Below are 514,287 nucleotides of genomic sequence, written 5' to 3'. Positions count from 1 at the left end.
ACTGGGGCAAGAGGAGAGCCCTTAACACTATGTTGATTTTCATGGTGAGGCTGTGATGACAGGCTTGCATGCCCGTGTAAATACCCATGAGCTCTCTGTAAAGTGCCAGGCATTGAGTGCTGTCAGTGCCCAGATTCTCTGCAGCCCTGTGCAGGCCTGGCATTCGCGAGGTCAGAGAGGAGGGGAATACTGAGCTGGCAGCAGCTGTCATGACAAGATCTCGGCTGTGACCATGGAGGGAGAGGGTACAGTGTGAGTGAGTCTCTGTAATCCCTTGTCCTCCCCGACAGAGCAGGTGGCCCGTGTGCAGTGATACCTCCAAAGGGTGCCTCCTCTGCTCAGCTAGTCTGATCGTGCTGATGGCTCGTGGAAGGCATTGTCACCGGAAGGACCCTGTTAAAATGCAAAGGGGCCGAAAAGTTGCCCCTGAGAGTCTCTTCACCCAGCAGCCAGAGTCATCCTAAAGCAGGGTTTCACAACCTCAGCACTCTGGATATTTGTGGTGGGAGGCCTGCGCACTGTAGGATGTTCCCCCGGCATCCCCTGCCATTACCCGATGCCAGTATTATACCCTCCCAAGTTGTGACAACCAAAAAAATGTCTCTAGACATTGTCAAGTGTCCCTTCGGAGCCAGGGGCAAAATTGCACCTCCCCCACTCCAGTCCTGTTGAGAATATCTGTCATAAAGTACAAATCAAATCATGTCACCCTTTGATGAAAATCTTGCAAGTTCTTCCTATTAATCTAAGCATGAAATCTAGGTGCTTGGCATGGTCTTTGAGGCCCTTGTAGGCTAGCCTTGCCTCCCTCTCCAGCCTCACCCAAGCCCCTCTGATGCCATCACCCATTGGCCACATAAACCTTTTCGACATACCTACACAAGCTAAGCTCTTTCTTCGACAGAGTGGAAGATGGGGAGACCTTACAGATTTGAGATATGTTCATACACAGTTATGACAATGCATAAATCTTTGACTTACTGAGTTGCTTACTTTTGTTTTTCCTGTCTCCCTCATAAGAACATAAACTCCATGAGAGCAGGAATCTTGTCTGGTTTGTTCCCTGTTGTATCCCCATCATCATCCATAGTGCCTGCCTCACAGAGTCAGTCCTTAGTAATTATCTGTGGAATGAATTTATGAGGGTGGCAGGAATTTAGAGAGAGAGGATTCTTCTAGAAGATCAAGGGAAGGTTTCTGGGGCACACTGAGGCTTAAAGCTTGGATAGGGCGGGTAGAAAGCAGGAAGGACAAAATGTGTTCTGGGTCAGGGCTTAGGGGACCTGTCTTAGCAAAAGCCCAGAGCAAGCACAGTGGCCCAAATGTACTGCAACCGACCCAAGGCACAAGCCAGCAACAGAAACTCCTCATGGGGCAGAAGGACAAAAATGTTGTGTGAATATGGTTTTTGGTCTGAGGGGATTCAGGGGTGAAATACTCAACTCCTTTGATGAGGAAGTAGGGAGAGAACTCAGCCAGGTTGGAGTCTTGTGAAATGGGGGCCAAATAAGAGAGAAAGGTTTTGATGGCTGAAAATGGAGTCTGGACTTGGCTGAGCCCCTGAAAAGTAAAGATTATTTCTCTCATGGTATCTAATGTTGATGACTGACTCTGACTGCTCTGATTCCCTTGGGCCCGTGGAACTGATTTTGTGGCCATAAGAGAAGTCAAAGCCCAGGCCAGACAAGTCAGCCTAGACCAGTGCAGAGGGCCCTAGGACCCACACGGAAGAGGCCCCGGGGCCTGGTTTCACCTTCCCTCCCTCTCTTGATGTGTGGCCTTGCTGCAATGGACCTCCATGTCCTTCTTTTGGAAAACAGAGTTAACAATACCTGCCCCGTTTAGAGGAGAAATGAGGTCATGTTTGTGCAGCATTGTGAGCTCAATGGAAACAATGAATGTATTCTTCTTAACAGTAACAATAATAATCATTACTGCAAATCTAACCAGTAAGTACATCTCCTCAAAGCTGGAGTTGGGCCCCTCAGTAGGATAGCAATTAAAGTTTAAAAAAAAAAAAATCTCTAGATGGGGGAATTCTCTGGCCCCATTTTGATCTTTGGGGCTTGCAGAGTTGATATCGTTGTGGGAGGGAGAGAGGCCTGCAGCGATCATTCATTTCACTTCCATTCAGTTGTACTCATTGTATCTCTCTTGTCCTGGAGTTATCCCCAGTGGGTTTTGCAACTTCTCACCCCTCCTGCCGTCCAAGGAGAAAGAGGTCCTCTAGACTCTCCATCTCCACACCACCCAGTGTCCCAGTCACTTATGGAAGTGGTGATCTGGCTGTTAGAGCTCCGCATTTAGGCATCTGGCCACAAACTAGCCTGCAAAGTAGGTGGCCTGTCTGGAGTACTAGAGTCTCTTTTCTACCCATCCCACTAAGTAGGCCGATAATTCCCAAACCAGGATGTGCATTCAAAGCCCCCAGGAGGGGGGCCTGTGTATTCCCAGATGATTCTAATGCAACCTTTTGAATTTGAGAATCACCAGGTTTAGTGAAATGTTAGTTATGAAACGTGTCTACAAGGAGCAGGATGATGCTTACACAAAGGTATTGTTGAAGGTTGGGTCAAACTGGCAGAAAAGCCTCTCTTCTGCCCCAATCCACTAAAGGGCAGAAAACCTCTAGAAAAAAAAAAAAAAAAAGTAACTCTATCACAGTGTGAGGAAACAAGAATGAACCGTCAACATATCAGAAATGTTGGATCCCAGGGGTGCCTGGGTGGCACAGTCGGTTAGGTGCCCGACTCTTGGTTTCAGCTCAGGTCGTGATATCGGGGTCATGGGATTGAGCCCCACATCTGGCTTTGCACTCAACATGGAACCTGCTTGGGATTCTTTCTCTCTCTCTCTCTCTCTCTTTCAAATAAATAAATAAATCTTTAAAAAAGAGAAGAAAAAGAAAGGTTAGATCCCAGAAAGATAAAGAACAAATAGCATCAAAGCCCTAGAGCAATCAAACTAGAGGGAACCACATCCAAACCATGTGAAGGAGAAGACCACTGTGGAAGGAAGAATGGTTTGAGGGCTCCAAGCCTGAGACAGACTCAAAATGACCAGAGGAGGTCCCAGGAATGTTCCTTGCTGCCTTATGACCAGTTGGTAGTCATGGATTTGCCCCGAGATGCTAGGGCTAGAGAGGCAGAGTAATGCTCCAGGTAGCTTCTGACCCCTCTAAGAGAGAAATAGGGAGAAGAGCTGTCAGAGGCTGCTCATCTCACACCCACTCTCAATAACCAGTGACAGGCTACAGTGAACACAAAGCTGGCAAGTAGATGTCCTCAAACACAATGATGAGCAGAACATCAAGAATCACTAAAGAGTTAAGGAAAAATAGAATTATGGTACAGAGAAACTCTAAGCCAGTACTGTCCAATAGAACTTTCTGGAATGATGGGAGTGCTCTGTAGCCAAGCTGTCCAATATGTAGTCACACACCATATGTGGCTATTGAGCCCTTGAAATGAGGCTGTTGCAACTGAGGAACTGAATTTTTAATTATATTGTGTTTTATTAATTTAAAATCTGTTTGAAAAGATTTTAGTTTTAAGTAATCTCGATGCCCAATGTGGGGCTCAAACTCACAACTGCAAGATCAAGAGTCAAATCTTCTACTGACTGAGCCAGCCAGGTGCCCCTAATAATTTAAACTTAAATACCAAGCTGTATTGGGTAGCATAGCTCTAAGCTTAACATCTAGAAGAATAAATAAGGATAAGAATAAATAACAACAAAAACCAGTTTAGTTGAAGAATAATTATTATCCACAAGAGATTCCAAGTAATAATCCATTTTAAAAATCAACCGGCAGGGGCATGGGCCTGGCTTAGTTGGAGGAGCCTGTGACTCTTGATCTCAGGTTGTGAGTTTGAGCCCCCTGCTGAGTGTAGAGACTACTTAAAAATAAAATCTTTTTTTTAAAAAAAGATTTGTATATTTGGGAGGGAGATAGCAGGGGAGAGGGGCAGCGAGAGTCCCAAGCAGAGCTTGATCTCATAACCGTGAGGTCAGGACCTGAGCGAAATCAAGATTCAGTTGCTTAACTGAGTGACCCACTCAGGCATCTTTGAAAATAAAAACTTAAAAAACAGGGCAGCCGGGGTACCTCAGCGGTTTAGTGCCACCTTCGGCCCAGGGCATGATCCTGGAGACCTGGGATTGAGTCCCACGTCGGGCTCCCTGCATGGAGCCTGTTTCTCCCTCTACCTGTGTCTCTACCTCTCTGTTTCTCATGAATAAATAAATAAAATCTTTAAAAAAAAAAAAAACCTTAATAAACAAAGAAACAACCAGTGGTCTTAGAAACTTAAAAATCGATAATCAGATTTTGAAACTCAGTAGATAGTCTAGGTTGAATTTAATGATCTAGTTATTAGGGGAAGCTGAGCTGAAGAAGTCTCCTTAAACACCAGTGAAAAGGAGAAAAAGATGGAAAGCCTGAGGGAAAAAGGTAAGACACCTCTGTCTAATACACTTTATAGAAGGCTAGAACTTGGGCAGTCCTGGTGGCTCAGTGGTTTAGTGCCACCTTCGGCCCAGGGCGTGATCCTGGAGACCCGGGATCGAGTCCTGCATGGGGCTCCCTGTGTGGAGCCTGCTTCTCCCTCTGCCTGTGTCTCTGCCTCTCTGTCTCTGTGTCTTTCGTGAATAAATAAATACAATCTTTGAAAAAAAAAAAAGGACTCCAGAGAATAGAAGAGAGAAAATAATTAAGGAACTAATCAAAGAAAATTTCCCAGTTGTTGAAGAAATTGTTAGATGGAAGGTTCCCAGGGGAAAAAAAAAAAACCCACACTGAGACTTATTGTTGTGAAATTTCAGAACAACAATGATAAAGAAAAAAGGACTAGCAACTTCCAGAGAAAAAGCAGGTCACTAATAAAATAGTATTAAATTGGCATCAGACTGCACGTTAAAAGACAATGGAACACTATCTACAAAGTTCCAAAGGGAAATGAAGTATTCAAGTAGGAAGGGGATGATTAAGACATTTTTTGGTTTATAAGAAGAAAGTTTACCACCCTCAGATAACTTGAAAGAATTCTTAGAGGAGGTGCTTCGCTTAAAAAAAAAAATAGTGAATTCAAGAAGAGGAAGACGTGGGATGCTGAAACTATGATGAACAAAGAAACTAATAAAACTTCTAGTGAACTCTGACTAACTATTGAGGCATAATGCAAACATTTCAAAAGCAACAATATGGGGGTGGCTGGCTGGCTCAGTTGGTGGAGCACTCAACTCTCCATCCTGGGGCCATGAGTTCAAGCCCCACGTTGGGCATAGAGCTTACTTTAAAAAATTAAATAAAAATAATAACAGTAATATGAAAGCACAATCTACCCAGATGATCTCAAGTTGGGAGGTGACAAATGGAGGAGGAGGAACACTTAAGTGTGCTAAAGGAAACAGAGTTCCTGATTAGCTATAGACATTGATAGAAAAGCATAAATTAAAGAATATATGGATTCATGTTTAAGTGTAACAAACAGAAGATGGAGAATTGGAAAATCAGCTTCCAAATATTTAGAGTGAATTAAAAGTGGGTGCGGGGAAGAAAAACTAACAAAAAGTCAGAAAAAAAAAACATAAGAAAGCAAATGAAAGAGGAAGCATAAAATAAAATGACAGGTTAAGTCTAAAAAAATCATTGAGATAACATATGAAAAAGAGAAAAATTCCTCTACTAAAGGCAAAAGACTGCTCTATGCCGTTCACACAGATGTATTTAATATCAAATGACAAGAACATTTTGAATATGAACAGATGAGAGAAATGTACCAAGCATATGATGACAAAAATTAAGCAAGTATATTAGCATCAGACAGTATGGGATCCAAAGCAAAAGCACTAACAGAAACAAAGGAGATATACAGATATAAATTATAATCTTTCCAAAAAATACATAATTTTGGGACGCCTAGGTGGCTCAGCAGGTTAGCGCCTGCCTTCAGCCCAGGGCCTGATCCTGGAGTCCTGGGATCGAGTCCCACATCAGGCTCCTTGTGTGGAGCCTGCTTCTCCCTCTACCTATGTCTTTGCCTCTCTCTCTCTCTCTCTCTCTCTCTCTCTCATGAATAAATAAATAAAATTTAAAAATATATATGTATAATTTCTATAGTTTTTAATCCAGTTGCAAAATACATAAAGCAGGAATGCCTGGGTGGCTCAGTGGTTGAGCGTCTGCCTTTGGCTTGGGTCATGATCCTGGGATCCTGGGATGGAGTTCCACATCAGCTCCTTGCAGGGAGCCTGATAAATAAATAAATTTAAAAAAGAAAACAAAAACCAAAATATATAAAGCAAATGCTGATAGAAACCCAGAAAAAATGAACAAATCTCTGGCCAAAGATAAGGCTCAGAAATCTCTAGGTCAAGCAGACAAAAGTCATAATGAGAATAATGAAGAATTTGAGTGACATGATTCAGAAGAGTTTTTTAAAATTTTTTTATTCATTCATTCATGAGACACATAGAGAGAGGCAGAGACAGGCAGAGAGAGAAGCAGGCTCCCTGTGGGGAGCCTGATATGGGACTCCATCCCAAGACCCCAGCATCACAACCACAGCCCAAGGCAGATGCTCAACTACTGAACCACCCAGGCGCCCACAATTCAGAAGTTTTAACTGATGTATGTTATACCCTACAAACTGAGAACACATTTTTAGCATTCATTCACAAAAAACCTCAACAAATTCTCCAAACCCCCATAACACAGCATACTATACCAACCGTTTTCTCTGTCCACGTGAGAATAAGCAATTGTCATTCAAATAGAGGGCTGGGGTGGGGGTCTGTATCTGCGGTACCTGGAAAAATAAATTCATTCACAGAGAGTTCTTTGGAACTCATGATGCCTGGCTCATCTCTGTTGCAGTCTATTCTAGTGTATACTTATGGATGTGAGTCTCACACATGAATGCCACCTATCATGGTATCCCAACATGGGGAGAATATTATTGTGAACTATTGCTCCTGAGTGTAAAGGCTAAATTTGAAGCCCTCCAGAACTGAACCCCAGCCTACTTGTCCTCTCTCACCTTGCGCTCTTCTCCAACATGCAAGCGCCACAGATTCGTGACATGCTCACCATCTAATGGGTGCTCCTTGGTCCATGACACTCATCCTGTTACTTAACTGTTCCACCTGTGTACATCTCACCTCCTCTATCTGATGATGCACACCAGCAAACAAACGCATGGCTCATGGACCATATCTGGCCTGGCCTCTGTTTTGTAAATAAACATTTTTTTCCCTTTCATCTGGGATCAGGAAGTCATTTGGACTCACTCTACCTGAGTGAAAGAAGTAGTGAGTTTATGTTGTTATATATATTGTCCTTAAAATGTTGAAATAGGAGCAAAGGAAGATGAAAGTGTTTGTCCAACATAGTGCTCTGGTGAAGTTGGAATTAGTAGGCACCACCTCGTGATCTAATTCCAATTGTTCTTTTAAAAGATTTTATTTATTTTTAGAGAGAGAGAGAGAATGCATTGGGGAATGGGGCAGAGGGAGAAAAAGAGAGAGAAATCTCCAGCAGATTCCATGCTGAGCACAGAGCTGATGCAGGGCTCAACCCCCAACCCCAAGACCATGACCCAAGCCAAAATCAGGAGTCAGACACCTAACTGACTGAGCCAGCCAGGTGCCCCTCTAATTCTTTTTTTTCTTTCTTTTGAACATCTCCTTTACTCAACAGAAGCTTATATTGTGTTTCCCATGAGTCTAGCACTCTTGTATGTATGTGTTTTATAAATTTTAACTCAGTTGACTCTCAAGACAGTCCTCAGAGTCAGATGCCACGATTGTCATCTACCTTGTAGAGGTGAGGAAACCGAGGCAGAGGGGAAATACAACTTATGTGAGGACATATTCCCAGTATGTGACAGAAGTGATTTGGTTCTGCAATCTATACTTACCTACTGTTCTGTGGGGCCTTTCACCCTCAGATGTGAACTGCTTTTTCCTCTAGTTTAAAAACACATCAAAGAATCCCTAATCTCCCCATTCTGTGATCAGTAGAACTTATACTCAAATTAAACATATTCCATCAGTCACCAAGGAGGGTATAAATAAAGAATGTGAGCTCCAAGAAGGCGGGCGGGGGGTCGGGGGTTATCTTGTTGATTGCATTCCCATGATCTAGAACAGTGTCTGATTCATGGAAGGTGCTCAGCAAAAAATATTTTGAATGGATAAACAATGAAATGATGAATGAATGGATAAACGTATGAATTAGATACGTATGTAAATAAAGTTTTACTGGAACCTAGCCATACCCATTCATTTCTATAATGTTTATGGCTGCTTTCCCCAGAGTTAAGTAGTTAACAACGGAGGCCATATGGCCCACAAAGCCTAAAATATTTACAGAATATTTCTCTGAACCCTAGAGTATAGAGACACTTTCTTCCTCTTGCTGTTATCACAAAGCCAGGGCTGGCGAGGAAGCCCCTATCACTGCTGCACAGCTCAAGAATGGCCTGTGTAGAGGGCACCTGGGTGGCTCAGCCAGTTAAGCATCCAACTCTTGAGTTTGGCTTCGGCACTGATCTCAGGGTCATGAGATTGAGCCCCATGTTGGGCTCTATGCTGGGCGGGGCGGGGCGTCTGCTCAAAATTCTCTCTCTCCCTTTCCCTCTGCAACCCCTCTCAAAAATAATAAAATAAAATAAAATAATAAAAAATAAAAATAAATTAAAATTAAAATTAAAAAAATAAAAATAAAAAAAACAGCCTGAGCAGAAAATAGCAAGGATATTCTCTGTGCCTCAAGAATGCCCTTACAGAGGAAGAGGAGGCAGTGTTACAGATGGATGTCACTCTTGCAGAAATGGTTAGAAGGTAGGTTTTGGAGCTTAGACTGACTTGGGTTTGACTCCCAGCTCTGCCATTCACCAGCTGTTATGACTTCGGGCATCTTCCAGGCTCTCTTTTTGTTTTTGTTTAATTTTATTTATTTATTTATTTATTTATTTATTTATTTATTTATTTATTTATTTATGAGAGACAGAGAGAGAGAGAGAGAGAGAAGCAGAGACACAGGCAGAGGGAGAAGCAGGCTCCAGGCAGGGAGCCTGATGTGGGACCCGATCCCAGGACTGGAGGATCATTCCCTGGGCCAAATGCAGATGCTTAACCACTGAGCCACTCAGGGATCCCTCCAAGCTCTCTTTGGACTTCAGCTTGCTTCTCTGTAAAAATGTGGATGATAAAACCTAGACTAGTTCAAGGCTCAAGCAAGATAATGTGCAGAAAGTATCTAGGATCTAGGGACCCCAACAAATGATCATTCCTTTTCATTGCGGACACTGAATCTGTTTCAAGGTTGGTTTCTACTCACTACTGGCCAGCTGTCAACAAGCTTTTGTGCCCAGGTAGCCCTTCATAGAGAAGACCACCACTGCCCCCACCCCCTTCTTCCTAGGGTTGCCTTCTGTAGCTCTGCTCTAGCTCTCGTCCCGTCCCAGCCCTCCCCAATTTCTGTTCCCTTGTACCCACCTCTGCACTTAACACGCTCCCTGACTCTGTTTTGCAAGTCATTATCATTCTCTGTTTTTTTTCTGTGCATCTATACACCTGTCCAAGCAGACCTGCCCTCACAGGGGGTCCAGCGAATACTTGAGGGCTGGTCACTTGATTCAACAACAGTGGGCAGGGATACTGCTGAGCAGGAGCAGGCCCAGCCCAGCTCTAGGCAGAGTGAGCTCACACCCAACAGTCCCTGGGGGATGGCATCCTCATTCCCAGCCAGGCTAGTCAGCTTCTCCTGCCTGAAATTCCTGGGCTTGAAATTTCTACCACCACACAGGCATTCCTTTGTCATTATTCTTACCCTCAGGACATTCCTCTGTTAAAATGCAGATAATTCCTAGAGGAGATCACCTGTGTCCAGGTTCTTAAGTCACAACTTCCAAGGTCTTAACCTACCAATGGTCGACTGATTACTGAGCTGTTGCAGTCCCAAATAAGATGGTCTCTCTGAAAATGATTTTAACACTGTGAAGAGAAATGTATAAACAAAGGATTATTCTTAGTGTTAAAAGGTGTTACATCCTCTCATTTTATCACAAATGGCTTTTGAAGCCGACTCCACAGGAGTGAACCTCTAATGGTGGAATTTCAGGCTATAAAATTTTTTTTTTAAATACTGAAGGCAGGGATCCCTGGGTGGCGCAGCGGTTTGGCGCCTGCCTTTGGCCCGGGGCGCGATCCTGGAGACCCGGGATCGAATCCCACGTCGGGCTCCCGGTGCATGGAGCCTGCTTCTCCCTCTGCCTATGTCTCTGCCTCTCTCTCTCTCTCTCTCTCTCTGTGACTATCATAAATAAATAAATAAATAAAAAAAAAAAATTAAAAAAAAAAAAAAAATAAATAAATACTGAAGGTGGCAGGGGTAGGTACTTCCTCTTGCAAAGCCCACTACCCAGATGGCTATGAACTCAGCTGGCCAAATTCTAGGTCAGCTGTGACCTCTGGAGTCTTGGGGTGAAGGCAAGGCCTTGTCGTTGCCAAGGCTTAGAACCCGGAAGAGTCTTGGAACCCTCATACATTATAGATGAGGAAATGAGGTCCAGAGAGAAAGTTTCTCACTCATTCAGAATTAGGGAGCCTAAGTAGGAAGGAAGCAAGAGCTGAAGGAGCTGGGATGGGGTTGGAGGCTGGGAGGGGTCAGAAGGCAGGATGAAACCAAAACTGTGGTAAGGGTGAAGCCCTCTTGCCAGCGGTGATCCCTCTCAGGGCTTCCCCTGCAGACACCCAGCACAGGCAGATAGACAGATGGACAGAAAAGTCCACTCATCCCCTCCCACATTAAGTGCGACTCCTCCTTGCCTGGGGCCACCCTAGGCAGGGGCGGCCTCCTATCCCAGGCCCTCCACCGACCCACGGAGAGAAAGTCTGAAACAATGCCTCTAAACTGAAAACATTATTGTCTTTCTCCATGGAACAATGGCTGTTAACAGCCATGGAACTGGAGCAGAAATGGAACGCGACTCCCAGGGGCCAGGGAGCCTGGAGGGCTGTGGGAGTGGGGAGGGAATCAGGGGACAAAGGTGTGGGGGAAGCCTCTCCCCACCACCTCCCATCACCCCCCTGCACCCCCACCCCCCTGAGGCACTTTCGGTGGCCACTGCCTTTTCTATGTGGAACCCCACCTGACCCCCACCCTTCGGGGTCTCACAGGCTCCAGGGGGCCGCCAGGCCACCCTCCCACACAACCCAGCAGTGCTCTGGGCACTCACCACATGGCGGGAAGGCCAGCAGGGCTAGCATGAGACAGCTCAGGGCGGCCTCAGCCCCCTGGAGCCCCTGCTGGGGACCAGAGGGCCATGGGAGTGACCTTGAGGCCAGTGACTGACCTCCTAGTCCCTCATGTGGAGCCTACAGCGTGGGCTCTTTTGGGGGGGTAGCTGAGACAATGCACCCCACGGAGAGTGGGAGATGACGCATTTTTCTGTGGCCACAGGCTACTTTTGACGGGTCCGCCCCATTGAGGAACAACCGAAACCTCATCCCACCCAGCATGGCTTTTGTCTGCACCACATATTTGTCTTATTTGGAAGATTTTTGTGGGTTTTCCCGTCTTTCTCCGGAGCTTACTGCCCTGAGGGGGCCAGAGGCCACGGTGGGGCTGCGGGAAGGGGTAAGAGGCATTCCTGGGGCACAATGCCTGGTGGTCTGCAGCATTTCTGGATGGGGAGGGGGAGAAATCTGCCCCCCACAACACTGTGGGCACCCCTAGTGGGCACCCGGGACCCTGGCCACACACCTCCCCTCTGTGGACCGCCCACGGCTCCTGGGCCTTCCTGGGCCTGTTTCCCGCCTTCTCTCAGCCCCTTCTGCTCTGGCTCCCCAGTCTCTCATTCCTTCGTTCCTGTGCTCCAGCCTGCTCGGCTCCTGCGGTTCCTACTTCTTGGCTGGTGCCCACACCTTTCCTCCCCTTTCCTACTGCCAGTGTGGATTCTGAAGTATCTCTCGGGGCCTGGTGCCATCTCACCAACTCCTCAGTGCCCCCCCCACCACCAACTCTAACCCTTGCCAGGGTCTCCTCCTTCAGAACTTCATAAGTGTGTGTTCTCTATTCCTTTGCTGATTCCAAGCACACCCTGCCTCTATCACAGCTGCCCAGTGACATGTAGGACAGAGGCTATAGCTTTTGCTCTTTGGTTCCTCCCCCATCATGCCTTCTACAAAGCAGTTGCTCCATTAATATTTGTTTGACTGGGGCTTCTCAAGGGCGGCCATAGACCAATTTGGAGAAATTCAGTCAGCGAGAGAAGATATCTAACCCAATGACCCACTCAGAACTTGAATTCCTGTCCAAAGGTGTCTGTCTTCAGCTTACATGCCTCCGGAGGGTGATGGAGATCTTACTACTTCCCGTGGTAAACCATTCCCTCTTCTAATAGCTCTGACCTTAAGAAAGTTCTTTCTCATATTGAGCTAATACCTGCCACCTTTGGCTTTCCCCACTCTACTTACAGCTAGACCACATAAATCTGTTCCAATCTTCTTGCCTCACAACTACCCTTCAGATATTTAAAGGTGGCAATCTCCTACCTCTGCCGTCTTTTCTTTTCCAGAGGGTCACACCTATTATTCTCTTAACTTCCAGTGTCCCTGTGACCCAATGACCATGGACTTCAAGTGTTCTCCCCCACACCCCATATGGAACATTTCCCCAGAGCCCTGTTGAACTCATTCTCCTGACATCATTTCCCCTCTTTCTAGATCAAAATGAATGCCATAGCTTTCAGATGGGGCTTGCCACCATGTGGTTATTTTAGGTGTCTCAAAGGAAGGACCCACTTTCTCTCCAGGTTAAAAAGGAGAAAAGAAAAGAAAGAGATTAGAAGACATTGAGCAGCTGCTTTGTCTATTTCCCTGTTTGTTCCAGAGCAGCCCTATCCTCTCCTGAAGGGTAGCTGACAAATCTGACAAACTGATTCTACGTGTTAGTGGAGGTCTGGCTTTCCATACATCCCAAACGCTGTCAGGTCATTTCTGTGCACTTAAAAAAATGTATTTATTTATTTGAGAGAGAGTGAGCGAGCATATTTGGGGAGACGGGTAGAGGAAGAGGAAGAGAGAGAATCTCAAACAGACTCTGCTGAGTGTGGAGCCTAATGCAGGGCTCAATCTCAGGACCCCTCCCACCCCGAGATCATGACCTGAGCTGAAACAAGTCAGATGCTTAACTGAATAAGCCACCCAGGTGCCCCATTTCTGTGTGTTTTAAGACAGATATTAAAGAGGGAATACCAAACATTTTAAGCCAAAGGGGTGACTCATGGTGGTATTTCAGTCTGGTGAGATATTTTGGGAAAAGCAAGGCTTGTGTTACCTGGTTTGCCTCTCCCCTGACCCTCTGTGGGTGATGGAGAGCCCCTAGCCCCAAGTATATTTGCATTAGGACCAGAGACTTCCCTCCAGTGCCCAGCCCCCATAATTTTTACCTGAATGCTTTACTGCCTTGTATAGTTCACTATGTTTCTTAAGTGTCTGTATCTTGTAGCAAGTGAATGACTCCTTGAGGAAAATGACAGGGATCTTAAAGGATTCGTATCAATGTGCTGTATCTTGCTTGTGGTAGTGCTTACACAAATGTATGCATTTATAAAAACTCATCAAATAGGGGATCCCTGGGTGGCTCAGCAGTTCAGTGCCTGCCTTTGGCCCAGGGCGTGATCCTGGGGTCCCGGGATCGAGTCCCGGGTCGGGCTCCCAGCATGGGGCCTGCTTCTCCCTCTGCCTGTGTCTCTGCCTCTCTTTCTCTCTCTCTCTCTCTCTCTCTCTGTCTGTCTCTCATGAATAAATAAAAGAAATCTTAAAAAGAAACTCATCAAATAGGGGTGCCTGGGTGGTTCAATCAGTTGAGTGTCTGCCTTTGGTTCAGGTCATGATTCCAGGGTCCTGGGATTGAGCCTTGTGTCGGGCTCTCTGCTCACCTGGAGCCTGCTTCTCCCTCTCCCTCTGCTTGCTTCTGCTCTCTCTCTCCATAAAATAAACAAATAAATAAAATATTTTTAAAAACTCATCAGGCTGTATACCTCAAATGGTTGCGCTTTATTTAATATGAATTGTACTCTGATGAAGATAGTTTTTAAAAAATGTTTTTACATCCCATACAGAGTCTAGAGTCATGCCCTGCTCATACCCGGATTCACATACATTTGTGGATTGATTTACTGAGTTAAGCTGTACCTAGAGCTATAGCCAAGAGCCATCTTTACTTCTAAACCCAACCATTAACTTGAGAAGCCTCTTCAAACATAGCTGGGACATCTGGGTGGCTCAGCGCTTAAGCACCTGCCTTTGGCCCAGGGCATGATCATGGAGTCCCCGAGTCGAGTCCCGCATTGGGCTCCCTGCATGGAGCCTGCTTCTCCCTCTGCCTATGTCTCTGCCTCTCTGTGTGTGTCTCTTATGAATAAATAAATAAAACCTTAAAAAAAAAAACAAAAAACCCATAGCTGAAATGACTCTGCATTGTCTGGCCTTGACTCCAACCTGCTCTTCCTACCCAGTGATTCAGGCCCAAACCAAGCAGACACACTTGATTCCTCACCCAGCCTATCTTGTAGGATTGTAGGACCGCTTTATTTATTTATTTGTTTGTTTGTTTACTTATTTAAATATTTTATTTATTTATTCATGAGAGACACACAGAGAGAGGCAGAGACACAGGAAGAGGGAGAAGCAGGCTCCCCAAGAGGAGCCTGATGTGGGACTTGATCCCAGGACCCTGGAATCACACCCTGAGCCAAAGGCAGATGCTCCACTTCTGAGCCACCCAGATGCCTCTTGTAAAGCTGCTTTAATATGGCCATTGCCATCTCTAGTACTGCTGTGATTATAGTTCCCTCATAACCCAGCTCCTTGCCCCATATTGCCAATCACTGACCTGGAGGGTTGAAGGCTCCTCCCTGAAACCCTGAATGCAGGAAGACTATGACTCAAGGTTGATTTATCAGACCATGGCTACTGCTCTAAGCTTCTTAGCCAACCTGTTCCCAAAGCCACGTGGCAGTGGTCTTCTTGCCTAATGGGCTACCACCACTGGGACAAAGTTCTACCTCTCTTGCCTGAGATTTGGCTTACGGTGTCTGGGTCCCTTGGATGCTGAGCCCTGTCCTTCCGCCCAAGTGCCTAGCTTCCTTGACTTGCCCTGAACTCAGGAGAGTGTCATTAAAAAAAGAAGATAGAGGTTGCCTATAGGTAGCAAGGCGGGATAATTTTAATTCACCTATTTAGGGATCCTTGGGTGGCGCAGCGGTTTGGCACCTGCCTTTGGCCCAGGGCGCGATCCTGGAGACCCGGGATCGAATCCCACGTCGGGCTCCCGGTGCATGGAGCCTGCTTCTCCCTCTGCCTATGTCTCTGCCTTGTCTCTGCCTCTCTCTCTCTCTCTGTATGACTATCATAAATAAATAATTAAAAAAATTCACCTATTTATGGTTTCTAGTCTATTCTAATGATTCCTGAATAAGTGACTTTGTCTTCCTTACCAGACTGTAAGCTCACTGAGGGCAGGGGCTGAGTCCCCCCATCCCTCTTCATTATTTCCAACTGCTGGCAGTACGCCTAGCACACAGTTGGTATTTGATAAACATTTAAAGAGTGATTCATTAGTTCAGTTTCATGAAAGCTACGGGGGAGATGCTCTGCTTCATCAGACAGTACCAGGTGCTGATAGAGAAAGACCAGAGGCTTATATACAGCTGACAGCCCATGGCTTGGTCCAGCCATGGGGAGGGCTGTTTGGCAATCTCTCACCAAGTGGAAGATGCCCTCCCTAGTCTTCACTCTGCACGTGTGCAGGAATGTTCATAGCTCTGCTATATGTAATGAAGCGAAGCTGCAAGTGACCAAGATGCCCATCCACAGTGGACATCGTGATAGTCACACAATCAATCACAGCTTCGCTCATCAATGTGGATGATTCCCCAAAACATGGAGCAGATAAAAAAAAAGAAGGTTGCCCATGGGTATATATAGTATGATACCATCTACGTGATCTTTAAGTGCAAAATATATGGTATATTAGACCTAATATATTATGGCCCCAGAGCAGGCTGAGTGGTGACTCAGGACCCAGTTCAACCCTCTGCAAAGGGTATATGTAATATGCATACACGTTTATGTGTATATTTTTCTGTGTACACATACTGGTACTATATAAACAGTATATGGTAAAATATAGAGTATGATAAACGTCAGATTCAGGTCATCTCCGTGGAGCAGGGAACAGAGAGAGATACACTTGAGTCAGATACATGGAAGGTCTTTTTCTTTTTTTTTTTTTTTTTAAGATTTTGTTTATTTATTCATGAGAGACACACAGAGAGAGGCAGAGACACCAGCAGAGGGAGAAGCAGGCTCCATGCAGGGAGCCCGATGTGGTACTCAATCCCAGGACTCCAGGATCACGCCCCAGGCTGGAGGCGGCGTTAAACCACTGAGCCACCCAGGGATCCCCATACATAGAGGGTCTTACCAGTATTGGCGAAATGCTATTTCCTAGGTGGGGTGGCATGGGTGTGTGGTATTTGTGATGTCATTCTCTATTCCATGGTCATTATGATTGTTGTTCCCCAGACAAATGCGGCCCCTTCTCAGTGTCAGAAGAATTGTACTTCCTAGATCGCTGTGGTTAGGGGAAGGCTGTGACTGTTTCTGGCCAACGACTTGTGAGCTAGAGCATGAAATTGCCTTTTGAGACCCTCTGGATTTCTCTTTTGCTTCTGACAATGTTTGAGATGGTGGTTGTTTTATCAGCTTGGGTCCCTGAGTGATTTCCTGAGCAGAGTCCCCTGCTCATCCTTCAAGGATATGTGGCAGAAGTAGAAGAGTGGTAAACCACTAAGATATCAGGGTTGTTTGATACTGCAGCATCATTGAGAACATTCTGACCGACATATCTTTTAGTGTGTCTAGAATATTTCGATTAAAAAATGAAATGGGGGAAAACATCATGCCCTTCAGGGCCTCAGACACCTGCAGGTCACACTTGGCTTGGAATAGTCTCCAGGCTTCTGAGTCCTCCCTCCTACCCCCCTAAGCTGCAGGAACATCAGCCAGAGCAGATACTCAAGACCAGAGCAGACAGGAGGCGAAATTCTCACCTTCCGTGCCCGGCAAGAATGTGAACCTGGGCTCTTAGGAGCTTGGGGCTGGATGACTGTCATGCAATCTGGAGCCCAATGACACTCCAAACACTAGCCTCCTGCCTTCTCACCTCCAGAGGAAGTGTTCCCAGATTACCTTGACTAGAAGGAAGAAGAGAAGGACCTGCAGGTTAATACCTGGATTTCTAAGCTGCTTTTCTTAAAGCTTCAAAAGACTTTCCCTACTCTGATCTCCTGGGGCCTCCCCCAGAACCAGAGCAAGGAGAAGAAGATTCTTCCATTTGCCAGTCTAGGTGAGGAAATGGGAACCCAGAGAGGGTAAGCAAATGGCCTGTGGTCACAGAGCAAGGCAAGGAGATGATTCTGGTGGGCAGAATTCTCTGTCTATAGACCCTCTCACCCCCGCTCTGGGCCTAGACCCACCCTGCTGGGCTGGCTGGCCTCTCTGTGTGAGCAGCGGCCGCTGTGCTCTTGGCTGGCCCTGCAGGGGGGTGGACCAGGCCCTGAATCTCCACTCAGCTGTCCTGGGGCCTGAGCAGAGAGGAGGAGGAGGATCCGGGAGAGACTAAGGTCAGCCCTCCCTCCCACAGAGCAGTGACGACAGGTTGGCTGTAAGCCCCACGCAGTCCCACCAACTGGGAGGTCAGGCCATGGAGGCTGCCAGAAGACCGGGGCTGAAGAGGGTCCAGATAATGCAACTGGGGTAGCCTCTGTGGGTGGAAATGACATTTCTTGGCTTTAAATAGCTCCATCTCTGGAGCCCCAGAGCCCCAGTGGGACTATTAATTCCTAGACTCCCGGGGCTGCCCAGCACTGTTTGCACAAGCTGCGTAAGATCTCAGGCATTTTTCCTGCCACCCGTGTCCCCACCTCCCTTCAATTTCTCTGTGTATTTCAACAAGGGGTTAGTTTATTTCTAGTAGCAAGCCTGGGTTTCAAGCTGCCCGCATACATATTTTGTCCCTCTTACAAGTGACATGGATCAAGTCCACGGCAAACTCCTGAGGGTTTTCTTTGTAACCTGGTGTCTCCAAAAAGAAAGGTAATGTGTGTGAGCATGAATGACAAAAATAGAGGCCATATCTATGCACGTATGTGTGTGTGCATGAAGTTAACTAGTCAATTAATCCCCTAGATTTTTTTAAATTTTTTTTTATTTATTTATGATAGTCACACAGAGAGAGAGAGAGAGAGAGGCAGAGACACAGGCAGAGGGAGAAGCAGGCTCCATGCACCGGGAGCCCGATGTGGGATTCGATCCCGGGTCTCCAGGATCGCGCCCTGGGCCAAAGGCAGGCGCCAAACTGCTGCGCCACCCAGGGATCCCAGATTTTTTTTTTTTTATTGCTTACTAAGTACCAGGCACTGTGCTGGCCCTGAGCATACAGGGTAAACCATGGTCCTAACTGATCAAACAGCTGTAATCACCCCCAGACCTGCCTCTAGTGGCATCTCCTGGCCCAGCTGGGTGTCCCAGCTCTGAGTCCCACACATCTCTGAATCCTGCCTACCCTCATCAAACAGAGAATGATGAAGAGGAAAAGACAGATGGGTACGGTAGGTGTTTAGTGCAGAAAACTGACAGGTCATGGTGGCTGACCTGCTGGAGAAAGAGGATGAATCTATGACAAAGCCAAGGTATTTGACCCGCTGGCAGAGAAAGTTGGAGAACAGCTAAGACAGATACATGGACTTGGGAAGGGCAATAGGCCGTGTTTCAGTTTGCTGATAACAAGGTTCAATCACAGTGGCTTAAACACCCAGGGCTTTCTTCTCTCACATAAAAGTCACAGCTCGAGGATAGGTGAAGTTGCTTCACGGTCACTAGGATCCTCCTATCTTCCTGCACTGTCCTCCTCAAATACTCCTCATGGCCCAAAACAGCTACTGGAGTTCCACTCCTTTCCTCAGAATTCCAGGAAGAGAGAGAGAGAGGAAGGACAAAATGACAAAAAGGGCATGTGCACTCCTGTTCTTTTAAGGCACACACCTGGAAATCCTCTGTCACCCTCTGTGCCTTGTTGAACAAAACTTAGTCACATGGCTACACCAAGCTGCCAGGGAGGCCTGGAGATGTAGTTTTTCAGCTAGGGGAGTCACCCAGGTCTCTGTTACTACTGAAGAAGGGAAGGACTGACATTGAGAAGCAACTAGCACTTTTTGCTATGGCACTCAGTAAGCATGTGCTGATTGGCATTTTTTTTTAAGATTTTATTTTCTTATTCATGACAGACAAACAGAGAGAGGCAGAGACAGAAGCAGAGGGAGAAGCAAGCTCCCTGTGAGGAGCCTGACGCGGGACTTGATCTCAGGACCCCAGGATCACGCCTGAGCTGAAGGTAGATGCTCAATCACTGAGCCACCCAGGTGCCCCCCGTTGATTGACAGACATTGAATCAGTAGGAAGGATAAGGAATTATGTTTGGGAGCATGAAGAGTTTGCAGTGATGATGAAATATCCTATTTGAGGGACGCCTGGGTGGCTCAGTCTATTAAGTGTCTGCCTTCCACTGAGGTCATGATCTCGGGGGTCCTGGGACAGAGCTGCATCTGGCTCCCTGCTCAGCAGGAAGTCTGCTTCTCCCTCTCCAACTGCTCCTCCCCCTGTTTGTGCGCACGCGCTCTCTCTCTCTCTCTCTCTCTGTCAAATAAATAAATAATCTTTTTTTTTTAAGATTTCATTTATTTATTCATGAGAGACAGAGAGAGAGAGAGAGAGAGGCAGAGACACTGGCAGAGGGAGAAGCAGGCTCTAAGCAGGGAGCCGGACGTGGGACTTGATCCTGGGTCTCCAGGATCACACTCTGGGCTGAAGGCGGTGCTAAACCACTGAGCCGCCCAATAAATAAAATCTTCAAAAAAAAAAAAAAAAAAAAAAAAGAAAGAAACGTCCTATTTGAAACAGGAGTGGAACATACATGAAGCTAGGGGCTGAATATCTAGATTCTCAGGTCAGCAGCAAAGAGATAAGAATTAAAACTGGCTCAGGTGAAAGCCCAAGGCTAAGCCTGGGTCAAGTCTACAGCATGGGGGTGGAGGGATGGGAGGAAGAGAGGCAAGAACATCTTGGAAAAGAAAAAAAATTACAGACCATTGTTCATTTGTCATCACTCTGTGACTTCATGGGGGCTCACTCAGCCTCCCAGTCTGGACACTGTAGCTCCTACCTGGGCAGCTTTGGAGGGCACCTGTTAAGTACAGTATGCCCGGTTCTCTCCTGTGCCCAGGCTGAGAATTATAAGGATATCCATAGAAAAAATACCCTCTGTGCTCCTCCCTACCCAGATGTGCCTTGCTCAGACCTGGCTGACATTTAGAACATTTAGACACTCTGGGAGCTGAAGAGTGGGGGACTGCCCCATGGAGAGGGAGCAGAGGCAAGGGAGGGGTTTCTCTTCTTGCTATGTAAAGCCTCAAGAAGTTTCTCCCGGGGAGGGGGGAGAATTTAGATCAGTGGTTCTCAACCACAGGCAATTTTGCCCAGCTGGGGACTTTTGGCCAGGTCTGGGAACACTTTTGATTGTTATGACTAGGGAAGTAGGGTGTGCAATTGACTTTCAGTGGGTAGAGGCCAGAGATGTTGCTAAACATCCTACAAAGCACAGGACAGCTTCCCACAACAAAGAGGTATCCTGCCCAAAATGTGAATAGTGCCAAGGTTGCAAAATCCTGGTTTATTTGAGTATGATCACTGGACCCACAGGAAACTTAAATAATTCATTTTACCCAGAGCCATGCAATGTCGATTGAGTTCAGGCTAACCCTAGGCTTCTGATAGGCCTATTTGAAGACCAGAGGAAGGCGCCTGGGTGGCTCAGTCCCGTAGGCCTCTGATTATTGATCTCAGCTCAGGTCTTGATCTCAGGGTCGTGAGTTCAAGTCCAGCATTGGGCTCCATGCTGGGCTTGGAACCTTCTCAAAAACAACAACAACAACAAAACCACTAGAGGAAAGTCTAAACCATGCTTGTCATAATTGACCAGCACTTATTGACCATCCACTATTCCCGGGTTCTTAACATAAATTACTGCCATGCTTCCAACAACCATAAAGATGTAAGCACCACTATCATCATTATCCCCTTTTCACAGATGAGAAAACTGAGACTCAAAGAAGTTAGACAACTACCCCCTAGCACACAGCTAATATGCCGCCCCAAAGTCCACTCACTTTTCATTTCCCACATGCCTCTCCTATTTGTTACAGCCCCATTACTACAAATATCTGCTTATGGTCTCATCTTTTGAAAGCTCATAATTGGGTGTGACAAACTAGGGAACACTCGACTAACTAGATCATCCCATTCACCCTGACGCCTCCTCCTCCAGCTGTTCCAGGTGAAGGGGAATTTCTATGCTTAAAGATATGCTTTAAGATGTATCAGGAGGATGCAGCTCCCCTGCAAAGCCAAGCCAAGTAGCCACAAAGCAGATGAAAATATGCCGAAGTTCATTAAGGGTCAAGGAAGTACAAAATTAAAGTAACAGGGAGATGCCTCAGGGGGTCCCACCTGTTAAGTCACCAAGCACTTGTGCCACCTCTTGCTGCTGGGTGCAGGGGACCGGGGCATCCTCACTCCTTGTTGGTGGGGAGGGGAGGTGTTCCACCTTTTGCAAAAGCAATCTGCAATATCTTCTAAAATTAAACTCAGGGACACCTTACCCCAGCCTTCCTACTTCTAGGCACACAAAGATACCTAAGAAGAGTTTTATCACACCCTTGCTCGTGGTAGCAGAAAGTAGGGGTGCCTGTCTCAAGGAGGTATTTTAATAAATTAATAAAGGCTCATTTTGTTGTATGTAAGTAAATAATAAATAATACCGCTATTCAACCACAACAGTTCCTGTGATACAGAAAAAATATGTCTAGCAAGATGCCATGTATATGAACTTGTGTATATATAAATATAAATGCAGAGGAAAATATTTGTATATGCTTATAAGAACACGCAGCAAGGGACACCTGGGCCGCTCAGTGGTTGAACTTCTGCCTTCGGCTCAGGGGGTGATCCTGGGGTCCAGGGATCGGGTCTGGCGGAGTCCCCGAGTCCCGAGTCCTGAGTCCCGAGTCCCCCTCCCCCCCCATTGGGCCGCTTCTCCCTCTGCCTGTGTCTCTGTCTCTCTCTCTGTGTCTCTCACGAATAAATAAATAAAATCTTAAAAATAAATAACATGGAGAAAAATACAAGAGTTTGTTCTAGGCTCTTGATAATGGGTTTCCTGAGAGTGGATGATACCAAGGTAGACTCAAGAGGAAAGGAAAAGGGGATCCCTGGGTGGCTCAGCAGTTGAGCGCCTGCCTTCCGTCCAGGGCGTGATCCTGGAGTCCCAGGATCGAGTCCCACGTCAGGCTCCCTGCGTGGAGCCCGTTTCTCCTCTGCCCATGTCTCTGCCTCTCTCTCTCCCTCTCCGTGTCGCTCATGAATAAATAAATAAAATCTTTTTTTTTAATTTTTATTTATTTATGATAGTCACACAGAGAGCGAGAGAGAGAGAGGCAGAGACACAGGCAGAGGGAGAAGCAGGCTCCATGCACCGGGAGCCCGACGTGGGATTCGATCCCCGGTCTCCAGGATCGCGCCCTGGGCCAAAGGCAGGCGCCAAACCGCTGCGCCACCCAGGGATCCCAATAAATAAAATCTTTAAAAAAAAAAGAGGAAAGGAAAAAACAAAAGAAAGTACGAAGGAATGCACGCGCTTATGCAGCACTTAGAGACGTACAGGTATCCTAGCAAATTGAATTCTACACGCCGTAGCTCACAGACGGACGGAGCCTGGGGGAGGCGGGGTCCCCTGCGGCGGGCGGACAGCGGCTGCGCGCTCCCGGGCTCGGGGCTCCGGGCTTGGGGGGCGCGGGCGCGTGGCCGCTGCACGCCGTCGGGGCGCGGGATCCCTCCCCTCGAGGGGACCGCGCGGGGATTTTCCAGGGGGGCCGAGGCTCCTGAAAGGCGCGTTGTCGGCAGGGGCAGGCTGGCGCGGCGGCGCGGGGACGGCGGGGACCTGGGGGCGGGGGCGGGGAGGACCCCGGGGCGGGGCGGGCCCCCCCCCGGCGGGCCCCCCCCGCCCCCGCCCGCCCGCCCGCCCGCCGCATCGCCCATTCTCCAGGAGCTCGGCCAGAGCCCCGGGGCCCCTGCTGGGCGCCGAGGCGAGCGCGACGTGCACGCGCGGGGGCTGGAAGCTCGCGCCCGGGGGGCCGCAGGCTTGTCTCGGGTCAGAGCCCCGGAGCGGCTGCGGCAGGGCATCGGGGAGTCTGTGTTGGTGGCTCCCTCTCCCTCTCCCTGAGGCCTAGCTCCGTCAAAGAGCGTCTGCGTGGTGAATGACGAGGGCCTTTGGCAGGGGATGTCTGGGGACGTCCCCTCCGGTGGCCCCATCCTCTCTCCAGAGCCCTGGGCGGTGTTCTTGTACCATCAGAATCCCCCTTGATGGGCTCCTACATTGTTTCTCCCGACCTGTATCCTGCCCCCCTACCCCTCCCCTCCAGCCAGACGGGGCTGCCTTGAGGACAGAGACTGTACCCGACTCGACTCGTTTGATCACTTCCCAGAACAAAACCACAGGCAGCCCCACATAGAGTAGATATCTTTTACCAAAATTTACTCTAGCAGGGCAGAAAAGAGGACACTTTGAGTCAAGTAGTTCTCTCCATGTCCCTTGAATAAAAATCTAATTAGGTCTTAGATAGTCTGTTGTTTGTACCAAGAGAAGAACTTAGAAATGTAGCCTGAGCCCCAGGGCCCCTCAGGAGGCCTGGTGGCAGGAGAGCAGAGGTGTGACAAAAGTTGTAGCATTAAAAAAGAAGTCAGGGGATCCCTGGGTGGCGCAGCGGTTTAGCGCCTGCCTTTGGCCCAGGGCGCGATCCTGGAAACCCGGGATCGAATTCCACGTCGGGCTCCCGGTGCATGGAGCCTGCTTCTCCCTCTGCCTGTGTCTCTGCCTCTCTCTCTCTCTCTCTCTCTCTCTCTCTCTCTCTGTGTGTGTGTGTGACTATCATAAATTAAAAAAAATAAAATTAAAAAAAAATAAAAAAGAAGTCAACAACAATAACAAAACAGTACAAAGTTTAAGGGTTGAGTGAAGGTGGCTGAGAAACTTCTCTTGTTCTCTTGCCCTGGGCTGTTTGCCAGAAAAGAGGGAGGAAAAAAAAGAAAAGGGAAAAAAAAAGAAAGTCCAAGTAAGCATTTTTAGTGGCTCCAGGGGAAAGATTTTCTACCTGGAATTAAAGGAAGAACAGGTCTGCAAACCAAATCTAACTTCTTCTATGACCAGAAGAGTTTCAAGAGAGAAAATGTATGTGCAGGTGTATGGGTTGTGTGTAAAAACCCTGGGTTTGGGGTCAAAAGTCTGGTTTCAGGATTTAAAAAAAATATTTAATTTATTTATTCATTAGAGACAGAGAGAGAAGAAGAGACACAGGCAGAGAGAGAAGCAGGCTTCTTGCAGGGAGTCTGATGTGGAACTTGATCCCAGGACCCTGGGATCACGCTCTGAGCCAAAGGCAGACACTCAACCTCCTGAGCCACCCAGGCATTCCATGATTTCAGGATTTGAGTGGTGGTCTCAGCCAATTAGACCAGCCCCTTGACTCTGGGACAGATCCTTGGCTTCCCTGAACCTCTGTTTTCTCACCTGTAGCCTAAGGATACTAATCTCACTTTATTCACCTGATTGTCTACTAATGGCGGTGTGAATACCTGTCTCAGGTCCCTACACACTGGTCCTCAGTAAAAGGCATGCCAGTGTTCACTGCAGCATTATTCGAAACAGCCAAAAGGTGGAAGCCACCCAAGTGTCCATGGATAGATGAATGAATAAACAAAATGCGCTATATCCTTACAATGGAATCTGATTTGGCCATTCAGAAGGAGTGAAGTTCCATGCTACAACGTGGATGAATCTGGAAAACATTACACTAAGTGACAGGAGCCAGTCAGAAAGGGACAAATACGTGATTCCACATATGTGAGTTACCTAGAAAAGACAAATTCATAGACTCAGAAAGTAGAATAGAGGTTACCAGGGCCCAAAGGAAATGAAGGATATACTGCTTAACGGATACAGATTTTCTGTCTGGGATGATGAAAAACATTTTGGAAATAGATAGTGGTGATGCTTGCACAGCAGTGTGACTGGAGCTAATGCCACTGAATTATACACTTAAAAATGGTTAAGATGGCAAATTTTATATTATACATATATTTCTACAATAAAAAATTTTAAAAAAGGGGGGGCCAGTGGGCCTGATTGTGAAAAGAAAGCCTTGTTTTTAGTAGCAGCTCTTTGGGGATAGCTCCCAACTGGAAATGGCCCAAAAGTCCATCTACAGTAGAATGGTCAAGCTGTTGACTGTTCACACAATGAAAGGCTATACAATTGTGAGAATAAATGACAACCACACACAGCAGTCTGGGTGAATCTCAGAGCTGTGATGTGGAGTGAAACAGGCCAGGCACAAACGTATACTTCATTTAGACAAAGTTCAAAAACAGGCAAAACAATCTGTGGTGTGAGAGGTCAGGATAGGGTTACCCTTGGGGAGTCATTGTTAGAAGGGGGCATGAGGGGGCTTTTGGGGGCTGGCAGTTTGCAGCTTCCTGATTCTGCCGCTGTTATCTGGGTGTGTTCACTTTGGGAAAATTCTCCAAGCCACTTTACACTTGCCGTGTGTGTTCTCTTCTGTATTTATGTTTACTTCAACGAACCTTCTTTTTTAAGTTCTGGTTTACGTCTTGAGTGAAGGGTATGATGAACTAGAGAGCAGAACTACAGAAGCTTGATTTATACACTTAATCTGTGCCAAACCAGAGGGACTATGAAACTAGATTTATAATTCTCTACGCTGCTTGCCATTTATCCCACGCCCCCCTGCCTTGTCCCCTGGCCTCCAGGAGCTGTTCCCAATTAGTTTTTGAACTCTGAACAGCCGACTTCCCATAGCTAGCCCTGCCGGGGACCTGGAGGGGAATGGGGTGCACCCCCACACCAAGGAGAGGTCCCGATCTGTGAGCTCACAGCCCCTGGAGCAGAATCCACCATTGCCCTGGGCTTGTGGGTGCACAACAGGCATCAAGCAAACTATTGGGTGTGCGACCGTGTCCTCAACATTCTTCAAGTGCACCCCTACTTTCCCACTACCCCCATTTAGGGAATGGCTGTTTGCAGCCTTTTGGGGATCTGTTTGCAAGGACATAGGGCCTGAGGACCTAGAGAAGAGGTGGCCCCTTGTCCCAGCATCAGGAGACCACCTCCCAGCTGTCCTACTGGGCACCATGGGGAGAGCTGATCTAAAACATTTGACTTGGCTCGGACTGACCCAAGGTGACTCCTGACGTGAAACAACTCCACAGTTGGGGTTAGAGGGAGGGGGCGACATATATTTTTGCTTGATGACAAACTGTTAAATAATAGATCTGTCTGGGGTTTCGGTTTCTCCCCCACTGGCTTGACCGGTGTGTTGGTCTTATTGAGTCAATCAGTGAGCTATTTTGGCCCTGTCCTCCACAGACTCAGGACTTGGTTTCTAACCCCCGGAGGCCTTCCCCTCTGTCCTGGGAGTTTGGGCTTCCCCCGTGTCCTGTTTGTTTGTCTGCCTGTCTGAGGCCCTGAGGGCTGAAAAAGGCAGCATGGGCCTTTGCCAGACTCTGCAACCCTGGGCCACACAGCCCTGGGGAGAAAGACTCCTGCTTGCAGGGTGTCCCCCCAGTAGCACCCGAGTCCCTGCAGCATCTATTTCCAGTAGTGTTCCCCTCCCTTTCCCTCCAGGCCTCTCCATACTTTCTCCCTCCAGCCAATAGCTGGCCACTCTTGGTTTTATTTTATTTATTTATTTATTTATTTATTTATTTATTTATTTATTTATTTTTAATTTTTATTTATTTATGATAGTCACGCACACACAGAGAGAGGCAGAGACACAGGCAGAGGGAGAAGCAGGCTCCATGCACCGGGAGCCCGACATTGGATTTGATCCCTGGTCTCCAGGATCGCGCCCTGGGCCAAAGGCAGGCGCCAAACCGCTGCGCCACCCAGGGATCCCCATTCTTGGTTTTAATGACAGCAGTAGCAGAAACCTCATTCCTTCCCTGAGACTCGTGTTTTATGGTCTATGAAGCCCCTTCACAGCATCACATCACCCGATCCCTTACTGCCCCCCACTCTGTTTGGGGCGGAGGCTCTCGGAGGTGCTAGGACTTACCTGGTGTCAGGGACTCAGTAAAGATCAGAACTTATCTTTTGATTTTTAGTCCTGTCTTCTGTTCTCTGACCCAAGATGCTCTCTTGCCTATGGAGCCTGGGGCAGAGGCCACTAGCTGCAGCCCCCAGCCCATTCTTCCTCGCTCAGTGACAGAACCTCCATTTTAGCATTGTGCCCAGGTAAAAGGAAGATTCCTAGCCTCACTTTGCGGCCATCCTTAAAAGGGGATGGAGGGAAGGGGGGCATGGAATTTTTTTTTAACCTTCCCTCACTGCCTGGAGTTCAACAGTGAGGTGACCTTGAGTGAAAATCCATGTTCTAGGATAGTAGAGTGGAAATACAGAAGGAGCCTGAGTCTCCGAGGACCTGAGAGCCACCATACCAGCTCAGATTTCCTACCTCCAGTGAATTCTTGATTTCAGCTCAGGTCAAGAGATCTTGAGGTCAAGAGATCAAGCCCAGCTTTGGGCTCTGCGCTGGCAGGGAGTCTGCTTGGGGTTCTCTCTCTCTGTCTCCTTCTTCCCCCCCCCCATGCCCCCCACCATGGGTGCAAACACACACTCTCTCTCAAATAAATCAATAGGGCAATTCTATTTTTAATTTTTTGAGGAACCTCCACACTGGTTTCCACAGTGGTTGCACCAGTTTGCATTCCAAGTCTTGAAAGTATTGAAAACAACGTTAGGTCCCCAAAGAACCTTTTAATGATGCCCATCATTTTAGTATCCAGGTCTTTTTCATTTCTCAGCTATGTTCTGAGGATTCCTACTGGGCCTGGAGCATGGGACCAGGAGTCCTGCCCGTGCTTTCTGAGCTTTGCACTACCTGCTGTAAGCCTCTGATCCCATGATTCCCCTCTCTTGGCCCATTTCCTCAGTTGGAACATGGGAGGATTCAGCCAGCAGCTGTCCCCTCCCCATTGTCAGCCCCAACTCATGTGACCTCTCTCTGCCCGGGGTTTTCCCCACTCCCACCCTTCCCCATGCCATCTGGACTTAATTTCTGAGGTCCTGTCCCTTGTGGCTTGCCTTCCCTTTCTCTGACCTGTTCACCCATCAGTTCCTGCCTTCTGGTGACTCTGCCGTTTTGAAAATGCTCTCCATCCCAGCATTGTCTGAGATTTCACCATCTCTCTAGAGAAGGGGCAGCATAAAGGTGTCTGGTCTCTACAACAGACTAGACTTGGTTTCGAATCCCACCCCCCCACCCCGGTTCAGAGCACTTTCAGTGTGCTAGGCCTTGTCCTTCACATGCTTTAACTCACATCACACCAGGAGGTAGATGCTAGCGTTGTTATCCTTGTCTCATTATTCCTGCTTTTAAAAATAAAGAGAATGAGGGATCCCTGGGTGGCGCAGCGGTTTAGCGCCTGCCTTTGGCCCAGGGCGTGATCCTGGAGACCCGGGATCGAATCCCACGTCGGGCTCCCGGTGCATGGAGCCTGCTTCTCCCTCTGCCTGTGTCTCTGCCTCTCTCTCTCTCTCTCTGTGACTATCATAAATAAATAAAAAATTTAAAAAAATTAGGAGAATGAGGTGCAGAGAGGTCAAGCAACTTGCCCAAGGTCACAGAGCTGGTAAGGGGCAGGAATGAATGTTTGCCTAGGCATGAGCCCATGCTCTTAACCACTGTGCTAGATGATACCTGATTTCTTAACTTGGTCTCTTCTTGGTCATGCAACTTCAGGCAAGGTTATTGAACCTTGTCATTTTTGTAAATGCTGAACCATTTGAGAATTTGTTGTGGACATCATGATACTTCACTCTAAACATTTGTGCATGTGTCTACTGAGAACAGGAAGAGATATAGGACCCAAGCACCGTCATCAACTCAGGACAGTGTCAACTCAATTTTTTTAAAGGCTTTATTTATTTATTCATGAGAGACACAGAGAGAGGCAGAAACAGGCAGAGGGGGATCCCTGGGTGGCGCAGCGGTTTGGCGCCTGACTTTGGCCCAGGGCGCGATCCTGGATACCCGGGTTCGAATCCCACATCGGGCTCCCGGTGCATGGAGCCTGCTTCTCCCTCTCTCTCTGTCTCTGTGACTATCATAAAAAAAAAAAAAAAAAAAAAAGAAACAGGCAGAGGGAGAAGCAGGCTCCCCGCAGGAGCCCAATGTGGGACTCGATCCCAGGACCCTGGGATCACGCCTTGAGCCAAAGGCAGATACTCAACCACTGAGCCACCCACGTACCCCCAGTGTAAACTCAATTTGACATTGATACAATACTAGCATCCAATACAATGCTTATTTTCACCTGTCCCTGTCTCAATGTCTTTTGTAACTGTTTTACCCCCAATATTGAGTCCAATCAAGGACCACATGTTGCATTTAGTTACAATGTTAAAAATATTTTTATTGAGGTACAATTCACAGACCATAAAATTCACCCCTTTAAGTGTACACTTCAGTGATTTTTTTTACTATATGCACAAAATTGTGCCACTATCACCACTATATAATTCCAGAACTTTCAATCACCCCAAAAGGAGCCCTGTACCTATTAGCAGTTGCTCCTCATTACCCCATCTCCCCAGTCCATTACAGTGGTTACTAATCTATTCTCTGTCTCCATAGACTTGCCTATTCTGGACATTTTATAGGAACTGAACCCTACAATATGTGGCTTTCTGTGACTGGCTTCTTTCACTTAGCATAAGGTTTTCAAGGTTCATCTAGGTTGTAGCATGTGTCGGTTCTTCGTTCCTTTTCATAGCTTAATAACTCATGACATGGATGTGCCACATTTTGTTTCTCTCTTCATCTGCTGATAGGCACTGGTGTTGTTTCCACTTCTTGGCTATTAGGAATAATGCCACTATGACATCAACGTTTTTGGGTACGGGCTGTTATTTTGCAGACTGTTCCTCCTTTTGGCTTGTCTGATTGTTTTCCTGGTGAGAACTTTCAGGTTCGCTGCATCAACTTTCATAGCCTAACGAATGGGTTTCTCTCTGCTAAGCCCAGCCACGAGCCAACATCTCTGCCCAGCTATGTTGCTGGCAGGTGGCACAGCCTGGTGGAGACAGAGCTCTTTGCGGCCCCAACAAAGCAGTGCTGTGCTCCTTCCCACTGCCCACAGTCCCTGCCACTGCCCTCCCTGCCCTGCGGACACAGAACCTCAGAGCTATTTCAGGCCCTTCGTGGTAGACCTGGCCTGGGAAAATCTGAGGTCCTGGCTGCTGGACACAACTGCCTTCCTTAGAGGCTTGAAGGTTATCCCTGGGCTTGGTTCCCTCGTTCTGGTGGCCCAGCCCCTTGTTCCTGGTTCCCAGTGACCCCCAAGCAGTACCCCCCGCCCTGGGCAACAAGAGTGAGGGAGCAGAATACGCATCACTGGGATGGGCTTCCTGTTGACAAATGCTGGCTGGCTTGTGGCATCGGGTGTGGTTAAGGCTCAAAAGAGCATCTATCTAAAAATGGGGCCTCTCTGCTCAATGGATCTGGAGCACGTGTGTCCTTGAGTCATGCTGCTTCCTTCGTGCCGGCAAAAACAACCTTTCTTCCCCTGCTGGTTTCCTCTGCACAGCCCCCAGGAGTCCCACAGCTATGAAAACCTGGAGTCTCTTCCCTCCTGGACCTCTTCCCCAGATCAACAGCTCAGCTGGCAAAGCCGCAGGGTGGCTGGGGCTGCGGCACCATAGCTGTTTGTTTATTCAATAAAGCCGCACAAGGCAGAGCTTTTGAATCACTTTCTGACTTGCTGTGTGGCTTTGAACAAGCCGCTTGACCACTCTGTGCTCCTGTCCCGTCCCCCCCGCCCTCCGCTGGAATGACAGAACGGATGATGCCATGCTTTGCAGCATTTATCCACAGACTGAGGTTTGTTTATGGGTGAGATAGTGGAGCAAATGACCAGGATGGGGTGGACCTCCTCCTTGGAAGTGCAGTCATTTGACAATAGGTCAGAGCCCCATTTGGCCGTCCTGTGGCTGGAGGTGGTGTGGAAAAAGCGTGAGCTGTAGGGCCAGACATTCCCAAGGTCAAAACTTGGCTCCCTGTGTCTTACCAGCTTGTGGCCTCGGGCAAATTCATCTCTCCACCCCTCTGTCCTGGGGATAACAGTAGTTCTTTTGGGAGGCGATGGAGAGATTAAAGGAGGTAGCATCTGTGAAGGGTGAAGGACAGTCTCTGGAATATTCTAGATGCCTAATAAACTAAAACCCATGAATCAGAGAAAGTACACTCAATTAGGGTAAGTGAGATCGTTCCTTGGGATATACCCACATCTGTACTCCTCTCTCTTGCCGTGATTGAAGGCAGGTGATTCGGCGCTGCCAGGTGAATGCCCCAGAAGGTTCTACAGTGCTGTCTTTCCTGGAAATGAAGGCCCCTTATCTCTCATCCTCCTTAGGGCTCAGCTCAATTTTCATCTCCCTGGAAGACAGAGCCAATCTGAAATAGGCTTTACAAGGTCCCAAGTTCTGTCAAGGAAAACCGTCAGGAGGGGGGACATGCTGCAGGGCAAGGCAGCGAACCCCACCTGTGGGGCCCTGTCTTCCTGGGCGGCTTGTGGGTTCCAGCCTCCCTGGTGGCATGGCTCTGGGTGGGCCACCCAGGGGCTGAGATTTTGGGGCTGCCCAGCCACAAATCCTCCCTGTCTTGTGGGCTAATTCTTGATAGTTCTCAGAGCCCATTGACTTAAAGCTTTGATCCCTGCTGAAGAGAGATACGCTGGGAAAAGATATCACCTAATCCTCCACAAACACGTGACTCTCTGTGTCTGTAACTGTAGCGACATTGCTGCTGGCCCCCTGTGTCTATTGCCCTATGTATTCGTTTAGTAACAGAACCCCGAAGCTCTGGCTGCCCAATTAGAGCAGGGTTTCTTGACCTTGGCGCTCTTATGCACATTGTGCTGGAGAATTCTTCCCTGTTCAGGGTGGTTCTGTGCAGTGTCAGACATTCAGCAGCGTCCCTGGGCTCTACTCTCCATGACCCGCCCAGATGTGACCAAAAATGTCTCTGGACTTTGCCAGGTGTCACCTGGGGGGAGAGGGTGGGTGCAGAATCTCATCAGGTTGGTAACTGTCAGGTTAGAGACCATATCTCCCAGCCTCCCTTGCAGCTAGGTGAGGCCTCAGAAGGAAGGCTGGCCAGGGGCACGTGACTTGAATACTCAGAAGTGTCAACATGAGCACCCGCCACTTACCCTTAAAGGGAGGAGTGGGCCCTCTGCTTCCTTTCTCCCCTTCCCACCGGAGGGAATGTGAACACAGTGTCAGGAGCTGGTGGCTGAAAGCCGTGGGTCAAGGGGGCAGAATAACTACAGAGGAGCCTGGGTGCCCAATGCTGTGGAGGCACCACATCTACCCTATCCCTTATGCTTCAACTGCTCTGTGAGAGACAAATAACCTCCTACTTGTCTCTGTCACAGTGGCCAGACTATATCCTCATTCCCATAATGACTTTATCACCACTGCTTTCCTTTTTTAAAAAAAAGATTTTGTTTATGCCTGAGAGACACAGAGAAAGAGGGGCAGAGACACAGGCAGAGGGAGAGGCAGATGCGGAACTCGATCCCGGGACTCCAGGATCACACCCTGGTGTGAGCCACCCAGGTGTCCCTATCACCACCAAGCCACCCAGGCGTCCCTATCACCACTGCTTTCCTGACAGCAGAGTCTGAAACAACAAGTGAGGAGAAGTGAATGTAAATAAAGGAGAGAAATGACTAAACCTGCCCCTGAGGAGCCCCTTTACATTCCAGGCATTGTGCTAGGGGTTTGCGTAGATACTGCTTTTATTTCGTTAATTATTTGAGTAGCTCTACTGGAGAGAGACTATGATCTCTGTGTTTCCAGAAGAGACGATCAGAGCTCCAAGAGGTCCAGGTCGTCCATGTCTCACAGCCAGCCAAGGAGGGATAGAGCCAGGTGTGAGTCGGAGGCCTGAAAGACTCTACTATAACATGCTGCTCCTATGATTGAGAAACCATGCCTCATGAGGATGCCACTGCCCTTGGGATCACCTGTCACGTGGAGCCCTGCTCCTGTCTCCACCCCAACACTGTCTTTGCTCCCCTCATGGCCCACATCCAACCCTGCTCATCTCCCAGTGGTCCCCAGGCTTACCTGTGCCTTCCTGCCTCTGCAACCTTTATTCAAGCAGCCCCCTTGGGCTGGGCTGCCTTTAATAGCCTTGCAAATCCCTACCCCCCTACACTTTCTGGCTCAAAGCCCTTCTGAAGACTGCTCAGACATCTCCTCCTACGGGAAGCCTTCCCTGACTATACCCTTTTCAGTGTGAGCAGGTCCCTATCCTCTGTGCTCTCTACACATCTGTGCCACTCTGTGGGGGCACCTTCCATGCTGTGTGAGAGGTGTTGTCTTCAGGAGGGAGCTCTTCTTTGTCCCTGTCTCTCCGCTGATCAATGTGATGTTAAAACACGGTACTTACTCTAGGACGGGGGAGGGAGAGAGGGATGCTGGGACGCTGCCAAGGGGGAGAACCAGCTCATGATTCATTCACCCCTTTGTGTGGCCTCAGTAAAAGTCCATTGCTGGTTGCTGTGAGCAGTTTCACGGGGAGGAAATGTCCTGGGTTTGGTTTTCAAAGAGAGAAGACTCTCAGAGGAAGCTAAGAAGTCAGATCTAGAACATACAGAACAGTAAACTCTGGACACTGTGCCTGCAGGTCGTCTATAGAAGGCTTCCCCGGAGGCCCCCAGTGGGCTCTGGCCCTCTCCATCCCATCAGCCCCAGGGAATGCCACCTCATTCTCACAGCAGCCTGAGCGAGACCTTGCTGGAGCAATAGTCCTCTGCCAGAAGGCCACACGCCAAGGTTCCAAGGCTGAAAAGAAGGACCAGGTGGCCAGTGCCTCCCTGCCCCAACTCACTCAGAGGGTAGGAATTACCCTTATAGCTAGTTCTGGGGGAACCTGCTGGCTTTTGGGGTGCGGGGCACCCTTTCCCAGCCTCCTACTCCTGAGAAGCCTCCCCAGGGAGCCAGGAAGGGGGTTACTTCTAGGACAGGAGGATTCCCTCCCTCAGGTGCTCTGGGAGCCCAGAGGGGCATGTGGAGAGCCAGGGGACAGCCTGACATCTCTGCGCACTGCAGCCAGACCTCCCCCACCCAATGTGAGGGCCCCCTATCAGCCCAGAGTTTCCGTGGGGTGTTCCTATGGCCCTCTGACAGTGGGTTTGGACATCTGGGCAAGGAGCCCAGCTACAAGGCCACCCTTGGCCAGAATGGCCTTCCTTTCTCCCCAGACAAGGGAAGGTAGGGATGTGGCCTGGCTGGCTGAATCGGCCCTGAGGATGGTGGAGGATGACAGATGTCCTGGGAATGGTGATGGCATCAGTGAGGACAGCGGCCAGCCCCAGAGTACCTGTCAGGTGCTATCCTAAGCACATATTTCATCCTCACAACCACCGGGAGATTGATTCTGGCCTTGCCCTTTTCATTATCCAAGTCACCTCAAAGCCCCCCTTTCCTGGGCAAAACGCTCCCACAGAAGCACCTGCCCGCTCTGCAAGGCCTTGGGGTGGGAGTTGGGAACACAGCAGCCCTGCTAGCCTCCTGGCCAACATGCACAGGTGCTCGAGAACCCTGTGCTGCTGTTCCTCCCCCCTCCATTTTTTTAAGGATTTTATTTATTTATCTATGAGAGACACACAGAGAGAGGCAGAGACACAGGCAGAGGGAGAAGCAGGCTCCATGCAGGGAGCCCGACGTGGGACTCGATCCCTGGACTCCAGACTCATGCCCTGAGCCAAAGGCAGACGCTCAATCGCTGAGCCACCCTGGTACCCTGTTCCTCCCTTCCTTAGCAGGCCTGGCCCTGCACACAGGCCAGACACCAGGGCCTGCCAGCGCTTTCCAGGGAAACATGCCGATCCCTCCATACTCGTGGTGTCCTCTGTGTCCTCCCTCTTTTTCTCGCTGACCACGCACCATTCTGTACAGCCTGAGGATAGCCTGGCCCGTGCGGCCGAGGGCTCCCAGCACTGGTTTTGCCCCTCATTGGCTGTGTGACCTCAGGCAGATCGCTTCCCCTCTCTGGGTCTCAGTCTCCTCATCTGTGAAACCAGGGGGTGAGATGGAGCTAACCCTTTGAGCCCTACTGTCCTACTGTCTGGTGATCAAAGGCCAGCAGAAAGGATAGCAGATCCAGCTTGGAAGGCCCAGCCCCAGCTCAGGTAGCCACATTAATGGCTTTGCTGAAGGGAGGCTCCGGGTCTCGGAAGCTGCTATATCAAAACGTGTCCCAGCTCACTTAGATTACACTCCACTCCACTGAACTTCCAAAGAGGGGCACAAGGGCTCCTCTGCAGACAATTGTGGGTGGAACGTCAACACAGCCAGTCGGGCTTAAAGGGGTCACCTCATTGGGCAGCCAGGTGGGCTTTTATGGGCCTGCAGCCTTCGTGGTTTCCACGTGGTTCTTGTCTCCCCCACTCTGCACATCTCAGGTCCTGAAGGATGGTCCTGATGAGCCACAAAGACAGATAGACGGCCTCTCATAGGATGGAGTACAATCTGAGAAGCTGCCAGCCTGCGTGGGGAGGGAGAGAACAAAGCAAGACTGTGAATGTCATAGGTCGTGGGTGAACTGTATTAGCAGCTCTGTGTGAGGACGAGGGACATGGGTTGTAGATGATGATGAAAGTTGTCCATGTGGTGGTGGCTTTCTGAGAAACTGAAGCTTTGGTGTTGCATTCAGAGAAATAGAGTCTGAGGTTGAAAAGTGAGACTATTAATGTCATGGTTTATGAATGCTTCCTGTACCAGACACTGAGTTGGTTATTACATGGGTTACTTCATCGTATCCTGATAATATCCAACAAAGGAAACACTCTAATGCTCTCCCCATATTTCCCACGAGCCAAGTGAAGTTCAGAGAGGTGAAGCAACTTGTCTGAGGCCACACAGCAGAGAAAAGTTGGGGGCCGGCTTCAGCTTTGGGTCTCTGTACCTGTTCTGCACAGAAGCAACATCATGTGAAGAATAATTGACAGAGCAATGGTTTTCTGGATGTGGAGGAGTAGCAGGGTCACGTTTGCCCTACGTCCAGTCTTTTGAGGGGAACCAAGGCTGAAGAGTGAAAGGAATCATCATCATCCACCTAGGATAAGGAAGACATTTCTAGTAGCCTGTGTCTGAAGACCACAGGCCCCCTTGGGAGGGGTGGTTTCTTTGACCTTGAGTGTGTCTGTGTGTAACTGCCTGGCAGGGCGGCAGGCAAGTAGATTCAGTCAGGGGTGGAGTGAAGGACCCTGCTGCTAACCCTGAGATTTTGGCAGATTCAAGGTCTGAGGGAAATGGGCAGGGCAGACACATCTTGGTCTCCAGCGCCCAACAAGTTCATCACATGAACAACTTCTCCTGGTGGGACTAGGAGTGTTGCACACTGGACAGCCACAGGCCAACTTGAGGACCAACCCAGCTTGGAAGAACACCGGCCTCAGGGTTGGGAGACCTGGTTTTCTGGCTTCAGATTTCAGCTCTATGCCCTTGGGCCAGTCACGTGACTTCTTGGGAACTCAGTTTCTCTCTCTTTTTAAAGATTTTATTTATTTATTTATGAGAGACAAAGAGAGAGGCAGAGACACAGGAAGAGGGAGAAGCAGGCTCCCCACAGGGAACCCGGTGTAGGACTCGATCCTGGGACCCCAGGATCACGATCTGAGCCAAAGGCAGATGTTCAGTCACTGAGCCGCCCAGGAGTCCTGGGACTTCAGTTCCTTTACTGGTAAAAAGGAGTTTGGATTGGATCATTTCTGTGGTCCTGAAACAGACAGCTGGTTCATAGGAGCTTGGAACGACAGGCAAGCCCTTAAATGTCTCGGGGGCAAGTGTTGGAGAAACGGAAGAAATGGAGAGAAGACTGAGGGTGGGCCCCAGGGCAGCCTTCCGAGGGAAGGAGGTCCTCTTAGGGGGGTAGGCTAACGTGGCGCCGGATTGCAGGCTCGGGTTCAGAAACTGGGCTGGTGGTCCAAATGGGGTAGCCAGTTCTTGCATTTTTATCATGGGGGAGCTGGGAGAAACACTCAGCAGACAAAACACACCAAATTGGGTTGTTGGTGAGGGTGTGTGTTTTGTCTGCTGAGCCTGACACCACTGATGTGCTGCTTCCTGCACAGAGACACACGAGGCAGCTTCCAGAGACTCTAGGTTGGGTGTGAGGCGGCGCAAGCAGGCACGCAGCTCCCAAAGGGCTTGTCCTGTCTGGAGCTTTGCAGTTAACACCTCTGACAAGCTTTGCTGTTGTGAATGAGGAGGAACTCCCCCAGCGTCTGCTTTTTGAACCAAAGAAAACCCAGGTTCGAATCCCAGTTCTGCCACTCACCAGCTGGGTGGATTTGGGCAGTTCCCTTAACCTAGATGTCCATATATAACTTATCATCCAAATGGGGGGCTTTTGGAGAAAGGGGGTGGGAAGCTGTCATTAATTATGCTGGGACCACAGCATATACTGAGACTGTTCTGGGCAAGTTGGGACATAGGTCACACTGCTTGCCCTATATCTACGTGGAGAAAAGGGACATTGAGGCATTAATGCACATGTTTCACACTGCTGTGCTGCAGATGCAGTGACTGGACTGGCAGTTACTGGTGCTCATGCAGAAGACTCCAAGTTGCCATTCTCAGAAACACAGAGAAGTGGGGCAAACTGGGGTCCCAGAGAAGCCATGCTCAGACTTGCTTCAAATCCATGGGTTCTTCCCTGGAGGGCCTGTGCTCAAAGCCAGCTAGGATTTGGGCCTCTGTTTGGGATCTGTTTACCTTTTCATAAACACAGACGCGGGGTTTTTCTTGGCGAGGCCCCTCTGCTCACAGCTCTGGGATCGTACCTTAAAGCATTTGCTCCCAAGTGATTTGAATCAGGATCTACCAGGATGTTTGTTTTCCAAGGCCTTTAGTCAACATGTGGGTGTGGAAACGCCAACTAATTTCAATGTAGAGTCAACTCTTTTTTAAAAAGGGACTTTGACATTAGACTTTTCAAAATAACATAGTATTTAAACAAAATTCCATTTCCACCTTTCCATCACCAGCAGCAGTTGCTGAAGATATTTCTGTTCTAGCCAGAGGCTTCCCCAACTTATATTTTAGCTGGTTCCTTTCCTGTGTCAGCGCCCGGACTGTGATGTCACATGCTGGGGTGTAAAAATCATGCTTCCACAGATTACGGTTTACTCTCTGGCAGAAGTCAAAGGACTGCTTGGGCCAGAGTCTTGTTTTGCTTCTTTCTGGTCCCTTGGTTTGTTGACTGCCTGAAACAGCAGCCTACAGCCCACACCCTCCAACATCCTCTTCTCTTCAGCTGTGGCACGATCCCAGGAGTTCCTATGCATACTTCACCACTTAAACCTCATAGCTCCCATGGCCTTTGAGGTACCAGGATCCGGCATAGCTACTTTTGACGAAGTATCACGGGTCCCAGATGTGATCACTCTGAACAGGCCTTTACTAAAACCTGCAGGTTGGCTGGGAGCATACACACCTGGCATTCTCCCGTTAGTTACCTACTCTGGTCCCTTCCCTCCCAGCTCCTACATTCCCAGGGCCTATCCTGTATCATGCACCACCCACCCCCAACTGGGGTATCTCTCTGCTGGCTGGGAAAATCAGGCAAAGTCTGAGAAGCCCTCAACCTATTTGTTGTGCACTTGGGATGTGCGCATTGCTCTCAGTGTAACACACAGTATTGCACTTCAAGAGCAGTGGTCTAGCCTGCTTGTGGGGCTGGAGGAGGAGGTGGAGAGATACAAAGAAAAGAACTGAGCCTTGCATAAGTAATCAAGTAACCCCTCTCTGCCTCAGTTCTGTCACTTGTAGAATGGGGTTGACAGCAATAGTTCTTCCTTGGACTGGTGTGAGAGCTCAGTGCATTCGCAGGTGTAAAGTGCTTAGAGCCTGTCTGACATTTAGCAAGCGCTCAATGCTCTTGGCCATATTTATGATAAATCTTCATCGCAACCCTAGGAGATCGGGACTCTGACTATCCCCATCGGAACTGAGGAGCTGAGATTTGGAAAGGCCCAGGAGCTTGTCCAAGCCATGTGCTAGAATGATAGGCAGTCAGCATGCTTCGGGAAGTCTGACGCCCTGCTTTCTGTGACGTGAGAGTCTGGGTTAGATCCCAATTCAGTTCCTTCATGTATATTTATAGAGACCAACATGCCAGGAGCCAGGGAGCCAGAGGGGAGTGCCACCCAGTTTTTACGCAGCCCATGCAGGCAGGCTCTGGACTAGGCACAGTTAATCTTCAGCCATCCCCACTGGCTTCATCTGGCTCATTAAAACCAGACACGTTCTGAGTTTACTTAGCATCTGCAGATAGCCTCTTTCATCTTCAAACACTTCCCGAAGCACCAACCAATTAATCCTTACAACACCCTCATCTTTGTAGACAAATATTTATCCTCATTTCATACCTAGAAAAGTAAGGCGCAGGGAGGAGAACAGACTGGCGGGGAGGAGGAAGAGGAAGTGGCAGGAGCTCAGCTGAGATTCTGAGCCGAGGCCCCTCTGGCTGCCCGGTCCATCTGGAGGCTGCAGGGAAATTCTTCCTGTAATACCCCCCACCGCCCCCCACCCCTTTTTATATAAATGGAAGCAGAACCTTTTGCAAGTTCAGAAGAATTAGATTTCTTTAATAGTAACCTGCAGGAAACACATTAAAAACACATTCTATCGGTTACAAATCTTAATGTCACCAGCCAAGGATGAGGGAATTAATGCCGGGCCCCAAATACATATAGTCAGCAACTCTGGGGCAAGGGCAGAGACGATTTATAGAGTGTGAGGTCTGGACGTCTGGAGCAGGCAGGCTGAGCTCAGCGATGAAATTGAAACAGGGCTGTTTTCAAATGGGGGCGGAATGGGGGAAGCAGCGGAGGGCGGCTTTGATTCAATCATTCTTTCCCATTGCTTCTCAATGTGATTTTTTTTTTAATGCTATAAAGACCAGGTTCTGATCTGTCATGAGAAGACTGCTTTTGTTAACTTAAGCTCCCAACAAGGGCAGCTGTAAGAGAATCAACCCCCCAAAAGTACATTGCCCCACCAAAACAATCTAGTCCTGATTATCTAGCCCCCCTCCCGCCCCCACCTGGCTCAAACAAAAGGGAAATGCAAGCCATGCCTCGGCTGGGGAATCTGTACAGCAGAAACAAAACATATGTATAATTAATGTGGTTTTAATTATTTTAGCAGCAGAGAAAAATTTCTTTACCTTTATATTGTACAGTAAAACACAATTACAGAAAACCACACCAGAAAAGGCGGGGGCGGTGCCCTGGATGGCTCAGTCGGTTGAGCATCTGCCTTCGGCTTGGATCGTGGTCCCTGGGTCCTGGGATCGAGCCCTGCATCGGGCTCCCTGTTCTATGGGAGCCTGCTTCTCCCTCTCCCTCTGCCTGCTGCTCCCCCTGCTTGTGCCCGCGCTCTTTCTCTCTCTGTCAAATAAATAAATAAAATATGTTTTTAAAAATGGTATAGGGTGCCTGGGTGGCTTAGTGACTGAGAGTCTGCCTTTGGCTCAGGGCGTGATCCGGGGGTCGTGGGACCGAGTCCCACATCAGGCTTCAGTGGGGAGCCTACTTCTCCCTCTGCCTGTGTCTCGCCTCTCTCTGTGTGTCTCTCATGAATAAATAAATAAAATCCTTTTTTAAAAAATGGTTAGCTTGGGGGCTCCCGGGTGGCTCAGCGGTTGAGCATCTGCCTTCGGCTCAGGGCGTGATCCCAGGGTCCCAGGATCAAGTCCCACATTGGGCTCCCTGCATGGAGTCTGTGTCTCCCTCTGCCTGTGTCTCTGCCTCTCTGTGTGTCTCTCATGAATAAATAAATAAAATATTTTTAAAAAATGGTTAGCTTAGTAAATTGTGGTGAGGGGCACAGTGCAGGTCTCTTAAACTGTTTTAATTTTTGGACTGAACGCTCCATGGTGCCAAACTTAAATCTAATACAGCCTTGGAAAAGAAAAGCTTTGAGTCTCAGGGGTAGAATGTGCTCATTTTAGGAAGGATAGTGGCCTAAAGAGCTATGTGCATCGCTCTGCTGTTCTGAACAGCCCCATTCCCCAGCCATATGTTCACTACTCACAGAGAAAGGGCACAAAAAGACTCAGTGGGCCACTAGGGGCTGAGCCCCACAAGTCGAAACTTGGGTCCCCAGCATGTTCCCACTACTGGCCCCTTTTGTTGAAAACCACCCACCATCCCCCTGGAGGCTGGGCAAGTCTCTGGAAAAGTTCTTGTGGTCTTTTTTCCCTGGAGGACAAAAAAGGTGAAAAGGAGTCACATCACCCCTACCTCTTTTTACAGCTGGGAAAGCTGGGGCCACAGGGCTGATTTGAGATCAGCAGATGGTAGTAGAGCGAGGAGCGGGAGCTGGATCACGGGACTCCCTGCTCAGTGCTCCTCTGCCACACTACGGGGCCTCTTGTGCCCTGATGCTGTGTTCTGCTTGTCAGGAACTAGTAACAACAGTCTCTCACCAGCCCTGGCACCCAGTAGGCTGACCCAGGATTGAGGTGGGGGTTCCTGGCACACAAAAGTTTTAGTGCTAAACCTGAGACAGTCTCAGGCAGACTGGGACGAGTGGGTCACCTTACTGAGCTGTGTCCTCATAACCGATGCTCCATTGGGTTGACTGATGAGCGGGCACTGTTGAAGGCAATCAAAGAGAGAGGAAGAAGGCATTCCTTGAGTGGAATGAGTTGGCTTGGAGTACAATCATCCAATAACTGAGGTTTTTAGGAGTTACTGAAAGAAAGAAGGATTTGTCCTGAATTATAACAGCTAACACTCTAAGCATGCTTTATAATAATGTTAGTGCACTTCACTTCCAGATCTTAATTATTTGGGCCCTTAAGGTAAAGATGTCTGATTAAAATAATTTTTACAAAGCGGGAAATTGAGGCACAGAGCAGCTCTCAGTGAATAGATGGGACTCGCAGAGGCCCCAATTCTCTGACCCCTGGCCGATGCTCTTCCGCATGCCTTCTCTGCTCAGGAACCCTGGCTAGAGGCCAGACCTTGAGTTCTCTCTTTAATTGTTGGGAAGCAGGAAGCCAGAAGCTGGGGGTTTCTAAATTCAGTTCCAAGGACCTTGGATTAACACCAAAATAACACCCTTACTGGAGACTTGCTCTCAGAAAAGCACCTTCGTGGAGACAAAGAATGATCTCCATTTGGCTCGATCAAGCAAGGCTGTTTGTTTACCTTTAGCCTCCTAAATCTGAAAGCCGAGCTCCTTCAGAGAGATGGTTGGTTTGCAGGCTCTCCCTTCCCAAATGCCATTCAGACAGCCCCAGTCCTGGTCATAGCTTTCCACTCCCACTGGAGCAGCCCAACTCCAGTCTGCACTTCTTGAAATTAGAGCTGGAGGTGAAAGCTTAGCCGAGCTCTGCATTTCAATGCCTTTCTTCTTTCTTGGGCTTTAACTGCTTTTTCTGGCCTCAGGGAATCCCTTGGAAGTTAATAAAATTTACTACATCAAAGGGCTCCACAGCCATTACCCAATTAAAACCTCACAGCACTCCTGCAGCAGGTAAGCATTATTAACCCCATTTTACAGATGGGGATACTGAGGTTAATTGGTTTGCCCCTGGCTCCTGAGGAAATGAGTGTCCCAGTTGGCAGTAGGACTGGATGGTTTGTTCACATCACCCCTGGGGAGAGGGGAGGGTTGTCTCTGCTGAAATCCGTTTTCCAAAGGCCCTTGATTTCTGAAAGATTTTCTTTTTCCTTTAGGAAACCGATCACTTACCAGCTGCACCAAGGATGAGGAATTTCCCCAAAGCTCGCTCCCACCTTCAACCAGGAGAGGCACCATAAAAATAGATGAAAGCTAAGAGTCCAGTGCAGTAATTTAGGAAACAATTTGGGCCTTTCAGAAATTAATGTTATTTAAAGATGCAGATTCATCCACCCCAGTGGCCTCCTGGGAGTGCTTCCTGAACCATCTGGTTCAATCAGCTCATTTTCTTTCCTCTAATCCTCCTGGCTCTTGTGTGTGTGTATGTGTATGTGTATGTACAGTGAAGGTTCCCGAGGAACTCACAGCATGAATAAAAAGCAAAGACCTTTCTTTCTCTTTCAACCAGCCACCTCTCCTCTTTTCCAAACAGCATTAAATTCCTAATCCTGTTTATTCTTAGTGGGGGTATAAAATTCATGTCCCGACAGACAATGAGGAGATCTGTGGAAGCCTCTACCCCAGGGCTCATGTCCTCTCTGTGTGGGTCCAGCCAGGATGGCTGGGGTATCTTTACCCCATTTGCCAAGAGGACCTACAGAACCTGGTGGTGTCTGGGGATAAATTTGTCCAGGCCTGCTGAAAGAGGAAGGAAAAAAAAATTTTGTTTTTGGTCTGGTTAAAGCTATCCATGAACCACAGGGAAGATTTCAAAGACTCAGGTGAGAGTTTTCAAAAGAAGGGTTTCAGCACCGTCCCAATGGTGTAAGTCCCTACTTCTTGCTGTTCAAGTCCAATTATAATCCACAAAGGCAGATGCTGTGTTTACATAAATAATTACGAGATTTTGTGCAGCCAGACGTGTTGCAGCACACAAGAGGCAAGCCCATAAATTACATTGGGGAATTAAGGGTCAGAGTGATCTTATCTCTGTAAATCCGGCCAAATTCCGGCAAACTAAAGGCACATCCGATTGACTTGAGCCTTGGGAGGCATAGGTCCCAGAAACCAGTGAGCCCAAGGATGGCACTACCCACCCACGCCCACCTCCCTTTCTGCTCCTCCTTATTCAAGTTTGCTGGCTGGCTCTGAGAGCTGCGGGGTGGCAGGAAGAAGAATTGTCCCAACTTGCTTTTTGCCCAACCTGCAAGGGAGGAAGGCAGGAGACGGGTGTAGGCACTTCACTTGCATCCTCTCTTTTTCGTCCTGGACCACACAGGATCTTGCTCCTAAAACAACAGCAACAGTACAGGAGTGATGATGGGAAACAGTAAGGCAGTGAGAGTAACAGAACGGAGTTTCTCCAGAAGTTTCCCTCCTGCATAGGCCAGACCTGCACGTTTGCATTCATTCAACAGAGATGTATTGAGTTCCTAGTAACATCCCCCCACCATCCCCATCCCCAGTGCTATGGCACAGAGCAGGGCTGAGGGCTCAGGCTCTGAAACTAGAATGCTTGATTTTAATCCTCACTCTGCTGGCCACCCTGGGGACATGATTAAGTGTTGGGGCCTCAGCTTCCTCATCTGAAAAGCAGGTTGGTGATAGCGCCATCCCCTTGGAATGAGGTGAGGATTAATCGAAGTCATGCATAAAGAGCTCTTAGAACAACCACTGGCACACAGTAAGTACTCAATATGTGTTGGTTGTTGCTAGTATTATTCCTGGGCTAAGCACATGTGGGGCTCTGTTCCAAAGGTGGTGATGGGCTGGTTGAGACAGACATTCCCACGTAAACACAAAAGATATGACAAGGAGTATGGTTGATGAGGTACCAAGTGAATTGGGAAAGAATTAAGTTCCAAGGAGCAGACTGAAGGCAAGATTGCTATGGCAGGAGGAAGCCTCACAGAGGAAGGAAGGCTTAAGCTGGGTTTGAAAGATGTGCAAGATTTGGCCGGACCACAGAAAGGCATGACAGATGGGGGGAGAGCTCCAGGCAAGGGGCTAGAGCCCCAAGAATCCACAAGAATTAAGCTAGAAGTCAAAGGATTATGCAATTCTGATGCTTTCAAGACTACAAGCCAAACCTCTTCAGTTAAGATTGCCAAATCAAAATGTTGGCCTCTCTTATAGAGAAAGAAATATTGATTTGTGTTAACTTCATTTGACAAAACAATGTTACAAAGTAAGGGCAACAGAGCTTATTGTGAAGAGAGCAGAAGAGGCATAGATCTACCATAAGTAGAGCTGCAATTTATCAAAGAGGAGGATAGGTATACCTGATAGAGATTCTACTGAAATAATATTGTTTGGTGAAGTAAAAAGTATTCTACCCAAAAAGCGTTCTATTCTTTCAGTCATTCTTTGAATACGTATTGAGTATTTACTGTGTGCCAGGCACCCAGGGAGACTCTCGTAGTGACAGTAAACATGGATCCTGCCATAAAGGTGTTGAGCTCAGATTTGTCACTTTCTAAAAGTTAGGAAATAGTCTAAAAGAAATAAAAGCAGGTCCACATGAAGCAAGAATTTCAAGGACATTGCTATATAGTATGTTTCCAAAAATTTTTTGATCTGTCTTCATGCAATTTCATAAATGAATTTGGTCTTCATCTGAGTAAGAATTACAAGAGTTTGTTACTGAACATGTAAAAAATTAACCCAGTCACCAACAACTGAATTTCTTTTTTTTTTTTTTAAAAAAAGATTGTATTTATTTATTCATGAGAGACAGGTGAGAGAGACAGAGACACGGGCAGAAGGAGAAGCAGGCTCCATGCAGGGAGCCAGATGTGGGACTCAATCCCAGGATTTCAGGATCAGGCCCTGAACCAAAGGCAGATGCTCAACCACTGAGCTGCCCAGGCATCTCAACAACTGAATTTCTAAACAAACTTTTCCTTGGATACCACTGCTTACAAAAAGGAATTAATTTAAAAAAAATTTAAAAAAATTTTTAAATGAATTAATTCAGGAAGCCATAGATGACTGAACCAGCCACTTGCCCAGCACTGTTCTAGTTGCGACAAAGGATAAGAAAGAAGGATTTTTGCTTCCTGAACAAAATGGAGCACAGGGACTGCATTTACTCTCCTTCCTGAAACAGCCAACCAACCAACTAGACAAAATGTATGAAACAATGGTTTTCAAACCATATCAGGCAATATAGGACAGTTACTGAGAGACAGGAAAGTAAAGCAAAGCCCTATGATTGCCCAAGCTTACTGTCTTAGGGTTTCTAGGCTGCAGCATGGGGAGAGAATCTAGATGGAGCTCAGCACATTCTTTGCATTGAGAATTCTCTGTCTGGGACAGAGCTAAAAGTCTGAGGAGATTAAGGTGGCCAGAATTTGTAGGACAGAGCACTGAAGAGGAGAAAGCTGCAGAGAGATCTGGACATCTGCAGAGGGTCTCCCTCAGGCGTTCAGCATGATAGACCCATAAGTGGGAGGAAACTACCCCAGGCCGGGGAAAGAAGCATCCGAAAGCTAGGTGTTCACACAGAGCTGGGAGCAGTGTCTGTTCCCCCCAGCCTTTCGTGGAACATTGGGTAGAATACTCCCTAGGTATAGCTTCAATAGTAGGAAATGATTAGCCCTGCACTAAACACTGCTCTCGTCCCATCTAACAGCTCTGAAAAGTAAGACTAAAAGGAACAAACTGTTTCCAAGCAATCCAACTGGCTCCCATAACAAAGTGCAAGAATATGGGACTGAGCCCGAGTGGCTCAGTGTTTAAGCATCTGCGTGGGGTTCAGGTCGTGATCCTGGGGTCCTGGGATCGAGTCCCACATCAGGCTCCCCACAGGGGAGTTACTGAGTCATATTTTGCATGCCTGATAATCTTTGTTTACATTCCAGACACTGAATTTTACCTTGTTGGGTGCTGAATATTTTGATATTTCTATAAATATTCTTGCACCTTTTAAAAAATTTTTTCTTAAAAATTTTTTTTTTCTTGCACTTTTTTTAAAGATTTAATTTATTTATTCATGAGAGATGCAGAGAGAGAGGCAGAGACACGTATGACTCATAATGAGGAGAAAAAGAAATCAAAATTGACCTGAACTGGGGCACCTGGATGGCTCAGTTGGGTTAAGCAGTCCACTCTTGGTTTTGGCTCAGGTCATGATCTCATGGGTGGTAAGATCAAGCTCTGCATTAGGTTCCATGCTCAGTTGGAGTTGGCTTAGAGATTTTCTTCCTCAGCTCCACCCCCAACTCGTGCATGCACATACTCTCTCTCTCTCTCAATCAAATCAATAAATCTTTAAAAACAAATTGACCTGAATTGACATGGATGTTATAATTGGAAGCCCAGGATGTGAAACCAGCTATTATAACTGTTTTCCATTCGTTCAAAACCACGTATGATTTTTAAAAGATGCAAATCAAAGTTGTGGAGATAGAAACTATAAGTGAGTTGCCCAAGATTCATAGCAGATCAGAATTTGCAGAAGAACATTTCAGTGAGCAGGAAGACATAACAATAGAAACTATTCAAAATTTTACAGGGAAAAAAAAGTTAAAAACACAAAGAAAGCATCAGTGCACTATTGGGCAATTTTGAACAGCCCAATATATACATAATTGGAGGCCCTGGTTAAAAAAAAAAGTGGGAATACAGAAAAATTATTTGAAGAAATAATGGCCATATTTCTTCTAAATTTGATGAAAACTGGGCAGCCCTGGTGGCTTAGCGGTTTAGTGCCACCTTCAGCCTAGGGCGTGATCCTGGAGGCCCCGGGATCGAGTCCTACATCAGGCTCCCTGAATGGAGCCTGCTTCTCCCTTTGCCTGTGTCTCTGCCTCTCCCTCTCAACCTCTCTCTCTCTCTCCTCTATGTGTCTCTAATAAATAAATAAAATCTTTAATAAATAATAAATAAATAAATTTGATAAAAACTGTAAACACACAGATCCAAGAAGCTCAGTGAGGCCCGGGTACAAGAAATCTGAAGAGAACTACACCAATGCACATATGATCCAAGTGCTCAATATTTGTGGTGAAAAGAACATCTTAGAAGTGGCTAGAGAGAAAAGACATGTTACATACAGAGAGACAAATATAAAGATAACTGCAGATTTCTCACTAGAAATGATGCAAATGAGAAGCCAGGGGAGCAAAATAGTTTAAATACCAAAAGGAAAAAGGAAACCCCTCAGTCTAAATCCTATACCCAACAAAAATATCTTTAAAAATGAAGGTACCATACAGATATCTTTGGGCAGAATTCATCACCAATAGAACTAGACTCTAAGAAATGTGAAAGAAGTCCTTCAGGCAGAAGGAAGATGATATCAGATAGAACCGTGAGTCTCCCCTAAGGAATGAAGAGCACTGGAAAAGATATATGCTAAGGGAAATACACATACACACGCACATGCACACACACACATATTTTAATTGTGTATATCTTTCAAAGGTAATTGCTTAAACAAAAAGATTGTGGTTTAATACACACGTATTAGGAAAAAGTATGACAATAGGGGCACCTGGGTGGCTCAGCGGTTGAGCATCTGCCTTTGGCTCAGGGCGTCATCCAGGTCCTGGGATCAAGTCCGACGTGGGGTTCCCTACATGGAGCCTGCTTCTCCCTCTGCCTATGTCTCTGCCTCTCTCTCTCTCTCAGTAATAATTAAATAAATCTTTAAAAAAATATGACAACAAAAGCATAAAGCCCAGGAGGGGAGAAGTGCAGATATACTATAGTGGAATTCTTATATGTGAAGTGGTATAATATCCAAGGCTGACTGTATTAAGATAGACCCTGAACTCTAAAGTGGCCACAGAGATAATAAAACAGAATTATAGTACTAGGCCCAACAGAGGAAATAAAATGGAATCATAAAAAATACTCAGTCAAAAAGAAGGTAGAAAAAGAGAAAAAAAGGAACAAAAAAGAAATGAAACAAATGTAAAATAACAGGACTATAGACTTCAATTGAACCATATTAATAGTCACATAAAAATAAATGGTCAATGGGGTGCCTGGGTGGCTCAGCAATTGGGTGTCTACCTTCGGCTCAGGGGGTGATCCTGGAGTCCCGGGATTGAGTCCCACATCGGGATCCCCGGCAGGGAGCCTGCTTCTCCCTCTGCCTGTGTTTCTGCCTCTCTCCGGGTCTCTCATGAATAAATAAATAAAGTCTTTAAAATAAAAAAATAAATACAAATAAAAAATAAATGGTCTATACTGTATAATTTCACTTATATGAGGTTACTAGAGTAGCCAAAGTCTTAGAAATAGAAAGTACAGGGGCATCTGGGTGGCTCAGTGGTTAAGCATCTGCCTTTGGCTCAAGGCGTGATCCTGGGATGGAGTCCCACATCAGCTCCCCACAGAGAGCCTGCTTCTCCCTCTGCCTGTGTCTCTGCCTCTCTCTCCGTGTCTCTCATGAATCAATGAATAAAATCTTAAAAAAGAAAGAAAGAAAGAAGAAGAAAGAAAGAAAGACAGAAAGAAAGAAATAGAAAGAATGATGCTTGCCAGGGGTTGGGGGAGGGGCAAAGAAGGACTTAATTGCTTATGGGTAGAGTTTCAGTTTTGCAAGATGAAAAAGTCCTAGAAATTGTTTGCGAAACAATGTGACACTGTTAACGCTACTGAACTGTATATTCAAAATGGTTAAGATGTTAAATTCTCTTTTGTGTATTTTACCACAAAACCAAACCAAATCAAACAAGAAAAAAATCCATGTATTTCTCTGAGGTGAAAACAAGTCTAAATGTTTTAATTAAAAGGCAGAGGCCAGATTGGATAAAAAAACAAGGCCAAATTATATGGTGCTTATAAGAAACACACTTTATTTTATTTAATCACAAATGTGTCTGTATTTTTATATTTTGGTATTTGCATTTCAATATTAGTACTCCTTTTGTAATGCAATATATTATTTAAAATAGTTCAAAGGAAGGTTCCAGGCAGGGATCCATTGTCTTTTCCAGATGCTGAGAGTATCTCTACACAGTGAGTTTGGAAGTCCTGCCCTATGCCTCACCTCATCCCTAGCTGGCCCTTCTTTCCTCAGATGACTCATTTCTATACTTACTCATAACAGATGTTCTGAGTGCCCACTGTGTGCCAGTCATGCTTGAGTCCCTAGCGACACAGACACATGTGCACTGACATCCACCTGGTCAGTCCCTGCCCTGCTGGAGTCCTGCCTGTGGCCACCACACCCAATGCTGAAAGGGTAAGGTCATGGGGCTCAGAAAGTTTACAGTGGGGGGAATTACCTTGTCCAAAGACAGTGGGCCTTCCTGGGAAAACGAGGTTAGCAGTATGACCAAGGGGAGAAGGAGGAGATGCCTCAGCAAAAGTGTCCGGGTAAATGCCTCTGGTAGAGGAGCCCTCAGGCAGGCCTGGGTATAGTTCAGTGAGAGAGAGGGCGGGGGGCAGACAGGGGCAGGGCAGAGCAGCAGGATCATGCACCTCTTGTCAGGGATTTTGTTTTTCAACCTTGGAGGTATGGGGAACATCAAAGCAAGGGAAGACTGTGGGCTGCCATGGGATCAAGACAGTCATATCTACATTTTGAAATGATCACTATAGCAGGCAAGGAGAAGGGACTGAAGAGAGTAAGAGAGAGAGCAGGGAGATAAGCCAGGGGCTGTTACAGGTGGAGGAGTCCAAATATGCCACTGTGGCATGAAAATTATTTTGAGCTGAAAATAGGCTTTTTCCTGAACTCCCTTATCTAAAAGCAAGGCCTCCCAAAATAACTCAGTTGTTCTAAATCCCCTTCTCAGGAGCAACCAGGGAAAGATTGGCTTTTATCACCTGATAAACCCAGACATTGTCACCAAACCATCAATAATACCTCTCATCAGTTCTCCTGTGGGTCCATTCATCTTTCCTAAATGTCATTTGTTTTCCTTGTAAGAACCTTCACCTTCTCTGCTTCCTTTATTAAGTTGGTAATAAGCTCTCAAATTCTAACTGCCTAGTACTTGAATGAAAATCTGTCTTTTGGGGATCCCTGGGTGGTGCAGTGGTTTGGCGCCTGCCTTTGGCCCAGGGTGCGATCCTGGAGACCCGGGATCGAATCCCACGTCGGGCTCCCGCCGCATGGAGCCTGCTTCTCCCTCTGCCTGTGTCTCTGCCTCTCTCTCTCTCTCTCTCTCTCTCATTGTGTGCCTATCATAAATAAAATAAAAAATCTGTCTTTTTTGTTAGTCCGTCTTTTGTCAATTTAATTCATAGTCCCTAGCTACTGAAGCTAAAAGGGTAGAGGAAAAGTTTTTCATTCTGCTCTGATGTAGGTGTATCAGGAGAGAGATGGTCTCGAGTGCAGATAGGGTGTTGGAGATAAAGAAAAGTAGGTTCAAGACAATCTTTAGGAGATCATATATCATTGAGGTCAAGAGCATGGACTACAGGGATGGCCTGATTGAGCTCATAATCCTCGCTCCACCACTGTGTGGCATAAACTGTGTGATCTTGGGTAAAGGAAACACACTTTAAAGACACAGATATGTCAAAAAGTAGAAGGGTATCTCTCTCTCTCTCTTTCTCTCTCTCTTTCTGTGTGTGTGTCTCTCATGAATAAGTAAATAAAATCTTAAAAAAAAAAAAAGTAGGGCAGCCCAGGTGGCTCAGCGATTTAGCACTGCCTTCAGCCCAGGGTGTGATCCTGGAGACCCAGAATCGAGTCCCACATCAGGCTCCCTGCATGGAGCCTGCTTCTCCCTCTGCCTGTCTCTCTCTCTCTCTCTCTCTCCTGAATAAATAAATAAAATACTAAAAAAAAAAAAGTAGAAGGGTAGGAAAAGATATATCATGCTAACATTAATAAAAAGAAAGATGGACCTGGCAATGTAATGTACAGCATGGTGACTATAGTTAATACTACTGTAACTGTATACTTGGAAGTTGCTAAGAGAGTAGATTTTTTTTTAAGATTTTATGTATTTATTCATGAGAGACAGAGAGAGAGAGAGGCAGAGACACAGGCAGAGGGAGAAGAAGGCTCCATGCAGGGAGCCCGACGCGGGACTCGATCCCTGCACCCCAGGATCAGGCCCCGGCCGAAGTCGGTGCTAAATGGCTGAGCCACCCGGGCTGCCCATAAGAGAGTAGATCTTAAAAGTTCCCAACATGAGGGGCATCTGGGTGACTCAGGTTAGGCACTGTTTAGGCATCCAACTCTTGATTTTGGTTCAGGCCATGATCTCTGGGTCATCAGGCTCTGTGCTCACCAGGGAGTCTGCTTGGGATTCTCTCTCTGCCTCTTCCTCTCCCCTCACTAACCCCCCTAAAATAAATAAATAAATCCTTTTAAAAATTTCTCAACATAAGAAAAAAATTTGTAACTATATGATGATGGATGTTAACTAGACTTAATGTGGTGACCATTTTGAATTGAATCAATATGTTATACCATGAAACTACCATAATGCTATATGTCAATTTTATCTCAAAAAAGAGATCTATGACTTGGAAATATGTCCATGATCTATTAAATTTAACATAGTTGTGCAACAAAATAAAAAGAAAAAGAAAGGAAAGAAGGAAGAAAGGAAGGGAAGAAGGCTGATTAACATCAGAAAAAGTAGGTTTCATGGGCTCCTGGTTAAGCGGGAGTGGCTCAGTTGGTTAAGCGTCTGCCTTCAGCTCAGGTTGTGATCCCAGGGTCCTGGGATGGAGCCCCACATCAGGTTCCCTGGTCAGCGGAGAACCTGCTTCTCCCTCCCCTCTGCCCCTAACTCATGTTTGCTATCTCTCTCTCTCTCTCTCTCTCTCTCTCGTGCTATCTCTCTCAAATAAACAAATAAAATCCTTTAAAAAATGAAAGAGAAAAAGTAGATTTCAGAACAAAGAATGTTGCCAGGTATAAAGAATATCAAATATATATATATATATATATATATATAATTTCATATGATAAAGGGGTCAGTTCATCAAGATTACTTAATTCTAAAAGTTTATGCACCTAGTAACAGAGTTTCAAAATACATGAAACAAAAACTGACAGAATGGCAAAGACAAATAAGCAAATCACAACTATAGCGAGAGATTTTAACAGTCCCTTTTAATAAATGATATTGACAGGTAGAACATAATCAAGGGTATAGCAGAAAAAAAAAACATCAATCAACTTGACCTAATTGATATTTATAGAACATTCCATCCAACAAGAGCAGTATGTACATTCTTTTGAAATGCGTATGGAACATTTACCAAAATAGGCCATATTTTGGGCCATAAAACAAATCACAATAATTTTAAAAGACTCAAGTCATAAAAAATATGTCCTCTCATCATAATGGAATTAAGTTAGAAGTCAGTGACAAAAAGATTCCTGGAAAATCTCCAAATATTTTGAAACTAGACAATACCCTTCTAAATTCTCATGGTTGAATTAAAATACAAAAGGGAAACCAGAATGTATATTGAATGGAATGAAAATAAAAACTCATCCTACCAAAACCTGTGAGCTCTCCTAAATCAGTACTTGAAAGTTCTCAAGTCAGGGATCCCTGGGTGGCGCAGCGGTTTGGCGCCTGCCTTTGACCCAGGGCACGATCCTAGAGACCCGGGATCGAATCCCACGTCGGGCTCCTGGTGCATGGAGCCTGCTTCTCCCTCTGCCTGTGTCTCTGCCTCTCTCTCTCTCTCTCTCTCTCTCTCTCTCTCTCTCTCTGTGTGTGTGTGTGTGACTATCATAAATAAATAAAAATAAAAAAAAAAAAGAAAGTTCTCAAGTCAATAATCCCAGCTTCTACCTTAAGGAACTAAAAAAAGAAAAGCAAATGAAACCTGATATGTGCAGAAGTAATGAAATAGTAAAAATCAGAGCAGAAATTAATGAAATAGACTACAGCAAAGCAATGAAGATCAATGAAACCAAAAGATAGTTAGGAGAGAAGATCGGTAATAATTGATAAACCTTCAGCCACATGGATAAGGAAAATGGAGAGGAGACACAAATGACCAATATCAGTAATGAGGGAGATGACATCCCTACAGACTTTACAGGTTAAAAAAAGGATAATAAGAGAATATTTTGGACAACTTTGTCATTGTCAACAATGAACAATAAATACCAACACATAAGACAATGGACAAATTCCTTGAAAGATAAACTACTAAAACTCATTTCATAAGAATCGATAATCTGAATAATATCTAAATTTAATTTCTTTTTTTTTAAATATTTTATTTATTTAGGGATGTCTAGGTGGCTCAGTGGTTGAGTGTCTGCCTTTGGCTCAGGTTGTGATCCCGGTGTACCAGGATCGAGTCCTGCATTGGACACCCTGCATGGAGCCTGCTTCTCCCTTTGCCTTTGTCTCTGCCTCTCTCTGTGTGTCCCTCACAAATAAATAAATAAAATATATTTTTTAAAATTTTATTTATTTATTTGAGAACGAGAAAGCACAGAGGGAGAGGGAGAAGCAGACTCCCCACTGAGCAGAGAGCCCAACATAGGGCTTGATCCCAGGACCTCAAGATCATGACCCAAGCTGAAGGCATGTACCCAACTGACTGAGCCACTCAGTTATCTCTCTAAATTGAGTTTCTAATTTAAAACTTTTCCCTAACGAAAACTCCAGCCTTAGACAACTTCACTGGTAAATTCAACAAATATTAAAGAAGGAAAAAAAATACCAATTCCATACAAATCCAAAAGACTGAAGGGGAGAGAAACTTCCCACCTCATTTTGAGGCGAGTATTAACTCTGATACTGAAATCAGACAAACACATTTATAAGAAAACTATAGACCAACAGCCTTTATGAACATAGAAAAATTCCAAACAAAATTTTATCAAATCAAATCTAACAATATGTAAAAAGATAAAATACATCATGATCAAGTGGGGTTTATTTCAGTGGGGTTGTTTAACATTAGAAAATCAATACACTTCACAATATTAACAAAATAAGAAAAAAAAGCATACAAGCATCTTAACAGATGAAGAAAAAAAAAACTTTTGACAAAAATACAACATCCAGGGGCACCTGGGTGGCTCGATTGGTTAAGCATCCAATTCTTTTTTTTTTTTTTTTTTTTTTTAAGCATCCAATTCTTGATTTCAGCTCAGGTCATGATCTTAGGACCATGAGACTGAGCCCTGTGTTGAGCTCCATGCTGGGCACGGAACCTGCTTAAGATTCTCTCTCCCTCTTCCTCTGTTCCTCTAGCCCCAGCTTGTCCTCTCTTCTCTTTCTCAAAAAACAAAAAACAAAAACAAAACAAAACAAAACAAAAAGAGAGAGAGAGAGAGAGAGAGAGAGAGAGAGAGAGAGAAAAGAAAAAAGAAATAGAAAAACAAACCTAATTAAAAACTCAGCAAACTAGTAATAGAAAGGAACTTCCTCAACCTGATCAGGACCATCCATGAAAAACCTATGGCTAACATCATACTTCATGGTAAGACTGAACACTTTCCCTCTAAGATGAGGAGCAAAGGGATCCCTGGGTGGCGCAGTGGTTTGGCGCCTGCCTTTGGCCCAGGGTGTGATCCTGGAGACCCGGGATCGAATCCCACATCGGGCTCCCTGCATGGAGCTGCTTCTCCCTCTGCCTGTGTCTCTGCCCCTCTCTCTCTCTGTGTGACTATCATGAATAAATAAATAAAATCTTTAAAAAAAATAAGATGAGGAGCAAGATAAAGGATACTGCTCACATCACTTCTATTCAACATAGTATTAGAGGTTTTAACCAGTGCAATGAGGCAAGAAAAAAAAAGGCATTTATATTGGGAAGGAAGTAGTAAAACTGTCTTTATTTAAGCCAAGCATGATCCTTAAAGAAAATTTGATAAGCCAGACTTAAAATGAAAAACTTCTCCTCTATGAAAGATGCTATTAGGAGAATAAAAAGCCAAAACACTGAGAGAAAAACATTTGCAAAGCATTTAACCGGTAAAGAAGTTGTAGTTGGAGCATGTAAAGAGCTCTTATAACTTAGTAATAAGAAAACAATGCAATTTTAAAACCAAGCAAAAGCTTTGAATGGACATTTCACCGAAGGAGACATGTAGGTGATAAATAAGTACATTAAAAGTTACTCAACATTATTAGTCATCATGGAAATGCAAATAAAACCACAATGAGAAACCACTACTCCCTAGAACAGCTTTTAGAAAAGAGAGGGATGAATAATATCAAGTATTGGTAAGGATGTGGAACAATGGAAACTTCTGTACACTGCTGGTGGAGGTATAAAATGAGACAACCACCCTGAGAAATGTTTGACAGTTTCTTATGAAATTAAACTTATTTACCATATAATCCACCAATTCCACTCTTAGGTATTTACCCAAAGGAGAAATAAAAACATATATCCACAAAAAGACATGCTGGGATATTTATAGGAGCTTTATTCATAATAGTAAAAAAAAAAAAACTAGAAATAACCTAAATATCCATCGTAGATAAATAGATAAACAAACTGTGGTATATTCATACAGTGGACTACTACTCTGCAATAAAAAGGAAAAAACTACCAATGAGTGCCACAAAATGGATGAATCACACAGACATTATGCTGAGTCACAGACATTAGACACAAAAGACTAGTGTTATGGACTGAATTGTGTCTCCAAATTCATATGTTGAAGCTCTAACCAATGTGACTGTATTTGGAGACAGGGACTTTAGGGAAGTAATTAAGGTTGAATAAGGTCATAAGGATTGTGGGACCCTAATCCAATAGGACCAGTGTCCTTAAAAAAAGAGGAAGAGACACCAGTGATGTGCCCATACAGAGAAAAGGGCATATAAGGACATAGCGAGAAGGCAGACATCTGCAAGGCAAAGAGAAAGGCCTCAGGAGAAACCACACCTGTCAACACCTTGATCTTGGTCTTCCAACCTCTAGAACAGTGAGAAAATAAAGTTCTGTTGTGTCAGCCTCCCAGTTTATGGTATTTTATGGCAGCCCCCAGGGACCTCCCCCCTCCTCACTCCCATGTGTTTCTGCCCCAGTCATTCCTTCTAGAACCTGTGTTCTCCCTTGAAAGTGTATCTTCCTCACAGTGTACCCCCAAACAATTATTTTAAATAAAGAAACATAAAAAAAAGGAGGTGGCTCAGTCGGTTGGGCTTCCGACTCTTGCTTTCTACTCGGGTCATGATTCTTGGATTACCTCTGCATGGGTTCCACGGTAATACTAAGCGCTTACTGCAGCGAGCCAGGCACTGTACTCAGAGGCATCACCTATATTATCTCATTTAGTCCTCTCATAAATCCCATAAATCTCAAGGTCGTGAGATGGAGCCCCAGGGCTCAGCACTCAGCAAGGAGTCGGCTTGAGACTCTCTCTCCTTCTGGCTGTCTCCTTGCTCTCGCCTGCACACATTCTCTCTCTCTCTCTCTCTCTCTCTCTCTCTCTCTCTCTCCCAAATCAATCAATCAATCAATCTTTTAAAAAAGTATCATGGTACCTGGGTGGTTCAGTTGGTTAAGCCTTAAACTCTTGATTTGTCCTGGGGTCATGTTCTTGGGGTGATGGGATTGAGCCCTGCCTCGGGCTCCATTCTCAGCCTGGAGCCTGCTTAAGATTCTCTCTCTCTCTCTCTCTCTCTCTCTCTCTCAATATGCCCCTAACCCCCTCTGCTCGCATGCATACACTCTCTCAAAAAAAAGGTACTTGATTAATACAATTATATAAACTACATTTATATGAAGTTTTAGAACAGGCAAACCTAATTTATAGTGACAGAAAGTAGATCAGTGGTTGCCTGGGGCCTGGGATAAAGAGATGGGTATTAACTGGAAATGGGCTCAAGGAAATTTTGGATGTAATAGAAGTATTCTGACTGTGGTAGTGGTGGTGGTGGTGGTGGTTACCTGGTATATATATTTGTCAAAACTCATTAAACTGTGTAGTTGAAGTTGGTACATTTTATTCATGAAAATTACACCTCAGTAAAGCTGATTTTATTTTTAAAGATTTATTTATTTGAGAGAGAGAGCCCATGTGAGTGGGGGAATGGGGAGAGAGAGAGGAAGAGAATCTCAAGTAGACTCCCTCCCTGCTGAGTGCAGAGACCAACACAGGGATGAATTTCACGACCCTGAGATCATGACCTGAGCCAAAATCAAGAGCTGGATGTTTAATTAACTGGGCTACCCAGGTATCTCTCAATAAAGTTGATTTTAAACAAAATATTATGTGAAAAGGACATGCAATGTGAGAGAGTCATGAAGTCTACCAATGCTTCATGTCTTTCATTTTGTAATTTTGGAGTTTTGCAGAGGTGTGTCTCCAGCAAAGGGATCTGTGGGTAGTCTCAGCCTATGTCCAAAGACACAGATGGAGCTCCCCATTCTAAAGGCCCATAGAGTTATAACCATGTATTTCCCATTGTTTATTCATGAAAAATAGTCAACAATAAATATTAATCAACACTCAGAGATATTTTGTACTTAAATTTATAATGTAAAATTTGGTATCTTTCTTGCCAAGTCCCCATTTCCATCCTCAACAGATGTTGGTTTTATTTAACCCTGGGGATGAGTCTTCCTGATGTCTTGTTCTCTAGCTTGGACTCGGCACCGCATCAAAGCCCCAGGATGCTTGCCTAATGGAGAATGAAGGCTCCTGCTGCAGGCACCAGAGTGTGTCTGCCCTAATTAAGAGGGAAAATTGCTATTAACCTAACACAGCAACTCTTGCTTCTTTTCTCATCACAGAGTAGAAAGAAGAGAGGGGTGTGTGGCTGGCTCAGTTGGTGGAGCTGGAGCTTGTGATTCTTGATCTTAAGGTTATAAGATTGAGCCCCACACTGGGTGTAGGGATTAGTTAAAAATAAAAAAATCTAAAAAGAAAGAAAAGAGAGAAGACTTGGATTCAAGATTTTAAAAGTGTTTTCCAGGGACGCCTGGGTGGCTCAGCCATTGGGCATCCGCCTTTGGCCCAGGGCATGATCTTGTGATCCCAGATTGAGTCCCACATCGGGCTCCCTGCATGGAGCCTGCTTCTCCCTCTGCCTCTGTCTCTGCCTCTCTCTTTCTGTGTCTTTCATGAATAAACTAAAAGAACTTTTAAAAAATGTTTTCCAGCTATTTTATCATCTGAGATTCTTTCATTCCTCCTGTCACACACTCATTCAAGTATATAATGGGTTCTACCTTTGTGCTAAATGATGTAGTAAAGGCTGGGGATACAGCAGGTAAGAAGGGAGATGTGATTTATGCTCACACTGCTTACATTCCAGTGGAAGCTGGGAGCTGTCAACATCCCAAGTCTAACTGGCTTAAACAATAAATGTATTGGCTTGATGCTGAGCAATCTTAGACAGGAGGCAGGGCTTCACGGATTCCCTGTGACCCTCTGAGGGAGAGGCTTGGTAGTGACACTGCCGCCAGGGCCAGTTCCCTGGCTATCACCCCAGCCAGACAAAGTCTAGAGGAAAGACCCTCCCTTCCAGACAGAAGTGTGATGAAGTGGACTTAGAGGGATTACTCTTAGACAAATCAGGGTGCTGCTTAAGAAATGGGGGTGGCAGGACCTGGCTGGGTTTGTCTCCCAGACCAAAAGGGAGAGTCCCTGCTTTCTTCTAGTTGGGCCAAATTAACTCAAATATGCACATTGTAAACTCAAACATGAGTTCCAGGCAGCTGATAACCCTTTAGCAACTTCCAGAATCATTGACTTCAAATACAGTTTTCAATTACAAACTAATTCAATGGAGTAAACTTAGACAAACGTTTCAGAAATGTCTAGTGGTTTCGCTCTGTGACTGTTGAGAGGCAGTCAGGAAGGACCTCTGAGTGCCTGGTCCTGAGCCTTTTTAGCTGGGTAACATCCCTTAAGCCCTTGGGACCCCCGTTTCCTCTCCTATGAAATGGGCACCTTCTTCATGGGATTTGTGAGCGTACAAAATGTGATGATAGAGGTGATGCCTCTGAGGACAGTGCCTGGCTCACAGGAAGTGCTCAGTATCGCTGTGGAGCCAGTGCAGAGCCAGACCAGTTGACATCCAGGTGTACTAGATATACCTGGATGCTTCTCAGTTTGTTTCTGACCCACATCTTCATCTTCTCAGAATCTGATTTTAGGTCACAATCAATCAAGAATAGAGAGTACTACTTACAGGTATTTGTCAAAGTTCTGTCTTTCACCTGCATTGCTATTCTCTTGGGTTCCTCCCCCTTCCCTTTTAGGAGGTGTGAAAGACTGGTCCAGGGGCACCTGGTGGCTCAGTGGGTTAAGCATCTGCCTTCCACTCAGGTCAAGATCTCAGGGTCCTGGGATGAGTCCTGTCTTAAGTTCCTCACTCAGCTAGGAGTCTCCTCCTCCCTTTGCCCCTCCCCTCCCCCTGCTCTTTCTTTCTCAAATAAATAAATAAAACCTTAACAAACAAACAACTGATCAAAGGCTCTGAGGTCAGACTCACCAAGTTCAAGTCCCTGTCTTGCTACCACTTATTCCTTGTGTGACCTTGAGCAGGATACTAAAGCTTTCCTCATCTGTAAAGCAGGTGTAAAAATAAATCTTTTAACAACCTCATATGGGTGTTGTGAGAATGGTAATAGAACATGCATGTGAAGGGCTCCCCAAGGTCCTGGCACATGCTAAGCATTCGATTTGTTGTCTGGTATTAAGACTATTTCATCTATTAACCATCTCTCTGGACTCTGTTCTTGTTATCCATTTGTTTCAGTCTCTCTCCCTAATTCCAGCTGCTTAGTCCTGCCTACCTGTTGAACATTTTCTCATAAAGATCCAACCAAAACTTTATTCTCAACCTGTCCTACAATATACCCATCCACTGTTCTCTTTACCGAAATTTCCTCTCTACCTCCCTTCAGCCATACTTCCATGAATGTCAGCGCCAATGAGAAACAATGGATTTGGATTCCTATTTTGAGAATTCCAGATATCAAGAAGCCTTGTTTCTCTCTCTTCTCACAAATTCTCATAGTTGGAGGGCCCTCCCACACAGCTTGAGGGAAATGAGGACAGAGCTGTAAAACTGACTTACCCCAGGTCACCAGCAAGTGGGCAGAAGGAATTCAGGCCTCCTGCTTTTGAGGTGATTCCCCTCTCCCCACCCCATAGCTGTTTCTCTGTGCCAAGAACCACTTTGCTCCAGCTGCCCTAGAGGCCCTGGCAGGCAGACTCACGGTTCCTGGAGTTAGGGAGGCAAGGCTGGGGTCCCCAAGGAGAACTTGAACCAATTGCAAATCAGATTTCCTAAGCCAAGTCTCCTCTTATCCTGGGTTGTGCATTTGGGGAAGAGGGGAAGCAGAGTTGGGGGACATGGGGGGAAGGGGGGGTGGGTAAGTGCTAACTTGGAGAATTTCTAAGCATGGCCAACAAAGTAAACCTCAAACTGTAGGATGGGAATCATTCAGAGTGTGCCTCTATTGACCACCAATGGATCCAAGAAATGTAAATTCTGGGGGAGGGGGGGTTATGAGTGGTTTAGCCAGTGTTTTTCAATGCAAGAAATCCCAAGCATGGAGTTTGAGGATACCCAAGGGAGCCCTTATGCCTGCCCTTGCAGTCCCATCTCTCTTAGCCCTGACAGATCTCAGATGTGAGTAAGGCAGGAGTTGATGGGTGCTCAGTAGAGGCCACATGCTGCCTGCGGAGGCCAAAGCAGCCATCTACTCATCCTGTTCCTACTTCCTCAGACTATTGAAGTCAGAAAATTCTTGCCATTCCTGAGCTAGTAAGGGAGACTTAGACCCAGTGACCTCCTTTTGTTCCCACTGGGGGCTGCAGCCTCTCTGCAAGTTCCACCATCCAAGCGAACTCCTGCCGCCTGCCTGCCCAGCCCGCCGCCCCACAGCTCCTAGCCCGGGAGGTGGAGGAAAGGGGAGCAGCGAGGCAGCAATGGGAAGAGTTTATGGGGTGAAGAGGGTGGCCATACTTTCTCTCTTCTCCCACCACACCACAGCACAGGAAGAAAAAGGGGCCCAAAGTAGGGCCGGAGTCTAAAACTATCCCCCTATTCATAGACCCAAAAAGTAGAATAGAGGTTATGGGGTGCTGAGAAGGAGGGTTGGGAGGAGGGGCGGAAGAGTTGTTGTTTAATGGGTAGAGTTTTTTGTGGGGGATGATGAAAAATTTGGATATCAGTAGAGGTGTTGGTTACACAACATTGTGAATTTAGTTTATTTAATGCAACTGAATGGTACACTTACGAATTGTTAAAACAATAAATATCATGCTGTGTATTTGGCCTCAGTAGAAAAATCTACAAGTTTTTTTTTTTTTCAAAACCCCATTCTTTGCATTTCTTTTGAAACTGACTTCAAATAGACTGGCCTTCGAATCTAAGCAGCCGGATTCTTTGTCAGGAGATCATTATACTTTGCTTTAGGCTGGTGGTTCTAGAGAATTATGGATGACAGACAGGAATGATTGAAACTGATTTACTTCTCAAGTGTTTGAGATTCCTTCATCCCTACCCAAGACTGTCTATTTAGGAAGAGCTCGTCTTTACCAAAGACAGAAAAATCAAAGAAAACGTACAGGCCTCCATCTCAAGTGGGCCTGGTTTAAGAAAATCTCCTATGTGAAATCTCCGATTTGGAAAACAAATTGGTGGCTGATGATTTGCCTTACAAAAGACTGATTCACTTAACAAAAGAGTTTACTCAAAGGTTCCTTTAAAAAGTTAGCTCCCTGGTGCATTTAATGATATTATTGGATTAAAAAAAAAAAAAGCCATCCGACCATTCAAGGACACTGCACTGTAAATACGTGAATGCATTGTATTGTGTTGTAAGGGTGGGAATAAAGGAGTCAGGACTCTGACAAATGGACCATTTTGGCCCAAAGTAACACAAGGGGGGGTGGGTAGCAAGACGAGTTTTCTTGGCCTCAAATCTGGGCAGCTTTCTGGGAAGGCTTTGGGAGTTTGTGATTTATTTAAGACCAGCTAAGCCCAAGGTCTGTGATGTGTCCATTTTGAGAACAAAGTTCTACCTCTGCCCGGGCTGACCCCCCATCACCTGCCCTCATCATAAAGGCTCTCAGGTGGGAGCTCAACTCTGTCCTGTGAAGGTAGGAAAACATATCTATTGCCAGAAAGTGGATTCTCTGTGGTGATGAAGAATGATCCTTATTTACGTCTGCATAGGTACATTCTGGGACCCATAAAGGTTTAATTGTCCCTCTAACTAGTTTTTTTAAAAAACCCACAAAGAGGCTGCCAGCTTTCCCCAGAGTTTAAAACCAACTGAATGCGGTTCTGTGGAAACTGCTTTAAGTGTGTAACTCTGCGCCGTGTCCTGGGGCACAAGGCAGGATTGTTTTGGGGAGTCGAAAGACGTAGCTCTTAGGAGGACTTTTAAAGTCAGTTTTTGTGGCTTTGGGCTGCTGCTGACCCTGGCTTGCTCTGGAGAGAGAGAGAGAGAGAGAGAGAGAGAGAGAGAGAGAGAGAGAGAGAGAGAGAGAGAGACCCTCTCTCAAACCAGGAGCCTCCTTCTGGAAGTTACTCCCAGGGTGTCACTGCCCCCTACTGCCACCTTCCGGTCCAAGTTGGGGGAACCTCCCTGTCACAGGACCCTAAACACCCTTTTTTCTCAGAAGTTGTCTGAGGGTTTCAAAGATTCAAGGGCAGAGAGATGGAAAGAGAGGAAATGTGTCTGTGACATAAAAAGAAAGACACGCTGGTAACTGAAACTGGGTCCAGAGAGACACAGTTTGCCTGACTTCTCCAGCGTGTGGGGGAGCAGGGGCTCATGCTACGTGGCCCGCCACCCTGCCGTGCCCCCGTTTGCGCCTGTTGGTGCTACTGGTCGGTCGGGATTGGCCATCTACCCTGTTCCAGGCAAAGCGGTAAACGGCGTGCACACGGTCCCTACTCTCAGACAGCTTACAGTCTCGTGGCGGAGTTCAACACTGAACAAAGGCAATCATGCCAACAAACACAGAATTACAAACTGCAGTGAAGGCTATGAATGCAACGTAGGGGGTGTTGAGAGAAGCTAATGAGGTTCATAGAAGTTTCTCTGAGGAAGTCAGGCCTGGTAAGCTAGAGCTGAAGAATGAGAGGGAGTCAGTGAGGTATGAGGGGGTAGAGGAAGGGGAAGGATCCCAGAGGGAAGGGATAGCATGTGCAAAGACCCTGGGGCAGGAAGGAGCAAGGGCCTCTTGGGTCTTGCTGGTATGGTGAAATGATGTGGCTAACGAAGTAGGATGTTTAATGCGGCTCCAGAATTTTCTTTGTCCTCTTTCCTTAAGACATTTGTAATGGCTTCCCCATCCATCACACTTCACTTTGAGCTTCAAAGGGCTATGTCCAGACTGCCCTCAGATTACCGAAACCTTTCTCACATTCCTCTTGGGTTCTATGAAGAAAACACATTTATCAAAAGACTAAAGTCAATAGTTTTGACATGCGGTTCTGTACCATAAGGGAGGCTATAATGAAGTCAGTCCCGGTTTACATGACTCCAAATGGTTTCATTTAAATGTCCCACCCTGTATTTATGAGTCCCTGCTTTAGTTGACTGTTTATCTTCCAGTGTAGTCTACTGAACTTGCAGGCTTGGCCTCTATGTAATTCCGTCTCTTACTTTTTCCGTTCCGTGGCCTGTCATTTACATTTTTCGTTAGGAAATGTGAATATTTATTTACAGTATTAGTTTTTACTCTTGCTGAGCCCTATATGTCAGAAAGCACACAGCCTGTGATATGGGTTCTAGTCCTGAACTCTTCCATAAACTGGGGATGACCTTAGTCAAGTCATTTAACCTCACCAAGCCTAAGATACTTTGTAAAATGAGGTGTTTTTTTTTTATTTCCATTATTTTGTTCTGTTTTATGAAGCTAGCGGATCCATATTCAGGATTCCTCTGAAATTCTGAGGTTCTGTGCCTCTTACAGTCATCCAGTAGTATTTTTCTTACATTTTTGTCTCTATCCACCCTTCTTTCAGAGTGTCTTTGAGGGTAGGACCAACTCTCTGTATAATTGCTTTAGTGTGGTAGCACACCCAGGATAGTATTTAGTAAATGAAAACACAGCATACTGTTGAGCATGGGTTAAAGCTCACATATGAGGTACACCTGGGTGGTTGAGCGTCTGCCTTCAGCCAGGGCGTGCTCCTGGAGTCCCAGGATCGAGTCCCACGTCGGGCTCCCTGCATGGAGCCTACTTCTCCCTCAGCCTATGTTTCTGCTTCTCTCTCTCTCTGTCTCTCATGAATAAATAAATAAAATCTTAAAAAAAATAAAGCTCACATATGTGAGGAAGTGGCTGAGGAGCAGGGACCTTCTAGCTACAGGCCCAAGATTTCTTTATTTTTTTTTTTTCCAAGATTTCTTTAGATAGCTTCTCAACCTGGGATGTATGAACCCATATGGGTGTATGGAGGTGTGCCAGCGAGAAGGAACCTCTTCCTTCTGGAACAAGAATTCTACTCAAAGATTTGAGGAGCAAGAATATCGAGATGAATATGGATATACTGTGAATGGAAGATAAAAGTCATATGATATTTTAATATAAAAGAAGAACCTGGAGTTGGACAGCTTTGGCACACTGCAATGTGAGAGAAAATTGTCTTATAGGTCTTTTGAGATGTGCACACTTTCAGAGTGTGAAGTAAAGGTGCAAAGTCACTCAGGAAGGGCATTCCTGATAAATAGTGGTCATGGGTGGAAAATCCAATTTCATCCATTAGGAGAGTTCAAAGAGAGTCCTGAGGTTGAGAGGGAACCAGGCTGAACAAAGAACCCATTTCCAAAACCCAAATTGGTTACACAATCTTGCTTAGTATCCTGGCTACAGGCTGGGTTCGTACTACTCCAAACGTCTAGAAGATCTCTCACCCTTTCTCTGACCTCTGGGATTATTTCATGTCTGTACCCCCAGCTCTGGTCCTGAACATACCATTTCACGTTAGTTATATTTTCTTGTTTATACAGCTTCTCAGCTAGAGTCAGGGAGGTAGGGTGAATTAAGAAAAAAAGCATGTAATTGAGAGTCAAGACCTTGCTTGCCATGTGACTTTTGGTTACTTCCTGAAATCTCTCTGATTGCCAGTTGGCTCATCTATTACAAGGTGCAAAGTAACACCCACCTTGCCCACCCAACTGGGTAGGATTGTGTGCAGAGCATATGGATTTGCAATGTAAGAGTGTTTTGTAAATCATTAAACAAAAATCAGTTATTATTAACTAAGACCCCAAAGAGAAGGAGGGCATATCTTTCACATCATCTTTCTATTCCCCTCAACTTTTAACTTTGCCTAGTTGGTTCTGATAACTATTAGTGATAAAGACCATGAACTGCTGTCCCCAGGTTGACCCTGGGAAAACTCTAGCTCTGGCTCTCTCTCCTACCCCCATCCTTTACTCCCTTTCTGGCTTCAGTCCCTACCCCCACCCACCCCCACATGCTCCCACACTGCTATTTCTTCCCACTGTCCCTTCCAGAGCATTCGGGTATTAAGAGGGCACTTAAGAAGGCTGTGTAATGTATATCAATGAACTGCTGGAGGTAATTTCAGACAGCAGCAAGAAAAGCTTTATGGCAATTTGTGGGCAAATGAACTGGTGTCATTCTGGAAACTTTCTCCCAGAATAAAACGCCCAGAGATCTGTTTTTTGTTTTGTTTTGTTTTTTTGAGGAGACCCAGCCAAAATAACTCCTATGTAATAATGAAGAATCATATTTTCATTGAATTCTTTGGTGAACTCAGACAATTCCCTTCTGAGTTTGCGGTGAAGACCTGCCTGCTTGCTTCACAGTTAACATCTCTGCGGGAAATACCAGGAAAGGTTGAGGAGGGGGTAAGGGGCAGGTTTAACATGGACAGGATTAAGAACCCTTCAGCTGAATGGTAATTTACTAGGCCGTTCCCCTCATATCTTCTTTGACCTCAGAGTGGACTTTTTAAAAAAAAAATATTTTATTTATTTATTCATAAGAGACATAGAGAGAGGCAAGACACAGGCAGAGGGAGAAGCAGGCTCCGTGCAGGGAGCCAGAAGCGGGACTCGATCCCAGGACTCCAGGATCACAACCTGAGCTGAAGGCAGGCGCTAAACTGCTGAGCCACCCAGGGATCCTAGAGAGGACTTTCTTATGCAGAAATGTGTTCAGGGACCCCCGGCTGGTTCAGTTAGTAGAGCAAGCAACTCTTGATCTCTGGGGTTATGAGTTCAGACCTCATGTTAGGCATAGAGAGGAAGGCAGGCAGGCAGGCAGGAAAAAAAGTGTTCTTGGGCCTCTTCATGATACTCTCCCTCAAAACGCGTATGTTGTGCAAGAAAAATCCACATTGCACACTAACAAAGCAAAGGTTATAATAAGAACTTGATACAGGCAATGCTTTCATCTTATGTTTTAGTTTATTTATTCATGAGAGACACACAGAGAGGCAGAGACACAGGCAGAGGGAGAAGCAGGCTCCATGCAGGGAGCCCGACGTGGGACTCGATCCTGGGACTCTGGGATCACGCCCTGGGCTGAAGGCAGAATGTTTAATCACTGAGCCACTCAGTCGCTCTATTTTATTCATTTTTAAAAAAGATTTTATTTGTTTATTAGAGACACATACACACAGAGAGACAGAGACACAGGCAGAGGGAGAAGCAGGCTCCATGCAGGGAGCCCGACGTGGGACTCGATTTGGTCTCCAGGATCAGGGCCCAGGCTGAAGGCGGGGCTAAACCGCTAAGGCACCGGGGCTGCCCTATTTTATTTTTTTAAGGCAAGCTTTTGTTGTAAGAAATCAAGTCCGTTAATAAAAAGGGGTAGGAGAGTACAGTGGACACTTCTTTTCGTCCCCCACCCCCCAAAGCACAGTGATCGTTGGAGGGGACAGTGGTCCTCACGTCACTCCAGGGGCAACAGAGCCGACTCGGAACCGAGACAGGCCCGGGACGGAGCCCGGAGTCCGGGGTCCAGCCTGCAGGTCCAGGGGAGCCCAGCCCAGGAATCCAGTGGAAGAGCCCACGCGGCCGCCCCGCCGCCACCAACCGGGACCGGCCCGGGGCTGGGTTTCCGCGCCTGCCGAGTGGCAGGTAGCGGGGCCTTGCTGGAAAGAAACCCCCCCCGGAAAAAATTAAAAAAAAAAAAAAAAAAAGGGATCCCTGGGTGGCGCAGCGGTTTGGCGCCTGCCTTTGGCCCAGGGCGCGATCCTGGAGACCCGGGATCGAATCCCACATCAGGCTCCCGGTGCATGGAGCCTGCTTCTCCCTCTGCCTGTGTCTCTGCCTCTCTCTCTCTCTCTCTCTATCTGTGACTATCATAAATAAATAAAAAATAAAAAATTAAAAAAAAAAAAAAGAACCCCCCCCCCGGGGTGCTCTCGTTTCTCGGGTTAGCTGAGCCGCGGCCTCTTCCCTCCCTGAGTGGTTCCAGGTGGTCTTTCTCGCGGGGGCCCCGAGATACCAGGCAGGGCCCGGCCGCGGAGCCCACGGCACCCCGGGCCTCGGGGGCTTCGCGACAACCCAGCAGGAGCCCGGCCGCCTGGATCCCAGCCCCCGCGGCGCGCGGCGGACCGCGGGGCGGCCACGTGACCCCGCCGGTTGCCCGGGAGACGGGCGGCGCTTTGTTCTCCAAGCCCCGACTGTGCCACCCGGCGGCCCGGCGCGGCGGCGGGGGTGCGCGTGGGGTCGGCCCGGGGCCTCCGCGTCGCCGCGCGGCCCCTCACGGCCGCCCGCCCCCCCCGCCGCGCCGCGGGTGGTACGGTCCGGGCCTCCAGGCCGCGCAGCCGCCACGCCCACCCAGAGCAGGCGGCCGGTGGCCCGGGAGGAGGTGAGCGGCGCGGAGCCGGAGCGCCGAGGGCTCCCCCTGCCGCCGGAGCCGCAGCGGGCTCGAGGCGGGCGTCCCGGGCCAGGCGGGCCGCCCCCCCGCCGCCCCTCGGGCCCGCCGCCTCCTCGCCGCGCGCCCGGAGCCTGGCTTCTGGGCCCCCGCACCCCGCCGCCCGGCTCCCCTGTCCCGCTGACCCCCGAGGCCCCGGAGTCGCCCGCCCGCTCCTGCCGTGCGGCCAGGCCGGGCGCCCGGGCGGGGCTGGGGCTGCGCAGCCCGGCGGCAGTTGGAGGGCCCCCTTCCCCGACGCCCACGGCGCGTCATTTCTCCCCGATCCAGATTCCATCCGCAACCTGCCGGACGTCGAGGAGGAAATGCCCCTGACGGACCCAGGCGACGCAGAGCGCGGGTCCTGCAAGCCCGAGACCTCCGCCGCGACCCGGGAAGACCCGAGCGGCGTGGAGGACGCCCCCGCCCGTAGGTCCCGCGCGCCGGGCCGCCGCCGCTCCAGGGCGCCAGGTGTGGGGCCGGGCGGAGGGGAGGGGCCTCGGGCCCTGGGTTCGCCCTCGGCCTCGGCCCGCCTCCGCTGTCCCCGCCCAGTGTCTGCTCACGGGCCCCGGCCTCCGCGTTGGCCCCGGGGAAGAAGTGGCCCAGGCGGGCTTACTTGAATCGGACAAGGTCTGGGGCCGAGTGCGTTCGCAGCCATCCTTGTCGTTTGAGTTTGCAGGTGGAACTTGAGGGTTTTTAGAGACCCCCGGTGACCCCTGATGGGAATCACCGGGCGCTTCATGGACTCGCAGACGGCTGCTCCGGGCTCTCGTATTTCAGTGTTCCTCCTGGGTCCCAGGTCTCTTCCATGCTTCCGTAGGTCTCACCTGCCCGGGACCGCTCCTGCATTCCTCCTAGAGCAGTGTCTCTAGAGAACGTAAGCAGGCCTCAGTCTGAAGCCCTCTCTCCACAGGCAGAGCTGAACTCTTGAAGATTGAAACGGGAGAAATTAGTTCAAGGTCCCGCTGCTAGGAGGTTGAAGGGCACCTGTTTCTCTTGTGGCCGCATGGGGTCGCTGCTGGCTAACAAAATGGCCCCAAAGCGGCACATTGGGTGCCTGGGGATTTATATAGATGTGAATGAACCTATTGTAGGGGTGAAAGCCAATTTTTTGGTACGTAAGGTGTAAACAACTTAAGTTCTTAAGCGGCTGTTTAAATGAATCCATAGGCAAAACAGCCCTAAAATGAGTAACGAAATTCCCCCCTTTAAATAAAAAGGAATCTGAAATGTTGTAGATGAGGCTGACTTGGTTCAGTTACTGTATCGTGTTGAAAATTTCTTTGTCCTTGGGATATGGATCTTAGAAATCTACTTTAGTTGTATTTTACCTCTCATTTCTCTTTGGTCCCTCCCCTTCCCTGAATTTTCGTAGAGTGGAATAGTGCCGTTCTCGTGAGCGGCCAAACCATCTTGTCAAAGGAGGCTCTGGACCTTGACTTACAGTTGGAAACTTTCTGTGGATAATTTTTCCTTCAGTCCTTCAATAAGCTGCTATATCTCAGTTTCCCTTGGAAGATTTTCTTTTATTTCTGATTAGTGAAGTAATGGATTGTCTGTTTACATATTTGACTGTGTTTTGCCATTTTAGCTGAAACCAAAGGCTTCCAAGAGGCTTCAAAAACAAAGGGAACTTCAACTGTCCACTTGAGGCTCAGTTCATCTTTATATTTACCTGAGCAAGGGCTCAGTGGCTTTTTGATAAATTTTCAATCACTTTTTACCCATAAATTTTCATTTTGATTTCAAAATATTCAACTTTGTTGAAAAGTAAACTAATCAGTGAATGCCCACATTATTAACATTCTGTGACCTTGCACTCTCTCTCTCCATATATGTATGATTTTCCTTTCTTACTGAAAGTTGGAGTCATGCCTAAAAAAATGTGATCATGTATCTCCTAAGAATAAAGGCATTCTCATGTAACCTCTTTTCAACAATAACTCTTTTTCCTTTTTTAAATCTTCTTACTTATGGACAATTTAAACATTTACAAAAGTAGACTAGCGTGAGGAACCATGTTTACTCATTACCCAGCTTCAACAATGATCAACTCCATGGTGCATCTTACTTCATCTATGTCCCTTCCACATCTCGGAACCAGATACTCTTCTGTGGACAAATTATGAAGCGCTACTGAAAGGGAATGAGAAAATACAGTTTACTCTGTGCAGCTTTGTTCCACATACCACGTGGTCCTTATAACTATGTTCTGCCTATTACATGAGAATGCCCTCAGCTGGGTCTTTACTAAGAACTTAGGGCAGTGGTTCCCAAATGCTAGTGCTGGTTTGTGACAAAATTCTTAGCAATATTTAGTGAAAGGAAATAAAGATGCTGTAATGAGTTTTTCCTAAAGCTAAACTGATTCAATGTAAAGGACTACTCTTTATTCTGACAACAGTCCCTTTCTGTTTGTGTGTGTGTGTGTGGGGGGGGGGGTTGGGTTTTGGTTTTTTTTTGGGCAGTTAAGTTCTTCTTTTATGAAATGATGGTAGAGTGGATTTTTTATTTGCTTATGCGCTTGTCTCACTGTCCAAAGTTGGCAAGTTGTCAGTTGTTCAGAATCTTTTTGGAAATGTTAGTAGCCTGTGAAATTCCAACACCTGGAACTGTTTTCTGAGACCAAGTGACACTGGTGCTGTTCAGTCCCCATCTGTATGGAGAATTTAGCTTTCATCAGAGGCAGGACGAGGAGAGTAGAATCAGAATAACCCTAGAGAAATGCTTATTTTTGCAACTCACAAATTATTGTTTCTTTGATGCCTTAATTATTATTTTACTTTTCAAGAGAAAAGCTTGTAATTAGTTTTTGTTATTTGTAAAAGAGATGCTCTGTCTTCTCTTACCACCACACAGCACTACTATGCATCCAGGCCAAGGACTGCTGGCTACTATGTGCTGGAGTACTCTAGGCCCAAAGTTCAGAAAATATAAATGACTAGAACAGTTGAATGAGTTTGTATAAGATCAGTTTGATGAATCTAAATTTGGGGCCTACTCAGAGGGAATCTCTGAATAAAATGGAAATTCAGAATGACTTGTGTCCACTGTAAGTTCTTTTTCTTTTTTTTTAATGGAGGTAAAATTGATGTTAACATTAGTTTCAGGTGTCCACCCAAAGTTCTTTCTGTCCCAGGTCTGATAGACACGGTTGACGATGTTTCTAAGCTGAGCAACAAGGTTGGAAAGAATCGTGGTTTGCACATGGAAGAAAAGGTTTCACCTCCAAGCAGGTACCGGCTCTTCTGATTTTCCCATTTTATTCATCCCGGCATAACTATTTAGTAATAATGGCTTTTGACCAGACTCGAAGCATTTTTATTTAATAATAGTCAGTCAAGAAAACTGGGGGGGGGGGGGGATATGATGTTTGACTATAAAACTTAAAAGATCTCAACAACTTAAAAAGTAATATTTTTTAGTATTAGAGGGTCAAGAAGCAAATATTATTTAATGAGCGAATAAGCCAAAGTAATTATTATTGGAATGTTCACTTTGCAGCCCCCATTAATAATAAAACATCAGTCTGACGGATTTCAGATCTTCTCTGATAGATGTGGAGGAAGTAGCCTGAGTAGCTAGCTATTGTGGCCATCAAGTTATCCCAAAACTTAGTGGCTGAAACGGTGTTCATTATCTCACGGTTTCTGTGGGTCAGAGATAGGGGCATGGCTTAACAGTGTGCCTTTGGCTCTCGGTCCCCCACGAGGCTGCAGTCAACGTGTTGAGTGTTGGCCAGAGCCTCCTCAGCTCCTTGCCACACTCAGAGTGAGTGAGAGAATAAGGGAGTGAGGAGATGGTGCCCAAGACAGAACCCACAGTATTTTTGTTGCCTCATCTCAGAAGTGACATCCCATCACCTTGGCTACATTCTGTTTGCCAGAAGGTAGATGGTAAACCCAGCCCACAACTCCCAGAGATGAGACTATACACCAGCGTGAATACCAGGAATCCTAGATCTTTGGGATTATCCTGTTGGCTGCCTGCCTCATAGTTCCCTCCAGTTACTCTTTTAAGTGACCATAGATGAAGCAGGCACAGATAAAATGTGGATGTTTGAATAGTAGTGTTTTCATTTCTTTTCTTTCCGACTTCATAAGTCAGTTTAATTTATGAATCAGGATCAGGACTCTGTTGATAAGTAATGCTCTTCCACCTCCATCAAGCTTTGCTTTGGTTCTTAGTTATATGGAAGCTGTCACAAATAAGAACCATTTAGGAAGTATGAATTCAATGGCTGTGCTGGTTTATTGGTGGTTGAATGGGTAAATTCAGTGTCAGGTTTTAAAAACAGTTCTAATTTCCCACCAGTAGCTACATGAGGGCAGTGATCATGCGGCTTCCTTGAATGCCTTTGTTATCTGGCAGCAGTTACTAAGTGCTGTTCTCTACCACACTTCATTCCCCTCCTCTCCATGCCCTAGCCTGCTGCCAGCAGGTGTCCATACCAAGCACAGCTTCTGTGGGACCAGGTTTTCACCTAAACCCACATCCCCTGACGTCTCTGTCACTGCTTAGGTATGTTGTTGACGGCAGGAGAGAAGAGCAAAACTAAAACCGGGAGTGAACGTCTGCTAAAGGGGTGCTAGTGAGGGAGTTGGGGGGGCAGGTAGAGGTGATGAGAGAGGGAGGAATGAACAGAGTAAATAGTACTAGTCAGAGCTGTGTTTTCACATAAGGTAATACAGAATTTAGATCAGGAAAGAGGTTGAAATAGAGTTTGACTCATTTTTGGCCATTGGCTCTCCTTTGTGCAAAGGACAGTGCTAGTGACAATTGCACACTACAAAGGGAAATCCCACATTTGAGCATTCACCCATCAGGCATATATTGAGCACTTATGTGGTGGGCACAATGCTGGGTGCTGGGGATAGATAGAGATATAGCTATAGATAGATAAGGGACTGTCACCGCTGTCAGGAAGCTTTTGTAGGGGGGACAGTTGAATAACAGAAAAAAGACAATCAGTTCACTCATAGTTGTGTCTATAGAGTCTCATGAGAGTGCTCAATTGCTTAAGGAGGGTCAGAGAAGATCTGCCTAGAGAGGAAGACCTGAGTTGCTTATGAAGACTTGAGTTGATTTTAGAGGAGGAATAGATGCTGTCCAGATGGTCAACATGAGAAAGAATGCTCCTGGTAGAGGAAACTATGTCAGAGGCAAGAATATGGTATGTTTTTTACAGGTACCTTGGTGTGGCTGAGCATGAAATGTGAGATAGGAGGAGATAAACCAGAGTGGGAGGCAGAGCAGTATCCAGAAGGGTTCTGTAAGTGGTTTTTGCTATGGCGAGGACTTTAAATGAGCGTGGCATCCTGATGAGAATCACACTTTAGAAGTCCTTGGTTTTAGAATGAATTGGTCAGAACCGATTGAAAAGAGACAAGACTGAAAGCAGGGGGACCAGTGAATGGACTATGGCAGTAGTCCAGGTAAGAGATCATGGAAGGAAGGGGTGGATTCCGGAGGCATTTAAGAAGCACGATTTATGAAACTTGGAGATGGATTGGATAGACAGGATGAAGAGAGGAGTTGAGAACAAGTCTAGTACACTTTAGATCGTTGGGCAGATTATAGTTGGTTACATCTGATGAGTGAAAGTGGTGTGTTGGGAGAGGAGCTTTGACTTTTTGTTTTATTCATCCTCATATTGCTTGTTTTTTGTTTCTTTCACAAGGAGCTTGTGTTACTACTGTATTTTTTTTTAAGGGGGATGTTTAATTCGAGAAAACCAGTAGCTACTTGGCAATGACTAGGTACAGACTTGTACTTTTCAAATGGTTCTTTTTCTTCTTACGACTCTCACCTGTAGACAAGAAACATTTAAATAAACTTTGAGAGGAAAATTCTTGTCATTTCTTTTTTTAAATTAATACACATTAAATGTTTAGTTTTTAAATTTTCTAATTAACATATTTTCAATTTAGTTAACATATAGTGTATTATTAGTTTCAGAGGTAGAGTTTAGTGATTCATCAGTTGAGCATATAATACCCAATGCTCATTTCCTCAAGTGCTTGTCACGCAATTACCCCAACCCCCCACCCACCAGACACATTTTTAAAAGTAGTTTTGTTTTACAGAAAAATCAGAAAGTACAGAGTTCCCACACACCCCTCCCTCTGCAGCACACCGATTCCCTCATTGTTTACGTCTTGCAGTAAGTCATTTATCATAGTTGGTGATCCTAGTATTAATACATTATTATTAACTCAAGTCCATAGTGTACATTAGAGTTCGTTTTTTGTATATTTTGTGGGTTTTTTTAAACAAATGTGTAATGTTATGTATTCATCATTTTTGTATCCAAAACAGTGATTTCACTGTCCTAAAAATCTCCTGTACATCCTTTTCTTCCTGCCCCATGATTCCTCAGCAACCACTGATCTTTTTACTGTTTCCATTGATTCCCAGAATGTCCTATAATTAGAATCTTACAGTATGTAGCCTTTTCAGATTGGCTTCTTTCATTTAGCAGTATGCATTTAAGATTCTTCTGTGTCTCTTGGGGGCTTGATGGTTCATTTCTTTTTAATGCTGAATAATATCCCATTATCCAGATATACCACAGTTTATTTACCACTCACCTACAGGATGACATCTTGGTGGCTTCCAAGTTTTGGCAATTATGAATAAAACTGGTCTAAACCTCCCTGTGCAAGTTTTTGTGTGGACATAAGTTTTCACCTCATTTGCTCAAATACAAAGGACAATTGCTAGACCATATGACAAGAGCATGTTTAGTTTTCTAAGAAACTGCCAAACTGGGATGCCTGGGTGGCGCAGCGGTTGGGCACCTGCCTTAGGCTCAGGTCGTGATCCCGGGATCTAGGATTGAGTCCTGCATTGGGCTCCCTGCATGGAGCCTGCTTCTTCCTCTGCCTGTGTCTCTGCCTGTCTGTGTCTCTCATGAATGAATGAATGAATGAATGAATGAATGAATCTTTTAAAAAAAGAAAAGAAACGAAACTGCCAAACTGTCTTCCAGAGTGGCTGTACCATTTTGCATTTCCCCCAGCAATGAGTTAGAGTTCCTAGAGTTGCTCCATATCCTCACCAGCATTTTGGTGGTGTCAGTATTTTGATTGGGGCAGTCTCATAGGCTTATATGGGTATGTCATTGTTATTTTAACTTGCAGTTCCCTGATGACAAGATGTTGAACATCTTTTATATGCTTATTTGCCATCTGTATGATGACTTTGGTGAAGTGTCTGTTCAGAGCTTTCCCCATTTTAAAAATTGAGTTGTTTTCTTCTTGCTGAGTCTTAAGACTCAGTATTTTGGATACTGTTTTTTTTTTTTTTAAAGATCTTATTTATTTATTCATGAAAGACAGAGAGAGAGAGGCAGAGACACAGGCAGAGGGAGAATCAGGCTCCATGCAGGGAGCCCGATGTGGGACTCGATCCCACGTCTCCAGGATCAGGCCCTGGGCCGAAGACGGCACTAAACCGCTGAGCCACCCAGGCTGCCCAAGGATACTGGTTCTTTATCAGGTATGTGTTCTGCAAAGCTTGTGCTTTGTCTTTTCATCTCTTAACAGTGTCTGTCACAGAGCACAAGTTTTTAATTTTCAGTTTTCCAATTTTTTCTTGTTCATCATGCTTTCGGCATTCTTTTTTTTTTTTTTTTTAAGATTCTGTTTATTCATGAGAAACACAGAGAGGCAGAGACATAGGCAGAGGGAGAAGCAGGCAAGGAGCCTGATGTGGGACTCCATCCCCTGGCCCGGGATCACACCCTGAGCTGAAGGCAAGCGCTCAACCGCTGAGCCACCCAGGCGTCCCTTGGTGTTGTATCTAAAACGTCACTGCCAAACCCAAGGTCACCTACTTTTCTCCTGTGTTGTCATCTACATTTTACATTTAGGTCTGGGATCTATCTGTGAAAGCTATAAGATACATTTTTTTTGTTTGTTTATGGAGATCCACTTGTTCTAGCACCACATGCTGAAGAGACTATCCTTTCTAAATTGAATTGCCTTTTGCTTCTATTTATTTTTTATTTTATTTAAAGATTTTATTTGTTCATGAGAGACACAGAGAGAGAGCAGAAACACAGAGGGAGAAGCAAGCTCCCTGCAGGGAACCTGATGCAGGACTCGATCTCAGGACCCGGGATCACTCCCTGAGCTTAAGGCAGATGCTCAACTGCCTGAGCCACCCAGGCATCACTATTTTTTTTTTTAAAGGAGAAGAGATAACATCTTCCTGGCCTCCATCACTGGCTACCTGGTAGTGCCACTGTGATTGGGAATACAGGAGGGACAGGTTTGGAAGGGGAAGATACTGAATTGATTTTGGAAGTGCCTGTGGATATTTCAGTATTAGCAAGGAAGGAGAATCCTTTTCTAGATTTTAGGACTATAAGAGAATAAAAGATCCTTTAGTTTCTTGCTGTATGTATGCATAAATGGAAACTAAGTCATGTATTATCTAGGCTAGTTGCAAAGTCGGTACTAAAGCTGGCCTGACCTCTCTTGAGGGTTCTTCCTGCTGCAGAGGGAGGGCTGCTTGGAATCATGAGAAGCCCTCTTGAGAGCTTTCACTAATGTGCTTGGCATCCAGGTCTGACCCCAGCTTGTTCAACTTTGCTGCGGCCCAAACATAGTTCCTGGCCTTTTCCTGTCAGTGTGATTGTCTTTGTCATATCAAATATGTTTATTTGGGTCTTGGGAGAGAATGACCTTATAACAGTTTTTAGAGAAAGTAATTTGTTCATTTAACCCTCTTTACAGTTTGGAAGATAAGGTCAAGGAGACCATGCACAATGCCTTTTGGAACCATCTCAAAGAGCAATTGTCAGCTACTCCCCCAGACTTCAGCTGTGCTCTTGAACTTCTGAAAGAAATTAAAGAGGTGAGTGACCGATCTTCCATCTGTAGATGTAAATTTCCTACATATCCCCAAGGTCATTGGGTGGCAGTGGCTAACAGATCCGACCTGAACACAGTCCAGGACTCAGTCAGAGTCTCATCAGTAGACAGAAATCACACAGTAGTTTCAACATAAAAATGATTATAACATGGACTCAAAGAAACAAGAGCTTTGAGCTAATAAAAAGCAAAGAAAACTCTAAAGTGTGCTAAAATATCAGAGAGGAGGAAGATACACCCTACCCCTAGGGCTGCGATAGAACACTCACAGCAGTGTTTGGGAGGGCGTGGCTGTGTCGCTTCTGCCCATCCTGCGCTGCAGGATCTGGTGCTGGGACAGCTGCCTGTGCAGGTGGAGCCTGGCACTGGACAAGTAGCCACTTGCCCTGCAGGAGCTGAGCACTGGTGAAGGTGCTCAGGCTGCAGGAGCCAGCCACAGGCAAAGCCACACACCCATTTTGCAGAACGCCAAGTGAGTATTGCAGAACCATGAAGAGAAGCTCTTGCCTCTTCCAATGTCTTTGTAGTATGTGGTGGGCACACCCTAGGGTGACCCCCCAGTGATCCACACCTTTGTATATAGTCTGCTCTCCTTGAGTGTGAGATCTATAATTTGCCTCTAACCAGTATGCAAGGGTGCTGAGATGCTGCTCCTAGAAATACATTTTGCTAGGTGAGACTCCGTCTTAGCCGACTGGAGAAACTTTCTTGCTGGCCTTGAAGAAGTGGATGGGTGTATAGTGAACTGCCTCTGGAGAGGGTCATGGGGCAGGGAAATGCACGGCCTGTAGGATCTGACAGCAGCATCCATCCAGCAAATCTGCTGTAACAAATTGTGCCATTTGAATGAGCTTGGTAGCAGAGTCCTACCCAGTCAAGCTTCCCAGTGAGAATGTACCCCAGCCAACACCTTGACAACACCTTGCGGGATGCGGGACAGAGGGCCAAGTTAAACTGTGCCTGGGCTCCTGCCCCACAGAAATTGTGAGATAAATGTATGTGCTGTGGTAAACCTCTCCATTTATTTTATTTAATTTATTTTATTTTATTATTTTATTTTATTTTATTTTATTATTATTTATTTACCTCTCCGTTTATAGTAATTTGTTTATACAGCCCAGAAAACTACTAGTGCCCTCTACAGATGAAACTTAACCATTGTGCCACCTGGTAAAGAAAAAATATTGCAAGGGCTTACTTCATTTTCTCCGAGCAGAGGAATGAATGATGAATTTGGAATTGAGAGACAGTTGATAACTGTCACATTCCCCTCTGCTGGCTGCTCAGCTTCTGTATGCACCTGTCCACACACATTTCAGTTTATGAAAAGATCTCTATTTCTGCCTGCTAAGATGCAGTTGTCTTTCCAGACATTTCCTCATTTTCATTCTTTCCAGAAAATGAGGAGACTCATGGTCCCAACAGTTGCTGTGTCTTTTGTTATCAAATTCAGAGTGCCACCAAATATTCTGTTACTTAAAGTCTAAATTGTACAGTTAGCTTACAACAACCAATCTGTAAAATAATAGTGGGAAGAGGAGGAGAGAAGAAAGTGGTTAATGTGTACAGATAAACCTGTGCCTGTGACAGGCAAAGAGAAAACTTGTAGTCGTCATTTCTGTAATTGGTCACAAGTCTATGGTGGATATCCATGGCTTGCTTCTACTTTTTATTCCATATTTCCCTTGCCCTCAGCCCAAGCCTTAGCTGGGTTGGATGTCTTTATATGGTGAAGTGACCCAAACCTTCACTGCCAAAGAGTCTGAGTCCTTAAGCATTTTGCTGTTGTTTGTTTGCTGTGGTTTTCCATTAACTTTTGTTACTGGATGTGAAAGCACTGAAAGGAACCTAAGAGAATCATCTTGCCTTCATTGTGTAGCATCAACCTGGTTTCTCCTTCATACTCAGGATCATGTTTTTTAAAAAAGATTTTATTGATTTATTCATGAGAGACACAGAGAGAGAAGCAGAGCTCCATGCAGGGAGCCCAATGTGAGACTTGATCCCGGGAGCCCTGAGCCAAAGGCAGAAACCCAACCGCCAAGCCACCCAGGTGTCCCATACTCAGGATCATTTACTCTCACCTGTAGAATAATCCCTTTTTCACCATATTGGTTCAGTGGTATAAGGAGCACAGAATGACCATATGCAGTCTCATCTTCTAATTCACTGGGACCAGTGCAAGCATTCCTCCCAAATCAGCAAAACCTAAAGTTGGCAAGATGGGCAGCAAAAATTCTGCAGAGAGGTTATTAAGTATAATAGTAAAAGGAACCAGTCCTCTTTCCACTCCTGGATTCCTAGGACCCTGTTTTCTGGCTTTGGGAAACTATACCATGGAATGGCCTTTGATTCAAAGAATATATTGCATCTTATAAGACAGAACCTCTTCTTTTCAAGATACTGTCCCTCAACTCATGCTGTAATAGAGTCTTCAATGAGCCATTCCGCTTTTCAGTTAAGGCCTGTTGATTCAAGGGGTATGAACCCATTGCTGTATTTCCTGTGTTATAAAGTGCTCTGTGATCAGGGGCAATGGTATGGGGCATGCTGGGACGGTGGGTCAGGCAGTCTGTAAGTACACAGATGTTGGTGCTGATAGAAGCATTGCAGAGAGAGAAGACAAATCCATATCCAAAATATATATCTGTTACAGTGAGGGTGACTGCTGCCTCCACAGTGGTAGAGGTCCAAAGAAGTCATCTGCCACTAGGTGGCTGGCTCATCCTTCCTGGGGAATGGCTTAGTCATTTGTGTTTTTTAGGATTTTTTTAAATTGTAAACATACATAAAATTTTTACCATTTTAATTATTATTTTCTTTTTAAAGTAGGCTCCATGACCAACGTGGGGATTGAACTCATGACCCTGAGATCAAGAGCTTTAGGCTCCACCATTTTAATTATTTCTCAGTGTTAAAATTCAGTGGCATTAAGTACATTCACAATGTTTTGTGACCATCATACTATCCATTTCCAGAACGTTCTTACCTTCCCAAGCAGAAACTGTACCCATTAACAGTAACTCTTCATTCTCTTCTTCCTCCGGAGTCTGGTATCCTCCATTATACTTTTGTGTCTGTGTGCTTGACTACCCTAGGTACCTCCTATAAGGGGAATTGTATGATATTTGTCCTTTTGTATATGGCAGATTTCACTTTAGTATAATGTTTTCAAGGTTCATCCCTGTTGTCAGCATGGGTCAGAATTTCATTCCTCTTTATGACCCCATAAAATTCCATTGTATGGAGACATTCTGTGTTTTGTTTACCCATTTATCTGTTGATGGATGTTTGTGTCATTTTCACATTTTTGCTATTGTAATACTGCTATGAATATTTGTGTGCAAGTTTTTGTTTGAATGCTTGTTTTCTGCTCTTTTGGGTATATACCAAGGGGTGCCATTGCTGAATTTGAGAAACTACAGTGGCTACGCTGCTTTACATTCCTGCCAGCAAGGTATAAGGGTTCCAGTTTTTCCCACGTTTTCCCCAATGCTTTTTTTCTCTTATCATTATAGCCATCTTAGTGGCTATGAAGTGGAATCTCACTGTGGTTTAGGTCTGCACCTCCCTGATGGGTGGTTAATGGTGTTGAGCATCTTTCCCTGTGCTTATTGCCCAAGGTCTGCCATCTTTGGAGAAAGGTTGACTCAAGCCCTTTGTCAACCTTTTTTTTTTTTAAGATTTTTATTTATTTATTCATGAGAGACACAGAGAGATAGAGAGGCAGAGACACAGAGAGGGAGAAGCAGGCTCCACGCAGGGAGCCCAATGTGGGACTCGATCCAGGTCTCCAGGATCACGCCCTGAGCCAAAGGCAGTGCTAAACCACTGAGTCACCCAGGGATCCCCCCCTGCCCTTGTCCATTTTTAAATGAGGTTGTTTGTCTTTTGTTGAGTTGTAAGAGTTCTTTATATATTCTATTCAAGGAGAGTAGCCCCTTGTTAGGTAAGTGATTTGCAAATATATTCTCCCATTCTGTGGGTAGTCTTTTCACTCTCTTGATAGTTTCTTGTGCACAAAAGTTTTATTTCTGATGAAGCCCAGTTGATCTAGCCTGTTCCTTCTGCCTTTGGTGTCCTGTCTTACCAGATCCAGGATTATGAAGATTTATCCCTTTATTTTCTTTGAAGAGTTTTAGAATTTTAACTCCTCTGTTTAGATCTTTGATCCATTTTGAGCTATTTTTTTAAATAAGATGTTAGATAAGGGTCCAACTTCAACTTTTTTTTTTAAGATTTTATTTATTCATTCATTCATGAAAGACACAGAGAGAGGCAGAGACACAGAGAGGGAGAAGCAGGCTCCACGCAGGGAGCCCAATGTGGGACTCGATCCCGGGTCTCCAGGATCTCACCCTGGCCCAAAGGCAGGTGCTAAACTGCTGAACCACCCAGGGATCCCCCAACTTCAACTTTTAAAAAAATATTAATTTACTTATTTTAGAGAGTAGGGAAGGGGCAGAAGGAGGGAGAGGGGAAAAGTCTTAAGCAGACTCCATGCTTAGCACAGAGCCCAATGCTAGGCTTGATCTCATGACCCAGAGATCACAACCTGAGTTGAAGCCAAGAATGAGACACGCAGCTGACCCACCCGACTGCATTCTTTTGCATGGATAACTACCCAGTTTATTCACCATTTGTTGAAGATACTGTCCTTTTTCCATTGAATGGTCTTGGCATTGTTTAAAAACATTTGACCATATCTCCAGGTTTTATTTCTGGGCTTCCTATTCTGTTCTTCTGTTCTGTAGATCTGTCCTATTCCGGTATATGCTTGGTCACTTTGGGCCATTTCATCTGGTGATAGATTGCTGTGGGCTGGGCCTAATCTTATGGTTAGGTAGGCTGGACAACACATAGTTCCTCATGGAAAGCTCAGGCCACGTGGCCACCCATGTCGTATGTGAGGTGTTTACTTCTACAGAAGCCCAGGAGCAAACCAGAAACTATTTCTCAAAAGGCAAACCATGATTGGCAGAAAAAGGCATAGATTTGCTCTAAAATCCTAAACGTCTTGTTGTGATGCTCTCTTTGGAACCTGCCAGAGGCTGTATTACAGCAACCTTACTTGCCGCAGACACTGTAAGTATCATTGAACCTGCTGGATTATAAAGCCCAAATGGCAGAGCCTAGTTTTGCTCTGGTTCCCACTTGAAACTGTAAACCTTTTGAGTGACTCTAAATGAGTGCCGCAGGAGTAAACTCAAAGGTGGCCTATGTTGCCTCAAAAACCCAGAAAGGCCTACAAGTATTGTGCCTCTTCTTTCATGGTAGGTGGTCTGAGGTACAGCAAATTGACTCAGCTTGGAGGGGGATAGCTTGACAAGGTGCAGACCACTGAAGCTCTGGCACCTTCACTGAGGTGAGAGGCTGCTGACATTTTGTGGGGATTATCTGCCATCCTGTAATTTGCACGTTTCCCTAAGGCATCTAAGGTACTTGCTACTCGTGCTTCTCATGCTCATCAGATCCAGTGGATATATGGCCTTTGAGTCAGGCCTCACCTGTGGTACGATACAATTTTGTATCAGTCAGGGTCCGATCAGGAGAAGGAACCCACACTTTGCTTCTGAGTGAAGCAAAGCTGCAGCAACATAGGTGGTGCCACAGAGGAGCTCACCAGAGCCGGGCAGGAGGACCTCTCCCTTGGGCAGTTTCTCTTTAGCACCCTCTATTAACAAAACTTAACCTCATGCCAGCCAGCAAGGGAAAAACAGATGAAGGGCTTGGCTCTGTTACCATTGCGTAGGCCCTGAAGGAGGGTGGAGTTGGCACAGAGGGCCTTCGACTGCTAACCGGTGAGCTTCACCATTTTAAATAGTGCGGAGAAACTTGTTTTTAGATGAAGTGAAACAGCTGGGAATCCACACAGTAGTCCATTCAATTAAAAACAACTGGTAACTGGACCACACCACTGCATCCCCCAGCATGGTGTTACTGAGGCACAGAAATGAATAAGAGAGTCTCTCTTCACAGAGAGCTTATGTTTTGGAGTTAAAAGGCTATTTCCAATGCCTCTTAACTGGTCCTTGGCCTATTTCATCCTTGCCATTTGAAGTAAAATAATCTTTAAAAATGCCTGCTTTGGGGCATGTGGGTGACTCAGTCAGGTAGGCGTGTGACTCTTGCTTTCAGCTCAAATTATGATCTCAGGTCATAAGATCAAGCCCCACACTCTGCAAAGTCTGCTTGAGATTCTCTCTCTCTCTCTCTCTCTCTCTCTGCCCCCCTTCCCCTAAGCACTTGCTCTCTCAAACAAATAAATAATAAAGCAAACCCACCTTTTAAAATTAAGAGCACCTCATCACCATGTGATATGTGTATTTTATATTTGTTGTACTTTGCATTTCTTTTTTCCACATTCCTTGATTTTAGTTATCTCTTCATCTCATTCTGCCTAGAAAATGATGCACTGTGGTTGTGCTGACCTAAAGCCCTGAATTATCATTGGCCTCTCAACAAAGATAAATAATATTCTCGGGAAAATTTAGTGACCCTACTTCTCGGTTCCTAAGAGACAGGCTGATGCCTTTGGCTAAAGGGGTTGTGCGTTAGAGAAGGTTTGGGGCTCCACACAGAGTGCAACTCCCTCTGACTTTCTTTCTTGGGCAGATCTTGCTCTCACTGCTGTTACCACGCCAGAGCCGCCTAAGAAGTGAGATTGAAGAAGCACTGGATACAGAGCTCCTCAATCAGAAAGCAGAACATGGAGCCCTGAATGTCCCTCATCTCTCTAAGTACATTCTCAACATGATGACTTTGCTGTGTGCACCAGTTCGAGATGAAGCAGTACAGAATCTAGAGAACATTACGGACCCTGTTCGGTTACTGAGGTGTGAAACTTGGCTGCTGTCCTTGGAAACCTGCCTCAGCCCCTGGGCCAGGAAAAGCAGGGCCAGACACTCGATTACAACCCCTGTCTTGGCTGGCTCTTCCCTCCTGAAGACCTGAGCATTGTTCTCTTTGCTCTTCACTGACCTGTTAGCTTCTTTTTTTGTCCCAAAGATGGCCTTAGGTTGGTCGGGCCTCCTGTAGAACATCATATCATAAAACGTTAGAGTATGTGATCCTTCTAAGGTATTCAAATACCCTGTCCCCACATTTTCTCATTGCAGTTTATACAGCATGAGGGGACAGGGATGGGAGGCTATCCCTACTTAATAGCTGTAGAAACCAAGACCCAGAAAATTAGAAGAAGGGTGGGGGGACAAGCAATTGGCCTAGAAATTGCTTCAGATACAGCATCACCTATAATCCCTCTTTCCAGACAGATTAATTAGCATGCCGGTGTGTTTCCTTTCTCTGACTCTACCTTTTAAAAAAGACAATAGAATGATCCTGTGGAAAGAGAGCTAGCCTGGAGGCTTCAAGTTCCAGAGACTTCTCTGTTCCTTGCTCTGCCATCACTTACTCTGGGGCCTCGGGTCCACAGCACCATCTTTTGTAAATTTAGGAGATGGGACTAATTTTCAAGCCCCTTTTAACTCTGGAATATGATTTAATGACACTTCCCTCTCGCTGGATTTCCTTTCATGGTATATTTTATTTTCTTTTATGTCAGAGGGATCTTCCAGGTTCTGGGGCTGATGAAAATGGACATGGTGAACTACACTATCCAGAGCCTTCAGCCTCACCTGCAGGAACATTCCATCCAGCACGAACGGGCTACATTCCAGGAACTCCTCAATAAACAGCCAAGTATGTAAATAACTTGAGGGCAGAAGTGAGAAGATGTGATCTTGTTTGGATCTGGCTTCTGTGATGTTAGAGAATACTCTGTCTCTTGGGAACAGAAAGTTTCTTCCTCAGGTGGGGTTGGGGTGGGGGAGACGGAAGAGTTGTCTAAGACAAACAGCTCCCCCTTCCCCCCAACCAAAGCATTTATTTATTGACCAGGAGCAGATCTTGAAAAGAACGTTAGTCTTGAAGCTTTAGGAACGCGGATGCTGAAGATGCCTGCCTACCCTCTTCCTACTCTAGGTCTCCTAGATCACACCACCAAGTGGCTGACCCAAGCAGCAGCAGACCTCACCATGCCACTCCCGACTTGCCCCGACACTTTGGACTCCACCAGTATGGCCTCCTCCTCCCCAAACGAGGCAGTCAGCAGCCCAGAGCCCCTTAGCCCTACAATGGTGCTATCGCAGGGTTTCCTGAACCTCCTTCTCTGGGACCCGGAAAATGAAGAGTTCCCTGAGGTAGGCCTGTGGAGGGCATCACCTGACAGTGTACTCGGCACTCCCTCATGACCCTCCCCTCCTGACGGCCTCTTCTTCCTGGCTTCCCCAGACGCTGCTGATGGACAGGACCCGGCTGCAGGAGCTGGAGTCCCAGTTGCACCAGTTGACCATCCTGGCCTCAGTTCTGCTAGTGGCCAGTAGTTTCTCAGGCAGTGTTTTGTTTGGCTCACCTCAGTTTGTGGATAAGCTGAAACATATAACCAAAGACCTGATGGAGGAGTTTAAGTCCAGGTGAGCTGCATGGATTTTTTTTTTTTTTTCTTTTAGAGGAGATGACAGTATGTGGTGTGAAGACAGAGGTAGGTACTAAATGATTGCTTACATTCCACCGCAGGTCACAGAGACTTGCACCATCTACAGAGATTGTTGAGGTCCTTCCGTGACAGTCTTGAGACTTGTGACAAAGGAAAATAAAGCTTTCTTCCAAAGAGGGTAGCATGGAAGACAGTTTAGTACAAAATGAGTCATGATCTCGTTTGCCACAAAGCAGTCATTATCTCCTTGAGTGGATGGTGGTGGCCTGGTCTTAGGTGTATCCAGGAAGTGGAAAGCCAGTCAGCAATGTTGATTGAACATCCACTGGGTGGAGGGTGTCACGCCAAAGGAAAAAAGGAATCGGAAGGCCAGAGTGGTCACTGTCATTGGTGACAGTAGGACTAATGACCTTGGAAAATGTCCAAGAAAGTCTTAAAAATGTATATATACACATATATAAATAAATTCCACAGGGCTAAAGAATTGAGTGGATACCAAACTCTTACCCAGAGTTGATTTTATAATTTATCTTGTTTTCTAAGAAGTAGAACATGGTATCATATAGAGAGAGTAGTCAGGATCTGGAGCATAGCAGTGAGGATGGTGAACCTACCCACTTACAGGGACTGGGGTGAGGGCAGGGAGATGACTGAGAGTCTCCCTCAAATGGGCCCAGCTTTTGGCATGGAGCTTCCCCGGCTCTGTGGCTCTGGGTCTATGGCATTGCCATCTGCTGGGTCTCAGCTTACTCTCCTTCATGGTCTAGGCCTGAGGAGGCTCTGCAGACTGTGAGTGAACAGGTGTCTCAGGAAATCCATCAAAGCCTCAAGAACATGGGCCTTGCTGCTCTGAGCAGTGACAACGCAGCATCTCTGATAGGACAGCTCCAGAACATTGCCAAGAAGGAAAATTGTGTCCGCAGTGTCATTGGTGAGCGTGACCATGGCAGTGGTGAGAGTGTTTTGGGGAGAGGTAGATCCCGTCCCTGGAAGTCAGTTACTGAACCATTTAGTGATAGAAAGCATGATTACTAGGCAAGTCACTTGTTTAGGCTTTAGTTTTTTCAAAATGCTGGGTTGAAAATATATTTCTTTCAGTTTATTTTTTTTAAAGATTTTATTTATTTATTAGTGAGACACAGAGAAAGAGAGAAAAAGAGAGAGAGGCAGAGACACAGGTAGAGGGAGAAGCAGGCTCCATGTAGGGAGCCCGACGTGGGACTCGATCCAGGGTCTCCAGGATCATGCCCTGGACTGAGGGCGGTGCTAAACCACTGAGCCACCGGGGCTGCCCTATTTCTTTCAGTTTAAAGACTGATTCTGGTTCTAAGGAATGTTTGCATCCAGGATTCATGACTTCTGGGTATGACATCCTGTTCAACCAACCTGGTTAAGTCATCCCTCGCCTTCTGGGTCATTTTCTGATTAGTCCAAGACATGACATAGCCCTCACCTACCAGCAATAAGAAACTGATGCTGAATCAGCTAGAGGACATGTTCCTGCAGCAAGGACTCATCCCTGTTGGAATGGACGGCATGAACCTGACCTTGCTCTTAACCTCAGCCATCTAAAGCATCAGTCTAAGATCCTTCATGTTAGATACTCACTCAAGATCTACTGGTGGAGGCTTAAGTCATCTTTTGACTAGTCAGGAATTTACTAGCCCACTAGTCTGTGACCTTTGCTTTGTCCTTGGGAGCTAGATAGCATCCCCCTTCTGGAGCAACACAAATTTCCTTATCTCCAGGTGAGTGGGCAGGCTAGTGAATATCTTGGTTAACTTAGAACTTGAGTGAGTGGAGTATAGAGGCCTTGTTGCTTCCTGAAAGTTGTTTGCTCACTGTCTTATCCTGCTCATAGATCAGCGGATCCACCTGTTTCTCAAATGCTGTTTGGTCCTCGGTGTGCAGAGATCTCTCTTAGACCTCCCTGGAGGCCTCACTGTCATCGAAGCAGAACTGGCGGAACTAGGCCAAAAGTTTGTCAGCCTAACGCATCACAATCAGAAAGTGTTTGGCCCCTACTACACAGAGATCCTAAAAACCCTCGTCCCTCCAGCCCAGGCCCTGGACACAGAGGTGGAGTCCGTCTGAATGCACCAGCTCAAAGCCCTGGCCCCTGGATCCCAGGAGAGAAGCTCATCGTTCTCCGGGGTGGCTGACCAGTGACTGTCAGAGCAGGAAGCCCTCCTCCCTCCTGCAGCTGGCACACCAGGGCTGTAGCAAGCAGCGTGTAAACACCCGCTGGCCCAAACTCACTTACTAATAAACTTCTGAACCCCAGGCAAACCTCCACTCCTCCTGTGCTGTGGCTGTGTCTGGGCCCTGTGCCCTGAGCCCCCGACTAGCCAAGAAGCCAGAAGACCCCCAGTCTTCCTCCATGGGCTGGGCACTCCCTCTGGCATGTGGAGCTGAGAAGCTGAGACACCCAGGCCCTAGTGTTCTTAAGGGTAAAACATTTATCTCAGGGCTCTGAGAAGCCTGTAGAGGTATCCAAAGTGTGAATATAAGGGCTTCTCTGAAAGCCAGAAATTCATTTTGTCCAGTTCAGCTCAGGATTGGGCATGTGAACAAAGTTATTGGAAACTTCATTTCTAGGACCAGATTCCCCTGAAGGTTTCCAATGATGCAGCAAGAAATCAAGAAATAGTAAGAGGCTCAGCTGCTGCTTCTGTGGGTGGATCTGTGGGGAGCAAGAGCAGGGGCGCAGACTAAGGGCACAGGAATGGGTGTTGGCTGTGAGCCAGCGATTCATAGAGGGCGGGTCTTGGGGTTCCTGGGACTCCTCTCCAGCAGTCAAGGGGTGGGCTTGGACGGTTTGCTCTGTGATTGACTTCCATCATGTCTGCAGTTGGTCCTATCCTACTACTGTGCCAGTTTCCTGTTCCCTCGTCTCTAAGCTTAGACACCCCGCTCTGACAGGCCAAGTGGGCACTTAAAGGTGCTTCAGCCTCTGTCCTCCTCCCCTCTTCCAGGCTGGGACTCTGTCGGTTGGTTCTGGGGAGGGCCAGCCCTTGCCTCCTGGCACTGGAGAGATGCAGCCTACCCTCCTCCGGCTGACTGCAAGCCGACCAGTCCCATCTAGGGTGGCAAGGTGAGGAACATGTTGCCCTTAGGCTTGGCCCCTTTTAAATATCAGTCAAGGGGAAATGAACATTCCATTATGGGCTGTCAAGGTAATGTGAAGGGAACAATGTTCTTACCATTTTGAGAATGGAGGGAGCCATGTGACACAGAATCCAGGAAGGACGCAGAAGCATCTGAGTTCCATCAGCCCTGGGTTTGTTCTTAACTGACTTCCTTTCTAGAAGGAGAACCCAGAAGGGGGATGCAGCCGGGTCACCAGAGTGGCTGTGACAGGCTGGAGGGCCTGGAGAGACCCCCCTCAGGATGGGGAAGCCTAGGAAAAGGGCGTGTTTCATCAACAGCAAAACTTGCCCAGATGGGTTCTCCGATCTGCAATAATGGGTTTGAATTTCTTAAAAGCCCAGATCTTAGGGATGTCTGGGTGGCTCAGTGGTTGAGTGTCTGCCTTTGGCTCAGGCGTGATCCTGGAGTCCCAGGATCAAGTCCCACATCGGGCTCCCCACAGGGAGCCTAGCCTGCTTCTCCCTCTTCCTATGTCTTTGCATCTCTCTCTCTTTTTCTCATGAATGAAATCTTTTTTTTTTTTAAATCCACAGTTTAGAAGCCTCTTCATAGAGGCAGACGTGCTCTGCAGGGACATCTATGAGAAGGACTGCTGGGCGGTGGCTGCAGACACTGAGCGGACAGTGGAACCTTGCTTTATGCTTCATCGTTAAGATCTGGAATGACCCATTTCTTACAAATTTCAAGTTGATTTTCTTGTGCTTCCACACAGAGGAGACAGGGATCCTGAATAAGGAAAGCTATTTTCCTAAATAACGAAAGCTAGCTCCATTTCATCTTGCCCCTGGCTTGACGGATATATATTTTTAACATTGTGGGGAAAATACACATAAAATTTACCATAGAACATTTTCATTACCTCAAAAGGAAATCACATACCCATTAACCTCTCACTTTTCTTCCCTCCTCCGAGCCTCTGGCACCCACTACTCTGCTTTTTGTTTCAATGAATTTTTTTTTTCTTAAAGGTTTATTTGAGAGAGAGAGAGCACATGCAGGTGCACATGTGCACACCAGCAGGAAAGGGGCAGAGGGAGAGCGAGAATCTCAAGCAGACTCCCTGTTGACTGCAGAGCCCAACATGGGGCTTGATCCCATGCCCCTGAGATCATGACCTAAGCTGAAACCAAGAGTCTGACACTCAACCAAATGAACCACCCAGGCAACCCTCACCTTTTGGCTTTTTGTGAATAGTACTCCTGTGAATATTTGTGTATGGTATAAGTTTTTGTTTGAATACTTATTTTCAGTGCTTTTGAGTATGTTATACCCAGAAATGGAATTGGTGGGTTGTATGGTATTTCTTGGTTTACTGAGAAACTACTAACCTGTTTTACACAGTGGCTGCATCATTTTTACATTCCCACCAGCAGTGTGTGAGGGGTTCCAGTGTCTTCACATTTCCACTAACACTGATTTTTTTCTTTAAATTACAGAAATTTTGGTGGGTGTGAAGTGAAATCTCACTGTGGTTTGATTTGCATTTCCCTGATAGTTAATGATCTTGGGCATCTTTTAATGTTTTCTTGGGCATTTGTATCTCTTCTGGGGGAAGATGTTTATTTTAGTTCTCCCCCCCCCTTTTTTAAAGATTTTATTTATTTAGGAGAGAGAGGAAGAGATACAGGCAGAGGGAGAAGCAGGCCTCCTGTGGGGAGCCTGATGTGGGACTAGATCCTGGGACTCCAGGGATCGTGCCCTGGGCCGAAGGCAGACTCTCAAACCCCTGAGCCACCCAGGCATCCCTGCCCATTTTTGAATTGGGTTTTTTTGTTGTTGGGTTGTAGGAGTTCTTTATATTTTCTGGATAGTAGACCCTTGGTAGGTAAATGATTTGCAAATATATTCTCCTGTTCTGTGGATTCTTTACTTTCTTTTTTTTTTAATTTTTATTTATTTATAATAGTCACACACACACACACACACACACACACACACAGAGAGGCAGAGACACAGGCAGAGGGAGAAGCAGGCTCCATGCACCGGGAGCCCGATGTGGGACTCGATCCCGGGTCTCCAGGATCGCGCCCTGGGCCAAAGGCAGGCGCCAAACCACTGCACCACCCAGGGATCCCTCTTTACTTTCTTTATAGTGTCCTTTGATGCACAAAAGTTTTAATTTTGATGAAGTCCAATTTATCAAGTTTCCTTTTTATGGATTGTGCTTTTGCCATCAAGCTTAGGAACTCTGTGCTTGGCCCTAGATCTTAAATATTTCCTTATTATTATTATTTTTATTTATTTATTCATACACACACACACACACACACACACACACACACACACACACAGAGGCAGAGACACAGGCAGAGGGAGAAGCAGGCTCCATACAGGAAGCCTGATGCAGGACTCGATCTGGGGTCTCTAGGATCACACCCCAGGCTGCAGGTGGCGCTAAACCGCTGCGCCACTGGTGCTGCTCAGATTTCCTTCTATGTTTTTTTGCTAAAAGTTGTTTAGTTTTGTGTTTTACATTTAAGTTTATGATCCATTTAGAGTTAATTTTCTGTAAGGCATGAGACTTGGTTGAGTTACTTTGTTTTCCCCCACTTGTCTATGGATGTCCAATTGCTCCAGTATCATTTATTGAAAAGGCTACCTTTCCTCTCTTGTTTTTGCATTTAATAAGGTTGGTGTGGGCAGCCCTGGTGGCGCAGCGGTTTAGCACTGCCTGCAGCCCGGGGTGTGATCCTGGAGGCCCGGGATCGAGTCCCACGTTGGGCATGGAGTCTGCCTGTGTCTCTGCCTCTCTCTCTCTCTCTCTGAATAAACAAGTAAATAAATTAAAAAAAAATAAGGTTGGTGTATTTGTCTGGGTCTCTTTCTGGGTTTTCTATTCCATTCCACTGATCTATGTGCCTGTCTCTCTTCCATGCAACACGGTATTGATTACTATAACTATATAATAAGTCTTGAAATTGAGTAGAATGATTCTTCCCATTTTATTCTTTTTCAGTGTTTTTTTTTTTAAGCAATTCTAGTTTCTTTGCCTTTCTATGGACTAATCCTGTCTATATCTACCAAAAAAATACAACCTTGCTGGAATTTTGATAGATATTATATTAAACCTGTGTATCAATTTGGGGAGAATTGACATTTTTACTAAGTTGAAAGTTCCAGTCCATGAGTATGGTATATCTCTCAAGTTATTTAGATCTTTTTTGAGTCTTTCATCAGGACTGTGTAGATTTTTTTTAAGTTGTATTTTTTTTAATAATCTCAACACCCAGAACTTACAATCCTGAGATCAAGAGTCACACGCTCTTCTGACTGAGCCAGCCAGGAACTCCAGGACTGTGTACTTTTTATTATTTAAGTCTGGAACATGTTAGATTTACATCTAAGATTTTCTTTTTTGTGTGTGTGATTACAAATGGTGTTTTATTTTTAATTATGGTGTCCACATGTTCATTTCTACTAAAAGAATGGACTTCTGCATGTTTATTTTATATTCTGTGATCTTAACTCATTCTAATAATTTTCTTGTAGATTCTTTGGAATTTTCTACATAGATAATCATGTGATCTGCAGATAGGGACAGATTTATTTCTTTTCTGATATTGATCCTATTATTTCCTTTTCTTGCCTTATTGCACTGAGAGAACTCCCAGAATTTTAAGACTGATAATAGTGGAATCCATTCCTTGTTCCTAGTTTTAAGGGGAAAACATTCAGTTTTTCACCAAGAAATATAATATTGGTTGTAGGTTTTTGTAAATGTTCTTAATCAAGTTGAAGAAATCCCTGTCTGTGTTAAGTACCACAAATTTAATGTCTTGAGACAAGGCAAATTTATTATCTACAGTTCTGGGTGTGAGAAGTCCACGGTGAATCTTATAGGCTAAAATTAAGGTGTAGGCCGAGCTGCGTGAGGCTCTAGGGAGGAATTAGTTTCCTATGGTAGCTGCAACCAATTCACACAAACTGAGTGGCTTAACAAAACCAGAAATACAGTCTTTCACAGTTCTGAAGGTCAGAAATCAAACTGTGGGGAAAGCTGTGCTACCACTGGAGACTTTAGGGGAGAATCTCTTCTTGCTTCTTCTAGCTTCTAGTGGCTGCTGGCATTCCTTGGCTTGTGGCTGCATTACTCTAATGTCTGCTGCCATGGTCACATGGAGTTACATGATCTTCTGTGTGTATCTAAACTTCTCTGCCTCTCTCTTACAAGGATACTTATGACTGGATTTAAGGCCCATCCACATAATCCAGGGTAATCTCCCCATTACAAGATTGAATCAGATTTGCAAATTATCTTTTGCCATTTAAGGTAGCATAATCATAGGTTCTGCTGACTAGGATGTGGACATCTTTAGGGAGCTATTATTCACCCTCTATTTCCATTTTCTTGAGAGTTTTTTTTTTTTTCATCATGAATGGGTGTTGAATTTTGTCAGTGTTTTTCTCTGCATCAATAGATAATGGGAATTTTTTTCTTTAGATTGTTAATATGTCAGATTATATTGACTGATCTTCAAGTATTGACCAGCCTTGTATCCTCAGAACTAACTTCCTTTAGTTATAGTGTATAATTCTTGTTATATATATTTGAATTCTTTTTTAGAAAAATATTTTATTGGGACGCCTGGGTGGCTCAGGTTGTGATCTTGGGGTCTGGGGATTGAATCCGCATCAGGCTCCCTATGGGGAGCTTGCTTCTCCCTCTCTCTGTGTTTCTGCTTCTCTCTCTCTATGTCTATCATGAAGAAATAAATAAAATCTTAAAAAAAGATTTTATTTATTTGACAGTGCACATGCACGCACAAACAGGGGGATCAGCAGGCAGAGGGAGAGGGAGAAGCAGGCTCCCTGATGAGCAGAGGCATGGGGCTCCATCCCAGGACCCTGGTATCATAACTTGAGCCAAAGGCAGATGCTTAATGGACTTAGCCACCCAGGTGCCCCTATATATCTGAATTCTGTTTGCTATTATTTTGGGTTTTTTAAAAATATTTTATTTATTTATTTATTCATGAGAGACACGGGGGGTGGGGGCAGAGACACGGGCAGAGGCAGAAGCAGGCTCCATGCAGGGAGCTCGATGTGGGACTCGATCCCAGGTCTCCAGGATCATACCCTGGGCTGAAGGCAGACGCTCAACCGTTGAGACACCCAGGGATCCCCTGTTTGCTACTATTTTGTTACTGAGTTTTTTGTGCCTATACTCATGGGGTGTATTAATCCATAGGGTTTTTTTTTTTTTTTGTACTTTGGTTTAGTATCAGGGTAATACTAGCTCATTGAATGAATTAGGAAGTGTTCCTCCTCTTTTGTCTTCTGGAACAGATTGTGTAGTGTTGGGTGTTAATTATTCTTTAAACATTTGGTAGGAGTCTCCAGTGAATTTATCTGGTTTTGGAAATTTTTAAAAATTATAGATCCAATATTTATAATGCTATTTGAATTATCTATTTCACATTGAGTGAGTTATGGTAGTATATAATTTTTGAGGAATTGGTCTATTTTGTCTAAATTCCCAAATTTATGTGTAGGGTTGTGCAAAGTACTCACATCCTTTTGGTGTTTATAGGGTCTGTAGTGAGTCCTTGTTTCATTCCTAATATTGGTAATCTCTTTTTTTTTTTTTTTTGTCAGTTTGGCTACAGGTTTGTCAGTTTTGTTGGTCATTTCATTTAAAAAACTCTGCTTCATTGATACTTTCCCAATTTTTGTGTTTCATTTTCATTGATTTGGGTTTTTTTAAAGATTTTATTTACTTATTCATGAGAGACACACAGAGAGAAGCAGAGACATAGGCAGAGGGAGAAGCAGGTTCCAGGCAGGGAACCCGATGTGGGACTCAATCCCGGGACACCAGGATCACAACCTGAGTCGAAGGAGACACTCAACCACTAAGCCCCCCAGGTGTTTCCGTTGATTTGTTTTTATCTTTACTTTTCTTTCCTTTTCCTTGCTTTGGCTTTATTCTCTTTTTTTCAAGGCTCTTGAGGATAGAGGCTTAGCCTATTGATTTAAGACTTTTCTTCTTTCCCAATGTATGCATTTATTTAGTGCTGTGAATTTCCCTCTTGGTACTACTTTACCTTGTCCCACAAATTTTGATTTGTGTACATTTGTGTACATTTTCATTCAGTGTAATGTATATTCTGATTTCCCTTGAGGCTTTCTTTTTGACTCATGTGTTTTGTAGAAGTGTATTTATTACAAATGTTTAGAGAACTTCCTGTTATCTTCATGTTACTGATTTTTACTTTGATTCTGTTGTTGTTCAAGAACACATTGTATATGATTTCTAATTCTTTTAAATTTGTTGAGGTTTGTTCTGTGGCCCAGGATCAGTTTATCTCGGTATGTGTTCCATGGGCACTTGAAAACAATGTGCATTCTGCTTTTGTGGCCAAACTGTTTTATAAATATCAGTGAGATCCTGTTGGCCGATGGTGTTGGGTTCTAATATATCCTTGACAATCTTCTCTCTAGTTGTTCTATCAGTTGTTGATAGTCTCTAGTTGAGTTGAAGTCTCCAGCTCTATTTATTGTATTCGTCTTCTCAGGTTGCCATACAAATTAACCATAGACTGGGTGGCTTAAAAAATAAAACTTTGTTTCCCACGTTTGGAAGCTGGGAAGTCCCAGACTGGCAGGGTCAGTTTCTGACAGGGACTCACTTCCTGGCTTGTGGATGGGACGCTTCCCACTATGTCCTCCTGGGTCTTCCCACTGTGCCTGTGTCTGGAGATCTCCCTCTCCCTTCCCTGCCCTCCCCCCGCCTGCAAGGCCAGCAGTCCAACTGGACTGGGACCTCACCCCTAGGAGCTCCTTTAACCTTAATTACCTCCTAAAAGCTCTATCTTCAAGAACAGCCCCCGCCCCCGCCCCGGGTTAGGGCTTCACCCTAGGAATTTTGGAGGGACACATTTCCGCCTGCAGTGTTTATGGATCTGTCCACTTCCCTTTTCAGTTCAGTCAGGTTCTTGCTCTGTGTACTTGGCAGTCCTGGTGTTTGGCGCTCTGCCCCTGTATTGTTAGGTGACGCTCCCTCTCTTGTAATTTTCTCCCGCTCTGAAGTCTATGAGATACTAACACCACCACGCCTGCTCTCCTTTGATTGAGGTTTGTGTTATGTCTCTTTTTCTATCCTTTTGCTCTCGGCCTGTTTATATTATTATTTGCAGTGTGTTTCTTGAGAGCATATAGTTCATATTTTTTAATTTACTCTGCCAATCTCTTTTAATTGGTGTTTTTAGACCATTTAATTAGGTGTAATTATGATGTTAGTGCTTACATGTGCCATTTTTTGTTTTCTGGTTTTTCTGTTCTCCTATTTGTATTTTTTTCTGACTTCCTTTGAGTTACTTGAAAAAAAAAGTGACACTTTTTGATTTACTCATAGCGTTTTTGAGTTTATCTCTTTGTGTAACTTTTTTGGTGTCTTCCCTAGGTATTACATGTATGCATAGCTCACCACAGTCTCCACAGTCTACTGGTCCCTTTACCTTCCCCATTTAAAAGATAATCATTTAAAATATTTTTTCTACGTATATTTAGAAACATAATAGACTGTATTTCGATTTTTGCTTCAACTATCAAACACGTTAGAAAGCTGAAGAGGAGAGGGAAAATCTTTTGGGTTTACTCGTATCTTTGTTTAATGTTTGGTCATCTCTCTAAAGCTCCAAAGCTTCCAAAGATGTTCCAAAGCTCCTTCTTACGTCATTTCCTTTTTCTGTTTGGAAAGCTTTTTCATCATTCTTTTAGGGTAGGTCTGCTGGCAGCTAAGTCCTTTCTTGTCCTTCATCTGAGGATGTCTTGATTCTTCTTCATTCCTGAAGGATATCTCTGGAGGCTGTAGGACCTGGCTCGTTTTTTTTTCAGCACCCGAGAAATACACTACTTCCTTCTGGCTCCACAGCTCTGCTGAGAAATCCACTGTTATTCACATTACTTGTCCCTTGTAGGCAAGGTAATGTGCACTCAGAAATGTTTTGTTTTTCATTTTCAGAAAGTTAAGTTTGATGTATCTTGGATATGATGTGTGATGGATTTTTTTCTGGTTTGTCTGGTTTAGGGTGTACTCAGCTTCTTGAATCTGCAGGTTGACTTCTCCCACCAAATTTGAGAAGTTTTCAGCCATTATTTCCTTGGGTGCTTTTTTAACCCTCCCTCCCCCACCCCACTTTTTGGGACTCTGATGACACAAATGTTCGATCTTATGTTAAAAGTTCTGGGTCCCTGAGACTCTATATTCATTCCTCCCAGTCTATGTTCTCTTTCTGTCCAGATTGGGTCGTCTTCATTGTTCTTCTAGTGGGTGGATTCTCTTTCCTGTCCGTCCACTGGGATTTCAGTTTTGGTTATTGTATTTTTCAGGAATAGCCCTGGTACTGCTGGGCAACAGTGGGTTTCCACCAGGCCTCCTCTGGTACCATCCTGGTGGGCATGTGAGCCCCTATGGTAACCTGGTGAGGGTAGAAAGTGGCCTCTGGTGGGCACAGCTGTTTTTCTGTCTTGTTTGGATGGAGTACAGCAGTTAGTGTCTTCACATTTTTTTAAAATATTTTATTTATTTTATATTTATTTATGAGAGACACAGAGGGAGAAGCAGGGAGCTTCTGTGGGGAGCCCAACACAGGACTCGATCCCATGACCACACCCTGAGCTAGAGGCAGATGCTCGACCACTGAGGCACCCAGGTACCCAGTGTCTTCACATCTTTCTGTCCTGCCAGGCTGCCTCTCTTCTGGTCCTTTGGCTAGAGAGAGAAGACTGTTGTTTGGGCTTTGTGCCATTGTCTTGGCTGGGGCTTTTATTTGTCCTTAGCAAGAAGAATAGGGAAAAGTATGTCTACTTGATCTTCCTGGAACCAGACGTTCCAGTTCACTTTTTAATAGCTATTGTCAAGTTTTGTCCTTTGTTACATGTGATAAAATATTATTTTCAATTTTTTTAAATGTGCACTGGGCTTTGCAGAAATGTTTGATTTTTATATAGTTGAATATATGAATCTTTTAAAAAATGAATTCAGAGTTCTGTAGCATGCTCGGAAAGAGCTTTGTTGTACCAAGATTATGAAAAAAGTCTCCATTTTCTTCTAGCTTTGTTGGGATTTTATTTTTTCTACATTTTAAATATGTGAGCCACCTGGAATTTATTTTGTTGTAAGTAGGCCTAGGAATCTCCCTGTACTGTCCCCACCAGCCCCATGGCTATGCAGTTGTCCCAGGCCCATGTACTGGATAACAACTATTTTGTGGTGTTAGGGAAATTCTTTTACCTGATAAAGACTTACTGGGATCCCTGGGTGGCGCAGCGGTTTAGTGCCTGCCTTTGGCCCAGGGCACGATCCTGGAAACCTGGGATCGAATCCCACGTTGGGCTCCCGGTGCATGGAGCCTGCTTCTCCCTCTGCCTGTGTCTCTGCCTCTCTCTCTCTCTGTGTGACTATCATAAATAAATTTAAAAAAATTATAAAAAAATTATATAAAAAAAGACTTGCTTAAAATAATGTTCCTAATAGCAGAGTCCGGAAGGACGGAATGGCAGAGGTGTAGACACGGCCCTGAGCAATGGCCAGTTTGCACCCCTGTACTCCTTGGGTGTTAGGTGATGGCAGCTGGTGCTGTGGGAGCCACACAGCTTGGACCACGTCCATTCTGAAAGTGGCCGCGTGCCAGGAGCCGGTGGGACCCTGCAGCCTGTTGGTGTAGGAGGCCAGGGGTGGCCAGGGCTGAGGGCGTTTGGAGCTGCCCTGGGGCGTGCTCCAGTCCATGCAGTTTTGCTTCCTCGGTGGCCTGGCCACTGCTCGAAGGGCCACCCTGCTGCCCGGCTTCCTGGGCCACAGGGTGTCTGAGGGGAACCACTGAGGACCTGGGGGTGTGATGGCGGAGAGCGGAGGCCTGGGAGGCTCTACCTCACTCCTCGCTGAGATGACAGAGGGGGCGTGGGGAGGGGGCCTACCAGAGACGTGTGTGTAGAGCCCTTTCTAGACGGAGGCACGGCGAGCAGGGCGGGCAGCTCGGGGGCGCATCCATTCCTTTCTTGGAGCTGCCTCAACCCACTCCTCCTGCCAGCTCTACCTGTGGCCCGACGGCAGGAATCAGTCCATCTTCGCACCCGGCAGGCTCCCGAGGCACGATGAGCCCCGCAGTGCTCGGCCTGGGCGGCCCGAGTCACAGCTGTGAGGCTTCTGAGTGGTGCCAAGGGGATGGAACACATCCGGCAGCCCCGTCCCCCAGAGCAACAGGGACCCCAATTATGGCCAGACCTTTCTCTCCTAGCTGTAGGGTTTCTTTTGCGTAGGGAAGAGCGCCAAGGCCAGAGAGCACGGGTGTGTGTGTGTGTGTGGGGGGGGTGCGGGGGCGGTGAACTGCCTGGGCCGGAAAGCGAGGTGGGGCCGTCCACGGTCAGGCCTCCGTCTGCCTGATGGTGCGATCTGGCCTCAGCGGCTGGGACTGGTCGCCTCTCCATTAGCTGGCTGGCTGGGAAGGAGAGTTCCCTGCTCTGGGCCTTGTTTTCTTCATAAATATACAACGGGATATTAGATTAAATCAGTGATTTTCGCTTTTAAAGCCCTTGACAGTATTTCACAGAAACTCACTTATAAGCGCTCAGTGCCTGGGTGGGTCTGTTAAACATCCAACTCATGGTTTTGGCTCTGGTCATGGTCTCAGGGTCGTGAGATCGAACCCCCAAGCCCCATATCTGGCACTGTGCTCAGTGCAGGGTCTACTCAAGTCTCTCCCTCTCCCTCTGCCCTTCCCCCGAGTCTCTCACTCTAGTAAGTTGGTCCTCCTAAGTGTTCAGTGCTGGGCAGCTTGGGTGGAAGCCAGCATGGGGCGAGGGGCTCCGAGGACGCGTGAAGTCAGCTGGCCCTGGGAAGGTGCAGGACTTTCCGAGCCTCTGTTGCTTATTCTATAGAGTTCACACCCAGAAAGTTGTCAGAACAAGATGGGTGCCTGCAAAGCTCCCATCTTTGGGGTTTGGAGCACCGTGTGGGGGGGCGGTTAGTCATATCATCTGTGCCTTTCTAAACCCTTGCCTTTAAATACCAGCTCAGGTGCCTGCCCCTCCTCCCCTGCCCCCTCCCACCCCGCCCCTAGCTCTGGGAGCACTCCTGCCCTTGTGGGTGCTCACAGGACGGTACATCGTGGCCTCACGGTGTGGCTTTGGGCCAGTAGCTAGTTGTACGTGTGTCAAACTGAATCTCCACAATTGGACGAAGTTCCTTGAGGGGGACACTCTTCTTCCACAGCCGTCAATCCTCCACCCTGGCCTTGGAAGCAGACATTTGATACATATTTGTGGGTCCAGGAGCCCAGACCAGGACGCAGAGGAGCCACAGCCAAAACCAGCATATGGCCTCTGCTTGAGATTCACATGAGATGTTCTAAGGAGGGGAAGGGGACCCACAGGGGCCTTACAGCTAAAAGAGTGAACGGAACGGACGAGCCTTGGCAGCTTCCCCCCTGGAAGCGTGCTGGACAGAGCAGGTCCCCACACTTACCCCAGACAATGCGGATGCTCATCAGTGAGCTGGAGCCAGCGTACAGCCTGTGCCTGTGCTTCCGCCAGAAAACTGCCAAGAAGCTAATTCAAGAACTCCCAAAAAGGAAGGCTGATTTCGTGTTGCTTCTCATTTATTAATTGTTCTAAGTTGTACAGTTATGAAAATAACAAAACCAAAGCCGGAAGCCCAGGAATATTTACACTCTCTCCTGTGTAGTGAGGTCAGTCTATGTCGTTGCACAGAGTGGGTATGTTTGGTACCACAAGATGTTCGTAAATCGGACAAAATCAGACTAACAATTATATGTACAGTAAAATAAAAGGGGAATTCATTCAAGTATCAAAATACAGAGACAAAGATTAAATAACAGTTTTATTACAATTCAGTCCCATTGCCATCCCATTAGCAAGCAACAACACTGTTGTGAACCGCACCTGACCAGCCTCCCGCAGGCCCAGCATCTCAGGAGTGGGCCCGGGTCAGGCTAACTCTCTCGTGTGGGACCGATTGCAGCCGTGTTTGCTGCCGATGCAGCCCGAGGCTTCTCGGGGAACTCCTGCTAGAACGTGGTGCTAGAGACCAGGGGGATGTGGGGCACTGTGAATGCGGAGCGGCGGGAGGGGTCCTACGAAAGCGGGAGAGGGGCAAGTGGAGAACCTGTGGCCGGCGAAGACACTGGGTCCCCTGAAGTCTGTCTAGAAGGGGCCTCGCACAGCTCGGAGCCTGCTCGGAACTCCGACAGGTGCAGAAGCTGAGGCTTTTCTACCCGAAGCCTGTCCTTGGAGTCACACCACTGCTGTCTAGGGAATAGGGAGTACCTGCCCCGGAGGAGAAGTAAAGAGGAAAGAAAGATCCAGTTCCTACCCTGCTTGACTATTAAGAAATAAACCAATCTCAAATGCAAACCCAGAGCCAGAGCGCACTAGCCAAGGCTTTCCAATACAAAAACACCCTGAATAAATATATAGCAGCTTCAAGGGGAGGAAACACCTACATATGATTTAAAAACAAAAAGACAGCTCGAGCAGCTCATCGTAGTGTCTAGTTTGCTGTTTGGACCTGCCGCCTCCAGAGAGGTGCATGTAGCCGGGGCCAGGCCTCTTGCAGGGGGGAGGGAACTGTGCCAGCACTGCATGGTGGCAGCTGATGGCAGGCTCACGGGCCTTGAGAGGAGCAGGAAGCGAAGTGATGCACAGGCATTGAGGTCCTTGTTTAGTACCGGAGAGTGGAGGGTCCCCTACCCCTGCCCAGAGAGGGGGGTGCCACCCCTGGGGTCCAGCCTCAAGTTGGCAGGGGCCAGGCTTTCCATGTCTGGCCAATCGCAGGGGTTGTGAGTGTGCCTAAGAGCACTCTCCCTGCACAGAACCCACAGGGAAGGTCAATTCACAGCCTTGCTGGGAAAGAAGTCCCACGAAGCTGAGGATGTGGGCCCAGGGAGCAGCCTGCCCCATGCCAGCAAAACAAGAGGGCTGCTCAATTACCCACAGGAGGAAGGGCTCCCCTCTGTTCCCTACTCTGGAAGGTACCAGACAAGCAGCTGAGCCGCCTCTGCCCCTTGGCCTCACGGGAATTAACCCAGTTGCCTCTACCAACTTCAGGAGTACAGAGCAAGATTCCCAGTTAAAAAACCAAGCAAGCCAGCAGAAGGGCGGTGGTGCACCAGGACCCCAGCCCACCCCGAAGGCCACACTGGGGGAGACTCGAATCAACTGTCATCTTATTTAGCCTTCTCTACACTTGGAGCCAGGGATGAATCCAGCAGCTGAAATACAACAGTCAAACCAATAATTCAGAGAATCAAAGTGAGTCCTAATCACACAGACCTGATTAGACAAATCACAGATTGGCAGGTAGCAGTCTTAGCGACCTACCTGTTAATGCCCGAAACAAAGCTGCTTTTTCTACTTTCTGACTGAACTCGGGTGACCCGAGGCCGCCAGGCAGCATGGGCAAGTGCCTGACCGCCAGCAGGGCAGGCACCCAGGGGCGGCCCAGGGCTCTGGTGCCGGCTCAGACTTTGTGGCACCAGGAACTGCTCCCTCAGCTCTGGCCTTGGGGCCTGCACATTTGGAACCCCTGAAATGGGCCGGGAGCCTTTGCTTTGCCACGTGTCTCTGCGGCTGTGTTCTTACCGCAGAGGCGGTATCCAGCTCCGGACCAGCACGAGAAGTTGCGCAGCTCGTAAGGAACAGCGACAGACGTGGTTGGGTTTGGAAGGTAGACTCGAACAAACCCGCTCGATTTTGCCCACTCGTGCCTGCTTTCAGTGCACCCAGAGGCCGGCGCCTTCCTGGAACACGCCAACATCCTGTCTTGAGGACAGAAGGCTTCTCAGACTGGCCTTATAGCCATGCTTGGGTCCCCTGCCCTCTGATCCGATGGCCGCCTGTCTAAAGGTTGGCAGTTTAACCTAGAGGTTTGAGCCAAGTCTTAAAAATTCATTTTATAGAAAAGTTGTTTTCTATTAAAAAAATGTCTTCTGGACAAGTCACTTCTTGACTCTCTGGAGTTCAGTCTCGTCTGCTCGAGGCATGGAGTGCGGCTTGCTCTGTAAGACCTGGTGGTGGCAGGTCCAGGCCAAGCAGCCCCAAGGAGCTGCGACAGGTAGAGGCTGGGCCTGGGTCTTCAAAGCTGCAGGTGACACAGTGGTGGTGGCGGCGGTGGCAGCGGCGGGAGCCTGTGCTCCCCACGTCTGTGTCTCCGCAGCATGGTTGGCTCCTCAGTGGCTCAGCTTGGCAGAAGCAAACACAATGGGGGGAGGAAAGGGTTAACCGTGGGGGCCTGCACAGGGTGGAGGAAACTGAAGGGAAACGTGGAAGCAGCCTGACCGTCCGCACAGCCTCCCCCGAGCGCCCAGCGCCCACTGCGGCCTCTGCGTGGGAGGCCCCAGGACAGGCGGGCAGACAGGACACCCTCTCTGCTTCATCACCTGGGGCTTCTGCTCTGAACTAACTGCGGAGCTGCCCGGCCTCTCTACTGGTCTACGCTTCCTCCCGGAACCGTTGCTCCCGTTCCTGTAACTGAGCTGATCGGCCCTTAGGGGCGACTGCGGCTTCTTCAAAAGCCTCAGCTCCACCATCCCAGCTGGGCAGCCCGTACAGCCTCCCCTCTCAGGGGACGCAGGGGGCCGAGGGTGGCCAACCGGGGAAGGAGTGGGTGGTGGCTGCCTAGCTCTGACCCCACACCGTGGACAGGTGTCAGCCCCTAGAGGGCAATGGGCTCCCTGTCCTCGAGCGGCTCCGTTCTGGGAGGGAAGAAGGCAGACCGTGTGGCTGGGGCCTACGGAAGGGCCTGCCCCTTGGCGAGCTAGGCCCCGGAGCCAGCCTCCTCGTGACTCGCTGGCGAAGACCTGAGGGGCCGACCGCACACCTGCCGTCCCATTCCTGGGAGCGGAAGGCCCAGCGGGACAGGAGCCCTGCTGAGGGAAGCCAGCCCGCGGGGTCCAGATGCGCAGAGCTCCAGGCTGTGGAGTCAGGCATGTGCCCGAGGCCCTTGGGCCCCTCACAGAACGCAGTCGGACCCCAGTCAGGCCACACCTCTGAGCTCAGGCTCTCCTGCGGGGAGGCCAGCACCATACAGCAGAGGACAGAGGGACAGGGCCGCAGGCCAGCGTGAGCAGAGTGCAAGGGGTTCTGGCACCAGTGGTCACAGTGGTTGGTTGTGTCAGGAAAGGTGCAAAAAGAGTTCTCTCTGGGCAGCGGCAGCCAGCCACGGCTCGGCACAGAAGACAGGAGAGGGGAGCACACATGCCCGCCTGCTCAGAGGGAGTGGTCACTGGCGCTGTCTGGATGCTGCTTGAAGACTGCCCACCCCTCAGGACTCACAGCACCTTCCCGCTGAGGCCTCCTGGGCACACCAGGGCACCCTCAGCCCTCGGGGCGCCCACTTCTGGGGCAACTCACCCCCCTCCCCGCCAAGCTGTCCTCGCCCAGGGGGGACTTCACAGTGTCCGGTGGTGTTGGGTACAAGCTGTGAGTGGAGAGTGTCTAGAGCTGCCGCCTGGGAGGAGAGCAGGTCCCCCCAGGACTGCGGCCTTGGTGTCAGCAGCCGGAAGGAGAGCTGAGAAGAGTAGAGGTCGGATGGCAAGGCACAGTGAGACTAGTGGAGACAGGGAGCGAGCAGTTAGAAGATAGTGGTCTCATACTTGGTGCTGAGGCTCCGCTTAGAGTCTGGCTTAGGGTCCACAACCCAGGAGACGCTGGCATGGGACTGGGTGTCCGGGTCCAGGTCGGGCGGTTCCAGCTGCCAAGAAGGAGGGTAAGGGGTCAGAGAGGGAGCGCCGGGCTGGGCCGGGCCAGGGTGGGGGCACCAGGGCCCAGCTGTCCCTTCCTCCTGCCGGGGCCATGCTGATGTCATGCCAGCACAGGGCACAGGAGGGGCACCCTCCGTTGTCCTCGAAGAGCAAGCTCCCTAGGGCTGGGGTGGCAGGAGTGGCACCCTCCCGGAGCTTCACAGGAGGGCTACCTCTAGGCCTCTCAGGGGCAACTTCTCAGAGCTGCTCAGGTAAAGAGCCTCATACTCTGAGCCCCAGACCTGTTCATGGAGGCAGGAAAACACCAAGCCTCCGGTTTCCTGGGTCAGGCTGAGGGCGCACCCCGGGTGGGCCTGTGCAGTGAGGACACACAGACAGCTGAAGCAGACGCAGGGACAGCAGGAGGGCAACTCAGGGAAGAGAGGCACTAGCATCTCAGAAAGCTCACAGTCACTTCGGGGAGACTGACACACAGACAGCAGGAGGTGTAAAGACCTTGACTCCGGGACTAACAGACGGCAGCGGTAGGTAGGAAGGACGATGGGTGGTGCAGGTGTGACAGTGACAACAGCGACTATCGGGGGGCAGCGGCACCTGGGGTGCAGAGCAAAGCAGACACAGACACGGGGTGGTGTTACCAGGGGTGCCCGGCGAGGGAGGGGAGGGAAGCCCGTGGGGGACAGTGGGGGTTCATGGGGGAGGTGCTGGCTGCTGCGTGAGAAGCCCCTCCTGGTGCCCACTCCACCCCAAGCCCCCAGAGCCCGCTGGGGTGGGGGGTAGGGGCCTGGGCCCACGTACTGCTGACTTCCTCGTGCCAACCCGAGGCTTAGGCACTGGCTTGGAAGATTTTGTTTCAATCGTCTCGGCAGCAGAGGCCCCTAGCGGCCGGGACTTTTGGGCCTGCAGGGCCAGCTGGTAGGCCACCTCAAACGCCTGCCCCAGCGTCAGGATGATCTCGTAGGTCAGGTTCTGGGAGGAGACAGAGCCCAGCTTCAGCACCAAGGTCGAGGAGCCACCAGACGGACCCCTTTGCCCAGACCCCCGGCCCAGCCTCACGGCCCTGAGCACAGGCTGGTGGTGGTGGTGGTCAGGGGCGCGGGGGGTTGCTGACCGGAGCAGCTATGGACTTCTCAACCAGCGGATGTGAACAGAGCAGGGCCGGTGTTTTCATTAGGTTCCTGTTCTAATGTGCCACTAACGAAGTTTCTGAGTGTTGTGCCCCCAGCCCTGTCTCCCCACAAACCCTGCTTTTTACTGGGTGAGCTTCTGTAGCATTTGATCTTCAGGAGCGTGTGTGCCGTTTTACAGCAGAAATGACTGGGAAATGTGAGCTCTGGGTAAAAGTGGCAGGAACTACAAGTATGGGTAGAGGACCCCCTTTACCTTCAGAACAAACCCCATGAAGTTGCTCACATTATAGCCCCTTTTCAGACGCGGAGCCCATTTCTAAGACCACACAGCTAGCAAGTGGCAGAGCCAGGTGTCTGATGCCAGGCTGGAGCAAGCATGGACTTCCTGGGGCTGAGAATGCCTGGCCAGCTGTGTTCCGGAAGCCAGAGATTTGGGAACTAGCTATTCTCCCGAAGGATGGCAGAGCTCAGGGAGGGGCCTGAGGGGAGGCCCCCCACCCCCAGCACCACTGTGAAAAGGAAGCCGGCTGTCAGGAGGGCACTGCTGCCCCCCAGAGGAAGGCACAGGGCACTTCAGGGAACCGGCCCCTGCAGGGTTGGGGGATGGGGTGGCGAGTGGACATGCAGCCGCAGGGAGGAGACCCCTGGCTGGAAGAGGGAAAACCTGTCCCTAGAACCCCAGGTGAGTCACCCTCCCCCTCTGTGCTTCAGTTCCATCACTGTCTACAGGGGCCTAGCCCAGATGGCCGCTGGGACCTCACCCTGAACCAGACGCTGGCCCAGTGCCACCCGCGTGCTGAGACAGCACGGCCCTGAGGCCCCCTCTGGCTGTGGGTCGCCACCCACCACGTCCACTGTGCTGAAAACATGGCAATAGTGGTGGCTGGTCTGCAGGTCCTTGGTGATGTAGGCAAAGGTACAGAGGTCCTCTGGGTCCTGGGCCGCACAGGAAATGTTCCGGATCTCGTGCTCCGCAATAACATTCTGCCAGGGAAAGTGGGGTCTGGAATCCTCGGCCCGAGGCACACCTCGAGCCTTCTGCACCACCACCTTTTCTTTGTTCCAGCCCAGGCTGTTAGCCCAATGCCACGACTTCTCTTATCAGTCTGTCTGGTGGTGGTGGGGGTGTCTAACCTTGCCCAATTTAGGTTTAGGGGTCTCCACCCTGGACCACAGCAACCGAGGGGTAAAACGTTCACATGTGACCACCAGCTCTCCAGGGTTGGGGCAAGGTGGGGAGGGCATCAGGCGGGTGGGGTACCAGGTGTGGAGCATGGGGGGAGTCCTTTGCTCCTTAAGAGAATCACATCGCTAGGTGTGAACAGGTAAGAGGAACCCACGCTGAGGAAGACCAGGGACACCTGTCACTTGGGTAGGGCCCCAGGATCAGGACGTGTGGCAGCTGAGAGGCAGGCACCTGGGCAAGGCAGTAGGAAGACAAAGGGCTGGGAACACACTAAGCAGGATGCCCAGCTGCCGGGGGCTGGGCACTGAGGGTAGGGAGAGGGATCCCCTCCCACCGACAGTGCTGTGAGAAGTGCACCTTGTTGGAGGCATCGATGAACTTGACACCTTTGTATGTGATGGACAGGATGATAGTGGGGATCTTCTTCATGTGCTCGGTGGATTTCTACAGGAAATGAGGAGTGGGCCTGTGAATGTCCGTTCTCAAGGCCACGCCCCTTGGGGCCCCTAGGCCCCAGCCTCCCGCCAACCTCACATAATGTGTAAGGGCCAAGAGGCTGCAGCAGGTGCCCCTAGCGAAGCCTCCCATCCCTGCCAGCCCCCATCCACCACACACACAGACAACCTACCCGCATCTTGGCACAGGCGTCCTGTGTGGATTCTGTCCCTCGAAGATCTTTGATCAGCATGGAGCCCAGATACTGAGGGAGCAGGGCAGTAGCCAGGCTGGGACTACAGTCAGACGGTTCCCTCTCCCAACCTCCTTCCCCTAGCCTGGCTGGGAGGCCCCCGCCCCCCAGGTGCTGGGGTGTCCGGGGAGCAGAGAACAGCACTGGAGCCCTGGACCCGGCCCCAGGGGCAGGCAGCAGGGAGTCTGGCCAGGCTGGGAGGGCACGGGTAACTCACATTGGCTTCGTAACCACAGGACTCGAAGATGAGTTTCTCTGGCTGGTGTTGCCAACTCTGCACTGGGGCGTAAGGCGCAGCCAGGCTGGGGGGCCGAAGGGTCAGTTTGGCTTCGCGCTGCTCTTCCTGTACAATGGGTGGGGTCACAGATCTGCCTACCCCCTCCAGAGGAACTCCTGGGTGCTCTGCGGGCTCCAGCACACTAGAGGGCACAGGAGCCAGCCACGGGGGTTCAAGGGTAGTGGGGGAGGGCGGGAGACAAGCCAAGCAGATGCACTGTGGCGGAGGGGAAAGGTGGAGAGGCAGGACCTAAGCCACCTGAAGGCAGGCTCTGTGGGGAAGGCTCTGAGGTGGAGATAGGAAATGACTAAAACCAAAGAGGGGAAAATAAGTACAAAGCAGGAAGGATTCCAGATCCCTGGAAGCCCCACCTCCAAGTCAGAGCCTCTGGATCTGATTCTGGGATGGGCAAGTGTCCAGTGCTAGGGAGGCATTTTATATTGTCTCCTGAGGTGGAACCTGGTGCAGAGGAAGGGGCAGGAAGCCACCGAAATGCAGGTGCCAGCTGACGGGTGCCCTAACTAGGATACAAAGAATGGGGAGGCGGGAAAAGAGGAAATATTTATGATTTCTGTTCCTGGCACTGTGCAGAAGTCTGATATGGAACAACTGAAACTCCTGGAAAACATGCTTTTTCAAATCTTGTCAAATTCACAGCTGTGCCTGTACAAAGGTGAAGGACATCCCCAGGTACTGGAGAGGAGGAGTATGAGTCAAGAGAAAAAAGCAGTGAATGGGGTGTGAGGGACAGGTTCCAATCCTGTGTCCAGCTGGCAAGATGGGGGACAAGAGACAAAGCCCGGGATCCATGTGTAGGGCAGGAGGAAGGGCAGGGAAATACAACCAGGAGCCCGAATGCAAGGCCCCGTGAGGGTGAACCAGGACTGTGGGCTGGGGCCGGCCTAGGGCAAGGGCTGCAGGGCACCCAGGGCCCAGTAGGGGTTGAGGGGCTTCTGTGAAGGTAGATGGCACAGCTAGATGTGCCTCCCTGCTGCCCCTGACCCTTCCTGCAGAAACGCAGCAGGAAGAACGGAGTCTAACCTGGGCTGTGATTTTGCTGGGCAGGTGGGGTACAGGGTGTGGAGCTGTGGAGGGGAGAAAGCTGCTCTGGGGAATAGGAGGGCAAGCAACCGGGGACCAAGAAGCAGCGGAGAGTGGGGCAGAAATGGGACTGGTGGCCTGAGGGGCTGGAAGGTAGAGGCTGTAGTCAAAGAACAGACAGTGAATCTGAACTTCTGTGGCCACATGCAGTGACAGCTGATGACAGTCATGTTGTTATAGCCCTGGGAGTCTTGGGGCTGGATGCCAGACACAGGCTGGGTGGGGCTGAGGAGAGGAGGCCGTGGCTTCCTCCCGCTGCTGATCCTGGCACCTGGATCATAGGGGTCTCCTATCCCCCCTTCTCCCACCCAGGGTCTGCCTCAGGGGACACAAGGACAGTGAAGGGTTCTGGGGGCTCTGGCCTGGTCTGGGGACCCCCGTTCACAGCTCCCCGCCTGCCCCACCTGGACTCTGAAGCGCTCTGCTCGGGAAGGTGCTGCAGGGTCATGAAGACTGTCATGCCGCCTCTTGCCTGTGTCCCCAGGAGGCAGCAGCAGGTCAGCAGAACGGCCAGTGCAGGAGTCATTTTGGCTCAGTGGGGACGATGTCTGGGAGAGCAAATCTTGGCACTGTGGTGGGGAGAAATCCAGGTAAAACTTGGAACCCGTTCAGCCAGTCTCTAAATTGTAGATGTCAGCCAGTGCTGGGGCTACTTAGGGCCCAAGAGGGGCAGGTGTATCAGTGAGAATTGGGGTGAAGCTAAGGACCGTCACCAGTGGGCACCAAATAGATGGCACGCTGGCCCACAGACCTGTGGGGAGCCTGGACCCTGGGTCCAGCCCAGGTACAGTCAAAGCAACCAGCTCTGACCTGCCAGGAGGCCCTGGCGTCCCAGTCCTGCAGGCACACAGTCACCATGGCACCCTCACTTTACCAGCACACTCCTCGGCCTGGAGCCATAGGGGAAGCTGCTTTTATATTCATCAAAGATAGAATCGTCTGTCATAATTCACTGCAGCTCCCTGGGGCACACGACCAAATGCAAAGCATTTCCTTGAGAAAACACACAGCGCTGTCAGCACCCTGAGGTCCTGTCTCCTCAGCTTTTATAACTGAATACCAGCCCTGCATTTGCTCCTCAGACCGGGCTCCTGTGTACAAGGGGGATAGGATGACACCCACTGGGTGAGGCTGCTGGGAATGGGTGGAGGTGCAGCAGCTGTCGGGCACTCTGGCTCAAGAACAAATATAGTCCCAGACCTCCATGGGGCCGACTCTAACCTGCAGTCAGGGATTATCTGGCTTGAGCAACAAAGCATCTGTGAGGTTTTTAAAGTTGCTGCTTCTCTAGTCCACCCCACTGCAGGGATTTTACTTCAGAGGACCTGGGGAGGGTACAAGTCCTGTCATAGATTTCCAGCTTGGTCTCGGGTTCACATCAGACTATCTGGAAGGGGGTCCTCCTGCCCCTCACCTGAACTGCCACTCATGCCTAACAGCTGGGATTTGGATATTTGTTTTCCTACTTTTTCTAACATTTTATTTTCTACTTATATTTCAACTTGACGCTTTATCATAGGCCCCGCCAGACTTCTCCGATGGAGATAGGAGGCACATAATTGATAAATAATCAAGTCTTAACAACTCCTGCCCCATGCTCCTCTCAAGATGTGCACCAGGGGCAGACTGGCCCCAGTGACAAGAGGTCTCAGACTGTTCGCACCTCTTCTATGGAGGTCACACTGTCTCCAAAGAATTCCTCAAGAATTCTTTTTAATTCCTAGCAATACGAAGAACACACATCTCTCCCTTTCCATCCCTCTCCGACTCACCCTCAGCTGGGAAAACCGTGGGGGCTTCTGGGGTGGTTCCTCATAGGGCCTGTCTGCGAGCGAGGCAATGATGCGCTTGCGATGGCCAAGGAGGTGCACCTTCAGGACCTGGACGGGGGTGGGAGGAAGGGTCAGGCTGTGCCTGCACCCACAGCTCCTCTCCCACCCCCAGCCTGCACCCTTGGGGGGCCAGGCCAGGCCCAAGCACAGGCTACACTCACATTGACAAGCTCCAGTTCCCAGAGGTTCTTCACAGTATCAATAGAGCTGTAGCCACTCGACAGGAAGGAGTGCACATAGTCCTGCAGCCCCAGGGAGTCCAGCCAGGAGGGCACTGATGGGGGGCTATTGCCATCATAGCCCAGAGCTTTCACCTATGTGCGGAGAAGGGGTGGAAGGACTGACATCACAGCCCTCATGGGACAAAAGCCCAGGGGCCCCTCCCTTCACACAGCCCCTTCTTCTGCTGCTCTGGTTTCGGCTCCCCTATCTGAGAGGCAGGGCTCTGAGAGCACACCAGCCTGGGGCAGACAGCCCTAGAGGGTATGGCTAGGGGGAGGAAGGGTTTGCAGAAGGGCTCTCACTGAGCTCTGGCAAGGTCACAGACTTGGTGGCACCTGTGAAGTGGGTCACTGGTGGGACTTGTTTGTACTTCCCAAGCTTGGGGTGAGTGGAACAAACAAGGGTACGCTGGACTTATTAGCTAGCACCAGTGAGGTCAAGGGAGAGACCTGTGGGCCTACTGGCCCCTGGCTCTCCAGGGAAAAACTGCCTCGTCTGCTGCCCTGAGCATCCCTCTGCCTTCCTGAGGAAAGTGTGATGTTGGGGGTCAGATGCAGGCTGGCCTGGTCTTCAAAGTCAGGAAAGAACCCAAAGAGGCTCCAGGTCAAGCCTGTGGGTACCAGCTCCTGTGCTGGGCAGAAGCCTGGAGCCTCCCTCCGGACCCTGGACTGAGTCAACTGTCCCTAGTCTCTGCTGCCTTTCTGGGGCCTTAAGACTGGGCAAGAAGGCAAACAGGCCTCTATGCTGCCTGCTGGGTCCCCTAGGATGCAGGGCAGACAGCTTGCAGTAATCTGTATGCCCTGGAGCTGAGCACTTTCCCTCTTCTGGGTCCAGGGGGCATCAGGGAGGGGCCCCGGCTCCAACCCAGGCTGAGGCTACAGAGCTGCCAGTCACCTTGGGCAGGGACTTTGCTGCCTGGAGAAGCTTTCGCCGGTGCTGGGGGTCAGTGATGCCAATATCCCGCAGGTCTTGCTCCTCCATCACGTTAGACCCCTGCAAGCAGAAGAGATTAACGTAAGCACCCTGCCGAATGGATGCAAGCCTAGTGGCAGCTTCCTGTGGCCCCTCAACCAAATTCTCCTCCTTCCCCAAAGGCACTAAGAGGAATGCAGACCCCAGCAACCCACAGAGGCCAGACCAGGCAACGAGAAGTCTTGTGCAGGTAGGGGGTGCGGCAAGCAGCAGACAAGTCTGCCCAGACAGCCCACTCCTGCCTGAGCAGCCCCCAGGTGAGCTCCGCAGTGCTGCGTGCCAGTGCTGATGGGGTCTTGGGGGGCACAGTGTGCCCTGGCCCACCCTGAGTGCATGTGCCTCAGGTTCACAAGCATCTGAGAGCTTCCTTACAGACATGCTTTCCTAATTTGAAGGCTGTAGCAGCCAAGTCAGATGGGCAGCCTAGGAACCAGACTCATCCCAGGGATGCAGGGAGCCTCAATGCGGAGCCCTTAGAAAAAGGTGTCTGGTTGGCCAGGGAACTGGGGAATGCTAGGGCTGGGCCACTGAACGTGATGGGGAGGAGGAGGGCTGGTGCTCACAGGGCCCCAGTGCTTTGACTCGGATTACCCCATTTCACACTCATGACCTTGGGGGTTGTCTGCATCCTTATTTTGCGGATGAGGAAAAAGAGGCACACAGGTCAGGAACGTACTGAGGCCACACATCTCGTGGTGGAGCTAAGACCTGGCTGCTCCCTGTCTCCGGCCTCTAGGAGGATGTTACACCCCTCACAGTAGTGTTGCCTCGTAGGTTTTATCAGATTATGATCCACGAAAACTCACAGGTTCCATCCCACTTTCAGCCCCAGCATGCCCCCAGAGGCAATTGATTGCTTTCCCGAATGTCCCTTCGGAGCCAGCTTCCCTTTCCCACTAATGGAATTCTTGTACATGTTGTTTGACACCTTACTCTTACTACTTAATACACAGGCATGCCTTGGAGATATTATGAGTTGGGTGAATATTGCAATAAAATGAGTCAAATGAAATTTTTGGTTTCTTAGGGCATATCAAAGTTATCTCATACAACACTGCAGTCCATTGAGTATGCAATAGCAATTATGTCTTTAAAAATTATAAACATACCTTAATTGTAAAATACTTCTAAAAAATGCTAACCACCATCTAAACTTTCAGTGAGTTATAAAATCACAGATCATAAAAAATAATGAAAAAATTTAGAATATTGCAAGAATCACCAAAATATGACACAGACACTAAATGAACAAATGCTGTTGGAAAAATGGTGCCCACACACTTGATTGACACAGAGTTACCACAAACCTTCAATTTGCAAACAAAAAAAATGCGGTATCTTCAAAGTACAATAAAGCAAAGTGCAATAAAACAAGGTATGCCTGGACACAGGACATTGCTCCCTATCAGTACAGGTAAACTTGTCCCTTTTTTCCAAGCTGCATGATCATTGAGATTAGAGGCATATTGATATTATAAAATATTTACCCAGTTCCCCACTGAAGGAGGACTATTTCCAATTTTAGCTTTCACAAGTAGTATTGTAGGAATACTCCCATATGTGCATCATCTCAAGGATGGTTATCCAAGAGACTGCTTGGTCACAGTGTATTTAGAAGTCTAACACGTATCTATACTCCCATCAGTGATATGGGTGCTAGATTCCTTGCACTGTCAGCAACATGGTGGAGATACGGCTCATCACTGCTTATTTCTTATCGTAAGAGAGTCCTACTCATAGGGGCACCATGGCATCTCTCCAGGTTTTATCAATCAAGCATTTACATAACAATTACTGTCCCACTCCACATTCTTGATGCTTGCTAACCCACTTAATAAAGTGGACTGTGGTTACCTCCACTTTATGCTCAGGAAGTTGAGGCCCAGAGAACATGAAGACCTTGTGGGGGTCACATATGTAAGCACGGAGCCAGGATTTGGCCCGGGGCTCCTGTCCAGACGCTCTAGGACCACACGTGTGGGAGCATCCGTAGCTCCTTTTCCAGGAATGACCCCCTGATAGCCTTTGTGTGTTTATCTCTGGAGGTGCTGATCTTTTCTGTATTGGATTTGGGGAAATTCTTTATAAAGAAAATTAATGCCTTTTAGCTATGAATAAGAGACATTTGTAAGACATTTGCTTTTTTTCCAGTTCATCATTTGACTTTCATGTTGGCTTTATTTGTGCAGAAATGTTATTGGTCTGTACCTGTACCTTGTAGAGCTTCCCTCAGTGCTATCAGACTTAGAAAGACCTCTTCTCTTCCCCTCTCCAAGATTTATAAAAACAATTCTTGCATATTTTCTTGCTTTAGTTTTAATTTCATTTTTTACAACTAAATCTTTAATCTATCTGGATTTTTTTTTAAAGATTTTTATTTATTCATGAGAGACACACACACAGAGAGAGAGAGAGAGGCAGAGACACAGGCAGAGGGAGAAGCAGGCTCCATGCAGGGAGCCCGACGTGGCGCTTGATCCTGGGTCTCCAGGATCACTTCCTGGGTTGAAGGTGGCACTAAACTACTGAGCCACCCAGGCATCCCAAGTTGTCCATTTCTTGAAGGAGCTATCTTTTCCCTACCAATCTGAGATGACCTCTGATGTTTCCAAATTCCTGTGTTTCTGGGATTCTTTCTGGACTACCTATTGTACTGATGTGAGTATTCCTATGCCCACTTTACAGATAAAAGAGGTTGAGTGACTCATGGCAGCTCACACAGACCATCACCGGTGGCCTCACCTTTGTACCTGAGCTACACTGAATGCCAGTGCGGTAGCCTCCCCGGAGACTGTGCATGGTGACAAAACCTTTGCCCCACAGAGGATACCTTCCAAGCATTAAGCTCAAGGGAGCCCAGGTGGAGGGAGCTTTGAAGCCAGGCTGGAAGCTCCCTCTGCTCAGCCTGCAGATAGAACACACTCCTTTGCAGGGACATCAGGGAGGCCTGAGCCTGCGGAAAGGCCCCTGTGAAAAGGGCACCACCCCAGGTGAGGCCAGCTCCTTAGTCACCCCAAGCCCAGGAGTCAGCACCCAGAGTTCCGGTAGTCCCTCGGGGCCCAGGTTTAGCGTGTGCTGATGGGGAAGGCAGAGAGAGGCAGCTACCCGCACAGACTCTCTGCCTGATGATGAGGACACTGGTGAGTTCAGTTCCTGCACAGAACAGTGCACTTCAGGAAGTTTCCGAAGTCCTGCTGAAGCTCCAACATTTACTCCCAACCCCTCACAAGCTTTTCAGGCAACATTAATGCTGAATTGAAGACAACTAGGAAGCCCAAATCCAGCTGGAGATGGGGCCTTCATTACCCAGTCAGGAGGCCCGGGGGCTGCATGTGGCTTTGAGGAGACACAGACAGAGGGAAACAAAATAAAAACAAAGGATGTGACAGAAAATCAAAGCGGGCAGTTGCCAAGCTCATCCTGGGGGCAGGCAGGGTCTCCTGATTTCCTGCACATGCCACATTGACATCCTCCTGGATTAGTTTGTGGGGGGGCTCTAAGGTGCTCCAAATCTTCAAAGGCCAGAAACATTCTAGAAGTTTCCACAGCCTCTTTACTAAAGGGGGAAAGGGGCCCCTGCCTTTCAGAAGCATCTTCCTGAGGAGGGCTATGGGGTAGAGACTAGAATTTCTATTTCACCTTCTACCACGAATGTTTATAACCAAGGGCTACTATGAACCAGGCACTGTGCTGAGTTCCTAATTAGGGAGCTAAGAAAGTAGAACAGCTCATTGACCTAAGCATTTCAGTGAATAGAGGTTATTTCTTAGATTAAAAAAAAAAAAAAGGCTTCTTAGTCTAAGAGAAATCTGAAACCCATAACTAGTCGACACTCTGCCTGGCTGGGTTCAGTTCCAAGGAAGGAGGACAGAGGTGGGACAGAGTGTCAGGGCCTCCTCATTCCAGACTCTGCTTCAGCCATTCACTGTCCTGTCACTCCGTGCTCACAACCTGGCAGGCGTTTACCCTGGTCCTCCCTTTACAGGCCAGGAACCAGGCTTCACGGCCAGTGGTGGTGCCAGGATCCTGCCATCTTGGCCACGCCTGCTCTCTAGATATCTAAGGAAGAGCACAGCAAGCATTAGTCCTCAGGGTCACAAGAGTTCCCCGGGCACCGTCTGCTGGTCTTTGTGGGGGAGGTGACACACAAAGTGCCTGTGACCACGGGTCCTGACTACATCCTGACACTGTGCAAGGACTGTGCATTCATCACTTGAAAAAAAGCTCTGTCAACAAACCTTTGAAATAGGAACTGCCCAATTATACAAAGAAACTGAGGCTCAAAGAGAAGTGGCTTATCCAAGGTCACAGAGCTTTCCAGTGACAAAGGGACAGTTAAACCTCTATCTGACAAACCCTAAAGTCGTGTTCCAGGCTCTTTCTTCTTGCTTAGGTGGGGTCTGTTGTAGACAAAGCAGAGTGTGGAAGGTGCAGGGAGCAGCAGCTGGAGAACCAGAGCAGGGAATCCATCCTAGGGCCGGGGCGCACTTGGGCTCTAGCACTAATGTCCCTACTGCAGAACCTCCCTCTCACCCACCTGCTCTCCACCTCTGGGGCGGGGCAGTGATTACTTCTTTACCGATACAGAATCCCAACTCTTAGCACTGCGTGGACCTCTGGAGGTGGGTGAGGGGAGGGCTGGCCATGGCCTCACAGTGAGGGAGAAGCAGGGTCAGGACATGGCCCAGGCCTTGGTATATGCAGCCCAAGCACCGGGCCCAGGGCCTTCAGCATCTAGGGACGTAGAGCAGGCTGACTCAGGGAGAGGCTGACCCGTCAGAGCTCATGCAGGACAGCTTGAACCTGCTCAGTGGACTGACTCACACCACCACACAGCATCTGGGTGTCCTTCCTTGAGAATGTATAAATGAGAAATCGTGCCTGCTGTCGCAGCTGTAATTAATTTTACTTTCCATTTGAATGGTTTCTCCTTCCTGCCAGTATCCATCTTTGGGCTTCACCAGCGTGGGCACAGAAAGTTATCTCAAACGGGGCTTGTTGGTGCTGAGTGGGGATTCCAAGGCCCAGAGCCTGGGCATAGCTCAGTGGATATGTGGAGAGGGAAACAGAGATGCCTGCAGCCAGGGGCCAGGGAAGGAGCATGGAGAGCAGGAAATGCCTCTGGGAGTCCAGAGGAGAGTCCTGGCAGAGGTGGAGGGAAGGGCTGTTGCAGGACCCACGGCCCTTTCTCCCTAGGTTTCCCTGGCCCTCCAGGGCTCTGATTATCTTCAGAGTCTTCCTGACCATATAATTTTAGCAGAAGGAAACATTCTTTTGCGTCTTGAGAGGTATCTCACTTGTTAATATTTTGCTGGAAATTTCTTTAACTGTTGGGCATGTCTTCAACAAATAGCAGAAAGGCCTAAGAAGGGAACATTTGGGAATGTGGCACATTGGGGTGGACCCTTCTCAGCCAAAGGGAAAAGAGGCTGAGAGGCTTGCTGAGAGGGTTCCAAGGCTGTTAGAGGCCAGAGACCTCTGCCTGTTTCACTCATAGCTTTGTCACCTACATCTAGAGCAATGCCTGGCATGTTGTCCGTATGCAATAAAAATGTTGAGTGACCAAGGGAACTTATGGTTGGAGGGGACACCATAGATATAAAAAGAAGAGTCTGAATAGTCAAAATAAGTGCTGCTGACTTTACAATTGTGGCCTTTTGGAGACCTCTGTGAGGGACAAGGATGAGGACTGGGAGAGGTGGGGACGTCCTGGGGTGGGGAAGGGGAGCCTCAGGGATGTGCAGGCCTCAGAGGCAGGGTGGTGGCCGGGTCCAGAGGGGAGTTTGACATGGAGGTGGGAAGAGGGCAGAGGAGTGGGTCATGAGCCTCCCCAGCTGAGAGCACAGCACAAGCACAGGTAGCTGTGACAGAAGCCACCATTCTTGAGGGCAGTGACAAGTTCCGCGCAGTGGAAGCGGGGATGTGGGCCTGGGCTCGGGGGCTGTGCCAGGGAGTTAGCTGGTCCTGCTCAGGGCAAAGGGAAGCTATCCTGTTTAGTCACAGGAAAGCTGAGGTCCAGCAAAGGACTAACTTGCCTGAGGTCACATAGCCCCATCCCTGCCATATTCAGTTCACAGAGCTGCTTCTTTCCCATAGCCCTGAGCATGGACCTGCTGGCAGGAGCCAGGTGCTCAAGGAGTCATCTTGTGTTTCTCTGTTCGCTGCAGTCTGGCCCAGCCAATCTGTGCCTCCCAGGGGCTGTGTCACAGAACTTCCCGAACTGACACCTTCCCCCAGCTCAGTGCCCTGAGCAGCAAGAGCAGCTTATCTCAACCCCACACGCCCTGCTCTCCTAGTGATCCCCTACCCTGCTGCAGCACAGACCTGTCCTCACCTGGAGAGAGAGCTTGATGGTGACAAGTGCAGTTTCATAGAAGAGGAGGAAGAAGCACAAACGTTACCAGTTCTGTTTCCGAAGCCAGAGGCCCTCTCCACCCGTCATTCTTCAAAGGGCTCCTGAGGATGGGTGCCAACAACAGCACCTGTGTTGGGCCTCACCTCCCAATTTCGTAGAAACATCACCCCTTCATGACCCTTGCTCTCCTGGTCAGGTCTTGGCATCCCCATTCTCTTCATACCAGGCACAGCATCCTGCCATCCATCTGCTACCCATTACCTCTGAACATCTGCCTTTTTGAAGCCTTAGTAGAGGTCAAGGTGTTGTATTCACCCTGCCCCCCAAATCAACAGTGGAAGTTAGCTAGGCCCAAGGCAATCTGGAGTCAAAGGGCTCAAGTTCCAAGATCGCCTCAAAGCAAGCTTTACACCATGCATCTGAGGACAAACCAATCTGCATCCTGCAGAGAACAACTGCTATCTGCCCTTCATTACAAAGAACATGCCACCTTACTGCCTTATGCTAGTATGGTCATGGTTGGTCTCAGTGGCCATTCTGCATCACCACAGGGAACAGTATGTCCCCTGCAAGAGCCAATGCCCCCCTAAAATAAGCAGTCAAATGAGATGCCATGGGATGGGATAAACAGGGCGGCTGAGCAACCTGTCCAAAATCTTATGGAGGTGCCTAGAGGAAAACTCAAATTTCCTGACTCCTAGTCTGGTTCTCTTCAAGTAAGTAGAACCTCAACTTTTCCTTTGAGGCTTTCTCCCCCCAGTTCACTTTAACTGTGGCCTCAGCCAGCTGCTGACCTTCGCTGAGAATGCAAAGCAGGGGGCACCTACCATCACTGACCTGTGCTGGTGGGAGCTGCAGAGCCAAAGGGCTTCTGTGGGGCCCCTAGCCAAGGCCAAGAGCTTACTGGGATCTGATTCCCACTGGCTCCTTTTCCCAGCCTTCTTGGGAGTGGCTCCCAACACACAATAGATAGATGGAATGGACTGCCTGACTCAGATTGGCACCTGCAAGGGATGGCAGTAGCACTAGCCTAGCTCACTGGCTCACACACCAGGCCCCTTCTTTGAGGGGATGCACTGGAGCATGAGGCCCAGGCATAGCATGTTCCTGGGAAAGGAGGTGTGGAGACTAGAGTGGTCAGTGGGAGACGGCTCTGGGCCCCGGAGAACTTCTAGTCATGCTCAGCCATCTGTTTGAGGAGTAACCTTGGGGAAATAACTTAATCCAAGAGTCCTCAGTGTGGAGTCTATGGACCCCAAGAGTCTGCTGACAGGCTTCAGGGATGCCAGTGAACACCTGGATTTTACCTGACACTTGGTGTGTGAGGAGGTCTGTGCCTCCGATAGAGACACATGGGTCCCTGGGCCCTGCCTCGCGGGCTTCACTTTCTGCACATGCACATGGTACAGACTGGAATACATAAACACTCGGACAGTCTGAGACACCAACACAGAACCCCCCGTTGCTGTTCACACTGAGGTGTCAGCAATCAGAAGCCACTGAACAGTCCAAATCCATCTTAAAGTGTACTTAATTTCACAGCCATGAAAACAGTTCTCAATTTCTTCTACTGTAAAGGGGACAGGACAAAGTCAGAGTGGAGTTACGGGGATGCCAGCTGATACCACCTCAACCCCGAAGAACTCCACATGGTCTGGCAGAGAGAAAGGAAGAGGGAGAGCAAGAGGCTTGGTCTGGAAAGGGCCCCAGAGTGAGTCTGCTTTGTCTCAAGGTTAAAGGGCCCAGCAGAGATGAGGAAGCATTTGGTGGTGTGTCAACCCTTGACCACCACCGCCCCCGCCACCCCAGAGTTAAGTGGTCACAGAAATTAGTCAGTCCAGGAGGCAGGAGCCACACCGACAGTATCCCTTTCAAAGCCCAGCTCTATGGACCCTCCAATGTCCCCAGTTGAGGAAAATTTCCCTCTTGGGTCCTGCTTCACACTGGGGCACAGAAAATTATGACACAGCAGCCAGCAGTTAGAGTGCTATGTGGGGAGAAGACAGGGCTGGGCAGCTGGAGAGGAAGTCGAGGCAGGGAGGTGTCCAGGCAGCAGTGCCATAGCACTTCTGCCCAGGCCAAAAGAAGCCCTTTGGAGCCTGAGAGGAAGAAGGCAAAGGGAAGGAGCACAGGAAGCCAGGGTAGAAACCCAAGGGCATGGCCTCACTATGCACAGAATGCTGGCTTCCGGGGCTAAAGAGTGAGGAGATAATTTAGGGACAGAACAGAAAGAGAAGCTCCAGGGTCTGAGGACCAGGCTGGAAACAATAAAGAATGACCTCCTCCCTGAGCCTGTGCCTTTTAGCTCTTTTGGGGACTGCTCCTCTTTGTCAGTCATCTCTCCCCAATGCACAGGAACAAGCTGGCCATGGTCTCAGAAACAGACAGGAAAACAGTAGGAGCCTATCTTCATGTGGTAGAAACCTGTGGAGAAATAAATTGACAGGAGGAGCTAGAGGCCTCCCTGATGATGCTGTTCGAGGAGACAGGCTTGTGGCTCAGTCTGTTTCTAACCCATCCTGAGCTGGCTCAGACTCATTTCCAGATTCCATTTGTCCACCCAGCGTTGCATCCACCAGTGCCCGCTCTCCACTGTGCCCTGCCATCTAAGGTGCACCTGGACTCTGGGGGCTCTCCATCTGATGAGGGCGTAACCACAGGGCCTCCTGTAATGTGGCTGTCAAAGTCCCTCACGGTCGAGCCCAGCCTACCTCTCCTGCCTAGCCAAGGCCCCCTCCCTCACAATACTCACTCCACTGGTCTCCTTACTCACAGCAGGTTGCTCAGCCCCACACTCGCCCCTCCTCTGTGTGCGGTCCCTCCAAGTCCCACAGCCTCTGTAAACTCTCACAAAGCAAGCACAACCCAGAAGTTCAAAGCTGGACAGATCTGGGATAGCATCTTGACCCTGCTGCTTACTGGCAGTGCCTTCACCCTCTGGACCTCACAGCTCCATCTGAAGACTCGACCAACAATATGCCCAGGGTTGTGAGCCAGCTCAGCACCCAGCACACGGTCCATGCTTGGGAAGGTGGGTTCTCCTCCCCTGTGCTCCTGCAGCATCTATATGCCTCACCACAGCACATGACACCTAGCTGGTCTATTGTTTTTATTGCTTTATGTGTCTTGTTTTCCCAGCTAGACCATCAAGTTCCTTCAGACACATGCATTATTTGCTTTTCTGACTTCTGATCCATTCATTGTAGGAAATAGAACAACTATTACATTCTAAAAAAGAGAGCAAGTCAACTACAATCCTCTTTAGATAACCACCAAAAATGTTTTGGCTTACACCCTTGCACCTCTCGTGCAGAGGTTTTCTTTTTTGAAAATTAAGATTGCGTCGCATATGGATTTCTGTGTCTTGATTTCTTCACTCAACATTCCAAGGTGAACGTTTCCCCTTGGTGAATGTCAGACGTTCTTCAAAAACATGTTTTTAACACCCACATGACACTCCAGCACATGGAGCACCATCCCTGATGCAACTATCACCCTCTGAAGGAGGTCAATTTCAGTCCCCAGACGTGGAGACCTCCTGCATCAGCATGCACTGAGCCACAAACTTGTCCACCACCAATTACCTTCCTGCCATGTTGATACAATACACTTTCACTCTTCTCCTAAGAAAGCCCCCTTCCTGTGGGCAGGACTTGTGAAAAATGGAATGGCTGTGATGTGTGAGTTAGGGTTGGGGGCTGGCCAGCAGAGGTGGGAGCTAGATTCCTGGCCCTGTCTCTTAGGCATCAGCTGGATCAGCCTCGGGAACAGTTGGCAGCTCCCGCTGCCCTGGCCCTGACACCTGCAAATCAAAGGTGCTTTCTGCCAACAGGCAAGAGGATGTGAATAAAGTTCAAGGTGCAATGTTTGCCCAGCTCAGTCCTCACATCACAGGAGGAACAGCCTGGAGTAAGAGGATGCTGGACCTAGACAAGACCAGACCCAGGGGGACAGGACAGAAAGTCTTCAATTTTCTAACGGGCTTCAGTGTGTTCTATTTGGCCCAAAAGGTAAACCTGGGGCCAGGAGACAGAAACCACAAGGAAAGAGATCTTGGCTCAGCCTGAGCAATGCAAAGAACGAGAGGCTATTACTTTGTAAGATGGTGAATTCTGTGTCACTAGAAAGTACCAAAGCCAAGATTATCTGGAAGGGTTTAAGGCACAGATGATTAGAACATGTGATGGTAAAGTCCCTCCCACCCTGATTGGGACCCTTGTCACAGGGAAGTGATACAGCAACACCTTGTCTGTGAAACACTCTTCGTGTCCAGATGACCGACATCTAGAGCCTGGCTCCCTGGCAGTTACTTGTGTATCTTGTAGAAGAGTCTCCCGGGCATTTCAGAACCAAGAAAAACATTTACAATCTACGGAAAGCCTAACCACATGGACACATACCATAGCTAATGCGACGGAAATTATACCATATGTACCAAGAGAACGTTTCTAAATAAATATGTCCCCTTCTTGTGTATTTTTTTACCTTTTTTCTGGTTGCTAAAACAATTAGTCTTCCAGTACATCTGGCAATTTACATGCAATTACCCAGGATGCTTTGCATGGCTACTTAGGCCACTCTAGGTATCAGAAGTAACATGTTCAACTGAGGTGTAATCAGCATTCCTTCCTACACAGACTCCACCTGCCAGCACCCCACACGAAATGAGAGAGCAGTGAGGACTAACAGACTTTACCCAGGGCAATGGGATGAGCCTAGAAGGGTCCTGGAAAGACTGAGGTACCTGCCTCCCTCAATGAGTATCCTTCCCCAAAAGAAAGAGCCGTTCTAACAGAGGCCCTATCTCCTGCATGGACATTTGGTGCAGGGCCAGACTTAACCAAGATGCCTGCCTAGCTACTTTCTGGGTCCAAGCATGGGGAGGGGCAGGGAAGGAGTTTTAAAGGGAGTCTTGATGTTCAAGGGTTGGGAACCTTACCCTTTCCAAAATTAGCAGAAGGGGTGAGAAGTTAAGAGCTCAGCCTCTAAAATCCTGAAGCAAAAGGAAGGGACACTGTGAAGTCCACAGCCCCCCTCCCTTGCCTGTCTGACAGCTGGTCTGGTGAAGAGGGTGTGCTCGGAGAGGGAAGGTTCCTCAGCGCTCAGCACCAGGAGCCAACTGCCCAGCTCACTGGCTGAGCCACCACCTCTATGCTGGATTTGTCAGCCTTCCCCCAGGAACATGGTGAGTCAGGGGTTAGGTTATAAGAACCATAAACATATCCAGTTTAACTTTAAAAAATTGCTATTTAAGAACCTAAGATTTTTAAAAGCTGAAAAATAACTGCCTGTCAGCTGGCTTTGGAAGGGTTGTTTGCTGCAAACTTTACTGTCTGCCCTGGAGATGGAGATGGCCCAGGTGAGGCGAGCCTGTCCTTGTCAGCGTTGCTCCCGGCAGCCCCAGACTAGCACTCGGGGCAAGCTGCTATTTGGGAAGCACCAAATGCAAGCCCATCAGTGGGAAGCCCATAGGAACCCACACTGGAGACAGGAGATCTGGGCTGACTGGCCCTAACTCCTTTACTTTACCATTTCCTGGAGGGCCTCCAGGAGACGGATGCTCGTGGGTACCCTGCCTGAGCTACTTTCTGAACCGAAAAAAGCACTGGATTCTACGCCCAGGATCACAGCTGGGCCTGTACTTCACAGGCAACCTGAGGAAAGGCACCTAGATTTTTCTTTTTCTTTGGCACCTTGTGCTGTATAAAAAGATAGTACAAAATTATACCTCGGAAAAGCAACCAATCTTTCAAACCACTAATTCAGCCTCTCCTCTGGGCCATACCTGAGGTTATGATTCCCTGAGGTTTCACGGCCACACTTCCCAGCCCTGATGCTTGGCGTGGGGTAGGCAGGGAAGAAGCCTTTCTGTTGGACAAGGCTCCTTGCTTCAATGACTACCTGCTTGACAACAGCATTCTGGAAGGAAACTTCCAGATAAAGGAAACTTCTGGTATCCAACAAAGATGGGACAGGGAGTCATCACAGGAAACTTGGCTGTCTTGCCCTCCCAAACTCCTAGGGTCTGACCCTGAACAAGACAGCCTTGAGGCCTCACCGTACAACACTGGGTCTGAAAGCCGAGAAGGGGACCGGTGCAGGGAAAAGGTCTGCAGGTAGGGACCCTACTCCTTCAGACACAGACTTGCAAAGAGCTCTCACTACAGAACTGTTTCAGGGAGCAGAGCTGAAGGGAACAGAGTTTAGAAAGAAGGCACAAGACACTCAGGCTGACTTCCCAGATGTCGAAAGTCACTTCAGAGAGCTCTACGTACTGTTTCTCACATGCCCACAGGGAGCTCAGAGAGGCAGGGTTCCTCGGGGCTGCACCCCGCCCCTGAGGAGGCCTCTGGGCACTTACCAGGAAGCGGACATCGTCAAAGCCATTCAGAAGCAACTTGCTCTCATACTGCTGCAGCCCCACCGCCTCCAGCCACTCCCCGACGCTCTGCTCCAGCGTCCGCGAACCTGACGAGAGAGGAATCGGCAGACGCTTGAAAAGGGAAAAACCATTAAGGCGGTAGCAGCGGCACTCAGAGGAAGACAGGTGGCACTGCCACATCATAGTCATTACCATAAAGCAGCCAGACTATGTATAAGAGACCAGAGAGCAGAGGACCCGCAGCTCCTCTTCCGGGTGCAGGCCAAGGGCAGGACAGCCTGGGCTGCACACACACCCACCCCCTCTGTCCGAGCTGCTCCAGGGCCACAGTGGCACATGCACGGTCTCTGCCCACAGATCGGGGGGACTCCGTGTCAGCGTTCACACTGAGGTATTTCAGGAAGTCTGTTCCCACGGGCACTAGAGGGGCTCAGGGGCTCCTCTCATCCATGCAACTTCTGGAGCCCCCGTGGGGCTGTGGGCGAGGGGCAAGTCCTGCAACCTGGCAGCACACACTGGTCAGGAGAGCACACACATCTTCATGCAGCTGAGGGGCACAGGCACACAGCGAGGGCTCCGAGGGCCAAGCGGTGGCGGCGGCCGTTCACAGGGACCCGGCACATGCAACGCAAGCAGCACAGAACCCGGCAGTGGGGAGAAAAGAGACTTTTACTTGTTTTGCCCCAGCAGTCCCGGAATAAGCACACCATGGCCACCAGCCCTTTGTGCTCAGAGGCTCAAGGCAGAGGGGCCAGGGTGGCGCATGGGCCAGGGGCCCGGGGTTGGGCTCAGGTGTGGCTCGGCTGTGACGGTGACATGGCACTCCTTTGGGCTGCGTGGCCAGCGGAGGCCAGGAGCCCAGTCCCCAGCTAGACTCTGGCTGCTGGCGAGCGGGGCGTCTCCCACGCCAGGACGCTGTCTGAAGGGCTGCCTTCCCAGGCCGGGCTCTTTTGCTGGGGCTGGGCATTCATTTTCCTCTCCTGATAGTGGCTGCTCCTGTGACTCGCCTGCCTGCTCAGGTGGAAAGCCGGCAGGCAGATCCAGTCCTTGGCTAAAGACGACAAAACCCAGCCCAGATGAAAGAAAGGAAGCAGTCCTCTGTCAGCTGAGCTGTGGCAGCTTAAGTCTATTCATGTTCGGCGCCGTCCTCTGTTCAGCTGAGTGATAAAGACAGCAACTGTCCTCCCTGGGTCTCCCGATCTTGATGTTCTCCTCTGAGGGCAAGTGGGGAAGGGACGACATGTATCTGCTCTGCTCACGGCGGACAGGGGCGTGTGGTGGGGTGGGGAGGAACCGAGTTCAGCCCTCCCTACAGACCTGAGCTGAGCACCTAAACCCCACCTGCTTCTCCAGTTTTCCTGGGTAAGAACGGATGAAAGAAGGGAAAAAGAGCAAGGAAGGAAGAAGAACCAACTATGAAAACATCACCTCCAGAGAACTCTTGACACGGTGAAAGTCATTCTGTTGTTCCTGGCACTTTCTGCCCTTCGAGGCAGGCCAAGGCCTGGTTATCTGGGAGCCTCTGGCAACCCACTGTCCTAGGCTCCCCTTCCTCTGTCCTCTGCAGAACAGCTGGTGGTCTGGGACCCGGCGGCCTCCCGATGCACGCTGCAGCAGCCCTCCGAGACGCTGGGTGCCCTGCCCTTGAGTGGGGCTGTCTGCTCCAGGGAACCTAGGCGGCAGGCTCTTGTGTGTCTATGAAGTCAAGTGTCCCCGGCTGCTGATTCATTCCTGCTTGTAATCCCCCAGCCAGGCAGCTGTGGTCCTGCTGCCGTGGATGTGTGCCCTCATAGAATGGCAGCAGAGTGCTTTGTCTGGAGGCTCCTGGGCTCCACACTGCCTGCTGCCGGCCCCACAGCCCTCGCTCGCTCTCATAATGTCTGGCCCTCCCCCTCTCCCCTCCCTATCACCCTCCTCCCTTCCACGCTCAAGAAAATACATCAGGGATCGGACATCGGAGCAGAAGCTGCTGCTGCCGCCACCAAGAGAGAAGGACACGGCAGCACAAGCACCAGAGCAAAATGACAGGTTCCTCAGCATCTCATGTCGGCTGACACACATGCGTATGAAAGGCGGAGATGGGGGAGACTCTACCTGCAGCTCAAGGGGCTGGAAACAGCTTATCGGGGGGAGAAGGCACATTCCTACAGTTTGGGCCAATAGCTTCTAGGACAGCCAGAGAAGGGGACAGAGGAAAGACACGGCCCTGAGGGCACAGCCCACAGGTGAAGTGACCCCCCTACCCCACTCACCATGTAAGAAAGAGTGTGCCTCCCTGCCAAGAGGAAAAGCCATGGGGTATCACAAAAACGGCAATGAAATAAAGATGTTACACCTAATAGTCCTCAGGTGAGCGAGCGTACTCAACAACTTGGCAAGAGACTTCTCTTGGGGCCTCTCGGAGCCCAAGGGAGAAGCACCAGGCCCAGAGCAGGCTCCTTACAACCTAGAGGAGGACATGGGAGGGGAGGCGCCAAGGTAAAGGACCAAAGCCCAAGTACAGCTGTGAAGACAGTGAAGGGAACATGTAGAAACAAAGACCCTGGGACCACAGGTCACCTCTAAACATGCTGGGGGGTACCTACAGCTCAACAGGCTGTAGATGGCCCTGGCGAAGAAGGGGGCTCTGTGTGCAGGGAGGTCAGGCCCCGGAAGGAGCCTGCATTGAACGGCTACTCAACAGCTAAAAGGCTGGCTTTAGCAAAAGAAAGCAAGTGATCTCTTTTGCTGCTCCACACAGAAGCCTTTGTTGAAAGCAGCCAGGGGGCCTGGGTCAGGAGGAAGGCATCCCTTCCTGGGACTCCTGACAGCAGAATGAGTTGTGAAACCTGTCTGTTGGGGATTTGGGTAACTAGGTCCATTGCTGGCAGCTGAGGTCCCCAAGGCCCAAGACAAGAATAAGACTCCAGTTCCTCTTAGGGTCTCATCCTTCAGGACATGTCCTCTGCAAAACCAGTCACACTGAGCAATCCTATGCTTGTTAATGGCTTCCTGCTGGAAGGCCTGCTCCTCTTCTTCCCAGGCTGGCAACCCCAGAGCCCAGGCCTCTTCTAGATCCAGAAATCTAAGGAAAATCTGGACCCTGCTACTGACCATTCAAAATAAATAAGAATTCTGTTCTGGTCTGAGCTGAAGGCTAATGCTCTCTGAGGTCCTGGGGAAAGCCTCTTCCTGACTCATCTGGTAGAAGACAGAGTTCATGGGCAGACAGTTCTACTCTCTCCATGCTTCCTGGCCTGGTAGCAGTACACACACAGTGGGCCAGGACTCTGCAGTTTGGGTGGATGCACCCTCTGTTCAGGTAGCTGTTCTTTTGTGCCTGCCCTGGACTCTCCTAAGGGGCTAGATGGAGGATAGCTCAACTCCACAGTGCTAAAACAGGACCATTGGTTGCGATCCAATGATGTAGGCAGGTAGCCAGACCAGCTCTCACCACTCATATGGGTTTGCAGGGGTAAGAACTGCTGAGTGGGACCCACGGGGCAAGGAAAGAGCTCAGTGTCACCATCTCCGAGAGGGGCTCTTCCAGAAATGTGTTTTTCAGAGGTGCTGCCCCATCCCCTGATTTATCAAAGTTGAGAGGTAATGGCCTACTCTGACCCAAACTCTCAAGCACATGCATTCCTGGACATACAGGGGTACAGGGAAGCAGAAAGCAGCTTCAACTGAACTGAATGCTATCTACTCCGTTCCTGGCTGCACCCAAAGCACAGCTTGGAAAACAGGCAACGGTGTTTGTCTCAGTACTGAACATCTATTCCCAACAAACACTTGACTCTTGATAAAGCCCGCATGCTACAACAGAGTGTGAGGTTGTTTGCCTGAGCATGGGGAAACAGAGCCACAAACTCTTAGCCAGCAGAGCAACTTCTGCAGACCCCAGCATGATCCAAGACCAACAGAGACAGACCAAACCCAGCTGGGCCCTCTTTGCTAGGAACCAGGGAAAGAAGGCTGCTGGAGGGAAGAGGCTCCAGGAATCCCAGGTGGAAAAGTGGTAGAGGGAGACAAGCCAGGGGAGCAGATGCCCCTTTCCTTTAGGTTTTTCAGTACGATTAAGTAATTATTTCATAGACAAAAACCAAGCAGATCTACTGTCTACCTGTTCTGCTCAAGTATTTGTATAGAGTACTCATTCCCAACAAATCCATGAGGCAGGTACTCTTATTCAAATGTTGAAGATAGAGAATTGGGGGCTTAGGGAGACTAAGTGACTTGCCCAAGACCTGTATATAACCTATGCTCTTTCCACAAGCACTGATGTGAGTACTTGTCCCCATCCCTCAGACTTCCTGACAGGGCCAGAGGAATGAGAGGGGTCACAGGTCAATCCTGGATGAAGCCTCCTGAGTGAGCAGGGAATACCATCCCTTCAGTTAGAGAGGCATTTCCTCAATGATAGGGAGAAGCCAGGCCCCATGAAGCTGCTCTCAGGAGGGAGCAGGGTGGTCTACAGATGCTTAGGGATAAGGTATGAGATTTGCTCTAGCTAAGAGGCACCTTTAGAAAGGTCACCTCACCTGAGAAAATAACACAACCACAATTCCATTATCAAAGAAAACAGCTCAGATATGGGCTCTCTAGCTGCCTGCTTAAAACAAAGGAAAATGAGGCAGGCCTCACCCCATAGGGCTTTGAAAAGAAAACAATGCCCAGAGTAGCAGTGATTTGGAGTAAAAATGATGAATGACTAAATACATGTAAAAATGAAGAAAAAGACAAGGAGGAGCGGCAAAGCCACTTCCTCTGGGTGATACAGGCTAACAGTCTGAGCCCACTGATCCAACCCAACACTGCCACTGCCATGGAGCAGGCAAACGAGAGCCACTTTCTCATGAAGGGCTAGTGCCAGAGCTGTCTGGGAAGCTGGAGAGACCAACACTGAGGTACACTCCAATATGGGCCAACTGGAAAAAGCCTATATTTACAGAAATAATTATGGATAAGTGACAACCTTTAGAGAGAGAGAGAGAGAGAGAGAGAGAGAGACAGAGAAACTTTCCTAAAAGGCCCGCCAAAAATGCAATTTCCCCTCCAGTATGTAAAAAGTGTCATAGCCCTAAAGTAACAGCTCAATAGGCCATATAGACACATGAGATTCTGAACTGCAAGAGCACGATTCGGGGCTGAGGCTGACCTCTCTCTCACACACCAAATGTCTGTCTTCGGAGTCAGAGGAAAACCCAAGCCAGAAAAGAGTCAAAGGTCTGTATTCCATGGCAAGAACGGCTGCTTGGTACAATACCTGAGATCTTCTGCCGTTCCTGAGAAAAGTCAATTCCTTCTCCAATAGAGCTCATGATTTTCTCAATCTGAAACAGAAGAGGAACAAAGAGAGGCTGTCAGGTTCAGGTTAAACATTGCCAGCTCACCATCAGCGCCTGGGGCGGGGGTGGGAGGGTGGGGAAGCCCTCCAGGTCTCTTCCAGGGAATTCCAAGGTCCAGCACCAACCTGCAAGGGATCAGAACTCTGCCGCACAGATCAAGGCTGTTCTGTGACCACAGCCTAATGGGGGTGGGGGGTGGGGGTGAAAGACACGCTCCGAAGAGAGGAAGTGGGAAACAACCTGTGCTCAGCTGCTAGAAATGCCAGAGAATCTTCCTTCCAAGGCATTTATGTATCATTCCTTGCAGCAGTTCCCCCAGCCCAGCAGAGACAGGGCACTGGGGCCAACAGCAGGCTAGACCTGGCACATTTCACTGGTCACACCAGAACTTAAATTCCATGAGTAGAGACTTCGCCAACTTGGTCTCGTGCAACACCCCCAGTGCCTAGAGCAGTGCCTGGCAAAATCCTAAGGATTCAACATATAACTGATATTGCCTGACTGCTGGCTCTGAGGTCTGACAATTTTGAGATCTGGGACCAGCAGAGAACCTGAACACAGGAACCTCTTAGAAGTCAAAGGGAGGTAGGCATGATTTTTTGTTCCCTGAAGGTACAGACACGTATCCTTCCTCTGGATCGCAGCAGAGAGAGCTGGTCTCGAAGTATCCAATGTCTCCGGCATTGCCCCCTGTGTGGACCACCTGTTCCAGCCATCTGGCTTTGGTCACCCTGAGCCAGATCCAAGACCCCCCACTCCAGGAAATCTGGCCAGGGGCAGGACAGGGCAGTAACAAGGAGGCCACCTTCTTTTCCTCTCCTCCCCCTCTTTTGGGTTTGCTGTGATAATGAGCTCATTTGTAGCTTTTTTTCCAAAAAAAAAAAAAAAAGAAAAAGAAATGAGAACCTTTTGTACCAGAACTTGGATGCTTTTTCCCTCAAGTGTAAGTAAGGAGCCTGGGTCTGACAATCAAAACAAACAAACAAACAAAAAACCCAACAACTTTCCAGCCAGCCTCCAGCTGGCAGATAAAGATGGCGCATTTGACACCTAGCAGAAGAGCACAGAACAAGCACCATTGTTCCCTTTGCAGCTGGGAGCTGAGGCTATTTTCCTCCAGCCACAGAAATGACTGCCGACCCAGCAGTCACCTGATGGCCTGTTGACAGGCATGGTGAACTCTATCCCTGAGCTCAGCAAGAGCCAAGAGAAACACAACACATCTGACCTGTGGAGCACAGGGAGGTGTGCCTCTGCTTACTGGCCCCACAGTGCAGAGGCTGGCAGAGAAATGGGCGGTACCACAGCAGGTCTGCCCAGTCCCTGGAAGATAATGCCCTCCTCCTTCCCTTCCTACTGTATCACTTTCTTTGGCCTCCCCTGCCCCCATTTCAAGAGCTGCCTCCTTCAACGGACAGCATGGTGCAATGTCCACCCATGTGGACAGGCAAGTATGTTCACCCTTTCCCAGCCTCAGTTAAATCTACATTAACAGGAATGGGTCTTGCCTCCGGTAAGTGGTTGTTGTATGGATTAAAAGTAGCATCTGGCCAAAGACCTGGCTTAGTAGATACCCAGTAAAAGGCTCATTTGTTTTCCACTTCCCTTCTGTTTTTCTCAGAACTCTAATCTAGTAAGACCTTGTTATTTTTTTAAATGTTTTTACTTGTATGTTTTGACAAGTCCTACATCTATATGTTCAAAGTTCAAAAGGTACAAAGGTTATTCAGAGAAAAACCTCCCTATCTTTATCTCCCAGCTGTCTAGCTCTCCTCTCTGTAGAAACTGGTATAACTAGTTTCTTAAGTATGCTTCCAGATGACTGTTGCAGTCACATGTAAGTAAACATATAAAGATATTCTACTACTCCCATACTAAGAGGAGGTCTATATATGCTGTTCTGCATCTTGTTCTCTAATAATACATTGGAATTCTTTCCACAGTTCATAAGAACATCCTTTTTTTTTTTTTTTTTTTAATGGATAAGGTACGTCTTCCAGTGTGTGGCTATTTATTTAACCAGTCCCTTGGTGGGCACATGTGTAGTCTCCAATCTTTTCGATTCTCAACAGTGCCATGACTATTCTGTACACATTTGTAGAAGAAACACATGCAAGTGTATCTGTAGGATAAATCCTAGTTTCTCTCTTGACAGTTCTTCCAGGCACAAAATCTGGAATTCGCAGCAGGGACCCCACAAGTCATATAATCTCAACTCCAACTCCATGTCTAATTTTTGCTAAAGGCCTTCTAGAGATGGGACACTTGTTATCTCTCATCAGTTTGTCCTATTTGCAGAAAGTGCCAAATTTGTAACATCTGTCTTTTTACAGATTCAAACTTTTTTTTATCCAACTTCAACCCACTGGTCTGGTTATTCCCCTACAGCACCTCCTCTTTCACAGGGAAGGCTTAGGGATATTGGTAGACAGCTTTTAGTTTTACAGACCAAGATGCTCCCCCACCCAGAGGCTGCACTGAAAAGCCTGGGTTACTCAGATCACAGAACCCTCCACACTGGGCAAAGAGCAGGTACTCTGTAGATATCTGCTGATGTGCCTTCCTTGCCCTTTTCTATATTTATAGGTGAAAATTAGGGTTCTCGGAGGGCACTTGGGTGGCTCAGTCAGTTGGGTATCCATCTCTAGATTTCAGCTCAGGTCATGATCTCAGGGTCTGGAGAAATTGAGCTCCAAATCTGGCTCCACAGGGAGTCTGCTTCCCCTCCCTCTTTCCTTTGCTCCTCCCCGCCTGCTTGTGCTCTCTCTCAAATAAATAAATAAATCTTAAAAAAAAAAAAAAGTACGGTGGTCCAGGTGAGAAAACTTTTTCCTACATGGTAGTGGGGAGGGGATGATGGGTCCTTATCCCTGGAATGGCTCCACCAGGCTATGGATCCCTCTTTCAGGCTAAAGAGGGTGTAGGTGGGAGGATCACCACTGCAAGAACCATGAGGGTTAGAAGAAAGCATGTTTTACTTGCCCTTTTACTCCCTCGGCTTGGCTCTTCTTAAATAGGCAACCTACTCAATGAATGAAACAAGTAGGATGGGGGGAGTTTCCACTTACTTAGAGCCAGTAGTGAAAAAGCTGTTTTCCCAAGGCCATGCAGAGTGTCAAGGGAGAAAGAGTTGAAATGGAGGATGATCCCAAGTAGCTTTTCATATAAAGTCATGTCACCTACAGTACATATTTCATTGTCCTCATAATCACCTGACATCCAAAGCACCTGCAGACCTAACCAATCAATGCCTCCTGGCCCATGAGATTTTGCCAAAGGGCCTTTTGAAATCACAATGAACAGAACACCCGGCTGCTTCTTTGCTCTGTTCCTTCCTGCCTGCCTGCCCCAGGAGTCACTCTCACACCAACTACAAAGGGTTAGGGACAGCCCACGTTTCCACAGCCTACCCCCTGGCGGGGGTATGCAGGACACTCACAACTGTTTCATTGAAACTGTACATTATGCTTTGTTGTCCTGTGAACTGTAGTAGCTAAGTCAAACTGAGAAGATTCTAGTTTATAGAGGAACTAGGAGTACTCAGCAACTTATTGACAGTTTATAACCAAGTACCCCTTCCTGCCTTGGTGGAGACACAGGCCTAGGAGGAATATTGGTAGTGAAGGGGTCCTATTTGGGCAGAGACTGGCAGATGCCCACCCAGACACTAGAAGCACTGAGCTGTCTGGGGCTGTGATCCTATCCAGCCCCTCAGTCTGGGCTGGGGACACAGGGAGAAGCTGCACCTCATTTTCTGTCTCTGCCATATCCTCCATGGCCTAGAACCAGTAGAGACAGAATATGGTCACTTCAGTCTAGACAAAGAGGAGCTGTCACAGAAAAGAGATTCCATTCTGATCTATATGCTTTGTGTAGTTTCACCATTTAGGCTTGAGTTTAAAACCAATCTGATTAGGCTGTTTTCCCAGAAATGTTCTGCATCTCAAGGAAGAAAGAGGCAGGTGGAATATCATGGAAAGGCACAGTTCAATGTTCTCTTTACTGTTATGTTGGGGGAGAGATAGACAATGCCCACGCTTTAATATTGCACTTCACATAAGCTCTATAGGGAACTTGTTTGTGTTTGGTAAGGTAATGCCTGAAATTTATCACCATGATGGATGCATGTATTTTAAAAATGCTTGGAAATATTCCATTTCAGAATGCATTCAGGATCAGACTCTTCCCTCCCACCCCCACTAGGGATGTATAATCATATTCCCCATGTGGCTGAAAAATAAGAACAAACACTAGAGATACTGCTGTTCAGGTCTGCTGACATGTGCTTGTTTAGAACACAGGATCCTGGGTGCTCAAAAGCTGGCAATGGGAGGTGATATTCTATACACAGATAAAGAGGTCTCCATACCCTATCACTATGCCCTGGCTTCCAGGAACAAGTCAGATTATACTAGTCTTTTTATTGGCTATCAGAAGTGAGGGGAGGGAGAAGACAGCTGTTGGGGATAGAAATACTTCTCCAGGCACAGGAAGTCCACAGGAGGACCACAAGCCTTGGTGCAACTTGGTGCCAAGGCCTATGTGAAACCTCCCTTCCGGAAGGTGGTACAAGTTAGAAGCAATGGCTATACTCAGGGGCTCCCATTTGTGCCATAGTCAAATATCAGGACAGCAGCAATTAGTCTGGTCAACATACCCGTAAGTTTGGGGCTAATGTAGAGGAGAAAGGGAGAGGAATCGCCTTTTTCCTATCTTCCTTTGGGACAAATGGGAACACAAAGGGAGGGGTTTCTGAGATTCACCAGCCACATTTGGCTCCTGATGTCAGACATTCCCTCCCAACCCTCTTTCTGCTGCCTGGGTAGTTCTCAGCTCCCTGTGACTCTCCTACCAGTTGGAAAATATGTACTAGTCCCCTTGGGCCTGTACCACCAGAGCTGGAGACTCCTTCTACCTCTCCTTCTGTGCCCCAATGTTTAATATATTATTGGCTCAGGAACACACTCTTGTTTGCACTGTTACTTCCCTGATTAACTGTTCTATGATGTGTCCCAGAGACACATAGACTATAGAATCACTAATGGTAAGGACTCGCATACTGTCTCTTTTAGATTCCACATGGGGCCATGCACAGAGAGCACTGGCCCGCTGGAGGTGGCCGGTGACAAAGAACAGCTACACTGTTAAATGCCCACGTCAGGGTAGTCACCTCACTATTAGAGTAGGAAGGGAGAGGCAGCCGACACTTCTGGACCCCAGCCTCGATTCTCCAACTTCCCTGCCTTCATGTTTCTCTTTCTCCAACTTCCCCAGGTTGCTGGCACAGCAATCTCACACCCTCCAACTACCAGCTGGCCCTTTCCCTCAAAAGTCCTGCAGAGCCTCAACTCACTGCCAAGCAAACGTATTATCCCATTTTTCAGGTGAGGGAATTGGAGCTTTACTCTGCGGGCAGACTCCCAAACTCCTCATGGATGGCACAGCTCTCACTTCTGCTAAGTGCCATCAGTGGCTGAGCCTGCTCCCCCGGTGAGCTCGAGCTCCCCGAGCTGGGGTACCCAGGGGGGCAGGCCCTCTCCTCCGGCCAGATGGCCTTGCTTGGACAGCGCTCCCCATTCCCAGGAGCACAGGGCTAAGGAACTGAGCCTTAACCATCTCCATCTCTCTGGCTGCTGTGTCCGTGCCATCAGGTGACTGCTGACGTGCAAGTTGGCTGGCTCACTCGTCCAGCTGGGCAAGGAGCCCTAAAGATTGCTGACAGCTGCACTCCTGGGCCCAGAAACCACATAAGAATTCATCACCATCTCTGTCTTATTGCCTCTCAGCAGCAGACAGACTTGCGGCCTAGAGTGGGCTTTGATTCCACATTTGAAAAAGGGTCACTGACCAGGGTCTGAGGTTACTCTTTTCCCTCTCGCCCCACCCCCAAGCAAATTACACACGGCCTCGGGAAAGACAGAGATGGATTGAAGTAAATTATTTGTCCTGATTTTCTAACCTTGCCAACTGCTTTTAGGAGAGGGAGGCAGGAGAGGATGGGGGAGGAGAGAAGAGGGCAGGGAATGAATAAAAGTCTGCCAACAGACACAGGGCCGCCTTTTGAGGCAGGGAGGAGGCAGAGGTTGTGGTGGCAGCTCCGCTAACAATGAGAGACTTCTTTTCCGCAGAGCACATTGTTAGTGGAGGCTTTATTTGTCTCATCTCAGGGGGGCACACAGATTGCTGCTGTATTTATGGTTGTACCCCTACCCACACCTCCACTTGAATCCCCTTTACATTGTTACCTTCCTTCTCAATACCTCACTTTTGACCAGGCTGGAAGACCACAGAGTGGTTCTGTTTCAGAAGTGTTTTATACTTGTGTTGCTGACCGTCTCACATTAAAGCCGGTGTGCACTTGCCCCAGGCTAGGCTGGTAGAGATGGGAAAGCCAGAGACACTCCTGCTTCCCCACTGCACCTCAGTCCCCAAACCCTCTCTTCCTTCCTCATTCCTACCTTTCACACATCTCTTGGGATACTGACTGGGCCTTGCCCTCCAAACTAGCTCCCACTCCACTTCTTCCAGCACACTCCAGACCTGGCATCTTTGACAGGGAGGAAGACCTTATGGGCCAACAAGCCTTGCCAACGACCTTCTCATCCTAGAGCAGCCTGCTACTCAGGCATTCTTTAACTCAAAAGCCCCAAGAAGCTGCTGAAAGAAGAATAAAGTTGGGAGACCTAGATTCCAATTAACTTTATTATTGCTTGCCACATAACTCTGGGTTATGTGCCAAATACTGGCTTTAATAAATGGGATGAGAATCTGAAAGATTAATGAGGATTATGTGTCTGAGTTCTCTTCTAATCTACTTTCTATCCAAGAGGAGGCTTATATTCAGGGAGTGGGGACGAACGAGGAGGAAGTACACACACCTGAGAGACGCTGCAGTTCTCTCACACACCAGGCAACCAGCTTTGAGGACCTTCCTTGTTTTTTCTTTCACTATCACCAAGTAACTAACCTTCCCTTGCTCCCATTCTTCCATAATCGAATTTCATGATTGCACGCAGGCTGCACTGTCAGCCTGGCTATTGATTAAACCAGCCCAAGGAAAACACTAAATTTCCATTCAGAATGGATTTCCTCCCTAATGTGGCATGGGAAAGGGTCCTACAACCACCGGCTCCTCAGATTCTGCAGGGGGAACATCTGGCTCATAATATGAAGGGAGTCAGATGTAAAACTTGGGAGCACCAAATGACATACACTTAAGATGTTAAAAAAAAATCATATATATTTAATACACTACCCATACCCATCAGCTGCCCTAGATTTTCGGCAAATCTGCAGATTTTTCTGTCTCTGATGCTACAAAATAGGAAGAAGTTAGATAAATTAAGTTGACAGAATTCTCAAAATTCATTTTAAAGCACTAGTTAAAATCCTTCAGATAAGCCTGTTAAAAAACAAAATTCAACTGAGCAAATTTAAAGGTCTAATTGGCTTTACTAAATGATTCATGAATCGAGCAGCATCCCATCTAGCAAGTAGATGAGAGCTCCAAAGAGCTACAGGAAGGGAAAGGATTTTAAAGACAGGACGAGGAAGTCAAAAAACAGAAAAAAGGATTATTTCAGGTAAGGTCACCTTCTTTGGGGGACCAAAGGGTCTTGACAGGTAGATTACCTTGTCTTTCTTTGGGGAATGTCATAGGTTAGCTTATTGGTGCTGACCAGAAAAATTCCAGACTGATCCATTAAGAGTACATTTCTAAGGAGGTTCAAAGTGCAATTAGGTTAGGTTAATGAAGCCCCGGTCTATGGGCAGCCTGGGTGGCGCAGAAGTTTAGCGCCTGCCTTCAGCCCAGGGTGTGATCCTGGAGACCTGGGATCGAGTCCCATGTCGGGCTCCCTGCATGGAGCCTACTTCTCCCTCTGCCTGTGTGTCTCTGCCTCTCTCTCTGTCTCTGTCTCTCATGAATAAATAAATAAGATTTAAAAAAAAAAAAAAGCCCCAGTCTGGTGACCTGGCCCAATGGGTGCCATTTTGGGCCTGCCTGTGGTTTTGTTTTTAACAAGCCTTACACAAAAGCACACACACTGCATTGATTCCATTTATAAAGTTCTAGAACAGGGAGAAATAATCTATGGAGATGGAAAAATTTCAGAAGAGTAGTTGTTGGGGGTAAGGGAGTGGTAAGGAGTACCTGGGAAGGGGCATGAGGGACTTTCTGGGTTTATGGCAATATTCTGCATCTTGGTAGGAATTTGGGCCACACAAAGATAGGTATCTATCAAAACTCAGGGAATGGTAGAGTTAAGACTTGCGCATTTCACTCTGTATACATTTTACTGCCTCTCCCCCAAACCCTATGAACAAGTATCTCTCAAACTCTAGTTAGTGGTACACATGGTTAAACTGTTTAGGGGTGAAATGTATGACGTCTGTAAGTTACTCTAAAGTGCATAAAAAAAATAGGCAATTTTAAGTGGACTGGGGGATGGGTTGATATGAGATAAAACAAGTATAGTAAATTGCAATTGTAGAATCTAGGCTCCGGGTGCTGGATATACAGGTATTCACTATTTGAGTCTCTTTCAAGTTTATGCAAGTTCAAAATTTTTCAGAATAAAAGACTGGGAAAAAAATTTCTTTCAGGATCACATCTTTTAGAGAACAATAAATTTTAAGATCAACACTGATGTGAGTTTCATCATTTGTAATGAACTCCACTCAACATGCTAATAAGCAGAGACATTGCCCAGCAGGCAAAGGAAACAAACAGAAAGGAATGTGGGAAAGCTGACTTTACCATTATTCCGTGTCACCAGGCTTTCAGGGTGAAGGGCTCTCAGCACAGCTTCTCTGTTGTGGTGTGGCTTTCTCTATTCTGGAACCCAGGCTAACCCCAGTCTTGACTGTCTGAAAGCTCAATTATCAGTGTTCCCAAGGATGAGAGCAAACCTTGGGAAACCGGTTCATATTAATCTGACTCAAAAAGACCCTGATCCCTCCATCGTTGACTTACATCGGCATGATAAGTAGTACATTAGAATACTCAGCTAAGAGAACGCACTTGTATCCTCTATGGCCTGAATCAATAAAATGAGATCAAATCCGCCCTCAGAACACTGACAGGACAAGGGAAACGGGGGTGGATTGTGTTGAGAGCTTACTTACTAGATGATCCCTTTCCTACTTTGGGAGGTCGTCTTTCCTGAAAATCGAATTCGGGTGCTCACAGTAAGGTATCCTTCTCCTTGGAAAGTGTTTTTTTTTTTTTTTTTTTTTAAGATTTTATTTATTTATTCATGAGAGACACACAGAAAGAGGCAGAGACATAGAGGGAGAAGCAGGCTCCTTGCAGGGAGCCCAATGTGGGACTTGATCCCTGGACCCAGGATCACTCCCTGAGCCGCAAAGGTAGATGCTTAACCGCTGAGCCATCCAGGCGTCCCTGGAAAGTACTTTTGATCAACATTACCACAGGGGCCTTCTAGGGTTGTTAGGTCCCAGGGCCAGGTTCTGTCAGTGGGGGCACTCTGCTCTGAGCATTGACTGAGTACCCTGCCAGTGGTTTGCTTCATCCTCACAGTCAGCCCAGGGTAGAGCTCTCATTCTGCCCACTTTACAGAAGAGGAAACCAAATATTTAGAGAAGTTAAAGAACACCCATGGTCAGAGTTCTAGAAATACAGAACCAGTGCCCAACTCATTATCTTTCTAGCTCATGCTGTCCAGCTTACTTAAGGCTTAGCTTCTGCTCTATTAAAGCTCAGGGCACAATTTCAAATACATGGACTGGGAAACACTAAATGGGGTTTGCACGGTGGAGGAAAGAACCAGGACTTTGGAATAAAAAAAATTTTGAAGATCCTCTTAAAATCAGTGGCAGAACCTTAAGTCATTTAACTTCAATTTCCTCTTCCATTAAGTGTGGAAAAATTCCTCATATATGGGATCACTGCCACGAGCAAACTACTTGACCCCTCTTCAAGCCTCGGTTTCTTCAAAGACAACATGAAGATATCAGCACAGGGCCGCTTCACAGTTGTGGGACATTGTACAAGAAGTCTGGTTCCCAGGGGGAGCTGTGATGAGGAGTTCATTTATTATGATACTTGAGCAAGCTCCGCACTCTCTAAAAGAAATGGGGTCCTTGTGTGATTCATTCTTTCCCATCCTGTAGGTGAAGACAAGCTTCTTGCTACTATAAGCACAGAAAATGGGATTGCTCCTTCTCCAAAGGCAATGTCTGTCTGCCCCTGTTACTGGGAAGCTTTGGTGTCCTTGTCCTGGGGCCATAGCAGAAACTACCAAGGAGCATTGTAAAATTAAGTCCTTGGAAAAAATAGGGTTGAGCCTAAGAGTCATTTAGATTCCACTCTGGAACCCACTTGGCCAGATGTAAGGATTGCTTACATTGAGATATGTCTGTGGATCTTATAAAAGCACAGATGCCAGGCAAACAGCCCAGACAGTCCTACTCTGTTGCTCATTTCAGTTTATAAAGATTAGAAGGGGTTTGCACTCATGATTCACATTCATCTGGTTCCAAAATAAGCAGAAGTCTACCTTAAAAACAAGTTAATCAAAACCTAGGTTCCTCTGTTTTGTTTTGTTAAAAAAAAAAAAAAAAAAAGAAGGGACAAACCAGAGGGAAAGGGCTTCCTTCTGGCAGAAAATGTTTAGAATGTGCTGTGTGAACAATAGCTCACTTCCTGGACACTCAGCTGGAGGCTGCTTCTCCATTCAGGACAAAACGTTTCATGTGAGGGAGGTGCCGCTTTTCTATAAGGGAGCTCTTTGGCAAGAACATGGAGGACCCAAGACAACACTGGAAAGAGGAGAGGGAGGGAGAGGAAGCAGGGTCTCAACTCAGCCTGGCAGAGGTAGAGGTGAGGTCTAGAGGCCATGGTGCTGCCGGCATGCCCTGTGCCTTTGAGGAAGCTGGCCCCCGCAGGGCAGGGTCAGCAGGCAGTAAAGACAGGCAGATTGTGGAATTAGCAGGGCCATCTGCAACAGAACTAATGACATCTACCTCCCAGGTCCGTTAATGACCTCTACCTTGCTGACTGAAATGCAGACTGACTATTCCCCTCAGTAAACTCATGCCCACATTCCCAGCCCGCAGGATTCTCCTGAGTGCACCTGCAGGTCTTCTGCTTCTACCCACTGGGTGTAACACTTACCAAGGATCAGTTGGGATCTTTTCCTAAACTGTTTAGGACGGTTGTATATTTGTTGATGAAAACAGAAAATTTAATTAAACGTTACATAAATGATGGAATGAGCACAGAAATAGCAGTTTCTGTGACAATCAAGTGGAAGCTTTGAAGAGACCCAACAATAGAATCATTTTTAAAAATATGCTCTTGGATTAGGCATCGTTGGAGAAATAAACTATAAAACATTCTAAAAGGATTCTATACTCCAATTGTTTCATAAATGGCTAAATTCTTGCTTTACTTTTAAGAAATTTGAGCTGGAGGTATTAACCAGTGATGTTTTAGGAGTGTGATTCATGGAACAGAGTAGACAGAGAACTCCAAATTAGCAGGTCAACAGGGGAAGAAAAGTCTCCAGCTCCACATCAAAACATGGGGACTCCCACCTATCCGTTTTGGGTTAAATTAAAATGTTTGTATTCTCTTTAAAAGTGACTTCCTCCTTTAACAGAGTTTTGTAATTACTCCCGTCCCAAGTCTCCACGTAGAAAGCCTCTGTGGGGAGCCAGCAGCAGTGCCCGATAAACACTAGCGCATCATGGATACTGGGAGCCCAGACACACCGTAATTCACAAACTGCTTTCATTATCAAATTAGTCTAAACTACCAGAGACCCAGAACCCCTGGCTCCTTCTTCCTGAAAAGCCTCTCCACTGAGGGCTGGTAAACAAACCCAGGTGAATCCCAGTGTACTCTTAGCCCTTCCTTCTTCCTCACTGCAGTTCCTGTTTGCACAATGCCTTATGCCTTCACTAATCACTGCCAGGGGCCAGGGCCAACCAGCTAGGGCCGTGTGAGTTACAGATCAAAGGCAATAGCAAGTCATGGCCTCTTACATTCTATCAACTCAGAGGCTACCTTAGGCAAGTCAAATTTCCAGCCACCATTCACTTGCACACAGCACTTGGTAACAGGAACTCCTGGCAGCCCAGATCTCAAACTGGGAGCTCTGAGACAGAGAGTCACCAGCCTAACTAAAATCCTTCCCCTCCACATGGTAGCCTTTACCTACCCTGAGTCTTCCAAGTCTTTTACATGTTTTCTGAAGCTCAAGGGCATCCAAGGTCACCCTACAGTAAAAGCCTGAGCTAGGAACTAGTCTGTGCTCTGCCCTACCCATCAGGGAGTCCAAAAAACTATGGGAATGGCATCCTTATATCCCCCAAGTATACTCATGGGGGTAAGGTATGTGGAAATACTCCATGAGAATAAGTACATGGAGGATGATTACGTTCTGGGTAGGAAGGCAGAATTTGAGACCAGGGACAATGGTGCACCTGGGATATCTGACCCTGGTCGGAGGCCTAATGGTGGTGTCTACCTTTTACCCCACCCTACCTACCAACCTACATCCCTGCTGCTCGAGAGATCCCAAGCCCGAGCTGGGCAGGCCTCTTCTCTCTCAGTTTCTCTGTGGTCCCCAAATCCTCACCCTATGATTCTGTCCAGGACTAGCTCAAGTCATCCATGCTTATCCACATTGTGTGCAGTCTAACATAAACAAGTTTTGGGGGTCAGAGCAAGGCTCTCTCCTTGGATTGTCCCTCTGGCAAAATACAGAACCTACCTGAACCTCGTCTATAAATTTGGATGATGATACCTGCTTCACACTAAGGTATGGGGATTAAATGTGGTAACATGGGTAAGTGGCTGGCACACAGCAGGTATTTGAAAAGCATGGTTCCCTGCCAGCACCCTTTCTGGACTAATTGCATCTAAGGTCATTGTTTTAGGATCTCTGGGCAGAGGCAGCCCAGCTATACTATACTAATGCAAACATCTCACATATAGTCTGAGGATGATCCCTGGTCCTTCAACATGTGCACGCCACGCCCCTTCAGCTCCTTCTGTATTTCCCATGGGGATTCCTAGCCGGTACCCAGCACTGGGCGGGTGTAGTCAATACCCAGTGGAAAAACAGATGAAGAGCTTTTAAAGTTGTTACATCTAACCGATTCTTTTTTTTTTTTTTTAAAGATTTTATTTATTTATTCATGATAGTCACACAGAGAGAGAGAGAGAGAGAGAGGCAGAGACACAGGCAGAGGCAGAAGCAGGCTCCATGCACCGGGAGCCCGATGTGGGATTCGATCCTGGGTCTCCAGGATCGTGCCCTGGGCCAAAGGCAGGCGCTAAACTGCTGCACCACCCAGGGATCCCCCATCTAACCGATTCTTAGGGAGGGATGGGTTAGAACAATCCATCTCTCTTGGATCTGAGATTTTTTTTCCCCAAAGAGAAAATGAGAGGAGGAAAGTGGTAGCTCTCCCAGATATGTGGAGTCTTTCCACCTAACATGCCTCCATCTGCACCCTCACTGTCTCACTGCTAAACTCCTCAGTCAACAACCTCTATTATCAGTCCTAGGCTGGCCTCCACAAGTAACTGTATTCTTTCCTCTTGAAAAAATGAAGTATTTCTTAAATTCCAAAGGGTCTATCTTATAATATTATGATTTCAGACATCAGGAAGAAATAACTCATCCATAAGCCCACCACCCACTGTAGGAAATAGAACACGGTCACTAAACAGTATGCCTTTCCTAAGCCACTGCCTCCCTTCCATGCTCCTCTGGGCCATGGGCCTCTTGGATTAAATGCTATCACCCCCTTGGCTTTTCTTTGGAGTTTGCCATCCATGTCAGTATTCCTAAAGCATGTCAGTTGCCATCTCACTTTCTTGGCCTAGCACAACTTGATATCCTTGAATTAGCCCAATAAATTCTGAGACGCTGGCTCAAGGTCAGATGCTCTCTTTGACTGCAGGGGGAGTGGGAGGCCTTGGAAAGGATCCAGCAGCCGAAGAAAGAACACTGGTAAAGGGAGAGCCATAAGCCCTTGCTTCTCAGTGGGCTGGCAGGGCAAGGTCACAGTCTTCTGGGACTCCTGAGAGAAGCTATTCCCTATATGGGCAGCAGCATGAAACTGTGTGGGCTAAACTTACATGTTCAAATATACAACCACATCATATAACCAGAAAGAACACAGCCTTTTCAAAACAATCTCACTGAAGACTGCCTGCACCAGAAGAAGCCCTGTGGACTTGCACTCTTGGGCCTGTTACCAAGGGAGCTTTGCAATTACAGAGTGCACAAATATTCTCAGGAAGATCATCAATAAAAGTGGCATACAGGGAGAAGAAAGGCAGAAAAGATGGACATGCTGTACTCTCCACATTGCAAAACCTTTGGTCTGGGAGATCCCCAGGCCACCCACCAAAGACCATCTCTAGCCTCAGCCTGCACCGAGATTCCCGAGCAACCACAACCAACCAGGCTCAACTCTTTTGCAAGCATTTATCACTGCCAAGAACTGTTCTCTAGGGGCTTTGCATGCAGGCCCAGGAGGTAGGGAGCTATGAATAGCCTCAAGACAACAACCTCATGAGGAAGAAGTCAGTAAGAGGAGCCAAGGAAAGAACTGGTTTATTAATGTTTGAGTAATACCCAGGACAATTATTGCTTTAAATATTTCCAATAACTTTATAACATCTCCATTGTTGGCCACTTATTGGCTATTTCTTCTGGCCTCTGAGTTTTCCATTTTTGTTACCAGCAGTAAAAAGAGGACTGTGTGGCTATTTCAGTTATAGCAAAACTGGGGAGACCCTGGAAAACTTTGTCATTTCCTCATAGAGTGCTGGAATAAGATGAGAGAGGGAAGAGACAGAGGGCAGGCAGTCTAGCCTGAACAGGCGTGCCAATCCCTTAGGCCTAGAGGAGAGAATGAATGGGACAAGGAGAAGCTTGTTGAGGCCCCCAAGAGTTCCTGGCAAAAGATCAGGCAGGGGTTCTAGGAGGGGCTTCCTGGTGCTACCATCAACTGACGTACAGGATACTTTGTCATCTAAGATTCTACCTCTTATCCAATTAAAGGCTTGGGCAACACATGAACTGGTGTAGAGAAAGTGTAAGTTTAGACTGAAGGAAGTGTAGCATCCACTGTAGCCATGATCAACAAGAGATTTGTTTTTCTCAAACGTCTTTGAGCTCAGGCTGTCTGTGTGTGAGTGTGTGTGTTTCTGTGTGTGAGCACATGCATCAGAATCTCAAATATGCTCCTACACAGTTGAAAATAAACAGGATGGTTCTAGTCAAAACTGTGAAGTACAAAACTTCTACCCCCTTTTCAAAAATGCTTTGCTCCCAGAAGTGGGAATAAGTGAGTACAGCTGGTACAAGGATCAACGAACTTAGCCGTCTGGACTCATCACCATGCCAGTGGTGACAAAAGGACAGGAAGACATGGTTCTCAGTTTGGCAAGTAAGGAAACAATGGCTTGGAGAGGCTAAGTAACCTGACCAAGGCAAGGAGATGGGCAAGACATGGCCTACAACCTTGCTTCCTGCCTCTCTGCTGAGATACCCACTGATTTTGCAACTTGGGGAAGTGTCAGAACATGGAGCAACCTTTGGGGAAGATACTGAAGCCCCTAGAGGCTGAACTCTGAAGGCAAAGGCCTCAGGTAGAGATGAGTGTTCTTATCAAGTCTCTGCATCCCTGGACACTTGCCTCTGGAAGGAAAATGGCTTCTGGGCAGAGTGCTACGCTGTCTCACTCCAACAAGGGACACAGGGCAGTGATCCCTAAACTTAGCAAGTTTGTAGGCCATTTTCCCTCCTAACTGGGATCAAGGGAAAGTTATATGGTTGCCATTTTATTTCTCATGGTAAACAAGGACTTTAGAAATGAACATGATGGAAGTACAAGGGAGAGCTTTATGACAGAGCAGTTCTTATCTTGATTGTGGTGGTGGTTATTACATGAACCTACTACCTAATAAAAACATAAAGAACCATACATGCATGTGTGTGTGCACACATGAACATGTCAAACTGGTGGAATGTGGGTAAGGTGTGTGGATTATACCAATGTCATTTTTCTGGTTCTGATATTGTATGAGGGTTATGTAATATACTACCATTGCAGAGGCTGGGTGAAGGGCACTGGGTAAAGGATCTCTCTGTTATTATTTCCACAACTCCCTGTGAATCTATAATTATTTCAAAATAAAAAACTTGAATATGGGAAAAAATTAAGTTAACATGAAAATTATCCCCTTCGTTTTATAGAAGAAAGGACAATGAAGCACAAAAAAAGAATAGACATAATCTGAATAAAGACAGCTGGTAACCAAACCCTATCAGTGCTACCATGACATTCCTCATTGTCCTTAATTTTTTCCTTTTATCATTGACCAGTCAAAACTGGGTTAGGACTACCTCAGTACGAGTGCAAAATTCTGGTTCCTCTATCCTCTGCAGCCTGGCAAGCAACCACAATGGGCCAACAGATCCACCCAAAGGGAGGCCTGGCACACAGCTCCCTTTCTTCTCAGCCTGGCTGGCTTCTGATCATTCTTTGCAGCCAGGAGAGACTAGAACCCAAGAGTGGGCAAGTCGAGAGTGCTGTTCGGGGTTGGGGGAAGGGCATGTTAGGCTTTGCTGACAAGAAATTTAAGTTTCTCTTCTGCCTTCTACTCCTCTTACCTAGAATCCTCTGCTTTGCCTTTTCGTCGTTGCACAGTGCCAGATTTTTTTCATTTACTCTATCTTGCCCTCTCCCTGGCTTAGACTCTAAGATCCAGAGTATTCTCACAGCACAGTCTCCCTTCCTCCTTTTTTTTTTTTTTCTTTTTTCCCCTTCCTCCTGACACCATCCTTGGCAGCTGCTTTTAGGTCCCCTCCAGGACCGGGACCCCAGGAGCAGGACCCCAGGAGCAGGTCTGTCCCAAGAAGTGCCAAGAGGGATAATGGTGGTGCTCCACAAAGACCTCCTGGGGGTGGGGAGGGGTGCATGCAAAAAAACCTGGGACCACTGATGGGTGGTGTCACAGGTACCATCAGTACTGGCCTATATTCTCTTGGCACTCATCATTTCTGAGCCCGCTTCATCAGAGAGTGTGCAACCACAAGCACCTGCAACCCTCTGTGGGTTATCTCTGGCCACCAGAGCCCTCCAGGCCCAAATCCTGAGTAGACTGGAAGTGCCAGGGCAGTAATGTCTTGCCTCTCTTCCAACTATGGGGGCAGCTCTCACCCAGACTGACTGGAGGTAGTGAACACCCTTGCCCCCTCGACCCTCCACTGGGATAACTGAAGCCATCTGTCAGAGTTTCCCAGTGGGGCTGAGCTGCAGGGTTCAGAGAGGTAACCCCGAGATCACAAACCTTTTCTTGCTTTCTTTTCTTTCTCATGACCCCAACACCTACCAGTGCTTCTAGAGATCACCTCCCAAATAAATTATTTGCATCTAAATCCTGCTTTTGAGGGGAACTCAACCTAAGATAGATGGTCACATGGAACTGCAACAATTGGGAAATTAGAGCTAGCTTCAAATATGAATGAGTGTTATTTCTGTGGGTGTCTGAAGGATGTAGATCTGTGTAATGAGGGAAATTGCCAACAGCATGGCCGCTATCAGATACTGGAGAAAGCTAACAGAGGGGAAAAAAAAAACAACTATAAAAATTTGATTTGCCTGGGTAATACTCCTAATAGCCATTTAAAAGAACTGCTTTTCATTTGCCTAATTACTGCTAGCACACTAACTACCACGGATATATTAAATGTGTCAGATAAAACTTGCACTAAATTTTATTTGATTACTAATGTTATACAACCCTACATTAGAGGAAACTCTGCCAAGACAGCTCTTGAAGCAGTGGTTGTCAAACTTCGGCACCAAGGGAATTGCCTAGAGAGGCTGTTTTTGGTTGCTGGGCTTCACCCCCAGAGGGGTCAATTCAGTAGTCCAAGATTCTCATTTCTACTACGTCCCTATGTGCGGTCTGTACGCACACCCTGAGGACCACTACTTGAAAGTGCCATAAATGAGGGAAAGAACAATGGAGTTAAACTTTCCATTTGGCATTTGCAACAGGAAGGGTGATTGTCTGTTTCATGAAAATAGGTGGAATCTTTTAACATTCTAGATCAGTCATTGAACCAACAGATTTGGTAGGCTGACAGTTTAAACCAAAAAAGGTAAAATGAACTGTTACTCAAAATCCCAGGAGATCTGGGTGTGTTCATTTATTCAACAAGTAACAGTCCCTACTCTGTCCCAAAAATGTTGCTAGGCAACAGAGGTCTGGGCACTGTCAAAGGTCTTGCAAGACTCTGGATAGGTCGCATCCTTTGTGGGCCTCAGTTTACTAATCTGTAAGGAGAGGAACTACTATTTGGGGAACTATCTGGCTCAGACATTTTACAATGAATGAAAGCAAGCACTGGGGCTCAAAGCAAAAATGTTCTGCCCGGCTGTCTGGGCAGCATGATGAAAAATGTGGATAACATCTTAGCTGCTCCAGGGGGCTGACTGTGACAGGGCAGGTGAAGCCCTCACAGCAGTCCTAGTCCTGAGATCCTTCTGGCTGGTCAGTCCAATTCAATTCAACGAATGCCCCAATACAAGGTGCTGCCAAGGTAGGTCAGTCCTATGCCCCAAACCAACCAGGGAACGCAGAAGCACCCAGCATGAAATCCATGTTCTTAAATGGTACTCCCCTGATACAGTGTGACATTTAATCACTCCAACTGCTGAGGGGAAAACTGGAGCCTCTCACTAGAATTAAGGATCCTATGATAACCTCCTCAACTGTGGTTTTAAATGAGCCTAGCGTGAACAGCTTTCCTGCTCTGAATGCAAAGCAGGATGCGAGTGGAGAGAGGTGGGGCAGCCACCTGTGAAGGGCAGCCACTGATGACACCACTATATTTCTGAGAGGCTGGGCTTTTGAACAAATCTCCTGATGTGTCCTAGGCAAAGCACTGACCTTTCAGATTCCATGGGGAGAGCATGCCGGAAAATTCTCATTTTATTTTATTTTATAGAAGGAGAAACTGTTACTCAGAGATGGTTATAATTTGCTCAAAATCACCAACAGATCAACTGTGAAACTGGGAAGAGAGGTGAAGTTGTCTGATCTCTGACAGACCCAGGATGGCAACCTCTGGCCGGTAGGTAGCCAGGCTTGAGGTAGAAAGGAACTCAGCAAAACAAACAACTACCCTAAGACTCATATGTCAATGTGGCATTAAGATTAAACATGTAGAAATGGAGTCTGGCAATGGCTGCCTCAAGGAGGGGCACCTTGGAGCTGGGGCACATTTATCCACCTGTGATTTCAAGAGTCCCTTGACAAGCCAACCCAAAAAAAGATTCTTTAATCTATAAAAAACTAACATTTTCTTAGTCTCACATACGACATAAATAAAAGCATATCTAGAAACGATTTTTGTTGATCTAACACATAAAACTTAAGTGAAAACAGTGAAGTATATCATTAAGACAAGCCTCTGCTTCCAATCAGACTGCTGCCTCCAAACCTTCCTTATACAAAATTCAGAAGCCACCCCTGATATCCTTCAAGAAAGTGCCCTAAGAGAAAGAACTGTGTCCTTATCTATACCTCCTGTACCCAACACCTAGCACAATGCCTGACACATAGTTGGCATCTTATAGCAATCTGCTGATAAAGTGTACCCTCTCAGCCAGCCTGGATGGCCATAGGCAGTGTGGCTAGGAACAGGGCTCCAGGGAGGCCAGCCCAGACTATGCCTTTTCATCTGTTACTCATGGCAAGACAGTTCCTAAGCAAACATGTTCATGAGGGTAATGAGTCCCACAGGATTACTACCACCCAGGGAACGTGAGTGGTTTTGTTGAGCTGTTCTAACACACCACCTTCAAGTTTCCACATCTGTGTTTTACCTCATTATGCTAGGATTTGGGAACGGGGCTGTGACTGGCCTCTGTAGTCCTGTGATTTTACAGGTGTCAATCACACTCTCAGCTCAGGCTTCCTTTCTTTGAATGTGGAGCCCTCACCTTTGTAGATTTGACTGCCTCTCACTAAGCTCCCCTGATTTATGATGCTGCATCCTTTCTCAGCAGCTCAACACTGAAGAAATATAGACACAATTACCATAGTGAATAAAATTTAGCAAATGATGCAATGACCCAAGAAATGTCAAGCCTACAAAGACTTGGAAACAGATTTTCATTAATCCAAGTAGGAAGCACTGTCTAAACTAAATTCAGTAAAGTGCACAGCCCCAAACTTGGTAGAGGCACACAATGCTCCCCAAATGCAGGTGGCATTTTCCGCAAGCTGTGTCAAGACCCAGTAAATGTTGCTTTGTGTACTGACCGACCAAAGGAACTGGGGATGTTAACACCACTGATGACTTTGAATAAAACACCGAATTAGTGGACCTCTTTCCCAGTTACAGGGTCTGAATAGGCAGCAAAATCCAGCCTGCTTGGGCCCACCCTAGCAAGCGAACCCTTTCCAGAGCACAGAGAGACGTTAATGCATCTCAGCGTGAGGGCCAATAGACTTGTTCTTCACTGAGATCAGTCTCTGTTTCCACCCTCAAGGGCCTGGGACATTATACATTGAAATCTTTGTCAGCAGTGAGACAAATGCATCCATCACTAAGCTCCGGCCTTAGAAATTGGCAGTTTTCCAGTCGTTGCCCAGGATGAATAAAGGCCAAATCTAATTGAACCTTCAGGAGGAATTTAGCAGAGAGAAACAGCATTATCTGAACTGGAGCATGGCCAGATCTCTGGGTTAATACCCCAATGGGGGAGACTCATCAAAGATCTTATTTCTAAATTAGTAGCAATATTTCTGATTTTTAAAAAATGGGCGTCAGGAAATTTTCTCTTTAGCCAAATCAATTCCACCAGCATTCATATATGTCAGAAATGCTAACTTAACTCTTCTGCTCTATTGAGTAAGTGCCTATAAAGTCTGTAAATGGCTTTAAACACACGGACCAGCTAAGGATTTGTTTAGTTATGCATTCACTCTACCGCAGCAAGCCCTTCTGGAGACTTACAGGGACAGATGGAGCTACCTGGGCAGAAGCTGGTATTTTAACTGAAATATCCCATATCTAGTTTGGTTCTTTTCTGTTCTCAATCTAATTTAAAAGATGAAGGGCCAAGAACAGTCCAAACCTATTTTTGTTCTTGACTTAAATTATATGCGATTTGAAAGTAGAAAGGGTTGTAACATCCACTGTGACATTTCCAAGGGGGCTTCTGTTCTCAACATTCTTTATAAATGTTAACTAGTTTATGTATGAGAGGGCAGGCAGTAAATGGAGTTAGCTTAAAACTTATACTGGCATTTAAATGTCAAATTCAACCCTCCCTTTCAAAAATCAAATTGTTTTAGTAAAACATTTTCAACTTAAATTAAGGGGAGGAGCTAATCTATCAAACTGAGAAATCCACAAAACATTAGCAATAAACCTTTTCTGAAACCCATAAATTTCTATGCTCTCATCTGTGAAGCAAATTATATCACATATTTTCTAGAATCCCTCAGTGGTAGTACAAAAGGCCTATGATTTATTACTAGAGAATGAAAAAGAAAATTCAAAATTTAAGGGGGAAATGGAGAAGGACTTAATTATTATATTTCCCTTGAGAAGAAAAAGAAAAGAGATCTATGCCCAAGCAAGGCAAGGTCTTTAGCAATCCAAACCTTGAGCTCTTTGGAGTGAACATGACATTTTATGGACTCAGGACCTCCAACATCTGAGGTCCTTAACCACTGGCTCACATTTCTAAGTGCCCATTCTGGGAAGGGGAACCTAAGGGCTTGTAAAAATGAACTGTGATTACTATCCTTGAAATGTCTCTGATCCCATTAGGGAGATAGGCCATGCACAAAAAAATAAGATCAGCAATGCCCATAAGTGCAAATCGGTGCCTTGAGGAGTCAACAGCCAAAGGGGATGCCTCTGCGATCTTGAGGTGCCCACGGGTGGGTTTGTAGTAGAGACTGGACCTCCTTCTCTCCATCAACTGGGCTCTCTGGTCCCTACCACTGTTCATCAGGCTAACTCCTTCGATCTAAATGCAGCCTACCCCACCTCTCATCCCTCACAGCACTGTGTTCTTCTTTAAGAGCATTTGTCTTCATTTGTGAAATATTTTTGTTTGTGCTGGTTTAACATCTATCTTCCCCTTGGACTGTAAGTCCCTCAAAAGCTGAGTGTTTGTTTGCCATTTCACTTCTGTACACCCAGCTCCTAGACCAATCTCTGCTGTGCAACAGGCTCTTGATAATGTGTTGAATAAATGAATGAGCGGGCCTTTAAGGAAGGGTAGAATTTCAATAAAAAGACGTTGACAGCCACTCCAGCAGGAAAAAAAAGGTGTAAACCAAAATGTAGAGGAAAATTGTGGGTAAAGGAATTGCCTGGAGCCAGGAAAAAATAGAGTGAAGATGAGAGAGAAAGCCAGGTATAGAAGCTGGACCCTGGGGTCATTTTCTCTGGAGTACGATGAACTCTAGGCCGAAGAATGTGGACTCTGTACTGCAGCAATCAGGGACCAAAGGTGGTTTCTAGGTAATACAAACTATTCAGGATTGTGAAAAGCAGCCACAAGTAAGAAGGACTAGAGCAGAAGCACAAAGGTGAGCAGGAGAATCCCAAGGAGGCAGCTGTTGAGGGGGTACCAGGACGGTGGGTGGGAATGGGAGAGATGGTGGGGAGAAACCTGGTCAATGAGACAAGATGGAAGAAGAGGAAGAGTTTCGAGTCCAGGGCAAGTAAGGGTTTTAGACACTCTTTACAGGGCCTGCTAGGGGTCATTTATACAACATAGGCTTTCCTAGTTGCCATCTCTCCTATTGACTTCAAGTGAAAAATTGGTACCAAAGCAGCTTTCCCTGCAAATTAAGGGTATGGGGAGTTCAACAATGCCTGAGAAAGGTTCGGGGACCGAGAGCAAGATATTCTGCCGGCAGGTGGAGAGCAGTCACAAGCATTGTTCCATAATAGAGTGCCAGGAGGACCTACATTGAGTCTGCACAACAGGGGAGAGGCTCAGCTGTGTCTCACAGGCAGAAGCTTCCCAAGGCCACATGCAGCTCAGTCACTTCACAGAGCAGCTCTGTGTAAGGCATCCTGAGGAGAGTGTAGGGGCTCTGGAGAGTACCTGCGTACAGTCCTTGATTTGGGCTCGCAGACACATTATCCCCTTTGATTTTTCAGGAGGGCAAGAGGCAATCACACTCCTTGATGAGGCTTTATCAGGGGCCGTGTGACAAGTAAAATCTCAGCATACTGTATAATGCAATCTGCAATGATGTCATACAACTTCAAGAGGACCTGATGACCTGGATGCATCAACAGCCAGGAAAGATGCAGTTTGAAAACAAGTCATCTGAGGAAAAGGAGAAGGAACTGGGGTGCCTAGCAAGGAAACAAAAGGGTTTGAGAGCAGCAGGACATAACTGCAGCTTCAAATATCAGAACAGCCATTAAGCACAACAGTGTGCATGACCCTCAAGGTAGAACCAGGACTGATGGGGTGGAAGGCACAGATCTTAGTCAGAAATGAGAAAGGATTTTCTGAGATTTCATACAAGTAATGGTGGACCACAGAGGTAGTCACTTGGAGTTTCTACGGAGAAGTTTGCTTTTAGACAACACACAGGCGACTGTGTTTAAGCCAGGTGGGTGACAGAGTAACTCAGGTTTCCTTCAATCTCTTAATTTGAGAGTTTGTTTGAAATCACCACACCACTCTGCAAGTCCTACACAAAATAAAAACAAAAGCAGAAAAGATCCCAAACCTCAGTAAGAGTCCTCCATCTTGGACAGCAGGAAGGGGAAGAAATGATTTGAGCTTTAAACAGTGAAATGAAAAACTCATGTTTTCTCTCAGGAGTTCCCTCTCCCAAGTCACTTTCCTTTATATACTGACAACATTTTTGTCTGGAGTTCGGGGTGAGCAGGGAGTGGAGGGGAGCAGTAGGATAGTAGGATAGCGCTGTAATAAGTTGGGTTGAAAAAAGAGGAATTGAAAAGTAACTGTAAATTAATGTGAAAACAATACTTCAACTCACCTCTACTTTAAATTTTTTTTAAATTTTTTAAATTTATTTATGATAGTCACACAGAGAGAGAGAGAGTGTGAGTGAGGCAGAGACACAGGCAGAGGGAGAAGCAGGCTCCATGCACCGGGAGCCCGACGTGGGATTCGATCCTGGGTCTCCAGGATCACGCCCCAGGCCAAAGGCAGGCGCCAAACCGCTGTGCCACCCAGGGATCCCCTCACCTCTACTTTAAATTCACTCTTATTAAGACTTAGAAACGATAGCTCCAACTTGCCTCCCTCATTTATCAACTCTAACACCTTAAACAAGTTCTTTCAACTCTTAGAAATTTAGTTTCCTTACTTGGAAAATGGAACCAAATGGTGGGCTAGATCGAATAGTTGCTAAAAATGAGCAGGAAGTTTGGTCTTGGCAATTTTTTGGATTTGACACCAAAAGCAATAATAAAGAAATGGGAGTACATCAAACTAAAAAGCTTCTGCACAGTGAAGGAAACTATCAAGAAAATAAAAAGGCAACCTATGGAATGGGAGAAGATATTTGCAAACTACATATCTGATACTCAAAATATACAAGGAACTCCTAAACTCAATAGCAAAAAAAAAAACAAAAAAAAAAAAACAAAAAAAACCCCTCCCCCACCAAAAAACCTAACCCAAACCGAACAAACTAAAAAACACCAATTCAATTTAAAACGAGCATGGGCTAAAGACGAGCACCTGGATGGCTCAGTTGGTTGAGTGTCTAACTCTTGATTTCAGCTTGGGTTGTGATCTCAGGGACATGGGGTTGAGCCCCACACTGGGCTCCACATTCAGTGTGGAGTCTACTTGAGATGCTCCTTCTCCCGCTTCCTCTGCCCCTTCCCCCTTCTTACTTGCTCTTTCTAAAATAAATAACTTAATAAAATAAGATGGGCAAAAGATGTAACGAAGTATTTTTCCAAAGAAGAATGGCTAACAGGTGCATGAAAATATGCTCCACTTCACTCAACATCAAGGAAATGCAAATCAAAACCTCAGTGAGTGATCACCTCACATATGTTAGAATGGTTATAATCAAAAGACAAGAGATAACCAACGTTGTCAAGGATGTGGAGAAAAGGGAGCCCTGCAACCTGTTGGTGGGAATGCAAACTGGTATAGCCACTATGGAGAACAGTATGGAAGTTCCTTAAGAAATTAAAAATAGAACTACCATATGATACAGCAATTTCACTTTTGGGTATATATCCAAAGGAAATAATCAGTATTTTGAAGAGATATATGCACCCCCATGTTTACAACAGCATTGTTCACGATAGCCAAAGTATGGAAACAACCCAAGTGTTCATTGATGGATAGAATAAGGAAATATAGTAATGTACATTTATGTATGCATAACTTATACAACTTATATATAATTATGCATATTATTATGGATTCATAATAATTATTATGAGTATTATTAGGAGTATTAGGAGTATTATTCAGCCTTAAAAAAGAAGGAAATCCTGTCATTTGCTGCAACATGAATAAACCTGGAGGGCATTAAAAAAAAAAAAACAACCTGGAGGATACTCTGCAAGGTGAAATAAATCAGAGAAGGATAAGAACTGTATGGTATCACTTATACGTGGAATCATAAAAAAAATTAAAACAACAAAACTCCAACTTCTAGAAGAAGGGGCTGTAGGGTCGGGGGGGGGGAAACAGGGAGAGGCTGTTAAAAGGGTACAAATTTTCAGTTATAAGGTCTGAGGATCTATACATTTTACATTAGTAAAAACTGTGTGTACAGTCATACACAGTGACTATAGTTGATAACAATGTATTATATAATTGAAATTTGCTGATAGAGTAGAATTTAAATGTTCTCACAAAACAGGAGGAGGAGGAGGAAAATATGTGAGATGATGGACATGTTAATTAACTCAATGAGGAGAATCCTTTCATAGTGTATACGTGTATCAAATCATCAACTTGGGGCAGCCTGGGTGGCTCAGCAGTTTAGCACCACCTTCAGCCCAGGATGTGATCCTGGAGCCCCGGGATTGAGTCCCTCATCAGGCTCCCTGCATGGAGCCTGCTTCTCCCTCTGCCTGTGTGTGTGTGTGTCTCTCTCTCTTTCGTTTCTCATGAATAAATAAATAAAATCTTTAAAAAAAAATCATCAGCTTGTACACTTCAAATATTTTTTTTTCAATAAGTAAAGTTAGAAATAAAGCTAGAAAAAAGTCAACAGGATGCTTATCCCCTCTTGTATAAAAATAAATTCCAGAAAAAACAAAAATTTAAACCTGAAACATAAAACCATGAAAGTACTAGAAGAAAATAAGAAAATGCTTTTTTTTTTTTTTTAAATGTGAGTAGGAGGGATCCCTGGGTGGTGCAGCGGTTTGGCGCCTGTCTTTGGCCCGGGGCGCGATCCTGGAGACCCGGGATCGAATCCCACATTGGGCTCCCGGTGCATGGAGCCTGCTTCTCCCTCTGCCTGTGTCTCTACCTCTCTCTCTCTCTCTGTGACTATCATAAGTAAATTAATTAAATAAATAAATAAATAAATAAATAAATAAATGTGAGTAGGAAAGATCCTTTTAACTAGGACACAAAATCCAGAAGTCATTAAAGAAAAGATTCAACTGTACAAAATTTTAAATTTCTGTGTTTAAAAAATCCAGTGTTATATGTCAATAACTCAATAATAATTTTTAAAAATCCACTGAATGACATAAACAAAGCCAAAAGACAACTCATATTCTAGATAAAGGGCTAATTTCTTCAAACATAAAGAGCTTCTATAAATTCAAAGAAAGAGATCAAATCAACAACAGCAATTAAGAAAGAAAAGAAAGGGAATAATGAGAAAAGAAAAAGAAAAGGAGGAGGAGGGAGGAAACAGAAAGCAAAGGAACAAGCAGAGCCCAGAAAAGAAAAATTGTTTTTTAAACATGTGAAAAGATGCTGGCCTCACTCATAATAAAAAAGACACCCACTTTAAAACTATACGAAGATGGGGCTCCTGGGTGGCTCAGTGGTTGAGCCTTGGGCTCAGGGCGTGATCCTAGGTCCTGGGATCAAGTTCTGCACCGGGCTCCCCACAGGAAGCCTGCTTCTCCCTCTTCCTATGTCTCTGCGTCTCTCATGAATAAACAAATAAAATCTTAAAAAAAACCCCAAAACTATACCAAGATAACATTACCAATCTGTTAACCAAAAAGAGATTAAAAAGCTGACCACCTCCAGGTCGGTGAGGTGTCGAGAAATTTATCTTAAAAATGACTTTATATGAGGATAAGCATTGTAGTTCTACTTATAATTAGTAAAAACTGAGTAACATCTAAAATATCCATCTAGAGAAAACTTTTAAAATAAATGATTAAGTATATCTATACTGTAGAATCCTATGAAATATAAAAAAGAAAAGGAAATTCTTTATGTACTTAATTAGAATGATTTTCAAAAATATACTATTAAATGAGAAAAGCAAGTAGAATATGGCACCACTTATCCTAAAAAGAAAAACATTTGATATGTCTAATATGCTTATAAATGCACAAATATTTCTAGAAGGATACTAAAAACTCAGGAAAGGACCTGGGTGTCTGGAGGACTGAGAGAGAGGGAAGCATTAAAACAATTATATGTTCTTTGGTACCTTTTAAATTTCAGCCATATAATACTGAGTATTATGGCTTCAAAAAATCCCCAGTGTACAAAAATTCCATTTCCAGGGTTGGCTTTGCCTGAACATCTATACGCAGTTAGATATGAAGGCTGTTTAAGATGACTATTCCCTCCCACAGCACAGGTCAACACCTTGGGTTTTGGCAATTCCTACCCTTGAAGTACTCTCCTCTGCCACTACACCCCAAGTTGCATGGTTTTCCCTCCTATTCTCTGGGTCAGCAAAGAGGGCACAGTGAGGCCCTGGAGATAAATTTCTCCAGGGTCATTCACCTTCCAGGAGTCAGTGAGGGAAGCTCTTCCAGGACTGCACAACGACTGCATAACAGACACAGGCACTCCTCCCGTGGGTTTTTGGGGTGGCTCTGCTGAAAATAATTAGCTCCAAGGTGGAAAAGCACCAGAACATTTACACAAACCACACCATTTCATCTGAGTTTACGATGGCTTCCTGGCCATTTAAATCAGGACAGGCAAGAACAGACTGCCAGACAAATTGTCATTTGTAGGCCCCTGGTGAGCTTGGGCAGTTTTCCACCTGTCCAGACAAATAAACATGCTGCCTTGAGTTATGGACAGGTGGGCCCTGTGGTGCCGCGGACTCGGTCATTAGAGCACGTGAGCAAGACAGAACAGGATGCCTGAGAAAGACTGCTTAGCATCTTGGCCCTGTCCAGGCCATAGGCATTCTTCTTACCCACTGGCTACTCACATGGAAGCATCAAAAGGGAACATCCACGGGAAGAAAGCAGGACAAAAAAGTAAAGGAAGTAAAGGCAGAGAGCCATCCACAAAAACACAGAACTGAAAGCAGAGAGCACATCTCGAGGGTGGTGGGATAACACCACGGTCCAGGAAAGAGCTCTGCGTTGCAGGTGAGGTCCAGATTAATTGCATTCTTCCAGTCTTACATTCATTTATTTATTCATGAAGGACACAGAGAGAGGCAGAGACATAGGCACGGGGAGAAGCAGGCTCCCAATGGGGAGCCCAATGCAGGATTCGATCCCAGGACCCCAGGATCATGCCCTGGGCTGAAGGCAGGCACTAAACTACTGAGCCCCCAGGCGTCCCTAAATTTTATTTGTTTAAGCAATCTCTACACCACATGTAGGGCTCAAACTCATGATCTCAGATCAAGAGTCATATGCTCTTCTGACTGAGCCAGCCAGGTGCCCCCAAGTTTGAGAAATTCTTGCAAATTCATATTTCATTTTACTTCAGTAGCTTAATAAATATATATATGCATGTACATACATAAATATGCACATATGTACATACACATGTATGTATAAAACATCCCCCAACACAAATTACCAGAAAAAAAAAATCAGTGAGGGAGGGGGGGAAACAAGAGAAAAGAAGCAGGCGGTGGTAGTGGTTAAAAAGAAAGAAAGTTAAAAGTAAAAGTCAAGTAATAAGTTACACTTGTAGGGATCCCTGGGTGGCGCAGCGGTTTGGCGCCTGCCTTTGGCCCAGGGCGTGATCCTGGAGACCCAGGATCGAATCCCACATCGGGCTCCCGGTGCATGGAGCCTGCTTCTCCCTCTGCCTGTGTCTCTGCCTCTCTCTCTCTCTGTGACTATCATAAAAAATAAAAAATAAAAAAAAATTAAAAAAAAAAAAGTTACACTTGTAAGACAACATAAGTGTAGAATGGAATTTCAAATTTGTCTGACAGGAAAATTAATCACTAACAGAGAAAGCAGCTTGGTGGCTCAGCTCAGCCCGCCCTGCCCCTCCTTTTAGGAGCCCCCTCCCCCGCAACCTTACCCCCATACCACACTATCGCTCCTCTTAGCTTTATTTTTCTCATTAGCACTCTTATAATCAACTAGCATACTAGGATTTTACTTCCTGTCTTCTCTCTTTCCCCTCTAGCTTTCTAGTGTGTCAGTTACTTGAGGCAGGGGATTTTTGTATGTTTTGTTCACTGCTCATCTCCAGTGCTTGAATAATAGAATACCTGGAATTTAGCAGGTATTCAACAAATTAATTGAATGAATGAAAAATTCTAATAAAAGTATACTCCAATTTTATATTGTCAGTCTTGTGAAAATACCTCTACATGATTTTCAAACACAATTGCTTAGCATGTAAGACCAACTACTATTCCTTAAATTACATAAAATCAGTCTGTATCCAACTGGATGTCATTACTAGAAAAAAAGAAGGAAGAGAGATATAAAACCAGAAGCAAAGTATATAAAAAGAATGTTTCAGAAAATGTTCCTGTGATTCTTGGCATCTGTATGCACTGGCATTAAAGATCAAATTCTTCTCAGATTCACTAACATTCACTGTCACCCATACTTTTGGTCTGGTGTTCAAAAAAACCAAAATGTAAGGAAACAAAAAGGAGCAAAGAAGGAAAGTTCTCATCTTCTGGCAATTTCACAAATACCACAAAATCCCTACCCAGTCCTTGATGGTGCTGTGCTGATGAGGCTAAATGGAACCAGGTTGTTTCTGAAAGGACAGGGGGACAGATAGTGTGGATGAGTCTCCTGTGGGCAAGGAAGAGCTGACTGGTTTAACTCCACAGAGGTTTCAGTTGCTTTTAACCCTTGAGGGTTGAATATGCTAAAAGAATGGCCTAGGTGTGAAATACACACTGGACACTGAACACTAAAACTCTGAGCACTAAAATGCTCTGTAGAATATAGAAATGAATGGATGCTGGTGAAAGGGTTAAAAAGAGAAAAGAAAAGCCCTTCAGGTGGTGAAGGCTGAGGAATGGCTATCAGAAAAGCCTCTCTTTGATGCCAGCAGGAAGGATAAGAATGAAAAGAAAAGTCAATGAGGAAAGTATGGAGGAAGAAAGTAAAAAAGACAGGAAAGAGCATAGAGGAACAGAGAGGCTAAAGAGTAAAGGGGAAAAAAGGAAATGAAAAGAAAGAAGCAGATGGGGTAAAAGGTAGTAAAGCAGTCAGGAAGAAAGCTGGAGAGGACAGGGATGCTGAGAAATGAGAACAGGGAGGATAAAAGCCAGGCCCTCCAGAACCCCAGGCTAAATGAAGCGGCAGCAGCTGGGAGGGTACCCGTCTAGACTGGGTGCCAGGCCCGCCCTTCCAGCACGGCATGGTGTCCACTCAGAGGCATGATGTCATCAAGGGTGGTCCTGTGGGTTGTGGCAGGGGTCAAGCACACCAGTCCTCCCCTCACTAACTGTACAGTCAGGACTAATGCTGGCTTATTTATAACACTATGTATGGTGTTCTGTTAGCATCAAGGCCATGGAGATGCCCTTTTTAAATCAGAGCCAACCAAAATCACTTGGATTTAGCAGCTAGAAAGGCAAAACTGTTTATTCAGGAGTGCCTAAAACTAAGTGAGTTTCTTTTTAAAATACGGGGAAGGGACGCCTGGGTGGCTCAGTGATTGAGGGTCTGCCTTTGGTTCAGGATGTGATCCTGGGGTCCTGGGATCGAGTCCCACATCGGGCTCCCCACAGGGAGCCTGCTTCTTCCTCTGCCTATGTCTCTGCCTCTTTGTATCTCTCACAAATAAATAAATATACAATAAAAATAAAATATGGGGGGAAAACCCCCTCAATTTTACCAAGCCACTTAAAACCAAGGGAAATTTTGAGGTTCTAGGACAAAAGTTATGACTCCTGTGTATACCAGGAAACAACTAAACAGACATTCCAGACTCCTATTTGTCCCTAGAGGTAGGAGTCACATTTTTGTCTAGCTAGAGTGGGCAGGCAATGTTCAGCCAGAAAGACCACACAGCATCCTTGTTTAGATAATAAAGAACAATACAAACTGCAGGCTATGGGATGGAAATTTTAGTCATTGTCAGCAGAAACTCCAGCTCCGATCTCTTTATTTCACATCTAGGCCATTCTTCTTTTAGCATACTCAACCCTCAAGGGTTAAGAGCAAACGAAGCCTCTGTGGAGTTCAACCAATCAGTTCTTCCCTTGATGACATCATGCTTCCAACTGGTGTGCCCGGAAGGGTGGGGTGGCTGGGACCCGCTGGGAAGGGCGCCCTCCCTGCTGCTGCCACTTCACTGCTCAATGAGAGATCTGAGGGCCAAGGGTTCCCTCGGCTACTATTTCAGGTGAAACCAGGGCATTCCTCAAATCCCTGGCTAGAAATTTTTCTAAGCTCGTACAAAATGCACACAAAACACATGACCTTGCTCTTCACCCATTTCCCACTTGTGAAAGCTGATTACAAAACACAAATTTATCACTTAAGCATTCAGCCAAGGTTTCAGTTACTCAAATGTTTATGCTAAGTAGACATGCAGCCTTCTGAGGTTTTGTCTCTCATAAACTTCAATCCCATTCAAAGGCTGGTATATGAGAGACCTACCTGACCCCCAAGACTATATACATTCAAGCCACAATCCAACCAGAAGGTAATTTTTGTTCTATTTAGGAGCTATTTATTTCAGACATTAATTGCTGCTGCTGCTGTGTGCACTCGGGGGCATACCACACAGCAGCGCAGCAGAGATAGGATGGAAATCCATCAGGGGATGGTGGTTCTGGGCACACCAACAACTCTGGAAAGGAGAACAGGCTTCTTCCCTACAGTCAGAGGTGGAAACATTTCAAGTTAGATGATGAACTTCTCCTGCATCCTAAGTACGCTGAATATCCACACCTCTGGCTCATCTGCAAATGAAGATTCATTCACAATTTACATGCAGGAGCCATGTTTACAGCTCTAGCACACAGCCATCTATGCTTGCTTACCCTTGACAGAAATAGTGCTACAAATGGCTGTAGCACTCAGTGTCCCCTCAGGAAAAAGATGACACAAATTGGGCAACCAAAGGAGCTTAATAAAGGGATAATTTACAGATTTGGATAGAGGAGAGAGAGAAAAAGAGAGAGCAACAAGGGAGGAGAGTGACAAGCGAGGAGAGGGAGTCATAGCCAAAAGCCCCAGGTTGGAAGTATCAAGGGGAGGGACTGGTTACCAGAACCCAGAGATAGGAGCTTTCAGGAAAGGTCCCCATAGGAGAGCAGGTCTTAAGTAGGGGGACACAGTCAACCCAAGATTCTTTGGCTTCGTGATGCAGGCCACACAGATGAACCTTCTGGGGTGCATGGGCAGGCAGAGAAAGGTAAGGAACATCCCAGGGGCAGACAGAAGATGCCCTGCAAGGTGCCTTGACACCCAACTGGAGGATAGCTTCAACAACAACAAACTAGCCTTCTGACACAGCCACATAACAGGATACTGTGCCTTTCAGAATTCAGGTTTGAATCCAGATCTTATGGATGTTGCCACGGTTAGATACCCACAAAATGTAGTAATTAGGTAAGAAACACAAACTACAGTTTGGTAAATACACTAAGAGCTCAAATTTGGATATACTTAAAATGTTAACAGAGGTTAACAACCTGTAGAGAGATGTAGGTGATTCTCCCGTTCCTAATCTATGTATATTTAAAGTTATATTTGGTGGATAGCTTTCCAGTTTGCCTTCTATCATGCCCCTATTCTATTGGCCATCATTAAGATAACAAGGAGTGCTTTGACTTTTGACTGGTGAACAGAGAAAAGTATCTACTGAAGCTTGGATTTAGATTTCCTCCTATGCTGAACTGTTTTCAAAGCAAACTGTATTATTTTTTGTTACTAAGAATCTAATGGAAAATAGGGAGAATGCTAGTGTCATAATGGATACCATCTCAGAGGTTCATCTTAACCAGGCTAACTTTTCAAAGTCCTCTCATTCTGGGTTATCAACAAGGGCTGGCTGAAGCACCTGCAAGGAGCAGTCTGTATTTGGAAAAAGTGACTCCTAACCTACCAGCTGGGCAGGTTCCCCAGCTACATAACATCAGCTCCAACAAGCAACGGATCAAGCAGCCACTGCCAGCCCTTATACAGAAGACTACATCTGAAAAATAAACCACAGAGTAGGCAACAGATTTCTCTCCTACTTCTCTCTTCTCCTGGGAGTTGGCAGGAAGGCTCATTAATTTCTCAAAGAACAATGGGGGGCTGCTGCCCTACTTTCCCAGGCTGGGCAGGCCCTTCTATCTCCAGGGCGGGCCTGAGTCACGCAATAGGTCACCACGTGAGGGGCTTGAACTCCACTGCTTCCCCAGCACTCTGCCAGCACCAGACAAGCCTCCCAACATTCTGCCTTTATTTCTGGAGACACTCTGAGCCTCAGGTGCCATTCTCCCAAGCTCCAGGCATAACAATCAGAGGAAGAGCTACCATTTACTCAATACTTTATGCAAGTAGAAACTGTGTTAGGCACTTAAACACATGTCTAACTGGTCAAAATCCCTCTGAAACACAGAGCTGACTGCCTGTCTCACAGAAACTGGTAACAACATGACAGTTTCCTGAGGCCACTCACGCGACAAGGTGGAGCTAATGGTGGAGCCGGGGCTCAAAGCTTGAGCAGCTGACTCCAGAGCCTGAGTCCTGTGTATCTCCCTGCACTGCCTTCTAGGAGTAACCTGGCAGACTGGCCTGCAACTCTATCTGTGCAGGGATCACAGCTGCCTAGGCTCCACAGTGAGGAGCTGAGCGGGGGACCCAAGCTCCTTCAGGGCAGCTTTCCCCAACCTCCCAGGGATCTAGGGAAGATAAAGAAAAGATCTCAAGCACAAGATAAGGCAGAGCAGCCTTCAGGCACTGGTCAGGGGTAGGGCAGGGAGCAGCCATTAACTAATGACCTGTTTTAGGAAAGTCTGCCAAGGGCTTCTCGGGTCTAGGGCCAACCCCTGCGGAGAACACTTCTGAAGTTTCTCTTTAGACAGAGGTATCCACCAAAACCAAGTATAATGTGACTCAAAAACAGCAATGAAGGATTACACATGGAGGGCCCTGCTAATATACTCTACACAAGCAAATCTCATGAGCAAATCTCAATCTTCCGAATTCTTTCCAGTAAGATCTCAGTTGCCTTAGGTTTTCAAATTTAAAGCGTAACAGTGCTTCTGGTGGTTCAGTCACATTACAAACTGGTCCAGGACACCCAGACCTCAAACAGTCCCAGGGTTCACTATAGCCACCTGCAACCTCTACCAAGAACAGAAATGTAAACATATGAACCTCCTGTCGCTAAGGTGCCAAGAGACAACTAGCATGTTAGCCTGAACAGCCAACTTCATTTAAGCTGGGCTGTGCTTCAGTGATTTCATGTTTCTTCTCCAGGAGGAAATAGTGAGGCTATAAGCCTGCCTGGCAAAGCTGCATGTTAACAGAGCATGGAAATCCTGTGGCAAATCACCCAGCATTATTGACCTCTTGGGTGGAAGGTATGTGCTCAGGAGATAGAGCCAAAAAGAAGAGGTAATTCGATTGGTAAAGCTGTCTTCCAGCCCATTTGAAAGATTCTGAGATACTGCCTTGATCTCAAACCAAATAAACACTCTGAGCCTCACGTTCAGACTACTCCCACTAGGTGGTCCCAATCTCACCCTCTACCCTTATTTCTTTTTCTTTTAGATTTTTTTTTCTTCTTTTTTTTTTCTTTTAGATTTTAATTCTTAAGTGATCTCTATATCATGGGGCTCGAATTTAAAACCCTGGGATCAAGAGTCACTGTTCCACTGACTGAGCCAGCCAGGTGATGCCCCTGTTCCTTATGCTCCCCTATGCGACCTCTATTCTCTATGGAAACCCAATGACCCAAGCTTTCCCAGCTTGATGCCTTCGCTTACGCTATTCTCTCCACCAGAACTCTTCATTTCAACTAGTTGCAACCTGGTTTTCCCTGAAGCACTTGGTTTTTTAAATCCACATCAAATTCCATGTCTCTGGGATCTTTCCTGAAGCCTCCTCCCACCCTCTGTCTTCAAACTTATCTCCACCCTCCCTACCCCCACTGATGTTTTTCTCCATTGGCCCCTCCTCCCATTTCAGAGTACACTGGACTTCTCTTACTCTTAAGCTGCCTTAGCCTATATCCTTGTCTGTAAACAAGTAAAACCTCTGTTTTGAAAAAGCAAAGGTAGGGATGCCTGTGTGGTTCTGAAGTTGGGCGTCTGCCTTCTGCGCCGAGCATGATCCCAGGATTCAGGATCGAGTCCCACACTGGGTTCCCTGCAGGGAGCCTGCTTCTCCCTCTGCCTGTGTCTCTGCCTCTCTGTCTCTGATGAATAAATAAATAAATCTTTTTTAAAAAAAGCTTAAAAAAAAAAAAGAAAGAAAAAGCAAAGGTAGAGCACACAGACTCTTGTGTGTAATCTCCCACGGGCCAGGAGCTCTGTTAACTCAAACTGATTCTCCTTAAGTGGTCTAGCGTCTGTCTAGTCCAGGCTCACTCAATCTCGGTTTCTGAACCTGTGAAAACTTTCTATTGCACAGGATCCCTCAGTCCCTGAGTGCCTGAGTTCTAAACCGCATCTTATCTGGAGATAAGAGTGCTGTAGGAATTGCCCCCACTCAGTTCCCACGCTGGGAATGGGATTTGTTTTGGTTTATATAACTTTGCAGCTGCAACCTGAATAGATTTGGGTAGGGCGTTTTGTCTACAGACTGCTCAAATGGACACGGCAGCTGCACTGTTCCCCTCCAATTTGCAAGCTAAATTCATCTCCTAAGAATGTTCCTGGGAGACAGACCCAGTCCCCTTCAGAGGCAGCTCCCTCTCAGCAAGAAGCCTGCAAAGGTAGCACTTGAACATTCTCTGGGTATTTACCAATCTCTGACAAACACATTCTTGTGCCTAGTAAGACATGTCACAGGTCACTGAAAAAATATTCAGGTACATATTTCTAACTATTCTCTAACAATGGTTGTGAAAGGAACCCGGGCCTCAGACTCCAAATGTTTTCTCCTCTCTAATCTCTCCTTGTTTTTGGAACCACCTAGCCCTCTGCCTCATCAACCCGGGAATGTGGGACGGGCAGAATGTTTCTGTTGGGAGAGAAGTTTGGTCTTCCAGGGGAATGCAGTATGAAAAATCATGGAGGAGTGGAGAATAGAAAAGCCCATCTGATCCCCTTTCAGCAGCTTCTCCCAAAGCTCACCCTTTTTTTTTTTTTAAAGATTTATTTATTTATTCATGAGAGACACAGACTGGGGGGGTGGGGTGGTCAGAGACACAGGCAGAGGGAGAAGAAGGCTCCTCGCAGGGAGCCTGATGCAGGACTTGATCCTGGATCCCAGGATCACGACCTGAGCCAAAGGCAGGTGCCCAACCGCTGAGCCACCCAGGCATCCCAAAGCTCACCCTTCTCACCCCCTCCTAGCTGACCCTAGACCTTCCCTCTTCTTCCTGAAGACTCCTACTAAGTTTTCTAGCTCTTCTTAAGCAGCTTCAGGGTAAGTATGACTCCCTGGATGGTGGCTAATGGGATCCATATATTTCCAAACAGCGTGTCATTTCTAGGAACTGCCTCACCCTCAGACTTGCTCTGCTTGGAGCCGCCACCCTCTAGTTTTAACCATGAATGGGCCTATCCTTTGCCATCTGGACAGTAAGATCCCCTGCCCCAGCAACTTGGGCTTGCCTCATCACAGTTGTCAGAAATGCTCTAGTCACAGTATGAAGGAACCAGGGCAACCCTGGCCCACATGTCCTGGACCCAGGAGTCGGCACACAAGGTAGCTGTGGTGGGCTGTGGCCAGCCCAGCTCCCTTTAATGTCACGTGGCCTTACCTCATCCCACTCAGAGGCAAAGGAGGGCGATTTCTCCAGCCTCTTCTTCCCGATGCTGCAGTTAGACAAGGACTCGCTCCGGCTCCCCATTGTAGTGTCCTCCGTGGGTGAGCAGGTCAGGAGATCAGAGTCAGACTTGGACAAGCTGCGGCTGAGTTTGAGTTCAGCTTTGGGTTTGCTGGTGGGAGGGGCTCGGCTCCTAGTCCCACTCCGGTCTTTTTCTTCCTCGGCACCACCAGGGTGTTGCAATGCTGTGTGAGTCAAAGTTTCGGGGTGCGATTGGCTGGTGGTGGTGGGCAGGCTGGCCGGGTAACCCACTCTCTTACCCTGGTCCAGGACACTGGGTGGGGAGGCTCCAGGAGCGTGTACACCCATCTCCTCCAGCTGCATGTTGGCCTCGTGACAGGCGCCCTGTGTGGGGGACCCTTCTGGATGGCTCTGGCCAGTGGCAGAGAGCAGCTGGAAAGGGTCCTGCCCCACCTCACACACCGGGGAGGAGCCGTGGAGGAGACCTGAGAACTGCTCTGGGACCTGCCCGTCCTGCCCCTCCGCAGAGTCCTGGCTCCGGCTGCTGCTGCTCCGCCTGTGGTCTTGGAGTGGACGGAGAGACAGAGAAATAAAAAATTAAACGTGGCAAAAATCAACAAAGTTCCAGTGCAGCGAGTGTACGGCAGAGCTGAGGAATTCAAAAACGGGGAAAGAGAGAAAAGCTGGATGGGCTGGAGAGAGGGCAGAGGGAAAGAAGAAGAGAGAGGAAGGAAGAAAACAGTTTCATATTGTTCTTAATGTTCAATTTGTACCCAAAGTCAGAGCATTTATGAAATTCCAAACACTGGCCTGATTAATGCTAGCTGGCAGCCTTCCCTGTTGTTAGGTTTCTGTTAACATTAACGACCAGACCTTGCTATATAAGGCGAGAAGTACTAATTATATCCTACAGAAAGGACACGGCTAAGGAGACAGAGAGCAAATCTGGAGTAAAAGTGAGAAAGAGAGAGAAAGAGAGAAAAAGAGAGAGAGAGCCAGGGAGCAGGCAAGACTCACTCCTGGAACATCTGATACATTTCCATAAAGGCCAAAATGTTATTTAGAGCCACCCGCCCTCCCTTCCTCTGGCAAGCAGCAACAGAGGGGAAAAAAATGGAGGTCAGGATCCACAACCTGCAACTTCTGGAATTCTTTAACTGAACGTGCAAAACAAAACAGCAGAGAAATAACTGCTTCCTTCCTCACAGGGGGGCTGCTCAGGGCTCCACGCCTCATCCTTCCTTCCTCAGGGAGCACAGACTTTTTTTTTTTTTTTTTTTTGAGAATGTGCACATCTCACTCCTTCCAAAGCCTCCCAGCTGCTCCTATTTGCTTAAGTTTAGCCTCAGCTGATCCACTGAAAACAGGATGGTCTAATTTGTCAATGCCCAGAAACATTTGCAGTTCTCTCAAGGCCTCCTCAACATCCCAGAAATCTGACACTACCAGCTCATGAGGCCAACTACGACTGTATACTCACCCAAGATATCAAATACCCCTGCCCTGGAGTGGCATAAATAATTGACCAAATCAGAGTCCAACATCAGTATCACACTAGGACACCCAAGGGGCTTGCCCTGAATGAACTCAGACCCATGAGAGATTTTCACCCACATAAGCAGGATAGATGAACAACCCTGTGCCCAGCACTAGCTCATATTCCTAAGCTGATATTCAGTGTTATTTTCTCTATAATTGGAATCTACAGTATAGATACCAAATTCCCTAGTCTGCCCAAAGTTCCTAAGTACTGTTCGTGGGTTCAGAGAATCTTAGAACCCAAAGGATCAAGTTCAATTATTTTTACAGATGAGAAATCTAAGGCCCTCAGGCCTTTAGTGGTTTGTCCAAGGTGGTGGGGGAGAAGACTTTACCTAGGCTTTTCTGAACACCTGGCTCTGGTCCTGGCTGTGCTCCTCTCTAGCTGTGTGACCTCATCCTGCTGAGCTTCAGTATCTAAAATAAGTAGGATGGACTGCATAATTGTTAAAAATCCCTTTTATGCTCCAATGGTGATGAGTATTCAAGTCTTAACCACACTGTGATGGCAAATTTCTCTCCTTTGGGGAGTGCTGCAGATCCCTGCCTGGGTGCTTCTCTCAGGAACTTCCTAGATAGCACCCACTCTCCTTCAATAGCCTGCCTGCAGCCCAAGACTCCTTGAAGCTCAGTTCCACAACTGAACAGGGTCGTGAGGTGAGGAGGGGGGTGCTTTATAAACATGATGCGTTAAGACGCAGTGTTCACTGCCCATGCCCAATGCCAAAGTCCCACAATGCTGGCTCTTCCAAGACCGCCTTTAAGACCGCCAACAACCAGTTCTCATATTGAGCCCATCACCCTGAGGTCTGAGCATGGACATGGTTCCACTCACCTCACTTTCTCAAGAAAATGGTTCAGTCTCCACAGCCTGTTTAGCTTTTGGCAAGCCTGCTGGGGCTTCAAGGAGGCAGCCAATTAGCTCCACTTTATGGCACTGATTACTTATCCACAGGAGTCCAGAAGTATGAACTTTGGCATCTCCTTCCTCTACACTTGACTGCTTCGGGATTTTCACACCCCTAACTCACAAACTGTATCCCCCAAAGGTCAGGTCCAGCACACTGAACAAGCCCTGAACAACTCAAAATCATTTCTCTAGGAAGAAAAAACGTCGTACACACATACATAAGAGTTCCGTCCAGCTTAACTCAGCCCCAGGAGGCCATGACTTCACAGCTATGAATTCCGTGTATGACAACTGGCAGCCTGAACAAAGCTGCCCTGTAGCGTTGCAAGGTGGGGCCAGAGAGGATGACACATGACCATCTACTGGTGGTTCAGACCAACAGTGCTTCCTAGGAGAGGCTGATGGGGAGAGTCAAAACTGCTACCTCTCAGACCATACCCAAAATGGCCAATGTCCTAGAGTTTGGCCCAAGGTGCAACGTTCCTCTGACTACATTTGAATACAAAAAGAGGACTTTGGTAGCAGGAACACAGGCTTCTAATCCTTTGTGCCAGCATCTAGCTCCTTATTTCACAATATTTTGGGGAGGGAGAGGAGTCCAACAACAAAAGAGAAACACTGGAGTCCAGAACTGGGAGTCAGCCTGGCTCACACTGCCTGGGTGGACCTCAGAAGCCAGGCCATGGAGAATGTTCTGACTGCTGCTGTGGGAGCTCACAATGAAGGCCTTGTCTAACAGCCACCCATTCATGCTAGCCATCAATGAAGAAAGAGAGACCGATGCCAAGAGCTTAATACCAGACAGATGCCGGGGGAAGGAAGTGGGCAGAAAGAAGGAATGGAAACTTATGGAAGGAGGAAATAAGTGAAGAGGAAGAATTCCTGAGGGCCATAATCCCATTAGGGGAAACATAACCTACCAATACTTTATGGAGTATAAGAAAGCTTGGGAAAGGATTCTTAGGATTACATGACTTACCCAGGCAATTCTCTAGGAAAGATACCTTGGTGGTTGAAAAGCTTGTCAGGATCAAAGATCTTCAGGATCTTAATAAGCTAGTGTTCTCTTCCCCATAGAAAACCATATCCAAGGGATCCCTGGGTGGCGCAGTGGTTTAGCGCCTGCCTTTGGCCCAGGGCACGATCCTGGAGACTTGGGATCGAATCCCATGTCAGGCTCCCGGTGCATGAGCCTGCTTCTCCCTCTGCCTATGTCTCTGCCTCTCTCTCTCTCTCTGTGACTATCATAAATAAATAAAAATTAAAAAAAAAAAAAAAAAAAAGGAAAACCATATCCAAGACTAAGCTAGATATCCTGGCAAATTGTAGGTAGGAAAAGAACTACTCAGTGGTCCTTTCCTTCTGCAAAGTCAGGATAATATTAGGTCTCTTAGGAACAAGGTGGCAACAATATAATGTACTGATCATGAACCAGATCTTGAGCAAATTACTTAACTTCTCTGTGCCCAGAATTCTCATCTATAATTTTGGGATCATCACAGCACTGACTTCATAGAATTGTTGTGAGAATTAAATTATATATGTCAAGAACCACACCTGACACATGCCAGCTCTCAAGAGATGTCAACAATTATTATTATTCTCCACACCAGATCCATTACAATATACTTTGCTCACAGATCAGACCAACAACTAGTCTGTTCCTCATAGGTCTGTTGAAAAGATCACCAAAGACAGTATACATGATGTGTGAGATTATCCATTGCCTTCATTATCCTTATAGCTCTGGATAGCAGAAGGAGGAGATAGAAGATAATGCAGTGAGAAGGCTGAAGTGGGAAATGGGCCCCAGAACTGTGGCTGGGCATGTGCAAAATGTTTGCCTTCAGGGAGAACCTAGGAGCTAAAAAGATGAAGACTCTGAGTTTCCCCAATGGGCTTACCAGCTATCAGAAGAAATGACTAGAATTCAAGGCCAAAATTAATAGATGCTTTTAGAAAAGTATAAACCAAAAACACAGTGAGCAGGAGGGAGAGTGATTACTTTGAACCAGAAGGATTCTCAGAAGGGTAGCTTTTCAGCTGGTGCTGAAGGACAAGTAAGACCTTGACAGGCTTCCAGTTTGGCAGAAACACATTAGAAAAATCAGGGATGTGAACCTCGTGTGTGGGCACTCCTGGGACTCCCAGACTTGTAGAAGAGGACCATCAGGCCTGAGGCTCTCCCTCCTACTGGGAATCACTGCACTCCCACCTCAGAACTATGCAGCTTCTGATCCTCCTCCTGAGCTGCCCTCAGCAGTCCCACAGCCTGCCCTTCTAGGAGAGAAACAAGGGGCCGGGACACAAGGACAGCTGTTTCCTTACTCTCCCCACATATCAAGGCCAGCTGCTCTACTGAATGGCACACACCAGCATGCTAATTCCCAGCCCCTTCAACTTTCAATCTTTATTCATTCTGAACATTCATTTTCCTTTTACCCTGTGAGCTGCTGAAGCAAGGGGTCTTCTGTGTTGCATTCTAATTATGATGATGATCCATGGGGATCTCAAGGGCTTCTGAATAATAACATTTTAACATTTACACATTTTCAGTCACCCCCCTGTCTGTTTAGATTAAGGCTAAAAAAATGTAGCTTGTATGAGAACTTGCTAAGTCAAATCAACCCTCCAACCTGAAGAAGGTTACCCCAGTTACCAGACTGCTCCGCTTTCTTTTTTTTTTTTTTTTTTATAATTTTTTCATCTGATGTGTGAAAAATGACATCACACTACAGTTCTTTTTTGTTTTTTTTTTTAATTTTTATTTATTTATGATAGGTACACAGTGTGAGAGAGAGAGAGGCAGAGACACAGGCAGAGGGAGAAGCAGGCTCCATGCACCGGGAGCCCGACGTGGGATTCGATCCCGGGTCTCCAGGATCGCGCCCTGGGCCAAAGGCAGGCGCTAAACCGCTGCGCCACCCAGGGATCCCCCGCTTTCTTTATTCCATTAGGATTGGAACCCTCCAAATGCCCAGTCACTGTAGTGGGAACCAGAAAGTGTGTGTGTCCAGGAAAATGCCCAAGTACAGGGCTACTTATGGAAGGTCACTGTGTTTTCCTCAGAAGGAAGGTGCTAACTAGGTTATGCAGACACTTGCCGGCCACTGTGATCTGCTAAGACAAGTAGACCTAAAGTCCATTTTCTGGTCCACGGCAACCAGAGAAACAGAAAGAGGTCTGGACTGGGATTCAGGAGGTCCAAGTTATAGTCCAAGCTCTGTGATTTTTTTTCTCCCTCTCTGGGAAGGGAGGGAGGGAGAAAGGGAAGGAAAGAAGGGAAGAAGGGAAGAAGGAAGGAAGGAAGGAAGGAAGGAAGGAAGGAAGGAAGGAAGGAAGGAAGGAAGGAAGGAGAGAGGGAGAGAAGGAGAGAGAGAAAAAAAAAGAGAGAAAGAAAGGCTGGGATGCATTTCTCTAGGGCTGTGAGAGTTAGTAAGATTTGATTCTGATTAGATGAACTAATCTTCCAGTTCTAGGACTTTAAGAATGTGTATAGCAGCAGGGCCCTGGATGAAAATGGTTTAACCTCATGGCTAAACAGGCTTTGGATTCAGCCAGACTAGAGCTGAAGACCCAGCTCTAACGTTGAACTTCTTCCTCATCTATTGCACAGTGATAAAAATAGCCCCCGCCCGGAAGATTTGTCATGAGATACACAATGACCTAATCAGTGTAGATGGGCTCAGCACATGGGTGTCCCTGAGAAGCACTCATTAAGTGGTAGCTACAATCATTATCATCATTCTTCATTTACAACCATTTCCGAACTGCTCTTCACACTAACACTGCACACAGAGGCTGGTTTCCTTTCTCCCAACTCTGCAAAGGAGGCTGGTTTCTTCTCTGTGGGCCCTGTGAACTAGACAGAATAAGACTCCACTGACAGGGACTGTCCAATAGTCTTGCAAGTTTAGTGCAGGGTGACGTGTAGCAGCACGGTGGGGAATGTTCGGGTCAGGACCCATCTCTACCCACTGCAACACCCATAGGTACAGCCCAGTTTTGGGACTCAGGACTGTCCTGCCTTGACTCGGTCCTGATTACCTTACAGTACAGCTCCCCCATTTCCTTCAGCTCCTCTTGGGCAGTCTGTTCACTCCTGCTGGGGGACCTCTGGCCCCTGAACCTCCCCCCCCACCCCAGTATACCAGCTCTGCTTGGATCGGTTTCCAACCAGCCATGATACTTAACCGTGCCTAATTTAACAGCACACTTGACATCTCTGTCCCCTTGATCTTCTGCCAGTTCCAACACTGGGTATCGTGACCATTTGCCTTCTCTTCTCCAGTTGCTGGAATGTTGAGCCCCACTGAATACTCAAGAAACAACTGACTGAGTCCTCTCTACCAATTTCTTTAGCTCAGCCAGCGTTCAACAGCTACTAGTTATTCTATGCTGGACACCCGGCTAAGCCTTTTCTTAATATTCACAGCAACCATGAGGTAAGAATCTGTATCCCTACCTTACATGTAGAAAGTCAGGCTCACACAGGTTAAACGGCTTCCTCAGGCCATAGAGCAAGGGTCCAAGTGGACTAGCAGGCCTACCCACTCTTGTATCCATCTCTGGAAAACTGTGCTGTCACTGTAGGATGAATTCCTCATCTCCCCCACTTTGTTCAGATTGCCATCTTTCCCGCGGCACCTCCACTCTTGGATAGAATCACACCAATTTCCTGAGAAGACTCTGACCAGAGAAACCTCCTTAACTACTGTCAATAACACGTTAAAACCTGGGGACAGATTGATCTTTTCCCACCTACCTCCAAGAACTATCTCCCCATCCTGAATTTACCAATGGCCTTCTAATTGCTGAACCCTTTTGCTAGTCTTCATTCGCCTAGTTCTTTCTGTATCATGTGATTTGACACAGTTTACCAGTTATCCTTGGTACCCTCTCTCTCCTTCTTTCTGGGTCATGGGATTTTTTTAGATTGGCTCACAGCCACTTATATTAAAGACTACATTTCCCAGCTTCTTTGTAGGTGGGTATAGTCACATAACCAAATTCTGGCCTATGAGTTATAAGTGAAAGTGGTGTGTGCAATTTTTGAGAACTAACTTTAAAGCACCCTCCTTTCTCCCCTTCCTTCCTTCCTGTGCTGACAGTATGAACCTGAATAGTCACCTTGAACCATGAGATGGCAGAAAAAAACTGGTTCCTTGACCAGCATGAACTGCCATGCTAGCCCTGGATTCCTTGTTTATGGACTTCTATCTTGTTTAAACAGTTATTTTGGGGTTCCATCTTTTTCAGCCTCAGCTCGAAGGCACTGCATTATCCTGGTTATCTTCCTGTGTTTCTTTACCCTTGTGATTCTAAATATAGGTTGTATTCTTGACTTCTTCATTCTTTCTAGTTTTTCTCTCAGCAACTGATTATCTTTTACATTAACCATCACCTCAACTTGGATAATCAGTGAGTGAATCTGCATTTCTAACCTTTCTTCTCTCCTGAAAACTAAACTCACATTTCTAAGCGTTTACGGCTGGATGTTCTCCTAGGACCTGAAACGGCTCAAACTCAAAACTGAACTTGACATCTTCCTTCAAGCATATCCCTCCTCAATCCCCTATTTGTTAGCTGCACATTATTTTCCCAGGCTCAAAACCTCAGAATCATCCTTAATACCCTCTCTTCCTGATTCTTCCATATTTGATTGTTGGACCCTAATTTCCTTCAAGAGATTCCTTGAAGTCTCTTGACTTCAAAGTATTCCTGCCTCTAGTCTCCCCCAACTGCAATCTAAGATTCCACAATGATAAAAGCATGGCTTCTATCTTGCCATCTCACTCAAAAAGCTTCAACAACACTGCACTGTCTTTGGAATAATGACTGACATTTGAGATCCAATACTCTACAACCAGTTCTTTGTTCCAGCTGAACTGGATTACTTACCATTTTCTAAACATGAGCTCTATCATCTCCCAACACCTTACCGTTGTTTATGCCACTCCCTCAGGCTGGAATGGCCTCTTCTTCCTCCTTACTTCTGCCTAGCAAGAAGAATTCTCTATTTTGGGGTTAAGCTCAAATGCTATTTCCTTCACAGAGCCATCCCTGATATCCTGCACTAACATAATTTATTCCTATTTTGAACTCCAAAATTACTTTGTACCACTTTATAGAATTTTAACATATTCTGCCCTTTTATATATTTTACATGTCTCATGTATACATATGTATATAAATGGCTATCAATACATTTCATGGGAGAAAATATGAATGTATAGTTCACAAGGCTTGGACTTGTTCCACAATGGAAAGAAAAGCAACTATTTCAACTCAGAAATATAAATTGATAAGAGCAAGACAGTTATACTGTAGGGCTTTTGGCAGGAGTTCCTCTAATGCACAAAGGTGAGAGAAGAAGAAGCTGCTGAAGATAAGGCTTAATTATTAAACTGTGTCATTTAATGTTTTTTTTTTTGCTTTTGGGAAAAGCATCCAAACTTATTCCTTGGAATAGATCATGAGAATCTGGCCTGGGCTTCCAGGTGAGGATGGTAGATTGAACACTTACCTGGCCTTCTTCCTGAAGTCTTACTAAACCAAATGTAAAAATGGGGCTGCACATGGATGTACACCTAAGAATCCCAAGCTGGCAAAAGGAAAAGCCAAGGCTTACACTATAGATTTCCCTATAGGCTCGGGATTGGCAGCACTCTGGATGTGGGAGTAGAGGAAGAAGCTAAGAGAACATTTTCCTCCCCTCCAAAACGACAGACGTCTTCATCATGCTCATGCACAAACTTCACTTAGGTCTAAATGCATGGCTCTCAGGAATATTGACTTACTTGCTTCTTAAAAACCTCAGAATGTAGCTGTGTGCCAAAGAGTCCACATGTATCACTGTCCTCAGCTAAGTAACCACTTCACCGGGACCTAAGCACTATTAGTGGAGGCTGCAAAAGAGCATCACAGAGAACAATGATTTTTAGAGCTCTTGGCTACTTTCCCATTTGCTATCAAACCTGGAAAGTTGTCTACTGTTTCTCTGAACAGTATGTCCAGAATGTCCAGTGGGCAAAGAGTTAAATGCCAAAGGGAAATTAATGACTATGCCACATGAAACTGGAGAAACACTGCTTTCATTGCTAATTATGCTAGCCCTGAATAATATATTTCAGAAGACTTCTATGTTGGAAATCATTTAAATAACAGAGGAATACCTCGTTGGAAAAAACTATCATAAAACCATCTGGGCCTAGTACCTTTCTGGAGGAATGAGTTTTCTACTTCATGGACTGCTTTCTCCTTCTGTCAATTTCTGTTATATCTACTGACATAAACAGCAATCCAGCAATTGTGGAATTATCACAGATAGTGCAAGATGCTTAGTCACCGAGCACAAAATGCCATCAGAAACTCTACTGCAATTAGTCATTGTGATGGACGAGTAAGTCTCCTACACAATTCATCCTGGAGGATGGCAGCAACTCAAACTAAGCACAAAAATTTATTTCTATAAAGTCTTACTATTAATTTTTAAAATCTCTAAATTGTGTTTGTATGTGTTCATTATGTTATTCCTCCATGTTGTGTTTTTTCCTCTTTTCTTGATTAAATTATCAAATTTTTTTTTTAAAGCAAACAAGTTTTCATTATAATGGTCAAATCTACTGCTTTTTTTTTTTACTTTATTATTTCTGCTTTTATTTTCTTCTTTATTTTTTCTTTAACTAAATGAGGTGTAACATGCACACCATAAAGTATGCTTTTATCTTTATTAATTCCTCTCTGCTACTTTCTTCTGGTTAAGTTTTAGTTTGTTTGTTTGTTTGTTTATTGGTTGGTTGTTGGGCACAGAGTCCATTACAGGGCTTAAACTCATGACCCTGAAATCAAGAGCTGAGCTGAAATTGAGAGTCAGATGCTTAACCAACTGAGCCACCCAAGTACTCTGGTCTTTCTTGATTTATAACAAATAAATTTAAGGATATAAACTTTCTTCTGAGTATCACTTTGGCCAAATATTATCAGAACATGAACTATTTCCACCACCATTAATTACTTTCTAAGTAGAAAAATAGGAAAAAAGGATAGACAACTCACACTACCTAACACTAATGACCAAGATGCTCAATTTCACTGGGGATCAGGCAGAGACCAATTACAAAAGACATTTCTTTGGCTTATCATGGTAAAAAAACATTAAAGAGTGCTAATATGCCATGTTGGTGAAGGAATGGGAGAGTGTATTCTCATTAACCATCTAGGGAGGGCAATTCAGCTTCACCAGTTAAACCTAGACATGTACCTAAACTCTGACTAGCTAATTCTACTTCCTATCAATGTCTTTTAAGAAATACTCTTGAGGCGCCTGGGTGGCTCAAATGGTTAAGTAAGTGTCTGTCTTTGGCTCAGGTCATGATTCCGGGGTCTTGGGATTGGCTCCTTGCTCAGCAGGGTGTCTGCTTCTCCTTCTGCTCCTCCCCCTACTCATGCTCACTTGCTCTAACAAAGAAAATAAAATCTTAAAAAAACTTTTTTAAAAAAGGAAATACATTTGGAAGCATGTAAGAATATGTGTATAGAAAGCCCATAGCAGTTTCACTTAAAACAGAGAAATACTGGAGGAAATGTAAACATCCATCTACTAGAGAATGGAAAAATTAGTCATGGGATAGTTAACGACCATTTGAAAAGAATAAGGTAGATCTTTAAGAACTAAAAATTGTACCCATGATCTATAGACAAGGTAAATTAAAAAACAAAACAAGTATGCAAAACACTTCATTAAATATGGTCCTATTTTAGGTTAAAAACAAACAAAATGATCTCACATAGTCACTTTTTGAAAAATAAAGATAGCAAAAGGCCTGAAGCAGACACTACACTTTCAAACTATGGTCACCTCTACCAACTGTGAGTAGCCAAGTGGTGACAAGACTTGACTATTTTACTTGTATTCACTTCTATATTGTTTGAATTTTCTTTTTCCTGTGAGCTAATACAAATATACTTTTAAAACTTACTTTAAACAATCTCCCATCCTACTCCTAACCTTAAGTTCTTGAATTATAGTAAGGAGGGCTGAAAGCTCTAGTAATCTTATTAACACGGCCTTTTGAGAATTGATGAATTAATTCATAAAAGCTGCTTAAGATAATGACATTAGTGGAAGAGCAGAAAAGATTGACTGTGTACTAATCTATAATATCATCTGCTGACTGGCTCAGTTACCAACTCTAGCAGGCATTTCTTCCAGGCTACTGAGAAACTGGCAGAGCCCATTTTCATATTTAATGTCTCAACTCCTTTGTCTAAAAGCTCTTTGAGTGATCCAACAGCTTGCCTGGGGGCAGGCACACCCCACATGCTGTGGTCCAATTAAATCTGCTTCCTGCACCACTACTTTTAACAGTTAGCCCAGTATTGCCACGCTGGAAGGAACCAAAGCAAAGGAGGAGGAGATATGAGGCCTTAAGTCCTCTGTGGCAGTTCCCTCCTTAACCTAGAGATCTCTTGACTTGAGGATAGAAAGTTCCTGGAGGGGCAGTCCGGGTGGCTCAGTGGTTTAGAGCCGCCTTCAGCCCAGGGCGTGATCCTGGAGACCTGGTATCGAGTCCCATGTCGGGCTCCCTGCATGGGGCCTGCTTCTCCCTCTGCCTGTGTCTCTGCCTCTCTCTCTCTGTCTCTCATGAATAAATAAATAAAATCTTAAAAAAAAAAAAAAAGAAAGTTCCTGGAGTTGGCAGCCAAGGAGACCAGCCTTATGTATGAAGTTTGTCTGACTTTCTCTTTTCCTTCCTTCCAAATGTTGAGCCAGCTATCTTATAGTGGGTCCAGAATAAGCCTTTGAAAGAGAGAAAGAATCATAATCTACTTCCTCCTTGATGCTAAAAATTCTTCCCTAAGAACAGCTTTCAAATAGAGCATTAAATTAATTAGGTACTTGCTATTTAAGGGTTAATTTCAGTATGATTTATTCTTAAACAACTAGAGACTGCATTGGTGCTCTACTACACTCTCTCTAAATGTTTCTTTTTCTTTTTTTCAAGATTTTATTTATTTATTCATAGAGACAGAGAGAGGGGCGGGGGGGGGGGGGCAGAGGCACAGCCAGAGGGAGAAGCAGGCTCCCTGCAGGGAGCCTGATGTGGGACTCAATCCAGGGTCCCCAGGATCACACCCTAGGCTGCAGGAGGTGCTAAACCGCTGTACCACCAGGGCTGCCCTCTCTAAATGTTTCAATTAAAAGCCTACCAATATGATTAGAAGACTCACTACAGTTAAGATAGCTCTCCAAATTGCTATACAGATCCAACACAATCCCAATAAAAATGCAGCAGGACTTTTTATAGAAATCAACCAGCTCATTCTAAATTTTTGTATGGAAAGATAAAGGAAATAGAATATCTAAAACAATTCTGAAAAAGAATAGCAAAGTGACCAAGGCAAGAAAAGGATGGTCTTTGACAGATCATTCAAACAATTGGCTATCCATATGCAAAAAAATGAATCTCTACCTATACCACATATCACATTAAAAAATTACCTCAAAATGGGTCACACACCTAAATATATACTTGAACCTACAAAATTTCTAGAAGGAAATATAGGAAAAAATATTTATGATCTTATCCAAAAGAAAGAATAAAACAACAGAAAAGGTACATGGTATGTCATCAAAATTAAGAACCTCTGCTCTTCAAAAGACACTGTTAAGGGAATAGAGACAAATCACAGACTAGGAGAAAGTTACATATCTGATAATGTCCAAAATATATAAAGAACTCTTGCAACTCAATAATCAGAACACAACTCAATTTTTAAAAATGAGTAAAAGAGTTCAACAGACACTTCACTAGCTATACGGATGTCAAATAATCACATTAATAGATGTTCACATCATAAGTCATTAGGGGAATACAAATTAAATCCACAATGAAATAGTACTACACACTCACTAGAATGACTACAATTTTTAAAAAACTGACAATATTAAGTGCTAGGGAGGACACATAGCAACTGTAACTCTGATGGAAAAGCAAAATGGTATAACCACTCTGGAAAATGGTGTGGCAGTTTCTTTTCTTTTCTTTTCTTTTCTTTTCTTTTCTTTTCTTTTTTCCTTCCTTCCTTCCTTCCTTCCTTCCTTCCTTCCTTCCTTCCTTCCTTCCTTCCTTCCTTCCTTCCTTCCTTCCTTTTCTTTCTAAGATTTTTATTTATTCATGAGAGACACAGAGAGAGGCAGAGGGAGAAGTAGGCTCCCTGCAAGGAGCCTGATGCGGGACTCGATCCCAGGACCTCAGGATCATGACCTGGCAGTCTCTTATAAAGTGTGGCATATAGTTACCTAGGACCTATGGTTACCTAGGACCCAGCAATCCCAACTTTAGTGTTTTTCCAAGAGGTGTGAAACAATGTTCACATAAAACCCTGCAAATGTTTATAGTTTTATTTGTAATTGCTAAGAACTATAAATGACCCTCAACTAGAGGATGGATGAACTGTGCTATGTCCACACAACGGAGTACTACTTGGCAATGAAAAATAACAAATTACTGATATACACAACAACATGGATGAATTTTCAGTGAATTATGCTAAGTGCAAGGTACCTGACTCAAAGAGTACATACTGCACTATTGCCATTTATAGGACATTCTGGAAAAGGCAAAATTATTGGGATTGACATAAAAACAGTGGTTGCCAGAGGTAAGGGAAGGGTGTAGGACCAATTATAGAAGGACACAAGAGAATTTTTGGTATGATAAAACCATTCTATATTTTGACTGGGGTGGTAGTTATATAACTGTACTTGTCACAACTCACAGAACTGTACACAAAAAGGGTAAATGTTACTGTATTTAAATTATAACTTTTTAGAGAAAGCTCCAAATGGAAACCATTAAAAAAACCAAACCAAAACAACTACTATAAAAATGACCACAAAGTTTCTGTGTGCTGGAAGAGAAACCTTTTAAACCCGATCATTAAAAATAATATCTACAATGTCATACACATACTATGCACATGTTCTCTTTGTCACCCCCTACCCTCCGACAGGCCCAGTAAAAGGTGGTTCCAAAGAAACCGTTGCACCCCCCATTCTTACCAAACAGTGACTGTCAGGATTGAGGGGAGGTGCTAAATAATACCCCATGGAGGACCTAGTACCTGGAAGCCATAAAGAGCTGGAAGAGGCCACAGTAGTTCCTTCAAAGTGCAGTGGGAATGGCACTGCCCCTTGTTCTTTCTGAGAACAGAGGCTGTCGCCCATCCTCCGGTAGGGCAGCACGCTCACCTCTGTTGTGACTGCGTTTAGGTCGGTGGCCTGGCTCTCGGTCCTGCAGCACTCACTCCCTCACAGAGGAAACCGATTTTTGCAGAGGCAATAAAAGTAGGCCAAGGCGACAGAGCATTCTAGTTACCGGATGGCAGCCAATCACAGGCCCCTCCCCAGGAGCATCTCACTCTGAGGTCAGGACTCAAAGCAGAGCCTGTGCTGTCAGCCTAAACCCAAAGGGACCGACTTGTTGGGCTGGTTTTTCCACAGCATTCACTTGAAGGTTTCTGACTTGAGACCCCAAATCAATCTTTGTAACACTGTGGGCCATCTCTCCTTCCACAGGGACCACCTGGTCTGTCTGACCTAACACCACCTCCTTGCTTTGCGTGCTAAAGGGGGGCAAGCCAAATCTGACACGGGGTATTAAAATGAAAGGTCATAATATACCTGCCACCTCCAACGCTGTGACCCAACTTCCCCATCTCAAGGACCGTCACCCTTTCCTTCCCACCCAGGATCACACATTTAAAAAATCCTTTTGAGGTTGCTTCTGTTGGGAGCAGGGTGGGGGTGGGGGTGTACCTTTTGGTTTTCCGTCCCCATCCATGGATCCCAGCTTCTTTGTTTCTGCTGTTAACAACAGCTCGTAAGGATGCTCGTCTTCCTCCCTGGCTGCACTTCCCTGAATCCAGGGCCTCATGGCCAAGACCTAAGAGAGAAAACACCATAGAACTTCTTGTGGGGTAGCTAATACCAGGACAGGTTGTGCAGAACAAATTTGAGATTATTGGCTCCTTTTTCACCAGAGAAGAAGGGAGATGGGGAGAGAAGGTAAACAGCTCCAGGGTCACAGGGAACCACATCTGCTTCTCTGGATATGCACCTGTACCTCAAATCTCAATGGCCTTTGATTAAAACACTCTCCTTTTCTTACCTCATTTTATCCTTCAAAAAGCCATTAATAAAATCTAAGATCCTCCCTTCCCTCGCTTCCTCTCCCATCATCACAGTATTCTACACGGTCTCTTTTCAGTGGATAGTAGCTTCCAAGGAGTTTTTAGCTAGGCCTTCTTTCTCCATGATTCTTTCCTAATATGCACACATACTACTCCAAGGCTGGAATCCTTTCCACCTTCTCAAGAAGGAATCAAATGACTTCTGACTGACCCTGAATGACTGACATTTACCAGAAACAAAGTACCCTGTGTATCCTTCTCTATTTTTGTGAGCCTTTCTTCATAGGTCCTGGGGGTTACAGGGAAGTTTCTCTCAAAAGCTGGCTTCCTACTACACTTATGGCAATACAAGTTTAAATTGATTCCACCAATCTCTGTTCTGAAAAAAAGTCAAGTGGCTAGCAGTATGAATTTCAGGGGAGAAAAAAAAGGAGCTCTTGTCTATGGAGAAATCCCTGATACACGCAGCCAAGTGTCTCTGGTGGAATAATTGGATCAGAGCTGGCTCCTACACCCGCCACCTAGATTTAGGCAACTGAGGGCCTTGTGGCCACAGCTAGTCATGATACCAAAGTAGCCAAGCTTCCTCCTCTAACCAAGCCAGAAACACAATAATTAGTGCCACAGTCACACTGAGAGAGAGAATGAAGATCCTTGATTTAGAGAATCATTTTGGCTCATCTGTACTAAGAATCCAACGTGTTTCATAGGCAAATTAAGAATAATGATGTATCAGCTATTACCAGAGCAAGCCAAAGCACAAAACCTCTTCTTGTGCAGTTTGGCTAGGAGAAGGGATAGATTATGAACAAAGGGGTTCAGAGGAACTCGCAAGTCCACCTAACAAATAATGGTAGCCTAATAAATGTGATTCTCTGGTACCTGCAGAAACCTCTTCCTTCAGATATGCCTCACAGCTCACTGGAAATGAATTGGGTTTGTGACTCCTCAGGGTTTTGCTTCTGGGAGACGTAGCTCACAGTGTTACAGCCTAATGAGACAACATGGATTCTAGTGGCCTCAGACTAAATGAGAGGTTGTGGCTCTTGTTTGGTAACAAGACTGCCACTCCAAAGGCAGAATGATAGTTTCTTTCTGAAATTCTGCTAAGCACAGCGGGGACCTCCACTTACTGAAAGCCACCTGGAAGCTAAAAGCTATTTCATTACAACGAGCCATTTGTCGGTATTAGTTACTCGTTTCACCTCTTCATAGGAACACAATTAAAGGAACAAAGAGGGACCATTAAGCAGTTCATACAGTGTCAACTTAATACCACAGGCTTTACAGACAGGAATTTGTGTTCTGCAGGTTTACACACCCATAGCTATCACTTAGCCAGAGCCCTGGAAATCTGATTCCAGTAAGTGTTCTGCACACAGCAAGGGCCCTCATATAGCCCCAGGCATGCTTGTCTGAGAGGTAGTTGACAGTCTGGATACCCAGCCAATAATATCCTTTTTTCTTAAGCAGGACAGCTGATGACTTCCATCTGGAAAATCAGGTCCACTCGACCTTCATTCATTCTGTGCCTGGCTCCTTGCACAACAACTGAAGCATAGAAGCAACAAATGCTGGGAGAGACCCAAACCATTACAATCACAGCTCAAGAGCACCTGGCTCTGTCATTTTGCAGATGCCCAAACCAGGTTCCCAGGTGGGTCTAGGGACTTGCCCAAGGTTACATAGAGAGCAACTAGCAGAAAGAACCAGGGCCATAAAATTCACTTCCCCGGATTCTGGACCAAGATGGCCTCATTTTTTCCTGGGAAACAGGACTTTCCATCCAATTTGGAACTCTTTCCCTTCTTCAGACTCTCTAGTGAGAGTCCCCTGCTCACACCCAGACAACTTCTAGGGTGATCTTTTCTGCTTTAGTCCTGGCTCCCACCAGTTATGGGATTAAAATCTCATAATAAAGCAATAGACTGCTTTGCTTTGAGCCTTCCTAACTCCCACTCAAGAAGCCCTGTGTCACATTGAATATAGCAATAACGGATTTTCAATAGAAAGGATTCTGCTCTTTACTAGATTATTCCCTAATCTTTTCTGCCCCTTTCTTCTAGGGCTGGCAATAAATCAAAGCCAAAAAGCGATATTTTCTGCTATAAGTAAAGCAATATTTTTGCACTAGAGAGAAGCTACTACCAGTCACCACCTAACTGTAACCAATTGAGTGACTGGTCGGGGTGTGGGCAGTTTTCTGGGAAGAGATACCATAGTAGCTGCACCCTCCCATGAATGTTTAACACATCTGAACACTGAAAAGACCATGGTCAGTATGATGCAGCTGGCAGCCCATTTGGCAGGGCAAAAACATCTCAATAGCATGTGTGCACACACATGTGTGTTTAATTTATTTAAGCCAGTTTCGTGACCTGGTCATTAATCTAATAAGCTCTCCTGGGGCCAGCCATACTCAGCTTCCTTTAATGGCTTCTCTTTTCTTAAGATTTTATTTATTTGTTTATTAGAGACACAGAAAAAGAGGCAGAAACATAGGCAGAGGGAGAAGCAGGGTCCCTGTGGGGAGCTTGATGCAGGACTCAATCCAGAACCCGGGATCATGACCTGAGCCAAAGGCAGATGCTCAACCACTGAGCTGTCCAGTTGTCCCCCCTTAAAAGACTTCTACAGGTCATCTGACAATGGCAAGTCTTGGGAATAGGACACAAACACTGAAGCTGATTGCCTGCCAAATATAAAAGTCTAAACTGTGATGAGCCAGTGCTTCCTAGGATGTGAGTGTTATGGTAGTAAAGCTATGAGAGTATAAGAAATCGAGACAAAGAAGACTAGAGTCAAAACAACAACAACAACAAAAAACCAAAACAAAACAAAAAAACCCTTCACTTTTGGAGAAGACCTATTCATTCAAACTATAGCAAAAATAATCTATCTTGATCATTAAAAGGATAATGATGTAGACCACATCATCTCTTTATTTATGCACTTATAATTACTAAGTAAGCAAAGCCGGGGTTCTCATGGTCTTCTAACTTCTGACTGCAGTGGTCCAACTGATCCAGACTCCCAGGCTATTCAGAAATAAGTCCTATAAGTATCTCAGAGTCCCTTATCCAGAAGAGTAATACGGAGATTTCTCCGTCCAACTCTTGACACTGTTTTTATCTTTTTTTAAGATTTTATTTTTTTAATTTGAGAGGACGGGTAGAGAGAAGCAGACTCCCCACTGAGCAGGAAGCCTCACATGAGGCCAGATCCCAGGACCCGAGATCATGACCTGAGCTGAAGACATGCTCAACTGACTGAGCCACCCAGGTACCCCTCTCTTGACACTTTTTTGACAAATTTTATGCTCTGAAAAGCCTTGGGAGAACAGAAAGTCCTCATTATCTAATATTTCTTTAAGAGCCTTGCCCTTATCCTTGGACATTAGGAATTCTAATCCAAGTCATTGTTAAATAGGTGGCATAAGCTCTGCAATCAGGCAACAAAAAGAAATAAAAGACATTCAAATTGGCAAAGAAGAAGACAAACTCTCCCTTCACAGATGAGATGATACTGTACATAGAAAACCCAAAAGACTCCACCCCAAGATTGCTAGAACTCATACAGCAATTCGGCAGTGTGGCAGGATACAAAATCAATGCCCAGAAATCAATGGCATTTCTATACACTAACAATGAGACTGAAGAAAGAGAAATTAAGGAGTCAATCCCATTTACAATTGCACCTAAAAGCGTAAGATACCTAGGAATAAACCTAACCAAAGAGGTAAAGGATCTATACCCTAAAAACTACAGAACGCTTCTGAAAGAAATTGAGAAAGACACAAAGAGGTGAAAAACTATTCCACACTCATGGATTGGAAGAATTAATATTGTGAAAATGTCCATGCTACCCAGGGCAATTTACACATTTAATGCAATCCGTATCAAAATACCATGGACTTTCTTTAGAGAGTTGGAACAATCATCTTAAGATTTGTGTGGAATCAGAAAAGACCCTGAATAGCCAGGGAAATATTAAAAAAGAAAACCATATCTGGGGGCATCACAATGCCAGATTTAAGGTTGTACTACAAAGCTGTGGTCATCAAGACAGTGTGGTACTGGCACAAAAACAGACACATAGATCAATGGAACAGAATAGAGAATCCAGAAGTGGACCCTCAACTTTATGGTCAACTAATATTCGACAAAGCAAGAAAGACTATCCACTGGAAAAAAGACAGTCTCTTCAATAAATGGTGCTGGGAAAATTGGACATCCACATGCAGAAGAATGAAACGAGACCATTTTCTTACACCAGACACAAAGATAAACTCAAAATGGATGAAAGATCTAAATGTGAGACAAGATTCCATCAAAATCCTAGAGGAGAACACAGGCAACACCCTTTTTGAACTTGGCCACAGCAACCTCTTGCAAGATACATCCATGAAGGCAAGAGAAACAAAAGCAAAAATGAATTATTGGGACTTCATCAAGATAAAAAGCTTCTGCACAGCAAAAGAAACAGTCCACAAAACTAAAAGACAACCTACAGAATGGGAGAAGATATTTGCAAATGACATATCAGATAAAGGGCTAGTATCCAAGATCTATAAAGAACTTATTAAACCCAACAGCAAAGAAACAAACAATCCAATCATGAAATGGACAAAAGACATGAACAGCAATTTCACAGAGGAAGACATAGACATGGCCAACAAGCACATGAGAAAATGCTCCGCATCATTGGCCATCAGGAAAATATAAATCAAAACCACAATGAGATCCCACCTCACACCAGTGAGAATGGGGAAAATTAACAAGACAGGAAACAACAAATGTTGGAGAGGATGTGGAGAAAGGGGAACCCTCTTGCACTGTTGGTGGGAATGTGAACTGGTGCAGCCACTCTGGAAAACTGTGTGGAGGTTCCTCAAAGAGTTAAAAATAGATCTGCCCTATGACCCAGAAATTGCACTGCTGGGGATTTACCCCAAAGATACAGATCCAGTGAAACGCCGGGACACCTGCACACCAACATTTATAGCAGCAGTGTCCACAATAGCCAAACTGTGGAAGGAGCCTCGGTGTCCATCGAAAGATGAATGGATAAAGAAGATGTGGTCTATGTATACAATGGAATATTACTCAGTCATTAGAAATGACAAATACCCACCATTTGCTCCGACATGGGTGGAACTGAAGGGTATTATGCTGAGTGAAATAAGTCAATCAGAAAAGGACAAACATTATATGGTCTCATTAATTTGGGGAATATAAAAATTAGTGAAAGGTAATAAAGGAAAAGGAGAGAAAATGAATGAAAATATCAGAGAGGGTGACAAAACATGAGAGACACCTAACTCTGGGAAATGAACAAGGGGTAGTGGAAAGGAAGGTGGGCGGGGGGTTGGGGTGACTGGGTGATGGGCACTGAGGGGGGCACTTGGCGGGATGAGCACTGGGTGTTATGCTAAATGTTGGCAAACTGAACTCCAATATAAAAAATAGAAAAAAAAAAAAAAGGTGGCATAAGGCATTTATAGAGACATAGCCCGAGTGAATCTGCTCCATTTTACCAGGTTTCTCCTTATAAAAAGGGAGTAATGAAGCAAATCTCTATATAAAAACATGCAGAGATCTGCTATAGCACTTCTATTTGCTAGCAATGTATTATCACCTTAGAGGCTGTAATTCTAGAGACCCTCTTAGTTGAAACATAATAATAAGCATTTTGTAATTAAGGCATACGAAGAAATAGGGACAGAATTTGTACCTAGCATAAACATCTTCCACTATTTCCAACACTGACATTTACATTCTTTTTTTTTTTTTTAAAGATTTTATTTATTTATTTATGAGAGACAGAGAGAGAGAGAGGCAGAGACACAGGCAGAGGGAGAAGCAGGCTCCATGCAGGGAGCCCTTGGTGGAACTCGATCCCGGGACTCCAGGATCACGCCCTGGGCCAAAGGCAGGCGCCAAACTGCTGAGCCACCCAGGGATCCCCAGACTTTTACATTCTTAAGAGGACTTCCTTGTATTTATACATCTTGTTAAATGAAAGCCACTCTTCTGACTCCATGTTTTTATTAAGTAAAAAGAACCTGTCTCACTGGATGGTCTGTGGCAATACAATAAAAAAATTAACTCTGACTTCTAAGGATAAAGTAATGAGATTTAGTGGACTAGTTTATATCAGCTGATTTTTTTCTTTTTTAAAGATTTTATTTTATTTATTCATGAGAGACAGAGAGGCAGAGACACAGGCAGAGGGAAAAGCAGGTTCCATGCAAGGAGCCCGACATGGAACTCAATCCTGGGACTCCAGGATTATGCTCTGGGCCAAAGGCAGCGCTAAACCGCCGAGCCACCCAGACATCCCCCACAGCTGATTTTTATTTTTTTTTTATTTTTTATTTTTAAATTTATTTATGATAGTCACAGAGAGAGAGAGAGGCAGAGACATAGGCAGAGGGAGAAGCAGGCTCCATGCACCGGGAGCCCGATGTGGGAATCGATCCCAGGTCTCCAGGATCGCGCCCTGGGCCAAAGGCAGGCGCCAAACCGCTACGCCACCCAGGGATCCCCCACAGCTGATTTTTAAATTAAAGAACAATTCAGGCCACTGAATGAGCTGTAAAGTAACCAAATTATGTAATATTTTGAATAAATACTGAATATTTTCTGCACAGTGGGAAGTATTAAAGGAGCATTCTGAAAATGAAAGATCATAGAAGATATTTTCTTCATATAACCAAGAGGTAATATTGAACTATTGGCTCTATGATAATATTTATTTTTTAAAAAAAGATGGACTAGACTTCTCAAATAAACTTCTTTGATTTCTCCCACCCCCACAACTCCCACTTCTCTTCTAATTGAGTCTTTGTGACATTTTCCATGTTTGTCTTGGTAGATTCTTCACGCAAAATGAAGAAGAAAAATATGAAAACAGAAATATGACACTTGGGGCAGAAGCACCAAAGCTTGCTAATGTGACATAGTCTCTACAACAGTGATTAGGGGCATAGTCTACATTTTGTATCAAAAGATGACACAGGAAAAAAAAAAAAAAGCAAAAAGTCAAACTCTTTAGCTACTGGAGCCAGAAGAAATTAGGCATGGTTACAATTAATATGCAATGTAGATCAATAATCGGCCCGTCTGCTAGACAGCTCCATTAAAATTCTTTGCTTAGTACTTCTGAGTGAGTTGGAAAGGTCTTGTTCCAGATTACTGACATACACAATACAAATTTACTGATCCAAAGAGGCAATAAGAAAATGAAAAAGCACAGTCGTCTTTAAGCACACATCAACGTATTTTCCAAAAAATCATATCTCAGTGATGGCAATAAACCCTCAACCCTCTACCTCAGAAGCTGTCAAGGGAAAATACTTCTTATCTATGCGCTCTTCCTCCTCTTCATCGGGTGGTGGCTTTGCAGGAGGCGGTGGACGTTCCCTCTGTAGAAGAGAAAAAGTATTTTACTACCTCTTTTTTCAAATATCTAACTGTTCTTATCTTAGCCCTTGGAAATGAAAAATAATACTGTAAAGAACTCCCCTGAGAGACTAAACTCAAGGATCTGTATCTAAACAGATGGCTTAGTATCTGCACATATACCACCTCCTCCACACACATACACACGTAAAATTCAGTCAGCACGCGCCTCGCTTTTTGATGTTTGTAGCAGAGATTGTAAACACTTCTTTCATATTCTAGACCATGGTGAGAAATATTAGCACTGAAACCATGGAGCTGCATCATCAGAAAATGTCCTTCATCATATCCATAATAAAACTCTAGCCTAGGAAGGCCAATGGCTCAACTTTCTGACAATGTTAAAAAGAGGAAGTAAGTAAATCAAAAGAACCAATTTGTCTAAGTTCTAACAAACCCAAGTTATTAAGGAAGTAATGAGGAAAGTAATCAAAGATAAAAATATCAATTTCTGTTCAAACTCAAATGCTACCCCCATTTATTCATCAAAGCTCAGAACAGGTCTCTAATCCTTGGTCACCTCCTTCAATGATTACTATTATGTATCATTCATATATGAAAACCTTTCATCTCAGCTTATTTAAAAAAGGAATATTTGTCAGTTATCTGCCCTATAGCAAGGACTGGTAAGCTCTTTCTCAAAGGGCCTCTCCAAGAGAGGAAATATTTTAGGCTTTGTGGTCAACCCTGCCACTGTAGTACAATGTAGACGGAGAAGATATGTAGATGAGTGTGGCTGCATTCCAATAAAACTTTATTCACAAAAATGGGCAGCTGTCTGTGGGCCATATGTTGCCAATCCATGCCCCAGAGCAAGAAGCACCCTTAAGCAGAGATTCATGAGGTCAAGCGAGGTAGATGACTTTAGGAATACACACAACATCTGGTGGCAGAAAGCTGGAGAGGTTTGCCGTTGTACCTGCAATATCGTCAGCACTATCAACAGTCCAAAGTCCAAACCATGCTTCATAATCAACATTCCTACCACAAACCTGAACCAGAAGTTGGCTTGTAGCCTCATTCCCTGGCTTGTAGGTTAGTGTACTGTGTTGCTAGAACAGGAATATTTATAAAAGCCAGGGTGGAGGCACCTGCTGAATTATGCAAGAGCCTCAGAGAAGTCTGCAGGATGTCTCCCATGTCCTAGGAGCCACAAGGGTCAGTTAGCATTTGGTTAGCATTTGGCATCCATGATCTCTCTCTGTTAAAATATGCCTCAGCACTCAGTATTCTTGATAAATCAGCCCTTCCAATAGTTACTGGAACCAGATGGATACCCCACGGCAACAACTTCAAAACAGACTCGTCTTTTCAAGCCAAACAAAACTATTAGATCAGATTGTCCACTCAGCTCCACTTTTCCTAGCTGTCTAACTGCAGGAGTGCAGAAACAAGCTTGGTTCCTTCCAGGTGTCACCTCCACAAGGAAGGGGATGGGAAAAGCAGCAGGCCTGTAATCTACACCAGTTATCCAACCCTGGGGTAAAGATAGCTGAGGAAAAATGAAATGAAACACAACAACAGCAAAAAGGGTCCATTCCAGAAGCCTTCTCAAGACTAAAGGAGCCTAGAAAAAACAATATGAGCACTTCTTGTGCAAGAAGTGATCACCAGGGACTCTGGAAAGAGAGAGAGAAGCAAAAGCCTCTGCTTTTCTAATGTGAAAACGCTGACCCAGGTCCTGTAAGCACCAGGCTGATTTATGCTCACCGTCCATTGCATTTGTAAGACACAGAACAGTCAGTCCCTTGGCCACAGTTAATTACCAAAGGCCAGGAAGGTAGCACAGCCACAACATAGTAAAAATAAAAAAGCACGCAAACGCCCCCTCCCCCCCCCACCGCCCCCCAAATGCATCAGAATTTACTTAGCAAGACCACCAGAGGATAGATTCCTGGAGTGGGACGGAACAAAGAGACTATAAATCAGGGGCTAAACCCACAGGAACTGGGTCATTCAGAGCTTACTTCAGGAACCCTGCGTTCTTCTTGTAAAGCCTCCAGCTCCCTCTAATGGACATCACCTGTAAGGACCATAAAGCGATGCTCTTCTCCACAGGTGAAAGTGAAACAAACCAGCTCTGACCACAGAAGCACCGTGCTGGTGGTGCTTGGCATGTACGTGTGCTTCCACCGCTCACGGGGGGTTTTATCAGCCCTTGATAATACCCACTATGGCGGTCTACTGCAAGACTGGTGGGCTTTGCCAAAATCCATACAGAAATGATGGGACTATTCTAGGACCAGGCACAGAGCCTAACCAAAAAAGAACATGAAGAAACATCAAGCCATCCCCAGGCACATCTGAAAAGGATCACCTGGCAGCCAAAGGGTCATCCAAATGGTCATGGGGCAGATTCAGACCAAAAGAGAAAGGCCAGCCTCTCCAACAGGAAGAATTAATATACCCTGAAAATATGCTGCAAGTTGGGATCACTGGGATTCTGTTAGAGCAATGGCAAGTTCGACAAAAATGTGGTGCTCAAAGCCTGAAATTCTTGTGCCCGGCAATGCAGAAAGGAAGGTCAATGGGACTATGGATTCAGGCTTAGGCTCAGAGTAAAACCCTGAGGGAGAAAAAGAGAATAAAACATCTTGAGAAGGATGGACAAGACTGGAAGCAGAAGCAAGTACTAGAGAAAGAAGCAGTGAGATGGGAAGGTAGACCTTGGGAAAGAAATGGCTGGAGAGATTGTAATTGGGAAAAAACGGGAATGCTGCATGCTAACACATATGATGTCTGATTAAGCCTTGCTACCACCCTGCTGAAGGCAGAATCTGTCCAGATCCAAATGGATAATGCTCGGAGGGCAAATGGAAGGTGCGAATGCACTCCAGGTAGCCAAGAACTTACTTCACTGAGCTCTTTCACCGTGGAACTGCTCTCCAGAGAGAAAACTAACAATACAAAGCAGAGACCCCAAAGACAGAAGCAGCAGATGCCAAAGGGGAATAAAATGCTTCGATCTGCTCTAAGGCCCAAAACTAACAGGACAATGCACACATATTACGCTGAAATCAGAAAAACCAAAATTCGACCTCAAGGCACTCTATACGATTTAGCCACACTAAGCAAGAGTGAGATGTGACAGTGCCCAGAGGGACACGGAAGCAGGGTGCAGGCCTCTGGAAAGCGAGCCACCCTCAGAGCACAGTCCCTCTGCCCTCTGCCATGCCCCAGTGAAGCACAGGCTGACAACACAGTCCCCAGCTTGGTGAGGGCCCCAGGCCACATACAGGCCTCACTCCAGCAGCCTTCACTCCTGCTGCCTCAGTCTCCTTGTTCACAGAGTCTCGGTCAGACGATCGCCCACTGGCCATGCTGTCCAACGAATGGCAGGAGACGGCATTATATAGCGCCTCGTAGGGACCCTCCTCTTCAGCATTTGTGTCAAAATCAATGATCAGTTCAGTCACTGCTTTCTCCACATCACCTGAAAAGGTCAGAGAGTGAGAGTCAATGGCTGGAGAGCAGTTTCGGATTTCCAACCACTGCAACCACCCAAAGCCCCTCATCAGCCTGAATTTGATGAACAGTAGCTAAGAGCAGGAAAAGAAAATGACTGCTTTGCTCCATGGACAGGAATCAATACAGAGAGTTTCAGTTGCTCTTTATACCCTGAGACTTAAAGAGATTTTTCTCTAATTCACTATAGCAAACCCTTGACGTCTATGACGTCTATGAGGGATACCTCCCCAAGACCTTTATGAATTCCCAAGGACCTCAATGCCATCATAGCATAACCTTAAACCATAAAACATAGCAAAATATAACTGCAAACTTAAGTAATCCTTTAAATTCTGTGATGCCTTTCTGACATCTTGGAGGCTGTGCAAGGTTAAACTCACTCACCAGAGACCTAGTAACAGACTACCTGGGATCTGAGTCTGCGACTCTGAAAAGTTACGGACTGTTGTGGATCAGCCATCTCCGGGTCTCTGGCAAATAGTCAAAACCGTAACTGTAAAATCCTTGAAAGCTAACATCTTAGTGAACTACTAATCCCATAACTAGTAGATTATGAGGTCAAGAAAAAGTACAGGGGTGGTGGAGGAGGGGGTAGACGAGGACTCCACAGTGAAGACAGGCCGAGCACCCTCTAACCTCATCCTGCACTCCTCTGAAAAATCCCTTTCCCCTTCCAGTGTCTGGTTTTGTTCTGTTCCTCTGGCTGTCTTTACCGTGCTTTGTAAATACCTGAAGGAAGGTGTCAGTCAGCATTTTGTCTTTCTTGTTCATCATACCTGGGACCCAAAAGGCTGCTCGATAAATCTGAAATGGTGGATTTCAGTGGCTAATGATGGAGAGGCTGGACTGCCCAACCTAGTGCCCAGACTGCATTTGTTAGCCAAATGATATAGTACCAAAATCTGCCATATACTGTCTACCAACCAGATGACACTCGTTTATTATATATTGAGGGCCAACTGTGCTTAAAGCATGATAGCGTGTGTATAGAAAAAGGTTTCCTTGAGATTTGAATTCATCTTGAGATCACCCTGTCTATGACACATCCCAAAACAGACCTCACAGAGCCAACTATAAATTAGAGAATAAGATAAAGTAGGAAAGAAGAGGTCCAAGCTCAAAGGCCTAAGGTATATCCAATAAAAAAAAGTTCATATACTAGCTGGAAACCAATACATTTGATTATGAACTTATTAAGTACTCCCAACCCCCTGAAGTTATTATTTAAATGAAGCTTTTTGCATTCTACCAAAGCCAGTTCAACTCTTCAAGGTGAGAGCCCATTGGTTGGCAGAGAAAGGCCGCCTTACCCTGAGACTTCTGGGATATGGAGTCCATATTGGAGATGAGAGGTCCCTGGGACCTGAGGGTTTTATCAACCTCTTTTGCACTTCTTTTTCCAGTCATGTGATCTACGTGGAAAGACAAAAAAAGCTTCAGCAAATACAAATTCCTTGGTTTGGCTAGTGTGTCCCCAGGCCAACCCGACAGGCAGATGAATGGGTACCTTCAATAAGCGCTGCTATCTGCTGGCTCTTTTGAGAAGGCAGTTCCCGGACAGTGTCTAGGGCAGTCAGGCCACGGTTATCTTTGATGTTGACATCGATTCCTAGAAAGGCACACCAGGTTGAACAGGGGGAGTGAGCAGTTGCAAGACAGCCTTAAAGGGGGTCCAATTCCAGGACTCCTAACGCTCCCAGTAGTACAACCAACATTTTTCATCCAAAGACATTTAATCCAGCTCTTGTAGAACAATTTGTACACTTGCAATCAACCAATGGAGACATACATACATTGGGTTGGAGGGCAGCCAGCAAAAATCCCCCTCCAGGGAGGCTAGGGAGAAACAAGCCCACCCCGGGCATGCTGTGTAGACGAGAGCGCTGCCGACCTCTCACCTGCAGCCAGCAGGATTTGCACCACATCAGTCTTGCCAAACAGAGCAGCCTCATGCAAAGCACTGCCCTTCTCCGTCTGGAAAGCAAACGAGAGCGCAGAGCAGCATGTCATCAGAACAGTGACCCAGGTTTGGCGTGGCTCCACACGACAAACGGGATATAGACAAGAAGGGGCAGGAAAATAAAATAAACCACACAAAGTCCTCTGTCATTATCTTTCCTACTTTTCTTGTCTGTATTCCGGAACCACAATCGTGGCCCGGACATGAAGTGTGTTTGAAATGCCACCATCAGGCCACACAGGAATAACTGTGCAGCAGCTCTTGGAGCCACCTATTGGTGAGAGCTCCTCAAAGCTCCCCCTTCCTGGCTGAAAGGAGTAATGAGAAGAAAAGTACCAGGGGAAAAACAAAAAACCACCTTGACGTCCCATGTGGTTTGGTCAATGCAAATCCTAAGGACAGCAGGGAAATGCCAAGTCTCCTGCTGGCAAGATCAAGTTGAGGGGACTTTGCAGGTGGCCAATGTGTGCGGTGGGAACACCTGTATAGGAAGATAATGAAACTGTTCTAATTTTGAGAGGGAGTCCGCAGGCACATCTTTTCAGGGCATAATGACTATATGTTACCCCTGAAAAGAAAAACATAAAAAATAACAATAAAACAGTAATGGACTCACTTGAGGAGTTTCCCTGAAGTTTTCACATTAAAATGAGTCAACAAATGGAAGCATTTGACATGTGGTGAGAAACGTGCTAAATGAAAACACAGCCCAGCAGCATGGTACTTGTGCCTTCCCTAGAGAGACCAGGCCCCCTGAGCCCAGGAGGTAGATGTGCCCCACTACCTGGTAGTTGCTATCCATGCCGGCGTCAAGGAGGACCTGGACCACAGCTTTGTGGCCATTCCTTGCTGCCAGGTGCAGAGGGGTGTGCTTTTTAGTGTTGCAGCTCAAGAGGTTGGGGTGTGCATTGAGGAGCATCTTCACCACCTCTAGTCTCCCGTACAGCGCGGCCAGGTCCAGAGGGGTCTCAAACTTGTTGTTGCGCATGGTGGGGTCCGTCAGCTCCTCTAAAAGGACCTTCACCACCTCTGTGTGGCCGTACTGTGCCGCACAATGCAGGGCCGTCTCGTTGTCGTTGTTCTAAAGAGTTTAACAAGCAGATCCTGTCAGAAAGGTAACTGGCAGACTGGCATATGACTTGGGATGCACACGTGGAAAACCACTGAAATTTAAATGAGAAAAATAGCAGCAATATTTGGAGGCTACTAGAAGTCGGTCAGATTCCAGATATACTCCCCAGCAAATAAGCCTGGCCACTCCCATCAGCCACACTGTGCCCCAGTACTGCCAGAGGGGGGCTGTCATCAGAAACTATCAGATTTATAGTCTCCTCCTGTGTGCCATGAAGGAAGTATCTCCTTGCAAGGAGGTGAACTGAGGGAAGGTGGCAGGCCTTGGGCCGAAGCCCTGGAACACAATGCCAACAGTATCACTGCCATTGACTCATTTTAAACTTCAACTGGTTTTACAGTTTATATTCAGTCAGCCCTACAAGTACTGATTCTAGATTTGTTGACCATCCACTGCCTTATATACAAGCTTTCTTGAAAGAGTTTGTCATTTGCATAGCTTCTTGCATGCAAATTAACCAGCCAACAATCAAAGTAACAGAGCGGAGCACCGAAAATCATGAAAATCACGCTCATCACGCTCATTCAGATATCAGCCACAGCCATTTCCAGGGGGAGGGAGGTACTGGAGCTCCGTCATAGAGGAACTTGGCGGGGAGGGGGACCCTGCTGTCACCCTGTGCCTACTCCCAGAGCCTGCACCAAACAATGCATGCACAATTGACAGCACAGGGAAGTGTTTCTTATGTAGGAAAGATTCAATCACAATCACACACACGGGAATGTTTTGTGAGAGGTGCAAAATATTCAAAGTTGTAACAGGACCATCAATTCAAATTCACAACCCCATGGTCCTTTAATGCCAATTTTGTTTCAAAACAGGTAGAACCTGGGATGAAATAGGAGAAGTTTGTGCTTCAACCATCAGGAGCAAAATGTTAGTCATTCCAATTGTGCTCCTTCTTTTACTACTACTGCCAATGTATAATTAGAGCAGGAATAAAGTAATTTCCATGACTTCTCCCCTTTTTTAGATGCACTAATGAAAATAATTCTCCCACAAGATTTTGAGATTCCTAAGTTTAACCAGGAGTCTTCTGCCACTTTAGAGAAACAAAGCTTAGAGGGTGATGTGTCCATCAAGTCAATATTGTGCACCTTTCAGTGATCAAAAGGTAAAAATGCAATGTTTCCACAACTGCTTTAATTCTATTAATTACATTAAAAGTAACAGCCCAGGAGTTACCCAAACACACATGCAATTCCATCTGCTTTCGATCTGGCATTTGACTGCATCACTTTTTCCAGCTACACCAAGTGTACCAGAAAGATCCAGAGCCACTGGGAGTGAAGCCCCCAAGGTCAGAATGATAGAAAGAAGAAATTTTAAATGAAATAAGGACAGAAAAAGTGGTAGCAGGAGGCACATGCAAAGATAAATGCACACAGATAAATAGAGGAAGCAGCACTGAGCTCAAACACAGCTCAAAGAGAACAGCAGCTGAAGTGCAGGCAGCCTTCACTGGCCACAGGACACAGCTGGTTAGCAATGGCCTCCTAGGATACAACTGGGTCCAAGGGGTGGGTTACATGTCAGCCTAAAAGTCTGGAGGGAAGAGGAAACTCTGGGCAGAAAGCAGATCTTTGGGGTTCCCTGTGCCAAACCAACCACTTAAGACCCCCATTTGGAATGCCCATTTCCAATTGAACACCAGGTGCTCCCTAAGCCAACTTAGAGCTGTCACTTCATGTTCTCACCATGAAAGGCAGCTACATCAACAAAATACACAGGGGCTTTCTTTACAGTGGTTGCAGGGCAGAGCAGCAACCCAGAGAAGTTTTAAGAGGATTCTCAGGGTTTTACAGCTCAAGATTAGCATGACAGTAGGGCCAAGAAAGTCAGCTTATTCTTATTAAGACTCCAATCCAGAAAAACTTGTTTACTCTGAGGCAGACACTGCTGTCTCTTTTATATCCAAGTTGTCTCCCAACAACTCGAATAATCTGTCCTCGATTTTGTTAAAAAAAAAAAAATAGTATACCGTTAGGGCCTGAAGAACTGTAAAACTCTAAACTATCCAGCAGGAGAAAAAAAAAAGAAAAGAAAAGAAAAATTTTCTGTTTTTTTTTTTTTTTTTTGAGAACTAAAGCAACTACCACAAAGCTGCCTTACTGAAAGCAAAGTCTTGATCACTACCAGACAAATTTCCTGCTTCTGTTAAAAATGGCCTAACCACATCTCTGCAGAATGTTGTACTAAAATTCACAGTGTAGAAAGCATCTTTTTCATGCTTCAGTCTTTGCCAAACCTGGTCTGGTAACTATAATACTCTTGAGTTGAAGTCTGTGGTGACCCCATCTCTCAATTATTGAACACAGGCCATCATAATGAGCTCTTCCTACCTGCTCCTCTTTGAACGGGACAACTATCAGGGCAGGAAGCCACTAAGTGTTGATTCAGGGACCCAAAGGAAGGGGGGATTCCAAGGAAGTACAGATTTGTCATGACCTGGAATCTTCCTCTTTCACACCTACCAAGTCACACCACAGGTGCTCACCATACCTCAAGAGTTCCCAGAATCATATTACTATGTATTTGGACTGAGGAAGGAGACTAAGATCAATTAGTCTCCCCAATTTTCCCCAAGGTCTTTGCACAAACTCTCCATTCCTGCCCATCTTGAGGATACTCACTTTCATTTCTCCTTGCTACAGTTAGTACCTCTAAGAAAAAAGACACCAATACACTTTACATATGGAGACCCCATTTAACGTGTAAATCCGTCATATTTCTGCATTGTCTACACCTATTTATCTAACATATGCATAAACTACAAGCAATAGAAAACTATACAGAAACATTTGGTGGCTTTTCTCGTCTTGAAACTATTCTAAACCATCACTTCCCAGTGCTTAGATTTTAGCCCAACTGTACTCTTGTCCACTGTTGATAAATACTTAAGTTAGAAACAACAGAGATCTCTGTAGCAGCAAAGATATAGGTTTCAGAAATATACTAAAATTGGAACAAAAGGACAAACTGGGCCTCCTGAAATTTAGCAGACAAAGGAGAAACGTGAGAACAGAGTCCACATGGAAGAAGAGTTAGACTTACTCTGCAGTGCTCTGGAAGGCAGAACCCTAACCAACAAGATGGAATGTTTAGGAAGACAGGTATCAGCCAAGTATAAGAAACCAAAATCAGTAGAATCCAAAAAGATGCTGCCAAGTGGTAAGCCTGGTCGTTACCAAGAGAAACAACCAACCAGATGAAACAAAGGGTAGATGGCTCATCTTTCAGGTGAGAGAAGAGGATTCCTATACCGGATGGAAAGTTGGCCTAGATCAGTAGCTCTCAAATTGGCTTCATCCTGGAATTACACGAGTGCTTAAAAGTAACTAAGTCCCACCCCAGGCCTGCCAAGGTAGCACCTCAGAGGGTAAAGCCCAGGAAGATTGTTATTAAAAAGCTTACCAACCTAGCAGGTACCAACTTGACCAAGCAATCATCTATCAGTGTAAAAAGCAAGACAAACTGACATCATTGTGCCTTGTGACATGAAGGAAGGATATAACATCACTCCTGTGGCACTCCTGAATCTAAACTGTCAATGTTGGGGGTCTCTGTGGCAAATGGTTACCGTGTTTAGCCGTTACTGAAAGGTTGGTGGTTCAGTCACAGCCAGAGACATAATGTTTGTAGTTCTTAGTCATGAAACACTAAGAAGGGTGAAAGAATTGTTCCAGATTATATATGATCCTAGATTGTATCCTGGGCCAGGAAAAAAATTGCTCTAAAGGATATTATTGGAGAAACTGGTGAAATCTGAACACAGATTCTGTATTAGATTCTAGTATTCTATCAATGTTGAATTTTCTGACTTTGATAACTGTACTGTGGTTATACAAGTGAATGCCCTTGTTTTTAGGAGACACATGCTGAAGTTCCAAGGTTAAACAGTCATGATGTCATGACTAAGTATCAAACAGTTCATCATCAACTATAGCAACAATATACATATACGTTTGAGAGAGAAAACATGCATGCAAATGTGACAGAATGTTAACAACTGGTGAACCTAGGTGAAGAGTACAATGCAGTTTACTGAATCATGCTTGCAACTTTATGTAAATTGAAAATTTTTTCAAGATAAAAAGTTTTATAAAAGCTTCAGGTAAAAAATAAAAAATAAAAAATAAAATAAAATAAAAGCTTCAGGTGCAACCAGATAAGCTCACCAGAATGTGGAGGCAATTGGTCAAGAGAACTTCCAGGTCTCTTCCAGCTCTGAAACTTAATTATTTTTAAGTGTACAGGAAAATAGATCTAAAGCCATTTGACTATTGCTCATCTTATGATATTCGGAGTAAGTTAAAATTATTTTTAAAGGGGCAAATAAACAATTTTAGTAGTTGCACCTTAGCTATGAATGACCTACATTTTGGACTGATTTATGCTGAGTTGCTGAAAAAGAAAAGGCTCCATATGTCCAAGAAAAAGATGAAAGCTCATGAAAACCACCTCTGCTCCCAGAACTCCTAATTTCTACAGGTGCCTGAGTGGACTTAGCACACAAAACAATTCCCAGACACAATCTAGGTCAATAAAAACCCACAAATCAGGATAAAACCTAGTGAAGTTAGAGTCAAACTAGCTCAAGGAGAATTTGCATTTGTAGTAAAATCCAAACAACTTTATCTCTTTGTGCAGTTTGTATCATTTGGCCTTTGCGGGGTGGGAGGGAGGCAAAGGGCAGTATTTCCAGAAAGAGAAGTATGCTCTTATTCCATTTAGACCAATTTTCTTTTTTGTGTGGGAAATCAAGGGGTAAGAAAATGTGCTTTTAAGAACCAAAGGCCTACCCTTTAATCAGAGCTTTAGAAGCTAACTGAACTAACCACCGAGTGGGAAAACAATCACTTCAAGGTGCCTCCCCACAAAACAAAACCCTAAATAGACTAATTGAGCAATGTTTCATTAAGCTTCAACCCACCAGTAACAAACAACAAATTCTAAAGTGCCGTTTCAGAAATACCACAAGGTATATACCCTTTAAAAGTCAGATTTCAAATATTACTAGTTACTAGATAGTTGTACTTAATGTACATTCTCTTATTTTTAACTTCAAATTAATCCAGCAAGGTAGACAGATAGTACACTGCACTTTACAGAAGAGGAAACTGAGGCTTACAGAAATGTAACTTATAGAAGTCAACAAAACCAGTAAGCAGTAGCACAGAATTCAAACTTAGGCCTGACTTGAAAGGCTGTGACATTTAAGAGTTTTCTCCTCTACTACACTATGTCCCAAAAAAGAAGAAAACCAAGTATCTTCCTATTTTGAATATTAGAAAACAGAATTTATAGAGAGGGGGCCAAACAAAAGCTAATGGATTCCTCTATTCCCAAACTGCTTATCCGCCATCCCTATCAAGGCCAGACAGCTGAATGGCCCACAGAAGCTGTGGAGATCCAGCCCACGGGGAGCTCCATTTGCTAAATCAGTATTTCTTAAGGAATATCTGCCTTGTATCTGGCAACATGCAGAAGTACCTTATGTTTCTCTTCCCTGAGGTTACTATATTCAGAACAAGGGAAAGGAGCTAATGTGAATAATGCACTGACTCAACCAAACTCCAGACTGATGCCAAAAAGCAAACCTCAACCTGAATGGTTCAGATCAAAACCAGCAGGTGAGAGCACTGAGGAGAGAGGCTAACCATTACCAACACACAAGCTCTGCCTCTTGATGTGGCCAAGGCCAGAGGGGCTGAGCCGTTCATCACCAGGCCTACCAGGCCACTACTCTCCCCAGCCTCACAAGGAGGGAGACTTGAGGCCAGTGCTCTGCTTGACCCTGTGACTTCCTTTTCTATTTCAGAGCCCTTCCAAGGGCCAAGAATGAGAAAGCAGTGAGAGAAGCTAATGGCTGGGGAGAAGCAACTGAGGTTTTCAAGTCCCAGGCAGAAAGGCACGAACTCTAGGAAATATGGAGGGAGCCACAAGGGACAGCTTTTAAGAGTAAAACAAGAGTCACCATATCCCTTCCCCAACATCTCCACTACCAGCTATTGAAAATTAGATTCTACGTTAAAAGAAATAGAGCAGAGGAAAAAAAAAAAGCTAACCCAGCAAGTACAATTTAACCATTTTTCTATGCTTATTAAAAAGCTAATGTGTTTGACATTTCTTAATTGAATTTTTCTTTTTTGAATTTAAATGAATTTAGCAATCACAATGGTAAATTATGCGTATATTATGGTTCCTTCTCTTTCCCCATTTCGGCCATTTCTAAGCTCTTCAGACATTCTAGGAAAAGCACCCAACCTTTCCAGAATTAGCATGGGTTTTAAAAATAAAGCCCAAACCCACTGAAACTGCACTTTCCCATTCCCAGACAAGGCAAAAGCAGATGGGCCGAAGCAGACAATAGCCAGGGTGATGATGAGGAGCCCGAGTGGACAAGAGTAGAAGCCAGAGAGGACCAAAGAGGGAGTGCAGCTTGGAGAAATGATGCAGAGAAATCCTGGCAGCAAAGTACACACCTTGGCATTGATATAAGGGTCAAAGGGGCCGTACTTTTTGAATTCTTTGATCTCAAGAGTATTCTATAAAAAGGAGAGGAAAAGAAAATGTGATGATAAAATGGATGAAATATATCAAAGCAATGCCCAGCTCCGAGGGGGCCCAACATGAGAACAACTCGGATCTGCCTTCTGGGTGCCTGGAAAGGAAGTTAATGGGGAAGGCAGGTTTGAGGGCACAGCACTCATCACCCCCTCTTATCCAAGCATCCAACTGGAACCACATTAATGGTTTTTAAATAGATCAATGTGGTACTACTATCTCGAGCCATTAGGTTCTTCCAGCTATTGCAAATGTCTTGCCCAGCCCCTGCCCCACCCACCTGCCTGTCAGATACTCAGAACACTGGGCTGGTGTCCCACCTATCAACAGGATACTCCAGGGGGTAGGCAGCTGTGAACAGGACAAGCTAGCACACTCAAGTGGCTCAAAAATCCAAGCAGCTGTGTTCCAAGGCAAAAGTGAGCAAAGACAGGATTAGAAATGGTTGCCGAAAATTTCTTAAATGAGAAGGACTTAATGGGTGTTTAACACCCATTAATAGTTTGTTTAACATTGAGGAATATTAGATTAAAAGCAAACCTCCTTGTACATTTCCTCCAGATAGGAGAAATTATAATCACTTTAGCCAGGAGGAGTAAAACTGCATTTAGATTCTAAAGCTGCAATTCTAGAGACAATTTTCATTCTTAAAAATATCCTCATCGATGATCTTAAATTTCTGTGGCTTACCTATCCAGAAAAAACAGCCTGAGAGGGGAGAGGGAAGCTGATTAACAGCTACAAACACACAATCTTCAAATTGAGAGATTTGGGCACATTGCTTTAATTTTCTTAAACAACTCAGAGTAAAGCTCCCCTTCTGAGTCAGTCATGCTCTTAACAGCTCAATGAGAATGTGCATAGCCTTGCTGATAGGTGGGCTCGCAAGAGTGATTTCCTATTTTTTGAGGAATAACCTTGATCTAATCCTACAAGTAATGTAACAATCTCCTCTCAGCAAAGTCATTAGGAGAATAGTCCCGAGCTCACTGAGAAAGAGCAGCATCTCTCTCATTCAAGCAACTAAAAAAAGTACCTGCTTTAGTTCAGAGCACAGAGGAACACAGAATGGCTTGTCACACACAGAAAGCCCACCTCCTCTCAAAGGGACACATGATCTCAGATCCAAACCACAGGAAACGATATTTTATGAGAGGACTGTCTAGAACTTGCATAATGGAAGTAGAACTTTTTCCAAAGGAATCAATGTAAAAAAGAGGAAGTATGGTCTCAGAGTACCTAATCCATGGCCATTTTAAGGTATTTTTGCTCAAATGCTGCCTTTTTTATTTTCTAAGAATTATCTCTGCTTTGTCAAAGCATGGTCACTCTGAAGTTGACATGACACTCTGAAGTGTAAATGATTTTCACTCTGCTGAATTACCTCTGACCTCTGAGGTTACTCAGATGTTTTTGTGAGCTCCTTTTTCAGTCCGGTACAAGTCTGTCCACTTCTGCCAGCTGTGATGTAGGTAAGACAACAGCATGGTCCACAGAGCACTGACACATACTGGGAGGATTGCTATTTACTGGCTAACGTTGCACTGCCATGTGAATGGTCTAAACACAATGTATAATTAATTAAGCCTGCAGGTTTGAAATGGCCTCTAGGCAATTTTCCGGGATTTGCATTATTTCCCATTTTGCATGTGAGGTATTTAGATCTTCATTATAGCATGACTCCAAACCTGCACAATGTAAATGCATGTAAAATGCATCCTTGGGGTTTAAGATCTCCCTGGTACACTCACAAGCATAGTGCTGGGATGAGGGGAACCATTTGTAGGGCCTGGAAGAGCTGGTTCCCTGAGATCTGTGCTATGGAACTGAAACAGTGCTAGGACCACCACGGTCAGGCTATCACCGAATGGAAGAACACTTCTCTTCCTTCCAACCTGTTCGTTGACTCTGGTGTGTGAGGGCCCTTGATGGATGAGCAACCGCACTATCTGGGCATCTCCTTTCCAGGCTGCCAAGTGCAGAGGGTAACAGCCTTTAGAATCAGCCACGTTGGTCAGCGCATCGTTCCTCAAAAGAACCTCAACCACATCCCTAGAAGGCAAAAATCAATGATGAGTTTGCAGAACAGCGCTTCACATGTGAGCAGCATGAAGCCCTTTCAGATACTAGCTCACTTGGCCCCCTTCTCTCTACCTGAGCTCATCACCCAGTCTCCTCCTTTTATTCCATGAGCTACATGTACAGCTGCTGAAATGCAGCTGAAACATCTTGAGCCAAACCGATACTGCCTATCACCTCCTCATTTCTCTAGGTTTTCTAGACAATCCATCTATATTCCATTATTTTGAATATGTCTGGTCCCCTTGTCTAAACCTTGCAATGTTTCCTTGTTTGTGATGTTTAAACAGCATATGGTGATAAAATTTACATAAAGGTAGTCATGCAAAACAAGTATCATTATTCACCACATCATTCAGAGCATTTGGTTATGTGGGAGCTAAGAGCAGACAGGCAGAGCAGAATTAAAGTTGCTGCAAACATAAGCCAGACACATATGGTATCATTTGATACATCCAGAAAGAAGGGGTTGGCTTTCTTCGTGGTGACACCGCTAATTAAGCAGATACAAATGTATAATTATTTCCATGTGCATGGGGTCAAAGAAAACCCCCACTGTAAACAAAAAGAGCATCTGGAGATAAACTTGGCTAACAAGCCCTAGTCATTTAAGTTCAAGATTCGCTTTAATTTGGGTGACCCCACTAGTTATTGAGTGGGTTGGGAGGGTTCACTATAGAGTCCTTGTTAGCTTTGTCAAAGATGGCCAGAGAGAAGACATAATGAGCACATCTGATATATTTCAGAAAAGTTTCATGTAGGAGGAAACAATCATCACCTCTTTTTGGCACATCAGAGTCCATTAGGCTGGGCCAAATACTGTACAAGTGATACAGAATATCACAAGGTGGCAAGCGCCCTGCTCCTGGCTCAACAGAATCTAAAAGGGTTCCAATAATCCCTCCTTATAAAAATGAAACTTCTTTGTATCTCCTAGAGCATGATGCCTCAAACTCTCCTTATCACCCTCTACACTACTACACTCTGGTTTCCATTCTTCCAAGTCCTGGCAATTCTACTCAATGTCCTCCACTACAGTGCCTGCCCTTGGGCTGAGCCATCACATTCTCTCTCATTTGGAGGACAGTGCCCTGTGGAAAAGGCTGCCAAACCATTTAAACCTGTGTCATCTTCTTTTAGACTCCCTCCCAAAGCATAGCTTCTCCAGAAAACTTTCTGTAGAAATCCCACCCAACAACTACTAACCAACATCTAAGAGAATTAAATAGGCCGTATGATTTAGGTATTTTTCTCCTTAAAAATGGTCCTTTGTTTACAAGGCTAACTGTACGAGGGAAGAATGGCAAGCAAAAAGACAGAGTAAATAAATAACTACTTTAATAGGAGGGAAGTTTCTTATGACCACTTAATCTATTTTCAGGTTACAAAGGTGCTGGTTACCTAAGAGATTATCCAGCACCTTTATGATCTGGCTGCCCAAATATGACCAAATATTCAGATCATCATGGAGCCCTGCACCATTTCCAAGTAGAAAAGGACAAACAGAAGAAAAGGTAAAACTTAGCTTTTGAAGTTTTTTAAGGGGTGGAGTAGGATGCTTAAATACACTAAAAGAGACTCAGAAACTCTGGTTGGACTGAATTTAGTTTGTTTTTCCCCTGTTCCTCAACACTACTGCTTGGTAATTCTTTATAGAAACCCAAAAAGACCACCAAAAGGCCTGGGTTCTGGAGAGTAGGACAAGAATATAGCACATTAATACTTACTTATGGCCATTCAAAGCAGCATGGTGTAGAGGTGTATAGCCAGTGCTGTCAACACAGTTCACATTTGGCCCTCTCCAGATGCTATAGAGGTGGGGGGAAAAAAGACTGAAGTCACAAACCAAATTTAGAGCCAGCTAATCGCTTAGAAAAGAATTCTCTGGTGTTTAACCAAACCAGTTATATCCACATGACTTCTGATAAAGGACAGTAGCTATTTACTACAGAAATGCACAACACCAAGGATACACAATTGTTTGCTGAACAGGGTGTCAGGTGTCAAGATAATAGTGTCATCATTTAGGGACCCTTCTCATCTTTTTTTTTTTTAATTTTTAAAAAATTAAATCCATTTCTCTTCAGGCATATGTTTGAATTCTGCTCCATGACAAGCCATTGAAGTGTTACATCTTCTTTTGTGTATTTTCCTGTAAGTAAACTCTACCCGCAACGTAGGGCTCAAACTCACAACCCTGAGAGGAGTCACATGCCCTCTACCAACTGAGCCAGCCAGGCACCCCATGTACCCTTCTCATTTTTAACATTATTCACTCAGTCTGGGACTTGTGCCTCTGAATGCTCCCAGGACTGTAAAAACAGTTCATTGAAAGATCATCAAAAATAGCACAGAACCAACCATTCAGTCACAGGTATTTAATACCAAGCTCTGCACTGGTGACCGAAGACTTAAGAGAGACTTCAACACAGACCTACAGATAATCTGGATGACTTAACCAGCAAGAACCAAGATGAAAGAATCCACATTAATAAAAGCATCAGGACGTGTGTTAAGATGCAAGAGACAATGGGTCTTTCCTTTGTAAATGTCTTATTGTTAAAAAGAAGAGTAAAAAGATCTATAATTTGAATGCTTTATTTGAATCAGAAAAACTATGGGGATGCCTGGGTGGCTTAGTGGTTGAGCATCTGCCTTTGGCTCAGGGTGTGATCTCAGGGTCCCAAGATCGAGTCCTACATCGGGCTTCCTGTATGGAGCCTGCTTCTCTCTCTGCCTCTGCCTCTGCCTCTGCCTCTGCCTCTGTTTCTCTCTGTGTGTGTGTGTGTGTGTGTGTGTTTCTCTCATGAATAAATAAAATCTTAAAAAAATACTGTACTATGAAAGCTGAAGTGTCATCTAACTTAATCCTCAAAACCTTAATTTTTACCTCTGTTTTGCACCTTACTGCATGGCCAGAGCAGCTTTTTTTTTTTTTTTTTTTTTTTTTTTTTTTTTTTAAGAGCGGGGAAGGAGAGAACCTCAAGCAGGCTCCCTGCTCAGTGTGAGCCCGATGCAGGGCTTGATCTCATGATGGTGAGATCAGGACCCAGCCAAAATCAAGAGTCAGATGCTCAATTGACTGAGCCACCCAGGGGCCCCTTGGCCAGAGTTTCCAAAATAATATTAAATAGCAGAGGACAGTCTTGTTTTGTTCTTGCTTTTAATGAATGTCTCTACTGTTGGCAGTTGGTTTGAGATGCTCTGTAACATGTAAAGTAAGTATCTTATTTTTTTAAAAAAAGATTTTATTTATTCATTTGACAGAGAGAGAAAGAGAGAGAGCGAGCACAAGCATAGGGGAGAGGCAGGAAGAGGGAGAAGCAGGGAGCAGGGAGCCCAATGTGTGGCTTGATCCCAGGACCCTGGGATCATGATTTGAATCAAAGGCAGACGCTTAACCAATTGAGCCACCCAGGCACCCCAGAAGTATCTTTTTTTTCCTTTTATTTTTTTAAAATATTTTATTTATTTATTCATGATAGTCACACAGAGAGAGACAGAGAGGCAGAGACACAGGCAGAGGGAGAAGCAGGCTCCATGCACCGGGAGCCCGACGTGGGATTCGATCCCAGGTCTCCAGGATCACGCCCTGGGCCAAAGGCAGGCACCAAACCGCTGCGCCACCCAGGGATCCCTTTTTTTCCTTTTAAAAATGTTATTAAAAATAGTTGTTTAGGGGTGCCTGGCTGACTCAGTCAGCAGAGCATGTGACTCTGGATCTCAGGGTTGTGAGTTTAAGCCCCACATAGGGTATAGAGATTACTTAAAAATAAAAAACACTTTAAAAAAATAGTTAACTTAAATGCATTTTCTGCATCTGTAACAATAATCCCAGTTTTTCTACATTTAACCAACTAACATGTTGTTATCAATAGGTTTAATACTGAGCCATTCTTTCATTCCTCTAATTTGGCCATTATCCATTATGTCTATCTTGGTGAATTGTACTTAAGAGTGTCTACTTAAGAGTATTTTAATTAGGATTCTCACAACTGCATTCATAAATGAGGCTGATCTAAAGTTTTTGTTTGGGGGGCCCTGGGTGGCTCAGCGGTTGGGCGCCTGCCTTTGGCCCAGGGTGTGATCCTGGAATCCCAGGATAGAGTCCCGCATTGGGCTCCCTGCATGGAGCCTGCTACTCCCTCTGCCTGTGTCTCTGCCTCTCTCTCTCTCTCTCTCTCTGTGTGTGTCTTTCATGAATAAATTAATAAAATATTTAAATAAATAAAGTTTTTGTTTCTTGTGGTATGGCTATTGGATATTAGTATTAGGTCTGGGTCACAGATCAGCTGGGCAGCCATCTACCCATTTCTATATTCAGGAATCATTATTAGCATAAAGCACCTAAATTATAAAGAATTACCAGTAAAACCATTTGGACCCAAAGCCTTTATGCTTAGATGTAGGACACAGCATTAGTTATAACAATAAAGTTTGGAAATAGCCCAAAAGTCCATCAATAGAGAAATGATTATGATAAATAACTAAGGAATATAGTAGAACATCACACTGATATCACAATTTATATTGCTATGTAATAAGAAAGAAAAGAGATTATAATATGATGTTAAGGAGAAAAAAGAAACAAAACTATTAATACCATATAGAAAGAAACTATCCGGGAAACTGACCAGGATACTGGATTCAGTACACAAGTTTACTCCATTCCTATCTAAAGTTCTATGAAGTATAGAAACAAGTCCCACCCTACACCACAGATGGATAGATGATAAGACAGACAGGTAGATTCAGGTAAGAAAAAGGGAAAAGACTCATCAAGTAACTGACAATGTTGAGGAATTCCTAAAAAGCAGAAATTAGACAAGGTCTGATCTACAGAGGCACAGCCTAGAAAAATGAAATTAAAATAATCACACTCTGCGGCATCTGGCTGGCTCAGTCAGTAGAGCATGTGACTCTTGATCTCAGGGTTATGAGTTTGAGCCCCACACTGCGTGTAGAGATTACTTAAAATTAAAAAACTAATCACACACTGCTTTTCACCAATCAGACTGACAATAAAATGAGAATAACAGTATTTATAAAGATCAGGAAAACAAGCACTCATATATACCACTGGTATGAGTTTGAATTGGTGAATTCCTCTGGGAAGACAATTTGGCAGCATCCACCAAACCAAAAATAGGTATTCAGTTTGAGCCAGCATTTCCACTTCCTGGCAACTATTCAACAGAAATACTTGTACACATGCACAAAGATATTTGCTTATAAAGGACTGCTTCACTGTGAAAGCAAAAACTACAAATTTCATGTCCGTCAATAGGTGGGCAGTTATATACCAGGTATGCCCATATGATGAATTATTACATAACCATTAACAATAAGAACCACAACAAAGGGGAAGAAACAAGTTGGGACTATGTGTCCTGACACAGAAAAATTTCCCAAAACATACTGTGTTATGGGTAAGCAAAAAAAAAAAAAAAAAAAAAAGTAGTCATTGTGTAGTACACAAAATATGAGTCCTTGCTTTAGAAGTATGTATGTACATACACATATAGGGTGGAGAGTGATGGGAAAAGTGGTTGCCAAGAGTTGACAGTGGTTACCTATGGGTAAGGAAATGTGTGTTGGGGGACACTACAGATGGTGAAGAGAGATTCTCATGTTCTGCTCTGTATTCTAACACACTGTTTAAAACATAATGAGAAATGCATTCATGTGTTTTTATACTAATAATTTTTTAAAAGAGGGGAAAGAAACTATGCACAGGGAAAAGAAAACTGTTAATAATAAGTGGTTATATATGTGTGACCTGGGTCACTTTAATGAGCATGTCTACATTAGGTTTAAAATCTTAAATTTTAAGTGAAAAGAGAAGATACATATGCTTTAGTATCCAGGTTATTTGTTGATTGTCAATTAAGGATGCTGGTGACAGCGTCAGGAGCCTGAGGTACATCCTGGCATCCCTATCCTCCATTGAGCTTGGATTCGTACAGCACTTTCCAAGCAAAGAATTAAAAGCAATTATATCTCTTTGTCACATGTATATGATAACCTCATTTTCTAAACCAAAAATTGTATGCCTGTGCCTGACAATGAGAATGATAGAAAGTGAAATGGGTCTGGAAATCTAGGATGTATGATTTTCATATTCATACTCATTTTCAAAGTGACCCACCAGACAAAACATTGTCATTCTATTAAGAAATAGATGACACATTTAGAATCAAAAAACAAATAATTGGCCCCAAATCAGTGGCAGATCCCAAACTTCACATTTGGAGTCTGGCATTTAGCCACACAAGGACTTTATGACCTAACTGGGATGACAAGAGGCCATAAAGATGTGGTAGTACAAGGCTGGAATAACAATCCAACAGCAAGATGACTGGAATAAACCAACAGGAGTTGGGAAAAAGAAAATACCAGTACTGGGTCAGGTGGTCAGGAGCACAGGTCTGTCGGCTCTGAGGACTCGTTCAGGAACCTGTTAGCTCCTCAATGATCTCAGTCCAGGTCCCAAAATAACCTGAATATAAGACTTAAACTGCCCTTGCTTTTAATAGAAAGGCAGGACTGAGCAAGCCTTCTTTCACTCTCTAACACCTACCTCCATGTCTCTGGTCTAGAGGTGGTTACCCTTGTATATCCCTAAAAACAATTCAAAAGGACAAGGAAGAAAGAAAAAGACTTCCCTGCATAAAGCTGCAGCATTTCCAACTAATAAGATCTTCCCCGCCTCCCCTGCTTTTTTCCCTAACTAGCATCTCCTATGAATATCCATCTAGAAATTTGGGCGAATGGGGAATATATTAAATAACATCTAAATGAAAACAGAGAACTGAATCTCTCTGCTTAGAATTTTCGCTTCACACAGGATGGTAGTAACATCCCCCTCCACCCAAGTTTCTTCCTTTTTGGCAGCCTAAGAAAGAGCTATTTACCGTCTGGGTCTTCCTCTCTATCACAGCTGTCCTATTAGGTTTTTCTGATAGTAAATACCAAAGGGTTGTTCACCAATAAACAAAAGCAAAATACAATGCACCAAGAAAATGGGTGGCGTGACAGAGGGACAGTCCAGGAGATTCTGAAACCAAGTCTAACCTATATAGATCGTACAGAAATGCAATTGCTGCCCTTGATTTGTAGAACAAACCCTCACACTACCCTTGATGGGTCTTAGAAGAGTGCCAGTGACCCTGAATGAAGCAACTATAGTACCCAGGCTAAGAGTTGAGGCTCTGTAGTTAGCTGCCTCTGCCACTTGTCAGTTGTAGGACAAGTCCCTTAATCCTTCAAATCTTGTTCTGCATCTGTAAATTCTTCTGTGATAGGCTCCCCAGGACTTAACTGGCTCATGAAAACGAGAACTGGTTTGAACCAGTTTAATAGCATTAGGGTTGAGAAGCCTAGCTGTGTCACAGCAACCCAACCACACAGACAGCAAGTCTTGCCTTCTGGGACTCAGAAGTGCCTACATTTGGGATGGCATCTAAAGACACTGGAGAGGGCAAGGAAGAATATGGCTGATGAGAACCTGTGGCTTTTGAGTCCCACCTGAAAGGCCTCTCTCCATCCATTTACAAACTGACTACACATTGATCCATGCCAGGTGGCATGCTGGCTCTGGAAGTAGTGATGAAGAACAGGCCAGCCATATAGACACAGTCCACTCTCTACAGTGGGACAGGCGCTGACGGAGGGCCTGCTCATGAGGCTACTTTGCATGTATTCAATAGATAAGTGAAGTGTGCCTCTATGTGCCGGGCCCTGTTCCATGGCCTGGAAATGCAAATGGGAAGAGACAAAGTCTCTGGCTTCATGGATCTTGAATCTAGAGGGAGGTAGAGTGAGCAAATAAACAAATAAATAGAAATATGGTGGTGGGTAATGATAAGTACTGTAAAGAAACAAAGCAAAGTAAGAGAATAAAATGTGACAGACTGACAGTTTAAATAAGGCTGACAGGCTCAGGAAATACCCCATTAAGAAGGTGAATCTCGGAGAAGAGATGTGAATGAAGGGAAGAAAGGTGCAGTGTGTGTGTCTGGGGAGGACAGGTAGAGAGAACATCATATGCAAACAGCCTGAGAAGGAGCCGGCTTGATGCGTAGCTGGAGAGCAAGGAGGAGCAGGGGGCTCTGAGCGCAGGGGGCTCTGAGCACAGGGATCAGGCTCACAGAGGCCACCCAGGTGAGTTAAGGTCAGCAAAGTAACCATAAGCATCTACTATACATCAGGCTTGGGGAAAGACACAAAGTCCACACTAAAGGAAAGGGGGAGCACTTTCAAAATAAGTCCAAACCATGGGGATCAGACAAAATCTCTAAAAGGGAATCAGAGTTCCTTCAATTTGAATTAAGAGGCCCATTGATGACACCCATATTTATTTTTTTTAAAGATTTATTTACTTATTTATGATATATATATATATATATATATAGAGAGAGAGAGAGAGAGAGAGAGGGAGGCAGAGACACAGGAGGAGGGAGAAGCAGGCTCCATGCTGGGAACCCGATGCGGGACTCTATCCTGGGTCTCCAGGATCATGCCCTGGGCCAAAGGCAGGCACCAAACCGCTAAGCCACCCAGGGATCCCCGATGACACCCATATTTAAAGCTACATATCGCTCTTCAGACCTAGCAAAACTCAGGCAAAAACCTGAAGTCTCTGTGAAATCAAGTAAGAACAGAAAAAACATGGAGACACTCTATCCAGTACAGAAAGTGTCCCATTCAGATGTGCCCTCGCCCATGACACCTTTCCTGACTGCACTGGCTGATATTAATCTCACTCACCTCAGATTTTCCAGATCATCTATGGCACCTTCACCACGGCATTTATCATATTTGACCTTGAACTATTGTGAATTCTTTATGCTGCTCATCTGCACCATATATATATATATTTTTAAAGATTTTATTTATTTATTCATGAGAGACACACACACACACAGAGAGAGAGAGAGAGAGAGAGAGAGGCAGAGACACAGGCAGAGGAAGAAGCAGGCTCCATGCAAGGAGCCTGATGTGGGACTCGATTCTGGGTCTTCAGAATCAGGCCCTGGGCTGAAGGCGGTGCTAAACCGCTGAGTCACCCAGGCTGCCCTGCACCATATATTTTAAGCTCTTTAGGGAAATCCCTCATGTTTCCAAGAGCACAGAACTATGCAGGGAATTGACTTGGGGCCACCACTATGCAACTTCTAACTTTGGGTTTTTACCAACCTGCTACCTAAATAGACAAGGTCTCTTTGCAGTAACAGACTTGCTACACCTGTAATCATTAAAAATGGCAACAGTCTCTTGATGGGACCATAAGAATACTGCATTTGAGATGTCTGTCCATAAAGTACAGAGAGAGAAGAACCATAGTTAGCACCAAAGTACCCAGCACATTTTCATCTGTGACTACTCCATGGAATCAGGTCTCAAGACCCAATGATACCCTATAGTGGTCTCTGCTGGCAGTAAGCTTGCTTCGTGTGGCTGCCCAGCTACTTGACTGCTTACTTTACAACAAATAATGGCATCTTGATGCGCCAGCAGTGTTCAATCCAGTTCAATTCAATAAATGTTTATGCACTATCTTCCATACACCAGGGTGCTACAGAGTCTCCATCCTTGAGTAGACTGAGGTAGAGTACCTTCACACAAGTAAACAAATGACAATACTGAACAGTGTGTGACATTCTGGGAAGGAAGTAGCTTACATACATATGCAAAGGGCAGCTTATAGGGAAATGGAAATATGAGAGGCTTTACAGAAGAGAAGACCCTTGGACAGAGCCTTAATGTTAAGAAGGAATCTGCCAGACAGAAGAAACAAAGAGGAAACACCTCAATTCACGGTCTCCCAAGTTGCCCCAGTTTGCTGGGGCAACACAAGTAACTGGGAGTGGCCGGAGCACAGAAGTGAAAGGATGGTGAATACAAGCATGGAGAGGCAGGCAGAGCCAGCTATGAAAGGTCATGGAAACTACTGAAGTTTTGAGGAGAATCAGATGTATGTTTTAGAGAAATCCTTCTGTTAACAGGTAGGAGATGGGAACCTTAACAGCTAACTTGCTATTCACCATGCTGTTGTGACGGTCTTATATATATTTCAGAATTTGAAAAAAAAAAATCATTATGCTAAGCAGTTGTGTAGATGATGGAGAGGAAGAAGTGTGTGACTAGATCCAGGGAGCCCGGCTGGAAGTTAGCAATTCAGGCATGAAGTGAGGACCTGAATGAAGGCAGTCATAAGGAGGACAGAGGAAAAAGGATAGAATCAATGAAAAAAAAATCTGGTGGCTAAATCAGGGTAGGAGCATGAAGGTGGGTGAGAAGGGAAAAATTCAGAGCCAAATGAGAGTAAATTCGGGAGGAAAACCAGGGTCACTTTGTTTTGTGATGGTGATGTTGTGAGGTAGGGGAGAGGAAAGGAGGGGAGGGAGAGAAAGTTTTGAACTGATTATTCAGGGTTGAAATGGATTTGGACTCCCACATATAGATGTCTAGTCAGCAGGTGGATCGATGAGGGTCCCGAATGCCCTGTGTTGGCTACGTAATTAATTTAAAATGATCATGTTCAAGTGTTTACCTGCGTGTGTGTTCCCCACATTTGACCCCTACAACCATATTATGGAGTACCAAAGTACAGAGTGTTATTTCCATCTTTATAGGTAAGAAAACTGAAGTTCGAATGACCTGCTAATCATCATACAGCTAATTCATGCGGCCCTGAAACAAAATCCCATGTTTGACTGTCAGTGCATGTTTTTCCCAGTTTCTCCAGGATCTTGAACTTGACTGTTAAGAGAAAACAACTTGGAGCTCTGTCCATCTCCTGTGCTAATTCTCAGGAGGTCAAAGGCTCTCAGAGTGCTAAGCCAGGAAAGGGCCTTCTCTAGCACAGCTCTATGAAGAGAGAGCAATGGCAATAAACATGAGGGGTAAGAGGTTCTGAGCAGTTTTCCGTCCAGTTTCATGAAGTCATTAAGGTCTAAATAGGAGTTTTTCTGCCAAAGGCCTTTGCTGTTTCCCTCTTTCAGTTATCCTAGCAAAGGCATATTTCTCTCTGAACTTGAAGTGGGGCAGTTTTTCAACATAATGAAACATTATCCAAAGCCAGTCTAATTTTAAAAAGACTTCATCTTACTCAAATTTGACACATCCTCACTAAAATGCCTTCTACATACTTAACTATTAAGGTTTAAACGAAGAGGTAACAAGGAACCCCTGAAACCATCCCCAATGTCAAAGAAGCTTGTGATCTTTGGAAAAAGACACAGCTCACCAACATGAAGCAATTAGACACATAACTCCAGAAACAGTGCAACCTCCCCTAAAATCAAGTTAAGGGTGAAAAACTGAACATGTATTTTATTTCTGCTCACTCTTGAACCCCATTAAAATGCAAGTAAAAACCAAGAAGGGACAGGAGAAAGAGAACAGTGAACATAAAATGTCAACATTTTTTTGGAAAATGAAAAGTATAGAAGTTAGCAGAACTGAGAAAGTGAATCTCTGTGGCCATAAAAGGGGATGCCTTTTTTGCCTTCACACAAACATAGCCTGGGAAGGCTCAGGGATTAGAGATACCAGGTGGTACATGAAGCCAGGGGTAAGGAGCAGTTAAAAACAAGAACTTGATACAAATTCTGTTTATATGGAGGTGTTAGAGCATTACATCTCTGGTTACATCTAGGGCAGCCAGTAGATGGTTACTTCCTGTATCCAGGCAGGAGAAGGTAGATCTGTTCTGTGAAGATATTGAACTAGATGAGCTCCAGAGGTGGGGACATCAGGAACAGCAGAAGGCAGAGAAGCACGGTACTGAAAACAGAAGCCCTAAAAGGAAGTCTATATCCTGAAGGATGTGATCTCAGCTCTGCTCCCAGAATGCTGGCAGCCCCACTCCCATCCCCAAACAGAAACTTGGAAGAGTCTTTCCTGCAGAAGCCAAAGGACTCCCTGGAAAAATTCAACAGATCCTGACTTTGGGGGATTCCCCATCAAAGCAGGTGGGTTCCTGCCCAATCACTCTATATGATATAAAACCTATCCTTGTCAAGTTCTTCCCACCTCTATACAGACCATGCAATTGGTTCTTTAGTGACTTGCTCTTAAATGAAAATGACAACCAAAGACATTTGAGGAGGGTGTTTAACATGAAATTACACAGCACAAAAGAGAATAAAGGGACTCAAAGGAATAGAAATCAGAAAACCAAATAAAATCTCAACCCAAAACAACAGCAGCAACAACAAACTATTATCACACAAAAACAGGACCAGAAAAAAACTGCAATAATCAGTGCAAAGTTTTTGGCAACTAAAAAAGGATAGCAGAAATAAAAACAAAGAGCTAGAAGATACATCTGAGTAAGTCTCACAAAAGGTGTAACCAAAGAAAAAGATGGGAAATACAAGAGAAAAGATAAGCAGATTATAAGACCAAGAGTTCCAGAGAGAAGAGAAAAGCAGAAAGGAGAATATTATCAAAGAAAAAACTAGAGAGATTCTCCTAGAACCGAAGGATATGAACTTCCAGTTGAGAGTCCATCCTATGCCCAGTACAATGAATAATTTTTAAAAAGACCCATCCCCAAGGAACACTGTGAAATTTCTGAATACATTTCAGAAGTCATGGGATAAAGAGAACACATTTTCCAGGAATAAAAAACAGTTGGCACACAAAGAATCGAGTGGCATCAGAATTTTCAATAGTATCTCTGGAAGCCATAAGACAAAAGAGCGATGATTTCAAAATTCAGAGGTGAAATGATTTCCAACCTAGAATTCTATAGCAGACAAATTATCAGACAAGTATGAGAAGAGAATAAAGTTATTTTTAGACATGCCGGGTCTCAAATTTTACCTCCCACACACCCTTTTATCAGGAAGCAACTCGAGGATATGCTTTACCAAATAAATGAGCAAACCAAGAAAGGGGAAAACAGACATCCAGGAAACGGGGCCAAAAAAAAAAAAAAAAAAGGCAAAGGGGATCAGCCATGCAGCAAGCCTCAAGCGTGGCTAAAGGACGCAGGGCTCCAGAGGCCTGCCTGTAGGAGAAAAAGAAACTGATAAGATCTACAGATATGTCTGCCCGGGATGTGGAAAAGAGCATTTAAGGATTTAAAAATTATGATTGTAGTTTGGGAATTAAGAATGAGCTGGGCATAGGAAACTCAGAAGATTGACAAGATAGGTAGTTAGTGGACTGTACAGGAAAAAAAAAATCAGAATGTAGTATGCTAATTGGGCCAGCAGGTGAATAATACTAACAGCCATTATAATATCAACATAAACATTAGTTACTGCTATAACTAAAAATTGTGAACTATCTGATGGGTGAAGAGGCAGTGGATTGACACAGTGCAAGAAGGCTAAAACCTCTTCACAACAAAGACTGACAGAGGATGCCTAAAAGTTAAAAATCCAGAAACAACAGCAATAAGCATAATAATCCAAAATATGGATGATACAGCAACAGAGGGCTATGAGCTGGAAATGGTTACCGGAAAGGAACTCAGGTGTGTGTAAATGGCCTTCTGGTAAGAACATCAGAAACAATTCTGACACTATATGACAGATTGGATAAGCCCTTAGTAAACTATGAAATGTATAATTCTGGTAACTGTGGCTTTTTGTGGCCATGTGTTTTACGTTTTGAGCACAATGAGAGGCAGTGACCTTGAAGGGTTTATTCCCTCATGAGTGAGAAACACCAGCAGAAAGGCAATGCTTCCTTTTAATTTCCCAGCTGACATGACTGACACCCTCTACCTCGGAAGGATGGCCTCCTTGGTCCACAAAGCCAGCAAAGAGTGCTCCTTTGCCTTCTGCCAAGAACAACGGTGTTCAGAAGAGACACACTGGTTACATCCAGTGTTGCTCTCTACGGCATTCTATTCTGGGCCCTTCTGCTTCTAGCTGGTAACTGGTGTGGACACTCCCAATACCACACACACACACATGTCAGCAAGTTGCATTATGGCAGGGAGACAGAGTCCTCGGACATTCACTGCAAGAATGGCTACTTTCTGAGGTAAGCCTAGCACTGCCTCCAATGTCTACAGCAGGGGGCCAGAATCTGAGCTGGCAGCATGAGGGGGTGCACAATGAAACTGCTGTCTCACTGTGGACTTGGACATGACACCTAGGAGGTATGCTGCCATGAAGCGAACGCCACTAAAGGAGTTCTCTGCTGTTACTACAATGTATTCAGAAGGATTGATGTATAAATCAAATCTTAGCTCCCCCATGGTTTACACTATTACTTTGGGGCCCTTATCTTTTATTTGATGCAATTTACCTTGACATGGCTTCTTAACACTGTTTCTGTTCCATAGCTGCAAGAAAAGTTAGTACTGAACTGCATGAAAATGACCTCCAGAGTTCAAAATTCTGATTCTAACTGGCGAATCAGTCAATGCGTTCAGTCCCTGAGCAAGACAAACAGCTGTCACACTGTATGCTCTATGACAGCAGGGACTGTGCCTGTCTCGTGCCACCTTCCCAAGTAGCAACTACATAGTACCTGGACCCCAGAAGGAAGAAAGAAAAACGCCATTGTGCTTTTCTAGGTACCTTGCAGTAAATAAGACCAAGTCCCTGCTCTAAAGAACTTCAGAGACACAGAAACAAAAAGTATAATGCAATGTGATTTGTATTATAAAAGAACTGTGTGTGTGTGGGGGGGAATCCCTGGGTCGCTCAGCAGTTTGGCGCCTGCCTTTGGCCCAGGGCGTGATCCTGGAGTCCCCGGATCCAGTCCCACGTTGGGCTCCCGGCATGGAGCCTGCTTCTCCCTCCTCCTGTGTCTCTGCCTCTCTCTGTGTCTATCATAAAAAATAAATAAATAAATCTTTTTTAAAAAAATAAATAAAGAACTGTGCAAACGCTAAGGGAACCTGGAAGAAGGCTGGGATGAATGGCATTCCATTAGCAAGAAAAGGGACGAGCGGGATTTGCAAACAGCAAGGAGAATGTATGATCACACTGCAGCCAAGGTGATCTTGTAAAAGCAGACACTTCATGGTTTTCTGCATTCTTCCACTCAGGGTCTCCTGTCCTTGAAGGCCAGGCTCCTTTGTCCCTCCTCTTCAACTCCCCATTCCAACTGACCTCTTCAATTCCTATCCAGCTTGAGCAAAGCTCTCCTCCTCAGGGAACTCCTTCCTTTTCTTCCCAGGCCAGGTAAGACTGGCTCTTCATGAGCTACTTATAGAGCTTCTTTTACTTTGCCCTTATTACTCCAATTTCAGTTTGTGGAGTTCTGTATTTGTCACTATTTGATTGTCTTTCTCACTAGAATACAAACAACCAGGCTTACCACTATATACTCACTGCCAAGAAAGCACTGCACCTGCCACACGCTGCAAGCTCAAAGATTAAGAGAAATCTATATCTAACGGCATGAGTGGGGACTAGCTACTCAAAGAAAAGTATGGTAATTTTTAGATTATAGAGACTATAAGAACTCAAATATCTTCTGTCAAGTTCCTTCTTTCCTTTCTTTTTTTTTAATTTTTTTAAATTTTTTTTTATTTATTTATGATAGTCACACAGTGAGAGAGAGAGAGGCAGAGACACAGGCAGAGGGAGAAGCAGGCTCCATGCACCGGGAGCCTGACGTGGGATTCGATCCCGGGTCTCCAGGATCGCGCCCTGGGCCAAAGGCAAGCGCCAAACCGCTGCGCCACCCAGGGATCCCCCTTCTTTCCTTTCTTAAAGATTTTATTTATTAGAGAGAGAGAGAGAGAGAGAGAGAGAGAGAGAGAGAGAGAGACTGAGCAGGGAGGGAGAGGAAAAGCAGACTCTGAGCAGGGAGCCTGATGTGGGGGCTTGGTCCCATGACCCTGAGATCACGAGCTGAGCCAAAGGCAGACACTTAACCGACTGAGCCACCCAGGCGCCCCGGCCAAGTGATTTCTTAGGTAAAAAAATACTGCACAGGGCAGCCCGGGTGGCTCAGTGGTTTAGCGCCGCTTTTGGCCCAGGGTGTAATTCTGGAGACCCGGGGTCGAATCCCACATTGGGCTCCCTGCATGGAGCCTGCTTCTCCCTCTGCCTCTGTCTGTCTCTGTGTGTGTGTGTGTCTCTCATGAATAAATAAATAAAATCTTAAAAAAAAATACTGCACAAATTTTACTACATATGCATGCAGATTCATTCCACCCTAAGATAACATGTTACCTAGAAAGAAAAAGCACTATTTCTTCTCTTGTTTAGTGAAAATGTGTGTGTGTGTGTGTGTGTGTCTGTGTGTGTGTCTGAATAAGTGCTTATAAGAATGATTTGCTCCCTGGTTTGTCAAAGTCCAGAGGCTTCACTGGGCTGCGGTGGGAAGGTATAGGGTACCTTAATCAGTCACATTTGAGGACAAAGATGCCTTGCCTTAGAGAAATCATAAATCTTGGCTTATATCTGTTGTCCCAGAATAATTATTAACAGCATCCTGACCTGGACAATAAATTATATGGTCACTTTACTCCATTCAGACTTTGAGACCCATTTCTTTAATTTTGACTCTAAAAGGCCTAGAAACAACAGCAAACATTAAATGTTTACCTTGACCCAAGTAGACTTTAATTAAGCGGATTAAATAACTATTTACTTTTCACCAGAACTCTAAAAGGGAGTTCTAGGAAACTGACAAGTTGAGAGGTAAATAACTTAACCGGGGGTATGGAGCTAGAATGGGTGACACTGGGTTTAACTCCAAAATCTTAACCACTGTGCTATATGCAACTTCTTGAAATATGCTCTCCCCACTATTTTTCTCATTCATGAATAAGATGACTCTCCCATAGCTCATACTCTCTTATTTCTGCCCTGCTTCACATTCCCTACTCCTCATTCATTCTGTCTTGCTCTTTTTCTTTCTCACCAGGGTCATAGGAAACTAATAAAAAGGGCTGAGACAGAAAGGCACTACGTTCTAGGTAGAAAATAGGTCCCAGAGGGCAAGGAGTAGAGGCAGTTAACTGAAAGACTCTTATTAACATTTTCAGAAATCCAATTAGTGACAAACTTCATTACTTAAGGTAACTATTGAAAGTATCAACAGTATAATGAAAGATACAAATTGACTGAATTCATTTAATCTAAAGGTATTTAAGATGACTACCGTTGTTTTAAGGAAATTAAAATGACAAAAATTTCAATATATGGAAGTTAATATTTGCAAAAGGGATGAACACCTCAAATGAAATTTATTATGAGATTCCAGGTCCTACATACACCATGTTCCTAAGGGCCCAAGCACTACAGACAAAAATAGTATTATGGATGTGGCTAACATGAAATCTTAATGTCAAAGATCTCAATTTTATTCACACATACAACTGACCCATATGTGTAAAGCCTAGACTTGAAACAGATTAGCTGCAAAATCTCTAGTAAATAACCTAACCCTTATGTACAGTAGAGATGTCACTTGCCCTCTTCCTAACCTGAGAGGGTTATTTTTATGGAATAAATGGGAGAATGTGCATGAAAAAAATATAAGGGCTTGACTCAGGATCTAAAGTGAGGCAAGGCATTCTAAAGAATGAGAACAGTCAGTATATACGTGCTCAGTATATACGTGCTGACATGAGAAAACATGCAAGATATATGATGTGGGAAATGCACCTGCATAACAGTATATAGAGTATGATCTCATTTCTGTTGGAATAGTGTATTTTTCTAATCCTGTGCTTATGGAAGGCTATGTACCAAATAGTTAAGACTGATGAGTTCTGGGGAGTGAGTCATGCATTACTTATGTAATAGAACACACAAATATATACACAGACATACACACACACACACATACACAAACTGATAAAGAACACTCACTTCTCTCCTTGACCAAACTTTAGTCAGGTTCCTCTGAGTATTCTTTTCAACTAGGCCTTGACTTTGGTCCTCATCCTGTCTTTGGACTGCTGAGGTAAGTTTTATCAAGAATCCTGTTAAGTTCAACAAGAGCTTCCCCCACCCTATCTGATACAGTTTCTCATCCTCCACCTTTGCTGTTTAAGTCCTTGGCCTGCCTTTGGCAAGAATCCAGTTAGGTCAGTTTAGCAAGAATCCCCCTACCCTGCTGCTTCCTCTTAGTAATGTTTCATCCCCTGACCCTTTACCCTCCCTGCTCCTTAGCTATAAATCCCTACCAGTCCTTGTTATATTCAGAAGGGAGCCTCATCTTTTTTCCCTTGCAGTGGTCTTCAACAAACTCTTCCTTACTGTTTTATCAATAGTGAGACAATTTTTAACCCCTCCCCAAGCACACACCTACCTTTTTTTTCTTTTTTTTAAGTGAAGACAGATCCATTTCAGGGACACAAATTCTGTTTATGAGATTCTTAAGAGTTCTTTTAAGAAGGAGTATGGAGAAAATTGATTTCTGGACTTGGCCTCCTTTTAAAAAAACCTCTTGTGGTGTTTGATTTTTCCAGCCTCTGGCGGATGAAAATCAATTATTCCCATTTGCTTCTGAATGGAGCTCTTCAATTACAGAGGCTAAGAACAAGCTTGCCCAAAAGAGGGCAGTACCAGTCCCCAGGGGAAGGGACCAAATGAGTCAGTGATTTCAAAGGCTAGTGGACTTTAGGGGATATTGTAAGAATTGTACATAATGGCTCTTTACCTCTAGTTTAAGTGACAGTGAGGTTAGGGGAGGTGAGTCAACAGGGGGTTACCGAATCCCAGATATTCCACATCCTAAAACTGTTCACAAATTTGTCCCTTCCTCTCCACTTCCAAAATTGCTATCTTACTGCTGAAATAATCTCCAAAATGATCTTGATTGCCTTAAGTCTCCCTCTCTCAACAAAAAATAAAAAACACTTTTGGGGTGCCTGGGTGGCTCAGTCAGTTAAGCGTCTGCCCGGCTGTCACTGGGCTCCCTGTTCAGCGGAGAGTCTGCTTCTTCCCCTCCCATTCCCCTTGCTTGTGCACACTCTCTCTCTCTGTCAAATAAATAAATAAAATCTTAAACAAAACAAAACAAAAAATTTTCTACAATGTTGTCACTACTAACTTTCTAAAATACGTACACAATCAGATATTCCTCCCAAAGAGCTTTTGATGGCTCTCTCTTGCCTATGGGGAAAGCTTCCTAGTCTGCCATGCAACAAGGATCTTCCCAAGCCCTTCCCAGTTACCCAGTTACCTGACTCTACCACCTTCCACACTCCTGTACACATCCTGGGCACCAGCTACGTGACACCTGTCTTTATGCTTGCTATTCTCACTCATCCTATTTTAAACTCTGTGAAATCTCAAACATCCTTCAAAGCCCCAGTGAAATGTCATCCCACTTTTCAGACTGAATTAACTTCACCCACAGCTTTTCTTTATAGTTCTCTATTCAAAACCTTCCAATACTCTGTTTTCTTTATTTGCTTACAACAAACCTGTCTCCTTCATCAGAGTATGAACTCCTCAAGGGCAGGGGCCTTGTTTTATTCCTCTCTCAATCTCCAGTGCCTAAAACCATCTTGCCCAAAACTTTTACTTTAGAGACGGGAAAACTGCAGAAAAGAAAACAGCCAGTAAATGGCTGAACTAGACTGAAAATGGAAGCCGCCTATCTTACTGTGAAATGTTCTTTTTACTATACCACCTACGAGGAGAAACCTTCCTTCCTTCCTCATATGACATTTGTCCTCAGCTCTCTCCTTCCATCACCTTCCCTGCCTTCCTTCCCTTACTTCTTCTCTTCATGAAGTGACCAAGAGGTTTGAACATTCAGTCCAGCACACAATTAAACACTCTCATTGTTAAGGCTCAGAGTCATTCTGCGAATGGGTAAATCCCAGTGTGAGGAATGGTCTGGTACTCTAAGGCCAGGTGAAAGGAAAGGAGGTGAGGTGAAGTCCATGAGGTTTGCAGATGAAGCCAGAGCATTATGAGGGGGCTGAGGGGCAGCAAGTAATCTCTCGGCTGTGGCTAACTGTGCCCCCCCCCCCCCGGCATCTGGTCCATGACCAAGACTTCTTATTCAAGTGCCACCATCTACTCTGAACCAAGAGACTTAGGATATAAGTAACTATCTCCTTCTCAGAATCACTTTACTAGTAAAGTGATTTCCCTGCTTTCATTCTACATAGCCAAAGTAACTTCCCCCAAGCAGATGGTTTCATTTCTAAAAATCACACTCTGTTCTTAAAGAAAACAAGGCAATTATTTCTGAAAATACATACTTACAGGTTATACAGATGAATTTTGCTGTGTTAAGCTTTTCTGATTAAACTTATTTTTAGAGGGCAGCCCGGGTGGCTCAGCGGTTTAGCGCTGCCTTCAGCCCAGGACGTGATCCTAGAGACCAGGGATTGAGTCCCACGTTGGGCTCCCTGCATGGAGCCTGCTTCTCCTTCTGCCTGTGTCTCTGCCTCTCTCTCTCTCTCCTCTCTGTGTATTCTCATAAATAAATAAATAAAATCTTTTAAAAAATAAAAATAAAAAATAAACTAATTTTTAGGGACACCTGGGTGGCTTCAGTGGTTGAGCGTCTGCCTTTGGCCCAGGGCGTGATCCTTAGGAGCCTGCTTCTCCCTCTGCCTGTGTCTCTGCCTCTCTCTGTCTCTGTCTCTCACTAATAAATGAATAAAATCTTAAAAAAAAAAAAAACTCAAAAAACTAATTTTTAAAGTCATTTCTCCCTAACTTAGTAAGTGCTGTAGCCACCTAGTTGCAATTTCCATTAGTGAAAACAGCTAAACAAGGCACATTACTTTGGAAAATTAAAAACAAAACAAAACAAAACAACAAAACTTTTGGCTTTAACTAAATCCACTCACTTTTTTGTCTCTATTTGTACTATGTTTCAATCTAGTTTAATCCCAGAGCCTGTCTCAGGAACTCTGCTGCGATCTGCATTTAATCAGCCTCCCAAATCTGTGCTATTTGCCCAATTCCTTTCCTAACTTTCCCCAAAAGCACCCACTACCCTGTCCTTGGAGTCTGGCCAAAAATCAGCACTCACACTGGATGACTAGGAACCATGGCAAAACACCTGACAGAAATAGCAAAGCCATGTTGTGTCCAGTATCTACCAAATCAGAAATAAGAGACTTGACCATAAAGGCTGGAAAATAGTTTCCCAAAATGGATGGCTTTCCGACAAACAACTTTTTCTTTCTCAAATTTTAAATGTACAAGAGGCAGCCATTTACAAAAACCAAAAACTCTCTATGGGAAGAAATACAGCTTCACATATCAATGAATAAGAGGAAAGCCCTTATCACTTCCCAAAGACCTAGAGTATGAAGAAACCCAGAGAATCTTTTTTTTTTTTAACCCAGAGAATCCTTAATGAGTCTAAGATGTGTTTTAGAAATACAATAGCTGCAAACAGAGTCTACCAAGTATCATATTAGACACTTTATGTTAGCTCTATTTTTCATTCTAAACAGTAAAAGAAGAACTTGCGCGCTACAAGTTTTAACATGCTCAGAGAAGCGATTAGTACATAAAACTAAAGAGAGGTGAAGTCACTTGCCCAGTGATACATAGCTAGCATAGGGAGCCAGCAAGCAAAGTTGTTCTCCCTGACCCACCATTCTGTTAATAATGAAAGCCTTAGTCTTATTAATGAAAGTCCTAAAAAAGTTCTAATGATATCTCTGTATTAGATCTTCATACTTATGTCTTTGTGCACACACAAATATAGCAATTACTGGCAAAAATTTAGAGACTGACTCAAAGTCAAGATTATGCCTCTTGGGGATCCCTGGGTAGCGCAGCAGTTTGGCGCCTGCCTTTGGCCCAGGGCGCGATCCTGGAGACCCGGGATCGAATCCCACGTCGGGCTCCCAGTGCATGGAGCCTGCTTCTCCCTCTGCCTGTGTCTCTGCCTCTCTCTCTCTCTCTGTGTGACTATCATAAATAAATAAAAATTAAAAAAAAAGATTATGCCTCTTAACTATAACATGAACCAAAAATCCCGTCCTTCCAACTGGTTCTTTGAAAAGATTGATATAATTAATAAATGTCTAGCCAGGCTAATCAAGGAAAAAAAGAGAAGACACAATTATTAACATCAACAATGAAAGAGGAGTCATTATTACTGATCCCATGGACTTTAATAGGATAATAAAAGATTATAAACAACTCTATATCCACAAATTTCATAATTTACATGAAACAGATAAATTTTGGGGGCACCTGAATGTCTCAGTTAGTCAAGTGTCTGACTCTTGATTTTGGCTCCAGTCATGATCTCAGGATCCTGGGATAGAGCCCCATGTAGGGGGGAGGGGTCCATGCTCAGCAGGTAGTCTGCTTGAGATCCTCTCCCTTTCCCTGTGCCCCTTCCCCCTTGCTTGTGAGTGCTCTCTCAAATCAATCAATCAATCAATCAATCAATCAATCAATCTTTAAAAGGAGGGGGAGGTACCTGGGTGGCTCAGTCAATTAAGTATCTGCCTTCAGCTCAGGTCATGATTGATCTCAGGGTCCTGGGATTGAGCCCTGCATTGCGTTGGGCTCCCTGCTCAGCGAAAAGTCTACTTCTCTATCTCCTTCTGCCCCTCACCCAGCTTATGTGCTCTCTCTCTCTCTCTCAAATAAATAAATACAATCTGTAAAAAGAAAAAAAGGAAATAGATGAATTCTTACCAAAATTCACACAAGAAATAGATCATCTGGTCTTATATCTAGTTTAAAAACTGACATAAAAATTAATAACCTTACAAAACACAAGGCACCATGCCCAGATGGTTTCACTGATTAATTCTACCAAACATTTAAAGAAGAAATGATACCAATTCTCTGCAATCTCTTCCAGAAAAGAGAAGCAAAGGGAAGACCTCCTAACTCATTTGAAGAGGCCAGCACTACCTTAATATCAAAACCAGACAAAGATATTACAAGAAAAGAAAATTACAGACCACTTTCTCTCATGACATAGATGCTAATATCTTCAAAAAAAGACTAGTAAATCAAACATAACAATACATGAATAGAATTATATACCATGACTGAGTGGAATTTATTCCAGGTATAAAAGAGTGGTTCAACATTTGAGAATCAATTAATGTAACCTATCATATCAACAAGGTAAAGAAGAGAAATCATATGATCCTATCAAGATATGCAGAAAAAGCATCTGACAAAACCCAACACCCCCTCATGATAAAAATTCTCAGAAAATTAGGAATAAAGAAGAGCCTCCACAATTTGATAAAGAATAAATATACCTGTAGCTAATATCATACTTAATGATGAGAAACTAGATGCTTTCCCCTAAGATCAAGAACAAAACAAGGATGTCCCCCCTTCATCACTCCTACTCAGTGTCCTAGCTAATGCAGTAAGAAAAGAAAAAACAAAGGGGTGGCTCAGATGGTTGAACATTCGACTCTTGATCTCAGCTCAGGTCTTGATCTCAGAGTCGTGAGTTAGGGTGAAGCCTACTTAAAAAAAGGAAATAAAAAGTATTCCAATTAAGGGGTGCTTGGCTGGCTCAGTCAGAGAAGTGTGCAACTCTTGATCTTAGGGTCATGAGTTTGAACCCCATGTTGGGATAGAGATTATTTTTTTAAAAAAATTTTAAGTATTCAGATTGGGAAAGAAATAAAACATAACATGCAAAGTCCTGAAGAATCAAAAAATAATCCTCTTAAAACTCAGTAATTATAGTAAGGGTACAGGACACAAACTATACAAAAGTCCATTGCTTTCCTAGATACTAGTAATGAACCACTGAAGTTGACATTAAAAACATAACACCACTTACATTAATTAGCACTGCAAAATGAAATACTTTAGTATGAATCTAACAAAATATGAACAAGATCTATATGAGGAAAACTATAAAACTCTGATGAAAGAAATCAAAGATCTAAATAGAGAGGCATTCCATGTTCATGAATAGGAAGATTCAATATTAGTAAGATATCAATTCTTACCAAACTGATCTATAGATTCAACAATCCCAATCAAAATCTCAGCAAGTTATTTTGTGGATAACAATAAACTGATTCTAAAGTTTTAATGGAAAGGCAAAAGACAGAAGAGCTAACACAACATTGAGGGAGAAGAACAAGTTGGAGGACTGACAGTATCTGACTTGAAGACTTACTGAAACTGCAATTATCAAGACTGTTTGGTATTGGCAAAAACAAAAACAAACAAAAACAACACTACCACCAAACAGACAAAAAATCAATAGAACACAGAGCCCAAAAATAGTCACACAAATATATGAATCTTTGACAAAGGAACGAAAGTCATTCAATGGAGAAAGGATAGCCTTTAAAACAAATGGTGTTGCAACAACTAGACATCCATACACAAAAAATGAATTTAGACATAGACCTTATATCTCTTACAAAATGAACTTAAAATGGATCATAGACCTAAATGTAAAATGCAAAACTATAAAATTCTAGAAGATAACAGGAGAAAATCTAGATGAGCTTGGACTCTATGGATACAGCATCAGAAACATGAGCCATGAAGGGAAATATTAATAAGCTGGACTTCATTGAAATAAAAAACGTCTGCTCATTGAAAAAGACTGTTAGGAGAATGAAAAGACAAGACAGACTGGGAGAAAAACACATATCTGATAAAGGACATGTATCCAATACATACAAATAACTCTTAAAATTCAGCAATAAGAAAACAAACAATGCAACTTAAAAACAGGCAAAAGATCTGAACAGACACCTTGCCCAAGAAGACATATGGGTGGTAACAAAGCATATGAAAAGATACTCAACATCACATGTTGAATTAGGGAATTAGGAACTGCAAATTAAACTACAATTAAATAAAATCAGAAACATAACACCAAATATTGGTGAAGATGTGAAGCAACAAGATTCTCATTCATTGCCTGTGGGAATGCGAAGTGATCGGGAATGCGAACAATCACTTTGAAAGTTAAGTTTGGCAATTTCTTAGAAAACTAAATATAGACTTACCATATGATCTAGTAATTGCACTTGAAGTACTCAAATGAGCTGAAAATGTATGTCCATACAAAAACTTGCAAATGAATGTTTATACCAGCTTTATTCATAATTGCCAAAACTTGGAAGCAACCAAGATGTCCTTCAGTAGGTGAATGGATAAACTTTGCTACACCCAGGAAATGGAATATTATTCTGCTAAAAGGAAATGAGCTATCAAGCCTAAAAGACATAGAGGAAACTTAAATGTGCATTACTAAGTGAAAGAAGCCAGTCTGGAAAGGCTACATATAGTCTAACTACAGTTGACCCTTGAACAATACAGATTTGAAATGAGCAGGTCCACTTATACATGGATTTTTAAAAAATAAATACAGTACAATAATACAAAGATATTTTCTCTTATGATTTTCTTAACTCTGGCTTACTTTATTGTAGTAATACAGTATACAGTACAAACAATATACAAAATATGTGTTTATCAAGTGTTTATGTTGTTAGAAAGGCTTTTGGCCTACTGTGAGAGATTAGTATAGGTTTGGGGGGAGGCAAAGCTTATATGTAGTTTTTTGACTGTTAGTACCCCTAACCCCCATGTTATTCAATGGTTAACTGTATAGGACATTCCAGTAGAGGCAAAACAATTAAAGACAGTAAAAGATCAGCAGTTGCCTGGGACTCAGGGGGTGTGGAGGATAAGTAAATAGATGAAACACAGGTTATTTTTAGGTCAGTGAAATTATCTTGTATGATTATTGTAATGATGGGTATATACGTTATGCATTTGTCAAAACTGTGCAACACAGAGTGAACCCTAGTAGTTAATAATGGCATATCAATATTAGTTCATCAATTATAACAAGTGTATCACACAGTCAGAATGCTAATACCATGCATATAGCATGTTAATAATAAACTGTGGGGGTGAGGGAGAGGAAGGGGTATATAGGAATCTGTCCTTTGAGCAATTTTTTCTAGAAATTTAAAAATTAAGTCTACTGAAAAAATCCCACAGTCCCTAAAAAATGAACACTAATGCCAGAAATAGCAATGTATAGTCCAAAACCTGGGAAGACAAAAATCAGCATCAGAATGAAACGGGGCATAAGCCAACAAGGGTGACACAATTTAAACACAAGTCAAGATGCTAACTTCCCACCCCTGCCTGCAATCTTCAGTTCTCAACTAAGGGATGAGTCTAAGAGAAGTGGGTGCGATTACACAAAATTGAAATATTATGGAGATAAAAGAAACTGTAGAGATCACCCACTCAGTCACTCTTTAGATTGGGAGCATGAAACCTAAATGTTTAAACTGTCTTAGCTCTGAGAAGCCAACAGATCACATCTCTTTCAAGCTACTAATCTCAAATCTAGACCATATAAACCCAAGAGTACTTGAGCTCTGGCACTTATGATGACTGTTCACAGCACATCTCCAATTACTCTGTCATGTACTGCTAAGTCACCAGTTGTTCTAGAAAGAGCTGGTAAAGCAGAGAAATTTACCCTTGGAATCAGATTCCTCGAAGAAATGAAATGACCACGGTTGTGACCTAGTATTTGAAAGACACCTAAATATTTTAATTGCAGAATGGCATGAGAAATTCCACCTGGCCACTAAGACATCTCCCCAAAGGACTCTGAAAGAAAATTACATATTTTCTTTCATATTTATTATTACATAATAAACTCCAAAAATTGAAAGTAGTCATAGTGCTAAAACCTCTCTGTATGCAAACTCCTCAAGGTTACAACTAGGACAATGTTCCTTAGATCCAATACTTTGTAGACTGATGATATTATTAACCCCTAATAAGGTATCACTTCTTTTCTCTCTCTCCTTCTTTTTTTTATTAATAAAGGTATAACTTCTAACCACCAACAACTACACTGAGAACAGCTCCCAAAGTGTTGGATCTCAATTCAATTTCCTGACTCCTACACTGTGTGCTCCGCCCTATTTCCAGCATAAGTCAGACCACGCCCCTCTCAGGTTTCCTAGCCCAGGTCACACACTGCTGCTTGGTGACATCTCTGAAATGTCTTTAAAAAAGAGCAGCTGTTCATTTTAAGGACTGACTAAAGTGATACTAAGAATGTCAGTAGTGTTGAACATCAAATCTGATGTATCTATTAACATATTAAAGAAGAAAAATCATATGTTCCTTTCATTAGATACAAAATATTTGTTGACTCAATACTCATTGGTGATTAAAAAAAAAATCCTTCAATTAACTAATGTCAATGTGTTAAGAAACCCAACCTGCAAATTATGTATCATTATCAAAACAAAAATGGAATATATTTGTAAAGCATAGGAAAAAAATTTAAAATATATATTCATAGAACTGAAAAAAACTGAAGGAATAAAGAGACATTATAATTATAGATTTTTATACTGACTTTTCCCATCATGAAGATGCATTATCTTAATAATTTTAAAATTATATTGTTTTAGAAAAGTTAGGATTAGTAGCATTCCTAATCTTGGCTCAATTTTATATCAAATGTATAGAAAAGACTGTCTTCTAAGAATAATCAGAAAAAAGTATTTCTCAGTTATATAGACTGATACAATGTAAATCATCTCTCATTTCCATTTTTCCTCCAAATCCTCATCCTCATCGTGTATGTCACATACAGACTCCCATAGGTACCTCAAGGATAAAGGTCATACCAAGTATATTGCCCCGAATGCTCTGCACATTGATCAAATACATTTCTCAAGAGAAACAATGTGAAACAGCACATTCCAGACTTCTCGGATCCATCTTCAGGTCAGTGAACTATATCAGTCAGCTCAGGGTGCTCAGTGAGATAAGGAATGTATAATTAATCTTTTCAGTATCTTCTAAATTTATGGGCAGTTGTTTTCCAGAGCTCCCTTTGTGGAATCTCAACTTTAGAGACACAAAGTGCTCATTAGATGGTGCAAAATGCACTCTGTTCTTAATCCACATAACCTCTTATCTTAGGACTATTCTTGGCTCAAAAGATAAGTGAATAGTCCCTGAGAAGTCAAATCTGGTAATGAGAGCATTAGTGGCCATCTAAACAGGATCAAGTTGACTAAAACTCATTATGCTTGTACCACAGCACTTCCTTTAAAGTCTGGTCAAGCAGCTTCAGCCACCACCCACAAGTGCTGGGAGCAGCAGTCACGTTTCTTAGATGAGCAAGACATGAAAAGGGCAGAGAAACAGAAAATACTCCTGACTGTTCAAGCTTGCTGTGGTTGACTTTTGTACTGTCATATACTTTGCAGATAGTTCTTTGAAGCAGAATGAGGAAGCCATTAACAAACACTATTCAAATAAATGCAAAGCATTTATTGTCCTTAGCATATTCTTTTTTTTTTAAAGATTTTATTTATTTATTCATGAGAGACACACACACACACACAGAGAGAGAGAGAGAGAGAGAGAGAGACAGGCAGAGGGAGAAGCAGGCTCCATGCAGGAAGCCCGACATGGGACTCAATCCCAGGTCTCCAGGATCACGCCCTGGACCAAAGGTGGCACTAAACCAGAGCCATCCGGGCTGCCCTATTCTTTTTACTTCTGATTGCTTGAAAGCAAATAGCAAAAGGCAACTAAATCCTTACTTCACCATTGTGCCTATCATAATACTGCTAAGGCAAACTGGACTAATTTGTGATAACAATATTTAACAAATGCATACTGCAACCTAGATGTCCTCTCAAGCAACAAGATCTGCAAGCAAATTCCACAAATCTGATGAAACATACAGGATCAAATTAAGTGAGTTTATTGAGAACACTTGTGAACTCAGTTCAGCGAAGCTGTGAAAGAGACTTCTATTCTCAGTCTGCAGGAAGCATGTTTTCTGATCTGTCCCATCCCAAAAGGTAAAGAGCCTGCCCTTCAGGGAATGGCTCCTATGACACTTCTACTAGTGATTAGTCTGTAAGCCTGTTGTCCACTTCAGATGTTAAAATGAGTGCGCTCATTTGGCTGCAGCTCAAGGCCACAACTGTCAAACACTTTTATTGGTAATAAAAGTGGTATATCTAGCTCCCCCTGCTTGTGTTCTCTCTCACTGGCTCACTCTCTCTCTCAAATAAATAAAATCTTTTAGAAAGGAAGGAAAGGAAAAGAAAAGAAGAAAAAAAGAAAGAAAGTTCAATGACAAAGGAACGTGTCCATGATATATATATATTTATGTATATATATATGACCAAATATATAATATATAATATATATATATATATAATATATATATAAAAGACCAAATTCTAGAACAGTACAGGCTACAACACAACTGACTTATTTTAGGCCCTGGGACCTTGTCCTTTTTTTTTTTTTTTTAAAGACTTTTATTTATTTATTCATGAGAGACACAGGCAGAGGGAGAAGCAAGCTCCATGCAGGGAGCCCGACATGGGACTCAATCCCGGGTCTCCAGGATTACGCCCTGCGCCGAAGTTGGTGCTAAACTCAGGTTGCCCCCTAGCACCTTGTCCTAATTTAGTTTCCCCACGATGAACACTATAAAGATTTTTTTCCAGGTTAATTTTCCTAAAGCCAGAGTCTAATCATTCCTAAGCTACTCTAAAACCTTCAGTGGCACCCCTCAGACTTCAAAATGAGGCCAAAATGACTCAGTGAAAGATTGGTTACTTGTGTGGTCCGGCCACAACTTATACTTCCCATTCTTACTTTCTTTTTCACTGCTTCATATCCCCATTGATTCAGCAAAATATAGCCTTTCTCCAAATATACACTGCCTCTTCCCTTTCAATGCTTTCCTCATCTACCTCTCTCCCTATGATGCATACTTCTTGGATGCACACTACAGAGTAGGGCGTGCTGAGCACTTGAAAACAAGTTCCTAAAGCTCCCTTCCCAGTTGCTGGGGACAGGATAACTCCATCACCACTTCACGGGGGAGTTATTTTATTTTTAAAGATTTATTTATTTATTCATGAGAGACACAAAGAGAGAGGTAGAGACATAGGCAGAGGGAGAAGCAGGCTCCCCACAGGGAGCCTCATGCAAGACTCGATCCTAGGACCCCGGGATCGAGACCTGAGCTGAAGGCAGATGCTTAACCACTGAGCCACCCAGGTGACCCAAGTTATTTATTTTAAATAAGTAACTTGCACCTTTTTTCTTTCATGGTTCTTCTTACACAGTTGGTGGTGGCCAGAGATCTACAGAAGGTATTGATGACACTTTTTTTTTTTAAGATTTTATTTATTTATTCATGAGAGAGAGAGAGAGAGAGGCAGAGACAGGCAGAGGGAGAAGCAGGCTCCATGCAGGGAGCCCGACATGGGACTCGATCCGGGTCTCCAGGATCACGCCCCAGGCTGAAGGCAGCGCTAAACCGCTGAGCCACCTGAGCCACCAGGGACACTTTTAATATTAAAATGTTAATGTAGGCAGCCCCTGCGGAGCAGCGGTTTAGCGCCGCCTGCAGCCTGGGGTGTGATCCTGGATGCCCGGGATCGAGTCCCACGTCGGGCTCCCTACACGGAGCCTGCTTCTCCCTCTGCCTGTGTCTCTGCCTCTCTCTCTCTCTCTGTCTCTATGAATAAATAAATAAAATCTTAAATAAAATAAAATAAAATAAAATGTTAATGTGTATTTTACCCAGTGGGGCTTTTAACAACATATATTAAAGAGTTTTATGCCTCCATGATTTAGTTTTAACACAGCAAATGTCAAAAACCCCAGGAATAAGGATACCAACTTATTATTGTAAGCATTTCCCTTTCACCAATTCAAGTACAAACAATAAAGTCCAACAATGTCAGAAAGTCCCAGCTCCACATTTAATCTTGGCAGTTTTTAATGCAAACACTAGGTAGTCTTACTTCTGATTCAGAAGATGGGCATTAAAAAATGTAAATCAGGGATCCCTGGGTGGCGCAGCGGTTTGGCGCCTGCCTTTGGCCCAGGGCGCGATCCTGGAGACCCAGGATCGAGTCCCACGTCGGGCTCCCGGTGCGTGGAGCCTGCTTCTCCCTCTGCCTGTGTCTCTGCCTCTCTCTCTCTCTCACTGTGTGCCTATCGTAAATAAATAAAAATTCAAAAAAAATAAAAAATGTAAATCAGCCCATCCCCATGCATGAAAACAGGGTCAGACCTCCCAAGCATGTTGAAAGGACAAAACCGAAAAAGATTTTCTTATATTAGAGTGAATGCAAATGGCCTAACATGGCCACTGCTCTAAGGGAGATAAAAACATGCGACAGAAGAAACCTGAGCAGCCTGCTCTTTGAATTAACCGGAAAAAGTGAGCCACAGCAGTCTTAATAAATTGGGACGGAAGAAGAGGGAACAAGTTTAAGAGAAGTGGGGTAAGGGAAAGGGAGGAGAGTAGGGCAAGACTGTTTTAGCTGAGATGTAGATACTTTTTTTTCTTTAAGTACCTTAGCCAAAAGAAACAGGTTTCACATGTGTAAGAGCAAGGAAGCTTGGTTCAGAGCCAACTTGTCATGAAGCCCAGTTTCCAACACTAAGAGGCAAAATTGCAAGAATTTTTTTTCTTGTGTTAAGTCCCAAGGGAAGGAGCACAGGGAAGACCCCTGAGCTATACCCACATGCAAATGAAAACATGGACAATAACTAGACAGGGTCCTTGAATAAGGCCAAAATAATTTAAAGCTAACCAAGCTCTAGGCAAGCTCCAAAGACTTCGGTGAATAGAAGCCCATTTCGCCTAGTGCTGTAAGTATCCTGGGAACTAAGATGAGAGTTTCCTTTCTCATCAACTTTCTTAAAAATGCTTCAATTTTAAGGAGAGTAAAAGAAAAAAAAAAACAAAGCTTTCAATCTACCAACATACACAGTTATTTGGTTGGTTCTTCCATTCTTCTCCCTTTCTCCAGCTCATTCCTCCAGATATCACAGTATACCAGTCTAGAGCCACACTTTCTGGAATAACAAGCCATAAAATATCAGCTATTGACTGCCATTTTTTTTTAAACCCACAATATCCTCAAATGAAAACAATGTTTGATTGCATTAATTTCCATCTAATTCATTAGTATTTTTCAAAGCCAGTAGCCCTGAAAACGCTTTTGGAAGATGTCAGTCAAAGCCACAAGGAGGTGGGAAGAAATCAGGCATGGTATGCTATCAAAGTCAAGTGTTTGAAGGAAGGGCAGTTGCTTCCAGAAAACTTAAAGTTTTTCCATGTATAAACACAAAACAAAACAAAACAAAAAAACCCCACAAAACAACCTTCTTCCCATCACTCCATGCATGACCCTTCTGCCACCCTGCATTTAAAATCTTTTCAAGCTTCCACTTCTAATATTGACTTCAAAAAATCCATTTAACCAGTGATATTTAGTCTACCAAAGTAGTGCTGGAATGATCAGTAACACAAATTTAAATTCCACACTGCCAAAAAAAACTTTAAAAAACGACTCACTCTTCTCACTCAACAATAAAAATAAAAATAACTAATCAAATGTGGCCAAAGGATTTTAAAAGACAGCTCTCCAAAAAAGATATACAAATGGCTAATAAGCACATGAAAAGTTGCTCAATATCATTAGCTATGAGGGAAAAGCAAATAAAAAATCACTTTATTCCCACTAGGATAGCTAAAATAAAATGTACAATAACAAATGCTAGCAAGGATAAGAAAAAACGGGCACCCTCAAACACTGATGGGACTGCAAAAACGGTGCAGTCATTTTGGAAAACAATTTATCAGGTCCTGAAAAAGGTAAAGAGAGTTACCATAGAACTCAGCAACTCACTCCAAGAGAAATGAAAGCCTATGCCCACACAAAAATTTGTACATTAATGATCAAAGTAGCATTATTCATAATGACCAAAACATGGACACAATCTAAATTTTCACCAGCTGAATGGATAAGTAAATCTGGCATCCCCATACAATGAAGTATTACTTGGCAATTTAAAAAAATGAAGTACCAATACTTGCTATAATGTAGATGAACCTGGAAAACATTATGCTAAGACTCCAGGCACAATCCAGACTGTCATGGATCACTTTTTCCGCTTATTTCACACACCAGGTTGCTTGAGTTTCTTCATTCATTCATTTATAGGTTTTATTTATTTGAGAGAGAGAGAGTGCATGGGGGCGGGGAGGGGTGGAGCAGAGGGAGAGGGAGCAGCAGACTCCCCTGCTGAACAGGGAGCCCAATGACATAGAACTCCATCCTAGGGCCCTGGGATCATGACCTGAGCCGAAGGCAGACGCTTAACCAACAGAGCCATCCAGGTACCCCCAGGTTTCTTCTTTTATCTGTTTTTATCTTCCATTTGTATGAAATGTCCAGAATTGGCAAATCCATAGAAACAGAAAGATTAGTAGTTACCTGGGGAGATTGGAGGAAATGGGGAGTGAATTCCAATGTGTATGGGAGCTTCTTTTTGGGAATGATAAAAATGTTCTAACATTAAGACTATGGGATGAGGCACCTGAGTGGCTTAGTCGGTTAAGCATCTGCCTTAGGCTCAGGTTATGATCTCAGGTCTTGGGATTGAGCCCTGCATTGGGCTCTCTGCTCAGTGAGGGGGCTGCTTCTCCCTCTCTCTGCTCATGCTCTCTCTCTCCATCTAAATAAATAAAATCTTTAAGAAAAATAAAAATAAATAAGACTATGGTGATATCTGTTCAAGGCTGTGGCTATACTATAAACTACTAAACTGTATACTCTAAGTAGGTGAATTTTATAGCATGTGAAATATACCTCAATAAGCTTTAAGAAAAAGCACCACCACCACACACCATTTGGTCGATATGACCAAGTTAAAGGACAAGAATAACACACACATTATGGCCTATGAACCTGTATCTGTCTTGTCTCTAATACAAGCAGAAAGCTGCTAAGAATCAGAAGCTTTGGAGCTAGAAGGGACCCTAGGAAGCATCCAAACCAACTCCCTTAAATTATATATGAAAAAAGCATGGTCAAAAGGGGAGAAATGACTCTAAGGCAGAGTTGAGGCTAGAACTGAAGGCCTAATTCCATTCCAGATCCTCAGTTTCTCTCTGTTATCTTAAACTGTGTCAGAACTACCCACAGTCATCCAACTGGCTGCTGGAAGCCTCAGCCTATAACAGTTCACCTCATCTCTTCTCCAGAAGCTATTGATTGTTTTAGGGTAACACATTCTTCTGCAATATATGTTTATTAAACTTTGAATACAGACTCAAATACAGTCAATGTTCCAAGCCTCTGATCTAAAGGGTATGCATACAGATTCTTCAGTTAGAAAGTAATACATAAAACGAAGGAAAAGATAAAGATAAGTGTACATTATCTGAAAGTGTGAGAATGGTAAAATGTTGAGTCATCATTCAACACTACCTATTCTGCATAGTGGCTATTACTATGGAATTGCAGAAATAAATACAGGTGGTTCTCCTACAGTCTCTATTTTACAAACACAACAGATTCACTCATAAAAATGTTATTGTGAAAAAGAGATCTTACAGAAAAAAAAGCTTTGATTATTAATCTTCTATTTTTTGCTTCTTACACAACCATTTCTCTACCCGTTAGCTCTTTGGAAGTGTCCAGAACATAAAGGGGTATTATTTGTCATACATTCATCTGAGTGTGGATTTTCCCAGGCTTGCATGTAGACTATAAGAGACTTTCCTAAATGAAGGAAAAAGAACTCAGCAAATTGGCTTCATCCTCAACCTAGACTGGTTGGAAGAAAAGGTACAGCAGTTCCCTCCTTCAACCATTTTAAGTCATCCAGGTTTTTATAAGATTTAAATACTTCTTAAGACTTGGTGGCTCCATGAAATAATGTCATTTGTAAGGAGCAAAAAAAGCAGAAAGGGAGGGGATACAGATTCTTCTTACAAAGATAAAACATGTTTCTGAAAAATCTCAAAGCTAAGAAAGCATGAAGATCCAAGCCTTTATTTGAGATAAGCATAAAACCGTCCCCTAGACCAAAGTACTAAGGAAGAAGAGTCACTTTTCATGGGTAGCTTACCAACTAGGAAGGGGACTTGGCTACATCTGTGGTTGCTATCAGGGAATGAAGCAAATGATACTTCTTAGAAGACATAACATTCCTAAGTTTGCAAAATTGCTGTTAATTTCCATGACAGGAAATTGTGCAAAGGCAGAGAAACTGGCTTCATTAGAGACAAGCCAAAGAACAGGGAAGAAGGCCAAAAGAAGGGGGAAAGACAATTAGGGCCTGCCACAGTCATCTTCATCAACCCTAATGGAATTCTGTGCAGTAAACATTGACATCCCTATTTTATAGGAATCTGGGATTTAAAAGAATTCAACAGCTTGCCCGAGTCACACAGAGAACATGTGGTAAGGCTGGAGTATGAATCCTGTTTTGCTGGGCTCTGCAGCTTGCGCTTGTATTGCCTCCAGGACCATCCACTTACTTTCCTTCTCACAGAAACTTCTCTCTCCATTCCTTTCCTAAGCTTTACCTACTTAAGTTGTTGGCCTTCCAAACACAGCCTTGGAGAGATGAACCTACCACCCCTCCCCCCTTGCTAAGTCCTCCCCCTAAAAGTAATGAAAAATGAGTAATCATCCAGATATCTATCCTAGTAGTGGTAGTTTTGTTCTTTACCATTGTCATTGGAATATTTAGCCATCTGCCAGTTTGCTTAAAAATTTTTCTTCATTTTTTTATGCTTTTGAAATATTTTCTCTCTTTACTATAAAGATTATATTGGTTAACCATTACTTTCATTATTTTAAAAAGGTGTTTTGTTTTGTTTGTCTTGTTCTTTGAGAAAGAGTGTACGCATGTGATGAGGGGTGGGAAGAGTTAGAATGAGAGAATCTTAAGCAGGCTTCATGCTGAGTGCAGAGCCCAACATGGCAATCGATCTACGATCTATCCTGAGATCGTGATCCAAGCTGAAATCAAAAGTTAGACACTTAACTGACTGAGCCACCAAGCACCCCAAAGTTTTTTTAATTGAAGTATAGATACCATACAACCTACATTTGTTTCAGGTATATAACCATTACTTTTAGTTATGAGACCCAGAGACCTAAAAAGTCTCTATTAGGCCTCACTTTTACCTTTTTCCCATATAATTCTGGCTTACTCTCTGTGTTGCTGTTGTAGGACTTCTGAAATCCATGAAAGAGATTTTTCTTTTTTAGTTATCTGTCATTGATATCTCTCTCCCTCTCTATACAAAGATCTCTTATGAGCAGAGTACAGTTGTTACCTTATTTTACAGATGAGGAAACTGAGGCACAGCATGGTGAAGCCCCTTGCCCAGAGTTGCACACCTAGTACTGTGGCTAGGGTTTGAAACCTGTGGGCTCAAGACCCCACAACTGCTAAATTCTAGGCACTTTACAAAAACTGTCTTACATCTTCATGACCAGTCTTATCTTTGTTACATAGACTTAGAAGCTGAGGCTAAAAGAGGTTAAGAGACCTGCCCAAGGTTACACAGCAAATAAGGGAGCACAGCTAGTCTTCACAGCAGGTCTATAGGACTCAAAAAAGCACCCATTCCCTCTTACATTACATGTGACATTCCTAAAACAAATTCCTCTAAAAGAGGAAAGAGAAAATGCCACCTTAAAAACGATGGCCCCAGCTAACCGATGAGAGCCCAGGAGACAAGGTAACGAAGGACAGAGACCCAAGAGCTAGCCTGCCAGGATTTGAACCCCAGCCACAATACTAGATGTGCAACTGTGGGCAAGGTGCTCGACCATGCTGTGCCTCAGTTTCCTCATCTATAAAATAGGGTAGCAACTGTATCCTCCTCAAATGGGATTGTTGTGAAGATTCAATGAGCCAGTACCTGGAAAATATTAGAACACTGTCTGACACAAAGCAGGGAAGGAAAAAACAGAAAACAAAGACAAACCAAAAATCTGTTCAAAAAAGAATCACTGAAACAAAGCAAATATGGAGAAGGTCCTTAGCCCAATCCCCCCTGCTGGGATAATGCTTTTATTTGGGCTTTTGGGCTATAGCCCTGGCCTGGGGGAGGCCAGGGCTCTTCCTTATCGGAAGACTGCAGTGTCATCTCTGTGACAGAGTGCTCCTGACAGAGTGATTCCAAGCATGAAAATCTGAGACCTTTCAGACAATCCTGTGGTGCCTGGGGCTCTGCAAGTCTGCTCCCCTTCTTCCACTATGTTTCTTCCTTTGCAATCTCAAAAGCAATCATATCACCATAGGTGCCTTATCATGGTAACCAAGTTTTTTTTTTTTATAGAGATTTGAAACAGCAGAAGTCTGTGGTTTGTGAAAACAGGGAAGGGGAGATAGTATCTCCAACCTCTATCAAGGTTCAGAGGCTCCCTCAGGGAAAACAGGGCTGTGGCCCAAATACCACCCAATGCTCTGAGAAGCCTGTGCTCAAGAGTATCTGGGGGAACTGGCAGTCAAGTTGAACAGTAGCCACTAAGAAGTAAGTGCCAAGTCTGGGCCATGCCTACAGCAGACCAAGTTAAGCTGAAGGCCCTGAACAAGCAGGGGAAATGCTAATGTTGCCTACTGCTCCTGCATGCAAATTGCAGCCCAAAGGAAGTCCTCTCAGTTTGGGGAATGGAGCTGTTCTTAAGAGTTGCTCTTGGTTGTGAGGGGTAACTACTTTCTTGTTTCTCATGAAACCTTCCCCTAACCTGCTCCTCCTTTTCATTCTCTCTCTGACCAGATTTTTACACAGCCATTCATACAGGATGGAAGACTCAGCTCACCTCATACTTGTCTCCCCCTGTGTCTCCAACAAGCATCAAGTCCTATATGTTAGCACTACTTCAAAAGACTACCTACACCTATCCTTTCCTCTTTATTCCCATGGCTATCACTTAGTCTTGACCCAGATGAGACAATTTACAGAACAGCTTCCTAGCTGGCCTTCTGACCCTTGTCATTCTCCTTACTTCAACCCACTCTCTCAGTTTACCAGACTCATCTGTTTGAATTTCTGGGTCCTTATGTCATTCCACAGCTCAGAAATGCCTTGTGACCCAAATTGCCCCTGGTGCCCCTCTATAGTAACGAACCCTTAGAATAGTGTTAGATTTTATCAATCTCTCTCACCTCCCACACATAAAATCACATAACCCAAACTAAATTCCCATTACCTTAATGTTTCCTTATAGCTTCTAAAACACATCAAGTCCCTTCTTACCCTCATGCACAATGTTCTCTTTGCCTGACTCAAACCTACAGCTCATGTCAAGGCCCACCAATGAAACCTCTTCTGACCACATCTGCCTCAACTTACCTCCCCCTCCTCTGAATTCCTCTAGTTCCTATATTTTGTACCTCTTCATGTAAAAAAAAAAAAGTCATTGAATACTTAGTATGTGCTAGGCACCATTCCAAATATTTTATGTTAATTTAATCTTTACAACAACCTAATGGAATTATTCTCATTTTATAAATGGACAAACTGAGGCAAACTTAGCCTATCTGCCTCAAAATACACAGCAGAAAGCCCTGGAGTCAGGATTCAAGCCTGGTGCCAGAGCCTGTACTCCTAATCACTATATAAAAATTATACACTGCTTTATACTGCACCATGATTTTAAGTTACTCGCTAGCAGGATTCATGTCTATATGCCCTACAGCCCAACCCCAAGCTGCACACTACTAATACCTGGTTAATTGATGACAAGAAACAAGGTCAAACCCACAATCAGGGACTGGTTCTAGTGTCTAGCAGCAGCTGAAAGAGGAGATTTTCTCCTCCTGGGAGGCTGGAACCAGGGTGATAAGGCCGTCCATGAGTGAGCCATAAACTCTTTAAACTAACATCTGACTAATGTGAGTGTTCCAATATAAAAATCCACCTCAAGTACGGAGATAGAACACATTTTGTCTCCTTGTCTACATACTCTGCACCTCAAAGTCCACAATTTTGGGATCTGGGATTCAATGGTAAGAAATACTTGTTTTAAGAATTCAAATAAGTTCTATGACACAAATTAGAAGGGAGTCACAAAACAATTCAAAGGTTCCATTTTGGGAACTACGAATAAAATGATGATGTCTCCTTAAAGAAAGGATCTTTAGGGATCCCTGGGTGGCGCAGCAGTTTGGCGCCTGTCTTTGGCCCAGGGCGCGATCCTGGAGACGTGGGATCGAATCCCACGTCGGGCTCCCGGTGTAGGGAGCCTGCTTCTCCCTCTGCCTGTGTCTCTGCCTCTCTCTCTCTCTCTCTGTGACTATCATAAATAATAAATAAAAATTAAAAAAAAAAACGTTTAAAGAAAGGATCTTTGGCATCATCAACATTCTCCCATCCCTGCACTAGTATAAGTCAAAGACAAAAATCACACATCTAATATCATTAGCCCCAAGAGGAATGGCTCTAAGAGGCTGAGAACACTGTACTTCCAGAAAATCCTAGAAACATTTGAGGGGCTGTCTTTCTTCCTCAAACCAATCCAATAGAAGGTTATGGATGGTCAAGGGAGGCCATGAGTAGCCATCAAAGAAGTTTCTCAACTACCACAAGTAAGTTTCCCAAGCGGCCGTCACCCAGAGACTGCTGTGGAGAGTCCAAGACTCCAGAATGTTCTGCCACTGTCACTGATGAGCATCCCTCACCTATGTCCTCTGCAGGATAGCACACCAGTGGCTAGGAACATCAAAATTTCTTTTCTATAACTTGTAATCATCAGAAGACAAAACTACACCAGAGCGAGAAATACACAAATACAACCTTAGTCATAGTTTTGCTTCATGTTAGCCTGGACACGTTAGTGCATATAATAAGATCCGAGTGTTTTTACAGCCTCCTCTAGTCTTACTTCCTAATTCTAATCCCTCCTGGTGAAAAGCTCTCAAGATTCTCTCTAAAGCAGGGTTTCTCAACTTTCTCACTACTGATATTTTGGCCAGATAATTCTTGGTTTGGGGTAACTGTTTTGTGTATTGTATATATTCATAGCATCCCTGGTCTGTACCCACTAGATACCAGTAGCACCACTCCCCACCCCTGCATCATTGACAACAAATATCATCAATGTCAGAGAATGGGGAGGATCATTCCTGGTTGATAATCACTGCTCTAAAGAACTAAAGACAGCTCCATTTGGTCTGAATCCCAAAGAGCACTCAGCTTCAAGTTAAAATTACTTTTTCCTCAGTTTTCTCATCTCCAGACACAGTTCACCAGAATTCTATGAACAAAATCACCCTCAATAAAATTCTCTAATTCTTGGGGAAAAGGCTCTTCCTTCATGTTTTATCACTGAGGCCTCCATGGTTTCTCAGCTATTTCTCTAGAAAGGTGCTAAGTTTCTTACTCATTTAGCCCTGGGTCCATAGGGCTATCATACACAATGTGTGAAGGCCTTTGCTCCAAGGCCTAATTACATGCTCAGTATCTGGTCATGACCAGGGACCAATGAGACTCCTTTTTCCTGCACCTCTCATGTCATCTATCATATAGGACTTCAGTAAAGCCATTCTACAGAAACTAGGAGGAGAAAAATATATTAAAAGAGGGTTTACCGAAGGCCCCCAACAAATGGATTTTATTAAGAAATAATCATTTACAGGGGACAGGAAAGAAATCAAGAGTCTGCTAAGACAGTCAAGCCTTCTGAGAAAAAGAAAAGAGTAATGTGTAACTATAATTCAGACTGTATATATATATACAGACTGGTAAGGTACTAAGAATTTAATGTCTCCTTGTAAATAAATGCAAGGAAGAAATATGAGAACACTTAAAAGACCAAGAGAAATAAACAAAATAGTAACTGCTGAGCACCAATTTTTAAAAATTAGTCTTCAACAACAAAGAGGCAAAAGATTGACATAATTAGTTAGGAAAAATAAGAATGACACTAGAGGCAATTAAGACTCTTCTAAGATCGGATAATATTGATAAATGTACTAGCAGATTCTTATGCCTTTGTCTCTATCATTTTGGCTCCTCCTCCACGTCCTTGATTGTTTCACACAGATTTTCTTGAAATAGCAAGAGCCACCCATTTGGAAACCCAAAAGTCCCTTTGTCAGTGGTTGCCAAACCACATTCAGAAATAGCAGTGCTGCAGAGAAACACAAAACTTAACAACTTGCCCCCAAAGAATGTCTCCTTTAGGAAGGGTTAAAGGTTGGAAAAACAGGAAACTGCACTTGTAGAAGCTTTTTTTTTTTAATTTTTTATTTATTTATGATAGTCACACACAGAGAGAGAGAGAGGCAGAGACACACGCAGAGGGAGAAGCAGGCTCCATGCACCGGGAGCCCGACGTGGGATTCGATCCCGGGTCTCCAGGATCGCGCCCTGGGCCAAAGGCAGGCGCTAAACCGCTGCGCCACCCAGGGATCCCCTTCAACGACTTTATGAGGACTGTAGTGAGTACTGAGGACACAAGTCTCTGGGGCCAATAAATGCATAAGGATTTTGTTGAAAGAAAAACTAGAGGAAAACTTATCTAAAACCAAACTCTGACCAACCTCTATCAGACTTCATAGACCTGGCTGAATGGTTCATATTAACATCCATAAATATACAAGAAAAGAAAATACACACACCAAAAAAACCCTCCATTCAATGCCAAGTACAAATAGATCCTGGGAGGCTGTGGAGCCAAGCCAACATTCCTAGTGTATTCACTTTTTTTTAAACCTCCTCTAGATGTCTGAAGATCCTGCCTCCGCAAAAAGGCTTGGAACATTAAAAAAAAAAAAAAAAAAAAAAAAAAGCAGACATCCTTCAGACAACTTGCAGGCTTTTTGAGTACGAAGCTATGAGGAGCATATGGAGCCTGCCACTGAGCACAGCACACATAACTAAGAGTCAGAGAGTTAGTTGATCCGTCTTCCTCTCTCTACCAGAATTCAGGAATCCTCTCCCAGGGTCTCAAAAGAAGAAAGGCATCTCCCTTCTCAGACTCTATCTCCCCTATAATCTGCTCACTCCATTATACCCATGATGTAGCCCAGCAGACCTCAGTTTCAAACTACACAACATAGCATTCTGAGTGTGGACAAGTGGCTTAAGCCTTATTAAATAAGAATTAATGTGACATTTAAAAAGACACAACAGGAAATATGCTTATCCAGTACCCGGCACCCAGTAAGCATTCAATATGTGCAATTAACATTACTGTAGCAGCATCTTCAATTGCTCCCTTCCCCCAGGTTTTTCCACTGCCTTTGGATATAGTCAGAACAGAGAACCACACAGAAGAATAGGGCTTCACTGGGTTCCATGGCTCCAAAAGCCATCCTATTTCAATTCTTACTGTCCTTGCCAAACTCTGGAAGTCAGGGTTCCATATACAACAGCCTCAGAGTGGACTCCCTACACACTCGCACAGCCTTACAAGGCCACCATCAGCATTTCCCACTTTAATGGAACTGCACCCTCAAAGATTGGCAACGCATCCAATTTCTGTTTTCATTTTGCATGATCTCTAAAGCACTTGATACAGTTGATCAAACTTTCCCTTGGTTTCTCTGTCATGGCCTTCTGAGACTTCTCCTTTAGTTCTTGCTGGTTCCTCCTGTGGTGGCTTCTCTGGCTGCTCCCTGGAGGAACGCTTGGGCCTCCATACTCTGGACCCTCTTTCTCTGTACACGCTCACTTTCGGGGGGATGCAGTCACCCTCCCAGCTGCACCTCACCATCTTCCATTGGGGTGGGCCCCAGAGCTACAAAGGCTAACCGTGAGTGGGCCTGAGCAGTCTTACATGTGTGTAAAGTAAACTTCAGTCCTATGAGGACAGATTTCACCTCTGCAAATCTGCTGGAAAACAAAACCAGGTGTGCTGATCACAATGGGAAGGTGATGTCTGTGGCCAAAACAATGTATGAAAATAACAGCTTGAATCGGAAAGTCTACATTTCTCATGATGCCTCCAGCCCTGACAGGAACAGTGTTGTGGTTAGGAATGTGGGCCAGGGCCACATTGAATCCTGGCTCACCCATTAGCTAGCTCTCTGGCCTTAGACATGTTACTTAGCTCCTCTATGACTCAGTGTCTTCATCCATAAAATGAGGATAACAGTACCCATTCATGCGGTTTTGGGAAGATTCAATGTAAAGTGTTGGCACAGTGCTTCAAATACAGTTAAGTGTGCTTGAAATTTTAGCTGCTGTTGCCTTACCCTTACATTCAGAGGCTTAGTCAAAAAAAGAATGTCAATTACAAGGACAGAGGGGAATAATCCACACAGGAAACAGAGCAAAGAACAAGGTTTTAAATGATCTGTATGCAACAACCTAGAGGAGGGTATTGATTTATTCAGAAGATCTTAGATACGTTCTTCTGAGTCTCCCCACAAACCTCTAATGCTCATAACATTTGTTTACAAAAGTGCCTGATTCTTTTACTAGCCAACAGATGCTAACAACACTGAGTCTGCAAGTTTGACTAGATGGATCCACGTCCAAAAGAACTCCCCAAAGTGGCTCACGCTGTTGTGAACAACAAACATCAGTTGTCTTGATAAATAAGTCGTTACCTACACCATCTTCTGATCAGAAAGCTTTAAGTTACACTTGGGCTTTTTGAGAAGAGAAGTCACAGGTATCTACCATTAGAAAAAAATTTTTAAATAAAATTTGTTGAAGATGTTAACATTGAAAAGATGTGAACATTTCTGAAGGACTTAAAATGAACAACAAAGATTTTCCTTTCTTCTGTATCTTCAGAGTTCTTAAACAATTTCATAGCTAGAAGGAGCCTTCGATATTTTTGAAGCCAAGGCTTTCATCAGCAGCTATATTAGGAAGCTCCTCTGAGTGGTCCTTGTGTAGTCAGTTTGGGTGAGGGACTGAACAAACCAGAGGAGAAGGGGATTCCTTTAGGTGGTCATGCAAGTTGGCCAGGCCTATTAAACTAGAACCAGCTCAGCCCTGGGGCACTAATTAATCACCTAAGAGCATGCCATTCCCACTCTGTTGTTTTTTAAAATTGCAAATAGAAAGTTAAAATGTAACAATATTACAAAAGACTGGTACCCTAATGTTTCCTGGAGTAAAAAACAAACACTGTACTATTCTGATTAGCTTATCTTACCACTTAAATCATCTCTGTCCCCAGTAAACCTTAGTATCCAAGCCCATCTGTGTTTTGTTGTCCAAAAAAAAAACATATTCAGAAGAGAGGTAGAACCTATTCTTTGACAATGGCCTATTTTGATAGAAAGTCTATAAGACTATCCTTTGGATACACTAAGTTTTTTGTACCAACCAAAGATCCAGGGGCCTAGAGGGCATGATTAGCTCTATTTTTAACTCTTGGAAAACTAAGAAATGAAACTATAAAAATAGATGATTCTCTGCTCTCTTCTCCTTAATGTTCCCAAGCTTGTTTATGTCCAAAATCTTTATCTGCTTGCAGGACGGTCTCAACGTTTTATCCTATTAAAGTACTGCAGTTGCTCAATATATGAGATCATATCCAACTCAGTATCTTCCCAACAGAATCAATCCCTTTGATTAGTTTTGAAGTCTACTTGTACTGCTACTTAAGAGTAGAGACAATAAGGCTCCGCAATGGTTTAACTGTGGGCTAGGGAACAATCAGACTAGGTTTAGAGCCCAACTCTGACATTTACTAAAGCTGAATGATGCTTGAGCACCTTACACAATTCTTTTTTTTTTTTTTTAAGATTTTATTTATTTATTAGAAACAGAGAGAGAGGCCGAGACACAGGCAGAGGGAGAAGCAGGCTCCAAGCAGGGAGCCTGATGTGGGACTCGATCCCGGGCCTCCAGGATCACGGCCTGGGCCGAAAGTGGAGCTTAACCACTAAGCTATTGGGGCTGCCCACCTTACACAATTCTTTTTTTTTTTTAATTTTTTTATTTATTTATGGTAGTCACACACAGAGAGAGAGAGAGAGAGAGAGAGAGAGAGAGAGAGGCAGAGACATAGGCAGAGGGAGAAGCAGGCTCCATGCACCGGGAGCCTGATGTGGGATTCGATCCCGGGTCTCCAGGATCGCGCCCTGGGCCAAAGGCAGGCGCCAAACCCCTGCGCCACCCAGGGATCCCTCCTTACACAATTCTTAAATTGGTCTATTCACACCTAACTCAGAGGAGCTGAAGAAAAATTCATAAGAATGTATCTAAAGAGCCTAGCACAATAGGCTTAATAAATGTGATTTTTCATCCCCCAAATTTGATGCATCTTTAAAAACTGCCCTAATGAGGGAATAGGGAAACATTTGTACCTCTTGGCTCATGACAAAACAGGCGAGCAGACCCATTCATCAAAAATCAACAGTGGGGAGGATCTCTGGGTGGCTCAGCGGTTTGGCGCCTGCCTTTGGCCCAGGGCATAATGCTGGGGTCCCGGGATTGAGTCTCGCGTTGGGCTCCTGGCATGGAGTCTGCCTTTCCCCCTACCTGTATCTCTCTCTGTCTCTCTGTCTCTCTCTGTCTCTCTCTCTCTCTATGTCTATCATGAATAAATAAATAAAATCTTTAAAAAAAAAAAAATCAACAGCAGGTCAGCCCAGGTGGCTCAGCAGTTTGGTACCTGCCTTTGGCCCAGGGCGTGATCCAGGATACCGGGGGTAGAGTCCTGCATCAGGCTTCCTGCATGGAGCCTGTTTCTCCCTCTGCCTGTATCTCTGCCTCTCTCTCCCTCTGTGTGTCTCTCATGAATAAATAAATAAAATCTTTTTTTATAACCTTTTTTTTATTGGAGTTCAATTTGCCAACATATACCATAATACCCAGTGCTCACCCCATCAAGTGCCCCCCTCAGTGCCTGTCACCCAGTCACCCCACCCCCACCCACCTCCCTTTCCACCACCCCTTGTTCATTTCCCAGAGTTAGGAGTCTCTTGTGTTCTATCTCCCTTTATGATATTTCCCACTCATTTTTTCTCCTTTCCCCTTTATTCCCTTTCACTAAATAAATAAAATCTTAAAAAAAAAAAAATCAACAGCAGCTGGGGAGCCTGGCTGGTTTGGTTGGAAGTGTGTGCAACTCTTGATCTCGGGGTCATTAGTTCAAGCCCCAAGTTGGGTGTAGGGATTAAGTAAATTAAAAAAAAAAAAAATCAACAGCAATTTAGTTAGGGACTCCTTTTTTAAAATACAAAAGAAGAAGAAGAAGAAAGCACCTACCCTAACATCTTAGAGCAGGGAGAAGAAAAAAATAATGTATACCAGGTAATGAGGATACAACTGTAGCCAAGACAGAGACCTTGAGTATCTGAAGGGGCTTGCAGTGGACAGAAACAAGACAGCAAGGAAATTACAACACTGCATGACAAATGCAACATCAGAAGTTATAGAACAGGTCCTGGGAGCACAAAGGAAAGGCTCCCTCCCCTTCACAAGTAGAATTGGAAGACTTCCCGTAGGAAATATTTATAACAACAGCAATAATAATAGCTACCACTTGCTGAGAAGCTAATGTATGTACCTGGAACATGCTAAATGCACTGTGGATCACCTCTTGTAATTATCTGAACAGTGTGAGACACTCACTACTATTACTGCCATTAAAGATGAAACAAAGAGGTTAAGAACTTTCTCCAAGGTTATACCATTTGCAAGTGGCAGAGCTAGGATTTGAACCCATGCTGTCTGACTGCAGAGTCTAGGCACTTAACCACCATAACTACTGCTTTCCCTAAGATGAGACCAGAAGCTGCAAAAATCAGAGCATGAAGGTTTTACAGGAAGAGGTGTATGTACAGCTCTAGATGTGAGTCAGTACAGGGCCCAGGTCCAAGGGAATTGCAAATGGGCATTTAATATTTGTTAAATTAAATCATGCTGAAGCATCCAGTACAGAGCCACCAATGGTGAGAAATGAAGAAAGAGAAATGAGCCATAAAGCACAAGCCTCACACATTAAAGAGACTGGGCTCAAGGGCAAGCCATGATCCTGAAAAGGTGCTCCAAGCCAATATTTAATGTTTTCTAGAAACAATAGTCTCCTGAGGGAACCTTTCCAAGGGACTAACTTCTAACTTCTTGCATAAAGAACTACAAACATTACAGTTTACCAATCATACCTGATATTCATTCAGGATCAAGTTTTTTAAGGTGTATATAAACTTCAAAATGAAACCCGTAACTTGTCAAAGTCACATTTAATATGCAACATTACATGGTGTTCTGTTAAAAAAATTTTCCTTATGGTTGCATCAACTTTTTCTTTCAATAGATCAGAAGGCAACAGAATAATTTTCGTTGGACTGTAAAATTCAGGAAACAGATTTAGTAGCCAGCTTTAAGGAGATCTTGAGACAACATGCTAACACATGTGATAGCTTTCGTGAAAGTCATCCAGAGATACCTTTTGCCACTTTCTTGTCCTCATCATAATGTTCTACATAGAAAGCACAGAGGCAGGTCGGGGATGAACCTGTTGGCAGCCACTTCAGCAGCCCCACAGCCTCACCTTGTGTAACAGTCATAAAGGTTTCATTGAATAAGCACCTACCATGTGCCAGGTGCTGTTCAAAACATCTCCATATATTAAATATTAAAGATCCTCACAAGTACACTATGAGGTAAGTAGGTACTATTAATATTCCCAATTTGGAAGTAAGAAAACCGAGGCACAGAGAGTTTAAATAACTTACTGCTATGCAGAGTGCTGGCATTTGGACCCAGGCTGAGAGGTCCCAAAAATCTATATTCCTGAGCACCGTACACGCTGCCTCTCCCAAGTTATGCCTGCCTTGAAACAGAATCGCCAATCCCACTCCCCAACTGCACGGAATTCCACATCCTTTGATTCTCAACCAGAAGGTTGTTCTATAACCACAAACTCTCAAGGCTTTGAGTTCAATGCTGGCTAAACTTGGTCTCTGGAAGGAACAAGTTGGGGGCTGGTTCTAGGCACAAAACAGAGAGGGCAGAATGAGAAACAGGGAAACATTTCTGGAGTGAGCCTGAGACAGAAAAATTGAGGGGAGCAGAAAAGCCTTCTCAAGGAGAGCCAGTTGTATGTGCTACCAGGTACAGGGAACTCAGCTGGAGACCAGAGACAGCCTCTTCCTCTCTCTAAGGACTGTAGAGTCTGGGATTTCTAGAAGTTGCTTATCGGCTCCCTCCCACCCACAGCTCCACCCTCATAAACTGTTGTGACCCTCACCAGAGTGAAACACCTACAGGGAAGCCACAGGGTGGTGAGGTGGGGCCCAGTTGGGCCCAGCCTTAGGTCCAGAGAAGAGGTCAGTGAGCAAGGAGGGCATACAGAGCAGTCAGCTGTGGATTCCGTAGGGACAAAATGCCCCTTTATTCTACCCAGCTGGAAGAAAGCAAAGAACCTCTATCTCAAAGGTTTTTTCCTGCAGCACACCATCAGATTTTTTGGTTAGTTTAACAGACAAACATAGTGGGACAGGGCAGATTGCCACTTCATTTGCACTTTAATGTGAATTCTGATTTTCTAACACCAAGTCCAACCTAGCTATGTTAGAGGGATTGTGATAGGTAATTTGGAACATTTAGAGGGGCAAGGGAACTTGGATGGATGCAAAGTAAAGAGGTCACACAAATGAAAAGGTGCAAAAGAAAACATCACTGATGTCTCAAGTGAAAGCTGCCTTTCCACAAACCACACAGGAAGAGCCTCTCCACTCAGCCAAGGACCTACTCCCGTTTCTCCCTAGGCAGCCCTGCCTGCCATGCTTGGGCAAAGCAGGAGAGGCTGCTCAGCTAGCTCCTTAGACTTCTCTGTCTTCTCCCCTTGCTCTTCATCTGCCAATGTACACGGGACACTGAGACAGCCTGCAGGGAGAGGTTCAGCAGTGGATCAAATTAAGGAATTCACAGAAGTGTTTTATGTTGTACCCCCAAAAGAGATGCCCTTTAGAAAGACCTTTGTCTTCTAACTATAAAAAGGAAAGCCCCCTTGAACCATAACCATTCTATTCTGTTACCCCAGGTAAGGTAGGAGGGCTGTCGGGTATAGCTTTAATGAGGGACAACCACACCGCAGGCAGCAGTGATGTTGCTGCTTGCTGCCTTCAAGAATGAGAAGAAGTGTCTGTTCACAGCTGGTGCTCAAATTTCCCAGAACTCTGTAGTCCAGTAGTGTAGTATTTTTTTGCCCTTATTTTTATGCAGTGCAATTCCCAGCTGAACCACACAGAATTATAAGCCCTTCAGAGATGGGATTCTGAATATTGTGAAACTTTTTAAGTTACATGGGGGCAGAACATATTTCAGAGGCAAAGGGAAGACTCTTACAAGAGACCAAATGAGGAAAACTTTCTTTAAAACGAGACATCTGGCAAACCTGGCAATTCAGTTTTTGTTTGCTGATGAACACTTCTTGGACCTGAGTTGCTCTCTGAATCATTCTTCTTAAAATAGATGCTTTATAGAGAGCATTTTGTCTAATTATTCTTCCACGGTAGGCTCCATTGAGAACACAGAGGAAGCAGCAGTCTCAATTCAAAGTAATTTTTCATTTTCATATTAATTAACATTTTAACTCCAATTCAGCAATATTTGTTGAAAAGTGTCCTGTAATTGACTCTGGGCTCACCCTTTCATAAATCTTGTGTCCAGATTTTCCTTAATGTGTCAAAAAGTAAGATGCAGACACGATGCTCCCTTACCCTCAAATCCCTCAGAAGCTTTTAACAGACTACAAGAAGGAAAACAGCTCAGTCCTGGAACTAAATACATTCTCTGAGAAGACGAGAGTGGAGAGAGTGGACCCCAAACCACTGAGGGGCTCAGCGATCAGAGCTTCAAGAATATGCCAGTCACCTCAAAACAAAACCATAGCCAGTCTTTTCTTTCACTTCATTATTGCATTTTTTAAAAGAGAGTTATGTTGTTGTTGTTGTTGTTGTTATTGTTGTTTTAGACATTTTATTTATTTATTCATGAGAGACACAGAGAAAGGCAGAGACATAGGCAGAGGGAGAAGCAGGCTCCCTCTGGGGAGCCCAATGTGGCACTCGATCCCAGGACCCCGGGATCACGACCCAAGCCGAAGGCAGATGCTCAACCACTGAGCCACCCAGGCATCCCCATTATTGCATTTTCATCAAACAAGCTGACTTAGAAGAATAAAATCCCCCAGAAGGAAACAGGAAATCTTGGGAATACAAAAACCCAAACTGTACCTCGTGAACCAAAAAAGAAAAAAAGAAAGAAAGAAAGACCTACAAAAACAAAAAAAACAAAAAACAAAAAACCCCAAAACCTGCCTAGACCTGAAGTGCCCAGATGTTAACAAATATAGATCTATGCTTATTGACAGCAGGTCTACATTTTTTCTCAGATGCTACAGTACTGTGGGGACTCCTTCACTTACCAAGTATAGAAGTATCTACTAAGCTCTAGGCACTGCCATAGGGACAGGGATACTTGTTAGCAAACCAGACAGATATGGGCTTGGCCTTCATGGAATGTATATTCTGATGGGTGAGACAGACTTCAAATGATCCCAGAAATAAACATACATAAAGAGCTAGTTAATACTTCCCACTGAGGACCTTCTAGATACAGGATACTCTAAACTTTCCTTTCTAAAAAAGTTGTATTTATTTATTTTCTAAAGAATTTATTTATTTATTTATTTATTTGTTTGTTTATTTATGAGAAAGACAGAGGGAGAAGCAGGCTCCCCGCGGGGAGCCTGATGTGGGACTCATCCTGGACCCCAGGATTATGACCTGAGCTGAAAGCAGACGCTCAAACACTCAGCCACCCAGCTGCCCCAAGATCATCCCGATTTTATGGCTGAAAAAATGAGATACAATCTGTCAAGATCATACAACTAAGCACCTCAGTTCAGCAAGGTCTCAAGTCCATACTCTCTGACTATACCGAGCCACCTCAGCCCTCTTACTGCTGCTGCCAGAAGCCCTCACTAAGAGCACCAGGAAAAAATAACTCTGTGACACATCCTGTTGCCATACTCAGAGCCTTCAGACAGGCCTGTGTTCAATAAAAACTGTTTTCTTGGAGTCTACAATGCAATGTTTAATGCTCTTCTCTTCTCACTTCACTTGTGGGGAAATTTTCCTTCCTAAGTTCTTCAGAAACTGAAAAGAGTCAATAACACAAAGAACCCAAAGGCCTTTTTCACAGAATAAACCTCAAATGGCTATTAGACCCTGGAGGATTTCTAGCTGCGCAAGAAAATGGGCTGGCACATTACCTTACTTAGCTCTGTTTTTCTCATCCTAGCCAACTCAATATTGGCTAACCGAATTTTCAAAACCATTTCCTCCTCAATCTTAGAAGAATCCTACGATCTCCCAAACCAATTTTTTAAAAAAGATTTTATTTATTTATTCATGAGAGATACACACAGAGAGAGGTAGAGATATAGGCAGAGGAAGAAGCAGGCTCCATTCAGGGAGCCCGATACAGGACTCCGATCCTGGGACTCCAGGATCATGCCCTAGGCCGAAGGCAGGCATGAAACTGCTGAGCCACCCAGGGATCCCCTCCCAAACCAATTTAAAAATAAACTGAACAGTATCTTCCTGAAAGTACATATAAATCAAAAGGTGATGATTATATCATTCTAGGCCCATCAAGGTGATTTACTAGGTGATGAATATTTTTGTTGAGCAAACTATGAGGTTTTTTTTTTTTTTGAGTTTTTAAAATTTACTGTCTAAATTCTGAATGGTTTTTTTTTTTTTAAGATTTATTTATTTATGAGAGAGTGAGTGTGCATACTCGCACAAGCAAGAGGGATGGAAGGAGAGAGAATCCCAAGTAAACTTCACACTGAGCCCAGATCCTGATGCAGGGCTCAATCTCACAACCATGAGATCATGACCCAAGCCAAAACCAAGAACTGGACACCCAAACAACTGTGCCATCCAGGCACCCCTAAATTCTGAATGTTTTTAATTATCAAATTTTCAAAAGTATGTCTCAATCATTTGTATGAATTTTTGAAAAATGTCTGCATAAACTTCTCTGAGAAGATGCCATCCTTCCTGACTGATTGGTTTTAGATTCAAAGACTGTTTATTTAATCTTTCCTACTTAGTGAATAGTTGGGGGGTCAAGAGACCAAGGCTTCAGCTCAGCACTATTATGATATGCAATCTTAAACAACTTGGTTCATTGCTCTGTGATTACTTATCTTTATTGTGGGTACATGAAGAGTCTTTCTGCATTTTACAGGGGTAGTTGAGGCCAAAAGAGATTACAGAGGTAAATGCAAAAGGTATTATTTAAAGTCGAGATATTTGATCATCTTTCTGTACCTAGCTCCTAGCACAGAACCTATCACAGCACAGAAAGTCAATAAATGTTTGAAGAAAGAACAAAGTTCACTTCTATAGAAGCTGATAGCATTCATCAAGTACAGGAAAGGAAATTCTAACCTTAGGGAACCAAATGGCGGGTCAGGTTAACCACAATAAAAATAGACAATACACACTCAGGCAGCAGGACCACAATAAAAGGCTCTGCATCTCACCACCAAAAACTGAACCACCCATCACTACATGCCACACAGATACACGAGGGTAGATTAAAAACATCACTCAAAACCAATTCTGTATCTCATTCCATCTAAAATGTATCATTTCTTTTCAATGAACCTCTAACCAAGATATCAAAGTATTCTTAAAAAAAGAAAAAGAAAAGAAAGGGCAGCCCCAGTGGCTCAGTGGTTTAGCGCCGCCTTCAGCCCAGGGCGTGATCTTGGAGATCTGGGATCGAGTCCCGCATCGGGCTCCCTGCATGAAGCCTGCTTCTCCCATTCCTCTGTCTGTGTCTCTGCCACTCTTTCTCTCTGTGTCTCTCATGAATAAATAAATAAAATCTTAAAAAAATATATTTATTTGAGAGAGCGAGAGCACACAAGTGGGGGGGTGGGGAGCAAAGGCAAAGTGAAGATTTCAAGCAGGCTCCACTGAGCATGGAGCCAGACTCGGGGCTCAATCTCACCACCCTGAGATAACGACCAGAGCCAAAATCAAGTCAGCTGCTTAACTGACTGAGCCACACAGGTGCCCCTCACACTACTCTTGTAAGTGCACTCTTAAAACCTAAAATCAACTGTGTGGTAGAATAAGATAGTTCTATAAATAAATGTCTATTAAATCCTTACTATCTAAGTGAGAAGTTTTCAGTTATTTCAATCCTTACTCTTTAATATGTTGTCAACTCCTCTCAGATGTGAAGGAGTCTCTCACCCCAACAGAGTGTGCTCTCCTACCCCTGGGCAGGCCACTCATTCTCAGGAACTGGACCTTCAATTCTCTAAAGACCCCTGACTTTCAAAATACCTGAGATCAGGGAGATGTTGTAGGAGTTGCTCTGAGGTTGAGGTTGGTTGGGGAGAGAGAATGGGACTGAGGACAACTCTCTCCCTCCAGGGGGTTCTATAGAAGAGAATCTAGACTTCTCTGTTTTAAACACAGGGGAACCAAAGCATGCCAGTGATGAGAATCAGACTACATGAGGTATCAATGCAAAATGCTGATATTGATGCTAATTATAGATGCTGGAGAACCAACAAATTAATAAACAAGAACCTGTGAAAATTGGATTTGGCCACATAAAACTTAATACTAACTACAGCCACTTATGTGAACTGCTTATAATTACCATGCAGCACAATAATGATCATGCATATGATTAAAGGTGTTAGATTAGCATGTGATTATTAGATTTCATCAAAACACTGCACTGAAGTCACTCATAAATTGTTCCACACCTAGCATGCTTGTTCACTCTACAACTTCAAACTGCAATGAGCATTTCTGGGTAAACAAGAACTTGTGTTGTTGTAAAAGCATTAACAGGCCCTGGGCACAACTTGTAAACTGGAATAGCAGAGCTTCATGGTGGCTCAGAACACTACATAGTGATTCCAGAGGCAAGAAATGTATCTTGCAGTTTTATTATAGAAGTCTCTGGAGCCAAACTGCCGTTTCTCTTCTGTTCATCTAAGGATTCTCTGCCCCCACACAACATCTCTTGCTCCAAGATGCCAAGAATTTATAATAACAGAAAATTTGGAGTTGGGGCAGGCAGATTTTGGCTGACTGGAGAGAAAAGCTTCCCCTCAACATAAAGGGTGTGGTTTGGGTTTCTTAAGGACCATTCAGGGTTGGAACTCCAGATGCTGCCAATCACAAGGCCCAGGCAGCTTGTGTTGCCTTTTCTAGAAGTTTTCAGTCCTATGCACGCAGTCCCTGAGCTTCAGGAGGATACATTCCCATAACTAAGGACCAGGATTGTGAGTGAGGAAGTCCTGGGCATCTAGATAATAGCCCTTTGGGTTTAAGGATCCCCCTCACTGCTATCCTGTGCACACAGAGGAGCTTGTTTTAGCAGACCACAGGCCAAAGCAAAGACAGGGTTGGCTCTAAACTGCATAAAACCCTTAGAATCAAGTCTATACACCATTTCACAAGAGGTGCTGGTTTGGCTTTCTGCACATGTCTCAGTAAATAAATAACTGAAAATCCTGAAAGGAATAAGGTCTGCCTTTTCTTCTTTCCATATCACTGGTGCTCCTTCCATTTAGGGATTCCTGGGTCTTCTCTGGAAATATACCCACTTGGGATATTTAGCTTTCATTACAAGAAACAAAGGATGAATAAAACAAACCAGAAGACTAATTTATCTGTCTGATTTTTAAAAAGGTATCATACAACTGTAGGCCTCCATCTACAAACTGCTATGACCCCCAAATAAGTAATGGGGCTGTTTTAAAGCAAACAAGGTCCTTGTGCTGAGGAGGAGGAAAAGTAGGTCATTTCAGTTGTGACTTACAGAAATCCAGTCCTAAAAAAATCCATTCTCTTTACACGGTAACACCGTATTTAAATTCTATGTAGTAGTCATCAACCTCTCAATTGCAAATCAACAACTACCAAGGCCTGTTCAGGTGACCTCCTAAATATCTCTCCAGTTTGGCCTCCTCTCCCTACCCATAGTTACTAGCCTTAATCGAATTGCCGTCCTACTCAATTTCAACCCCATGGATCCATTTCCCAAAAACCTGATCTTCCAAAATTGCAAATCCATCATTACTTTCAGGACAAAACCCAGCTCCTTAAGAGGGGCATGAGGGCCTTGCCTTTGCCTGCTATCTCAGATTGTCTTTCCCTACTCCATAGCACCCCACTACTATCACTCCCACCAGGCAATTACCTGTAGTTTCCTGAATGCACCATAGTCTCCATATACCCATTCCCTGAATACACCATACACTCTCACTCCAGCTAAAAGGAGCCCCTGCTTTCCCTCTTCTTTGCCTATACAACTCCTCTGAGCTCTGAAACTCCACTCGAACTTCACTTCTTCTAGGAGGCACGTTTCCCTCACACCTGGAGCTGCCTCCACCCGCAACCCTGCCCTTTTAATTCTATGTGATCTCCCAGCATCCCTCTGCTTCACAGGACTTATCACACTATTATCTCCGTCCCCCCTTACAAGATTAGAAGTTGGAATTGAGATTCTTTTTCTAACTCCACTGACTAGCACATGGTCTGGCATCCAGTAAATGAAGAAACTGCCATTGTTCTTTGGTTCCAAATCAGCACAACTCCCCCTACATCCAAGAGAGAAAAAAAAGCACTGAAAGGGGATTGGGTGTTAACTGCTGCTTTATGACTACCATGTAAACTACTGAAAGGAAAAAGAAAAAGGGGCGCCTGTGTGGCTCAGTTGGTTGGGCATCTGCCTTCAGCTCATGTCATGGTTCCAGGGTCCTGGGATCGAGCCCCATGTTGGGCTCCCTGCTCAGTGGGGAGCTTGTCTCTCCCTCTCCCTCTGCAGCTCCCCCTGTTTGTGCTCTCTTGCACTCTGTTAAATGAATAAACAAAATTTTTTAAATAAAAAAATTTAAAACTATTAAAGTGACTTTACACTAATGATGATGATAATTATTATGGTAAATGTCAGTTGAAGGCACAGAGCATGTTGTCATGGAAAAAGCACGGACTCTTCAGTCAGTGAGATATGGGATTGAATTTAGATAAGTAACACAAAGCTTAGGTCTGTGGTTTTATGGGAGAATTTATTTAAGCCTGGAAATCTGTCTAGTGTAGTATTTGGCACATACACACCCACCCCTGTTCCAGTTTCTCTGTACCACATGGACTTACGTATAGGGGGAGAAAAAGAAACACATTCCCAGGCAAAAACTGATGGCAAGAGAAGTCAGAATAGTGCTTTCCTCAAGGAAGGGCATTTTTGGCTGGGCGGTGACCAAGAGAGCCTTCTGAAGTCTTGGATATGTTCTATATCTTGATCTACTTGATAACTACACAGATATATACACTGATAACACTACACTGTTCTGTACACTTAATGTCCATGTACTCTGTACATAAGTTAAACTTCAAGATTTTTTTTTAAAGAAACACACACTCTGTGTGATGGAAGACAGCCCCAAAGACAGGGCTCTGAAGTCAAAGTATGCTTGCACACTGAAGACTCCTGGTCACCTACAGCAGTGATTCTTAGCCTTGGGGCCAAAGTGTTACTATAAAAGGTCAGTGGACATTGACAGGAGGCAGAATAAAGGTCTCACCCACACATATTACAATATCCTAGAGGTACAGAGAAGCTACCACACTTAATAAAACACACTTACTGCAGATTATTACTACCTTCACAGTCATTCTGTCATAATACATTTCCTCAATCAACAGATACTCAAAGTACAACCACAATCCTGTTGGGACTGAAACAATTTTTCAATCTCTCTCTCTCTTCCTCCCTCCTTCCTTCTCCCTTCCCTTTCTCCTCTTTCTTGCCCATTCCCTTTCGTACTCCCCCCCCTCCCCACCTCTCTCAGGCCTAGAGCTAAAGCCTACACTTGATCAAGCCAGCATCCAAGCTGGCACTCACCCACCCTGCCAGCCTCCCCCTCATTGGTTCCACAGGCAGTCTTCACTCTCCTGGGATGGTTTACTCACTGCTCAAACAGATATTTCCCAATACAGTTTCTCTACCTTTGCCCCTATCTGTTCCTTTTCCTCCTCCACACCAATCTCCCACCAGCTACAGCTTGGGCTTTCTTCAAGGGCAGGGCTCAAGTTCCACCTCCCAGGAGTCTATAGGAGGAGGGATCTCCAGGCCACTCTAGCCAGATATCCCCCTCACCATCTTCTCCTCTTCCAAAATCCTTTAGCAAACATTGTTTATATCCATGGCTACATACTGAGTACCTAAGGAGAAGGAATTATTATTACAGATGAGGGAAAAGGCAAAGAAATTAAGAAAGTCATTTAGTATCTCTCAACTGGTAAGTGGCAAAGGCAAGACTTGAACCCAGACAATAGGATTCCAGAGCCACTATCTGATACTTCGTCTATTTAGTTTTTATTTTGAAATAATTTTAGGCTTACAGAAGAATGGCAAAGATACTATGGAGTTCCTGTATACCTTTCACCCACTTTCCTCTTATGTCAACATCTTCTATATCCATGGCACACTGACCAAAACTTAAGACATTAACACTATATTGTATATGGTATATTGTAATAGTACAATATACTATTAACTAAACTGCAGACTTTATTCAGATTTCCCCAGTTTTTACACACATGCCCCTTTCCTGTTCCAAGATTGATCTATACACTTAGTTCTCATAATTTCTTAGTCTCTAGTGAGTAACAGTTCCATAGTCTTTCCTTGTCTTTCATGACCCTGTCACTTTTAAAGAATACTAGTCAGGTATCTTGTAGGATGTCCTTCAACTTGAGTTTATCTGTTTTCTCAAGATTACACCGTGGGGACAGATTTCGGAGAACCTAAGAGGTCAAGTTACCCCCTTACCACATCCTAGTAGGGGTAAGTGATAGCAACATGACTTACCACCACTAATGTTAACCTTGATCACTTGGTTAAGGTGGTGTCTGTCAGGTTCTTCCACTGTAAAATTACTTTTTTCCCTTTCCATGCTCTGTGATTTGGAAGCCAGTCTCTAAGTCCAGCCTACACTCAAGAGGAGGGGAATCAAACTCCACCTCCTGGAGAGAAGAGTTTCAAAGAATATGTGAGCATAGGTTGAAAGCGTAACAGCAATCAATAGATACTTTAGGGAAGATGCTTTGAGGCCATGCAAATATTGTTTCCCCTTAAACTTTTACCACTAATTTGAGCCTCCATTGGAGATCTTGCCTGCAGCAATTATTACTGTGGTGCACTAAAGCGATTTTCTATTCATTCCCCTCATTCCTTATACATTTATTATATGGAATTCTTATGAAAGGAAGAGCTATCTCTTCACCCTCATTTATTTATTCAAAACTTGTGGGTATTTATTTTATTCTTTGGTTTATAATCGAATACTACTGTTATTTATTTTGTTGTTCGAATTATTCCAGCTTTAGCTATTGAGAGCTCTTTTAGGTTGATTTCTGTGTCCTTTTGATGTGTACCCGTCTTTTTTCTTTTCCCTGCCCCAGTCCTGGAATCAACCAGTTCTCTGAGAAGTTGATAGGGCCATTGTATCATTGTTTGAATCAAGCCAATTTCTTAAGGGAACTGACAAATTTTGTATTCCTAAAAAATCTCCTATGTGAGTCTGCATAACATACAGTGATCAGTCACTAACCAGTGTTTGTTTATGAAAGCTTCAAGGACAGGAGCAATGGCCTACTTACACACTCCCATAGACAAGGGAGGGGACAGACAGACTTCCTCCTCTCCTGACCTACCCTTCTGGATGAGGTATATGAAAGGCCTGGCCCCGTTCCCACACACAGTTGAGAGGACAGCAAGCCACAATCTGACTCTGCAACTCCTTTAAGACATGCTAACGCACCTTCCTTAGGACCCCTAGTAGGACACAAACATCACCTTGTTTCATGGATGAGAAAACAAAGTACAAAAACATTCCCAAGATCATTCAGCTAGAGTGTGGCTGAGGTGGTACTAGGTGGGAGGCCCTGAGGAACTACTCTCCAAGCACTCTCCCAGAGGCAGTGTGCACTCAGGAGGAGGAAGGTTCCTGGAGACAATGTTTCATGCAGATTGATTTTTCTGTGTAGCCTATGGAGAGACTAGAGGATAAGACTAGGAGACCTATGTACTTTTCAGATCCCAGGGATCTAGAGAGGGCCTAGACCAAGCTAAAACTCTAGGGACATGAGGGCAGCCCAGGGGGCTCAGCAGTTTAGCGCTGCCTTCTGCCCAGGGCCTGATCTTGGAAACCCAGGATCAAGTCCCACGTCGGTCTCTCTGCATGGAGCCTGCTTCTCCCTCTGCCTGTCTCTGCCTCTCTCTCTCTCTCTCTCTCTTTCTGTGTGTGTCATGAATAAATAAATAAAATCTTTAAAAAAATAAAATAAAATAAAAATAAAACTCTAGGGACATGAAGAATTTAAAGCTTAATTTGCAGGTTTTGTCCAGGTATCTACAACAACAGATCAAAAGTTAAAATTAAAATCCATGAAGGAAGGAGAGACAAGACTCAGATTTTGCTCTACTCAAACCCAGATGGCCACATGAACCCAAAGATCAATTCTAAGTATAAATACTAAGTGTGGAATGAGAAACAAAGAGGTTAAAACAAATGTGCATCAAGGGGCATCTAAGTGGCTTAGTTGGTTGATTGGCCGGCTCTTGGTTTTGGCTCAGGTCATTATTTCAGGATCATGAGACTGAGCCTTGAGTCAGGCTCCAACCTCAGTTGAAAGTCTGCTTGAGATTCTCTCCCTTTCCCTCTGCCCTTCCCCACAATTCATATGCATGCTCTCACTCTCTCTCAAATAAACAAGTAAATCTTAAAAAAGCAAAAACAAAAACAAATGTGAATCACAATCAAAACAATAATAAAAAAGCAGTCGGTTAAGCCTATATGTGTCAACATCTCACGAGTCCCAGTACCTGGTAATGAGGAAATGTGATGCCAGTCAGATACATTATTATGATGACCCCAGTAACCTCATTATTTCATCACCAAAAGAAAATCAGATAACACCTTAGCAATAGGAAAGCATTAAAAAAAAACAAAATAAATAAATATAAATATAAATATAAATATAAATATAAATATAAATATAAATATAAATATAAATAATTTGGACAATTTACCACCAATTTGGTAAAATGGTGGTCATTATGTTTTTAGATAACATTCACAAATTTTTAGAGACCCAGACTGGTCTGAACTCACAGCTGATTTGATCCACCAAAAAATGTACTTCTATCTGGTGATTTGGCTTTTAAAGAAGTGGCATATTGGTAAATTGGTTTTTCTGAATGATGACCAAAACCAACAATAAGGCAGTTAGAAAGCATAAATATCAAGATAAAAAACACACAAGTTATGAGCAATCAATTTTATAGATTACAATGGGCCCTCCTCTCTATCCCCCCTACCCCACACACAAAATAAATCTTGGATTTAGCTTCTACTAGACCATTTTGCTAGTACCAGCAGCTTATACAAAATTTACAATTACATATGCATTCCTCTCAGGAAACATAGGTATTTTTTTTTTAAAGATTTTATTTATTTGAGAGAGAGAGAGAACAGTGGGATGGAGCAGAGGGAGAGGGAGAAGTAGACTCCCTGTTGAGCGGGGATTCCCAACATGAGGCTAGAACCCAGGACTCTGGGATCATGACCTGAGCCAAAGGCATATGCTCAACTGACTGAGCCACCAGGTGCCCGGATAGGTATTTTTAAATGATTATGAAAGCTCACTCACAAGAATTAGCTCTTCATAAACACCTGCCAATTGAATGAGCAGAAGCTAACATAAGCCTGGGCTGCCATTTTCACCAGTTCTCTCTGTAACTTAATGATATAGTAAAAGTAAAGAGTAAATATTAAAGAGAGGTAAAAAGAAGTGATGGTAACTGAAGACAATGCATCTAACAGATCATAATGGGTACAGAAAAGGCATTAAAAAAAGACAGCTCTATCAATCTGATTGACAAAACATAGTAAGTAAACTTACTGGATCCTAATTTCTTATACACTCTTTCTTTAAAAAAACAAATAAGAAAAAAATAAATAAAAAATAAAAAACAAACAAGGATGCCTGGGTGGCTCAGTTAGGTGTCCAACTCTTGATTTCTGCTCAGGTCATGATCTCAGGGTCATTAGATCCAGCCCTACATTGAGCTCCACACTGGGCCTGGAGCCTGTTTAAGATTCTCTCTCTTCCTCTCCCTCTGCCCCTTCTCCCCACCTGCACTCTCTCTCTCAAATAAATTAAATCTTAAAAAATAAATTAAAAAAAATTAAAAATTAAAAAAATGAATCAAACACTTCAACTTTAAAATGAAGCAGTAAGTCCTGAATCATTTACTTAAAAACCTTTTTGAAAATCTGCTCTGGGTCTGCTAATGATGGCCAAAGGACTGCTGATGAGTGACTAGCAAGAGAACTATTCTCCAGCTAGGTCTTAAATACACAATTATGGATATAGAAATAGATTAAAAAGTAGCAAATCTGGAATCTCTGCCAATTTCAGTATCTGAGGTATTTGTATTTGTAGGTAAAAAATTAATAGAGCTCTCCTATTACTGCTAAGCGTATAGGACCCATAGGTGTTTTTAGAGCTATTTAACTAGGATATAGAATACTACATTTTCCTTCTACTTCTACAACCTGGGAGCTCAGACGACTTTCTTTCTGGTAGCCATGATCAGACTCTAAAGGCCCAAATAGAAAGCCTCAGTCCTGGGCAAGTCACTTAACCTCTCTGAATCTCATCAGTAGAGTGGTCACTAATACCTCTATCACAGGATTGTGAAGATTAAAGTACCAAGGATTAAGGAAAGTAACATCTCCTATCCCCAAATCCCAGGCTTCAAACTAGTATCAATGCTCATTTGAACTGGTCAGGCAATATTCTCTGAAAATCATTTTATGGGTAAACTAATTATTATTTGAGATATAAAATTTGGTCATAAGAGGTAGGAGGAGAGAGCTGCAAAAAAGCAGAGTGGGTAGCGAGAGTTTGAAATAACTTCAAATATACAGGCCCCTGGTTTCTTGCCAATTGTTTAGATTTACTTCCCTCGCACACACTTTGGCCTTGGTGGTACATCTGGCAGTCACGTGCCCAAAACAAATCTCTATCACTCTGAACTTGGGGAAGGAGTTGGAGGAGGCTGAATTTTCTCCCAGATGAAATTCATGAACATATTAACCTGCTTTAGAGGAAGATGGGAATTTTCTAGAAGAAAAGTTTGAAAGAAACAATATGGGAGGCTTTTTCCTCTTCATGAGCTGCGGGGCATTCCCCTATATCCTCTAAACTAATATATTATTTGGCATAAGTTTAAAGACATTCCCCTCATCTAATTTTCCTATATTCCAGGGAAATTGCCAATTTTTTTTTTTAAATAAGCCTTTCACTTTATGTAGTCAAAGTGTTCCAAAGGGATCTTGTGTTACATTCTTGGATAAACAGAAGAATCCCCAGTTGCATAAAAAATAAGGGCAAGGACTCCAGAGCCAGTCTGCCTGTGTTCAAAACCAAGCTCTACCAATTCCTAACTTACTACCGGGGGCAAGCTATGTGACTACTTTGTTTTCTCATCAATAAAATGGCAAAGATACTAGTGCCTTTCCCAAAGAGTTCTCATGAGAACAAAAGGAGTTAATATTTGTAAATATTAGAATTTTAATAGAACCAGTTCACTGTTCTAAGAACAGTGCGTGGCACAAAGTGTTATAAAAGTAACTATTAAATTTAAATAATTCCCTAATTCATCTTTTTCGGTAAAATATTACTTAAGCATAAAGTATGTGATGTTTGAATCTTACCAAAGAGATGGAATTCTCCAAGTGGTCCTGTATAGTGCTACACAAGCAACGGTTTGGAGCCAGAGAAACTCTTGGCTCTGTAACCTCTGTATAGCCCTGTGTTGGTCACTTTAACCTGTCCCTGAACCTTTGCTTCATCTGCAAAATGGGAATAACAATAACTATCTACTAGGCACGTTATAAAGGTAAACTGAGAAAATATAGATGTAAAGTTCCTGGCACAAAGTATTAATTACTCAAGAAGTGAAACTATCCCTCTCCCCGGTACACATGTACATACTCACCTACAATACAATCTATAGTAACAACTCTGAGCTATTTATTATGAATTCACTCGTAAGTTCACTACACCAAATACTGTAATATGGGCTGGTTTTTGCACGTTTTATCACGACAGTGGGACGACCTCAAGAAGCAAGAAATCAGCTAGCTGGACCCAACCCAGGGAAGAGTCAACCGATGCACAGGCATTATCAAACAGCATCAGAGGAAGAGCGGGGAACAATGCTCTTTTACAAACTAAGCCAGGACTAGGGCTCTTCTCCAGGCCCCGCAAAGAGCTACAGATCTACAAACACAAGAAAGCCTCAGAATCTTGCAATGATTCATGTAGACAGCCCTGAACTGATCTGTTTGGTAAGCTTTCCTGGTGGTTGAACTTCTTTTAAGTGGATCCTGACTATAATCTAGAAGGAAAAATAATTCAAGACACAAATTGTGTTTAGAGGAAACAAAGGAAAATCACAATGAATGCTTACTCGAGTGAAAGGAAAACAAAGTCAATAAGTTGGTTCACTCAGACAAGAGCTGTGACAGGCAGAAATCCCCTTTAAGAAGGATCTTTTTCTGAGGTTCAGTAATAAACTAGCTTGTGTTTTCTATAATAGCTGATACCTCAAGTAACAGTACTACTTTGTCTACCTTTCACCTATAAGAATTTCTTTTAAAAAAAACATCAAAATCCCTGAGATTTTAAACTTCTGCTATGACTGAGAACTACTGTAATTAGTAGATCTAATTGTATGCATTCAAAGCTGAAAGTCATAAAATGCATGACGGGATGGACAAAAAAATTTTACTTTCTCAATCCTAGTAAAGACAAGCACCTGGTAATGCCTTCCAAATGTAAAAATCAATGCTGCTAATCTAGGATCAATGCATATTCAATGAATGCTGACTACCGGTCTTATTAGTGGGATATCCATTTGGAGCTACTTTTCCAGGCAGAGTAAAAAGTTTGACTGACCCCATACATCATGTCACCTCTAGTCACTACAGGCAAGGATAAGCATGCAGTGTAATCATGACAAAGGACGGACCCCATCACAGGGAGACAGAGTCACAGCCTCAGTCTTGCAAGAATCATGCACCATCCAATTCCAAGGTATTGATAACTACTTGGCACGATGAAACCGAAGTGTTTTAAGATACATTTGCCTTTCTGAGTAAAGAAGTTCAGTATATTTCTCTTACTTTTCATTTTTCATCTTAACAAATGAAAATGCTCTTTAAGGAATCTGAGAGCCCAATGTGAAAGTGCCAGGAAATCAGTCAGTATAATGGCACTGGATGCTGTCATTGTCTAATAGAGGTCAAAATCTCTCTAAAGTAGAACACAGACTGTCCCAACAACTGTCAAAAATAAAAAAATAAGTGGTTCCATATGCTGCTTTTATCACTTTTAAATTGACTCTAAAATGTAGCATTTGAATGACTAGCCAATGGGGGAATCTGGGCCAATGCAGAAGGACCCAGACCCAAACCGCCCAACCTTACTCCAAATATGTAAAACCAATGAATAAAATATAACAAAAGAAATGCTTTTGTATATATTTGAGCTCTAAACTAAGCAAAGAAAATACACAGACGTCAGAACAGGAACTCAAAATCAGAGCTGTGAATGGGAATTCCCAATGCAGTAACAGAAATCAACAATAAGTACATGGAAAAATATGCTTGGTACACTTAATAAAAGATAACTCAGTGGGCTCTTCAATATTCATATAAAAAGTATAACACCATGAAATCTGAGTAACAAATGAGGCTGAATAATCTAAGTAATTCAGTTTGACACATCTAGCTTCTTATCTAGAGCCAATCCATAAAGCTGGTGGGAAAATACCATTTAAAGTTGGTCTTCCAGGGGCAAGCCCAGGTGGCTCAGCAGTTTAGCGCCGCCTTCAGCCCAGGGCCTGATCCTGGAGACCTGGGATCCAGTCCCATGTCAGGCTCCCCGCATGGAGCCTGCTTCTCCTTCTGCCTATGTCTCTGCCTCTCTCTGTGTGTGTGTGTGTTTCTCATGAATAAATAAATAAAATCTTTAAAAAATAAGGTTGCTCTTCCAAAAGTAGAAGCTAAGAAATTTGATTATTCAAGTCCCCAGAGCATCTTTTTTACGGCTTTGTCATCTATAGGGCTATCTATGACCCGCACAAAATTTAAAAGATAAAAAAGATTGGAACCTAGCTGAACTAATCTACACTCTCAAAGATAAGAACACTTGATTTGCAAATGGCCATATGAACCAGCACAAACTGGGAGACTGAGTAGAAATATCACTCAAGTAAAATACACAAACACAACACTTCTTCCTTATAAACCAATTCAACTGCTTTTCATAGTAAAGTAAAACTGACAGTCTAAGTGTAATATTTTTAAAAGGTTATTATTGGGGGCACTTAGGTGGCTCAGTCAGTTAAGCATCCAACTCTTAATTTCAACTGAGGTCATGATCTCAGGTTGTGAGATTAAGCCCCACATCTGGCTCAACACTGCGCATGCAGCCTGCTTAAGATTCTCTTTCCCTTTCCCTCTGCCCCCCCATGCTCCACCCCAAAAAGTTTTTAAGAAGATTATTATTGAAGCATAAATATGTTTAAATACATTTCATAATAATATTTACAAAAAACTCATTAGACACCTCTGAAGACTACTAAGTAACCAACTTGATCTGAAAACTGGCAAATAACAGAAAAGAAATAAGCATTTAACTCATCTTTCCTGAATAAACTGTACCTCCTGATAGCAGGAGGCTTCTTTACAAAGTTTCTCTCTAAAAAGTATTCCAGAGGTGCCTAGGTGGCTCAGTTTGTTAAGCATCTGACTCCTCATTTGGGCTCAGGTCTTGATCTCAGGGTCATCTGGCTCCGCAATGGGCATGGAGCCTGCTTAAGATTCTCTCTCTTCCTCTCCCTCTGCTCCTGCCCTGCTCCTGCTCACGTTCTCTCTCTCTCCCTCTCTAAAAAATAAAAATAAATTTTAAAAATACCTTTTAATAAGTAAAGAAGGCAAAATAGAAACGAAATATCACCATTTTGCCAACTTCAATTAAATCATGGATCTAAAAAAAAAAAAATCATGGATCTAAGTAGTGGTCTCCAATGGCTGCCGACATCATGATAAAGAAAGACTGAATGAAAGAGTACACAACGCCCCCAGGAAGAAATCCTACCAAAAATTTTGAACCTGAATCAGATCAAGTCTCTAGATCTGATTTCCAGCTTATAGAAAATATAAGATACAGATAAACATGTTAAATGACACCTCAGAGACGCAATCAGCAAAACTGAGATTGGGGGAAATGGGGCAAATACCCTTTTTTCTTCAACCAATAAACTGGAGGGCAGCCCAAGTGGCTCAGTGGTTTAGCGCCACCTTCAGCCCAGGGCATGATCCTGGAGACCCGGGATCGAGTGCCACGTCAGGCTCCCTGCATGGAGCCTGCTTCTCCTCCCTCTGTCTGTCTCTGCCTCTCTCTCTCTCTCTCTCTCTCTCTCACAGAAGTAAATAAGTAAAATCTTAAAAAAAATAAAAAAATAAACTGGAGAAAAAATAACAAAGATGAAACCCACAGATTTAAGGAGACTAAGAGCTATATCAAGTGAATACAATGTGAATACAATGTGTAGGGGGCAGCCTGGGTGGCTCACGCCACTTTGGGCCTTGGCCATGATCCTGGGGACCTGGGACTGAGTCCCACGTTGGGCTCCCTGCATGGAGCCTGCTTCTCCCTCTGCCTGTGTCTCTGCCTCTGTCTCTCATAAATAAGTAAATAAAATCTTTAAAAAAAAAATACAATGTGTAGACCTTGTTTGGATACAGATTTGAACAAACTGTAAAATATAAAATGTTTTAGACAACATGGAAAATTTTAACTGTAACTAAACATTTGATGATTTTAAGGAATTGCCATTTTTTAGATGTGACAACAGTATTGTGAATATTTTTTAAAGAGTCCCTATCTTTTAAGGATGTACTTAATATGATATATAGGATTCTCCTCAAAATAATTTAGTTGGAGAGATGATATAAAGTAACAAAATTGGTCATAAGCCGGTAATTGTTTGATGAGTATATATGGTACACGGGGATTCATTATTTTATTCTCTTGACTTCTTTATGTTTGAAATTTCCCCTGATAAAAGCTAGAACAACAAAAGAAAATGGCTTTTGTCTCATTTTGCTTGGAGCATACTGTTCCATGCATTTGTTATTAATGGCCCTCTTCTAAATATTAGCCTCTGAAGAAGGACCCAAGAGGCCCCAACTTGACCATTAAAAATCTACTGCCTGCACAAAGATAACTTTCTAAATATAAGTAGTGTTTAGCAGCCATAGTTCAGTACATTGCTTTCCAATCAGAAGGACCCAGGAGATTTAAGGGTCCTTAGAATGACTATAAAGTCCTCAAAATGCAAATCCATGTATGATTTTTTGCAATAGCTGAATACTCAAATTACATCTACTATCCTGTGTATAAAATGTTACAAGTATGAGTATGCACAAAATGTTAGATACAAGATGGTACATCCCAGCGCTGTTCCAATAGCAGAAAACTAAAAACAAACTCATATCTAACAGCAGAGGAGGGATTAAACAAATTAGTTCATAACCACTATGGAATATCACATTCATTTAAAATGAGGTTGAAGAGAAAATGGTAGGAAAGTGTTTATAATATACTAAATGAAATTTTTAGACAAAGTAGGTACAGAACAACGTCATTTCTGCCAAAAAATTGCAGGGAAGAAAGACCAAAGAATATACACCAAAACTACAACAGTTAATTCCTTTAGGTGGTGGAATTACAGATGATTTTATTTTCTTCTTTGTGCTTTTATGTGTCTAGTAATTTTTCTATAGTAAATATGGAGATCCATAATCCTTTATTTACAATCCAGATATCCAACAATCTCTGAAAATAAATTTTTAAAAGTTAGTGGCAAACTTGTTTAGGTACTAAACCCGTCCTAAACTGATAAACTGTTTCATATTTATCCCCTTTAGTGTGAATATTGACAGATTTCACTGCAGTAATACAATGTTTCAGAGTGTTGACCCAGATTCCACTAGGGGCTCGCTATTCCTCTCTAACAACCCCAAAATTCTGGATACTAAATCTCAATGTTTCCGGCCAAAGATTGTGGACCTGTATCAGCTTGGAATTTGCCACTATTACCACTTTTAGGCTTCTAAAAATGGGACTACATTTGAAAAGGTTGGGAGTTTCTGCTATCAATTATTATACATTTTGTATCAATATAAATATTGATCATCAATATAAAATATATCCTTTAACAACAGGATTATCATTCCAGTTTATCAAGCTGTCAAGCATTGGGTTCCCAACAGATGATTTTAGCAGCCTAGGTACCAAGTCCCTGGCATGTACCAGGCATTATGTGCCTTTCATATTTTAGCTCATGTGATGCCGCTTCAGGAAGTAGCTACTATCCCATGTCCATTATACATATGAAGACACAGATGCTCAGAGAGGTTATATAACTTGCCTAACTCACAAGGTAGAGTTGGGTCAGAGCCTGACCTTCAACAGCCATGATAAACCTCTGCCAGTTAAGCAACCCAGGGGGCAGTTCAGCTTCCTGGACCATCTCCACCATTTTTAATAGTGGTAATAACATCACAAATGAAGCAGAGAAAATGGACTTGTTTGAAAAACTCTTTTTTGATTTGTAAACTAAACAAACTTGATCTACAAATTACTAAGAAAGGATAAATATGAAGCCATAACATATAATTTCTAGTATTACTACCATTAACTCTAACCACACCAAAGTTATTTGAAGATGTTCTATGAATTTAACAATATAATTTTCTGTACCACAAAAAATTTCCCAGTAACCTTTTGGAAATCAGTGTGGGGAACATTTTCTGAGAGCTGTCCAGAAGAGACCAAGTTCCTACCCACAGGAGAGCCTGACATTTCCAAGAACAAACTCTCCACTATCTACACTTTTGGGGTTTCCTTGGTGTCTCTGAGCTATAAAACCCAGTGATTTACTTTCCCTGCTGAAAACTAGGGTAGAAATAGCCTCGACTTCCTTTTTGCAAACCAAAATTCACAGCTGTTTGGGGTGAACAAACCAAGAGGAAAAAAAGAATCTTCTGAAGGGATTTTTCTGGCCACCCATGCAACTTTCACTGGGACCATAATCTCCCAGGACAAGTGAACATGCTGAAGTTTACTGGATACAAATCAAATTCTTTAGACCACAAGATTGTTTCACTGTACCCAGTCTCTAATTTGTAACTAAGACAGTAAAAACTGAACTTCAATTGGAGAATTCAGAAAAAGAGATGTCTGACTTTTCAAATTTCTGTTAAATTATCTTTTTCTACAATTACATGCCTTACTCAGTTTAAGATTAGGCACTATTTTTGCATATAAAATAATCACACAAAGTCATACATTGCTTTAAAGAAAGCAAAAATGCACAGCAATTCCAAAATAAGGAAAAGGACTCCTATCCCAATAAAATCATACTTAACAGATATATATTAGGAAGTTCAAAAATCATTTTTAATGAATTAGGAAGGCTTAGTGTAAGATCTAGAAAATGGTTATCCTAATGGATAATTGTGTTTTGTTTGTTTTGTTGCATTCTCTTGGAAGAATTAGATCACACAAGCCCATGAGATTCTCCTTCAGGACTTCACATTCTACAATTCTTGGTCAGCACTGTCCTACTCCTTAGGATGTTAAAATCATTTTTGCTCAACCTAGGCATATTCAAAAGAAATCTGGCACCAGAGAAGGGCAAAAGTAGCAGGGCCAGCATGAGAAAACCTGTCATGTCATTATCATTTCCAAGCAACACATCCATTCGAGGCGATGATTGAAGGACCACTGTAATGGAATGGTTATGCTAACCATTCTTTCTTTTTTTTTAAGTCTGAATTTCTGACATAAACATTAGGAATCTTTCTTAAAAACAACGAATAAGTTGTCATATATTCTGATATTGGAAGAACTTTTTATGGTTCCCAAAGTGGGGTCCATTTTTCAAAAGTTTTCATTCTTCATTCCTTATTTCAAAAAATATTTCATATTTTTGGCAAACTTGTGACTATTTCTGGATAGTCTCCCCCCATACACACCAAATGGTAGAGCAAAAACTAAAATTTATAGCCACGTTTATTGCTACTGTCTATAAATTTTCCAATTTCTCCACTAAGTCTCCTTGGCTTCTTTTCTGGTTCGCCCTTCTCATGCTTGAGAAATTAAGTATAGAATTCTCCTAAACCATGACACAATCTACTCCTCAATCCTAGCCTTTGGTTTTGTTTCTCTAAGCTTCTGAACCCTTGGGAATGCATTTCACTTTACATTGTTCATATATATCAGTATTTAGTTCATAATTCAATATAGTTTTAAGGTAATACATGATGTTTTCCTGTAACATTTCCTTTTTTCAGGTCTTTTGGCCCTTTAGTTGATAGAATTCACTTCTAACTCAAATCTTACTGCCTTCTCATTTAAAATTTGCTTTCCTGGAAATCAGTAGTCTCAGTATGACCATCAACATATCAAACTCTGCATTACACAAAAATTTGTACCCAGGGCTGAAAAATACCATGAGTTAAAAAGAAGTTTAACAAAGTGTCTGTCTCAGGGTACCAACTAAAGGCATGCATCTGTTGAACAATCAGAAAATGAGGTAATATTATACAAAGCAAAATCCATGCCATCCAGAGCCTTTCTAGGACTAGACATTTTAGATAACTATGCTTTCTAAATAATCTATTGCTTGTCCTTTTAAGTAATAAAATTTTTATTTGAATCAAATTGGATAAAAAAACTAAAATCTGTCTCTCCTAGTTTCATTAACATGCTACACTGAACATAATTTAATCTGTATTTGATGGCTAAGATCCATAATAAACAGCAGTTACAGCACTAAATTACAATACAATGACGCCTGGGGCTTGAGCAAGTGTATAAGATATGCTCATCTATGTTAATAATCTCAAATTACTGAGGTGGGAAAAATTATGATAGATTTTAATTGCTTTCTCTGTCTCTTATTTTGTCGATCTGTCACACAGACATACTGCTATAAATGCTGTAAGGAAACAGACCACGTATCAAGAGAGGGGGTAATTTTCATAAAGTTCCTACTATGCGCCAGGTCTGAGCTAAACTTTGCAGTGCATCTAGCAATCAGCCTAGCACAAAGTAGATGATGGATAAACACTGGATAAATGAACAGCACTGATGTGCCTACCTAAGCAGGCCCTCTTCTTTATTTACTGTTTCTAATCTGCCATAGTCCAGAAAACACATACCCAAATGTGAAAGAACACAATTTATAATATGTCTGGAAGGGTACTTTTCACACAGCAGGGGCAGTACAGCAAAACTGTATGTGCTGAACTGAAGATGGTTAACAGTAAGCACTTACAATGTGCCAGAACTGTGGAAATGTCTTACACACAGTATCCAAGATGATACCTATAAGGCACACAATAATGTCCCCATTTTACAGATAAAGAAATTGAGGCTTCAAGTGGCTGAGCAATTTGTATAAACTCAAGCAGCTAGGCAGCAGGGGCAGTACTCTGTGAATTCGTGCAGTCTGACTGCAAAACAAGTGGTCTTGAGCATTATACTATCTGCCTCTGAATAAACGTGCAGTAAATAAGTGAAGGGCAGAAAGATATGAAGTTTGTAACCACTTTTTTTTTTCCTAGTAGAAGTTTTTGCGGACTATCTGATTCTCAGGTACATTCTCCGTTGGTGAGGGTTACTATATGCAAACATTATACTGACAGGCCACAGCAATAAACTATGAAAGGTAGGCAGGTAAAGTATGAGCCAATAAGCTACTGTACACTAGAGATGATAGGTTCCAAAGAAGTAGAAGCCTGAGAGATCTGTATTAGGGCCATTAGGGAGGGTTAAGACCTAAGTCCAAGAAGTGTAAGAGTAAAGAAATGGGGTGAGAGAGGGAGCATTTTGTAGCTTAAGAATAAACACAAAACCTTTGTGGAACTGGGGTGGATGAACAGAAAAACACACATGTGGTTTAGAACATTTATATCCACTACAGCTGTAAGCTCCCATTCCTGCCAGCCTTACTTGGTCACTCAAACAGCTGGACAAACACAGGTTGCAGTTAGCTGCACTAGTGAGGGTAAGACATGACAGCTAATGCAAAGGCCAGATCTCAAGCTATGATTCCACAGCTTTTGTGAGGTCCTTAGAGGTGGGGAGTGTGGGCACAGGGAACCTACCCTCTACTATTTCCAAACCTAAAAAGGAAGGACATGCTGACCTGGGGACTATTTAAATACAGAGTGTCATTTGCTCAGAAATCTTTCACTAGGTTGAACCAGAATCATCTCTAATTAATGACACACCTAGGGTAACTAGCGCCTGCAGATCCTCCCCTGCCCATTGGAATCACAGGGATGAGAGGCTAAGGCAGCTCTGAGGCCATCTCTACAAGAGATACAAGAGCAAGTCAGGAGTCAACTCTCTTATGCATGGAAATGGAGACACCATCTACACTTTATGACAGAGACTGGATATATTAGCATGAGGCCAAAAGTAAAAACACTGTAGTCAACAAAGATTTCCCAGTCTTGATTAACCACAGGGCAGCTAAATCTTCAGCAAAATTTCAAGTCTCTGAATGTCGCCAGTAAGAGTAATCTGACCCATCCTTGAAGGTGGGAGATATGTGGAAGTTTCTCACTTCAGCAGGATATATTAAGGGTTAAGGTATCTCTGGCAAACTTCCAAAAGCTACATTATTCATCTAATTAGAGATAGGCACCTCCAAACTTGTATAGTCTTTCTCTCATCTCTCGGACATCAGAAGTGCAGAAATATCAAAGTAATCCAGGAAAGATTCCAAACCCAATGCATGTGTTCAAAGTACATCTACTGAACACCCATGAGTTGTCAGGGACTGATCTAGGGATTGGGACTATAAACACCAGAAAGACTAAGTCACTCTAAAAGATGGAAGTGTAACCATTCATTACTATCACCCTTTATCATGCCCAACCACTCGAGGCTCCAGCAGGAAGTTCTTCTAGTGCCCCACTAGCACCAGATAAGTTTCCTTTCCTGCTTCTGTGCCTCTGATCATGGCTTGCCAGCCTGGAACGCTCTCACTGTAACTTCACCTAAACTAAATCCTCACATCCCTCAAAGCCAGCTGAAGTACTTCTCCTGGAAGCTCTGATCTCCACCTCACTCCCAAAGTTATATCTCATTTCTCTGAACTACTAACAATTACTGCCAGTACCAGCATGAGTCTATTTAGAAATCTGTCATCCTTTAATTGATACTTCTATTTATTCAATGAATCCTGAGTACCAAGTGTGTGGCAACACTGTTCTAGGGGCTAGAGAAACTGGCAAATAGCACTGGTTTTAGCTTCCATGAAAGAACTCCTGGGGAGAGTTCTTCTCTTACACTGCTTTTTATTCACTTATTTTTTTTTAAAGACTATTTATTTCAGAGAGAGCGCGAGAGAGCGAGAGAGCGCGAGCATGAGTGGGCAGAGCAGGGAGCACAACAAGGTGGGACTGGATCCCTGGATCTTGACCTGAGCCAAAGGCAGACATCCAACCATTTGAGCCACCCAGATGCCCCTTACACGGCTACTTAAAAACCTTCCTGTGTAGACCTGGGTTTGTACTTAGTGCTTAATACCTAACATTTATTACCTCCTGAGGCTGCTTTGGTCCAAGCTCACTCGAACTGAAGTTACGTAAACTAATAGGGAACAAAAGCCAACGAAGCCATTTCTAAATGAACTTCCACTTCTTGAAAACCTCAAAAGAACAAGGAAGGAAAAGAAAACAGGCAATGAAAGTGCTGCTGACCAACACATTTTACTCACACTGACAAAGCACCTCCAACTCCCCCCTCCAATCCAGGCAAACGTGACCTTCTTCTCTGAATCCAGATAGCCCAGATTCAAGTGTTCAACAACAAACCTCAGAAAAGTTTAAAGCACCCCTCGGTTTCCGAAATCACTCTTTCTAAAGCTCTGTTTCTTGACGAATAAACCCCTTGATGAATCCTGCAGACGCCACTTCGCAGACTAATCCAATGAGGTTCATTACAACGCACTAGAATCTAAGCTCCAAGCACAAGAGGGGCTAAAATCACACTCGGGACGTGGTAAATCCAGACACAATTTTTAACATAAACAACAAAAGCCAGGTCCCGTGGGGCGTGGTGGAAGAGTCCAAGTTCCCAAAATTAGGAAATCATGAGAATCCCCTCCAGGGGAGCGGCGAGATTCTGCGAGGCGTGGCAGTTTCTGCACGAGGTGAGGGAGACTTAAAATGAATATTGCTTTGCCCTGAAGTGCCCTGTGAGACGCGACAGCTGGCCCGACGGCGGGCGAGGTGAAGCCAGGCGGTGCCATGCGGCGGCGGAGGCTGCCGCCTGGGCACTCCCACCATTCTCCACAGCCGAGGCGGGACGCCAGACGGCAGCCCGGCGCCGCGCGAACCTGCACGGGCGCCCCTCGGCCCGGCGGGCCCCGCAAACCCACCCGAACGGCTCTCCGGAGCGCGGACCGCTCTCGAGACCCAGGGCACAGGCGGGGGAGAGGGGATCCGCAGGCGGCTGTCCGGCCCCGGCGCGTTCCTCACCTGAGCAGACTGGAGAGGGGATGGCTAGAGGACCCGAGGCCGCCGCCGCCGCCGCCGCCGCCGCCGCCGCTGCTCCCGGAGGAGCCGCCGCCGCCGCCACCCCCGAAGCCCGAGGAAAGCCGCTTCCCGGACAGCAGCTTCTCCACGGCCGGGAGGTGCCCGGTGCGGGCCGCCTCCAGCAGCTCCTGCTCCTTCCCCATCCCCAGGGCCACCGCCCCCTGGACCCCCTTCCCAGGGCTGCGGCCGAGCCTGCTCCTGCTCCCAAACTTTCCGTCTCCGGGCAACGCACCCCCCAAACCGGCCGGGGACACCACCCCCCTCCCCCCGCCTTTTCGCCCCTGGAGCGCGTCACTTCCGGGATCTGGCGTCACGCGTCACCGCGCCCCCGCGCCCCGCCCCCTTGCCCACCTAGCTGGGCGGGGCTCGGCCGGCGGGCGCAGGTGGCTTTGGGCCGCTGGAAGTGGACCCCGGAGTGCGGAGACAGGCCTCCAGCGGCAAGAGGAAAGCGACTTGTAGATTCCCGCTGTACGGGTGGAAGGGGACAAACGGAGTCCACCTGTATGCGCCTCCCGAAGTGCGCTCCTTCCGCAAAGGTTTTGGGAGCCCACAGGACAGGAAATACGGTAATTCACCCAGGCAGCCTTGAAACAACAGAGAGAGAAATATGGTAACGCCCACCTACATTTCCAAGGCCATTCTTTCAGCACGCATAAATTAAATATGTGGTGTATGTGGGGGCCTAGTGATACAGAGGTGAATAAAATGCCCCACTCTTACCTCAGTGAGGGGAGAGAGGAAAAATTTGAATAAAAATCCCTCCACTTCTTGATGGTCCCAATCTCTGAAATGGCTCGTTAAAGTGAAATATGCAAAGACAAGACCTCCCTTCCCAGTAGAATCTGTTTCCTCTCCTTTTGATGAGATTAACCAAACTGACATAAGAAGTCAGGTTTGTAAAACCGACCTCGATCTTTAGGACCGATGAATTGAAAGATCACTTATGCGGGTAGAAACTATGTGTTGTTGCTACTAGAACTGTCCCTAGCTCGAAGTAGGCGCTCAACAGTTGTGGCGTGAGTAAATGGGTTGGATCAATTCTGTTCGAGCTATATGACTTTTTTTTTTTTTAAAGGTGCATAAGGAACCGAAGAGAAATGCTGGCGATTCACACAGGCCCACGATCGCTAACCAATTGAGATGTACGAAGCTGTGTCCCCGCCTATAAATTTACCAGGTAGCCGCATCCCACCACACCCGCGTACGATGAAATTGAGTTTTCTCCCGTCCCCAAACTTGACTCTGAGAAAAGCGGATTAAGCAGTTAACTTCGTTTTTGGAAAGGCAGAACAGAACGGAGGGGAAAAAAGAGAAAAACTCCTTCAATAAGCAACACAACTCTTCTTTCCCAGTGTGGAAACTCCACGAACTGAATTCTGTAACCTCAGTCTTCCCTCTCCAGCCGTCACCGAATCAGAGTTAAAAGGGAGTCCTGAAGTACTCTAAACGTGCTTCAAACTGTCCCCTCCGAGGAGCGGTAGGAGTGATGTCATCACAGAGCGACGACAGGAAGTAAGCTTCGGGGCTGCTGTGCTCCAGTAGGTCGTGCGTGAGCCAACAGGACCTGACAGGAGGGCGATCTCTCCCCTCTTTTTCTTACCGCTATGGATAATGCCTGCGAGTCGCCCACGGAAAAAGGTGGAGAGGCAAGGGAGTCAGATGAAACGGCCCCTGCTCCCGGGGTCCCCGGGCCTACAGATACTGACGGAATCCCGGAGGAAACTGACGTGGACGGAGATGGGGACTTGAAGGAAGCCACGGCCGAAGAAGGCGAGGTAGGGAGGGAAGTGTTGAGGCTGGAGGAGTATTCCGAGATTTTTAGTGCTCGCCCGACCGCCTTCCTGGTTGGTCCCTCCAAGCTAAGATAAAACCCTAACTCACCATAACTCTAGATATGCAAAGGTGGGCGGGGAGAGGGAAGAGAAAAAACTTTAATGCTGCTTCGGTTCCAGAGACCTAGCCATTGGGTTTAATACTTTTAATCCTTGCCCTTACCTGGCAAGGCTACTTATAAGGGATTTTTTTTTTTTTTTACGTAAACTCTACCCCCAAGGTGGGACTTGAACACGACGGTGAGATCAAGAGTCGCCTCCTTCCCTCAGGAAGCCACCCAGGCGCCCCTCAGGGACTTTGGCATAGCCTCTTGGTTTTCCTGGTGAAGAATTGGGACCTGATGTCACACTAAGACTTAATGCAAGAGCTAGAAGCCAGGATTCCTAGAACCCCTTTGACCGAAATATGGTTTCTCCTAGATGTTGCTCAAGCATAACTTTGTCATTACACGCTGCAGAATCGTTCAGTGGAGACTGTGAGAGACTTACTGGGTTAGTCACGTTTTTACCTCCTTCCAACATTTAACTACTGCATTGACCTGGGTGCTAATGTCCAAGGGTCTCTATAGCATTAAAACACCAAACCCATCCATTGTGCCACCCCAAGAGCCCAGCAGTGTTGTCTAACTGAGCATCAGTCAGCGAACCAGAATCTCCGTTCTCTCCGTTCCATTTCTAGAAATAAAATCTTGGGGTCTTAGAGGTTCTTAGGGATTTATAGAGGTCATAAGGGAGGGCATCCTGTTAAACAGAAACAGCCTTTCAGAGCATTAAGTTGCATCAAGATATATAAAGTAAGAAGTTCTAGAAAAAGAAAAATGGGCTGAGGCTATTTCAAGAAAGAGCCTTGAAAACAGATCTGAAGGACAGAGAATATTTGAATAATTGACTTAATTCCATAAATAGCTCACTACATACAGAAATTTGCACCCAACAGAGGATTTTTTTTGTATTCCTGAAATACTTTTTAAAACTTGACCATATACCAAACCATAAAGAAAAACACAAATTCTTAGAAGTAGAAATCAAACAGGCCACATCCTGCAATAATCCTAAAACTTAAAACAAAAAGCTTCTCCCCATCTCCACTCCCCCAAAAAAACTAGCACCTGAATATTTTAGTTTATTTTATTTTTTTAAGATTTTATTTGTTTATTCATGATAGTCACAGAGAGAGAGAGAGAGGCAGAGACACAGGCAGAGGGAGAAGCAGGCTCCATGCAGGAAGCCCAATGTGGGATTCGATCCCGGGTCTACAGGATCACGCCCTGGGCCAAAGGCAGATGCTAAACCGCTGCATCACCCAGGGATCCCACACCTAAATATTTTAAACTGTTTTTTAAATAGCCCTTAGATGCGGTGCCTGGGTGGCTCAGTCAGTGAGGGTCTGCCTTTGATTCAGGTCATGAACTCAGGATCCTGGGATTGAGCCCCACCTCCACTCCCTGTTCAGCAGGGAGTCTGATTCTTCCTCTGCCCCTCTCCCCCTGCTCATGCATTGTCTGTCTCTCTCAAATAAATAAAATATTTTTTTTTAAAAATAGCCCTTCGGTTGCCTGGATAGCTCAGCAGTTGAGCGTCTGTCTTCGGCTCAGGTCCTAATCCTGGGATCCAAGATGGAGTCCTGAATCAGGCTCCTTGCAGGGGGCCTGCTTCTCCCTCTGCCTGTGCCTCTGCCTCTCTCTCTGTGTGTCTCTCATAAATAAATAAATAACATATTAAAAAATAAATAAAAAATTAAAATAGCCCTTAAAGAAATTAACAAAGAGAACATGACATCAAATCCTATGGGCTTTGGCCAATACCTTATTTACAGAAAAATTCATAGCTTTCTATATTTTTGTTAACAAACAGGAGATAAGCACCCAACTCAAGAAACGAGAAGAACAGAACAAACCAGAAATATCTGATGTTCAAGTTTAGGCCAAACAAATTTTAATGTCTAAGAAAAATGGCTCATTTTTAAGGAAGATATAAATCACCAAAATTAAAGCACAGAGAGGTTAGAAAATGTGTATTAAATAACTAGAGAAGAAATTGAAAAGTTTTTTAAAGATATACTACCTTCACTTTCACCTGCCCCCTTATATTCCTGTATGAGTTTATGTGAGTTCCTCTTTAGGGAAAACAGATTAAATCCCATTAATGAGGTTTGTTGTGTCTTTTGATCTTACATTAAGATGGAGAGGATGAATTTGGATTTTAATTGCTATTAAACATCTAGTACGAGTAAATTTATGTTAAATGCTTATGTGGGGAGAGATTAATAAGAAATCTATCTTCAAGAACTTTTCAGTCTAGGGGACGCCTGGATGGCTCAGCAGTTAAACATCTGCCTTTGGCTCAGGGCATGATCCTGGAGACCCGGGATCGAGTCCCACATTGGGCTCCCTGCATGGAGCCTGCTCCTCCCTCTGCCTATGTCTCTGCTTTTCTCTGTGTCTCTCATGGATAAATAAATAAATAAAATCTTTTAAAAAAAAAGTTTTCAGTCTAGCAATGGGAAATAAATATTAGTATGATACAATAGAATGAAAGATAGGAAGAGAAGAGCACTACGTGTTAGAGAAGCTCACTTTTAAGTTCCAAATCCAGGGGCGCCTGGCTGGCTCAATAGGTAGAACATTGGACTCTTGATCTCAGGGTCATGAGTTCAAGCCCTAGCTGAGGGTAGAAATTACTTTTTAAAAAAATTATTAAAATTTCCAAATCCAAAGAAACACTGTTTTGATGGGAAGGTGCCTCCTTTTTAATGTTCTTTCCAGATGGAATCATCAGCAATAAAGAGTTCTATAGATTTAGAGGCAGAAGAGCTGGCTGGTTGGAGAGGACTTTTCTGACACCCCCTCTAAAGAATGAGATCAGGAAAGTGGGCTCAAGGAGGCAGAGTGGTTTTCATGATGTTTGGCACATCGTTTCTTTTGTAAATACATACTAGAGCTAAACTGGAAAACTGGATTACACAGCTGAGCTATAAACTTCTCTAGGAGAGAGAGTGTGTCTTACGTATGATGGCACAGCCAGGGCTTGGGACCAAAAAACTACTGAATAATAGGTTTGTTGTGTTGTAATGTGAATGAACTCTTACCTTGCCCAAGTCTGGAATGTAGGCTTCAATATATATATAATAGGGTTTCTTTCATCTTTTCAGCTCAAGAGTCAGGACATCTCAGATTTAACAGCAGTTGAAAGGGAAGACTCCTCTTTGCTTACTCCTGCAGCCAAAAAAATAAAAATAGATACCAAAGAAAAGAAAGAGAAGAAGCAAAAAGTGGATGAAGATGAGATTCAAAAGATGCAGTAAGTCACTTCGTGATTTTTTTCCCCATTCCAAGGCTCTAATTTGACCACACAAAGTTAATAAGTTTCTTTGGCCTTTAAATTTTTTTTACTTTTTTATATTCAAAAGAAAATAAAGCAAATATCCTATGTTACATTTTAGGAAATATAAGTAAAAAGAAAGATAATCACTTTATTACCAGAGATAAACACTGTTCATATTTTGGTATATAGTCTCCAAGATATTTTCTGTACATACATATCTAGAATTTTTTTCAAAGATATTACTATTTGTAACCTGTTTTTCATATTATATATGGTGAATGTTTTCCATATCAGTAATTATATATCTAGGTCATAATTTTCTTTACTTGGAAGTAGCTTCATTGTAGTGTTTTGGGGTTGTTTTCTTTTTAAGATTTTATTTTTAAGTAATCTCTACACCCAACATGGGGCTCAAACCCACAAGCCCTAGATCAAGAGTCACACACTCCACTGGGCTGAGCCAGCCAGGCACCCCTCACTGTGTTTTCTGATTATAAAAGTAGTATGGGCTCGTTGGAAATTATTCAGAGAATACAGAAAAATGGAAAAAATAATTACCTATAATCCCACCACCCAGAGTAACCCCGGATATATATTTGATTATATACTTCTTCAGATTTGGGGGTTTTGGTTGTTGTTGTTGTTTTCAGATTTGTTTTTAATGTTTGATATGTGTAGCTAAATATTTTCTTGTCAGTAAATATGCCCATAAATCCTCAATTGCAGTGGCTTCGTTATATTCCATTATGCAGATAAATAACCCCTATAGTTCCTTTTTTTTCTTTTGACAACATTATGACAAGTATCTTTGAGCACATCTTCACATACTTGTCCATTTATTTCCTAAATAAACTCCTAGAAGTGAATTGCCAGTTCAAACGGTATGAATATTTTCAAAGGCTCTTCATACACATTTCCAAATTCTTCTCCAGAAAGGTTGTTCACTTCACACTCTACCAGCAGGTATGAGTTTTTGTATCCTCCCATTCTTATTAATACTGTGCTTTATAATACTTGTCTGATTCATGAAAATGTTATTTTATCAATTTTAATTTCTTTAGTTAATAATGAAGGTTAATTTTTCTTCTCTATTGGCCATTGGTATTTTTGCAAATTCCCTATTCATGTCCTTTGCTCGTTTTCTAAATTAATATAGCCATCTTTTTATTTATTTGAAAGTATTAATCATTTTCCATATATTTTACAAATATTTTCCCCCAAATCTATTAATGTTGAAAACTACTGGTTTGAATATAAATTTATGTATCAAATGTTTACCATCAATGTGTAGTAAAGGTATAGAGTTATGAGGAGAGAGAGCAGTGCTGAAAATACAATCTAGATAGTATATTATATAGTGACCCAACATTGTTATTCAAGTTTTTATGCTTAATGAAGTAGAAAGGAAGTTGTATTTTCACTTTTTCTCAAGTTCCTTAAGAATAAAAATATTTTATCTTCATTCCTTGTATGCACCAAGCCTAATGCTATTGACCCCTTGAAAATTCACTAATTGTCCGAAACTTGCTTTTATTGATGTAATAATATATCTTAAGCATTCATTCTTGTAAGCCACTTTAATTACCTGAATCTTTGTCTAGAATCCTGGTTTCTTCTTTTTCGGAGGAGCAGCTGAACCGTTATGAAATGTATCGCCGGTCAGCTTTCCCTAAGGCAGCCATTAAAAGGGTAAGAATGGACTACCACACTTCATTTCCATCAAATATGAGAGCTGAACTAGATGCATGAGCTATGTCCATTGGCATTTTGAGTGAGGTGTTAGTCAAACGGGTGGATCATTCATGCAGGAAAATAAAAGTGACATGCCCCTCAATTATGAATTGGGAGTTTTATATTATAAGGATACGGTCTCTACATACAGAGTAAGTCACTGTACACCCAAATCCTTGTTTTAATAGTCTTAATTTCAGCATCCAGCCTTTAGCACTTTTTTAGAGAAAAACTCTTAAGGGTACTGTATTCCAAAACCAGTTCTTGACTATCTTAATTCATGGTCTTTGTCCTTCTTTCAAGCTGATCCAGTCCATCACTGGAACCTCTGTGTCTCAGAATGTCGTTATTGCTATGTCTGGTATTTCCAAGGTCTTTGTCGGGGAAGTGGTAGAAGAAGGTGAGTATTATTGATACTCTGGTGGTCTTATTTTCAAGATCTATACTAAGGGACCTATTAGAGTACTTGTGGGAGTTTCCATTTGCACTAGGAGTTAACCAAGTGGGGCACCTTGTATTCAGGAGGGCATGACCATTATTCCTCAAAAGTTTTAATACTCAGAGACAAGGAAGCATCTGGGAAATCTCCTTTGATTCTTGTCCTCAGCCCAGGGTGACAGAAGCAAACTTATTTTTCTCCAATGGACTTTGTTCATTTCTGATGCCAAATTAAAGACATAAGAAAAGCAATCACGGGGGCTCACCAGTGTGGTGGATGAGGTATAGTCCCCAGTGTTATGACCCATGGGAACTGCCCTCTGTCCGTCAGGAAAGAACCTGGCTACTATGTATTGCTAATCTTGTCAGAGGAATGTTTTATTTTTTCAAGCAGAAGATATGTTTTAAACTGTTGCCTATGATAAAGCCTGATATGATATATTATACTAAAGTTAACATGACCTGTTTCATAGCATTCTCTTAAGAAGGGAAAATGTCTTGGTTTATTTCCTTAGCAAGCTTAAGAAGGGTTAATGGGAATTACAGGATTCAAATGGATTGTGTGATATGAAGTCTTTGTGTGACAATGAAGCTTTCTTCCTGTCCTCTTTTTTAGCACTGGATGTGTGTGAGAAGTGGGGAGAAATGCCACCACTACAACCCAAACATATGAGGGAGGCTGTTCGGAGGTTAAAGTCGAAGGGACAGATCCCCAACTCAAAGCACAAAAAAATCATCTTTTTCTAGATCAAAGCCTAGAAAGGCCTGGTACTGAAGGAGGAAGTACTGGTTCTGGACTTCTTCCTACTACATGAGACTTTTGCACTGGTGCTTTAGTATCTCAGTCCTCCAAGGATTCCATGATGATTTTTAATGTCTTTCTCAGAACTCTGATATTCATCACATCTAAAAGGCATGCAGCCTGTTTCATACATGCTTGACTAAATATTGGGACCTCTTTGGGTATTTTTGAGGCATTTAACTGTTTGACTAGTTGGAAGAAGGTACATGGGCCTTTAAGCATCTTCTAGACAGGGAAACTACTTTCAGAGAGAAAAACCTTTCTAAGAGAGCTTTGATAGTTTCACACTGAAGCATGAAGTTGCTATGACTTAGGTTGTTTCCTCCATCTGGTTTTAAGTAAATGAAACTACCAGAAGCTTTTGACACGAGATATTTTACCATGAAGAACACAGTGATAATGGAAGTAGCAGAAAAGTTTGCCCTTGTAAATGTGTAAAGTTCTCCTATGGATTATGGTGAGTGATCATTAAATGTTTTCCAACTTGCTATATGTGTATTCATTTTACATCTAGTTGGTTGGAATGGGGAGAAGTTCATCATTCTTTTTTGGTGTCAGAATAAAACTGGTCTTGGCTTTTTTCGAAAATTTGAGCCCTTCCCATTTTCTACTAGAATCATTAAGATTAAAGAGTATTTAAACCCTTAAAAATAATGTAAAAGCCCATATATTTCAGGTTCCTATAAACAGAAATACCACAACCAACGTTTAGTAAGTTTAATTTGCTTTTTTCAGGTGGTTCACAGAACCAGTACGCTCAAGGTTTGATTGGATAATGCAACATTAAAATTTCCCAACACTGACCAGTATTCCAGTTCATTAGATACATTCTCATTGGTTTCCTCAAATAGAGGGGAATGGAGTGACCTTTTATTGACAGTGATTAGCAGTAATAAGGCTACTTACTGTATATAATTGGCAATCCCCAAGAATTCTTTCCTCTGTCATTCAGTGTTATAGGAAGAAGAGTTTTGAAGCTGTTCTCTTTTGATGCTTTCCTGAGCACATCTTAAAAGATGTCAATCTGTTCAGCACCCTGATGGAGGGGAAACAGCTTGGACTCACAAAGTTGAGCAAATCTGACTTTTAGTATCTTACATTAAAACCCGTCTTTAAACATACATGTAGCCAGTGAAGAAGACATTTCAGTGGGGCATTCCACAAAGAAATGCTGTAAGACTCAGGTTAAATCTTGATTGAAAACTAATAAACTGGAGAGGGGAAAGGCAGATAGTCTCTCAGCTCTAACAGGAATTTTTATTTATTTATTTTTTTAATGATTATAAGAACTGTATCTATTGCAATTTGAGATACTGGATGAGGCTGACATTTAAAAGTAATAAGGGAGAAAGGTCACATCTCAAGTCTAGCCACCTAACAATAAGATTCTCCTAGAGTGTTTCTCCTTATGTCTGTTGTAAGATAGGGAAAATAATCCCCACTCAACAAGAGCTACCATCCATACCTATCCAGAGAATGGGAATATTCCTACTCTAGTAGAAGGTGGGGGAAGATCGAGGTGAGGGCTGTAGTCCGCTAAAGGATGTTTCAGCACACCAGCTTCTCTTGAAACAGCAATGACTATGGTAAATCGCAAGGTAATGACAGCTTTTGCAGTTCACAAATAACCAAATGTCTATTAGCACTTCAGCAATGTTCATTTGTTTCCACAGTGTTGTCACATTACTAAAAATGATTTTAGAAGTATAGGTGAGTATTAAATTATAAAAAACAGACCTTTAGTGTAAAGGTTTAGAATGGCAAATTCCTGTATCACTATGGTAATACTTCAAACTACCTGCCTTCCACTGCCCCAGTGAACTGGGCTAAAGGAGAACTAATGTAAATGAGCTAAATGGAAGCATTTAAATTATGGGGTATGTTGAGGAGCAGTGTTTATCCCTTATATATATTCTGTACACAAAAAACATTCCTTTCAGAACCACGAAAAGGGTACATAGAATTTGAGGCCCATGGCAAAATGAGGGTCAGGTTACATAAAACAGCAAAAGCAGCCATCACAAGAATAGAACCCATTCCTTTGGACTTAAGTCAAAGAAATGAGGTTAATTATTCCAGTGAGTTGAAAACAAATTTGAGATCAATAACCACCCTGCAGCTCAGCTAAGGGATATTTAAATTAGTCCATATGTACTAACACCTATCTCCAATACACCCATGTAAACAGGAAATCTTGACAATCATAGATGATATATAGTTGTAAATACTTCACAGCTGAAATGGTGATGTGCAGCAGCTGAGGTCTTTGAGAGATAGTGGTGCTATCACTCCAGACATTTTCTTGAGGTATTGTTATTTCTTGTTCAGAGTCTTAAAGCTCCAAGACAGAAATTATAAGCAGTCCAAAGCACTACTATTTTCCTTTCTTTTTTTTTTTCCTTTACCTTATATCTATCCTAAGGACTAACCAGATCACATTTCTTCATTATGCGTATTTCCCCCAACAAACAGGAGTATGAAGTTATACAAGATAATTGTTAATAAAATGCACTGAGACAATGACCCCTACCATTTCCTGCAGGAGGATTTCAAGACACAGGGCCAAGGATGCCACATAGGAAAGTCAGAAATTCTAGAGCTCCATCTGTCATATGGACAAGAAATCCAGAGAACCTGGAAACCTGACTGAACTCTGGCCACTGAAGGGCTTAGCCTGGATGTTTGCCAGATTTGCTTGTATTGCCTATCAGCAAGCACAGGCTTAAAGTGAAGATATATCAAGCAATGCCCATTAGGCATTTTCTTTGCATGGAGGGATACGAGAGGGACCAGAGGGACACTGGGGAGGTGGGGTGGGGGGAGGGAAGGGAAAGAGAATCAGAATGTGATTTTAAACCAATTCAGGGGGCAGCCCAGGTGGCTCAGCAGTTTAGTGCCTGCCTTCCACCCAGGGTGTGATCCTGGAGACCTCGGATTGAGTCCCATGATGGGCTCCCTGCATGGAGCCTGCCTCTCGCTCTCGCTCTCTCTCTCTCTCTCTCTCGTGTGTGTGTGTCTCATGAATAAGTAAATAAAATCTTTTTTAATAAAATAAAAAAAACCAATTCAGGTGAGTCTAAGTTTGAATGATTCTATTTTCCGGCCACTGATCTCCCTCCTCAAGGCCTCCTCTAAGAACATTAGAAAGGCCGTACCTGAGAGGACCAGTGATCATTTTGTTCAAAATTATGCCTCCAAAGGAGCATTAAGGGGGAGTGCATAGAGGAACACAGTTACCCTCTCAGTTGCGGTGTATCAAATATCACTAGTTTTCCATGATTCCTTTGGAAGGCCACCATACAAGGATTCCTCTAAAACCTCCGCCACTCATATATAGCTCTGCCAGCATCACTTGCTGAACAATGAGCAACTTAAGTTTCTGATTTACTATGAGAAGTGCTTTCTTGTACCTAAGGCCATGAGGCTAAGCCCCAAAGCTAGTATATCAGGACTTGGTGAACATGTCCTTCCTCTCAGCTGGATATCTGATTTCACACTACCCTCAACTTTTATCTTTCCAGAGTCCGAGCCAACATTCTACACGTGTCCTCGTGTGGAAGTATCTCCACCCCCTTATAATTTTTGCTATTCTCTGGACCTTTCCTCCCTTTACCACATATTTTGTAAATAAGGTCACTATCAGTGCACAGATAATTTAAGCCATTGAAATGGTTTTCTATGAAGCCCTATTTTTTGTGTTGTCTCTGTGAGCCCTTCCTGATAACTCATTTGGGCTTTGAGCCAGAGCAGCACATTGACCCCACCTTCTCAGCAATGGTTAGGTTACTGTGCTGAGTTCTAACAGCTTGCTGCCTTGCTGATTCTTCTATTACTTTATACTTCCCTAGACTGAACCTTACCTATCCTTTTCCTGTGTTGTCACAGTTTGGCTTGTGGGCCTTCTGTGGTTTGGTTTTGTTTAATCCCTTCTGGTTTATCTTTACTGACTGCATTATAATATCCTACTTTCAGGTAATTTATAAAAACCTTAAGGTTAAACTAAGCATCAACTCACAGGAAACTTCCTCTGTTCCTCTGTTAGCATTATCTCCAGAAAGATGTTTATTCTTAAGTCTCTAAGTTGTTTCCTAAGCATGACAAAATATTCCTGTATCTCATAGTAACTGTTGTTTTTAAAGTTGCTTTAGAGAAGACCTTGACAAAAGTTCTTTACCAGTCTGAGAAAATTGTATCTTGTTCTTTCTTGGATGTATGTTTCTTTTTATCCTCAAAAAACTAGAATATGCAAGTCAGGCATGATTTCCCACAAAGGAAAACATTTCTCTTTCTCCAATATGTCATGTGATTAAGACTTATGTGACACCACCGAATCACTAATTTTACCATCTTACCAATTCAAGGTAAGTTAGCTGATGAACTTCTGTCCAATAAACATAGCTTGAAGTATATTACAGAGCAGTATGGATGAAGGTAGAATGCTGGGGAAGAATCAGGTAGGAAAGAAAGGGGGGAAATAGCTCTTTCATGGGGCAAGGAGAATACCTAGGTAGGTTGAAGGGGTTTTGTTTTGTTTTTTTACTTAAGCCAAAATTACATAATTTTAAAAAGCCACAGTGATAGAGGGTTATGAGAGGCAACAAGTTGAGATGTTTACATTACAGTTTAAAACACATTTTCAGCTCCCAAACCACCAAGTGCAAAGGAGAGTGCTGGTAGAAAGTCCCAGAACTGGGAGAGCAGATGTGCCGAGGAGCCCAGGGAGACAGAGGAAATCACTTCTGAAGTACAGCTGTGGAAGACAGAGAGCACTCCAGCAGACAACAGTGGGCTCAGGACAAGCTCCCCTAATGATTCTTACACATTATACCTTCAGCCTAGCTCATATTTTTTTCTTGATTTAAATTTTCAAATAAATTATGTTATAGAAAGGTAAGATGACACAACTGAGCCAGTACCATTGTTTACTTTCTACCATAGCATCACAATGATGATAGTATAACAAAAGAACCTTAACCCTGAAAAATGTGATTGCAGTATCAGCCAAGATGGTATAAGCTTGGCTCCTTTCCCAAAAAAGGCAGCATCCAAGTCTCCCTTACTCCTGTGCCTCTCCTAGCCCCTGCCCTGCTGGCTATTTCCTATTCCACTCTACTACCATGGCCAAAGCTCAGGCCAGAGACTTTTCAGGTCTGCTACAGGAAGCTCTGGGACATAGAATCTTTGGTGGCTCTGTGGGTGACTGAGGAGTGGGTACTTTCTCTTGTTCGCACAGGTTGTAGAGGAAGCAAATGTCTCTGCCATGAAACCAAGTGGTGAAATGGCCCTATGGTGTCGAGCAGATCCACCTAGTGTGCAAAGGGCCAAAAGGCTTTATATAGGCATGACATGATGCTTGAGCCACGTGCAAAGCTGCCCCCCATTCCTTAGAACGTAGTCGTTCTTTGCCCTGTGTTCCGCCCAAATCAGAACAGCTAGGAGGAAGGACAGCACGAGGAGTGAGTTGAGTGCTCCCCAGTCCCTCTGGCATCCTTAGCAGATTTCAGTGCTGGCTGCTGCCTTCTGTCATAGGTGGTGCTATTGCTGGTGACCTCCTTCTCTCCCCTTGGCACACATGGCTGAGCCACTGTTATCACAGCTCAAAGAGGGGATTATATTTCCTAATCTCCTGAAGCAGTCTTTCTTTATCCTGGTTGGCATTGGCCAATGCTTGTTTAGTTTCTGTAAGTTCCTTTTGTAGGGTATGCAATTCTTTCACCTGGAGAATAATAAGTAATTTACAGTTAATAAATAAAGTAACACGCTTTGCAAAAACATCTGGTAAGGGAATAAGGAGTCAGAATTCAAGCAGAAAGATCCACAAATTTGGTGATCAAGAGAACCCAACCAGAACTTTCTAAAAGCCTAATCCCATCTTCAGAGTTCATCAGTTATAAGGACAGCAACAGGTGGAATATACGATCACTAACCATTTATCTACAGTTCCTGACTTATATCCTCTATTAAGTACTTCTAGAAGTTGCTGCTAGGTGACAGGAGCCCCAACCACCCAGCTGTACACAGCATAGACAACCTTTTCAGCCCTCTGAGTTTTACCAGCTTCTGTAATTACAGCCATTAAGGGTCTGTGGGTACTGTTCAGTTAGGTCCCTACCTGCTGTCCAAAAGCTTCTGTGGGCACCAGAAACATCTGTTCTTTTGGGGGCTGCCTCTTCTCACTTTTATGGACTTCAGCCGATGGTCTGTCTTGAGGAGCAGCTGGAAAAAAGTAAAGGTTCTGAATGGCAAACTGCTGCAAAGACGCAAACAGTTCCTTGTTATCACCTATTCCCTTATAGGAGAAAAAAGGCAGAGAAGCCGGGAGGCTGGAAAGCCCAACTCACCGCCTATGTGGAACACACCATCATCACTCCGCTTCAGCACAATATGCTCCATGGCTAGAGTGATGGGGATAGGGCCTGGTGATGTTGGATAGATGGGGGGGATATCATCCTGTAGGAAAGAAGGAAACCATATCCTGTTGGAAAGAAGCCGATGCCCCCAACCAGCTGAGAGCACTTCAGGTAACAACCTATGCTTCTACCACTCAGCTTAAAGCAGCTTTATGCCATTAATTATGTATCCATACACTCTTGCAAGGTAGAGAAGCAGAACTGAGTACCTCCTATTTTAGAGATGGTTAAACTGAGGACTAGATAATCTAATGGGCTTATTTATAGTCATGCTGCAAGCCAGAGACAAGGTCAGGGCTAGAGACAAGGTCTCCTCACCTAAATCCAGAACATTTTGATGCAACACACATTTAGGTATTACTATAACCTTCACTAACAATGCTAATATGCATTTACTCACTTGATAGTCACCATGTTGTACCATGACAAGGGAAGAAGTGAATAGCTATCACTGCCAGAATTCTTTGCCTGACAGAGTCTGAGGTAAAAACCAAAAAGCTCCTCTCACCTTTAGGGTGATCCTGGAGTGCAGGAGCTCAATCTGCATGGGAACTACCACTGGGATCTCCTCATCCTCCAAGAAGGGCCCCAGGCCATTGAGCACCGAAGTGAACAGCTCAAGGTCACAGCCTTGAAGCAAGAAATGCAGGAAGCCGTTCTGTGTGGCCAGTGAGGAATGAACAGCTGCACCAGGCCCCACCTCAAAGCGAAGGCCCACAGCTGGTCTGATGTGGTTAGTCTTCAAAGTTGAGGATTCCTGAAAGCTTGTACCTTTGAGGAGAGAGACAGAAGGAAAAAATTAATTAGCAGGGACTATTCTAAGCACTTTACATATATTTAATATTCATAGCAATCCAATGCCAAAAGTATTATTATCAAGCACAAGCAGGGGAAGCAGCAGAGAGAGACGGAGAAGCAGGCTCCCCACTGAGCAAGAAGCCCAATGTGGGGCTCGATCCCAGGACCCTGGGATCATGACCCGAGCCAAAGACAGACACTTAACCCACTGAGCCACCCAGGTCTGCCATAAATAACACAAAATTCAGAATAGTGATTCTCTATGACAGGTGAGAGGTAGAGAAATATTCAAGAGAGGGGCTCCTGGGGACTTCAAAGTTAATAGTATGGTTCTGTTTATTAAACTAGGTGGTGGTATACATGGGTTCACTGTATTTTTATTATTTCATACCTTACATATATTTTTTAAGTATTCCTTGGTATCTACCCAATATTAAAAAAAATATTTTTTAAATGCTAAGCTCAGCTCTTTCCTGTTATCTCCTAATGTACAAATACAAAAGGACTGAATATGAATGACAGAAATTCCCGGATCAGATATAGTTTGATGTCAGCAGCTACACAAATGAAGAAGTGGACAGTGGCTTCCTGTATAAGCTTAAGGAACACCTGGGTAATGAAGATGATGAACAGCCATTGAATGCAAAGAACTCTGGGAGGTTCCCTGCAAGAAGAAGGCATCACTAGAGTTTCTCCTAACTGCTGCTGGACAGGACCATAGGCTTGGCACAAGGACAGCTAACCTTGGGACACAGTGACAGGAGCAAGAAGCTAGAGCTGCCCTAGATAAATCCCAGTTCTCCTGGAATGGCCACCATCCTTACCTGAGCACTGTCCATGCAGGAATTGCCAGAGTCCAACGGTTCCCAGCTGTTGGAGGGTCAGTTCTTCTGCCTGCAGGGCTACAGTCAGATCCTCACCACGTACCTCAATCCCCAAAGACACTTCATTCACCTTCAGGACCAGAATGGAGACCTGTAGAAGGATACTCTTTTAGATGAGCCGCTTGGAAGCTTCTAGCCTACAGCCTACCCTCTGCAAAGAAGAGTAGAGCAGCTGACCGGGTGAGGGCTGAGGCCTTCTCCACTGGGTGAGACCGAACTGTTGGCCTCTGGTGACCCCTGGCCATAACTCTCCATAACAGGGCTCCCTTGAACTCCAGCATTGTCTAAGTCATTTGGAAGAGCTCCTGGTGGAAGAAATTCTGGACCAGACTCTGCATAAGAAAGACAACAAATGAGTTTGAAAGTCAAAAATTTCTGTTCAAATTCAATCTCTAAATACAATGACAACTGTGAAAAAAAAAAACCACTTATGACACTTATGATGCAATTGGGAATTTGAAAACTGGCAATGTGATAAACTTAAAAGAATTGCTAATAGGGTACTAGCCTTAAAGGAAGAAAATTCTGACACATACTATGAAGTGAATGAACCCTGAGGCCATTATGTTAAGTGAAACAAGCCAGTTCCAAAAGGACAAATACTGTATGATTCCACTTATATGAAGTACCCGGAATGGTCAAATTCTGAAATACGAAGTGGAATGGTGGTTGCCAGGGGCTGGAGGAGAAGGAAATGACGAATTATTATTTAATGGGTACATATTTTCAATTTTACGAGATGAAAAAAGTTCTGGAGATGGATAGTGATGATGGTTGCACAGTGATACTTAATGCCACTGAATTATAGCTAAAAATGGTTAAAATTGTAAAGTTTAAATAATATATATTTACCACAATTTAAATTTTTTCAAATATTTTTAAAGTCTATTTTCTAGAGATACATAATAAAAATATTTATGGATAAAATTATATGTTTGGAATTTGCTTCAAAATAACATGAGAAGAAGAGAAATGAACAGAAGTATATATGAAATAAGAATGGCCATGAGTTCTTAATATTTGAAGCTAGGTAACGGGTACATGAGGGTTCATCATTATTTGATTCCATCTACTCTTTTGCATATTTGAAACTTCCCATATTATTCCATATTCCAGAATAAAGCAAAACAGAGGTACACAACACCCATCTTAGGGAAACAGTGTTTTCATTTTATTTTTATTTTATTTTCACTTAGACACTCTTAAGGGACCATTTAAAAAGTCTCCAGTTCAAAAAGATGAAAAAAACCAGTGTAACTTCCAGTAGTGAGTGATTCAATTCTCAATAGTTACTCATTGTACCAGAGACAAAAGCTCCTATTTTCCAACAATAAAATACATAGCAAAAAAACAAAGAATCACCAGACAACAAACACACGCCACTGACACCAGCCACCAAACTAATCCTACTGCCATAGCTACATGACTATAAGACTAGCACTCTCTCTTTTGGTCTAAGTCTCATTCTGTGATAAAGGTCAAGTGTTAATCAATAACCTAGAAGATGTGTAGATAAAGCCAGAGCCACAAATCCACTAAAATTTCTCTGGTTTTTGGTTTTGGTTAAGAAAATGTCTATTTTATCAAATCTCAGCTCCTTTTGTATCCTGCCAGTATATAGGGAGCAGAAAGAACCCTTTCTGGACTTCAATGCCACATGGCTGCTTCCACCTACCAGACTCCAAGAGCATCACAAAGCTATCACTGCCATCACTGTCCACGGAAATCCGGTCTTCAGGACCACTGTTATCCAATGAAGCGCCATCAAATGACTGCTGAGATACTGTCCTCTTCATGGAGAAAAATCGGAGTCGGGCAGCTCCTCCACTCAATGGTGCTACTGCCCCCTCGTCTATTTTGGCCATGGGCTCCCTGTTTAAAAAACAAAAACCACAAACGTGGTTTAGAAGATATGTTTTGTCCCTTGCAACGCCCAACACTTTCAGCCCAAATAGTTATTTATACATAAATTTTGGTATCAATTATTATCTGCTATAAGGAGGTCATATAATTTTTCAACGGCTGGCCTTTCTGAATCTGGCATTTCAAACTGCGTAAGTGCCTCTGCTGTATCAACATTAAATGCCAAACTTTCAAGGTCATCCCATATATGGAGGAGACCAACTACTTACAGCCCCAGCACAAATTAATGACACCTGAAGCCACCCACACCCATTCCACAAGTATTTACTGAGATTCTTCTGCATATAAGGCACCATACTAGGCACAGGGTGGGGGTGGGGAGTGAATAAAATAATGAATAAGGTATCCCCTGTCCTCAATGAATGTATAGTCTATCAGGAGAGAGGAGATTTAAATACAACTATCACCGTTATGGGAGTAAATCACACACACCAGAAGAGAGGAACAGCAGTACCAGCCAAAGGCTAGGCCATATCAAAGAAGGGAAAGGATGACAAGAAGGATATCAGTAATGGCTTTATGGAAGGAGATGGCATTTGAGCGGGCCCTTGAAGGACTGTGAAAGAGACAGGGAAGGGGCATTTTATTGGGAAGAAACAGCATGAGCAAGGACATGGAGCTAGACAATAAAAAGTACCTTTGGAGACAGCTAGAGCTTAGGTTTTATTGGGGAGAGCAATGGAAGATAAAGTTAGAAAGGCACAACACACTGAAAAGAAATCTTTAAAGATCTTTTGTTCTTACCTTCCCATATTATAGATGAAGAAACTGACTCAAGGTCATAGTTAAAGATGAGAATTAAGAAAAATCCAAGTCTCCTAACTTCCTGCTAAGTGTTTTTTCCTGCCACTTTCACCACATGGATTGCAGCCAGATTACAGAAAAATGTGGATAAAAGGTTATATATGAAAGTGCTTTTAAAACTATAAAGTACATGGGATCCCTGGGTGGCGCAGCGGTTTGGCGCCTGCCTTTGGCCCGGGGCGCGATCCTGGAGACCCGGGATCGAATCCCACATCGGGCTCCCGGTGCATGGAGCCTGCTTCTCCCTCTGCCTGTGTCTCTGCCTCTCTCTCTCTCACTGTGTGCCTATCATAAATAAATAAAAAATTAAAAAAAAAACTATAAAGTACAGAGGGTATATGGGAAATCTCTGTACCTTCTGTTCAATATTGCTATGAACCTAAAACTATTCTAAAAAATAATCAATTAAAAAAACATAAAGTGGGGGCACCTAGGTGGCTCAGTCAGTTAAGCATCCAACTCTTTTTTTTTTAATTTTTATTTATTTATGATAGGCACACAGTGAGAGAGAGAGAGAGAGAGAGAGAGAGAGAGGCAGAGACACGGGCAGAGGGAGAAGCAGGCTCCATGCACCAGGAGCCCGACGTGGGATTTGATCCCGGGTCTCCAGGATCGTGCCCTGGGCCAAAGGCAGGCGCCAAACCACTGCGCCACCCAGGGATCCCCTAAGCATCCAACTCTTGATCCAGTTTAGGTCTTGATCTCAGGATCATGAGTTCAAGTCCCAGCATACAGCCTACTTTAAAAACAAAGCCAAAAAAATGGTATCTATATCTATATATAGATATAGATCTATATATATAGATATCACTTTTTGGCATAATTGATTATGTCACAGAAGTAGGTTCAAACTAAAACTAGAGGGTGTAAGGAAAAAGCCTGAAAGTTTTAGAATAATGAAATAACAAATCAGACCTGTGTTTTAAGAAGGTTGACCTGGCTCTTTCAAACAAGCTAGTGAGGAAAAGAGTTCCAATGAGGAAATCAGTTAATAGTTTACTGAAATAGGGACGCCTGAGTGGCTCAGTGGTTGAGGGCCTGCCTTTGGCTCAGGGTGTGATTCCTGGGTTTGAGTCCCACATCGGGCTCCTTGCATGGAGCCTGCTTCTCCCTCTGCCTGTGTCTCTGCCTCTCTCTCTCTCTCTCTCTCTCTCTCTCTCTCTCTCTCTGTGCCTGTCATGAATAAAGAAAATCTTTAAAAAAAAATAGTTTACTGAAATAGTCCACATGTAGGAACAGACTGCAGAAATGGATACAAGACTCCATAAAGTAGTATTCTCAAAGTGTCACACAGGTAGGAGCATCAGCATCAACAGGGAGAAAAAAGGGGCTTAGAGAAATATATATTCTCAGGCCCCATCTCAGACCTACTAGATGAGGAACTCTGAGGTGGGGCTCAGCCATCTGAACAAGCACTCCAGGTGATTCTGCAACATGCTTCAGTTTGAGAACCCCTGTTCTAGAAATTACAGTCAGAGTCTGACAAATGACTGGAACAGGCAGGAGAATGATATTACTGAAAAAAGAAAGAACTGGTCTGGGAGGGATAGGGAATTTAGTTTTATGTATGTGAGGTTCGCCATATCCCTGGGAAATCCATGGGGAACCACACGCAGTAGATGGTTTTTAACAAAGAATAGGGGAGGGGAGAAAAGTCAGAACCGAAAATACAGACTTTACAGTAGAGGAAGAGATGAATAAAATAACCTCGAGAGAAGGAATGGAAAAATGCACTGATATAAACCTTCCTGAAGTTTGGCAAAAAAATCAAGAACCTTAAAAATGTTTGCAGCGTTTGACCCAATAATAACCCACTTCTAGGTTTTTATTTTAAAGATTTAGATATGCATAGACTGGTGGCTCAGTCAGTTAAGCATCTGCATTGGCAAAGGTCATGATCCTGGAGTCCTAAGATTGAGCCCTGTGTCAGGCTCCTTGTTTGGCAGGGAGTCTGCTTCTCCCTCTCCCTCTGCTCCTAGCCCCTCTCGTGCTCTGTCTCTTTCTGTCTCAGTCTCACTTTCTCAAAGAAATAAATCTTTTAAAAAAGAGTTATGTTCACAAAAAACAAGGGCATTTAATAGAGCTTTGGTTCTGAGAAAAACTGGAAACACACTAAAGCCCTCTCCCATAGCGAGATGAATGAATAAATTAGGATACATCCATTTGCCAGAATACAATAGAGCAATTAAAAATTATGTATTCAGATACCTAACGAATGGGAAATAATTCACAAACATTAAGTGAATAAAACTGGAAATTTTCTAGATGATAGAGAAATAATTGTATTATTGTAAAAATAATATTCGTGTAAGTGTACGTGTATACACATAAAAGCATTCACATGGGTACCCAAATATAGGTATGAAAATTGGAAGAAAACAATCCTGATGTGAATAGTGGCTATCTCTGCATTGTCATGAATGACTTTGTTTTCTTCTTTATTCTTTTCCTACGTTGTCAACAAAACGAACAAAACTAGTTTTCATAATTTAAAACATAAAGATTGTAATAAAAGTGATTAGAATACGGACAGCCTGGTGCAATGGAGCAGTTAGGTTTATAGAACTGAAGGCAGAAGAGAGCAGCCAAGGAAGAAGGAAAGACTCCTCCTGCCCAGAAGCATGAGCGGCCGCACAGGTTGAGACCTGTAAGCGTTCAGGGCGACTGCAAGTACAAACACCACAGAGAAGCCAAGGACAGGGAGGACTGCGAAGAGACCGTGGGCTGGGCAGTCAGCATGTCAAGGTTGTGAGTGAAAAAAAGGGCTTGCGTCACACACCTTTCTCTTCCCTTTATCACCTCGGTCTCCTCTTTTCCCACCTCCCTTATGCTTCTCCATTTGGAAAAAGTAGCACATTTGGTGTATGGGACTCAAGGCTTTCAATCCTTGCCCCACCACTCAAGAGTTATGTGACCCTAAGCAAGTTTCTTACCTCTTTGAGCTCAATTTCTTCATCCGTAAAATGAGAACTGATATTAGTACCTGCCCTACAGGGCTGTTACAAGAATTCAATGGATTAACATTGTAAGCACTCAGGACTGTGCTTACACACACTGTAACACTCTGTAAGTGTTGCCTCATATTACTATATCATTTATCTCTGAAAGTTTTCCCTTCTCCTTCCTTCTAGGCTTTCTGCACCTAGCAAGTACTAGCACTGACATTGCTCAGACACCCACTTAGACCCACAATTCACTTAGACAAAGCTCCAAGGCCACTGTTCTTCAAACCATGGTCCCCAAAGCACAAAGAATCCCAACAAAGATTTCCCATAATCTTCATTATCATTCCTAAAACCACAAGGCACCAATGGAAAAATCCATACCTTTTCCATTCTTCTAACTATGCATTTCTGTATTTTTTCTGCTTACTCCCTACTGTTTCTTCAGTGTCTGACACAGAGCTGGGCACAAAGTAGGGGCTCCAAAGTTTTTTGTTGAATGAACAGATGAAATTCTTCCTTCTCTATTACTCTGGCAGACATTGATAAGGTGTACCAGAAAGAGCAAATCCAAAGCCCCAGCTTCTCTATTTATAAGATACAACATCCATGGGCTCATCCTTTTTGAAACTTCAGTTCCCTCAGTTATAAACCGAGGATACGAATTTTTATCACTATCTCATAGGGCTGCTGTGATGATCAAACAAAATGTTATGTGAAAGGCCACTAAAAAGAATAAAATATCATACAGATGCCAGGTATTATTATTATTATTATTCTCACAGAGCATAGCTGTATCTATAAGAGTGAATCAGTGAAAGAGAAGGGAAGATCCTATGAAGCAATAAATGTTGACTTGAAAACTGCCCAAGAATAGGCTAAGCTAAAAAAAAAAAAAAAAAAAAAAAAAAGAATAGGCTAAGCTACATGGAGGCATGTGCAAATCCAATTTCTGGTTCTTCACCTATCACAGGATTAGATGTAGTCCTGAAAATAAGTCTCTCCAGTTGGTATACCTATATCTTCTAAGTAGCCTGAAAATTCTTCCACTGCCCTGCAGGCAGCACTGAAAACTAAAGGCTTCGCACATTAAAGAGGCCATTCTATGCATTCTCCTGGACTACATGGCGCTTCCCAATCTAACAGCACACGCAGCAGAAGGCCTTAAGCCCAAAGACCAGAGCTAGGAGGAAGAGACAGGATGAATGAAGGAGGCAGAGAGCCACTCACTTGGCTGGGGGCAGGGACAGCATCTTGTGCATGGTGGAGGACATTCGGTCTCTGCCCTGACTGAAGGCATCCTTAGTCATGGATACAGCTTCCTTGGTAAGGTCCATAGTAGCATGTATGGCCTCCTTTGTGGCATCCTTGGTCATGTGAATAGCACTTGACAATTCTCCCTCAATGTTCTTCAAGGGCTTGAGCTCTGCCTGTCCATTCACAGCGGAATCCCTACCACATGGAGGCTTCACCACAGCTGGTGAGGTGGATGTCTGGGTTCTGCTCAGTCTCTTGGCCTGTAAGGAATCGACTGCTTCATGGCCCTTCCCTGCCTCCTGCTGTGCAAGAGAATCTGAATCCTGTAGTACTTCATTGCTATGAAGAGGCACTGGCCTGTCCTGGGATGCATCTAGATTTTCAATGCCACTATCCTCCAGAACCTTCTCAGGGCTTGGTAGGCCCTGGTCTGAGGAGGCATCAGATTTCAGCTCCCTATCCTCTGAAGGAGACAGCTCTGAATCTATGAGGCTGGTGGTATCTGAACCTGCAGAGTCAGCTTCAACAGCCCCAGGGGCAGGATGCATGAGCAGAGCCACCTCAGCACTGGGGAAGAGGACCCCAATGCAAGCTGTCTGGTCCTGCAGGGGGGAGCCAGTCATAGCCTCTGTATCCTTAGTCAGCTGTTCTTGAAGACCTTGTAGCACCTCCTTCAGGCGGAGTAGAGCCAAGTACTGGTAATGGTCAAGCCTTACACGAACATGTGCAGGGGAGTGTACAAGCATGTGGACATCTGCTGCATCCTCAAGTTCAGTCAGAGGCCCTTTGTTGTCCACACTACGGCTGCCTTCTTTCAAAACATCCATGACTTCTGTGAAGCCTGATAGGCTTTTCAAATCATGCTCAGTCTTTGACCGCTGATGGGGCACAGCATCAGAGGCAAGGGCCTCAGAATGGACAGGACTGCCAAAGCTAGCTGATGGTTTCAACCTCCCTTCTGTGGCCAAAAGGAGCTTCCGTGCCTGAGCTTGCTGCCAGCGAAGGGGTAGGCAGGCCCAAATGGACAAGGGGAAGGGGGCCACAAAATTCAAAGTATGACCTTTGAAGTTCTCTGTTCCCTCAAAGTCCAATGAGATCTGGGTGAAGTGGATGGACCACAGATCCTGGGAAGCCTTAAGCCTCTGGGGAGGGAGGGTACTGGGTTGAGGGATTCGGGAATCCATCTGGAAAGCATGATGTAAAAAAAGCATGTGCAGAAGGCTAAAGCCACCTGGAACCTTGGGAAAGTGAACATAATTGGAATGAAAGAACTCAGCAGCCGCAAAACCTCGGAAGAGACTTTGGAGGTCTGGACAACTACAATGTGGGGCATGACGTGTATTGGTGGCAGTCATGCCCGATGCAGAAAAGACGAGGGCCTGAGGACGATGCAACCCAGCCTGCTCTCTCTTCTCCAGCGGGAAGCTAACCTTCAGAAAGAAAATGAAACCCAATTCAGAATGGACATCTGAGTAGCCACAACCTGTTTTTAATACACATGTAAAAGACCAACCATTTGAGCTGTTATAGTTTTTCTTATTTCTATCAAAAGGATGAGTAGAACCCAGGATTATAGCCATGGAAGAAATACAGCTAGGGCTGCCAACAAGGAACAAAAATCCCACCCTCCCCTACCTTCAACCAGAAGGCATCCAGTCGGATATCCAAGTGTTCATCTTTCTGGCTTGAGTCTTCCAGCTTGTAGATAGCTTTGAACTGCTCTAAACTGCGATATAAATCCAGGCAGAAGAGGTTTCCCCAGAGCAAGCTGACAGGATCCATAGTAAATGTCAGACCATTTAACTGAATGTAGAGATTGGGACAGGGAACTAGAAAGCAGGAAAAAAAAAAAAATCATCATATATAGAGTAGCAATCAATTCCTACTTACCAGCTGATATTCATCTTATTATGAAGAAAGCAAAGATACATGTTTATAAAGGGAGAATTTTTAACAAAATGTGCTAAACTAACTCAAACACCTAAAATTCCTAGCAACAAATGAGAATACAAGCCATGGCCCCAAGGCTGGCTGCAAAGTAAGAAGTGACCAGATGAGATGCTTTACCTGGAAGCTCCTGATTATCGGGGAAGTAATACTCTGTGAACTCAATATGAATGGCAGAGACCTGAGTGGGTAGGTTGTGAAGCTTCCGACTGCAGGAGAGGAGTGTAGATGGCTTCTTACTTGGCTGTCCAGCTGAAGAAACCTACACAACCACACACAAGTTGCTGTTAGTACCCGTACAGCATCTATAATAGAATTTCCTCAATTTCCTCTGAGGTCATATAAAAGCCACTACAATCCTTGCAAAGTCTCTCACAGGAAGCAGAGTGCTTTGCACACTTACTGCAGGCATTCTCACACCTGCCTCACATCATCTGCAAGTTTATTTTTCTCGGGGATCCCTGGGTGGCTCAACGGTTCAGCGCCTGTGTTCAGATAAGGGCGTGATCCTGGAGTTCCAGGATCGAGTCCCACATCGGGCTCCCTGCATGGAGCCTGCTTCTCCCTCTGCCTGTGTCTCTGCCTCTCTCTCTCTGTGTCTCTATGAATAAATAAATGCAATCTTTAAAAAAAAATATTTTATTTATTCATGAGATAGATAAGAGAGAAAGAGAGCGAGAGAGAGAGGCAGAGACACAGTCAGAGGGAGAAGCAGGCTCCATGCAGGGAGCCCAACGCGGACTCCATCCAGGGTCTCTAGGATCACGCCCTGGGCTGCAGGCGGCGCTAAACCACTAAGCCACCGGGGTTGCCCGAATAAAGAAAATCTTAAAAAAAAAAGTTCATTTTTCTCAGGGGAACGGTTATAGTAGGGTATCAGAGGAAACTAAGGGAATTGCAGGTCCTGATCTCAGCAGCCATGCTCAGAAAGAAATAGACCAGTGTTATCAACCCATTCAGGAGTCAAGTAAGCAGTCCCCAAATTCCACAATCTTATTCACACCTGTTGCCTTCCAAGTGAACTACTCCACCCCTTTCCAACCATGTCTCCCTGCACTGGGCTTCTCACCTGGTGGATGTCCAAGTCATCCACTCGTATTACCATGCAACTAGAGCGTAAACGATTCCAAGCTGGAGGCCAAAAGGCAGCCTGTCGTCCCTGAGAGGGGCTTCTCTCAAGGGGATTCTTTCGAGGACTGGAGAGAGAATCTAAATAAAAATAAGAAGGTAGGAAAGAGAATCAGATACATTCAACTCTCATTATTAATAGAATAAGGAAAGTAAAAATCCTAAGATCATCAAGGCTATATGTAGGAAAGACTGATTAATACCGTCTAATTTTTGGAAGAAACTAAAAAATTGTATTCTCCTTAAGACCAAGGCCACAGCCTATGGAATAAAGGGGACGACAACCTCTCCTCAACATTGCGGCTAGTTCTAAAGACAGCTAGGACTCTGTAAAGAAAAAAAGTCACTGGGACGCCTAGGTGGCTCAATGGTTGAGTGCCTGCTTTCAGCTCAGGTTGTGATGTCAACCAGCAGTTGAGTGTCTGCCTTAGGCTCAGGGCATGATCCTGGAGAACAGGGATTGAGTCCCTCATCAGGCTCCCTGCAGGGAGCCTGCTTCTCCCTCTGGCTATGTCTCTGCCTCTCTCTGTATCTCTCATGAATAAATAAATAAAATCTTTTTAAAAAAATAAAAGAAAAAGAAAATAAGTCACTGACAACTCTACATGGGATGAGGTTGGGATAATTAGTTAGTCCAGGGCTTTATCTTCACTGGAGAGTCAAAGGTAAATAGCTATGCTAAAAGGCTAAGCTATAGGAGTCTTCCAGTTCCTTATAACCCACCTGCTTTCTTCTGGAAGGGAGACTCTACTCCCAGATGCCAAGGTGGTTTGAAACCCATCTCCTCATGCCACTTCTCCATTTTATTCTGAAACTCCATCACCAGCTTCTGGGCCCACTGGCCTCGGGTCTCCATGGCCTCACAGTGCCGTACCCAATGTTTGCAGCTGTCACCTATACAACAATAAAGCAATAAGATTTTAGTCCAAGATCATAATCCAACATTCTGATTTTTATCTTCCATTGGTATAGTCCTACTTCAGAATCTGATCCCTCACTCCAATCCAGAGTTCTCTGAGAAAAGTAAAAATCTAGTGAGAACATTCAAGTTCTTCTGGATTCCATATGTGATTTTTCCCTAAGGTTCCGAAAAAGGCCAGCAAACATGCTCTCAGCATCTTTGACCATGGACTACTAGAGAGATCGAAAACTAGTGGAAGTAAGGGGCAGAGCACAGAATCAAAAGCAACATCTCAAGCACTGCCTCTCCTACTTCTTTCCATCGCTGATAAAGAATCATCGATAGCAGACCCTACAAGTTTCTTGAAGAGGGCTATTCCCAATACCTCTCTGAGCTGCAATTCCTGGTACCCTCCTGCTGGGCAGACAGGAATGAACCCATGGAATATGTCCTCAATACATAGGTACAGGGGACACACTAGAACTGCTGCCATTCAGGGCTGTCCTACCTGCCCAGTGGAAGGGGTAATAGTCAAATGCCATCTTGCGGAAAGTAAGCTGCATTGCACCACCCGTCAGTCTGTTTGCAGAGACACCTATAAAAGAAAAATAAAGGTGAACAGCAGCAGAAGAAACAAAGAAGCCTAAACACCACTTAAAGTACTTAGATCCTCTTGAGGATCAGTTCCAAAGCCTGGGGTCGCCTGTCAGTTTAGTGACCAACTCTTGATTTTGGCTCAGGTCATGATCTCAGAGCTGTGAGATAGACCTGCATCTAGCTCTGTGCTGAGCTTGGACCTGCTTAAGATTCTCTCTCAATCCCTCTCCTTCTGCCCTTCCCCACCCCCTCCTCGCTCTCTAAAAAAAAAAAAAAAAAAAGCCTAGTTAATACACAAGTGCAACTGCAACTGAAAGACCATGATGTCAAGGATTTGCAAGGTTGAGGCCCTCCTCTCTTCATCTCTCAACAGTCAATGGATAAGACCCAAAAAAAGTATATTCCATTATCTCTGTAAATGGCTGCCAGATTTCCAGAAAGGCAAAAGAAACTGCAAAACTCAGGATTCAGGAATTAGAATCCTAGGTATCCTACCAACACATTCTAAAACCCTAATTGATTGGTTCCCCCCAAAACTAAAAATGCTAGGAATGCTATTCCTCAGCCCAACACTTGGAGAAGCATAAGCCAAATTCCCCCAAAACAGAACCCATATTATTTCCTTTCATATTCTAGTCTCAGAGCTAATTAGATAATCATTCCATACTGTACATACACAGTACCATGAACACTAAAACACTGCACTAACAAGGACACTGTAAATGACACATATAGGATATTGTAGGTAAACTGGAATTTTTAGTGTTAAGTCAAACAATGTATTATGTTTATCTTGAATTTACATTTAATGCTTACTAAATGAATGAACTTTCCCTATTTCTACCTAACTCTCCAACTACACTCTAAGAACTGTTAGTAGAGTAGTTAGAGTAGAAACTTTCTCCTACATATGCATGAACTATATGTCTGAACTATACTGTTCTATACTTCTCTTATTAGGGTGAAGGGAAATACCATGGGATCCTGAAGGGGTAAGCTAATACATTTCTATCTAATCTAGATTTTACCACCCCAAATTCTGGACAAATCACCATCCTACATTCACATTCCTATTTCTCAATCTTTGTGTTTATTATCACTACCTCTAAGCTTGTTTAGACATTTTTTCCCCAATGCCCCTCTTCATGAAATTTTCATACCACAGATACACTATGTATCTGCTTATGTACTATATGTCTACCTGTGCTTTATACATAAAAAGAATAAGTATGAAGTTTACTCCTTTTATTCAATGCATGGTTATGAAAGATTAAATAATTGTTTTAAATCAAAAGTTAAATTTAAGACTTAAAGCTATTGGGAAGCCTGGGTGGCTCAGCAGTTGAGTGTCTGCCTTCAGCTCAGGGCATGATCCCAGAGTCCCAGTCCTGAGATCGAGTCCCACATCAGGCTCTTCGCATAGAGCCTGCTTCTCCCTCTGCCTGTGTCTCTGCCTCTCTCTGTCATGAATAAAAAAATAAAATCTTTAAAAAATAAAAATAAATAAAAGTTAAAGCTATTAATATTTAACAACTTTATACGTATATTTGCTGAGTAACCTTTAATGAAATTTATTTTATATAAATCATAATGTATCAAATTACATATGAAAATCAGAAATACACAACAGCAATATAATCAAATTTTTAATTATTCAAAAGTATTTTTCAGCAAAAAAATGGAAAATTTAAATAAATTTCTTAAAATGAATTTTAATGAACTTTTTAAAGTAAGCTGCCCAATGTGGGGCTTATTCACTACCCCGAGATCAAGGGTTCATGTTCTACCAACTGAGCCAGCCAGGTGCACCTCAGTAAACATAACTTTTAACTTTCACTTATTATGAGAAAAAATCTTTTAGCCTATCTAGCTTCTAGGTATTCATTAAGACTAGGTCATATTTTTTCTTTTCACACTTAATGATTTGCTGAATAACTTGTAGAAATAAATAATAAAATAAAAACTATTTTTATTTCTTTAAGTTCAAATCACAAAAGCACTGAGGCTCAAATATAATACCACCAACAAGGCAGTCAATGGCAGCCAACAGGCATATATGTGCAAGGCCACTCCCACTGCATGATTTTCAAATTAAGCAATCAATAGGGAAAAAGTACTCTATTCACAGCCATCTATTCACCATATCTTGTGCTTCTTCCATGAATTCAATGTCAATGCTCCTCATGTGATAACCAAGAAAACCCAATGAAAGAAATTAAATATAAGGAATAAAATTTTTTCATGCAGGGTTAAGCTTTGGAAGGGCAGAAACCATGTTATAGCTAAGACTATTTTTTGCCCCCACATCTCACCAAAGAACCCATTTTTTAATGTCCAGAATAGGCAAAATTCAAAACAGAAGGGAGACCAGTGGTTGCTTAGAGCTGCAAAATGGAAAGTGACAGCTAATGGGTACATTGATTTCTTTTAGGAAGGACAAAAAAAAATTTTTTTTTTTACAGATTTTGATTATTTATTTATAGAGACACAGAGAGAGAATGAGAGGCAGAGACACAGGCAGAGGGAGAAGCAGGCTCCATGTAGAGAGCCTGACGTGGGACTCGATCCAGGGTCTCCAGGATCACGCCCCAGGCTGCAGGCGGCGCCAAACCGCTGCGCCACCGGGGCTGCCCAGACAAAAATGTTCTAAAATTAGATTGTAGTGATGATTGCACAACCCCATGAATGTACTAAAAAATGCTGAGTTGTATATTCTAAATGGGTGAATTGTATGCTATGTGAATTCAATCTCAATAAAGATGTTTAAAATAGCCAATTTTTCTCTGCCGTTGGGTGATAGCATCCCAGTTAAAAATGCATGACTGAGGGCAGCCCGGGTGGCTCAGTGGTTTAGCACCATCCGCCCAGGGCGTGATCCTGGAGACCCAGGATAGAGTCCCACATCGGTCTCCCTACATGGAGCCTGCTTCTCCTTCTGCCTGTCTCTGCCTCTCTCTCTCTCTCTCTCATTCTCTCTCTGTGTCTCTCATAAATAATTTTTTTTAAAAAATCTTTAAAAAAATGCATGAGTGAGACCACTGGAAGGAGAGGGTTTCACAGCAATGCTCCCCCCATTGGAGTTAGTTAGACCTAAAAGAAGAATAAACTACACAGACTGTGCATATTAAAGTAGGGTGTAGAATTAAAATCAAAATCTAATTATATTTAATTATCAATTACCAACATGGTTAATTATATGCACATAATGATATATGGGACATAAATGATAAGTAGTATCCATAAAAGACTAATTAAAATTCTCCAACGAACTGGTGGGATGAGGACCGTGTGGCCTTAAGAGAGGGAAAGAAAGTTTTTGGCTCACAGGCCTCATCCTAAGGAAAAAAGATTAAAGAGGCAGGTGACACTCTTCCTCATCAACTGAAGGCTGGAGTATACACTGCTCCATTTTATTTTTAGAGATAATGCTGCCCCACCTCACACTAAGCTGTCCCCGAGGACCTACCCATTTTCTAATAATTTCACTTCCAATACCAAGGGAGAGAGGTAAGCATGTTACTCAAGGACCCAACATCCCAGGCTATGGTGTCCCTTGATGAAAAAGCAGATAGATCTAGCCTTTGACAAGCCTCTAGAGCAGCACTAGAATGTTCTGTGATGATGAAAATCTTATATGGTCTGTAGATTGTACTGAACACTTGAAATGTGGCCGTTGCAAGTGAGGAACTGAATTTCTTTTTAAAGATTTTATTTATGTATTCATGAGAGACACAGAGAGAGAGAGAGGCAGATACATAGACAGAGGGAAAAGCAGGTTCCATGCAGGAAGCCCATTGTGGGACTTGATTCTGGGACTCCGGGATCACGCCCCAAGCCAAAGGCAGACAGACGCTCAACCACTGAGCCACTCAGGCGTCCCAGAACTGAATTTTTCAGTTTATTTAATTCTAATCTTAACAGCCACATGTGGCTATTGGCTACCATACTAGACAGACAGTTCTAGAGCAATGCTATCCAGTAGAAATAGAATGTAAGCCACATAAGTAATTTTAAATTTTCTAGTAGCCATACAAAAAAGTTTTTTAAAAAAGTGAAATTAACTTTAATACTACATACTACTACTTAAATGAATATAATCAATATTTTATCATTTCAAGATATGATATGATAATAATTATCTATTATATCTTCAAAATCTCATGCATATATTAATTTGCAGCCCATCTCAATTTGGATCAGCCAACAGTAGTCACATGTGGCTCCATCTTAGATAGAACAACTCCAGAGAATTATAGAGCTCTTGCTGTGCCAGCTAGTTCTCCCTTCCCTTTTTCCCCAAATCCCAGAAGAGTCAAGTTCACAAGAACTTGTTCTGTTTCTTGCTCCTTTAAGAGTCATACACCATACTTTGGTGAGGTAGGTTGGGAGTTATCCCCATACCTAAAAATATCTCATTCAAAAATTCCCTAAATCCACCAAGTAGAGAAATTTAGTTTAATAAATAAATAAATATATGAGGGCTGCAGGAGAGGCTAATCATTCACATCTTCCTTTGGATTATGGGTCCTGGCCATATGAAGAGGACAGTGCTCAATACCTCTCCATCAAGAAAGAGTATAAAACTTTTTTTTTAAGATTTTATTTATTTATTCTAAGAGACACAGAGAGAGCGCCAAATACATAGGCAGAGACAGAAATAGGCTCTCTCCCGGGAGCCCAGTGCGGGACTTGATCCCAGGACTTGGGGATCACACCCTGAGTCAAAGGCAGATGCTCAACCATTGAGCCACCTATGCATCCCAAAAGGATAAAACTCTTAACAATATACTCTTAATAAAGACCTCTGAAAGGATTCAAGATAAAACAAGAGAAAAAACCCAAAGCCTTTGGAGTTACACTTGGAAAAAACAACCAAACAAAATAATAATCATTTTAGGAAAGAACTTCCAAAATAACTGGTGGCAAACCAGTGAGCAATTTATTTCTTGTAGTCACAAAAGCAATCTATGTTGTCACTGCTTCTTTTAGCTCTCTCAGAGTGGGAGTAGATTGGGACTGAAGTCACTTCAACACCAAGGAATAGCTAAGCAAGAGAGACAATGCTGCCTGAAGCCCCAGAAAGGAAAGGTAAGATCCCCCAAGGAAATAGTATAGGTGTCATTAAGAGGCAGACATAACCTTCAGAAAGGATAAGGCAGCACAAGAAAAAAAATCTACCACATGAGAGCATCTCAAGCCAAAAGGTGGTGCAAAGGGGAGTATAAAGGGACTATAACTTGATGGGATGAGCACCGGGTATTATACTATATGTTGGCAAATTGAATTTAAATAAATAAATAAATAAATAAATAAATAAATAAATAAATAAACAAACAAACAAACAAACAAAGGGAATATAGACAGAGTATTAAAGGAACAGGCAGCAAAAGAATAATAATACCGATATGTGACTATAATTAAGGTCCCCCAAATTCAGTATATTATTTCAGTTGAGACCGACAACCAATGCAGTAAAGGAGTCAGATATGATTTAACTCAAGTTCACAAATGAAGAAACTCAAAGAGGTTAAGCAGGAGGTTAGGTGATTTTCCCAAGGTTCATGAAAGAAAAAAATTAGTCAATTCCTTTCTCACTTTGAATAAACATATATGTGTATGTAATACTAACTGCCCTAATGAATGTAAAAGCATGAAGAGAATACAACATAACCTTTCTGCTTGGGAAGAGGGCATTTACACATGAAAAATATTTAAATTGGGGTCACCTGGGTGGCTCAGTCAGTTGAGCCTCTGCCCTCAGCTCAGGTCATAGTACTGGAGTCCTGGGGTCCTGGGATTGAGCCCTGTGTCAGGCTCCCTGCTCAACAGGGAATTACTTCTCCCTCTCCCTGTCCCTTCCTCCTCCCTGCTCATTCTCTCTCTTTCTCTCTGTCTCTCTCAAATTAATAAATAAAATCTTTTAAAAAAAAATACTTAAATTGGGGCAGTCCCAGTGGCTTAGCGGTTTGGTGCCACCTTCAGCCTAGGATCGAGTCCCTGCATGGAGCCTGCTTCTCCCTCTGCCTGTATCTCTGCCTCTCTTTCTCTCTGTCTCTCTCACGAATAAATAAATAAAATCTTTAAACAAAAAAAAAAAAAAGTAAAAATAAATAAAAAATACTTAAATTGACTCAAAAACCTGAAAATCCTATACTTGAATTTACTTTCCTACAAGGTTAAACCAGTGTTCAGCATTGCCCAAGACACACTGGGGAGAAAAAAATGTATACACTGCTTGAGGTCTGCCCCTGAAGATTCTGACTTAGTGAAGCCTGGGAGAGTGCTGGCCTCTGTATCTCATTAAGTATTACCAGTGGTCCCACTACACCCTAAATGCTGTAAGCACTACCTCACATCAACAGACAGAGGTGCCACAAGGACTGAGGCCCAAGGAATGCCTGGAATTAAGGGAAGCCAACTAAATTACTCCACAGCATCTTGCAAAGAACCTTCCATCCCAAAGCTTTGTCTGGAGCTGAAGGAGCTGATAGACCAGGCAGCCCAGGCTCAGAACTGACAGGGTACCTGGCTCTCGGGACTGGCTATCATCGCAAATGTGCAGATCCAGGCGGGAGATGAGCAGATGGTAGGAAGACTCTTTCACATCAAATTTCTCAAAATACTGGCTGAGGCGACTGCTGCTGCTGTTGCTGCTGCCCTGGCCACCACTGAATGCCTGGGCCCAGGACTGCTGGGCACTGGGAGCAGGTGGGGTGATCTACATGTGACAGAGAAAAACAAGAAGTCCAAACCCAGAGAGGCTCCGCACAGGCTTTCTTAAGCTTTAGCTCAGGCTAAAGAAAGCCACAACTTAGCAATATGCCCCCTCCCTTTCATAACTATTCACCTGGTAGCTCACTTAGGTCTGTCCCACCTAAATAACCCAAACTCCAAAAAGCCTAATTATAATTAGTCTAGTAACTCAAGTCAGAGTACTGTTCTGAGGTTTGAACTGCCCCCCAAACTCCCCCAGGACTTAGCTGACTGATGCTAAGCCTGTGTAGTGAGGTCCCTCTTCTTTGTGCTCTCATGGCATAGTGTCTACCTATAACACAGCACTTACTACCTCCTATTGTAATAACTTGTGTACAGTCCATATTTTAAGACAGTGAGAGCTCCAAGGACAGGAATAAGAGGCTTATTCTACTTTTCCTTCCCAGTGGCTAGTACTATATAGTTAATACACTGGAGGTACCCAATGAACAGAATAAATGAATAAATTAGAAGCATAACAAAGCCTATTCCAATGACAAATGCCCCAAATAAAGTATCAACACCATTTACGTTGGCATGAACATGAATTAGGTCTGGCCTACCATCTCCCTAGCCCCACCAAGGGTATCTATTTTGCCTCTAACCTGTACAGGTTCAGGGGCCAGGCTCTTTCTCTGCTGGGCTGACTTCTCCATGGCCTCACTCAGCGACTCTGCATACTTCATCATAGCTTTGAGCTGTGAGTCAGTTAGCACCCACAGCAGGTCATCCAACAGGAACATCAGCTTGGAGGCTACCACATTGCAATCTTTGGTCTGAAGGGGCCACATAAAACATGGGGTTCAACATCTGGTCTCATTCCAACTCCTCCATGTGATGATTGCCCAGTTAATTCCAGAAATGGCTTTTCAATCCCCAGAACATGAAAGGAAAGCAGGAAACACTATGGAGAGTCAATTTCTTACAAAACTACTAATGTTTTCTGGATTAACAAGAAACAACAGTAGTCAACTGCAAGGTACCTATGTCACAGTCCCTATATATGGGTAAAATTTGTGGTTTCCAAAATTCAGGTGACAAGGAGGTGCAAATGTTCACAGAAACGTTCTGTACAACATTGAATTACAGGTCTGCCCCTTTCGATGGTTATTCCTGGAGCCAATATTATTCAAAAAGGAAAGAACACCAACTCCCAGGCTATCTAAGAGAATAAAAGATGGAAGTTTTCATGGAGTCAGAAAACATACTCACTCTTCTCTTGAGGGCTATTTGGATCCTGCCTTGGTTGGTAATAAGCCTTAGTGGAGTGGTAACTGGATCCTGATCACCATTGTCTGTAGCATCTGCCTCAATGCGAAGTGTTTGCCAAGTTATTTCCTTAAATGTTAAAACCTAGAAGGAAAAAAGGTAAAATCCCTTAATTCTATGGAAGAAATTAACCAAGAAGCAGGAAGTCCAAGGGGAAAAGATGAGCAAAGCAGGAACTCCCACCATTCTCAGTTGGGATGCTACCATAGAATATAATAGATCAGAGATCCCTGAGAGAAGAAAAGATGTAACAGCAACGCTGGGATTCTTGGGTTCACAGGAATGGGGGACATATCTGAGGAAATCCCCAAAGCAGGAATAATATCCTTTAAAAATCAGTCCCATTTTTGAATCTCCCCTTTCTCTCCTCTTGTAATACTAGGGCTGTTACCTCTCCTCGGTGGGGGTCAGTGATGCGGGTGAGGCGGAGGTCACTCTGCTGCCAATTGGGGTTGACACTGTAGCCCTGGAGCTGCCACAATTCAAAAGAAGCGTGGAAGGCCTTGGAGTGAATCTTGACGGTGATAGAATTGACAATGATGAACATCCCTTCCACCACCTTCTCAGCAAAGCCATACTCACTACAACAAATGAGGCAGACCAATGTTCAGAATCAGGTGAGACATGGTACACACTCTTTATAGTGGAAGACATCAGACAAGATTATTTTTTTTTAAACATTTTTATTTATTTATGATAGTCACAGAGAGAGAGAGAGAGAGGCAGAGATACAGGCAGAAGGAGAAGCAGGCTCCATGCACCGGGAGCCCGATGTGGGATTCGATCCCGGGTCCCCAGGATCGCGCCCTGGGCCAAAGGCAGGCGCCAAACCGCTGCGCCACCCAGGGATCTCCAGACAAGATTATTAACACTATCTCTCTTTGGGTGCTAGGAACTGTGGGTGACTTCTTTATTTCTCTCTTCCTACTTCTACTTAAATTTTTTTAATTTTGAAAATTTTTTGTACTCTTTTTAATTGGATTTTTGGAAGAATGAAATGAAAGAAAAAAAATTGACCTGGAAATAATCCCCCTTCTGTTAGAAAGAATAAATTGAAAAATATATTTTTAGGAATGCCTGGGTGGCTCAAGAGTTGGGCATCACCCTTCAGCTCATGGGATCCCAGATCGAGTCCCACATCAGGCTCCCTGCAGGAAGCCTGCTTCTCCCTCTGCCTAGGTCTCTGCTTCTCTGTGTGTGTGACTCTCATGAATAAATAAATAAATCTTAAAATATATACACATATAAATATATCTCTTCCATTGTATTCCAAAAATATAAATATATATGTATTTTTAAAGATTTATTTATTTATTTATTTTTTTTTTTAAATTTTTATTTATTTATGATAGTCACACACACAGAGAGAGAGAGAGGCAGAGACACAGGCAGAGGGAGAAGCAGGCTCCATGCACCGGGAGCCCGACGTGGGACTCGATCCCGGGTCTCCAGGATCGCGCCCTGGGCCAAAGGCAGGCGCTAAACTGCTGCGCCACCCAGGGATCCCAAAAGATTTATTTATTTATTTGAGAGAACGAGTGGGAGGGAAGGGGAAAGGGAGAGAGAATATGAAGCAAGACTCTGCTGAGCACAGAGCCTGACTCAGGGCTCCATCCCACAACTGTGAGATCGTGACCTAGCCAAAACCAAGAGTTAGTCACTTAACCAACTGAGCCACCCAAGCATGCTGAAAAATATTCATACAGTCCACAAACTACCTAAATGTGAATGTTGTGTGAGAGGAAAGGAAATGCTAGGTCTCTATAAAATCTTCAAAGACACAAGCATACTCTGCAAAGGTAGTAGAAAGAGGAAAGAACTACAGCTAGGTGAGCAAGAGGTCAAGAACAATCCCAACTAGACCCTGTCAAATATATCCCAAAGATTATAGCTATACTTCCACAGTGAGAGGTCAGAAATGGTGAGGAGAAGAATGAAGGCCATGTTAAAATCCTTCTGAATGGGGATCCCTGAGTGGCGCAGCGGTTGGGCGCCTGCCTTTGGCTCAGGGTGCGATCCTGGACACCCGGGATCGAATCCCACGTCGGGCTCCGGGTGCATGGAGCCTGCTTCTCCCTCTGCCTGTGTCTCTGCCTCTCTCTCTCTCTCTCTCTCTCTATGTATGACTATCATAAAAAAAAAAAATCCTTCTGAATGTAGAAAACACAGACATTCCTGACATGTAAATGAAATCAGTTCTCATTTCAAGAGAAAAAGAAGGTATGGAAATTATAAAATTGGAAAAAAGACATATATTTGCAATTTATATCACAAAGGGTTAACATCTCAAATGTATAAAGAGTTTTGGGAAACTGAAAAGAAAGAGACCTACAGGCCAATAAAAATGGGACAAAATATGGACAGTTCACAGAGAAGTAAGTGCAAATGATATTAAGTATAAAAATGTTGGGATCCCTGGGTGGCTCAGCGGTTTGGTCCCTGCCTTCGGCCCAGGGCGTGATCCTGGAGTCCCAGGATCGAATCCCACATTGGGCTCCCTGCATGGAGCCTGCTTCTCCCTCTGCCTCTGCCTCTCTCTCTCTCTGTGTCTCTCATTGAATAAATAAATAAAATCTTTAAAAATATACATATATATATATAAATGTTCTACCTCACTTATAAATCAAAACTAGACTGAGAGACACTTAATTTATAATAGAGGTGACAGAGCAGTTGGGAAAACATGGTCTTTCAATAACAGGGCATGGTCAATTTGAAGATGCCGACAGGGAAAAAATAATATTGACCCCTATCTTACACCAAACAAGAAAAATAATCAGTTTTAAGACTGATTGTATCTAAATGTGAAAGGTCAAACAATAAAACTTTTAGAAGAAAACAAAGAGAATATCTTCATACCTAGGACAAGAAAAGAGCCCTTAAATAAGATACAAAAAGAGCTAATCCATAAAGAGAAAAAATAGGTATACTGTACTACATTAGAATTAATCATTTCTGTTAAAAAAAAAACATTAAGAATGATATTGGTGATCCACATCACTCATCCTCAGTGAAGCAAATGAAAACCACAATGAGATATAGCCTGGCATCTGTCAGAATGGCTAGTATCAAAACAACAAGAAACAAGTGTTGGTGAAGATATGGAAAAAAGGGAACTTCTATGCACTGTTGGTGGGAATAGCAATTTGGTGCAGTCACTGTGGAAAACAGTATGGAGGTTCCTCAAAAAACTAAAAATAGAAGTATCATACGATCCAGTAATTCTACTTCTGGATATTTACTTAAGAAAAATGAAAACACTAATTCAAGAACACATCTGCACCCCTATGTTTATGGCAGCATTATTTACAGTAGCCAAGATATGGAAGCAACCCAGGGGTCTATCGACAAATGCATGGATAAATATATGTATGTAGGGATCCCTGGGTGGCGCAGTGGTTTGGCGCCTGCCTTTGGCCCAGGGTGCGATCCTGGAGACCCGGGATCGAATCCCACGTCGGGCTCCCGGTGCATGGAGCCTGCTTCTCCCTCTACCTCTGTCTCTGCCTCTCTCTCTCTCTGTGTGACTATCATAAATAAACTAAAATATATATATATGTATGTATATATAAAAATGTATATATGTGTTTATATATAAATGTATATATGTATATATGTATTTATATATAAACACACATATATATAATGAAATATTACTCAGCTATAAAAAAGAATGAAATCTTGCCATTTGTGATAACATGGTTGAACCTAGAAGGTATTATGTTAAGTAAAACAAGTCAGACAAAGAAAGACAAATACCATTTCACTTAGATTGGAATTTTAAAAAACAAAACAAAACCGAACTCATATATAGAAAACAAACTGGTGGTTGCCAGAGGGAAGGGGTAGGAGAAATGGGCAAAATAGGTGAAGTGATGAAGAGGTACATACTTCAAGTAATAAATCAGGATAAAAAGTACAACATAGGGAATATAGTCTATAATACTGTAATAATATATGGTAGCTACACTTATCATGATGAGCATTACATAATGCGTAGAACTGTCAAATCACTATATTGTACATCTGAAACCAATAAAAACATTGTATATTAACTGTACTTCAATTAAAAAGAAAAAAAGGAAACAACACCAGGGATGAGCAGGTACAGAGAAAAATCCATGTGAGGAAATGCTGATGAGTCAGGTCTACAAGCCAAGGAGAGAGGCCTCAGGACCTGCTGACACCTTGATACTGGATTTCGAGCCCTAGAACTGTGAAAAAATAAATTTTAACTATTTTGGTGCCCCTTCTGTGGTATTATGTCATGGAGTTATAGCAAACCAATACAAATGGATACAGAGTTCCAATTTCAGAAGATGAAAAAGCTCTAGGGATTTGCTGCAGGGTGTGAATACAGTTAACACTACTGAACGGTATGCTTAAAAATGGTTAAGATGGTAAATTTTATATTGTGTTTCTTAGCACAATTTTTAAAAATTGTTAAAAAGACATGAAATAAAGGGGCGCCTGGGTGGTGCAGTTAAGTTTCTGATTCTTAGTTTCGGTTGGGTGGTGATCTAAGAGTTGTGATACTGGGCCCCATGTCAGGCTCTTGTGCTCAGTGCAGAGTTGGCTTGAGATTCTCTCCCTCTCCCTCTACTCCTCCCACTTGTGCTCTCTCTCTCTCTCTAAAAAAATAAATAAATAAATCTTTTAAAAAGACATGAAATACAGAGGAGACAATTTACAATAATTATAATAGAGCAATTTAAAAGGGACAACAGGTGGGGCACCTGGGTGGCTCAGTGGGTTAACATCTGCCCTCGGCTCAAGTCATAAACCCAGGGTCCTGGGATAGAGCCCCATGTCAGGCAACCTGCTCATTGGGGAGTTTCCTTCTTCCTCTCCCTCTGCCCCCACCCCATTAATTGTGTGTGCTTTCTCTCTCTCTCTAATAAATAAATAAACTCTTTTTTTAAAAAAGTAAAAAATAAAATAAAAGGGATAGCAGGTGTGCCTGGCTTGCTCAGCAGGTGTGCCTAGCTTGCTCACACAACTCTTGATCTCGGGGATTGTGGGTTTGAGCCCCATGTTGGGTGTGGAGATTACTTAAAAATAATATATTTTTTAAAAATACAATGAAATAAATAAATAATAAAAATAAAAGGGACAGTGGTAATGTATAGTGATGGATATTGACTAGACTTATCCTGGTGGTCATTTTGCAATATATACAAATATCAAATCATTTGCTGTACACCTGAAACTAATATCATGTTATATGTCAGTTATACCTCAATAAAAAAGAGAAGACAAAAGGAGTGACTCCAGGATATATAAAGCACTTCTACAAATTAATAAGAAAAAGACAGGGGATCCCTGGGTGGCGCAGTGGTTTGGCGCCTGCCTTTGGCCCAGGGCGCGATCCTGGAGACCCGGGATCGAATCCCACATCGGGCTCCCGGTGCATGGAGCCTGCTTCTCCATCTGCCTATGTCTCTGCCTCTCTCTCCTTCTCTCTCTGTGACTGTCATAAATAAATAAATAAAAAATTAAAAAAAAAATAAGAAAAAGACAAACCACCCAAAAGATAAATAGGAAAAATACTTATATCAATATTTTATTAAACAAGATATTCAAAATTCCAATAAACCAACCATCAAGAAAATGCAAATTAAAATCACAATGTGGGGCAGCCCAAGTGGCTTAGCGGTTTAGCGCCGCCTTCAGTCCAGGGCCTAATCCTGGAGACCTGGGATCAAGTCCCACATCGGGCTCCCTGCATGGGGCCTGCTTCTCCCTCGCCTATGTCTCTGCCTCTCTCTCTCTCTCTCTCTCTGTGATTCTCATGAATAAATAAATAAAATCTTTAAAAAAAATAAAATCACAATGTGATACAACTACATACCTATCAGATGGCTAAAATAAAAAAATAGACAATACTAAGTGCTAGCAAGTGGAACTCTTATGCACTGCTAGTGGGAAAAGTGGTACAAAAACTTTGGAAAACCATCTAGCAGTATCTACTAAAGAACACATGCACAGCCTATGACCCTGCACCTCTTCTATATAAAACAGAAATGTGTATACCAAGAGATATGTACAAGAATATTCATAGTAGCATTATGCTTTTTTCTTACATATGTTTAACTTACATACAGAAAAATTCATTCTTTATGGTGCCCAAGTCAAGGGTTTCAACAGATGCATAGAGGCCACCACAGTCATGATAGAGACAGTTCCATATAGCAACCGTATACCTAATATCCAGAAACTAGAAACAAACCACATGTCCATCTACAACAGAACAGACTGTGACATGCAATGTAAGAATATACAGTAATGAGGATGAATGAACTACAAATACATGTAACATGGACAACTCTCAGAAACACCACATGAAGCTAAAGTAACTAGATAGAAATGATGACATACTACATGACTATATTTATATAACTTTAAAAATAGAGAAAACTAAGGTATGATGTTTAAAAATCACAATAAATTCCCCTTGAGAGCAGATAGGACTAGAAAGGGCACAGGAGGCTTCTGGGATTCTCAAAGTCAGTAGTCTGCTTATTGATGTGTAAACTTTGTAAAAAATCACTAGGCTAGGGGCACCTGGGTGGCTCAGTCAGTTAAGTATCTGCCTTCAGCTCAGGTCATGATCCCAGAGTCCTGGGATCAAGCCTTGTGTTGGACTCCCTGCTCAGTGGAGAGCCTGCTTCTCTCTCTCCTTCTGCCCTTCCCCCTGCTTATGCTCTCTCACTCTCTCTCAAGTAAATAAAATCTTAAAAAAAAAAAAAAAACAGAATCACTAGGCTATCATATACACTTATGATAAGTGATAAGGTCATTTATTGCTGCACTATTTGTAAAAGCAAACACCCTGAAAATAACTCAAACATCAATAGAGAACTGGCTATGCAAACTATGATGCCTCCCTATAATATTCTGAATATTCTATAAATTCAAAAAGGAGTAGGGGAAGTGCCTGGCTGGCTCTGTCAGTACACCAGGCAACTCTTGATTTCAGGGTCATGAGTTCAAGTCCCATATGTTGGGCATAGAGCCTACTAAAAAAAAAAGGCAGGGGGGATAAGGAACATTGCTGTATATACTTCTATAGAGTGATCACCAGGACATAGTTTTTTTAAAAAAGCAATGTGGAAGTGTTTATGATATACTACATTTTGTGTAAGAAAAGGGACAACACAAACAAACATGCATACATATACCTTGTATTATAGTTTTAACTTTGGAACCTTAGTTTTGTATCTTACATAGTTAAAAATAATGGGGATCCCTGGGTGGCTCAGCGGTTTAGTGCCTGCCTTTGGCCCAGGGTGTGATCCCGGAGTCCCAGGATCGAGTCCCGTATCGAGCTCCCTGCTGGAGCCTGTTTCTCCCTCTGCCTGTTTCTCCCTCTGCCTGCTTCTCCCTCTGCCTGTCTCTCTCCCTGTCTCTCTCTCTCTCTCTCTCTATCTCTGTGTGTCTATCATGAATGAATGAATGAATAAATAAATAAATAAATAAATAAATATTTTTTAAAAGTAAGTTTTAAGACAATTCAAAAATTTAAAATAAACTGATATAAAGACTCCTAGAAGATAGCATAAGAAAAAACCTAGATGACATCAGGTATAGCAATGACTCTTTAGATTTAACACCAAAAGCACAATCCAGGGAAGAAATAATTGATGAACTGGACTTCATTAAAATTAAAAACTTCTGGGATCCCTGGGTGGCTCAGCGGTTTGGCGCCTGCCTTCAGCCCGGGGTGTGATCCTGGAATCCCGGGATCAAGTCCCATGTCGGGCTCCCTGCATGAAGCCTGCTTCTCCCTCTGCCTGCGTCCATGCCCCTCTCTCTCTCTCTCTCTCTCTCTCTCTCTCTCTCTCTCCTTTTTCTCTCTCTGTGTCTCTCATGAATAAATGAGTAAAATATTTTAAAAAATTAAAGTTATGCTCTGCAAAGACAGTGTTAAGAGAATGAGAAGTCTCATACTGTGAGAGCATTTTGCAGTATATCTGCAAAAGACACATCTGATAAAAGACCATTACCCAAAATATAAAAGAACACGTATTCACAATAAGAAAACAAACAACCCAAATAAAAAATTGTACCAAAGGCCTTGAAAGACAACTCACCAAAGTAGATCTACAGATGGCAAATAAGCATATGAAAATATGCTCTACACTATATATAAAGAAATGAAATGAAATTCCACTACACACCTGTTAGAATGGCCAAAATCTGGAACACTGACAACACCCAATACGGGTAAGGTTGTGGAGCAGCACTGCTGGTGGGAATGCAAAATGGTGTAGCCACTTTGGAAGACAGTTGGGTGGTTTCTTCCAAAACTAAACATACTCTAACCATACGATCCAGCAATCATCATGCTCCTCATATTCACCCAAAAAAGTTGAAAATTTATGTCCACATAAAAACCTGCACATGGATATTTACAACAGCTTTATTCATAACTTCCAGAATATGAAAGTAACCAAGCTGTCCCTCAGTAGGTAAACAGATAAACTGTGGTACATCCAGACAATGGAGTATTTTCAATTCTAAAAAGAAATGAGCTATAGAATTATGAAAGACATGGAGGAATCTTAAATGTATATTATTAAGTGAAAAAAGCCTATCTAAAAAGATGGAATCACACTGTATGGATCCAACTATATGACATCCTGGAAAAGGAAAAACAATGGAGAGTGAAAAAAGACCATTGACTTCAGGGGTTGAGGGCAAGGATAGAGATAAATAAAGGAGCACACAGAATTTTTAGGGCAGTGAAATATACTGTGATATCGTAATGGTGGATACATGTCATTATACATGTGTCCCAATCCAGAGAATGTACAAAACCAAGAGTAAACCTTAACATAATCTACAGACTTTGGGTGACTGTGATGTCAATGTAGGTTTAACCACTGTAACAAACGTAGCACACTCTGGGGGGGATGTTAACAATGGAGAAGGCTATGCATGTGTGGGGGGAAAGGGGATATGGGAAATCTGTGTACCTTCCTCTAATTTTATTGTGAGCCTAAAACTGCAAAATTCATCTTAAAAAAAAATGAACTACTTTGTAGTCAAATTGGTATCCCAACCACATAAAAAATGATTTCAAGTGACTTTAAAACACAGCATTTGACCATACTTCTCTATGAGATATATCATAAGTTTAAAACAGACACACACACACACACAGAAATCTACTGTACAGTAATCTAGTTGTATTGATAGTTATAATACTGGTTTTGATATTTTTTAAACAATTTAAAAAGTAAATCATTTATTACATTATTGTTGTTAGGAACCAAGATTCAGCATATGAACAAAAATACAAACATTAAATCTAAAAAGTTAATTTAAAATCCTCTTTTTTAATTTGAATTGAGAAATATCAGCATATTATCTTTATTCTTCTCTCTCTCTCTCTTTTTTAAAGATTTTTATTTATTTATTTATTTATTTGAGAGAGAGAGAGAGAGAGAGAGAGCAAGAGAGCATGAGCAGGGGGAGGGGCAGTGGGAGAGGGAGATGCAGAGTCCCCCCTGCAGGGAGCCTGACACAGGACTCAATCCCATGACTCCAGGATCATGACCTGAGCCAAAAGCAGATGCTTACCCAACTGAACCACCCAGGCTCCCCTATTCTTCTCTCTCTTAAAAATAACTTTACTCTAGAACTGAACACTTAAAAGTCCTTATTCAATTACAACTCAATGAATACATTTTGCCCAGATTGTTCTCTCTAAATAGCATTTCTCACTAAAAGGAATCAGTTCTTTGGAGTAATGTCAGATTCCAGGTCTGAAGTAAGGATGTATATGAGAAGCCTGAAACATCTTGTTCTGTCTAAAAGAAAAAAGATTATTGGGGTCTTCTCTAAAAGACATAGGAGGTGTCTCCAAAAAGCTCTCATTGGCCAAAGATGAGGACATCTGAATATCAAGACAAATGAGGACTATAGATGTATGAAAGACAACAAATTTTTTTTTAAAGTAAATGGAAGAGTAGGATGTTAGAAAATTTAAATGTAAAATCATGTAAAAAGAAAAAATAAATAAATAAAATCATGTAAAAAGAATGTAAAATGCAAAAAGAATGTAAAATAGTAAACCACTCTAGAAAAGTCTGATTGTTTCTTAAAAAGTTAAATCTTGGGACGCCTGGGTGGCTCAGTGGTTGAGCATCTGCCTTTGGCTCAGGTCCTGATCCCAGAGTCCCAGGACTGAATCCCACACTGGGGTCCTTGCAGGGAGCCTGCTTCTCCCTCTGCCTGTGTCCCTGCCTCTTTCTGTGTGTCTCTCATGAATAAATAAATAAAATCTTAAAAAAAAAAAGTTAAATCTTACCTACCATACCACCTGACCATTCCATTCCTAGGAATTTACCCAAAAGAAAAGCACATGACCACACAAAAACTTGTATATGAATGTTCATAGCAGCATTACTCACAATAGCCAAAAACTGTAAATAAAATGTCCATTAACAAGTGGATAAACAGTGATCTACCTACACAATGGAATATATTAATCAATAATAAAAGGAATGACACTCAGCAACATGGGTGAATCTCAAAGTAATTATGCTGAGTAAAAGAAGTCAGACAAAAACCAGTACATTCTTTATGGTTCCATTTATATAAAATTACAGAAATTGTAAACTATAGTCACAGAAAGCCATGTTTGGGGATAGGAGAGGGTATGAAAGGAAAGAGAAGGAATACAAAGGAGAATAGCAATATGTTTAAGGATTAATGGATATGTTCATTGTCTTCATTATGTTGATGATTTCATGGTGTATATACATATGCCAAAACTTATCAAATTGTATACTTTGTATGTGTAGTCTATTTTGTATTGATTATACTTTACTAAAACTATCCAAAAAAACCACATAAATTCAAAATGATAAGCCTCCTTCATACCCCCCACACACACCCATAAAAAATCTCTTTGGAGATTATTAGGATGTCAATTATAATTCTTACATTTGATAAATAAAGGTAAAAAATTCAGCAATTATCCTGACATTCTCATACAAACTGTACTTCAGGGTAATCAAATAGTTGGTGAAAGAAAGTTTCTTATAAAAAAAATCACAGATGGGATGCCTGGGTGGCTCAGCGGTTCAGAGTCTGCCTTTGGCTCAGGTCATGATCCTGGGGTCCAGGAATTGAGTCCTGCATCAGGCTCTGCAGGGAGCCTGCTTCTCCCTCTGCCTATGTCTCTGCCTTCTCTGTCTCCATAAACAAAAATTTTAAAGAAAATAAAACAATAAAAAATCATAGCTGATAAATGCAATAGAAAGAAAAGAATTATAAAATCCCTGTTTTGCACCCTACAGTGAAATAACAGATCTTGACAAATATCATCAAAGGTCCTTACATCATGAGGTGAAGGGCAGATGAGGAACTTATCACAACGTACAAATCAGGCCATCACCATCTGAATCCACTGATTAATCTTTTTGTTTGTTTGTTTGTTTGTTTTTGTTTTTTTTTCCACTGATTAATCTTAACCAAAGGAACATTTTGTGCCTCCTGATATGTTACCATAGGAAATACATGGTACAATTTCTAAAGTATTCTTACCAAGAAAACAAAAAGCATGCATTGAAATCAAGCCTTTAAATCCTACTACCAGGTTAAATGAGAAACATTTAAAATATCACCTTGACACAATCAACTGAAATACAAAATGTGGGAAATTCTTTAGAAAAAAACTACCTAATTTCTACAAAGAATAAATGGTATATTAAAGAGTAAGGGTGGGGGATGGTTTACAATTAAAGAGCTTTGAAAGGCATATCCCCAAATGTAATATATGGAGCTCTTTGTATCCACACTGCACTGGAAAAAATATTTGAGAGACAATTCAGGAAACCTGAAATATGAAATAAGAAATATTAACAAATTCCTAGTAATTTTATTGATTGTGATAATAGTATTGTGGTTTTTTCTTTCTTTCTTTATAATCCCTGTCTGCTAAGACACAGTATCCAGAAGTATTTACAGATGGAATCATGTACTACCTGGGATTTGCTTTCAAATACACACATGTGTATGCACACAAACCCAGTGTTAGGGAAAAGGTGAAAACAGAATGGCAAAATGTTGATAACTGAAGTCAGATCTTGGGTGCATGGTGGTCGATTACACTATTCCCTCTACTTTAGTGTATGTTGGAAAATTCCTGTAAGGAAAGTTTTTATTTTTCACTAAAAGTTGATATGAACAGTTAACATGTTGGAAATAATAGGGACCTAAGCAACTAACCTCTGTCCTGAAGCAAGAGCAATGGGAGACTGTCCATTCGGGGGCCGAGGCTCCTCACATGTCTTCATTTCCACCTCCACCTTATCCAGACACTGAAATAAAAGCCATGGAGAGCTAAGCAACTCCACAAAACCCCACACAGCACACACTGCATCTATTCATCCCTATGCTCTAATTCCTAGTAGAGTGCTGTGACCACAGTGGGCAAACAATAAATGTTTGTAGAATGAATGAACAAACCGAAATGCAAAGAGAGGCCTCATCTTCCCTCTTCTATGTCCATTAGCAGCAGAACTCCAGGACAAGCATGGGATTAGCTCACAGCAGAAACATAAATCCAAGTTACAGAGGTATTACTATCCCTGGGGATCCTAATCTTTGGATAAAGATATGCACTGATCTGTTCTTGAAGGGCTTTCAGCTGATCATCACTCAATAGTCAACATGAACTAAATTTCTAATTTTTTCTCTGTCAGGATTCCAAAGAAAATCTAAAAGAACCTGGACAGCAAAATTTGTTATAAAAAACAAAGGCAAAACAACCAACTCAGGACTCCTGGGTATTGTGTCTCGGTGCTACTATACATCACAGTAATTTCAGAATAAGCCCAGACAGTGGTCACTCTGTCTCAGAGGGAAGCTCACAAGCAAGACACTCCCAAAAGGGCTAACCTATCAGGACTCTTCCCCATCCTTTCTCAGATCTATTAAAACCCCATCCCAGCCATTCCCATTTGATTACTTGCAATCAAGAAAGGTCATTACCAAGCAAATGGGGTGTGTCTTCAACTTTGTCCACTGGATCTGAAAGAGGAAAGCAAGACTCAGTGCTGTGGGAGCTGCCCCTCAAGAAAGCATACCTGCTGGCCAAGGACAGCAACAGCACTCTGACCCCCATTCTCACCCGGATAGAGGCCCTGTTGCAGTAGACCCGAGTAATGGCTAACCAGGTGGGCAGCTCCAGCACATTCTGCAGAACCTCTTCATCCAGTTCCAGGTTGGTCAGCTGACCCTCTCCTTTCAAGGTGCTCAAATTGATTTTGTCCGGGGAAAGATTCTTGGTGAACCTGAAAAGAGTAAAGATAAGAAGCTATTATTTCCATGGAAATCCACTAAATGGTCATTATAGCCAATAACACTTTTCAATTTGGAAAAAAGAGAAAATTAAAGAAGTGCTGATTAATAACCACACTGTCTCTATACCAGGTAAGATGTTAGGTCAGACATATTATTATTATTATTGTTATTTCCTTCTAGCAACCCTTCCTTTATTCTTAAGTATTCAGGGAAGCCATATCAGCTCACAAATTCAGGTGAGGCATCCTTCAGAAGTATTAAGTCTTAAAAATAATAATTTTTGAAAATGTAAAATTAGTTTTGAAGACTGTAACTGTATGTCTCTTCCTCCCCTCCCCACAAATTATGATAAGACCCTACCTCCCTGCTTCAATTGGGAATCATGGTAGGGTGAGTCACTGTCAGAGATGAGAATAAGGACCCTTTAATATGCAGGAGAGAGGGGTGCCTGGATGGCTCAGTTGGTGAAGTGTCTGCCTTCAGCTCAGGGCATGATCCCAAGGTTCTGGGATCGAGCCCCACGTTGGACTCTCTGCTCATCGGGGAACCTGCTTCTCCTTCCTCTGCACCCCCTTATGCCCCCACTTGTGCTCTCTGTTCTCTCTCAAACAAATATTTTTAATAATAATAATAATAATAATATGCAGAAGATAAAAGGCTGGGAATCACTAAGACAATTTACTTTTCTTTATAATAAAAACCATTTTTAAGAAAAGAAAGTAACCGGGACTTTTTCAAGTACATTCCTCTAAAAAAATAAAAGGAACATACTTTGAATGAAACATAAGCACAGTCAATAGTAAGTTATGCCACATATTAGCACTGACATTCTCAAAATGATACTATATAAGCACCATGTATCTAATTTCTACATTGTGCTCTATGCAAAATCTATTTACAGCTCCATATAAAATATGTGTCATTTTTCAAGCCTTGAAAAAAAAAAGTATGAGATTGTGTTATATTTCAACTTAACCTTGCCAGTATATAGGGCACTGTGTCTCAAACTATGGTCCTGTGATCACATGAACAGAATCACTTTGGTGTATATTTGTATTAACATGCAGATTATTGGACCGCACTCCAGAAACGCTGAATCACAATGGGGAGGGGAGTAAGGGATCTGCAATTTTTATTTATTTATTCATTTATTCATTTATTTGGGATCTGCATTTTAAACAAACTCAGGGTGATTCTTCTGTTTTCTCAAGTTTGAAAATGGTTTTAGTTTTCAGTTAACCAGCTAAGATGATTCAAGGAAGGGAAAATGAGAGGCTCAAGATGGAAAAGAGATGCACAAATCAATTCTTCAAGAGCAGAGAAGTTTTCAACTTCTATTCTTATTATGGCTTGGTGTTTAAGAGCACAGGCTTTAGAGTTAGACTTGGGCTCAAAACCTGGCTCTCTCACTGACTAATTGCTGTGACTTTAGGCAAACTGTAAAGCCAACTTCACAGGACTGAGGGGATTAACAGAGCTAACTAACATATAAATATTTGGCATTTGTTAAGTGCTCAATAAATAAATCATAATCATTATTATTTCTGGATTCCACTGCTCTCTGCCTTTAGACAAGGATTAAATTATTATCTTTTTAAAAAAGGTTTAGGAGGCTTATATTATTATCCTGGGACTCAAGATGTCAAGAGACAACCCCTCAGCTATCTTTCTATCGCAACGTATGATCCCCTATTATCAAGTATGCCTATTTCTATCCTTTCCACCCAGGTGTCTACAAATTGATATCTAGACAAGGTTAAAACTAAATTAATTTTCCCCAGAAAGCCTTTCCATTATATCCCACTCTGGCTCCAATAACAGATTTTCATCTCTTGTCTCTCTAGTACTACTGGGTCACAAGAGAACTGAGGACAGGGAACAAAATTATCAATGAAGGTAGTCAAAATCAAGTGCGTAAAGGCAAGGCCAACAACTAAAAACAAAAGGCCTACAGTTGGTAACCAGCAGAGTTCTATGAACGTCATAATCATGTCATCTGGCAAATGACAGCACTGACTGCTTCAGGGTAGTTCTGTGGGGGAGAGAACACTGTGCCCACTCTATTCTGATAGAAACCAGGTGAACTGATCTTGGAAATAAGTGCAACTGTATGAACAGCAACCAGCCAGGATTACAGACTAACCTCAGCATCTTGACATTCTGCTCTTCAACAGCGTTTACACAGAGGAACTGGAAAAGCACAAAACCCAGAAGAACCTGTCTTCCTACCCCAAAGTGTGATGAGGCCCCAGATGAAAAGTGATCATTCATATTTCCAGGTAAAACACAGAATAATAACCAAGTAAGAGGATAAATTTCCTTTTATTATATAATTTTGGCTATCAGAATAAAGAATCTCTCTAGAGATTACATGCAGGTTTGCTGGACTATAATGGCTGTTCTCTCCAACAGTAATAATGATATATAATTTGCTTTTTCATATATCAATTTACTTTTAGTATTCAACAAAAGGTGGGTATCATGTTATTCTCTTCTCAAAAAAGGCAATAAGAATTTCTCAACTGATTTTGACTGGATTTTACAGTAATAACAAAGAACAGGTGAAAAGGTAATCCGGGGCCTGTTGTGGAGGATTGTGGAGGTTTGTTCAAACAAGGAAACCAGATTGGAGATCTGATCTGAAACCACTTTATTTAGCACCTGTGTTCCTGATTGTGAATGGTATAACTGATTCCAGGGTTGCTGAAAAGGCTAATGGAAGCTTGCTATTTATTCCATTTCAAGTATGTCACGAAACATTTTTCTAGCCATCTGTTGCTGTTACAGAGCATTGAAACTAAGATGAAATCAAGCTGGAGAAACAGATTTTGATCAGGTTTCATTTCTGCCAGGGGACTGCAATCTGCCAAAGAGACAACAGAGAAAGACTCTCAGACATCTTTGTGAAAATGTACCACAATGTTAGGAAGTGAGAATTCTTAGATTTTCAGATTTGCAGAATTTCAGAGTAGAAGGAATCTTAAATAATCATTTAGTCCAAATCTACAATTTGCAAATGGCCAGAAACTTAAATGACTTGTCCAGCTAGCCAGTGGAAAACCTGCAACTAAGTAAATGGCAGAAATGAGATCTTACCCAGCATTCATTCAATTCTTCCACTACCCTGTACCCTGTAATTCAGTACTTTTATTGTTAATGATACAGTCAGTAAGTTGCAATAAGCAGTCTGCTTCAGGCTCCATAGAAACTGAACCCCCACAAAAGCAAAAATGACTGCAAGCACACTTTGCTTCCTTTACTACTTTTTCCCCTAAGGTGATCACAGCTCAGGCCTTGGTTTCTAAACTTCCTACCCAAAGCCATATCAAGTATTTTCACTGCTCAGCCACACCACAGGCATACCTTTTAGCAAAAATATAACACATCAAGCTATTGATTTAAACATAGGACACCCAAATCATCTAAACAAAACATCTCAATCACTAAAGTAGCTATCAGTTTTCCATCCTGGATGTGATGGAAAGTAAAGTATAAACCTCGTTTTGCCTCTTTTCCCAAGATTATTTTGGCCATTCTAGGTCCTTTTCATTTCCACATAAATTGTTTAATCAGCCTGCGACTTTATATGGGGGTGGGGGGAAGCACTTGATGAAATTCTGATTAGCATTGAATAGCTCAGTTTGTGGGGAGATCTGACATACTAACAAAACTGAGTCAGCCTATCCTTGAACACACTATACAATCAAAGTAAGCATATTTATTTAGGTCTTTTTTAACTTCTCTAGACAATGTTTTATAGTTCTCAATATACATCTTTTCTTCAATTTATCTGTATATCTATGGCGTAAAGGAATATTTAAAAGGAAACTTTAAAAACTTTTTCTAAATGTTTAGTGCCAGAAGACAGAAATCAAAGTGATATTTTCATATTGACCTTTTAAGATTTTATTTTATTTTTTTAAATTTTATTTTATGATAGTCACAGAGAGAGAGAGGCAGAGACACAGGCAGAGGGAGAAGCAGGCTCCATGCACCGGGAGCCCGATATGGGATTCGATTCCGGGTCTCCAGGATCACGCCCCGGGCCAAAGGCAGGCGCCAAACAGCTGCGCCACCCAGGGATCCCTAAGATTTTATTTTTAAGTAATCTCTACACCCAACATGGGGCCCAAACTTACAACCCTCAGATCAAGAGTCATATGCTCCATTGACTGAGCCAGCCAGGTGCCCCTACATTGACTTCGTATCCTACAAGCTTACTAAAAATTCAGTTATTATCTCTAGTGGTTGTTTTGTAGGTTCCTTTGGATTTTCTACGTAAAAAATTATATCTGTGAAAAGAGACAGTTTTACTTCTTCATTTCCAATCTTTTTGAAACTTGATATAAATTGATCTTATATGTCACAACCTTGCTAACATATCAGTTCTAGTAACTTTAAGAAGCTACAAGATTTCTACATAGACATTCATGTTGTCTGCAACATCTTTGTCAAGCTTCTGTTACCAATGTTATGATGGACACATGTTAAACAAGATAGGAAGTGTTTCCCTTCTCTATTTCCCTAAGGAATTCATGTTAAATGAATCTTATTTCTTACTTAAATGTTCTGGTAAGTTATGTTTTTCAAATAATTACGTACATTTCATCTAAGTTGTTCAATTTTTTTTTGACAAAAGATATTCATAATATCCCTCAATACCTTTTAACATCTGTAAGATCTATCTATATCCTCTCTTTCATTCCTGATAGTATTTATGATTTTTTTTCTTGATCAGTTTCACTAAAGGTTAATTTTGATATTCAAAAAAAAACCTTTTGTCTTTATTAATTTTCTCTATTTTTGTCCTATTTTTTTTCCTATTTTCAATTTCAGTGATTTCTACTCTTTTTTCCTTTATTCTACTTACTTGGGTTTATTTTGCTCATCTTTTTCCAACATTCTTTTTTTTTTTTAAGATTTACTTATTTATTCATGACACAGAAAGAGGCAGAGACATAGGCAGAGGGAGATGCAGGCTCCCTGCAGGGAGCCTAATGTGGGACTCGATCCCGAGACCCTGGGATCACGACCTGAACCAAAGGCCGATGCTCAAACACTGAGCTACCCAGGGATCCCTTTTTCTATCATCTTAAGTTGGAAACTTCAACCACTGATTTTTAAATTTTTCCCTAATAGAAGTGTTTAAAGCTACTCACTTTACTTCATCCCACAGGTTTTAATATGTTTAATTTTTATTGCCAACTAGCTAGAAATATTTTCTAATTTCTTTTATAATGTTTTTCTTTGATCATCATTTATTTAGAAATGTTATTTTAGGGATCCCTGGGTGGCGCAGCGGTTTGGCGCCTGCCTTTGGCCCAGGGCGCGATCCTGGAGACCCGGGATCGAGTCCCACGTCGGGCTCCCGGTGCATGGAGCCTGCTTCTCCCTCTGCCTATGTCTCTGCCCCTCTCTCTCTCTGTGACTATCATAAATAAATAAAAATTAAAAAAAAAGAAATGTTATTTTAAATATTCCAAATTTGGGGGTGCCTGGGTGGCTCAGTCGGTTAAGTGTCTGCCTTCAGCTCAGGTTGTGATCCCTGGGTCCTTGAACCCCAAGTTGCGCTCCCTGCTCAGTGTAGAGCCTGCTTCCCCCTCTCACTGCCCCTCACTTGTGCTCTCTCTCAAATAGGTAAATAAAAACTTTAAAAATAAATAAATATTCCAAATTTGCAGCCCTTTCCAGTTATCTTATTGGTATTGATTTTTAATTAAATTCCATACTTCAGTTAGGGAATATACTATGTAACTTCTCACTATTTTGAAATGTGTTGAGACATATTTTATAGTTTAATCTATTGTCTATTTTGGTGAACATTCCCTGTGCACTTGAAAAAGAACATATATTTATTCTTCAGTTGTTATGTGCAGTGTTCTATAAATGTCAATTAGGCAAGGCAATGCATGTTATTCAGATCTTCTACATCTTTTTTTAGTAAACATTTTTTGTTTTGTCTTAAAGATTTTATTTATTTGAGAGAGAATAAGACAGAGAGCACAAGCAGGGGAGAGGGAAGAGGAGGAGAGAGAAAAGCAGCTTCACCACTGAGCAGAGCCCCACAAGGCTTGATCCTAGGACACTGGGATTATGACCTGAGCCAAAGGCAGATGCCTAAGCAACTGAGCCCCCCAGGCACCCCAGATCTTCTGTATCTTTATTGATATTTTTCAAGTTGTTCTATCAACTACTGAGAGAAGAGTATTAAAAACACCCAACTGTAATTGTGGCTTTGCCCTTTTCTGCTTTTAATTGTTTAGTTTTGTTTCATGTGTTATTTTTTTAACTGTTCTTTCTAAAAGATTTTATTCATTTTAGAAAGAGAGAGAGAGAGCACATGTGCAAGTGTGAGCAGGGAGTAGGGACAGAGGGAGAGAGAGAATTTTAAGCAGACCCCCTCCATGAGCATAGTGCCGGATGCAGGGCTTGATCTCATGACCCTGAGACCATGACCTGAGCTGAAATCAAGAGTCACTTTAACAACTGAGCCATCTAGGTGCTCCTTGTTTCATGTGTATTGAAACTTTTATTAGGCTCATATACATTAATGATTGTGTTTCTAATGAAATTATCCTTTTACTGTGAAATGTTTATCTCTAGTAGTAAACTTTGTCTTGAAGTCTACTTTGTCTGATGATAATATAGCCACTCCAGCATTCTTGTGCTTACTGTTCACATGGTGGTGTACCTTTTTTCATCCTCTCACTTTCAACCTGTTTATCTTTCATCCAGTCTGACAACCTATGCCATTAAAGGAGTGGTCAATTCACTTACACTTAATGTAATTCTTTTTACTGGCTGGATTTTGGTTTATAATTCATTCTGTTTCATTTTATTTTTTCCCCTCTATTCCTCCTTTGCTGCCTCTTTTTAGGTTAACCTAATTATTTTTAGCATTTCATTGTAATTATTTTATATACTTTTTAGCTATACATCTTTATATACGTGTGTGGAAGAGACGGAGAGACTGCTCTAGGGATACAATATGCAAACTTATCACAATCTACTTACAGTTAATATTGTACTACTTCACATAAAAATGTAAGAACCTCTGCAACAAAATGGTTCTTTATTTCCCTTCACCTTTTGGACTATAACTGTCATATATATTACAGTAGTCCCCCTTTATCCACAAGGGCTACATCTCAAAACCTCCAGCGGATGCCTGAAATTGCAGGCATGTTGTAATTAATGCCTGAAATATACTAAATCCTATATATACTGGGGTTTTTTTCATACAGAACTATTATAAAGTTTAATTTATAAATTAGGCAAAGAGATCAACAATAATAAAATAGAACTATAACTATACACTGTAATAAAAGTATGTGAATGTGTTCTCTCTCAAAATATCTTACTGTACTCACTCTTCTTGTGGTGATGTAAAATGATAAAATGGCTATGGGATGAATTGAAGTAAGATGATTGACATAGGTACTATGACACGTGTCAGGCTACTACTGTCCTTCTGATATGTCAGTAGGATAATCTGCTTCTAGACTGCTGTTGACCACAGATAACTGAAACCATGGAAAGCAAAACTGTGGATAACGGGGACTACTGTACATATGTTACAGACCCACAAAATAGTGTTAGACATAAGTCTTGCCTTTTAAAGAAACTGAGAATAAAAAATATACATATAGTCTTTTACACCTACATTTCCAGCATTCTTCACTTTCCTAAAGATCCAAACTTCCCTCTGGTATCAATTCTCTTCAATATGAAGAACTTTCTTCATTATCTCTTGTACTGCTAGGATTCTCTCAGTTTTCATTTGTCTAAAAATGCCTTTACTTCCCATTTTTAAAAATCATTTAAGCTGGATATGGAATTATAGGTTGAAAGCTTCTTTCAGCATTTGAAAAATATCATCCCATTGTCTTCTTGCCTCCGTTGTTATCAATGAGAAGTGAGCCATTAATTTAGAACACTGTTCTCCTTTATGTGATAAATCATTTTCCTTTGGTTGCTCCTAAGTTTTTCTCTTTTAGTTTTTAGCAACATGACTATGATGTGCCTGGAGTAGTCTTCTTTGCATCCATCCTGCTTAGGGTTGACTGAGCTTCTTGGACTCTATAAATGTTTTTCACCAAACTTGGAACTTTTAGCTATTATTTCTTAGTAACAGCTCTACTGAAATTCACATGCTATAAACACATTTAAAATGTACAATTCAATGGCTTTTAGTATACTCACAGAGATGTGCAACCATAAGCTTAATCTGTTTTAGAATGTTCTCATTACCCTCTTCCAAAAAAAAAAAAAATGTACCCTTCAGCTATCATCCCTATTTTCCCTATTTCCCCTAATCTGGTAACCATTATTCTATTTTCTGTCTCTATATATTTTCTAATATAAATAGAATTATATAATATGTGGTCTCTTGTGACTAGCTTCTTTCATTTAGCACATTTTCAAGGTTCATCCATGTTGTAACAGGAATCAGCACTTCTTTCTTTTTTATGGTAAAAAATATTCCATTGTATGGATAGTCCACATTTTGTTTATCCATTCATCAGCTGATGGCCATATGGGTAGTTTCCACTTTGGGGATATTATGAATAACGATGCTATGAACGTGCAAGTACAAGTCCTTGTGTGGACATATGCTTTTATTTCTTTGGGGTATATATGTAGGAGTGAATTGCTGGGTGAATTGGTAACTCCATTTTACTTTTTGAGGACCTGCCCTGCTGTTTTCCTAAGTGGCCACACCAGGTTATAGCCCTATCAGCAGTGTTTGAGAGTTCCAGTTGCTCCACATCCTCACCAACATTTGTTATTTCTATCTTCACCAACACTGTTATATTATCTTTTTTATTAGTCATCCTTGTAGCCATTTTAATTTTGATCTGCATTTCCTTGATGGCTGATAATGTTGAGTGTCTTTTCATATATTTGTGGCTATTTATGCATATTCTTTAAAGAAATGTCTATTCAGATCCTTTGCTCATTTTTAAATCTTTTTATTGCTTAGTTGTCAGCCATTGTTTCTTCAAATATTTTTGTCTTGTTTTAGTTATCTACTACAGCATAACAAATCACTCCAAACCTAGCTCCATATAACAGTAAGCATTTATTAAGTTCACAGGCTCTATGCATTAGAAATTCATTCAATGAACAACTGAGATAGCTTTACTCTGATTCATGAATTCTGGGGCCTCATATGGGACACCAACGAATGACTGGCAGCTGGGATCACCTAATGGCTTCTTCACTCACATTGTTGGTTCCTGGACTGAAACGTCTCAAAAGCCAGGGTTATTAACTGGAGCACTTACATAAGGTTGCTCTGTGTAGCATGGATGTCATTTCCAACTTGATTCTATTGGCCAAGAGAGGAACATGTAGGATGGTAGATACTGTTGCAGCCAACTTTGGAAAATACAGTCTGCCAGATGTCTTCTCTTTTACCGCTAGGACTCCAATTATGTATATATTAATAATGCCCCACAGTCATTGTGGCTCTGTTTTCGTTTTTTAATCTTTTTTCTCTTCAGAGTGGATAATTCCTGCTACTCTGTTTTCTTTTTTTAAAATATGGAACGCTTCACGAATTTGCGTGTCATCCTTGTGCAGGGGCCATGCTAATCTTCTCTGTATCGTTCCAATTTTAGTATATGTGCTGCCGAAGCGAGCACTGCTACTCTGTTTTCAAGTCCACCAACTCTTTCTTTAGCTATCTCCAATCTGCTGTTAAGCACATCTAATAAATTTTTCATTTCAGATATTATACTTTTAAGTTCTAGATTTTACATTTGGTTCTTTTTATAGTTCCCACTTCTCTGCGGAGATTCTCCAGCTGTTCGTTTATTAATACCAAGTTTAATGTTCTTGTCTGAAAATTCCAATATGAGTCATCTTGGAGTCAATTTCTATTGACTGCTATTCTCAACAATGAGTCGTATTTTTCTTCATTGCACATCTAGTCATTTATTATTGTATACTGAACATTATTAGGATTCCAAATTCTGTCTATCAGCCTCTGAAGAATGAATTTTATTCTACTGGGAAATTAACTTGGCTAGATTCATACTCCAAACTCTGTCACCCCCACAAGGGGCAGCAGCTAAATCTCAACTCAATTCATTCACCTTTCCAACTACCCCTTTTTTAGGCTCCATGAAGCCTTTCCCCATGCAGGCCAAGGATTTCGACAGAATTTAAAAGCAGATTTTAGGGCTCCCTTTTCTGTTGTTCCCTCCTTTCTGAGAATTCTCCCCTCATTCTCCAGTCCCTCTTTTAGTCCTAAACTCAATCCTCCAACTCCCCAAACTAGTAAAACTACAGACTTTTGCTTGAGTTCTAGCCACCACCCACCATGACAAACTGGGGAGTATCCTCAGGCAAAAGAATTGTACAAATGAGAAGCATGCCAGTACAATTCCCATCTTTCAAGTTTCCTATCAATTTCTGCCTGATTTGGTCACTTTCTAATGTCTTCAACTAGTTATTTTTTTTACATACTGTCCAGAGTTCATAACTTTTATCTGAGAAAGAGCTAGATCAATATAAGATATACCTATATTACTAGTAGAACCCTTTCCACTAAATCTCAGTGGTATTATATCCCAAGAGGCAACCATGATGTGAGTTACCAAAAAATACATATGACTAGATGTGCACAAATGTACCATCTCAAAACAGTATGACAGTAATAGAGAAATCATCGTCTTGATCTGCTGGTGAAGTGTTTACCATAAAAAAATTGAAACAATATATAAAGGTATAAAGGAAAAAATGAATTTCCAATACATGGAAGTAATTATATATCTAGATAGATGTATAAAATAGCATTATTCCATACATACTTTTAAAACTTGTGTTTATTTTCAATAAACAATATATCTTGGGCATTTTATACTGTCAAATTTTTAAGTACTTTTTAATAATTGGAAAGTTATTTACAAGCAACTCCTCTGTATGGAATATTATAATTTATTTAATAAAGTCCCTACTGATTGCTCTTTTACATTAATTTCACTAAATAGCCTTCTAGGTTTTGCTCACTTGTTTGCTTCCTTCTGTAGGATGAATTCATAAAAGTAAAATTGTACATTTTACATTTTAACATATATTGCCAAATTTCTCCCTATGATACTGATTTACACTCTCTACACTGTAACCAATTATACAAATTTCCCCACATCCATAGTAGTTATGTAGCCAATGACTTGAAGCACTGCCATTTACCCTAACTTCCCATTCCAATACTAGGCCAGTTGATATTCTGGAGACTGTGAAGAGCGCTTTCCTTAATGCTCAACAGTAACCTGATGAACATTCTAATTCCCTTCCATAAGCCTGGAATCTTGCTAAAACTTAGCCTATTTAGCTAAAGTCCTAATACTCTGGTTTGAGCCAGTCCTTTTTTTTTTTTTTTAAGATTTTATTTTTTTCAAAGTAATCTTTATACTCAACATGGGACTCGAATTCACAACCCCAAAATCAAGAGTCACATGCTACACAACTGTACCAGCCAGGTGTCCCAAGCCAGTCTTCTTCTGGAACTGAATACTTGGGCACCTGGGTGGCTCACTCAATTAAGTGTCTGCCTTCAGCTCAAGTCATGATCTCAGGGTCCTGGGATCAAGACCCATATCAGGCTCCCTGCTCAGTGGGGAGTCTGCTTCTCCCTCTGTCTATCCCTCTGCCCCTTTTGTGCTCTCTTTCAAATAAAGTATTAAAAAAAAAAGAAACTGTAGTTGTTAATGCTCAGAAGAGGACTATTCTAACACATATTGTTGGTTATTCAATACTGAATGTTAACATATTTCTTCATGGCATAGCATCAATTATTTAGGGAAGTATGGCATATAAATTATCTGAGCTTTGGAAATTGCTCAAGGAGGAAACTGAGGAAAAAAGATTCCATACACAAGGCTGTCTTTAATTTTTGAGAACTGGCCCTAACACAGCTTATTTAAGAGGCAGAGACTGCTCTGGGGCATCTAGGTGGCTCAGCTGGTTATGTATCTGACTCTTAATTTCAGATCAGGTCTTGATCTCAGGGTTGTGAGTTCAAGCCCCACACTGGGATTGAAACTGGGCATGGAGCCTACTTTTAAAAAGTGGAGGGGGGAGGGGCCGGGGGGGTGCAAAGACTCCTCAAAATGAGCCATCTTTCACACCCAATGGTGAAAGAAAAGCCCTGGCAAACCTTTGAGTAGTTTCCCCTGCAGAGATCATTCAATGAACAAATACCTAAGATAGTAGCACATTCACTCACTTAAATAAATAGGTGCAAATCATATAAGCAGCTATGGAGGAAACAAAGAGCTTAAAATAAAAATGAAGGTCTCTAACTCCAAGAAGGGCTATGTGTTCCTCAAGAGCTAGAACTGTTTCATTTAGATCTGTGTCTGGCACAAAATCTAGGATAAGAATGCTTAATCAATGTTTATTGATAATACAGAGCAAATAAATGATAATTGTCGAACAAATGGAATGAACTAAAGGGCATATCCAACAATCCATCCACATTCTTTCATACACTGTAAACCAACTATAATACTCTGATAAACCAGACGTGTTAAACCAGGTTTAAGAATTGTCATATGTAAAAAAAAAAAATTGTCATATGTAAACACGGAAATAAATTTATCTGTGAAGCTGAAGTAGAAGGCATACCCTTCCCATTGGAGACAATTAGAAAGTGCAAGGTTTTTAAGGAGAGAGAGAGATTAGTATATTCTAAAAGCTCTGTCTAGAAGCTTTTATAATAAAAAAATAAACAGGAAAATGAAAAAGAAGGATGATATTTCTCCGAGAACAAAAACTATTTTTAAAATAGTAGCTAAAAAAAAATAATAAAATAAAATAAAATAAAATAAAATAGTAGCTAACAGGAGACAGAACATAAAGACTCTTAACTCTGGAAAACAAACTACGGGTGGTGGAAGGGGAGGAGGGCGGGGGGTGGGGAAGAATGGGTGATGGGCACTGAGGGGGGCACTTGACGGGATGAGCACTGGGTGTTATTCTGTATGTTGGCAAATTGAACACCAATAAAAAATAAATTTATTATTTAAAAAAAATAAATAAAATAAAATAAAATAGTAGCTAACATTTAATGGTTGCTTACTTTATTCCAAACACGATCCTAATAAGTACTTTAGTATACATTTTTAATTAATTTATTTCTCTCAATGACCCTATGATATAAAGGACAACTATTATCTCCATTTTATAGAGGAGAGAACTGAAGCATAGAAAGGTTAAATAACTTGTCCAAGATCATAGCAAGCCAGGATTCAAAATCAAGTAGCATGACTCAAGAACTTGCAGCCTTAACTACACTATACCATCTCTCTTTTTCCTCCATTTCTCTCACTTTTAATAAAGTCAACAGAATCACAGAGTTTTGGAGAAGTTTCAGTTGCCTAAGACCCAGATCAATGGGAACAGAGAAGAGAACAAGCTGAGCCATATCTAGATGCCTATACATAGTTTACAGGCATCTATGATTCAGCCTCTATCTTTCCAATATTATCTCTAGCTATGTTCCACCCTCAAATCCTACATACAAGTGACACAGAACCATATGTAGTCTCTTAAAGATCCCCTAGTGTTTCTCAACTCTGTACCATTACTCATGTAGCTCCCTCTGCCTGGCATCACCTTTCAGCCCCTGACTACCTGTGCCCCACCACCAGGCTCCACAGGTACTTCTTAATGCCTTACTGGGCTGTTTACAGGTCTATTACTTTAGGCAGCGGAGTCCCTGAAAGGGAATCTTTTCTCATTTGTTTTCGAGTTGCTAGTGTTCTTACCATAAAATTAAGGTGGTCAGTAAAGTTTCCTGATAGAATCAATGAATAAATGGTCTCAGAAACAGAGTCCCCAAAGGCAGCCCAGAGTATGGGGCTATCTGGGGGAAGGCTAGACTCCCTTTGAGAATGGCTGACACACCAACTGCAGCTGACCATCCAACTATCTTGCAGCAAATCTTCCTCAAAGAGACTGAGGAACTCTCCTGTGGGCTCAGAGAACTAAGGAGCCACAGCCAACTCCACCTGAAAGGAAGGGAGACAGCGAGGACTCTGCTGAGGTTCAGGAAAAGGGTATCTCATAATACACTGCCATGCCTGTAACTTCCCATCAATCTAGTAAGACATAATTCTCAAGTGAAATGTATTCCTGAACTGCAGACCCTTCTTTCATAGACTTCAAAGAGAGAGAAAGAAGTAAATAAAGAGAAATAGAAAATAAAAACAGATTTCTTAGAAAAGGGAAATACATGTTTTCAGGTCTGCCTGAGAAAGCACTAGACCAGAGGGCTGGAGACACTCAGCTTGAATGAAATTAGCCAACTCTTATCTGGATTTTCTATGTATTGGAATTCTCCAACTTTCAAAGGGCTCATACATGCCACAAATGGCTGCCCAGCCCCCTGCTTCACCCCAAATAGAATGGTTCCAATTAGAAACCATTTTTGGAAAACTAAAAACAAACTGGGAACTTCCAGAGCATCTGTGGATTTAAAAGCTATGAAAGTAACTGTAACTTAAGAAAGCTGACCCTGTGGGACATATTCTGAATTAGAATTGGTCTAATTAGAGTAGCATTCCTTCTCCAAAAATACTATCTCCATATCCCCTGCTGACTTAGCTGAAATCATATAACCTAAATAACTGGGAATTTTGATGTAAAAGTGAGAGGGGCAGGGCATGCAGGCTTGGGAGGGCAGTATGGTAGTGGAGGGCTAAGGGTAGAATTGGGGTGATGGGGTCCATGAGGAGGGCTTTAAGAGGTGGGAAAGAGACATCAAGGGAAGAGAGAGTATATCAAGAGCAAACTTCAAGTGTTGCAAAATTTAGTGTAAATCAGTGTTTCTCAACCCTAACAGATTCAATTCCACGAGTGGTGCTGCCCAGAGTAACAATATTTTCGAAAATAATGACAAACATTTGGTAAAGTTCAAAACAATTTTCCCTCATGGTAGCTGCTGTCTAGAACATTCACTATAGTTTAAAGCTTACAATATTTTGTGTTTATTACAACAGAATTAGATTCTAGGTTTACATAAACGGTAATTCACCTATACATCAAACAAATATTCAAAATTCAAAAGTGACAAAGGACAATGCCTCTTTGTGTGAGATTATTCAGCAAACTGGATATCAGCATCTCAAGCCGGCTGACTAAATGCTGGTCACACCCCTTAATCACAAGCATAAAAAATCCTTGCTGAGATAAAATGATCTCAATAATCTAAAAGATCTTACTCCAAGAAATGGGAGAGAAAAAAACGTTTTTCTTCCTCTCCTTCACCTCCGCCCTACCTTCAAATGTTTCCCTAACAACCAAGACCCAGAACTCCATCTACTGAGCTGATATTATAGTTAACCCATTATGGGTTTTGCGGACTAACTTGAAACCTAGTCAACATTTAATACACTATTTCTACTGGAATACACACTCCAAATACCAAGTTTAGAATCTGAGAACATACTACATCCATAAGTAAGAGACTTAAACATACTGACCTCTCACCATCAATGTTCTATGGCAAGAAGGTACAAACAATATACCTTTTACCTAAATTCTAATGTGTATTACTTTACACTTAAGTTTTCCCCTTTACTATAGATACTGATTGACTCTACTGGAGTATGGGGCTCCCATAAATACTAGAAAATGTTCTTCATGAAGTCCTAGTTTTTTCTGCTACATTGATGTACCTCTCAATCAATTTTTTAAAGCAGGTAATTTCATTCTTTGTGAACCACACATTAAGCTGTTGTGTGTCAGATACTTATAAAAGCACTGCTTTGAATCTGTATTGCTTTTAAATGCTACCTTTTAAGATGTGAGACATCTTACAATAGACCCTAGAAAGGTGTAAAGATTGTAATACAAAAGCTATGAAATTCAAATTTTAGTTTCTTTAGTTCCTTTAGTAAAGATAAAAAATGTTTATGCAAATATGGTGCCCAGCTTACAGAACTGAGTGTAACTATTTCATATCCAGGATAGTCTGCAGACCAAATATTTAACAAAAACCCAAATGCCTGAAGAACAGCACCCCCTTTTTCTTAATGTACATGACAGCTATTTTGACAGGGAACTAAGCCTCAGATCCATGCCAAGTAAGAAATGTTATGGGCTAGGGGTGCCTGTGTGGCGCAGCTGGTTAAATGCCCAACTTTTGGTTTGGGTTCAGGTGGTGATGTCATCAGTAGTGATCTCATGGGTTGTGAGATCAAGCCCCAGATCAGGCTCTGCACTCAGCGTGGAGTCTGCTTGAGTTTTCTCTCCCTCTGCTCTTCTCCCCACCCTGTGCATGCTCTCTCTTTCCTCTCTGAAATGAATAAGTAAATCTTAAAAAAAAAAAAAAAAGATATGTTATGGGTTTGTAGTTATAAATTACCCTAATTATTTTTATTGAACCTGCCTAATTTGAACATTGCTCCAAAAAGATCTTGTTTTCAGTGTTCCGACATTTGCTTGTGACTAAAATTTACAAATAAATCAGAATTTTAAAACTAAACAGAGGCAAAAACAAAGTGGCCATCTGGTTTACTGCTGAAGTAAATAAATTTTCAAAACACATCCACCAGAATGGCTAAAATGAAACAGATGAAAAATACCAAGTGTTGGCAAGGATGAAGAGTACACAGAACTCTCAAACACTTTCAGTGGAAGAGCAAATTAGTATAGCCACTTTGGAAAACTGTTTAATAGTATCTATTAAAATGTAACATATACATATCCTATAATCCAGAAATTCCACTCCTATGTATATTCCCAACAGATACGTGTATACTTGTTCACCAAAGAATATATATTAGAATGTTCCTAGCAGCACTATTCATGAGAGCCCTAAACTGGGAAACTAACCAAATGTTCATCAGTAGTACATTATATAAATAAATTGAGGTATATTCACATAATAGAATGCCATACAGCAATAAAAATGCAGAATCTACAACTTGATTCAACAATAGGGATTGATCTCACAAAAATAATGTTGGGCTAAAGAAGCTAGACATAGAAGCATACATACGATATGATTCCACTTATATGAAGTACAAAAACAGACAAAACTAATGTGTTGTTAGAACTCAGGACAGTGGTCATCCCTTGGTAAAGATAATGACAGAAGAAGACACAAGAAGGCTTCATAGCTGCTGGCAATATCGTTTCTTCACATGGATGCTGGTGGCAAGAGTATATTCAGTAGATGAGAAGCAAACAGCAGCAGAGTCATAAAGAGAATTGAAGTGTTTATATATGAATCTCAGTTCCACCACTTAATAGTTATGATTTGGGGCAAGTTGCTGAACCTCTCTGTGCTTTATTTCTTCAACTATAAAGTAGGACTAGTAACTACCTCATAAGATTAGTCTGAGAGTTACATCATCATAAGACATGTAAAGTGCTTATTTGCAGTTGGTTATTATTATTTGCTAAGAAAAAAAAAAGCTTTATTCTGAAGCAACACAAAAAAATGCAGAAGGGAAACAAAGACATATATGATTTGACCGTTACTAGGAAATTAACAAAATAATTATTTAGGAAATGAAGGTGATAATAAATAAAGTCTAGTACAAAGAGGCATGACCTAGAAGTTGAGACTACTCCTGCAAATCTTCCCCTACACAGACCCCGGGCTAGCAGTCAGCCTCTCTGAGCCTGTAGCTCCCCTCTGTTCACTGGCAGCTGGCCATGAAGATCTCTTCAGGATGATAAATAATAATGAAGGGAGGCACTGATCAGGAACTAAGAGGGCTGAGCTCACAGCAGGCTCTCTTATCCTCCAAGAGGACTCTGAAATATTGTATGCTTCTGGATTTCACCTAATACTTATGTTTTTAAAATATCTATCATGTCTATCAGCTGTGTTTCTGTCACTTAGAGTCACATTTCCTGCTGCGATTTAAATAATCAAGACTTCTGGTAGGTTTCTAAAAAAGCCAGTCAGGTAGGTTACTGTCAATAATACCATGGCAGTGTCCCTAACTTCTCTAGTCATGTTATAATAGCTACTCTTTATTAAACCCTACTTACATGCTACTTATATGCTATAAAGTATTATAATAAATACTTTATCCCTAATTCTCAAAAAATTTTGCTAGCTACGTAATATTCTTCCTTATTCTCATCTTTCATGGAGAAGAAAACTAAGGCTCAGAAAGGCTGACCTGTTCATTAAGTGGCAGAGCTGGAGGGTGAATCAGGCTTCTCTGGCTCCAGAGTCCACGCTCTTCCCATGAGCCTTAGTCCCTTGACTTACTTGACAATCAATCACATTTCTTCTTATGAAAGGTCATTAGTTAAGGTGAGCTAAAACAAGAATAATCCAACTTAGTGAAAAATCAATTTTGGCTATTTTTTAAATGATTACTTTGGTTTCTAAGTAAAGGTCTCTTCCTGGGTCTATTTAAAAGAATACTGTGCACTGCAGCTACTTGTACTACACAGTAGTCATCCAAACGATAGGTTAAAGCCCTTAAAAGATGTTTATATTTCTTCCCTGCCGAATCCCCAGTGCCAGATCAGGGCCTGGGCCTAGTGCAGGCACTTAAAGAAAATATCTTGAAGACCACCTCCCTCCAATCTTGTTTACCAGAATACTACTAACGAAGATGCATTCCAACAAAACATTAGTAATATCTGAAACTTCATGACCAAAATTAAACACGAGAGTCACTGGGATATCCTTCCTGCTGTTAAAACACTCTCCTCCAGGTCAAGTGGCACTATCATCATCAAGTAATTATTAAACACCTACAAATGTTTATTTAACATAGTAACTCCATATATCCTCTCTTCTCTTTCCCCATGAGATTTGGCAAGCCAAGGAAGCTATAATTCCGCCCCAGGTGGGCCAGCCTCTGTAGGTATCATAGAGACCATACAGAGATACAAATGTCATACATGATTAGGCCATTTTTCCAGGATAAACAAATAGAAAGGCCCAAAGAGTTTGACCGTCCATCTTCCAGGTCCATGTCCTACCACCTTTTCCCGGAGCCCTGATGCTGCAGCCCAAAATAACCTTCCTCTTCCTCTTCCTCCTCAGTCAACCACACAACACTGAGGAAACCAGAAATTTCTCCCAAAGAAATTATATTAAAATTTTCCCTTAAAAACCCTATACTCATAGCGAATGCAGAGAATACATGTGCACTAAAGGGAAAAACATACCAGAATTAGAAACCCAGGTTCTAGGGGTGCCTGGCTTAGTCGGTGGAAAGAGCAACTCGATCTCAGGCCTATGACTTCGAACCCTGGATTGGGTATAGAGATTACTTAAAAATAATAAAATCTTTAAAACAAAAAGAAAGAAAGAAAAAAAAAAAGCTAGGTTCTTTTTCACTACCTTACCTTCCATTGCAACTTGGGCAAGTTGTTTATCCTTTTTCGGCTTTAGTTTCTTCAGACATAAAATGAGGGAGTGGAACTAGTTGGGGGTTCTTCACCTAGTTCCAGGAGGCCTTGCAGGATTCAGGCATGTAATTTTGAAGTTCAAAACTCTCCCCCAGAATTTACATAAAAAACTACCTATTTGCAGATGTGGATTTTTTCTGGAGAAGTCTATGGCTTTTTTTTTTATTTTTTTTAATTTTTATTTATTTATGATAGTCACAGAGAGAGAGAGGCAGAGACACAGGCAGAGGGAGAAGCAGGCTCCACGCACCGGGAGCCCGATGTGGGATTCGATCCCGGGTCTCCAGGATCGCGCCCTGGGCCAAAGGCAGGCGCCAAACCACTGCGCCACCCAGGGATCGAAGTCTATGGCTTATATCAAATTGTCAAACAAGTCGTAGCCCCCAAAACAACTATAGCTCATGTTTTATTGGGCACTTTCTATGTGCTAGGCACTGTGCTAAGTCTTTACATATATTTATTCATGTAACCCTCAAAATAACACTTTGAGGGGCACCTGGGTGGCTCTGTGGGTTAAGTAAGTGCTTGCCTGCTACTCAGGTCATGATCCTGGGGTCCTGGGATGGAGCCTGAGCTGGGCTCCCTGTTCAGCAGGAAGTCTGCTTCTCCCTCTCTCTCTAGCCCTCCCCCTACTCATGTTCTATCTTTCTCAAATAAATAAATAAAAATCTTTAAAAAAAATAATAACCCTGTGAGTTAGATTATTATTATCCTCATTTTACAATTGAAGAAAGTAAACCAGAAAGAGTCTGGACTCTAAAACACAATGCTATGTTAGCTTAGATCATCTCTAAATCCTAAAATCCTCTGACTCTATGTTTATTCAAATTAACAGTTTTCCTTTAAATTTTCTATACAATTTCACAATCACTAGTCCTACTTTTAAATCTTTCTACAACCAAATTCATGGAACACCCAGATGAATGCTACCTAAGAAAGAATTTATTAGATAGTCAATCAGAGTAAAGGGTCTGAAGGCACCTTCTGGCTCCAGCCTCCAATTCGCTTTTACTTTTTTATAGGATGGTGATTAACCAACAGGTGTATCTGAATCTAACTACTAATTAAAGCCTAAAATCAAAGTAACAGTAAATAAGCCAGAGTGTCAGCCAAAAAAAGGGATGCAGTGGCAGCAAAAGTGTCTCACTTACCACTCACCGAGGCCATGAGAACACCAGGAAGGCAGATTAGTGCGAGGCCCCTGTGTCCCCTGTTGACTGGCTCCAATCCCCTATTCCTACCTCAGGGAAAGCAGCGTGGGCAAGGCTAGAATCACCCTCCCCTTGAGATACAAGGCTGGCTAAAAGTATTAAGGCGTCTCCAACACCTGCCTGGAATAAAGAGTGGAAACGAAATGGAAGGCTTGCTTCCCATTTTTGTGGACACCGGTTCTGACAACTTGCAAAATCGCACAGGAGTCAGCAGTCACCCAGGCACACCTGAAAACGGTTTTGACCGACAAAACTACTGAGAGACAGAACACAGCTTGATAAATGGCTGCAGAGAAGTGGCCTTGGTTAATTCTTTTCACAGGCTGTCAAAAATGCTCCACATCTTAAAGGGAAGGCTGTTGAAACTTTATGCCCAACTCTCATGACCTTTCTCCATTTAGTCTGTGTAGTGAGAAGAGAAGCAAAGGAGAGAAGAGATCGGGGAACGGCCCTGGGTGTAAGGGTCACATCCACTTCGGGGGTGATGCAACAGGGTCGGCCAAACCAAGAAGTGGAGGAGCTGGAGCTCCTAGGAGGCAGAAAACCAGGGCTGGAGTTGGAAATCCGAGCGGAAAATGGGTTACTGAGAAGGGGCCGGAGCATGAAGAGTCTGGTCCGGAGCTAGTACCAGGAAGGAGAGGAAGCAGCGGAGGGGGTGGCGGGGCGGGAAGAGAGGCGGGCCGAGGGGCAGCGACGCGCAGAGGCAGCGAGCGGGCGCGCAGCCGGGGGTGACCTCCCCGGGGCCGGGGCTGCGCGTCCAGGGGGCGTGCAGCGCCGAGGGGTGCCCAGCGGGGGAGCGGCGGGCCGGCCGACCCCGCCGGTCGGGAGGCGTCGGGAGGCTGCGAGAGTGGAGGGAAAGCCCGGCACCCCCGCCCCGCAAGGGCAGAGGCGCCCAGCACCGCAGGGCCGGGGCGAGGAGCGGCAGAGTGGCGACGCGGCCGCGGCGGGCGGGGGGCGGCGGGCGGGCGGGGGGCGGGGGGCGGGGTCGGTCCAGCTCGAGTCCCGGCTCGGGCCGGCAGGAGGGCGGACGGGGGGCGGGGGGGTGAGGACGGGGCCCGGGGCGGCCGGGGGGCCGGCGCTGGCGCTCTCACCGGGACAGGTGCTTCAGGATCTGCTTCTTAATGATCCCGGCCATGCCGGAGCCGCGGCCCGCGTGGAGGGCAGGCCGGCAGCCGTGGCCTCCTCAGTCGGGAAGAGGCGGCCCGTCACCTCGCCGCGGCGCGGGGACCAGATGCCGCCGCCGCCGCCGCCGCCGCCGCCATGGTGCCCCCCCGCCCCTGCCCCGGCGCCGGGAGCTCCGCCGCGAGCCCAACCCCCGCGCGGCGCCGCGGCCGCCAGCCCGGAGCGACGCGGAGATGGCGCGCAGCCGGCCCGGCTCGCAGCGGCCCGAGGCGCGCGCGGCGACAAGGGCGCGCGCACGCGGCGAGGGGCGGGGCGGGGCGGGGCGGGGCGGGGCGGGCGGAGGGTGGGGCGGCTCCGGGCAGGCTCCGGGCGCTGCGTGCGCGGTCCGCCTCTCTCTCCACCCACCGAGACCAGAAAGTCTTCCCCTCTGAAGTGTGTCAGGTTCCGGCAGGTGCTTTGAAGCGTACGGGAAAGGCTGCGTGTCTGTAATTCTTTGCAGGAATTCTCTCGACAGTTGCACGGTGCCCCGTCCTCTTCTCATTCATTTCCTTCGCACGTGCATCGTTGCTTGTTGAGCACCAACTAACTCTACTCCAGGAATCGGGCTGAGGAGTGACAAGGGTCTCAGGAACCTCCCCGGCCCTTAGAACCACCTCGGTCTGCTGCTCTGTGCGAAAGAGCTGAGGCGGGAGCTCCTCATCATCTTCTCTCTGCCCCTTAGCCTCCGCCAGGCGAACCAGTAGGCAAATGTTTACTCAAATACATAAGGAACTGAGCCTAGGAAAGATAGTTGAAAAACTCTGCCCAAGGCCACAACTACTTAGTGAAACGCAGGGTGAGGACTCAAGGATTCTTGCTCTCGACCCAGAGTTACGTCCATTCTATGTCGTTCATACACTTTCAAGTGTAATCCGTATGCTGCGGACACCTGTAAAACCTGTCAAAAGGTGAAAAGGTGGCAGCTTTCTGGACTTAAATCTTACGACAAAAACCTGAGTAAAACACTGAGACATGCTTATCGGAAATCTGGCCACCTATTCATTTTTGTGACTAGGTAATACATGCACATAATACAATGTTACCTGATTCCAGAGGCAGTTCAAGCATGGTCAACTATATAAATGTCAAATTTTTTAAACAATCTACGAACTTCGTGCATTCCTATGTGTATCTTATGGAAAGTTCGATTTTCCCTAGAAGTTATCCCAAAATTGCTTTTTAAAAACAATTGATTTAATGAGAGACACAGAGGCAGAAGGAGAATCACTTAGAGTATACTCTAACCTATAGTTTGAATGTGTTTATCTTTCCCTGCAACGCTAAGAATGCAAAGCATATAAAAATAAGAGGAATTTGGGCCCAATCCGTACATTTTTTAAACTTAAAACACTTTATTTTGAGATGATTGTATATTAACTCTTAGTTGTAAGAAATAATACAAAGAGAACCTTGTGTCCTTTACTCAGTTTCCCCAAAGGGCAACATGTTGTGAACTTTTAGTATATCACAACCAGAACATTGACATTAATACACTCAGTATACAGAACATTTCTTCCTTTCTGATATGAATGCTTTTTATTTCCTTTTCTTCATCTATTAAGCAGGCCACAATTCCTGGCACTTTGTGTAGCAGAACTGGTGATAAACTGAGAACTGGTTCTGAACTCAAGGTTCAGCTGCTCACCACTTGAAAATCAATACTCAGGAGACAAGTCATGGTGGGAAAGGAAAGGTTGCTTTATTCAGGAAGCTGGCCACCTGGAAAGATGGTGGACTAACATCTCAAAGACCAAGGCTCTCCACCGAGGGGAAACTGGAGGTTTTAAAAGGGGAAGTCATGGGTAAAGGGAGGAGGGCTATGTGCAGAAGAAACAAGTGCCCAGCCAAAGGTTAGTCCTTTGTTGATATGACCCTGAACATATTTGCTGCCATCAGTGGCAACTGTTTTCAAATTTAGTCAGACTTTATCTTCCAGGAAAGTTGCATCCTTCACTCAAGGCCAGTGGTCTGCAAATCTCAAGATTATGTTAGGTCTACTACAGACCAAGGGACTTCAGTCAGCAAGCAAGGAGTGTGTAAACTGGAAGGAAGCTAACCCTTAAGACCAGTTGGAATGCTGTTACAGTGACAGTAGATATACTCTGTGTTCTCAGTCTTAAGGGAAAAAGCACTCATTCAGTCTTTCACCATTAAGTATAAAGTATAAATGTTAATTGAACATTTTTTTGTGGATGCTCTTTATCAAATTCAGGAGGTTCTCCACTATTCCTATTTTTGAGAGTTTTTATCAAGAATTTAATTTTTTCAAATGCTTTTTTCTGCATTGAATGTTATGTTCATGTGACTTTTCTTCAGCTTGTTAACATGGTAGATTACATTGATGGATTTAAGATTTTATTTATTTATTCAGAGAAACACACAGAGAGAGAGGCAGAGACACAGGCAGAGGGAGAAGCAGGCTCCATGCAGGGAGCCCAGTATGGGACTGGATCCTGGAATCCCAGGATCACACCTGAACCGAAGGCAGACGCTTAACTGCTGAGCCACCCCAGAGTCCCGTGATGGATTTTTAAGATTTTATTTTTTATTTTTTTAAGGATTTTATTTATATATTCATGAGAGGCACAGAGAAAGAGAGAGAGGCAGAGGTATAGGCAGAGAGAAGCAGGCTCCATGCAGGGAGTCCAATGTGGGACTCCATCCTGGGACTCCGGGATCACGCCCTGGGCTAAAGGCAAACACTCAACCGCCGAGCCACCCAGGTATCCCTGTTTTAAGATTTTATACATATTTATTTGAGAGAAAGAATGCAAGAGTGGAGGGAGAGGGGCCAAGGAAGGAGAGCAGACTTCCTGCTGAGCAGGGCACTCAATCCTAGGACCCTGAGATCATGACCTGAGTTGAAGGCAGACATTTAACTGACTGAGCCATCCACACACTCCTACACTGATGGATTTTCAAATACTGAACCAGCCTGCATCCTTAAAATCTCATTTGGGCATGGTGTATATTACTTTCACATATTGCTGAATTATATTTGTTAATGTTTGCTTAAGAATTTGCGTCTATTTTCTTGATGACTAATGGTGTGCAGCATCTTTTGGCTTATAGGCCATTTGTATATCTTTGGAGAAATGTCTATTCAGGTGCCTTTTAAATGGGGTTGTCTTTTTCTCATTCAGCTGCAGTTTTATATTCTAGATACAAGTTCCTTGTCAGATATATTATTTGCAAAAATGCTCTCCAATTCCGTGAGTTGTCTTTTCATTTTCCTGTGTGTCCTTTGAAGTACACACAAAAAAATTTTTTTTAGTTTATGTATTTATTCAAGTAATCTCTACAGCCAACATGGGGCTTAACTCATGGCCCTGAGACCAAGAGTCACATGCTCTTCTGACTGAGCCAGCCCTGAAGCACAAAATTTTTTAATTTTGATGATATCCAGTTTTTTTGTTGTTGTTGCTGTGCTTGTGGTGTTACACCTATGGAATAGTTGTAATCCAAGGTCAGGAAGATTTACATCTATGTTTTCATCTAAAAGTTGTACAGTTTTAGCTCTGACATTTAGGAATTTTATCCATGTTGAGCTAACTTTTTTGTATATGATGTGATGTGATGAATGGGACCAACTTCATTTATCTATCATGTGGATTTCTAGTTATTTTAGCATCATATGTTGAAAAGAATAATCTTTCCCATTGGAATGTCTTGGTGAAAATTAGTTGCTGATAAAAGCAATAATCCATTTCTGGATTCTCATTTCTATTCCATTCATCTGTATCTATCCTTACACCAGTAACAGTGTTTTGATTACTGTAGCTTTGTAAGAAGTTTTGAAATAAGGAATCCATAATGTTTTTGTATAGCTTTGGTAACTTTTAGGTGCACAGCTTTTAGTTCTCTAGTTATTACATTATTTCTATCATAATCTGATCACAGCCTACTGTATTGCCAGTTACCAGTTTAAGTGAAGTACAGAAATTTTACCTCTCTTTCGGTCTCTTTTCCTTCCCAGAAGTATAATTGCTTTAAATATTTTCTCTACATACATTTGGAGCTACATTAATCAATATTACAATTTTTTGCTTCAACCATCCAAAATAATTTAGAAAACTCAAAAAAAGTAAGGTCTATTACACTTACCCATACTTTTGCTTACTGTTCTTTCTTCCTTCCTGATGTTGTAAGATTCATTCATTTATTGTTTCCTGTTTTGAGACATTTTAGCCATTCTTTTAAAGTAGGTCTGCTGGCAATAAATTCTCTTAGTTTTCCTTCATCAGAGGACATTTGTTATTTCCCCTTCATTCCTGAAGCTTGTTTTTACTGGATATTGGACTCAGTACTTGAAAGAAGTGCTGCCACTTCCCTCTGGCGTCCACAATTTTTGATGAGAAATCTGTCCTCCAAAAATGTTTTCCCTCAAGAATAAGGTGTCGTTTTCTCTGGATTTTTTTTTTTTTTTTTGTCTTTAGTTTTCAGAAGTTTGATTCCAACATATCTTGATGTGTGGATTTCTTTGAGTTATCCTGATTGAAGACTGCTCAGCTGGCTGAGTCAGTGAAGCCTGTGACTCTTGATCTTGGGGTTGTGAGCGCCCCATACTGGGTACAGGGGTTACTTAAAAATAAAATCTTGAAAAATACAAGATTATCCTGATTGAGGTTTACTCAACTTCTTAAATATATAGGTTTATGTTTCTTGCAAATCTGGGACATTTTCAACAAATATTTGTTCCAGTACCTTCTTTGGTTCTTTATTTCTTCTCCTGGACTCTTACATGAATGTTAAATCTTTTATAGTTCCACAGGCCCATTAAGATTTGCTCTTTTTTTTTTTTTTTAGTCTATTTCCTCTCTGTTGTTCACATCAGATATTTTTAGTATTCTATCTTCAAGTTCATTGATTATTTCATGTTACTGATTGTTTGCTGTTGAGTCCATCCACTGAATTTACTTAATTTTTGGTTCCAAAAGTTCCATTTGGTTCTTCTTCACATCTTCTATTTCTTTGCTGAGATTTTCTATTTCTTCATGTTTCAAGCATGCTCATAATTGCTCATTGAAGCATTTTTATGATGGCTGCTCTAAAATCCTTGTCAAATAGTTCCAGCATCTATGCCATCTTGGCATTGATATCAATTGATTGCCTTTTTATTTTTTTTTAATTTTTTTTTTATTTAGTTATGATAGTCACAGAGAGAGAGAGAGGCAGAGACACAGGCAGAGGGAGAAGCAGGCTCCATGCACCGGGAGCCCGACGTGGGATTCGATCCCGGGTCTCCCGGATCGCGCCCTGGGCCAAAGGCAGGCGCCAAACCGCTGCGCCACCCAGGGATCCCTGATTGCCTTTTTAAATTCAATTTGATTCTTTCTGATTCTTGGTATGATGAGTGATTTTAGATTGAAACCTAAACATTTTCATATTATGTTCTAAGACTTGGGATCTTATTTAAACCCTCTGTTTTGCTTTTTCTCACACTGGTCTGGCAAAAGGGGGAGGGGACCTCCTGTTATGGTCAGGTGAAAACAGAGGTCCAGGTTGACAATTAGCCTCCTTGGACACCCAGGGAAGGGTTCCTTATTACTGCTAAGATGGGAGTTCTGACTCTCCAGTAGGACTCAGCTAATTCTTTCCTAGCAAGGTATAGCAGACTGCCTTATTAATGCTTCTCACAAGGCCTCCACTGACATGGGGGTATATGCAGCCTCATTACCACTGGACATTGTTGAAAATCCTTAAAGTCCTGATTAGCCCTCTTCTGACTCTCGGGAGGGCTCAGTGCCTTGTTATTGCCTAATAGGGGATGATAATCTCAGCTCCCTATTTGGCCTTTTCTGATACCACCCTAGGAGTTTGGGGAAGGGTGGAAGACTAAGCTTCCCACGTGGATGGCATGAGTGGGAGTATGTATATTCCCTGTGATGTTTGGCTGGAGCAGAGTGATTATTATCTAAAAGTTTTCTGTCTTGCTAACCTCTTTTCTAGTCCTTTGACTTCAGAAAGCAGGCTTTTCTTGGGGTGTTTTTTGTCTGTAGCCCATCACTATTTCTTGGTTGCCAGCTTCTTCAGCAACAAGTCTGGTATATATGAAGCAAAAAGAAAATCGAGAGCTCATTTAGTTGTTCCTTGGGTCCCAAGTTCTCTAACAGATCTCACTTCTTTTCACCTTTCAGTCTTCTTATGCTTTTCATACACACACACACACACACACACACACACACTCATTCCAGTGTTTTAGCAGTACTTAGCAGTAGGAATAGGGAAAAGTACATCAATTCTATCTTTCTGGAAGCATAAGTCCGTATTTCTAAAAATGTTTTAATGTTTTATTATGATTTACAGATTCACAAGAAGTTGTAAAGATAATACAGATTAGTCCTATGTACTCTTCACCCACTTTCCTGCAAGAGTTACACCTTATATAACTAGAGTACAACATAAAACTCAGGAAATGGATACAAGCATGTCTCACAGATATTGCAGGTTGAGTTTGATTCCAGACCACCACAATAAACCAAGTATCACAAGACAAGTCAAATAAGTTTTTTGGTTTCTTAGCACATGTAAGTTAAGTTTATTCTGTACTATAGTCTATTAAGTGTGTGATAGCATTATTCCAAAAAATTATATACATACCTTATTTTTAAAAATACCTTACTGCTGGTTTGTGTGGGTGCTCAGAGGTAAAGCATGCTGACTCTCAATCTCAGGGTTGTGAGTCCCCCATGTTAGGCATGGAGCCTACTTAAAAAAAAAAAAAACAAACAAAAAAAAAACCTTATTGCTAAGAAATGCTAACCATCCTTGTCTTTCAAAGAGTTATAATCTTTTTGATGGTGGAAAGTCTTGCCTCAATGCTGATGGCTGCTGACTGATCAAGGTGGTGGTTGTTACTGGAGGGTGGAGAGGCTGTAGCCATTTCTTAAAATAGACAACAATGAAATTTATCACATCAATTAACTCTTCCTTTCACAAATGATTTCTCTGTAGCAGGCAATGCTCTTTGATGGTGTTTTACCCATAGTAGGTCTTTAAAATTGAAGTCTGTCTTCTCAAACCCCGCCTCTACTTTATCAACTAAGTTTATGTAATAGTCTAATCTTTTTCGTCATTTCAACAATCTACACAGCATCTTCGCCAGGAGTAGATTCCATATCAAGAAAATATCTTGCTCATCAGTAAGAAGCAACTCCTCATCTGTTAAAATTTTATGAGATTTGTAGCAATTCAAATATTACAATAATGAGTTTTAAATGTTGAGAGAATTAACAAAATGGACAGAGACACAATGTGAAATGGCACCAACAGACTTGCTCAACAGTTGTCACAAACTTTCAATTTGTAAAAAACACAGTATCTGCAAAGCACAATAAAGTGAAGCTAATAAAACCAGATATGCTTGTATTGATGTGTGTGTATAATTCCATCATTTTATCATATGTAGACTTGTATAACCACTACCACAGTCAAGATACAGACTACTCCATCACTACAAAAATCTCCCTCATGCTACCCCTTTATAGTAATTTCCTGCTCCCCTCACCCCAAAACCCTAATCCCTGGCAACCACTAACCTCTAACCTCTAGCAACTGCTAACTTGTTCTTCTTCATGGTAACTGATTTTAGAGTGCTGAATAGCAAAGATAGGTTATTACTGACTAATGGTTCTTGAGTCTTTTAGTTTGTGGTAGTTATGACTTTTTAAAACAACTCTATTGAGATATGATTGATATGTATCAAAGTACACAACAAAATTTTTAAAGTTTTGATCAAAATTATCATCACCAATGAAGGGCAGATGGATCCTGTGAGCCTGCCTACAGATGCGATAACCTAGTGATACAATGAGGACATGTCCAGAATATAATCATGGAGAAACATCAGGCAAACCCAAAATGAGGAATGAGGAACAATATATTGAACAGAAGGTAGTTAAGATTGTCAGCATCATAAAAGACAAAGGCTGAGAATTATTCTAGATTAAAGGAGACAAAGGACATCTGACCAAAAAATAAAGTACGTGATTCTACAAAGAATCCTGTACAGAAAAGGGGAAAAAAAAAATACAAGGACAATGTCAGACCACTGGACAAAAATGAAATGTGACTGGCAGATTAAATTACTGAGTCAAGGTTTTATTTTCTGGACTTGAGAACTAAACCACAGTTGTGTAAGAAAATGTGTTTATTCTTAGGAAATACCCACTTAAGCATTTATGGTAAAAGGCATGATATGAGCAACTTTCAAATGGTTCAGGAGAAATACATACATATATATAGCGAGAGAGAGAAAACATGCATGCAAATAAGCAAATGGAGTAAGATGCCAATAGCTGACAACAAACCAGTGATTCTGGTCAAAGGGTATATAAGTTTTCTTTGTACAGCTCTTGCCCACTTTAAGTCTGAAATCCCTCATACCTAAAGAGTAAGGACAGTAAGCAACATTCAGATTTACCTTATTCCTGCACCTGACAAACTATTTTAGATACAGTATTTGATTCCGTGCCAGAAAATCTAACCCTTAGGCTTTCAATTGGGAGGCAAAAAAATTACCCCAATTAGCTAGCATTTATTCAGGATACTTCTATAATAAAAAACTAAGGCAGCCAGGCTTTTTTCTTTTGTTCACTAAATATATCTAGGAGCCTAAATAAGATATCATCTGACTGAAGCTATTTAATTGGGACAAACACTTAATCACCACTGGACTTTTTCCATATAGGATGACCAAATTAGCCTGTGGTTCTATGCAAGGATCCCGTTTCTTGTGCAGCTGGGAATTGAGGAGACTGGCATTCTGACAAACCACTAAAGCCAAGACAGTGGAAATGATGCTAGCTTGGTCTTTAAATGCACTCCTATGACTTTGGATTTGCCCACAGAAAGGAAGCAAGTGTGTTATGCCCACATCTAAACTAACTTTGATTCTTGAGAGATCTAGTTTCTTGTTTGCACTATACAAATTCCCACATTATAGTTGATTCATATTTTACAATTAAAACCAGATGCTTAAAGGCATAGACCAACAGCATTGTTTGTATTCTTCATAGCCTCTTACAAAGGAAGTATCTTATATTCATTAACTATAAAGTTTGACTTAAGAGTTAAAAGACAAAGAGAACCTTATCAGAACTATTTATCCCTACATACATTCATTGTAAAGTTTGTTAAACTTTTAAGTCATCGTATTGTTTTTCTAAAACTATGTAAAATACTTTCTTCAAAGAAATGATTCTGGGCACCTAGCTGCCTTAGTCAGTGGAGTGTGGGACTCTTGATCCCATGGTTGTCAGTTTGAGCCCCACGGTGGGTGTGGAGATTACTTAAAAAATGAAATTTTGGGGGGATCCCTGGGTGGCTCGGTGGTTTAGCACCTGCCTTCAGCCCAGGACGTGATCTTGGAGTCCCAGGATTGAGTCCCATGTTGGGCTCCCTGCATGGAGCCTGCTTCCCCCTCTGCCTCTCCCTCTGCCTGTGTCTCTGCCTCTGGTGTGTGTGTGTGTGTGTGTGTGTGTGTGTGTGTGTGTGTGTGTGTCTCATTAATAAATAAAATCTTTAAAAAAAAAATGAAATCTTGAAAGAAAAAAATGTTTCTGGAATGGATAGTCAACCTTAAAAACATACTTTGGAAAAAGCTTCCTTTTAGGAAGACCTGGGTTATTCCTTTTAGGAAATACCTGAGGCTATTTTAAAAAGCAAAATAGGTATCTGTAAGCTTTCTATGTATACACTAAAGACACCCTCTGCACCTTGAGTCTGACAGAGCATCAAGCCAGAAACTTGCTGAGTCAATGTAAGCTCTGTTGGCAAGGTTTCCCATATCTTAAGTCTACGAAGATTTTATAACAAATCTGAGCCACAGAACTCAGATATATAAACTATCAATTTCTAGTAAGTCCTTCTTTAAAAGATGTAACAATGAGATATTATAAAGCAATTAAGTAGTCCTAGCAAAGGCTCAGATTAGGAAGTTGACTCAGCTTTATAGAGGCTGAGCATAAAATCACCTGTCAGAATCTCTATTTCTAGCCTCTTGTTTACCTAGAGGAGGTTGTTCATTTGCCTATAGTAGCCCTTTTACAAGTTTCTAGGAAAAAAAGCCATCCACCTATTGCCATTTCAATTTCTACCGTACATCTATGAAAAATTATAGACACACATGTACATCCAGTATTACATTCCTTGTAGAATAGATCCTAAGAGTTTGCTAAACCCACTAATAATAAACATTTCCTAGGGAGCTTTCCCAAAATGCCAACTTCCTAAGCCTCCCCTCAGATATATTGAATCAAAATCTGCAATCCTTACTTTTAAAAAAGATCCCCCATGATTTTAATCATCAGCCAGGTTGTAACTGCAGGTTTAGGGCACCTTTGCCATAACATCACTGTAACAATAACATCAGATGGCAAAGATAATTTGTTTTATAAGTAATGATTCAAAATCTGAAAGATATAAAAGGTGACAAGCCTTTTTCATTCATCCCTGTCCCCAGCGATCCATTTACTCTTCCCGGGCAACCAGTATTACCAATTGCTTATCTGTCCTTCTAGAGAGCCTTCATGCATACACAGGAACATATGGGTATTTCTTCTAAAGATAGCAGCAAACAATACATTTTGAACAAATCAATTTTCAGTACAATGTGTATCTTGGAGCTCCTTCCCCATCAGTATATATAGAGCTTCTTTATTCTGTTTTAACCTGCTTGGCATATGCCATTTTGCGGTTGTATCATACTTGATAAATCAGTCCCCCTTCAGTAGGCATCTATGTTACTTCCCATCTTGTGTTACAATGCATAATCTTATACTCACGTCATCTTGTACATGCGCAAGTCTACTTGTATGATAAATTCCTTGGCATTGAAATGTTAAGTCAAAGGTACTATAATTGTGACAGATATTGCTAAGTTGCCCTCCCCAAGTACAGTAATTTTCACTCCCATTTGCAATGTGAAAAAGCTTAGCTTTTACACTGAGCAGAATATAAACAATATCAATGGCTTACTTTCTAGGTGTTTCTCTGATATCCTACTTTTATAGCCCAGTAATTTAACAAAGGACATTCTGAAGACAACTTCTATACCATGGAAGTCTGCATAATTTTACCATTGCTATTAGAAAGTTTTCTGATTATTGAAGCCCAAGAAAAAGAGGAACTAAGAGAAAGGAGAAGCTGAGGTTAAGGCAGTTCTTGCCAACTTTAGCTGACATATACAGACTGGAAAGTCTTTTTTCCTACTGCGGCATAAAAGATTTAAAATTTTCCACTTAATACACCAAGTGTTGTTCATGTGAAAAAGTAACCAACTGTGCTGTTGTTTTAATCAACAAAAAGCTCTACAAGTGTTAGATTTACCAAGTCTTGCACAAGAGAACTTTACTAAATAAAGGCAAGTTGTCCAAAAGAACCACTATAGCTAAGGAAAAAGAATGTCATGTGGAGGGCATGCTGCGGAGATAATGTGCTAGAGAAACACGACTGAAGTACTTCATCTCTTTTATAATACACAAGGAATACAGAGGAGAGAAAAAAGGGAACACGTTTTTAACTAAAACAGTTGACAATTTTATTTTCACATTTCACAATACAAATGAAAATTGCCTTTTTTTTTTTTTTTTTTTGTCCCACTACTCCCCTGCAAAAACTATTCTCTCTTTGATAGGAAGGGGAAGCAAGTCTTCCTTGTCATGCTGTTAGAAAACACCCAGAGTCACAGCACCATGATCTCCTGGTGAAGTAAAACAAGTAATATAAAATGAATATAAAGAGGTTCCTGTCTCTCCTTATCTGTCTGGTCGAGTCATTCCTGGCCGAGTGGGCACCATCATGGGACGAGCAGGAGGTCTCATCATTGGGGGCCCAGGCATCATTGGCATATGGCCTCCCATAGGTGGCCTCATTCCAGGAGCTGCAGGACAAAACAAAGAAAAGGAAAAAAAAAGTCAGAAAATACTACTTATGAGCAAGCTTGACGGGACTTCAATTAAAGACAAAAAAGTAGCCCCCCCCCTGCAAAATGCTGAAAGAAAGACGTACTTGACAGAAGAAATGCAACAAATTCACCACATCTGTAAATTACTTAGACATTCTCAAACAAAAACAAAGGTCAACAGAAGAACCATATGGGAATCATGATTTAATGATAGTAAAGGGGGAAACTATTAATAGACTGCTTTTCAGAAACCATCAGGGATACTAGTTCCCTACATTGACCTTTTCTCACTCAGGGAAATTCACAACTAAATCACATGTTACTCAGTCAGCATTTTTAATCAGTTCTATTCACCATAAAACCAGGAGCTATTTCATGAATGTACACAGGCACGGAGGACAATCTTACCACTAAGCGTTTGTTCGGAGTTGTAGGAAAGGTGAGCAGGAGGCCCATGCTGAGAACCTGTTAGTAACCATACTTAGCTCAAGTCAAGAAAGATAGGCAATAATGTGATTTACAACAATTAGCACACACACAAAAATCTGGTTTTTCTAATGCATTTTAGAAACTGTTAAGGAATTTTTTGAGGTGTCCCATCAATATACCAGCCAAATATATGAGCTAGGGAAGGGAGGACAACCAGGGGTGAGGGATGGGGAAGAGCATAGGTAGTAGCTTCACAGAATTGGTAATATTCTACTTCCTCAGCTGAGTGGTGGGTTCACGGGTATTCATTTTATTATTATGCCTCATAATTTTCAGGTCTTCTTTTAAATATAAAAATTTCCCTAATTACTTATTAAACCATTTTAATTAAAGGCTTGCAATAAATGGTTCAAGAGAAAACTATATTCAAAGTCAAATACAGTCTTATCACAAAAAGTAAAACACAGGTATATGCAAAGACACAACAGGTACAGAATTTTTTAAGATCAATTTCAACAGGAACAGAGAATACTAAACTTCTAAGTATCTTACTTTATTATTATTTTTTAGTATCTTACTTTAAAAACCCACTATAACATAATTCATATTCTGCATTTCCTAGAGGAAACTCATCCAGGCCAAAGATTGAAAACAAGGCACCTGAAAAGTTTACTTTGGTCTCCACAGGGCATTTACTTGTAATTAGTTGCCAACATTAGCAACTACTAAATCTAATCATTAGTCAGTAGTAACTCTAGATTCTTTTTTTCAACTTCTTATTATGGAAGTGTTCAAACATAGACAAGAATAGAAAAAAAAAAGAGTATAAAAAACATCCATGTACCCATCATCCAGCTTTAATAATTATTGACTCCTGGCCAACCTTCTATCTTATACCTGCCCACCCCCAACTACTTAATTATTTTAATTTAAATAATCTTATTATTTTATCCTGGCTGAAAACAACAACAAAATACTCAGGAGAACTGGCAATACTAAGCTTGCATTCTCAAATATCAACCACAGGCTGAAGCTGAGTTTCTAGAAGCCTTCTTTAGGTGTGTCATGCATTGACCAGTTCACCACATTCCTAACCCCTCAAAGAATTTGAATTTGTGATCCTGATATAAGAATGCAAAAGAAGCCAAGTCACCTTGTTTTGGGTTCACAAGGCAGTAAGGCAGGAGCTCTTATGTAGACTCTCCTAACATCCCTCTAAATGATAACCCACAGTAATAAGCACACTGAATGCTTCTGGCTGGAAAGCTCTCTAATACTTTTGCACCTTGTCCAACCAGTTGAGTTGTAGGTTTCTTATGGGCATTGGATTTACTCTAATTACATAATCTATTCTGCAATCAATAAAATGAGTATAAAAAAAGAACTGTTTCCATGAAAACTAAGTAGATATTTCAAAAAACTCAAGTAAATCATCCCAAAAAGTGCTCACAAATTTAATGGATAAGAGGATCATAAAAGATCAGAACTAGACTGCCTCACAAGGGTTTTAACCTTGAAAGAAAATGAAAAAAGTTGTTAAAGAATATATTATGGATATGGCTTATTGATTTAGGAAAGAAATATATGAAAAAAAAAAAAAGGAAAGAAATATATGGTACTCAAATCAGTAGCCTCATTTTCAAAGCAAAGGCCCTGACCAGCTTTCAGATAAATCTGCAAACTAATGTACATTCTTATTTATATTAAAATAAAATGTTTGAGGTATCTTTACACCCTTCCTGAATAAAAGACTAACTACAGTGCTAAGGCCCTCTTCATATACTAATTTGGCTTATTTAACCAGCAAGATTAAATCAGCAACAAGGTAGCTCTGCTCTAGATCAAAACTGGAAAAAGTAGCAGCACAAGTATTTACCTACCGTTCCCTTTATCCATCACCCCCCCGCCCCCCCTTGGAACAAACTCATTTACTTTTTTCTCCATTGTAAATGGCCAAAAGTCAGGAGGAGGCAAGTAAGCAGTAGGGAGGAAGAGAAGAAAAAAAAGGCAGCTTTATCCTGGTTTTAGTAGCACAGGTCTTTGGGTAGCACTCAATTATACTGATAAAACAATGATTTCTTTTCATCATTACATATTCACCAAATATAATTTGTTGCAATAATACTAAACCTATTATTTACAATGAACTAAGAATTCCATTTAAATGGAGAACTGAAACACAATGGAGCATCCTAAAAGGAAAGAGATTCAAACTTACCAGGTCCCACTGGCATCATCCCAGGAGGAGGAGGGCCCATCATTGGCATCATGGGAGGGCCCCCCATATGGGGGGCTGGCATCATACCAGGGCGAGGAGGACCCGCTGGAATATCGAACGAGGGCTGAGGTTAAGATAGGCTTACATATTAATATTTTTTTTCTCTTCTATGAAACTAGTTGGGCTTCATGGTCCTGTCCAAGTTCTGGAACAATAGACTTCTTATGGTTTTTTTTTATAACAGTAGAGCCACAAAAATCAATATGCCACAAAACTTTAATCACTTTATGTCTAAAAAACAAGAATAAGACTGTCTAGACAGAAGTATAAAATGAAGTCAGGTTCTCCAGGTTAAAAAAAAATCCCGAAAATTTAATTTTTTAAATTCTTTTTTAAAAAGAATTATGAGAATTATTATTAATATTATAAGACATAATTATTAAGAATTATGCCTTCTATAGAGTTCCTGTCAAACTAAAACCAGAAGTACCTAATTTCGATCTGTTTTTCAAAATATCAAAATATTTAAAATATTCTTTAGAAATATGAAAATGGGGATCCCTGGGTGGCTCAGCGGTTTAATGCCAACTTCACCCCAGGGTGTGATCCTGGAATCCCAGGATTGAGTCCCTCATCAGGCTCCCTGCATGGAGTCTGCTTCTTCCTCTGCCTGTGTCTCTGCCTCTCTCTTTCTCTGTGTCTCTCATGAATAAATAAATAAAACCCTTAAAAGAAAAATCCTTAAATTATGAAAATACTTAAATTATGAAAAACAAATGTAGAGATATTCTTGACAAAATTATTTACAACAATTTGGAACTTAAGTGTCCAACAATATGAAAATGGTGAGGCTAATTATGGTACATTAATAGTATAGATTATTTCACTACTAAAAATAACAGAGTTGGGTGCCAGCTAGCCAAAATACAGAGTAGGACAGAGAGGTGACCTGAGAGCTGTTGTGACTCAAGCAAGGCCTGACCTGTTCCCAGGATGGCGTAAGTACATTAGTGGTCTAGTTACATTAGTGTGCAGCTACTATAAACAGACTACTCCAATGTTCATATCCATCGTTACTTACAGGACCAAGTTTAGGTTTTTGAATTCAATTACAGTCTAAGCCCTCCCAGGAGATCAATGAAACTTATAGCCTAGTTACTCACTCTTCTGTCATTCAGAAACAAAAACCTTCACAGAGAGGAGAGGCCTTTGATCCACTCCACTTTCAACTGTCCAATTCTTGTCTTTCCAAAGGAATATATATTGGTGCCAGGTAGGTTAGAAAATAAAGACTGAAGACTTTTAATCCTCCAGTGTGGGGTTCACAGCAGTAAATAATTTAATGTACTCATCTATACCTTTTCATATTTTAGGTCGTCTAATCACAGATACAGTCTGACCTTTCCACTGAATTTCTCAGATCCACATGGGATGTCACAAATACAGTATCCTAGTAATAACCTGATCAGAAGGCAACTCTGACGATATTTCAGAAATGATACCACTGAAGTTGTTTTTTTTTACTACCTATATATTCATTCAATAAGCATTCAAAAGTCAACTGTAAGATAATCTAACAAAATCAAAGGATAATCTGCCCCCTTAAGTTATGGCTGTTAAGATAAAAACTCTGTAAACTTACGGAGACTGGGGGGAGGTGGGATCATTGCCCCTGCAGGAGGAGGAGCAGAGAATGGAGTAGGAGGTATCTTTCCTTGTTGAAATGCAGCAGCTTTGGAGAGAGTGAGATAAAAAACACCACACAGTAAATAAGAACTCAACAACCCATTTGATAAAATAACACTTTTCTTTTAAATCTTTAACGGTCTCTTGGGCAGCCCCGGTGGCTCAGCGGTTTAGTGCCGCCTTCAGCCCAGGGCAGGATCCTGGAGACCTGGGATCGAGTCCCACATCCGGCTCCCTGCATGGAGCCTGCTTCTCCCTCTGCCTGTGTCTCTGCCTCCCTCTCTCTCTCTCTCTCTTTCTCTCTCTGTCTCTCATGAATAAATAAATAAAATCTTTTTAAAAACAAAAAATCCTTAATGGTCTCAATTATTTCACTTTACCTAAAGAGTATTCATTTAAGATTACTATTTCAAAAAAAAAAAAAAAAGATTACTATTTCATGGCCTCTATAGTTCTTAAATCAATCACAGAAATTCAGCAGCAAAAATTACAATTGATTGGTTTATTGATTTGGGTTTTTTAACCTATTTTTATTTAGTCAGCATTTCTATGGCTGAATTATCAACGGGAGAATGGAATGAAGACCTCCAATCTACCAGTGTCTAGCAAAGAGACGCAGTCATCTTTAATCAGTAGATGTGGTTTACAAACAGCGTGAACCATTCACAGTTTTGCTTGAAAAAGAGTGTGATATCTGCCCAAAGGCCAGGCTTTGTAAAACTTCATATGTTGGTTTAAGGTTTGAAATTAATATACTGAGCTAAGAGACATAAAAAAGAAACAAAAATTTTAAAGCAAGAGCCTGCCCAGAAGGAGATTCTGATCTGAAAAAATGTCTAATACAGACAATATGAGGCACAAATGAAAACAAAAGAAACTGAAGATATTTTATATATAGCTTTACAAAGAAGTCACGCATAAATACTAAAATATATACTCAGTTAACTATACTGAAACTAAAATTAAGAAATAAATTTTTAAAAATTTTATTTAGGGGATCCCTGGGTGGCTCAGTGGTTTAGCGCATGACTTCAGCCCAGGGTGTAATCCTGGAGTCCCACATCAGGCTCCCTGCATGGAGCCTGCTTCTCCCTCTGCCTCCCTTCTCTCTCTCTCTCTCTCTCTCTCTCTCTCTCTCTGTCTGTCTCTGTCTCTCACGTATAAATAAATCTTTAAAAAAATAAAATAAGGGGATCCCTGGGTGGTGCAGCGGTTTGGCACCTGCCTTTGGCCCAGGGCACGATCCTGGAGACCGGGGATCAAATCCCACGTTGGGCTCCCGGTGCATGGAGCCTGCTTCTCCCTCTGCCTCTCTCTCTCTCTGTGTGTGACTATCATAAATAAAAAAAAATTTAAAAAAATAAATAAATAAAATAAAATAAAAAAATAAATAAAAATTTTTATTTATTCATGAGAAACACAGAGAGAGAGGCAGAGACATAGGCAGAGGGAGAAGCCTGCTTGCTGCAGGGAGCCCGATGTGGGACTCAATCCCAGGACCCCAGGATCACAACCCAAGCCAAAGGCAGGAGCCCAACCGCTAAGCTACCCAGGTGCCCCAATAAATAAAAATTCTAAATGAAAGTAAAATATAGGGACTCCTGGGTGGCTTAGCGGTTGAGCGTCTGTCTGTGGCCTGGGGCGTGATCCCAGAGTTCCAAGATGGAGTCCCACATCAGGCTCCCTATGAGGCACCTTCTTCTCCCTCTCTCTGTCTCTGCCTTCTCTCCGTGTCTCTCATGAATAAATAAATAAAATCTTCAAAAAAAAAAAAAAAAGAAGAAAGAAAGAAAGAAAGAAAGAAAGAAAGAAAGAAAGAAAGAAAGAAAGAAAAAAGAGTAAAATATACACTCAGAAAGCTATTCCTAAATATAAGCCCTTTCCAATTCAGTGCAATCTGCAGTCCAGTCCCTTTCTACCGGACCAGTACAATGTAGGTCAAATTACTCAAGCAAATCACTGCCAACTCCTAAAGGTCAGATCCCAAAAAATGATCTAGAGTGGAGATTTACATAAAGCTAGCCATTCATATGCCTCTGAATAGAGCCTGTGCTCTATAGGGGATCATAGCCCAACAAAGGCTTTTCCAATCAAAATGTCACTTCCCACACCCTAAGCAGAACAACAACTTGTAAAGATTGAGGAGTAGACAGTGGACTCAAAGCCAACAAAATCATGGACAGCAGCACATGGTGTCCCTGATGGCTTGCCTTCTCTCTTCCATAATCCATCAAAAACATTTACTCATCCTAAATTCTTTTGCTGCATACAGAAAATAAGTAAATGAATATAATTCTAACCTTTAATACCAAAAAATTTCTAACATATTTTCAAATAGAAAAAAAACGATTACATTATAATGTATTTTTTTCAAAACAAATGGGACAATATCTGAGTTTACTCCTTAATAATCCAGGATGGAGAAAGGGAGAAGATGAAAGTATTCTCAACTATGGGCACTTTGACCCCCTGGGGACACCAGGGAATGCTTGGTGACATTTTTAGTTGTCACAACTGGGAACTGCTACTGGGATCGAGTGGGCAGATGCCAGGGCTACTGCTAAACACCCTAAAATGCTCAGGACAGCCCCACAACAAAGAATTATCTAGCCCCAAATGTCAGCAGTGCTAAGTTTGAGAACCTACATTTACTTTTTATTATTTTTAAAGATTTTATTCATGTATTCATGAGAGACACAGAGAGAGAGGCAGAGACACAGGCAGAGAGAGAAGCAGGCCCCATGCAAGGAGCCTGACATTGGACTCGATCCCGGGACTCCAGGATCATGCCCAGGATGGAAGGCAGGCACCAAACCGCTGCGCCACCCAGGGATCCCAAGAACCTACGTTTAAACAAAACAAGACTGTTACAACTAGGTGATGGAAATCAGGGGTGGGGGTGAGCCATGGGAGGCTCATTCATTAACCTTTCTACTTTGAGATTTTCCATAAGCTTTTTTTTTTTTTTTTTTTTTTTTCTTAAAATCACAACACAATCAAAACCCACATTTGCCTGCCGGCTCTGAATAACTAAGAACGGCCATGTGTCAAACACACCAGAATGATCTAAGATAGAAATGCAACATCTTCTGTCAGTGTCTTGAACTCAACTAGCCTAAACAAAAATTTCCCTAAATAAACAAAAAGAGGAGCTCCTGGGTGGCTCAGATGGTTAAACATCTAACTCTTGATCTCAGCTCAAGTCTTAATCTTACGGTAGTTAGTTCAAACAAGTGTTGGACTCCATGCTGGCACGAAGCCTACATAAAACAAAAGAAAAAGAGTATGGAATATCCGACAGAGGTCAAAACATACTCAGATCATTATGTCACATCCATTACTTCCTTCTTGACTGGTTATCTTTTTCAGAACTATAAGAATAAGAAACTCAGTCTCTCAGACTCTTTGAAGGTAACGATAAACCCACCTCCACCTTTTCCTACTATAAAAAGAAAATAGTTCTAAAAACAATGATCACTACAAAGGAGGTTTCACACAAATTTGCTACAAAATCTAGTCCATGTGAATAAAGAAATATTAGGTAACTCATTCTCCTCTGCCACACTTCCTAATCTAAGCAATACATTTTGCTCTAATCTCAATAATATTAATGTGTTCCTATATTCCCTGAGAAACCGACGACCTTCTAATCCTTTTGTTCAACACATCAGAACGCTATTTATTACTCAGAATGAGTTGCTTCTGTGAAAAACAACAGAGAGACGGGGATTTGAGAAAGAATGGGACCATTTTACCACATCAAGAACATCAGAACAAGACACTGAAATGTACTTGTTTTGTCGATCAGGCTCTGAGCCTGCTCTTCCATCCATTTCTGATAGTAGTCTTTCACATTCTCTTTGTGTTTCCTACCACTGCAGTGTGTCTTTCTCACAGATGGCTGTAAAACAAAAAGGTCACATCAGTCATAGAAACAAGTTTTCCAAACTAGAAATTTTATAAACCCTTTCCTTTATATAGGTGGCCTGGGTACCTTTAGCAGCTTTAGCTGGGTGCTAAAGCATCACTCACAAACATTATCCAACAATGTACTGTGGTCATTTAACTACTATGTCACCTAAACCAGAGATCAGCAAACTATGGCCTACCGGCCAGCCACCTAATTTTGTAAAACAACATAGTAGAACACAGCCACATTCATTTATTCAGGTATTATCTACTTCTTTCCTCTACAAGTCATCAAAACAAAGATGATATGGTCCACAAACCTAAAATAATTACAATCTGACACTTTAAGGAAAAGTCTGCAAACTTCTGACCTAGAATATGCCTTTTGATGCTCTAAGATTATCCTATAGCAAAATAATATAGTTTATATATATTTAAATTATACTGTTTATGAGAATATCCTCTTTTAAATGACTATGGGTCTAGAATACAGACTATGTGAGTCACATACAGACTTGTGTCTCTAGCCCACTAATCCTTTTGTTCTTTAACAGTTTTACTCAGGTAGAATTGACATAAGATAAACTCCACACATTTAACCATTGTTAACAAGTTAACATTTATTTAACACTTACTACATGCTAAACACCATGCTATTTACTTTACAAGCAGTGTCTCAATTGTCATAATAATCACATGTGCATGGTACAATGGAATGTTAATCAGAAAGAACCAATCACTGAATCACACAATTATGGACAAATCTCAAAACTATGCTCAGAGGGGCCTGGTTGGCTCAGTCAGTTAAGTGTCTGACTTTGGCTCAGGTCATGATCTCAGGGTCCTAGGATTGAGCCCCACATGGGGCATCTCACTCAGCAGGGAGTTTGCTTATCCCTCTGTCTCTCCCTCCACTAGTGCTCGATTGCTTTCTAATAAATAATCTTTAAAAAAATAAAGCATGCTTAGCAAACAAAATGAGGTACACAGACTAAATACTCTAACATTCCATTCATATAAAGTTTTAAAACCAGTAACACTAATCTTTCATAATAAAACCCAGATCAATTGGGGCCAAGGGTGTAGGGGACTGACTATAAAAAGACACAAAGGAACTTTCTGGGATGATGGAAATGTCCTGTATTTCAATGTATACACCGAACTGTAATTATTTGCCAAATCATCAGACTGTATACTTAGAATGTATGCATTTAATCAAAATATAATTCAATGAAATTGATTTAAAAATCACAAGCTTGGGATCCCTGGGTGGCGCAGTGGTGGCAAACGCCTGCCTTTGGCCCGGGGCATGATCCTGGAGTCCTGGGATCGAGTCCCATGTCAGGTTCCCTGCATAAAGCCTGCTTCTCCCTCTGCCTGTGTCTCTGCCTCTCTCTCTCTCTCTCTCTGTGTGTGTCTTTCATGAATAAATAAATAAAATCTTAAAAAAAAATCACAAGCTTACTATCTTCAATTTGTGCTTAAAGACTTGTCTGATAAAACACATAGCTGGCAGGGGTACCTGGGTGGCTCAGTGGTTGAACGTCTGTCTTTGGCTCAGGTCGTGACCCCAGGTTCCTGGAATTGAGTCCCACATCAGGCTCCCCAACCAACAGGAGTCTGTCTCTCCCTCTGCGTCTCTCATGAATAAATAAAATCTTAAAAAAACAAAACAAACAAACAAAAAAACCCAACTAGCTGATAAGTAGCAAACAAAGACCTGGAGCCCAGATCTTACTCAGATGCTCCTCAGGGCTGCCTAACTACCTCCTACTGATAGATCCTCTCTTCACAGGATTGCTTCACTAGAACCAGGTATGACCAATACCACATGAACAGGGACTGTCTTTTCATGGTCTACATTTCAAAATATTGTTCCCTGACTCCTCAATGACTTATTATGTAACACAACAATGAGGCCTTAAGCCTAATAACAAAATCATGCCTAAAAGTCAGCAAAAACTCAGAAGTTGCAGCACTGATTGTTTACTGCATATCAAAGTCCACCACAGGGAACCAGTTCAATCACTATGGAATTTTGCTACATTCACAAACTATCATGTTAGGACAACAATATCACAAAGGCACCTGGCATTTCTCACAAAGAGACATGCATTTTAAAGAGATATTCTTCAATTCTCTAAATGCTGGCATTAGCAGATAAGCTATAATTAGCCTACTCACTATATCAGAAAATTATGATGAGGGGTTTGACCAAACAAAAAGACTGGGGTTCTTTTTTTTTTTTAAGATTTTTATTTGTTTATTTCATGAGAGACAGAGAAGGAGGCAGAGACACAGGCAGAGGGAGAAGCAGGCTCTATGCAGGGAGCCCAATGTGGGACTCAATTCCGGAACTCCAGGATCACACCCTGAGCCAAAGGTAGACACTCAACCACTGAGCCACCCAGGTGTTGCAAGACTGGGATTCTAAAGGCAAGCTACCATAATACCAACTTATTGGAGGAGTCCCATCCAGGACAAACTATAAGTAATATTCAAAACTATTATTCCTTCAAGAGGGACCATCTTATTTCAATATTCCACAAATGAATGCTGAACTACATCTGACCAAGTGTTAGAATTCCAAATGAAGTAATAACACAGAAATCATGGGCTAGGGTCCTTGCAGCTACATTTCAAGAGGACAAGATGATCAAAAGTTCTGGTTTAATTAGGTTTCTGCAGAGGCAGCAAAGTATAGAGCTGTAGTCTTCAAGGTGCAGCTCACGAGCATCTAAGGGTGTCTCAGACCCACCTTTTGGGAAGGTGTGCAAGGTCAAAGTAGTTTCATAATACAAAGACATTTCTTTTTCACTGTATTGACAATTCCAGATGATGCCAAACTTCTGGCACTTTAGAATGAACTGAGGGAATGGCAACCCAATGCATTAGGGATTATTGTATTTTTTCAACACTATGCACTCACACAGGGGAAAAATATCCAGTTTCATGGAGACTGTCCTTGCTGAAGCAGCAAAGTTATTAATTCTCATACCTACTAATACATAACTGTTATATATACTCTTGTGTTCATGTCTTTTGAATATTCTGGGTGAAAATGAGATATACAAAGTACTTCAGCCACATGCCAAAATATGGTACCATTCCAAAGAAAAGCAGGAATGCAAATGGTTCAAGTTGTAAGCTCTACCAGCTGCCTCTTCAATGGAACATTTTTACCTGACAGAGCTGAGACACAAACTGGAAATTTAGGCTTCTTAGAAATAAATGAAGTGAGCCTGTCACTTTAAGGAAGCAACTGGTACTATTTACTGCCAACAATAAAATTTGAGCTTTCAAACAAAACTCAGAATTTTATTTTATTTTATTTTAAAGATTTATTTATTTATTTATTCATGTAGACAGAGAGAGAGAGAGAGAGAGAGAGGCAGAGACACAGGAGGAAGGAGAAGCAGGCTCCATGCCGGGAGCCCGACGTGGGACTCGATCCCGGGACTCCAGGATCGTTCCCTGGGCCAAAGGCAGGCACTAAACCGCTGAGCCACCCAGGGATCCCCAAAACTCAGAATTTTAGAAAACCTTATTTACTACCATGAGCTTGTCAGCTTCCTAATACTTAAAAGCCATTTTTTATTAGATTGTGACATTAATGTGAATATTTATATTAATCAAATGTGTCAACATTTGGAAGACCTATAAAATTGAGTGAACCAATATTCCAATATTCATTTTCCAATTGACCAAAGCATGTTACAAAATCATGTCTGGTAAAATATTCACTCAAAGTACAAGACAGATCAGTGAAATTTGGTGGGGGGGGGGGGAGAGAAAGAATCTTAAGCACGCTTGATGCTCAGCATAGAGCTGGACACAGGGCTTCATCTCTCACAACCCTAAGATCATGACCTGAGCCAAAATTAAGAGTCAAACACTTAACTGACTCAGGCACCCACACATCCCCAGATCAGTGAATTCTGATGTAACAGTATGAAAAATTTGATATGGTTTCAAGAGCCCACACTGAAACTAGTTTGGATATAGTAATATAAAGTATTAAAGAATATCCACAATTATCTAAAAAGGCTAGTAAAGTACTCCTTATGCTTGTGCGGTTGAAGTCTTCACACAATTCAACCAAAATATAGTGCAACAAATTCAATGCAGAAAAACCCAGCTGTCTTCCATCAAGTCAGACATTACAGAGGCTTGCAAAAAATTAAAGCAATGCCATTCTCCACACTAATTTTTTTTGAAAATTGCTATTTTTCACTTTTAAAATGTTATTTGTATTACAATTAAAGCGTCTGTTAATTCTACTTTCAAATGAATCAATAAGTATATTTTTTTAAAGAATTTTTCTCTTATTATTTTTTTTTATTTTTTATTTTTATTTATTTATGATAGTCCCACAGAGAGAGAGAGAGAGGCAGAGACATAGGCAGAGGGAGAAGCAGACTCCATGCACCGGGAGCCCGACGTGGGATTCGATCCCGGGTCTCCAGGATCGCGCCCTGGGCCAAAGGCAGGCGCCAAACCGCTGCGCCACCCAGGGATCCCGAATCAATAAGTATCTTAAGTTTTAACTTCCAATACAACAAATATTAATAGCTAAACTAATATAACTCATGTAACTGTTTTTTTGTTTGTTTGTTTTTTAATAACCCAGTAATTTTTAAGAGTGGAAGGGACCAAAGAAGTTTGGGAACTGCTGGCACAGAAGCCCTGGACTTAGACTGCTTAGGCTAACCTTTCGGCTCTGTACAACTTCCTGGTTTAGCAACACACCCAGTCATGTATCCATACTCTGCCTCAGTTTCCTCCTCTGTAAAATGAAGATAATACTAACTTATCATAAGCATTAAACAAAATGATATATGTTATGCATCTGGAACACTGCCTGACACACAGTAAATATTCGATCTTAATTTTGGGGGGCAGCTTTTAATCAAATCAAAGGACAGTACTCGGGTTTCAAATTTAGGCATTTCTTTCCAGTTTAGTCAATCAAATGTGTGAGTGCCTTGTCACAATCAAATATTTGAACTTTAGATCTCCCTGGAATTTTCACTTGTCTTAAACTTTTTTCACCTTCGATTTTCACCTTTATTTTGGGTCTCAACTGAAAACACCAACCGCTGGAAGGCTCATAACTACAAATTACGAAAACAGTTACAGGAAGGATGGGGAAAAAGAAATCCAGATTATTTTCTCCAAGCAGGCGCACTTAAACTCCCACAGGATGGAAAGCACAAATTTACACCTAAAAAATAAATAAATACATCTAATTTGTCACACACAGGTGCTTTGAAACTGAAAAGAGACGCTACTTACAGAGTCATGGGTGAGGTATGTGTCGCAGTAGTCACAATAAAACCTGGGAAGAGATAGAAAGCAGAGAAAAAGAGAAGACGACAGCCAGTTAACAGAGCCCACCCACCGACGCGCTGTTCAATGAACGTAAACTATGAAAAGATCTACCCGCGATTCCAAGACGTCCAACAAAGCGACCTGACACAAGCTTGCGGGAGGGGGGGGGGGGGCGGGGTTGCCTCGCGCGGAGTCGACCTCCCCATACTGAAAGACGGCAGCGTCTAGATTTCCGGGGCGCCCTCGCCCAAGCCTGCCGCTCTCCGGGAAACCTCAAGAGCTAGAACCCGCTCTCCACTCCCCCACTGGGCCACAGTGATTGCCCGTGAGCGCCAACACCCGCAGATTCGGGCCCCCGACTCACTTAGGCATGTTGCTCTCCAGGCCGTTGGCCACTCCGTCCCGCGCCGCCCGGAAATGACGCACACAGCAGGCGCCGACGCCGCGGAGCTGACGCGTCAAACGCGACTCCAGAAACTCCCGCTAGTCCTCCAATCCGCGGGGCCTGCTGCGGCGCGCCGGCCTTAGGCGGGGCTTTCCTCCTCCTCCCCCGGCCTACAGGAAGGCGGAAGGGGGTGGATGAAGGGTCCCTGCGAGGTTCAATCCGCGCCGCTGCACCCTGGCTCCCTGACGTTTCCGGAAGCGTTTTTCGTTTGTCTACAACTTCTTAAGCGCCGTCCGCTGTGTGCCAGGCACTGCTGTAAATGCTGAGAAGACAGCAGTGAGCAAAACAGACAGAACTCCCTGCCCTCATGGAGTTGGGGAAGACGAATGAATGTCGGTTAGGGGGAGTCCTGTGCTGGGGCGTTGGGGGAAGGGAGTGACGCAAGGAAGAGAGGAGTTCAACTTGTAAGACCCAGAAAGCTTGCTGAGAAGGTGACAGCAGGGAAGTCATAGGTCTCTTAAAGCAATAAGCCCGATGCAAAAGTTTTTACGATGCGTCTTCTTCTTGGGTCTCGTGGACCCGAGGAGATGGTAGTCCTATCTCGGCTTCCTGGCCGTGCCACCTGAGCAAGTTATTTGATCTTTCGGAGCCTCAGTCTCATCTGAAGAGTATGGGTGATAATTCTCACTTGTGGAGCTTAAGAATTAAATGTGAAAATGCTTGTAAAGTGTTTGGTGCAACGTCTGTACATCCTAAGTCCTCCGCATATGGCAGTTACGTTTACCTAAGGGGAAAATGAGAGAAGTATCTCGTCCACAGACCTAACCCGTGCAACAGCAAGGCCAATCTCCCGGCGTGGCCTGCCAGACTCCAGAATGACCCGACCGGTCTCAGAAAAGGGAAGCAATTTTTTTTTCCTTAAGATTTTTATTTATTCGTGAGAGGCAGAGACACAGGCAGAGAGAGAAGCAGGCTCCGTGCAGGGAGCCCGACGTGGCACTCGATCTCAGGAACCCCGGGATCACTCCTTGGGCTGAAGGCAGGCTCTTAACCGCTGAGCCACCCAGGCGTCCAAGTAATTGTTTAGAATGGTGAGTTAGAGCTTCTGATTCTTCTCCATATTCTCCGATGGTGGCGTTGCAATCAAAATAATAATTGCTGCTTTACTTGAATGTTTATTATGTCCTAGGTTCTTTGAATGCATTAATTTATTTGATCTATTCAAAAACCCTATTCACATTTCAGGGTGCTTGGCTGGCGCAGTCAATAGGGCATGCCACTCTTGATCTCCAGGTTGTGAGTTTGAGCCCCTGGTTAGGTGTAGAGATTACTTAAAAATAAAATATTTTTAAAAATACTTATAAAAAGCCCAATCCTATTATTCACATTTCAGATGAGGAAACTAGTTTTAACAAGGGAAAGTGTACCACAAGTACTACTAGCCCCGTCTTAAAAGTTAACTGCCCAATGAAATTATCAGGCTTCATCACTCTAACAATAGTAAATCCTAGCATTATTAATGGTAGAACAATCATATTATGTGTCTCCTGCTAGGATGTCAACATTCAATAGGCATCATCAAGTATGACCTATTCTTACCAAAAAATGTTTCAATTGGATCTACTCAAGTTTATAGGCTAGGCAAGAGGATCAAGCTAAAGTAAAGCAAAAGGCAGCAAACAGATTCAGAAGTTGGGAGATTCTATAGGACAAATGGCCTCTTTCCTTCACCAAATCAAGAAAAGATGTCATTCTGGATTTACGTGTTTTTGAGAGACATAACAATTAGACATAGCATATAGCTCAGGGTTAGATCCTAGTTTGGAGAAACCTGCTCTAAAGAACATTTTGGGGAAATTATCTGGGCCTTAATGTTGCAGTTCTAGAAACCCACCTTTGTGTAGGCACCGTGAGTTGATTCTTTTCAAAGGAGGTAGATTTGTCAACCATGTTTTTACCCACCACCCCACCCCCGGTCCGATTTCCTTCTGTGCTGATCTTGGGCCTGCTTTACCCTCAGATCCATTCTTCACCTTTCCCTTGCTCTTTTCAGTATGGCAGTGATGCCATGAAGGCTGTGTGTCTTGCACTCTTGTGCTGTTTTGCTTCCAGGCTGTTACTGGGCAACATCCGAAGAGGGGCACTCCTGGAAATTGGAGAGATGGAGGAAGAAGGCAGAGTATCCCCACCTCCACCCCACCCCAAACTCAAGCTGTCTCCTCCCACCTACCTGGCTCTGATTTCTAGCAGCAGATCCTCAGCCCCAACTCTGGTAACAAAACGTCCTCCTTCTGTTCCTCCAGTGTGAGGGCAGCAGTAGTTTCTTCCTATTGCTTGTCTCTGGACTGTTTCACTTTTCTCTGTTTCACTTTTTATCTCTGCCAAAACCTATAATAAACCACTTATTTGAATTAAATTCCTTCTGCTTTAAAAACTAAGAATTGTCTGTTTTCTAGAACTCAGAAAGTAACTTTACTTCCAAGTTCCAAATGGTATCTCCCCTGAGTCTTGCATATGGGCCTTATTATCTAGAAAGCAGTGCTTTTCACACTTTTCCTGAGTGTCCCAAGCAACTTAGAGAGTTCATTTTTTTACCCTCATTGCCCTAGGTCTCAGGTGAAAATCCCAAGTGCCTACCTGAGCTTGAAATGCCCTGGAACTTTGTAGATGATATCTTAAAATATTTGCAATCTACTTTATACATAACATTTATATTTTTCAGTTTTTCTTAAGGTATTTTAAACATAAAATGTATTTTGTTTATGTTTTAATAAGTAATAAGTACACATGATGCAAGATTAGGAAAGGACAAAAGTATGTTCCCAGACACACATCCCCTTGTCAGTTTCTTGCATATCCTTCCAGGGAAAAACCACACATATGCAAATATAAGCATACGTTTCCTGATTCTATTTCCCAATATGGCACAGTATTTTGTTGTATAGATGTACCTCAATATATTAACCAGTCCTTTATTGATGAACACTTAAATTATTTCTTGTCTTTTGCTATGACAATGGTGACAATGATGCTGAAGCACACAGTTAATTGGCTTATATATATATATATTTGTAGGATGGATTTCTAAAACTGGAATTACTAGGTTAAAGAGCTTTGCATCTATCATTTTGAAAAATATTGCAAAATTTCCCTCTATTGTGATTGTATTTAAGAGTGTTTCTTCATCTTTTCAATCCAAAAGTGCCACTGTATTATAATTTTAATTTCTCTTATGAATAAAGTTGAGCATTTTTTTCATATGTTTAAGAGCCTTAAAGAATCTGCGGCACCTGGCTGGCTTAGTTGGTGGAGTGTGCAACTCTTGATCTCAGGGTTGTGAGTTTGATCCCCACATTGGCTGTAGAGATTACTTAAAAATGACAAAATCTTAGAAGAAGAAGAAAAGAAGAAGAAGAAGAAGAAGAAGAAGAAGAAGAAGAAGAAGAAGAAGAAGAAGAAGGAAGAAGAAGAAGAAGAAGAAGAAGAAGAAGAAGAAGAAGAAGAAGAAGAAGAAGAAGAAGAAGAAGAAAGAAGAAGAAGGGGATCCCTGGGTGGCTCAGCGGTTTGGCACCTGCCTTCGGCCCAGGGCGTAATCCTGGAGACCCGGGATCGAGTCCCACATCGGGCTCCCTGCATGGAGCCTGCTTCTCCCTCTGCCTGTGTCTCTGCCTCTCGCACTCTGTCTCTCTCATGAATAAATAAATAAAATCTTTAAAAAAAAAGAGAGAGAGAGAGAGAGAGAGAGAATAGGGTGCCTGCATGGCTCAGTTCGTTAGGCATCTGCCTTTACTAGGTCATGATCTCAGAGTCCCGAGATTGAGCCCTGTGTCAAGCTCCCTGCTCAGCAGAAAGCCTGCTTCTCCGTCTCCTTTTGCTCCTCCCCCCGAGTCCTGTATGAGCGCGCTCTCTCTAAAATAAATAAATAAAATCTTTTAAAAGAAAAGAAAGGGGATCCCTGGGTGGCGCAGCGGTTTGGCGCCTGCCTTTGGCCCAGGGCGCGATCCTGGAGACCCGGAATCGAATCCCACATCGGGCTCCCGGTGCATGGAGCCTGCTTCTCCCTCTGCCTATGTCTCTGCCTCTCTCTCTCTCTCTCTCTCTGTGACTATCATAAATAAATAAAAAATTAAAAAAAATAAAAATAAATAAATAAAAGAAAAGAAAGAATTATCTTAGTTACATGTGACAAAACCAACTTAAACTAGCTTTAGCAAATAGCTCCCTACAGAAGCCCAGAAATTGGGACATCTCAGGGTAGATTTATCTCCAGGTATGGTCTCAAAAATGTTGTTACTTTGTCTCTTTGTCTCTCCATCTCTCATCTCATCTCTGCTTGTCTGCTTCTCTTTGTACATTGGCTTCAACTTCTCACATTTCAGCCTGGCTTCCTCTACACAACCAGGCAAGATACCGTCAAATATTTCCAAAATTCCATTCTTCTAGCACCATAGTGCCAAAAGCCAGGGAGCGGCCTGAATGGCTAGGCTTGAGTCCAGAATCTTCCTTGGATAGGGATGGGTGGGGAATTGTAATAACGGTCCCACTAAAACCTGAGGGAATGAGACAGGAGTATCCAGAGGTGATGGGTGGTGGGTACTGTTTTCAAGGAAGAAGAGAAAAGCCTCCCAGGCCAGAAATGTTGTGTCTTTTGCCACCGTTGCTCATATGTAACCCAGTTTGCAAAACCCAGCTCAAAGGAAATACCCAGTTTAAGGTGGTAATTTCCATTGTAACCACCAGAGGACTTGAGTCCCTAGTGCCTTCAATGACCAACATTTTACTTCCCTTCCTCTCTCCCTCATCTTTTCCCATGCTAAGGCACAGGAAGTAATATTCAGTTATTTAATATTTATTCAATAAATGTTTGCTGACTACCCAGTTGGTGTTCAGGTCAGTGTTGGCCACCATCAATGGAAAATGATTAAACATGCTATGTCCACCATTAAGTTTAGTGTACACATTTAGTGTAAGCATTTAAACAAAGAGCTATAGAGCATTTTATAATCAGGACAATGATAAGACAACTTCATCAAGAAGAAGTACCATGGGTGGCTCAATGGTTGAGTGCCTGCCTTTGGCTGAGGTTGTGATCCCGGGGTTCTGGGATCGAGTCCTGTGTCGGGCTCCCTGCAGGGAGCCTGCTTATCCCTCTGTCTGTGTCTCTGTATCTCTCATGAATAAGTAAATAAAATCTTAAAAAAAAAAGAAGTAATAAGCACAATTTCTAGACCCAAAATGCCTGGGTTTAAATCCCAGTACCACAAGCTATTGCTTGGACCTTGGGAAAATTGCTTAACCTCTTTCGGTCTTAGCTTCCTCATCTGTAAAAGGGGGACAGTAATAATGCCTACGTCATGGGGTCATGGTTGTAAGGACTGAATAAAATAATTATTACAAAGCACTTAGCACAGGTTAGCCCTGCAATAATTGATAAATAGTGTTGGCACTGTCAATAGTAAGACTCGTTATTAAAAACCAGGTCTCCTGAATTCCACACACATCTAGGAATCCTTCCAGGCCTCTTCAGGGCCACACAAGAGATGAGCTGCAGAACTCAGAGTCATTTTCCGTCTCCTTCCAATAAAAGACTTCAGACCCACTTTGCAGCTGTCAGTGACTGCTGACTCTTCTATCTATGAGGCACTCTTCAGAATTCACCTTTTTTTTTTTTTAAGATTACTTATTTGAGAGAGAGCAGAGTGAGTGAAAGAGAACACGAGTCAGGGGAAAAGGCAGAAAGAGAGGAAGAAGCAGGCTCCTCACTGAGCAGAGAGCCTGATGTGGAGCTCAATCCCAGGATCCTGGAACTCTGGGGCCATGACTCAAGGTAGATGCTCAACTGACAGCCACCCAAACACCCCAAAATCCACCATTCTTATTTCCTTCCCAGACCTCAGGGCCCCAAAATGTGGGGGAGAGGCTGAATCCCAGGTGGACGTGCCTCTGCACTCTGAGTTGTACTTCCAGTTCAGAGAGAGCTGATCTGTTGATAGATACCTCCGTGGGGAGGATCATACAACTGTGACTTTATCCCCTAACTTTTCTTTTTGAACTGAGACCTTGCTACCATGAGGTAGACTCAGAAGGCTAACACTTGACCTTTCTATTTGGAAACAACAGAAGGACAAAGGGCACCAGCTTTAGAAGTTCACACACCAGGTGTCCCAGATGGGTATAAACATAGCTATGGCTGAGGACTCATGACCATAGCTGGTAGGAGGAAGGAAGTACCCTGCAGGTGAAATCATTGAGAGGTGACCTAGATGCTGCCTTCCAAGGCCAGTGCCTGGAGGCAAGGCTTTTGCCACCTAGCCTGGGCAACACTAGAACCTCAGTGAGTATGAGCATCTGGCACCTTCAGGATGGCAGCAGACCTCATCCATTTTTGTCTGGCTGAGTGGGGAGAGAATGATTATTCATTAGTTCTGCCGTGATTGTCTTGTCTCCCTCACAGTAAACAGAGGGTTCACAACTGGGAATGGGAAAGGCCAATGTCCCAGGATCTGGGGAGCAAGTTCTTTTTTTGAAACTCTAATCTAACGCTGTTGGATCAACAGGTGGAAGCCTGGTTAGGCACTAATCAACAAGGCAGAAGAACAGGTTTGGCAGGGTGGTTTTGAGTAACTCTCTACTGAAAAGGAGTTATTACTCTTGGAATGTCCTCTCTTAGGTGTAGTATTTTCTTCCTGAGCCCATTTTATGAACACAAAAAGCTTTCAGCCTGATCCTAGAAGTGCCACGTTGGAAAGCTGGAAACAGAAACATAAGTGGCTTTTTCGTGGCTTAATACTTTAATAGGATCTGAGGTCATGGTTAGGAATGGTGTGCACAAGCACATGTACATGTGCACGCTCACACGCTCACACACACAAACATGCACACGCCATTCTGCCCCAGGGTGTGTTGTCTCTAGTGACTGGCTTTCCCCGCAGAAAGGGAAACATATTTATAAAGCACCTAGTTTGTGTCAGTACTGGACAGTGTGCTTTCATTGTGTTATCTGATGGGATTTGATTTTGAGGGTTTTTTACTGATGAGGACACCAAGACCCAAAGAGGTGACATAATCTGAACAAAATTGCATAGTTAATACATGGCAAAGATAGGATTTGAACCCAAATTACTAGATTCCAGAGCTTAACTTCTTTCTGTTGAACACACTGCTTGTGCATATGAGACTTTTGAAATCATGGCCTGAGTGTAACCTGCTCCCTATAACTCTCTTACTGCTCCGGAGTTTTTCAAAAAAGTACTTCAAAACACCATTGTGTGGCAAGGCCTCCCACATACAAGGAACAGTCCTTGGAAAGTTGAATCTTATTGTATGCAATTGGAACTTCAAATAATATACGGCTTTTAATAAAGACACTGGGGATAAAAAGCATCTGTAAAACAATAATAAAATGATCATCAACTCAATTAAAAAGTACAAATGAGGGGCACCTGGCTGGCTCAATTAGTAGAGCATATGACTCTTGATCTTGAGGTTGTGAGTTCAAGCCCCACACTGGGTATAGAGCTTACTTAAAAAAAAATAATAATAATAAGTAAATATTGAGGCACCTGGGTGGCTCAGTCAGTTAAGCATCTATCTTCAGCTCAGGTCATGATACCAGGGTCCTGGGTCAATGGGGAGCCTATTGCCCCTCCCCCTGTTCATGCTCTCTTTCTCTCTCTCAATTAAATAAATAAAATCTTTTAAAAAATAAATCTTAATGAAAGTGAAATATAAAGTGTCTATTAAGCACATGAAAAGGTACTCATCCTTACTTAATATGAGTCAAACTAAAAGTCACTGAGATTTATTTATTATGTATTGGACTGATAAAAATCCAAAGGATTGATAACACTTAGATTAGCCATAAATGTGGATAAATAGGAGCTATCGTACATTACCAGTATTGAGATAATTCCTATTAAAGGCAATTTGGTCATGACTACCAAAATAATATATGTATATATCCTCTGACTCACCAAGTTCGTTTCTAGGGATTTGCTTTACAGTTATAGTTGTGGGTATGCAAAATGATGTATATACAAGGTTTTTTACTGAAACAGTACTTGAAAGAAACATCAAAAATCTGAAAAGTTAAATATCCATCAATAAGGGCCTGGTTATGGGGCACCTGTGTGGCTCAGTTGGTTAAGTGTCTGCCTTCAGCTCAGGTCCTGATCCCAGGGTCCTGGGATCAGCCCCTGTGTCATTGTGTCATTGGGTTCCCTGCCCAGTGAGGAGTCTGCTTCTCCCTCTCCCTCTCCCTCTGCTCCTCCTCCTGCTTGATGACTCTCATCTAAGCTCCATCAATGACACTTGAAAAAGCAGCTTTTAGTCCTGCTGTCATTCCTTATCTCTTGGATGTCCTTTAAAATCTTTCATTTGCTCACCAACAAAGTCTGTTTAGTTTCTAGCTACCTGAGTTTATAAAAGAAAAATTTGTTCACATCACTCGATGTCTCTCTCTCTCTCTCAAATAAATAAATAAACAAATAACATTTTTTTAATTTTTATTTATTTATAATAGTCACACACACAGAGAGAGAGAGAGAGAGAGAGAGTCAGAGACACAGGCAGAGGGAGAAGCAGGCTCCATGCACCGGGAGCCCGATGTGGGATTCGATCCCGGGTCTCCAGGATCGCGCCCTGGGCCAAAGGCAGGCGCTAAACCGCTGCGCCACCCAGGGATCCCCAACAAATAACATTTTTTTAAAAAGGGCCTTGTTAAATAAATTATGGGACATCCATACAGTGGAACACTATGCAGCTGAGGAAAAGAATGAGAAATATTTTTGTGTACTGATTGGAAAACATTCTAACACATATTATTGATTTGAAAAAAGCAAGACACGGAACAGTGTATACAGTAGATATCATTTACATAAAAAAGGGAAATATCATGTATGTGTATTATCTTGTAAATGCATTCAAAATCTCTTAACAGAGATGCAAGAAAACTAGTAACAGTGGTTATCTATTGTGGAAGCAACAGTGGGAGGGATGTATTTCACTGTATACTTTTTAAAAATTTTGATGTTTAAACTTCATGAATTTTTAAAATTAAGAATGATTGTTTTTACAATAAAAGGCATAAAGAAAAGCAATGTGGTATTGGGGCACATCATACGTATTCTGACTGCACTATAGGACTGTCTCTCCAATCCACGCTCTACAAACTGCCTTCTTGAGTGGACAGACTCTTCATTAAAAGAAGTGACTCAAATTAACATGTAGTCTCCTAAACTGACACCCTTCAACACCCTCCCCCCAAATCCTTGGGATCGTGGGAAGGAGTATGGCTGCTTTGTTAGGTGTTCTCAGACTGCAGGTGATTCAGCCTGGTTGATGACTCTCATCTAAGCTCCATCAATGACACTTGAAAAAGCGGCTTTTAGTCCTGCTGTCATTCCTTTTCTCTTGGATGTCCTTTAAAATCTTTCATTTGCTCACCAACAAAGTCTGTTTGGTTTCTAGCTTCCTGAATTTATAAAAGAAAAATGTGTTCATTTGATTCCAGTACTCATGTAAAGTACTTGGGATTCACAACCTGGAGGTAGGCCGACATTTCTTAAGCAAATAACCATTTAAAGATTTTTTTAAAAGATTTTATTTATTTATTAATGAGAGACATACAGAGAGAGGCAGAGACACAGGCAGAGGGAGAAGCAGGCTCCATGCAGGGAGCCCGACGTGGTACTCGATCCCGGGACTCAGAGGTCACACCCCGAGCCGAAGGCAGACGCTAAACCACTGAGCCACCCAGGGACCCCTCTATTTAAAGATTTGATAAATTAGACTTTTTCAGAATTTAAAACTTCTGCTGATGACAAGACATAGTTCAGAAAATTAATAGGAAACCCATAGACTGAGACACTGTATGTTCATAAAACATTTGTTTCACAAATGACTTGCATCTGAAGTGTATTTTTATTTTGATTTTTAAAAAGATTTTATTTATCTATTTGAGAGAGAGAGTGTGTGTTTGAGAGAGAGAGAGAGAGAGAGAGAGAGAGAGAGAGAGAGAGAGCACAGCAGGGGGAGGGAGAAGGAGAAGCAGGCTCCCTGCTCAGCAGGGAGCTTGACTTGGGGCTCAATCCCAGGACCCTAGGATCGTGACTCAAGCCAAATGTAGAGACCCAACTGACTGAGCCATCTAGGTGCCCCTGAAGTGTATTTTAAAACATTTTTTAAAATTATTTATTTATTTATTTACTTATTTGAGAGAGTGAGGAAGAGAGAGAGAGAGCAGGGACAGGAGCAGAGGAGCCCAACTCAGGGCTCAGTCTCAGGACCCTGAGATCATGACCTAAGCTGAAACCAAGAGTTGGACACTTAACTGACTAAGCCACTCAGGCACCCTGAAATTTATTTTTAAAAATCTATAAGAAAAGGACTCCAAAATATTTAATGAGCAAAAGACCTGAACACTCGAAAGAAAATGTACAAAAGGCCAATAAGCCCATAACAAATTGCTTAAAAGGGATCCCTGGGTGGCTCAGTGGTTTAGCGCCTGCCTTTGGCCCAGGGCACGATCCTGGAGTCCTGGGATCGAGTCTTGCGTCAGGCTCCCGGCATGGAGCCTGCTTCTCCCTCCTCCTGTGTCTCTGCCTCTCTCTCTCTCTGTGTGTGTCTATCATGAATAAATAAATAAGTCTTTTAAAAAATAGCTAAAAAATGTCATGCATTAGAGAAATGTCAATTAAAATCACAGTGAGATACCTCCCTAAATTCACTATAATGGTTAAAATTAAAAAGACTGGATATACCAAATGTTGGCAAGGGTGGAGCAACTAGCATACTCATTTGTTGCTGGCAGTAGTGAAAAATGGTACAACTGCTTTGGGGAAATGTTTGGGTTTCTTATAAAATTAAATACACACCTACCCTATGACTCAAGAATTTCATTCTTAAGCAATTACCCAAGGGAAATGAAACATATGTCCTTTCAAAAACTTGTACAAAAATGTTCAAAGAATTTTTTTCATAATAACCTCAAGCTGGAAACAACCCCGTGTGCATCCTAGTACAATGGTTAAACAAATTCATACAATAGAAAATTAGTCAACCACTAAAGGGAACTACCAATATACATAACAATGTGAATGAACTTCACAGATAAAATCATTATGCTGAACCAAAGAAACTAGATACAAAAGAGTGCACACAGTTTATTTTCAATTATATGAAGATCTAGAACAGGAAAATCTAATTTATGGTGGAATAAAATTTAAAAATTGGTTGTGTCTGGGGGTGTCAAATTGCTGAGGCAAGGAAGATGATGAAACTATTCTATGTCTTGGTAGGGATGTGGGCCTCATAAATGTAGGCATTTGTCAAAACTCATCAAATTATGTTCTTAAAATGTCTGCATCTCACTGTCCATTCCCCCTGCCAAATCTATAAATAAATATTGACCTATACTTGGTATATTAGGCTTGAGTAAATAAGAAAATATACTGAGGGCAATGGGAGCCAGTTTTCTCACAGTTGGATAAAGGGAGTTGCAAAAAGAGGGAATATACCATGTGATGTTGGATTAGAATTGGAGGTATCAGTATGAACTTATGGTTTTATACAAATTTTCTGGTTTTGTCCACTGAGAGAGCCTAGAGAAGCAACGACATACCAGCTGCAATGAGCTAGCTCTTGGTTTCTTTTTGGTTTAAGATATTTATTTATTTATTTATTTATTTATTTATTTATTTATTTATTTGAGAGAGAGAGAGAGAGAGAGAGAGAGAGAGAGCATGAGCAGGGTGAGGGGCAGAGGGAGAAGCAAACTCCCTGCTGAGTGAGAAGCCTGATGCAGGGCTCGATCCCAGGACCCCGATATCATGACCTGAGCTGAAGACAGACGCTCAACTGACTGAGCCACTCAGGTACCCCTCCAGATTTTGGTTTCTAAATACCATTTTCTAAGGAAGGAAACCAGGGTTTCTTGGAGAACAGACTTCTGCAAAGAAAGAATAAGATGAACCTGAAATACCTTCTTGTGCTGGAAAATAGGAAAGTACTCAATAAATTCTGGGGATATATCAAAAGAACACAGGAGGGGCACACAGGTGGCTCAGTCAATTAAGCAGCCAACTCCTGATTTCAGTTCGGGTCATGATCTAAGGGTCCTGGAGTTGAGCCCCATGTCAGGGTCTGTACCCAGCAGGGAGTCTGCTTGAGATTCTCTCTCTCTCTCTCTCTCTCTCCCTCTCTTCCTGCCCTGCCTCCTGCTCACCGTCTCTCTCTATATCTATTAAATAAACAAATCTTAAAAAAAAAAAGAACACAGGAACCAGCCTAAGGGGGCTCCCACCAGCCAAATCTGGGATGATCTGAGCATCAAAAATAAATAATGATGTCAGTAGATTATAGCCCATTGCATTAACTAAGAATCCATGAGTCTATTCTGAAATAAATAAATATTTACTTATTTTTAAAGTAGGCTCTATGCCCAACATGGGGCTTGAACTCACCACCCTGAGATTAAGAGTGGTGTGCTCTACTGCTGTGCCAGCCAGGTGCCCCTGAAATAGATAGATAGATAGATAGATAGATAGATAGATAGATAGATAATGAAGAAGAAGGAGATCTTCCTTACAGTAGAATCATATCTGCTAATACAGAAGGAAATGATGGGGATAGAAAATCATCATGGGGGAATCCCTGAGTGGCTCAGCAGTTTGGCGCCTGCCTTTGGCCCAGGGCGTGATCCTGGAGTCCCAGGATCGAGTCCCACATCGGGCTCCCTGCAGGGAGCCTGCTTCTCTCTCTGCCTGTGTCTCTGCCTCTCTCTGTGTGTCTCTTGTGAATAAATAAATAAAATCTTTAAAAAAAAAAAGAAAATCATCATGGATATGGAAACTTGAGAGTTAAAGTGTAATGAGGAAAATTCTCAAAGTATCTCCTCACAAATTACTTTTAGCTATAAAGGGGGAAACTAGTAAGTTTAGAGTGGAGGGATCTAGCAGTGTCTAGGTTAACCACTTGATCAAAATAAACATTATTGATCTTGAGACAGAGCAACTTCATATACTTCCTGATATCATATTACATTCCTGTCAAAATGCATAATCTGAATTTAAGGTTGAGGGAACATCAGCTAAACAAAAAATGAGTGACATTCTACAAATAAAAAGCTGCACTTTTAAAAAATGTCAAGGTCGGGGATCCCTGAGTGGCTCAGCAGGTTTAGCGCCTGCCTTCGGCCCAGGGCATGATCCTGGAGTGCCAAGATCAAGTCCTGCATCAGGTTCCCTGCATGGAGCCTGCTTCTCCCTCTGCTTCTCCCTCTGCCTGTGTCTCTGCCTGTGTCTCTGCCTCTCTCCCTCTCTCTCTGTGTCTCTCATGAATAAATAAATAAAATCTATAAATAAATAAATAAATAAATAAATAAATAAATAAATAAATAAATAAAATAAGTGTCAAGGTCAAGGAAGGCAAAGTAAGGCTGAGGAATTGTTTCATTTTAGAAGAAAACTAAACACACCAAATAAATGCAAAGTATGGTTCTGAACTGGAGATTGGATAGAGAACCAAAGCAAGTGTAATGGGTTCTATCTGGACAAATATACTTTTTAAAGATTTTATTTATTTATTCATGAGAGATACAGAGAGAGAGAGAGAAGCAGAGACACAGGCAGAGGCAGAAGCAGGCTCCATGCAGGGAGCCCGATGTGGGACTCGATCCCAGGACTCCAGGATCATGCCCTGGGCCAAAGACAGGCGCCAAACCGCGAGCCACCCAGGGATCCCTGGACAAATTTTTTGAATATGGACTGTATTAGTTTCCTATAACTGCTGTCACAAATTGCTACGAATTTGGTACATTAAAATAACACACATTTATTCTTTTATAGTTCTGAAGACCAGAAACCTGAAGTCCGTTTCACTGGGCTGAAATCAAGGTGTTGGCAAGGTCGTGTTCCCTCAGTAGTGGTAAAGCACATAATGTCTCCAATTTACTTTTGAATAAATCAGAAATGGGGCAAGATGTAAACAATTGGGAAATCTGAGTAAAGGGTTATACAGGAGCTCCTTGGACTATTTTTGCAACCCTTCTGTAAGTTTGATTATGCTAAAATTTAAAGGTACCAGAAGAACAACTATTAGAGAAAATAGAGGCAGGGCTACAAAACTAAAGTTTCATGCCAATTCTAAGGTCAGCGGAATAGTTTCCTAATCAGAGGTGGGAAAATGGGCCAGATAATAACACTTCCTTGCGCTTGTACAGTGCTCGTTTTTTAAGTTATTTCATAAGAATGGTCTTATATCCTCTTTGCAACGAGTTTGAAGGATTAGAAGGGCAGACATTTTTATTCCCAATGGACAAATGAAAAACCGAGTCACTTAAGTGACTTACCCAGGATCCTTTGTGAGGTTAGTGGCAGAGTCAGCGATTAGAGTCTTTCTTGATCCTTCTGTGCTCATTTAAGGAATTGGTTAAGAGTGGTTTGAAGTCAGACAGACCTGCGCTCAAATCTTGGCTACTACTCAAGGTAGGTAGGTTACACAATAATGACAAATCAACCCTGAAATGTCAACTGCTTAGCACAACCAAGCTAAGGTTTATTTATTGTTCCCATTACGGTGTAACGTAAGCCAGTCAGCTCCCTTGAGACGTTCTCCACCAGGTAGTTATTTAGGGTATCTGGGCTCTGTCCTTGGGAGGGAGAGGGAAGCAAGGTGGTCCTGGGCTTCCAGCTGTGTGAATAAGGAAGAGATAGCAGAAGTGCCGGTGGAATGTTTTAAACCGAGAAATGGGGTATATCGCATCTACATCTAATTCACCAGTATTCAATCACATGTTCCCATCTAAATGCATGGAGATCTGGAAAAAGTAGTCTTTCTTTGTGGTCCAAAGGAAAATAAAAAGTTGTGTGAACACCCAGCTTTGGCTCTGCCATAATAGCTATGTAAACTCGAGCAATTTATTTAAACTCTTTCTAGGTTTTCTCATTCATTGAATGGAGACAATAAGACTACATAGGGTTGTTGTATTAAATGAAGCAACTAATATACATGACATGTGTAGCACAGGGCCTCACACATAATGAACCTAATTGCATGTTATTAGGATTCCACAACTTCTCGTGTCTTTTATAGTCTTAGTTATATCAATTCCCTGGTTTGTGGTGGAATTATTCATGCCAATCCTTTCCATGTGCTGCCCATTTGTACCTTGCTCTATGACCACAATGTAATGGACATTAGTCTCTTCAAAAAGAAAGATCAAGGCCTTAGAGCAGGGCCCACATGGCAGGATGTAATAGAAGAGCAATGGGTCACAGGGTGTCGTTTTTGCAAAATATATCTTAATGCAGATACATAGTAGCAGTGCAGGCACCCCTGAACTCCCTGGGGTTGCTGAGATGGCCCCTCTGATTATTCTGAACAAACAATAGGTGTTGACAAACTTCCAACAAAGCTGGCTAAGGAGCCTATTCTCTACTCTGGAATTTAGAGGGAAAGGAAAGAGTGATATTCAGGAGACATCAGATGTAACATCTGTCCAGAGTTCACAACTTTCCCCACACTCAGTGCCACAGTAGGTAGTCCTCCAGAGAGACCCAACTAGGGACACTCTGGGCCTCCTGGTGACCTGAAAAACAGAACACTGGGATTCATGAGCCTGAGTAGGATGGACTCCAAAGAGTCAGGCATGACCACGTTTTTTCTCCCAGATAGAAATGTCCCTTTCAGTCTGGAAATGGGCACCTGGGACCAGAATTTGAGACCTGCAGCTTACATAGACCTTACTCCATTTCCTATACATAACCAAACCAGAATTTGGCCCACCAACACAGACTGTGGTTTCACCTTCCACCAATCTTCCAGAGTTGAGAAATTTTCACATTTCATAAACAATGTAATTCAGTGGTATAGCCAAATTAATCCTCTCTTGGATTAGTAGATGTCCCAGATTTGAGAATACAGTAAAGTAAAAACTCCAGACTCCAGATCAAAATATGAATCCAGGGATCCCTGGGTGGCGCAGCAGTTTGGCGCCTGCCTTTGGCCCAGGGCGCGATTCTGGAGACCCCGGATCGAATCCCACGTCGGGCTCCCGGTGCATGGAGCCTGCTTCTCCCTCTGCCTATGTCTCTGCCTCTTTCTCTCTGTGTGTGTGTGTGTGTGTGACTATCATAAAATAAATAAAAATTAAAAAAAAAGAAAAAAATATGAATCCACTTGAAATAAATAGCAACGTTTACCGAAGTCTTAACTCAAACATGCAATTTTAGTCATTCTTACAAGAAGTTCTCTGAGTATTTCTAGTGGTTATTTGCAAGCCCTGGACTTCCTTATGGCTGAAATCAGCATGAGTGGGTTCAGAACTCCTCTCATCTCCACACAAGACCAAAGTTCAGACAGCCTTCCCCCAGGGTCAATGTGAGGCCCTGCTTAATCATGTTATGTTTGCTGATTGAACTCCCTGACCTCTGGGACTCTGGACCTTACCGGTCTCAACCTATGGTCCTATTCCATTTCTCCCTTGCTCTTGTGATCTCTGTGGACTTGATCCTTTCTGCTGGTATCTCCCAGATCCTGGGGAGTCCTGATTTCCTACCACTTACCAAAAACAAAGGTGGCTCCAGAATTTCTGTCATGGGGATTCTCAAACGGGGCAGCCTCTTTGGAAGATGGTTCGGCATGTCTTCCCTCTTGTGCAATTCTAGGGGCATCCCTTAGCTGGTATTTCACATAAGTGACACTTCTTGGGGCTCTGGGGCTTAGGAGTCTCAATTTCCGGAAGTTGTTATGAGGCCAAATTTCCCTAGCGCTTTTTCTACTTAAACTACATGTTTACTTGGAGTGGCTTGATGAGTAGGGAGGCTAAAGCTCTCCTCGCACCACCTCTTGTTGTCACCACTACCCACCCATGACTAGAGGTGAAAATAAAGTGTGGAGAAAATTTGAAATCAAAGGTTGTGGTAGTTTGCAGTTGCCACCAACACCTTCCAAAGGTTCAAGAGGTGACACAGCACAAGTAACACTGAACTAAAAACTAGAGAAGGGGAGAAAAAAGAGAAAGAATATTCCAGAGGCAATTCTGCATGTACGGGCTCTTCCTTCCTCTCTGCTGGTTCCAGGAAGGACGTTTCATGAACCCATGTTGGTGAAAAGGCTTTTCTGGAAGAGGAGAGCAGTGTGGGGTCATGATTCAGATGACTCAAGTTCACATTCTGACCTGTAGTTCCAGTTACTTAATCCTGTGAAAAGTGCTTCTCTTTCCCAATCAGTCTCCTGGTCTGTAAAATGGGGTCAGTGACCCAGACCACCTCACAGGTTGTTGTGAGACTCGACTACGATAATAATGTGAGAGTGTAGTGAGGGATTTGGTTGCTACAAATTTTAAGTTTCAGTTTATCTAAAATTTTTTGGGCTTCTTGGAATTCCCTCAAAAAATTTTAAGGAACCTGACAATCATTTCAATTGTGACTTGTTTTTGTAAACTCCCTTTCTTCCTCTCGCATATTTTTGTCTACAGTGTCTGTAAAGTCCCCTTTTGTAATGCAAGTGCCCCTGGAGGAAAGGACACTTCTTCAGGTAACATCTTCATTGATGAATTTTTACCCATGTTTATACCTGTGTAATTCTAGATTGGTTTATAGTGAATGTTTACAGCACTTTAGAAGCTCTCTCGTGGATTCCACCCAGCCTTGTCCTTCCTCTCCATCTTCTCAGGTTAACAACAGTCCAGCCTCTATCAGCAGAAATTAGTTTTGCCAATCTTATCAATGCGATCAGAGACAATATGCTGCATATGCTCTTTCAACATTATGTATGTGCCATTCATCCATGTTGTCGCAAATAGCAGAAGTTCAAGTTTGTATGTAGTATCCCACTGTGTGGAGAGATCACAATTTATCCTTCCAACTGTTCATTGGCATTGGATGTTTCCAAGCCTAAAATCAGTAGGGTTTTAGTGATTATGAATTGCACTGCTATGAACATCCTTATGTCTGTTAGTAGACATAAGCTCTCTTCCCTCAGGTAGTACTTAGGAGAGAAATTGTTGGATCAGAGTGTAAGCATGGGTTTAATTTCAATAGTTACCTATTAACAGTTTTCCTTTTTTAAAAAAGATTTTATTTATTTATTCCTGAGAGACACAGAGAGAAAAGCAGAGACACAGGCAGAGAGAGAAGCAGGCTCCATGCAGGGAGCCCGATGTGGAACTGGATCCTGGGACTCTGGGATCACGCCCCAAGCTGAAGGCAGATGCTCAACCACTAGGCACCCAGGCGTCCCTGACAAACAGTTTTCCAAAGTGGTTGTACCAATTTATTCCAACCACAAATGTATGAGAGTTCTAATTGTTCCACAACCTTCTTAGTATTCAGTATGGCCTTTAAAAAAAAAAAAAAAAACTTGTGTTATTCAACGTATTAAAAAAAAAAATCAAAAAGCCTAAAACAGGGATGCCTGGGTGGCTCAGCAGTTTGGCACCTGCCTTCAGCCCAGGGCGTGATCCTGGAGCCCTGGGATTGAGTCCCGTGTCGCGTTCCCTGCATGGAGCCTGCTTCTCTCTCTCTGCCTCTCTCTCTGCCTGTATCTCTGCCTCTCTGTGTCTCTCATGAATAAATAAATAAAATCTTAAAAAAGAAAAAAAGCCTAGGAATGAATCTGGCTGGTTCAGTTGGTAGAGCATGCAACTCTTGGTCTCAGGGATGTGAGTTTGAGCCCCATGTTGAGCCTAGAACTTATTAAAAAAAAATCAGAAAAAAATTGTACCATTCTAATGAGTATGTATCTCATTTGTATGTTTTAATTTGCAACAGCATCTTAAAAGGTATATAGGATAGGCTTATTGGAAATTTTGGATATTCCCTTTTGTGAGTGCTTGCTTCAGTCTCTTTTCTAACTATTTAGTTGTCTTTTACTTAGTTATTTCTAAAACTTTTTTATAATATATATTTTGGATTCAAGTACATTATTGGATGCATGTATGAATATATTTTTCCACTCTGGTACTCACCTTTTCATTCTCTTAATGATGTCTTTCATAATTTTAAAATAATTCATTCATTCTGTCAATTACTTATTTTATACCCAGTACTTTTTGTGTCCTATTTAAAAATCATTTGCCTACTCTTTTTTAAAAATACAAAATTATTCTTTTCAAAAGTAAATTGTAGGGGATCCCTGGGTGGCGCAGCGGTTTAGCGCCTGCCTTTGGCCCAGGGCGCGATCCTGGAGACCCGGGATCGAATCCCACGTCGGGCTCCCGGTGCATGGAGCCTGCTTCTCCCTCTGCCTATGTCTCTGCCTCTCTCTCTCTCTCTCTCTCACTGTGTGCCTATCATAAATAAATTAAAAAAAATTCAAAAGTAAATTGTAAAAATGTTATAACGGGTAGATTATCACAAAGAAGAAAAATAATTACCCACAATGATACCATCCAGAGATATAACCTCTGTTAACATTTCAGTACATATTCTAGTACTTATAAATGTTTATACATATAGTTTTTTGCTGTTTTTTTCCAAAAGAGTGGATTGTACTGTATTTTTTAGTTAACCTTTTAAAACAAATTTTATATAAATATCAATAAATACTCATCCTCATAACTTTTTTTTTAGATTTATTTATTTGAGAGAGAGAGAGAGAGAACGAGCAGGAGAAGGGGGCAGAGGGAGAAGCCAGCTCCCTGCTCGGCAGGGCTCCCAAGGTCCTGGGATCATGACCTGAGCTGAAGGCAGATGCTCAATCAACCGAGTCACCCAGGTGCCCCTCATCCTCATAATTTTTAATGATTATGCAATAATCCATCAGATGGATATGCCACAAGTATGGAAAAGTTCACATAGTAATATATTAACAAGCAATATCAGTAACACTAAATGGAACTGCCTCAAGGATAATCATTTGAGACATTTACCAAAGCAATGATACATAGTGTCAGAAATTCAGCTTCAGTTCTGCTGCTAACTCCACCACCAAGGGAAAGTCATTCAACATCTCCCCACCTTGGAATGCTCCATGTTTGAGAGGTCAGAACACATATTCTATAAGGTTTGCTCCAGCTCTGAATGTCTGAGGATTTACCCATCACGGAGGCTGCTGCTATCTCTGGTATTTTGAGTGACTCATTTGTAATCCAAGCGATCTATTAGGTCAGAGTAAACAAAAACCTTTGGGAACTGCATGACAAGGTAATCATGTCTTGGGGCAGAATGAGTGTAGGGGATATACATCACATCTCTGCTTAAAATCAGCCGTGGTTGTGTGACCCTAAGGGACTTCCCTGGGAGCTAAGAAATGAAGGTTTGCTTTTTATCAGAAGACAGGTAGTTTAGAGAGTTAAGTATTTTCAGAGAGGAAATCACTGTTGTGTTTAACTCTCTAAAATTGGGGAGAAAGAATCCTAAATTCAAAAAGACATGAAAAAAGATAAAAGCATGAAGACCTTTTATCAAGGGACACCTACCTGAGTGGTTCAGTTGGTTAAGTGGTTGCCTTCAGCTCAGGTCATGATCCCAGGGTCCTGGGATTGAACCCTGCATGGAGCCTCAGTTGAACCCCGTATAGAACCCCATATTGAACCCCGCATCAGGCTCCCTCCTTGATTGGCAGCCTACTTCTCCTTCTCCACCACTTGTGCTCTTTCCTGCACTTCCTCAAATAGATAAAATCTTAAAAAAAAAAAAAAGACCTTTTACTAAAAGAGTTGAGCAGAAGAAATACTATTGGATGAACTTCACTTGGAAATATCTCCTTGAATTACTGGAATGGAATGACAATTAGTAGACTGATTTGGAGAATGAAGGTCAGATACTGAAATTTTGCTTGGTGCTTACTGGTTGCCACATCACTGCGGACTGATCATCTGTCTGAGCCTGTGTCCCCATCTATAAAATGAGGAAATTACACTATCTCCTAAGTTTGTCGGGATAATTAGGTGACATAGATGGCTTGAACCAAGTAAAGCCCTTTCTCCTGTCTTAGCACATGGTGAGTACCATTTTTTTTTGTTCTGCAATTTTAAAAAATCAGTGAATTTTTAAAAATTCACATTCCATAAAATTCACCAGTCTAAAGCATATGATTCAGTGTTTTTTCATATATCCACAAAGTTGTGCAACCACCACCACTATCTAACTCCAGAACTTTTCCATCACCTCAAAAAGAAACCCCGTCCTCATTAGCAGTCACTCTCCAGGAGCCCTTCCTTATCACCCCTGGCAACGAGTAATCTCTACAGATTTACCTATTTTGGACAATCATATACATAGAATCTATAATATGCTGTCTTTTTGATTAGTTTTCGTTATCATAAGACATTCAATATGATTGCTATTATTGTTGTTATTCTTATTTCCTATGACTAAGATAGTTTGAGAACCAAATAGCATAATGGATGTGGAACCTCTTTGTAAAGAAGAAATTCCTCTGGAAATCTAAGGATTGATTTATCCATAGAGGTGTTCACTCTTTCGTGGGAACAGACGGATGATCACAGGGACTTCTTAGAGGGAAAATAAAATCATAAAATTCAGAGTTATGACAGAAGTAAAAATATCCTCTATCATCCAAAAATAATCCATTTGAAAAATGGTCCCCTAACTTCCCCCCTAAAGCATTTTGCTTGCTCAGTTAAGTTCTCTTTGCTGTGAGACTTGCCACCAGAAGTCCAAGTCATCAGCCTTCCCAAACCTTTGAACCACACTATGCCTGGATGTGGAACATGGAGGCAGGGCTATGGAAGATCTTTGGAGGAGGCTGTTAGCCATCTTCCACAGGCCAGCTGTCCATAATGGCCTCTGATCCACCCCAAAGGGTTGGCAGAGGCTACCAACAGATCTGGAAGCAGATTATTATATTTGATTTCTAATCTAGTCTTAATTGTGCTCTGCTGTAATACAGCAGAAGCTTGGATTCCACTTTTATTGTATTCGTGTGGATTTTGACTCATTTGGGAATTTGCCCATTCAACTGGTCCTGCCCAAATGCAGACAGTAATTTAGCAACACTCAAAACTCTCAGGATTATTAACTCAGACTCTAAATAAAAAAATTTCTTCACTATGTGGTACATGTATACAATGGAGTATTACTCAGCCATTAGAAACAACAAATACCCACCATTTGCTTCAACATGGATGGAACTGGAGGGTATTATGCTGAGTGAAGTAAGTCAGATGGAGAAGGACAAACATTATAAGGTCTCATTCATTTGGGTAATATAAAAAATAGTGAAAGGGAATAAAGGGGAAAGGAGAGGAAATGAGTGGGAAATATCAGAGAGGGTGATAGAACATGAGAGACTCCTAACTCTGGGAAACGAACAAGGGGTGGTGGGAAGGGAGGTGGGCGGGGGGTGGGGGTGACTGGGTGACGGGCACTGAGGAGGGCACTTGACGGGATGAGCACTGAGTGTTATGCTATATGTTGGCAAATCGAACTCCAATAAAAAAAATACAAAAAAATTTTCTTCACTCATAGAATTATTCTGCTTGCATTGCCTTCCAGGGAATTTCTTCTAGGTGTAAGACCTCCAAAGGGTCTTCTCAGAGTTTATTGTTTGACTTATCCTCCTCTTCCCAAATTAGAGGTGACTTGGCTTTTACTTTCATGTTACCACAGTCTTGGTGATGTTGTATGGTCTATGGGTCCAGGCAGTGCTCTCTGGCTTTTGTTATGCGGTCTGGTGGAAAATTTAAGTATTTCCTACCAAGAGCAGAAGTAGGTTAGGAAAGGTTGTTGAAATGCCTTTTCACTGACCTGTGTGATGCTAGAGGGTTTTACTTCCTAGTTTGTCCCGCCACCTCCCTCTTATGTGAAAAAAAAGTTTTTTGGAGGGGGGCTCCTGGCTGGCTCAGTCAGTAGAGTTTGTGACTCTTGATCTCAGGTTTGTGAGTTTAAGCCCCACTTTGGGGGGTGGAGTTTAAATTTTAATTTTATTTATTTAATTTTATTTTTAAAGTAAAAATTTTAAAGTGTTTCAAGGGGCAGTAGGATATGGTTGTTAAGAGATCAGTCTCAAACCAGATTGCCTTCAAATTCCAGGATTACTTACCAAAAATGTGATGTTGAGCAAGTTTTCTCATCTGTAAAGTGGGGATAATCATAGTAATTACCTTACAGGTAGAAATAATTACATTAGTTAAGACATGTAAAGAATCAGGATCCCTGGGTGGCGCAGCAGTTTGGCGCCTGCCTTTGGCCCAGGGCGCGATCCTGGAGACCTGGGATCGAATCCCACATCGGGCTCCCGGTGCATGGAGCCTGCTTCTCCCTCTGCCTATGTCTCTGCCTCTCTCTCTCTCTCTGTGACTATCATAAATAAATAAAAATTAAAAAAAAATTTAAGACATGTAAAGAACCTAACAGTGCCTATGATATTGTAAGCACTGTATATTTCCTGCTTATAAACATATACATATCTATGTATGAAAAATAATACTAAAAAAGAATAATAAACATCCAAGCCCTTACACACAAATCCTAACATTATGATCTTTTTACTTTAGATACTTTGATTTTTTTTTCTTTTTAAAGATTTTCTTTTTTAAAAATTTTTAAAAAGATTTATTTATGATAGACATAGAGAGAGAGAGAGAGAGGCACAGAGACACAGGAGGAGGGAGAAGCAGGCTCTATGCCGGGAGCCTGACGTGGGACTCGATCCCGGGACTCCAGGATCGCGCCCTGGGCCAAAGGCAGGCACCAAACCACTGAGCCACCCAGGGATCCCCTAAAAGATTTAATTTTTAAGTAATCTCTACACCCAACATGGGGCTGGAATCCACAACTCCAAAATCAAAGAGTCTCACACTCCACCGGCTCAGCCAGTCAGGCGCCCCTAGATACTCTTAAAGATATAAAATATTACACACACATGCACATATATATCTCCCCTATTACATTTCCTCCTTTTTCTCTCTTGAGGTAAGCATCCTCCTAAATTCATTACTTATTATATATTTTTAAGTTTATTTATTTATTCATTCCTTCATTTCTAAACAATCTCTACGTACAGTGTGGGGTTTGAACTCATGACCCTGAGATCAAGAGTCACACGTTCTTCCAACTTAGCCAGCCAGCTGCTCCTGCTTATTATTTTTAAAAGCTGATATATATGATTCCATAAAGATTGTATACTGTTTCACCCGTCTTTACAACTTATAAAAATCACATATTTTTTTTAAATCACATCATATTGTACAAATTTTTCCACCATTTTTTAACCTCATGGTTTTGAGATTTATCCATGTTGCACATGTAACTAGTTCAGTCATTTTTTTTTTAGATTTTATTTATTTATTCACGAAAAACACACACACACACACACACACACAGAGAGAGAGAGAGTCAGAGACGCAGGCAGAGGGAGGAGAAGCAGGCTCCATGTAGGGACCCTGATGTGGGACTCGATGCGGAAACTCTGGGATCATGCCCTAAGCCAAAGGCAGACACTCAACCACTGAGCCACCTAGGCGTCCCTAGTTGAGTCATTTTAATTGCTATAGGTGTTTCATTTCATGATTATATCACAATTGATTCAAACATTTCCCTGATGATGGACATTTAACTTGCTTCCAATTTTTGGCTCTCATAAGCATTGTTACATTGAACATTCTCGCGTCTGTCTCCTTCCCACACATTTTCTAGGGCATGTACCTAGAAATGGACTTGCTGGGATGCAGGGAAACCCGCCTCTTCATCTTTCCTAGACACTGCCAAATAGTGGCTGTGCCGAGTGCTTGTCCCTATTTTAACTTTTCCAGTAGCGAATGAGCATCATCTGGCTCCACACTCCCAGCAATACTAATTAAGTTTGTCACTTTCTTCATTCATCCAAAGGATATCAATGTTATGGTATGCTTCTTAAGGGTATTCTATAAATGAAGTATCTTGTAAGATGTCACTGCCAATCCACTATGCGTTTGGCATCATGTTAAGTGCTTTTATATACATTCTCCTATCTGGGTCTCTTACTCATTGTCAGAGGTAGAATATAAGACGTCGAAAGAGTAATTCACTTTTCCAACATCACATGGGTGGTAGGTGACAGGGCTGGAATTTGAACTCAAGTATGTCAGGCTCCAAGGTCTCTATGATTATCCTAATGCTGAGATGCATGCCTAATCTTTAGGAATGGCATTAAATCAACCCTTCATGGTGGTGTCGAATTTCTGGTAGAATGCCTTCCAAGAATGAACAATCTGGAGAGATAATATGGCTGGCTACCATTTTGGGTATTTTTTCCCAAATTTAAGTGGCATATATTTTGAATCATACAAAATTTTAATTTAAGTCATAGAGGGTTTCCATATATATTGAGGGGGAAAATGTCACTCACAATCTCATGACTACATTTGACACAATATTGTCACTGTTACACTCTAGTTGTTTTTTAGTGAGTGTTTTTTTTTTTTAAAGAAGGTTTGTAGCCACCTTAGAGCTTGAAGTGATGACAACACCATGGATGAGAAATTACCCATAGTAAGTCATTCCTAAATGCCAGACATTTATGCTAAGTTTTGCACATATGTTAATTCCTGTCTTTTTTAAAATATATTTATATATTTATTTTTAGAGAGTGAGAGAGGGAGGGAGACAGAGAGAGAGGGGGGCAGAGGGAGAGAGAGAGAGAGTGAGAATCTCAAGCAGACTTCCCACTGAGTGCAGAGCCCCACAGAGGCCTGGATCCACGACCCTGACATCATGACCTAAGCCAAGAGTCAGATGCTCAACTGACTGAACACCCAGGTAACCCTGTCTTTTAACTGGAATACAATTCAAATACCAGAAAATTCACCTTTTTAAAGTGTACAACTCTACCCTTTTCAGATGAGAAACTAAGAACTGAAACATTCTCCTGTGTACATGAAAGTTACAGAGATTCAATGTCAGTTGAAAGTCTGGTGCTTTGTTAATGTGGGAGGAGAGAGAGAGGGTGGCAAATATACTAAAACAAGAATGGCCCTGAGTTGATAATATTGAAACTAGGTGATGTATACCTGGAGTTTTATTATATGATTGTGTCTATAAAAATTATTTTAAAGTAAAAAAAAATTCTTTTAAAAGCCTAGTGTTAAAAAAATTAAAAAATTAAAAAAAATAAAGTCTAGCATTATGCTTTAATGACAGATCTTTATGTATTATATATAGATATTGAATGAATTCAGGTTTCTTTTTTTAAAAAAAATTATTTATTTATTCATGAGAGACAGACAGAGAGAGAGGCAAAGACACAGGCAGAGGGAGAAGCAGGCAGGCTCCATGCATGGAGACCAATGTGGGACTTGATCCCCGGTCTCCAGGATCATGCCTGGGCTGAAGGCGGCACTAAACCGCTGAGCCACCCAACCTGGGCTGCCCTGAATTCAAGATTCTGATGTGAAAAATCAACACAATACACTAACTCTATAAAACATCTTATAGTTTACAAAGCAATTCCATATTTAACACTTTTTAAAAATATATTTATTTATTCATAGAGACACAGAGACAGGCAGAGACACAGGCAGAGGGAGAAGCAGGCTCCCTGCAAGGAGCCTGATGCAGCACTCGATCCCAGGACCCTGTCTCCAGGATCACGCCCTAGCCAAAGGCAGATGCTCAACCACTGAGCCACCCAGGTGCCCCCGTATTTAACTCTCTAGTAATGTCTGAGGTGGGTAGTGCAGGTGTTACCATCTCCATTTCAGAGAAAAGAAGAGTGAGGTTCAAAACAGCAGATCTGGGACTTTAACCCAATTTTTTTTAAAAAAGATTTTATTTATTTGAGAGAGGGAGAGGGTGAGGAGGGAGAGAGAGAAAAAGAGAGAGTGAGCACAGGAGCATGAGTAGGAGGAGGGAGTGGGAGAAGCAGACTCCCTGTTGAGCGCATAGCCTGACATAGGGCTCAATACCGGGACCCTGAAATCATGACCTTAGCCAGAAGTCAAATGTCCAACAGACTGAGGCACCCAGGCACACCTAACTCAATCTTCTGACATGGAATTCAGTGGCCTACTACCCTTTTATTTGAAATGAATGCAGCCTTGTTTTTTTTCTTGATTGAAAATAATATATCTTCTTTTAAAACAACTTAGAAAAGTTACAAAGAAGAAAAATGTATGCTCCTTGTAATCCTACCACTCAGAGATAATTACTATTAACATTTTCTTATCTTCCAATTCTTTTTAATTTTGTACAAAAATGAAATGTGATAAAATTTTTTTGGTAATCTTTTTCTCTTGAACAATATGGTATTGTAAACATGTTTCCATTTCTATAAATATCAATCTGGATTTATTATATGATGCTATCATAATTTATTTAGCTAACCTCCTGCTGTTAGACATTTAGATGGTGCTAGTATTTCACTATAATGAACAATAGCAAAATAAACATTCTTGTACATATCTCAGGTCTCTTTGGGTTATTTTTTTAAGGTACATGACTAAGAGTGGAAAATCTGGGTCAAAGCATTTGGAAGGATTTTGATACATATTGCAACCAATCTCAGAAAGGTTGTGGTGGATTTACATTCCTAACCATCCGTGTTTTGTTTTTTTTTTCTGGTCTGCTTCTTCACCAATTCATAGTTGCTTTTCTTGAGGCAGTTGTAATTCAAATATACCAGTGAAAATACAGTTCAATTTGTGAACCTAAAATTGAGTTGTACTATTGAGCAAATCATCAATAAACAATTCACTGTTTAACGCAATGATATTCAAGTTTTAGTGTTCATAAGGATCACCTGGTGATTCCTGGGCTCCACCCCAGACACACTAACTCAGGTTTTAGGGGCCTGGGACCCAGGAATGGACATTTTAAAAGAGTTCTCCCTCCCCCAAGTGACTCTGATCTAAGTAGTGCAGGAAATTACACTCAGAGGAACACTTGCTTAAGAATACACACAGAGGAAGGTTGGGAATTCGTTGGTTATGGACCCAAGTACCTTTTGGTCATGTGAGGTCTGGTAAGAAATAAAAAATTCACTTTCTCTCTCTCTCTCTCTCAGGATCATTTATAACATTCTCTCTCTCTCTTTCTCTCTCACTTACACACACATATATACATCATGCTTTTGCAGAGAAAACAAACATTTTGCTTTGGCTGTTGTAATCAGTTACAGACACACATTTCTTTATAGAGATTCTTCTTTAGGGCTTTTCAGTTTTGTTTTGTTTTGCTCTCTTTCCAAGCAAGTACCTCTGACATTCCTAATCAATTGAGCACCTGCAATTCACTTAATTTCCCCTTTTCTGTAGAAACTGAGATAACCTTAAAACTGGTCTCCAAGGTTCTGGCAGCCCCAGGAGTTAGACTGAAGGAGGCCAGCAAATTCTATTGCCTCTCATGCAGGGCCCTTGAGTAGCTCTCACATTTGAGTCATTACCATGGCCCTCTGAAATTAAAATTAACTTTTGAGGCATTTAACTTTCCAGGAAATGCTCACCTTTGCCCAGCTTCAGAAAATGGCTTTTGTTTTTCCCCTTGAAAGTTAATTTTTTTTTAACACCAAGGCTTCTTTCTCAGGGAACCCTTCAGCTTTTGCATGGGCGGTGGCTTGCCCTGGGCCTTTAGCAGGTGGCCCTCCTAGACAGGTCTGCCCTGAGAAGTGTATGCTGAGGGGAGGGCTGTGTCCCTGAGGCCTTGCTCCTACTCAGATGCCTGCCTGAGGCCTATTGTTGGGGATCCTCCCGTCTAGGAAGGGCTAGGCCAAAGCAGCAACACCCATAATCACCTATGGCTAAGTGGGGTCTCATCTCTTCAGGGTCAAGTCCACGAAAGCAATTTATTCACCTGATAGGTTGTAAATCCCTGCTCCTGTGAAAGGTTCAAAAAAAAAGTAAAGCATACCATTTGATGACTTTTGACAAATGGATACACCCATCTAACCATTACTGAATTAAGATATAGAACAATTCTATGAATCCAACCCCAAAAGTCTGTTTATGCCTCTTCCCAGGCAACCCCTCACCATCCATTCAAACTTCCCTGCAACCCTAGGTCTCACTAGTCACTTTCCAATGCTATAGCTTACTCTTGCCTGTTGAACTTCATATAAGTGAGATATGCAGTATATAGTCCTTTGTGTCTGGCTTCTTTTGTTCAATATAATATTGTCAAGATTCATCCATGTTGTATGGCCAATAGTTCATACCTTTTTATTGCTGAGTACTATCCCATTGTACAGATATATCAGAATTTGTTTAGCCATTTTCCTGTTGATAAATATATTTAGGTTGTTTACATTATTTGCATACTAGATATAGCTGCTATCAACATCTATGTAAAAATATTTGGAAAAAAATATTTGTATGGATATATGCTTTTGTTTATTTGGGGTTAACACATAGGAGTGGAATGGCTGGTTTTTATGGTAAGTATATACTTAATTTCTTTTTTTTACACTTAAGTATTTTATTATATGCTGCTGCCAGTGTATATAGAATAATTACCCTTGTGAAATAGAAATTTATGAAATTTTTTTTATTAGAGACAGGGAGGTGGGCAGGGGCAGAGGGAGAGAGAGAATCTCAAGCAGATTCCCTGCAGAGCATGGAGCCCGATGCAGGACTCAATCTCACAACCCTGAGATTATGACCTGAGCCGAAATCATGAGTTGGACGTTTAGCTGACTGAGGCACCCAGGGACCCCTCAAATGGTACACTTCATTTTTTTAAGACTTTATTTATTCTTGAGAGACACACACACAGAGAGAGAGAGAGAGAGAGAGAGAGAGAGAGAGAGAGAGAGAGGCAAAGACACAGGCAGAGAGAGAAGCAGGCTCCATGCAGGGAGCCTGATGTGGGACTTGATCCCAGGTCTCCAGGATCACAGCCTGGGTTGGAGGTGGTGCTAAGTTTAACCTGCTTCTTCCTCTGCTTGTGTCTCTGCGCCTCTCTCTCTCTGTGTGTGTGTGTCTCTCATGAATAAATAAATAAAAAATAAAAAAAAATAAAAGGAACAGACTTTCTGGGGTCTGAAGGCATTCGTACTTGAAGATACACCAGTTAGCAGGGGGTCGTGTTGGGCATTCTGCAGACAGGAGTCCCTGTGTGGCGCAGCGGTTTAGTGCCTGCCTTTGGCCCAGGGCGCGATCCTGGAGAGCCAGGATCAAATCCCACGTCGGGCTCCCGGTGCATGGAGCCTGCTTCTCCCTCTGCCTGTGTCTCTGCCTCTCTCTCTCTGTGTGACTATCATAAATAAATAAAAATAAATAAAAATTTAAAAAAAAGAAATTTATGAAAATTCAGAGAGGTAAATGTTAAGGACTGACAAAAGTAGAAGTTTATATAGTATGGCACGTGTTATAGGGATAAGCTTTTGTACCGGCTCTGCATTCTGCAGACAGAATTGTTTCAAATCTGCAGCTGCCTGGGAAACTTTCACGCGGTTGAGCCCCGCTTCCAGCCGGAGGTGCTGAACCACTTTCTTCATCGTGGCGACGCTGGAGGAACCAGACATGGCACTCGCAGGTGCTGGGCAGGCTCGTCCGCGGGTGGATCCGTCGCGCCATATACTTAATTTCTTAAAAAATAGGCCCGTCATTTAAAAATCTCATTTCTAGTTATCAAATCCATATATATGTTAAGAATTCCAGTTTTCTGATCGTGGTAGTTTAGTTGAAAAAAGCACTGTTTTAAGAGTCAGAAGTCAGTGGGATCCCTGGGTGGCGCAGCGGTTTGGTGCCTGCTTTTGGCCCAGGGCGTGATCCTGGAGACCAGGATCGAATCCCGCGTCGGGCTCCCGGTGCATGGAGCCTGCTTCTCCCTCTGCCTGTGTCTCTGCTGCTCTCTCTGTGTCTCTTGTGAATAGATAGATAAAATCTTAAAAAAAAAAAAGAGTCAGAAGTCAGCAGTTTAGCCTAAGCATTTACTTCCAGACCTGGATTTTTAAAAAGAGGTCATAGAGCTCAGTTCCCTCAGAGCTTCAGTTCCCTATGAGGGAACAATTTCTTTTTTTTTTTTTTTGGACCAATTTCTTTATATGGGGGTTAACAATTTCTTCCAACAATAAAAAATTGAAAGTAGTCTCAGAGTTCATCAATAGATTGGTCAAGTAAAGTACATTCCTAAATTGGAATACCATATAGCCATTAAAAAGGATGATGTAAATATGTATTTATTGATGTGAAAAGCTGTTTTCAATATATTGTGAATGAAAGAAGCAGGCTAGAGGCAGCCTGGGTGGCTCAGCGGTTTAGCACCGCCTTCAGCCCAGGGTGTGATCCTGGAGACCCGGGATGGAGTCCCACATCGGGCTCCCTGCATGGAGCCTGCTTCTCCCTCTGCCTGTGTCTCTGCCTTTCTCTGTGTCTCTCATGAATAAATAAATAATAAAATCTTAAAAAAAAACAAAGCAGGCTAGAGAGGCAGATACAGTATACTATCATTGAGGCAACCTATACAAATGGAGAGTTATATGAAAGACATATATACTAAAATATTAATAATGGTTATCTCTGGGTAGTGGGATTTAAGGCATTATTTTTTTACTTTCTTCTATGTAATTTTCTATATTGCTTAGTTTTATTTGCAATAGGCATGTATGAGTCCTTGCAGAATAATGAAGCTGTTAAAAAATAAACTTATACAACCTGTTTTTCTTGAGAATAAGATGAGAGAATGGATGGCTCTGTTGAGAAATTATGAGATGTTATCACATAAATTGAAAATATTAGTATTAATATTAGTATTTGTTACCCCAGTCTTTTCTGGCAGTATCCTAGAAATTATCGAAGAAACAATTAGAAGCAGTAATGACTGCTCAATGCAAACACAATCAAGTTGAACATGGTGAAAAGGAAAAATTCCTAGAACTGGAAGAAATCTGGGGTAAAAAGGAAGGCACAAGTTCCTTTCTGAGCCTTGGGCTTAAATCCTGGCTGTCCCCTTGGGTGCATTATTTAAACTCTCTCACTCTCTATTTCCTTATCTGCAAAATGGGAATAATAATAACATTGGTTTCATTTGGCTGTGAGGATTAAATGAGTTGAAGTAGTTAAAGTGCTGGGCATTGGGCATATTGTAAGGGTTCATTAACTATGTTTCCTCATTCTTACTGCTAGCTTGGATGCATATAGCAAGATGATTTACACATCATTACCCAGTTGGAGAGTGTGTAAAGAGTGATCATAGTAAAACAAGAAGGGTTGTGAGGTATTTTTGTTTGTTTTTTACATAAGGGAGAGGTGAGGAGTTGGTGTTTCCTTAGATAATGTTTTGGATCTGGGAGATTAAAGGGGCCAAGAAAAGATGCAAGAAAAAAGACAAAGGAAAGAAAGAGGAAGGAGAAGGAGAGGGGGAGGAGAAGGAAGAAAAGAAAAGAACGGACTACTTCTGGATATCTAGGTTGAGGGACTGTGGGATCGGAGATAAAGACAATCAAGTTCCCCACCCCACCCCCACCCCCGCATTGTCCCATTCACCACAGTAAGAACAGGGAGACCCAGGGCATCAGATGCTCTCTGTAGAAGACAAGATAGTACAGTGGGTTAGTGCCTTCTACTTTTTTTATCTCTTCAATAGGGAAATAGGATAGAAGAACTGGAAAAGGGGATCCTCAAATGTAGGGGATCTGGTTCTTTCCCTTCACGCTCTGGGATTTTGAAGCAGAGGTACCACTCACTGTCATAGGCTGCTCTTCAATCTCACCCATTCATTTTTAAGGGAAATGAACCTGTACCCCTTCAGGTACACCTTAGATTTTATTTCCTTTACCTGAATCCACTTTCAGGTATATTTCTGTGATCAGCATAGGCAAAGAGGAGCCTGGGTCTTATAGATGTGAATGACTCCCAGATTTGAGCAAAAGAAGGAAGTTGGATTCTTATCTTACAACATATATGAAAATTAACTTAAAATGGATTAAAGACCTAAATGTACAACCCAAACTATACAACTTCTAGAAGAAAACATGGTGAAAAAAACTTCACAACATTGGACTTGGCAATGCTTTCTTGTAAATGACGCCAAAAACATAGGCAATGAAAGAAAAAATAGACAAATGGGATTACATCAAACTTAAAACTTTTGTGCATCACAAAAATATTGTATGATTCCACCTATATGAAGTATCTAAAAATTCACAGAAACAAAGTTAGAATGGTGGTTTCCAGAGACTGGGAAGAGGGAGTTGGGGGGTTGTTATTTAAAGGGTACAGAGTTGGGGCAGCCCTGGTGGCGCAGTGGTTTAGCGCCGCCTTTAGCCCAGGGCCTGATCCTGGAGACCCAGGATCGAGTCCCACGTTGGGTTCCCTGAATGGAGCCTGCTTCCTGTGTCTCTGCCTCTCTCTCTCTCTCTCTCTCTGTCTCTCATGAACAAATAAATAAGATCTTTAAAAAAATAAAATAAAAAAATAAAGGGTACAGAGTTTCAGTTTTACAGGATGAAAAAGTTCTAGAGATTGGCTGCACAACAATGTGAATATGGTTAATACTTCTTAACTGTACACTTAAAAATAGTTAAGATGGTAAGTTTTGTTATGTGCGGGGTTTTTGGTCACACTTTAAAGAATAAATAAATGTCTAATGACTTTATTTTTAAGATTTTATTCCTTTATGCATGAGAGACACAGAGAGAGAGGCAGAGATATAGGTGGAGGGAGAAGTAGACTCCCTGAAGGAAGCCCGATGTGGGACTCGATCCCAGGATCCCCAGGATCACAACCTGAGCCAAAGGCAGACGCTCAACCACTAAGCTACCCAGTCCCCTAAATGACTTTGTTGTCATGTGTCACTTCTCTAGCCTGTTCCTTAAATCCTGTGGAGAATCATCCAAGGCCTGGTCAAGGACTCTTAAAGGTCTCTATGGGTATCCCAAGCCACTGTTGACTCCTCCCTCCTCCCAAGTCCTACTCAGTCTTTGTCTACTGCTCATTTGGCACTTGAGCACATGTTCAATATAACATATATATATATATATATATATACACACACACACATATATGTATAATATATAAATATATATACAAATATAATTATTTATAGAAATGTATGTCCTTGTATCCCCCCTCTTGCCATGTAATACCTTAATATTCAACAAGCAGTTATGCCTACTTTGTTGGAACTTCCAGTCCTGGGGAATAAGCATAGAATGTAAGATTTGTTTCACATTTATGTTTATGCAAATTCTAATTGTAGCCATAGGTTAAATTCCAAAAACTTTTTTTCTTTTGTTTGACTTACTATTTTACTCCACTTCAGTGATCTTTTTGTAGCATTCTCTATACAGAAATGAGTAAACTGAGGTCTATAGAGAGACTCAGTAATTTGTTCATGGTCATTTGTTCATGGTCATATAGCACAAGGCCCCTAATTCATCTTTGCTGATAGTAAGTCAGCAGACATTGCTTGCTCAACTGGATAGTTCATTGGACTGTTAGCTGCTTCCTAGCTTTTGCAGTTTACAAAATTTAAGCCAGCTGACATGGGGAAGAGAGTGTCCAGAACCAAAATGAACACGTTTGACAAACCCTTAGGTCACCTAATTTTTTCTTTTCTTTAAAATGAAGTGTCTCTTGATGTTTTATGATATGAGCATTTTATTGAAAGTTTAAAAATGTAGATTAAAAATGTAAAAATACCCATAATTTCCCACACTCAGAGACTGTCATCATTAATACCTTGAAGTATATCCTTCTATACATCTCTTGCATTCACTCATTCCTGCATCTGTTAGAAATTGGAGCATAGGTAATAATAGTAATGTTTTCTTACAGCTTTTATCATTTTTTAAAAGATTTTATTTATTTATTCATGAGACACAGAGACATGGGCAGAGGGAGAAGCAGGCTCCTCATGGGGAGCCCGATGTGACTTGATTCTGGGACTGTGGGATCACAACCTAAGCCAAAGGAAGATGCTCAACCACTGAGCCATCCAGGTGTCCCCCAAAATGTGTTTTCAAAGAGCCATATAAAATTCTACATTACCAACATAAAATTATTTTAAAGTGTTATTTAAAATTTTTATCTTTTAAAAATGAATACATGCTCAGTATAAAAACTCAAGCAATACAGAAATTTAACATTAAAAGTGAACGTTCCCCATAAACTGGATTGCTAGATTTAGCAAATAAAAAAAAAATACAGGATACCCAGTTAATGCTTGTGACATACTTATGGTAAAAAAAATTGTTTACCTGAAATTCAAATCTAACTGGATATCCAGTTGTTATATGGCAACTCTACCATAAACCCACCTTCCTTAACTATTGGTATATGTCTCCCCAGATATTTTGTTATGTGTATATTCCACACACATACATAAACATATACACTTAACTATGCTTTTTAAGTAAATACAAAAGAGATCATGGTATATATACTGTTTCACAGCTTGTTTTTTTTAATATTTATTTATTTATTTGTTCATGATAGACATAGAGAGAGAGAGAGAGGCAGAGACACAGGCAGAGGGAGAAGCAGGCTCCATGCTGGGAGCCCAACGCGGAACTCGATCCCGGGACTCCAGGATCGCACCCTGGGCCAAAGGCAGGCGCTAAACCGCTGAGCCACCCAGGGATCCCCCACAGCTTGCTTAAAAAAAATCTACATCTTGTCATGCTAGTTCATATAGACCTACTTCATTTTTTAAATGGTGGTGTAGTATTCTATAGCATAAATCTAGTATAATCGAATCAAAGCTTTACAGTTGGTCATTTAGATTGTTTCCAATTTTCCAGCATTACAAATCAGTAGCGATCATCCTTCAACATATATCTTTGGCCATCTTTTTTAGTTATCTATATGAAATCTAAGATAAGGTGCACATTTAAAATTTTAATAGCCATGGCCAAAATATCCTCCAAAAAGTTTTCTACCAATCTGTAATCCTATTAATATTGTATGAAGTTGCCTTTTTCTTCACATCTTATAGAATACTGGCTATGATCAATCTTTACCAAACTGACAGATAAAAATGATATTGTGCTTTTAATTTGCACTTCTTGATTATTCATGGTATTCAAAATATTTTCATACAGTTGTAGGCCATTTATAATTTTTCTTGTCAAATGCCCATTCATGTCCTTTACCAATTTTCCCTTTAGATTGTTTTTTCCTTGTTGATTTTATTTTATTTTATTAAAAGATTTTATTTTATTTACTCATGAGAGATACAGAGCGGGAGAGAGAGAGGCAGAGACACAGGCAGAGGGAGAAGCAGGCTCCATGCAGGGAGCCCCATGTGGGACTCGATCCTGGATCTCCAGGATCACGCCCTGGGCTGCAGGCGGCGCTAAACCTCTGTGCCACCCGGGCTGCCCATAAGTTTTGTTTTTGTTGTTTTTTTTTTTTAAAGATTTTTATTTATTTATTCTTGAGAGAGAGAAAGAGTCAGTCACAGACACAGGCAGAGGGAGAAGCAGGCTCCATCCTGGGAGCCCTACGTGGGACTCGATCCCAGGTCTCCAGGATCATGCCCCGGGCCAAAGGCAGGCGCTAAACTGCTGAGCCACCCCGGGATCCCATTTCCTTGTTGATTTTAATAGCTTTTTATTTATTAAGTGATGATATTAATACTCTGTCCTGTGGTTACAAATATTATCCTTGAATTATCTGTTTGTCTCTTCACCATACTTACGGTGTTTTTTATTTTATTTTTTAGCCTTTGCAGCAAAGAAGTTTTACATTTTATTTATTTTTAAGATTTTATTTATTTATTCATGAGAAACACAGAGAGGAGAGAGAGGCAGAGACACAGGCAGAGGGAGAAGCAGGCTCCATGCAGGGAGCCCGACATGGGACTCGATCCCGGGTCTCCAGTATCACGTCCTGGGCCAAAAGTGGCCCTAAACCGCTGAGCCACCCGGGGTGCCCACAAAGAAGTTTTAAATTTTTTATACTATCAGTCTTTTCTTTGATTTCATAATTGGATATTTCTTCTTCTCTCTCAGATTATTAAAATATTCATTTAAGTTTCTTTCCAGTTCCTTACTTTTTGGTCACAGATTCATGTAAAATTATATTGATGAAAAGAATGATCCACCCCTTTTTGCCATTTGCAATGATGTGGATGGAACTAGAGGGCATTATGCGAAGTGAAAGCAGTCAATTATCATATCAGCTCACTCATATGTGGAATTTAAGAAACAAAAGAGAGGATCATAGGGGAAGAAAGGTAAAAAATAAAACAAGATGAAATCAGAGAGGGAGACAAACCATAAGACACACTCTTAATAATAGGAAACAAACTGAAGGTTGCTGTAGGGGAGGAGGCAAAGGGATGAGGTAACTGGGTGATGGACATTATGGAGGGTACATGATGTGATAAGTACTGCGTATTAAATAAGACTGATAAATCACTGACCTCCATATTTGAAACTAACAATACATTATATGTTATTTAATTGAATTTAAATTAAAAAAAAAAGAATGAATCCACCCCGGCCACGTTTTTTTCAATAGCTCCCCTATTGATGGACATTTGGGTTATTTCCAACTTTTTATTATTATATGTATTACAATACTTAAAATAAAAAAGCTTTTTGGGGATTTGGGGACTATTATATATAAATATTATTAAAGTTCCTCATATCAATTCATCTAAATTCACATCTACTCATCTTTAGGAAAAATTATATCAATTACATTCCCAGAAGCAGTGGTATTTGAGAGGACATGTTTCTCCATACTCTTGCCAACAAAAGCTATTATGTTATAAAGCATTAACAATCTGATTAGAAAAAAGTGATGCCTTATTGTTGTTTTAATCCATTTATTTAACTATGAGTAGCATAATACATCTTTCAACATGTTTATTGGCCATTTGTATTTCTTCTTTTGTGAATTGCCTTTTTGCTTCCTTATTTTTTTTTCCTATGGGAGTTTTCATTATTTCTTTTAAAGATTTATTTATTTTAGAAAGAGAGAGAATGCATGTGCAAATGGTAGGTGGGGGCAGGAGGAGTAGGGGCAGAAGGAGAGACAGAAAGAGAATCCTAAGTAGATTCCCTGCTGAGCATGGAACTGGATTGATCTGAGCTCGATCTCCCAACCCTGAGATCATGACCTGAGCTAAAATCAAGAGTCAGATCCTTAATTGATTGAGCCACCAGGTGAGCCCCCATTAATTTTTTAATTAATTAGTTTTCAGAAATCTCTATACCCAATGTGGGGCTTGAATACCAAATCCTGAGATCAAGAGTTGCATGCTCTACCAATCTAGCCTCAAGTTTTCATTATTTTAAAGAGTAGGATGTCCATCTCTATCTAGAAATCAAATACTGTATTCACTTCACTTATTTATTAACTTGATTCTTTTTTAATTTCATCTAATAGATAACATATTTTGAATGGAACCTGGAGATTCTCATGGAATCTAAAGGAAGCTGAATAATCAGAACTCAGGATGATTGAGGAACTTCTCTCTCAAGTCTTTAGGTCTCCCATCTTTGTTTCTCTGTTTCTGTCTTTCTGCAGATAGGCATTTTCTCGTTTTCATGGGTGCTCCACAAAGATGGACCCTTTTCTGTATTTCTCTCACTTTCAAGTAAACAGGCCTGTTCCACAAACTCACTGAGTTCAGTTCGAAATTCCTGAGAGAGAATCTGATTGGCTGATCTAAGTAAGCATCTCCCTCTGGTCCAATCAATGGGGGCTAAAGGACAGGGCCATGTGGGGCAGATATGGCTGCTGGAGGCCACATAGAGGGTCATTAATGATTTGCAGAAAAGGAGGTCATCACAGTTTGGATATATACCTAAAAGGTTTTGACTACAAGTTGCTATTATCATAAAATGTACCCTAATGCCAATTTGGACTCTGTTCTCTTAATCAGTTATGCTGTGGCATAATCTTAGCATTAGCTGGTCTTGGCAATTCTGAATCGTAAGGACTTAGAGATCTGGACACAATCTCAGCTGCCCTGGTAAGATGAATCACTTTTCTCCTAGACTTTCAACTTCTAATGATAGAATGGCTTAATTCCTTTAAGAAACTTTGGCCTCATCTGGGGATTTGGGATTCATTTAAAAATTTAAAAAAAAATTATTTATTTACTTGAGACTGAGAAAGAGAAAGAGAGCGGGGGGAGGGGCAGAGGGAGAAGCAGACTCCCCACTGAGCAGGGAGTCGCATGCGGGACTCAAACCCAGGACCCTAGGATCATGACCTGAACCAAAGGCAGACACTCAACCAACTGAGCCACTCAAGTGCCCATTTAAATTTCTCAATCGAGATCACCAGTCCAAGAAATTCAGAAAGAAACTGTCTTGTTTTGGGCATATTCCAGGCAGTGGCCTTTCCAGGCATAGCTCCTGACATTGTTCTGACATAAAACCTAAAAGCCCTTTGGGAATATTGCCATCAGCTTTTCTTCCTTAGGGTGGCACTCAGCAATTTGTCCCTTTGTCTCTCAACCAGTCCTTCTCTATCCATGCCTTCTTCCCAATAAAACAAAACACAGCTACAGAGCCATTATAGAAGAACCATATGTGTTATTAACCCCTCAGATTTAAGTGGAAACTCACATTTCTGTGAGTGTCCTGATTGGGTAATACCTCATTTTGGTCAGTGTTTTTGCATAGTGTATTGGAATGGGTCAGTTCTTTATTGTGTGTGGCTGACATAAGAATTGCAGATGTTTAGCATCCTTGGTCCTCAAGGAATTAATGGCTGGGGTACCACTTCCAATCTCATGAGAACTAAAAATGTCCCCACAATGTTTCATAAGTAATTTGAGGAATAGTTGCGCTCCTTTGAGATAACTTCTGCCATGAACTGAAGTTCTGAGCTACTTGGGTCTCTTATTTGCCAGGATCTCTTTGCATTTTATGGGCTGTTTATATGTGAGCTAAGACCCTAGTATTGCATGGGGCTGGCCAAGAGTTGTTTGTTCTCCTTGGGTCAGCATTCCAAGGGAGTTGTCAGGTTCCAATAACATTTTCTTCTTTTGGATCCTTGGTTAACACAACTTTAATTCATAGGTATTACAAGTTAACTTAAATTTTAGTCAGTAGACTAACATCAATTTCTGATTATTTTGTATGTAAGGCCAAGTTGAACTCAAAGCATAAAGGGAATTGTAGCAGGATATAGTGGATAGAGTGCTAAACTGGGAGTTTGGAGATCCCTTACTTACTGCCTAATTTTGAGTGAATCAGTTCCCCTCTTTTGGTTTCAATTTCTTCATCTGTAAAATGGGGAGGTTGGGCTAGACAGTCTGGTTCTTTTAGGTCTAATATTCGGATTTTTTTAATAATCTGTGTCCCCATTCCATTACCCATAAGATTGGGACAATATGTGTTTACCTCTGAGAGAGACAGAATTTTCCTTAATATTAGTAAAATATTTCAACATTGTGGCCATTCAAAAGTTAGGTCCTGGCAATGATCTAAGCTTCCACAGGTATTAGAGGCCTAAAACCAGTTTCTTTCTTTTTTTTTTTTTTTTTTTAGTTTTTTTTTTATTTATGATAGTCAGAGAGAGAGAGAGGAGAGGCAGAGAGAGAAGCAGGCTCCATGCATCAGGAGCCCGACGTGGGATTCGATCCCGGGTCTCCAGGATCGTGCCCTGGGCCAAAGGCAGGCACCAAACCACTGCGCCACCCAGGGATCCCTAAAACCAGTTTCTTATAAAATGTTTATAACTACTGTACAGTAGGAGTTTGTAAATAATGTATCTGTATGCTGATACAGTTGTTTCCCATAAGATAGTCATGTTGGAGGGGAAAAAATCATTAGAGAAGAGAAAGGGCATATAATTCAAATTTTAATAGAGGACAAGGAAGGGAAATGAAGTAGAAGGGGATCTAAGTGAAGTAGTAACATAGGCTACTTGTACCATTGTCTATTTCTATAGTCATGTTTATGGCCACAATAGTCATCATTTCTCGAAGTGTTTTTTAAGGAATAGGCACTGTGTTGAGCTTACATATTTTATCTCATTTAATTCTCACAGCAATCCTATGTGGGCAGGCACTGTGAATACCACTTATTGGCAGAATGAGAATTTGAATCTTACAGGTATGTGACCCAGAACCCAAGCTTTTAAAGCCATCATATTTTACTAACTCCTATTTGGTACTGGGACGTAAGGAAGTAGAATGCTTTCCCTTTCTAAAACCTCCTAGAAACCCAGACACTACTGGTCACTTATTCTAGTGCTGTGTGGCGTTGAAATCGTCATGGAAAACATACCCCAGGGGGATCCCTGGGTGGCACAGCGGTTTGGCGCCTGCCTTTGGCCTCAGAGCGCGATCCTAGAGTCCCGGGGATCGAGTCCCGCGTCGGGCTCCAGGCATGGAGCCTGCTTCTCCCTCTGCCTGTGTCTCTGCTTCTCTCTCTATGTCTATCATGAATAAATAAATAAAATATTAAAAAAAAAAAAAGGAAAACATATCCCATTAGGAATCTGAAATTGGGGTTCTAGTTTCACTGCTCTATATTTTTGGACAAGATATAAGCTTTCTGGATCTCCCTTTCCTTATTCGTAAAACAGAGAGCTACTGAAAGGTAGAAGGCCATTTCTTACTCATCTTTTTCCCCTTTGGATATAGCGGTGTTGGACAAATAGGAATGGAAGGGGGTAGACAAGACCGTCTCTATGCTGCCTTTCTCAATCTCTGATCTTCAGATGGGACCTTGACCAGGCAGGTGTACCATTTGTACAGCAATATTTTGCTTTCTATTTTAAAAACAGAAGAAGGGATGCCAAATATTCATTACTTAACCTTTACTTTGAGAGGGTTGGTCTTGACAGAATGAGTAGGAGATTGCGGGTGCTGCTGCCTGGACCTGTGATTGACGTTCGTCTCCAAGGCCTCCTTTACTTTCCAGAGACTTGATACCACTGTTGCATAACAGAAACAACACTGATAAATCGTAGTAACCCTTACGAAGGATGGCTGGAAACCAGGGATTCACGGCACTACCTATCCGGGAAAGCAGCTCTTAAAACTTAACGCAAACAAACCCTTTCAGGGCGAGGGGCAAACCCCTGACCGAGAAGACCGTCCTGCGTACACCCTGGTACTTGACCTTGCCCTGGTCGCTTCTCCTCCCAGACTGGTTTCCTCACCTGCAAAATGGTGGAATTGCCGCAGACCGACATCCCCGAGACTCTCCCCAAACCCCGAGCTCTAACTCCTCCCCTTGAGGGTGGGGGTGGGGCGAGCAGAAGGTCAGACCAGGAGTCACCCCCAGCCGCGGGGCGGTCCCTCTCCTCCTTCCCACTCCCCGCTCCCTCGCTCCACCGCGGTGAGGTCACGCGGGGGACGTCACGGGGTTGTGACGCCACCGAGGGGCGGGGCCCTGGAGAGGAAGGGGCGGGGCAAGGCGGGCGGCGCTTGCGCAGTGGGCGCGGCGCGGGAGGAGGCGGAGGCGGCGGAGAAGCGAGAGGCGGCGGCGGCGGAGGCGGCGGCGCTGGGGGGGGTGGGAGGGGGGGGAGCGAGAGTGTGAGTGAGTGGCTGAGTGAGTTTATCCCTATGAGGCGGTGAGAGGCCCGGGGCCTACCTCAAAGGAGCGGGGTCGCGGCGCCTGCTAGCAGCGGGCCCCCTCCCTGTCCCCGGGCCCGGCGGCGCGGCGGCGGCGGCGGCGGCGGCGGCGGCGGCGGCGGCGGCTAGGTTGTGAGGAGGCGGGGAAGCGGGTGTCCGGCCCCAGCCATGGAGGGCATGGACGTGGACCTGGACCCCGAGCTGATGCAGAAGTTCAGCTGCTTGGGCACCACCGACAAGGACGTGCTCATCTCCGAGTTCCAGCGGCTCCTCGGCTTCCAGCTCAACCCGGCCGGCTGCGCCTTCTTCCTGGACATGACCAACTGGTGAGCCGGCCCCGCCGCGCCAGCACTGGGGCCCGCGGGGAAGGGAAGGGACACCCGGGCTCGGCGGTAGGGCGGGCCGGGCGGGCACTGAGGGGCACCCCCTTCCCAGGGCGTGGACGGCGTGTGGGGTGCCTCGGGGACTGGGGAGAAATTGGGGGGCTGAGCAAGGCTAGAGAGGACAGCACGTACGAGGGGAGTGGGGGGCCACCGGGTGCAGGAGGGGCGGAGGGGAGATTGGGGAGGGGCTCCCGAGGTTCTGCGGAGAATTAGGGGCCGAGGAACGTCGGGAGAGACTGGAGTATGGAGGCACAGGGGTAGACCTGAGCGCCAGAGGGCTGTGGTGTTGGTTAAGAGTAAACAGAATAGGAGATATGAATTTGGGGAGTGGGAAGAAAGCTGGGAGTCTGGAGTTAGGGTCGAGGAAGACCAGGATAAGGGGGAACTCCGGGAGATGATTCGGTGTCAATGGAAGAACCTGGGGCACGGGAGAGACTTGGGAGTCGGGAGCTGAGAACACATATTGTGTGTGCGTGCGTGTGCGTGTTTGTTTGGGTTTCTCCATTCGAGGAATGATAGGGAAAAAGGAAAACAATGTTATGGGGGAGGACAAGTGAGTACGGTAAGAGAGATGACTTTCCTGAAGAGCTGTGCCAGAGAGGAGTGGGATGTGCGAGTAGATCCACTAACGGAAGACCAGAAGTGCTGGACCTGGGGCTGGGTCCGGGAAAGCCTTAGGAAAGGAGAAGGAAAGGAGATCATCTTGGACGAGGGAACTTTCTGAGGGGACTGGAGCCCTGGACCCCGGGATGTCAGAGTGGGGAGGGGCTTATCTGAAATAAAGCTGAGTTATTTGGGTTGTTTGGGAAAATGGAGAGCTTGGCTTAGGCTGGGAACCAATTCTTTGGCTTGGTGTCTCCTTGTAGAATTAAGGCAGAAGACCATGGCACTTAGACCAAAGGAGTGTTTCTTGGCTTTGAATGTAGCACTTGCTATTTTTGATAAGCAGGGCTTCTCCTTGTTCTAGGAGAAGGGGTTGTGGAGTTCACTTAGGGTGAGTGATGAAGTAGAGACCATTAGACTTACTTTGAAAGGATTTCAGGTGAAACAACTCATTTTTCTTTGGTCAGAAAGACATGGGATGAGTGCCCTTTGCTCTCTGTGTTTGGGCATTCAGTCCCCTGACATGTGGAATCTTGTTTCTCTTGGCATCACTTATACAACCAGCTTTCCCTTTATTCCATGTCCACTGAATGCCTCAGGCAATGCCAGAAAAAAAAAAAAAGAGGCTGTAAGCAAGCCTCCTCTTTATCTCATTCTTCTTCTAGTCCTTTCTGGAATGATGCTCATCTTACTTGTAGCTGTGGTCACACCAAAAGTGATGTGTGAATTTTTTTTCATTGTTGCATCATTGGTAGGTCTTGTTATTTTACCTTTAAACTTGATTGTTGTAGCAAGAGTGGAATTTTTTAGATTTTAGAAAACTTTTTGAGGCATTGAATGCAGGAGTAAGTCTTTATAATTGAAGAAGCATTTGTGATCCCCACTTCTATCTTTTATGTCTGGGATTATCTAAGAGAGGGACTACAGCTTCTAGTAGTTTTCTGAACACCAACCTATGGTGTTTAAATAGTCCGTGGTAGAGGTTATTGAAAACATTGAGAACAAGTATTACACTAGTGAAATTTGGAAGTAAAGCTGTATCTTGACGAGGGTTCTCTTGCCTACCCACTTCTGTACCTCCAGCTCTTTTTCTTCCTTGTTTACACTACTTTAGCATAGGAAATGGCATATTGTTGCTACCAGTTTGGTAGGGGAGGATCATTATTTCTCCCCACTGCTTTTTGAGTCGTACCACTTAAACCCTGCCCTTATAAGTTTTTAGTTCTTTAGAGTCAGTATTTATTAGTATTATTATTATGGCTACAGAACCTGTGTAATGAATTTTATATGTTTGAGGTGTGTGTGTTTAACATCTAAGATTGTTTGTTTTTAGGTGTTGTGAAAGATGAGGCCCAGTGTGGATAAGAAAAAAAAATAACTTAAAAATTATAGTTGCCTTATAAAAATTTTACTTGGATTTTTAAATAAAAAATTATTAAGCTCAAAGACACCATGTATTCTAATGAGATGACATCTGTAAGAAACAAGGTGTGATAGGGACGCCTGGGTGGCTCAGCGGTTGAGCGGCTGCCTTTGGTTCAGGGTGTGATGCCGGAGTTCTGTGATTGGGTCCCACATCGGGCTTCCTGCATGGAGCCTGTTTCTCCCTCTGCCTATGTCTATGCCTCTCTCTGTCTCTCTCTCTCTCATTAATAAATAAATAAAATCTTAAAAAAAAGGAGCGGGGAGAAACAAGGTGCGATACACTTCTGAACAAAGCAATGAGCCATTAAAAGATGGATTCAGGTTTTAAAGTAGTTAGAAATTAGTAGCTTCTTAGAAATCCAGGCAATTAAGTGATAATTCAGCTTTAAGCTACATTACCTTATTTTTTGGCTGTAGAAGTCATATCAGGCTTTAAAGTAGTTAGAAGTTAGTAGCTTCTTAGAAATCCAGGCAATTAAGTGATAACTCAGCTTTAAGCTACATTACCTTATTTTTTTGGCTGTAGAAGTCATATTCTTTGTCTTTGATTATAAAATGAAAAACTATTTCTGAACTGAAAGGAGGTTTGGTATTCTTTTCTTTCTAATGAAAGTAGTTAGTTAGCTGCAGTATTGTATTTTGATTGCTATTTTGACCTGGCTAAATTTGTCTTCTTAGATTTTTGTTTTAAACAAATACTCATTATAATTAATAAGATCTAGTTAAAATAAATGAAATTGTACATGTGTACTTGGTCAAAACATTTGTGTGTTAAGAAATACATAGTCTAGGGGCAACTAGGTGGCTCAGTGGTTGAGGCTCTGCCTTTGGTTCAGGGGGTGATACTGGGGTCCTGGGATCGAGTCCCGCATCAGGCTCCCCACAGGGAGCCTGCTTCTTCCTCTGCCTATGTCTCTGCCTTTCTCTCTGCTTCTCTCATGAATAACTAAATAAAATCTTTAAAAAAAAAAGAAATATATAATCTAGATACTTATTATTTTTAAGTATCATTTAATATCCAATTTTGTAAACTGTTGAGATAATCCTAATACTGGTTAGCAAAATCTCTCTCAAATTGTTGTGATTAACCTGTTGAATTTGAGATGATTAACTTTACTGTGACTTCGTAAGTGCCTGCTGTGCATTTTAATAAATAACCATCATTTAGTTGTTTGATAACTGTTAGAAAATAATATGGTAAGTTAAAAATTATTTAAAAATGTAGGCCATAAGTTTTCTAAAATGAAACTCAAGTTGGAAAGACTATGCTTCTGTTTTCAAAAGTAAGTATTTTTTGTTTTCAGTAACAAACAACTTTTTAAGAAGCTGTTAAACTAAATTGAATGTTTTGGCTTTGTAAATTATCTACCCTAGAATTTTTTTTTTTCTAGTTGTTCCTTGTGCAGTATGTAGATATATTTATTTGTTTAATTTGGAACCAAGTATGTTTCAATGTAAGCATTTTTTTTTGTAGTGATAAACCTGAGTTGGCAGCCATGCTGCTGGAGAATTGATAGAACTGCCTCTGAAAAAAAGTAGTCAATTTTCAGTTCCTAAGTGAGTACATAAAATGAATAAATGGTGTGAAAAGACCCAATATTTGAAGCCAACTGGAATGGCTTATAGATTAGTATAACTTTCTGTAGGAAAAAAAAACAAAAACAAAAACAAACTTTCTGTAGGTATAATGTCTTGCAGAGAGATACTACTAGGCTTTGAGTATAGAATCTGGAATTCTAAAACTGGAAGCTGGCTTAAGAGATCCTCTAGTTCATTTCAGTTTTTCCTGAAGAATTGAGTATAATACTTCCAAGATTGCTTATTCTTACATCCCTGAGGGCAGAGATTTGCATGATACCTTATTATTGTGTTTAATTACTTTTCTAGTTAGAATTTTGTCAAAACTAAATCTCTCTTACTACAATTTAGACTTTTTCATTGCTTATACCCTCCTTGGAGATGGAGAATATCTAATAAACATCTTCCTTAAGAGGTCAGAAAGTTTCTGTTAATTCAAATCACTAAAGCTTTTTAACCTTTTATAATTTAAGCACATTCAATTTAGTGGTTTCTCATCCTTTAATGTAGTCTAATACATTTTTTGTTTTAAGGGGAAACCAGCATAAAAATTTAACGTAAGCCATTTTATTTAAGTGTACAGTTTAATGTTACATAAGATTTTAAATTCACTTCTGGCCTTCAAAATCTTTTGTCTCGTGTTTTTAAAGTGAGTTCTTTAGCATTTGTGACAAGAGGCAAATAACACTTTTAGATTTTATTTATTTTTTTAATTTTTTTTTATTATTTTTATTTTTTATTAAAGTAGGCTCCGTGCGCATCTTGGAGCTTGAACTCAAGACCTCGGGATTGAGAGTTGCATGCTCTACTAACTGAGCTAACCAGATCCCCTAGATTTTATTTTATTTTTTAATACTTCTAGGTTTTTAGAGGACATTAACTTAGGAGTTACAGGTATAAATACAATAATTTTGACTAGCATATAGCCTGTATTGACTGTTCATTTGGCTAGTGCTTTGCAGTTGTGGTGTTGCAACATCCTAGGTTACCTGCAGGTATCTTCAGGAAGTATTTTGTATTTTTTGGAACATTACATGTGCCCATCATGGATGGAACAGATGTTTTCTAGAAAAGTAACTTGGAGGAAAATGTTTTTATACAGTCTTGTCCTGTTGACTTTGTCAACATTGTCAGAGGCACCCGACTGGATAAAATAAAGGTATAACTGACACAGTGAAGCAAAATCAGAATCTAGACATGAAAATCAGTTGTACCTCTTATTTCACAGTACCTCTCCTGCCTGATCTTAATCCATTTCTCAGTCACCTGCATGGTAAATGAGTTTCTGATCCATTCTCTGGTTTATATGCATGAGTCTAGGAAAAGTCCCTTTATAACAGATAAACCATGATATTAATACTGGGTTTCTTGAAAATAATTTGTGCCAAGCAGCAATTTTAGGAAGAGGGTAGGGAAAGATTGCAACATTCTATGACCTTTTTAAAAAATATTTATTTAAAGTGGGAGAGGGGCAGAGGGAAAAGGAGAGAGAGAGAGAATCTCAAGCAGATTCCCTGCTGAGCACAAGCCCCACTCACTAGATCTCACAACCCTAAGACCATGACCCTGATCTGAGATCATGACCTGAGCCGAAATCGAGTCGGATTCTCAACAGACTGAGCCACCCCAGTATCCTACACTCTATGACATTTTCAAGAAGATTGGGAGTTCTTGCTTTGGAGTTCTTCTCTTCTACTTTGTTCTTAACCTTTTTTGAGTGACACATACAAAGTGGAACTCTGGGTATGATATAAACAAGTTTACAAATAGAGCATTTAGATTCATTTTAGTTTTAAAAGGAGCACAGTAAAACGTACATTGTTGCCCTACAGGAAGTCTTTACAAACCGTATTGCTGTGGGACTTGTATTCCTGATCATAGATGAAGTCAAAACTAATCTCCATTTTAGCTAGGGTGGGTGGAAGTGGTTTCTTTACTATATCTTATCTTCCCACTCCTTCCACACAAAATTTGTGTAGCACATAAGAGCAAAAACTATCAACCAGATAGTATTTAAATGAATGTATTTTGGATAGATCCTTAGCAGACAGTGTAACACAAAAAGCAGAAGACAGTTACTATTATAATTTGTGCTCTAGTAGGAAAAGAACATGTCTGAAATGATCAGAGAAAAATTTCAGGATAATGCAGAAACATTCATATATCAATACCGAATTAACTATATAAAATTTCGGACAGGTAGGAATGGACTGAATCAAATAGAACCAGTGATTCACAAAGATTGAATGGCTGCCATAGGCAAGTTGTGTTCTTAGAAGTTTTGAAATAATTAGTGGATTTGAATTGATGGAAAAGCAGTATATTGTAGGTAAAGGCTATTTCCTGAGTGAAACCAGGAAGGAGCAAGTGGAACAGAGCCATCTAGGAGCTTGGCTTGGGTAGAATGTGGTTGGTTAATGGACTCAGGAATGACAAGACATGGATTTATTTATTTGTTTGTTTGTTTATTTATTTATTTATTTATTTATGACATGGATTTATTTTTATTTTTTCTTTGGAATATTGTTGATTTTTTAAAAATTGAGATGAAATCGACATAACATGAAATCAAACCATGACAGAGTGAACAATTCAGTGGCATTTACCACATTCACAATGTGGTAGCTACCACTTCTTTGTAGCCAAAACATTTTCAACACCCCAAAAGGAAACCCTACACCTGTCAAAGCAGTTGCTCCTCATTCCCTGGAAACCCAAGCTCTGGCAATCACCCGGGTCACCATTTTCTTCCTTTGCCTTGACAACCATCAATCCGAAGTCTTTATCTATGGATGTGTACCTATTCTGGATATTTCATATGAAGGGAGCCATACAATATTAGTCCTTTTGTGTCTAATGTCTTCCAAGGTTCATCCATATTGTATAGCATGTATCAGTATTTCATTACTTTTTGTGGCTAAATAATATTTCAATGTATGCTGATAGCACAATTTATCCATTCATCTGTTGATGGATGTTCAAGCCACTTCCAACTTCTGGCTTTTGTGAATAGTGCTGTATGAAAATGCATGTATACATATTTGAGTACCTGTTTTTACTTCTTTTGGTTAAATACTTAGGAATTGAGTTGCTGGGTCTTAACGGTAATTCTATGTTTAACTTTTTGAGGAACCATCGAAGTATTTTCCATAGCAATTAAATTATTTTATATCCCCCAGCAATGAACAGAGGTCTGTCCCAGTTTCTCCATAACCTTACCAACCACTATTATCCTTTATTAAATTATAGCTATTCATATGAGTATGAAGTGGAACCTCATTGCAATTTTTATTTCTATTGCTCTGATTACTAATGATACTGAATGCCTTTTAATATGTTTTTTAGCCATTTGTATACTTCCTTGGAGAAGTGTTTTTTCAAGTCCTTTTGCTTTTTTTTTTTTAATTTGGATTGTCTTTTTTGTTCAGTTGTAAGAGTTCTTTATATGTTCTGTATATTAGACCCTTATCAGATATGTGATTTGCAAGTATTGTCTCCCATTCTATAGGTTGTCTTTTCATTTTTCTTGATAACATCCTTCAATGTACATGTTTCTATTTTGGATGCCATCCAGTTTATCTAATTTTTTTTGTTGTTGCTTGTGCTTTTTGCATTGGATCTAATAATCTATTGCTAATCCCAGGGTCATGAAGATTTATCTCTATGTTTTTTCTTAGAGTTTTAAGATTTCACGTTTTATATTTAGATGACTGACCTATTTTGAGTTAATTTTTGTATAGAAAGTAAGGTAGGAGTCCAACTTAATGCTATTGTAGCTTAATTTTGTTTTGATTTTATAAAAGATTTATTCACAGAGAGAGAGAGAGAGGCAGAGACACAGGTAGAGGGACAAGCAGGCTCCATGCAGGGAGAGCTTGATCCCGGGACTCCAGGATCATGCCCCAGGCCGAAGGTGGCACTAAACCGCTGAGCCACCCGGACTGCCCTGTAGCTTAATTTTAATTTTAATTTAGCTTAATATGCTCTGTGACTGGCTTCTCATTGACTTTGTATTAAATATATCCTTTACTTGTATAGGATATATACTCTCTTTGGCTAAACCTAAAAATTGGGCCAGAAAAGGGTGCAAGGTTTTCTGATGGTGGAATATGTTATGGATGTTATATTGTTGGCAAAACTAAATGTGTTTTTAAAAAGTCAATCTATCCTTTTCCCCATCCTACTAGCCAGCTTTTCATTCTGATTTTTCCCTTTTCTGTTAATAGCTCCATTGGTCTTCCAGACATTAGGCTCGAACTGAATTCTATCCAATGCCCTCTTGTTCCTGGAGACCTCAAATCATTTGCCAAACCCCATTCGTTTCCACTCTGCAGTGCACTTCCCAACTCTTTTTTCCATTCCCCTTGCCACAACCTTAACAGGAACACTCTCCAAATTGGCTTTCTACACCTGGCGCTCTTCCTTCTAATCCATATTATGGACACACCACTACCAGATAAATCTATCTTTCTTTTTTTAATAAGATTTTTATTTATTTATTTATTCATGAGAGAGAGAAAAAGAGGCGGAGACAGGCAGAGGGAGAAGCAGGCTCCATGCTGGAAGCCCAATGTCGGACTCGATCCCAGGACTCTGGGATCACGACCGGAGTCAAAGGCAGACGCTCAACTGCTAAGCCATCCAGGTGTCCCTTTTTTTTTTTTTTTTAATTTAAATTCAATTTGCCAACATATACCCAGTGCTCATCACATCACATGCCTTCCTTAATGCCTGTCACTCAGTTACCCTGTCCCTCCACCCACCCAGATTAATCTTTTAAATCACAGCTTTATTTTGGTGCATTTTTTTTTTCTTAAAAATGTTTAACAATGCCCTTGTTGAATACTAGAAAAAGAACAGAGCTTTAGCTTGACATTCAGGGCCCTCCAAAGATTGGTCCTGGTTTATCTATCTCTACCTTTCTGGTGTATCTTTTTTTTTTTAAGATTTTATTTATTTATTTGAGGCAGAGGGAGTGTGCACATGCATAAATTGGGGGGGGGGCACTAGGAGCAGGAGAAGCAGGCTCTCAACTGAGCAGGCAGCCTGAGAACCCTGAGATTATGACACAAGCCAAAGACAGACAACTGACTGAGCCAGCCAGGTGCCCCCAACGAAAACCTTTCTGGTATATCTTTACTCTGGATATCTTCTTTCTCTCTGTTCCATTCAAACTGATTTGTTGCTCATTTTCCACACCTACTTTTGTTTTCCCAATTTTAAACTTTTTCTTCTACCTAGAATGTTCTTTCCTTTTCTTATGCCTCATGAGATCCTTTTTTTTTTTTTTTTTTTTTTGAAATTGGGACACTAATCACTGTAGTAGTGCTGTCTTCTCTAAACTCCACTCTTGCCTTTTTAATATCATTGATTATATATGATACCTACGCAGGAGAGGAAAATACACCATAATAGTTTTTGGCTCTCCCAGAACATCTGCTGCCCGAATGGTATATATTTAGTGCTCAGTAAATATTTGAAGTAAGCTGTTTAGGTAAATGGAGTAAAGACTTCGTTTTTATAGAAATCTTGAAGAAAAAAGTTCTATAATCTAGGCTCTTTTTAAGGCTTTTTTTTCTTTGTAGATTTCATTTGCCATAAGATTTAAATGTTGCCAGTATATATTCCAAACATGACGTGAAAGAAATTAAAATTAAACAGCAAGAATATTGTTTCTGGAAGCAATTTGAGCCCTCTAAATATTGGCCCACCTTATATACCTACCTTTTCAGGCATATTTCCTTGAACTGAATATTAGGTAACATTTATTTAGATGTGAATGAAGAAAAATATTTTATGGGGTCTCTAAAGTTTTTCTGTATTTCACTGAGGAAAAAATTTAAAAAGTAATATAAGCACAGAATAAGTTCAAGTAGTTTAGAAAGGCCTTCACAGGGGTTGCAAACTAAAATGTCTATAGATGTCAGGAGGAGAATGTGAACAGTTGAAGTGTTGGAAAGAAACAAGCGCTAGAAAGTACTTGTCTTTTTTAAGAAGGTTACTTCCCTTAATTCAAATATTACCAGGATGGAAGGGGGTCCTAGTATTCTTAGATTTTTCCATTTTTTCAAGAGAAGCCAGTAAATCAGAGTTTTATGGAAAATTTCCTGATTTTCAAATGTTGGCAACTAATTCAAATATTTTTAAAACACTGTATGGGCCAAATAAAGCACATCTATAGGTAGGATGTGGTCCTTGGGCCACTAATTTGCAAACTCTGGGCTAAAAGTGAGAAGCAGAAGTCCCCTTTCCTTTCCACATATAGCCACTACTGTCTGTTTTTTTCTGTACCTTTTAGAAAATTTCTATGCCTTTAGAATTTTGCATGCATATATATACACGTATATACTTAGAGAAGTGTGTGTGCGTATATGTATTTTAACAGCAGTGGTATTGCAATTTGAATAATTGTTCTTCCTATCCAGTATAATGGATACCACAGCCCTTGAACTGAATTAGTTGTCTTGATACTTGGATGGAATGATCAAATAGATACATACTTTTCTAAAAGTGCAGTGGTAGATTTGATCTCTTCAAGTACAGCATAATTTCTTCACTGTATTGAGCAACAGCCTCTCATCCAGTAATTACATATAATTATTAAAAAGTTCGTTTGCTATGTTAAGAGCAAAATGTGTTAACTAGTGAGTTCATCTGAATTTGCTTATGAGAGATTGTCAGGGAACACATTTTATGAGTTAAACTTTTTAGGAACCTAAAACACAAGACTGAAACTCACAGAAGAGGTTTACCTCTTATTATTAAGTCGCCTTGTGCAGATGAAACTAATACATTTTTCACTTGTAAGCGTAATTGATTTTGTGAGTGGTTTTCTAATGATTTGCCAAAGTTAATATATGTCTTGGGAGGGAACAATTTATTCCAAATATGGAACTCAGGCCCACTGAAATTACTATGTACTCGATTTTAAAAGACTCACTTTAAAAAATGAACAGTGGTGTTTTCTTATGTTTGAGCCTTGGCTCTGTGAAGTGTTTCCAAAGGTTCACACTTGAATTATTGTGCTTGAGGTCAGTGATTCACAGCCTATTATGGAGCAACAGCCTACTACTCGATTGAATGATACACAGTGTGCTTTCTAAAGTGCTTTCTGGTTAGCTTTCCTTTCCTTTGCTTTGGCCTCTTTTCTCCCCTCCCCTCCCCTCCCTTCCTTTCCCCTTTCCCTTTTCTTTCCCTTTCCTTTCCTCTTTCAATGGAGCACAAGGGGGAGAGGCAGACTCCCTGCTCAGCAGGGAGCCTAATATGGGGCTTGATCCCCACACCTTGGGATCATGATCTGAGCCAAAGGCAGACACTTAATGGAGTGAGCCACCCTGGCACCCCCGCATTTCTTTTCTATAGTAAATTTTACTTTTTAATTTTTTGTAATACTTTGATAATAGGGTTTGGGAAAATGGAGATCACTGGCTGCAGGGTGGGTTTTGCATATAACTACAACTGGAAACCAACTGCCTTTAAAAATTTTAAATTAAAAAATATTTTATTATGATATAAAGTTTTATTGTTACATAAATCATTGCAGATAAGCTAGAAAGTGCCAGTCAGCAAAAAGGGAGCAGAAATAAGCCATACTCACAGGAGCCAGAGATAAATAATTTTAACCTTTTTTTTTTTTTTTTTTTAAATTTGTATTTATTTATGATAGTCACACAGAGAGAGAGGGAGAGAGAGGCAGAGACACAGGCAGAGGGAGAAGCAGGCTCCATGCACCGGGAGCCCGATGTGGGATTCAATCCCAGGTCTCCAGGATCGCGCCCTGGGCTACAGGCAGGCGCCAAACCGCTGCGCCACCCAGGGATCCCCTGTTCTTCGTTTTTAATAAATAACGATTCTACACTTTTAAAGGCTTCATAGTATTCTGTTACATGGATATAAAATAATTTAATAATCCTTTTCCATTGGATATCAGGGTTTTAAATTTTTTGTCACTATAAACTCAGTATTGAATATCCTTGTACTGTACATAATTATGTGCATTAAACTGGTATTGTGGTGAAAAAAAATGAATATCCTTGTAGGTAAGTCTTTGCTTGGCATTCTTAATTATTTCCTTAGAATTTTTTCCTAGAATTAGGTTGCCGGGCTAAAGATAAACATGGCTTTTAGTGCTCTTAATATTTAATTGCCTAATTCTCTATCTCATAAAGGTCAGGCTAATTTGTATTTCCACCACTACTGTGTGAGTAATAATACCTCATCAATGCAGAATATTACAATTAAAATTTTTTTTCAGCTTGGTAGATTAAAAAAAATGAGACTTGTTTTAATTTGTATTTTGTCATTTCTGATGAGTACTTTTATGTCCTAAATATCCATTGTATTTTTTTTATGAATTGGCTGAACATGGCCTTTGTCCATTTTTTTAAAAAAGATTTTATTTATTCATGAGAGACAGAGAGAGAGAGAGAGAGAGAGAGAGAGAGGCATAGGCTGAGAGAGAAGCAGGCTCCCTGCAGGGAGCCGGATGTGGGACCCAATCCCGGGTCTCCAGGATCACACCCCCGGGCTGAAGGCGGCGCTAAACCGTTGAGCCACCGGGCTGCCCTGTCCATTTTTTTTTTTTTTTTTTTTTTTTGTAACGAAGTTTGCTTTTTGGAAAGTGGAATTTTTCCCCCCTGACTACAAAAGTAGTAATACTGAATATAGAAAATGAACAAATTCAGAAATGTTGAAGGAAGACAATAAAGAAATAAAGCCACTTGACAATACTACTCAGCTGTCAGTTTGTGTTCACAAGTATGCATATGTAGATATTTGTACGTGAGATATATAGTTTATTTATTTTTTTTTAAATTTTTATTTATTTATGATAGTCACACAGAGAGAGAGAGAGGCAGAGACACAGGCAGAGGGAGAAGCAGGCTCCATGCACCGGGAGCCCGATGTGGGATTCGATCCCGGGTCTCCAGGATCGCGCCCTGGGCCAAAGGCAGGCGCCAAACCGCTGCACCACCCAGGGATCCCCAGATATATAGTTTAAAGATTTTATTTATCTGACAGCATGCAGAAGCAGGGGGAGAGGCAGAGGGAGCAGGAGAAACAGGCTTCCCACTGAGCAGGGACCTCAATTTGGGGCTCAATTCAAGGACCCCTGGGATCATGATTTAGGGAAGGCAGACGCTTAACAGCTTAACTGACTGAGCCACTCAGGGGCCCCTAATTTGCATTTCTTTGTTTGCTTGGTGAGATCTTAAGTTTTATGTGTGTGCATTGGCTATTTTTTAATAGACTTACATTTTTAATTTGAAAAAAAAAAGTGTAATTAAGCCTGAGTACCCATCATTCTGATTTCACAGTCATTAATCTTTTTGTCTTTTTTTTTTTTCATTTTTTCTCACCAGAAGGACAGTATTTTACTCCACCCCCCCCTCAGAGAGCCCTGGGGGGTGGGGGTAGGGGGGCACTGCTGAAGCTGGGAGGGAAGGAAGGAGAATCTTAAGCAAGCTCCACCCCTAGCGCTGGGATCGCACAATCCTGAGATCCTGACCTGAGCCAAAATTAAGAGTCAGTCCCTTAACCAACTAACTGAGCCACCCAGACACCCCCAGTTTTAGAACATTTCTGTCACTCCAGTGAGGTTTATGCCAATTTGTGGTCAGTCCTGTTGCCTTCAGCACCAGCTAACCACCATTTGTAAATGTGCAGTATGTGGCCTTTGTGCCTGGCTTCTTTTCCTGAGCATAATGTTTTCGAGGTTTATCTGCGTTATAGCATGGATCTTTTATGGAAATTCATTCTATTCTGTTTTACTGATGAATAGTTTAGATACATAAAAAAATAATCATTATTGTTAAAAAAATATTCAAACAGCACCAAAGTTTTTTCAATGAAAGGTAAGTCTTCCTTTGATTCTAGATTTTATGTCTCTTTGTCAGAGATGGTACCTACTATCAGTCTCCTGTGTATCTTTCCAGATGTTGTTCTACATAGTTTTAATACCTGTAAATGTCCTCTCTTTTTGGTATCTTTGTCATTTTATTTTATTTTATTTTATTTTATTTTTTATTTTTTATTTGTCATTTTAAAAATTGGTATTTGTAAGTTATATCTTACACGTTTTTTCAGTTTCTTGTTTTTTAACTTAAAGTTTTATTTAGATAATTATAAAACCAATACAGGAATCCCTGGGTGGCGCAGCAGTTTGGCGCCTGCCTTTGGCCCAGGGCGCGATCCTGGAGACCCGGGATCGAATCCCACGTCGGGCTCCCGGTGCATGGAGCCTGCTTCTCCCTCTGCCTGTGTCTCTGCCTCTCTCTCTCTCTGTATGACTATCGTAAATAAATAAAAAAAAAAATTAAAAAATTAAAAAAAAAACAATACACGTTTTTTGTGAAAAGTTAGTATGTAAATCCTTGTGTTTTGTCTCCCTTGACTGACTCTCCAGAAGTGGCCATTATTCTGTTTCTTCAGAGACGCTATGTACCTTTGTAGGCCTGTATTTGATCAGAGTGGTCACAGGGTCCATATGTATGCTAATGAAGGTTATAGCTATATCTCCTCCATTCTACACACAGATTTAAATCCTTCCTCCTACAGTTTTTTTTTCTTTCTTTCTGAAAAAGAATTGTCTTCTGTATAGACAGTTAAAAATCAGTGTTCGTGATAGTAGTCTTTAAGTCTTATATGTTAGGTCTTGGGAAATTTTTCTCCTCCACAGCACTTTAAAACAAACTTTGAGGGCAGCCTGAGTGGCTCAGCGGTTTAGCGCTGCCTTCAGCCCAGGGCATGATCCTGGAGACCCGGGATTGAGTCCCACGTCAGGCTCCCTGCATGGAGCCCTGCTTCTCCCTCTGCCTGTGTCTCTGCCTCTCTCTCTGTGTGTGTCTCTCATGAATAAATAAATAAAATCTTAAAAAAAAAACTTTGATATGTTGTTAAGTGTGGACTTTAGGCCAGGTCATTTCAGATCTATCATCTACTTCAGTTGTCAAGAGTTTTTCCAACAGAGATCATGATCTGTAGATGCACCATCACTTGCATAGAGGTCTTATCTCCTACCCCATGCTTGAAAATACGCATACACATGCAAATGGAGTCATACCATACATACTGTTCTTAGATTAGCTTCACGTCAAAATAATGCTGAGGACATCATTTCTTTTAATGGATGGATGCATGGTATTTATTTCATTGTGGCTGATGATATTTTATTTAAATAGTTCCTTGTTGATGGACAGCTAGGGTATAGGTATTTGCTTTAAAAAGCTGCCCTGGTATGGGTACAGTTCTAGAAGTGTAATTACTGGGGCTGGGTGTATGGGCAATTTAAATTTTGATAGGTAATATCAAATTCATTTCAAAAATATTGTGACATTTCATTTTTACTGTCAGTGTACAAGAGTGCTTGTTTGCCACACACTTTTTTCAACCCAAGAATGATCTTTATATTTATATTGTTGCTGATCTGATAGGTTAAAGGTGTATTCATTTTATTTTGTATTCCTTTAATTATGAATGAGGTAGGACATCTTTCCATATCTTAATTGGCTATTTGTATTTTCCCCCAGATTTATTGAGGCCTTTTGTGCTTTTCTATGACTTACTAGTGTTTTCCTGTCTACCTTAATTGGATTGTTATTTTTTTCTCTTGTTGACTTGAGTTGTTTGCATATTAAGGAAATTAGCCTCTTATTAAATACTTGCTTTTCCTCTAGTTTGTCTTTTAACTTGGTTTATATTTTTTTTTTTTACTCTGTGGTACTTTTTTTGTGAATTTTTATGAAGTTGAAACCAGCAGCCTTTTTTGATTTCTGCTTTTGGTTTCATGCTTAGAAATCTTTTCCCCTCATAATTGTTAATATTGATAATTACTCCTGTTTTCTTTATCATTTCAAAATTTACATATAAATCTTTTATATAGTTGAAATATATTTGGCAGTGTGGTGGGAGATCAATATCTAATATATTTTTCAGATAATTGGTTATTTTCCCCTACTTTTTTGAGAAATTCATATCCACACCCTCGTCCCCCCAAAGATTTGAAATGCTATCTTTATCATGTATCAAATACTTATTTATATTTTTGGTCTTATTTTTTCACTTTTTCTTCTGTCATATTAGTGTTTATGTCCAGTTTTCTAGGGTTGAAAAAGAGTTTTAAGGTTTACTTAAAAATTTAATTTTCACTTTATTCAAGTTATAAATGCACAGTTTCCAAGAGTAAAGTAGTTCTACAGGGATTAAGAACAAGAATTTAGACCCCTTTTTCCTTCTTTCACTCCCCAGAAACAATCTTTTTCAGTTCTTTTGACTGATTTTGAGATTTTTGCCTCTCTACTGATTTTTTTTTTTCCAGTTTTAACCATTACCTGTTGATTTCCCACTGGGAGATGGAGATTTCATTCTTTGATATCCAGTGTGATGGTGAAGAGCAAAAAAGTTCAAAGTTCTTCTGCTACTTACTATTTGTGTGACTTTTGGCAAATTATTACCCTGTCTGTGCTTTGGTTTCCTCACATATAAGGACAATATCTGTTTTTATTTGATGATTAGACAAAAGATAGCTGTGCCTGGCACATGGAAATTTTTGATGTCAGTCACCCTATCTCCCATTCTCCTCTATTTTTATCATTTGTAATTTGGTTAAGTCAGTCTTCAGTTTTGTATTGTTTTAACTGTTTAAATGCTTATTGACACTTGAATTTACTAGTATACTTAAGATTCATTTTCCTTTCCTGTACAATCTTTTGCTACCCCAAGGAAAATAAATGTGTTGACTTTTGGTTTGCTTAGTCTCTTAGGTATTTTTTTCCTAAGTTACCCTCAAAGTCCTTGCCAGCTATGAATCCCTTGGTAAGTTCAAACTGTTATATTTGTTTTACCTTTTTGAAGTTTCTTGTAGAGAATTTGACATACTCTGATCTGGACTGATTGAGCTCTGGGTGTGCTACGCAGCTCTTAACATCTTGGGTACCCCGGGGATTTCTTTCACACTCCTACTCCCCACCCTTTGTTGGAAACCTTGTTTCCTGGACCCCATTTTTGAAAATTTCCTGAGAATGTAGAGGAGTTAAAATTTGAGACTTTTATATTCTGAAACTATATTTTACTCTGATGCTTAGTTGGTATCCCAGTTTTGGTTAGGTAGCAATTTTAAGGTTGGAAATATTTTTCTCAGAATTTTGAAGGCATTGTTCCTTTGTCTTCTGTTTCTCAGTAGAAACGTTGAAATGTGATGCTGTTCTGATTCTTTGTTCTTTGTATGAATCCTGTCTTTTCCCTCTCTGGAAGCTTTTGGTAACTTTGCTGTGTCCTGGTGTCCTGAAGTTTGATGGTGATACATTTCAACATGTATTTTCTTACCTGTGCTCAGCTTTAGGGAGCCCTTTCAATCTGGAAACTGTCCTCCTCTTGTTCTTGGGAGATTTCTTGAGTTAATCCTTTAATTTTCTTCTTTTCGTTTTCTGTGTTCTCTTTTCTTAGATCTTCTATTTTTAGATATTGGACCTTCTGGTCTGGTTGTCTATCTTTTCTCTTTTCAGCTTCTGATGGTTTTTGTTTTGTTGCTGTTTTCTGGGAGATCTCAGTGTTGTTTCTTCAAGTTTCCATTTCTCTGTGCTTGTTATAGTCTTTTTCTTTCACATTCGATGTCTTCTTTACCTTAAGTATTTGCTTGTTTTTGTTTATCTACTTCTATTTAAAAATCGGACACAGAAAGTGAATTGGAAGCTGTTGGACCTGACCATAGTTTTTGTTAAGTGAGAGCTTAAAAAAAAAACCCACCGTTTCCTCCAGGGTGAGGCATTCACCAGGCTGCATACACAGTGTTTAGACAGGTCTACCTGTTGGGTTTAGGTAAATGCATAACCTCTCCTGTTTTTATCCATATCTTCACCTTCACTTGTAGGGTACCCCGTGCTGTTAATTCCTGAACCTATTGGGAATCTTCATTTTAAGTAGGGTTGTTGCTTCTCTACTTTTCCCCACTGCTGGCTGAGGAGGATTCAGCTTTCTCAGGTTGGCTAAATCATTTATCACTTGTCTGTCTACCTTCCAGGGCCCCAAATATAGCTTCCTCACTTGTTCATTTTGTCCTTGTGAATTTATGAGTTTTTCTCTAATTTGTCTTAGTTTGTTCGGGCTGCTGTAACAACATCATAGACTGTGGTTTATAAACCCCAGAAATTCATTTCTCACAAGATCTAGAGGCTGGGAAGTCCCAGATCAAGGTGCCAGCATATTTGATGTCTAGTGAGGGCCTGATCCTGGTTCATAGATGGCTGACTTCTTATTGAAATCCCACATGGTGGAGGGGGTGAGAGAGCTCTCTTATCTCATTTATAAGGGTTCCACCCATATGACCTAATCATCCCCAAAGGCTCCACCTCCTAAAACTGTCACATTGGGGGTTAGGTTTCAACATGTGAATTTTGGGGGTTACAAATGTACATTGTTACAATCTGCAGCACATATCTGTATTTTAGAAGGGTTTGGGGGGAGACCTGAGGCTAGTACATGGATTATTTTTTTTAAAGATTTTATTTCTTTATTCATGAGAGAGAGAGACAAACAGAGACATAGGCAGAGGGAGAAGCAGGCTCCCTATAGGGAGCCAGCCCGATGTGGGACTTGATCCTGGAACTCTGGGATCATGCCCAGAGCCAAAGGCACTCAAACCGCTAAGCCACCCAGGCGTCCCAGTGCACGCATTTTTTTAATTGAAAACTGAAAGGAAGCATTGGATTTCCATCTAAATTTTTTTATTTTGCCTTTTCATTCTTATTATGATTTATGTGATTGTTTGGGTACGATATAAAATTTCAGCATGCCAATTGATCAAGTTGTGATGATGTCATATATAGATAGCTTGCCTTTGCTGAAATGGAACTGTTACACCTGAAAGCTGAGGAACAAATTATTTATAGTTATCTTTGGCTATGAGATTATAGTTAGCTTTTATTTTCTTTTTTATACTTTAATTCTAAATCTTTCCTTTTCACTTTAATTTCTGAAATTTCTACAATAAATATGCATTACTTGTGTAATTAGGAAAAAAGAACACCTAAGTTGAGAAAAATTATTAATCAAATCCTTGGATAAAAATTGGCCCTAGATTTCAACATACTGGGTTCTTTTTTTTATTTAATCCTAAATTTATCACAGTTGTGGTACACATGTCCTTTACCTCCTTTAGGTAATCTGCAGTTACAAACACTAAATTTTGAGTGTGTGTGTTTTGCAGAGTTCATTCTAATCTAACCCTTAACTTTTTATTTTGAAGAATTTCAAATTTGTAGAAAAGTTGAAAGACTAGCACAATGAATACCTATATAATCACCATTTTACCACACTTGTTTTATTTTTATATACTTTTATTGAAGCTTAATTTACATAACTATAGATTAACCCATTTAATAATTGAATAATTTTTAGTAAGAATTGAGCAACTATCAGTATAATCCAGTTGAATAATACTTTCATCACTCCAGTAAGAGTTTTGTCTGTTTTGTTTTTTTTTTTTTTACTTCTTTTTTTTTTCTTTAAAATTTTAATTTTAGGGACTCCTGGGTGGCTCAATTGGTTAAGCAGCTGCCTTCAGCATGGGTCATGATCCGGGGTACTGGGATTGAGCCCTGCATCAGACTCTCTGCTTGGTGTGGAGTCTGCTTCTCCCTTTCCCCACTCCCCTTGCTTTTGTTGCCTCTCTCCCTGTCAAATAAATAAAATCTTAAAGTATTTTATTTTTGAGTAATCTCTATACCCAACATGGGGCTGCAACTCACAAGCCCAAGATCAAAAGTCACAAGTTCCACCAACTGAGTCAGCTGGGTACCCCTGCCTATTTACTGTTAATTCTCATTACTACCCCCCAACCTCAGGCAGCCACTGATCTTTTTTTCTGTCTCTAAGTAGTGTTTTTCTCCACTTTTTTTTTTTTAACATTTTATTTATTTATTAATGAGAGAGAGAGAAGCAGAGACACAGGCAAAGGGAGAAGCAGGCTCCGTGCAGGGAGCCCTATTTGGGACTTGATTCCAGGACTCCCAGGATCATGCCTTGAGCCAGGCGAACGCTCAACCACTGAGCCACTCAGGGGTTCCTTCTTTCTTCACTTTTATATCAGTAGAATCATATAATATGTGATCTTTTGTATCTGGCTTTTCTTACTTAGCATAATGCTTGTGAGGCATCCCTTTATGTATCAGTATTTACTTCATTTTTATTTCTGAGCAGTATTCCATTGTGTAGATATGTAGCATTTTGTTTATTCATTTACCAGTTGATGGACATTTGGATTGTTTCTATTTTTGGCTGTATGAATAAAATTGCTGTGAACATTCTCTAGGAAGGCTTTGTGTGGATGTAGGTTTTAATTTCTTTTGAGTAGATACTTCGGAATGGATTGCTATTTTGTATTTAACTTTTTATGAAACTGCCAGTCTCTTTCGAAATGTAACCATTTACATTCCCACCAGCAATATATGAGAATTCTCTCTGTATCTCTTGAATCATTTGAGATAAACTGCAGATAGCATGGTATTTCAACCCTTGGCCCTTCAGCAAATATCTGTTAAGAACAGTGACATCATTACATTGCTGCAATATTATTGTCATTCTCTAGGAATTTAGTGAGGAAACTATAGTATTATCCAATATATATGCCATATGTAGATTTTCCTATTCCCCAAATACTCTTTATTTATAATGTGTTTAGTTTTTGTTTTTGTTTAAATCCAGGATCTTCTCAAACATCTCATGTTATATTTGGTTGTCATGTCTCTTTAGTTGCCATCAACCTAGAAAATGTATCCGTCACCTTTGTCGTTTGGATGTTTTATGACATTACAAATTTTTAAGATTCCATTTGTCCTGTCTTGATTAGTCTGATTGTTTCCTCACAATTAGGTTCAGGTCAAACACTTTTGTTGTTGTTGTTAAAAATAATGCATGAGGGACTCCTGGGTGGCTCAGCGGTTGAGCATCTGCCTTTGGCTCAGGGTGTGATTCCGGAGTCCTGGGATCGAGTCCCACATCTACTTCTTTTTTTTTTTCTTTGTAATTTTTTTTCTTTTTTTTTTTCCTTTGTAATTAATAAGTAATCTTTGACAGAAAATATCCTTTTCCCCATCAATCTTTCTCCCAGGTGTGTGTGTGGTTTTTTTTTAAGATTTTATTTATTCATGATAGACACAGAGAGAGAGAGGCAGAGACACAGACACAGGCAGAGGGAGAAGCAGGCTCCACGCAGGGAGCCCGACGCGGGACTCAATCCTGGGTCTCCAGGATCAGGCCCTGGGCCGAAGGCAGGCACTAAACCGCTGAGCCACCAGGGCTGCCCTCCCAGGTGTATTAGTATCCATTGATGATCCTTGCCCTGAGTTTATTGCCTGAGTGGGTGGCAAAAAGGTAAATTTCTAATTCTTTTGTTACTTGATTTATTAGTTGGCAAATCTTTTGTAAAGATACTGCTGATTTTTTTAAATTTTTATTTATTTATGATAGTCACACAGAGAGAGAAAGAGAGAGAGGCAGAGACACAGGCAGAGGGAGAAGCAGGCTCCATGCACCGGGTGGGTGCACCTGATGTGGAAATCGATCCCGGGTCTCCAGGATCGCGCCCTGGGCCAAAGGCAGGCGCCAAACCGCTGCGCCACCCAGGGATCCTGATACTGCTGATTTTTAAGTGGAACTTAGAAAAATAGAGTCGTGAAGGATTTTATGCTGAATGAACAAAATTTTTGGTTATTTTTTAGTTTGTGTTAATAGTGTGGAAAGAAGTGTATTTGCTTTGCCGTCAGCCACAGAGGATCCAAAGAAAAGGTGCTGCAGAGAGACAGATCTCCTTGATTTTTTTTTTCTCTCCTTGATTTTTGAAAAGCCAGAAATACATAAACTCCTGTACTGTGTTATTATTTTGGTGTGTTTTGCTTGCTTTTCTCTGAGAGACCACTCTTTTTTTAGAAAGAATCAGAAAAAGCTACAGAAAGATTTTTTTTCTGTTTTTATTACTTTTTCTTTGTAAACCAATCAGGTAGATTTTTTTTCCCCCTGGTCTTTCTTTCTTTCTTTCTTTCAATCATTTTATGACTATTTTTGATACCAGTCTAACTGGTAGCAAGTATGCAGTGTCATGTAAGTAGCTATTTTTAAAAATACTTTTCTTTCGTAATGTATAAGAAATGCCATATTTGGATGAGCTGTCTAGACTTGACTACTTGTCATTTGTAGCTAGTTGCCCAGAACATTGAAATATTAATAGAATATGTGAGATTGTTTGCCAGTGTCCTAGGACTTTTAAAGGAAATTGTCTTTATTTATTTATTTAAGATTTTATTTATTCATGAGAGACACAGAGAGAGAGGCAGAGACACAGGCAGAGGGAGAAGCAGGCTCCATGCAGGGAGCCTGACATGGGACTTGATCCCAGGTCTCCAGGATCACAGCCTGGGTTGGAGGCAGCTCTAAACTGCTGAGTCACCCGGGCTGCCCAGGAAATTGTCTTTAAATGTTGTATTCCTTTCTTGTTCTCAGTGATTAGTTACTGAAAAATGGCAGCAATCTCTGACATATTTATACTGTCATTTTATTATTGTGTAAAAGAAAAAGGTCTTCTCAGGTTTGTGAGCTATCATAAAATCTACCTTTATCATATTTCTACAAGTTCCATTTAATTTAGTCTCCTAGCTGTAAGTATGTAAATAGCGTTTTAAAGGTACCTATCTCATATGTACCAGGGAGTAGCCAAATGTAGCCATAGAGTTTTGGAGATGGGTTGGTTGAAGAGTAGAGTTGGCATTAACGCTATGTAGCATTTTTTGGTAGTGATGATAACATTGCATTGGTTTTGTTTATCATATTACACAGAACTTAGTCAAGGTTTATGTACCTTTTTGTTCTTACGGGAAAAAGTAAGATTGATAACACAAGGGCTTTAGATTCTCTCTTAGATGTGTCTTCAGTATGTGTTTTTGGAGATGAGGTATACCGAGGTCTTCTTTTGAATTATCTCCAAAGATGGTATGGTTGGCATTGTTCATTAGGGGAGATGAAACTGAAAAGGCTTTGAAGCTGGCGTTGGTAGCATGCCATTAAGAAATCTCAAAGGTTGGGCAGCCCAGGTGACTCAGTGGTTTAGCACCGCCTTCAGCCCAAGGCATGATCCTGGAGACCGAGGATCGAGTCCCATGTCAGGCTCCCTGCATGGACCCTGCTTCTCCCTCTGCCTGTGTCTCCGCCTCTGTGTGTGTGTGTGTGTCTCTCTCATGAATAAATAAAATCTTAAAAAAATATATCAAAGGCAAGACCCTTAGGTATAGAGCATTTTAATCAATAGTGTATATAAAAAGATGTGTAGTATTTCTCTTCAGAGTTCATGCATTTTCCTTTGTATGTGGAAACAACAACTAGATTTGAGAATAGAATATTTACAATTTAGCCTCTAGGCCCTTTGTCCTTTTTTAAAAATAAAACCCCCATAAGTTCTAGTATTAGCTCTCTGACTAGGCTACAGGATAAGACACATTTGACCACTGCTGGCGTATTGTAAGTTTCCTGTTAGGTAAACATGCTTTTGAAAACCATACTTACTTATAAATTTACCTGATCATTTCATAACTGCTACTTAAAATTATGTCCCAAAGAAAGTTTCGTGAATAACAATAAACCACAGATGTTTTGTTTATGAAGATAGCTTTGTCTATCTTTGAATCACCATTTCTGTTTGTCATTCTGGGACTTTTCGGATATCATACATTTTCGTGTCTCCTCTGGGCTGTTCTAGTTAAGTATCTTCAGAAATTTCAGTTAGCGCTGAAACTAGTGATTGTTACCTTTTCAGGAACTATTCATGACTGTTAATTTGGGGGCCAGAAAAATGGGAGTTATTTCTAAATATACATCTTTAATGGTTAGTTGAGTTCTTGAAAGCAGAGTTATGATGAAAGAAATGACTCAGTACCTTATTGTGATCTTTCTTTAGTCTCCTTTCATATTCATAGTTTTTTTTCTTTAATGATGAATATTTTCAAATATATAGTAAAGGAGAAAGAATAATAAGACGAATAGCCAGCCATTCATAGTTTTTTGCTACTGTAATATCACAAACTTAGTGGTTTAAAAATATATCAGTTTATTATTTTACAATTATGAAGTTCAGAAGTCCAAAATGGGTCTTACTGGGCTAAAATTAAGGTGTTATCAGAGCTGTGTTCTTGCTGGAGAATCCATTTCATTACCTTTTCCCGCATCCAGAGGCTGCATGCATTCCTCAGCTTATGGTCTCATTTTTTTCCATCTTCAAAGCCAGCATGCTTTGAGTGTCCTCATGTGGCTATCACCCTGGTTCTCTCTTCCAGTTCCCTCAGTCCTCTCTTAGAGAAGTGACTACATTGAGTTCCCCTGGATAATCCAGGATAATTGCCCCATTTTCAGGTCAGCTGATTAGCAGCCTTAATTCATATACCTTAACTTTTACATGTTACAGAGAGTAGGACATTTTGGGGTTGATGAAAGTGTTCTAAAACATGGTGATGGTTTTATAATTCAGTAACTTTACTAGAAAATTATTATATTTACAGTTGAAATGGGTGAATTTTATACTATGTAAATTATATTTCCATGAAGTTTTTTTTTTAAACCTTTAGCTTTTCTCCTTTGCTTTTAGAGCTCCAAATTTATTTTCTTTTAAGATTTTATTTATTTTTTTGAGACAGAGAAAGCACAGGTGGCGAGGAGATTCAGAGGGAGGGGGAAAAGCAGACTCCCTGTTGAGCAGAGAGCCTGACATGGGGCTCCATCCCAGAACCCTGGGATTCCGATCTGAGCCAAAGGCAGGCACTAAACTGACTGAGCCACCCAGGCACCCCTAGAAGTCCAAATTTCTCAATGAAACATAATGTTTTCATACTAATTAAATTTTTAAAAATTGTGAAAAAACATACCATAGTAATCATTTTTAAGTATATAGTTCAGTAGTGTTAAGCATGTTGTACAACCAACCTTCAGAACTTTTTCATCTTAAAAAAAAAAAAAGAACTTTTTCATCTTGTAAAACTGAAACTCTATACTCATTAGACAGTAATTCTCCATCTCCCCCCTCCCATCAGCCCCTGTTAGTCATCCTTCTACTTTGTTTCTATGAATTTGACTACTCTAGATACCTCATATCAGTGGAATGATAAAGTACTTGTCTTTTTGTTATGGCTTATTGTAATTCAAGTTCATCCATGTTTTAGCATGTGACAGATTTTCCTTTTTAAGACTTAATAACACTCCATTGTATGCATATACCATTTTTATTCACCCATTCACCTGTTCAGATGGACACTTGCGTTGCTTCTACCTTTTGGCTGTTATGAATAATGCTCTGAGCATTGATGTGTACATATCTCTTTGAGACTCTACTTTCAGTTCTTTTGGATATATATATACCCAAATGTGGGATTACAGGATTTGAATTGAGTTTTAATTTATCTTTCCAGCTCCTCTTCTGCCTCTTATAACAGACACTTTGCCCCTACATACAGATTCTATCCCTGGACACACTATGTAATTTTGACTTAATCTGGGCCTATTATGTTGCAGGTAACAAACTCACTTCAGACTAGATAATGCTAAAGATGTGTGTGTTGGAGTGGGGGGAGGTATTTTAAGGAAGTCGCTATGTTACACAGAACCCAAAGACTGGAATGTGTTTGGGCTTTAGGAAAAACTGGACTTTAAATATCTTAGGTTTCTTTCTCTTTTCTTTTCTTTTCTTTTTTAAAATTAGGCCCCACGTCCAACATGGGGCTTGAACTCACATCCCTGAGATCAAGGGTTGTATGCTCCAACACTGAGCCAGCCAGGCACCCCCTCAGGTTTCTTTTTATGTATGTTCTGTGTAGGTCTTCAGTGGTCTTCTATCTCTGCTGAAGAAAACCATCACTGTCAGAAGCTCCCAGATGTGTCATTTGCAGCCCAGACACTATGGGGAAAACTCTCGGTTCCAAATTCCAGGGTGCCCTCACCCTTCTGTTAACTGTGCAGTGACCTCACTCTGTCCCTAAGGAGTCATATGTGGAAGTGAGGCCATTGGCTAAACAAGTAACAGCTACAGATTCTCTCATCTCCCCTCCCCAATGGGAGATGACTCCTACCTAGTCAGGTCCAGCTATCACATGGTGACTTACCTTCAAAGGTACCCCATCCCACCAGCTGAAGGTCTCAGGATGATAGCTTTGCTTTCCCTAGTTTGGTCTTGATTGGTCCAGATAAACACTTGCATGATCCTGCAGCTTGTGGGCTGATAGATTTTTTTTTTTTAAGATTTCATTTATTTATTTGAGATAGACAACACAGGCAGAGGGAGAGGGAGAAGCAGGCTCCCTGCTGAGCAGGGAGCTGGATGCGGGGCTCAGTCCCAGGACCACAGGATCACAACCTGAGCTGAAAGGCAGATGCCTATCCTAACCTGCTGAGCTACCCAGGCACCCCTAACTCATAGATTTTTTTGGTTCTCGTCATTCCTCTGGCCTCTGTCATATAGTCCCAGTATATAATCTTGAGAGGAAGACCAGATAAAAAGGAGAAAGGAAAAATACTATATTTTGGTTTCTAGTTTATTTCATTTATTAAGCACCTTTTGTGTGTCAGGCACTATTCTCAACCTGGGGTATATAAGCAGAAGAAAACAGAGCATATACTGTCTTCTACAGGGCAGGAGCAGTATAATACAATCAGCAAGTTTCATGGTCCCCTGTTAACTCATTTCACTGGCAGAGGATTGAAGGCTTTAGCCTGGCTTGCCCCAGAAGATTCCCCATGTCTGATATTCTTCAGGACCACCCTTGAGAGGAGCACAGGGGATAGAAGGACAGAGTGGAAGATTGTTCCTTTTATGAGGGCCATGCTGGTTTAGCTTTTTTCCCCTTCCAATAAGATGCAACCTTTTGGACCTAGGGTTTGACCAGGAGTATAATAATTACAGCCTCCTGCTGATAGACTCCTTTAAAACTGCAGTCCACTGCTCACCTATTTCATATTGGATCATTCCCTTTGATAACCAACTCCAGTAGTATTTAGGCTTTTTCATCTCTAAGATTGCTGAAGAGAGTAACTAGGACCAGGTTTAATTCTCCTTAGTTTTGCTTATCTTTCTACCTCAGGGCATAGGTGAAAAATTCTGGATTTAGAGTTTTCTCAAGTCTTCTATGGAGTCAGCCCTGAATAATTGTCCCCCCTCCCCAGCTGCATTTCTGTCAGATAATACTTTATGATGGGGGGCGGTGGGGGACACGCTTGAGTTGCTCAGTGGTGAGCATCTGCCTCTGCTCAGTTCGTGATCCTGGAGTCCTGGGATCGAGTCCCACATCAGACTCCCTTACAGAGAGCCTGCTTCTCCCTCCACCTATGTTTCTGCCTCTCTCTCTGTGTCTCTCATGAATAAATAAATAAAATCTTAAAAAATACTTTATGATGAGAGGGGATGGCAGTTAAGGGGAACCCTTTCAGAACACCTCAGTGTTCTGAACGGGGCTGTCTACATTGTATTTATCCAGAGTCTCACAGTCTCTTAGTGGCACAAAGAATTCAGTTGCTGAAATTCAGCAAAGTAATTATTTGACCATTAGAGGTTTTGGATCTCTGGCTTTAGCAGAAAGGGCTTTGCTTAATTGTTATATTCTTGTCTTATGTGTCACAGCTCTCTAGTAGGCTGGATTGGGCTGGATTGTGTTTTGCAGATTGGATTGTTTTGCAGAACCTTACTGAGGTTAGCACAAACTTCTGTGAGCAATTTCTTTTTCTTGTCCAAAGCTCCTAAACTTCATGTAGCTTTGCAGTGCATATGGAGTGTAACCAACTGTTTTGCTATACCTACAACAAGGACTGCTAGGTTTCCCAGCCTGAGATGGAGGAAGCCCCATTTCACTTTAACTTTGTGACGCATTTTGGGTTTGTTACTTTTGCAATACTTCAGTCTCTTATCAGGACTTTATTGGTGATTTTTCTTCATCTGTGTGCCTTTGCACATTCTCCATCTAACTGCCCCTTTACTTCTCCTCTAGGTGATTAATGAGTCTATCAGTTTTGATACTACCTGGCTGATGAAGCTTTCTCTCGATGCCTTAGTTTGAATTAGGTATTTCCTCCTCTGTACTTTCATAGTTGTTGGTTATATTTCTCCTCTGACATTTATCACACTGAATTGTGATTAATTGTTCCCAAATCTTTCTTAATAGACTTTGCAAAGACTTTGTCTTATTTATCTTTATGTTTTCAGTACCTACAATCATGAATAAGTCAAAAAATAAATGAGTAAATATTCTATACTGATAGGCAGAGAGGGAAAAACTTAGTGCTTATAATGCAGTTTGATCCTTAGATACATGTTGTTGCTTCCTTTAGTCCTAGAAACTGGTGGGAACAGGAAATACCATTTAGGGTGATCTTGAGCATAAGGATTACCATACTTAAGAATGAGGTGCCATGCATGTCTCAACTTGTTCTCCCACTTGATTTCCCAAATCTGAGCTTCACACTGTTGATTGGACTTGTCCTGTAAGTGTCACCAAGAGCTAGGATCTTAAATAGAGCAGGATTCCACCCATACCCAAGAGTTTGTCCAGCTTTTTTTTCTCTTAAAAGTGTTTGATTTTCTTCAACATGTGGTGCTGGGACAACTGGATAACCAAAGCAAAAGAATTAAGTTAAACCCCTACCTTACTCCTATATAAAAAGTAAGTAAAATGGATCAATGGTTTAAATATAAAAGCTGGGTAGCTCAGTGGTTAAGCATCTGCCTTCAGCTCAGGTCATGATCCCAGGGTCCTGGGATCAATCCTGCATTGGGCTTCTTGCTCAGCGGGGAGTCTCCTTCTCCCTCTGCCCCTCCCCCTGCTTGTGTGCATGTATGCTTTCCCTCAGAAATAAATAAAAATATTAAATATAAAAGCTAAAATAAGCTGTTTAGAAGCAGAGAGGGTTAAGGGTTAAATCTGTATGACCTTGGATTTGATGACAAAAGCATGAGTCACAAAAGAAAAACTAGATAAATTGGATTTCATCAAAATTAAAGCTTTTGGTTATCAAAGGACAATATTATTATTTTTAAAGATTTTATCTATTTGAGAGAGTGTGTATGAGCTGGCGGGGGAGGGAGCAGATCAGAGGGAGAGAGAGCCATGCTGAGGGTGAAGCCAGATGCAGGGCTTAATCTCACAACCCTGAGATCATGACCTGAGCTGAAATCAAGAGTCAGATGCTTAACTGACTAAGCCACTCAGGTACTAGTGTCCTCAAGGACATTATTATTAAGAAAAAGAAAAACCAGCCTGTTTGCAAATCATCTATTTGATAAGGTCTACTGTCCAGAATATGTAGAGAACTCTTACAAGTTAGCAGCAGGATAGTAAGCAGCGTAGTCAAAAAATGAACAAAGGATTTGAGCAGACATTTCTCTGAAGAGACTATACAAATGGCCAAAAAGTACAAGGAAAAATGTTTAAGGTCATTAATCATTAAGGAAATGCAAATCAAAACCATCAGATATCAGTTTGCACTATAATTAATTGGATAATTATAATTGGAAAAAAAGAAAAGTGTTAGCAAGGTTGTGGAGAAATAGGAACACTTATACATTGTTGGTGGAAACGTAAAATGGTTCTGCAACTATAGAAAACAGTTTGGTGGTTCATCCAAGACTTAAGCATTGAATTACCATATAACCTAGCAGGTTTACTTATAGGTGTATACTTAAAGAAATGAAGCCATATACTCACAAAGATGGTGTATGTAAATGTCCATAGCAGCATTACTCATAATCAAAAAGTAGAAACAACCCAAATGCCCGTCAACAGATGCATGGATAAACAAAATGTAGTGTGTACATATGGAATATTATTCAGCCATTAAAAGGAATGAAATACTGATTAACATGCTACAATTCGAGATGAATCTGGAAAACATTATGTAAGTGAAAGAAGCGAGACACAGAGGGTCTCATATTGTATGATTCCCTTTATCTAAGTTATCCATAATAGGCAGATTCGTAGAGAAGATTAATAGTTGCCAAGGAATAGGGGGGAATAGGGAGAAGGAGGAATGAGTAATGATTACTTAACGGGTATAGGGTATTCTCAATAGGTATTAGGTGATGAAAAAGTTTTGGAGCTGGAGAGGTAGTGGTTGTGCAACATTGTGAAAATACTAAATGCCCCTGAATTATATACTTTAAAGTAGTTAATTTTGCTATGCTAATCGCACCTCAATTTTTTAAAAAAGGAAAAGTCGTTTGATTATGACCTATTAGCCAAAGGCACTTAGATACCAAACTTCTACAATGCCAGTGTTGAATTTTCTGTGTCCTTAGAATCTGCTTTTTTAAACAATTAGCCAGTTTAATTATCTCAAGATGACAAGAATACCCAAATGTAACATGGCTCTGGAGTTGCCAGATTTAATTTAGTGGTTTATATCTTCAAGGACACAACAATTTTTCCCTCTTTCTGGATGGTCACCCTTCGTATATCAGCCACATCCTAATTAGGTCCCCTGAGGCTCCTGGTAGATCTCTTCATGTTCTGAAGATAGTTGCAGTAATTCTGTTCACTGAATTTTCTGGGTATCTTCCAGTGGCAGGACAAAAGGATACCTTCTCTCCCCTTCTCTCTCTCTTTTTTCCATTGGCCTTTTTATCATAAACTTTTCAAACCTACAGAAAATTTTGAAGATTGTAGTGTTTACCTAGATTCAACAGTGGTAAACATTTTTGTCATAATTTGTTTTCTCTGTATAAACTTTTCTTAATCATTTGAAAGTTGTAGACATCACAACTCTTCATCCTTAAAGATTTCAGCATGCTTCTCTTAAAAATAGGCATTCTCTTAAATAACCACATACTAAGATATGAAGATAATTCACAAAAATTTTTTACTAGTAAAAAATATCTAGTCCATGTTTAAATTTCCTTAGTTGTCCCCAAATGTATCTTTTATAACCTTCTTTTGTGTTTTTAAAGAGTCTGAGTTCAATCAAGGACTTCAAGACCATGTGTTGTGTTTGGTGGTTACATCCCTTTAAATCTAGTGCTGGGTGCCTGGGTGGCTCATCTGCCTTTGGCTCAGGTCGTGATCCTGGGGTTCTGGGATCAAGTCCCATATCAGGCTCCCCAGAGGGAGCCTGCTTCTCTCTCTGCTTATGTCTGCCTCTACCTCTCTGTCTCTCATGAATTAAAAAAAAAAAAAAACTTAAAAAAAATCATCCACCTTCCCTTTTCATGGCCCATGCTTGTTCTTTACTTTCTTTTTGGAAAAAGTATAACTACTGATGCTAGTTAGAAGGATCAGTTCTAAAAGTAATAAAATTAATGGATCAATAAATAGCCAGGAAAAAAAGAGAGAAGAAATGATCTTGAACTTACTAGGGCTCTAAGAAGTGGGTGAATGCTGGTGTGAACTTGCTCCTTTTGATGAAACTTTTCACAAGTTCTTCCACTACCCCACCAATCTTAACATGTTAAATAGTATCTTCCTTGAGTTATTTTTTAGGTTTAAAAATACTGAGCTTTCTTCAGCCCATCTCCTGTTGCCTACCTGCAGTCATCTTTCTCGTTTCATGAAATTCTCAGTTTCTTCATATAGTCACAAGTACTTATTTTTTGACTTCTCTTTCTGGTCTTCCACATTTGATTCCTATCGAGTTAATGTTGGAAAGCCCTAGTAAGAACCTTCTCTATTTTGCTGATCCTTTTTCTAGTTTGGTTTTTCAGTTACATCAGAGACTGCCACTGGGCTTGTGGCCTTAGCAGCAGCCTGTCCAGAGGTGAGAGAAGCTTCTTGTGGTTTGGAATAATCATGGCTCACAGCCCAAAGATGCTGTTGTTTGTGCTTAACTGGTTCGGTTCATTATTCTGATTTCCCATTTTCATTTGTGTCCAAAATTTGGGTAGTTTTTTTTTTTCTACCCATAAATAATTTGGATCTTTTTGAATTCTTGTTCAGAGAACAGAAAGAGAAGGTATCTGATTTTATTTTCCTTAGAATCTAAGCTAATTCTTAGTCTTCTGACATTCCCTCTTTAATTCTGATTTCCTGATTTTCTTAACTCTTTTCTACTCATATACATTCAGCAAATAGATTATTTTTCCTCATAAGATCAGTAATCTGACCTAAATATGTATACATAGTACAAAAATAAATGTTCTGTGTTTGTGAATTTTTGCAGGATTAGATACTTGGCCATAATTCAGCTTAAGGGAGGGTTACAACTAATTTGTTCATAGAATTCATGGTGGTGGGGGTGACTGGGTGGCTTATTTGGTTATGTGTCTGACTCTTGATTTCGGCTCAGGTCATGACCTCAGGGTGATGAGATCAAGTCCTGCATTGGGCTCCATGCTCAGTGAGGAGTCTGCTTGAGATTCTTTCTTTCTCCCTCTGCCCCTTCCTCCACTCATACGGGCTCTCTCTTTATTTACTTTAAAGTTAATAAATAAGTAAAATCTTAAAAAAAATTCATGATGGTAATTATTATGTTCTTAAGAAAATCAGGTGTTCAGAAGGTTATTAGATAATTGGAAAGTTCTAGGTAAGTGAAGTTTTATGTCTTTGAATAAATCTTCTAATTGATAGTCTAGCATGAGACAGGTTATTTACTTGTTACTGGATTTGTAGCCTCCTCTATAAAATTAATGTTGGACAGTATTGCTTCTGAGTTAAAAATTGCATTTCATCAGGGAACACATATCAACATCACCAAATTTTTCTACTCTGAATCAGGTTAACCTGATTATCAGTGCAGTAGAGACTGTTTTGTGCACCAAGCCCGTTTTTCACTCAGTAGGAAAAGCTGCCTTGGGCTGATAGATTACCTCAGTGTGAGAGACAGTTGGGAGTTACCCTTTCTGAATGTCCCTTGTTTGTTGAAGTCTGCTAAACTGTAAGCTGTGTAGAGGGTCCTTGCCTGTCTTCCTATCTGTTCTGTCCCCTAGTCTCTGTTTGAGTGCTTAGCATGTGGATAAATGCTCAATATTAGTTAAATATTGGTTGAATGCCAGCCCTAGGGCTTTTACACACATTGTCTCATACAGTCTTTGCAGCCAACCTTATCGTGCCAACTTTGTAATATAAGCCAGCCTTCTGATAACAGAAAACTCAGTTTTGTAGATGAGTAAAATGACATAGATGCCTAGCCACTTGTTCAAAACCCCACAGCCAGGCATAGGAGCTGCCTCAGAGCCATTTTAAATTTTACTATTTTAACCATTTTTCAGTGTACCGTTCTGTGGCATTAAGCATATTCATAGCCATCACCATCATCTTGGCCTGTGCCTTTTTCCTCAGTTACACTGCCTTCCTTTGTTCTTTAGGGTGTTCTTGGTTTTATCTGAAATCAGATTAAAGACTTTTTCTAAGCAAAAATGCTGGAGGAACCTGAAAGTTTAAACTTTCAGCTTGGGTTGAATACAGACTCTGTGTTCTTCCTTTTCCCATTTCCTCAGCCAGCTCTATTTCATGTAGAATTTCTTGTTGGCTAATAATAACTGAGTATGTTGATTTGAACGGGGATACATGCTCTCATATCTACTTGTTCTCACACTGAATTGGAGCTGTTTGGTCTATTTCTGCCATTGCTTGGCCCAGCAAGGCAGTGATATAAGTGGTTTAAGTGCCAAAAAGCTGCGTACCCACATTTTAAGCTGTGTACCTGCCGGATGGGTTAGAGCAGCATTGGGCTGAAGTCCACACTTGGCCTTGTACTTGGGAAATTAATTTGCTTTGTCATCCTCCACTCCTGCTTCCTGCCAGAAGTCCAGTTCACTACTTTTGGTTTCACTTTGGGCTTTAAAAGTGCTTCTTAATCTTTCTCTGGATGAATTACCTATATAATACAGGTACAAATAAGTAGTTTTGTTGGCTTGGCCATGGGATGAGTTGGGCTGTGTGAAACAGGATTTGAGGAGGGGGCCAGCTCTGTCTCAGTAGGGTAGCTGAATGTGCTTATGTTTCTACTGGAGTGGTCTTGAAGTCCTTTCTGATACCAGGCAGAGCCAAGTGGTGAAATATGATACATGCTGGGGATGAGAATTGGCAATTGTCCTGAGTGCACAAATAGTTTCTTCCTCCCAAGCATATTTTACAGCCAAGTGAACAGAAAACAATTCAGCAGGCTGTTTCCTGAAGTTCCTGCAGCAGAAAATTATCTTTATAAAATGATAGACACATAGCTTTTATGAAGAGTTTTTAGAAGAACAAAAGGCAAATTGGGCTTACATTTCATTTTTTCATTCCCTGATTCCTAAGTGTATGGCTGGTTTCAGATACACTCCTATGGCCTGTTTGTGGGTGGTAGAGGCTGGGCGTCCCCAAGTTTCGCCAGTCACATATTACTCATTTTGCATCACAGTCAGCTAGAGAAGGAAGTTGCTGGGAAGACTAAAGTCCAAGCCTTCCTATTGAATAGTCAAGCAAACAGGGAGTTTGGCCCCTGGCCCAGCTCAGCTCCATGTAAATTTTATCTAGTACACACACAACAGGCAGGCAGTTGTTAGTGGTGTAATTCTAGTTATTACTGACTAATATCACGGGCCACCATTGCGTGAGTCTTGACCTGAGGCAGCTGCTCTAAATATAGCCTTCCTTTCTGGCAGCTGCAAACACCTGGAGGAACAGGCAGGCCCCCAGCAGAAAATATTTGCTGTCAATAATATGTCTGTTGAACAATTGTATACTACTGTTGGAGCTTTTTTCATGCTATGTTTATGCATAATTAAAAAACAACCCACTGGATCCATTGGCTTATGGTTGGGTTATGTTTAGAAAAATTCAATTTGTATTGTTGTCTACTGTGGGGACTGGAGATGATGTCACTAGTTTAAGTAAGACCTTAAGAGGAGCAGTTAATGTAATTACTAGCAATTTCTTTGGTCTCTCTAATGAACACAGCTTGCTTAAACTAATAACCCTTAGTGGCCTTTGGTTTCTGGCTTGAATGAACCCGCTGTCAATCATGTGTTTCAGTTTAATTAGGGACTCGATTTGTGTGGTTGGTAGTTCCTTCTGACATAAGGGGGTTTATTTTTTTATTTTTTTATAATTTTTATTTATTTATTATAGTCCGAGAGAGAGAGAGAGGCAGAGACATAGGCAGGGGGAGAAGCAGGCTCCATGCACCGGGAGCCCGACGTGGGATTCAATCCCGGGTCTCCAGGATCGCGCCCTGGGCCAAAGGCAGGCGCCAAACCGCTGCGCCACCCAGGGATCCCCATAAGGGGGTTTATGAGTAATTAAAAAGAACACTAACATTTACAAAATGGTGGTTCTAAAACAGAAACTTCAAATGGCTCCTAAACATGTAAAAGATACTTAACCTTTTATGTAACAAGAGAAAACCATTTTAAGGGCTCACTGAGATCTTATTTTTTACCTATCAGATTGACACAAATCCAAAACTTTGGATGAACACTGTTGATGAGCAAATGGGGAAATAGACACTCTGATACATTCTTGATGGGAGCAGTAAGTGCACAACTTTATTGAGGAAAGTTTAGGATATATCTATTAAAACCACAAATATATACTCTTTGACCCAGCACTATCTCTTAGAGGAATTTATCCTACAGATACACTTGCATGTTTATAAAAACAATATGTGTTTAAGCTTATTTATGGAAGAACTAAAGACTGAAAACAAACTCGCAAGTGGACTGGTTACATAAATAATGATGTATCTGTACAGTGGATACAGCTATTAAAAACAGGATATTCATTATGTACTGACAGGGAATATCTTCACGAGAATAAAGCAAAGGGAAGTGTATAATATGCCACTAATTGTATAAAAGGGGGAGAAGTAAGAATATATATCATTTGCTTGTATATTCATAAGGAAGTTCTGGAAGGTTACTGAAGAAAGTAATATGGGCAGTTAATGTGTGTGTGTATGTGTATGTGTAGGAAAGAAGAGACAAGGTGATTACTTTTCATTTTACAAAACTCTTTAAACTATCTGCATGTGTTACCTTTTCAAAAAATTAAATAATTAGCATGTCTTTTAAAATAGAGGGGTTTTTTGAATTCCAGTCAAAAGGTGTAGAGGAGCCCTCTCTTAATTGACTTCCTTACCCATACTTGCTGTCCTTGTGGGTAAGAGGAGATGTTGCTGATGGAGCTAATGTTTCTTACTTTTTGTGTGCACACCTTAGGAGGAAAGTGACACATAAGTTTATCAGTCCCAGGCGTTCCTCAGCCAGAATCAGTGGCTCTGAAGATTTATATACCAGGAGCCTTAAGTTCTATACCAAACCCTAAGAAAAAGGCTTTTTTCATTTATTTTGACAATCAGGATCATATACTCTGGCCAGGACTAAAGTAAAGTCTTTTGCCTTTTCTTTTTGTTTGTAGGAACCTACAAGCAGCAATTGGCGCCTATTACGACTTTGAGAGCCCAAACATCAGTGTGCCCTCTATGTCATTTGTTGAAGATGTCACCATAGGAGAAGGGGAGTCGATACCTCCTGATACTCAATTTATAAAAACATGGCGGATCCAGAATTCTGGTAAATGGATAATGGTCAATTCTTCATTGCCCAGTTTTCTTTTTTTTTAGTAGTAAAAGAAATAAGGAAATGTTTTAGCTTAAGTTATGTACTTTTGTAACTGAACTTTTTCTTATATATGATGTACTTTTTTAAAAGATTTTGTTTATTTATTTGACAGCACAAATGGAGGGTGGGGGGCAGAGGCAGAGAAGAGGGAAAAGCAGGCTCCCCATTGAGCAGGGAGCTCAATGCAGGGCTTGATCCTAAGACCCCAGGATCATGATCTGAGCCGAAGGCAGACATTTAACTGACTGAGCCACCCAGGCACCCTGATGTAGTGCTTTTTTATACTGGTGTGATGACGAGAAATCAATGAAATGTCCCCTGCCCTGGATCAGGAAAAATGATTTAGATCTTTTTCTTTCTTTTTTTTTTTTTTTTCCCCAGGTCTTGATGGCCTCTAAACAATTCAGTATTCATTTGATAACCAGCAACTAAGCCTGTGTGTGGTGGTAGTATTATCTCCACCTGTACAGTTCTACTCTGTCATTTTAATTCTGCTCTAATTAATCTTCCAGTTCTTTCCAGCAGGCTAGAGGAGGTACATCCTTGAATAGAACAAGGTGGTTAGAAAGAGCTGTGAGCATCTGCTCTTTTGAAAGCTAATTTCTTTGAAACCACAGGGATGATTCTTTATGAAATTTCTTTTTTTTTCTTTATGAAATTTCATTGAGATATCTCTCTGAAATGTTAATACCACTTTGAAAAATAGGGTAAGAGGTGTGGACATTTGCTCAGAATGGGAAAGATGGAAAGATTGAGAAATTTTTTTGAAGCATTGTTGTAATGTACTGCCGACTTTAAGAAAAATTAAAAATAAGTTAGCGATAGTTCTTTGAAAATAGGATCTGAGTATATGTCTGGTAACAGTTAATTATTCCTTTTGCTAGTTAAATTCTTTTCTCATGACTTTAAATTTGAGTGGGGTTAGTATTGCTTTTTTCATGCAGTAGTTATTCATGCGGCTGACTAGATCAGGGCGCTTTAACTTCCTTGTTACTGAGGACTTAACAGAGAAATTCTGAGAGTTGGGAATCTTGGCAGAAGGCATATTTAGCTAAAAATCTGTGTATGTGGGGAAACTGTCTAGCAAGGTGATCTGATGTGACGTGATAAAAAAAACTCTCAGGGCTCAAATAAACCTGTAAAAGTGACCTTTTATTGACTGTTTACTTTTAAGTTCTTTGTACTGTAATTTTCTTATGATGGGGAAAGACTGACTAAGCTAGCATTTTATATACTAACTAATGTACCAAAGTTTTATTCTTAGTTTTTCTGACTTTTTTAGGAGTAACTCTCCTTTGGATGAAAGTTCAGTGTATAATCCGGATTGACCCGATGTTGTAGATGACTGGAGATATCCACGGCTTTATAAAATTTTCATTAGCTTCTTTTCCCTTTTGGTTGTAACTGTGTAGGGCATTGTTGGTTTGAGGGACACATGGTGGTACGGGAAAATAGCCATGTTTTCTGTTTTTCTTGAAATTCTTTTTTTTTTTCCAAAAAAGAATTAAGCTTTTTTTCAAAGCTTAATTATTTTTGCCTGATTTCTTTCCCTTTTATTGGTCTGATTTCTTTCTTTCATTTCTTAATGTTGTAGGCCCTTTTTTTTTTTTAAGATTTTTATTTATTTATTCATGAAAGACACAGAGAGGGGGCAGAGACATAGGCAGAGGGAGAAGCAGGCTCCCTGCAGGGAGCCCGATGTGGGACTGGCTCCCAGGACCACACCCTGAGCCCAAGGAAGATGCCCAACTGCTGAGCTACCCAGGCGTCCCAGTGTTGTGGGCTTTTAAAAGTATTAAAACAATTTCTTTTTTAAAGATTTCATTTATTTTTTAGAGCGAGTGAGAATGAGCTTACATGGGGAGGGACAGAGGAAGAGAGAGAGAATCCCAAGTAGACTCTGTGCTGAGCATAGAGCTCGATGTGAGACTTGATCCTTTGATCCCAGATCATGACCTGAACCGAAATCAAGAGTCAGATGCCCAGGTGCCCCTAAAACAGTCTCTTTAGTTCAGCTTCTGTTCATCATGTTTCTTCTTTGAATTACTAAAACCTGCTAGTTGCTGCTCAAAACTGCTTTTGAAGCTTATTCATGAATTAAATTTTATTTTTTTAAAAATTAAGACCTTGTTTATTTCTAGTGAAACTACTGAAAATGGTCTGGCTTGCTGTGAATTCTTTATAGTGTTTTTAAATATTAAAAGTTCTGAGAGTACTACTGAAATATTTGAGCTACTCTTTTTTTGCAGAAACCGTTTTGTATGTCAAACATCCTCTTGATACATCCATTCACTTACCACACAGCTCCTTGAGTTAATGGGGAATTGGGAGGGGTTGATATAAAATTGTTAAATGTCAGATCAGAACCCCAAAGAGCCTGCCTTTCTTTCACCTTGACTTGGAGAAAATCTGTATTGGTGGGGCTTGCTGCTCTTTCCGCCTACTTTTGCATGGTAACTCCAGTTTAAAACAGCCTCTGGGTCTGTATTGTTTGTTCTTTGAAAGGCCGTTCTTGTGCCTGAACACCTTTTGAAGAGTTTGGGCAACAGTTGGCTGGAGTTTTTATCATTTAGGTTACTTTGAACACAAAGATTTTTTTTATCCTTTTGGAAATTGTTCATCCATTTTAAAATAGTTTTGTATCTATAAGCTGCATGCTTTCCATTCGATTAAGGAGAAACTGACCTTCCATAACTAAGTAATAGATATTAAAGAGGGAAAGCATGCACGTGTACTGGCATCGGCGTCATCCTAATCTGGCCCAAGTTCTTCCTGGAAATATAGTAACAGAAATAGGGCAGGCCTTAGCTATTTCTCCTTTGGCTCTTTTACTTTCATTCATAACCTTCTCCACGAGAGAAGTGCTCACTGAAATAGTTTCATAAATAATTTTCATGGTATCTCTCTGCTGTCATGTTTCAGGCATGTCAGGCATTCAAATATACAACAGATGAGATGTAAAGGAATTGGATATAGCTGTCCCAGCAGTTTCCCCAAAGAAGATAAATGTCACACATTGTTTAAAATTCAACTTTTAATATTGTTTAAATCCTTAGACACAGACCATGCAAAAACAGAAGTCAGACATTTCATGACATGGATGCAGAATCCCAGGATCCAGACTTTTGGCACTAGAGTATTAGAAGCTTGTGAAACTTGAACAGGAAGTCTTATAATTAAAATTGAAAGTAAAAATTTGAAACTGCCTCTCCAAGGTGAAAATGGACAGTTTTCCTTACCAATACTTTAGCTTCTGAGTTTTTACAACCATGCTGTTTTCCAGTCATAGTGAATGTTAAGCTGAGTATGTTATAACTCTGGTGTTTCTTGGACTTTGGCAAAGTATGTGTGATTGTTGTATGAGAAAGTGGCTTCACAGTCAACTTTATTGTTTGTGAACATAAAATAAGAGTTGAGAAAAGAACTTAAGAAAGAACAACTGTTTCCTCCATTTTTCTTTTGGCTCCTTAAAACAGTTAATTTCTGCCTTTCTCTTCAGGACGACTATAGAAAAGGCAATTCTGCTTCATCCATTCAGCAAATTTTATTATATTCCAGTCACTTTATATTAAGTACAGGAAGAAAATAGTGACAAGATCAATGAAGGTCCCTGTTCGCATGCAGCTTAATTTGAAATGCAGTCTCCAGACTTTTAGGGCTTAAAAAGAATAGGTCTTTATCAAGGTTTGTCTTCTTCCTCATTGGTCTCTGGATGTTCCTTACTATCTTCCAACTGTTTCTGTAATCACTTATACCTAGTAAATCCAGGCTTTCTGGAACTGGTGGACTTTTATTTCATTTTTTGCCATGTTCTCTATCATCTCAAGTTGCCATATGTCAGGATTTTTTGTTTTGTTTTTACTTTTAATTTTTTTGAATAAAATTATATTCCATGATAACTGGAGAATCACAGCCTTGATCAAATGTGTGCTTGTGATACTTAAGTCATAAAACACAGATTGGTCTTTGTTTTCTTTTAGATGTATCTACCCTCCATTAAGCCAATTTGTAACTGAGACTTAATATGAAGGTCTGTTGTATTATACTTCTCAAATCTAGATTTTAGGTATGCTGGTGGTCCATGCTCCTTACCAGTATTTCCTTTCCTTCTCTGTTAAGAACTAGTATCTGTGACCTTTTTAGAGTTACATGACTTACCAGGCTGTAAGAACTAAATGTCTTAGTAAACACTATTGGTAATTCTTACAAGGTAAATGATTGGTTCTTCACTTTATAGTAAATTAATACTTTAGAGTTGATGGTGGATAACTCAGCAACTTTTTTTCTCCAACAAGCTCCCCAGGCACCATACGAATAGAGTATCTGGCATATTAAAAAAGATCAGGACAGTAGCAGCATAATTTGTTAATCGCTTCATGTTTACCAACTAACGCAGTCTCCCTGGAGCATATTGGCACTCCTCTTTTGCATAGCTGAGAGCTCTGACCATCTCAGCTGCTTATGGTTGTCTGTGCAGGACAGCCAAGGATTTCCCACACCCAGTCTTGGTTTTCCTCATTTTCTTACAAGTTCAAAATCAGACATTCTTGGGTTTTCATACTAACATGTCTTGTTACAGGTGTGTGCGTGTGTACGTGTGTGTGTTTGAAAGAATAATTGTGAATTCAACCCTAATATAGCAGCTTAACTTTTCTCTTGGATCTTGGTCTTTAAAGAGACTGGCATTTTCCAAGGTGCTCCATGCCAGCTGCTACTATTCTTGACCTCAGACAAATACGCTTTTGCCAAGACCATGGGCTCCAGAAATGAGAAACAATTTGCATGTATTGCCAGGGTATCATCACAAGCTTTCCACCAGCAGTGGTTGCCCTTTATAATGTTAACTTAAGGAGAGCACTTTGCTAGCAGGTATGTTTTTAAGAGGGTCTGACAAAACATTGTGCTTATTGTTTCATCTGCTACCCCTTCAGATCCAAGAGCCACAGAATGTGCCATTCCTTATGGGACTGAGATCTCAGCAGTAGAGCTGTAGTTACCTTTCTCTGTGATTCCCTTTTCAATAGTAAGTCATCGAGTATATCAAAACCAATCTCACACTTTGAGAACAAGGTATTGAGGCATCCTAGAATGCTCTCAGGAGTTACATTTCAAGCATGCTTTGACCTAGAGTCCTGCCATGTCCATTTTTTCACAGTGATTTATTTTTTATAGTGAATTTATGTATCCCCCCAAAAGATATATAGAGGTTTCTGTCTGTAGTAAAAAAGAGTATACTGGAGAGATTTCACCAGAAAGATAGCCTCTAGTCACCATGTGGCCCTTTGGCTCTCAGAACTAGTCCATATATGGATTGCTTATTTTGGATTAGTTTACAGGTACACAGGAGGAGGTACCCAAATAAGATCTTTGTCACTTCCAAAGGAGGAAAGACCAAAGAAGGAAAGACGTTTCTGCCTGTGCCTTGTCTCTGTATTGCTCTTCCTACTCTTTGTGCAGGTACCTCTTGCTGGTGTCGTCACCTCTGAGACCACAGATCAGTGTGTTGTTACCAGGGGAGTTCACCCCACTGTTCCTGTTTTCCCCACTACTTGTTTGAACCTGAAAATGAAACTTTCACTTGACTCCTCTCTCTCGAACTTGTAGGGTCATTTGCACCTTGGTCTTTTCATAGTTAAGGACTCCAGAAGGAAAAGTCATACATCAGGGGAAAAGTTTTAAAAAGAACATAATATAGAAATTATTCCTCATGTGTTTCATCAGCTTGCCTTGATAGAAAAACTGGTGACAATCAAATATGTTTTTACTTAGAATTAGCTTAAGAAGTTCTAGTGAAAATGGACATGTGTAAGTAACCTCTTAGTGAAGAAAGCAGGCCTCCAAAGATGTGGCCTATGCTTCATTTCCACAGCTCTTCGCAGACATCATTCTTAGGTTCCGCAGATTCGGTGTGTTGGGTGGCCTTTCCTGGGGTCCCTTAAAACACATTTTCTTGAGGAACTGCCTTGCTTTGGTCATATGTGCCTTATCTTAGGGATAGACTGTTGGTCAGAGGTTGTTAACTCTGATAATTCCTTCTGGTCAGTCTTGTGACATTTTATAGCTCAAGGATATGTGGCTAGGTTCACGTATGTGTGAAAGACAGAGAAAAAGGGCTCTTCTACAGTTTTGTAATGAACTGCACCCAGCATAGGACCACTAATTGCCTAACGTTTTTTTCTTTTGCTTGAACTCAGGGGCAGAGGCCTGGCCTCCAGGGGTTTGTCTTAAATATGTCGGGGGAGACCAATTTGGACATGTGAACATGGTGATGGTGAGATCGCTAGAGCCCCAGGAGATTGCAGATGTCAGCGTCCAGATGTGCAGCCCCAGCAGAGCAGGAATGTATCAGGGACAGTGGCGGATGTGCACTGCTACAGGACTCTACTATGGAGGTGAGTATGTTCTTATGCAGCCCAGGGTGAAGGAATTAAGGTAATATCTTACAGCATTCCCAGTGTTGCTCACAGAGCCTGTCAAATTACATAACAAGGCATGGCCTCTTTTAAACAGTCACCCCATGCAGGTAAATGATTTTCATTCAATGACTATGTAACAGATTCAGTCTAGTGCTCTCCCTTTTACACTAGCAGTTTAGTTAAAATTTAGTGAAGTGTGTGAGATACATATATAGATAGATATAGATATATATCTATTGTGCATTCTAAACAATGATTTAGTAGTTCTGCTCTTTTTATTATATAATCTAGTAGGTGCTGTAGGAATGCTAAAGGCAGTCCTTGTTCTCAGAGTCTCTAGATATAAGTCCTAAAAAAGATAATGCATAATGTGTGTACTTCTCCCAACCTGAGGACCTGTCAACACCTCTCTCCACTCTTTATTGGTATACTTTTTGAGCAGAGTAAGCTAAACTGCCTCTTCTTCCCTTTTTCATTTGTTCTTCAACCTAGTCTATTCTTTCTCCACTCTAGAGAAATGAAAATCAGAGACTACCCAGTTTCCAAATTCAGCAGCCACGTAGTCTTCATACTAGCTTACCCTCTGTCGTTTGGCACCTGCTCCAAATGTTTTTTGAAATCTGTATCTTCCTAGGCTCACATGATACCCGTCTTGTTTCTCCTCTTCTGAATGATCTCTCTCTGTCTAGTTTCATCTTTGCCCCAGGATTGCTAGTGTCTGTGCTGGGTCCTCTTCATGCTCAGTGACCTCATCCATCCATGTAGGTTCAGCGTACATGGCAATGTTCAGATTCATCTCTGTGTCTGCAAATTCTTTTTGGAACTCCAACCCTATGTTTTAACTGCTTTTGGACAGAACATGTAGACATCTTGTAGATTTCTGAATCTTATTATCTTCCAGGCAAAACTTATATTCTTCTCAACAACACCCCACCGAGGTGATCAGTCAGGAACCTTGGAGTCATATTTTGTTCAGTCTTAACCGTCCTTTGTCACAAACTGGTTCTTCTTGGTTCCACTATATCCCATGTCCTGGTAATCCAAAAAAATATATATAGTGAATAGTTCCCACGCTCTGGGAGCTAACTGGGTCCTAACTGGACCCAAGGCCAGTGGGGCCTTTGGAGTGATTTCAAGGGGTCCTGGAATTAATGTTCGTCTCTATGTTTTTGCAGCCAGGGGAAACTTTACATATTTTTAGTAGCCTCAAAAAAAAATCTTAATGTTAGAAAGGGTGTCTCATAGTGCTTATATGACATCATTCTTTGCCTGAAACCTCCCTGCCTACTGTCCTGAAGCCCAATTCCTTGGCGTGGGGCTTAAAGCTGCTCACGATCTGGCCTCATTTTCACTTTCATTGTCAGTCTCCTCTTTACTCCCCCACAGCCAGTCCCCAAAGACACCACATGCTTTCACTTTACCATGTCCTTGCTCATGTTGTTCCTATCGCCAGAAATATCTTTTCTCTTTCCAGTAAATTCCTGCTCATCCTCAGGGATGAAGTCACCATTCCTCCTTCCCTCCTTGCTTACTCTCCTCACTACCCCATGGAAATTCATCCCTCCTTTTTTCATTAATATTATGCACGAGCTTGTTATTACACTTGACACATTGTATTTTAGGTGTTTGTTTACTTTTTACTCATCCTTCTCTCCTGCTAGACTGTGGACTATTTGTTGAATGACAAATGAATATGCAATCATGTATCAGAATGCAGAAATTACTTGTTTCTTCCCTCTGGACTCCCTTTTCAGGCTACTTCTTCTAAGAAGCTTTGTACCTGTACAGTTAACCCTTGAACAGCATAGGGGGTTGGGGATGCTGACATGTGAAAATCCAGCATAACTTTTTTTTTAAGATTTTATTTATTTATTTTGAGAGAGAATGAGAGAGAGAGAGAGAGAGAGAGAGAGAGAGACTCCCCTGCTGAGCAAGGAGCCTGATGTAGGGCTCCATCCTAGGACCCCTGAATCATGACTTGAGCTGAAGGCAGATGCTCAACCAACTGAGCCACCCAGATGCCCCCATAAGTTTTTGACTCCCCGAAAACTTTACTAATATCCTGTTGACCAGAAACCTTACCAATAATATTAACAGCTAATTAACACGTTTTGTAGTTACATGTATTATATACTGTACTGTTCTGTTCTGGTAAAGTAAGCGGTTTTTCAGAAAATTGAGAAAATACATTTACAGTACTGCGCTGTGTTTATTTTTTTAAAAAATCCATGTATAAGTGGATCTGGGCAGTTCAAACCTATGTTGTTCAAGGATCAACTAGCTTCTTCCACTGCTGAGCTCCCATTTGCATTTTCTCCCCACCACCCATTGCGGTTTCTCTGCACTTACCCCCTTACGTCTCTTTGGCATTTTTACCTCTTTCTACCCAATTAAATTCGATGAATCCCTCACATACCTTTAAAACTTACGGTGATACGTGTCTTATTTATTTTGTAACTTCAAAAAACTGAGCCCAAAGCAGAGTGGAGATTTTTTTTAAAGGAATGTCACTGTTTTTAAGGGAGGGATGTGACTTTAAAAAAAATCCCTTTGTTGCAAAGATACTGCTTCTTACTGTTCTCTAGTGTTTGAAAGCTCTGGTCGTGTGGTGTGTTTTAGTGGTAATATAAAAATTATCACTATGTGGGACATTAAAATTTGTACCTATAACATCTGTCATCAATTCTAGAAGTAAGTATAAATATACTAGCTTTGGAGGCAATAAAGAATTTAAAGCCTTTTGTGGTCATATAATCTGTGAATTGTTTCTCAGGACTTTGTGAAATCTAATACCTTCAAGAGATCTTAATAATTGATTTGCTTCCATGATTTTCAAAGCATTTTAAAAAAATCAGTAGAACCCTTTCCTTTATAAGAGCATTTATGAATGCCCCTTCAAAAAAAGGGAAAATCTAAAAATGAAACTGATCTTGTTGAATTAGGAGCCTCCTTAAGCTGTGTTTGCCTTCTTGCCTTCTCTGATGACCTCTGGTGCTATGTGACCTAGAGTTTGCAAACGGTTCATCTTCTCTAGTAAAGAATTTAATTCTGTAATATTACAATATTTCACTGAATCCAGATTACTATTGATCATAATACATGCTGAGGGCAGACATGGTAGATTGCTGACAGAATGTGATGTAGTATACGTAAAACCATAGCTATGAGCACATGAAAAAAAACCTGCCTTGTTAAGCATTCTTTACCCTTCCCAGTTTTTCTGCTCTCACCTTGTAAGCTCATAGAGTATAGTATAGTGGAAAGTGTTTGGAAAGTAGGCCTAGGTTGCCTGGACACAAACTTGGACAAGTTAGGTAACTACCTTGGGTCTCATCTTCCTGTCTTAACAGCAAAGTTTATTTGTTTTGTTTTTGGTGGGTGGTCTCTTCTACCGTCTTTAGATGGTCTTCTCTAGAAAGAATCATTTTCTTTATTTTTTTATAATAAGACTTCTGTTGTTTCAGTTCATTTCTTGTCCTCAAAGGGAATTTTTGCTATATTGAATAATTTATAAAGTGGGGCACCTACCCATTTTCAGTTGGCTGTGCTCTGAGAATCTCTCAAGAGAGGTGCTGTTGGTGTGTTGTATGGGCAGTTCTTCATTATGTGGGGTGTGTGTATATGGCCCTTGGCCCTTACTAAATACCTTAGCTTCACATATTTATCTTTACCAGCAATCCTTTTTGACCACACACATTTCTAATCATATCTGATTCCTGGCAGCTTTATTTTCAAACCCAAATATTTTCTTTTATCTTCTTTTACAGACTTACTTTTTAGATAAAAGCAACCTGTTATTTAATACCTGCTGTATGTCAGGCACTGTATTGGGCTGTGTACATATAAATTACTTTTTATAAAGGAAGTATTCGGGATCCCTGGGTGGCGCAGCGGTTTAGCGCCTGCCTTTGGCCCGGGGCGCGATCCTGGAGACCCGGGGTCGAATCCCATGTCGGGCTCCCGGTACATGGAGCCTGCTTCTCCCTCTGCCTGTGTCTCTGCCTCTCTCTCTCTCTCTCTCTCTCTCTCTCTCTCTCTCTGTGACTATCATAAATAAATAAAAAAAAATAAAGGAAGTATTGGCTACATTTTATGGATGAGGAAACTGAAGACAAGAGATAATATGGTGTTCAGTAAAAGTTATAAATTATAGCTATAAATTAAGAAAAGTAGTTTTATCATTTTGATAAAATGATCTTTGTCATTAATTTGGTCTTCACTACTACATGGGGTTCACAAAGAAACTTTGCAGGGTATTGGTTCCTGTCAGAGCTTAGGGTAGATGGGGTATTAGTCCCCAAGTCTTCTCTACATTTCTAGAGTAAGTTAGGGATGAGGATGGGATTAATATTGGTGAGGCGACTCTTAGGTAGTTGGGTAAATATCAGTGTTCTTCAAAGGAGTTCCTGCCTTCTAGAAGATGGCACACTTCTTTTTTTTTTTTTTTTTTAATGATAGTCACAGAGAGAGAGAGAGAGAGGCAGAGAGAGGCAGAGACACAGGCAGAGGGAGAAGCAAGCTCCATGCACTGGGAGCCCGACGTGGGATTCGATCCCGGGTCTCCAGGATCACGCCCTGGGCCAAAGGCAGGCGCCAAACTGCTGCGCCACCCAGGGATCCCAGATGGCACACTTCTTAAGAACACTTAGGACACTTGACTCTTGGGAAGCAGTAAGCAGCATGAGTGGTTGTCATCATTTTAGTCTTGATACCAACGGTAATATGCTTCCTCTCTTCCAATAATAGAGTACCCTCTTCCCAGTTCTGTAAGAGAGATTTACTCCTGTGCAGGCATTCTGGTCGTGAAGTAAGCTAAGATGAAGTAATAGTGTGGTCATCACCTGCTAATGAAGGTTTCTCCCGCTTGAAGTAGCTCTTCTTTTTAATAGTTCACATGGGTTCCTAGGGACATTGCAAATGTACATTAAATACTTATATGTTATTCATTTCATTTTTCTGAGGTAGAAATGAAACTTTCCTCATTTTTTAAAAGATGTATTTATTTTAGGGAGAGCAGGTGTAGGAGGGGGAGAGGAAGAGAGAAAAAGAAGATCTCCAGCAGACTTCTTGCTGAGTAGGGAGCCTGATGCGGGGCTCCTCACCACCCTGAGATCACAACCTGAGTCGAAACCAAGAGTCAGATGCTTAACCGACTGTGCCACCCAGATGCCCCTGGAACTTACCTTATTAAGTTCCTAAACCGTAATAAGTCCCACATGCTAGGAAACTTATTGGGTGCTCTATATAAACCACAGTTTATTTCCTAAAACTTTTTAAAGTTCTTACATCTTCTCCAGTTAAAGAATGACTTGAGGTCGTGAATTTGAGCCCAATGTTGGACATGGAGCCTACTTTAAAAAAACAAAAAAACTTGTTATTTCTTGTCTTTTGATAATAACCATTCTGACAGGTGCGAGATGGTATTACATTTTGGTTTTAATTTTCATTTTCCTGATGATTGGTGTTACTGAGCATCTTTTCATGTGTCGGTTAGCCATCTAGATATCTTTGGAAAAATGTCTATTTAGTTGACCCTACCATTAGAACTTTTCTCTTTTATATGTTATACTCAAAAGGTTGCCTCATTTGCTTCTAGAAGATCCTCAGTAAGGCATTCTTTGTTTGGATTCTGGTCTCTAGAATTCTGTAATATCAGAAATATGAGTAGCCCTTCTAGCCTAAACTGATTGTGACTTGTGTAGGAAATGTTTTTATTAGAAGGGACGTCTCAAATGTAAATGAATCTGGAATCCTTAAATATCTTTATGTTGTAAGATTAATATTAAGTCTATCAGGTGATTTGCTATTTCAGCTTCAGAGAAGAAAGCCTACTGTTGGTGGTAGTGTTGGTAATTATTTGGTGGTTGTGTCTAGGTAGTTCCAAATGAGTCGAAGGCAATGTAAAATGGCTGTAGTGTTCAGATTAGCCTCTAAAATGCACATATGTGTCATGAACCTGTTTGGAACATAGAAAATCAAGAAATCAGAAGAATATACATATATATGTGTATATATATATATGTTTGATACATATATGTGTGTGTGTGTATATATATATATGTTTGATAGAAGGGCAAAATATAATTTGAAAGCAGCATATATTTTTCTTATGGTAGCTAAAGCCCTTTTGTTGTTAACAGAAACTTCTCTGATCTGGAATGTTAGGTTTCAAGGATTCAAAATTTAGGGATTGACCTGACAGTTCCTTAAAAAATTTTGTTGTTTTATTTTGATTTTGAAGATTTTATTTATTTATTTATTTATTTATTTATTTATTTATTTATTTATTTATTTATTTATTTGAAACACACAGACAGAGACAGAGACATACGCATAGGGAGAAGCAGGCTCCCTGTGGCAAGCTGATCCCAGGACCCTGAGATCACACCTGAGCCAAAGGCAGACACTCAACCACTGAGCCACTCAAGAGCCCCCTTAAAAATGTTTTTAACCAAATATAATTCTTTCTTAAAATATGAATATATTTCTTATTAAAAAGAAAATAGTTATAAAATCCCTGACAATTTTAAAGATTAAATACTTAAGCATAATTTGCTTTTAAAAAAATATGTATATAGGGAATCTCTGGGGGGCTCAGCGGTTTCGCGCCTGCCTTTGGCCCAGGGCGCGATCCTGGAGTCTCGGGATCGAGTCCCGCATTGGGCTCCCGGCATGGAGCCTGCTTCTCCCTCTGTCTGTGTCTCTGCCTCTCTCTATGTCTATCATAAATAAATAAATCTTTAAAAAAAATGCGTATATAGAATCCCTAACTCTTTTGTGTGTATGCATTGGTAAGGGCTGTAGCTGGGGGCTGGATCTAGTTTAAAAGTGTTTAGTTAGGGCAGCCTGGTGGCTCAGCACTTTAGCGCTGCCTTCGGTCCAGGCCGTGATCCCGGAGACCTGGGATCGAGTCCCACGTCAGGCTTCCTGCATGGAGCCTGCTACTCCTTCTGCCTGTGTCTCTGCCTCTCTCTCTCTCTCTCTCTCTCTCTCTCTCTCTATGTTTCTCATGAATAAATAAATAAAAATCTTAAAAAAAAAGAGAAAATATTTTTTTTTTTAATTTTTATTTATGATAGTCACAGAGACAGAGAGGCAGAGACACAGGCAGAGGGAGAAGCAGGCTCCATGCATCAGGAGCCTGATGTGGGATTCGATCCCGGGTCTCCAGGATCGCGCCCTGGGCCAAAGGCAGGCACCAAACCGCTGCGCCACCCAGGGATCCCCGAGAAAATATTTTTTTAAAAGTCTTGTTACTTAGCATAACCCTATCATAGTAAAACATGTAAAAACTGCATTTCTTTGATCTTATGTGATAGCAATTTTAATATACATCATTCATTTAATGATTACCTTTCTTGCAGGGAGGAGAGGGTAGAGCCATTATATTAAATGAACACATTTGATTATATGATACTTTTAATTTCAGAAATAATAAAAATGAGGAAAAAAGGACATGACGGGATATGTATATTTCCCCTTCTCAAAAAAAATATGTCCATATATGTTGAAATTGTTTCACATGAGAAATTCTTAAGGTTTTACTGGATTATCATATGGGAATTTTTAGTAAGTGCCATTGTGTGCAGTTTCTACTGAATTAGGCCAGATCATATCTCTTATAAAAGTAAGGAAGCAAGCATAATTGCTTTCTATTCAAATCGTGGTGAATACCTACTTTATCAGTATGTGCTATAAACCTGCTGAAAATTGTGTGGTTATTTTGTAACAGATTGATGATTAGTGTCTAAAATGATCCATGTATTGGTCTCTTAAGCTTTATCTGATATCTTAGTTTTTCAGATGGAATTTATATTCCTCAATTACTGCTCAGAATGTAGCCATTACTTTATTTTTAGAAACCTCCCATTAGTCTTGTAGTTAAAGGTGGGAGTCTTTGAAAAGGGTGTCTCCTTACTGAAAAGCAAATGCATTCTGTTCCTGTAAATGATGCTTGTACTCTAGCCCCATAATACTCTAAGGGGTTTTTCCCTGAAACAGCAAAGATACTTGTCATTTAGAAATTAGTTCATTCTAAAAAAAATACATTTTTTAAAGCTTTCTTTATTTTTCTCCTTTTATCTCTAAAGAGCTTGTACTTCCCTTTCTTTACAAAGAGAGTGTCAGTATTGGACCTTGGGGCTCTAGAAAGGAATGCTATGTGTACCTGTTAACCTCTGGATTTTGATTTGTAGTCATCAGTGTTCTTCCAGTTCCTCTTGATTTCTTTCTTTTTTCTTTTTTTTTTTTTAAGGTGTATTTATGTATTTGTGAGAGAAAGAGAACACAAGCAGGGAGGGGAGAGGGAGAGAGAATCCCAAGCAGACTCCACATTGAGCATGGATCCCACACTGAGATCACGACCAAACTGAAGCCACGAGTCAGACACTCAACCGACTGCACCACTCAGGCGTTCCCCCCTCCCACTTGATTTCTAAGAGTTTTGCTTGTACTTTGTTTTGAGATGATTTTGAGAGCAATTGAATTCTAGAGTGAGTTAAGCTGTGGCTTAGTAGCCACTTCAAAGTCATTTTTTCTTTTTAGTTTTAGTTTCTGTTTTATGTTTAGAAATCAGAAGTGATTAAGAAAACAGATCCTACCTCTGACCTAAATCCTTTGTGAGGACTTTTAAAAATGTTCAAAGTAATATATTTTATGTTAGGATAGCCAAAATAGGGTCATTTCAACATGAGACTATAGCCACATTTTTGGTAATCAGTAGCTATCTGTCTGTGGCCAGTAGCCTGCCTCATGGATAATGCAGTTCTATAAACTAATATGTTGTGCTAATTTTTTTTTCCTTTAGGAAATTGTATAGAAATGGGGGTGTTTTTCTTTTAAGAAATTTGCCAGTGAAATCATCTGGGAGGGTTCTCTTTGGAATTAAAATTACTACAGTATATTTTCATAGTTATAGATATGTTCAAGTTGTCTATGTCATCTTGGATGACTGGTTAATTTCAAGGAATTGGTCCTTTTCACTAAATTGTCAAATTTTTGTGTGTAGAGTTGTTTGTAGTACCTTTGTTATTGTTTTAATGCCTTCTGTCAGTAGTAATAATTTCTTCTCATTCTTTTTTTTTTTTTAAGATTTTCTTTCTTCTTTCTTTCTTTCCCTCCCTCCCTTCCTTCCTGAGAGAGAGGGAGCTCATGCGTGTGTGGACGCACCTGGGGGGAGGAGCAGAGGGAGAAGGACAGGCATACTCCACACCAAGCTCAGAGGCCCACGTGCAGCTTGGTCCCACAACCTGAAGATCATGACCCGAGCCGAAATCAAGTCAGATGCTTAACTATTGAACCACCCAGGTGCCCCCTCTTCTCTCATTCTTGATGTTTTATGTTTTCTGTCTTTTTTTCTTTTTGCTTTTTTTTTTTTAAAGATTTTATTTATTTTATTGAGAGAGCACAAACCAGGGAGGAGAGGGAGAACCAGGCTCCCATTGATCAGGGAGCCCAGTGCAGGGCTGGATCCCAGGACCCTAGTATCATGACTGAACCAAAGGCAGATGCTTAATGGACTGAGCCACCCAGGCACCACTTCTCTCTTTTCTTGCTAGATTTCTTAATTTTATTGGTATTTTCAGAGAACCAGTCTTTAGTTTCATTGATTTTTCTTTATTTTTCTGTTTTCAGTTATTGTATTTCTGCTTTTAATTGTTTAGCCCTTCTGCTTGATATGGGTTTATTTTACTCTTTTTCCAGTTTCTTAAGATGGAAGCTAAGGTTGACCCAAGACCTTTCTTTTATAATATAGGTGTTTAAAACTATTTTCTTAACCCATTTGGGCTGCTGTAACAAACCTATTATAGATGAAGTGTGTTGTAAACAAATTTATTTCCCCCAGTTCTAGAGGTTGGGAAGTCTGAGGTCAAAACTCCAGCAGATTGGGTGTCTGCTGTTTGCTTCTTAGTTCATAGAAGGCTGTCTTCTATGTTCTCACAAGGCAGAGAGTAAGGGCTCTCTCGGTGGTTGTTTGTTTTTTCTTAAGAGCATTCTTAACCCATTCTTGAAGACTCTACCCTCAACCTAATCATCTTCCTAAGGCCCCACTGCCAAATACAATCACATTGGAGATTAGGTTTCAACATAAGAATTTGGGGATGGGGGCATAAACACTTACTTTATAGCAACTGTAAATTTCCCTCTAAGCATTACTTTTAGCTACATAGCACAATTTTTGAAATATTGTGTTTTTATTTTTATTCATTCAAAAATATTTTCTTTTTTTTTTTTTTTTTTTTTTTTTTATGATAGTCACACAGAGAGAGAGGGAGAGAGAGAGGCAGAGACACAGGCAGAGACAGAAGCAGGCTCCATGCACCGGGAGCCCGACGTGGGATTTGATCCCGGGTCTCCAGGATCGCACCCTGGGCCAAAGGCAGGCGCTAAACCGCTGCGCCACCCAGGGATCCCCAAAAATATTTTCTAATTTCTCTTGAGAACTTCCTCTTTGAGCCATGGGTTATATAGAAATGTGTTGTTAAATTTCCAAATGTTTGATGGTTTTCCCGTTACCTTATTTAATCATTTCTAGTTTCAGTCCATTATGGTCAGAGAACATAATTTATTTTGATTTTGGTTCTTTAAATTTGTTAAGATGTTTTTGTCCCAGAAGATATTGTCTGTCTTGTTCGTGAATATTTTTTTTGGGGGGGGGTTTGTTCGTGAATATTTTATGCATACTTCAAAAGAGTGTTCTGCTATCTTGAGTGGAGTGTTGTATAACTGTCAGTTAGATCCAGTTGGTTGGTATTGGTTTTTCAATTTCTCTGTGTCTTTATCATTTGCTTGTTTTAGTCTAATAGTTCTATTATTGAAAACGAAGTGTTGAAGTCTCCACCTACAGCTTTGGATTTGCGTATTTCTTCTTTCAGTTCTGTCAGTGTTTGGTCCATTTATTTTGAAGGTCAGTTGTTAGGTGCATACACATTTAAAATTATGTCTTCTAGGTGAATGACCCATTTATTTTTGCGTAATGTCCCCCTTTTCCCTGATAATTTTCTTCACTCTGAAGTCTACTTTGATATTAATAAAGCCATTCTAGCTTTCTTTGATTAGTGTTTGTGTGATATATCCTTTTCCAGCCTTTTACTTTCAACCTACCTGTGTCTATATATTTGGAGTTTCTTGGAGATAGCATATAGTTAGCCTAATTTTTCACCCAGTCTGATTATCTCTGTCTTCTAATTGGTATATTTAGATTACTTACATTTAATGTTTATTGAGATATTTAAATTTATTTCAGTCATTTTATTTGTTTTGTGTTCTCTTATTTGAGGGACTTTTAAGTCTATTATATCACTAAACTTATTAGGTATTTGCAATTAAATTCTTTTATAAGTGTATTTTTTCTGACAATAAAAGAAATATAGAACTTAGAATATACAAAAATATAAAGAAGAAAACAAAATATTGGGATCCCTGGGTGGCGCAGCGGTTTGGCGCCTGCCTTTGGCCCAGGGCGCGATCCTGGAGACCCAGGATCGAATCCCACATCGGGCTCCCAGTGCATGGAGCCTGCTTCTCCCTCTGCCTATGTCTCTGCGCCTCTCTCTCTCTCTCTGTGTGACTATCATAAATAAATAAAAATTTAAAAAAAAAAAAAAAAAAAAAAAGAAAACAAAATATTTACTCTTCTATATGGATATAAACACTGTTAATGTATGTGTCCAAATATTTTTTTAAAAATTTATTTTTTCAAATTTGATGTTATGCTACGCAGTTGTGTAACCTACTTTTTTCGCTACTCACTAATATTTTAGGATCTTTCCCCTGGTTAAATACTCTTCAAAAACACAATTTTTAGGAGTTGAATATCATTCCATTGGATTATTATTAATCAAAATATTGTAGATAATTCTTTTATTTTCTCTTATTTCTTTCTTGGTTGCTTGCTTGCTTGCTTTCAAGAGGGAAAGAGAGAGACAGGGTCAGGGAAGGGCAGTGGGAGAGAGAATCCTAAGCAGACTCCATGCCTGGTGCAGAGTTCGACACTTAACCAGTTGAGCCACCCAGCCTGCCCTAGATAATTCTTCTTTTAAAAAATTGTGGTAAGGGACGCCTGGGTAACTCAGCGGTTGAGCGTCTGCCTTCGGCTCAGGGCATGATCCCGCAGTCCCAGGGTTTGAGTCCCGTATACGGCCTCCCTGCATTGAGCCAGCTTCTCCCTCTGCTTCTGTTTCTGCCTCTCTCTGTGTATCTCATGAATAAATCTTTAAAAAAAAAAAAAAAAAAAAAGAAAAGAAAAGAAAAAAAGAAAAAGGATGTCCCACTTAAATAAATAAATAAATAAATAAATAAATAAATAAATAAATAAATAAATAAATAAAATGTGGTAAAATGTTAAAATGTACAACTCTGTGGCATTTAGTACATTTGCAATATTGTACAATTGTCATCTATTTAGCTCCCACACATTCTTATTACACCAAAAGGAAACCCTATGCCCATTAAACAATCACTCCCTATTATCATAGCCTCTGGCAACCACTAATGTGCCTTCTGTCTCTGTGGGTTGCTAATTCTTTTTGCTGAGGTGGGGCAAAGTGTATAAATAATGATCAAATAATAGATGTATTAGACAGCCATCTGAATAATAGAATCTGGGCTGCTTTCTAAGAATGAGTAAAACATAACTTTTTTGGCTTACTTATAGTTAAATTCATAAATTTTGTATTAGTAACATATAGGGCAATAGAGTCATAGTGTGGGCTCTGAAATCATACCATCTGGTTTTGACTTCTAGTTAATAGTAATTAGCAATATGACTGGTAGGAAATTATTTTATGTCTTAGTGACACAGATTTTTTTTATCTATAAAATAAGGAAAACAGTACCTACTTCATAGGATTTTGAGGGAAATAGAGAGTTAATGCATGTAAAAGTTTATAAACCAGCATCTGGCATGAAAATCATTAATTGTTAGATGCTGTTATTATTTTAGCATTTTGTTGTTATTATTAAAAGACCTGACTGTATTGTGAAACCTGTAGTACAGTAGTCACTCCTCAACTGTTAACTTGTTTTGTATTAACTTCTTAGTAAAGATTCCTTAAGGCTTCTGTCATCTCAGATATCCCAGGGATCTGTGTTTTGTTTTGTTTTGTTTTGTTTTGTTTTTGGAGTCCTAGTGGGATCTTAATGGTGAACTCGGAGATTCTAGATCCTAAAATTAGAAAGGTGTTGAACATTTGTGTTGAATACCCAAGGCAGAAGAATATTCAGCTTAATGTGAAAAAAGGCCTAAAATCTATAATCTTAAAAGCTTCTGTCTTAAGAAACTAGAAAAAGAAGAGCAAGTTAAATCCAAAGTACACAGAAGAAAAATAATAAAAATTAGATCAAGAATCAATGAAATTACAAATAGAAAATCAATAGAGAAAATCAGCAAAACCAGAAACTGGTTCTTTGAAAAGATCATTTAAATCAGTAAGCCTCTAGATAGGCTAAGACAAGACACAAATTACAAAAATAAGAAATGAAAAAAGGGACACTACTACAGAACCCATGAACATTAAAAGGATAATAAAGGCATATTATGAGCAACTCTGTGCCTAGATATAATGGACCAGTTCTTTGAAAGATGTAATCTGCCAAAGCTTACACAGGAAGAAGTAGAAAATATGAATAGGCTTTTATCTTTTAAAGAAATTTATCCTTGGGCAGCCCGGGTAACTCAGCGGTTTAGCGCCGCCTTCAGCCCAGGGCCTGATCCTGGGGACGTGGGATCGAGTCCCACGTCGGGCTTCCTGCATGGAGCCTGCTTCTCCCTCTGCCTGTGTCTCTGCCTCTCTCTCTCTCTCTCTCTCTCTCTTTCTCTGTCTCTCTGTTTCTCATGAATAAATAAATAAATCTTAAAAAAAATAATGGTGAGAAATTAGAAACTTTCCCTCTAAGATCAGAAATAAGGCAAGGAAAAGACCACTGCTTTTCAGCATCATAGTGGAAGTTCTAGCTAATGTGATAACACAAATAAAGGATATAAGGTATATAGATTGGGAAGGAAGAGCTAAAACTGCACTTTTTTGCAGATGACATTATCTATATAGATAATTTTAAAAATGACTAAAACTCCTGGAACTAATAAGCAATTATACAAAGTTAATATGTAAAAGTCAATCACTTTCCTGTAACACTAGCAAAGAACAACTTGAATTTGAAATTATGTTAGCATCCCTCCAAAATGAAATACCTAAGTATAAATCTGTCACAATATGAACAAGATTTATATGAGGGAAAACAATACAACTCTGATGAAAGAAATCAAAGAATTAAGTAAGAGGAAAGGTTTTCCATGTTCACAGTTAGGAAGACAGTGTTGTCAAGATGTTATTTCTTCCCATCTTGATCAATAGATTAAACACATTCCCAGTCAGAATTACAGCAGGTTTTTGTGTGGATATCAACTGATTGATTCTAAATTTTTTGTGAAGATGCTACCCAGAGTAGCCAACTCATATTAGAGAAAGACAAAGGTGAAGAAATGATACTCCCTGACTTCAAGACTTACTATATAAAGCTACAGTAATCAAGACCATGTGGTATTGGTGAAAGAATAGACTAATAGTTTGATAGAACAACAGAATAGAAAGTCCAGAAATGGATACAGATACAGTCAGCTGATCTTTCATAAAGAAGCAAAGACAGGGGCGCCTGGGCAGCTCAGTCAATTAAGTGTCTGCTTTCAACTCAGGTCATGATCCCGTGGTCCTGGGATTGAGCCCTGCATCAGGCTCCCTACTCCGTGGGGGGCCTGCTTCTCCCTCTGCCTGCCATTCCCCCTGCTTGTGCACGCTTGCTCTCTCTTTCTCTGTCAAATAAATAAATCTTTAAAAGCAAAGACAATGGAGAAAAGATAGTCTTTTCAACAAATGGTGCTGAATCAACTAGATATCTACATGCAAAGAAGTGAATCTAGACACAGATCTTATATATCCTTGGCAAAAATGAACTCAAAATGGATCATAAATCTAAATGTAAAAAACACATTACACCAGAGAAGATATATAGATAGCAAATAAGCATTTGAAAAGTTGTCATTATCACATCATTGGAGAATTGCCAGTTAAATTAAAACATGATAGTTACTACTCTCTACCTATTAGAATGCACCAAATCCAGAACATTGACACTACCAAGTGCTGGTGAGGATGTGGAGCCACAGGAACTGTCATTTACTGTGAACATGAGTGCAAGATGGTATAGTTAGTCACTTTGGAAGACAGTTTGAAAGTTTCTTATAAAACAAATACTCTTGCTGTGTTTATAACTGTTTTATTCATAATTGCAAAAAATTGAATGCAACCAAGATGTTATCAATAGGTAAATGCGTAAATAAACTGGTACGTCCAGACAATGGAATACTTCTAGCACTAAAAAGAAATGAGCACTTATTCCATGAAAAGGCATGGAGAAATTTTTAATGCGTATCTTTTTTTTTTTTAAGATTTTTATTTATTTATTCATGAGAGACACACAGAGAGGCAGAGACACAGGCAGAGGGAGAAGCAGGCTCCATGCAGGGAGCCGGATGTGGGATTCGATCCGGGGACTCCAGGGTCACGCCCTGGGCCGAAGCCAGGCGCTAAACCACTGAGCCACCCAGGAATCCCCCTAATGCATATCTCTTAGTGAAAGAAGCCGATTTGAAAAGGCTACATCCTATATGATTCCTTTTTTTTTAATAAATTAATTTTTATTGGTGTTCAATTTACCAACATACAGAATAACACCCAGTGCTCATCCCGTCAAGTGTCCCCCTCAGTGCCCGTCACCCATTCACCCCCACCCCCTGCCCTCCTCCCCCTCCACCACCCCTAGTTCATTTCCCAGAATTAGAAGTCTTTATGTTCTGTCTCCCTTTCTGATATTTCTCACACATTTCTTCTCCCTTCCCTTATATTCCCTTTCACTATTATTCATATTCCCCAAATGAATGAGAACATACACTGTTTGTCCTTCTCCGATTGACTTACTTCACTCAGCATAATACCCTCCAGTTCCATCCACGTTGAAGCAAATGGTGGGTATTTGTCATTTCTAATGGCTGAGTAATATTCCATTGTATATGATTCCTATATGACATTCTGGAAAAGGCAAAACTGGAGACAGTAAAAAGATCAGTGAAGGCCAGGGGAGGGAGGGATGAATAGGCAGAGTGCAGAGGATTTTTAGGGCAGTAAGATTATTCTGTATGATACCATAGTGGTGGATGCACATCATTATACATTTATCAAAACCCACAGAATGTACAACACCAGGAGCAACCTCTAATATGAAGTATGGACTTGGAACATAATGATGTGCCTGTGTAGGTTCATTGATTATAACAGATATTACCTTGGTGAGGGATGTTGATGGTGGAGGAGGTTGTACATAGATGGAGGTAGAGAGGATATATGCATCTTCTCAGTGTTGCTGTGAACCTAAAAACTGTTCTAAAAATAAAATCTTGAAAAATAAAGTCTAGGGATCCCTGGGTGGCGCAGCGGTTTAGCGCCTGCCTTTGGCCCAGGGCGTGATCCTGGAGACCCGGGATCGAATCCCACGTCGGGCTCCCAGTGCATGGAGCCTGCTTCTCCCTCTGCCTGTGTCTCTGCCTCTCTCTCTCTCTGTGTGTGACTCTCATAAATAAATAAAAAAAATTAAAAAAAAAAGAAAAATAAAGTCTATTAAAAATACTTCTCTTCAATAATAAATATTAGAAAATAACTTTCTAGATCAAATGGTCTAGAAAGGCTTGCCCTAATATGTGGTATTTGAACTAAATGGATTCAGATTGGTGACAGGGAAAAGGTACCACATTTTCAGACTGCAATAAGTAAGCATAAACTCTGGTTAAGTGTGACTTGTGCAGTTTGACATGAGTGAGAATTTTGTGTGGGAAAGAGTGGAAAATGGATTGGAGGTGATAGTACTCTGAGGAATATTTACACCATCAGTCATCTGGAAGAGAGATGAGTAGCAGCTATCATGGCCCAGACTAAGGGACCTAGGAGAGGCGTCTGTATATGCTGTACACCTCAAATGTGGGTGAGTAGTGAGATTGACTTTCTTTTAGAGGATTGACAAGTCCAGATGGTCATAAGTGAACCCTAAGATCCCACATGTGTGGATTTTGCTAGACCTTCTTCAGCTTAGGAATGAGTACTTATTCATTTCTCCAAAGGTCTGTGCCCAGATTTGAGCCAGGAAAATAATTTGGCCTATTAGGAGGCTGCAATAGGAAATGAAAGAAGACAGGGTGCTTGTGCAAGATGTGCCAGACCAAAGAAATGAAGGAGAAAGTAAAAATGTGAGGAGGAGAATGAAGAAACATTTAGGAAGTTCTGCTTTGTCACTGTCTTTGACTCTGACTTGTCAGTGAATGTGAGGTCTGTAATGTAATTCTGGAGAGAACATTGAGGAGGAAGGGGTTTTGTTTTGCTAGTTCTTGCGTTGGTCCTGCTTGGATGGTGATGTTGACTGGCAGCAGTTTCTCTGAAGCCAGAAACAAAGCCTGTCCTCTTTTAGGAGGAGGGGGAAGGGAGAACAGAGTTAATGTAGTGTGTTACCAGATCTCTAGGACAGAAAAGCTTTCACCAGGAATAACTAATTGTCATCTGTAATGCTGTTTTATACTTTTTGTCCATAATTATGTCAAAGATACAAGATTTGAATTTTTAAAAAAGACAAATGGGGCCTATGTCTTGCCTTTAAGTATTCAGAGCATTCATAGTAACTATAGAAAGGTATCATAGTCCTAAATTAAACTTCATCTTAGAAGCATGTGTACAAAGAGGAATGGCCTTTTTAAAAATATATGTATATTTAAGTTTGAATTAGGTAAATCAGTGGTTTAAATTTGACTTTCTGATGAACTAAATACTTAGTTGGAAGTATTTCTGCTTAAATATTCTATTTTAAATTGTCCTTTGATGAAAATACTACAGATAGCAAGAAGTTCCAAGTGTGTGCTAGTCAAACTGGTTGAGAAATTCAGCAGTAGTAGTGAAAGAAAAAGAACACCGGGGATCCCTGGGTGGCGCAGCGGTTTAGCGCCTGCCTTTGGCCCAGGGCGCGATCCTGGAGACCCGGGATCAAATCCCACGTCGGGCTCCCGGTGCATGGAGCCTACTTCTCCCTCTGCCTGTGTCTCTGCCTCTCTCTCTCTCTCTCTCTCTCTCTCTCTGTGACTATCATAAAAAAAAAAAAAAAAAACACCGGCCATCTTTCTACCTATTTGCATATAAAATGGATAATATTTAAATATTAAGTCCTTTTTATCCAGCATTATGTTTAAGTGCTTTTCAACATAACTGCCAAAATGATTGTTAAAATGTCAGTTTAATCTGTATTTTTATGCCACTTGCATAAGTTTGGCTCTTAATGTGCTGTAGCTGTAGTTTTGATTCCCTGCATTATTCTTAAACTTAATTGTACTCAAATTAGTATTTTAAGTTGCTTCAGTGTACTTGTAATCTATCTTAATTTCCTGCAGTTGTACTATTACCCACTCAGATTATGCTTTATTTGTAGGCTATAGAAGTTTAAATAATGAGAATGTTAATATTTCCATCTTTTTTTGCCAGGAATAGTTGTCTGTGTTAACTGTTATCTCTTTCCTGATTGGTGGAACATTCAAAACTGACCAGGGATGGGAGTGCTACATGGTATTATAGATAAGCACTAGATTAGGATTAAAAATAGCTGACTTCTGTTTTTGTTTTTTATTCTGCCACATAATGTATTACTGATTTGGCCTTGAAGAACTAAGGTTTTGGGGTTTTTAAAAGATTTTATTTATTTGAGAGAGAGAGAGATAGAGATAAAGAAAGAACAAGCAGGGGGAGGTGCAGAGGTAGAAGCAGGCTCTCCAACTGAGCCACGCACCCAGGTGCCCCTTGAAGGACTAACTTAAAGTTACTGGGCTTCAGGGTATTTTTTTGTATGTTTTAATTGTGGTGAAATACACATAACAAAATTTATCATCTTAACCAATTATAAGTATATGATTCAGTGGCATTAAGTGCTTTCACATTGTTATTCAACCATCATCACTATCAACTTCTAGTATTTTTATCTTGTGAAACTGAAACTCTGTACCCATGAAGTAATAACTTCTCATTTCTCTCTCTCTCTCCAGCCCTTGACATCACCATCCTACTTTCTTTCTGTCTGTATAAATTTGACTCCTCTAGGTACCTCAATATAAGTGGTTTCATACAGTATTATAGGATTTGTCTTTTGGTGACTGCCTTATTTCACTTAGCATAATGTCCTGAAGGTTCATCCAAATTGTAGCATGGATCAGAATTTCCTTCTTTTTTAAGGCTGAATAATATTCAGTTATATGTATATACAACACTTTTATTTTATTTATTTATTTTTAAAGATTTTATTTATTTATGAGAGAGAGAGAGAGAGAGAGAGAGAGAGAGAGAGAGGCAGAGACACAGGCAGAGGGAGAAGCAGGCTCCTTGCAGAGAGCCTGATGCAGGACTCAATCCCAGGTCTCCAGGATCACGCCCTGGACTGAAGGCAGCCCTAAACCCCTGAGCCACCCGGGCTGCCTATACTGCACTTTTATTTTATTTTATTTATTTTATTTTATTATTTATTTATTTATTTATTTTTAATTTTTATTTATTTATGATAGTCACAGAGAGAGAGAGAGAGAGGCAGAGACACAGGCAGAGGGAGAAGCAGGCTCCATGCACCAGGAGCCCGACGTGGGACTCGATCCCGGGTCTCCAGGATCACGCCCTGGGCCAAAGGCAGGCGCCAAACCGCTGCGCCACCCAGGGATCCCCTATACTGCACTTTTAGAATGCATTCATACATCAATGGATACTTGGATTGCTTCTGCCTTTTGGTACTATGAATGATGCTGCTATGAACAAGGGTATAGAAATATTTCTTTGAGAGCCTACTTTTAGTTCTCTTGGGTATCCATCTAGAAGTGGAATTGCTAGACCATGTGACAGTTGTATTTTTAATTTTTTGAGGAACCACCATACTGTTTTCCATAGTGGCTGTACCATTTTACTCTCCCACCAACAGTGCACAAGAATTCCTATTTCTCCCCTCCCTGCCAACACTTGTTATTTTCTGTTTTTTTGATAGTAGCCATCCTAATGGGTGGTAAGGTGGTATCTTACAGTTTTGATTTGCATTTCCCTAATGGTTAGTGATGTTGAGCATCTTTTCATTTGCTTGTTGGTCATTCAGCTTGTCAATTCAAGCCATTTTTAATCACATTTTTCATTTTTTTTATTATTATTTTTTTTAAAGATTTATTTATTTATTCAGAGAGAGCGAAGAGAGAGGCAGAGACACAGGCAGAAGGAGAAGCAGGCTCCACGCAGGAAGCCAGATGTGGGACTCGATCCTGGGTCTCCAGGATCACACCCCTGGCTACAGGTGGCGCTAAACCACTGCGCCACCGGGGCTGCCCACATTTTTCATTTTTTAAAGATTGTATTTATTTGAGAGAGAACAAGTAAGCACAGGTGGGTAGAGGAATAGAGGGAGAGGGAGAAACAGACTCACTATTGAGTAGGGAGTCTGATGTCAGGCTCCATCCCAGGACCCTAGGATCATGACCCGACCCAGAGGCAGATAGATACTTAACTGACTGAGCCACCCAGGCACCCCAGGCTTTGTTTTTTGTTTTTGTTTTTTAAAGTATTAACTCCTTATGAGATACACAGTTTGCATATACTTTCTTTATTCTGCGGGTTGCCTTTTCACTGTTGTGTTCTTTGATGCACAAAAGTTTTAATTTTGATGTAGTCCAATTTATTTTTTCTTTGGTTGCCTGTGTTTTTTTTTGGTCATGTCCAAGAAATGATTTCCAAGTCTAGTGTCATGAAGCTTCATCTCAATGTTTTCTTCTAAGAGTTTTATAGTTTAGGCTCTGATGTTTAGGTCTTTGATCAATTTTGAGTCAATTTTTATATATGGTGTGAAGTAAGGGTCCAACTTTATTCTTTTGCATATGATGTTCGGTTTTCCCAGCACCACTTGTTGAAAAGGCTGTCCTTTCCCTTTGAATGGCCTTTCTAGTTTTGTCAGAAACCATTTGACCATATATGTGAGGGTTTGCTTCTGAACTCTCTCTTCTCTTCTATTGGTCTGTACATCTTTTTAACAATACCACACTGTTTTGATTACTGTAGTGCTATAATAAGTTTTGAAATCAGGAAATGTGAGATTTCCAACTTCCTTCTTTTTCAAATTGTTTTGGCTATTGAAAATTGTTAGGGTTTGAGTGATGCTAAAAGTAATCAAAGGTTTTAGGTAGTGATAGCCTGATCCTTCACTTGCAGAGGTCCTCCCTGTCAACCAACCTTTTCCCTAATGGTTTTCATTCATTGATAATTACTGCCTGAATCATTTCATCAGGGGTCACAATGTGATTATGTCTTCCTCATACATTAACTGGAGTAGTTCTGGGATAAAAAGAAAATTTTTCTGGGGCACCTGGGTTGACTCAGTGGTTGAACATCTGTCTTTGGCTTGGGTCACGATCCGAGATCCTGGGATTGATTTCGGCATCAGGCTCCCTGCAGGGAGCCTGCTTCTCCCTCTGCCTATGTCTCTCTGTGTGTCTCTCATGAATGAATAAATAAAATTAAAAAAAAAAAAGTAAAATTTTTTTCATCAATAATGACAACTTGAAATTCATGTTTTTATAATAAGGCTAGGTTAAATTCTTTACCTTTAATTGCCAGTTTTTAGAGGAAGGAGTTGGTGCTCTGATTGCTTTCAGTGAAACTAATGCGTGAGGATGAAAAGTTAAAGGGTTATATACCCTTAGAGATATCATAAACACTTAGATTTCATATATGAAACCCATTTTAGTTCATTGTAGTTAGGGACCCAGGAATCTGTATTTTTCACATACAAACCACATGGTCTTTTTTTTTTTTTAAGATTTTATTTATTTATTCATGAGAGAGAGAGAGAGACAGAGAGAGGCAGAGACACAGGCAGAGGGAGATGCAAGCTCCATACAGAGAGCCCCACATGGGACTTGATCCCGGGTCTCCCAGATCAGGCCCTGGACTGAAGGCGGCACTAAACCGCTGAGCCACCGGGGCTGCCCCCCACATGGTCTTGATATAGGTGGTCTGCAGAACAGACTGCTTATAAAATTACATTATCAATTGAAAACTGTTTACTATTTTGTTGTGTTGTCTTCCATACCACAGGAGGTGTTCACTGACAAGATAATGCCCAATCTTACCAGAGTATTTGATTTTTAAATTACAGCATTAAATGTTAACTTGCTTAAATAAGGTCTTTTCTGCTTTTCGTTGACTGTCATTGTTACAATCCTTCAGCTGTAGTTACTCTTAACATTGACTGACTTCCAACAGGGCAACAAAATAAACATTTTTTTGTTTGTTTTTTAATGCAAGTAGTGTTGTGTAAATAATTTGCTATTTATTGTGCTCCTATCCTATCCCAATCACCATCCTGCAAAATTTATCTCCAGTCCTTATTCCATCTCCTTTTGACCTAGGTTTTTTTGTTTCTGTTTTCTTTTTGTTTGTTTTTTCAGTATCTAGGGCGTTTCTACTAATCTTAAGTCCCAATTTACTAATGATATAATTAGAAGAGTCTCCCATTACTGCCTCCTTCAACGAGATACCCATTTTTATTTATTCATTTATGGTTTATCTATACAGTGTTGTTTTGCTTTGTCTTTCAAATGCTAGCCAATATATGTAAGTCTGACCCTATGCTTACACAAAAGTGCCGTAACGATAGATACTGATCTGCATCTTACTTTTTCTCCCCACTTAATAATATATTCTAGAGATCACTCTAGAAACCTTTTTTTATTTATTTTTATTATTTATTTATTTATTTTAAATATTTTATTTATTTATTCATGAGAGACACAGAGAGAGAAGCAGGCTCCATGCAGAGAGCCTGACGTGGGACTTGATCCCGGGACCCCAGGATCATGCCCTGGGCCAAAGGCAGGCGCCAAACCGCTGAGCCACCCAGGGATTCCCTAGAAACCTTTTTTAAAAATTTAATTATTTATTTGACAGAAAGCACAAGCAAGGGAGTAGCAGAGAGAGAGGGAGAAAGAAGCAGGCTCCCCACTGAGCAGGGAGCCTGATGTAGGGTTCATCCCAGGACCTTCAGATCATGACCTGAGCCAAAGACAGACACTTAACTGAACCACCCAGGTGCCCCACTCTAGAAATCTTCATTACTTTTTATGGCTGTGGAGTATCCCCTTTCAGGTCGATGTGTCATCATTTTTCCAGCCAGTCACTACTGATGGACATTCAAGTTTCTAAAAATTTCTTGCTGTTACATATAATATAATGCTGTTATTTCCTCCAGCTTCTCTCCCATTTTGCTGCTCTCCTTCATAGCAAAACTCCTTGGAAAATTTTGTGTCAGTAATGGCTATCCCCACCTCTTGATTTCTGGACTCCTGAATTCTTTCCATCAGGCTTCTGCCCCCACCACTCCACTGAAACTGCTCTTTTCAGCACCAGTGGACTTACATAATGCTACCTCCAATGCTTTGTTCTCACTTCTCAGCCTTACTTGGATTATTAGCTGCACTGGACCCAATTGATGAAACGCTTGTGACTAGGCTTCTAGAACACCATATACTCCTGGGTTTTCTTTACTCTTGAGGCTGTTCCTTCTCTCTTTTCTCTGACCCTCTTATCATTGAATGAATGCATTCCTCTTTCCTGTGGTATCAGCTGATGGCTGGGCCAACCTGGCCCACTTCATGAGAGGGCAGTCTGTAAGAGAAGGGAAGTAGGAAGGGATGAAGTCTGCATCTAGAAGTTGAAGCTGGGAGGGGAAAGAGAAAGCCTTCTGGTTTCAAAGGTCACCTGAAATAAGCCCTTAGCCTGATACAACCAGAATTTATTAATGTAATACGGTGAGGGCAGGCTTTCTAGGGGGAATTGTGGAATGCCACACAATGAGAGGGAGAAGGAAAGCAGTCTTCATACAGTTTGGGTTCCTGCTGAAGGATTCTGAGAGGGCTCAACGGGAAGTGGGGATCAATTTTGGATTGGTTGCTATTTCTGAGGCAGGATTAGAAGGGAGGATTAATTAAGGTTTGGGTGCTATCTTGAGGCAGGGGCATTTTAACAATCAACAATCATCAGTAATTGATGCTACAACAAAATGAGTCTGGGGGTATCGTTGGTAAGAAAGCAGTAGTCAATCCGAGGGTTGTTAGAGCATTTTATAGCAGCTACATGATCTTGGGAGAAATCATGTTTTCTCTTAACTTTGCACCTGCCTTTGTAAATAAGTGTCTGTCCTTCCAGCCCAATTAATAGGGTTGTTTTTTTTTCTTTTTCATTCTGAGCTTATTTTCATCTTTTTAAAAAATATTTTTTAAAGGTTTTATTTAAGAGAGTAAATGAGAGTGAGAGCACGAGCGAGGGGAGGGGCAGAGGGAGAGGGAGAAGCAGGCTCTCTGGCTGAGCAGGATGCCCCACGCAGGCCTCTATCCCAGGACTCCAGGATCACGACCTGAGCCAAAGGCAGATGCTCAACCAACTAAGGCACCCAGGCACCCCGATTTTCATCTTTGATCTCAGATATGTTTTGACTCTTTCACTTCCATGGCACCGATTTCCTAGATTTGAGAGGTAGAAATTCTTGTTTCCTAAAACTGAACCAGTAATTAAATGGTTAAATGATCACTGTAGTCCCCCATCCTATCCCCAAATCAAGGTAGAAGCTCATAATTTTTAAATAGGGCATGATTTAGGAAAATTGTAAAGTAGGAATAGTTACTCTGTTGTTGCCATTTCAACTTTTCTTTGTGGACCTCTATCCCTATTAGGGGCCCCAGGGACCCATCACTGTCTCGTCTCATCCAGGCTTTCATTGCTCTTTCTTAGGCCTTTTTCTTTTCCCCTATGTGAACTTGGGCCTAGTGGTTGATTTGATAATGAGTTTAAGGTAGCTTACTATATTCCTTTGAGGGGCATTTGCATTTTAATTGGAAATTCCTGAGAATAATACTGAAATCCAGGAACAAGGTTTTAATGCATTTATGTTAAGATGAGGTGGGGAGTAAGGATGGGTAGGGAACAGAGTTTGAGCAGAGGCCGTCCTTTAGGTGTCACTCTGAGCACCTCATGAACTGGAGCCCAGTTCTACCCTCTTCTCCCTTCAATGCCGAGGTAGGTAGGTGGTGTGTTGATAGATATAGTGAGTGTCTAAGTGCCTGGCCATTGTCATGGGAGCTCTGTGTTGAGTAAATAGTGTGGAAATGTAGACTGGAAGTTGAGACTAGTTAGATTAGTGCTGACAATTGGAAGTACCTCCTTTTCCCAGTGGTACACAAACACTGCCGCCTTGGGAGTTCCAAGAGACAGACACAAATATGTTGAGACTTGCTCATAATGCTGTCCTTTGCACTACTTACTGTCTGGGAATGTTTCAGGCATAGACTAGCAGTGCTCAGACTAGGCAGTACGTATCCAGCCCTCCTGTGGGAGATGAAATGTGAGCCTACAGCCTGTAGCTGAGCAGTTGACTGGAGCCTGTGCACCTGTCCGGATCCAAGTTGTTTCTTTTCTTTTTTTTTTTTTTTCCAAGTTGTTTCTTAATCCTCAGGGCAAATGTGAGTTTCTGTCATGCTTGGAAGATGGGTGGAGCTTTAGGAAGGATTTGAATCTAGCACCCCCAAACCTAGGTGTGACTTCCATCGTAGTCTTCCATGTGCATGCTGACAGAAGCCAGGATGTGTCTCCTGGTGTTGGGGCCCTCTGGTCTCATTGCTCCCTGGGACATGCCCAGGGCATTTGCTCTGGGGATCAGAAGCCCACCAGATTTCAGTCCGAGGCACAGTTTGAACCATTTTGAGGTGTCTTCGTAAACTGAGTTTGTAAAAGTTGTGCTTTCTCAAGTCCCCTAGCCTTGTCCCTTGGGAAGCCTAGACCCAAGTGGAGCATACTGATATGGCACATTATTGCTTTCTTTAAGTGACCTGCGTTTGTATTTTGTGCATGCCAGAGGCATGCTCTGGAAGTCATTGGGCAGCTTCAGCCCAACATGTACATCAAGGTGACGGCTCATTTGTATAGCTGTTGCTGTTACATCTGTTTGAAGACTGTTGACTGGCCCTTACTGCTGTACTGAAATAGGGTAGCCCAGGAAGAAAAGAGCCACCACACTGCATATAGGAGTGAACTCCTGTGTCTAGTTTGAATGGACAACTTGTTAGAATGAAGACCTCAACACTGTGGCACATGTTGAGTTACTATTAACTGAACTCCAGACTTTATTTAGATTTTTTTAAAAATATGGACCACTTCATGAATTTGCATATCATCCTTGTGCAGGGGCCATGCTAATATCTATAACATTCTAGTTTTCGTGGATGTATTGCTGAAGTGAGCATAGACTTTCTTTAGATTTTACCTTTCTTTAGATTTTATTTCATCGTTCCATTCATGACTTTCTGTTCCCAGCATCTGGTCTATGGCACCACATGACATGTAGTTGTCTTGGCTTTAGTCTCTTGACCTGTGACAGTTTCTCAGAGTCTTTTCTGTTTTCATGACCCATGACTGTTCGGAGGAATAATGGCAGGTATCCTTCATAACATACCCCAATTTGAGCTTCTCTGATGTTTTCCTCAATTTATTTAGACTAATGTTATAGATTTGGGGAATACTACAGAGATGAAGTACCTTACCAGGGGGCACCTGATATATACATAACATCACTGGTGATATTAACATGGGTCACTTGATTAAATTGTTTGTTGCCAGTTTCTCTCTCCATTGTAAAGTTACTGTTTTTCTCTTTCCCTATTCTTTTTTTTTAAATATTTGTTCATGAGAGACACAGAGAGAGAGGCAGAAACATAGGCAGAGGGAAAAGCAGGCTCCCTGAAAGGAGCCCGATGTGGGACTCAATCTTGAAGGGAGCCCAAGGGACGCTCAACCGCTGAACCACCAGGCATCTCTCTCTTTCCCTGTTCTGTTCCTTGGAAGCAAATCACTAAGTCTGTCCCACATTCAATATGGATTGGGGGATATATAGAATTAAACTCCATCTTGTAGAAGGGGAAGTAACTACATATATTATTTGGAGTTCTTTTTTTTTTAAAGCAGAGTGATTTTATTTTATTTTTTTATTCATTTATGATAGTCACAGAGAGAGAGGGGGGCAGAGACATAGGCAGAGGGAGAAGCAGGCTCCATGCACCGGGAGCCCGACGTGGGATTCGATCCCGGGTCTCCAGGATCGCGCCCTGGGCCAAAGCCAGGCGCCAAACCGCTGTGCCACCCAGGGATCCCTATTATTTGGAGTTCTTATGTAAAGAAATTTATCTCTACTTACCCATTAAGTCATTTATTTGTATCACTATGGACTCACGTGTATCTAATATCTATTTTATATTTTGAGTTATAATCCAGTACTATGTTATTTTATTGCCTAAATTGTTCCAGCTTTGGCCAGAAGGAGCTCTTTCAGGTTGCACCTGTATCCCTGTGACATACTTCTATCCTTTGTTTTTTTTGAACACTTTCTTAGTTTCTGATATTACAAAGATATTCCAGGCTCATCTTATATTTTCCATGTCTTAGCCCAGAATCAGCCATTTCTCTTTTTCTATTAGCAAATTCTATTCAGAAACCACTGGGCACTGGATATGTTCAGTACTACTGGGCTGTTATTACTTCTAGGCCTTCTCAGCAGACAGAGCTAGGTCACGTGTGTATACATCCTAACCTCTGTAAAGAGACATATCTATCATTGTTTCTATGTTTCCTCATCTGTATATATATTAAGATAAACATGAGTTTATACTTCTGTCTTTGACTTTAATCCAGTACCACAGAGTTCATTTTAGAATGTTCCTTTCTTGATCATCTGTAATATCCTTCTTCAACAATGAGAAACCTTGCTCTCCCACATTTCACAATTAATTTACTTATTCAACTCCAGTTAACATGTACCCATGCTATGCATGTATTATAACCCATAACCCTACAAGGAACAAACTTACCAGTTCGAATATTGTACTGATTTTTTATTATCATGTGATTTGATCTGTGATGCCAGCCTTTAGACATATGCAATGTTTCTAACATTCCTACCATAATCTGAGATGTCTTTGTACATCAGTATGGTTCCTTAAGATTATGGAGTTGGGCTTCAAGTAAAGTATTTTCCTCTTTTTTTTTTTTTTTAAACATGGGGCTTGAACTCATAACTCTGAGATCAGGACCTAAGCTGAGATCAAGAGTTGGATGCCCAACTGACTGAGCCATTCAGACACCCCAAAATACTTTCCTTTTGCTCTGCATTTCTAATAAATCTAAACTAAAGAAGTACAAATTTTGTGTACTCTCTTTAGTAATTGATCATACATTTCTACAAAAGGAAGTTTATACTTATTATTAAAGTTATATACTTATTAAAGGTTTTATATGTGAAAGGGACAAGCTGAATGAAACTATTTATAGTACCATTTATCTCCAAAGTCCTGGCTCAGATTCTTTTTGTAAAACACCTTAAGGTAAGACATTCTAAAATCAGTTTCTCCATTGGCTTTACTAACCCATTAACGTATAGGCTTGGCACTTGATTCTACTTTATTGGCTACTTTCTAGGACATCCTGTTGGCTCATTCTTGTTATTGGTACCAAAAATCATATATGTTTGTTGGTAAAGATATTATGGCCTGGGAAATGGGACTGACTTAATATAGCTGTAGTTCCCTGAGTTCTTGGATTCCCAAGTTCCTGTTGAGGAGAAATAAGTATGAGTTGGAAAAGCTATTCTGAGAGTTGAGTGTTCTTAGTCATCAGTGCAAGTTGGCGTTTAACTTGAAGACTGATCTCGGGTCCATCATTTCTGTCTCCAGACCTCGAATCCTGTATCTAGAAGGTGTAGCCTTTCATTCAATGACCCCTACGATTCCTTCCATCACAAGTGGTAAAATACATGGCTGGCAGTTCTTACCTCAGTAAGTAAGGCATTCTGGCAAGAATCGGATGGTCAGCCTCTCTGAAACAAGCTTATTTGGTCCATTTTGATCACCTTTTTCTCTTTGTTTAACACACGCTCATTCTCGCACATTCTGCATGGGACGAACACATTTTGAAACGTGAGGGCTGGGGATCCCTGGGTGGCTCAGTGGTTTAGCGTCTGCCTTTGGCCCAGGGCGTGATCCTGGAGTCCCAGGATCGAGTCCTGCGTCGGGCTCCTCGCATGGAGCCTGCTTCTCCCTCCTCATGTGTCTGCCTCTCTCTCTCTCTCTCTCTCTCTCTTTCTCTCTCTCTTTCTCTCTATCATGAATAAATAAATAAACAAATCTTAAAAAAAAAAGAAACATGAGAGCTAGTAGTGCTTATTTTGATGGCTTAGATTATACCATGTAGAAGGTGTATTTTGCTGTTCATAATGACCCATCATGGTAATAATAACTTGGGAGGATCAGAGCTGGAGTGTTCATTGTTGGATGTTTATAAATCAGTGGTTTCTTAAATGACCCTCTCTTTATAGCTACAATGTAAAATCTGTGAACAGTACGGAAGAATAGCCACAGTAAAGAGAGTGCAGTGGCTTACATATGATACGGCCCAATGAGTTATACGAAAGAAGTTTTAGTTCTTAAAGCCAGGGAAGAAGATGTCATTAGTCTTATATACTGATAATAGTCTTCAGAAGACTATCTTTTCTCTGCTTGTAAGCATTTAGTTTCCTGAGCAAGATGAAGGAAGTGTATGACCTGTTACTGAGTATGTGAAACATATCATGTGCTTAAAAGAACTTTGGAAAATAGATGGGTGAAAGAGAAGTAGTACGAATTAATGTACCGTAAGACAGGGCATATCTGTTTGAGAAAAACAAAAAATAAAGTGAAGAAATGTTGGCTTTGGTTAGAAATATAGGCTAGGAAAGCATGGAATGAATCTTCCTTAGCTGCCTGCCATTGAATTGTTTTTTAAGGCCTACATCATGTTGGTTTATAAGATTGACTTAAGAGCTCTGAATCAAAGTACTCTGACCTAGCACCATCCCATATTTCCAAATGAAGTGGCATGCTGCGTATCCTGTGTTAATCAACAGATTGAACTTTTCTGGCACAAGTTTACATGAGGATTCACATTTGCTTTAATGAAAAATTGTGTCTGGAATGGATTCCCATTCCTAGGAGTCCTGCTAGTGCAGCTAGTGGCTGCAGAGGTGCTAATTCCAGAAGTGAACAGCAGATGTCACTGCATCTCTGCTTACTACGGTTCTGGCTCCTAGCTGGGTTCTGGCTCCTAACTGTTTAATGAAGCTCCCAAACCACCTAATGCAAATAGGGTGTTTATGGCCTTCATCAGACACAGAAACCAGATTGAAAATTGAGATTAAGCACAGCCCAAGAGTGTTTTCCCCAGTTTCTTTCACTATTCCTTTTAGTATTGGGGGGGGGGTTCCCTATTCTTAATATTATCTGAATTTCTGTGTGAGTAACTAATGGAATTTATTAGCCTTTTTGTATCAGCCATTTAGCAGTTATTCAGGAGCTTTGGATAACTTTTCACATTTGCTTCAGCTGGATTCATACTTAAAGCTTCTTGGCCTTTCTGTAGCTTGCTTTTTAAAGGCCTTCCTAGCAGGAAAGTTGATGTCACTGTTCTCTAAATTGAGGTGCAGAACATCAAAGGGAACTCTTTACTCTTCTATTTGAACCCTTTGCTTTGGCAGTTGAGGAAATAACTGAATTACGACCAAAAGTCCTCTTTTTAAAACACATCCTTGGGATCCCTGGGTGGCGCAGTGGTTTGGCGCCTGCCTTTGGCCCAGGGCGCGATCCTGGAGACCCGGGATCGAATCCCACGTCAGGCTCCCAGTGCATGGAGCCTGCTTCTCCCTCTGCCTGTATCTCTGCCTCTCTCTCTCTCTCTCTGTGTGACTATCGTAAATAATAAAAAATAAAAATAAAACACATCCTTATGGTTTCAATGTAGATGGTAAGGCTTCTCTATATGACAAAGGCAAAGTTGGCGTTAAATTGTATTATTTTAGAAAGTCTGGGCATACTGAATTTTTGGTATCTTTTGATCACATAGATCATTAGAAAAAGAAAACACCCCAAGTGATACTTGTCTTAATATACTCATGGTTAATGCTGGTTTACACGTGTGTTGTGGTGGTCATTATTACTAGCTCCCCTCTTTACTCTCAGTTGTCCTATTTGGACAGTATGTTGTCATTCTAAATTGCTCAAAGAAGTAGAGAGGAGGTGGTTGATAAGTTGCAATTTTAGTAATTATAAGCATTTTTTGGCTCAAGAATTATGCCTGCCCTGAGTTTTCTGTTTGTTTGTTTTTTTTTAAGATTGTTTTAAAATGAATTTATTTAAGGGAGAGAGAGAGAGAGAGAGAGCGCACAGGGCGGGGGAGAAGGGGAGAGGGAGAAGGAGAAGCAGACGCCTCGCTGACCAGGGAGCTCAACACAGAGCTCAATCCCTGGACCCCAGGATGAAGTGGAAGGCAGACACTTAACTGACTGAGCCACTCAGGCACCTCTGCCCTGAGTTTTCTAGTTACATACATTCAAACCAAAGCAAAACCACAAGCTTATAATTCTGGGAAATTAGTTTTTAGGTTTCTATCTATAGATCATTGTTCTCTGGAACAGTGATTTCCAAATATGGCTGTGCATCAGGATCAACTGGTAACCTTTGAACAGATACTTTCACAGGTCTTACCATAGACCTATACTGAATGTGTACTGGAGTTTGAATGTGATATTATCAAAAATGTAGAAATGCATGCAGTGCAAATGTACTGGACTACTTTGTCAGCCAGCTTTTAAAGGACATTCCTAAGATTTGGGTGGCTTTGAGAGGCATTTTGGAGTAATGGTGGTGGCTGCTTTGGGTCTTGAAGGAATGCCTGTCACTGACATGAATTGCCCTTTTGTTTCAGATGTCATCTGGGTGATTCTCAGTGTGGAGGTGGGTGGACTTTTAGGAGTAACGCAGCAGCTGTCATCTTTTGAGACGGAGTTCAACACACAGCCACATCGCAAGGTAGAAGGAAACTTCAACCCGTTTGCCTCTCCCCAAAAGAACCGACAATCAGATGAAAACAACTTAAAAGACCCTGGGGGTTCCGGGTTCGACTCGATCAGCAAAAACACATGGGCTCCTGCTCCTGACCAAACCGAGCAAGATGAGAATAGACTCTCACAGAACTCTGTAAATCTGTCCCCCAGCAGTCACGCAAACAACTTATCAGTAGTGACTTACAGTAAGGTAGGTGCCCTCGGAGAAGAGGAGAAGGGGTAGGTGGTGGGCCTTGGGATTTGTGATACCCTTTCATGGCAAACCTAGAAGCCTAGAATGTTCTTTAAGACTGCTTAGCTCTCCTGCCAACAGCAACAATACAAAAACCTACCCCTTCTCCCCTCCCCCTCCCCCATCTTCATGTCCTGTGGATTACTTTATCCACATTTATAATTTACTGCTGTCTCTCTGCTCTGGTTTGGGTGTTGAAAGAACAAAGTTTTTTACATTTAGCATTTAAAAAAATAAAGTCAAAATATCACCAACTGTCCTTCCAGTGTAAATGTATACTAAACCTAGACCACATGCCTTTGGAATCTCTTCCTGCTTTGTTGTTTTTGTTTATGTTTTTACTTTGGCTTTGGGTGGGGCTTTCATTTTTCCAAGGAACAAAGACAAACTCAATTATATATCCTAAATATTGTTGTTGGGCTTTCGCTTTATTTACCTTATTTGCATGTCTTCTTGTTGATGTATTTTCAGTCTATTACGGCCTGTCTACCTCCTCACCCACAACCCAGAGTGGCCCAAGTGATATTTTGACTTTTTATGTGTGGGGCAGGAAGTGAGAGAATTGTTGAGTTCACCATGAATTTAAATATTTTGATAGTTCTGAGACACTCTTCTCTGTGTTTGATTTATTGATCTCCTTCTCCTTGCTAGCTGATTAAACAGTGTCTTCTACCCTCTGCTAAGGTGATGATGGTTCCTGGTTGTTGGTTTTGGTTGGTTGAGTAAAGCCTTGATGCTGAGCGCTCACAGTTACAGATGTTTCATATGGTACGGGCCTGTGAGCATTCCTTTTCATTCTTCTCTGGTTAACAATGCTGTGTATTAGGCCCAGCACCCCACCCTATACAATCATATAACTGTTAAGTCTGCCCTTGCATCATGTTGGGATTTACCCTCAAATTTTGAAAAATAAAATTGATGTTTATTTGAGGACAAATTGTCTGTTGTAAGAATGGTATTTTTCTGACTAATGCTTTATATATGGCTCAGATCAAAAGGCAAATTAAGAAAAGAAACCTGGTGATGTGAATCCTATTTCTCCACACATTCTAGTTAGTAAGAGAGACTTCATTCAGTAGTGGTGTAACAGAGGATTAATTTTTTTTGTTGTTTGAATGGTTGTCATAAAGGATTCTGTGGAGTCATGTTAGTTGCACAGGATATAAAAGAAGTCAATTGGCAAGATATTAAAATGCCTGTATTTGAGTTAAGACTTCATATTGTAACACTATAATAAAAGGTTTTTCCTCTAAGCTCCTATTTCTCCAGATTTTCCTCCTTAAATTTAAACCTCCAGAGTATAACCATTCCAGGTAGTTAAGTGAGCCAAGCCCTAGGGTAAGCATGTCCTGTTAGAATTGGAATTTGCAGTTGAATTCAATGGGAAGATGAGAGTCAGAGGAGGCAAAATGAGTTGCTTTGGTGCTTTGTATAGTAGAAGCCCCTCTCCCAGCTGTGAGTTACTTGGATCAGTAGTTCCTGTGGTTTAAGGAGGCGGCTGTTCTTGGCCACAGCACTGCACTCATCGTCCTAAGTTGTGAACCTGTTAGTTGTTTGCCACTCCTTTAGGGACTGATGCCTTTTCGCCAATTCTGTGGTGATTGCCCAGGCCTAGGGGGTGGCAGCTAGGGTGGGATTGGCAGGGGGTCAGAGTGGATTACCTACCAGCCTTAGTTGAGGTCCTACCATGTTGTCTTTTTTTTTTTTTTTTCTTTGAAGGACTGGGCTATGGTGAGGGTAGAGACTATTGAGATTTCTTGAGGTTGATGAGGTTGATGAATTCATGGTATGTTGCCTTTTTATTTTTTTCATGAACTCTGTAGGAGCATTTAGAAGTAATATTTGCAAGAACCACAGAGAAAAGGTTCTCATTGGAGATGATATTCAAGAAGACTATTGGCTATAATGCATTGAGAATGTGGCACTTAGGTCCCAAAGAAAAACTGGAGCCTCCCTTGTTTCTTTCTCTTTTTCCTTCCTTCCTTAAAGATTGATTGATTGATTGATTGATTGATTGATTGATTGATTTTTAAGGTTAAGGGAAGGGCAGAGGAGAGGAGGAAGGAGAGAAACAAGCAGACCTCTGTTCTCACTGAGCAGGGAGCCAGTGTAGGGCTCAGTCTCATGACCCTGAGATCATGACCTGAGCTGAAATCAAAAGTCAGTCACTTAACTGACTGCACCACTCAGGCACCCTTCTTGTTTCTTAATTTAAGGAGAATCTTATTCAGAATGCATTTATGTGTGCATCTAGCAATTTCTCTGAAAGGATTTCTGGTTAAAGTTGAGACAGCTCCACCTCTTAAGGCAGTAAGAGAACAGGGGTAGGGTATAGACAGACATCACTAAGTATTAACACATCTGTGCACATTTTAGATCAGTGTACATTGTTCAGATGGAGACTTGAAGAATAAAAGAACTTACCCCTATCAACTAACAGCTTACAGTGCAGTAGGGGAGATGAAGTATGCATACAGCAATTAGGAAACAATTTAGTTAAGTATGGAGAGACAAAAACAGTCAAAATGTGCAGTTTGTGTGTATGGCTGTGGATTAAAGTTAGGGCAGAGAGGAAGAAGAGATTGAGTTGGTCTTTTCAAAGGATAGATTTGGAAAGAGGAAGGACAGTGGAGAACCCTTTAAGTGCTGAGGGCAGAATGAGTAAGAGACATGTTCTCAGGAGATGTGGGTGACAGAGATGGATGGGTTCAGTTTGCGGTGGTTTTCTTTGAGGAGCAGTGGATGAAATAGTCATAAATGGCTTTGAAAAGAATTGAGACTGTACTTAAATGGATATCTTAAAGCAGAGCTTATTCATAATGCTAAACATTTGTGTTTGGCTTGAGAATACAGATTTATTTTTATTTGTTTGTTTGACACAGAGCACAAGCAGGGGGGAGCTGCAGGCAGAGGGGGAGGGAGAAGCAGACTCCCTGCTGAGCAGGGAGCCTGATGAAGGCTCCATCCCAGGGCCCTGGGATTATGACCCAAGCCGAAGGCGAAGGCAGACACTTAACTGACTGAGCCACCCAGGCACCCCCAGATTTATTTATTTTTGAAGGCAGGCATGCTTGAGTCAGCTCGAGAGTATGCTTGACACAGTGATGAGATCGGGTATACCAAAGTTATGTTTTAACAATTCCTGTATGGCAAGTGTGTTGCCACGTACTTTACATGTTTGATCTCATTTTTTGGACAAGAAAACAAAGCTCCAAGGGACTCAGTAACTTGCTCAATATTACATAGCTATTGAGAGGCAGAGTTGGAATTCCAATCCAAGGTGCCACATTATTAAAATGTAGTATTAGTAGGTAAACCTGGGCTCTCCCTAGAAGCTCCTGTTGGGCTGGAGGCTGTATTTGGTTAAAGCATTTACTGAGTTGATGATCGGTATCATCAAAGAGTGAAAAAAAGAGTTGAAATAAGATCAGTGGCTCTAATGTAAACTGAAAATTGCCTGTGGCATCTTCTTTTTGAAGAGTTCCCTTGTTTGTCTTTAAAGTAGTTTTCCTGGTTAATAAAAATAAGAACTTGGGGTGCAAAACCTTTGTGGTGTTTATAATGATTAGCACTCTTTTGTTTATTAAATGAGTGGAAAGAATGAAGGGAACCTCTGGGCTTTAGAGTTGGGTTGTGTGTTTGCAGTTCACCCCAGGTGCCACCTTTATTGGATGGGGAGGAGGAGTACCTGATGCCCCCATGTCAGGGATCAGAGTAAACAGTAGATTTGACTTACTCTAAAGAAATTCCCTGCCTCCCATTAAGGCTGGGAAAGAACATGATGCTCTTGGAAGCCCATGACCACAACTATAATAGATACGGTTTCCTACTGCCTCCATAGTTACAGTTTAACTTGGTGAGGTTGGTAGGATGAAATGAAAAGATTGCTTCATGCACCTGCTCTAGGAGGGCTGCATAGGTATGTCATCATAATGACACATATGGCAGTGCCAGGAACTGGACACCCCAGGAGCCCTTCCCCAGCTGTACTTGAATAATCATAAGCTCTCTGGACTCAGTGTTCCATGTCTGGGGGGAAGCTCTGGGTGGGAATGCCAGCTCTAGTTCCATCCCACAACCCAGAAGGCCTGGCCGCTCCCTGTGTGAGAGCTGTCAAAGAGAGTCAGAAAAGTAAGTATATGCTGACCTCCTCCAAATATTCATAAATCTGACTCCTTGCTTTTTGTTAGAAATTAGCTGACCTCATTGCTCAATTGTGGCTGACCTGTCCCATGTGAACAGTCAGATCAAGTATTGATGAAGGTTAGGTGCTGTTATAGTGAACCCTTTTTATGTGATTAGCTCAAGAGCCTCTGAGGACAATCACAGTAGGATAGGTGCTTACTCTTTTGACTCAAGGCTAGTGTTGCCATGCATTCTAGCTCTCTGACTCATCTCTGGAGGCCAGGATAGCTTCTGTTTGGACAGTGTGAGAATAGTTTAAAAAAAAATTTATAGAGGTGTGGAAGGAGAAAAGTCCTGTTAAAATTAGATGGCTTTTCCCCCTTATTTGCCAGTAATTTTTTTAATATCTAAATGTTTTCTAAGAAGGCTTTCTTACAGAGGAAAAGCACGCCAAACAGTCTGATGCAGGACAGATGGTAATAGGCGTGTGGCTGTCAAAAACCAAGGGGCTGTTCTTAAGGAAGGCCAAATGCTTCACTTCCTTTCTCTTAAAAAAGTAATAATTTACACTGAGGGAGCTGAAAAGAATCCCAGATTCATTTATTTTGTTACTTGGCCTATGGCTCTTATTTTGTATTTGTTCTTACTTTAAAAAATGTTTGGAGCTGGTATATGTCATATACTCCTCCTTTAAACTGGATTACAGTCTGAGCCACTGTTATTACTTCTGCCAAGTGCTGGTTCAGAAGGAGAAACTTGTTATTATCTTTGTGGGGAGGTTCATCGTGCTCCTCCAGTGTCAACCACTGCCGAGCGCCATCTGCCCTGCCTGCCCACATTCCCACCTGCTTTTCTTCCTATCTCTCTCTGACAGCCAACCTTTAGTATGTTTTGGCTCTGGAGATAGAGCAGGAGTCAGTCTGCTTTTATTACATCGGAAGTCAGCTCTCTCTAGATCTGCTACAATCTATGTTGACTAAGGCATAGAGGAGTTATTTTCCCTCCATTTAGGTGAGAGTTTAGAAATCTTAGTAGAGGTTGCCTGGGGAGGTTTGGAAAAGGCAAATCTTTTGCTATGTGGGCCTGAGGATATAAGGGTGATGGATCTTATTATCTATTTTGAAGTAGCCAGTTTAACATAATAATAAGGGATGAGTTTGGGGTGACATAATGGAATTGGGTTCAACATTTGCCCAGAGCAGAGGGCCCTGAATTTGACCAGAAGGCAGGTGGTTGGTGTCTGTAGCTGGGATAATTGGTTTTGTGAGGGAGTAGAGGGCAGTGTGACCTTCCCACTGCCATGGGACTTGAGTTTTCGCTCTCAGATGCCTACCCTTTTGTGAAAGGTTTAAAGATGATTCAGAGAGAAACTAGAAGGAAAACTTGAGTCACTTGATATTTTATCCAGTTTTTGTTTTCTTTTGGCAGGGGACAGGTAGCAAAAGCACAGGACACTCAGGTAGAGGCCAATCAGAATGCCGTAATTAGAGCTGTAAAACTACCATTTATTGAGCACTTACTATGTCCAGGCACTGTGCCGAGAACTTTTTAAATTTAATTTTTATTGTTAAAATTATCAATGTATATAGTTTAAAGAGCCAAGTAGTTCTACAAAGTTTATTACAAAAACACTGGTCGCCTCCCTTCCTCCCCACCCCCAGCATTTGCTCCTCAGAGGCAGCAGGCTCAGTGTTTGATATGCATTACTTCATTTAGTGCACACAACAGTACCATGGTTCAGGGATTGCTCTCTTCCCTCCTTTGCAGTTGCAGAGACTTGAAGTACACAGGTTCCATGATTTGCTCAAGGTCATGCAGCTAGGAAATGGTAAAACTAGGATCTGAACAAAAGCAATTGTCTTTGACTCTTGAGCCTGCTTTCTTAACAGTGTACTGCATTCATAAATCCTAAATAGTGTTCAAGTACATATTCTTACCAGTTTAGCTAACAGCTGTGGGTTAGGAGAGAATGCTTTCTATACTATAGTGCTACGTTTCAAATGAGGATCAAGCCAGTTACTAACTAAATATTATGTGACTTCTCTACTACTAAACCCTTTCCCCTCACAAGCTCTTACGGAAACTGTAGAAACCAGTTTTTTTCTCTAGCCTCCCAAAGAAAAAGATTCCCTAGACCCTCCATAGTTACTTGGGTTTAGATCTTTGCTGACATTGAAATTTCCATTAAATCACTCTTGTGATGGCAACATCTGTACCGTCTTGAAGCCACAAAACCTGTCTGTATTCCTCTATTATAGCCAAAAGATATAGTCTCTGAAGTTTTACTTTTCTGGAATGAATTTAAAATCTCTTTTTGAACATGCTTATTCCCTTTAAAGTCAGATTTTATTTCTGTAAAAGCTATCTAGAGAAAGCATATTTTAGGCAAAGGGATAGCCAGTACACACCCTGAGGTTGAAGTTTACCTGGTTTGTTTAAGGAACAGAGTGGAGATGAAGGAGAGTAGAGAAATATGAAGTCAGAGGATGGAAACTAGATCGTGGGGGGGGCGCTTTGTGGGCCCTTCCAAAGCTTTGGGCTTTCTCTCTGAGGAGCAGAGGAAACCATTAAAGGGTTTTGAGCAGAGGGGTCATAAATAAACCCCTTGCCTTTGGAAGGGGGTTGTAAAAGACAGTGGAGTAAAGATAACACCAAGGTTTTTGGTCTAAGCAACTAAAAGGATGGAATTGCCATCGATGGAAAGGGAAAAGACTATGGTAGAAATGGGGAGAAGTCAGGAGGTCCATTTGAGGCACACTGGAGATTTCTTTAAATATCCAAATGGAGATGTCAAGTGGGCTGTTGTATATCCAGGTTGCATTTAAAGTTTAGGAGAAAGGTCTGGGTGGAGATACAAATCTGAGAATTGTGACGTACGGATTATATGTAATGCTATGAGACTGGCTGCAGTCCACTAAGTGATGAGTGTAGAGCAGGATTTCTCAGCTGAAGTACTAAGACTATTGACATTTCAGGCCAGATCTGTCTTGAGGTGGGGAGTGGGAGGGGGTGTCTAAATGCATTGTAAGATGTTTAGCAGCATTCCTGGCCTTTACCCAGTCCCAGTACATGGCAGTAGTACCTTCCCAACCCCAAGTGTAACAACCAAAAATATCTCCAAACATTGTCAACTGTCCCTTGGGCAGGAAGATGACAAAATCTCCCTACTTGTGAATCATTGGTACAGGTAGAGAAGAGGTCCAAAGACCGGACTGGGCTTAATACTGTCTAACATTTAAACAAACCACTTCATGTTATTCAAAGCACATTTACTGTACTTATTCTCAATTTGTAACAGTCTCATGACTTCTGTAGTTACACCCTTCATTTGACAAAATAGGGAAGTTGTAAGTGACTTGTTCACCCTCACATAGTAGATTAGGGGTGGGGCATGGGCTAGAACCCAGGAACCCAGTTTGAGTCTAGTGTTCTTCTAGACCACACTATGATGAGGTTTGCTGGCAGAACCAAAAACCATTGGTTGTTCACTGAAAGTAGTCTACGCTTACTGTCAGGTCGTAGGGACTTTCCCATTCATCTTTTGGAGCTCCAGAAGAATTTATGACCAGGGAGGAAGCAGTGCAAAACTGAGGAACCTGTCCTGTTCATTGCCCAATTAGTACATTCTGTACCAGAAGGGAATTGTCAGGAAACTCTGGTTTAATGATATTACCATGACTCTCTTTTGAAAACCCAGAGGAGCCTGGAAAGTCCTCCCAGCCTTGCTGGTGTTTGCGTTGGCATGGGTCATGTGTGCATTTTAAAAATAAATTAAGCAAACACTATGAGCCTTAGAAAATGTCTTTTGTTGTTTGTAACGTTACTGTCTGACTGAAAATAAAAAGTATCTCCAGGAACTCTCCCCTTTGTCCCTCAAGAGCTTCAAAGTTGTTCAGCTCCATTTTATTTGCTTTGGGGCTCTGAGCATTGTTTTAAACTGGTTTGATGCTGGGCAGTCTTGTAGCTGAAATGCAGCCAGTGTTCCCAGGATTGCCAGAATATTTTATTTTGGTTATGAGGGTGCTTTTTCTTTCCTTGTTCTGAATTTAGCATTTTAATTTCTGATAGAAGTTCTCAAAGTAGGACTAGTGAAATCACAGGTTCAAACAGAGAAGCGAAATTCAGAAGTGTGAGAAATTTCCCCCTGGTGTGTTCTCAGCTAAGTCCGCTGTAACTGTGTTCTAGCAGGACAGGTGGGGAATTCAAGGTTAGAAGCTGGGAGCTGTTGGACTTCAGGGGAAATGGGGGCTTCCTTAGAGTTCAGCTGCAAGGGAGGTTTTTTCCAAAGCTTTGGACACATCCACTTGCAAGGCCTGAGAATCTTGAGCTTTTTGCTGTGATTTCATTGCCCAAAGACCAATTAAAACTGCTTTATACAGAGAGATAGCTTTGATACTATGTAGTTCATAAATGAGGCCTCCAGTGCTCAACCCATGCTAATCCTTATCTTCAAAGAATTTACTGTCTGATTACATACATGTGACTAGCTCATGGGAAAGAATAACAGCTAGTAAAGGAGTATATTGAGTTCCAGTTGACTTTTAAGTAAGTGTTCATATGAATTTTGAGGACGGAGAAGGCACTGGTACCTTGGTACTTGTTAGGTTCAAACTGAATTGGAGGGAAGAGGAATCACACGTAGGAAGGCCCAGAGGCATCCACAGGTGGTGTGTGTTCACGGGACACCGGCCAGCCTGCTACAGAGTACCGTGTGCTTAAAGAGGGTGGGGCGAATTTTGAAGGAAGACCTTTGAAAGCCAAGCAAAGGAGAGCCAATGTTTAATGTGGAAAGAAGCAGAGTAACAGCAACACTCTTGAGCAGGATCGTGGCAAGATGACAGCAAGTATGGCTGAATGAGACCAAGGAGAGACCATTTGTTCTCCTACCTCAGTTAGCCAGACACTGGAGGGCGGCAAGTGATTCTGTGAATTAATTGTAAAAGAGGTGGGAGACTGCAGTAGCCTGTAAGGAAGGGTATAGTCGACAGAAGGTTACAGAAATTTGGAAGGAAATTCTAAGAGGAAATGGGACCAGCCACCTCCCCCAGTGCTACAGCAGAATCCCCGCAGTGCAGCCAGCACCAGTGGTGACAGGGCTAGGAACTTGAGTAAGCTTCTCTCCCTTTGGGTGCCCTCCCCAGTGAGACTCCTGTCAGTTCTTTATTCCTGTTTAGGAAGTTCCTCCGCCCTAGGAGGTGACCATGAGAAAGCTCTGTGTGCTAGCCCCCCACCTGGATTCTAACACACCTGCTGTTACACGGGATTTGGCAGCTAGAATTCCAAATTGTAAGTAACTTTTTCTGAAGTCTTTACTGAAAGGGAAAGTCAAACCCAGCCAGTGTTCTTCATCTCCTTGTTTTATAACTATAAATTATATGTTTAATTCACAATCTTGAGTTTTATTCTTTATGGTGATTTTCTTGAGTTGCCACACGATAGGGTAGGTGAATGCTCTGAGAGTTGCCTTTGGCCATAGGGAGCTCTAGATAGATAGGAGGAAGACTGGAGGGAGGATGGGAAGAGGGATGATGAAGAGAGGAAGAATAAGAGTTGCATGATGAGGGGTACCTCGGTGGCTCAGTGGTTGAACCTCTGCCTTTGGCTCAGGTCCTGATCCTGGGATCAAGTCCCATATCAGGCTCCTCGCAGGAAGCCTGCTTCTCCCTCTATGTCTCTGTCTCTCTATGTCTCTCATGAATGAATAATAAAATATTTTTTTAAAAAAAGAGTTGCATGATGAAGGGTTGGATGGATGGGTAGAGGGAGAATGGATGGATAGATGACCAGGTCCCCAGCAGGATTGTAGAAGTTAGTTAAGAGCAACAGAAAAACTGTTACAGAGATAAGTATAAAAAATTGGTTTTGCAGGGCTTTAAAAAAAAAATCACACTTCGACTGAGTCAAGCTTTGAGCAGCTTTGGCACAAGCAGAAGGCTGTGAACTGAGCCTGCCCCATGATCAGCCCTCATGCATAAAAATAGGTTTATTTTCTTTCCTTTGGCTGGTTCTCATACTCATCCTCAGCCAGTGCATCAAATATATCTTTGAAATTTTGAGGACTGTCACATGAAAGTGGCTTGAACACCAGTGTGAAAGCATCTACAGAAGTACCTCTCCTGCTCACGTGGCCCTGCTCTTCCAGTAGGAAACCTCCTGGAGCAGTCAGCCGCCATTGAGGGAAGGGTCCTGGTTTGAATTTTCTTGAGAGAGTCCTCATTACTCTGCCCATTATTCCAATAGAGACTTTATTTCTAATTAATAAGAGAACAACAGGTTGGATCAGGGCTTGGTCAGTCAAGCCAGCCTTGTGAGCAGGGCCCCACCACACCATGTTTGCAGTACAGGATCAGGACAGAACTTAGTACTAAATCTTGTATTCTTCTGTGTTTGCATTCAGTGTAGTTAGTGATACAAAAGGAGCACTAGGCAGATGCAGCGCTGACCAGGACTGGCTCAGGCAGTAAGGCGGAGGAGGGCTCTCCTGGTGTTATCTGATGCTGCCATCAGTATACACCGGGAGAGCATGTTATTTCACAGCCCTGCAGCATACGCTCCTTTTTGTTAATGTGTGTGAACCTTTTTATTTATTTAAATCACAAATAAAAGCAAAATAAAGACAGGTATGTGAAAGTGTCCATGGTGTGGTGCTTTATCTACACAACTAACTTCCAAATAGAAAAGGTGTACCCCAAAAAACCCTTGTAAGACATACCTTTGTTTCAGTAGGTTTTTCAGCCTCCTTTTTTTCTCCCTGGAATGTTAAAAACCAAATGGCTCATCAGTGCAGAGTAGTTCACCGTCATTCACTCATTTGTGTTACTGCTATTTGAGACTTACTGTATGCAAGGCATAAAGAATTGGCAGAAGCAGGTTCCACCCTCTTCAAGGGCAACTTATTCTCCTCATAGCCCCATACTTCCTACTGTTGAAAATTGATGAGGAAACTTTTTAAAAATAGTCCAGCTGAAACTCGTGTCCTGTCTTTTTAGTACCTTAACATACAGTTAATGTTTTCTCTGAGTGACAATTTTTAGTACTCTTCAAAAAGTTACTTTGATTTCTCTGTATTTTAAGAGAACTTTTGCAGGTGCACACTCACATAAGATTAGTGATAACCAGATTACTGGCTGAGAGTGACTCTGCTAGTCCACAGGGGGCAACTATAAACTATTGTGAAAAATCACAGATTATTTTTAGGTTTGTTTGAGAACAGATCACAAGTACTGGATCTTAAACTGTCTTTTTTAGGAGATTGTGGTAAATGGGACTGAGTTATGTTTTGTCCATAAATGTTGTCTTCTAAAAATATTTAAAAATATTTTAGAATTTTAGCTAAGTTATGGCTCTCAGTAGTTTTTCCATCATGGCAGTTCAGTTCGGGACCTGGTCCAACTACTGTGATGATTCAGCTGGCCTGAGGCCGAGGTCTTTTTCCCAGACACCAAGGAACAGAGAGGCACCTCTGTCTTAGCTGGTGGGTATGGAGCTTCTGTGCTTTAAGAGAGCTTGCCTGCCCTGGAGCCAAGTAGAATTTAGGTCCCCAGGGCTCATAGCTACTGCAGCTGTGCAGTGAAGGGCTTAGGGAAGGCTGAAGCACACAGGCAACACCTCAGTCCCCGTGGACCTAAAGGCTGTCTCTCCTTTGCCAGGAAAACTTTCCTGTCCCCTCAACAAATGTAGCCTTTGAAAGCCTTGAAAACTGTGCAGCTCCTGGGGAACTGGCCTTTAGACTTGGAGTCAGATACAGGACTTCTTTTCAGGGTTTGATTATTCATACCCTCTCTTAGCATGGATAAATCCAGCCTTGCTGTTGGTCTGTGTGTGATGAGGAGTGATTCCTCAGAGAGAGAAGGGCAGCCCTCTGCACCAGACTCCTGAGCTTTGCAATCATGCTGATGGCCACAATTTTTACTTGAGTTGGTTTAATTCAGGGCTCTGTACTAACTACCACCTGATGCCTCTGTCCCTGTTTTTCTTTTTCTTTTTTTTTTTAAGATTTATTTATTTATTTATCATAGAGAGAGAGAGAGGCAGAGACACAGGAGGAGGGAGAAGCAGGCTCCAAGCCGGGAGCCTGATGTGGGACTCGGTCCCGGGACTCCAGGATCACGCCCTAGGCCAAAGGCAGGCGCTAAACCGCTGAGCCACCCAGGGATCCCCCCCTGTTTTTCTTATTAGTAGAGTCACAGCTGTTTTAGGAGAGGTGTCAGTTGAAGCCAGTTTCTTGTTCCTCTGGATGGAGGTTGAAGAGTTGCTAGGCCCAGAAGAGAATGAACGTTATCTCTATTGCCAAACCCTGCTTTTAGGCTGGGGTTGGAGACATGAGCCACTAAAACCTGTTACACTGGGCCTTGGAACTCCAGTGGAACCTGAAATGTGGATGGGCCTCCTGTTTCAAATATACCTCCATCCCACTGCTAGGAAAGGCACTTCCTGCTTAGCCTCCTGCTTGGCCTCCTGCCATTGGATGCCCTGAACAAGCTGTTCTTGGAATCTCTGCCAGGCTTTTCCTCCACCACTAGTAATGCATTGCCTGTGTTCTGTGATCCATCTGTGACACCTATAATCCTGCGTGTGGGGAGTCTAGATGATAAAGTGGTTTTGAAATAGAATTGGTTCCCTCTCCCTTCCTGGAAGTGATGGTAGTTAATTTGAAGGGTAGGGTGGGTGGGAATAGAGTTTGTTCTTCAAGCCACCTTTCTGCACCAATAAAACATCAACAACTTCCAATATGCCATTCTGGGTGAAAAGGGATTAGGTAGCATTTTTTTTCCCCAAAAGACACAGAACTTCAGCCACCAAGCTAAAGGCCAACAAATCCATAATCTAAGCTAGTTATATACTGCACTGAATGTCCAAGGGCCAAGGTAGTCAAAAGTGGCAGTCTGAAAATGCTCATCGTGCTTTTGTTCCTCCCTCTGCCAGTTGCGCAGGACCCATTCTATTTATCTGTAAAATGGGAATGTGCAACAGCTCCTTAGCAAGGTCACGAACTCCCTTCTCCAAGCATTCCAGGCAAGTCACACGGCTATTGGTTGGATTTTAAGGCCCATGTGAAGTGTGTGGAGCTTTGGTCTGGAAGACAGTTAAATTTAGGGGAAAATATTTCATAGAAAGCAAATGCTGTTTGTCTTTCAGTTTTTCTTTTGTCTGTGCATTTTTTCCTGCACAGAGACCTTTGAGCATTGTATTGGTTCTAACTCTTGTAGGAATCAAGGCCGTTACTGCTTTCCTTGGGTTATTCCAGATGAACAAATACTGGGAAGTACTGAGGACACCTTGTTGTAAGCTTTCTATACTTTCTACTAATGGTGTGTGTGACCTCCAACCAGGCCCTACAGAATGGAGTCTGAGAGCCCCTTGGCTCCCCAGCCCACCCTTGTTAATCAGGTTGTACCATGGTAGCTGAGATGGCTACAGCCTTAGCCTACCTGCTGGAATGTAGTTCACTTGGGGACTGGCAAACATGCGGCCATTTTAAACACCGCTGCTCTTACCAGTTATGTGCCCTTGAAGTTGGTCACCTCTCTGAGTTTGGAGATCTTGGTTATCTCAGTGAATCTTTGCAAGAATTACAGAGAATATGTTAAAGTGCCCCAGCAGCATCTCGTGTGTAGTTGATGCTCAATCCATGAAGGACTGCCCATCCTCCAAATTCACCTGGTCAGGATTTTTTGTTCAGTGATAACCACCAAGCAGCTAGAGACATACTCCCGGTCTTTTGAGGCATTATGTAGGGGAGGGGAAAAAAGCGAAAGCAATTTCAGTGCCTTCCACTGAAAACACTATATAAACTTTAATCTCATGTTCCCTATTCTTGTCATCTTTGACCTCTGGCCTAAGCATGACCAAAGGGCATCCTTTCTTAGAGTCCTATTTTTAAGTCTCTTGAGCCAGGCAGTATATTGAGTCAATACTCCTAGAGCTTGAAATCCTGGAAAGATTCAGAGAGGAACCCGAGACCCTCTGAGGGGAAAGGACCTTATGGTCACTTTGTGAGCTGGTGCAAAACTGGGAGTAGAACCCAGATCCCCTCCTCCCAGTTCTGAGCGGCCTACATCCCACAGCAGTGGAAACAGGGAGGGTCTTGCATCTCCAGGCTAACTACCTTCAGAGAGCCCTGCCTCACTTGGGACCTAGGAGACTGTGACCAGATATATGGTATGACCCCCAGGCACTTGTGTCGCCAGGCCTAAGCAGCTATTTTAAAACTTGGATTTGGAACGGCCAATATTCCTGTGACTCAGAGGTGACTGACACTCCAGATAGTAGTCTGGGAAATACCTGTCCTCTTTTAGTTATTAATTCAACAAATGGTTATTGGGTACCTCTTGGGCCAGGCATCATGCTAGATGCTGGGGAGATGGAAGCAAACAGGACAAAGTTATACTGAAAAGGATTCTAATCACTGCCAACCCAGCAAGCAGACACTGTTTTCCCTCCTCAAAGAAATGTGTCATATTTTAATTTTTTAATTTATTTTTATTTTTTAAAAGATTTTATTTATTCATGAGAGAGACAGAGAGAGGCAGAGACACAGAGGGAGAAGCAGGCTCCCTGCGGGGAGCCCAGTGCAGGACTTGATCCCAGGACCCCAAGAGATCATGACCTGAGCCAAAGTCAGATGCTCAACCACTGAGTCACCCTGGTGCCTCTGTGTCATTTTTTTTTTAAGACAATCAAATTCTGACTGCCCATATCCCATCAAGCTAATAGGAAATTTCATGTCAGTCAATCTTGTGCCTTCTCACTCTCCGTTGTGCCTAGTTTCAGGATTCTTAACCTAGTTGTCAAGCATCAACACTCTCCAGTCATTTGTCACAGTTACGGTTGAGGCATCTGCTCTTTGTACCCCTTTGGTCCATTTGGTCCAAGGGCCCAGCTGCCCATAGGCCACTTTAGGGTGTAGGACCCTAGGGAGGCTGGTCACCAGTTAACTTTTGCCCTCCTAGGTCTTGGCATTGACCAACTCTTTCCAAAGAACACACTCCAGGAGGAGGGTGGGAAGGTGGAGGGAGTCACAGGGCATCCTCCAGCAAGTTCATGCCGCTGCTTTTTAGTGTCGGCACATCTTGGTGTCTCATTCTGAATATAAGGGAAAAGTGAGACTATGAAGCTTTTTCCACCCAAACAGTACTGAAAATAACTTTGGGAATAGAGAATAAAACTTACTATCACATGGCAGGGAAGAGGCAGTGTGGGAGAGCAAAAATCAGACTTGGTTTTAAACCTTGGCTGTGCCTTATTCTACCCATGTGACTTGGAGCAGGTCTTTTACTCTCTGCAGTCAGATGGGCCCGAGTTAAATGAGTGTCGTAATACTCACCTGGCTTTCAGGTAAGGTTTAAAGACAATGTGTGCAAAGCTGCTAGTACCATGCCTGTTATCTATGTGCTTAGACAGTTGCCATTTCTGCTGCAGTGCTGTTGTTGGTATAAGGGGCATTAGCCAGAAGGTTAAGGTGCAGAAAATGGTGCACTGGGATCTTTAGCAGAAAGGTTGAGACGTTGTTGTCCAGCAGAAAGGAAGGCTTTGTGACCTGGATGGAGGAAAGTTGACACTGATTGATGTAGCAGTTGAAAGATGAGGACTGCCCCCACTGCCTCCCATCTCTTTGGTTGGTGTGATGGAGTGGGAACACTTAAGGGCAGAAATGCTGAATGTGGCCCCTTGAGGTTTTGGGTGGCAAGGACAACCCTCAGGCTTTGTCTATGCCTTGGGGCTTCCTTCTGGCTCACTGGGAACCATAGATTCTTTAACTTGGTTTAATTGTCAAGTTGTACCTGCTTTATCATCACTGACTATGTTCACTCTCTTCCAGGGGCTCCACGGGCCTTACCCCTTCGGCCAGTCTTAAATGGACACCGGCAAGAAGAAAAATTAACAAAAGACAGAAGGCCTGACTTTGGGGTGGGGGGGAGGGCAGGGGGTTCCTCTGGATTGCAGACCATACCGCATGGACCCCTGGCTCTGACCCCCCCCCAATCCTGGAAGAAGAGGAAGAAGCAAAACAGACTAGTTTTGAGTAAACTCAGTATGCATGTGTGAATGCTGAATCGCAGGAATGGTGTTGAGGCTACTAAGAAGAAACCCATGCAGCCGCCTTGGGTTTTGTTTATTAGGCATCAGTCTAACAAGTCATTAGGTCACTTGGGAAGGAAAACAAAGTTTCAAATGGGGGAAAAAAAGCCATCTTTTTAAACAAAAATTACTTTGCCTACAGACAGGTTGTAGTTTTGAGCACACGTTAATTTGTTTCCCTCTTTCCCCACTCTTTTCTTTTCCTTTTTTTTTTTTTCTTTTTTTTTAAGGTAAGGGATAATATACCCTTTCTAGAATAGCTGCTTGCTCTGGAAGCGATTCAGGTTACAAGCTGGTGTGGCATGTTTGGGGACTCCATGGGTCTGTGCTACGGGTGGACATCTCCTGTGCCACCTGACTCCAGCAGTCTCTGACCCCATTTGTTTTTAATGGCATCAGCCAATGAGTTATCACCCTTTTCCTCTTCTTTTCTGTTTAATCTTCTGTTGATTTACACCTTTGACATTTGTATTCATCAACCCTGTGGCTTGTTACCATCAGAACCTCTCTGAAGACCAAACTTCCCTGTGTGGCCAGCAGAGGAAGTCTTGAAGACAGATCTTGGGCAACATGGAAGTTTCTGAGGCCCAGAGGTGTCCTTCTGCACACACAACAATTCAGATTGCTTTTTTCCATGTTTCTCTTGGCAGAGAGAAATGCCATCACGCTTACTGCTCTTTTGGATTCTTCATACACAGTGGCTCCCCGTTCGCTCTGGAAACAGTGCCTCTGTGTGTGTGTGTGCCACATGCACACACACACACACGAGTGTTGGTGCAGCTCACCAGCAAACATGCGGCAGGCAGGTGGAAAGGTGTCCAGGCTTCTCTGTTGTTAACAAACTCCCTTCCCTTGTTTCCCTCCCTTGTCTTTTGTGCTATTTTCACAGCCTGTTAGTGGAGGCTGAGCTGTTAACATATGAAGTTACAGCCCCAGATGGGGAATTGACCATGGGGAAGGGCCACAGTTACTGACTATGTGATTTGGGAGACCACACTTTGATGAAATGAGAGCACCCCCACCCTCAGCAGAATGCTTGGCTCTTGGGAGGTGGTGGGCAAGCGGCAGCCCAGCCAGAGCAGAAGATGATCGGCTGGCTGCCCACTTGGGCATGTGGCCCCACTGGCATCCTGTGGATCCCATGCAGATTGAGATGTGGACCTCTCCATGGGATGCTCGAACCAGGCTAGAACAGCTGTCTGCCAAAGATACAAGAATATGCAAGTCCCTCTTCTCTTTTCTTCTCACCCCCTCCTTCCCTTGAGTCTTGGTTGGTTTGATAGTCGGGGATGTGGATCTAGGGTGCGGTTGCAGGGTCACCTGCCTGTTCTCACACCTCCATCCACCCCAGGGGTGAGAGACAAGCAGAGAGACCGGGTGATGAGCGGCTGCAAGGGGTCATATAGCCTGGGTGTGGGTGAGGGTCTGCCTGCCTGTCTGTCTCTCGAGTGTCTGAGTTCCAAAAATGTGTGTTGTTTGTTCCTCCTCATCCTCTTCTGAGACTGTTGTTTTTTAAAGCTTGACTGTGGGAGAAAAGCTTGTATGAAGTTCCCCCTTTACCTCCCCACCTCCCACAAAATAAAAGGATAAGCTTTGGTCCAGTGGAAAAGTGCTGGGTGAAGGTGGGGCCAGCCTGCCAAGGAGAGCAGTGCAGCTGGGTCTGGGGTGAGACTACGGCTCACCCCAAGCAGCCGCTTCCAGTGCACACAAGTGCCCCGCTCCTGAGCAGAGGGAAGTCCCTCTGGGTGCCCAGGCCATCACCGGCCCAAGCCAGGGGCTCACCATGGCTTTTTGTCTGAGGGCCCTCTGAGGCCCAGATTGCCACTACTGTTGGTGCCAACCTCCTGGGACACTGCCACCCTGGAGCCCACAGACACCCCAGCCATTCTCCTGGTTTGATGGCCCTCAAGACAGCACGTCTCCAGCTACTGCTGGCAGGATCATGGGAGGCTTTACATCACCTGGTTTCTTAGCTTCCTCATCAGCCCCACACCAGGTGTCCCTTCCCCACTTCCCAGGAGAGGCTGTCTGGCTTGATTCAGCTGGGGCTTTAGTAGGTCACCGTTAGTCTGGCCCTGCCAGAGGCATCCCACTCCTCCTCTTGCTTGGAGGCAAGGTGACTGTCCCAAGCACGTTGACTCCCGTCCCAAGAGCAAACCATTTCTGTACACATCCTTGGAGAGGTGAGCTCCTTGCAGAGGGCCAGAGCAAGCACAAGCCATGCAGTAGGAGTAAGGGATTCCATGGCTGCCCCAGGACCATTCAGTCCCCTCTCACTAGTCTGAGTTCTGAGCAGTGCCTGGAGCCCCTTCTCCTCCCCTGCCTAGTGTGGTGATAGAAGGGACTCTCTCAGCCCCAGTGTGCTCTGCTCCTCTTGGACTCTTCCCCAAAAGTCAGGCTGCCTCTAGGCAGGACCACAAGTGTCTGGCACCCATGAGAGGAGGCAGACAGCATCCTTAGGGGCCTGAGCCCAGCGAGGGAGGCAGAGAGACTCTGGCCTGGGAAGAACCTATTGTGTGCATGGAGTGAGGTGTGTGTGGATGTGTGTACGCGTGCATGCCTTTTTTTTTCTTTTTGCCATGGGGACAGTTGAATTTGGGGTATTTTTCTACAAGAAACAGCCTTCTCTCCCCCAGTAAGGATTGGCTGTAACCTTAAGCTCATCATAGAACCTCACCAAGACAGCTTGTGTGTCTTGAGGATGGCCAAGATGGGATCCCCAAATTCAACCGGAGCCCCAGCAGGAGAGGACGGTGGGGTTGCCAGGGCTCAGAAGTGCAAGCTGATTCCCCACCCCACCCTGCCTTGCCTTTCCTTCATTTCCTTGGTTGAGTGCTGGAGCAGCAGTGGCTGCCCGTCCAACCTGGACAGTGGTGTGTAGCAAGCAGGCTGGGTGGGTGTTTGTGGTGGGGCCTCTTGGTGCCTGGGAGGAGCTGAAGATGGGGAGGTTTTTCCTTACTGTATAAATGAATATTTGTATGATTAAATTAACACACACACACACAAAATCCTGTTTTCATGTGTGTTATTTTTATCGTGCTGTCAACTGCTACTCGCCATGTACTGCTCACCCCCACAGTGACTCTGTGATATGTGCTTTTTAGTCCCTGGGTCTTCTTTTTGCAAATGGGAAAACTGATTAGCCCTGGGGTTATAATTAGATCTACTGCCTTCCTAGCTTCAGTGACCAAAATGGTGAGGAAGCTCTTTCCAACGGCCTTTAGGTCTACAGTGTACTGTGCATCTATTGAGCATCTTGCTATCCCCAGCACATAAGCACCAGCCAAGTTAGTGTTGATCTGCC

The 514,287-nt window shown here is 42.6% G+C and overlaps 6 protein-coding genes and 2 non-coding genes across 15 annotated transcripts; 3 read left to right on the top strand and 5 right to left on the bottom strand.

Annotated features, from left to right (window-relative positions):
- The first annotated feature begins 68,895 nt into the window (after window positions 1-68,895).
- On the top strand, window positions 68,896-88,382 carry TCP11 (t-complex 11). 2 transcript variants are annotated; one of them, XM_055330313.1, is made up of 9 exons: window positions 68,896-69,068; window positions 71,779-71,875; window positions 77,381-77,501; window positions 84,134-84,354; window positions 85,083-85,219; window positions 85,502-85,719; window positions 85,811-85,992; window positions 86,783-86,946; window positions 87,846-88,382. In XM_055330313.1, the coding sequence occupies exons 1-9, from the start codon at window positions 68,966-68,968 to the stop codon at window positions 88,175-88,177; spliced, it is 1,575 nt and encodes a 524-aa protein (XP_055186288.1). In that variant the 5' UTR covers window positions 68,896-68,965; the 3' UTR covers window positions 88,178-88,382. The 2 variants fall into 2 exon arrangements, with proteins under 2 accessions (XP_055186288.1, XP_055186287.1); XM_055330312.1 differs by lacking the exon at window positions 86,783-86,946 and having other exon boundaries at window positions 87,877-88,382.
- Window positions 88,383-100,741: 12,359 nt separating this feature from the next.
- ANKS1A (ankyrin repeat and sterile alpha motif domain containing 1A) lies at window positions 100,742-280,676 on the bottom strand. 5 transcript variants are annotated; one of them, XM_055329713.1, is made up of 25 exons: window positions 280,411-280,675; window positions 207,731-207,811; window positions 205,820-205,976; window positions 203,843-203,905; window positions 197,010-197,306; window positions 196,164-196,239; window positions 195,773-195,874; window positions 195,576-195,677; window positions 194,034-194,230; window positions 190,668-190,760; window positions 182,961-183,087; window positions 167,662-168,251; window positions 130,275-130,341; window positions 125,009-125,115; window positions 112,215-112,313; window positions 111,260-111,412; window positions 111,039-111,146; window positions 109,671-109,835; window positions 108,106-108,231; window positions 107,829-107,900; window positions 107,558-107,644; window positions 106,861-106,998; window positions 105,683-105,853; window positions 104,777-104,874; window positions 100,742-103,363 (listed from the first exon to the last, which is right to left on the bottom strand). In XM_055329713.1, exons 1-25 carry the CDS (start codon window positions 280,608-280,610, stop codon window positions 103,360-103,362), a joined length of 3,480 nt encoding a protein of 1,159 aa, XP_055185688.1. In that variant the 5' UTR covers window positions 280,611-280,675; the 3' UTR covers window positions 100,742-103,359. The 5 variants fall into 5 exon arrangements, with proteins under 5 accessions (XP_055185688.1, XP_055185687.1, XP_055185689.1 ...); XM_055329712.1 differs by lacking the exon at window positions 100,742-103,363 and having other exon boundaries at window positions 103,370-104,874; window positions 280,411-280,676; XM_055329714.1 differs by lacking the exons at window positions 100,742-103,363; window positions 280,411-280,675 and adding an exon at window positions 279,472-279,653 and having other exon boundaries at window positions 103,370-104,874.
- A 157-nt stretch (window positions 280,677-280,833) lies between these two features.
- TAF11 (TATA-box binding protein associated factor 11) lies at window positions 280,834-289,082 on the top strand. Its single transcript, XM_055329926.1, has 6 exons — window positions 280,834-281,033; window positions 281,543-282,242; window positions 285,451-285,599; window positions 287,225-287,312; window positions 287,658-287,754; window positions 288,409-289,082. Exons 2-6 carry the CDS (start codon window positions 282,072-282,074, stop codon window positions 288,537-288,539), a joined length of 636 nt encoding a protein of 211 aa, XP_055185901.1. The 5' UTR covers window positions 280,834-281,033; window positions 281,543-282,071; the 3' UTR covers window positions 288,540-289,082.
- A 214-nt stretch (window positions 289,083-289,296) lies between these two features.
- BLTP3A (bridge-like lipid transfer protein family member 3A) lies at window positions 289,297-351,425 on the bottom strand. Of its 3 annotated transcripts, none has more exons than XM_055329924.1 (22): window positions 351,228-351,425; window positions 347,677-347,818; window positions 329,352-329,514; window positions 329,213-329,251; window positions 328,448-328,539; window positions 316,599-316,788; window positions 316,151-316,291; window positions 315,544-315,714; window positions 314,711-314,903; window positions 308,097-308,183; window positions 307,411-307,581; window positions 306,629-306,768; window positions 305,680-305,821; window positions 305,248-305,441; window positions 303,586-305,042; window positions 298,362-298,558; window positions 296,864-297,018; window positions 296,627-296,777; window positions 295,513-295,775; window positions 294,936-295,044; window positions 294,707-294,810; window positions 289,297-294,310 (listed from the first exon to the last, which is right to left on the bottom strand). In XM_055329924.1, the coding sequence occupies exons 2-22, from the start codon at window positions 347,682-347,684 to the stop codon at window positions 294,185-294,187; spliced, it is 4,293 nt and encodes a 1,430-aa protein (XP_055185899.1). In that variant the 5' UTR covers window positions 347,685-347,818; window positions 351,228-351,425; the 3' UTR covers window positions 289,297-294,184. The 3 variants fall into 3 exon arrangements, with proteins under 3 accessions (XP_055185899.1, XP_055185900.1, XP_055185898.1); XM_055329925.1 differs by lacking the exon at window positions 351,228-351,425 and adding an exon at window positions 350,084-350,813; XM_055329923.1 differs by lacking the exon at window positions 347,677-347,818.
- Window positions 339,065-339,171, bottom strand: LOC129513234 (U6 spliceosomal RNA). Its single transcript, XR_008665196.1, has one exon. It is a non-coding gene; the product is annotated as a U6 spliceosomal RNA (small nuclear RNA).
- Window positions 351,426-362,811: 11,386 nt separating the features above from the next.
- On the bottom strand, window positions 362,812-377,216 carry SNRPC (small nuclear ribonucleoprotein polypeptide C). Its single transcript, XM_055330282.1, has 6 exons — window positions 377,140-377,216; window positions 376,740-376,782; window positions 371,328-371,436; window positions 367,492-367,581; window positions 365,850-365,954; window positions 362,812-363,178 (listed from the first exon to the last, which is right to left on the bottom strand). The coding sequence occupies exons 1-6, from the start codon at window positions 377,145-377,147 to the stop codon at window positions 363,054-363,056; spliced, it is 480 nt and encodes a 159-aa protein (XP_055186257.1). The 5' UTR covers window positions 377,148-377,216; the 3' UTR covers window positions 362,812-363,053.
- Window positions 377,217-419,494: 42,278 nt separating this feature from the next.
- ILRUN (inflammation and lipid regulator with UBA-like and NBR1-like domains) lies at window positions 419,495-513,991 on the top strand. Its single transcript, XM_055330218.1, has 5 exons — window positions 419,495-419,854; window positions 455,857-456,011; window positions 462,254-462,451; window positions 494,407-494,735; window positions 510,724-513,991. The coding sequence occupies exons 1-5, from the start codon at window positions 419,697-419,699 to the stop codon at window positions 510,757-510,759; spliced, it is 876 nt and encodes a 291-aa protein (XP_055186193.1). The 5' UTR covers window positions 419,495-419,696; the 3' UTR covers window positions 510,760-513,991.
- Window positions 488,764-488,871, bottom strand: LOC129513186 (U6 spliceosomal RNA). The gene has a single exon (XR_008665170.1). It is a non-coding gene; the product is annotated as a U6 spliceosomal RNA (small nuclear RNA).
- Window positions 513,992-514,287: the final 296 nt, after the last annotated feature.

This window comes from Nyctereutes procyonoides, unplaced genomic scaffold, assembly GCF_905146905.1.
Source record: "Nyctereutes procyonoides isolate TBG_1078 unplaced genomic scaffold, NYPRO_anot_genome, whole genome shotgun sequence".
NCBI lineage: Eukaryota > Metazoa > Chordata > Mammalia > Carnivora > Canidae > Nyctereutes > Nyctereutes procyonoides.
This window is presented reverse-complemented; position numbering and strand designations above follow the sequence as displayed.

Coding starts and splice junctions, on each gene's coding strand:
- TCP11 (XM_055330313.1), top strand. CDS start 68,966: ATGCCCCTGACGGACCCAGGCGACGCAGAGCGCGGGTCCTGCAAGCCC. Junction 69,069..71,778: donor CGTGGAGGACGCCCCCGCCC/GTAGGTCCCGCG, acceptor TTTCTGTCCCAG/GTCTGATAGACACGGTTGAC. Junction 84,355..85,082: donor GACCCTGTTCGGTTACTGAG/GTGTGAAACTTG, acceptor CTTTTATGTCAG/AGGGATCTTCCAGGTTCTGG.
- ANKS1A (XM_055329712.1), bottom strand. CDS start 280,610: ATGGGGAAGGAGCAGGAGCTGCTGGAGGCGGCCCGCACCGGGCACCTC. Junction 111,147..111,259: donor GGGAACTGGAGCTTGTCAAT/GTGAGTGTAGCC, acceptor ACCCCCGTCCAG/GTCCTGAAGGTGCACCTCCT. Junction 106,999..107,557: donor TCATCGATGCCTCCAACAAG/GTGCACTTCTCA, acceptor TTTCCCTGGCAG/AATGTTATTGCGGAGCACGA.
- TAF11 (XM_055329926.1), top strand. CDS start 282,072: ATGGATAATGCCTGCGAGTCGCCCACGGAAAAAGGTGGAGAGGCAAGG. Junction 282,243..285,450: donor CCACGGCCGAAGAAGGCGAG/GTAGGGAGGGAA, acceptor TCATCTTTTCAG/CTCAAGAGTCAGGACATCTC. Junction 287,755..288,408: donor CGGGGAAGTGGTAGAAGAAG/GTGAGTATTATT, acceptor CCTCTTTTTTAG/CACTGGATGTGTGTGAGAAG.
- BLTP3A (XM_055329923.1), bottom strand. CDS start 351,271: ATGGCCGGGATCATTAAGAAGCAGATCCTGAAGCACCTGTCCCG. Junction 329,252..329,351: donor GCAACAGGGCCTCTATCCGG/GTGAGAATGGGG, acceptor TTCCTCTTTCAG/ATCCAGTGGACAAAGTTGAA. Junction 297,019..298,361: donor TGTGATGCTCTTGGAGTCTG/GTAGGTGGAAGC, acceptor TTTCTTATGCAG/AGTCTGGTCCAGAATTTCTT.
- SNRPC (XM_055330282.1), bottom strand. Junction 367,582..371,327: donor GAGCCTGATCGACAAAACAA/GTACATTTCAGT, acceptor CTCTCTCCAAAG/CTGCTGCATTTCAACAAGGA. Junction 365,955..367,491: donor CCCACCTCCCCCCAGTCTCC/GTAAGTTTACAG, acceptor TCGATATTCCAG/CGGGTCCTCCTCGCCCTGGT.
- ILRUN (XM_055330218.1), top strand. CDS start 419,697: ATGGAGGGCATGGACGTGGACCTGGACCCCGAGCTGATGCAGAAGTTC. Junction 419,855..455,856: donor TTCCTGGACATGACCAACTG/GTGAGCCGGCCC, acceptor TTTTGTTTGTAG/GAACCTACAAGCAGCAATTG. Junction 494,736..510,723: donor CAGTAGTGACTTACAGTAAG/GTAGGTGCCCTC, acceptor ACTCTCTTCCAG/GGGCTCCACGGGCCTTACCC.